The 576,716-nt window shown below is 47.3% G+C and overlaps 1 protein-coding gene across 1 annotated transcript; it reads left to right on the top strand.

Moving 5' to 3' along the window:
- Positions 1–143,424: 143,424 nt before the first annotated feature.
- Positions 143,425–491,992, top strand: LOC138301524 (slit homolog 2 protein-like). Its single transcript, XM_069242038.1, has 6 exons — positions 143,425–143,846; positions 237,961–238,032; positions 284,235–284,306; positions 324,939–325,010; positions 437,185–437,265; positions 491,752–491,992. The coding sequence occupies exons 1-6, from the start codon at positions 143,539–143,541 to the stop codon at positions 491,990–491,992; spliced, it is 846 nt and encodes a 281-aa protein (XP_069098139.1). The 5' UTR covers positions 143,425–143,538.
- The last annotated feature ends 84,724 nt before the right edge of the window (positions 491,993–576,716 follow it).

Genomic DNA, 576,716 nt, shown 5'->3' with positions numbered 1-576,716 from the left:
TCAGCATCGAAGGCACAGAAAAAAGGGAACTGGCATCAGCACGCCGGCGAGGACCTCTTATTGGCACGGTGACGTGAGCCGGAGTCGCGTGGAGCCGTGCAATTGTGACGTCCTCGTCGACGTGGAGAGCTGGGAAGAAGATTTTCTGTTGGATGCTGGCGCATGGGTGAATTCATAAGGTGAGGAATCCACAGGTAGTTGTATCCATCAGAAATATATATATGTGTGTGTATATATATATATATATATATATATATATTACCTAGTGGGGGTCGCCACTAGGTAGTTATAGTTAGGACCTAGTTTCTATAGAAAAGCATTTTTTTACTTGCCTATATCTTTGGCGCCAGTTGACGATTCTTTCTTCACAAATGTTTCCCCAAAATGTTGCCACTCACATGAGCTGCTGTCTGGAAAGTTTCGGGGTGATCCATCATGCAGGGGCCGAGAAAAAGGGTGGGGGTCCCAAAAAGCATTTTTCCCATTCATTTTTCCACAAGGATTTTTAACAATGATAATGCAGAAACCACTGGACGGAATTACACCAAATTTGGCAGACAGCTAGGGCCTGGTCCAGAAAGCGACCTTTTTGTGGTTTGGTATAAATTTGTTCAGTAGTTTCAAAGAAATTAAAGAAAATCCAAATTTGTATATATAGGTACACAAAGAATCAACAAACCCTCCCGAATTCGTGCTGAGATCTGATTAGCTGTCAGCACTTCAGCAAGGAAATGCTGGCAGCCATATTGGGACTCGACTTCCTGGAAAAAAAGATGTAAGAAAACAGAGGGGGGCCAGGGTAGGGGCACCCTAATCCCTTCGCTCTGGTGCTAGGGTCCCAGAGGGACCTCCCCAGGACTAAAAAGCATTAGTAAACATTTTTGACGCATTTTGCGGCGGTTCCGCAGATCTGGCGAAATTGACTTTTAAAAAACAGGTGCAGGCTCCTGTGTTTGCTAATTCTGAAGCCCCCAGGTGGGCCAAGTCTAGGGGGCATTCCCATTTTCATGCGGGCGGGCTGCCACCACCCCCACTGCGCTAGGGACCACTACCTTCCTGGGACAAAAAAGTTGTGTGTGCGGGGGGCCTCCTGCAGCCTCGGGGACTAAAAATTGTAATGGGGTGCCCTCCCACAAGTCCGGGGACCGCCACCTCCCAGGGGCTTAAATCAAATTTAGTGTGGGGGGCCACGCGCCCTCCGCTGTTCCAGGGACCACCACCTCCCAGGAGCACTAAACACGAACTGTGCAAGAGGTGCCACACATCCCCTCAGCCCTGGAACCGCCACCTCCCAGGGAACATTTCTGACCCCCAAGCCTTGGTGACCACCACCTCCCTGGGGTTTTTAAAGTTGGAGGGGGTTGCCCTAAAGTAACTATAACTCGTGCCCTCACCATGCACTGCTAATTACCCCACAAATTATGGCACCCATGACATCTTTCATAACATCACTGATAATATCAATGTAATATTTACAGTAACATTTTTGATGAAAAAACTGTGCACAGAGGGGGCGAGAGTTATAGTTACCTTAGGGCATGAGTTATAGTTACTTGAGATAACTCTAACAGGTGAATTTCTATGGTTTTGTATGTTTAAAATAGGAGCCTAGGGGGGCGTGGCCAAGGGCGTCAAGATGGCGGTCGCACTCTAAGAGTGCTCCGGACCCCTCTGTCACCGCCCTATCCCACTGCCACACAGATCCCTTTTTCCGTCCCACCCGGGACTTGAATGTGCCGCAGCACCCCTGGACCCCAAAAGACCAAAATCCGGAGCTCCCAGGGGCTTGGGTGTCGTCGGGAGGCGGCACTACCCCAGGGACCGAGCTGCGTCGAACGCGAGGACGCCCCGTACCAGAGGCCCTGGCGCTGAGTTCCGAGCGGGGAAGGCGAATCGGAACCCGCCGGAGCCGCAGAAGACGCGCACCCAGGTGGGCACGGTGGGTGGCCGACCGGAGGCCTTCGGGGCCAGAGACAAGTGACCCCGGGGCTGGCGTGTTCCCGGGGCGGCCGCGGCCGGGCATCGGGGGGCCGCCGGCCTGTGCACAGCTCCAGCCGAGGAAGGGGAGGACCGGGAAGACGGTCCTCAGAGACCCGCGCCCCCCTGGGGCATTGAGGAGACCACGCGGCGCGCCACTTTCCAGCGGAGGGGCGGGCCTGGCTCCAGGGGCCCCAGAGTTCACTGATCCGGGTGCCAGCGACGGACCGCTTGGGCCGCGGGGCGTCTGGGCGGCCCCGCCCGAGGCCACGAACAGGAACAAAAAAGAAACAGAGAGCCGAGAGGTGAGAGGGGGCAGCAGGGGCCCACGACAGCAAGTGAATCCGCGCCCTGAGACTCCGGGCCTGGTGGTTGGACAGGGCCCCGGGCGACCAGTGGACACCAAAAGGGCCCCATCCCCGCAGGGTGAAGAACACCGAGGAGGAGATCTGGGGGGCTCCCTTGCCCTGGGACAGCAGAGGCGCGGTCCTGGGCATTTGGAAGAGGTGGGGCCTGGAACGGCCGGGGGGCTCACCGAAGCCACAACCAGCGGGAGAACGGGGGCCTAAATTCGCCTCATGGTGGTATAAGGAGAGCACCGGGGCTGCCCGGAGAGGAGCGGCCGCCCCGGAGGGGTGCGACGACTGAACGCCCCCCCTGGCATCTGGCTTTTGGTGCGGCAAATTTGACTCTTGGGGCCAACGGATCTGGAAGGGGCCGACTCCTGGCCGTCCCTCGGGCTGACCCCCCCCTCCAGGAGTGTAGCGAAGAGTGACTAATGAATTACATGACCTGGAACCACCCGGGAAGAACAAAAGAATAAGAGGCCAAGAGACACAAGACCCCCGGTGGCGGCCGGACCTTGCCCCCACGGGGACGTGGCTGTGCCTCCCCAACCCCCCAGGCACCATGGGCAAGGACAGAGCCTCTAGACAGACGCAGCCGTCCCAGTCGAGAATTGATCAATTTACCACACCGACGGTCCCTCAAGCTAGCGGAAATCCTCCTCCTGAGGACCAGGCAACGGACGGGGTCAACGCGATCCTCCTTGCAACCCAAACTTCGCAACGAGCGGTGGAAACCAGGATCGGGGAAGTGAAAGAAGAGATGGGCCAGGTGAGACAAGACCTCAGAAACGCCGTGGGCCGAATTACAGAGGTGGAGAGCCGCGTCTCACGGACAGAGGAAGACCTGATCGACCTTAGAACCAAGGTGGCCCAGCTTCAAACCCGGGCTGGCGAACTCCACCGTAGAGCGGAAGATGCCGTGAACCGCTCCAGATGCAACAATTTGCGCTTCGTGGGCATCCCGGAAGATGCTGAAGAAGGTAAAGCTGCCGAGTTTCTGGAGAAGTGGATTAAGTCATGGATGCCAGAAAACTCTCTCTCACCGTGGTTTGCGATAGAACGGGCACACAGGTCACTGGCCCCACGCCCCCCAACGGGCGGCCCTCGTAGACCTATGATAGCGCGCTTCTTCAATTTCAAGGACCGGGACACTATCCTAAGAGAAACCAGGCGCTCCCCTGACCTCCTTTGGGACAATCAAAAAATTCTGGTCTTCCCAGACTACACCCGTGAAGTCCAAACTAAGCGTCGATCGTATGAACAGGTGAAACAGAAGCTGAGAGCGATGCAACTTTCTTATATGCTCCTCTTCCCAGCACGCCTAAAGGTAATCCTTGCCGGTAAGGCGCACTTCTTCGAGACACCTGAAGAGGCGTGAGACTGTTTGACAGAAGAAGGCATCAGCATCCGGAAAGGTCCACCTAGTACATCTGAGGGTCTCCATGAGCCACGAACAGGCACACAAACAGGCACACGGAGGGGTCGGAAACGCACCAGATCCAGACGGGGAGGACGGAAGGACTCCAACGCCCGTACTGATGAAGATGCCCACCCCGTCCTGGTCCCGCCATCCAGGAAGGGACCGGTGGATCACCCTGGAGACCAAACCTCAGGCGATGTTCAAAGAGAAGATCGCCTGAACCAATCCCCCGAACTTGGCTGACACCATCCCTACATACACTGAACTCCAGTCTGCTGGGTCGCACCAACTGAACTGGGTGCCACCCCACATAAGCGGAACGGGGCTATGCCCATGACAACACCACGTTGTGCACTCGGACGACTTTACTAAGGGCAGTGGGTTTCACCCTAGTTAACTGCAATTGATCCGGCGTACAGGAGGGGTCCACCACTCCAATCGATGGCAGTCTCCACGGCTGTGTTGCCCCCGTTGGGCACTAGGGCGACAGATGCTTCAAGGGTAGAAGTATGGGGTCGGGGGAAGTTGAGGGGTTCAAAGCTCATGTTAGGGCTTAGTGAAATGGTTATGTTAAGTTATTACTGCAATACCTACACCTGTCACATAGATCGCTCTCAGTCCATTTGCCCATCTATGGGTCCCTGCTCAGATCCCCGACCACCCACCACACAACCATGACACAAACAGTTCACTCACCAACACAGATCCCCTCCTGGAATGTCAACGGCCTCCTAGATAAAATTAAAAAATCCGCCGTGTTTAACACCCTGCGCAGGTATGCCCCCTCAGTGGTTCTACTGCAAGAGACACACCTACTAGGAACCAAGTGCCCCATCCTAGCGCGAGGGGGGTTTGACAAAGCTTTCCACGCAGGCTTCTCGAGGGGCTCCAGAGGAGTATCTATCCTTCTATGGCTTCGATACCTTCCTACTAACCCTCCGCAGGGCACTCATAAACCTCCTGCAGGGACTCACGTTTATCGGTGGGGACTTTAACGCGGTCCTAGACCCTAAACTAGATGTATCCGGACCTATTTCCTCCACCCGAACCGGGAGAGCAACCAATTTAAACGGTTGGACATCGGGACTGGGACTGTGTAAGGTATGGAGGACATGGCACCCCAAAACCCGGCAATACACACACATCTCAGCAGCCCACCACTCTCAGGCAAGAATCGACCTCGTGTTTATGCCTGCTCTAGACATCTCTAAAGTCACCGGCGCAGAGATACTACCCCGAGGGGTCTCAGATCATTCCCCAGTGCAGATACGTCTGGGGGACACATCCCCGACCCAGCGTCCAATGTGGCGCCTAAACGCCTGGTACCTGCAGAATAAGGAGTATACCCTCGAAATTAGGGATCACCTCACTCAATACTTCGATCAAAATCTGGGATCTGTGAGCTCCCCGGGCACAGTATGGGCGGCATGTAAAGCCACACTTAGAGGCTATGCCAAACACCGCGTACGTGCCCGTGAACGAGCGCGAGACCTGCAGGTGACAGCCCTCGAGTCCAAAGCCTTAGCCCTGGAGCAGTCTGAGACTACCGCCACATCAGCATCCACCTTAAGACATTTAACAATGATTAGGGAGGAGATAAAACAGTTGGTGCTCGAGGCCGCAAAACACACCTGGAGGGCGTCGGCGGCCCTCATGTACGGATGGGGCGATAAGAATGGCAAACTCCTGCACTGGCTGGCCTCGCACCCACTAGCCAACAGAATTATCCCCGAAGTCAAGGACGAGGCGGGCTTGGTCGCGAAGACTCCCAGTGATATCGCGGCGAGCTTTGCCTCGTATTACACTCACCTATACGCGGCGCGCCCCCACCCACTAGCTGAAAGGGAGTCTCCCCTACTAGATGACATGACCCTCCCCGCTATCTCACATGCAACCAGAGAGATCCTGGATGAGGCCATTACTCTGGCCGAAATCACAGCAGCCATATCCGGACTGGCACCGGGAAAAACACCCGGTCCAGACAGCTTGCCGTCGGAGCTCTATAGTAGATGCGGGGACATTCTAAGCCCCCACCTGCTCAACATGTTGGAGGAAGCGGAGAGGGTCGGCCGATTCCCCACTGGATTAGACCAAGCCACAATAGTGGTGATCCCAAAGACCCAACCGCCATCACGGGACTGCTCGGCTTACAGACCTATCTCCCTGTTGAACGCCGATTAAGGTACTCTCGACAATACTTGCTAGCAGATTAAAAGTAGTGCTCCCCTCACTGGTACACCCAGACCAGTGTGGTTTCATGCCTTCTTGCAGCACCAGGCACTGCATTAGGAGACTACACGTTGCCCTTGCCCAACGCGGCACCCTGACTGGGTCCCCCCTCGCCCTTCATCTGATAGACTTTGAAAAAGCCTTTGACACAGTGGACTGGACATATCTAGAACACGTTCTAATAAAGAACTGATTTGGACCCAAATATCGGGGTCTTGTCAAACTGCTTTACTCTAATCCCACCGCTTGTGTCCAAGTGAACGGGGTGGCCTCTGACCCATTCCCCATTGGTCGTGGGACCCGTCAGGGATGCCCACTATCACCGTTACTCTTCGCCCCCGCGATTGAACCTCTGGCCAAACTGCTGAGGGAAGACCCACTAGTAACAGGTTGGACATGGCCCACAGGCCCGGAAGACCGGGTAGCGCTGTAAGCGGATGATGTCCTCCTTTATCTATCCAACCCAGCAAAGAGCGGCCCACGTGTCTTAGAACTCATGGACCTTTTCTCGCAGGCCTCCGGACTAACACTTAACCCCGGAAAATCCCTACTGATCCCTCTACACCCCTCTAGAGACTGCATAAGCTGGCAAAAAAGCATCCCAATCCGCCGCAACAGTTTTAAATACTTAGGGGTCTACATAACTCTACTCCCCGAACTAATATGGGAACTAAACGTCACACCGCTCCTTAAGAAGTCCAAAAAAGATCTCCAACGCTGGCAAAACCTTCCACTTAACACACTGGGGAGAATAGCATAATACAAAATGATGATACTCCCCAGATTCCTATACCTACTGCAGAACTTTCCATACCCAATCCCACGGAAATGGTTCAACGAGATCGAGACAATGACGCAGCAATTCATATGGCGAGGTTCCCGCCCCAAACTCTCCTTTGTTACATGTCAGAGAGACATTTACGAAGGGGGACTGGGTATGTCCAACTTATACTTTTACTATTTGGCTATGCAACTACTAGTGATTAACGACTGGCTATCAGGAGGGTGGACTGACCCCGCGTACAGACTAGAACTCCAAACACTGGGCTACAACGGGGTCTTCGATGCTCTATACGGGGGAGTGATCCCGCAAAACTTCCCCGAAGTGACCAGGCTGATTCTCGCGGGTTGGCGGGCAGCACAAAGGGCCACAGGGTGGTGGTCACGTCTAACACTACAGACACCTCTTTGGCAGGGGAAGTGGTTGGGGGAGGTCTCCGCGTTAGAGGGTTTCCGGAATAGGGAATTATTGGGATATCCACACTTGGCGACATCTGGGGCGATTCACAAATCCGATCATTTGAGGAGCTTCAGAGAACATACTCCCTTAATAACACCCAATTTCACAAATACCTACAGATCAGACACGCTTTACTAGTACACATACGGCCTGGAGATGACATCCCAGAGTATAGTCCATTAGAAGCAAGGGTCATGATGGGATATCTAAACAAAGGAGGAATCTCCCAGATCTACCGTTCTATCCTCACTAACACATCCCCCCCCCCCTCGAGGAGCTTCGCCAGAAATGGGAGGGCTGGGTAGGTCCCATGGAAGACTTGGAATGGAGAGAAGCATTGATGGCCCCTCGAACACTAGCCATATCCACACGATTCCAGTTGTTGCAAACCCTTTACCTACATGCAGCCTATCTTACCCCTAAGAGACTCCATCGGGCCAATCTTCGACCCACAGACGAATGCCCCCGGTGTTCCCAACCAGGAGCCGACTTTTTTCATATGGTCTGGACATGTCCAACTATAGGGTCGTATTGGAGGTCAATTATAAAGGAAGCCTCTGAGGCACTTCAATTAACAGTAGAGATCTCCCCGACATCACTCTTACTAGGGGCCCTAGGCGAGACAGGGCTAAACAGGGCGAGTCGTACATTCCTGGGAGTGGCCTGCCTTGTGGCAAAAAGAGATATCATGTCAGAATGGAAGGCTACAAAAGCACCGTCCCTCACCAAATGGAGACGAGGTGTAGATTGGTGCGCAGGGTGCGAAAAACTAGTATACGATGCAAGAGGATTCCCCGACAAATACACTAGAGTGTGGGGACCGTGGGTGAATCTACTAACCACTTAACCATCCTAAGACAACAGAACTCCCCAAACAATTCCCAGAAACCAAAATCACCAGAGGGACAAGGGGCACTACTACCTACAATCCCAACTCAGCTACGGTTAAGGGTCACACTCACACCACACGAGACAACGAGTGAGCCGGTTTCCTTTTAAACCATGAACATAGGAGTTACCAATCCCGGGCTGTAGAGGTGGGACCAAACTTAAACTCAAATTCTAATTGCAATATTAGTCTTCATAGAGTATACCGGGGCCGGAGACAGGGACGAGCAAGAGGGAAATGACAGACAATATATCTCGGAAGGTGCTAGAGTATTGGTATTTGTGTTTGCAATCACTGTTATAATACATTTTTATTGTGTTTTTGCGAATATTTGTTCGTTTCTAAAAATAAATAAAAAACTCTTTATAAAATAGGAGCCTAACTATAACGTCCCTGAGACCTTTGTTTTTTAAGTGAATTTCTATGTTTTTTTAAAATTCGGTTTCCTAACTATAACGTCGCTGTAGCCTTTGTTTTTTGTGGTGTAGATAGATAGATAGATAGACAAAAATTGCATTGTGTAGTTATAGTTAGGTCAGAGTTTCCTTAGTAAGAGAATTTCATGTTTTGTTAATGACTTTCGTACCGTCCTGCTCAAGTCAGTGAGGGATTCAAATACCGCTATTAACCAGCAAATGTTTTGGGACATCACTAGGCTGAGAGGGTTTCAGTTTTGCTGTCTCAGCAAATATAAATTCATGTTATCATCACACAACATGATTGTTTTGATTTCATAATAAAATTCTGCAACTTGTGGTTCTTTACTGCGGATGGATGGAGGTAGGCAGGAATAAAAGCTGACATTAACCAATCAGTAACAGCAGGGTTATCCCTCAAAACGTTCATTCCAACCAAAGAGCTAAAGTAGGCCAGGAGACGTTTGCTTTCATATTAAAGTATAACATACATTTTGGTAATGTTGTGCTTTATTTTCTTGGTGTTGTGAATCCAGTGATATTATAAAGCACTTTTTAAACATAAAGTACACAAGAGAAATACTACATTTTGATGTCAGAGAGAAAAGAATGTCCATCAGTGTTTTTAATACACATTATAAATAATTGCATCTACATAGGAATAGACCAAAATTGTCCCGTCTGCAGAGAGCTATGCACAAACAGGAGAGATTTTGTATTTAAGCAGAGGTATCTCAACCTATCATCTTTCCCATGTTGATAACATGGCTATCACTGAATTAAGAACAGAACATATGTCATTTACAGTAATGCCAAATTCGAACAGAAGTAATGCTGATTCGTAGATGTAGGAAGTTGTCTCTGTATATACTATTTCAAAGTAAGAAATAGTGTGCACAGAGCCCAAGGGTTCCCCTTAGAGGTAAGATAGTGGAAAAAATAGATAATTCTAATGCTCTATATTGTGGTAGTGTGGTCGAGCAGTAGGCTTAACAGAGGGTAGTGTTAAGCATTTGTTCTACACACACAGGCAATAAATGAGGAACACACACTCAAAGACTTACTCCAGGCCAATAGGTTTTTGTACTGAAAAATATATTTTCTTAAGTTTATTTTAAGAATCTCAAGTTCAAGATTTACATCAAACACTTTAAATGTAAGGTAATTCACTTAGATACTTTAGGAACTTTAAATGAACACAATATCATGTACAGTCTTTGTAGAAATGGCAATAAGCTATTTCCAAAGTTGACACTGCAAAAATCAACAGTTCCTGGGGGAGGTAAGTAAAGGTTAGTTTTGAAGGTAAGTAAAACACTTACAAGTCTCAAAGTTGGGGCATAGGCAGCCCACCGTTGGGGGTTCAGGGCAACCCCAAAGTTACCACACCAGCAGCTCAGGGCCGGTCAGGTGCAGAGGTGAAAAAGGTGCCCTAAACACATAGGCTTCTATGGAGAACAGGGGTGCCCCGGTTCCAGTCTGCCAGCAGGTAAGTACCCGAGTCCTCGGGGGCAGACCAGGGGGGTTTTGTAGGGCACCGGGGGGACACAAGCAGGCACAGAAAGTACACCCTCAGCGGCACAAGGGCGGCCGGGTGCAGTGTACAAACAGGCATCAGGTTTTAGATTGAAAACAATGGAGGGACCCGGGGGTCACTTCAACGATGCAGGCAGGCACAGGGGGGGGCTCCTCGGGGTAGCCACCACCTGCGCTAGGCAGAGGGTTGCCTGTGGGTCGCTCCTGCACTGGAGTTCGGTTCCTTCAGGTCCTGGGGGCTGCGGGTGCAGTGTTGGTTCCAGGCGTCAGGTCCCTTGTTACAGGCAGTCGCGGTCAGGGTGAGCCTCTGGATTCTCTCTGCAGGCGTCGCTGTGGGGGCTCAGGGGGGTCATCTCTGGTTACTCACGGGCTCGCAGTCACCGGGGAGTCCTCTCTGAGGTGTTTGTTTTCTGCAGGTCGAGCCGGGGGCGTCGGGTGCAGAGTGGGAAGTCTCACGCTTCCGGCAGGAAACGTGAAGTCTTTAAAGTTGCTTCTTTGTTGCAAAGAAGTTGCAGGTTTTTGAACAGGGCCGCTGTGCGGGGCAGTCCTCTGAGGCTTCAGAGGTCGCTGGTCCCTGTTGGATGCATTGCTGTTGCAGTTTTCTTCGAAGTTGGGAGACAGGCCGGTAGGGCTGGGGCCAAAGCAGTTGTCGTCTCCGTCTTCTCTGCAGGGCTACAGGTCAGCAGTCCTTCTTGTTAAGGTTGTAGGAATCTAGTTTCCTAGGTTCTGGGGAGCCCCTAACTACTGAATTTAGGGGTGTGTTTATGCCTGGGAGGGCAGTAGCCAATGGCTACTGTCCTGGAGGGTGGCTACACCCTCTTTGTGCCTCCTCCCAGTGGGGTCGGGGGCACATCCCTAATCCTATTGGGGGAATCCTCCATTCACAAGATGGAGGATTTCTAAAAGCAGGAGTCACCTCAGCTCAGGGCACCTTAGGGGCTGTCCTGACTGGTGGGTGGCTCCTCCTTGTTTTTCTAATTATCTCCTCCAGCCTTGCCGGCAAAAGTGGGAGCAGTGGCCGGAGGGGCGGGCATCTCCACTAGCTGGGATGCCCTGTGGTGCTGTAGCAAAAAGGGTGAGCCTTTGAGGCTCACCGCCAGGTGTTACAGTTCCTGCAGGGGGAGGTGAGAAGCACCTCCACCCAGTACAGGCTTTGTTCCTGGCCACAGAGTGACAAAGGCACTCTCCCCATGTGGCCAGCAACATGTCTGTTGTGTGGCAGGCTGGCAGAAACTAGTCAGCCTACACTGGAAGTCGGGTATGTTTTCAGGGGGCATCTCTAAGATGCCCTCTGGGTGTATTTTAAAATAAATTGTACACTGGCATCAGTGTGCATTTATTGTGCTGAGAAGTTTGATACCAAACTTCCCAGTTTTCAGTGTAGCCATTAAGGAACTGTGGAGTTCGTGTTTGACAAACTCACAGACCATATAATCTTATGGCTACCCTGCACTTACAATGTCTAAGATTTGGCTTAGACGCTGTAGGAGCATAGTGCTCATGCACATATGCCCTCACCTGTGGTATAGTGCACCCTGCCTTAGGGCTGTAGGCCTGCTAGAGGGGTGACTTACCTATGCCACAGGCAGTGTGAAGTTGGCATGGCACTCTGAGGGGAGTGCCATGTTGACTTAGTCATTTTCTCCCCACCAGCACACACAAGCTGTGAGGCAGTGTGCATGTGCTGAGTGAGGGGTCCCCAGGATGGCATAAGACATGCTGCAGCCCTTAGAGACCTTCCCTTGCATCAGGGCCCTTGGTACCAGTTACAAGGGACTTACCTGAGTGCCAGTGTTGTGCCAATTTTGGAGACAAAGGTACAGTTTAGGGAAAGAACACTGGTGCTGGGGCCTGGTTAGCAGGATCCCAGCCCACTATCAAATCATAATTTAGCATCAGCAAAGGCAAAAGGTCAGGGGGTAACCATGCCAAGGAGGCATTTCCTTACAGCAGATAACTGGTTCCTGCCTGAGGTGGCATGATGAGCTAAAAATGATAGAATGGAAAGTGGCTCCAAAGAGTTACCAGTAGTTATGAGTAGGTCAACCATTTCACCCACCATTCTTTGCTTTCTTTAGTGTGACTCCCTAAGAGCAACAAGTATGCCCATACCTAAATCCTCTGCTAACAGTGCTGTAGGACTCAATCTGCAACTTAATGATGAGGTTTAAGTAAGCCACACTGGTAATGGTTTGCTTGAGTTATTCGGGAAGGTGAGCAGCTACTGGGAGCACTACAGGCCCGACAACCCTTTTCTGGAGGAGTCTTTGTCAGATACTAAACGCTAGCTTACTGAGACATATGTCAGGCTCAATAGATACTGCCATAAACATTTTACACAGCGCCTACATAGGGAAGGGAAAAGGCTAGCATAATGTTGGCCTGACTATTAAGGAATGAATTCGATAGGCTCTGTGTTGCCACAGTGACGGATGCCACGGGGCAAGTCCACAACACACAAGCTGCTTTAAATTTGGCTTTTCGTATACACTTGCAACAATTGTATGCACAATAAACACTGCCTGACAGGCATCAATTTAATGGATATTTCCGGTCAGCAAGACTGTCTTATTTGACAAATGATATGAAGGAAGAATTAGACCACCCTATCACAAGTGAGGAACTTCGAGAGGCACTAAATAATATGCACAATGGGAAGGCAGCGGGGATGGACAGACTTTCCTCCAGAGTGTATTAAAATGGCACAAGTACTATTGATGGGTAAGCTACGTGAGGTTGTGGAGGAGGGGTCGCAAGTCGAACTCCTTCTTGAGACATTGAGGGAGGCAGTTGTCATGGTAGTTCCGAAGCTGGGTAAAGACCCTGTCTCGTTGGCCCGCTGTCCATGAGTAACATGGACACTAAGATACTCAGCAAACTTATAGCCAGCCAATTGGTTGGGATTATGCAAGTGTTGGTCAACGAGGACCAAGCAAAATGTATCCCATGACACAGCACAATATTTAATCTCCGAGGGCTGGCACACATGGAGCGTACTCTGCGTGCTTATGGGGGGTCACCATGTGGTGGCTTTATTGAACATTGAGAAAGACTTCCATATCGTGGGGTGAGAATATATGTTTGGGGTATTGAGAGAGATGAATTTTGGCCCTGAAGGTGACCCATGCTAAATGTTGAGTATTTCCTTCAGAGCCTTAAGGAATGTATTCCATTTTGGAGAAAGCTCCCAGTGTTGCTTGCAGGCAAGGTGGCGGTTTGCAAAATTATCATACTACCTAGGTATACCAGGGGATGATGAGCCTGTTCCTATGTTTGGCATTCCAACATTTAGATAAGCTGATTGTGACGATTCTATGGGATGACGCCCGCCTTAGGATAAAATGGGACGCACTGAAATTAACATCTGAAAAGGGTGGGATGGTGTAGCAGTTCTGTGATAAGATTCGAAGAAAGAAGACGAAGATGAAAGACAGGTCTATGGGGGTCATTAAGACCTCGGCGGTCTTTTTGCAAGACCGCCGAGAGACCGCCGTGCGGAAGACCGCCTGTGCAGGCGGTTTGCCGCTCGGCGTATTATGACTGTTGGCTGCTCTCCGTCGTTATTCCGACGGAGAGCCGCCAACAGCCATACTTGCGGGCGGCGGGGAAGTGGAGTTTGCTCCACCGCCACGCCAGAAGAACACCACCCAGCGGATCAAGTCCTCTGATTCGCCGTGGCGGTGTTCTGTTGACGGTGTGGTGTCGGCGGAGCTGCCCCATGGCTCCCGTCCCCTCCCGGAGGATCGACGGACCAAGTAAGTCGATCGTCCGTTAGGGGAGGGAGGTGTGGGGGTGTTGTGTGTGTGTGCATGTGGGTGTGCGTGTGTGTATGTAGAGGGGGTGTGTGAGTGCGTGTATGCTTGCGGGGGTGTTGTGTGTATGGGAATGAGTGCGTGTATGGCTGTGAGTATGTCTGTATGGATGTGTGCGTGTATGTTTGAATGTGGGTGTGCGTGTCTGACTGTGTGTGTGGATGTAGGCATGTATGTCGGGGTGTGTGCGTGTGTGTGTTGGTGGTGCCTGCATGCGTGTCGGGGGTGTGTGAGTAATGTTATGTTGGGGGTCGGGGTGGGGAGGGGGGCCCTGCCACCTTTGGGGGGTGGCAGGGGTGGTGGGGGGTGTAGGGGAGGGAGTCGGGGTGGGGGTGGGTGGTGGGACAGACCCCTGTCAGTGCCAAGGAAGGAATTCCCTGGCACTGATAGTGCTTACCACCATGGATTTCATGGCGGTTGAAACCGCTGCAAATCCACGGCGGTAAGCCGGGTCCAAATACCGCCAGAGGTATACTGACGGCCGCAAGGCTGGAGACCCAGGTCTCCAGCCCGGCGGTCGTCTCCGCCCTGGCGGGCGGGACGGAGAACCGGCGGTTGACCATGGCAGTAACCGCCATGGTCATAATACACCAAGGTAAGACCGCCAGCCTGCTGGCGGTCTTACCGCTGGTTCTCCGCCATCCGCCAGGGTTGTAATGACCCCCTATGTCTTTTATTTCATAGAGTAGACAAACCCATGACCCTGAAGCATCCAGCAAGCAGCCCAGCTACCAGTCCTCTTCAAACTGGATATCTAACTGCTACCCGATTTTCCATAGAACACAATGACACATTTAGAACATGGTGACATAAGCTTACCAAGCAATTAAAGAGGAATTACATACTACATCACCTCCCCCCTTTAAAACTTAACAAAACATCTAAAGGAAAAAATAATAAGAGAAACAAAATAACACAATTCAAAATGCTAATACAAATTGAAAACTCTGAACTTGCTAACACAATTCAAAATATTTGAATTTGTTGGGAACCTTCACTTGTCGCACACCCACAAGTCTCGAACTTGAACACAAAGTACTTTGTAACATACTCGCTGTTTGATTGCATTAAATACCCCCACTAGCTAATTGCTGATTATCGTGTTGTGATGAACCAGAATTGTCAACGTCACACTTGACATTCTGACAGACATCTGTAGAAAGCATAGAATCTTCTAGTTGCTTTACTTTACAAAATGTCCGATAAATGTAAGCGTGCAAATCAGTAATAGGAACCACGCTATTTCTGTTCCACCACCCCTTTTCCTGTAACAAAAGTGATGTTTTTGTGACTTTTTGTACTTTCACAGGAGACATAAACTTTGTTTCCACTTTTAGAAATTTGTTGGGTTTTTTAATCAAAACCCAATTATTCACTTCTGTTTTAGCCTCGCGTACATACTTTTTCTCATCATAATAGTCTTTTTGTTTAATTTGCTTGGCCAGAGCATTCCTCTTAATAGTTTCATAATCTACAGTACTGTCAGAGTTATCAGAAGCTAATCCCAACCACTGAGGAATAAGTTTAGATCTAGGATCTCTGCCTCGTAGAACCCTGAAAGGAGAAAAATTTGTAGTGGAATGACGTGTTGTTACATACGCCCAAATCTTTTCTTTTAGAAAATTCTCTACATTAACATTCAATGAAATGGCTGACTGAATACCTTCTTTGAGTATGCGATTGACTTGCTCTACTAAGCCATTAGAAGATGGACTATAGAGAGCAACTTTTATGTGTGAAGCATCTAACTCTACCAAGAATGTGTTTATTTCTTTTGAGTCAAAATGTACTCCATTGTCTGTAACAATGTAGGGTGGAGGACATTCAAGTCGAAATATTCTCTTTAAAAAATCTATAGCTGACTTTGTGCTGGGTGATTCAACAAAATCATAATAGATCCATTTAGAAAAATGATCTACTAGGACAATTAAGTAACATTGTTGTCTGGGTAGGATAAGAAAAGGACCAGAGTAATCTACAGCCACTTTTACCCACTGTTTTCTACAGGAAAAACAGGTTTGTGTGTGATTTTCCAATGTCTGTTTGATACAACACACTGAGGACAAAGTTCAATAAAATGGGAAACTGCTATGTCTATACCTGACCACCAAACAATTTGCTTAAGTTTCTTAACAGTGGCTGAAACCCCTAAATGTCCTTCATGTGCCATTCAACACAAACGTTTTCTTACTGCAGTAGGTGGTACAATGAAATCATTGCGTACACAAATTTTATTTTCACGAGACAATTCGGATGCAACTTGTGCAAAACATTTGAGCTCACTTGAAAGAGATTTATCTTGAGGCCAACAGTCTGCTTTGAAGTTCCTCCCTCCTTGTATATACTTGATTTTAAAATTGTACTCTTGCAATTTGGATAGAAGTCTAACTAATCTTGCCGAAGCTTTACCCAATCCACTCCCATCTAGAAGAAAAACAAAGGGCTTATGATCAGTAAATAAGTCAAATGATGTCCCCCAAACATAAGTTGTGAACCTCTCTACCACCCAAGAACATGCAAGAGCTTCTCATTCAATGGTTCTGTATTTCATTTCTGCTTCACTGAGAGACCTGGAAACAAAAGCTACTGTATTCTCTTTATTAAGAGCCCAGTGTCCAAACACAGCTCCCAGCCCCTTTAAACTGGCATCCACAGATAAGAATGACTTATACTGGGTTTGATAAGGTTGCAGCATGGGTGCATTAATAACTAGCTCCTTCACCTCTTCAAAAGCTTTGTCTATTTGCGTGGACCATTAAAATGTAACACCTTTTTTAAGCAAAGATCTTAATGGTTGCACTAAACTGGCATATCCCGGAACAAAACGTGCATAATAATCACACAGCCCAAGAAATGATTTGAGTGAGTCTTTGTCTGTAGGCGGAGGTGCCAACTTGATAGCAGCTAAATTGCAAGCCTTTGGTTTAATACCCTCATTAGTAATAGTGTGACCTAAATACTCAACGTCCTGTAGCATAAACTTGCACTTACTCAATTTTACTGTCATACCATACTCCATCAGGATACCAAAAACTTTTTGTAACTTGTGACGTGTTCCTCAACTGCTTCTGTGAACACCAGAATGTCATCCTGGAAAGTTTGAATTTGTGGTTCATGGCCAAACAAGGTATCCATAAGTCTTTGAAAAACACTGTCAGCAGACGCAAAACCAAACAGCAGCCTTAAATATTTGTAAGCACCAAATGGCATCACAAAAGTAGTTAAAGCTTGAGACTCTTCACTCAAAGGGATCTGGTGATACGCAGAATGCAAATCTATAGTAGAAAAGTATTTTGCTTTGCCGATATTGGCTACCATCTCCTGAATATGTGGTAACGGATGACAGTCTACCAGTATATTTTGATTCAATGACCTGAGGTCCACTCACAACCTTAAATTTCCAGAATGTTTCTTGGTCAAAACAATTGGAGAAACCCATTCTGACGAATCAGTGGGGACAATAACCTTGTCCTGAACCAACCTGTCTAAAAATGTTCCTAAGTCAGCTCTGGCATTTAAGGGAACAGGCCTCACTTTAATGTACAATCGGTATAGCATCCTTTTTTAACTTAATTACATACTCAAACCCCTTTACATTGCCAATGGTGTCCCTGAATACAGCTGAAAATTTCTCCATTAATAAATCAATAATATTACTGTCTGATGATAAACAGCAAATGGGCATATCCCCAAGAACAATAGGTTAGATGTGTCCAGGACGTTGGATAGCATTACCAGCAATAATAGCTTGGCAAAAAGGCCCCTTTATTTTTTTGTCAGAAACCAAATAAAACTGATTTGATTCACTAGTCTCAATGGTTAACAAGACATTAGAAAATCAATCAATACAGCCTTGGACATCATCATCCTTGTTATTAATGTTCACATTGCTAATCCTCATCTTGTTACTGTTAACTGAGGAACACTTACATACTACTTGGAAATGACCAATTTTCTGACAACGTAATTTTTTTTACCCAGTGCAGGACATGAGGGATAGTTTCCTACATGAATCTTTGAACCACATCTGTAGCACACAATAGTACCCCTCTTCGTTTTCGAATTTTTGTTAATCGCACAAATAGAGGTATCATCTGTAACTAGATTAACTGGTGAAAGACCTTCCTGGTTACTGCCACAGAGTGCACTCTGATTGGAGGGCACTCGTGTTAAAATAGATCTTCCTATGGCTCTGGCAATGTCTATTGTCTCCAATAATGTAGGATTCCTGCAGGTCAACAGACGTTCTTGCACTTTCTTCGAATAGCAATTGAAAACAAATTGGTCTCTGATGTAAATGTCCATGTTATTTTCGAACTCGCATCTGGACGCCAATACTCTTAAAGTAGCAATATACTCCTCCACTGATTCATCACTGGCTTGCTTGGACTTGAAAAAATGATGTCTTTCCAATAAAACACTGGGTTCTTCTGTATATTGTTTGTCTGTGCGAGTTTCTGCCTCCAGATAAACATTCCACACGATCCCATCACTGGCTGGCCTTGGTATAACTGGTAAGTTGTCAAACACCCTTTGTCTAGCAACACCTAGATGATTAAATAATAATGCCATTTTCCTTGCAGGCAAATAGTCAGTGGCATCAATGGCTGCCAGCTAATTTTCAAATATTCGCAGCCATTCCTTCCACTTAATTTCAGGTTTGCCTGCCTGCTGCAGAAATGGTGGTGGTTGCATTGCTCCTGGCACTGTAGCCATGGATAAAAATAGAGGCAGAATGGAAAAAATATTGGGGGTCATTATAACATTGGCGGTAAATGCCGCTTGCCGCCGTGCAGACCGCCAACACACCGCTGCGGCCGTGGAATTCCGCAACAGCCATTACGACCCACAGCTCGGAATCCGCCAATATCCAGACACCCACACAAGTCCGCCACACCAAAGGTCAGTGATAAACTGGCAATAACAAAACCTCCACCGTCACGCCAACAGGAATACGCCCACACTATCACGACCCATGAATCCACGCAGCAGTCTTTCAACCGTGGTAAACCATTGGCGGTACACACCGCTGCGCTCAAAATACACACACATTTACAAAACACTACCACACTGGACAATTCCAAATACACACACCTGATACACATACACACACCACTCCCACACACCCAATACAATATGAAACACCCGCCCACATCACCCACAAACCCTTACTACCAAAAATTTAGACGAAGGCCAGAGAGACTGCACAGCAAAGACAACACCAGCATACAGAGGCACACAACACCATCATACATACACATCCATGCACAAAACACCACACACCTCTAAACATCACCCCATACATCACAACACACACCACCTCACACATCACCCACACCACCCCATGGCACCGCAAAGACACCCCAGGTTTTCAGAGGAGGAGCTCAGGGTCATGGTGGAGGAAATCATCCGGGTAGAGCCATAGCTATTCGGATCACAGGTGCAGCACACCACCATAGCTAGGAAGATGGAGCTATGGCGCAGAATTGTGGACAGGGTCAACGCAGTGGGACAGCACCCAAAAACACAGGATGACATCAGGAAGAGGTGGAACGACCTACGGGGAAGGTGCATTCCGTGGTCTCAAGACACCACATCGCGGTTCAGAGGACTGGCGGCGGACCCCCACCTCCTCCCCCACAACTAACAACATGGGAGGAGCAGGTCTTGGCTATACTACATCCTGAGGGCCTCGCAGGAGTAGCTGGAGAAATGGACTCTGGTAAGTCAAATCTTACCTATTACATCCCCCACCCTACCTGCATGCTATCACATACCCCCACCCTCGCCCTCATCCCCATCACTCCAACTCCTCACATATGCCCCACTATCACAAACCACACATCCCCACACCAAGCCCTGCATGCAACAACAAAGCATGGGCACCCATCACCAATGCATGGCCACTACACATACCCACACAGACCCCTAAACAATTAGCACACAGGAATGCACGCACTGGGGTACAGGGTCACCCACCCATTGCACACCATGGCACACACAGATGCAACAATCATGCCTTTACACCCCTGCAGGACCCCTACCCAACGTCACCGGACAGGAGGTTCCAGACATGTCTACTCCACCCACAGAGGAGGCCCACTGTGATGACAGCAGTTCTGTCCAACTGGATCTAGATGACCAGCCTGGCCCATCTGGGACCTTGGGACAGTTGGTTCCCCTCACACTGGCACAAGCCACAACAGACCCTCCCCCTTCTGGAAATACCAGCACAGCACAGCACCCACCCAGCGGGCCCATACCTCTGTCCCCAGGACACGTCAAGCAGCAGTGTGTCCACCACTACAGGGAACCCAGGCTAACCCACCAACCCAAGAACAGCAGGGACCTGGGGGCAGTGGTAGTGGGCACACGGTTCAGGGGACAGAGGCCCAGGAACACAGGGGAACTGGGAGGGCTGCTGTGCGACAGGGGGGGGACAGGCCTAGGGAACCCACTCTCCACGTCGCCCTCTCCAACATCATGGGAGCCTACCACCATTCCCAGGAGATGATGGCAACGGTACTGGCCAGGTTTCAGGAGACCCAGCGGCTGCAGGAGGAACGGTATTTGGGGTTCAGGGAGGAACTCAAATCCATCAATCCCACCCTGGGCACCATTGTAGGGGTGCTGAAGGAACTCGTGAACACCAGGAGGGACACTGTGGCACAACAAGGGGCCCCTGACACTAGCCTGGACGATGAACTGCCCACCACATCCACCGGCGCTAGTTGACAGGAGGCACCGCCACAGGACCACAACACCAGCACCCCACCTCCTGCAGATGGAGAACCACCCCGCAAGCGGTCCCTGAGATCCAGGACAAAGACAGAGAACAATGCCAAGACCCCAGCCAAGAAATGAGACCACCCTGATTATCATCCTTTTGTCCCACTTTGCCACCCTGTCCATCCTTAAACTGCCCTAACTCCACTTCTAATGCCCCTTTGGACAATGCACCTGTGAGACTAATAGACTGGACTCTGCCATGGACATTCCTCCACCATCACCCCTGACCATTTTACAACCCCCTCCACTATTTAGCACTTAAATAAACACCCTTAAATCACAAAACTATCTGGAGTCAGTCTGTGCTTTCACAAATATGTATTTGCAATAACTGAGGGAAATAGCCATTGTATTGTCAACATACCTATGTCACACAGCTCTAGTCCATGAGGTAGCATAGCAGAGGTCACACAGTAGGACCCACATCTGTGATAGGGAAAGTGACAAATCAGGGTCCATACACTGGGTGAAAGTGACAGACAGATGAGAGGTAGAACAAGTGTATCAGATGTAGGAGGCAGTGATGTCTTCTTACCTGTGTCTCACTGGAAGTATTGATTAATCACGGTGTTTCTGTTGTCGATATCCTCTTCTTCTGCCTCCTCTTCTTAACTGTCCACAGGCTCCACAGCAGCCACAACACCTCCTTCAGGACCATCCTCCTGCAGAAAAGGCACCTGTCGTCGCAAAGCCAAGTTGTGCAGCACACAGCAGGCCACGATGATCTGACACACCTTCTTTGGTGAGTAGAATAGGGAACCACCTGTCATACGGAGGCACCTGAACCTGGCCTTCAGGAGGCCGAAGGACCTCTCTATAACCCTCCTAGTTCGCCCATGTGCCTCATTGTTGCGTTCCTCTGCCCTTGTCCTGGGATTCCTCACTGGGGTCAGTAGCCATGACAGGTTGGGGAAGCCAGAGTCACCTGCAAATGTCGAGGGACAACTGTTAGACACACACTAACCCTTAGGGACAACCCCAGACAAATATTCACACTGTATAGGGTCCATGTCCTCACCTAATAGCCACACATGGTGCCTCTGGAGATGCCCCATTATATAAGGGATGCTGCTATTCCTCAGAATGTAAGCGTCATGCACTGAGCCAGGAAACTTGGCATTCACGTGAGAGATGTACTGGTCGGCCAAACACACCATCTGCACAATCATCGAATGCTAACACTTCTGGTTTCTGTACACCTGTTCACTCCTGCGGGGGGCCAAGGCCACATGTGTCCCATCAATGGCACCTATGATGTTGGGGTATGTCCCAAAGCATAGAAGTCACCTTTCACTGTAGGCAAATCCTCCACCTGAGGGAAAACGATGTAGCTGCGCATGTTTTTCAGCAGGGCAGACAACACTCTGGACAACACGTTGGAGAACATAGGCTGGGACATCCCTGATGCTATGGCCACTGTAGTTTGAAAAGACCCACTTGCCAGGAAATTGAGTACTGACAGGACATGCACTAGAGGGGGGGGATACCTGTGGGATGGCGGATAGCTGACATCAGGTCTGGCTCCAACTGGGCACACAGTTCATGGATTGTGGCACTGTCAAGTCTGTAGGTGACAATTACATGTCGCTCTTCCATTGTCGACAGGTCCACCAGCGGTCTGTACACCGGAGGATGCTGCCATCTCCTCACCTGCCCCAGCGGACGTGCTCTATGGATGAGAACAGCGAGCAGAAGGTGAGCCAATACAGAGGTACGAAAACACAACTTTATTCCACACATTTGTCAATCCGCTATGTGCCTGTCTTAGTGTATGCAAGGCCTAGATATGTGTGACACGTTTACAATTAATGACCCCCCTGATGTTCCGGATCCTGGCGGTGACGTATCTGGAGTTGGATGGGCGCTTGAGGGCATCACAGCAGCCACAAGGGGGTGAGTACAGTCACATTCATCTGATTTAGCGCACGTGGGAGGTGTCTGGCTGGGGAGGTGGGCTGTGGGTACCCCTAGGCCAGGGCGAGTTTTGTAGGCAAGGTCCCTTCATAAGGCAGGCCATGTGGCACCACACCCCACCAGTGTTCAGAGCCATCTACCCCTAGTCAGGCTTCTGTGACTTCCATGGTGTGTAGCTATCAGGCATAAGCCTTGTACCCCATGGACCTGTGATTAATTAGGGAACTCTAAGTGCATGGCGTAGTGCAGAGGGCTGCTGTGTCTGTAGTGTCTGCCAACGGTAGCGGTATTGCATGAACTGAACATGTCTTTCTACTTTCTTCCCCCCCCCCTTTTTGTGGTCTCCCTGTTCTTGTGTGCATTAGCATCATCACGCGGAGGAGTAGTGCCACCGGAGAAGGAGGGAGCTGCATCCCACATGGTCCTGGAGGACGACACTACGGACTCCAAATTCACCAGTGGGACGGAGGGCGAGGGGAGTTCCACGGCGGGGACAGGAGCTGAGACCAGCGACACCGACTCCTCCTCTGATGGGAGCTCCCTTTCGGTGGCAGGCCCCTCTGTGCCCACCGCATCTACAGGTACCGCCGCCACACCCCCTACCAGCACCGCCCTCAGCGTGTGCCATTCTGAATACCATCCAGGGTGTAGAGAGACAGTTGCAACAGACAAATGCATACCTGGAGGGCATTCATTCTGGTCAGGCAGCCCAACAGCAAGCTTTTCAGACACTGGCCTCAGCACTGATGGCAGCCATTGCCCCTGTGTCCAGCCTCCACCCTCCAACTTCCTCCACCCAGCTCCAATCCCCAGTACCTCAGCCTATCCCAAGCACACCATCAGACCAGCATGCACACACCTCAACACACAAGGGTAGCTCTGGCAAACATAAGCACTACACATCCCACAGGCACTCACACAATACCCATGCACTCATGCCAACATCCACTACCTCCACTGTGTCCCCCTCCTCCACGTCTCCCTCCTCCCTCCCTGTCACATCTCCACTCACACCTGCATGCACTACATCTTCAGCCACTACATCCATCACCAGCACGCCCGTCACCACACACCGCTCACGTGCACTCACCACCCCCACTACCATTCACACATCCCCTGTGTCCTCTACCAGTGTGTCTGTGAGCCCACCTCCCAAACTACACAAACGCAGTCACACACCCACCGAACAGCCATCCACCTCACGACAGCCTACAGCCCATGCACCTTCACCCAAAGTCAGCAAACGAACACCTCCTACAACCACTACCTCTTCCTCCACTCCCAAACCCCCTCGATCTACACATCCCAGTGTGTTAAAAAAACTTTTCCTTCACAAATGTTGACCTCTTCCCTACACCTCCCCCACCACTTCCGTCCCCTAGGGCATGCCTTTTCAGGTCCCAGCCCAGCACCTCAGCCACCACATCACCGGGAACAGTGGTGCCAACAGTAACCGTCTCCTGGAGTGCGCCAAGCAGCAGGGCAGCCAGTGTGCCAAGGAGCCAAGGACAGTCCCCCACCTCAGAAACATGAGAAGTTGGCCACAGCACGGAGGGAGAAGGGAAAAACACCTGCCACCCAGGGCTCTACCAAGACTACAGTTGGGAGTGGCAAGACAGCTGCGCCACCATCCAAAGTGGGGAAGGGGCAGAGAAAGAAAGGGAAGTCGCCGCCACCGGCACCGCCACATGCACCGCCGCCACCACCACCACTTCCCAGGACACCGCTGCCCAGGACACCGCCGCCACCAGCACCGCTTCCCGGGACATCGCCGCTACCAGCACCACTTCCCAGGACACCGCTGCCACCAGCACCGCTGCCCAGGACACCGCCGGTCGCCGCCACCAGCACCGCTGCCCAGGACACCACCAGCACCGCTTCCCAGGACATCGCCGCCACCAGCACTGCTGCCCAGGACACCGCCGCCAGCAGCACGCTCACTAAGCCACCCACCAGCACCGCTGGTCAATGAGCGCCGCAAGCACCGCCGCTACTGAGGCCAGCCGCAAGCACCGCCAGCGGCCACGCCACATCATGTGCCAGTGGCACCACCGCAGACATGGCTGCCATCCCCAGTGGTCAGTCGTCCAAAGTTGGTGGTCAGTTCCAGGGGCCTGGACAGCTTCCATGTAGGCCCACCGTCACTGGAGTGTCACATCCACTACCTCAGTCCTTGGCAGGATGAAGCACCCTGGGCACAAAGCCCCCTCCAGAACCAGTGGAGAAAGGCATCCACTACCTCAGTCCTTGGCAGGATGAAGCACTCTGGGCACAAAGCCCCCTCCAGAACCAGTGGTGTATCACATCCACTACCTCAGTCCTTGGCAGGATGAAGCACTCTGGGCACAAAGCCCCCTCCAGAACCAGTAGAGAAAGGCATCCACTACCTCAGTCCTTGGCAGGATGAAGCACTCTGGACACAAAGCCCCCTCCAGAACCAGTGGAGAAAGGCATCCACTACCTCAGTTCTTGGAGGATGAAGCACTCTGAGCACAAAGCCCCCTCCAGAACCAGTGGAGAACTGTTATCCACTTGAGAGACTGTGGCTTTGCACTCCCCAGGATGCAGCAGTTGGCAAACCACCCACTGGAGAGACTTGCAAGACTGTGGCTTTGCACTCCCCAGGATAAAGCAGTGGGCAAACCACCCACTGGAGAGACTGGAGAGACTGTGGCTTTGCACTCCCCAGGATAAAGCAGTGGGCAAACCACCCACTGGAGAGACTTGAGAGACTGTGGCTTTGCACTCCCCAGGATATATCAATGGGCTTGGTGCCCCCTCGTGGAGCTGGCGTCGTGCACTCATCCGGCTGAGGTGCCCCCCCTTCCCTTCCCCCTGAGGTGCCTGTTTTATTTCGATCTGATGCCCCTGCAGTGTTCTCTCTGTTTTGATCGGGTATCTTGTGTGGGCCTCGCCCATGCATTTTGGGCCCAGTGGTCCACAGACTATGTAGGTGCAGTACATGGACTTAAATTCTTGGTGTATATATTTGTTAATAGTGTATATATATTTTTGAGTAATGGATTTTTATTGATTTCAATCGTTCAACTCATTTCTTTTTGTCCTTCCAGGGGGGGTTGGGGGTGTAAATGTAATGTATCAACATGTATTTGTGTGTGTGACGTAGTGGGTGAGGGTGGGGCTTTTACGTGTTACATGTGTGTGTCACTCTCTTTTCCCTCCCCCCTCCCCTGTGTCGTAGGTGCAGTACTCACCGTGGTCGTCGCCGCCAGCGTTCGTGCTCCTGATAGAGGAGCAGGAAGACAATGGCAGGTAGAATTTGGAGTTCCGGCTCCATGGCGTCCTGGTTCCTCGTGGGGTGTGTAGAGGTGAGCGTTTTCCCTTCTAAGTCCTGGATCTGCCGTGTTTTTGTCTGCGGTGAATCTGCCCCGGAAAAGGTGGCGGATTTGCCTCTCATGATACTGTGGGTGGTACATTGTCTTCCGCCTGTCTGTTGGCAGTGACCGCCACGCTGTTTGTTTGTACCGCCGTGGCAGTCGGGGTGGTAAAGTGGCTGTCTATGTTGGCGGGTTCCGCCATGGTCGTGATTCCATTTTTTTACCGCCAGCCTGTTGGCGGTTTTACCGCCGCTTTAACACCGACCGCCAGGGTAGTAATGAGGGCCAATGTGTCAAAACAACGATTTCCACAGGATGACAAATTGCAATTGCAATTGCAAGGAGATGTCCAAAGCTTTAATAGCTTTAGCAATGATGCTAACTAACAGGAAACAAAGTTGCTTCAAAGCTGTAAAGCAGTGTTAAATGAGGGCCGAAGATCTTTCGTTCAAACATGAACTCTGTGCTTCCCTAGTTGCTAGGAAGCGTTACCATGAAGCAGAACGCTACACGTCCCTAGTTGCTAGGAAGTATTGCCATGAAGCTTCCAGCAAGCTGTGAAGTCTTTAACACGATTAATCAAGCGTAAACAACAGCATGTTGCTGGGCAACAAGGCCTCGCGCACTAGGAACACACACATGAAAATAAACGCTTTGTTTTGTTGAAGTCCAAACAGAGGGAAAAAATATAAAAATAGCCTCACCGCTATTTCAGCTCTGCTCTGAGCGCCATTTTCAGAAATATCCCACCAAAACAGGAGAAGTTTCTTTGTCAGTGAGTTCAAATACAAACCTAGCCCACTCCTGGTACCAAAAATGTAGCAGTTCCGTGATAAGATTCGAAGCACGAAGACAAAGATGAAAGACAAGTTTATGTCATTTATTTCATAGAGTAGATGAACCCACGACCATGAAGCATCCAGCAAGCAGCCCAGCTACCATTAATCTTCAAACTGGATTATAACTGCCTACCCTATGTTCCATGGAACACACTGACACATTTAGAACATGGAGACATAAGCTCACCAAGCAATTAAAGAGGAAATACATACTATAGATGGCCCTTCCTGATCTTGAGTGTTACTACATCACAGCTCAGCTACAGCACTTGCCACTGTGGATGGCCGACCAGTCTAACTGAGAGAGGACGCTCCTAGAGGGCAGCAATCAGGAAGAGGAGTTGAAGATAGCCCACCTTGAAAGTCCCAGATCTGGGATCGCTACAGAAGGTATGCAGTGCGAGGAACCACCCTTTAGTTCGGACATGGGAATGTGGAACCACCCTATATATTGAGGTATAGGTTACTAGCTCAGGGGCAGTATGATTGACAGGGCCTGCCGGGAACCAGGACATCTCTATGAAGAGGAACCTACCTTACGTTTGAAGAGGCGCAACAAAATTTGCTGCGGGCCCGGGATAGTTCCTGACATATACTAGAATAACTGCACCAGTGTGTAAACGCTGGCCCGGTATACCAGAGCACCCACTGGAATCGTACATGATCCATGCTATGATATATGATAGAGCTACAGACGGAAGGTACATATGTTTCCCAAATACATAGCACCCTTTCCAGGACAAGGTGTACACCCGTCCCACACCCAATTACCCTCCCCAGCCCCCCGTGGCGGTGATGGCTAAATGAGAGTGGAATATGGGGGACCCCTTAACTGATTCGGATGGGACTGAGTACTAGAATAACAAAGTACTGTAACTAGTAATGCCCGATTTCAGCTGATACAAATCAAGATATTGCATAGAGCTTTTTTTACTCCCCCTGCTCTCAGTAACATTTACCCAGCACATACCGGGGAATGTCCGAGATGTAGGCAACCAACAGCAGAGTTGCTACACATGCTATGGTCCTGTCTAGTAATTACACACTATGGGGGTAAGGTTCCAGAATCTTTTGCTACAATCTCAGGGCTGAGAGTAGAATGCTCCCCGAGCTGGGGTTACATCCTGTATATGAAACAAGAAAAGATAGGATATAAGTTTGTGTTACTGGTACTGCTATTCGCAAAGCGCAGAATCATGATACAATGTTTGCACCCAGGAGGTCCCACTATATCATAGTGGTTTGGAGATGTCAGGGAAATGATGGTGGCTGAGGAGCCCTGCCTTGCGCTGGTGCTAATGGGTTACTCAAGAGAATATCCAAACCTGACAGATGATGGACGTGCTCTTAGACCTCGAATCTGATCTGGGGCCCTCCCAAAGGCACTGTGTCCCCTGGAACTCATAGTTCAACCTGATTTGATGGCACATGGACTCACGTTCGAGAAATAAGTTTATAAGTGCTAAGGAGAGTAATATGTGGATCCAAAAGTTGTTATTGAATAATTGGAATGTCTGGTGGCACGGCATTGTCATATTTGTTGTTTTGCAAAATAAATTAAAAACAATATATAAAAAAATGCTTGTGTTCTTACCATCTTCTACTGCTTGGGTGTTTTAGCTCCTATCTTGTTGCTTTCTTTGAGTCCTGCAACCTTAATGCCACCTTTTTACCACCAGAAAAAGCGTTACCGAAGGTATGTAACTTGTTCTTCTGATGGATACAACTACCTGTGGATTCCTGCCCTTATAGATAGAGCCCCAAAGACCTATCGCCCGCAACTCTAACAGATTGATATGAAAAGTTTGTTCCACTGGAGACCAACGACCCTTGATCCCCAGGTCGCCCAGATGAGCTCCCCACCCTAGAGTGGAAGCATTCGTCATGACCGTGACCACTGGCGGCAGTGAAAACGGCCTTCCTTGAGAAAGGTTGCCGTCCACAGCCCACCACCGTAGATCCGCTACAGCGTCTCTGGAGATCGTTATCGACTCCTCGAGATCCCCTTTGTGTTGAAACCACTGGTTGCGGAGGCACCATTGGAGAGCCCTCATGTGCCAACGTGCATGAATGACCAACAGAAAGCAAGAAGCGAACATACCGAGCAGGCATAGGACCTTGAGGACTGGAACAACCGCTCCATTTTGAAACATTGGAATCAACGCCTGAATGTCCTGAATTCGCTGAGGTGGAGGATAGGCACAATTCAATGTTGTATCCAGTACTGCCCCTATGAACAGGAGGCGCTGAGAGGGCTCCAGGTGAGACTTGGGCACGTTTACCGAAAAGCCCAAACTAAACAACAACTGAGTTGTCATCTGCAAGTGATGTAGCACGAGCTCTTGAGACTTGGCTTTGATCAACCAATCATCCAGGTAAGGGAATACCGATATTCCTTTCCTTCTGAGACCTGCTGCAACCACCGCCATCACCTTCGTGAAGACTCGAGGTGCTGAAGTAAGACCAAACGGAAGGACCGCAAACTGGTAGTGTTACGACCCCACTACAAACCAGAGATACTTCCTGTGCGACTTGAGTATAGGGATATGAAAGTAAGCATCCTGCAGGTCGACAGATACCACCCAATCCTCTATGTTCAATGCCAGAAGTACCAGTGCTAGAGCCAGCATCTTGAATTTTTCGGGTTGAGGAACCAATTCAAAATCCTCAGGTCCAGGATTAGTCTCAATCGTCCATCCTTCTTGGGAATCAGGAAGTATCTCAAATAACAACCCTGACCCCTTTCCTGCTCTGGAACCAACTCCACTGCACCCTTCAATAACAGGATTGAAACCTCCTGCTGCAACAATAGGAGATGGTCTTCTGAACAAAACGAGGGACGGGGAGGGATGTGAGGGGGAAACTCCTGAAAAGGAAGAGCATATCCTTTCCTCACAATGTTCAGAAACCAGGAGTCTGATGTGATTAACTTTCTCTCATGGAGAAAAAGACGTAATCTTCCCCCTACAGGAGAAATATGGCTGAAAATGGGCAGAAAACTAGGGCTGCTTCCCTTGTTGTTGTCCTCCAGAGGAAGAGGATAACGCAGGGTGCTGCTGGGTGGCCCCTCTTGTCCAAACCCTCCCCGCCCTCTAAAGGATCTATAAAGGAGGCTGGCAGACTGCTGGAATGTGGACTGGGGTCTCCCACGATAAACGGTTCCACGCCCAAACCCCCTGATCCTCCGAAAGGACATGAAAGGGGTAGTAGTGGAAGCCTGCACACCCAAAGACTTTGCTGTGGCCCTACTCTCCTTAAAGCACTCTAAGGCAGAGTCAGCTTTAGCACCAAAACGTTTTTCCCCATCAAAAGGCAAGTCCAAGAGAGCAGTCTGGACATCCAAGGAAATGCCAGAGGACATCAACCATGCATGCCTCCTGGTAGCAATAGAGGTACCCATCACCCTGGCCAACGAATCTGTAGAATCCAGACCAGACTGGATTATCTGCTTTGCCACGGCCTGAGCATCCGACAGGAGTTCTCTTAATTGTCCTTGCACCTCCTGCGGCAGGTCCGGAACCATAGCTCTAGCTTAATCCATCAGGGCGTGCACATATCTACCCAATACACAGGTAGCGTTTGCTGCTTTGAGGGCCGTACTACAAAGAAAAAGTCTTCTTCGCCGACTGCTCCATCCTCTTGGACTCCCTATCCGACGGAATCACAGGGAAAGGGCCTGGTGCAGACCGTGTGGAACAAGAGGCTTGAACAACTAGACTCTCCGGGGTAGGATGTTTTGACGAGAATCAAGGATTTCCGGGAGCCACCCTGTACCTCCTTGCCACAGATCTGTTGACAGCTGGGGACAACACAGGTTTCCTCAATACCTCTGAGATAGGCTCCATAAGAGCATCATTAAACGAAAGCAATGGATCCGCCGAAGTCGAAGAAGGATGCAGGACCTCTGTAGGAAGTTGGCTCTGTATATGCTATTTCAAAGTAAGAAATAGTGTGCACAGAGTCCAAGGGTTCCCCTTAGAGGTAAGATAGTGGCAAAAGTAGATAATTCTAATGCTCTATTTTGTGGTAGTGTGGTCGAGCAGTAGGCTTATCAGTGGGTAGTGTTAAGCATTTGTTGTACACACACAGGCAATAAATGAGGAACACACACTCAAAGACTTACTCCAGGCCAATAGGTTTTTATATTCAAAAATATATTTTCTTAGTTTATTTTAAGAACCACAGATTCAAAATGTACAGTTAATATTTTAAATGTAAGGTACTTCACTTAGATACTTTAGGAACGTTGAATGAAAACAATATCATGTACAGTCTTTGTAAAAATGGCAATAAGCTATTTTCAAAGTGGACACTGCAAAAATCAACAGTTCCTGGGGGAGGTAAGTAAATGTTAGATTAGCAGATAAGTAAAACACTTACAAATCTCAGACCTGGGGCATAGGCAGCCCAACGTTGGGGGTTCAAGGCAACCCCAAAGTTGCCACACCAGCAGCTCAGGGCCGGTCAGGTGCAGAAGTCAAAGAGGTGCCCAAAACACATAGGCGCCTATGGAGAACAGGGGTGCTCCGGTTCCAGTCTGCCAGCAGGTGAGTACCTGCGTCCTTGGGGGGGCAGACCAGGGGGGTTTTGTAGAGCACTGGGGGTTACACAAGTAGGCACACAAAACACACCGTCAGAGGCACAGGGGCGGCCGGGTGCAGTGTGCAAAGCAGGCTTTGGGTTTTGTATAGGTTGCAATGGAGGGACCCATGGGTCACTCTAGCGGTGCAGGCAGGCACAGGGGGGGCTTCTCGGAACAGCTACCACCTGGGCAAGGCAGAGGGTCGCCTGGGGGTCACTCCTGCGTCAAAGTTCGGTTCTTTCAGGTCCTGGGGGCTGCCGGTGCAGTGTTGGTTCGAAGCCTCTGGATTCTCTCTGCAGGCGTCGCTGTGGGGGCTCATGGGGGTTGTCTCTGGTTACTCACGGGCTCGCAGTCACCGGGGAGTCCTCCCTGAGGTGTTGGTTTTCTGCAGGTCGAGCCAAGGGCGTCGGGTGCAGAGTGTAGAGTCTCACGCTTCCGACGTGAAATGTGAAGTCCTTGGAAGTTGCTTCTTTGTTGCAAAGAAGTAGCTGGTTTTGAACAGGGCCGCTGTTCACAGGAGTTTCTTGGTCCTGTAGTCCAGGGCAGTCCTCTAAGGCTTCAGAGGTCGCTGGTCCCTGTCAGATGCATCGCTGGAGCAGGTTTTTGAAGTTGGAGACAGGACGGCAGGGCTGGGACCAAAGCAGTTGTCGTCTTCCTCCTTCTCTGCAGGCTTGTAGGTCAGCAGTCCTTCTTCTTTCTTCAGGTTGCAGGAATCTAATTTCCTGGGATCTGGGGTGCCCCTAAATTCTAAATTTAGGGGGGTGTTTAGGTCTGGGAGGGCAGTAGCCAATGGCTACTGTCTTTGAGGGTGGCTACACCCTCTTTGTGCCTCCTCCCGGTGGGGAGGGGGGCACATCCCTAATCCTATTGGGGGAATCCTCCACTCACAAGATGGAGGATTTCTAAAAGCAGGAGTCACCTCAGCTCAGGACACCTTAGGAGCTGTCCTGACTGGTGGGTGACAACTCCTTGTTTTTCTCATTATCACCTCCAGCCTTGCTGCCAAAAGTGGGGGCTGTGGCCAGAGGGGCGGGCATCTCCACTAGCTGGGATGCCCTAGGGCACTGTAACAAAAGGGGTGAGCCTTTGAGGCACATTGCCAGGTGTTACAGTTCCTGCAGGGAGAGGTGAGAAGCACCTCCACCCAGTACAGGCTTTGTTCCTGGCCACAGAGTGACAAAGGCACTCTCCCCATGTGGCCAGCAACATGTCTGGTGTGTGGCAGGCTGGCAGAGACTGGTCAGCCTACACTAGAAGTCGGGTAGGTATTCAGGGGGCATCTCTACCAAACTTCCCAGTTTTCAGTGTAGACATTATGGAACTGTGGAGTTGCTGTTTGACAAACTCCCAGACCATATACTCTTATGGCTACCCTGCACTTACAATGTCTAAGATTTTGCTTAGACACTGTAGGGGCATAGTGCTCATGCACATATTCCCTCACCTGTGGTATAGTGCACCCTGCCTTAGGGCTGTAAGGCCTTCTAGAGGGATGACTTACCTATGCCACAGGCAGTGTGAGGTTGGCATGGCACTCTGAGGGGAGTGTCATGTGGCCATGTGGACTTGGTCATTTTCTCCCCACCAGCACACACAAGCTGTGAGGCAGTGTGCATGTGCTGAGTGAGGGCCCCCGAGGGTGGCAGAAGACATGCTGCAGCCCTTAGAGACCTTCCCTGGTTTCAGGGCCCTTAGTACCAGGGGTACCGGTTACAAGAGACTTACCTGAGTGCCAGGGTTGTACCAATTGTGGAGACAAAGGTACAGTTTAGGGAAAGAACACTGGTGCTGGGGCCTGGTTAGCAGGGTCCCAGTACACTTTCAAATCATAACTTAGCATCAGCAAAGGCAAAAAGTTAGGGGGTAACCATGCCAAGAAGGCATTTCCTTACAACCTCAGTTAGGATATTTGTTTTGACCTCTGCAGCAGGCAATGGAAGATCAAAAACATTTGCCGCCTTTCTGACCGCAGTATCGCAAAAGGCCGCCTCCTCCGTAAACTCCCTTGGTGAAGAAAGGTCCCATTCCGGGGAAGTGTCTAATCCACTGGCTGAGTCAAGTCTTTGATATTTCCCCAAGAGCTACACAATCTCTCCTTCTTCCAGCAACTGTCTTTGGTACTCCTGTTCCTCTAAAAGCCTTAAAGCCTTTCTGCGTGACCTCAGCCTGGCCTCTAACCTTGGCATTTACACAGAATTAGCCGATGTCGATGACACCGGCTTCAGAACTGAAAGGCGCAGACCAGAAGAAGAAGGCTGACTACGGTCTGATCCGGAGCCATCCGGCGCCGGAGCAGATCCCATCGGCACCTTGGTCACCTGAGGCTCCGTCATCAGTGTCAACTGAAAGGGTAATGACATCGGCGCCGCAGGTCTAAAAGGCAACATCATCGGAACCGCAGGTCATTGAGGTGACTTCATCGGTGCCGAAACGGCACCCTCAGCTGGATAAAATGGCATAAACGGCTCCGCCTTGTAAGGAGCTGGGGAGCCCAACGTAAATGCTAAAGGACCCATGGGACCAGCCGGTGCACCAGCAGGGGCCATAGCATTAAACATAGAAAACATGGCATTTAAAAATGCCGCCGGATCCGCTCCCAGAGCCAGGAATGCAGGATACCGCTGGTGTCCATGCTGCACTTGCACCTGTTGAGCATCCGAATCCTGCGCCACAGGTGAAAAGCAAGGACTCTCTGGAGGTGCGACTACCTCGAAGACGGACGGCATCAGAGAAGCCTGAGGGCTTTGAGGTTGTGGAGTCACAGTTGGTCTAACCTCCCACGTCGCACGGTGCCGTCTAGATGGAGACCTGGACCGTGAACGGCTCTGAGCCGAACGACGCCGAGAGTCATGACGACGCCGTCTCTTGTGCTTCTTCGACGAAGTGTGAGAAGACAACCTGTGATGGCTCTTATGTCCTTTTTTCAACTTAGCCAAAAAGAGTTTGGCTTCCCTCTCTTTCAGAGCCTTTGGATTCATGCTCTGGCAGGATACACATTCCTCAACGTCATGCTCGGAGCTCAAACACCAAAGACAATCATCATGAGGGTCAGTGACCGACATGCGACCCCGCACTCTCGACAAGGCTTAAATCCCGACTTCCTATGAGGAGACATTGGAACCAGAAACAAGATTGTAACCAGAAACAAGGTGAAACATCTTCAACAGTAGCGAGAACTAGGAGAAAACCGTTCGCGTCGAAGGCACGGAAAAAAGGGAACTGATGTCAGCACGCCAGCGAGGACCTCTTATTGGCACAGTGACGTCAGACGGAGTCGCGTGGAGCAAGTGCAATTGTGACGTCCTCGTCGATGTGGAGAGCTGGGAGGAAGATTTTCCATTGGATGCTGGCGCATGGGAGAATTCATAAGGTGAGGAATCCACAGGTAGCTATTGTATCCATCAGAAGCAGAAAGATAAGAATGAGAAATTGTCAATTGTAAAAAGGAACAGGAGACAGAGGGAAAGGTTAGGCAAGAATCTCTCAAGGGCTGGCTAAGAGTATTTTGGATCCTCTGAGGGCCAGCAAAAGGTAACAAATGGTGGATGTGTAGCAAGTTGACAGTGTTGATGGAAAGGGGGAGGCCGAATACAGAGAAGTTTGATAGATTTAAAGTGGGTATTAGCACTGACAGAGTCAACCTAAATGTCAGATGAGGGCAGCGGAGGGCAAGTGAGTGTACTGCCAGGAGAGGGTTTTTTTGATGGCTGATTTGTCAGTCCAAGAGGTGGCTAAGGGCGTCTCTGGGCCACCATAGAGTCTCTGAGGATAGCTGTGAACTAACCAAGATTTGAATGTAGTCTAATATGGGCTGTATTAGTAATGGCTCATTGTCTACAAGAGCCACAAGAGGGTGTCTGAGAGCTAGGTAACAGTGTAATTAGACCCCAGAATAATGTCTGCTACAGTGGCCTAATTTCAAATAATGTAGGTAATTTTGAGTTACATTACACAAAATTACATTTTTACACCGTGAGGACATGGCAAGAATGTAAAAAATTGGAATGTGAGCAGCTGCTGATTCTGGCACTTGTGCTGTTGCGTTATTTCCTTAACAACAAATGTGTTCCCATTTTGAACTAAAATATAGCGCCGAGGTCTGGTTTTGCATTTCTCATAATTACACATAATTCTGTATAGTTTTTCAGAATTTCATATAGTTATGTAAAAGCAAGTTACTTGAATTTGACACTCACACCTAAAACATAATGCAAAAGTAAACTGATGGCCACTGAAAACCTCGAAACAATACATGTAGGTGGACTTGGACTGCTTTTAACAACGAGCCAATGGCCCCCTGTGGGCATAAAAAAATATAACCTCACCGTCTTTCGTGCACACTTTGTAGGGACATTGGAGCCAGTGCTTATTTGCCAATGAAAACGTGCCGGGGCCCAAAGGTCTTCTTTCAAACACACGACTGCTGCATTTAAATGTGCGAGCACACAATACTGAGGTAAAATAATCCTAAAGAGAGCTCGGGCTTCTTTAATCCATTTACAGCCACCCCCACCCCTTCAGCTCATTGTTGTAGCTTTCTGCTTGCTCCCTTTGCGACGCTCTCCGACGTTCTGTTCCTCCATCTTTCCCATATTTGTTTTTGCTTGCAGTAATTGCCTGATGCAGAAAAAGAAGTGCCGCCCCCCTACCGGAAACCATCGGCTCAAATTAAGCACTGTTTGGAGCAGATGTCTCTGTATTTACTCTTTCCATAAACACACAATCCAGTGCCGCGACATCACCACTAACAAAACCTTACCTCTCATACCAGGCTGTATACAATTTTTGAGTCTGGAAAATCTCAGGCTTGGGTTTGGATTTCTATACCTTTTCTGACTTGGAGGAAAGCGTGTATGGTGGTTGCAAAATATGTACCTTGTTTGTGAGTGACCAAAATATGAATATATGCTACCTATGCTGTACAAGCACGCGCAGCCTGTCCTTTAGGGTGGAGGGCCCACGCCCCCCACCACCTTTTGCCCCTCATGAAGAGTGTCTGTCAGGCTGAACAAAGGTCAGCCTGACAGACATTCTTCATGTTCAGGTCAGGCAGCCAGGAGCAGACGTGCAATTTGTGCAGACTCCTGGCTGCCTGAGCTGAACTTTGCTGGGCTGAGGAGGTCACAGCTCCTATGGGCGTGACCTCCTCGGCTCAGCAAAGGTGCCTCGAGGCCCTCCCCTGGGTGACGAGGAAAGCGTCACCCTCTGACTTCAACCTGGGCACTTCAGGTTTAAGCCCTGAAGCGCCAAGGGCAAGTGCCAATCAGTGACACTTTGTCACAGAGTGGGGTGGGGTCAGCAGTCTCACTGACCCCATCCCACTCTGTGATGGGCCTGGGCCTGCTGCAGTCCCAAACCTGCTGGGACCTCCGAGGCTGAAGGTAAGTGTGTGTGTGTGATCGATCTTTTACAATGAATGTTTGGTGCATGCGTGCATGTTTGAATGTTATGAGTGTTGTTAATGAATGTGCGTGCATGCGTGCGTTTGTGTGTGAAAGAATGTGTGTGTGTGATCTTTTAAAATGAATGTTTGGTGCGTGCATGCATGTTTGAATGTATTGTGTTGTGTTGTTAATGGATATACGTGCGTGTGTGTGTGAAAGAATGAGTGTGTGTGTGTGTGTGTGTGTGTGTGTGTGCTTCCCGCCCGCCCCCCTCCCTCCTAAAGCTGCCGGCCACCACTGTGTGCCAGTTTAGTGTGCGTGTTTGTGAAACACCTAAAGTATTTAGTATCACTGTTAAATATTTAGCCAGATTAAGCCATGGCTGGGAAGGAGAACAAATTATTTTTAACTTGATGGAAGATCAGCATAAAAAAGTTTAAAGACCACTGCATTAATATGGATGCTGTTGTCAACTTTAAAAACACATTCTTTTGGAGCAGTTTTGCCAAAGAGGTAACCAGCCACCTGACAAACTCTGTTGATTCTCAGACCCACAAGCCAAGTAGCCATACATCTGTGAATGGATTGCTGGCATGGAACATGGTGACTTTCAGCAAGTATTCCCTTCAGTTTAGTTGGCCAAGCTTCCGACGTTGTGCAATTTGTGTCTGATGCAAATAGCATTACAGCTCATCTGAGAGATGCCCCCTGCCAGGATTTTTTGTAGGAGGCTTGGCAGGACGGTGTGGTGAAGGACTGGAGAGGAGGCATATTGGAGATTAAAAAAACCTGTTTGGGATTTTGGAGTGGAGGATAAGAGTGTAGAAAAGTCAATGTGATGGAAAATAAGAAATAGGGAAGGATGTGAACAGTGAAGGGATGAGCAGGGCTAAGTGGAGAAAGAGGAAATTAATGCTCTGTGGTGAATCTGAAAAAGGAAGAATGAGTATTCCAATGGCTAAAGGGGAGATGGATCGTGGAAGAGGAAGTGATGTGTAGTTGCAGGATGATTAGCCAGAGGGGTGGACTCAGAGAAGGATGCAGTGGCAGATTGTGGGAGGGAAAAGGGGTGTGGCATGGGGTGGGGGGAGAAATAAAATATTTTTTTAAAGTACCTTAACGCCGCACTGCTCCGTTCCTCTTTCCTCGAGTGCAGGCACAGGCTCCCAACCTGCCCTGCGGCCAATCCTGGCACTGCTCAGAGCAGCATCAGGATTGGCTGGGAGCGCCCAACCAGGGCGCTTCCAGGCAGACTGGGAGCTGGACTGGAGAGAGCACACTGCACGTGTGTTTGGCCAACCCGAGACAGCCAAACAAACACACACGCACTTTGAGGGTAGTGCACAGTCCATGGCCCGCCCCTTTTAAAACAAAACGATAATAAACATAGCTTATTATCGTTTTATATTAAAGGGTTTGCAGCAGCTGCTGCTGGCTTCGGGTGACGCTCCTCCGCCCTAGCGGAGGACCCGCCCCAGGAAGGATGAAGGGGTGAGGAAGGGCTTGATGATTTAAGGACAAGAGGATGAATCATTTTGTGGTAAGGAATTGGAGACGATTTGGTGGAGGATGATAGAGAGAAGGACAGTAGACTACATATTCATTTTCAAAGTCTCTTTTGTTTTCTCCATTTTCACTCTGCACAGACTGCTGCTGTTAAATATTTCCCAAAAGCATTACTATTAAAATACTCTTCTGCTACTAACATTAGTGTATATCATGCATGCCTGGGTATTGGTACTGTGGTGCCATGGTCTTCAAATTACCAAAACACCAAAGGTAGAAGTTAACATCACCTATCCTTTGACCATGCATTGTTGACCTCTTGACCCACCTTGAGTTCTTCAACAGCTTACCATTGACTACTTAGACTCTAACAGGAAGCAAAGGAGTGTGACAAAGAAAGTAGGCAAGACGCCTGAGCTAGGTTTAAGTTCTGAACCTGCCACTGCATTGATGAACCCCACGCCTAACAGCAGGAAGGGCAGTGCCAGTGTTAGCAGATGGCTAAACAGGTGTTCCGGTTGATATCCCTGGTTAACTCCAATTTGAGTGGTGTAGATGCACCATGGATAACCACAATTTAGGCTCACTGTCTGCTCCTCAGGTGAGGTTAGCACCAAAACATTTCCAAACGAGCGTTGTATTACACCTGCTAGATGTCACACAAAAATATTTAAAAAAACTATGCTCAATCAAAGGATAAGGCAACCAACTGCTAGATGTCACACAAAAATATTTTAAAAACCTATGCTCAATCGCTGGTAATGGGAAACAAAGCAGTTAGGCATGAATCAATGGCAATGAGTAAAGTAGATAAGCAGTGCATACACAGTAGTAAAAGTCACACAAAACCATAAAACTCTACAGCGAATTTTAAAGTAGAGAGAAAAAGTTGTTTTATGAGTAAAGATTTAAGCTGAAAAAGTGCCAAAATAAATAAAGCACAAAATGTAAGTCAATAGTCAGGCTTTACTGGGACGAAGGTGCAATATCAGGCCGTCCACAACGGAGCCCTAGTCGGATACACCAAATGGATTGGTCTCAGTGAAGGTCTTCAAACCTCAGAATGGGACTTTGTCACTTTTGTCACTCTGTGGAACTAATGGCCAGATACCTGAAGTAGGTTGGTCCCGGTGTAGCTCTGGAGCGTTGGAGATTTCTAGCTGAAAAACATCTAAGTTCTAGCGCAGAACAGGACTTACTCATTTTATTTCAAAGGTGCAGGGATCCTTGAAGGGTAAAAAGCCGAAATTAATTCAATACTCTGAATCTGCCAGTTGGATACTTTTTCCAAGCAGCCCCATTGAGGCTCTGGAGGAAATGTTTTCAAAAGTTTCCAAACTTTCTTCTGGTGCTCAAACAATCGCAGAAGTATACTTCTAAGGCATGCAGGGCCTCAGAGGGAGGGCACCTAGAGACTCTCAAGGTATCAGGCAGAGGCCAAAAGCAAAGTCCAGTCCGGTTCTACTTGTTCCTGGTCAGCTGGGCAGTTCCAGGAAAAGGCCTTTCAGCTTATGCCCTTGTAGGTACACATGAGGTCAGCAAATGACCCCTTAAAATACACTTCTTTTTCCTGGGGACAAGAGGGAGCAGGTCCCGTCCTTTAGGGCTTCTCTCAGAAAGGGTTCTGAGGAAGGCTGGGTGAGGGACCAGCTTTGTAGGGTTCTTCTTCTGCTCAACTCCTCAACCAGTCTCATACCCATGATAGAGAAACTAACGATCAAGGATCGCATTTACGGAAATGTTTGAAGGGCAATACTTCACATGTGGCCTCGGTGTAAATCTGCAAGCATTCACTTTACTCTATACCTCAGCGTTCCAATCCTTACCCACTCCCTTAACCAACAGCATGAATTATTTCAGCATCCTGTTGAACCTTTCCCCCCACCCCTTTAGTTTGCAAATGGTAGAGTAAGCATTTTGTATGTGCAATGTTTCTATTTCTGAGAAAAATCTCCATTGCTCAAGAAGTTAACTAGACACCATTGTCTATCAGGATAATTTAGGATTACTCTCTCTGTGAAACACAATCTTCAAAAATGTAATGTGTGCTAATCTTGCACACAATGGCTACTTCAGACCCCTAGAATGCATATCTATCAACACTAGCATGCAAGTGGGTACCATACCAGAGGGCCTAAAGCATCAAAGGCAACTAACTCCAACGATTCAGTGAGCACTTCCTTGAACACCATTGGTTGAGTCCTAATTTTTCTGATCTCATCTCTCCTAAATTACACTTCAAACATGCCCTCACCTTCTGCTTAATTTGAATATCCATGCCTACCCATCAATAAATGCTTATTAATCTTTTGTTTTTCTTGCCTATCCCATGACGCTCCACATTTGCAAGATTTAACAGGCAGTTCTGCAAAGTCTCCGGTGCTACAAATCTCGTACCCCTGAAAACAAACCCATTTTGCACCAACAACACTCCCCTAACTGTAAGGGTTCTCCTGCTCATCTTGCGGATCTCATTCAAGATTATATCCTTGTTAAGTTCTTCTAGCCACTTCATCTCCAAAATACACGCGTCTGCAAGACTGCAGACCAAAACCTTTTGCTTAGCTCACCACACAATACATGTCGAACTGCACACCCTACAGAAATTTCCGAAATTTCCTTCTGATTACCTACTTTCAGCCCCTTGCAACGAAAGAGGACTGAAACCGCGGGTGTTCACAAACAACGCTTAGTTCCTTTGATCAGCGGGATCTGCAGATCCCGAGTACCTCCTAGAAACACGGTCAAGAAAATCCTCCTTTTTGAGGCCATACTTCTCTGAGAAGGAAAATAAAGGGAAAAAAGTTTACAAATTACGTATTTATACGTTCTGAGCCAACTAGTGGTCGGATGACAAAACAACAGGATTCTCAGTAGCAGGAAGTATTATGTTATGTTAGTGTCTTGCAAATACATCACTGGAAGAAGTATCAGCACTGTTTTTCTATATAAAGATTCAACGCCTAATCCTATGGGCGTCCCACCGTCAGAGAATCCATCTTTGTAGAATTCTTCACCCACTGTACCGCATACCTTTGTTTCTGCTGTCCATTTTCTAGTTTGAATTCTTGTGTTAGGATTTCATTTGCTTTTATTCCTATTTTTGATTGACTAATTGTAAAAGTTTTTTGCAACTTTTTTGCCTTTTCCCTCCCTGTTGTACGTCTATGTTGCCTCTGCCATCTTGACCAACTTTCTTGGTGCCTTGCTTGATGTCTCTTCACCGTCCCCCTCAGTGAATCTGGAGGGCTGTGGTGAGACTTCAGATGAAGCTTACCCTTATCACCCCCCTCTCAATAAGAATGAGAAGGTAAAGAAAGCAAGTCCAGTCATTAACATCTGTCTGAATTCCATGCAAAGAGATAACATCTGAGGGATGCTCCCACTTAACCGCTGTGGCCTCATTAATATTCTGAAAAAACATAAGCAAAACAATCTCACCACAGTCAGAGGCAATTTCATCCACCTTATTATTTTGTCTCGCAACTCTGCAACACTTAGTGAATTGGTATTTTCCCCACATGATTTGCAAACACACATGATGGCCAGGCAATCCATGTGGTTGTCATATAACAGGCTGCCACACTTGAAACAAATTCCCTTAAGCCTTTGTGACCTTTGGTCTATCATTAGTTTTGAATCTGCTATCTACAACTTGAATGTCTTCAGACAAAAAAATGTCTTTGTTACTCAGCTGTACCAGGCACAGGCAGTCCTAACTGTTTAGCAATGGCTATCACTTTGTTTAACTTGGAATTGTCTTTAAGCCACAATTCTTCTCCCACTTTATCAATCTTACAGCATAACATAAACTGTTTCCTTACACGTTTATCATTGGTGTCTCCAAAGTTGCATGTGGAGGCAAGTTGTGTAGGGCTGCGATCAGCAGCAACTGCCGCAAATCTCAAAACGAGGGGTTGGGGGAAGGGTAGAAACAGAGAGGGGAATAAAACAAATAAATAAATAAAATAAACATACCTACCACCATGATGCCACCATCTTTTGCTGCCTCGCTCCTCGCTCATTTTCCCTCGATGTTGTGACCCAGCAATCACTAGGACACCAGCACAGGCTTCCCAGCAATCCTGGTGCTGCTTTCATGCTAAACTGAGCATGAAAGCAGCGTCAGAATTGGTCTCAGCAGCTTAGACTGCCGCTCAGACACAACCCTGTGGTGTGTGTAGTTTCTCCAGCCGGGTTGTAGAATTGTAAGTGTGCATGTGCATTTGTCTAGCAAGCCGCACACACATGCGCACTTAGGTGCACTCTCTCCTCCTCCCCCTCCCACCTCCTATGGCTCAGCCCCACCCCTCCCTGCACTTCTGGCTGAGCCAGCAGATGAGAAATAGAACAATAGTAAGATATTGTTTTATTTTTCATCTGCTGGCTCTTAGCCAGGGGGGCGACACCCTTCCGCCATTGCGGAGGAGCCGCACCTAGCTGCGATGTGTTTCTTGGCATTTCCCCTTCCTTCTGAACTTCCATGATGCTTCTCCAAAACATTTGAGATCTTAGGAAGATACTATTTAAGTGTTTCAATGCAAACGTCTCCCTCAAACTCGCTGTGACATTGTTCTCCTCGCTATCCTTTAAGTCCAGAAGTGTTTCAAATACTTCCTGCACTTCTGGGCACACAAAAGTGTGACAAAAGTGAAGGTTATTTCTGCTGTTAAATTTAAACTTTCAAGTAATTCACCTGGTGGAACTAAGAAGTAAGGGGTGGGCTGATACTCTGTGTAACAGTAGAAAAGTTAAGGAGAAAGGAAATACGAGCACAGAACTAAATATCATCTAGACCACTGACACAGATACAATTGAGTTACCAAACATCATAAATGAATATAACCTAAAAGTTCACAGAAATACCTTTCGAAGTTTTCCATTCATGGAAACACCAGTCAAGGTGTGGGAATAACAGAGAGAGATCGTTGCACAATAAGGACTAAGGAGACTGTGTCATGCATGAATGACGTGCGTGCATTAGGCGGTCTGGCATATATATTTGTAGACACCTCATGTAGAACCCCATTGACTGCACTGATATAACTAACCCCATAAACTGACTTCCAGATTCATGCTTTTTTGTGATTTACTTTTGCAGGTCACTGAGTTTTTCATCTTGACAGTCAGTTAAATAATATATTTTTGAGTATATATTCACCTTATAACGTGCTTGGTTTTGTTTTTCAAATATGTTTAAGCTCAAGGTTTGAGTGGAGTGCTTATAACAAATTAATCCTTAAACAATACTTAAAGGAATATATGTATGCACATTGATTTAATTCTATGTGTACGTTAATTATGTCAAGTTTAATTAATGTATGCTAGTGGGGTACTGCTTCCTTTCTATTTTTGATACTGATTTAGATGTTGGCGGTAACAGTCCCACCCTTGAGTTTTCAAATGAAAACCCGTCCGCCACAGTGACAGTCCGCCTACCCTACTGAGATGTTAGCAGCAGCATAGGCGAAAGGCTGTTGAGGGTCTGCCGTCACTACCAAGAATCACCACCTGCGTCGACTGCCCCAAGCTAATCATGATGTGATTTCCTACCGATGCAACTGTGGCGGCTAAACTCCCACACCTGAGTTGGCGCATTCGGAGGGATAAAAGGGCAAAACTCACCTTTTTATGCTTTCCTGCCACAATGAACCCACTCATACCAGTCCTGCTGTTGCTCTTGGGCTAGGTCCAAGATAGAAAATAACCCCATTGTTGCCGGAACAGAAAGTAAGACACGGTAATGCCTGCTATCCTCTGAGTTGTTGCTTCACAGTAGTACTGGACTCATGCATTTGTACATATTTCTAGAAAACAACACCATAATGGCGCACAGTGCTTAAGTGTGTAATGTTGTACTTTGAAAATGTATCAGAACAGACCTTGAGATAGAAGTAGCACCCACAAATCTGGTACGAACTGCCTTCACAGCGTTAGACACCTACACAAAACGTCACAGCAATCACAGAGAGTGTGTCCGCACAGGTGTGTGCAATAATCCCCCCACAATATCAAAAGCGTTAACTGAAACAGTATACTCAATCGGAACCAAACCATCTCATGATAATTTAGCAATTCCACTACAACATGCTACAGGTGGGTGTACTACCATTCTTACCACTAAATTACAAACATGACAGAGATGTATGAAGGTCACATGTCCCCTTGGTGTGTGCAATATATCACAAACATTAGATGTCACTAAACTGTAAAGTGCCAGGTTCCCTGTGTAACGCATGTGTGCACATCATTGACACATCATGTAAAAATAAACACACATGCATTCTCCAGTCACAAAAACAAACATATATAATTTTGGTGTAAGTGTCCAGTAACAACATGAATACTTGCACCAAAATGATCATGTCCATCACAAATATACAACACTAATGTATGCAATTTACAAAAATAACTACAATCCACAGTCTGGGCTGGTCACTGTCACAAATGTGAGTAAGTGCATGGCACACACATTAGTAGAAATTACATTATCAGCAAACAATTAGTAACATTCATTAAATAAGGCCAGGGCAAATGGTATTCCCAAAAGTAATTGGGTTTGGGAGGGGCGGTTTCAGGTTTGGGAGGGAAGGGCTTGGTAGGGGTGGGTTAGGATTTGGAAGGGGTGGAAAGACGTTTGGGAGGGGTGGATTTATGTTTGGGAGATGTGGGGTGGGATGTGGAAGTGATGGTTTGGGACGTGGAAGGGGTGGTTTGGGAGGTGGAAGGGCTGGAAAGACGTTTGGCAGGGGTGGTTTTGGGTTTGGAAGAGATCAGGGCCAGTAAAAAAAAGTAGTTCCTCCTTTGCAAAAGGGGTAGGGTGTCTTTCAGGGAGTTCGGGTTGGAAGGTGGAGGGAGTGTCTGTTGATGCTGTGGGTGCCTGAGCGTCTGGTGTATGTACTGTATGTTTTCATTTGTGTTTCTTACTGATTGTCTGTTGGGTGGGTGAGTGTGGGCATTTGTGTTCAGTATGTGTGTAGATGTATCTGTTGTGGAGTGGGGTGTTGTTCTGGGGTCTGTGGGTTTGTGTGGGTGTTGGTTTAGTGGTGGATATGCTGACTGTGGTTGTGCTGGTGGTGTGTGTGGGTGTTGGTGTAGGGGTGGGTGTGCTGACTAGGTGTGCTGGTGGTGTGTGTGGGTGTTGTGTTAGTGGTAGATGTGCTCACTGTGGATGTGCAATGGTGTGTGTGGGTTTTGGTGTAGAGGGGGTTGTGCTAGTGGTGTGTGTGATTGTGTGGTGGGTGTGTTGAATGTGGGGATGCTTCTTGTGGTGGGGTATGTGCTGCCTGCATGTGTGTGTCTGTGTTTTTTTCATGTTGTTGTGAGGATGTGCTGCTTGTGGTCATTGTAGTTGCAGTGTGGCCCCCTCCATGACAAAGGGCTTCAACAGCATGAGCAAAAACATGAGCCATGAGACATTTCTAACCCACTGTAGTACAGAGGTGTTAGAAATGGGGTCTTTGGTTGACAGTCATGTTACCCCCTGTTCAAGCAAGGACCCTCACTCTAGCCGGGGTAAAAGAGAATCACCCTCAGCTAACCCCTGCTTACCCTCATGGTAGCTTGGCAGAGCAGTGTGCTTAACTTCAGAGTGCTAGGTGTAAAGTATTTGTACAAACACACACATTAACTTAATGAAAACACTACAAAATGACACAACACCAGTTTAGAAGAATAGGAAACATTTATCTAAACAAAACAAGGCCAAAACGACAAAAATCCACCATACAGAAGTCAAGTTATCCATAAAAATGCAAAAAGAGTCTTTAAGTACTTTTAAACACACACTAGCGCTGCTAGCGTGAAAATGTACCTGGTGTGCGTCAAAAATAACCCAGCACGGGCGGGTGTGCTTCAAAAATAACTCCGCAGGGGCGGGTGTGTGTCAAAAATAACTCCACATGGCAGTACATGAGTCGGAAATCCAGCCGAACGATGAACCGAAATCCCCGCAGCGCAGGTTGTGATCTCCCAGCCTCCGTTAGCGAATCTGCGTATCGTTTCTCCTGCTCCGTGCGTCGATTCTTTGGTCGCGTTTCCTGCGAGCATCGTTTTCTCAGCTGCGGAGCCGGCAGCGCGTCGTTTTTTCAGCCGCAGATCGGAGTCGCGTCAATCTTTTCCCCGCACAGCGCTCTTTGCGTGGATTTTCTTGTCTTTAAACTCACAGTTTCTCCTTTCAGGGTCCCAGGAACTGGATGGGCACCACAGGGCAGAGTAGGAGTCTCTCCAGAGACTCCAGGTGCTGGCAGAGAGAAGTCTTTGCTGTCCCTGAGACTTCAAACAACAGGAGGCAAGCTCTAGATCAAGCCCTTGGAGATTTCTTCTCAAGATGGAAGGCACACAAAGTCCAGTCTTTGCCCTCTTACTCTGGCAGAAGCAGCAACTGCAGGATAGCTCCACAAAGCACAGTCACAGGCAGGGTAGCTCTTTTTCCTCAGCTATTCAGCTCTTCTCCAGGTAGAGGTTCCTCTTGGTTCCAGAAGTGTTTCTAAAGTCTGTGGTTTTGGGTGCCCTTCTTATACCCAATTTTGCCTTTGAAGTAGGCCTACTTCAAAATAAAGGGGCTCATTCTGAGCCCGGCGGGTGGCGGGAGCCGCCCGCCTGGAGGGAGCCGCCAAATGACCGCACCGCGGTCAAAAGACCGCGGCGGCCATTCAGACATTTCCTCTGGGCCGGCGGGCGCTCTCCAAAAGAGCGCCCGCCGGCCCAGAGGAAATGCCCCTGCAACGAGGACGCCGGCTCAGAATTGAGCCGGCGTAGTTGCAGGGGTGCGACGGGTGCAGTTTGCACCCGTCGCGTATTTCAGTGTCTGCATTGCAGACACTGAAATACACAGTGGGGCCCTCTTACGGGGGCCCCTGCAGTGCCCATGCCATTGGCATGGGCACTGCAGGGGCCCCCAGGGGCCCCGCGGCACCCCCTACCGCCATCCTGTTCCTGGCGGGAGACCCGCCAGGAACAGGATGGCGGTAGGGGGTGTCAGAATCCCCATGGCTGCGGAGCGGATTCCCCCGAGCAGCGGGAAGTCGGCGGGAGACCGCCGACTTTCCGCGGCTGAACCGCCGCGGTCAGAATGCTCGTGGGAGCACCGCCAGCCTGTTGGCGGTGCTCCTGTGGTCCGTGGCCCTGGCGGCCACCGGCCGCCAGGGTCAGAATGACCCCCAAAGTCTCTTTTGAATGTCAAATCCTGCCTCGCCCAGGCCAGGCCCCAGACACTCACCAGGGGGTTGGAGACTGCATTGTGTGAGGGCAGACACAGCCCTTTCAGGTGTGAGTGACCACTCCTCCCCACCCTCCTAGCACAGATGGCTCATCAAGATATGCAGGCTACACCCCAGCTCCCTTTGTGTCACTGTCTAGTGTGAGGTGCAACCAGCCCAACTGTCAAACTGACCCAGACAGGTAATCCACAAACAGGCAGAGTCACAGAAATGGTATAAGCAAGAAAATGCCCACTTTCTAAAAGTGGCATTTTCAAACACACAATCTCAAAATCAACTTTACTAAAAGATATATTTATAAATTGTGAGCTCAGAGACCCCAAACTCCATATGTCCATCCACTCCCAAAGGGAATCTACACTTTAATCAGATTTAAAGGTAGCCCCCATGTTAACCTATGAGAGGGACAGGCCTTGCAACAGTGAAAAACAAATTTAGCAATATTTCACTGTCAGGACATATAAACCACATTACTATGGTGGTCATTCTGACCTCGGCGGTAAAAGGCGCCTACCGCCGGTCAGAAATCCTCCATAATCCCGCCGCGGTCGCGGAAACCCGCCACGGTCATTCTGACCCGCAGCAGCCAAACCTCCGAAAATCCGACAGCCACAACAGACCGCCAGACCAGCGGTCGGCGGAAAAGTGGAGGTGACAAAACCTCCACCGTCACGCCAACAGAAATACGCCCATGCCATTACGACCCACGAATGCACGCGGCGGTCTTTCCAACGCGGTTTTCCATTGGCGGGACACACCGCCGCGGTCAGAATACACACAAACGAACAAAACTCAGCCACATTGGCCGATTTGAATTCCACACACCTGATACACATACACACACCACTCCCACACACACAATACAATATAAAACACACACCCACATCACCCACAAACCCCTATGACCAAAAATTCCGAAAGAAGGCCAGAGCGAGACACCACCATCCACAAACTAGCAGCCACAGCCACTCAACACCATCACCCACACAATATCCACACACAAAACAACACACACCACCACACTCAACACACTTAACTACACATACTCCACCCCACACATCATACACACCACCCCATGGCACCCCAAAGACACCCCCGCTTCTCAGACGAAGAACTCAGGGTCATGGTGGAGGAAATCGTTCGGGTAGAGCCCCAGCTGTTCGGCACACAGATCCAATACACCAGCATTGCCCGGAGGACGGAGCTATGGCAGAGGATTGTCGACAGGGTCAACGCTGTGGGACAGCACCCCAGAAATCGGGAAGACATCAGGAAGCGATGGAACGACCTACGGGGGAAGGTGCGTTCCATGGTATCCAGGCACAACATCGCCGTGCAGAAGACTGGCGGAGGACCCCCACCTCAACCCCCACAATTTACAACATGGGAGAAGGAAGTCTTGAACATCCTGCATCCTGACGGCCTCGCAGGAGTCGGCGGAGGAATGGATACTAGTAAGTTGAAGCTTCACTACTGCTTCCCCCCCACCTGCATGCCAAATCATACCCCAACCCTCACCCCCATCCTCGAACCCCACCCTCACCCCCACCCCCATCCTCACCCCCACCCTCACCCCCACCACCATCCTCACCCCCACCACCATCCTCACCCCCACCCCCAGCACACCTATTCCCTGCCAATGTCTCACCATCACAACCCACACATCCCAAAACCTAGGCCTGCATGCGTCCACTAAGCATGGACACCCATCACCAAAGCATGCCCAATGCATATACACATCCCCCCCACAAGCCACCCTCACCAAAGCCCCCACACACGAATGCCAGCACTTGGGGACACGGGAACCCACAGATACACCCATATGCCACACATTGAAACTATAACCATACCTCTATACCCCTGCAGGACCCGACCGTCAACACACCGCCGCGGAGGGCCCAGAATTCTCCACACCCCCCACCCAAGAGGCCGTAAGCGATGACAGCAGCTCTGTCGACCTGGACACCGATGACCAGCCCGGACCATCGGGGACCTCTGGACAGTCGGTTCCCCTCACACAGGCACAGGCCACTACAGACCCAAACCCCTCTGGGAACACCAGCACAGCTCCCACCCAGCGGGCCCATGCCTCTGTCTCCAGGGCGCGTCAATCTGCGGTGTGTCTACCACTACAGGGCACCCAGGATAACCCACCACCCCAACAACAACAGGGACCTGGGGGCAGTGGTAGTGGGCACACCGGCCAGGGGGCAGAGGCCCAGGGAAACAGGGCAACTCGGAGGGCAGCTGTGCGACAGGGGGGGGACGGGCCCAGGGAACCCACTCTCCACGAGGCCCTCACCACCATCATGGGAGCATACAACCGCTCCCAGGGGACGATGGCGACGGTACTGGCCCGGTTCCAGGAGATCCAGGTACTGCAGGAGGAACACTATCGGGGGTACAGGGAGGACATCAGAGCCCTCACCTCCACCCTGGTTACCATGGTCGGGCTGCTGCAGGACCTCATCAACACCAGGACGGACACTCAACAACAACAAAGGGCCCCTGCCACTAGCCTGGACCAAGAACAGCCAACCACCTCCGCCGGCGCTAGTGGACAGGAGGCCCCCGCACAACAGCAGCCCACCAGACCCCCACCTCCTGCAGGAGAAGAACCACCCCGCAAGAGGGCCCTGAGATCTGGCAAGAAGACAGAGTAAGATGTCAAGACCCCCGCCAGCAAAGGATACCACCTGATGTCATCCCACTGTCCCACATTGTCACCCTGTCCATCCTTGAACTGCCCATGCTCCATCTCTCCACAGGCCTCTGGACAATGCACCTGTGTGACTGTTACTCTGGACTCTGCCATGGACATTCCTTCACCATAGCCCCCACCCACTTGAAACCACCCATCCCATTTTGAGCACTGAAATAAACACCTATTTTGCACAAAACTATCTGGAGTCTGGCTGTGATTTCAAAATATTGTAATTGACATGACAGTGCAAATATGTCCTTGTACATAGTGAAGTCAACAAACAGCTGCCACAAAGCTGTAGTCCATGGGGAAATGAAGCACAGGACTCGTAGTGGGGACCCCAGATCTGAAATAGGGAGGGAAAAGCCACAACTCAGTCATCATACACTGGGGCAAATAGACAGGCAGCAGAGATGCAGGAGAGTAGTTCAGATTTACTAAATTATCTTTGAATTGTTACCTGTGTCCTATTGGAAGTACTGTTCAATGATTCTGTCCCTGTTGTCTGTTTCAGCCCCGTCGTCTTCCTCCTCGTCACTCTCCACAGGTTCCACCGCTGCCACAACACCACCGTCTCGACCATCCTCCTGCAGGAAAGGCACCTGGCGGCGCAAAGCCAGGTTGTGAAGCATGCAGCAGGCCACGATGATGTGACACACCTTCTTAGGTGAGTACATTAGGGATCCACCTGTCATATGCAGGCACCTAAACCTGGCCTTTAGGAGGCCAAAGGTGCGTTCGATCACCCTCCTAGTACGCCCATGGGCCTCATTGTACCGTTCCTCTGCCCTGGTCCGGGGATTCCTTACTGGGGTCAGTAGCCACGACAGGTTGGGGTACCCAGAGTCCCCCAATAGCCATACACGGTGTCTCTCTAGCTGTTCCATCACGTAAGGGATGCTGCTATTCCTCAGGATGTAGGCGTCATGCACTGACCCTGGGAATTTGGCATTTACATGCAAGATGTACTGGTCAGCCAAACACACCACCTGGATGTTCATGGAATGGTAACTTTTTCTGTTCCTGTACACCTGCTCCCTGTCTCTTGGGGGAACCAAAGCCACATGGGTCCCATCAATGGCACCAATGACGTTGGGAATATGTCCAAGGGCGTAGAAATCACCCTTCACTGTAGCCAATTCGCCCACCTCAGGGAAAATGATGTAGCTCCTCACGTATTTCATCAGGGCAGACAACACTCTGGATAACACCTTCGAAAACATGGGCTGAGACATCCCAGAAGCAATTCCCACTGTTGTCTGAAATGACCCACTTGCCAAGAAATGGAGTACTGACAGGACCTGCACCAGAGGGGGAATCCCTGTGGGTTGGCGGATGGGGGACATCAGGTCGGGCTCCAGCTGGGCACACAGTTCATGTATAGTGGCACGGTTAAGACGGTAGGTCAGGATAATGTGGCGTTCTTCCATTGTCGACAGGTCCACCAGCGGTCGGTACACGGGAGGATTCATCCGTCTCCTCGCCAAACCCAGCGGACGGTGCCTAGGAAGGACAACATGGAGCACACAGTCAAGCAACCCACAGGTACGTACTCACAGCTAGCACAGTAAACGATTCTCTATGCAGTGAATGGCGTGTCTGAGTGGCTATGCAAGGCCTAGGCCTGTGTGACGCAGTTGAAATTGAGCCATGTGGACCCTCGAAATGGCGGCTGCCTGACCTGTGAAGTGTGACAATGGGATGTGAGGTCAATGCGCTGGCGTGGCACACCGCGGCGGTCAGCAGTCGAAGACCGCGGCGCGAAGCCGCATTGGTTAACATTGAAGCCTATGGGTTTCAGGAGCCAATGGCGAAGGGCGCCGGCGGTGGCGGTACGCACCGCCGCGGTACGCACCGCCGCGGACGTGACCGCCATTTTCTATCTACTAATCCACTTGCGACTTGAACTTTCACAGGAGAGGACCTATACTGCAAGTGTTGCTGTGACCTCGGTCTGGAAGGGACAATGGCTGCTGCGACTGGGGAAAGGGCCCCTGCCTTCACTGGAGAGGAGTTGGAGAAACTTGTGGATGGGGTCCTCCCCCAGTATGCGCTACTCTACGGTCCTCCAGACCAACAAGTGAGTTTAATTCAATATGGATTTGGGGCCACTGGCTGGCTTGGGGGCCTGGCGGGGGGCCTGGCGGGGATGGGGGGCATGTTGGGCCTGGCGGGGGGCATGGCGGGGGGCCTGGCGGGGATGGGGGGCATGTTGGGCCTGGCGGGGGGCATGGCGGGGGGCCTGGCGGGGATGGGGGGCATGTTGGGGCTGGCGGGGGGCCTGGCGGGGATGGGGGGCATGTTGGGCCTGGCGGGGGCATGGCGGGGGGCCTGGCGGGGATGGGGGGCATGTTGGGCCTGGCGGGGGGCATGGCGGGGGGCCTGGCGGGGATGGAGGGCATGTTGGGCCTGGCGGGGGGCATGGCGGGGGGCCTGGCGGGGATGGGGGGCATGTTGGGCCTGGCGGGGGGCATGGCGGGGGGCCTGGCGGGGATGGGGGGCATGTTGGGGCTGGCGGGGGGCCTGGCGGGGATGGGGGGCATGTTGGGCCTGGCGGGGGGCATGGCGGAGGGCCTGGCGGGGATGGGGGGCATGTTGGGCCTGGCGGGGGGCATGGCGGGGGGCCTGGCGGGGATGGGGGGCATGTTGGGCCTGGCGGGGGGCCTGGCGGGGATGGGGGGCATGTTGGGCCTGGCGGGGGGCATGGCGGGGGGCCTGGCGGGGATGGGGGGCATGTTGGGCCTGGCGGGGGGCCTGGCGGGGATGGGGGGCGTTGGGCCACTGGCAACGAAAATGCAGACAAACTTGAACGTGGTATCTCTCCCTCCCTGTACGTGTCACATAGGTCCGCGCCCATGAGAAGATCGGGATTTGGCGTGCCATCGCCAAGGAAGTCCGGACCCTGGGGGTCCACCATCGACGGGACACCCACTGCCGCAAGAGGTGGGAGGACATCCGCCGCGGGACCAAAAAGACCGCTGAGTCTCTGCTGGGGATGGCCTCCCAACGTAGGCGGGGTGCCTGCCGTCAACTGACCCCCCTGATGTTCCGGATCCTGGCGGTGGCCTACCCTGATTTGGATGGGCGCGTGAGGGCAGCACAACAGACACAAGGGGGTGAGTCCAAGCATTATCTACTCTGTTGTCGCGCAGTGGAGGTGTCTGGGTGGGGGAGGAGGGCTGTGGGTCCCCCTAGGCCAGGGCGATATCTGTAGGCTGGGCACCCCCGTAAGCCCCTGTGTCCCCAGCCACCACCCTCAGTAGTGTGTCAGTACAGCCATCCCTGGGCCGTGTCATCCATGGGTGCAGTTGTCAACTCTAGGCGTGTAGGGCATGTTCCACGGAATGCGTAGCGGACCCCAAGTGCGCAACTTAGCGCAGGGGGCATCTGTGTCTGTCATGTCCGCTAACTGTACCGGAGATCCATGTACTCAATATCCCTTTATTTCTCTCTCCCCCCCCCTTTTTGTTTGTCTTTCTGTGCTTGTGTGCATCAGCATCATCAGGCGGAGGAGAAGTGGCATCGGGGCAGGAGGGAGCTGCATCTCACATGGCCCAGGAGGGCCATGCCACAGAGTCTGACTGGACCAGTGAGACGGAGGGCGAGGGGAGCTCCACAACGGGGACGACTGGACCCTGCAGCGACACGGACACGTCCTCGGAAGGGAGCTCCCTTGCAGGGGTGGCACCATCCGTGCCCCCCGCCATTACAGGTACAGCCGCCACCCAGCGCACCATCTCCGCCCTCCCAGCAGCCACTCAGCGTTCGCCCCGTGCCCGCTCTGCCAGGAAGCCGGGCATCTCCTTCGCCCCAGGCACCTCAGGCCCTGCCCCTGTTACCCCCGCTGCCCTCAGTGAGGAGGTCATTGACCTCCTCCGAACGCTCATTGTTGGGCAGACTACCCTTTTGAATGCCATCCAGGGGGTGGAGAGGGAGGTTCATCGCAGCAATGCGTACCTGGAGGGCATTCATTCGGGTCAGGCTGCCCATCAGCGATCGTTCCAGGCTCTGGCCTCAGCACTGACGGCAGCCATTGTCCCTGTCTCCTGCCTCCCTCTACTAACTCCCTCCTCCCAGTCTCCTGTTCCTCTGCCTGTCCCACCCACACCATCAGACCAGCCTGCACACACCTCAACACCCAAGAGAAGCTCATCCAAACATAAGCACCACAGATCACGCAGACATTCACACACGCAACATTCCGATGCAGACATGCCAACAGTCACTACCACCTCTGTGACCCCCAGCTCCTCGTCTCCCTCCTCCCTCCCTGTGACGTCTACACTCACACCTCCATTCACCTCACCATCAGCCAGTGTTTCCATCACCAGCACACCCTCCAGTCCAGTCCGCACACGTGCAGTCACCACCCCCACTGCCATTTACACGTCCCCTGTGTCCTCTCCCACTGTGTCTGTCACCCCCTCTTCCACACCACACAAACGCAGCCACCCACCCACCCAACAGCCATCCACCTCACGACAGCCTATCCCTCCTGCACCTGCACCCAAAGACAGCAAACGTGACTCACCTACAACCACATCCTCTCCCTCCACTCCCATTCCCACTGTACCTACCACTCTCCATTGTCCCAAGAAACTCTTCCTCGCCACTGCTAACTTCTTTCCTGACCCTGAGCCCCCCCCTCCTTCTCGTCGGGGTAGGAAGAGCACCTCAGCCACCACCAGCCCTGCAGCCCCCTTGACAAGGGTGCAGGGGTATTGGAGCCCACCAGCCCGCATGTCTGGATCTTCGCCCAGCAGCAAGGGGACAGCCAGCCCACCCCCTGGGAAGAGGAGCAGAAGGCGGAAGGGGCGCCGCAGGAGCCCGCCTTCTACATCCCCCCCGGACACCACCCAGACACAGTCACCAGCCACAGCTCCAAAGGGAGGAAAGGGCCACAGACTCCCGACTAAGGAGGGCAAGGGCAGCAAGTCGGAGAGGTCAGGCTGCAGGCCTGCTGCCCAGGAGGAGCCCACCACCCCCATAGCCGCTGGCCAGGGAGGACCCAGCCCAGCTGGCCAGGAGGGCCCCACCACCCACAGCCCAGGTGGGCATTGAAGGAGCACCATCCCCGCTGCCCAGGAGGGCACCACCAGGCAATGAGCAGTTGGCCATAGACCGGCCGCCGTCTCAAGAACCGCTGAACTGGGCCCCGCCGTCTCAAGCACCGCTGAACTGGGCCCCGCCGTCTCAAGAACCGCTGAACTGGGCCCCGCCGTCTCCAGCACCGCTCCGCTGGGGACCGCCGTCTCAAGCACCGCTGAACTGGGCCCCGCCGTCTCAAGAAACGCTGAACTGGGCCCCGCCGTCTCAAGCACCGCTGAACTGGGCCCCGCCGTCTCAAGCACCGCTGAACTGGGCCCCGCCGTCTCAAGCACCGCTGAACTGGGCCCCGCCGTCTCCAGCACAGCTCCGCTGGGGACCGCCGTCTCAAGAACCGCTGAACTGGGCCCCGCCGTCTCCAGCACCGCTCCGCTGGGGACCGCCGTCTCAAGCACCGCTGAACTGGGCCCCGCCGTCTCAAGAACCGCTGAACTGGGCCCCGCCGTCTCCAGCACCGCTCCGCTGGGGACCGCCGTCTCAAGCACCACTGAACTGGGCCCCGCCGTCTCAAGAACCGCTGAACTGGGCCCCGCCGTCTCCAGCACCGCTCCGCTGGGGACCGCCGTCTCAAGCACCGCTGAACTGGGCCCCGCCGTCTCAAGAAACGCTGAACTGGGCCCCGCCGTCTCAAGCACCGCTGAACTGGGCCCCGCCGTCTCAAGCACCGCTGAACTGGGCCCGCCGTCTCCAGCACAGCTCCGCTGGGGACCGCCGTCTCAAGCACCGCTGAACTGGGCCCCGCCGTCTCCAGCACAGCTCCGCTGGGGACCGCCGTCTCAAGAACCGCTGAACTGGGCCCTTCAAGGCAAGAAGCGCTGAACTGGGCCCTTCAAGGCAAGAACCGCTGGCCCTTTGGCAGACGTGGCAGGGCAGGATCTGTCTCGGGCAGGGCTGCAGGATGTCCTCTGGCCAACATGCCTCCTCCAGTGGCAGTGGAGTCTGTTATGGACTGTTTGGACTGTGGCTTTGCTCTCCCCAGGATGGCCCAGTGGGCAGGCCACCCACTGTATGGACTGTATGGACTGTGGCTTTGCACTCCCCAGGATGGCCCAGTGGGCAGGCCACCCACTGTATGGACTGTATGGACTGTGGCTTTGCTCTCCCCAGGATGGCCCAGTGGGCAGGCCACCCACTGTATGGACTGTATGGACTGTGGCTTTGCTCTCCCCAGGATGGCCCAGTGGGCAGGCCACCCACTGTATGGACTGTATGGACTGTGGCTTTGCTCTCCCCAGGATGGCCCAGTGGGCAGGCCACCCACTGTATGGACTGTATGGACTGTGGCTTTGCTCTCCCCAGGATGGCCCAGTGGGCAGGCCACCCACTGTATGGACTGTATGGACTGTGGCTTTGCTCTCCCCAGGATGGCCCAGTGGGCAGGTCACCCACTGTATGGACTGTATGGACTGTGGCTTTGCTCTCCCCAGGATGGCCCAGTGGGCAGGCCACCCACTGTATGGACTGTATGGACTGTGGCTTTGCTCTCCCCAGGATGGGCCAGTGGTCATGGAGTCCCCTCGTGGATCTGGCGTCGTGTACTCAAGTGGCTGAGGTGCCCCCCCTTCCCTTCCCCCTGAGGTGCCTGTCCTATTTTCTTTCTGATGCCCCTGCAGTGTTCTCTCCGTGGAGTTCTTGTCGTGGGACTGGGCCTTGCCCCTTTGCACAGGACCCCTGTGGTCCACGGACAGTGGTTGGACTACATTTAGTAGCTGTATATATTTTGTACATAGTTTATTTATTTATTGGGATTACTGGTGTCCATATTTCAATATATCTGCCCGTTTATGATCTCTTCTTTTGGTCTTTGCATTATTTCGGAGGGGGGGGGTTGTGGGTTGTGACTGTGATCTGTGGGAATGCATTGATGTGTGTGTTGTAGTGGGTGTGGGTGGGTGGGTGTGTGCCGGTACTCTTTTCCCTCCCCTGTGTCGTAGGTGCAGTACTCACCGATGTCTTCCGCGCCGCCGGGCGTGCTCCTGGTACAGGAGCAGGTATAGGAGTGCGGGGATGACCTGCAACTCGGGTTCCATACTGCCGGAATCTCGCGTGGAGTGCGTAGAGGTGAGCGTTTTCCCGTTCGTAGTCTGTTTCCGCCGTGTTTTTATCGGCGGTGCTCCCGCCCCGGAAAAGGTGGCGGATTGGTGGGTCGTGATAGGGTGGGCGGTACATTGTCTGCCGCCTGGCTGTTGGCGGGGACCGCCGCGCTGTTTGTTTGTTCCGCCGTGGCGGGCGGAGTGTTAATGCGGCGGGCTGTGTTGGCGGTTCCCGCCAGGGTCAGAATTGCATATTTTGGACCGCCGGCCTGTTGGCGGCTTGGCCGCCGCATTATCACCGACCGCCAGGGTCAGAATGAGGGCCTATATGTCCTACCTTAACCATACACTGCACCCTGCCCTTGGGGCTACCTAGGGCCCACCTTAGGGGTGTCTGATATGTAAGAAAAGGGAAGGTTTAGGCCTGGCAAGTGGGTACACTTGCCAAGTTGAATTTACAGTTAAAACTGCACACACAGACACTGCAATGGCAGGTCTGAGACATGATTACAGAGCTACTTATGTGGGTGGCACAACCAGTGCTGCAGGCCCACTAGTAGCATTTGATTTACAGGCCCTGGCACCTCAAGTGCACTTTACTAGGGACTTACTAGTAAATCAAATATGCCAATCGTGGATTAACCAATTACATACAATTTACACAGAGAGCATATGCACTTTAGCACTGGTTAGCAGTGGTAAAGTGCTCATAGTTCAAAAGCCAACAGCAACAGGTCAGAGAAAATAGAAGGCAGGAGGCAAAAAGATTGGGGATTACCCTGCATAAGCAAAAAAGTCCAAGAAGAGGTAAAATAAATTCACATTTCCCAAAGAGCCATGTGCTGGGCTTGAAAATGACATATCAAGATGGGATGCTACAACAGCTATGTGATGTAACCTTCCATCTGTATCAGATTTCTCCCCATCACTGATTTCTAATCTGGGCCGAACTAAGGACACCAAAATGTTTGGGAAAAAATGTAACTCTCTCACATTCCTATCTGTTAAAATTAAAACCGCTTGTCATACAGTACCTGGCTTGTGATGAGGAATCTAGTGGCAACCTTTAGCACAAAGCAATACACCAGACACAGGCCCTCATTAGAACCCTGGGGGTAAATGCTACCTACCGCCGTGCCGACGGCCCCCAACATACCGTGACCACGGTGGTATTCTGACCCACACTAAGAAATCCGCCACTATACAGACACCCACACAAGTCCGCCAAACCAAAGGTCAATGATAAACTGGCAGGTACCAAAACCCACACCGTTGCGCCAACAGCAATACGCCCACAGCGGTAAACCAATGTCGGTACACACCGCCATGCTCAAAATACACACACACTTGCAAGACACCACCACATTGGACAATTCAAAGTACACACACCTGACACACATACACACACCACACCCACATACCCACACCACTATAAAACACACACCCACATTACCCACATCCCCTTACAGCGAAAAAAAAGGTATCAAGTAGAGAGAGACAAGGCAGGAGCACCCACTCAATCAGAGGCACAATACATCATCACCCATACACCATCCACGCACCTCACAACACAACACCCCACACATCACCCCACACATCCTCACACATACCACTCACACCACGTACATGGCACCCCAAAAACACCCCAGGTTTTCAGAGGAGGAGCTAAGGGTCATTGTGGAGGAAATCATCCGGGTAGAGCCACAGCTATTCGGATCACAGGTGCAGTAGACGTCCATTGTAAGGAAGATGGAGCTATGGCGGAGGATCGTGGGCAGGGTCAACGCCGTGGGACAGCATCCCAGAACTAGGGATGACATCAGGAAGAGGTGGAACGACCTATGGGGGAAGGTATGTTCTGTGGTTGCATGACACCAGGTAGCCGTAAAGAGGACTGGCGGTGGACCCCCACCTCCTCCCCCACAACTAACAACATGGGAGGAGAAAGTCTTGGCAATAATGCATCCTGAGGGCCTCACAGGAGTAGCAGGAGGACTGGACTCTGGTAAGTCAAATCTTTACTGCTATATCCCCCCCACCCAACCTGCATGCCATCACAAACTCCTACCCCTACCCTCACCCCCATCACTATTACCACCTCACACCCCACCCATCCCAATACCAAGCCCTGCAAGTAACACCAATGCATGGACCCCCATCACAGACCTGCATTGACACCAATCACCACAGCATGCCCAGTAGAGAGAATCACCCAGTCCACAAAATCACCACACACACAAGGCAAAGCTGACAGGGAAATCACAATCATACAGGGAAACACACCCATGCGCAAGATAGCACATGCAGATACAACAACACTGCTTTCGCATCCCCACAGGACCCCTACTCAACGTCACCGGAGAGGAGGTGCCAGCTACATCTAGTCCCCCCCCCCCCCAGAAGAGGCCCACAGTGACGACAGCAGGATCAGGATGACCAACCTGGCCCATCAGGGATGCCTGGACAGCCGGTTACCCTGCCACAGTCCCAACCCACGACAGAGCCTCCCCCTCAGGAAACACCAGGACAGCACCCACCACAGAGGGTCCATGCCACTATCCCCAGGACACGTCAATCAGCAGTGTGTCCACCACTACTGGGACCCCAGGCAACCCCACAAACCCAGGACGATCAGGGATCTGGGGTTAGTGGCAGTGGGCTAACGGTTCAGGGGACAGAGGCACATGACAACAGGGAAGCTGGGAGGACTGCTGTGCGACAGGGGGAAGACAGGCCCAGGCCCAGGGAACCCACTCTCCAGGAGGCACTCTCCAACATCCTGGGAGCATACCACCATTCCCAGGAGACCATGGGCCAGATACTGTACAAGTTGCAGGAGACCCAGTGGCTGCAGGAGGTACAGTACCAGGGGATCAGGGAGGACCACAAAAACATCTACACCATCCTGGTCACCATTGCAGGGGTGCTGGCTGACATGGGCAAGACCATGAGGGATGCAGTGGCACAGCAACAGGCCCATGACACTAGCCACACCGAAGAACATCCCTCCACCTCCGCCGGCGCTAGTGGACAGGAGGCCCTGCCACAAGACCAACAGGCCACCAGCACCCCACCCCCTGCAGAAGGAGAACCACCCCGCAAGACGCCAGAGAAGATTGCCAAGACCCCGCCAGGAAATAAGACTCTCCTGATTGTCACCCTTCTGTCCCTCTCTGTCACCCTGTCCCCCTTGAACTGTCATTACTCCCCTTCCTATGCCCCATTGGATAGTGCACCTGCGATACCAAGAGACTGGACTCTACCCTGGACTTTCCTCCACCATCACCCCAGCCCACTGCACACCCCCCTCTACTTATGAGCACTTAAATAAACACCCTTGGAACAAATACAAATCTGGAGTCTGTTAAATAATTGAAATATGTATTAGTTCAACATTATCAAAGTATTTCAAGTCATATGTACAGTTAAATATACTTTGGAATTGCCTTTGGTGGGCAGCAGTACACATAGCAGGAGTCAGAGTGGGACACAGAGATCTGCAAATAGAGATGCCAAAGGGTACAGTATGTGGCCATAGACATAGGGAAATCAGGCTGCCATGTACAATGTCCAACAGAAAACTGAAAATATAAGAGAAGTTACAGTGTCTTACCTGTGTGTCACTGGAAGTACTGCTGTATTATATTACTTCTGTTGTCAACATCTTCTTCCTCTGCCTCCTCTTCCCCACTGTCCACAGGCTCCACCACTGCCACAAGACCATCTCCAGGCTCATCTTCCTGCAGAAAAAGCACTGGCGTCTCAAGGCCAGGTTGTGCAACATGCAACATGCAACAATGATCTGGCACACCTTCTTGGGTGAGTAGTACAGGGATCCACCTGTCAGATGGAGGCACCGGAACCTGGCCTTCAGGAGGCCGAAGGTCCTTTCAATAATCCTCCTTGTACGCCCATGTGCCTCATTGTAACATTCCTCTGCCCTTGTCCTGGCATTCCTCACTGGGGTCAGTAGTCATGAGAGGTTGGGGTAACTAGAGTCACCTGCAAATATTGAGGGATACCTGTTAGACACACACTAACCCTTAGGGACAACCCCATACCCAGACACCTACTTATACTGGGTGGGGACCTTGGGCTCACCTCTAAGCCACACCCGGTGCCTCTGGAGTTGAGACATCACATATGGGATGCTGCTATTCCTCAAGATAAAGGTGTCATGCACAGAGCCAGGATATATGGTATTCACATGGGAGATGTACTGGTCCGCCAAACACACAATCTGCACATTCATAGAGTGATAGCTTTTTCTATTCCTGTAAACGTGTTCATTTCTCTGGGGGGAGGGGGGACAAATGCCACATGTGTACCATCAATGGCACCAATGATGTTGGGGATATGTCCCAGGGCATAAAAGTCAGCTTTCACTGTGGCCAAATCATCCACCTGGGGGAATACGATGTAGCTGCGCATGTGTTTCAGCAGGGCTGACAACACTCTGGTCAACACGTTGTAGAACGTTGGCTGAGACATCCCTGATGCCATGGCCACTGTTGTTTGGAAGGAACCACTTGCCAGGAAATGGAGCACTGATAGGACCTGCACTAGAGGGGGGATACCTGTGGGCTGGCGGATAGCTGACATCAGGTCTGTCTCCAATTGGGCACACAGTTCTTGGATTGTGGCGTGATCAAGTCTGTATGTTAGGATAATGTGTCTGTCCTCCATTGTCGCAAGGTCCACCAGGGGCCTGTACACTGGAGGATGTCCCAATCTCATATTCGGCGTCAGCGGTTGAAGCCTATGGAAGAAAACGGTGAGCAGAGGGTCATATTCACACATCTATTGCACTAATGATGATTTTTTTCCTTTACAGAACCAGTATGTGAATCCAACAGTCAGTTGCTGTGCCAGTGTCTGATGTGATGCAGTTAGGTGCCATCCCTTGTGTCCCCCTGAAATGGCGTCTGCCTGACCTGTGAGGAGGGACAAGTGGAAATGAGGTAAATCTGCTGGCGTTGTGTGCCGTCGTGGTAGGCGGTCAAAGACCGCCGCGCAACGTCGCATTGGTTAATATTCAGCCCTATGTGTTCCAGGAGCCAATGGCGATACACGCTGGCGGTGACGGTACACACCGTCGTGGACGTGACCGCCATTTTCTAACTGTACACTCACTTGCTACCTGACCTTCAACAGGAGAGGACCTACATTGCAAGTGCTGCTGTGACCTGTGTCTGGAAGAGACATGGCTCATGTGTCTGAGGAAAGGGCCCCTGCCTTCACTGCGGAGGAGTTGGAGAAACTGGTGGATGAGGTCCTACCCCAGTACACGTTACTCTACGGTCCTCCAGACAAACAGGTGAGTATACTGTGGGCATGATGCATGGGCCATGAATGTATGGAGTTCTGTGTGTGTAAGCCACATGTGGGGGGGCCAAGGGGTCCTGGGCAGAGTGCTGCATGTATGGTGGTCAATGTATTTTCCCTGCAGGTCAGCGCCCACCAGAAAAAGGGTATTTGGCGTGCCATCGCCAAGGAAGTGCGGACCCTGGGGGTCTTTTACAGGCGGAGCACCCACTGCCGCAAAAGGTGGGAGGACCTGCAGCGCTGGGCAAAGAAGACGGCAGAGGCCCAGCTGTGGCTGGCCTCCCAACGAGGAAGGGGTGCCCGTCGCACCATTACCCTCCTGATGTTCTGCATCCTGGCGGTGGCCTATCCGGAGTTGGATGGGCGCTTGAAGGCATCACAGCAGCCACAAGGGGGTGAGTACAGATTCTGAATCATGACTTTGCACGCATTAAGAGTTACCTGGATGGGGGATGTGGGATATGGGTGCCCCTAGGCTCTGAAGCACTCCTACCCAAATAGTGTTAATGGGCATCTACTACTGGGCAGGGTCCTGTGGGTTTCAGGTGTGCAGCTAATGGCGGTAGGCACTGTACCCCATGGGCTGGTGACTATCTCAGTAACTGGTAGTGCATGGCCTAGTGCATAGGGCTGCTCCCTGTGTGTTGTGTATGCCAAAGGTAGTGGTGTTGCTGGCATTGACCAAGTGTATCCTCTGTCTCTCCCCCCCTTTTTGTTTTGTCACGCTCTCCTTGTGTGCATTAGCATCATCTGGTGGAGGAGCAGAGGCACCAGCGACGGAGGGAGTTGCATCCCACATGAGCCTGGAGGCCGAATCCACCTACGGTGAGGGCACCAGTGGGACAGAGAGCGAGGGGAGCACCAGGATGGGGACAGGAGGGGAGACCACAGACAGCGATTTCGATGGAAGCTCCCTGATGGTGGCGGACACCTCTGTGCCCACCCCAAGAAAAGGTACAGCCGCCACGCCCCTACCAGCACCGCACTCCCAGCAGCACCTCATTATGTTTCCCGTGCGCGCTCACCCCGGAGGGTGGGCATCCCCTTTCACCCCTAGCACCTCAGGCCCTGTCCCAGTCAGCCCTGCTGCCCTCAGTGAGGAGGCTATTGACCTCCTGAGATCCCTCACTGTTGGCAAGTCAATCCTACTGAATGCCATCCAGGGTGTTGAGAGGCATTTGCAACAAACAAATGCATACCTGGAGGGCATTCACTCTGGCGTGGCGGCCCAACAGAGAGCATTTCAGGCTCTGGCCTCAGCACTGATGGCAGCCCTTGTACCTGTCTCTAGCCTACCCCCTCCAACTTCCACTACCCAGACGCAATCCCCTCGACCCCAGCCTATCCCAAGCACACCTTCACACCAGCATTCACCCAAATCAACACACAGAAGTGGCTCGAGCAAACACAAGCACCACACTTCATCTCACAGGCACTCACACAAGCACCATCCCCATGCAGAGACACCAAAATCCATTGCCTCCACTGTGTCCCCATCCTCCTCATCATCCACCTCCCTCCTAGTAGTGTCTTCACTCACACCTGCATGCACTACATCTTCATCCACTGCCTCCATCACCAGCACACCCATCACAACACACCCCTCACAGGCATTCACCACCCCCACATCCATGCACATGTCCACTGTGTCCTCTCCCAGTGTGTCTGTGACCCCTCCTCCAAAAGTACACAAACGCAAGCACCCACCCACCCAACAGCCATCCACCTCATAACAGCATCCAGCCCATGCACCTGCACCCAAACTCAGCAGACAGACACCTGCTACAACCCTCTTCCTCCTCTCCCAAACCCCTTCCCTCTTCCCGCCCCAGTGTCTCTAAGAAGCTTTTCCTGGCAAACATTGACCTCTTCCCTACCCCTCCCCCCGTCCTTCCCCTCGGGCCAGGGTGTCCAGAACCCAGGACAGTACCTCAGCAACCAAGTCAACGTCCGCTGTGGTACCTGCAACTCACAGAGGCTCAAAGGGGGCACCTGTCAACCCAGCCAGTGTGCCACCAACCTCTGCAAAGGACAAAACCATTCCACCACCTGCCAAGGTGAAGAGGGGGACAGCATGCAGCAAGGGCAAGGAGCACGAACCACCCAACAAGGCCTCCTCAAAAACTCCAGCTGCCAGACCCAAGGTCACACCACCATCTGCCAAGGTGAGGAAGGGGCAGAAAACACCAGGCAAGGCACTTCAGCCATCGGAGACTGCAGGTGGAGGCCTGGTGGCTACCAGCACAACTGCCAGCACTGCCACCTGCACCGCGGCCATCACCACCACCAGGCCCGCTGCTAGCAACGTCACCTGCATCGCCACCTGCACCGCTGCTAGCACCACTACTGTCAGCAAGCAGCAGCCCTGGTGGGCAGTCGTCCGAGTCTGCAGGACAAGGGCTGGAGCCGCACTCCACCACTGGCAGAACCTGCACCTGCACCACAGCCAGCACTTCCATCTGCACGCCCGCTAGCACCGCCGCAAGCACCGCCACCTGCACTGCTGACAGTAGGACCACTACCAGCAGCAGCAGCCCCAGTGGTCAGCTGTTCCAGGCTGCAGGAGTAGGGCTGGAGCTGCCCACCACCACTAGCAGCACCCCCACCAGCACCGGCACCACCACCAGTTTGCAGCCTTAGCCACCGCAGGATGGAGTCTAGCCCTGCCTCCATGGAATATCATCCAACCTGTTCCCTGCAAATCTCGTGGCTCATCCTGTGACCTTGCACCATCCAGGATGAAGCACACTGGGCACCAAGCCCCCTCCAGAACCAGTGGATATATGCATCCACTCACCCTATCCTTGGCAGGATGAAGCACACTGGGCACAAGGCCCACTCCAGGACCAGTGGAAGAAGCCATCCACTTGGAAAACTGTGGCCTTGCAGTCCCCAGGAGCAAGCAGTGGGCAAACCACCCACTAGAGAGACTTGTGAGACTGTGGTTTTGCACTCCCCAAGACTAAGCAGTGGGCAAACCACCAACTTGAGAGACTTGTGAGACTGTGGCCTTGCACTCCCCAGGACCAAGCAGTGGGCAAACCACCCACTTGAGAGACTTGTGAGACTGTGGCTTTGCACTCCCCAGGACCAAGCAGTGGGCAAACCACCCGCTTGAGAGACTTGTGAGACTGTGGCTTTGCACTCCCCAGGACCAAGCAGTGGGCAAACTACCCACTTGAGAGACTTGTGAGACTGTGGCTTTGCACTCCCTAGGACCAAGCAGTAGGCAAACCACCCACTAGAGAGACTGTGGCCTTGTACTCCCCAGGACCAAGCAGTGGGCATGGAGTCCCCTCAAGGAGCAGTGGCGTTATTCCATCTTCCAGCTGAGGTGCCCCCCCCCTTCCTTATCCCCCTGAGGTGCATGTGTGTTTTTGACCTGATGCCCCTGCAGTGTTCTCTCCGTATTGAGGCAGGAGTTAAGTGTGGGCTTGGCCCATGATTTTTAGCCCAGTGGCCCACGTATATTTTGAATGGACAATGTACTGTCTTATGTACATATTGTATATTGTGGCTGTTGGCGGTTACTGCCACGGTGTTTGTTGCTACTGCCGTGGGGGGTCGGAGTGTTAAAGTGGCTGGCTGTGTTGGCAGTTTCCGCCGTGGTCGTGATCCCATTTTTTTTACCGCTGGCCTGTTGGCAGTATTACTGCCGCTTTACACCGACCGCCAGGGTTGTAATGAGGGCCACAGTGTCAGACACTATCTGAGTAACTTACACCTCCAGAAAACCTCATGTGCGTTGGATGTGTGGCAACCATCATGTTGATGCCACACAACATTGCTGGAAGTTAAAAAGGTTAAAAAACAAAAATAGCTACAGACAATAACTTACCCCCTTGATGCTGCTGTTGGGCCCTCATCTGTCCACCAAAGGTCCTAGTACGCCACGCTAGGATGCAGGCCGTTTGTGGGGTCAGGGTGTGGCACATGCGCTTGGATTGTTGGCAGGACTGCCTGAGCTGGCCTTCAGCAGACTTGCATGTCAAGCACTGCAGGCCCTCCCACCTCTTCAGATAATACAGGCTGTGCCACTTATGGACCCCCAGGGTTAGCACATTCTTGGCGACTGCCTTTAAAGTTTCCTACTGTTGATGGGCGTTGACTTGTATGGATGATAAAAAAGAACAAGAAGAGAGATTTTAAGTGATATGTTTTGTCTGTAGTGCTGTGGCACAATTTCATAGCATCAATCACATGCATTCACCAAACTGTAACTCCATCTTTTCCATAGAACATTTAGAGGTTCCTATGAACTACTGATCTGCAGTGTTCTCTCTCCTCATGTTATAATTTCAGGCCCAAAACATCAGCCAATCCAGGGCTAGATAACAGTTCCTGTTGTGAGACCCACTCTTGATTTGTCACAATCATTGTGAGCTGCTACAGGCTAAACAACTTGTACAATCCTTGCACATAAGCCCATGCACAGCTATATTGTCTTCAGGCCTAAAGTCCTAAGAGTCAGTATCCATGGTTTGCAGCACATACAGTGGCTAAGGGCAGTATGGAAGCGCAGTTATGTGTAAGTGAGATCAGGGGTTTGGGGAATGTAAGAACGAGCGTGTGTAGGAATGGCTCATACTTGTGTGGATGATTGAAAGCCTGTGGCATTTGAACTTGCAGCACCGAAAATAAGTTACCTATATGTGGCACTATGACATGTATGGCACCATACAGAGCATCCTATTCCACAATCCCACTTGACAGGACAGCATCAGACAACTCCACTACTTTAAAACATTTTCTGCCTCTTAACATCACTTTCATACAGGATGTACGTTGTCACCCATACTACTGGTACACTGTCACCTAGTCACTGGTATTAAGGGGCCTGCAGTTTGTCTGATGAAACGGGAATTGTGAGTTACATGGACAGATATTACAGCTACTCTTTGCAGGAGACTTTACATTTACATGCACAGACATTTCTAACAGTAGCAAACATAATTCTGTCCCCAGCAAAATCATTCAGTCCACTCCACTCTAATAACACTTCACACATGAACAGAAAGGGACAAATTAGGCTGTGGACAAAAAAAAACAAATACCTTAGTGAAACATTTCCCAATCAGACATGTGCCTGTTCCTCTGGGGTCTCAAAAAGCCGGCTGTACAGGGACAGGACCTCCCTGGCAAGGAGCTCCTCTGTGCTGAAGACAGGGGGCTGTGTCACCTGCTTTGACCGGCATTCTGGCTCCCAGAGGTTGGTAACAGCAACAAAAAAAAAAAGGTCTTGTTGGCAGCAGTGTTAGGAGGCAAGTGAGGTTTTATTTTTCAATACGTTGTGTACAGGTACACCGTGGACATGATCTGTGATGGAGATGGACACAGTAATTGGCTTTCGTGTGTAGCGGACACACATGTTGGCAGGGACCATCGTGGAGGATGTCACCTACTACGCAGTCAACTTCTGCTGATGGTCGTTGTGTAGCCAATGTCCTGGTGGCAAGGTCAGACAGCCGCCATTTTTAAGGTGTGAAGTTATGCATTTTTCAATTGTTAGTGCATCACTACCACTCAAAATGGAGACTAGTGTATTTTTTAAATGTCAGATATTCCAGACCTTCCCACCATGGAGGAAAGAGATGTCATAAATTTTTTGGGCTAAATAGGCGAACTATCCTGGATTTGTGTCAGCAGTTGGAGCCTGATCGCCTGCCTTTAAACATGAATCCAACAGCAATAACACCAATAGTGAAACACATGGCAGTACTGCTCTTTTCAGTACACTGTGGCAGTATCTGATGCATGTCCGAACCAACTTTCAATGGTGTGCTACATGGAGTCTTTGCTTCCTTGATGAGGCATATCAACAGCTGCATCCAGTTCCCACGTCAAAAGGATTTGGCCACTGTGAAGGGAAAATTTTATGGTTTGGATGGGCTACCACATGTGGTTGGAGCAATAGATGGCCTACATATTGTCTTGGTGCCACCACATGCAAGGGAACACGTCAGCCGCAATCGGAAGAACTTCCATTCCATCAATGTGCAAGTTGTCTGCTTACTGGATTTATACAACTGAATTGTGTGTGTGTCTGCTTTCCTGGGTGAACACAATTCATTTGTACTACAGAGCAGCAACATATCCATACAGATGTCACAACCTGGACAGGAGAGGGCCTGGCTTGTTGGTAAGAACAATATGACTTGAGGATCTGTTGCCTGAATCCTTGCTTAGGAAGTGACAATGGCTTGACATGTATGTAATCTGTTGATGTGTTGCTTCGATGTAGGAGACTTAGCATATCCTAACTGACCATGGTTATTGGCACCGCTGAGGAATCCAACAATGCCAGTGGAAGTCTGCTTCAATGAGGCCCATGGAAGAACACGGCGGCCAGTGGAGTGGCCTTTTTGGGTCCTGAAGGCCAGGTTGAGGTGCCTGGACAAGACCAGTGGAGCCTTCCTATACTCATCCGATAATGTGTGCAAAATCACAATTGCCTGCAGCATACTCCATAACATCACCCTCCGATGGAACATCCCTATAATTACAGAAGAGAGAGACTGAATAGCCACCGTGTGAGGATGTTGAAATGCCCAAAAAAGATAACAGTGGTGAAGAAGAAGGAGCTGACTTGCATCTAGATGTGAATGATCACTTCTGATGGATACAACTACCTGTGGATTCCTCACCTAATGAATACTCCCATGGCGCCAGCATTCGACGGAAATCTTCTTCCTAGCTTCTGCACGTCGACGAGGACGTCACATTAGCCCACGCGACGCCGTCTGACTTCATACAGGCAATAAGAGGTCCTCGCCGACGTGCCGACGTCAGTTCCCTTTTTTCCGTGCATTCGAAACGGTTATCTTCGAGGGAGCTACTGTTACTTTCATAGTTACAGTGTATTTTCTGCTGCGTGCATTTTCTCTGCGGTAATAATGTCTCAGAGGAAGTCGGGTTTCAAGCCCTGTCGAGAGTGTGGCGGCAAGATGTCCGTTACTGATCCTCACTCCGACTGTCTATGGTGTTTAAGCTCCAACCACGACGTCGCAACTTGTGATTCATGTCAGCACATGAATCCGAAGGCCCTGAAAGAACGTGAGGCTAAACTATTCATGGCGAAGTCGAAGAGAAAGGAGAAGAAACATCATAAGAAGTCTTCTTCGCCAAGGTCTCATCGTCGTCATCGAGACTCCCGGCGCCGTAGGGATTCACGGCGTCATTCCAGCAAGGAGTCTCGTTCAAGGTCGCCTTCGGCTCGGCGTCGGAAGACTTGGGAGGTCAGTCCCACGGTCACGCCACATCCATCGACACCGTTGCCCTCTCCGACGTCACCGACTTCGCCTGGACAGGCGTCTGTGGTTGAGGTGATGCAGCCTCTTGTGATGTCTCCGGCGTTGCGGACGTCGAGGCTGGCGTCGGGGTCGCCTTCGATCCAGGCACCCCAGTATCCAGCTTTTCCCGCCCCTGGAGCCGATAATACCGCATTTCTGAATGCGATGTATACCATCTTTCAACAGATGGCTCCAGGAGGTGCTCCGGCTGGTCCTTCGGGCCCTTGGCCTTTTCATTGGGTGATCCTGCGCCTCTACGTCCGGCACCCTTTATGCCCTTTCTCCCTTTAGGGAATGTGGGCTCGGCGCCGGTGTCGACGCCGGTGGCCGCTCCGGTGGCTCCAGAGGTTTTGGCCCTGGAGGTTTCCATCCCGTCGACGTCAGGATTTCGTCCTGTGACTCCGGCGGGTCCATCGGAGACTCCAAGATTTCTTCGTCCGGCTCTTTCCTCGGCGCCGAAGCTGCCTGTGGCGCCGGACGCGGCGTCGGATGGTTCTGGAGATCGGCGCCGATCTTCGACTTCGGCGGAGGCCATGTCGGCTCCGCGTATCGAGGAAAGACTACATTCGAGGAGGCGTGCTCTCCGTCTTTTGGAAGAGCAGGAATACCAACGAGTCTTGGAGGAAGGAGAGGTTGAGGACTCTGGTGATGGACTGCATGGTCTGGATACAGCCAGTGGGCTGGATACTTCCCCTGAGTGGGACCTTTCATCTCCAGGGGAATATACGGAGGAGGCTGCTACCTTTCACGCTGTGGTGAGGAAGGCGGCTAACTTTCTGGACCTGCCTTTGCCGGTGGCAGAGGCGAAGCAGAATTTACTGACTGAGGTACTGCATCCGGCCTCTGCTGCAGCGGAGCCTCTCTTGCCATTTAATGAGGCTTTGCTTGATCCGGTGTTAGAGGTGTGGAAGAAGCCAGTATCTTCCTCGGCTGTTCATAGGGCTGTGGCCAGGAGATATCGAGCTGCACCATCTGACCCTGGCTTTCTGTCTAGACACCCTACGCCGGAGAGCTTGGTGGTGCAAGCCTCCTGTTCCTCTAGGTCAGCGCCTGGATCTTTCCCGACTGTACCAGGAGACAGAGACTCTAAAAAGCTGGATGCACAATCCAAGAAGATATTTTCCTCTTGTAGTTTGGCGTTGAAGGCTACCAACGCGACTTGCATTCTGGGGAGATACATCCATGCTCTAATGGACGATATTTCATCTTCATTTACAGAGCTTCCCCAGGGACTCTTGAATGTTGTTTCGGATGCCCAGGCTGCCGCAACCCAGATTATCCAGTCTGGGCTGGACACGACCGACTCGGTGGCTAGGGCAATGGGCACGGCTGTGGTGGCAAGGAGGCAGGCCTGGCTCCGTAACTCAGGGTTTTCTGCGGACGTGCAGTCGACCCTGTTGGACCTCCCGTTTGATGGGGACAAACTGTTTGGAGCCAAAGCAGATTCGGCCTTGGAGAGATTTAAAGAAAGCAGGGCCACAGCCAAATCATTAGGGCTGCAAGCCCCTTCTTCTTCTGCCTCCTCCAGATTTTTCAGGTTTAGTGGATTTGGGCACGGCTCTTCCTCCTCTTCCTTTCGGGGGAGATTACAGCAACCCACCTATTCCCTCCCCTATAGATCATTTAGAGGGAGGGGTAGGGCCCGCACCAGAGGAGCCTCTCAGCAGCACTCTGCCTCTTCCTCGTCCTCTGGAGGGGTGCAGCAGGGAAAGCAGCCTTAGGCTTCCACCATTTCCCACTCACTCCTCTCCTGTAGGGGGGAGGTTACGGCATTTTCTCCACAAGTGGGAGACTATTACATCGGACACTTGGGCTATCAGTATTGTGGGAAAAGGCTACACCCTTCCCTTTCGGGAGTTTCCGCCCCCCATTCCGCCCCGCCCCTCTTATTGTTCAGAAGAACACCTCCTGTTGTTAGAACAGGAGGTTCAAGTCCTCCTTTCAAAGGGCGCGGTGGAGTTAGTTCCAGAGCAGGAAAGGGGTCGAGGTTGTTACTCAAGGTACTTCCTGATTCCCAAGAAGGATGGTCGGTTGAGACCAATCCTGGATCTGAGGATCTTGAATTGGTTCCTCAAACAGGAAAAGTTCAAGATGCTGACCCTAGCTCAGGTGCTTTTGGCGTTGAACAAAGAAGATTGGATGGGGTCTGTCGACTTGCAGGATGCTTATTTTCATATCCCGATACTCAAGTCGCACAGGAAGTATCTCCGGTTTGTGGTAGGGCCACAGCACTATCAGTTTGCGGTCCTCCCGTTTGGTCTTACTTCAGCACCTCGAGTCTTCACGAAGGTGATGTCAGTGGTTGCGGCAGAGCTCAGAAGGAAGGGGATAGCAGTATTCCCTTACTTGGACGACTGGTTGATCAAAGCCAAGTCTCCGGAGCTTGTGTCGCATCATCTGCAGTCAACAACCCAGTTGTTGTTCGACCTGGGCTTTTCGGTGAACGTGCCCAAATCTCACCTGGAGCCCTCTCAGCGCCTCCTGTTCATAGGGGCAGTACTGGATACAACATTGAATCGAGCCTTTCCTCCGCCTCAGCGGATTCAAGATATTCAGGAGTTGGTTCCAATGTTTCGAAATGGAGCGGTAGTTCCAGTCCTCAAGGTCCTTCGTCTGCTCGGTCTGTTTGCCTCCTGCATACTGTTGGTCACGCATGCTCGCTGGCATATGAGGGCTCTTCAGTGGTGCCTCCGAAGGCAGTGGTCTCAACACAAAGGAGATCTAGAAGGTGCTGTCAAGGTCTCCGGAGATGCTGCTGTGGACTTGAAGTGGTGGATTGCGGGCAACAATCTTTCACAAGGAAAGCCGTTCGCGCAGTCACCACCAGTGACCACGGTCATAACGGATGCTTCCACTCTAGGGTGGGGAGCTCATCTGGGGCATCTGGAGATCAAAGGGCTTTGGTCTCCAGAGGAACAGATTTTTCATATCAATCTGTTGGAGTTGCGGGCTGTACGTCTGGCTATCAAGGCCTTCCTCCCTTCCCTTCATGGTCAGTCGGTACAGGTCCTGACGGACAATACTACCGCGATGTGGTACATAAACAAACAGGGAGGAGTAGGGTCGTACCTTCTCTGCAGAGAAGCTCTTCGACTATGGTCCTGGGCAAAGGACCATCAGATTTGCTTGGTAGCAAATCATCTGGCCGGGGTCTTGAATGTACGTGCCGACAGTCTCAGTCGCCATTTCTCGGCCGACCACGAGTGGCGTCTCCATCCAGATCAAGTCCGTTTAATCTTCCAGATGTGGGGGTTTCCTCGGATAGATTTGTTTGCCACTCTGGAGAACGCGCATTGTCCGTTATTCTCCAGCCTCCAGTATCCGATGCAGGGAGCGTTGGGGGACGCGTTTCAGATAACCTGGTGCGGCCAGTTCCTTTATGCGTTTCCCCCATACCCTTGATTCCTCGGGTGTTGAGGAAGATTCGCCAAGACCGGGCCCAAGTCATCTTAATAGCTCCGGATTGGCCAAGGAGGGTGTGGTACTCCGACCTTCTCCAACTCTCACTGTGCCCTCCGCTCTGCCTCCCTCTCAGGGCAGACCTCCTCTCGCAGTCGCAGGGGCAGGTTTTACACCCCAACCTCCAGAGTCTGCACCTACATGCCTGGAGATTGAGCGGGGCAACCTGAGTTCCTTCTCTCTCCCGCCTGATGTAGTGGATGTTATATTAGCGGCCAGGCGACACTCCACTAAATCTATCTACGCTAATAGGTGGTCTAAATTTGTTATGTGGTGTGGAGAGAGACAGATTGATCCCTTACATGCTCATCTGTCAGATGTTTTGTCTTTTGCTCTGTCTCTAGCGCAGAAAGGTTGTGCAGTGGCTACCATTAAAGGTTATTTGTCTGCCTTGTCAGCCTTCATTTGTCTTCCAGACCAACCATCGTTATTTAAATCCCCTATTGTTCTCAGATTCTTGAAAGGTCTTCTAAATAAATATCCTCCAAAACCATTCGTTATGCCTCAATGGGATTTGTCCTTGGTCCTGACTTTCCTTATGGGGTCCCCTTTTGAACCTATGCATTCTTGCCCCTTAAGGTATTTAGTTATTAAGACAGTCTTCTTGGTGGCTATAACATCTGCAAGGAGAGTGAGTGAGTTGCATGCCTTATCGGTAAAACCCCCTTATACAAACCTTTATGGGGATAAGGTGGTGTTGAGGACCAAGGCTGCTTTCCTCCCGAAGGTTGTTTCACCCTTCCATTTGGCCCAGACAATTACTTTGTCCACGTTCTATCCTCTGACTCATCCTTCAAAGGAGGAAGAGAGACTACATCGCTTGGACCCAAAGAGGGCGTTAAGCTTCTACATTGATAGAACGAAGGACTTCAGGCTGGAGGATCAGCTGTTCATCGGATACGTGGGCAAGAGGAGAGGAAAGGCAGTCCACAAGAGAACACTCTCCAGGTGGGTTGTTCTTTGCATTAAAATCTGTTACTCTTTAGCAAAGAAGGATCCTCCTGATGGCATTAGAGCTCATTCCACCAGAGCTAAGTCGGCCACTTCGGCCTTGGCCAGAGGTGTTCCTGTTGTCGACATCTGCAAGGCCGCAACTTGGTCGTCCCTTCACACTTTTGCGAAGCATTACTGTTTGGACTCTGAGGTCAGAAGGGACGGCCATTTTGCATGGTCAGTGCTGCAGGATTTCTTGGTTTGACCATTTAGGCACCCACCACCGGGCGTGGTACTGCTTTGGGACTCTATTCATTAGGTGAGGAATCCACAGGTAGTTGTATCCATCAGAAGAACGAGTTACTTACCTTCGGTTATGACTTTTCTGGTGGATACATTAGCTACCTGTGGATTCCTCACGGTCCCACCCGCCTCCCCGTTGCCTTTTTGGTCTTACCAAGTAATCCTTGAGTGCGCTCCTATTGGTCTTCAAGACTGCAATAGATTTTGTATATATGGATATTTGTATATATATATATATATATATATATATATATATATATATATATATATATATCTTTGTGTATATACATAATTAGTATATATTTGTTTGAAAGAAAAAAGAAAAAAAAGAGTTATATTAAATCTATAGCCATTTTATTGCAATGTTGTGTGATTTACAATGTTATGGGATGTTGCCTTGCTCTTTCATTGCATTGGGTTATTGTTCTCATGCACGCAAAAAATGTTGGTACTGACGTCGGCACGTCGGCGAGGACCTCTTATTGCCTGTATGACGTCAGACGGCGTCGCGTGGGCTAATGTGACGTCCTCGTCGACGTGCAGAAGCTAGGAAGAAGATTTCCGTCGAATGCTGGCGCCATGGGAGTATTCATTAGGTGAGGAATCCACAGGTAGCTAATGTATCCACCAGAAAAGACGTTACCGAAGGTAAGTAACTCGTTCTTCTTCACCTGAGTATAAGTGTACCTTTGCAAACTGTAACCTCCAATGTACAACAATTTTTGGCAGAGGGAAAATAGTCTGCAATGGTAATTTGTTAGGAATGGTCAATACAGGAAAGTCCAAGGCAAAGATGTTAGTAGATCAGTTTCCCTACATTGACTACTGTGGTTATTGACATAGATTAACTGTGCTTGTGCTAAGTATGTCATTTGAGTGAGAATTATTATGTGAAACCATTCATTATCCCTTGTTATTAAGTGAACATGTGTTGATCCTGAGACAGACACCCACTTGGGATGGACAGATCTTGTACAGAGACAACTTGCATTCTGATAGAATGGAAGCTCATGAGATTGTATCAGACCTGTTTTCTGTGTGATGGTGCCATCAAGGCAGTATGTGTCACTTAGGTTGCTCAAACCACAAGAGTATGTCAAGCTCTAGCATACTGTTCTTCCTTCACATTGGCTAAATCTTCAATCTGTGGACAGTGGAGGTAGTTGCTGATGTGTCTTCTCATCGTTTATAGAACTTTTTGTTAGCACACCACTAAATAATGGTTGTGCCTTTGCACCAGATCCTGACACAGTGTCCTGTAATGGTCATGTGGCCTCAAATGTTGTTACGGCCATGATGTAGACTACTGGTGTTATTGATCTAGGATTCCTATTGTGAGGGGAGGATGTATGGCTCCAACTGATGTCATGCATCAATGATAGTTTGCCAATTTAATTTGATCGCATCAAATATTCGTTTTCCTCCATGGCGTCAATGTCGTGGAGTGTCGACCCTTGAAGGGCACAGAATATTGGGGTTATGCATGGTTTGTGAAACTCAGCTGTGATTTCCTCAAGGACTTGTTAGCTACATGTTTATGTTCCCAACACATTCTGAAATGTGTTTGTTTTGTTTGAATAAAAAGGGTAAAACATTACCTCTTTGTCATGTCTAGTTTTCAATAAATGTTCAAAAGAATTGACAACATGATGATGGAAGACAGACATTACAAATGAAAGGACATAATAAATCTAACAAGAGTCTTGTAGTCTGTGTCCTACCATTGATTTGCATGACACAAAAGAACAGAAAGGTCAATCAAACAATGAGGGAATTAATCAAAAAAAGTATATCACGGTGGATGGAAGTATGGTAGTAGAGCCAAAAACCGTTTGGAGTCCAATGTACAAAATACAACTGTCCTCATAAAAGATAAATGTGTCTATGAAATAGTCCACAGAGTGAATGGTATACACACACTGAGTAAATTAGGATCTGCGTCTCTTGGAGGTGGTGGTGGCTGTCTTGCCATCCTCTCCTGATGGTCCGCATGACCATCCTCTCCAAGGGGTAGAGGGAGCACAGGTGCAGGGACTGAGGTGTGAGGAGCAGGCTCCTCATTTGGTAGGACCTCCTTGTCAGTGGCTGGCAGTGGTGTACTTGGCCCAGATGTGGAAAGTTGCGGGTGAACAAAAATGCTCCCAAGACTTAAATCCTTGGCAATCCAAATACAGTATTTACTAACTGATGCGACAGGGAGAAAAACACTGCGGACTGCACCTCAGCCCTACATATCCTGCTACTATGGTTTTTCTCAAATGCCTGTTCACAGACAGGCCTTTATTCAATACAATGCTTTATTATGCATAGTAAATAATAGTTAACTTGGAAGTTATAGATTTGAAATGGAAAAAACACTCAAAAACATGTAACACCATACCCCGAATTCCTGAGCTAATACATTGTACATTCTCTATTAAACATTAAACAATGCTTGATGACAAAGTATTCTTTGACCCATGAATGTGTGCATGCTTCATGGTAAATGTAATTAACGTGAAGTGAGCTGGCGGCATTGTGTGTCTCAGACCTCAGTGTGCTCTGAATTTGGGTCCTCATTACAAGTTTGGTGGTCTGACCGCCAGACCGCCATGATGGTGGCAGCCAAAAGACCGCTATGTCAGTGGTAATACAGACCACCGTATTATTATGAGTTATAAAGGCAGGACTGCTAAAAGCCAGCCAAAAACCCGACACAGCCAGGACTCTGGAAGACAGGAAAGAGGCGGTCCCACCACCAGCCCTTCAAACAACCAATGGTGCTGCGAACCGCGGCGATCACCACAGTATACACAACACCACATTGGATAGTTCAAATTCCACACAGTTGACACACATATACACACCTACAAACTGCACTATAAAAGACACTCCTTCATACACCACAATCCTATGCAACAAGAACACCACACATGGAAGCCAATGCCGAAAAGCAGAGACACACAGTACCATAGATTACGGCCCCCTCCACACTTCACATAGCCATCATCCCACAGCTGCACAACACACCCACCACACAAAAATAGCACCTCTACACAACACACATCAACTGTTAAGACCTCGCAACACAGCACCCACACCTCATCATCCATTTTTTTGCTTTTCCATGTCGTCCACCACCACCATCTTACCACAGAAACATCCCTGTTTCACTGACGACGAGTTAAGGGTCATGGTGGACGAAATTATCAGAGTATAGCCACACGTATTTGGAGTCCAAGTCCAGCAAACTACTATAGCTCGGAAAATGGAAATGTGGCAAATAATAGTCGATGGGGGAAATCTAGACAGCTATCTACGCACAAGGGAAGATATCAGGAAGAGGTGAAACAACCTTAGGGGGAAGGTGCGTTCCATGACCACCAGGCACCAGCTGGCAGTCAGCAAGACTGGTGGTGGTCTCCCACCTCCACCCCCAACGTTCAAGGTCTTGGACATCCTGCATCCTGAGGAACTGACAGGAATACCTGGGGGAGTCCAGTCGGGTAAGTCACAACACAAAAGATTGTCACCAAAATGTATTGCACCAGCATGCATGCTCAATGATCACCTTTTGCCGCCATAACAGCCAACACACTTACCACCCCGGTCTCCAACTGTCCGAATACCCCTCTCTGGCATCTCACATGTGAACTTCGCTCACCTAGGGTCACAGGATCTGTGTATGGCATGGGAAGTACAGGGACTGACAGCACTATAAGTCCCAGCAGGCACTGTTGCACCATTAAGAAAACCAGAACAGTGTACTATATTGAAAATAGCTTTGTAAACTGAACAATGGAGTAAACCCACCTGAATGCTCCACAATTGTACAGTCTGTGGCAATGACAGCAATGCTATGGACATCTGCCAGTACAATACCACTAACATACACTTAGAACTGTGTCCTCTGCTAAACTGTCCCTTCTACCTCCTATTAACTATTAAATTGTACTCACTTGGGGTGATCTCACATATATGCAGTGTTCTGTACTTGTTGTAACCTGACACATATGGCCAGGTAGAATGGTTACTCCTAATTTGGTGGCCAGGTCAGTATCCAAATGACATTGTGCGGCTGTCTGTTTACTCAATAATGAAATATTGCTATTTGGGAGGTAACATTAAACAAATAAAGCTTCACAGTTGCCACGTTTTGAGTAAATGAACAGACAACCAACTGCCAAGATACTCTGATATCCTATAGCAAGGTGACCTAAATAGGAAATGTCTGCACCCATAGATCAGGTCTCCCGTATTGAATGCAAGTGTCACTGTCATATGAGGGGATCAAGCAAAGCCAATCTGTACATGGCCCAAAACGTATCTACCTCACAAATTTGGTACTACATGTTACCTGACAATCTGTGTCTGTCTGTACCACATCTTCAACAGGTCTACCTCCCACTGCGACCATGGAGAGCACCTGAGACAGCCACCTCCCCCCTAGATGAAGCCCTCAGTAAGGAGAGCACTCCTGGTTGTGTGGACAATGAGGACGGCCCTGCCCTATCTGGACTACCTGGTCAGACCACAACTGTCAGCCACAGCATGCCCACATCAACTCCTCCCAGCCCTGTTGCACCTACACCCCAGGAAACCAGTCACCCCAAATCCTGTGTCCCAAGGACTGTTACAACCATCATGTGCCCCACAGCACAGGTTCCTGAGTCACAACTCGAAAAATGTTACAATAAAGCACCTGGCACCAGTGGCAGTGGGCAAACTGTGACAAGGGCGCAAGCATGTGGGGGTAGGGTGCGTTTGAGGGATGGTGTGGGCCAGCGGCATGAGGCAGCTAGGGACAGTTCTGGCCAGGACACCATCACCCAAGTCTTGGGAGCCTACCCAGAATCCCAAGGCATGATGGGCCAGGTACTTGCCATGATGGGGAGATGAAGCAGCTGGATGGCCACCAGTAAGTCATGCAACAGTGGGAGGCCCTCAATGACAACATGATCTCCCTAATCAACACCACCCTGAGCATGGTTTGTTCACAACACCAGACCCCTTCCATTGGCCAAATAACACCTGCCCCTTAAACATCTGTAGCAGCCAACTGAATGGAGGCTCTGCCAGGGCAAGGACATGCCTCAGACAGCCTTGCCTCTGTAGCTGAGGACCCCCACCCCCACAAGCGTGGACGTCCACCCAAACAACTAGGAGGTTCAGATGCCAAGACTACAACCACTGCCAGGAAGTGATCCTCTAATGACTGGTTCCCTGTGTGTGCCACAGATGCACCTGTTGACTCTTCTACAACCACCGTCCAATTTATAGGGATAGTAGGATACTGGGCTTGGGACTTCAAATGTTGTGACAGCTAGCCTAATGATAACATCACCATGATTTAAACCTTCACTGTTGTAACCTTATTTTTTGCTCACAATCATCCTAATAGCCTGTGCAAATGTAAATAAACACAGCCAAAATACAAGCTATGTTCGAGTCATTTGTCATCTATTTTGAACAGTCACCTCTCAAATATTTTGCATGCACATGAATGGCTTATATGAAGGAAATGTGAAAAGGGACATGTCACAGGTAATGTCATGCCTGGGTTCACTACAAACAGAATGACACAAGTGGAGAATCATCAATCCCCATTTATTGCACACAGGCTGACCAAATATCAGGGATCTCATAGTAAGGTAAGTGTTTATACTTTTTTGCATCTGCATAGGTGTCAGTAACTAAACATCCCATAGACCACTGAAGTAACGCACATGTCAGACTTTATCCATCCGAATAGGCAAATAGATTGGTGGTAATTGTCATCTGCTAACCCCTTATCAAATACCAATACCATGGCTACCAAATACATACCATGTACAGACAGAGGTTAGTACAACAGTCCCTAGTCAGGGAACCTTCCACTTACCGTGGTCAGGTATCTGTAGGTATGCAACTCAAACATGTCAGTCTTGATACACATGCACAGTGGCCTGCAATGAGGTAACACAGTGACAGCTACATAGAAGTCAAATAGTATCATTAACTAAACAATTAGAAGGTTGAGTGAATGGAGTGCGCAGGAAGATATGTTTGAAAGAAACATGATTGCACACATGACACCACTGGACCCATATTACATTGCAAACAGGCATATTGCGTAGAACACAACACTGCCATCCCACTGTCCTGACAGCCTGGACATACACCACCAAAATTATGTCACACAGAACCTGAATCAATCCATGTCCACTTCACATGTCACATCAGCTAAACCCTCCTGCCAGTGACACAATTCAGAAATGTTTACATGAGGATGGCATTGCAAAGATATCTAAAAGAAAATAGTGGTGTGCAAGGAGTTTAGGCAGGTAAAGGCAGACATGGCCTGGAAATACATGTTCCACATGTAATGGTTTCTCAGAATGTGCATTTTAATTTACCCTAACAAAGGAGAATATCATGCGAGTCACAACTCCATGTCCTAATTTGCCAGAGAAGCTGAGCTGTATACTGCTAAATAACAAATAACCAGTCTAGTGGTCACACAAAGACCCTTCTCAAACATTCCTGACCGCCACACTACCCCACCGAGTCAGTCACATAACAGACCATCACATACATACCTACTCTCAGGTGAAGTACTGATTGATGAGATCTGCCCGCATGTCTCCACCTTCATCCTCATTATTGTCATCCTCACTTGGCATTTCTGCATCCTCACCTGGTGGAACTGCTGTCTCCCCCCATCTGGGATGTATGTAATCTGACCTCTCAGGGTGAGATTGTGGAGCATGCAGAAGGCCACAATGTTCTGGCACAGTGTGGCGGGTGTGTAGAGGAGGGCTCCACCAGACTTATCAATGTTACAGAATCTTGCCTTCAGGAGCCCAAAAGTCCGCTCCACGATGTGTCCTTCCATGGGCCCTTTTAAAGTGGACTTCCCCTGGTGTGGTTATCAACAACCAGGGTCGGTTTGGGTACCCAGAGTCCGCTGTAAGTAATTGTTACATGTGTGCAACCATTAGTCTAGGGCATCATTACATTTGGCAGCAGATATAGCATACTAACCCATATGTTACATACCAAGCAACCAGGCCCTCTCTGGTACAGTTGTGTCATCAGCTGTGGGATAGCGCTGTTCCACATGATGAAGGCATCATGGACTGAACCTGGGTACCTACATAGGAAATGTAGAGGTCCGCCAAACAGATCACTTGGACAATTATGGAGTGGAAGTTCTTCATGTTCTGACAGACCTGTTCATTGCCATCAGTGGGAACCAAGGCTACATGGATACTATCAATGGCTCCCACTACATGTTGGATCTGTGCCAAACCATAAAAATCAGCCTTCACATGGGCCAAATCCTCACATTGTGGAAATCGGATGTAGCTGTCCAGGAGTTTTAACAATGCAGACAGTACAGCCTTCAAGACCAGACTGAACATAGGCTGACGCATAATTGTAGTTAGGGCCACTGTATTTTAGAAGGAGCCTGTGTGGCCAGGAAGTGCAGCACTGACACGACTTGTACAATGGGTAGTATGCCATTAGGATGATGAATGGCAGGCATCAGATCGGGCTCCAACTGATAACAGAGATCCATAATTGCCTGCCTATTCAGGCGATAGATCTGGATCCTCCATGGTCATCAGGTCTGATAGTGGATGGTACACTGGAGGTTGTCTGACCATTCACATTCCAGGGTAATTATGTGAGAGAAAATAAGGATGTATGTCTATCACTCATTGTGTCCACTGTCAGTAGTGTCACTACATATGTCTCATATAGTGATGTGACATGCCATATGATACAGTAGAAACATGGTACACAAGGCATACCAATGGTAATAATTACATATCAGTGATATGTCATTCCTTTGCCTCAATTATGCTATATGGAAATGTAAATGGATGCCTCAGCGAGTGTCTGTGATACTGACATCTAACAAGGCATTTCACTAAGAAGCCACAAAAATATCTTGCACACTGCCAACAGGGTGCTGACTATACCACCGAAGAATCCTGATTTTTAGCTAGACAACATAACAACATGTCCCTTCATTCTGGACATTCATACATGTTTTGTCCAGCACTGCATATAATGTGGTAGATATGTTTCCCAACTTCTGACACATCATGAAATTATCTTTTCCGACCATATAAGGGCTTTAAAATGGCAACTGCCTGACCTATCATACTGGACAATAGGAAACGACTTCGACCGCCAGGAGAAGTCGTCATGGCAGTAGGCGGATACTACAGAGGCGGACATTACCACTAGAACACATTTCTGCCTATGGCGGTCTTCACCCAACGTCAGTGTCTGCCGGCAGTAATGGTCATGCATATGGCAGACGTGACTGCCATCTCTTGCTTAATCTCTCACTTGACTCTTGACACTGCTGTCAGCAAGACCTCCAAAACTTCAGCTGCTGTGTACTGCCTCTGGGAGCAATCATGCCAAGGCCTACAGGTGATAGGCCCCCTGCCTTCTCACCAGAAGAGCTGGAGAAGATTGTGGAGGAGGTCCTACTCCTGTATGGACAGCTCTATGGTGCAAAGGAGGAGCAGGTAAGAGCAACATGTGCACATATGTTTCTGTAGCTCAACTAAGCTTTGATTTGTTTAGCCTAAGCTTATGGACAATATGTACAAATGTGTCATTAAAGCCCTGTAGGTACTATCCATGTGTTTAAATAATTAAGTTCCTGCGAATGTCCCTATTTGAGGAGTCAGGTGTGGAGTTTCGAGACAGTGATATTGATGGAGGGGAAGAGAGACCAAGAACTCCAATCAGTAATAAGAACACTTTTTTGCAAGAGATGTGGAGGATAAAACAGGGCAACTGGGAACAAAATATGAGACGAGATCGAGGAGGAAAACCAGAAGAGGTAAGGGAGGCAGAGACCAGGCATGAAGACGAGGTCATGGGACAGAAAGACATAGAGGTATTACCAGGTCAAGAGTGTGGTGTTGTGAATTTATAAAAAAAAACACTATCACCTCAGATGCTAACACTTTTGAGTAAAGGACTGGGATTTTGCCCCACAAGTATGGGAGACATGCCGATCGAAGACTGACTTTTTCAAGTTTATTAGAAGGTTAAAACTTAAAAGATTTTTCAAAGTAAACTATGATCACGGGATGAGTGAAGAGAAAACCATACAAAGTGAAGTATCCATTCAGGACATATACAATACAATGGCTCTTCTGTCGATTACAGATCATGAGGACACCCCCACAACTACATCAAGATTATTAGAGGATTTGAACATAATATCCGGTATACATGTGACTAGTGAACTTAGGAAGAAATCTAACTGGACACCACAAATAGCTGCGGATAATAACCCAGAGGTCTTTCAAAAATTGGTATGTAAGGACCTAGACAAACAGGTCTCAAAATGTAAATGGAACAAATACAGAAAGAATTTAAGCTTCGGTGAACAGTAGGCATTGACAATACTGAGAGATGACCAAGACATAAAAATCAGACAGGCTAATAAAGGTGGTAACATTGTTATAATGGATCGAAGTGAATCTGATGAGATTTATACGCAGTTGAGTGATACCAATTGTTATGAAAAGATGAGGTGGAATCCAATAATATACCTGACTAGCAAGATCAATAACCTGTTGAGGCTATGGCATGACAAGGGTTTATTGGATGAAGAGGAATATATGTATCTGTTAGTGGATCGTCCAAAGGTACCCATGTTTTTATACCCTTCCGAAAATACATAAGAATCTTCCCTTTCTCCCTGGTAGACCGATTGTATCAGGTATCAGGTATAGGAAGGCCCACGGAAAGAATATCGAATTTGTAGATTTTTTTTGCAACCTATAGTAAAAAACCTTCCATCATATATCAAAGACACCAAACATATCTTGAGTTTACTTAATGATATATCTTGGGAAACGGGCATGGTGATGGTGACATTGGATGTGGTAGCTCTGTATACAAGTATAAAATATGAATTTGATATGAAAGCTATGAGGCACATGTTAAGTACGAGATCAGCTAGTTTACTGGAACATACAGAAATGTTGTTGGAAATGGTAGTTGTGATATTAAATCATAATTTCTTCCTATTCAATAATGAATGGTTCCGTCAGATACAGGGAGAGGCGATGGGATTTAGGTTTTCTCCCTCATATGCAAACCTCTTCATGGGATGGTTTGAAAAGAAGTGGATCTGGGGAACGGGAGCAGCAGACTGGCACACATATATCCTATATTGGGGAAGGTATATGGATGACTGTTTTATGATTTGGACAGGCAGTGTTAACCAATTGAAGGGATTTTGTGAATATCTGAACAACAATGATATGAACATAAGATTTACTTACCAACATAGCTCAGACCGCATAGACTTCTTGGATGTAGAACTGTTTGTGGAGGGTTCTAAAATTGAGAGCAAATTATATCGAAAACCAGCATTGTGTAATTCTGTATTACATGCTACAAGTGCACACCCAAAACAGCAAATTGAGGCCGAACCGTTCGGGGAAAAGATAATAGTAAGACAGAACTGTAGCAAGTATACGGATTTTTATGAGTGTATCCAGGAGATGGGGCACCGTTTCGTATCAAGAGGTTATCAAAGACGCAATATTAGTAAGGACCAACAAAAGGCACAGGGTACAGCCAGGCAACAAACTTTGACATTGGGCATCAATACAGAGAAGAGAGAGGACAGAGATAGGATAAGGATAGTGTTAGATTACATGGAGAATTCAACTATTTTGTATAGAGTCATGAAAAAACACTGGGGCATCTTATCCCAAGATGCGTTGTTGAAAGGATGCATCAGAAACAGAACAGAGGTAGCATATCGTAAAAGGAAATCAGACAAATATAAATTGTAATACCACTTACGTTGTATACATTATAAGGTGTAAATGCAAACGCATATACGTTGGGAGTACAATACGTGCCCTTAAGACTAGGATTGGAGAACACTGGAGAGCAATCAGACAGGAGGATGAGCGGTACCCAATCGCACAGCATATGAAAATATGTGACACCCAAGATGTACACAAGGAATTTAAGTTCTTTGGAACTGAACATGTAACGAAGAACCCCAGGGGAGGTAATCACAAATTATATTTAAGGAGAAGGGAATCAATGTGGATCACGCGCTTAAAAGCAGTAGAATATGGATTGAACTCAGATCAGGAATTTGAATACTTTTTAGGCAGAGACTGATAATATAAGGATATAAAGAAAGGGAACACTCTGGAAGATGTGTAATAATATGTGTTAGGTGTGTGCTGAATGCATGCACACACTTGTCAAACGCGTATTTACAATAACAAAACAAACTCATGTAGTAGAAAACTCTTACATATACAGAGACTAATTTGGATCTATACAAGCAGAAGGATAGAAAGAATAGGGAACACTCTGGAAGATATTTAATAAAATGTGTTAGATGGGTGTTGAATGCATGCACACACTTGTCAAACGCTTATGTGCATTAATGAAACAAATGTATATAACAGAAAACTCTTACATTTACGGAGACTGATTTGAATTATACAAGCAGTAGAAAAAGTAGATATTGCAACTGTTTCAATGGAACACCAACATGGCGCTAACAAGGAGAAACTTCCAGTGGCTAGGCAGTCCTCGTTCTATGACACTGTGAGGAATCCAGACAAGTAGTAGGAAAATGGATGATGTATTTGTGTCAATGGAACATTAAAATGGCGCTGATAGGGAGAAACTTCCAGTGGCTAGACAGTCCCCTTTCTATGACACTGTGAGGGGTGGTACTTATAGGGGGTTATCGGAAGGAGTACTACACGAGATAATCTGCAGCGTACTCGCGTATATAGAGATACGAACACAAGAGGTGAGTGATGGGTTAGACGTGATATAGCTAGAGCGGCGGCACATATTTGGTATTTATGTTGTAAGAGGAGGATAGGATTTATGGGATATGACTAATACGTTTAAGCCAAGATCGCATGGAGGCGGGAGACTTGCAATTATGGGTATGACGAGGAGATTCTTGCAACGTACTCCTTCAAAGACATAACAAAGAGATATAAGGATAGCGAGTTATGTTGTAAGTAAGGGCTGCTGCAGATACTGGGAGAGAAATATGAGGAATCATTGATGCTGTGAGTGATGGGTTAAAAGGGATATAGCTAGAGTGGTGGCACATATTTGGTATTTATGCTGTAAGAGGAGGATAGGATTTACGAGGTGTGACTAATACGATGAAGCCAAGATCACACGGAAGCGGGAGACTTGCAATTATGGGTACGACGAGGTGATTCTTGCAACGTACTCGTTTAAAGACATAACAAAGAGGTAAAAAAAAGTTGTGGAGCAAGCAAGGGCTGCTGTAGGTACTGGGAGAAAAATACGAGGAATTATTGATGCAGTTTCTGGTTTATCTGTAGGACAGCAACGGAACATGTGATTGTAAGGAGAAGTGGAGAAATGTACAGATTGATATTGGTTATAAGTAGGTAAGCATGAACTACGCAGATCGTTTAATAATGATGCTATAGGACGGAAACGGAATTTATATAATAATTATCTTGGAATCATATTATCACTCTAGACAGATATATGAAGCATACTGAACTTTTGAGGAACAAATTTAGGAACACAAGATACTTACTGGAATATCATGGGATATTCACAACGATATAGTGCCAAGGTATAGACCATAAGATTATAATGATACAACAGGGGCTATAAGGACCACATTAGAGGTGATCTGACACAAGGAGCCGTTCCACAAGTGTGTGCATGTTGGGATACATTTGCTTACGGTGCATATAAGTAAGGATAAGATATATTGTTTGTACTATTACTGGGCAATAAGAAGGTATATTTTTTCTGTGGCATTAATTTATTTATAATTTTTTTGTTTTTTGTTTTTTTATTTATTTTATCACACTTGCATTTTTCACTGTTTGAGGTCTTGTGACCCATGTTGTTTACACTTGTTAATGGATATGGAGGACTTTTGAGGAGAGAACATCTAGCATGAAATAGACTGATAATGGTTTTTATACATGTGATATACATATATATTTTACAGCCCTGAGGAAGTCGTAGGATTACAACCCTGACAAAACACGTGTTGGCTGAAGCGGAAGTGGGCTGGAGTGGAAATAAAATTACCATTGGAACTGAATTCACAACGGAGATTAAAGAAGTCCAACTCACTGAATGTACACAAGAAAAAAAGACTGAAGACGTGTGCCTTATTTATCTCGCAACTGGAGTACAATCATCGGATTGTCACATTACAGGGTTGGGGGTTCCCTGTTAAGAGCACCGTCCAATCTACGTTTGGGTCAGAACACTGATATATTAACAGATAATGTGTGTACAAGTGTGTGTGCGCCAATAGTCCCCGCAAAAACCCGCTTACATGTTTATTCAGTGGAGTTTCGAGACATTGTGGAGAGTGTGCAATGAGTATTCCCCAATCCACCTTGTGACTGTTGCATATAGGTAGCTGAGGTGTAATACCAGCCATCACCAGGTAAATCCCATAATCTGATGTGATTGATGTGTGGACAAATGTGCCAAAATGACAGCAGGAGGTGTTGATGCATGTTATTTGCCATTTTCCAACCCTACTTGTGCACTTACTGTTTCTGCACATACATCTACGGCCAAATATGGCATTGTTGTAGTACTGTACTGAAGTGAAATTGATGACGCTGTATGGTCCTAAGCTCCGCTCAATGACAGCCCTTGGCAATAGGCCAGGGGATACATGAAGTATTCTGATGCATCTAACCTCTTGGGACCTGTTAGTTTGTGTTGATTTGTGTGCTCGGCATGCATAGAAAATTAGCTTTAAATTGACACTTTCTTGAATTATTGTCATCTTGGCTACTATTGTACAGCTTCATCACTGCAAGTCTAAGCCTGTAGCAACACCCTGTATCCATGTACAGCCTGTGATGGTTAAATATCATGCCCCAATAATGAAGTTTCTTGACTTCAGTCTATGCCCAGTGTCTATGTTTGACTTGTTGAACTGGCTTGTCAGGAACTCTGCCTGTTTTTGAGTGGTACTTATCAACATGATTTACTATCTTGTATATGTCATCCATGCAGGCCAACGTCCATCAGAAGAAGTGGATTTGGCATACCACTGCCAAGAAGGTGCAGACCCTGTGGGTCCACAGCCGGCGGAGCACTCACTGTCAGAAGAGGCAGGAAGATCTGAAACGCGGGCCTGGAAGACCGCAGAGGCCCAGCTGGGGATGTCCTCCTAACAAGGACGGTCTACCCGTCGGACCATGACCCCTTCCTAATGGCCCACATTTTGGCAGGTGGCCTATCCTGAGTTCGATGGGCATTTAAAGGCAGCACAGCAGCCACAAGGGTGTAAGTACATACCAAAGACATGTTCGCCCCTTTAACAGGTGATTGAGTGAGGGACAGGATGTTAGCTCTGATGATGTGGTAAGTGTAATGTGTCAAACATCTTCTGTGATCACATTGATGTACACAAGTCATGTATTGGCAACAGGTGTGAAGAATTATTTTGTTTTGAGACCTGGTACTCAACTATTGGGCCCCCTCAGCCCTATAGCACAGAAAGGAGTACATATGACGGAGTTTTTTAGTTTTCAGTGTTCTGCGTTTACTATCCTGGTGGGTGTTAGTTCCCACTAACAGATCACTCCTCCGTAATGCCATGGTAGAATGGTGGGTTGGTTCTTGCTCTCTGTCCTCTCCTACGTACCAGGGGTTATGTCTATGTGTGAATTGAAGTCAGGTAGGGGCAAGTCATTTTCAGTGTCTAATGGGTTTTGATGTGTCACAGCATTATGCATCTTCACACTTGTTGCAAGGTACTTCCCCTTGGTAAGTGAGGAACAGACAATGACTTGTGATGTCCCATCAGAGTTGACAATTTGCATGTTGCTTACCAGTATGCATATACTACATTTCCACAGGGACACATGTTGGTATCAGATGTAAGAAGGTAATTGCCATGCGAAGTCCTGATAGCAGACACTTGACACATAGCTTGTCCATGGTATATCTGTGTAGATATGATACATTGGCAATGGTTGTTCACTCACAGCAATGGCTCAGACAGTACTGTGTCAACATCATGTGAAACTTTGAAGACAACTTTAATACCTAACTGTTGCAGCAATGGCCCAGACAGTATGGTGTCAACATCATGTGTAATTTTGAAAACAAATTTAATACCTCTCTATTGGATATTATCATGTGTACTCGTTATAGCTATGTAGATATGACAAATTAGGCCGGGTGTTTGAAAACATCCTGATTGACAAGAAACATATGTGGTGCAGTTGTGGTAGTTCTTAAACACCTGTGTGTAGGTTGGTAAGTGTGACCTGACTGTTGGATTCCATCATAGTTGTTGTCCCAGTTATGTGGTCATCACTTTTGCTTTTCCTCTGGGAATCTACCACAGACAGATGCTAGGCTTGCCATGTCTGATTTGTGAGTAGTGATGTAGCTTCTCAGACTGTGACAAAAAGGGTTACTCATTTTGGTGTTAGCAAGATCTGTTTGCCTCCTTCCTGTACAGCATAGTAATCTATTTGATACATACACAATATAATGATCTGCTAATTGGGTGTGTAACATTGGTGTGAGCTTACTTGGTCCTTACTTTACCAATATTGTTTGTCTTCTGGAGACATTTTTCATACATTGCTTGGACCCGAGTCCATTGTCACTCCTTGATACATCACAATTGGTGTATTTGTGTGGGACATGTGTACTACCTCCTTGACCAACATTTTGGCAGGTGTGACATGTTGATATGTCATATGATGGTATGTGTCCATTGTGATTTGGTTGAATCTATGTCAGTTGATGTAGGTATGGTTTGTTTGAACCAGGCTTGCCTGCCATTAATTGGCAACATATGTTATTGCCTGGGTGATGTATTTGTGTAGTAAGGATTGGGTTTGTGTAATAGTTACCTAACAACTGGAATCCATTGCGTGTCTGCTGCTTGAATATGTTGTTGTGATTAGGACACCTGTATTAAGTGGAATAGTCACAAAGTCATGGTATGGTTAGTGTTATTTATCTACTTCATTCATGGTATTGTAGTTACCTTGCTTTGCTGGGGTGTGACAGTTGATAAATTGAGGGACATGCATAGTACTGTGTTGTTACATGATGTTAGCACTTTAGTGGAACTTTTTGTGGTGGGTCAGTAGGCATGATGGCATGTGATTTCTTTCTGATTTGTAATGGAAGTGTTATCATGTGTATGTGACAACCCTACTTCGCCATCTATTTTCATCATCAGCACCGGCAGGCAAAGAATACTGAACACAGCCGTTTGGGAAAGCTTCTGGCCACCGGACCTCCGGTCACAACACCATAGACACCAAGGGACCTCAGTGTGGAGGCTATTTACCTCCTGAGGTCTATCTCTGTGGGTCAGATGGCCATTGTGAATGCCATCTAGGGACTGGCGAGCCAGATCCAGCAAAGCAATGCATTCCTGGAAGGCATTTACAGTGCAATCTCTGGCCTATAGAGATAATTTCAGGCTCTGGTCTCCTCACTGACAGCAGCCAGTCACCCCTTGTCTACCGTCCCCCCTCACGATTCTCTTCCCAGTCCAAATCCCCCTTTTCCTGACCCAGCCAAAGCACACAAACAGACAGGCATGCATCCACCTCAACATCCAAGGATAGCGCAGACAAGACACACCACCAGCAGGCACACAAACAACATCCACCTGCAGACACAGCAACAGTCACAACTAGCCCTGACACCCCCACCACCTCCAGCATCACAGATACAACACCTGGTACCCCTGCAGACACCACACCAACATTTAGAGATCCAGCCACCACACCTATCCTACCCGCAGACACCACCCCAGCAGACCCTCAGACATCCACACCAGTCACCACATCTGCAGATACCACAACCACTGACAAACCTACATCCAGCACATCCACCATACCTGCAGTCATCAGCCCAACAGTCTCCCACCACAACATCCCCCAGCACCTCCACCTCCACCCCGCCTCAGCCGAAAAAACATACACGCCTTCACTCACCCACTCAACAGACACCCACCACACAAAAGCACACCTCCCACAAACATATACCCAAGACATCCACTCTTAAACATCATACAACCACTCCCGAACCCTCCACACCCAAACCCCCTTCTGATGACTGCCCCACGTGTAAAAAAAAAAAAAAAAAACAACCTTGACCTTTTCTGTACTCTTCCAACCCTCTGTGACACCCCCAAAAGAACTGTTTCCCTACCCAAAGCCTTCCCTTCCACCTCCAAGGCATCCCCTATCCCCTGCCAGCACCCATGCTTCTCCCCCTACCAGCAAGAGGTCCACCCCTCACAAGAAGGTTCCCCCCTCCCAAGCCAAAGCCAAAACCCACTCCTTCCAAGCCCAACCCCTCCACCACCTGTCCCCAATGCTCCCTGAGGTGCCTCCCTGCCCCCTTGATGCCCCTATCTGTAGAGGTGGTACATGTCAGTCAGGAGTCAAGTTGTGGCACCATTTTCTGCCTTTGCTGCAAAACCAAATTTATTTCTAAATATGGACTGGCCAATAACCTTGAACCTTTATCTTTGTACACAAAATAATATATATAACCAACCAGTTGGTTTTCTGGTTACATCTTTGTCCTGCATTTCCTTTCATAGGTTTGATTCGGTCCTGGCTGACATTTGTTGTGTGCCATTATTTTGTTTGTGCTGCTTGCTGCTTCATGTATTATCTGAGCTGTATATGAATTTGTGTGCAGTGTGGTTGTCGCCCAGGGGTAGGGTGTCTGTTGTGTATGTATCTAAAATGATGGTGTCATGATACTGTGTTGTGTTTGTCGAGTTATATGTTTGTTGTTGTGCTGTGTCGCCTTGTGTGTTTTGACTGTTTGAGTCTGCATGTGTTGTGCATGACATGATAGCTTCGATGTACCGTGTGTGCGTTGGGTCGTTTGCTAGGATGTATGATGGTGTTGTTGTGTGTGTTCCATCACACATGGTTGTACATTGTCTTGCATGTGTGTCAAGTCCCTGGCCAGTGTTGGTTGTGAGTGTGTGACATGTGTATGTATTTGTGCAGTTGTTGTGTTGTTGTTACAAGTTTGCATGTTGAATGGGAATCCATGAGCCTGGGCATGTGCTGTGTTGCCGTGCATATATGTGTGGTATTGAAATGTGGTGTGTGTGTGTGTGTGCGCTGCAGTGTGCGTGATGTGTATGTGTGGGTGTCTTTGATGCAGTATGTGAGTGCGAGTGTCACTGTGCTACTATGTGTGAGTGCAGCCCTCCGCACCGCCCTCGCTATGGTATGTAATGTAACTGTATGAATTTAAACATTTCACATATGTAACAGGTGAGTGTGTGTGTACTTACGGTTGTTGTCCTTGTCTGTGTTGTCTACGTTTCCTTTCGGCGAGCAGGAGCAGCAGGATGAAGTCTAATTGTAGTTCCATGGTGGCTCCCGACATGTATGGCTTCCTGGAGGTGAGTGTCTCCTTTTTTACTATTAGTTTCCGTCTGGTGCTCTGTAGTGGTTGGACCGCAGCGGTCACATTGGCATTATGCAACCTCCTATTAAGTCCTGCCTGGCAGTGCCGGCCATGCTTTGGAGGTCTTCTGTATGCACCAAGCTTCTCCACCAACTTGTTGGTAGACGGACCGCCACCGCCCAAATGGCAGTCACAGGACCGCCAAACTCGTCATGCGACCCTTGGTCTCTTCCCTGCACCCATTGTTTAACTAATCACCTGTGTACTCTAGGCTAATTCAGTTATGTACCCATTGCCTTATCAGGTCACAATCTGTTTGTAGGCAGAGAGACTGTACTGATGGACTCGTGTGGTGATGCTGTAGATGCTGGTGGGTCTGTTAGACATGAGTTGGCCTTTAACTGAAATCCCTTTCATGTTTCTTATTCCTTTATATCCTTTCACCTTGCTCATGTCAGTGTGGGGGGTAGGCTTAAACTGGTTTCTAACTACGAATGGCTGTGTGGTTTCTGCTTGGGCTTGATGCTGCACAATATTTTCACTGTTCATATTTACTACAGTACATTTATTTTTTATATTTCCTACAACATTTCCCCCTCTAGCTGATATTTCAACTACTACATCTAGAACTTGGTCTGTCTTGGGTACAAGTTAATATATGTTGCCTTGAGAATCCAGCATGGGTGTTGGTGCCTAATTGAAAACATCCCTCCCGCCTTAGTGCCTATTCTCCTAACACATGCTAAAATTGCTTGTATCATACCGTATATTAGTATCAAGATCACAGTCATTAGTAACAGAGCCCCCAACAGTTCCGACATCCACGATCACAGAGATGCAAACCAACCACTGAACCAAGTATCTGGGGCACCTCCTTCATCTATCATTTTATTTTGGGAATTATGCGGTGTCTGAATTGCAAACCCCTCCTTGCTTGGCCATCATAATGTCCAGTATTTAATGGTGTTGCAGCGCCATCATCCTTAGCACACACAGTTCTTCCTTTATAGCATTGAAGCCCTCATTGGTGTTGTTAATGACCTTGATGAGCTCCCACCTTGTGATCTGGAGCCAAGAAGTTGTTGCTTTTGTTTAGACAAATGGCAAGATGCTCCTGAAGAAAGATTCAGCATCACTGAACAATCAATACACTTGGGGAACTTCATTTTAGGTGCTTGTACCGTAGTACTCTGCAGTTCTTACCCTTTGGCTGTGATGTAGCAAGGCCAGTGGATGGCTCACGGGCAGTTTATGAAAAGGGAAATGTTTATTCCAGGTATCACCAAAACTGAAGTGTGAAAAGTCACTCTGGAACAAACCCTCCCCAGTTAGGTGGTAACTGGGCATACATCAGCTTTCCACATTACCAGAAGAAATCCATAAGGCTGGAAGTGCTCCCCTGCATGTCGGTGTAGAAGACTGTGACCTAACAGCCAATATTCTGACCTACTTCAATGGTGCCATTTCCCCTAAAACATAAGGAAACAGAAGTTAGTTTCATGACAGCCTAGGGATTTACAGTACTATCTACCCAAGTATAGCGCAGAATATATTTGTCCCAGGTAACTGTACATTTCTTTATTACATCCTGGCTAATATTCTGGCCATTCCATAAAGACATAGCCCTGCAGAAAAATTCAATGTTGGGATGCCATTGATTATGAACAAAGACTGACCCTTTTACTCTAAACCCTGGCCTCCGGACTTGGTTCGCAAAATAGTTGCTACATTCAGTTGGTGGGCATTTTACCCCTAGAAATCCTAAATCAAGGACCATCTAGGTCCAATCTACAGTGTTCAGGTGATTTGTCTTTCTCATACGTGATATTTCTTCCCTGATGTCTTGTTTATCTGTGAGGATGTATAGTGCTTCTGGTAGTGTTGTATCTTGTGGCATTGACTAGGAAGTGTACTACTTTGACATGTTAGTTGCATTTGGGCCTTAATTCTACACAAATACAGATGTAATGAGCAGAGAGCTTTGTTTTGTTGTACTTCCTTTGTGGAGTGCAGATTATCTGAACCAGTAGCGTGAGGAATTAGGGAGTCCATGAAGCATGACTCGTTTGTGGTCTCTGCACCTATTTCTAACGTGCTGATACCATAGGTTATCTGACAATTTAGAGTGGGCATTAAGGGTCACATTGCTATCACATAGCTCTCTCAAGTTGTGAAAGACATTAGGATTAGAGAGCCCTGTGCTAGCAAAATGAAGAAAATATAGAATTAAGAGACAAAAAAGAAGCATAAAAACAAAAATAAATAACTTTTGTATTGTCATTCAAAAAATAGTCCAAAAATACGGTTGGAGAGGGGCCCTTTTGAGGTGACAATCTTTGTCCCCCTTCTTGTTTCATTTACATTGTCAATTATTTTTATGAAAATCTGGGTCGAGACGCACACGGCTGTGATGGATCCAGGGTTTCCTGCCATCCACCTTTAGGGCGGTTGGTTCGACCATGGTGACTGTGTAGGGACCCTTGAACCATTTTTCCTTCCATTTACGAACCAAAGTGCGTACAAATACTTGATCTGCTATTTTCACCACTGGGAGGTCGACCTTGGAGTTGGCGCACTTCACTTTTCCTTTGGTTACCTGTTCAGAGATGAACCTTGCACATTTCATTAGTTCACACAAGGACAGAATGGGCAGACCACCACAATGAAGTACCTGTAGTTGCTGCATCTATCAATCATGTCCACAAAGTCCAAATGAAAGGCTTTAAAGGAACCTTGTCATTGTGGAATGGTGGAGGTTATCACTTTCAACGTGGATTTAGGAGAATACTACTGTCAGATCATACAGCTGTGCAGATACAAGCAGTCTTGTATTTGTGTTGGCAAATAATCCCTTGAGGTGTGGGCTGGCAAATGGATCTGATCCAAGGCAATTGCAAGCAGTGCTTGTAGCATCACTGGTTTTCCTGTAGATAATTGTCTATACACAAGGCCATCCCCTGACTGGATGTATCCTCTAACTTCCCATTACTGATTTTCATGCAAAGAAGCAGCTTCCTTCAATGTTCTGTAACCTAGTTGTCTCAGTGTAATGAGGTGTGTCCTGGTCTGTGGTAGTCTTGGATTCAGATTCCATTGGTAAGGCAGTCTCATCCATCAGAACAGGGACAGGATGTGGGCCTGATGGTACCTTTGGGGGTGTACGCCTACCTGCATCCTTAGTTGCCTGATCTGCTAGTGCATTACTGCAGGACACAAAATCCTGCCCATTTGTGTGCACTGCACATTTCACAACCGTCACTGCCTGTGGTAATGGGAATGCCTCTATTAGGGCCTCTAGGAGTTTCCTATGCACGCGGGACTACCATCTGATTTAAGAAACCCTTGATTGCTCCATCTCATGCTGCTTGAGTACACAGTTGTTGTTACATATGCTTAATCTGAATACATAGTAATTACCTCTCCTGCTCCTGACTTGAGGGCCACTATTAATGCTGTCAATTCTGCTGCCTGGGCAGAATAATGTGAGGGTAATCTCAACTGTTCTATGACCTGCAGTAAAGGAACTGTGCTGCTGAGCTTTGGCCACCGCTGCCTCTGTGTCTAATTCCTGTCACTTGGTCAATTGTGGATGAACAGTCAACAAAATAGACAATGTTCCCTGGTATAGAGTCTTCTGTGGCTTGGCTTGGTTGCATTTGTTGGGACTATGTGTTGCACAGTCGTGCTCATCCTCCTCAGGGTTTAATATTGGGTGGCAAACAATGTTGCAGAATTTACCGTATGACACTTCACAACCTTGAAAGATAGTAGTGACAGTATCACCTCATACGCTGACACTCTCGGAGTAGTCAAAATGGTCTTGGCCTTCTGAATGATAGCAAGCACAGTAGGTGCTTCCTAAACTGTCATGGGTGCCCCCATAACTATGGAGGTGCCCTTCTGTACTGTACTGCAAAAGCTGCAGTGGCTAGAGCTTGCTCACAGGGATAGTGTCCTTTCATGACTGAATCCAGTAGTAGTAGTAGTAGTAATTACTTTATGTTGGTTGAGCAGAAAACCATAACAGTATACATAAATAAGTTAAAAATACATTAAAAGGACAAATCCAAACAGATCTAGGCATAAGTATGTATAGCACCATCAAGAAGAGATAAATACATAGTTTAGACAGCCAATAAAATCCAAAGGTGCATGTACGAACATATGGGAAACAAATACAAACTTAAAAGGCAGTAGTACTCAGTTTGAATCCACAGACTGCCCAGGGAGCAATCACCAACGCAGGGCATAATTAAAATAAGCAATAAAATCTTGCATTGGCGGACATTTAGAAAACAGGTACAAGCTTAAAAAGCAATAATGCTCAAAATTAGTCCACGGACCTACCGGGCCGCAATCACCAATCAAAGACAAATGCCTGGAGGTGACTGGTTCAATTCCTTCCTTTGTGACACATGTAAACAGCCCATAGACCTCCCAATGGTATGAAACATCAGGTGGACAGCGTATGATGACATTACACCTCACCCAAAAAAACACATATACCCTGCGCAATAGAATAAAATAGTAAAAAGAATAAAGATGTTCTCCCATCTCAGGGAGAATCAAGCAGGGAGACAATTGACAGAAATTGTAATACCCTTAACCCAATTTACTCCGATTAAAGTGGTAAAGTGCTATTTTTAGGATTAATATACAAGGTATCACATGGCCAATCCTAGCCCTATCCATGTGAGTCACAAAGTCAGGGGAGGTGTTGTATGTAGCTTGGTTTCGCAACCCTGTAATTTCTAGGATCGCAACCTGAGCAACCAGCATGGCATCTTGATTAAGCTTTACTTTAGGGCATAACCCTCCAACTGATTCGCCATGCTTGCTCAAGGTATTTTGCTACTGCAAAAACTATCACTGCCTTCGGGTCAAATTTAAGGATTCTCAAAGCCTCCCATTAGTGTCTAATAACCAAAAGCTTGCAAACGGCAATTAGCCATTTCCTGCATGACTGTGAGAACGGAGAACAAAAAATAAAAATGCTCTTCAGTTTCTTTGGTTCGGGGACAAAAATAACAAAAGTTTGAGGAGCCTAGCCTGTCCCATTTAGCCGTTAGGGTCTATACCTGAATTGGAGATACAGCAGCTTAGCAGTAGGCAGATATATTTCAACCATAAAATCTTCGAAAGAAGGAGAACATTTAACATTGTTGGAGAGTTCCAGAGATCTATTATTTTCAATTTCTCACACTGCATCTTGATATTTTTCAACCAGGGTGAGCCTAAGGGGGTGGTTACCTTGGTCAAAAAGAACAGTGGAATTAAAGTTGTACAGTATATGACGGATACCTCGGTCAGGTGGGTATTGGCCAACTTAGAAACAGAGGGGTATGTATGGTCAAGTGCAGGGTATTATGGACCCAACTGTGATGATTCTACCTGTCTGAATGTCTTAGAATACGACCTGGTTCAATTTCCTTCCCTGTGTGTTATAGGAGGTGGTTTTAATGTTCTTCTAGACAAAGAGCTGGCTATAACATCTAAGGCCAACTATATGAGTATGCATAGAATGAAGGTCAGTCATAAGGACTTGATGCGGGGACTGGGTCTGATGGATATTTGGCAGGAGCAGGCAGGCAAGGCAAGTGGCCATACATTTTATAGTAAAAATATGGACACCACTCCTGGATAGATTACTTTCTCCTGGATAGGGCCTACGCCCGGCATGTCAAGTTGGTAATGCATGTTGCGGCCACGATCCCGGTTCATAAGGAAGTGCATTTGGACATGGCATTTCTAGTTACTAAGACCTTGGACAGAACACCACTGCAAGACAATGATATAATCATTGGCTTAGTTCAGGAATCCAGGATTTTATTTTCAGAATAATGGTAGGATGTCTAGTGACCAGATAGTCTGGGACACATATAATACATTTTTGTGAGGGTGTATAACTAACGCTCCATATGTAAAACGTTTAGGCTTCAAAAGGCAATTGGGGGAGGTGTTGAACAAAATTGGCTGGAATGAAACAGGATTCAGTCCGGTCCCCTTCTGAGCACAGGACAAAGTTTAGAATTGAGCTAAAGAAGTTGCAAGATTAATTTAAGACTAATCTTGAGCAAAGGGTGTGATACAGGTGGAGTGTGAGTAGACTACAACATTCTGAATGTGGGAAAAAGAGTGGAGCCCTTCTGGCATGGAAAACGAGGACAGAGTTGGTTAGGAATCGGATAGACGTGTTGATTGAGACAGGCACAGGAAGAGAATTGAGGGCTTTGCAAGATCTTAGAGCGGAGCTGTTGAGAACCTTCAGCTCGGTCTACCATGAAGATCCAGGTCCAGGCCCGATAGATAAAGGCCTGGTTGTTAAGTAAAGAGCTGTCTACGCTGGCCCAGGAAAATAGAAAGCATTTGCAGGCAGAGATAAGTGAGGCTGAGATCAGGCGTCAAGTGGCGGGGAGGAATAAGGGCAAAGCAGCAGGTCCTGATGGGATTCCTGCTGAATTATATAAAAGTCTTAGTGATTACTTGATTCCAATTTGGAAATCTCTATTTAATCAGATCGATATAGACAACAAGGAGGAACCCACCTTCCTGGTGCGAGGCAACAGTGGTTTTAATTGTGGACCCTGGTAAAGACCCTAAAAAAGATGAATCGTATAGACCGATATCACTACTAAATTGCGATTAAAAGATCGTTGCTTGAATTGTCACTCAGAGAGTATCTAAGGTTATTCATACACTAGTGAACACCGATCAGAAGGGTTTCATCCCAGGTAGACACCTTCATGAGTTAACACATATGCTAATTGGGGCTATTGATTTAGCAGAAACATATAATTCCTCCCTGGCTATAGTCACGGTTGACACGGTGAAAGCGTTTGATCGCGTACACCGGATGTATCTATCGGAGGTGCTGGAGGTTTTTGGGTTAACCTCAAATGTCGTTTAGACAACCCAGATGCTATATGAGGTCCCTACAGCTAGAGTGTTGGTCAACGGGGAACTCATTAATTATTCGCCGCTAATGAGGGGAACCAGACATGGGTACCCGCTCTCACCACTACTTTTTAACTTATATATTGGACACTTAGCACAGGCAATCGGGCAAAACAGGTCTATAATCCCATTTAGGCACCAGGAGTCTTCAATTAAGGTTGCCCTTTATGCTGATGATTGTATTCTGTATACAGTTAATCCAGAAATTTCAATACCAAGATTTGGGAAGCTATCTGGGTACTCAATAAAGATAAGACAGAGGTGATGGGATAGGCAGGTGTGAGTCACAATGTCTAACGGAAAATCAGATTAAATTCTTAGGAGTCTAAATCACACACAGCCTAGATGAGTTGCCAGGGCATAATTTAGCCAATGTGTGTAAGGAAATTGATAAATCTCTGAGAAGGTGGGAAAACCTGCAATTAAGCATACATGGTAGGGTAAATCTCATTAAAATGATGATTCTTCCGAAGGGATGTTCTTGAATACCATAGCATTGGAATTTCCGAAAACAGATAGGTAAGCTGCAAGGCAAGCTATCTAGTTTTATATTGGCAAGTATCGCCTGGAAAAAGCGAAGGAGGCAGTTAAAACAGGGGGTGGGGTGGCTCTGTTTGACTTTCAAATATATTCCTATGTGTTCCAGATCAAAAAGTTCCGTCAGGACCCCAGATACTAGTTCCCTGGGCCGTCTGTATACTGCAATGTTCCGAGCTTTTGGCCAGGAATATTTCTTGTATAAGTTCAGCGACCCTAAATTCTTTAAACGGGTTCGGCTGTAGGTTCTTCTGTCCACACTCAGGATTTGGGTTACTATAAGGAAAACAATGGTAGTGCATTACTATTCAAATCGGGCTCCCATTTGGAATTCTCCCGAAACCACAGACTGGTTCAAAGATAGTCTTAAACGACCATTTCAGAAGGCAAACTTTAAGACCCGGAGGGACTTTAGAGTTGGGGAAGCACTGATAACATGGCAAGATTTACTGGAGCGGACAGATCGGGAGGTGACGAAGTTTAAATATCTACAGCTGTGCTCATGGTGGTCCGCGCAGGGCCTAACAAGGAAGAATAAATGGGAGTATGAGGCCCGTTTAGGGGAGCCTAAATATCATTATGGTACTGGGACATGGTTGCTGCAGAAGACTAAAAAGGCATGGTACCTTATCTGATCTGGATGAAAGACATTCCGGGATTAGCATCCCAGGAGCTGTGGCAAGTATCTTTTGAGTTACTTTATAAAACAGTGAAACTGGCCTCATTAAAATTAAATCATATGTTTACACTCTATAGGGCCTATTTGACTCCAGTAAAGATGGCCAAACTCTCATGAGGAACATCAAGGTGCAAGAAATGTGATGTGGAAGATGCGGACGATAAACATATGTTTGTGGGGTGTCAAGCTTTAATCATCTTCTAGAGCGAGGTCAGTCGGTCATTGAAGAAATCCTGGGTGCTGAAGTTAAGGCAAGCTAATCCCTGATACTCTTTGAGATGGAAACAGAACAGAGAGGCTTCAATAATCGGCAAAAGGGTCTACTGTTTACATTAATGTCATTAGCAAGACGAAAAATCTGCAAGAATTGGTCATCGCAGAATTCCCCTATCCCATCGAGACTGGGCAAGGGCTGCCAGTCTCTATTGCCAACGGGAAGTAGCCTGTGATAAGACATAGGCTGAGAGCAGATGGCTTCCTTATATAACCTGGTGCAATAGAGCCATAACAGTTCAATGATTATCCAACTACTCTACTGAGAAAAGTTTAGGTACAGGGTGAACAATATTCAGCATTATGCATAAGCCAGTTATGAGCATGGAACGATTCTGAGCTTTTTCCCTCCTAAAAGAGGGTAAAGCTACTGGCTTCCGAATGAGGACCAAAAAAAATAATAAAAATAACCAATTTCACAAGATTTGTAATCCTGCCCTATCACGTCCATTTCTTGGTTCTTTTCCAAGCTGCTTTCTCCAGTGGATGGTAGCTTTCCTTCACTCCATATATGCGCAAATGGTTAATACACTTGCCTTCCAAAAGCCAGACTTCGAAGGCGGCCAAGGCTTGTTGCTAGCTCCTGGCCTCAATAGGGTGCCTGATCAATCTGAAGAAATACAGACTGGAACCACCTCAGGACCTCCAGATTAGCTAGGTAAGTTTCTTGATGGATATGGGAATAGCATCTTTTACTCAAGATTGAGTCTGTTGAATCTGTTCTCACTTGACAAACTTGGTTTCTCCACTTGGCTCCAGTTCTGAATTGGATGCAGGTCCAAGGGTAGATGGAGAACTGCTCTCTTTCTTAGATCACCGATCTTTATTTTTTTATGGTTTCTTTCATTCCTTTAGGCTTCCCTAGTCTTTGTTGTTCATGGGCATATATTTATAAGGGCTCTCAACGAAGCCACTGTCTTCATTGGTGAGGGACTCAGACTATCATCTATGGGAGCTTAAAACTCCAGTGACAAAGGAAACTGCCCTGGACCATCGGTGGTGGATAGTTCCAGTACATCTAGAGAAAGTAGTTTCCTTCTGTCAATGGATCCAGTATTCCTGACCACAGGCACCTTGAGGCTGACTTTAGGAGTAAAGTTGGGTTCTCTTTCTGCTCAGGCCCTATGGAATAATGGTCAAGTCCATTTCTTCAAATGCAGGGAGGTATCTGCAGTCCTTATTACTCTTAAGTCATTTGCTGAATTTGATTGCATCACGTTTGTGGTTCTAATGATGGACAGCATAACAACCAATGCCCATGTGAATCAATAGGCTCCTAGTGGGTCTGTGGACGCTCCATGGACTTGCAGACACAGCAGTTTTGTAACCCACATTTTGCTCCTTTGCACAGGAGATAGGTGTGGCCTTTCTTCTGGAGCGGTTCTCTGGAGCAGGACACCACAGTGCAAGTTTGGTCTTTAAAAAGCTCAGACCTTTATGATTGTCACATTATCTTCCGTTGCTGCCTGTGGCCAACTGATATCTCTGGATGTGTCTTTGCACTCTGTAATATATCACTAACCTCCCATTTTTCTTCCATTACCATTTCTGAAACTTCGTCTGATACATGTGCTCATCATAAAGTGTCTCCTTATCAAGTCCTCCAATCTGCAGGAAACGATTTCTATTCCTTCATGGCTTCCACACCATTGTTGCAACAGTCCTCTGATCTCTCAAAGGTGGGATACCTTATTGGTTCTCCTGAAACTACTCAAGCTTTGGCTACTCCATTAGTAGAAAGAGTAGAACCAACATTTGGGTTGTTACTTAACTTTTTTGTGCTCTTTCGAAAGACCAGAAAAATAATATTCAGCTGAAGAAGCTTTATATTATATCCAGGCCGTTCTATCCTAAGTAACTTGTTTTTGCCAAGTAGCAGCTGAGACTACCTGGATTGAAATAACTCAGCTGATACTTTTTAGGCAGTCGTAAAGAAGAAATTAAGAAGGGGTTGATGACAAACTCCCCATTTCAGCAGCGGGTAGGATTGTCATTATAAAAATGGTTGTGTTGCCACAGGTATAATATCTACTTATCAAAATTACAATGCCACACACAAAAAGGCCTTCTCCACAACTTGTTATGTAAGCGTTGAGTAGGAAGGAACATAGAATCTACTGGAATGTGCTAATATGTCAAACTGAGGTTTGATTTTGATATCCCTGATTCTGAGCAGCACGGATCAAATTTCCTTTCATCTGGTTTCACCCTGTTACAGGAATACCACATGTTGTGATCAAACACAACACTGTAGAAAATAGCTACTGGTAGACATTATGGTTACTGAGATGCTTTTACTGAGAAGTATGATAGACCCGATTGGCACCACAAACATGGCATGGTATATATAGGATATGAGTGGAACATAAATTCATTATTCTCTTCTGTTACTTTCAGGAAATATCTTAATGGCAGAAATTATCTCTGAGGTGGTGGCTGAATATTCCGCGGGGTAGGCTGGGACTACACAAATAAGACATTTTGTTCAAAAACATACTTTTTCAAGTCTAGACTGGTTTATGGATAAAGAGGAACACCACCCCTTTAGATATGTTTATGTTTTTTAGAGTATGCCACATTGTGCAGTCTTGCTACCCATACTACTCAGCTAATCCCATGAATGTCAGCCCCTCACTCTGATGATCAAGTCACAAGATATAAGATGCTGGGTGGTCAAATTGTAAAAAATAACTAATGCCAAATGGCAAGACAGGATGTTGGTAGCTTTGTGACAATGGGAGGCTGGAAGTCCAGCTATATCAGATAATGTTCCCCTAACAACGACTATTACTGGATTTTAAATGGGTACAGCATATACCAGTGTAACTACATACATTTGAGCCCACACATAGCCCTGAAAATTGCAAATACATGGCCCAACAGGCTGACTCCATTCATCTGCCATGGTCTTGCCCTATGGGACAAACGTACTAGCAGGACGGCATCAAGGTGGTATTCAATATAGCTAAGCTGCACACTTAGGACTCCCCATTATAAAAGTTTCTGAACATTTCAGTGATATTTGAAATGCAGTGAGATGACTGCCAATAATGATGCTCCTGGCTAGTTGCAGAGTGACCCTGTCCTGGTTATACAAATCAAGTCCCAATTTTAAAGAATGACTATTACATGTGACTAAGGGCTATACCTAAGTGGAGAATCAAAGGTCACCAGTTTAGTTCAGACTTGACTGTCCCTAGTGGAGCAGGATATGGCTGGTTCTAATCTGAGGTGGTATGATTGGCAATAGAACAATAGGTTGGAATGATACCCCAAGAAATTGCCAGTGGTTAGAATACTGGGAAACATTCCTCCCATCATCTTTTTTTGTGTGTTTGATGTAACACTCAAAGTGGTCAATTATATGTATTGGTATGCCCAGACGCAGATCATGTGCTCACTGGGTCACTGGAACCAAGCTGCACCTGAATGAATAGGCCCAAATAGGCTGAAACTGGTCTTGGGTTTGTGTTCCAATTCAGAGAGGACCTGCCTTGGCAGCTGAGGGTGGACTGTTACTACTGGAGCTGGATCATAACCTGTTTCGACATGGCATGGTCTAATCTGAGATGGCATGACAGGCAAAAGAACAATGGGTTGGAATGCTACCACCTGAGTGACTGGCAGTGGGCAGGCTATTTGCAAGCTTTCCTTGGATCACCTTTTGTGAGTCTGATGTAACACCCTTTGAAGATAATCAAGAAAGGACTGAAACTCCCACTATGACACTTTGACCCTAATGCCACTACAATATCAAGTTTTTTTGATGTCTTTGAAAATTTTGTTAAATCTCTTTACCACCACACAGAGAATTTTATAGTAATATTTCTACCCAACTCAAGCTTTTAATGTTTTTCTGAAGATTGTATTCTTTCTCTTTTAAAGAGAAGGATAAACTCATGGAGTGTCTGCAGGAGAGCTCACAGAATGGGCTAATTATTTGTTCTTCTCCGGCTGATGGTTCAATGTTTTGTGTCCTAGAAGACCAAGGATTTAAGACTGTGAATTGAATATAAAGCTTTGAACATGGTCACAATAATGAATCCGCTACCCTAGCTCAAGGATATCCTGGAGAGTTTCAAAGATGCCTCCAACTTTACTCAACTGGAACTTGAGGGGCTTAAAATATGATAACAAATTAGCCTGGAGAGGAGTTCAAAACTGCCTTTCACACTTCCTTTGGGCATTTTGAGTATTTGATCATTCCTTCAGCTTGCTCAATGCTGTGGCCTGTTTTTAGAGATTCATGGACCACATATTGGCTGAAATCTTAAATCAATGTGGTACCTTAATGAAACTCATTTTTTTATCGACCAATGAAGTACCAGGGAATAAAGTAATTTTTGTACTTTCTTAGTTGAGACATAGCGTTTTCTGTTAGCCTGAGAAGGTCTGCCCTGAGAGGGAGACGGAGCGGGGGGGCACAGAGAGAGTTGGAGAAGATCTGAATACCATACCCTCATTGGCCAATCCGGAGCTATTAAGATGACTTGGGCCCGGTCTTGGCGAATTTTCCTCAGAACCCGAGGAATCAAAGGTATGGGGGGAAACGCATAAAGAAACTGGTCGCACCAGGACATCTGAAACGCGTCCCCCAACGTTCCTTGCACCGGATACTGGAGGCTGCAGAACAACGGGCAGTGCGAGTTCTCCCGAGTGGCAAAAAGATCTACCTGAGGGATTCCCCACATCTGGAAGATCTGTCGGACTAGATCTGGGTGACGACGCCACTCGTGATCGGTCGAGAAATGCCGACTGAGACTGTCCGCACGCACATTCAAGACTCCGGCCAGATGGGTTGCTACCAAGCAAATCCGATGGTCCCTTGCCCAGGACCATAGTCGCAGAGCTTCTCTGCAGAGAAGGTACGACCCTACTCCTCCCTGTTTGTTTATATACCACATTGCAGTAGTATTGTCCGTCAAGACCTGAACCGACTGACCGCAAAGGGAAGGGAGAAAGGCCTTGAGAGCCAGACGTATTGCCAGCAACTCCAACAGATTTATGTGAAACATCTGTTCCACTGGAGACCAATGACCTTTGACCTCCAGGTCCCCCAGATGAGCTCCCCACCCTATAGTGGAAGCATCCGTTATTACTGTGGTCACTGGCGGAGGTTGCAAGAATGGCCTTCCTTGAGAAAGATTGCCGTCCGCAACCCACCATCTTAGATCCACTGCAGCATCCCTGGAGATCTTTACCGATCCCTCGAGATCTCCTTTGTGTTGAGACCACTGCTTTCGGAGGCACCACTGAAGAGCCCTCATGTGCCAGCGAGCGTGAGTGACCAACAGAATGCAAGAAGCAAACAGACCAAGCAGACGTAGGACCTTGAGGACTGGAATGACAGCTCCACTTTGAAACGTTGGAACCAACGCCTGAATGTCCTGAATCCGCTGAGGCTGAGGAAAGGCGCGATTCAATGTTGTATCCAGTACTGCCCCTATGAACAGGAGGCGCTGAGAGGGCTCCAACTGGGTTGTTGACTGCAGGTGACGCAGCACGAGCTCCGGAGACTTGGCTTTGATCAACCAATCGTCCAGGTAAGGAAATCCCGCAATCCCCTTCCTTTTGAGCTCTGCTGCAACCACCGCCATCACTTTTGTGAAGACTCGAGGTGCTGAAGTAAGGCCAAACGGGAGGACCGCAAACTGATAGTGCTGCGATCCCACCACAAACCGGAGATACTTCCTGTGTGACTTGAGTATCGGGATGTGAAAGTAAGCCTCCTGCAAGTCGACAGACACCATCCAATCTCCTTCGTTCAACGCCAAAAGCACCTGAGCCAAGGTCAGCATCTTGAACTTTTCCTGTTTGAGGAACCAATTCAAGATCCTTAGGTCCAGGATTGGCCTCAACCGACCATCCTTCTTGGGGATCAGGAAGTATCTTGAGTAACAACCCTGACCCCTCTCCTGCTCTGGAACCAACTCCACTGCACCCTTTGAAAGGAGGGCTAGAACCTCCTGTTCTAGTAACAAGAGATGCTCTTCTGAACAGTAGGATGGGCGGGGCGGGGGGAAGAACCTCCCGAATGGAAGGGCATAGCCTTTCCCCACAATGCTGGTGACCCAGGAGTCTGATGTCCTCCCACTTGCAGAGAAAGTTCAATAACCTCCCCCCTACAGGAGTGGTATGCGAAGGAATTGGTGGAAGACTAAGGCTGCTTCCCATGCTGCACCCCTCCAGAGGAAGAGGAAGAGGCAGAGTGCTGCTGGGTGGCTCCCCTGGTTCAGACCCTACCCCTCCCCCTGTATGATCTATAGGAGAGAGTAGTGGCAGGTTGTTGTTGAAATCTGCCCCGAAAGGAGGAGGATGAGCTACGACCAAACCCCCTAAATCTTCTGAAGAGTCTCGAAGAAACAGAAGAGGAGGCCTGCAAGCCTAAAGACTTCGCTGTGGCCCTACTCTCCTTAAATCTCTCAAGGGCAGAGTCCGCCTTGGATCCAAAAAGTTTATCCCCATCGAAGGGAAGATCCAGCAGGGCTGACTGGACATCCGAAGAGAAACCAGAGGAACGAAGCCAGGCCTGCCTCCTCGTAGCAACAGCAGTGCCCATCGCCCTGGCCACAGTCAGTAGTATCCAGCCCAGACTGGATCACTTGGGTTGCCGCAGCTTGAGCATCTGAGACCAGACTCAACACCTCCTGAGGCACCTCAGTATGGGACGACTTTATCTCATCCATCAGGGCGTAGATGTATCTACCCAAAATGCATGTGGCATTAGTAGATTTTAAAGCCATGCTGCATGATGAGAAAGCCTTCTTGGAAGATTGATCCATCTTCTTTGAGTCTCTGTCTGAAGGCACTCCCGGAAAAGAACCTGGGGCAGTCCGAGATGAACATGAAGCCTGAGCCACCAGGCTCTCTGGGGTCGGGTGCCTGGACAAAAAGCCTGGGTCCGCAGGGGCCACTCGATACCTGCGAGCCACCGATCTATTAACTGCCGAAGATGACACTGGCTTCTTCCAGATCTCTAAAATTGGATCTAACAGAGACTCATTAAAAGGCAGAAGTGGCTCTGCAACCGTCGAAGCAGGATGTAAAACCTCCGTTAAAATATTGGGCTTAGGTTCCGATACCGGCAAGGGAAGGTTCAAAAAGTCAGCTGCTTTCTTTATTACAGAGTGGAATGAAGCAGCCTCCTCTGTATATTCTCAAGGAGATGTTAAGTCCCATTCTGGAGAGGTATCCAAACCACTAGCTGTATCTAAACCCTGGAGATCCCCCAGAGGTTTCTCAATCTCTCCTTCCTCCAATGCCTGCTTCTGATACTCCTGCTCCTCAAGAAGGCGAAGAGCAAGCCTTCTTGAATGCAACCTAGCTTCAATTCTTGGCGTCGACAGGCCGTCGGCCGATGTCGAAGCCTGACGCCGATCCTCGGATCCATCTGACGCCGGATCCATTGGCGCCGTGGACTTCTTCGGCGCCGAATGAGGCAAAGGATGGACAGGAGAACGCTCCGGTGCCGGACCAGCAGATCTACTCGGCGACACTGGCTGTGAAGTTGACGCCATAGTAACCGGTGCCGAGCCAACACCTCCCATCGGAACGGAGGGCATGAAAGGTGCCGGTCGTAAAGGAGCCGGAGCACCCATATTGAAGGTCGGTCCACCACCTGGAGCCATCTGTTGAAAGATAGCAAACATCGCATTTAAAAATGCGGAACTGTCGGCTCCTGGGGCTGGGAAAGCCGGATATGGTGGAGCCTGGGCTCGAGGTGACATCGGCGCCGGCCCGGCGTCTGAGAAGCCGGTGAGAACTCCTGATGCTGAGGAACCTCAAACACAGATGGTGGATTCAAAGGCGACATCGGCGAAGCTGGTGAAGACGGTGAAGCAAGAGGCGTCTGCGGCTGCGGAGAGATGGTGGGGCTAACTTCCCATGTTTTTTGGCGTCGAGCTCAAGGCGACCTCGAATGCGATCTCTCCCTACTTGACCGGCGCCGAGATTCACGACGCCGCCGGGAGTCACGATGACGCCGATGGGACTTCGGAGAAGATGACTTGCGTCGATGCCGCTTCTCCTTCTTCTTGGATTTCGCCAAAAAGAGTTTCGCCTCTCGCTCTTTTAACGCCTTCGGGTTCATCCGTTGACAAGAGTCACATTTGTCAACGTCGTGGTCGGAGCTGAGACACCACAAACAGTCTATATGTGGGTCCGTCACCGACATTTTGCCTCCGCACTCATTGCAGGGCTTAAAACCTGACTTTCTTTGAGACATGCTTTCTTTCTCGAAGAAAGAAACAGTAACAGTAGCTGTAACTACGCAGAGTAGAAACAGTAGCTCCCTCGAAGAATAACCGTCGTTAGAAGGCACGGAAAAAAGGGAACTGACGTCGGCACGTCGGCGAGGACCTCTTATTGTCTGTATGACGTCAGACGGCGTCGCGTGGGCAATTGTGACGTCCTCATCGACGTGCGAAAGCTAGGAAGAATATTTCCGTCGAAAGCTGGCGCAGGGGGAGAATTCAATAAGTGAGGAATCCACAGGTAGTTGTATCCATCAGAAATCTTGGATTTCCTTAAACATTTCAATGGATCAAACCAAGATCTCTGTTATTCTAGCGTGGCCATCTATAACAATGGTTAAGGAAACTCAATGCTTTTTGGGAATTCAAACGTTTTACTGTCAATTTAGTGACAACTTTGCTCAACCTTACAGTAATATGTCTTTAAGAAAGAAAATTTAAAGAAAGAATTTTCATAGGATGCTACCGAATAAGCTTTCCAAGAATTTAAATGTTGTTTTTAATGAAGGGTCTGGGGGAAACTGACATGCTCTGTGATGTCTAACTTTTTCCCTGTAATACATCACTTACTACACTTTTCTACCAACATAATTTCTAAAATGTCTGTTCAAATGACTCAACACAAGATGTTTCTTTGTTTCCCATTCTTTAGCAATATAAAGGGATATATTTTGTTTGTCTAATTCTTAATGGCTTCCACACTAATGTTGTAATAGTACTATTACCAATCAATTATGACCAAGTAACTTCCTGTATGTGTTTTCTGCTTTTTGTTTTTGTGTTTCCTGTTTTCTCCTATATAAGGAGTTGGAATCATCAGTTCCGTGCATCAGAAATGCTCTGGTACTCTGGTGGCACTTTATGGATCACCTCCTGTTCAATAGATGGCATTCTTTGAAATCCTAGAGAAGACATATTTTATATTTCTAACCTTTCAAACTTTTTCTCATAGCAATAACCTTTGCTAGGTGTTTGGGTGAATTGGAGTCCATAACTTACTAGGCATCCTCTCTGCGTATTTCCCAGATATGATTGTACTTCACTTCTTGAGGGTCCAGGATTTTCCCTCAAAACCTTGTCTAAATTTGACAGAGAAGGAGGTTAGTATTCAGGTTTTTCATGCTAACTCAAACTCTGGAACAGGTGTCTCTGCACTCCCTGAAGGTTTGACAGTCTGTTTTTGTATTTGGAAAAGGTAATTTCACAGGTGTAGCAATTTCTTTGTGAACTTATGACCTCTAAATAAGGATTCACTTGCAAACATTCAAGGGCATTAACTAGAAGTATGAGTGCTTGTGGACTAAAGTGCAAGTAATCTCCATCACAGACATTATACCATCATATTTCATTACAGACTGGATCTTAATGCTCAAGATCCTTCACCATTTGTCACTTGTTAAGACCTCAAGTTTTAAAGGGAGTGAAATGTAGGACCCTAGTGCTAATCACCAACCCTTCATGCTAAACAAGTGCCTCTGCCTTTTGCCTGGGATGAACTGAGAACCTCCCGCCTCTCAGTTCGAGGCCCTCCCCCTCCTGCAGTCTCGTCCATGCGCCTCATCCCTGGTGGTCTAGTGGCCATCACAAGTAAGTGTTTTCTCTCTGTTATTCTTTCACTCTTGCTTTTTCTGCCTTTTCTCACTTGTTTTTCCTTTTCTTTTCCATCTCTCCTCCTTTCCTCTGCCCTCTTTCACTCTTGCTTTTCTGCCTTTTTTCTACTTGTTTTTCCTTTTCTTTTCAATCTTTCCTCCTTTCCTCTGCCCTCTTTCACTTTTGCTCTTCTGCCTTTTTTTCACTTGTTTTTCCTTTTCTATCTCCCCTCCTTTCCTCTGCCCCCTCTCCCGTGCCGCTCCGGCCCCTGTGGCCCGCCCCCCTCGCGAAGCACCTTTCCCAACCTCCCGCCTCACAGCTGACCGGTCCCCCGCCTCCTTCCCCTTTTTAATGGTGCCCGTCTGCATCCATCCACGCCCGGACCACGCCCAGTGCCAGGATCTCTGGATCTCCGTTAAACCACCCCCTGACCATTACGATGTCGAGTCCCTCCTCCGCCGCAACACCAGATGTCTCAGCAACTTCTGCATCATCTTACCCAAGGACACCCACGGACCTTTCACCTGCAGGAAGTGCAACTTCAGTGCCAGCCAAGCTGAAGGTACTCTCCACACACAGAGATGCCAATAACCTCCACAACCCCATCAACTGCCTGCTCCTGAACATCCGCTCCCTCCACAAACACGCCACCGAACTCTGGGATTTGATCGACACTGCCCGACCAGACATCGCCTTCCTTACAGAGACCTGGACCAACCCCACCTCGGTACAGACATCACCATCACCATTCCCAACAGATACAGCATCCTAAGGAGGGACTGGCCCTCCCGCCGGGCGGAGGACTCACCATTGTACACAAGTCCTCACTATGTGTCAAGGCTGTCACCCACTCATTAGGCACCAGCAAGCTCGACTCCGGCCACGCCCTCTACGCTGGCACCTCGACGAGAAACATCAAAAAACAACTCATCCACAATGCCGCCGCCAGACTCATCCTGGACCTCCCACACCGAGAACACATCTCCCAACACCTGAGGACCCTCCAATGGCTCCCGGCTGAGAAACTAATCACCTTCAAGCTACTCACCCACACGTACAAGGCCATACACAACGCAGGACCAGCCTACCTGAACCACTGCATCTCCTTACACACCCCGGCCATATCCCTCCAATCCTCTCAGATGGCCTTGGCCACCATCCCTCGCATATTCAAAACCACTGCTGGAGGACGATCTTTCACCTACATCACAGCAAAGAGCTGGAACAACCCCGCCATGCACCTATGACAAAGCCCGTCGCTCCTCATCTTCAGGAAGAACCTCAAGATGTGGCTCTTCAGATGAGACCCTCATGGGTGAGTATCCACGCATTAAAAAAACTGAATGATTGATTGAATATCACTTCAAAGCTATGCATGTAATTTTTTATTCAAAACGCAGTGTTGGGAGAACGCCACTCCTGCCCCGCAATTATTTGGCAGCCAAAGAATGATGAGCACAGACAGCAGTCCAAGTTAATGGTTTATTATGGAGAGGGGCAGCTTAAAAACCACTCAGCAGCTCCGTGATCTCCAAATAACAGGCACAATACAAATCGCCACCACCTCCACATTCTAACTTCCACCATGAACAGTTGTTAATGCTGAGAAACCCTAGCTATATTTTAGTCACAAGAGACTAGATAGTGGATTTCACGCACTAGGTCGATGAACCAAACCAAATCTGCTTTGAAGAAAATGTTATACGAACTACGTCATAGACATTACATAAACATATGATAATCAATTCAACTTTAATAACCACACCAGTTTATTAAAAAGTTATTAATTTATTTCCCTATATTAACAACGCTAAAATCATGAAAATAATTCTCAAAACATAAATGATACTTATAGAGAAACAATAATGGCCGGATATATCTAAGTTTAATATTTGCAAAAAGACAAATAACCTCAATGGTTATTACACAAAACCATACCAACAGAATCTGAGTGAGAGAAATTGAATACATCTGTTAATGATAAGAAAAAAATATCTGTGACTATTCATGAGCATGTGAATACCTCACTAAGCACTAATTAGCATCAACATGTTGGGGATCATGTAAAAGTTTTAATAACACAAATTTAGGAAACATCTAGCTATGGCGCTATCAAAAATATGCAGCAGTAAATAAACATTTGCAGCTGGCACCTGAAAAACAAAAGACAAATAACAATTCACAGCTCATACCTTCACCAAATCACTATGGTAGTCAGCAACAACGTCTACTTTGTCAGTGGGACAGCAACATTAGGCATCAACATCAGGACAGGAACAGGTATAAGGGTAGGATAGATGGTTTAGAATTTGGATTATAAGATACATTAAACCATCTAAGCATAAATTCAGTATTGATCAGACATAAACTAATAAAGTACCAGAATGTCAATAGACTATCTGGAAAACATGAAGTATCAAAGTGACAGATCATAAAGTAAATCTCAGGAACTCTGAAACATGTACAAAGAGCGTCTGCTACTCAACCCATGGTGACTGAACATTAAATTAAACTTGTTACATGAAAATGATTGGATAAAGTATGAGGTGAGAAAGTTATGACCAATCAGAACATTAACTGATATCAAAATTATACAATGTTTACTGTAAGCTCTTCTATTTGCTGTTGTTCCATTGAAGAAATCTAAACTAAAACATTTGTATCCTACATTTCCTCTTCTCCAGTCTCATTTGTGGATACTTTGTTTTCACTCCACCGGAATACGAAGTCACAGGCAAACGATTACAAAATATGTTACCACACTGTAGGAAGTTGGCTCTGTATATACTATCTCAATGTAAGAAATAGTGTGCACAAAGTCCAAGGGTTCCCCTTAGAGGTAAGATAGTGGCAAAATTAGATAATTCTAATGCTCTATTATGTGGTAGTGTGGTTGAGCAGGATGCTTATCAGAGGGTAGTGTTAAGCATTTGTTGTACACACACAGGCAATACATGAGGAATACACACTCAAAGACTTAACTCCAGGCCAATAGTTTTTATATATAAAAATATATTTTCTTAATTTATTTTAGAACCACAAGTTCAAGATTTGAAGTAAATACATAAAATGCAAGGTACTCCACATAGGTAAGTTAGGAACTTTGAATTAGAGCAGCAACATACTCAGTTTTAGATAAAAAGGCAATAAGCTATTTTAAAAGCGGACACAGTGCAAAAATCAACAGTTCCTGGGGGAGGTAAGTAATGGTTAGTTTTTCAGGTAAGTAAGGCACTTACAAGTTCGAGTTCCTAGGCATAGGTAGCCCACCGTTGGGGGTTCAAGGCAACCCCAAAGTTATCGCACCAGCAACACAGGGCCGGTCAGGTGCAGAGGTCAAAGGAGGGCACAAAACATATAGGAGCCTATGAAGAACAGGGGTGCTCCGGTTCCAGTCTGCCAGCAGGTAAGTAACTGCGTCTTCGGAGGGCAGTCCAGGGGGGTTTTGTAGAACACTGGGGGGGGGGGACACAAGTAGGCAAACAAAACACACCCTCAGCGGCACATGGGCGTCCGAGTGCAGTGTGCAAAGCATGCGTCGGATTTTGTATTCGAATCAATGGAGGGACCCGGGGGTCACTCTAGCGGTGCAGGCAGGGCACAGGAGGGCTTCTCGGGCCAGCCACCGACTGGGCTACGCAGAGGGCCGCCTGATGGTCACTCCTACACTGAAGTTCGGTTCCTTCTGGTCCTGGGGATGCGGGTGCAGTGCTTGGTCCAGGTGTCGAGCTCCTTGTTACAGGAAGTCGCAGTCAGGGGGAGCCTCTGGATTCTCTCTGCATGCGTCGTTGTTGGGGTCCAGAGGGGTCGTCGCGGGTTACTCACAAAGTCGCAGTCGCCTGGGAGTCTTCCCTGTAGTGTTGGTTCTCTGGAGCTCGAGCCGGGGGCTTCAGGTGCAGAGGGTGAAGTCCCATGCTTCCAGCGGGAAGAGTGATTTCTTTAAAAGTGGTTAGAAAGTTGAATACTTCCGAGTATTTGGAAGAACGGATTCCGCCTGTGGGGGTGGGATTCACCCACCAAAAAGTTTGTTCTCTGCCCCCATCCAACCTGAGGAACTTTAACAACTTACTGGGATGGGGAAAAGGAAAGCCAGCGGTAACCCCACTGGGCTGGGAGGGGCAAAGAAAATACCCCGACATGCCGCTGAAAACTGTACATTGACCCAAATTGATGATCTAATAGAGGAAGTAGAAAGTTTGTTAGCCACCAAGCCCACTAAGCCCCTTAAGAAAGGGATTACTGTTGTCACTAATGATATAAAATCCTTTTTTGCCCCAGTGAATAGAGAACTTCCGTTACCTATTCAGGATCTAATTCAGAACCTGTTATACTAGAAACCTCAACCAACTCATTAGAGAGCTCTAAACTGAGCCTGCCTAGCCAGCAAGGTAGTGTGTTCCCCTTATAAATTGCGACAACCGTTTTTCACCTCTTGCCCGCTTGGCGCCCTCTGATTCTGAGAGGAGTGTGTCAAGAGTGACAGAGGAGCCATTAACACCCACTGCTACTCAGAGGGACCACCCTGTTGAGGCACAGCTAGTACAAATAAGAGCTGAAATTTGGAGTCTCAGGGAGTACCTCACATCCTTTAGTCATATGATACACAAGAAGCTGGACAGCATATCCACTGTAATTGGGGGCATAAGGAAATCCTCACTCAAACCCGAGCCTAGCCCTGTATCCAGGCAAACCCAACAAGTCGAAACATCTACGACAGGAATATACAGGGGAAAGAGGGATGAAGTGGCAATACAGAACCACCATGGGGGAAAATGTATACTTCCTGTTGCGGCTGGCTTAAACAAACACAATACAAATCGGAATAAAAGGGCAAATCGCGAGGTGCACAGAAACAAATCTTTAGATAAAAGCTTTACAGGCCCTCTGCGAAGTGCCCCATTAAGCCAGATCAAGCACAGCCACTATGATATATATATATATATGACAAATGTCCCCAAGCTAAGCTATGGTCAAAAAGAGCAAGGGGATTCCCTTAAGAACAAAGTAATCCATTGGATAAGGGGGGTCAAGAAGTGCAGGTCTATTATAAGGGATGATATAGTCACTGTCCAGAGACATTCAAGAGAATGCTCAGCAACAGACCTTATAGGCCTGAAACTGAGCAGCCAGACCCTAGTAAAGGGCCTTTTGGCACTCGATCAAAGATTGAGACCCGGGACTTCAACCCAAGTGTCGCTTGCCCAATCACTGGCTAATCTGTTTGTTTTTTTAAAGAGAGATATAACACCCCAGCGCCCCTGAGCACACGCACTCTAAGAAGGGATTACAGGAGCAGCCCAACCTCAACTACAGATTGACATGAAGCCCCTATAGTGAAGGCTGGGAGAGACGGCATACCTAGTAAAATGGCTTTGGACCCCTCTATACCAAGTAACCAGATATTGTGCATCCTGGGGGCAGAGTCAAGAGCACATTCCAGTGACCAAGTAGAGGAGATGGATTGTGGAGCAACGGCATACCTAAGTGGAAACAGAGAAGCTGCAAGACATGGGGGATGGATCTGACTTACTGATTAAGTTTCTATCCTGGAATGTGGCAGGTTTGCTTCAGAAAATAGCTAACCCTGACTGGTGCAACCTCATAGATCAACACCATATTATCTTATTGCAGGAGGCATAGGCTTCCTCTGCGATTAATAGAGTAGGCTATTGGACCTTCCAGAAGATCGCGCTTCCATCACCATCTGGTAGGGCATCAAGGGGCTTGATAATCTGGCTAAAACATGATTTGTTCCCAAAGGTGAAGGAGCTAACAACCCCCACGAGGGACATATTAGCTGTTGAGGTCGAACTTAGCAGCCCAAGGGGGCCCGTCCGTATAGTAATTGTAAACATATACGTTAGACCTGGCACCCAAAGGTCCCAGACTGCTTTGATAGGTATGCTAACAGACCTCTTGAACTGTTTACCAGTGGGACAGGGTTTAATAGTTGCAGGAGATCTGAATATGCAACTGAATTGCAGAGACGACAATCAGCAAAAAGGAACTCAATTTGCAGACCCATGGGACAGATCGGGCCTGGTCCGGGTCACAACTAAGAAAACAGGGGGAGCATTAGATCTACTAGAAGACCTAATAAAAGCAAAGGGGTTAAGTATAGTAATTGGGAACCCAAAGTCAGACACCCCGGCGTTGCCCACATATAGGAGAGGCCCATACTGAAGTTGCTTAGACTATGTCTTAGTAGATGACACCCTCTGGAAATCTCTCATCGATATGGCTGTTCTTCCTCGCAACGATAGTGACCATCAAGCTCTGAGTACCTCCTTTTCCACTACTTTATTTAGCTGCAAAACATTGACAAAGTGGGTCAAAGGCAATGCTCTAGCCATGACGAATAATTATAAAAATGTGAAATGGGAATTGGTGGAAGATGATGTAAATTTCCAGTTATCAATTTACAAAATAGTCACATCAACGCTCTCACCCTTGAAACACACTGATTTTGCATTGGTGGATTTGATTAACTTGCATAGCATCTTGACCAATCGGCTAAAACCACACTTTCAGGTAGTAAGGAGGCGGGCAGAGACTGGGGCTAGAACATCGAGGTGGTTCTCTAACTCCTGTTGTCAAGCCAAAATACAGCTATTGGGAGCACTGAAGGCAGGGAATTGTCGAGAGATAACAGTATCCAGGGCTGCATACAAAGCAACACTAAAAAATGCTAAAAAAGAGTGGGAAACTAAATATTGGAATGGGTTGGTGGATGCACTCCATGAGAAGGATCTTAAACTGTTTTGGAAACTAGTGTCAGGCAAAGGCAGCTCCCAAACTGTGGAGAACTATCCCGTAATCCAGCCAGAAATTTGGGTGTCACATTTTAAAAATGTATATAGAGAGCCTCAAATTAACTACATTACTGCCCCTCCATTAAAACCCAATGGACCACTTATTGCCAACACACCAACTGTTGGGACAGTTACACTACCTAAATTTGGTCTGGATCTTTTCTCTATAATAGAAACAACCTTGTCTCTCCAGTCAGTATGTAAAGGGAAGGCCCCTGGGTTAGATGGTATCCCAGGTGATCTATATCTGTCCCGACCGACAACTTGGTCCCTATATTTAAATGCGCTCAGCAATGAGATACTGAGGGGTGGAGGACTTCCCCCCACGTGGCAAGGAGCAATTATAGTCCCCATCTTCAAGAAAGGGCCAAGGGAAGAACCTACAAACTATAGGCCAATAAGCCTAATTGATGTAAGCCAAAAAATATTTTGCAAGCAGGTACTGAACAGATTACAGGCATGGATAGAGGATTCTCATATCCTTTCCGACTTCCAGGCAGGATTTAGGAAAGGATTGAGTACAATAGATCAGGCGTTCAGGTTCAATCTTCTCTGCTGGAAATACCTGTTACTTAATAAGAGCCACCTGTACGTGGCTTTCATTGATCTAAAAGCTGCCTTAGACATGGTACCATTAAATTTATTGTGGAATGTTCTGGAGAGTTACCAAATAGATGAAGAGTTATTAAGACTGATTAGGTACTTACACGAGGGGACTTTTGCTCAAGTACGTTGGTCTCATGGTGGTGACCTAACAGAAGCTATACCTGTTAACAGGGGGGTCAGGCAGGGGTGTGTTCTGGCCCCAACATTGTTCAATCTCTTCATCAACGGTGAGGCGGACCAGCTGTTACCTTGCAACCATGATGCTCCAAAGTTAGCTGGAGCCTCTATCCCCATTCTAATGTTCGCTGATGACACTCTATTAATTTCGAGAACGCCAACGGGCCTACAAAACGAACTGGATGCTTTTTACAATTTTTGCTCCAGAAGAGGACTTTAAATAAATACAACTAAATCAAAGTTCATGGCTTTTAATCCGCACAAATCGTTCAGGGGGACAATGACCATAGCAGGCCACCCAGTAGAGAGAGTCAGTCAATTTGATTACTTAGGGCTTAGGCTAACAGATGATCAACAGTGGTCGGCACAGATTGGGAAGAGTTTGTCAGCTCTCAGACAGAGGTCATCAGCGATAGGGAGGGAAATTGCTAACATTTCGGAAGGGGAGATCTCACCCGCCATCACAGTCTACAAAGCAGCGGCAGTGGCAGCTTCAACTTATGGTGCCGAGCTTTGGGGGCACACTGACTCAAGGTGCTTGACGACGGTAGAAAACCGCTTTCTACGTAATTTCTTGCGGCTGCCGATTAGTACCCCCCTCACACCTCTCAGACTAGACCTAGCCTTAAATGCGATTCATAATGAAATTGCTCTAAGACTACTCATGTACTGGGTCCGTCTCTGGACTTCTGAGCACTTGTCCACCTTCCAAATACCAATAGATGAGTTTCTTGTGGGTGACTGTGCATCAAAAATCCCCTGGCTCAGATACATTAGAGACATGTGTAAAATCCTTAAAATGGAGGAGGTGTGGATAGACCCTCATAGCTTGACTAAGGAAGCAAAAGAGCGTATAAACAGGTTCTATTGGGAGAATATTCTGGTGCAAATCTGGTCTAAAAATCAAGGCAGCCGGACCCTACAGTTTTTGGACCACAAATGTAGCCCTAACTTCGAGGCCTACATGGACAATGTAAATCCTCCCTACACCACAACCCTCTTCATTAAGTTCAGACTAGGGGTCCTTCCGCTCAAGACATTTACTGCTAGATGGAGAGTGGAGGATCGTAATCAGACTTCCTGTCATCATTGTCAAGAGATACCAGAGTCACTCACACATTTTATGTTTTTTTGCCCTAGATATCTGGCCCCTAGGAAGAAGTGGATTGTTCCGTTATGTAGGTCAATGGGGATAAGGGAATGTAATACATCATTATGCCTTTTGACAACTGATACAACTGACAAGATAGTTTTTTCAGTTGCGAGATACCTGCAAAGTGCATGGGCTATAAGAATTAGAGATTTGTTATAACTGTGTATTTTAATAAGTAGATTTTAGACTTGAATTATTTAATGTAGCAGCTGATAATTGATCGGAGTTAAGATTAACCGCTCATTATATTTTTATATCTTAATATTCAATATTTTATAATTTTAAGATCAATGTTTGGTTTGAGCTGCTTAAATAAGCATGTGATTCTACTGTATAACTTATCCAGGGTTTCTTAATGTATAATGTGGTGCTTCTCATTTATCTCTTTTTACAATTGATTCACTGTATAATTATGATATGGTGTTTTATTGCACACTTTTATGGCTTATAGCCAAAATAAAGTTTATTGATTGATTGATTGACTGGTGGGTGACTCCTTGTTTTTCTCATTATCCCATCCAGCCTTGCCGCCAAAAGTGGGGGCAGTGGCTGGAGGGGCGGGCATATCCACTAGCTGGGATGTCCTGTGGTGCTGTAACAAAAGGCATGAGCCTTTGAGGCTCACTACCAGGTGTTACAGTTCCTGCAGGGGGAGGTGAGAATCACCTCCACCCAGTACAGGCTGTGTTCCTGGCCACAGAGTGACAAAGGCACTCTCCCCATGTGGCCAGCAACTTGTCTGGTTGTGGCAGGCTGGTAGAAACCGGTCAGCTTAGCACTAGGAGTCAGACTGGTATTCAAGGGGCATCTCTAAGATGCCCTCTGGGTGTATTTTACAATAAATTCCACACTGGCATCAGTGTGCATTTATTGTGCTGAGAAGTTTGATACCAAACTTCCCAGATTTCAGTGTAGCCATTATGGAACTGTGGAGTTTGTGTTTGACAAACTCCCAGACCATATACTCTTTATGGCTACCCTGCACTTACAATGTCTAATGTTTTGTTTAGACACTGTAGGGGCATAGTGCTCCTGCACATATGCCCTCACCTGTGGTATAGTGCACCCTGCCTTAGGGCTGTAAGGCCTGCTAGAGGGGTGACTTACCTATGCCACAGGCAGTGTGAGGTTGGCATAGCACTCTGAGGGGACTGAGCATGTTGACTTAGTCATTTTATCCCCACCAGTACACACAAGCTGTGAGGCAGTGTGCATGTGCTGAGTGAGGGGTCCCCATGGTGGACTAAGACATATTGCAGCCCTTAGATACCTTCCCTGGCATCAGGGCCCTTTGTACCAGGGGTACCATTTACAAGAGACTTATCTGGGTGCCACGGCTGTGCCAATTGTGGAAGCAAAGGTACAGTTTAGGGAAAGAACACTGGTGCTGGGGCCAGGTTAGCAGGGTCCCAGCACAGTTTCAATCATAACTGGCATCAGCAAAAGGCAAAACGTCAGGGGATAACCATGCCAAGGAGGCATTTCCTTACACAACCCCCCCAAACGAAAGAGGATGAGATTAACCTTTCCCAAGAAAGACTTCATTTACTAAGTGGAAGAACCTGGAAAGGCCATCAGCATTGGCATGGGGAGTCTCAGGTCTTTGTCCCACTACAAAGTCCATTCCCTCTAGGGATATGGACCACCTCAACAGTTTAGGGGTTTCTCCTTTCATTTGCATTAGCCATCTGAGAGGTCTGTGGTCAGTTTGAACTATGAAGTGAGTATCAAAAATGTATGGTCTCAACTTCTTCAGGGACCAGACCACAGCAAAGGCCTTCCTCTCAGTGGCACTCCAACGCTGCTCCCTGGGGAGTAACCTCCTGCTAATAAAAGGAACAGGCTGGTCAAGGCCATCATCATTTGTTAGGGACAGGACTGCTCCTATCCCATGTTCAGAGGCATCTGTCTGCACAATGAGCTTCTTAGAGTAATCTGGAGCTTTTAAAACTGGTGCTGTACACATAGCTTGCTTCAGGGTGTCAAAGGCCTTTTGACAGTCCACGGTCCAGTTCACTTTCTTGGGCATTTTCTTGCAGGTCAGTTCTGCGAGGGGAGTCACTATTGATGCATAACCCTTCACAAACCTCCTATAGTACCCAGTCAAGCCAAGGAATGCCCTGACTTGAATCTGGGTTTTTGGAGCTACCCAGTCCAGAATAGTCTGGATCTTGGGTTGGAGTGGCTCAACTTGGCCTCCACCTACAAGGTGACCCAAGTAAACCACAGTACCCTGCCCTATCTGACATTTAGATGCCTTGATAGAGAGGCCTGCTGCTTGCAGGGCCTGCAAAACCTTCTTCAGGTGGACCAGGTGATCCTGCCAGTTGGAGCTAAAGACAGCAATATCATCAAGATAAGCTGCACTAAATGACTCCAAGCCAGCAAGGACTTGATTCACCAACCTTTGGAAGGTGGTAGGGGTATTCTTTAAGCCAAAGGGCATCACAGTAAACTGGTAGTGCCAATCAGGTGTACAGAATTCTGTTTTCTCTTTTGCTTCAGGTGACATTTTTATTTACCAGTACCCTGCTGTTAAGTCAAAGGTACTCAAGTATTTGGCAGCACCTAATTTATCTATGAGCTCATCTGCCCTTGGAATGGGGTGAGCATCTGTCTTGATGACAGAGTTGAGCCCTCTGTAGTCCATACAAAACCTCATCTCTCTCTTGCCATCTTTTGTGTGAGGTTTGGGGACCAAGACCACTGGGCTAGCCCAGGGACTGTCAGAGTGCCCAATCACTCACAATTCCAGCATCTTGTGGATTTCCACCTTGATGCTTTCTTTAACTTGATCAGACTGTCTGAATAGTTTATTCTTGACAGGTATACTGTCTCCTGTGTGCACATCATGGGTACACAGGTGTGTCTGACCAGGGGTTAAAGAAAAGAGCTCAGCAAACTGCTGGAGGACTTGCCTACAGTTAGCCTGCTGTTGGCCAGAGAGGGTGTCTGAATAGATCACTCCATCTACTGAGCCATCTTTAGGGTCAGTGGAGAGAAGATCAGGGAGAGGTTTCACTCTCTGCTTCCTGGTCCTCATCTGTAATCATTAACATGTTTACATCTGCCCTATCATGAAAGAGTTTGAAGCGGTTCACATGGATCACCCTCTTGGAGTCCTGCTAGTGCCTAGGTCTACCAGGTAGGTGATCTGACTCTTTTTCTCAAGAACTGGGTAGGGGCCACTCCATCTGTCCTGAAGTCCCCTTGGAGCCACAGGCTCCAGAACCCAGACTTTCTGCCCTGGCTGACACTCAACCATAGCAGCCTTTTAGTCATACCACATCGTCTGGAGCTGTTGGCTGGCCTCAAGGTTTTTGCTTACCTTTTCCATGTACTCTGCCATCCTTGAACGTAGGCCTAGTACATAGTCCACCACATCTTGTTTAGGTTCATAGAGAGGTCTCTCCCAGCCTTCTTTTACAAGTGCTAGTGGTCCCCTAACAGGATGGCCAAATGAAGTTCGAAGGGGGAAAACCCTACTCCCTTCTGTGGCACCTCTCTGTAGGCGAAAACCAGGCATGGAAAGAGGACATCTCATCTCCTTTTGAGTTTTTCAGTGAGCCCCATGATCATGCCCTTCAATGTCTTGTTGAATCTCTCAATAAGACCATTAGTTTGTGGATGGTATGGTGTGGTGAATTTGTATGTCACCCCACACTCATTCCACATGTGTTTCAGGTAAGCTCACATGAAGCTGGTACCTCTGTCAGAAACCACCTCCTTAGGACATCCCACTCTGGAAAAATACATATCAGTGCTTTGGCTACTGCAGGGGCAGTAGTGGACCAAAGGGGAATTGCCTCAGGGTACCTAGTAGCATGATCCACTACTACTAGGATATATTGGTTCCCTGATGTTGTGGGAGGTTCAAGTGACCCACTATGTCCACTCCCACTCTTTCAAATGGGATCCCCACCACTGGAAGTGGAATGAGGGGGGCCTTTGGATGGCCACCTGTCTTATCACTGGCTTGACAGGTGACACAGGAGGTGCAAAACTCCTTTATCTTCTGGGACATATTGGGCCAGTAGAAATGGTTGACTAATCTCTCCCATGTCTTGGTTTGTCCCAAATGCCCAGCAAGGGCAATGTCATGGGTTACGGTCAGAATGAACTCCCTAAACTCCCGAGGCACTACCACTCTCCTAGTGGCACCAGGTTTGGGATCTCTTGCCTCAGTGTAAAGGAGTCCATCTTCCCAATAGACCCTGTGATTTCCACTGACATTTCCTTTTTCTTGCTCAGCTGCTTGCTGTCTTAGGCCTTCAACAGAGGGACAGGTTTCTTTCCCCTTACACAGCTGTTCCCTTGAGGGTCCCCCTGGGCCCAAGAGCTCAACCTGGTAAGGTCCCAGCTCCATGGACTCAGTTCTCTCAGGGGATAGAACATCTTCCTGGGAAGAGAGGTTCTGTTTCTTGTGCTGTGTTGAAGCTGGTTCCCCAGTCTTTTTTCCTTTTCTCTTGCAAGGTTGGGCCATTATTCCAGACTCCAACACTTCATTTTCACCCTGAGCCCTGCACTGTGCCCTTGTCTTGACACACACCAGTTCAGGGATACCCAGCATGGCTGCATGGGTTTTGAGCTCAACCTCAGCCCATGTTGAGGACTCCAGATCATTTCCTACCAGACATTCTACTGGGATTGCAGAAGAGACTACCACCTGTTTCAGGCCAGTGACCCCTCCCCATTCTAAAGTTACCATTGCTATGGGATGGACTTTAGTCTGATTGTCAGCATTTGTGACTGGATATGTCTGTCCAGCCAGATACTGTCCTGGGGAAACGAGTTTGTCTGTCACCATAGTGACTCTAGCACCTGTATCCCTCAGGGGTTCTACTCTAGTCCCATTGATTAAGAGCTGCTGCCTGTATTTTTATATGTTAGACAGCCAGGCAGCAAGTGTGGCTAGCCCCCCCCCGCCTCAGAGACTAATGTAGCTTCAATGTGAACCCTGATTTGCTCTGAGCACACTGTTAATCCCACCTGGAAACTGGCTATTCCAGTGCTAACTGGAGTAGTACTTGTTGTGGGACTTTTCTTGGAACAGGCCTTGTCTGCAGTTTGGTGTCCATGCTGAGTACAGCTGCGACACCAGGCCTTCTTGTGATCAAAGTTTTTAACCTTATACCCATTTGAGGACTGTGAAGAGGCTCTGGGCCCACCCTCCTGAGCAGGTTTTGGGGGCCCTGTAGAAGACTCTTTACTTTTTCCCTTGGATGTCTCAACACGCTATCCCTGGGGAGTCTTTGCGACCCCTTTCTTTTGGTCACCCCCTGTGGAAGTCTTTGTCACCCTAGTCTTGACCCAATGGTCTGCCTTCTTTCCCAATTCTTGGGGAGAAATTGGACCTAGGTCTACCAGATGCTGAGGCAGTTTGTCATTGAAACATTTACTTAACAGATGTTCTTTCATAAACAACTTATACAACCCATCATAATCATTTACACCACTGCCATATATCCAACCATCTAGTGTTTTGGCTAAGAAGTCAACAAAATCAACCAAGGTCTGACTCGAGGATTTTTGAGCCCCCCCTGAACCTAACCCTGTAATCCTCAGTTGAGAATCCAAAGCCCTCAACAGGGTAGCCTTCATGAGGTAATCGGATCCTGCATCTTTACCAGAGAATGTGAGGAGTCTATCCCTACACTTTCCAGTGAACATTTCCCAAAGGAGAGCACCCCAGTGACATCTGCTTACTTTCTGGTTGCACAAGCCCTCACAAAAACGGTGAACCATTTGGTGATGTCATCACCACCTTCATGTTTTGTCACAATCCCTTTGGGGATTTTTAGGATGTCAATATCTTTTCTGACCCTACTTATGTTGCTGCCACCATTGATGGCAGCTAAACCCATCTATTTTCTTTCCCTCTCTATGGCTAGGAGCTGTCTCTCCAAAGCCAATCTTTTGGCCACCCTGGCTAACAGGAGGTCATCTTCATTGAGGCTGCCCTCAATGCTTCCAGAGTTACTGGTCTCCCCTGTGGAAGAACCAGTTTCTCTGACTATTATTTGTGGAGTCAGGGTTTGAGGGACCCTGTTCTACCTAATTAGGACAGGAGGGAGGGAACCATCCTACTGGTCACTAATTTCCCAAACTGTAGGATTATCCTCAGAGGGGTGGTCCTTTTCAAACTCTGCCAAAAGCTCCTGGAGCTTCACTTTGGTAGGATTGGACCCAGTCTTTATATTTTTTAGCTTACAGAGAGTCCTTAACTCTGACATCCCTAGATGCAGGTAAGGGGTGAGGTTGAGTTTCACCACCATTTTATCTGTGCTAGACATTATCTAAAAGTTGGGATTACTTTTTAAGAATCTAAAAACTACTTCTAGAACTTAAATCCAAACTTTTACAAACTTTTAAACTCTAAAAGAAATGCTAACAGGGACTTACACAAGGCCCTAGCAGGACTTTTAAAAATTTAGAAAAATAGCTCAAATTTCAAAAATCTGTTTCTAATGACAATTTTTGGAATTTAGTCATGTGATCAGGTATTGGCTGAGTAGTCTAGCAAATGCAAAGTCTTAGACCCCACCGATGATCCACCAATGTAGGAAGTTGGCTCTGTATATACTATCTCAAAGTGAGAGATAGTGTGGACAGAGTCCAAGTGTTCCCTGTAGGAAAGTACCATCTTGCCTGGCATGTTACCCCCATTTTTCACTGTATATATGTTGTTTTAGTTGTATGTGTCACTGGGACCCTGCCAGCCAGGGCCCCAGTGCTCATAAGTGTGCCTAAATGTGTTACCTGTGTTATGACTAACTGTCTCACTGAGGCTCTACTAATCAGAACCTCAGTGGTTATGCTCTCTCATTTCTTTCAAATTGTCACTAGCAGGCTAGTGACCAATTTTACCAATTTACATTGGCTTACTGGAACACCCTTATAATTCCCTAGTATATGATACTGAGGTACCCAGGGTATTGGGGTTCCAGGAGATCCCTATGGGCTGCAGCATTTCTTTTGCCACCCATAGGGAGCTCTGACAATTCTTACACAGGCCTGCCACTGCAGCCTGAGTGAAATAACGTCCACGTTATTTCACAGCCATTTTACACTGCACTTAAGTAACTTAGAAGTCACCTATATGTCTAACCTTTACCTGGTAAAGGTCGGTGCTAAGTTACTTAGTGTGTGGGCACCCTGGCACTAGCCAAGGTGCCCCCACCTTGTTCAGGGCCAATTCCCCGGACTTTGTGAGTGCGGGGACACCATTACACGCGTGCACTACATATAGGTCACTACCTATGTGTAGCTTCACAATGGTAACTCCGAATATGGCCATGTAACATGTCTAAGATCATGGAATTGCCCCCTCTATGCCATCCTGGCATTGTTGGTGCTATCCCATGATCCCACGGGTCTCTAGCACAGACCCTGGCACTGCCAAACTGCCTTTCCCGGGGTTTCACTGCAGCTGCTGCCAACCCCTCAGACAGGTTTCTGCCCTCCTGGGGTCCAGCCAGGCCTGGCCCAGGAAGGCAGAACAAAGGACTTCCTCAGAGAGAGGGTGTTACACCCTCTCCCTTTGGAAAATGGTGTTAGGACTGGGGAGGAGTAGCCTCCCCCAGCCTCTGGAAATGCTTTCATGGGCACACATGGTGCCCATTTCTGCATAAGCCAGTCTACACTGGTTCAGGGACCCCTCAGCCCTGCTCTGGTGCGAAACTGGACAAAGGAAAGGGGAGTGACCACTCCCCTGACCTGCACCTCCCCTGGGAGGTGCCCAGAGCTCCTCCAGTGTGCTCCAGACCTCTGCCATCTTGGAAACAAAGGTGCTGCTGGCACACTGGACTGCTCTGAGTGGCCAGGGCCAGCAGGTGACGTCAGAGACTCCTTCTGATAGGCTCCTTCAGGTGTTGCTAGCCTATCTTCTCTCCTAAGTAGCCAAACCCTCTTTTCTGGCTATTTAGGGTCTCTGCTTTGGGGAATTCCTTAGATAACGAATGCAAGAGCTCATCCGAGTTCCTCTGCATATCTCTCTTCACCTTCTGCCAAGGAATCAACTGCTGACCGCGCTGGAAGCCTGCAAAACTGCAACAATGTAGCGAAGACGACTACTGCAACTCTGTAACGCTGATCCTGCCGCCTTCTCGACTGCTTTCCTGGTGGTGCATGCTGTGGGGGTAGTCTGCCTCCTCTCTGCACTAGAAGCTCCGAAGAAATCTCCTGTGGGTCGACGGAATCGTCCCCCTGCAACCGCAGGCACCAAAGAACTGCATCACCAGTACTCTGGGTCTCCTCTCAGCACGACGAGCGAGGTCCCTTGAATCCAGCAACTCTGTCCAAGTGACTCCCACAGTCCAGTGACTCTTCAGTCCAAGTTTGGTGGAGGTAAGTCCTTGCCTCCCCACGCCAGACTGCATTGCTGGAAACCGCGACTTTTGCAGTTACTCCGGCCTCCGTGCACTTCCGGCGGAAATCCTTTGTGCACAGTCCAGCCTGGGTCCACGGCACTCTAACCTGCATTGCACGACCTCCTAAGTTGTCCTCCGGCAGCGTGGGACTCCTTTGTGCAACTTCGGGTGAGCACCGTTTCACTCTACTTCGTAGTGCCTGTTCCGGCACTTCTGCGGGTGCTGCCTGCTTCCGAGAGGGCTCCTGGTCTTGCTCGGCGCCCCTCTGTCCCCAGACGTAATTGGCGACATCCTGGTCCCTCCTGGGCCACAGCAGCATCCAAAAACCCTAACCGCACGATAAGCAGCTAGCAAGGCTTGTTGGCAGTCTTTCTTCAGGAAAACACTTCTGCACGACTCTCCACGGCGTGAGGGATCCGTCCTCCAAAGGGGAAGTTCCTAGCCCATGTCGTTCCTGCAGAATCTTCAGCTTCTACTGTCCAGTAGCAGCTTCTTTGCACCCACAGCTGGCATTTCCTGGGCATCTGCCCATCTCCGACTTGCTTGTGACTTTTGGACTTGGTCCCCTTGTTCCACAGGTACCCTCGTTTGGAAATCCATCGTTGTTGCATTGCTGATTTGTGTCTTTCCTGCAGAATTCCCCTATCACGACTTCTATGTCCTTTGGGGAACTTTAGTGCACTTTGCACTCACTTTTCAGGGTCTTGGGGTGGGCTATTTTTCTAACCCTAACTGTTTTCTTACAGTCCCAGCGACCCTCTACAAGGTCACATAGGTTTGGGGTCCATTCGTGGTTCGCATTCCACTTTTGGAGTATATGGTTTGTGTTGCCCCTATCCCTATGTGTCCCCATTGCATCCTATTGTAACTATACATTGTTTGCACTGTTTTCTAATACTATACTGCATATTTTTGGTATTGTGTACATATATCTTGTGTATATTTGCTATCCTCATACTGAGGGTAGTCACTGAGATACTTTTGGCATATTGTCATAAAAATAAAGTACCTTTATTTTTAGTATATCTGTGTATTGTGTTTTCTTATGATATTGTGCATATGACACTAGTGGTACTGTAGGAGCTTCACTCGTCTCCTAGTTCAGCCTAAGCTGCTCTGCTAAGCTACCATTATCTATCAGCCTAAGCTGCTAGACACCCTTCATCTTGGACCCCCTTCTCACCATGACCAAGCAAGTCAACGCCGTGTCCTCCGCCTGCTTCCTCACCCTCCGCATGCTCCGCAAGATCTTCCGCTGGATCCCCGCCGACACTAGAAAAACCGTGACCCACGCCCTCGTCACGAGCCGCCTGGACTACGGCAACACCCTCTACACTGGGACCACCACCAAACTCCAAAATCGCCTGCAACGCATTCAAAACGCCTCGGCCCGCCTCATCCTCGACGTACCCCGCAACAGCCACATCTCCGCACACCTGAGACACCTGCATTGGCTCCCAGTCAGCAAAAGGATCACCTTTCGACTTCTCACCCACGCACACAAAGCCCTCCACAACAAGGGACTGGAATACCTCAACCAACACCTCAGCTTCTACGTCCCCACTCGCCTCCTCCGTTCCTCTGGCCTCGCGCTCGCTGCCGTCCCTCGCATCCGCCGCTCCACGGCGGGTGGGAGGTCTTTCTCCTTCCTGGCAGCCAAGACCTGGAACTCCCTCCCCACCAGCCTCAGGACCACCCCGCATTCCGGAGACTCCTAAAAACCTGGCTTTTCGAGCAGCAGTAACCCCCCCCCTTTCCACCAGCGCCTTGAGACCCGCACGGGTGAGTAGCGCGCTTTATAAATGTTAATGATTTGATTTGATATACACTAATAAGGGATAACTGGGCCTGGTGCAAGGTGTAAGTACCCCTTGGTACTCACTACAAGCCAGTCCAGCCTCCTACATTGGTTGTGCAGTGGTGGGATAAGTGCTCTGTAACTACTTACCACTTTTGTCATTGTACTTTTCATAAGAGAAAAATATTCAAAACAAGTTCAGTATATGTACACCTAACCAAAAAGTTTTGCATTTCTTTTCTCACTTCTTTTCTAAATTGCTGAAAAGTACTTCTAAACTTTTTAAAAGTTTTCAAAGTTTTTTTTCTTCTTTTTTTCCTGTCTTTCTAAAAAGTTCTGACAAACTTTTGTTCCTTTTTCTGTCACCAAACACTTTCTGAAATGTCTGGCACAGGCCAAACTGTTGATCTGTCCAAACTTGCTTATGATCACCTTAGCTGGAAAGGAGCAAGGAGTCTCTGCATAGAAAGAGGTTTAAGTGTAGGGAAGAATCCCCCCAGAGAACTATTGGTTAACATGCTTATAGAACAGGATAAGGCCAGAGGTGCCCCATCTGTTGAAAAAGTAGCTAATGGTTCACAATCTGATCCAGGGACTCCCCTAGAAAAAGATTCAGGAAAGAAACTTCCTAGCCTGCCCATTACAAGACAGCCTAGCATAGTTGGTACTGATGTAGAGTCACACCATACTGATAGTGTTGTCTCACATCATAGCAAGAGTATTCCTTCACATCATAGTAGAAGTGATGTTTCTGTTAACCAAGCTGTTAGGATGCCCTCTGTAAGGGATGGGTCTCCTTCTGTACATTCTCACCATACTTCTGATTCAAGTAATGTCCCACCCACCCACCCTGATGACAGATTGTTAGAAAGGGAGCTCAATAGATTGAGAGTGGAACAAACCAGACTGAAGCTCAAGAAGCAACAGCTGGATTTGGATAGACAGTCCTTAGAAGTGGAAAGGGAAAGACAGAAATTGGGTTTAGAAACCCATGGTGGCAGCAGCAGTATTCCCCATAGTCATCCTGCAAAAGAGCATGATTCTAGGAATCTGCACAAGATAGTTCCCCCTTATAAGGAGGGGGATGACATTAACAAGTGGTTTGCTGCACTTGAGAGGGCCTGTGTTGTACAGGATGTCCCTCAAAGGCAGTGGGTTGCTATCCTATGGCTATCATTTAGTGGAAAGGGTAGGGATAGGCTCCTTACTGTGAAAGAAAGTGATGCCAATAATTTTACAGTTCTTAAGAATGCACTCCTGGATGGTTATGGCTTAACCACTGAATAGTACAGGATGAAGTTCAGAGAGACCAAAAAGGAGTCTTCACAAGACTGGGTTGATTTTGTTGACCATTCAGTGAAGGCCTTGGAGGGGTGGTTACATGGCAGTAAAGTTACTGATTATGAAAGCCTGTATAACTTGATCCTGAGAGAGCATATTCTTAATAATTATGTGTCTGATTTGTTGCACCAGTACTTGGTGGACTCTGATCTGACCTCTCCCCAAGAATTGGGAAAGAAGGCAGACAAATGGGTCAGAACAAGGGTGAACAGAAAAGTTCATAAAGGGGGTGACAAAGATGGCAATAAGAAGAAGGATGGTAAGTCTTCTGACAAGGGTGGGGACAAATCTAAAAATGAGTCTTCATCAGGCCCACAAAAACAGTCTGGTGGGGTTGGTGGGCCCAAATCCTCTTCAAATCAAAACAAAGAAAAGAAACCATGGTGCTATTTATGTAAAATAAAAGGCCATTGGACAACAGATCCCAGTTGTCCAAAGAAAAGCACCAAGCCTCCTACCACTACAACCCCTACTGCTACACCTAGTGTCCCTACTAATAGCAGTGGTGGTGGGAGCAAACCTACTACTAGCCAATCCAAGGGAGTAGCTGGGCTCACTGTTGGTAACTTAGTTGGGGTTGGTCTGATTAGGGAGACCACAGAGGCTGTGTTAGTCTCTGAGGGGGCTATTGATTTAGCCACCTTGGTTGCTTGTCCCCTTAACATGGATAAGTACAAGCAACTACTCCTAATAAATGGTGTTGAGGTTCAGGCCTACAGGGACACTGGTGCCAGTGTTACAATGGTAATAGAGAAACTGGTCCACCCTGAACAACACCTACTTGGTCACCAGTACCAAGTAACCGATGCTCACAACAACACACTTAGCCACCCCATGGCTGTTGTAAATCTCAACTGGGGGGGGTTACTGGTCCAAAGAAAGTTGTGGTTGCCTCAGATTTACCTGTAGACTGTCTACTTGGAAATGATTTAGAGACATCAGCTTGGTCAGATGTGGAGTTGGAGGCCCATGCAGCAATGCTGGGCATCCCAGGGCATATTTTTGCTTTAACGAGGGCTCAGGCCAAAAAGCAAAAAGGACAGGGTGACTTGGATCCTGGAACAATGGACCAAGTGCTCCCTAAAGCTAGGGCTAGTAGAAGTAAAGCACTACCTACTATCCCTCCCTCTACAGTGGATTCTACTTCTGAGGAAGAAGAATTTCCACCCTGTGCAGAACCTACACCAGAGGAGCTGGAAGCAGACACTGCTGAGCTTTTGGGTGAAGGGGGGCCTGCCAGGGAGGAGCTGAGTGTGGCACAGCAGACCTGTCCCACACTAGAGGGTCTAAGACAGCAAGCTGTCAAACAAGCAAATGGGGATGTCAGTGACTCTCACAGAGTTTACTGGGAGGACAACCTCTTGTACACTGAAGCAAGGGACCCTAAACCTGGAACTGCCAGGAGGTTAGTGATTCCTCAGGAGTACAGAAAGTTCCTCCTAACTCTAGCCCACGACATTCCCTTAGCTGGACATTTGGGGCAAATGAAAACTTGGGACAGGCTTGTTCCCTTGTTTCATTGGCCTAGAATGTCAGAGGACACAAAGGAATTTTGTAAGTCCTGTGAAACCTGTCAAGCCAGTGGCAAGGCAGGTGGCACTCCAAAGGCACCCCTTATTCCACTGCCTGTGGTTGGAGTTCCCTTTGAAAGGGTAGGGGTTGACATAGTTGGCCCCCTTGACCCTCCTACTGCTTCAGGCAATAGGTTTAGCTTGGTGGTAGTGGACCATGCCACCAGATATCCTGAAGCAATTCCTCTAAGGACCACTACAGCACCTGCAGTGGCAAAGGCCCTCCTGGGAATATTTTCCAGGGTGGGCTTCCCAAAAGAGGTGGTATCAGACAGGGGAAGCAATTTCATGTCTGCTTACTTAAAGGCCATGTGGAAGGAGTGTGGTGTGACATACAAGTTCACTACACCCTATCATCCACAAACAAATGGACTGGTGGAGAGATTTAACAAAACTCTCAAAGGCATGATTATGGGACTCCCTGAAAAACTCCGCAGGAGATGGGATATCCTTTTACCATGCCTCCTTTTTGCTTACAGGGAGGTACCCCAGAAAGGAGTGGGCTTCAGCCCCTTTGAACTCCTCTTTGGACACCCAGTAAGAGGTCCTCTAACACTTGTTAAGGAGGGTTGAGAACAACCTTTAAAAGCTCCAAAGCAAGACATAGTAGACTATGTACTTGGCCTCAGATCAAGGATGGCTGAGTACATGAAAAAGGCCAGTAAAAACCTTCAGGCCAGCCAAGAGCTCCAAAAGCAATGGCATGACCAGAAGGCTGTTTTGGTTCAGTACCAACCAGGGCAGAAAGTGTGGGTCTTGGAGTCTGTGGCCCCAAGAGCACTCCAAGATAAATGGAGTGGACCCCACACAATTGTTGAGAAAAAGGGTGAAGTCACCTACTTAGTTGACTTAGGCACTGCCAGGAGTCCCCTTAGGGTGCTCCATGTCAATCGCCTGAAACCCTACTATGACAGGGCTGATCTCACCCTGCTCATGGCAACTGATGAGGGACAGGAAGAAGAGAGTGACCCTCTCCCTGATCTCTTCTCTTCCACAGAACAAGATGCTCTAGTGGAAGGTGTAGTTTTGGCAGATTGTCTTACTGCTGAGCAGAGAGACCATTGCATAAATCTCCTGGGTCAGTTTTCTGAACTCTTCTCTACTGTGCCAGGTACCACTTCTTGGTGTGAGCACACTATAGATACTGGAGACAGCTTGCCTGTCAAAAGTAAAATCTATAGGCAGTCTGACCATGTCAGAGACTGCATAAAGCAAGAGGTGCAGAAAATGTTAGAACTAGGAGTGGTTGAGCACTCAAAGTCCATGGGCTTCTCCTGTGGTACTTGTACCAAAACCTCATTCCAAGGATGGAAAGAAGGAAATGCGGTTTTGTGTAGACTACAGAGGTCTCAACCAGTTAACCAAAACTGATGCTCACCCTATACCCAGGGCAGATGAGCTCATAGATACACTGGCATCTGCCAAGTATCTAAGCACTTTTGACTTGACTGCAGGGTATTGGCAGATCAAATTATCAGAAGATGCAAAAGCAAAAACTGCATTTTCAACCATTGGAGGCCATTACCAATTCACAGTAATGCCTTTTGGATTGAAAAATGCACCTGCCACTTTTCAGAGGTTGGTGAATACAGTCCTGCAAGGGCTGGAAGCTTTTAGTGCAGCATATCAGGACGATATAGCTGTCTTTAGCTCCAGCTATGGAAAGTTTTAGAGGCCCTGCAAAAGGCAGGCCTCACTATCAAGGCTTCAAAGTGCCAGATAGGGCAGGGGAAGGTGGTTTATCTGGGACACCTGGTTGGTGGAGACCAGATTGCACCACTTCAGGGGAAAATCCAAACTATTATAGATTGGGTTCCCCCTACTACTCAGACCCAGGTGAGAGCCTTTTTAGGCCTCACTGGGTATTACAGGAGGTTCATTAAGAACTATGGCTCCATTGCAGCCCCTCTTAATGACCTCACATCCAAGAAAATGCCTAAGAAGGTATTGTGGACAGCTAGCTGTCAGAAAGCTTTTGAGGAGCTGAAGCAGGCCATGTGCTCTGCACCTGTCCTGAAAAGCCCTTGTTACTCTACAAAATTCTATGTCCAAACTGATGCATCTGAATTAGGAGTAGGGGCAGTCCTATCCCAACTTAATTCTGAGGGCCAGGATCAACCTGTTGCTTTTATTAGTAGTAGGTTGACCCCTAAAGAAAAGCGTTGGTCTGCCATTGAGAGGGAGGCCTTTGCTGTGGTCTGGGCACTGAAGAAGTTGAGGCCATACCTGTTTGGCACTCACTTCATTGTTCAGACAGACCACAAACCTCTACTTTGGCTAAAACAAATGAAAGGTGAAAATCCTAAATTGTTGAGGTGGTCTATATCCCTACAGGGAATGGACTATACAGTGGAACATAGACCTGGGAGTACCCACTCCAATGCAGATGGACTCTCCAGATATTTCCACTTAGACAATGAAGACTCATCAGGTCATGGCTAGTCTTATTGTCCTTCGGTTAGGGGGGGGGGGGGTTGTGTAGGAAAGTACCATCTTGCCTGGCATGTTACCCCCATTTTTCACTGTATATATGTTGTTTTAGTTGTATATGTCACTGGGACCCTGCCAGCCAGGGCCCCAGTGCTCATAAGTGTGCCTGAATGTGTTACCTGTGTTATGACTAACTGTCTCACTGAGGCTCTGCTAATCAGAACCTCAGTGGTTATGCTCTCTCATTTCTTTCAAATTGTCACTAGCAGGCTAGTGACCAATTTTACCAATTTACATTGGCTTACTGGAACACCCTTATAATTCCCTAGTATATGGTACTGAGGTACCCAGGGTATTGGGGTTCCAGGAGATCCCTATGGGCTGCAGCATTTCTTTTGCCACCCATAGGGAGCTCTGACAATTCTTACACAGGCCTGCCACTGCAGCCTGAGTGAAATAACATCCACGTTATTTCACAGCCATTTTACACTGCACTTAAGTAACTTATAAGTCACCTATATGTCTAACCTTTACCTAGTAAAGGTTGGGTGCTAAGTTACTTAGTGTGTGGGCACCCTGGCACTAGCCAAGGTGCCCCCACATTGTTCAGGGCCAATTCCCCGGACTTTGTGAGTGCGGGGACACCATTACACGCGTGCACTACATATAGGTCACTACCTATGTGTAGCTTCACAATGGTAACTCCGAATATGGCCATTTAACATGTCTAAGATCATGGAATTGCCCCCTCTATGCCATCCTGGCATTGTTGGTGCAATCCCATGATCCCACGGGTCTCTAGCACAGACCCTGGCACTGCCAAACTGCCTTTCCCGGGGTTTCACTGCAGCTGCTGCCAACCCCTCAGACAGGTTTCTGCCCTCCTGGGGTCCAGCCAGGCCTGACCCAGGAAGGCAGAACAAAGGACTTCCTCAGAGAGAGGGTGTTACACCCTCTCCCTTTGGAAAATGGTGTTAGGACTGGGGAGGAGTAGCCTCCCCCAGCCTCTGGAAATGCTTTCATGGGCACACATGGTGCCCATTTCTGCATATGCCAGTCTACACCGGTTCAGGGACCCCTCAGCCCTGCTCTGGCGCGAAACTGGACAAAGGAAAGGGGAGTGACCACTCCCCTGACCTGCACCTCCTCTGGGAGGTGCCCAGAGCTCCTCCAGTGTGCTCCAGACCTCTGCCATCTTGGAAACAGAGGTGCTGCTGGCACACTGGACTGCTCTGAGTGGCCAGGGCCAGCAGGTGACGTCAGAGACTCCTTCTGATAGGCTCCTTCAGGTGTTGGTAGCCTATCTTCTCTCCTAAGTAGCCAAACCCTCTTTTCAGGCTATTTAGGGTCTCTGCTTTGGGGAATTCCTTAGATAACGAATGCAAGAGCTCATCCGAGTTCCTCTGCATCTCTCTCTTCACCTTCTGCCAAGGAATAGACTGCTGACCGCGCTGGAAGCCTGCAAAACTGCAACAAAGTAGCGAAGACGACTACTGCAACTCTGTAACGCTGATCCTGCCGCCTTCTCGACTGCTTTCCTGGTGGTGCATGCTGTGGGGGTAGTCTGCCTCCTCTCTGCACTAGAAGCTCCGAAGAAATCTCCCGTGGGTCGACGGAATCGTCCCCCTGCAACCGCAGGCACCAAAGAACTGCATCACCGGTACCCTGGGTCTCCTCTCAGCACGACGAGCGAGGTCCCTTGAATCCAGCAACTCTGTCCAAGTGACTCCCACAGTCCAGTGACTCTTCAGTCCAAGTCTGGTGGAGGTAAGTCCTTGCCTCCCCACGCCAGACTGCATTGCTGGGAACCGCGACTTTTGCAGCTACTCCGGCCTCCGTGCACTTCCGGCGGAAATCCTTCGTGCACAATCCAGCCTGGGTCCACGGCACTCTAACCTGCATTGCACGACCTCCTAAGTTGTCCTCCGGCGGCGTGGGACTCCTTTGTGCAACTTCGGGTGAGCACCGTTTTACTCTACTTCGTAGTGCCTGTTCCGGCACTTCTGCGGGTGCTGCCTGCTTCTGAGAGGGCTCCTTGTCTTGCTCGATGCCCCCTCTGTCCCCAGACGCAATTGGCGACATCCTGGTCCCTCCTGGGCCACAGCAGCATCCAAAAACCCTAACCGCACGATTAGCAGCTAGCAAGGCTTGTTGGCGGTCTTTCTTCAGGAAAACACTTCTGCACGACTCTCCATGGCGTGAGGGATCCGTCCTCCAAAGGGGAAGTTCCTAGCCCTTGTCGTTCCTGCAGAATCTTCAGCTTCTACTGTCCAGTAGCAGCTTCTTCGCACCCACAGCTGGCATTTCCTGGGCATCTGCCCATCTCCGACTTGCTTGTGACTTTTGGACTTGTTGATCCCCTTGTTCCACAGGTACCCTCGTTTGGAAATCCATCGTTGTTGCATTGCTGATTTGTGTCTTTCCTGCAGAATTCCCCTATCACGACTTCTATGTCCTTTGGGGAACTTTAGTGCACTTTGCACTCACTTTTCAGGGTCTTGGGGTGGGCTATTTTTCTAACTCTAACTGTTTTCTTACAGTCCCAGCGACCCTCTACAAGGTCACATAGGTTTGGGGTCCATTCGTGGTTCGCATTCCACTTTTGGAGTATATGGTTTGTGTTGCCCCTATCCCTATGTGTCCCCATTGCATCCTATTGTAACTATACATTGTTTGCACTGTTTTCTAATACTATACTGCATATTTTTGGTATTGTGTACATATATCTTGTGTATATTTGCTATCCTCATACTGAGGGTACTCACTGAGATACTTTTGGCATGTTGTCATAAAAATAAAGTACCTTTATTTTTAGTATATCTGTGTATTGTGTTTTCTTATGATATTGTGCGTATGACACTAGTGGTACTGTAGGAGCTTCACTCGTCTCCTAGTTCAGCCTAAGCTGCTCTGCTAAGCTACCATTATCTATCAGCCTAAGCTACTAGACACCCTATACACTAATAAGGGATAACTGGGCCTGGTGCAAGGTGTAAGTACCCCTTGGTACTCACTACAAGCCAGTCCAGCCTCCTACATTCCCCTTAGAGGTAAGATAGTGGCAAAATTAGATAATTCTAATGCTCTATTATGTGGTAGTGTGATCGAGCAGTAGGCTTATCAGAGGGTAGTGTTAAGCATTTGTTGTACACACACCCATGCAATAAATGAGGAACACACACTCAAAGTCTTAACTCTAGGCCAATAGTTTTTATATAGAAAAATATATTTTCTTAATTTATTTTAGAACCACAAGTTCAAGATTTGAAGTAAATACATAAAATGCAAGGTACTCCACATAGGTAAGTTAGGGACTTTGAATCAGAGCAGTAACATACACAGTTTTAGATAAAATGGCAATAAGCTATTTTAAAAGTGGACACTGTGGAAAAGTCAACAGTTCCTGGGGGAGATAAGTAATGGTTAGTTTGTCAGGTAAGTAAGGCACTGACAAGCTCGAGTTCCTGGGCATAGGAAGCCCACCGTGGCGGGTACAAGGCAACCCCAAAGTTACTGCACCAGTAACACAGGGGCAGTCAGGTGCAGAGGTCAAAGGGGGGCACAAAACACATAGGCGCTTATGAAGAACAGGGGTGCTCCGGTTCCAGTCTGCCAACAGGTAAATACCTGCGTCTTCGGAGGGCAGACCAGGGGGGTTTTGTAGAGCACTGGGGGGACACAAGTAGACACACAAAACATACCCTCAGCAGCACAGGGGCGGCCGGGTGCAGTGTGCAAAGCAGGCATCGGGTTGACCCGGGGGTCACTATAGCGGTGCAGGCAGGGCACAGGGGGCGCTTCTTGGGCCAGCCACCGAATGGGCTAGCAGAGGGTCACCTGATGGTCACTCCTGCACTGAAGTTCAGTTCCTTCTGGTCCTGGGGGCAGCGGGTGCAGTGCTTGGTCCAGGCGTTGGGTTCCTTGTTACAGGCAGTCGCAGTCACGGGAAATCTCTGGATTTTCTCTGCATGCGTTGCTGTGGGGGTCCAGAGGGGTCAACTCAGGTTACTCATGAAGTCGCAGTCGCCTGGGAGTCCTCCCTGTAGTGCTGGTTCTCTGGAGCTCTAGCCGGGGACGTGGGTGCAGAGGGTGAAGTCTCACGCTTCCGGCGGGAACAGTGAGTTCTTTAAAAGTTTTTAGAAAGTTGCAAAAATGTTGCTGTAGGTGAACAGTACCACTGTTCTCAGGAGTTTCTTGGTCCTTCGGATTTCAGGGCAGTCCTCTGAGGCTTCAGAGGTCACTGGTCCCTGTCGAATGCATTGCTGTTGCAGTTTTCTTCGAGACAAGCTTGTAGAGCTGGTGCCAAAGCAGTTGTCGTCTCCGTCGTCTCTGCAGGGCTTTCAGGTCAGCAGTCCTTCTTCTTGTTTCAGGTTGCAGGAATCTGATTTCCTGTGTTCTAGGGTGCCCCTAAATACTAGCTTATGGGGTGTATTTAGGTCAGGAGGGCAGTAGCCAATGACTACTGTCCTGGAGGGTGGCTAAACCCTCTTTGTGCCTCTTCCCTGAGGGGAGAGGGGCGCATCCCTAATCCTATTGGGGGAATCCTCCAATCTCAAGATGGAGGATTTCTAAAGGTAAGGGTCACCTCAGCTCAGGACACCTTAGGGGCTGTCCTGACTGGTGGGTGACTCCTCATTGTTTTTCTCCTTATCTCCTCCAGCCTTGCTGCCAAAAGTGGGGCCAGTGGCCGGAGGGGCGGGCATCTCCACTAGCTGGGATGCCCTGGGGTGCTGTAACAAAAGGCATGAGCATTTGAGGCTCACCGCCAGGTGTTACAGTTCCTGCAGGCGGAGGTGAGAAGCAGCTCCACCCAGTAAAGGCTTTGTTCCTGGCCACAGAGTGACAAAGGCACTCTCCCCATGTGGCCAGCAACTCGTCTGGTTTTGGTAAGCTGGAAGAAACCAGTCATCCTAGCACTAGGAATCGGACTGGTATTCAGGGGGCATCTCTAAGATGCCCTCTGGGTGCATTTTACAATAAATTCCACACTGGCATCAGTGTGCAATTATTGTGCTGAGAAGTTGGATACCCAACTTCCCAGATTTCAGTGTAGCCATTATGGAACTGTGGAGTTTGTGTTTGACAAACTCCCAGACCATATACTCTTTATGGCTACCCTGCACTTACAATGTCTAAGGTTTTGCTTAGACACTATAGATGCATAGTGCTCATGCACATATGCCCTCACCTGTGGTATAGTGCACCCTGCCTTAGGGCTGTAAGGTCTGCTAGAGGGGTGACTTACCTATGCCACAGGCAGTATGAGGGTGGCATGGCACTCTGAGGGGAGTGCCATGTCGACTTAGTCATTTTCTCCCCGCCAGTACACACAAGCTGTGAGGCAGTGTGCAGGTGTTGAGTGAGGGGTCCCCAGGGTGGCATAAGACACGCTGCAGCCCTTAGAGACCTTCCCTGGCATCAGGGCCCTTGGTACCAGGGGGACCATTTACCAGGGACTTATCTTGGTGCCAGGGGTGTGCCAATTGTGCAAGCAAAGGTACAGTTTAGGGAAAGAACACTGGTGCTGGGGCCTGGTTAGCAGGGTCCCAGCATACTTACATTCATAACTGGCATCAGCAAATGGCAAAATGTCAGGGGGTAACCATGCCAAGGAGGCATTTCCTTACACACACCATTTATTTTCCCTCGAGGAAAGACATACAAGTTGGAAACAGAACTACAAACAGTGAAGTCAGTCAGACTACGGAACACACTAAAAACATTTTATACAGCTTACATGGCACAGTGACCTTGTATCTGCGTCTACTTCAGTCCAGCATAGGCCACTAAATACATGTTTAATTCTAACATTTATTTTAGTTCAGAAACACACTCTTTTGTAAAGACAGAATAATTTCATCAGTTTAAGTTACCATGAAGGACAAAATATAGGGCTTACATAAGATGATGGCTATTTAGTTGGTCACACTCTCGTAAACACAATATTATTATTAAATTAATTCACATATTAATCTGCAAGTATAATTACATAAAGACTAAACAAATTATCAAGAAAATCTCAGCTCTTACACATTCCACCCCGTCTACCACAGATGGGTATTTTTTTCCTTATTAATAATGGTTTACAATGATATTTGCAGGTAAGAGGAACCTCCTTGCATATAAGGGCTGGAACTAGGTAGGAAAAATTGGGTAATGTGATTACCAGTAAGCAGTGCTTTTAGTGGGCAGGTACTGCCCAATACTGTGCACCTCAACTTCTTTAATCTGAAAAGGGCAGTACCTGCACTTCTCAGTACTGCTGTAATACATTAAATGGGAGAGTACAGTCCTTCAGTGGAGCAAACAGGTAGTCTAAATAGTAAGTACCTGCCAGAAGTCGAAGTAGGCAGGCGAACTGGGGAACAACTTAATTAGATTGCTCTAAACATTTCCCATAATCTTTATTTAAAAAACAACGTTCTTGAACTGTTCTGTTGTTGCAGCTAGAAAGGGGAGAAGAAGGAACTCCTTTACCTTGAAGGGGAAAGACTTGGAAAGCATCTAAAGAAACAATCATTTGCAATGCAATGGGTTTTGCGTTTGTTTGAGTTAGAGCTATTAGAGTTGTAAATTCCTAACTGGACTTTTCTTGCCACTTAAATTGAAAATGAACAATAAAATAGTTGACATAAGCAAGCCAATTTAAAGGGCCATGGCCGCCATGAGCATGAGCCCAAAGGACAGAAAGAAAAATAAAAAAGTTTGCTCACAGCCAAACATATTCGCAATCATGCAATTATCCATGTAAAAGGGGCAGGCTGCAAGGCGGTAACAAAACCCCCCAAGGAGGGATAAACATAAAGCACTGACCAATGACAACAGAGGATTTTTGAAAGGCTAGCTCCAAAACCAGGTGAAAGTGATGGGCGTGTGCAGCGGGCATGGTTAAAAGCCCACAATACTTACAACATGTCAAAGCGCTTGCGCACTCGACTTAACAAGCACTCTCTTGGGTGCCTGCTACCTGAAAGAAAAGTAAATGTGTGCAATTTGTTAACTGGTAAAACTAAAGCCCGCTTGGAACAGCATAGGTTTTAATTGATAGAATCTGGATTTAAACAAAATCTATTTTCACATTTTGTGACACCCTGTGTGCAACCTATTTTATACTGTATGCAATATATATTTTAAATTAATGCCAATATTAGTGACTGTGCTTTCTATCACAAGCTTGGACTTCTTAGCACTATAAATATACATCACTACTTCCCCACAGAACCAACCAGGACAGGTAGCTGCACAGATATCGGAGGTGATAACATTAACCAACTCTCTTACCAGAAAAATGCATTTACAACAAGTGAATAGGTTGCATTTATTTTTCATTTGACGTGTGTTTATTATAATTTATATGCAGTTATTTTCAGGTCAAAGGCTAACAAAACAGTTACACAATATTGTGTTCATTTTAGCCAAGTCTCTGGTACAACCGCCACACCCGCTGACCACGCCCCCATTGTGCTCCGCATCACAGTCCCCATACTTTTGTTTATGCATTTCAATCTCTGGTACCTACGTTTCCATATTATACACTGAACAAAATGGATTTTGATGGCTACAGAAGTTAAGGTTGACACGTTTACAGAAAATAAAATAAAATGAGAGATAGCGTGCATTAGTCAGGTAAGTTTTTTTTTTATATATATAAATATATCTGTCTAAACGGTCTGCTTCTTCTGATGGAGCAGCTGGGATGGTAGGGCCAAACGCTGAAATCCAAAACAAGGAGAGCCTTGTACGTTTAAAATACATCTAGTCCAGCGTGTTGCTGGACTAATAAAGAGAGAGTAGCTCTTAAACAACAGAGTTCTAACTAACCGTAGGATTTCATGCTGACGTCCCGTCGTTATTTCTGTGAGCCGTTTATGCCCGGCGTCGGCTCACCAAACGTGTCTCTGCGCCTCTTTTGAACCGTTTTGCCCACACGTTAACAAACTAGCGCTGGAGGAAACGAGGGTCACGCTATGGAGCCTCCGTCGGGAGGCCCTTGTTTCCTGCTCCTCCTCCTCCTAGCCTCACCTTCCACATTCTTATTAGATTTCGCCTACGGATCAAATTTGGAGTTCGTGCAAAGACCGGCCACCATGGCTGCGGCGCAGGGCCCAAAGCACTCGAGCCCGTCACGCAACGACAGCCGTGCCCGGTATGTCATCCCTTGCGGGAAGCAGTGCCGTTGTCTGCGACATGTTCTTTCATGCGCCGGAGGCGAAGGCAGCGATCGCCTGACCCAGATACCAACAATCGTGGGCTATAACGACACCTTTTTCTACCTGTGAGTCTAAATACACAAATTTTTGGCAACGTTGATTTTATTTGTTACAGTAAAATGGTTGAGAGCGAGGTACTTGACCTTCAAAGTGTCTCATAATATTTAAAAGTCGCAACGAAGTCATTGTTTGATATTCACAGATGGTCAATCATTTCTTCCATTTATAATTTTTTTTCAACTAAAGTCCCAAAGTCGTCAAGCCATCAACTTGATGGAACACGCCAAGCCAGGGACATACTAAATGGATTATTTGAGAGAATTGGCTGCATTCTCTGAAGTGTCCATGGGCAGTGTTGCCAGATTTTGAGACCCCTCCCAAGCACAAACCTGTCCAAGTTCAAGCCCAAATTCAGCCCAACGCAGACCAATATCAGCCCAAAAAACAGCCCAAAGTTGCAAACCTCAAAATATGTAAAAACAGTCTCCCAGAAACATTCTAAGCATGATTCTAATTTTTATTCAATATGTACACAATGAGAGCAAGCTCAATGGGCGATGTTGAACTTCTGCAATCATGTCATAATTCTACTACTACTGATTTTGAAGATCTATCTCCACTATCATCGTATATCTGATACGTCAGTCATCACAAATCTAAACCTGAACCTGGCATTGATTGCTGATCTTTACAGAAACAGACTATAGCCCATCTCCAAGAAGTATGGCAGCAGGAATGTTGAAACCCCTTAAATAACCTGAGTTCCAAAACAGTAAATTTCCCTGATCTCACATGATTAACACCACAAAATGATACACATGCAAAGATACCACCCTACAGTTAAAGAAATTCCAGCATGACTTGTTTGGCAAGCTGTGAGGGTCTTCACAGTACAACAAGAGACGCACTTCAAGAGAAAGTCACATACTCTGACCGCCCCTCCGTCCTTCACTCTCAAGTCTTTCTTACTCTAGTACTAAATGTTACACAGGACCTATGCTGTTGTCTTTGTGTTTCAGCAAATTCTAGACTAAAGGGTGGCGTCTTGGCAAGAAGAAGATGGATTTGTTTGGGGGATGAAATGAAAGCAAGGCTTTTGGAGTGGATTGGAAATAGACCCCTTTCCCAAAACCTTCTGTGGAACACTCCCCCAATATTTCAAACCTAATGCCCCCTCAAGTCTGCTAACACGTCATCACTCAGCTTGTCTTATTCCATTGCCCTTCGTCATTAGCGTTGTCCCACTTATCTGTGCAATGCCATTAGGCTGTGCAGCTTCTTTACAACTGTCAGTACAGCCTACAATAGGTCTACAGTAGGATGTACTCAAAGGAAGGGCACATGCAGAAGATGGACTGGCTGGGCATGCAAAACAAAATGGGAGGAGACCATCGAAAATAATTATATTCAACAAAAAACTCACCTGAAAAAGCTCCAAAATTAAGATCAGAGAGTACACCAAAAGTGAACTTTGACATATATTAGCAAACAGCCAGTGTTTAACATCGAATACTCCAATGACAACAGTGCGCACTTGGAAGCAGAGTCAAAATAACTTTCACAACATCACGGGGTCTTGCCAACTGCATTGAATTTGAGAGAGCGGTTTTGTTAAACCCACAACATCCACTTCACACCAATGCCCTAACATAACTTCTCTCTCTAAGCAAGGCATTCATCATTGTGCTTTCCAAACCGCAGAATCCTTCATGTTTTCTCTTTTTACTTCTTAGTTCTTTGAAGTAGTCTTTGGGTAACAAGAGCATTGTAGGGTCAACCCACATTGCACAACATACTGTGGCCCAGATTATTACTCTGTGCTGCATTAGCGTAATTATTTTCACGCTAATTCAGCGCAAACTTAACTCCATATTTATATTTTGATGCTAGACTAGTCTAATGTCAAAATATTGGAGTTAATGTCATTTTTTGCTAGCGGGAAACTAACTTGCGTCAATGAGAAGCAAGGTAGGCATTCCGGGGCAAAAAATGACTCTAAGGCCCTAGCGCCTTATTTATCCTCCAGTGCAAAAATGGTGCATGGGAGGGAGGCGGGCCTAAATAATGATGCTGAGCTTGCTTACTGCCATTATTTAACGCCTGGGTCAGGGAAGGCGTTAGGTGTCCTGGGGGCCTATTTCCATGATGGAACACCGTGGAATAAGCCCACAGGTGCCCTTCCCAGGCCACAGGGACAGCGGAGTATGGGGCACCCCATCCCAGGTAAGTAGAGGTAAGTAGAGGTAAGTATTTGGTACATTTTTTTAAAGTGCCATTGGGGCCCCTGAAATGGGCCCCCATACATGGCACTTTGTGCAATGGCCATGCCCAGCGGACCCTTGTCCCCTGTGCTGTCCATTGGGGTGGTGGGCATGACGTCTGTCTTTTCTAAGACAGGAGTCATGTGGTATGGTAGGTTTTGCGTCAAAAAATAAGGCTAGGCTGGTTAGAGTCATTTTTTTTACTCTAACCAGCCTAGCGTCATTTTTCTGTGCAAAACCCCCTTCCCCCATACCGCCACCCGACCCGGATAATGTTATTTTCCTTAGCCCACCCTTAGCAGCGGCTTGCGCCATTCCTTAAATATAGCGCCCGGCTGCCGCTGTGGAATGGCGCAAGCTGGTGCTACACTTTTTGACGCAAAACTGCATTAGCGCAGTTTTGCAGGCCAAAGTATAAATATGGGTCTGTGTTCTTCCTAGTCTCTCTCGGCATACTGAAGCAGCCCAAGTGTAACTTCAGAGCTATTGAAAGCAAAGCATGATCTGGCATTCTGCACCTTACTTCTCTCCTATGAACAGCACTTTGAAGCCCCATCAGTAACATACTGGCTACACCAGTGTCACGTCTTTCTCCACCTTTCCTCGTGTTTTTCTTTTCTCCTACTCCTTCTGCAGAGCTGTGAAGCTGCATCGGGGATACAGACAGTACATAAATAACCTATAGCATAATGCCAAGAATTTATCATACAACACAAACTCTGCCAAATTACAATCTACAGAGCACCATGTGTACCCTCTTAAACTGGCCACATGTATTCAAGGGCATGACACGATTCAGAAAGTTTAATTCAGCTATTTTTATTTTGAAGTTTCTGTATCCCAGTAGCAGCGCCGGCCTTACCTTGTATCAAAGCTTGGCTGCCACAGGCACTGCTAGTCTGAGTCCTAATAGGGAATGCTTGGGCGGGAGTGTGGTGTTACATGGGGAAGAGTGTGGTGGTGGTGGCTTTAATTTGATGTGGTGAAAGACAGACACATTTGTACCTTCTGCTACATTTAGAAATATGCTGCACAGTGTGCTTAGGGTAGAGTGAGAGGCCCTAAAGGAGCACAGAAGTAGCAAAAGTGCCTAATCCAGTTTTGCAAACTACTTGGCTTCTCTGTATGCTCAAGTGAAAGATAAACGTTGTTCAGTCAAACCCTTTACACACAAATAATTCCCCTGACAACAAATGCTTTAAGACAGTGTTTTCAAAGGGCAGGCTTTTTAAGGACCTGAATTGCTTTGATTGGAAAGAGAATGTACCTGCTCAGCGCTGGTCCAATACTTTTGAGTGGAGAGTACAGAGCTTAATTTGTGCTTGTTGTTTTCGGTGCGGAGCACCGGCACTTATTTTTGAGGGCTGGCGCTTAATTTTCTATCTCAAGCATTTATTGTGAGCAAAAGATACATTTGGCAAAGACGGAGAAAGAGAAAAACGAAAAAGCATCACAAAGGGAGACAGCAGAAAGCTGCAGGAGTGAACTGAAGGGGCAGGGAGGGGCTGTAAATGGATTGAAGAGGCCCGAGATGGATTCAGGATTACTCTGCCTCAGCATTCCGTGTTCGCACATTTAATTGCAGCAGCCGTGTATTTAAGAGGAGGACTTTGGGCACCAGCACGTTTTTATTTACAAAACACTAGAAGAGTAGTACCACTTCTTAATAGTAGCAAGTACTCTGTGATAGTGAGTAGAAGCCCATCAGCATATCCAATTAAAGTACAGCTTTAATAGAACCAGCTTATTTATTTGAGAAATTAGCACATCTAAAATATAAATGAGCTCAAGATTAAAGCCCTGGAGCAAGCATTACTTTTTCTAATATTCACCCACCTGGAATGATTCATGCAGACATATGTCAATAACTGCCTTCTTCCGAAGAGGCATCATGAGAAGTCAAAGGCTTATGCTGGCGATGGACAGCAGCACAGACACCACACCTGTTGTATGCTGCAGTCATCCTCAGCCTTTGTCTGCAGCTTCAGATATGTTGCTAGTGTTTTGCCTCCGACTTCTGGAGGCTGAGCGCACCCCTTTGTCAACTTTCCTCTGAGGCAGGTCTTCAAGCAGGACCTGCCAGATATGAGCCAAGGAGTGGCGACTCTTCGCTCAGGCTTGCTCAAAGAGCTGCTGCCAAGCTTGAACCTCGAATCACCTCCAGAGAACCAGTCTTCCAACTCATTGGAGGATTGGACACACACTGGGCCTGGGCACCGGTGATTTCTTCATTTTCTGTGCCCGCTTTCAGTGTAACCAGACAAGAGACAATAATAGTTTCATGAGGCGCTGCCTCACCTATGAAAAACACGCGCCAAGGGCACATCCCAGCCCAAAAATCAGTCACCTGCCACGTCGTTTTATTTCCACACAAATGGGAAAAATGTCGCTAACCCTGAAGTATTAAAGCAAATAACAATAAATCTAACCGCAACCTCGATGAAAAACACTAATATCTCAATATTCTGAACTACAATCAATATAGGAAATCTACAAATTGTTAAGAAAAATAAAATAAATATAACCCCAAAAGAAAGGGTATTATTATATATCTAAATACCAAACAATTTCCTGATATTAACTATTTCAAGTGCACTGTGATGAGAAATCCTCACATATTGGTTATAAACAGAAACCCAAATTGCCAGTCACCACCAAAAAGAACTTTTGCACATGGTTACACGATACAATTATGATTGCTCATGTTATTGCAGAGTTCCGTAGAAATGGCTCATTTCATTGGGATTTTTCACAGCTTGGTGTCTAGGTCCCCTTTTTTATTTACTTGTGGCATGCTGTCCTTTTTTCAATCTGCTGATTTTTTTCTGCCCCTTCACTGTCTTTCTATTTCATGGGCTCAGTTTTAAGGAGGCATGGTGGTATATGTTCTGTATATAACAAATCATCATATTTGTTTCAAGTGCTCTGTTCTGATGAAATTTCAGCCCCACAGAAGTTGTTTGGGTCAATGCCCGAAGACGAAACACGTGTTGGCTGTGTATCTAATTAATCATATCGACTGTTGTAATCTATTAACCTTAACAACGGAGTACTGAAAACGCATTGAGTTATACGTCTATATACACACTACGGAGGAAATTGGAATCAGGAGTATCCATGAATAAACTTTAAAGGACTGGATATTATTAATGGACTGTATTTGTGATGATTTTGGATCTACGGTAGTGTTACCGATGAGATTACATTTAGACAGATATATGTGATTTATTTATAGGTGATTATTAATGAGTGCATCACAATTGTTTTTGTTAATAACAAATATTATACTTTTCTAATTTCCCCAAAATGATACCTCACTTGTGTGGCTGTGCCGAGTGCCTGCGACACAATACATTCCAAAGCGTGACTTGGAGACATCATATTGTACCCATCAGAATTCATGCTTTGTTTTGTACAGCATGGTTAGCTTCAGGGTTTGAGCCCTAGCTCAACCCATGGAGACCTACCATACTCAGACGTTTCTGAAACTAGGCACCCAGGGGTGTTCATGGTGGTGTGATTTGTGTGGTTCTAACGTGTTTTTTTACACCCCCAAAAGCTGTTGCAAATCTCAAACAGTGCCTAAAGATGCACATTTTCCTCACATTTCTGTTTGGGCCAATTCTCGAATCTGTGGGAGCCACACATTTCCTTCCACCAAATTTTCTACTACTCAGTTTCCTCCCAAGTCTCCAGATAAAAATGGAACCTCACTTGTGTGGTTAGGCCTAGTGCTTGTGATGGAAAAAGGGCCAAAACATGACATGGAGAGATCAAAATTTTCCACTCAAAATCAATAATTTTCTGCACCGTTGGTGGCTGAAAATTTGGGCCCTAGCACAGTAGGCAAAGTATTGAGCTGACAACCTGGGTGACGATAAAGTGAGGTGGGTCGTATTTTGGGTAAAGCCAATTTTTTATTGCCTTTCTACTGCACAGGTGAGTGCTGATTTTCCTTATTTTCTTGGGTAGGCTGTTTGCAGGAAAGTACAAAGAAGGTCCATACCTGCATGCTACGATGGTTCTTGTAAAGTAGAGAATGAGTAGGACAGTGTCATTCTTCATCTTGTTGTTTCTCTTTGGGTGTAGAACTATAAACTGGTCCATGACCTTGTATAGTTTGCTTTGTAGAGTTCTTTGAAGGATATTTTTCCTGCTACAGGTAGGCTTTGCTTCAGGTAGACTTTGCAGGGCATTGAGAGCAGAAGTAATATGGTCCTATCAGTTCACACTATAAACTTGTCTGATAGCAGTTCTCTGAATTGATAGATTCCATTGGCATAGTCAACGCATGATAGCATAGTATAGGGATAACCCAAATAAAGAGGGTTGTGTCATATTTTCATATTGTTGAAAGTTCTTTTCATCCTGTGAATTTGGAGTCTGTAATGGCATTCAGATACTTTACTTCTGTTGTTGTGTTAGAGGAGATCCAGTTTCTAGTCCAGGTTGTGGTAGGATTATATGTTGACCATTTTAGTGGCTGGTTTTGTTTAACAGGCCATGTGAAGTGGGACCACGGAGTCTGGGTGGGGTGGTTTCAGGTATCAAGAGTTGTAGGACTGCTTTGCTGACTGAAATAGGCTATGTGAACATACAGGGTCTCGTGAGTAGGTAACAGGGGGAGATAAAATGTCTGGATGACAGTTTAAGGTCATGTTAAGAGAGTTAACAGGGAAGTAAAGAGGGGTTTGGATAACAGAGTAGGATTTGACAAGCGTGGTAGATAGAAAAGGCATGAATTGTAAAGTCTTGAGCTACTAATGATAAGTGGTTTGCATATTAGCCAGAGAAATATAGAAAAAGAAGAGACTCATTACAGAGGATTGAGATATGTGTTATTGAGGGAAGAATGTGAGAGGAAGAGAAAGCAAAGATGATAGTGGCAAGCTGGGTAGTGGAGGGAAATAGCAGAAAGTTTGGGAGGGACATTTGGGAGAATAGCAGATGAGATCAATATGAATGAAAACATTAGGAACGGAATTCTGGGAATTTTGTGCTAAAGGAAGGAAGAGAGGGAATAGGGCAAAGAAGACAATAAAGGGAGGTCCACTATGGAATCATGAGTGAGACCTAGAAAGTTGGGAAGACATTTGGTTGTTATTCCCCACTTGTGACACTTTGTGGTTTATCTGCTCAACACAACATTTTGTGGTTTATCTGCTCAAGTGGTCTGACCTATGGTCTTAGGGCTTCAGCTGAAAATGTATGAATTGGAATGTCAGCTGGAGAGCAGAGGAAAGACTCTGAAGTAATAAGAGAACTAACAGGATAACCCTGTGCTTTGATCGATCTTTTGAGCGGAGATGTATGAATCCAAAGGTCACCACTTGTTAGACCTGTCAGCCTTAGGGTGGTCATATCCCAAATATTTTGCCTGTTTGGCACAAATTGTTTCTGTATCTTTTTGTTGACTTTAGATCTCTGAGCACTTTGCCACTGCTGACCAGTGCTTAAGTGCATGTACCTCTCCCCTAAACATGGTAACATTGGTGTATGCAAAAGTGGCATATTTAATTTACTTGTAAGTGCCTTGGAAAGTGGTATACCATATACAGAGGGCTTGTAAATTAAATGCAACTAGTGGGCCTGAAGCACTGATTGTGCTACCCACTTCGGCAGCCCTTAAACAGGTCTCAGGCCTGCCATTGCAGAGCCTCTGTGTGCAGTTTGTTAGAAGGAAATCTGTTAATAAAATAAGACAGACCAAGAAATTTGACAAAGTGATATAGGTTTAATCGATTTTCAGCTGGAAACAACAGGCAGTCTCAACATAGAAGCCATGACTGAAGTTCAAAGTTCTAGTTCACAAGCAGTGGTATTTATACTGTAAAAACCACAAAAAACTACGGTCACAAGTTCAGCATTGACGTAAGCAAGAACAAGCAGTACAGGTAAGATAATAGGGGAGAGGTACCTCTTGAAAAAAGCACATGCACGATTATTGGTCGCCTCATGGGTGGGTAAGTAACATTGACGTCATTCAGCATCTCTATCTTTCTGCACGAAAAGTGATTATATGTTACATGATGCTCACGGTAGCCCTGCCTTGTGCAAACGCTTATCTGACCCTTACACAGTTCCCCTCACCAAGATATGAATGACTTGTGGTTTTTAGGACCCTTGTACTGAGGCAGGATACACCCTTTTGTTCCACCCTGTACATGCTAAGTGAAGATTTTGAAAGCGACAGTTGGTGCAGCTTTAAAGAAAAACTCTCATTCTAATGTGGCTTGGGCCTCTTGTGTGTTTCAGCACAGCTAACTTAACAATGCAGCACGCGTATAAGTTTCCTAAGTAGTAAGTGTTAGTTTGTCCTAAATATGACCTGCCTTTTCTATTGAACCCACAGTCTGTCTTTTTTAGGATGTCATGTATTAAACTACTTACATTGGTTTACAACTATCTCTAGCCTAAAATGTTTGTATTTCGGTGTGGGAACTTATGTTTGTATGTATGTGATGTATATGATGTGTTCCTATTCTCCCTACATCATTCCCCCCTCTAGTTGATTATTCAACTACTTTTCCTACCATCCCATCTACTAATGAAACTAGGGGAATCACCACATACCCACAACTCTGTCCCTCCCAATTTAGCTGTCATCCTTTTGCAACATGCTATTATTACCTGAAAAATAAGACACATCAAGAGCAACAACACCATCAAAGGCAAAAAGGCCTTGAACAACCCCGACATCCAGGACGGCACCCATTTGAACCAGCCCTTGAACCACCCATCAGGGTCACCCCCCTCATCGATCATTTTATTTTGTAGATCATGCAATGTCTGAATCGCCTGAGTTTATGTCCCATTGTCTGAATCGTTGGCCGGCACAAAAATACAGCAGGCTGATCCCATCTTCTTACACACTACTCCTCCCCTGGCCGTCATTAAATCAAGTACATATCTGTGTTGCATTACCATCAGCCTAAGTGCTCGGAGTTCTTCCTTGATAGCATTAAACCCATCTTTGGTTGCATTTATGGTCTTCTTCAATTCAAAGCGAGTGATCTGCAGCCAGCGTGCAGTTGCTTTTGCCTGAATAAATGGTAGGATGCTACCAAAAAAGATTTGGGCATCATTAAATAGTCTATGTTCCTGTGGAACGTCTTTCCACACTGCAGTACCAAAATACTCAGCAGCTCTTTTTGTCCGGTAATGGTGAAGCAAGGTTGTTGGACGGCTCATGAGATGGTCATGTTACTGAGAGATGTCCACACCTGGTATCACCAGGGAAGGGGTGTGCAAAGTCGGTAGGGAGCAGAGGCCATTCCAGTTCGGAGCCGGGCCCCACACATCTAGTAGTGATCCATCAGGCTAGAGGTGCCGCCATGCATATCAGCGTTGTAGGTCGTGATGTTGCAGTTGAGGTTACTCCCCACCTTCCCTGTCCCATTCCCTCTGAAACAAAGAGAAAACTGTGTTAATTTCATTGCTATTCTAGGGTGTATGGTAGTTCCTGTCCATGTATATCTCTGTATGTTTGAATCCCATATTTCCCGACATTGGCCTATTATCTTATTAAAACTTAGTGGACCTTGTGTCCATAATGATATTGCTCTACATATGAACTTGGCCTCGGTATGCCATTCATCATGGGCAAATACTGATCCTGTGATACTAAGAACTGGCCTGCCTGCGCAATCTGGGGGTAGAGGTTTAGCTAAATAATTACTACATTCAGATGATGGGTATGACCTTCCAAAAATACCTTGATGTAATACCCCTTTTTCCCAATCTGGGTGAGACCTTTTTTGCCCTGCTTTCTTCATTTTTGATATCTCTTCCATTATCTCTTGTTTTTCTGTCAGGACTTGTAGGACTTCTGGGGTGGTGTCAAATCTAGTTGTGTTAACTCGTGCAGTAACAGGACTAACATGAGTTGGTTGAAGCTGTGCTCTCATTCTGCATAAAAATAGGTGCAGGAGACAATGTGTAATGTTTGGGGATACCTCTTTAGGGAGATGCAATTTATCTACTCCAGCAGCACTGGGGATGAGAGAGCATACATAACAACTGGTGTTGGACGGGGATGTGCCTATACTATGCATGTGCTGGTACCACATATTATCAGGCAAAGCAGTATGGGGAGGGTGATAGTCAATACCATTTTCAACAGTTCTTTGCATTATTGTAGTAATTGATATAGGATAAAAAAATATATATATCCCAGGGCTAAAAACATCCATATCAGTGCACTGAGGAGGAAAAACAAACATAAAATACATAACTGGAAAGAAGAATTGTCTAATATTGGAGCATTAGAGGGAGGCTTTACTCCGGTTGCTTCTCCTGTTCTCCCCCCTCTTTTTCCTGCTCGGTGTCCAAAGGGATGGATGGCATGGTCGGGGCCAGGCGAATGTCCTGGAGGTGGTACCATGGTTTGTGGCCCTGGACTGTCACTGCTGTAGTCGTGCTGTCTGTCACTGGGAAGGGTCCATTGAATTTGCAGTCCTTCCACTTCCTTACAAAATTGCAATATATATATACTAAAGTTCCCAAAGGTAATGGTGTTTGTTGACCCTTTACAGGAGATGCGTGGGCGCGCTTATTGGCTTAACGTGTAACCTGTTTAGAAAAGAACGTTGCAACTTTGGTTAGCTCAGACATGTATTCATTCATTTCAGTTTGTACAACTTCAGGTGCACTCTCAGTCTCCAACTTATGTCTAGTTGATGACACAAATGTGTTCATTGTTCTACCTGTCACTATTTGATGAAGAGTCAAATGGTGATCTGATACTGGGGTATTTCTCAAAGCAAAGAGTGCTAATTGGAGACAGTATAACCATTTATTTTTCAGTGTCACACATAGTTTACTTATTTTGTTGTTGGGGAGGCCATTAAGGCGCTCCACAATTCCATTGCTTTGCAGATGATAAGCTGAGGACAATTTGTGTGTTATTCCGAACAAGGTGGTGAGGTGAGAAAATATATTATTGACAAAGTGGGTGCCATTGTAGGATCTGATCCCCTCAGGGACACCCCACCGCGGTATTACCTCACGGATCAGAAAATTAGCAGCAGATTTGGCATCACAGTGAACACAAGGTCCTGCTTCAGTCTACCTGGAGAATGGGCAGACTACAACTATAAGATAGCGATAGTGATTGCATTTGTCAATCATATCAATGTAATCAATGTGCAGTTCCTTAAAGAGACTTTGTGGGCTAGGTATTGTGGAAGCTATTACCTTAAAGGTGGGACTTGGTGAGTACTGCTGGCACACTGTACAGGTGTGTATGTACATTGTAGTCATCTCATGTAAGTTAGAGACAAACCAATCCTGACGTATTTGGAGGGACATATTGTCTCTAGCAGTATGTGAAGGAAGATGTAGCTAGTTTAGAGCTATCAGTAGCAATGCTTGGGGCATGACAGGCTTCCCTGTTGACATTTGTCTGTATATTAAATCTGTTCCTGTCCGTGTGCATCCTCTGGCTTCCCACAACTGTTTCTCATGCTCTGGGCATTTTCTTGTATCTCCCTTATATGTAGATGAGCTGTCTCTGTGTAATGTCTGGATGCATTCAAAGGGTCTGAAGGTGTCAGTGTTTCACTAGCTAACAAAACTGTGGTATGTGTGTCACTAAGAGGGCGTGTTGCTGCATCTTTGGCTGATCAATCAGCCAGGGCATTTCCACGGGACACAAAATCCTGACCATTCGTGTGGGCTGCGCATTACACTACTGCAACTGCATGTGGCAGTGTTAAAGCTTGTATCAAGTCCTCTAAAAGGGGGCGGTGCATGACAGGGCTTTCATCAGACTTGAGAAATCCATGTCTGTTCCACCACATAATGCTGGAATGCACTGTCATAGTGACATAGGCTGAATCAGAGTATACTATTATTGTTTCTCCTTCCCCGTGTTTGAGGGCAGCCACTAAAGCTACTGATTCAGCAGCCTGGGCTGAATATTGAGATGGCAAAGTTATCTGTCCAGTTGTCTGCAGTGTGTCTGAAGAGCTGTGCTGCATCGCTCTGATCACTGCAGCACCTGTATGTCTTACCCCTGTGTCCTGATCTATTGTGGAAGACCCATCCACAAAATATGCGACACTACCTAGAATGGAGTCTTCTGTTGCTTGGCTACACTCATCTGGAGTATATGTGGCACAATCCTGGGCATCATCGTCAGTGTCTGAAATGGGGTGGGCAAAGAAGGTAGCAGGATTGACTATGTGGCATTTAATCACCTTCAAGGATGGTAATGATAATATTATCTCTTAGCCTGATACTCTCTGTGTTGTTAGTGTTGCTTTAGCTTTCTGAATTATTGCAAACACAGTATTTCTGATGGATACAACTACCTGTGGATTCCTCACCTGATGAATACTCCCATGGCACCAGCATTTGACGGAAATCTTCTTACTAGTCTCTGCACGTCGACGAGGACGTCACTCTAGCCCACGCGACGCCGTCTGACGTCATACAGGCAATAAGAAGTCCTCGCCGACGTGCCGATGACAGTTCCCTTTTTTCCGTGCATTCGAAACGGTTATCTTCGAGGGAGTTACTGTTACCTTCGTGGTTACAGTGTATTGTCTGCTGCGTAGTCTTCTCTGCGGTAACAATGTCTCAGAGGAAGTCGGGTTTCAAGCCCTGTCGAGAGTGTGGGGGCAAGATGTCAGTTACAGATCCTCACTCCGACTGTCTATGGTGTTTGAGCTCCGACCACGACGTCTCGACTTGCGATTCATGTCAACACATGAATCCGAAGGCCCTCAAAGAGCGCGAGGCCAAGTTATTCATGGCAAAGTCAAAGAAGAAGGAGAAACATCATAAGAAGTCTTCTTCGCCAAGGTCTCACCGGCGTCATCGAGACTCCCGGCGCCGTAGAGACTCACGACGTCACTCCAGCAAGGAGTCTCATTCGAGGTCACCTTCGGCTCGGCGTCGGAGGACTTGGGAGGTCAGCCCCACGGTCACGCCGCATCCATCGACGCCGTTGCCCTCTCCGGCGTCACCGACTTCACCTGGTCAGGCGTCAGTGATTGAGGTGGTGCAGCCTCTTGTGTTTTCTCCGGCGTCGCAGACGTCGAGGCCGGCGTCGGGGTCGCCCTCGATCCAGGCACCCCAGTATCCGGCTTTTCCCACTCCTGGAGCCGATAGTACCGCGTTTCTTAATGCGATGTATACCATCTTTCAGCAGATGGCTCCAGGAGCTGCTCCGGCTGGTCCTTCGGGGCCCTTGGCCTTTTCGTTGGGTGATCCTGCGCCTCTTCGGCCGGCACCCTTTATGCCCTTTCTCCCTTTTGGGAATGTGGGCTCGGCGCCGGTGCCGGCGTCGGTTGCCCCTCCGTCGAAGTCAGGATTTTGCCCTGTGACTCCGGTTGGTCCATCGGCTCCAAGACCTCGTCCTCCGGCTCCTGCCTCGGCGCCGAAGCTGCCTGTGGCGCCGGACGCGGCGTCAGATGCTTCTGGAGATCGGCGCCGTTCTTCGACGTCGGCGGAGGCCATGTCGACTCCGCGTATCGAGGAGAGACTTCATTCGAGGAGGCGTGCTCTCCGTCTTTTAGAAGAGCAAGAGTACCAGCGAGTCCTATAGGAGGGAGAGATTGAGGACTCTGGAGACGGACTGCATGGTCTGGATACAGCCAGTGGGCTGGACACTTTCCCTGAGTGGGACCTTTCATCTCCAGGGGAATATACGGAGGAGGCTGCTTCCTTTCATGCTGTGGTGAGGAAGGCAGCGAGCTTTTTGGACCTGCCTTTGCCGGTGGCAGAGGCAAAGCAGAATTTGCTGACAGAGGTATTGCATCCGGCCTCTGCTGCAGCTGAGCCTCTCTTGCCATTTAATGAGGCTTTGCTGGATCCGGTGTTGGAGGTGTGGAAGAAGCCGGTGTCTTCCTCGGCCGTTCATAGGGCTGTGGCCAGGAGGTATCGAGCTGCACCATCTGACCCTGGCTTTCTCTCTAGACACCCTACGCCGGAGAGCTTGGTGGTGCAAGCCTCCTGTTCCTCAAAGTCAGCGCCTGGTTCCTTCCCGACGGTGCCTGGAGACAGAGACTCCAAGAAACTGGATGCGCAGTCCAAGAAAATATTTTCGTCATGCAGTTTGGCGTTGAAGGCCACCAACGCCACGTGCATTCTGGGGAGGTACATCCATGCGCTGATGGATGATATTTCGTCTTCATTCACGGAGCTTCCCCAGGGTCTTTTGGATGTGGTCTCGGACGCCCAGGCTGCCGCGACCCAGATTATCCAGTCTGGGCTGGACACGACCGACTCGGTGGCCAGGGCGATGGGCACGGCTGTGGTGGCAAGAAGACAGGCCTGGCTCCGAAACTCAGGGTTCTCTGCGGATGTGCAGTCGACCCTGCTGGACCTCCCGTTTGATGGGGACAGACTGTTTGGAGCCAAGGCAGATTCAGCCTTGGAACGATTTAAGGAGAGCAGAGCCACAGCCAAATCGTTAGGACTGCAAGCTCCTTCTTCCTCTGCCTCTTCTAGAATTTTCAGGAGGTTTCGGGGATTTGGGCGTGGCTCTTATTCCTCTTCCTTTCGGGGGAGGTTCCAGCAACCCGCCTCTTCCCTCCCCTATAGGTCATTTAGAGGGAGGGGGAGGGGTGGGGTCCGTACCAGAGGAGCCTCTCAACAGCACTCTGCCTCTTCCTCGTCCTCTGGAGGGGTGCAGCAGGGGAAGCAGCCTTAGGCTTCCACCGTTTCCCACTCACTCCTCTCCTGTAGGGGGAAGATTACAGCGTTTTCTCCACAAGTGGAAGTCTATCACAACGGACACTTGGGTTCTCGGCATTGTGGGAAAAGGCTACGCCCTTCCCTTTCGGGAGTTCCCGCCCCTCATCCCGCCCCGCCCATCTTATTGTTCAGAAGAACACCTCCTGTTGCTAGAACAGGAGGTTCAAGTCCTCCTTTCAAAGGGCGCGGTAGAGTTGGTCCCAGAGCAGGAAAAGGGTCGAGGTTGTTACTCAAGATACTTCCTGATTCCCAAAAAGGATGGTCAGTTGAGACCAATCCTGGATCTGAGGATCTTGAATTGGTTCCTCAAACAGGAAAAGTTCAAGATGCTGACCCTAGCACAGGTGCTTTTGGCGTTGAACAAGGAAGATTGGATGGTGTCTGTCGACTTGCAGGATGCTTACTTTCATATCCCGATACTCAAGTCGCACAGGAAGTATCTCCGGTTTGTGGTAGGGTCGCAGCACTATCAGTTTGCGGTCCTCCCGTTTGGTCTTACTTCAGCACCTCGAGTCTTCACAAAGGTGATGTCAGTGGTTGCGGCGGAGCTCAGAAGGAAGGGGATAGCAGTATTCCCTTACTTGGACGACTGGTTGATCAAAGCCAAGTCCCCGGAGCTTGTGTCGCATCATCTGCAGTCAACAACCCAGTTGTTGTTCGACCTGGGCTTTTCGGTGAACGTGCCCAAATCTCACCTGGAGCCCTCTCAGCGCCTCCTGTTCATAGGGGCAGTACTGGATACAACATTGAGTCGAGCCTTTCCTCCGCCTCAGCGGATTCAAGATATTCAGGAATTGGTTCCAATGTTTCGAAATGGAGCGGTAGTTCCAGTCCTCAAGGTCCTTCGTCTGCTCGGTCTGTTCGCCTCCTGCATTCTGTTGGTCACGCATGCTCGCTGGCACATGAGGGCTCTTCAGTGGTGCCTCCGAAGGCAGTGGTCTCAACACAAGGGAGATTTAGAAGGTACTGTCAAGATCTCCAGAGATGCTGCTGTGGAATTGAAGTGGTGGATTGCGGGCAACAATCTTTCACAGGGGAAGCCGTTCGCGCAGTCGCCACCAGTGGCCACGGTAATAACGGATGCCTCCACCCTAGGATGGGGAGCTCATCTGGGGGATCTGGAGATCAAAGGGCTTTGGTCTCCAGAGGAACAGGTGTTTCATATCAATCTGTTGGAGTTACGGGCTGTACGTTTGGCTCTCAAGGCCTTCCTCCCATCCCTTCGTGGTCAGTCGGTACAGGTCCTGACGGACAATACTACCACGATGTGGTACATAAACAAACAGGGAGGAGTAGGGTCGTACCTTCTCTGCAGAGAAGCTCTTCGGCTATGGTCCTGGGCAAAGGACCATCAGATTTGCTTGGTGGCAAATCATCTGGCCGGGGTCTTGAATGTACGTGCGGACAGTCTCAGTCGCCAATTCTCGGCAGACCACGAGTGGCGTCTCCATCCAGATCAAGTCTGTTTAATCTTCCAGATGTGGGGGTTTCCTCGGATAGATCTGTTTGCCACTCGGGAGAACGCGCATTGCCCGTTATTCTGCAGCCTCCAGTATCCGATGCAGGGAGCGTTGGGGGACGCGTTTCAGATAACCTGGTGCGACCAGTTGCTTTACGCGTTTCCCCCCATACCCTTGATTCCTCGAGTGTTGAGGAAAATTCGCCAAGACCGGGCCCAAGTCATCTTAATAGCTCCGGATTGGCCAAGGAGGGTATGGTACTCCGACCTTCTCCAACTCTCACTGTGCCCTCCGCTCCGTCTCCCTCTCAGGGCAGACCTCCTCTCGCAGTCGCAGGGGCAGGTTTTACACCCCAACCTCCAGAGTCTGCACCTACATGCTTGGAGATTGAACGGGGCAACCTGAGTTCCTTCTCTCTCCCGCCTGATGTAGTGGATGTTATCTTAGCGGCCAGGCGACACTCCACTAAATCTATCTACGCTAATAGGTGGTCTAAATTTGTTATGTGGTGTGGAGAGAGACAGATTGATCCCTTACATGCTCATCTGTCACATGTTTTGTCTTTTGCACTGTCTCTAGCGCAGAAAGGTTGTGCAGTAGCTACCATTAAGGGTTATTTGTCGGCCTTGTCAGCCTTCATTTGTCTTCCAGACCAACCATCGTTATTTAAATCCCCTATTGTTCTCAGATTCTTGAAAGGTCTTCTGAATCAATATCCTCCAAAACCATTCGTTATGCCTCAATGGGATTTGTCCTTGGTCCTGACTTTCCTTATGGGGTCCCCTTTTGAGCCTATGCATTCTTGCCCCTTAAGGTATTTGGTTATTAAAACAGTATTCCTGGTAGCTATAACATCTGCAAGGAGAGTGAGTGAGTTGCAGGCCTTATCGGTTAAACCCCCTTATATAATGTTTTATGGGGATAAGGTGGTGTTGAGGACCAAGGCTGCTTTCCTTCCGAAGGTTGTTTCACCCTTCCATTTGGCTCAGGCAATCACTTTGTCCACGTTTTATCCTCCGCCTCATCCTTCAAAGGAGGAAGAAAGACTACATCGCCTGGACCCAAAAAGGGCGTTGAGCTTCTATATCGACAGAATGAAGGATATCAGGCTGGAGGATCAGCTGTTTGTCGGATACGTGGGCAAGAGGAGAGGAAAGGCAGTCCACAAGAGAACACTCTCCAGGTGGGTTGTTCTTTGCATTAAAATCTGTTACTCTTTGGCAAAGAAGGATCCGCCTGAGGGCATTAGAGCTCACTCCACCAGAGCTAAGTCGGCCTCTTCGGCCTTGGCCAGGGGTGTTCCTGTGGTTGACATCTGCAAGGCCGCAACTTGGTCGTCCCTTCACACTTTTGTGAAACATTACTGTTTGGACTCTGAGGTCAGAAGGGACGGTCATTTTGCACGGTCAGTGCTGCAGGATTTCTTGGTTTGACCATTTAGGCACCCACCGCCGGGCGTGGTACTGCTTTGGGACTCTATTCATCAGGTGAGGAATCCACAGGTAGTTGTATCCATCAGAAGAACGAGTTACTTACCTTCGGTAACGACTTTTCTGGTGGATACATTAGCTACCTGTGGATTCCTCACGGTCACACCCGCCTCCCCGTTGCCTTTTTGGTCTCTCCAAGCAATCCTTGAGTGTGCTCCTTTTGGTCTTCAAAGTTGCAATACATTTTGCATGTATGATATTTGTATATATGTGTATATTTATATATAAATCTATATATATATTGGGTATATACATGATTCGTATGTATAAATATATTTATTTGTTTAAAAAAAAAAAAAAAAAAAAGGTTATATTAAATCTACAGCTATTTTATTGCAATGTTGTGTGATTTACAATATTAAGAGATGTTGCTTTGCTCTTTCATTGCATTGGGTTATTATTATTATTCTCATGCACGTAAAAAATGTTGGTACTGTCATCGGCACGTCGGCGAGGACTTCTTATTGCCTGTATGACGTCAGACGGCGTCGCGTGGGCTAGAGTGACGTCCTCGTCGACGTGCAGAGACTAGTAAGAAGATTTCCGTCAAATGCTGGCGCCATGGGAGTATTCATCAGGTGAGGAATCCACAGGTAGCTAATGTATCCACCAGAAAAGTCGTTACCGAAGGTAAGTAACTCGTTCGTTCAGCATACAGTGTCAGAGGTTCACCCATGACAATGGGGGCACTTTTCTCTACTGCCAAGGCTGCTGTGGCTGGTGCTTGTTCACAAGGTTAATGGCTTTTCATGACAGAATCAAGTAGGTCACTAAAATATGCAACTGGTTTGTGGCCTAATGGATACTTTTGGGTGAGGACAGCCGTCATCACCTGGCCATTACAGTGGCAAAAAAGAAAAAACTCTTTGTTGTAGTCTGGTGTACCTAACACTGGTGCATTTGTTATCTCTGTTTTTAGCTTACTGAAGGTTTGTTCCATCTCCGTAGTCCATGTTATCCTGTCTTTCTGTGTTTTCGCCTGTTTGACAGATGCAAGCAGTGGGGATATTAAAGTACTGTAGTCAAAACCCATTGTCTGACATAATTACATAAGCCTAGGAACTTCTGCATTCCTTTCCCAGTCTCAGGCTCTGTCATCTGCCGAATAGATTCTGCTCTCCCGAGCATAATTCGGCGCCCTGATGCCGACAGCAGTTGCCCAAGTATTGAACTTCTTCTTGGCAGTACTGTAATTTGTCCCTGTCCACCTTGTAACCTCTTTGAGCAAGGGTGCACAACAGGGACACAGTGTCCTTTCTACACTGCTCCTCTGCTGGACTACAGATCAGTAGGTCATCAACATACTGCAACACGGTGCTGTCTCATTGAAAATTGGTGAGGTCATTCTTGACCGTCCTGTTAAAGACACTAGGGGACTCACAGTACCCTTGAGGTAATCGGGAATGAAGGTACTGTGAACCGCGATAGGAAAATGCAGTCAAATAGTGACTGTCTGGTTTCAGGGGAATGGTAAAAAAGGCATTCTTCAAGTCTATGACTGAAAAGTATTTAGCAACTTGGGGTATGTTGGTTAGGATGATGGAAGGGTCAGGTACTACAGGGAATTCTGGTATCACTATGTCATTAAGGGGGCGCAGGTCTTGAATCATGCGCCACAAATTTCCCTTGGCCTTCCTTATAGGGTAGATTGGGGTGTTGCAGGGGGATACACCTGGGTATATGACTCCCTGCTCCACCAATGCCTGTATTACAGGTGCAGTGCCCTCATCTGCTTCTTTGGTCAGAGGGTATTGTCTTACTCTTGGCAGTATTGCTCCTTCCTTCAAAATTATTCTGAATGGTACTGCTGTGTGGACCTAAGGGCCTTTTGTCCACAAGTTGGAGGGTACCTGCACAAGGTCATTATCTTTGCTAGGACTGGTGACATTTATTGGTATCACAGGCCTTGTCTCCAGTGTGGTGCGTAGAGGTACACTGTTTTGATAAACAATCTCTGTCCTTCTAAGGTCATCAGCAAACAAATGGTCATCTGATATGTCGCCCACCTGCATGTTTGATCATAAAAGATGACACATGCCCACATCGCACCAGTGTGGTCACTTGCCATCAGTGTCCCATAGGTGGGGGACACTTCTAGAGCCTCTATTTCCAGAATGAGGTCTTTGTCTAATATTTCAAAATAGGGGCCCTGTCGTCTAAAGAGAAAGCTCTTGGGTAATTCAAATAGCTTCCCTGTCAGTTCTGGTGTTTCTGCTATGATAGTGTACACTGCTCTAGTAAAGGCTAAAATGTCTACAGGTCTGGCTCTAACTTGGTTACCATCTGGGGGGGGTGTAACCATTGTCATGATGCGTGTACTAGATACTCCACGTGTTGAACAGATCATCGTCCCATCTTCTTCAATGTAAATAGTCATGTTTAATTTTGCCATGCGATCACGTCCTAGCAGATTAGCTGGTGCATTTGGGGAGAATAATCCATCAACATACCTCCCCCCTATTTCTATCTCTGCAGGTTTAGTGAATGGAACCCTCGTTACAGCCCCGGATAACCCCTGTGTGTCCATTGATAAATTTGACAATGGCAGTCCCCTCTCACGGATACAGGACCTAGTGGCCCCAGTGTTGATGAGAAAGGTGTACTCCTTGTCATTTATGGCTACCATCACAGTGGGTTCTTCATCTGGCCTGTGGGTTACTGATAAGACTGGACACATGAGACTTCTCCTTGGGCACCTTCATTGGGCATATCCTCCCATGTAGTTTTGCTGGAATGGGTTCCCTCCCCTGACAGTTACCCCTCCTTGTAAGTTCTAGTGCTGCAAGGTGGACTGCACTGTCTGCGGTGGCCCATACTGTATTTGGGGCACTGATTGCTGTAACTGCTGAGGCTGTATCTGTGGTTGAGGCTGCACTTGTATTTGAGGCTGTGGGAGATATATCACTTGGGGACTCGTGGCAGGTTGTGGTACAGTGCCACCAGGTGGTGCTATTTGTTGGCCATAATTTGCCTGTGTCTGGTTGCTAAGTTCAGCTTCCTTTTTAAACCTACAGTCTCTAATTAAAGGTCCTGTCATCTTGCAATAGTGGCATGTCTATCCACTCTGGAATGTGTTTACTCTATTTCCCCCAAACCTTCCTCACCCTCCTCTTCCATTATTCCTGTTATTGCTTCTCTGGGCATACTGGTAGAGGTGCATTGGGGTGCCCGAAGGGGGTACTCCCAGGGACACTGCAGCTAACTGGGTGGTGGCAGTGGCAATTCATTCCTCTGTTTTCTTAGCCAGTTTCTGCTGGACCAATTTATCTGCTGCTTTCTCTATTTTATCTTTATCGCTCTTTTCCTTTTCTTGTCTCTTCTTACAAAAATGTATTATGTGTGCTTGTATCTCTGTCCATGGTTTGGCCTCTAAGGCCACTATATTATCTAATTTATCCTGCACTTCAGCTTCCAGACCCTTTTTCACTATATTGTAAAATAGTATTACATTCTGTCCAGTTACATCCCAACTCTCCCCCACTTCCTGTGTCCATTTTTCCTTCATTCTGCTATGGAATTGGGCTGGGTTCTCATTTGACTGCATTGTTTGTGCCATAAGGGACCCAATGTCTGGCCCGTCTGGATACATTTTCCTCAGTTGTTTCTAAACAATTCCCCTTACTCTATTAAAGGGTGCCCCATTACATTTTGGGTTGGTCAATGTCACATCCTTTACTCCTGCCTTTGTGAACAGTAGGTCTGTCTCATCTCCTTTAAGGGAACTGAGTAAACTCTTAATGTCCCCTATTACAAGAGTAATCCCTGCTGTATGTTTTTCCAGAGCTGCTATCCATTTCCCAGCACCCTCAGAAAGTTGTGGCAACTGTTTTTTAAGATTTTCTTTGTCCATCTAGGGCCAAGGTATGCACTGAGGCGCCCCTGGGCCCTTGAATATCAAGGGCAGTTGTGACAGGACTGTAGTCCTATTGCCAGTAGGGTGACGAGAGTCATACTTACAAGCATATTTCCGCCACACTCTTAGACTTTTCTGCATATAGGGATAATCCCAGTAAAGATCCCCTGTGCCCTGAAAAATGCACATTTCTGCATTAGCCATGTCTCGGGGTTCAAAGGAACCCTTTGCGGCCATAGTGTCATCTGTGATACCAATCCTTCTCTCCAACCTGCTAGGTTGTCAGTAAAAGGGACAACATTATACCAACTGTTTTCATACTGAGCTACTATTTCATTGGTTGGGCGTCAAATTATTGCCAGGGCATTCAGGGAATGCATGTGCCATGTCTTTCCTCAGTGTAATTTTTCCTGTTATATCAAATGTTCCCTTTCTCTCATATGGGCGTGCATGCGCCCCATCAAATACTAATCTCTGTAATTCTCTTGTCTTCTTTTGTAAAGTCTGTCTGTCTTATTGTTTTATTCTCTCTCACAGGCATACTATGACTGTTCACTATGACTGTTCCCTGTTATGGTCCTCAAGAAGCGACATTCTTTTAACATCTTCAGTGATGTCATCTAATGCCCCCTCTTATCCTTTGTAGGATTTTTCTAAATCCAGATCTTCTTCACCTAGGCTGCTATGTGTGGAGACTGTGTCCTCTAGTCCTTCTTGTTCAATCATTTGTGGCCCAGTGAGGGCCCTTGACTGCCTCAAGGGCCCTTCCTCCTTTTCCCAAGTCGCTTTTTGGTCTACCCCTCCATCTTCCTGCACTGTGACCCCCTTGCCTACACTATTCTCCTCTGCTCCTGGGTGCATGAACCTCAAGCACCCTGTGGGAGGACTTTCTGGTGTGTAAGCTAACCTTCTTGTCTCATTTTTAATGTTGGTACTGGTGTTTTTGCAAAACACCTTCTTTTCTTCTGGCCCCATCCATTCTCTGTGCATCACTTGACCCCTCATTAGGTATACCTTCATTTTTCCTAGTGGGGGACATCTCGTCCTCCAAATGAAGTGTAAATGAGGCATCTACTGTCCCTATGTATTTAGTACTGTCCCCACCCAACATTTCACCTGGTGTACTGGCCATTTTAGGACATAGAGATGGGTGAACATATTCTCTGTGTTCAGAAAAAGATTCTAATGGTGGGCTCTACAGTGGGGTCTGTATATCCCACAGGAGGGGGATGTGAAGAGGTGGGTAGTGAGTGTGGGACACCAGGTTGCATCGTATATATGCCCTGTACCTTTGCACTGCCTAAACTTAATTGCATGTCTTGATAGGGGGGTGGAGGAGCCGAAGGGAGGGTCTGAGGCTTTGTCTTTGACTCATTCATATTTGTTTCACAAAAGACCCTCCATAGGTCTAGTGTGATCTTCCTTTTCTCTAGTTTATGTCCCTTGAATTTACTCTGTAGGAAGGTGGCCATGTGTTCTATTATTGTATTATCAAATTTACCCTCTTTGGGCCACACATGTGCAAGTTTTAATGTTGCTTTATGCCATTCCTTACAGTATTTTCCTATCCTGTCCTTGTCTCCTGAGAACACTTTAATCGTGTGTTCTAAAGGAGACCCCATGTCTATTTAGTGAACTTAATCCTTTGTACTATATGGTTTACACTCTAAATGGACTTCTATTTACTTCCTGGGGTATTCCCAGACTTCACATAAACTGTTATTAGGCTGTGAAGGTGAACATCATATATATATATATCCCTAATCTCTGAAAGACTTTGTTCATTTATATAAATATTAGGTAGGTGCATTTATGTGTGGCCTAAGTGGTTTGTTTGCCTGACACAACAAACAATAATGTTAGTGTGATAAATATACATGTTTATAAGTTACTCATATCCTAAATTCCACACAGGGAGGTCCCTAATAAATGCATACAGTAGGAGGTCTAATGCTAAATATGAGGCTGTTATTATTGCAAGGAATTCACGTGACTGTTGCCCATGGTTTCACTGAAAAATTGCAGTGACTTCAATCTATTCATTTTCTGGCCTTAAGGTGGCACCAGTGTAACCCATTAAAAAAATTACGGAATATTTTACAGGCCTTCAAAGGGGTGCCTCACTCTTGGAAAGACAACTACAACAGGTTTTGTAGATTTCAAAACAAACTCTTTTATTGTAAATATGCAAAGGATCCTGTTCAGAACTATCTGAAAGGTAGTTAAATATATTAGTAGCTGATAATTCTTCTTCTATTTGAATACCCTCAGGATATGTGTGTATGCCCCTGTCTATACTATTTGATAAACCATCTAACCTCCAATATTGAGGCTCTATAGTTTCATAATGGGGATAATAGTTAGTAGTGTCAGTATTTGTTAATGGGTTCGTGAGGATACTACACTACATTTAACTTGGAGGACAATGTCCTTGTATTAGTTCTTTGAATAATTATTTATAATTGTCTAACGGGCATTTATCTTATGTCAATGTAGGTTGTTTTAAGGTCTAGAGGTGATATACTATAAACACCTAGGCATTCATAAACTTCTGACTTAAAAAAATGATTCTATGATATTGATATTGCTGGTCTACTAAGGTAAGTTCTGTTGCAGAGGGTGACAGCCTGACTGTTATAAAAATGAATAATTAATTCAGGGATGTGGAATTAATTAATTGACTTTTTTTGGGACATTCGTCCAGTCAGTTACTTTACGTTTGAGTATACTGTTATAACTCTCTGATACTTATGCCTAAATTATACACTAAATAACATAAACTTATATATTGACATTATTATGTGGCCACATTTCTATCTATACATGCATATACATACATAGTAATTCTTAATTTCATACTAGGGCAAACAAAATACTACTGGTCACTTCCCTCCGGATTCATAGAGGGTACAACTTTTTAACTATTTGCAACTACAAATTGTGACTTCCATACTTAAGGTCTGGGTTAGGTTGACTTGAATGGTCTTTAGAACATACACTGATTGCTCAGCCCCAAGTCCAATACTACTCTTGACCACTTTTGACTACTTAGTCAAGTTCCCTGTATCTTCTGGACTTAACACTGGGATCCCTTAATATTGTATCAATTCATACACAATCTTGCATGCAAACACCAAAATTATATACATTATAGTGTCAAAATTGTAAATGTCTTTATAAAATAAAAAGAACAGACCTCGTACTTTATCCACCTTAATGCCAAACACCTGAGTCCCATCTGTCCCCCACAAAAACAGAGATTTTTACTTAAATGTTGGCCTCTCCCTTACCTCTTTAAAAAGTGCGCAAATCACCTTGTGGAGACAGGCAGGGCCCCCAGTCCAGAAGTTGGTGAGATCAAAGTAGAGCTCCTGGCTTAGCTGGCCAATATGTTAGAAGGAAATCTGTTAATAAAATAAGACAGATCAGTTTGACAAAGTAATATAGGTTTTATCGATTTTCAGCTGGGAACGACAGGCAGTCTCAACATAGAGGCCATGACTGAAGTTCAAAGTTCTAGATCACAAGAAGTGGTATTTATACTGTAAAAACCACAAAAGACTTCGGTCACAGATTCAGCATTGACGTAAGCAAGAACAAGCATTACAGATAAGATAATAGGGGAAAGGTACCTCTTGAAAAGAGCACATGCACGATTATTGGTCGCCTCATGGGTGGGTAAGTAACATTGACGTCATTCAGCATCTCTGTTTTTATGCACAACAAGTGATTAGATGTTACATGATGCTCACGGTAGCCTTGCCTTGTGCAAATTCATATCTGACCCTTACACAGGTCCCCTCACCAAGATATGAATGACTTGTGGTTTTTAAGACCCTTGTGCTAAGGCAGGATACACCCTTTTGTCCCACCCTGTACGTGCTAAGTGAAGATTTTGAAAGCGACAGTTGGTGCAGCTTTAAAGAAAAACTCTCATTCTAATGTGGCTTGGGCGTCTTGTGTGTTTCAGCACAGCTAACTTAACAATGCAGCATGCGTATAAGTTTCCTAAGTAATAAGTGTTAGTTTGTCCTAAATATTGCCTGCCTTTTCTATTGAACCCACAGTCGGTCTTTTTTAGCATGTCATGTATTAAGCCTTTCACTACATACATTGGTTTACAACTATCTCTAGCCTAAAATGTTTGTATTGGGGTTTGGGAACTTATGTTTGTATGTATGTGATGTATATGATGTGTTCCTATTCTTCCTACAACAAGTTTCACTGGCACTTCGACTTTGCATTTAAAACCCTTTGCCAAGCCTTAAGCCCCCCTTTTATTATATATGTAAACCACTAGGTGGCCTACATGGCAGGATGCTATGTAAGTAAAAGGTAGGATGTGTACTTTTGAGTTTTACATGACCTTTTAGTTAAAAACTACTGTGAGGCCTACTCCTTTTATGGGTCAGCATCTGTGAAATTCCTAAGTACTCCTTTAGGCTGTAATTCCTGATCAAAAAGGAGTTTCTTTGGAATTGTGATGATAAATCATCTTTACTGGTAAGGTTGGATTTAACTTAACTATTTTGTAAATGCCAATTTTAGAAAGTGGTAATTCATCTGCTCTTACTGCTCTGTGTGCCTTGCAGCCTGTCTCTAATACACGTCTGGGGTGGTTGACGGCTACACTTTGTGCATTCCCTCTAGACATCCACAAACACATGAAAGTTAGGTGTGTCTGAGCACTCATCTGAAGTTTGATGCATCGTTCTGGGCAGCATGGGTGGAGTGGAGCTGACACACTTGAATAGTGAGTGCTTGTCGTCACACAAAGGGCTAATTACCCCCTCCTGATAGTCTGGAGCCAGGGCTGATATGAAAGGGGGATCTGTAAACTTCAAGCAGCTGCATGGAAGTTAACACCACTTTAAAGGCACATTAGGGTATAAGTACTGGGGCTCTGACCCCCACCAAATTCAATCACTACTGGACCTATAAAGATCTCTGCCAGCAGTAAGGACTGCTTTGCTACAAGGATTGGTGTTCTCCTTGACTGACTGTTCTGAGGAACTGCTTCACTGCTTTGCTGAGTTGCCCCTACTGCTTGCTGATCTCTGTCCTGCTAAGGACAAGGACTGGACCCATCTCACTTGAACCCAGAGTGAGTCAAAGTGCTTGTTGGCTTGCCTCCTGTTCTCCTGCAGTGTCAAGAACATCAAGGACTGCCTGCAACTCTGCTCCAGCTGCCGGACTCTGCCGTCTGTGAGTTCTACCCTTGCCTGAGGTGGCAACCCAGTCCTAGGCCTCATAAATTGGTTTTGCAGCTGTTTTCTGAAAGAAATGACGCATCCGGGCCATTGCACCTCTTGGAATCGATGCATTGCCCATCAATGCAGTGCCATTTCAACGAAGACGTGGCACCTGACTGTGAGGTCCGATAACAATACAGCATTGATCCGAGGATATCTCTGCACTGCTCGCCGTCAACACATCTACCCAACTGCGTGGATCGGAACCCACGCAGCGAGTCTTCGTTGACGCTTTCACCGTCCATAGAACTCTTTCAGCGGGCTCTGTGTGAGTCCTGTAGCCGGTCTGCTCTCCATCGCAGTTAGCATGAACTTTGGATTTACCCCGGTGTATCGCGACCTCAAGTAACCTTTTAGCTTTATTTACTTCAAAGCACTATTTTTGGTTTATTCTATAAAAAAATCATATTTCGACCAATTCTGATTGGGTTTTTATCATTTTGGTCTTGTTTTACTCAGATAAATATTCTCTATTTTTATAAACCAGTGAGGAGTCTTTTGTGGTGTTTTTATTGTGTTACTGCGTGTTATTGTGTGTGTGTGTGTGTTGTGTGTTTCACAAATACTTTACACATTGCCTCTTTAGATAAGCCTCACTGCTCTGTGTCAAACTACCAGAGAGTGAGCATAGATTATCTTCAAGTATGTATCTAGCTTACCCTGACTAGAGTGGTGATCCCTGCTTTTACAGGGGGCATACTCTTGACAACCAGAAACCTCATTTCTAACACCACTATCATAGGTTTATGGGGTCTGTACAGAAGCGAAGGTGTTATTACCCTCAAGATAAACCATATAAATTACTTGTATAAATTACTCATGGCAGCCACTTACTTTTATGGTATGTGCATAACATAGAATGCTACAGCTGTAGGCAATATATGTGCAATATATTTTTTTTAAACACACTTGGCCAGTAGCATTTGTCTCGGCTTAGGATTAGGGTTACCACCTTTTCCAGAGACAAATGCCAGCTAGCTGTTCATTTTTTACCATTCTGTAAATGCCCAGACCTTATTCATAAGTAGAACCTTATATATGAAATTGTCTGTACTCATTTTTAACAAAGCCATATTGCCTTTGTTTACTTTGATTATCAGTCATGGGTCATTGAGGCAAATGTTGAACACATTTTGGAGTGTTTTTTTCTTACATTTACTGTTTAAAATATTACTGATAAGGGGGGAAATACTGGCTTTAGACGATCCTTCTCAATTTCTTAATGAAAGAGGCATTAAAATACCCGTCATAACAGTCAAATTGTCCAGGTAGCAACCATATTTACTATACTTTACAGGTGGTTTACTTCAAGAAGGTTTTGCAAAATGAATGGGAAATGCTAAAATATATTCCAGGTTTCGCCAGCAGACCTAGCAGTATTGCAAATTGGAAGTTCTGATTTCGAGGGCAAAAACCCTGTGCCACTGCATTCCCAAACACATTGTGCCAGCTGCATTGGTATCCACCCACTGGAACTTCAAAAACAACTTTTACTATATATTTGGGTATTCTCCACATTTGTAGTAAATCTTTTTGACTGCTTTAGGTAATAGGGGAAGTTTAAATGGCTGGATGACAGTTTAAGGTCATATTTAGAGAGTTCGGGCCTGATTTAGATCTTGGCGGTAACTGTCTAACTTTCGCTTTTCCGTTGGATTCCCCATCCGCCTCCTTGGCGGTCCGCCCTCTCTATTTAGATGTGAGCGGATCCATAGATGAAAGATTGTCGATGAACTGCCTTCACCACAGTGAATCACCACCTGCATTGACGGCGCAGTAGACAAAAGCGGCTGGACTCCAGCCAGTTTTACTGCCGAGCCAATCACAATGTGCCTTCCCAGTGATGCAAAACCTCCACACTTGAGTTGGTGGATTGGAAGGGATAAAAGGACAGAACTCACCCTTTTTCCGAGTTTTCTAATTTCCTGCCGCCATGGACTTAGTCATACCATTTTTGCCATTGCTGCTGCTTCTGGACCACGACAAAAATCAACCCCCTCATTGCCGGAACAGAAGGTATGTCACTGTATTACCTGTCATCTTCGAGGACTCATGCGTGTTTAACAGATACTTGCATAGTGATGTGCAATGCGTATGTCTGTAATGTCGTAGTAAGAAATTTTTTTGAAAACACACCTCAACATATCAGAAACACTTACCAGTCTGTTACTAACTACTTTCATGGCAATGGAGGCCTACACAAAAAGTAACATCAATCCCAACTCAAAATGTGTCCATACAGGTGTGTGAAATATTTTTCCCTCAACTATCATATTATATACATAAACAGTAACCCAATCGGAACTAAATAAATCAAAGATAATGTGCAATTGCACTACAAAATTCTACAAGTGGGTGTACACAGAATGTACAAACAATGTAACCTCTAAAGTGCAAATTGTGTCAGATGTATGAGGGTCACATCCCCTTGGATTGTGTAATTTTTGACAAACTTTAGATGTCATTTAACTTTTAAATGTCCAGTTTCCTGTGTAATGCATATGTATATATCATAGACACATCATGTTGAAATAAACAAACATGCATGGTTCAGTCATAAAAACAAAAACACTTATAACTTTGGTGTAACAGTTCAGTAACTTGATGAATGCTTGCACCAAAATTAACATGCTCATCACAAATGTACGACCCTAATGTATGTATTAGTAAGAAGTCTAAAAACCCATTGTAGGAGGCTGGCCTTGTTTGTAGTGGGTACCTTGAGTACTTACACCTTATACCAGGTCCAGTTATCCCTTATTAGTGAAATGTAGTAGTGTTCTAGCAGCTTAGGCTGATAGAGGTAGCTATAGCAGAGCAGCTTACGCTGAACTAGGAGACATGCAAACCTCATGCAATACCACTTATAGTTTCACAGTACTTATACACAAGTAAAGACAATACTCAGTGTTTCTAAAAATAAAGGTATTCATTTGAGTGACACAGTACCAAAATATCTTAGAGACAATACTCCTTCTGGAGGTAAGTATTATACACAAGATATACACCAGATATACACCAGACGCCAAAATTAGACAAGTAAATAGTCATAGAACAATGCAGTTGGAAATCCTATAGAATACAATGGGAGAAAATAGGTTGAGGGGCAACACAAACCATATACTAAGAAAGTGGAATGTGAATCATGAATTCCCCCCTAGACAAGTGTAGTGTGTGCAGAATCGCTGGGAGAGTAAGAATACAGTAAATGTAAGTAAATTACCCCACCCCAGAGCCCAGAAAAGCAGGAGTAAAGTACTGCAAGTTTCCTTAGGACACACTACACCTCGTTTTTGTGATTTTGCAGCAGCCAACCAAGCCTGCAAAGAACAACTGCTGGAGTATTGGACCTAAAGACCTGCAAAGGAAGGAGACCAAGTCCAGAAGTTGAAAGAAGTTCCAGGAAGGACAGGAGCCCCCTTCCAACCCAGAAGAGGGTGCAAAAGAACAGTCCCCGGTTAGTCGAAGACTGCAGAAATGCACCCTAGGAAGATGCCAGCGGGTTCCTGCGTGATGCAAAAGTTGTTCTACGGTGTGAAGATCGTTGCAGACGAGATTTCGTGTTGGAAGGCACCAACAAGCCTTGGCTACGACAAAAGTGTGTTTTGCATCAAAATGGCACTGGATGGACCCACAAGGGATATGGGGGCCTCAACTATGCGTGAAAAGGAAGAGGGGGCTCTCAGCCGTTTAGAGAGCCCTCAGGATGCCAACCAGCACCTCCAGAAGCCGCAGGTCCGGGTTCAAAGGAGGTGCAAAATGCAGTTGATGCAGCACAACAAAAGAAGGTCCCACGCCGCCGGAGAACAACTCAGCGAGTTGAGCGTCGCAGGATGGAGTGCTGGGGATCTGGGCCAGGCTGTGCACGAAGGAATTTTGCAAAGAGTGCACAGAGGCCTCAGGAGGCAAGGAAGACGCAGTATACAGGGGTACTGTCGCTCTCGGGAAAGGCAAGGTCTTACCTACTCCAAATTGCGTCAGCAGGACCTCAGGACAGTCTATGTCGATGATGTCCACCCTCTGTGTCCTTAGGAGCACACTCGTCTCTGTGAGAGGAGTCCCAGGGTACCGGTCGTTGCCTTGGAAGGTGCCTGCTTGGAGCAGGGGAGTGACTCTGTCACTCCACGGGAAATTTCTTCGGTCCTTCTGGTGCACGATGAAGACAGGGAGTCCCCAGAGCATGCACACCGTGGAAACTGTTGCAGTTGCTGACTTGGAGCTAAGGTTGCTGAAGAAAAGTGCACACACATAGCCTTGGTGCCACCACACGCCAGGGAACAGGTCTACCACAGTCAGGAGAACTTCCATTCCATCAATGTGCAAGTTGCCTGCTTACCAGATTTATACATCTAAAGTGTGTGTGCCAGCTTTCCTGGGTCAACACATGATTCCTTTCTACTAAGGAACAGCATCATATCCCTGCAAATGTCGCACCTTGGACAGGAGAGGGCCTGGCTTGTTGGTAAGTACAGTATGACTTGCGGATCATTTGATTAATCCTGGTTTAAGAATGTACAATGGCTTGATATGATTTCACTCTATAAATGTGTTGCTTCCATATAGGAAACTCAGCGTATCCTAACCGACCATGGTTGTTGGCACCTCTGAGAAATCCAACGGTGCCAGGGGAAGTCTGCGTCAATGAGGCCCATGGAAGAACACCAAGGCCAGTGGAGCTGGCTTTTGGGCTCCTCAAGGCCAGATTTCAGTGTCTGGACAAGACCGGTGGAGTGCTCCTCTACACATCCGATAAGGTGTTCCAAATCATGGTTGCCTGCCGCATGCTGCACAACATTGCCCTGCACCAGAACATCCTAATCATCACAGAGGATGACACCGTGAAGGGCCACCAGGTAAAGACGTTGAAATACCCAATGAAGATGCCAGTGCCGGAAAGGAAGTAATTTACCTACGTCAAGATGTCATTGACCACTTCTTCAGCAACACAGAAGGATGATGTATGGAGTGCTGAACAATTCAAACAATCACCCCCAGTCACAGATCTGGGTTTAATCCACCATGCCACCCCAGTTTGGACCCAGCCATATGCAAATCAGTTTTTACCCTGTTCCTCATGGGAACAGTCCAGCCCGAACTGCCAGGCCAGGTCCTCCCTGGACCGGAAACAAGCATCGTGGAACCGGTTTCAGAATATCACCCTTCATCAACCAGGCTAGCTTGAATCCAGTGGCAGAGTGAGCACGGGACCCACGTCTGGGCATACCCTTCCCACTTAGGGCAACTTTAGCAACACAAAAGGATGATGATCGGAGTGCTGAACAATGCAAACACTCACCCCAAGGCAGAAATTTGGGTTTAATCCATCATTCTTTTGCTCACCACTTCTTCACCTGAATGTAAGCATACCCTTACATATTGTAACATCCAATGTCAGAACAACTTGTGATACACTGAACATATCAGCCTGTGATGGAAATTTAGTAGGAATGGTCAGTTCAGGGAAGTCCAAGGCAAAGGTGTTTATTGATCAAAGTTTTCACACATTGACTACTGTGCTTACTAACATAGATTTTCTTTGCTCGTGCTAAGTATATGTGTCCTCCTAACTGATCATTTGACTCTAATTTCTTTGGTGATACAATTAACATTCCCTTGTTATTTTGTTTTAGGATCATTCACAAAGACATCTTCATTTAGACATTTCAAAGTTGTGACATTGCAAGTACAGAGAGAACATAGGTTGATCCAAGGGCAGACACCTACTTTGGATGTACAGATCTTGTACAGAGACAACTTGCACAGTGATTGAATGGAATTTCTTGAAATTGTATCAGACTTATTTCCTGTTGGGTGTGGCCACTAAGGCAATATGTGCAGCTTAACTTGCACTAACCACATGTATATGTCAAGCCATAGCATAGTGGTCTTCCTTCACATTGGCTAAAGCTTCAATTTGTGTTCAGTGTATAAAGCTGTTTATGTGTCTCGTCATAATTTGCAATAACTGTTTTGTAGCACATCACTTAAAGGTGGTTGTGACATGCCTCCAGATACTGCAACAGTGTACTTAACTGTGGCCTCAGATTTTGTAACTGCCATACTGTGGACTATAGGTATTATTGATGTAGGCTTCCTGTTGTGAAGGCAGGATGTCTGGCTCCAGTTGATGCCATGAATCAATTATATTTTGCTTATTTAATTTGGATTTTTGAAAAATGCAATTTATTTCATGGTGTCAAGGTCGTGGTGTGTCAACCTCTAATGGCACAGACTATTAGGGTTATGCATGATTTGCGAAAATCACCTCTGATTTCATCAGACTTGTTACCTATACATAAATGACACCAATACATTGTGATTTTGATTTGATATGTTTAAATGAAATGAGTAAAACATTACCTATTTCTCATAACTAATTTTTCTTTGCAACTAATTGTTCAATAGGTTTAACAAAATGATGTTTGAAGGAAGACATGCAAAAGGAAATGCCCCAATAAATACAACAACAATACAGTCTTGGAGTATGTGTCATTAGTATTTATTTCATTCATCAGTGTTTAAAAAAATGAAAACAAAAAAAAAAGTATCATGATGGATGAAAGTACAGTAGTAGAGGGAAAATTGTTTGAAATCGAAGGTACAAAATACAACTGTCCTCAAAAAAGGTAAGTCTGTCCATGAAATAGACCACAGAATGAATGGTAGACACTGGTAGACACACACTGGAGGAAATTAGGATCTGTATCTCTTTGAGGTGGTGGTGGTGGTCTTGCCATTCTCTGCTGGTGGTCCAGATGACTTTCCCCTCAGGAGAGGGGGGATGCACAGGTGCAGGAACTAGGGTGGGTGGAGCACTCTGATGTTGTGTCAGGGCCGCCCTGACTGTGGCTGATGGAGGTGTATTTTGTCCAGATAGAAGGACCACAGATGGGTTGATGGTACCAGGAAAAACCGTGCACGTATATATCGGAATGCAACACTGTCAAGGAGCATGATTCTATGTTTCCATTCTGAGCTCTTTCTGTACCTGCTTCATGTCCTGGAGCTCGGTTACGACCTGGCCCATCGCGTGTTGGGACTGTTGTATTGCTCCCAAGACTCGGTCAGTTGTGGTCTTGGTGACAATGATGCCAGTGGCCTTACTTTTCTGGCTCACAGATTCCCTCCCACGACCCCTACACCCGCTACCATGTGCCCTGGAGGCAATGTGCCCCATCTCACTGGGTCCTGGCACAACTGGAGGCGGTGTTGGTCTTGCCTCAACAGCTGTCAGGACTGGGGCACAAGATTGGTGCAAAGTTCCTCTGGACACAGGAAGTAGATGTATCCTGATGCTGAGATGTGGTTGCAGCTTGAGTGGGAGGTGTAGGTTGAGTGAGACTCACTGGAGCTGTCTGCCCAGACAGACCAAATAGACCAGGCAGCTCCAGATCATCCATACTTGCAGAAGTGCAGTCTTCACTGAAGGCTTGATCCTGGTCTGGAGTGGAGGTGTCTTCAGTAGCAGATGGAGGTCCACTGATCCTGGGGGTTAGACCTGAAAAGCATATAAAATTAAAATATGGATTGTACCTCAAATGCCATGAGGCAGAGTTCACGAGCCCCGGGACAGACACATCCTCCATCCCTCTCTCCCAAGACCTCTGCAACAACCTAGCCACCTTTTTTCACTGTACGATCCTGGACATCTACGAAGGCTTCAGGAGCCGAATCCCGTCAGCACCGCTCACCACCACGGACATAGCACCCACCAGATAGTGAGCTCCTGGGCCCCCCATCACCATCGAGGACATCCAAAGACTGATGAACTCCATCCACTCTGGAGCATCCTGGGATCCATGCCCTCCTCACATCCTCAACCTGGTCAGCGCCACCATAGCACCGGAGCTCTTCCGAACCATCAACCTATTCTTCAAGACCGCCACTTTTCTCTTAGACTGGAAACACAGCAACATCAGCCCGCTACTTAAGAAACCCACCACCGACCCTAGGAAGCTGAAGAACTACAGACCCAGCTCTGTGCTCCCTTTCTCAGCCAAGGTAACGGAGAAAGCCGTCAACCAGCAACTCACTGAATTCCTCGAGTCACGTCGCATTCTAGACCCATCCCAGTCCTGATTCAGAAGCAACCACAGCACTGAAATTGCACTCTTAGCAGCCACCGATGACATATGCATGAATACTGGACCACGGAGCCACGGCCTCACTCATCCTCCTCGAGCTCTCTGCCACATTTGACATTGTTTCCCACTCTACCCTCTGCGACACACAGCACAATGCCGGCTTCCGAGATGAAGCCCTGGATTGGATCAGGTCCTTCCTTACTGGAAGAACAGAGGGGGTCAGACTTCCGCCGTTCACGTCAGAACCTAACGACACTTGCTGCGGAGTGCCCCAAGGATCTTCACTCAGCCAGATGCTTTTCAACGTCTCCATGGCCCCGCTTGCCATGATCACCAAACGAGGGCAAGAGACTGGCCCTGCACTTTTTAGAAAAATGTGCTCAACTCCAGCCACCAAGTACTATTAGGAAACTGCAGTCATTCCTCGGTTTCTTTAATTTTGGCAGAACTTACATTCCTGACTATGCACAATGCATCAAGTCACTCCAGATTTGTCTAGCAGACACTGTACAGTAGAACATACATGCATCCTTAGAGGATTGCAGCAGGACATGCTAGAAGCACTGATTGTGCCACCCACTTCAGTAGCCCTTAAACATGTCTCAGTCCTTCCATTGTAGAGGCTGTGTGTGCGGTTTCACTGGTACTTCGACTTGGCATTTAAAAACCCTTGCTAAGCCTTAACCTCCCCTTTTATTACGTATGTCACCCCTAAGGTAGAGTTGAAGAGGAGTCCCACGTCATTGGAGTAGCAGGCAGGAGATTGCGCTTTCCAGGGAAGTGTGCTGGAGGCCGGTGCTACATGGAGCCTGAAGATCCCTTAGAGGAGCAACAAACAAGTCTTGGTAGCTGCAAGAGTCGTGGTGCACTGAGGTACTGTCCTGCAAGGAGAGGCAAGAGCTTACCATCTTCCAAGTTGAAAAGCTGATAGAGAGGACCAAGGGGACCACTCCAGACCACCACCTGTGGTGCAGCATCCACGCAGCCGGTTGTCATTGTAGTTGGTGCCTGCGGATGCAGGGAAGTGACTCCTTCACTCCAAGAGAGATTCCTTCTTACTTCTTGTACAGGCTGAAGACCCGTTTCCCTTGGAGGATGCACAGTCGGGGAAATGTTGCAGTTGCTGGAAAGATCTGGCGAAACAATGATGCAAAGTGGAGTCGTCGCTGGAGTTGCAGATTGACGGTTCCTGGAGGGTTCAGGTGCAGTCCCAATAGCCAGAAGATGAAGAAAACGTTGCAGAGGAGTCATGCTGGAATCTTGCTCATCGAATCTGAGGACCCACCCAAGAGGGAGATCCTAAATAGCCCAGGAAGGGGGATTGGTCACCTAGAAGGGTGACCACCTATCAAGAGGGGGCTGTGACGTCACCTGCCTGATCTGGCCACTCAGATGCTCCCATGGGCCTCTGCCCACCCTGGATTCAAGATGGCAGAATCAAGTGGCCACCTGGAAGAGCTCTGGGCATCACCCCTGAGGTGGTGATGGACAGGGAAGTGGTCACTCTCCTTTCTATTGTCCAGTTTTGCGCCATAGCAGTGACTGGGGGTCCCTGGACTGGTGCAAACTGATTTATGCAAGGAGGGCACCAAATGTGTCCTTCAAAGCATACCGATGGCTTGGGGAGGCTAGCCCTCCCAAGCCATGTAACACCAAATCGAAAGGCAGAGGGTGTTGCCTCCCTTTCCCAAAGGAAATCCTTTGTTCTGCCTTCCTCTGCTTGGGCTGGTCAATCAGCAGGCAGGCAGAAACCTGTCTGAGGGGTGGCAGAAGTACAGGTGGCAGAAGTACAGGATTCCCAGAAAACTGCAGAAGACTGGGAGGAGCAATGCCAGGGGTCCTCTAAGGAGCCACCAGAGTGCATGGAATCATACAACCAATACTGGCAACATGATTCCGACATGTTTGATGCCAAACATGCCCAGGTTCGGAGTTAGCATTATGTAGCTGGACACAGGTGACCTGTGGCCAGTACACGGGTAAAATGACTATTACAAAGTCCAGTGAAATAGAGCTGGATTTGGTAGGGACACCTCTGCTCATGCAGGGGTGCCCGCACACAAGGTACCTGCACCCTGCCCTCTGGGCTAGGAGGGCCTGCCATAGGGGTGACTTACATTGATCTGGTGCAGTGACCTGTACTGAAAGGGTGCATGTACCTTTTCACTCAGGCTGCAATGGCAGACCTGCAGACCCATTTTGCATGCGCTCCCATGGGTGGGACAACATATGCTGCAGCCCATGGGGAACCCCTAGTGCTCCAATGCTCTGGGTATCTAAGTACCATATACTAGGGACTTATAAGTGGGACCAGTGTGCCAATTTGTGGGGTGTGCTAAGTCCTAAGCAACCAAATTTAGGGGGAGAGAGACTAGTCACTGGGGTCCTGGTAAGCTGGATCCCAGTGAACACAGTCAAAACACACTGACAGCAGGCAGAAAGTCGGGGTAACCATGCCAAAACGATGATACTTTCCTTCATAACCCACCCCACCCAAACTAAGGACAATAAGATGTACCTTGGTTACTCCCAGTATTACTTTCCACTGTATGGCCCTTTTACTGTGAGGAGGTGGGCCACCCTATCCGTTTGGGTTTTTGTCCTATATTGTGCCTAAACTGTGGGCCCTCTAGTTCCCTATTTGGATGCTGTGGGCTTAAGGGTATAAGAGCAGGGCAGGGTTGCTATCCTGGGCTCTATAGTAGGGCAGAGTTGCTGTCCTAAGGGGTATAGAGCAGGACAGGGTTGCTGTCCTAAAAGCTCTAAAGAAGGATAGGATTGCTGCCCTAAGTGGTGAAGAGCAGGACAGGGTTGCTGTCCTAAGTTTTCTGGGGTGGAGCCGAGTTACTGCCCCAAAGTTTCCCTGGAAGGACAAGATGGTTGTTCTAAGTTTTCTAAAGTAGGACAGGTTTGCTGTTCTACTCTACGTTCCTTCCAGATGGATTTCTTTACCCCAATGGGCTCAGCTGTTATAACCAAAGGCTTCTGTGGTATGGTTTCCACCCAGGGAGTGGGTGCCTCCCTTTGAGGTGTGGGATCCTCAGTGGGAGTTTGGACAGTAGGTAACCATGGCTCCAGGGTTCCTGGCTCTCCTTGTTCTTTGGGTTGAGGTTAAGGCAAGGAGGTGTTTAGGGATGCCAAGCATGGCTGCATGGGCTTGCAACTCTACTTCAGCCCAAGCTGAGGTCTCCAGGTTATTACCTAGGAGGCACACTTCAGTTAAGTAAGAAGACACTATGGGGGTCATTACAACCCTGGCGGATGGCGGAGAACCAGCGGTAAGACCGCCAACAGGCTGGCGGTCTTACCTAGGTGAATTATGACCATGGCGGTTACCGCCACGGTCATCTGCCGGTTCTCCGTCCCACCCGCCAGGGCGGAAACGACTGCCGGTCTCCAGCCCTGCGGCCGTCATTATACCGCCGGCGGTATTTGGACCCGGCTTACCGCCATGGATTTCCTGCGGTTTGAACCGCCATGAAATCCATGGCGGTAAGCACTATAAGTGCCAGGGAATTCCTTCCCTGGCACTGATAGGGGTCTCGCCCACCCCCACCCCGACTCCCTCCCCTACATCCCCCACCACCCCTGCCACCCCCCAAAGGTGGCAGGGCCCCCCTCTCCACCCCGACCCCCAACATAACATTACTGAAACACACCCGACACGCATGCAGGCACCACCAACACACACACGCACACACCCCGGCATACATGCCCACAGCCACACACACAGTCAGGCACGCACACCCACATTCAAACATACACACACACATCCATACAGACATACCCACAGACATACACGCACTCATTCCCATACACACAACACCCCCGCAAGCATACACGCACTCACACCCCCCTACATACACACACGCACACCCCCATGCACGCACACAACACACAACACCCCTCACCCCCTCCCCTAACGGATGATCGACTTACCTGTTCCGTCGATCCTCCGGGAGGGGACGGGAGCCATGGGGGCAGCTCCGCCGACACCGCCACGCCAACAGAACACCGCCACAGCGAATCACAGGATGTGATTCGCTGGGCGGTGTTCTGTTGGCGTGGCGGTGGAGGTGGAGCAACCTCGACTTCCCCGCCGCCCGCAAGTATGGCTGTTGGCGGCTCTCCATCGGAATAACGATGGAGAGCAGCCAACAGTCATAATACGCCGAGCGGCAAACCGCCTACACAGGCGGTCTTCCGCACGGCGGTCCCTCGACGGTCTGTAATGACCCCCTATAACCTGTTTATGCCCAGTAACCCTAACCCAGATAAAGTCTACCATATCTATATGGAGGCACTGAGTAGAATTAATCACATCAGTGACTTGGTACCTGTGACCAAGTAGGTGTTGTTCAGGTGACACCAGTTTTTCAGCTACTGTGGTGACACTGGCACCTGTGTCCCTGTAGGCCTCAGCCTCAACACTGTATTTCAAGGAGTGCTGCTTGTACTTACCCATTTTAAGGGGACAAGCAGCTAGGGTGGCAAGGCCACTGCCAACCGCAGGGACAAATGCTGTCTCAGGGGTTTCTATGTCTACCCCAGGTCCCACTACAGTCCCAAAGGTGAACCCAACTACACTTTTGGCTTACTATTGCTACCACTGAGGTTGCTACTACTAGGGTGCTAGAGTAGTTGTGGTAGTAGTAGTGGTAGCAGGCTTGGTGTTATTTTGAGGACAAGTTCTGTCACCTGCCCTGTGACCTGGTTGCCTATAAATGTAGCACCAAGGTTTCTTGTTGGAAGAGGGAGATGACTTAGACCCACCCGCAGAAGAGTTTTGTGGGCCTAAGGAGTATTCTTTTTATTTGTCTCTGTCCCCACCCTTGTCCTGATGCTTACCTGCTTCCTTCTTCTTGTGGTCACCCTCTGTGTGGGATTTCTTACTCACGCTGGTGTGGATCCACTTGTCTGCCTTCTTTCACAATTCTTGGGGAGAGATCAGAGTCCACCAGGTAGTGATGCAGCAGATCAGATATACAGTTGTTCAAAATTTGCTTTCTCAGAGTTAGATTGTATAAGCCCTGGTAGTTACTTACTTTGCTCCCATGCAACCAGCCTTCCAGGGCCTTCACAGAACAGGCCACAAAATCTAGCCAATCTTGGGAGGGCTCCTTTTTAGTTTCCCTGTACGTGATCCTGTTTTGTTCAAAGGTGAAACCAAAACCATCTAACAGGGTACTTTTTAAAGCTGTATAATTGTCTGTATCTTCCCCTCTGACAGTGAGGAGTTTGTCTCTGGCTTTGTCAGAGAAGGAGGGCCACAAGATAGCTGCCCACTGCAATGGGGAAACCTTTTGAACTTTACAGCCATCTCCAAAGCAGTGAACCATTTGTAGATGTCATCTCCTACCTTGTAAGGTGGGACTATTTTGCTCAGGTTCCTAGAATCATAAGAGTCTGAAGTGGATCCTATTTAGTTTTATTGGGAACCAGGAGATAGCTTAGCCTTCTGGCTTGCAGGCCTGTGCTCCCATCACCTAGTGACTTTTAACCTACTTAGCCTGCTCTGTTTTAGCGCATTTATTTAATTATTTCTTCCAAGATGGCTCCATTGTTTATAGTTAGGAAGATGTTTTGATTTCACGTTACCAGTGCCACTCTGTGAAGGTGTCACTACCAGTGTCAAAGACAAGTGATAGACATTGGCATTCACATCATGTCCCTTTCCCACTTACGTGTGACAGGAACATAATATACTTTTGGAGGGAATTGTTAATATAATTTTCACCCCAAGCATGCCTTCTTAACTATTGTTTGGAAACATACCTGTGTCAGGGGTTCCACTAGATCTGTATAAATACATCTCACACAGACAAGGTTATCAGATAGATTCCTACAAGATGCCATCAACACTATCTATGTTACATGTCCTCTTAATGCAGACCCAGCCTTTGTGTCCCTATGAAGTCTGATCTAGCGACCTCATTCTGAAGTAACAAGGGCTGGGGGGCTTTTCTCATGGACACGATACTGACAGATTAGGTTTAACACACTTAGCTCTCTTTAGGTTAGAGATTAGGTTCTCCATGCTAGAGTTTTAGGGATATTTCACATTTCATGTTGTTGCAAGATGGTGGTGGTCTTTATATTCACAAATCTCATTTTTACAGTTCTGCTTATCCTAATCATTCCAGCCAATGCATTTTACAGTAAATTGCAGTCTTGTTAATAAAACCTATTTAAAACTTTACTGCATCTCCTTCATTGCCTGTGTGTGAATGAGACTTGTTGCTCATGTGAGAAAAGGGTAATCTCTGTTTAACCACGCCTCCCCTGAGACGGTGCACTCTTGAGTCCATGTATAACGGCTGCCACAAATCACCTTTTACTATTTGGATTTTTGATCAGGTACTGCTTGTGAGCTGGGAGGGTTGGGCAGACAGTTGCGACTTGTACGATTGGCCTTGTTGACTACAAACAAAAGTACTGTCATCCCTGAACCAGCAGTCTTGCCTAGAGCAAGAGTCCAACAATGACATGGCGCCACCAACTAAGGTGTTTTTGGCACTAATTTACGGATGCCCTGAGTATCTCTGTCTCACACACAACAGGTACCATAAGTACCATTATATGGAGATGTCCGTGATCTTTGGCATAATCTTCTTCAGCTGAAAAGGGAGCACCTAACTAGGCTGTAGGTTGTTTGAGCTCAAACTCTTAAAATGACTTTCTCCCCATTTGGTGTTTCATCTCTTTACCGATTTCATAATATGGATAACGCCAAAGACATTCCCGAGAATGTCAGACATGCATTAACACTACATCTGATAGAACACGGCCTAAGAGTTGATGGCGGGGATGTCACATTTATAGGAGAAGCTAATGATGCTTACCATACAGAAACATTTTATTCCTGGGTCACCTTTCCTGAGAAAGACCCTAGTGCATACAGAATTGCAAATATACCATAGCTGTACCAAGCATACCAGTATCTTGAAGTACTGATTACTTAGTAAGAACATCAGAACTGATTTAATGGCACCCTACCACACGTAATACAACCTGTGAGACTAGGTCCTTTAGGTATTGATGGACCAACGTGGCCAATGTTTGCGACATATACACCTCAACCTGGTGTACAAAACATTGAGACAGCTGATCTGTAATCTTTACAGTGAGCTAGTAACACTATATAGATGACTTGTTCAGTTCGTATTGCGAACTTTGAACACAACACCAGTGCGTCCAGCACCACCAGCACCCGCTGGATATCATTTGGCCACTGCTGGGATCAATCCACAAACAGTAGATTCTATAATGGGCAAAATACCCATGGAACAAGGGAAAATTCCGGTATGGGTAGCCTAGAAAACGAATGAGCTGAAAGCTGTGTTTCCCCATACAGGACCAGGGGAAAATAGAATTCTCACAATGTGCTTGCCATTCCGAATCGTTCCCTCAGTGGATGACTGTGCCACATGGGGTACAGTCTTTGCTGCGATGTATACTACTACACATGGCACCTCGACACTTGCCAATTTACCGGAAGTGTTGAAACAAATACAGAATGAGCACAGGCTGCCCCAGCCCTAGATTTGGGGATGATACTGATGCGTAACTTCGACGCAGTCACCTCAATAATACTCAGTAACATTAAAGGGGAAGCGGTACCGTTGGCTATACGCCAGTGGCTCCGAGAAATTCTACATTTGGAACAGGAGCAACAGCTACCAAAAATAATTTCCTATACCAGAATGGAATGAGAAGTTTGGGAGTCAAGCTGAAAAAGCCTGAAATACAGAGTACCATCCCTAAGGAAGGTACCAAACAAGCACAGGAGGATTCTAAAATGCACTGGGATAAACAAAAGCAAATTATCAACATATGAAGTAAGAGAGCAGACTCTCCACTCCCGGAGAGCTCCAAAAGGAGATGTAATCTCAGAAACAGAGAAAATATAAAAGCTCCTGTCAGATATACTGATTCACGTCCCTTTCGCTCCTTTCAATCCGCACCAGATAGGCTTAGCAAGAGAGTGGGCCGGCCAGAGCAACGTCCTGACTACGTGAAACGAAAGAAAGATTCACTGCGATCTTTAGACAAAAAAGAAGACAAGTCCTCACAATAAAACCCATAGTTTAAAAAGAAAAATGCCATTAAAAATGCCAGTAAATGTGAGAACATTGCTAAAGAACAAGACATGAGCTGTGACACTCCTGCACAGCATGGCAGAAGTCACAATATGTCACCAGAGTCTGAAAGATCATCTTGATGCAACAGCAACTAGCGACTTTATTGCAGTTGAGACTGTGGACGGGTGCGTTCTCCCATCCGACAGGGTTTATGATTTAAATATCCAAATTTAGGGAAACAGAGCGCACCATTAGTGTAAAATTCTGGGATGAATTTAGTTGTGATATCCTATTGGCCAAAAGAGAGTGGCCACCTGAGCACATCCGTAACCTCCCACATGTGGAAGATGTAATTTTGCCTTCTTTTTCTAATCTTATTCCAGAAATGGTAAAACAAGCCTAAACTCTCAACTGGACTTTAGCGCAGGCACCTGCGCTATACCACAACCGTGTAGGCTGGGATAATGATTCTCCTTACCATGTAATACCGATTAGGTCTGCACCCCAGCCTCCTCCCCAATATCCTGTTAAACATGAAGCAAAAGCTCCAGTGAGGGAGATCCTCGCTCATGTCGAGTACCAGGGAGTAATTGAGCCCTATGTCTCTGCAATGAATAACCCATTATTCCCCGTTGCAAAACCTGACCATTCATATAGAATAGTCTTGGATTACAGACACATAAACAGTCCTACATGTACATATGCAATACAAAATTTGCACAGCACCTATCAACAACATAGTGCGTGAGAAATACAAAACAACCTTGGATATCTCCAATGTTTTTTTCTGCCAAAATGTAGAACACGAACGTCGGATATGAATTCATTCTCATTTGGCTCACAAAAATTCTGTCATTTGCCTCTGGGCTACAAGAACAGCCCAGGGCTGTTCTCAGCCCGTGTATCAACAATATTGCATGATATTGATCCTGAGGCATTGTCCTGTGTGGATGACATCTATCTCACAGATGTCATCCACAAGATTCATCTTGCCAGGGTCGATCGGATCGTTCTGAGATTCACAGCCCCTGGTTACAAATGTAATTTTAAGAAAACGAAAATAGCCTTTCTCGTTGTATTGTGCCTGGGATATGAGCTATCAAACAAGGGCAAGAGACTGGCCCTCCACTTTTTAGAAAAATGTGCTCAACTCCAGCCACCAAATACTATCAGGAAACTGCAGTCTTTACTCGGTTTCTTTAATTTTGGCAGGACTTACATTCCTGACTATGCACAACGCATCAAACCACTCCAGCTTTTTCTAGCAGGCACTGTACAGTAGAACATACATGCATCCTTAGAGGACTGCAACAGGACATGCTGGAAGCACTGATTGTGCCACCCACTTCAGTAGCCCTTAAATATGTCTCAGTCCTGCCATCGCAGAGCCTGTGCGCGGTTTCACTGGTACTTCGAGTTGGCATTTAAAAACCCTTGCCAAGCCTTAAACTCCCCTTTTATTACGTATGTTACTCCTAAAGTAGGCCTTACCTAGCCCATAGGGCAGCATACTATGTAAGTAAAAGGTAAGACATGTACTTTTGAGTTTTACATTTCCTAGTAGTGAAAAACTCTGGAAGTCATTTTTCATTACTATGAGGCCTACTCCTGTCATAGGCCAGCATTGTGAGTTCCTTAATCCACCTCTGAGCTGTAATTCCTGATCAGAAAGGAGTAGCTACATTACGTTTCAGTACCGTTTCAACAACGATGCATGACCTTTACTGCAAGGTTTGACAACGATGCAGTACCGGTCCGAGGACATCACTGTGCGGGTCAACTGCAACGCAACTACCCGACTGCCTGGATTAGAACACTGTAGGAAGCTAGGCTGGTGTGTGCTGAGCACCTTTGGTGTTATTACCTTATACCAGGTCCAGGTACCCCATATTAGTTAGGTATGGACAGTGTCTAAGAAGCCAGGGCTCTCTAGAGGTAGCTGTGGATGAGCAGCCAAGACTATCTATGAGACATGCAAAGCTTATGCAGTACCACTACAGTCACACAGCACTTCCAAACATGAAAGAACCACACAGTGTTACAAAAATAAAGGTACTTTATGATAGTAACACAAATACAAAAATACTGTATAGGCAATACTCTACTAGGAGGTAAGTAAACCTGCTATTATGTACACATTATAAGTCAGTGATTAGCATAGAAAGCATTAGCAAATGGTAAAAACAATAGCAAATGGTGAAGGCCCTGGGGGGAGACAAACCATATACTAAGTAAGTGGAATGTGAAAGGTGGTCCGCCGCCGAAGGAAGTGGAATCAGTGGAGGGGAGCTGGAGGAACTAGGAACCCCAAAAGGTCAGTACCAGGTTGCCCCCCAGTGACCAGGAGCGAAGAGGTAAGCACCCAGTTTTCCCTAACCCACAGGAAAACTTTGGAAATGGAATGTGCAAGACCCAGACATGACTGGAAGAAACCAAAAGTGGATCTTGACAGAAGAGGACGTGCAAAAGAAGTCCAGTTTGAGTGGAGTGTCTGGCTGTGGCAGGAGCCACTACCCACCCTTCTGTGGATGCAGGACCAGGTCGACAGTAGATGAAGAAAGTCAGCAGTGCAGCACAAAGCAGAAGAGGAGTTCCAGAAGTGATGCAAGTCCCGCGTCAGAAGTCGTAATGCAGTTAGTCAGTGGTACTGGAAAACCATGAGCAAGCCTTGGCAAATGCAAGAGTAGGAGAAGAAGGTTTTGCACGGCTGCAGAGGACCAGCAAGCCCCAGGGGACATGACCCAAGGAGGGGAGTCCGAGGTGACCCTCAGCAGCTGGGAGAGTCACAAGAAGAAGAGGCAGGCAACCCAAAGGCTACAGGTACACGAGTTGCAGTGAGGCCCATTCAGCACACCTGAAGAGGAGTCCCACGTCGCTGGAACAGCAGGCCGGAGACTGCGCTTTGCAGGGAAGAGTGCTGGAGGCTGGGGTTATATGAGCCTGAAGATCCCTTGGAGGAAGAACAAACAAGCCTTGGTAGCTGCGAGAGTCGCGGTACACAGGGGTACTGGCCTGCAAGGAGAGGCATGCACTTTCCCTCTTCCAAACTGGACAGCTAGTAGAGAGCACCAAGGGGACCACTCCAGACCACCACCTGGGGTGCAGGATCCATTCAGTTCCGGAGAAGAGGGGATCTACGCAGCCGGTTGTCGTTGCAGTTCGTGCCTGCGGATGCAAGGGAGTGACTCCCGAGGCTCGACCACTTCAAAGACCGAAAGCGCCAGAGAAGCCTGAGGGCTTTGTGGCTGAGGCGTCACTGTCGGGCTGACCTTCCACGTCGTACGACGTCGAGTAGATGGAGATCTCGAACGGGATCGGTCTTTCTCAGAACGACGTCGGGAATAATGCAGACACCGAGAGTCATGACGACGACGCCTCTTATGGGATCTTGAAGATTTCGAAGACGACCTCCGATGCTGATGTTTCTCCTTCTTTTTTGATTTGGCCAAAAACAGCTTAGCCTCACGCTTCTTGAGCGCCTTTGGGTTAATCTGTTGGCACGAACCACACTCCTCCACGTCGTGCTCGGTGCTCAAGCACCACAGGCAGGCATTATGCGGGTCTGTCACCGACATACGGCCCCCACATTCCTTACAAGGCTTGAACCCGGACTTCTGAGGTGGAGACATTTTTTCTACAAAGTATCATCTCCAAGAAACAGTAGCTCCCCAAGAGTGAGGAGAAAAAAACGTTATTTCGAAGGCACGGAAAAAAGGGAACTGAAGTCAGCACGCCAGCGAGGACCTCTCATTGCCTCGATGACGTCAGACAGCGTCGCGTGGGAGTTGGGCAATTGTGACGTCCTCGTCGACGTGCAGAGCTGGGAAGAAAATTACCGTCGAATGCTGGCGCATTGGGAGAATTTATTAGGTGAGGAATCCACATAAAATGCAAGGTACTACACACAAGTAAGATAGGAACTTTGAATTAGAGCAATAGCATACACAGTTTTAGTAAAAATGGCAATAAGCTATTTTAAAAGTGGACACAGTGCAAAAATCAACAGTTCCTGGGGAAGGTAAATAATGGTTAGTTTGTCAGGTAAGTAAGACACTTACAAAACTAAGTTCCTGGGCATAGGCCGCGCACCGTAAGGGGTTCAAGGTAACCCCAAAGTTACCACACCAGCAGCTCAGGGCCGGTCAGGTGCAGAGGTCAAAGAGGTTCCCAAAACACGTAGGTGCCTATAAAGAACAGGGGTGCTCCGGTTCCAGTCTGCCCACAGGTAAGTACCTGCATCTTCAGAGGGCAGACCAGGGGGGTTTTGTAAAGCACTGGGGGGGACACAAGTAGGCACACAAAACACACCCTCAGCGGCACAGGGGCGGCCGGGTGCAGTGAGCAAAGCAGGCGTCGGGTTTGTAATTTAAATCAATGGAGGGACCCGAGGGTCACTCTAGCGGTGCAGGCAGGGCAAAGGGGGGCTTCTCGGGCCACCCACCAACTGGGCTAGGCAGAGGGTCGCCTTAGGCTCACTCCTGCACTGAGGTTCGGTTCCTTCTGGTCCTGGGGGATGCAGGTGCAGTGCTTGGTCCAGGCATCAGGTTCCTTGTTACAGGCAGTCGCGGTCAGGGGGAGCCTCTGGATTCTCTCTGCATGCGTCGCTGTTGGGGTCCAGGGTGGGTTGTCTCGGGCTACCCACGAGTTCGCAGTCGCCTGGGAGTCCTCCCTGTGGTGTTGGTTCTCTGGAGCTCGAGCCGGGGGCGTTGGGTGCAGAGGGTGAAGTCTCACGCTTCCGGCGGGAAGAGTGAGGTCTTGAAAAGTTGCAAGAAAGTTGAAAAGTTGTTGCTTTGTGTTGAGCAGAGCCGCTGCTCACTGGACTTTCTTGGTCCTTTGGTCCACGGCAGTCCTCTGAGACTTCAGAGGTCACTGGTCCCTGTCGGATGCGTCGCTGTTGCAGTTTTTTTCTTCTAGTCAGGAGACTCTGAGGGGCGTGCCATGTCGACTTAGTCATTTTCTCCCCACCAGCACCCACAAGCTGTGAGGCAGTGTGTATGTGCTAAGTGAGGGGTCCCCAGGGAGACCTTCCCTGGCATCAGGCCCTTGGTACCAGGGTACCATTTACAAGGGACTTATCTGAGTGCCAGGGCTGCACCAATTGTGGAAGCAAAGGTACAGTTTAGGGAAAGAACACTGGTGCTGGGGTTAGCAGTGTCCCAGCACACTTTCTATTGTAACTGGCATCAGCAACAGGCAAAAATTCAGGGGGTAACCATGCCAAGGAGGAATTTCCTTACAGTCGTCATCTGTAGGATAGATGTCATCCACAAAGGACAACGCCTCAGGTTCAATATCATGCAATATTGATGTTACACGGGCAGAAAAGAACCCTGGGCTACTCTTATAGCCCTAGGGCAAATGACAAGAATGTTTTTGGCCGCCAAATGAGAATGCACTCAGGTCCCGACTTTCGTGCACTAAATTTTGGCAGGGAAACAGTTGGAAATATTCAAGGGTGTTTTGTATTTTTTTACGCACTATGGGCCAGATGTAGCAAAGGTTTTTACCTATTCTGTGTCTATGGGAAAAAGTGTTCATACATATGGCCCTATGTTTTTAATTAGTGTGGTGCTGTGTGCATTTTGTATTACGTATGTGTGTGTAATTGTTTTGGTGTCTGCAGTCTAAGACTATTCTATATGAATGGTATGGTTTGGCAACAGGGAATTACAGGTTATTCATTGCAGAGACACAGGGCTCTATTACTCCCTGATACTCAAGTTGAGTGAGGCTCTCTCTCACTGGAGCTTTTGACTTATGTTTAACAGGATATTGGGGCTGAGGCTGAGGTGTAGACCTAGTAGGTATAACTTGGTAGGGGGAATCCTTATCCCACCATACGTGGTTGCAGTATAGCACAGGTGCCTGCTCCAAAGCCTAAACAGCAGCGCAGGCTTCTTTTACCGCTTCCAGAAAAGAATTCTAAGACAGAAGGCAAAATGACATCTTCCCCATGTGGGAGCTTGCAGACGAACTCTGGTGGCCATTCTCTTTCTGCCTTTAGGATATCACAATTAAGTTCTTCCGAAGAAATTACACTGGTAGTGCACTCTGTCTCCCTCAGTTTGGATATTTAAATCATAAAACCTGTTGCGTGGGAAAACAGCCAGCCTGCGTCTCGTTATTAGCTGTCACATCCAGGTGATTTCTCGGACTCTGGCGACATATCGCGACTTCTACTGCGCTGTCCAGAATGGTGTTGTCCACGTCTTGTTACTCAGCAATGTTCTCAAGTTTGCTCCCATGTTTTATTGAAATTGCTGCCACCTTTTTAAATTGCGACTTTTGTTGTGGGGATTTGTCTTCTTTCTTGTCTGAAGACTGCTGTGAATCTTTATTCTGTTTTACGTAGTCAGTACGTTGTTCTGACTGGCCCACTTTCCCAGTTCGCTTATCCGGCATGTCCTCAAAGGAACGAGAGGGACATGTAATAGTATAACTGTCAGGAGCCTTTATAGTTTCTCTATTTCTGAGATGATATCTCCTTTGGGAGCGCTTTGAATGCGTAGAGTCTGCTTTCTGTCTTCGTCTGTCTTTATTTTGGTTTTGTTTATCCCAGTTTTTTTTTGGAACCCGCTTGTTTAGTACCTTCCTTAGTGGTGGTACTCTGAATTTCAGGGTTCTGAGGCTTGACTCCCAAACTATCATGTCCTATACTAGTATAGGTTTTGGAAATAATTTTCGATAGTTGACGCTCCTGTTCCAACTGTGGAATCTCCCAGAGACGCTGGCGCATAGCCAATGCTACCGCTTCCCCTTTAATGTTACTTAGTATTATTGAGGAGACTGTGTCGACATTACCCATCAGTTTAATCCCCAAATCTATGGGTAGAGCAGCCACACGTTCATTTTGAAGTTGTTTTAACACTTCCGGTAAGTTGGCAAGTGTTGGGGTTCCATGTATGGTAGCGTAAATCGCAGCGAAGACTGTACTCCATGTGGTGCAGGTGTCCACTGAGGGAACCATTCCAAATGGCAAGCACATTGTGAGAATTTTATGTTTATCTTGGGCTACCGTATGGGGAAACACTGCTTCCAGCTGGTTAGTTTTTTGTGCTCTCCAGAACGGAATCTTCTCCGTTCCGTGAGCGCCTTGCCCATGATAGAATGTATTGTTTGTGGGTTAATCCCAATAACGACCAATTGCTGATCAGCTGTTGCAGCCCGTGCTGGGGCGGTATTCAAGGTCGGCATAGCAAATTGTACCAATTGTCTGTAAAGTTGTACTAGCTCATTATAAAATGTGCATACATCAGCTATTTGCATAGCCTCTACGGCAGGATGTGGTGTTTATGTGGCAAACATGGCCACATTGACCCGTCATTGCTTAAGGGACCTAATCTCACGGATTGTATTACATGTGGTAGGGTGCCATTAAACCACTGCGGTATGTTTGCTATTATATATGCGTGAAATGTATGTGTTGTGTCATCTTCAGGAATGGTGACCCAGGAATATAATTTTTCTGTTTGGTAAGCCTCAGGAGCTTCCACGATAAATGTGACATTCTCGCCCTCATCTGTTAAGCCATGGGCTACTAAATGTTGTTTTAATGCATGTCTGACATTTTCTGAAATGTCTATGGTGTTAGCCATGTTGGAAAATGGGTACAGAGAAGGAACACCAGATGAGGAAAAGTCCTTACCCCATCTGGGGTTCAAGCTTGAACAACCTATACCCTAGTTAGGTGCTCCCTATTCAGCTGAAGAGGATTACCCCCAAGTCCACCGATGTCTCCGTATAATGGTACTTAGGAGACCTGCTGTGTGTGAGACAAATATACTCAGGATATACGTAAATTAGTGCCCAAACACCATCGTTGGTGGAGCCATGTAGTAGTTGGACTCTCGCTCCTTGGGGAGACTGCTGTTTTAGGGATGGCAGCACTTTTGTTTGTAGGCGACTAAGTTGCAACTGTCAGCCCAACCTGCCCAGCTCACAAACAGTACCTCACCAAAACTCAGAAAGCAAAGGTGATTTCTGGCAGCCTGGACTCTAGATGAGACCTCTCAGGGAAGTCGTGGTGGAACAGAAGCTCTTCTCTCGTTAGCAACAAGTCTCATACACACAAAGGCGATGAAAGAGATGAAGGAGACTTTTCAATTCATTATTGAAAAGACTGCAATCTAAAATAAAATACATTTGCTGCAACAATTAGGATAATGAACAGTAAAAGAAGCAGGACTGTGAAGGTGAGAGTTGTGAATATAAAACCCTCTCCATCTTACAATAGATGTGAGATATAAAATTCCTAAACAATAAAACCAAATCCATACCCTAAAGAGAGCTGGGGGTGATAAACCTAATCTGCCAGTATCATGTCCATGAGAAGTGCTCCCCAATCCTCGTTACCTTGGAATGAGGTCTCTAGGTCAGATTTCATGGTGAACAAATGCTGAGTTACGCAGCAAGGTGATGTGCAGCATAGATGGCATCTGGAAGGAATCCCTCTAATGACCCTGTCTGTGTGAGGTGTAATTATACAGATCATGTAGGATGCCTGACACAGGTATGTTCCTAAATTATCGATAATGTGGCAGTCTTGTCAGCAATTGCATAAACAACCACTAACAAGTGTACATGATGTTCCTATCACACGTAAGTGGGAATGGGACATGATGACAATACCTACGTCTATCACTGATAGTGACGCAGATAATGATTTCTTATAAAATAAAGCACATGGCGAAACCTAAAAGAAATAATAAAATAATTGTAATAACACAGAGCAGGCTAAGTAGGTAAAAGGTCATTAGGTGACTGAGGCACAGGCCTGCAAAACAAAGGCTAAGCTGACTCCTGTGTCCCAAGGGGAAACTACAATAGATTCACCACATTGTTATGTTCATACTTCTTTTGCAAGCACACACTACCATTACATTACTTGCAGAATTGTATGTTGGTACAGGACACAATTCCTGTCTAGGGAAAGGATGCATGACATCCAAACTTTAGAACACTCAGAATTTAAAAGCTTTACTCCTGACTGCCATCATGTACTCCTAGTTCTGATGTGCTTGGGAATACCCATAGTCTGTAATGCAATTCACGTTTGGAAATAACATGTGAAGCCTAGCTATTGAGCATAGAGTGTGATTATCCCTCTTGCTCCCAAACAGAACACCTCGATCTCAACTTGAGATATGGAGTGGCATCTGCTACAACTGGTTTGCCATTGGGTACCCCTGGTACTTCCTTCTCCTCCTCATCTCATGGTTAAAGACGCCAGAGGAAGAATAAGAAAGTAAACATACCTTTAAGTTCTTTGTGTAAGACAACCGCTGTGTAGTAATTAGGAGGCTTTTGAGGAGCCGGCCGGTGGACAAATGGCACATATGATACCATTGGCAAAGTGTGTATGACATAATTTCTAATCCCCTTACAGTTTTTGTTAATCGTCATCCATGAACCCTAGTTGCAGCAGACATTATATGAGACGCATAACAGTATAATAGTATTTCTCTTAAAACATTTGGAATCTGTGAATGAACAGTAACTACTTCAATTTAAGGTTGTTTAATTCTCGACTGATGGCACGAGTCAACCCTTGTTTCACAAAAGGATCATGAAATACAGCTTCCTGAAAAAGCTAAGTAGTAACATGTTAAAACATCCATAAAGAATGGTAAATGCATGTTGCTGGCTTCTAGCAGGAATGATGAGGCTAAAACTGAGACAAAATAGTGTCTCACTGAAATATTGTGTCCCAAGTATTTTTTTCCAGAAATATCACCCTATTGTAGTTATGTGCAGAAAATCTAAAACTGTTCGAATGATACTTCTGTCTGACAATGTTTTGCTAACAATATTGTAACATACAGTTGGGCAAACTTTTCCAGGATGAATTCTATAGTGGGGTGAGCGCCGAAAGAACAAACTCATGTTCAGTCGGTAGCTAAATTCATCGAATTAATCGAATAGTTCACAAAGCCATTACTATTACAAGTTCTGTAAATGGGGCTACTGTGCAGTAATTATGAAATGGGCATAACATAAAGATCTGATCCAATGTGCACTTCATTACCTATCTCTCACACTTGTAACTGATCCTAATCAATTGTCCATTCTCTAATAAATATTCGAAAACTCGTGTAGATTCATTACGAGTGTAATTTTGAACCAACGAAAAGTAAACTTTACACCAAAGAATGTAAATTGAGACCGATGAATATACATTTACGGAAGGAAATGAATATCAATAAGTAAATGTGCAAAGTGCACTCACCATGTAAGAAGCATTATACCTTTATCCAATATTGCCTGTAAACGGCCTCCACTATTCACACATGGAAAGGATATATTTTAAGGCTGGAAAACACTTGTACTGTGAAATACGTACGTCTACCTAGTCACTGCCATTCAAGTCACACAAAATTTTCAACCAAAGTTAAAGGCACAATGGGTGTAGACTATGACTCATAAAAATATGTTGCAAAGGTATTGAAATACATAAGTTAAGGTGTTTTTAATAATACCCATAATACTACTACACCAAACAGTGGACTCATTTTGACTGACCATCAGCGATACTGCACAAAATGTGACACGACTAGGAATTATTCTGAAAATGTTACAGTATTATCTATCATGTTTTACAATTAAAAATAAATTGTGCATTTTTGCACTCTTGAAACCTGTTTTAGTTGTTGTAATATACACCCGTTGTATCCTTAACTTTCATTGAAATATTTTTTCATTCAACAGATATCATTTTTTCTACTACATAACATTTACCACAACAAATATTGCAGTTTTACAGCATATTCTTAATGATATGTTCTGTCAACTCAATGAATCTATCTCAGAAGAACAAAAGGCTGAGATACTGAGGCGAGAATTGAAAACAACTGCAGGTTAATGGTGGAGTAGCCCGGGTGCCATGGGCTCTAACAAAAGCACGGAACATGTTCCAGATGACCCTTGTTTTCGTAGTAAATTACAGGTATAATTGGATTGTAGAGGGTCCCTTGCATTGCTGGGCCCTGGTGCCTTTTCTGCTGTGATGCAATAAATAGTTCTGCACCTGCAGGTCTTTCACAGATGGCACAACTGTGCTGCAAAAAAACAAGGTAGCCTATAAATAAACAGGGATATTGGGTAAGGTAACTCTAAAGGAACAGTGGTCCCTGATTAAATCAGATGAACTTAATGACCATAGAGTTGTAATGAAATCTATGAAGACAGGTGACTTAGGGCCAGATGTAGTAAGCTGTTTGCATGGTGCAAACTGCGAAAATCGCAGTTTGCGCCATGCAAACAGCCTTCTGCGATGCACATTCACAATTTGCGAGTCGGTACCGACTCACAAATTGTGAATGCGACTCGCAAATAGGAAGGGGTGTTCCCTTCCTATTTGCGACTCGCATCGCAATGCAGAATTGCTTTGTGACCGCGAATGCGGTCACAAAGCAATTCGAAGTTACCACCAGTGTCACACTGGTGGTAACTCATTCTCAAAAGGGAAGTGGTCCCCAGGGGACCCCTTCCCCTTTGTGAATGTTGCCCAAAAGGTTTTTTCAGAGCAGGCAGTGGTCCAATGGACCACTGCCTACTCTGAAAAAACGAAACCAAATGGTTTTGTTATTTTTTTTATTTTGCAACTCGTTTTCCTTTAAGGAAAACGGGCTGTAAAATAAAGAAAAAAACTGCTTTATTTAAAAAGCAGTCACAGACATGGAGGTCTGCTGACTTCAGCAGGCCACCATCCCTCTGAGTGCAGGGACTCGCTATGGGGTCGCAAAATGCGACCCACCTCATTAATATTTATGAGGTGGGTCTTTGCGACCCCATAGCGAGTCGCAGACGGTGTCTGAGACACTGTTCTGCATCCGCATTTGCCATTCAGAAATTGCGAGTCGCACAGACTCGCAATTTCCGAATCGCAAATGCGGAACGCTATGTCGGAGGCCAATACAAATGCATCATCAGGTGCCACAACACAGAGGTTAAGGATATGAAAGTGACCAGAAAAGCATGCAGCGTGAAGAAGGGACCCCTTGCGAAATCATATAATCCAGGATGCCATAGAGAGTAATGAAACATACCGGTGCAAAAGGGGGCAATAATTGCCCCTTGGCACGAAGGAAGTACTGGTGAAAAGTGACTCACAGCTTGATATATCAAGGATAAACCTTACCAGGCCAATATGGATTGAGGAAGTTGAAAAGTAAGGGGGCCATTAGAGGGTGGCAGCTAAGCGCTGCGAGTACTGTTCGCCTATGAGAAGGAGTAAACCAACTCCTGATAGAATCTACGTAGAATGAGGAAATTGACCTCACAGAAGAAGATGTGAGTATAGAGGCCAAGCCATAATTCCACCAATCTAGGTGGCACAACTGTGGCACATATATAGAGTTGCATGATCATTGCAATATGATAGAATTTTTTTTAAGAAAACATTTTCAGTGCCCAAAAAATATTGCTTGTTCAACACTCCAGATCTTGACTAGCCTCAAGATAAAAGCGTACTAAACAAACCACAATTTCCATTAAAAAATTGTAAGGTGTTCATCTGTACACGTGAATGCAAAATAATTCATGCTCTGTCTTTAAATTGACTTTTGATGGGAGGTTTTTTCTTTGTTTTTTTCACTGAGAGTGTTGCAGGGGACCCCCTATGTTTTTTTGCAGGTGGACAGTCAATAGATAATGGCCATTTTGCATACGTACTATGATTTCACACTTCCTCTGGAAGGCTCCAACTAACCTAAGTCACTGCTCCTTATCTTACAACAAAAAGGATTAGAGTGCCTCTATCATGAGCGTTACTGATGCCATAAATAAGTAAAACTGACAGAGACCCGTCAAGCCTGTAAATTTCCGAGGCTGAGAGGGGTTCTTGCCGAACTTGAGAGAGACAGGCCCAGTCAACGAAAACTGATAGGGGGTTGAAGCCCTTTCAACCCACTTGACGTTATGCGCCTGAGAAATAGTCAAAGAACACACAGCATTAGGCCATTATGGCCTGCCCAGAGGCACAGAGATAATCACAAAATACAGTAGTTTAATGGGCCCACACAGAAACTGGGGTCTTGCTACCTCAGTGGTAATATCAGAATCACAGAAAAAATTGTCTACACAGCTATGCAGAGGCCTTTCCTCTCCTGGAGGAAAATAAAATAAGAAGAGATCTTTTACTATCATTTCGTAGCATGCACCTCTTCCCACTTCGTGTGCTCCTCTTCTCCCTGCAATTTTGCCACAAATTTATGTTTGGATGTGGACCACCATAGAACGGGATGATATTTGTTGATTGCCCAGATTTGTCTGAGGGAATTTGTAAATATTAGTTTTTTCCAGAACATTTGCCTGGTCCTGCTATGAGAATGACTGCAGCAACATCCATCTTTTTCAAATGTTATTGTGGTTCCCGGAAAGAAATAACAGTACAGAATTGCACATCACCAGGCCAAAATGACTACCCCATGTTTCCCACAAATGACATTTATAATCTGGCAGCCTAGTAGTTTATTGCTGAGATAGCAATAAAATAGCAGCTATAGGAATGCTCATTTGTAAAGCATTTTTAAAAAGTGGCAGGCTTTTTAACTTCCAAAAACATAAACATAAACCCTACATTGAAGTGTATCTTATGTACAAACCATTGCAAAATGAGACAACAGTACAGCAGTGGCCCTACACAAACGTACCAATGTTCCTAGATGTGACTGATGGTGCTCTACAATTAATTTCTCAAACCTCTGATGACTTGACCTTCTTGTTGCATTCTGAACAATTTTAATACAATTGTGGTCTTCAAGTCCTCAGACTTTGGTTGATACAACACTGCGTATTGCATCTGTTTTTGTTCAGTGTCTGTTTGGTCTATGAAACAGTAACCCTAACTAAAGCTAAATCTGTCTTTACTTGAATTCGAAAGCTATCATAATTTAACAAAATACTGAATGTGTGCTTATTTGAATTAGAGAGATATCATAGTTAAGACCTTCTTTTTGGTTCTATTTGTGATGTTCAGACTGCTTTCCAACGGCCCATGCAGTCAGGTTATATGCTGCTCTGATCTGGTTTCAGGGATCTCAGCCACATACATCAATCTCTGTGCTTGACTTTCTAGCTTCTAACTGCATGAACATCCTGAAACTGAAGTCCATTCCTCCAGAACAGTGCCACATTCAAGTGGGAGTGGTTCTGTATTTAGGATCTGTACATGTTAAGAGTACATAACAATATTAAAGTTGTTTTGTATTCTTCTCAACGGGCTTTAAAAGATTTCCTGTTTGTCTAGACAATTGCACCCTATGAGGTTATATGCCAACATGCTGCATAGTTCCACCCATCTGAACTTATGTATGAATTAGATCTTCAACACGTCATGAATGCTGTCTTTTCTAGTTCCCATGTTATCAGCCAGAAAGTGAGTGAGATTCAGGCTTTATGTGGTCTTATGTGGCAAAGAGTCCTATTTTCCCTCAATAACGTTCTTTCTGATGGATTCAACTACCTGTGGAGTCCTCACCTTATGAGTTCTCCCAATGCGCCATCATTTGACGGAAATTTTCTTCCTAGCTCCTCACATCGACGAGGACGTCACAATTGTACGGCTCTGCATGCGACTCCGTCTGACGTCGTCGGAGCAATGAAGAAGTCCTCGCCGGCGTGTTGACATCAGTTCCCTTTTTTCCGCTTCTTCGACGCTAACCTTTTTTTTCTACGTCTTGACAGTTACTGTTTTGAGGGAATTGTTTTAGACCGCTACAATGTCTCCACCGAACAAAGTGGGATTTAAGCCTTGTAGTGAGTGTGGTGGTCACATGTCGGTGACGGATCGACATCAAAATTGCCTTTGGGAGAGTTAGAATGCGAGGATCCACACAGCAGCCTTCCGCTTTATCCTCATCCTCTGGGGGAGCCCATCAAGGAAAGCAGCCCTAGTTTTCACTCCATATATCAGCATGTTTTACCCATAGGGGGAAGGCTGTTACATTTTCTCCACAAGTGGGAGTTAATTACATCGGACTCTTGGGTGCTGAGTATAGTGGGAAAAGGTTATGCTCTTCCTTTTTGGGATTCCCCCCTTTGCTCCCCATCATTCATTTTACACAGAAGAGCATCTCCTGTTGCTTCAGCAGGAGGTGCATGCCGTTTTGTTAAAAGGTGAGGTTGGTTCCAGAGCAGGAAAAGGGTCAGGGATGTTATTCAAGGTATTTCCTGATTCCAAAAAAAGGATGGTCGATTGAGGCCTATCCTGGATCTGAGGATTTTGAATTGGTTCCTCGAAATGCTGACCCTAGCACAGGTGTTTCTTGCGTTGAACAAAGAAGACTGGATGGTGTCTATCGACTTACAAGATGCTTATTTTCATATCCCTATTCTGAAGTCGCACAGGAAGTGTTTCCGGTTCATGGGAGGGTTGCAGCACAACCAGTTTGCGATCCTTCCATTTTGTCTTACTTCCGCACCTCAAGTCTTCACGAAGGTGATGGCAGTGGTTGCAGCGGACCTCAGAAGGAAGGGAATATCTGTATTCCCTTACTTGGACGATTGGCTGATCAAAGCTGGGTCCCCATAGCTTGTGCTGCATCACTTGCAGGTGAAAACCCAGTTGTTGTTTGTAGGAGGCTGGACTGGCTTGTAGTGAGTACCAAGGGGTACTTGCACCTTGCACCAGGCCCAGTTATCCCTTATTAGTGTATAGGGTGTCTAGCAGCTTAGGCTGATAGATAATGGTAGCTTAGCAGAGCAGCTTAGGCTGAACTAGGAGACGTGTGAAGCTACTACAGTACCACTTAGTGTCATATGCACAATATCATAAGAAAACACAATACACAGTTATACTAAAAATAAAGGTACTTTATTTTTATGACAATATGCCAAAGTATCTTAGAGTGTACCCTCAGTGAGAGGATAGGAAATATACACAAGATATATATACACAATAGCAAAAATATGCAGTATAGTCTTAGAAAACAGTGCAAACAATGTATAGTTACAATAGGATGCAATGGGGAGACATAGGGATAGGGGCAACACAAACCATATACTCCAAAAGTGGAATGCGAACCACGAATGGACCCCAAACCTATGTGACCTTGTAGAGGGTCGCTGGGACTATTAGAAAATAGTGAGAGTTAGAAAAATAACCCTCCCCAAGACCCTGAAAAGTGAGTGCAAAGTGCACTAAAGTTCCCCTAAGGACAAAGAAGTCGTGTTAGAGGAATAATGCAGGAAAGACACAAACCAGCAATGCAACAACTGTGGATTTCCAATCTAGGGTACCTGTGGAACAAGGGGACCAAGTCCAAAAGTCACAAGCAAGTCGGAGATGGGCAAGTGCCCAGGAAATGCCAGCTGCGGGTGCAAAGAAGCTTCTACTGGACAGAAGAAGCTGAGGTTTCTGCAGGAACGAAAAGGGCTAGAGACTTCCCCTTTGGTGGACGGATCCCTCTCGCCGTGGAGAGTCGTGCAGAAGTGTTTTCCAGCCGAAAGAACGCCAACAAGCCTTGCTAGCTGCAAATCGTGCGGTTAGCGGTTTTGGACGCTGCTGGGGCCCAGGAGGGACCAGGAGGTCGCAAATTGGACCAGCAGAGAGAGGGGACGTCGAGCAAGACAAGGAGCCCTCTCTGAAGCAGGTAGCACCCGGAGAAGTGCCAGAAACAGGCACTACGAGGATGCGTGAAACGGTGCTCGCCGAAGTTGCACAAAGGAGTCCCACGTCGCCGGAGACCAACTTAGAAAGTCGTGCAATGCAGGTTAGAGTGCCGTGGACCCAGGCTTGGCTGTGCACAAAGGATTTCCGCCGGAAGTGCACAGGGGCCGGAGTAGCTGCAAAAGTCGCGGTTCCCAGCAAGGCAGCCCAGCGAGGTGAGGCAAGGACTTACCTCCACCAAACTTGGACTGAAGAGTCACTGGACTGTGGGGGTCACTTGGACAGAGTCGCTGGATTCGAGGGACCTCGCTCGTCGTGCTGAGAGGAGACCCAAGGGACCGGTAATGCAGCTTTTTGGTGCCTGCGGTTGCAGGGGGAAGATTCCGTCGACCCACAGGAGATTTCTTCGGAGCTTCTGGTGCAGAGAGGAGGCAGACTACCCCCACAGCATGCACAAGCAGGAAAACAGTCGAGAAGGCGGCAGGATCAGCGTTACAGAGTTGCAGTAGTCGTCTTTGCTACTATGTTGCAGGTTTGCAGGCTTCCAGCGCGGTCAGCAGTCGATTCCTTGGCAGAAGGTGAAGAGAGAGATGCAGAGGAACTCGGATGAGCTCTTGCATTCGTTATCTAAAGTTTCCCCAGAGACAGAGACCCTAAATAGCCAGAAAAGAGGGTTTGGCTACTTAGGAGAGAGGATAGGCTACTAACACCTGAAGGAGCCTATCAGAAGGAGTCTCTGACGTCACCTGGTGGCACTGGCCACTCAGAGCAGTCCAGTGTGCCAGCAGCACCTCTGTTTCCAAGATGACAGAGGTCTGGAGCACACTGGAGGAGCTCTGGACACCTCCCAGGGGAGGTACAGGTCAGGGGAGTGGTCACTCCCCTTTCCTTTGTCCAGTTTCGCGCCAGAGCAGGGCTAAGGGGTCCCCTGAACCGGTGTAGACTGGCTTATGCAGAATTGGGCACCTCTGTGCCCAACAAAGCATTTCCAGAGGCTGGGGGAGGCTACTCCTCCCCTGCCTTCACACCATTTTCCAAAGGGAGAGGGTGTCACACCCTCTCTCAGAGGAAGTTCTTTGTTCTGCCATCCTGGGCCAGGCCTGGCTGGACCCCAGGAGGGCAGATGCCTGTCTGAGGGGTTGGCAGCAGCAGCAGCTGCAGTGAAACCCCAGGAAGGGCAGTTTGGCAGTACCAGGGTCTGTGCTACAGACCACTGGGATCATGGGATTGTGCCAACTATGCCAGGATGGCATAGAGGGGGCAATTCCATGATCATAGACATGTTACATGGCCATATTCGGAGTTACCATTGTGAAGCTACATATAGGTAGTGACCTATATGTAGTGCACGCGTGTAATGGTGTCCCCGCACTCACAAAGTTCAGGGAATTGGCTCTGAACAATGTGGGGGCACCTTGGCTAGTGCCAGGGTGCCCTCACACTAAGTAACTTTGCACCTAACCTTTACCAGGTAAAGGTTAGACATATAGGTGACTTATAAGTTACTTAAGTGCAGTGTCAAATGGCTGTGAAATAACGTGGACGTTATTTCACTCAGGCTGCAGTGGCAGGCCTGTGTAAGAATTGTCAGAGCTCCCTATGGGTGGCAAAAGAAATGCTGCAGCCCATAGGGATCTCCTGGAACCCCAATACCCTGGGTACCTCAGTACCATATACTAGGGAATTATAAGGGTGTTCCAGTAAGCCAATGTAAATTGGTAAAAATGGTCACTAGCCTGTTAGTGACAATTTGGAAAGAAATGAGAGAGCATAACCACTGAGGTTCTGATTAGCAGAGCCTCAGTGAGACAGTTAGTCACTACACAGGTAACACATTCAGGCACACTTATGAGCACTGGGGCCCTGGGTTACCAGAGTCCCAGTGACACATACAACTAAAACAACATATATACAGTGAAAAATGGGGGTAACATGCCAGGCAAGATGGTACTTTCCTACACAACCCCCCCCCCAAACGAAGGACAATAAGACTAGCCATGACCTGATGAGTCTTCATTGTCTAAGTGGAAATATCTGGAGAGTCCATCTGCATTGGAGTGGCTACTCCCAGGTCTATGTTCCACTGTATAGTCCATTCCCTGTAGGGATATGGACCACCTCAACAATTTAGGATTTTCACCTTTCATTTGTTTTAGCCAAAGTAGAGGTTTGTGGTCTGTCTGAACAATGAAGTGAGTGCCAAACAGGTATGGCCTCAACTTCTTCAGAGCCCAGACCACAGCAAAGGCCTCCCTCTCAATGGCAGACCAACGCTTTTCTCTAGGGGTCAACCTCCTACTAATAAAAGCAACAGGTTGATCCTGGCCCTCAGAATTAAGTTGTGATAGGACTGCCCCTACTCCTAATTCAGATGCATCAGTTTGGACATAGAATTTTTTAGAGTAACAAGGGCTTTTCAGGACAGGTGCAGAGCACATGGCCTGCTTCAGCTCCTCAAAAGCTTTCTGACAGTTTGCTGTCCATAATACCTTTTTAGGCATTTTCTTGGATGTGAGGTCATTAAGAGGGGCTGCAATGGAGCCATAGTTCTTAATGAACCTCCTGTAATACCCAGTGAGGCCTAGGAAGGCTCTCACCTGAGTCTGAGTGGTAGGGGGAACCCAATCAATAATTGTTTGGATTTTCCCCTGAAGTGGTGCAATCTGTTCCCCACCAACAAGGTGTCCCAGATAAACCACCTTACCCTGCCCTATCTGGCACTTTGAAGCCTTGATAGTGAGGCCTGCCTTTTGCAGGGCCTCCAAAACTTTCCATAGGTGGACCAGGTGATCATCCCAGCTGGAGCTAAAGACAGCTATATCGTCCAAATATGCTGCACTGAAAGCTTCCAGCCCTTGCAGGACTGTGTTCACCAACCTCTGAAAAGTGGCAGGTGCATTTTTCAAACCAAAAGGCATTACAGTAAACTGGTAATGTCCTCCAATGGTAGAAAATGCAGTCTTAGGTTTAGCATCTTCTGACAATTTGATCTGCCAATACCCTGCAGTCAAATCAAAAGTGCTTAGATACTTGGCAGATGCCAGTGTATCTATGAGCTCATCTGCCCTGGGTATAGGGTGAGCATCAGTTTTGGTTACCAAGTTGAAACCTCTATAGTCTACACAAAACCGCATTTCCTTCTTTCCATCTTTGGAATGGGGTTTTGGTACCAGTACCACAGGAGAAGCCCATGGACTGTCAGAGTGCTCAACCACTCCTAGTTCTAACATTTTCTGGACCTCTTGCTTTATGCAGTCCCTGACATGGTCAGGCTGCCTATAGATCTTACTTTTGACAGGTAAACTGTCTCCAGTATCTATAGTGTGATCACACCAAGAAGTGGTACCTGGCACAGTAGAGAAGAGTTCAGAGAATTGATCTAGGAGATTTATGCAATTATCTTTCTGCTCAGCAGTAAGACAATCAGCCAAAACTACACCTTCCACAAGAGCATCTTGTTCTGTGGAAGAGAAGAGATCAGGTAGTGGATCACTGTCCTCTTCCTGTCCCTCATCTGTTGCCATGAGCAGGTTGAGATCAGCCCTGTCATAGTAGGGTTTCAGGCGGTTGACATGGAGCACCGTAAGGGGACTCCTGGCAGTGCCTAAGTCAACTAAATAGGTGACTTCTCCCTTCTTTTCAACAATTGTGTGGGGACCACTCCATTTATCTTGGAGTGCTCTTGGGGCCACAGGCTCCAAGACCCACACTTTCTGCCCTGGTTGGTACTGAACCAAAACAGCCTTCTGATCATGCCATTGCTTCTGGAGCTCTTGGCTGGCCTGAAGGTTTTTACTGGCCTTTTTCATGTACTCAGCCATCCTTGATCTGAGGCCAAGTACATAATCCACAATATCCTGCTTAGGAGCTTTTAAAGGTTGTTCCCAACCCTCCTTTACAAGTGTGAGTGGACCCCTAACAGGGTGTCCAAAAAGAAGTTCAAAGGGGCTGAAGCCCACTCCTTTCTGGGGTACCTCCCTGTAGGCAAAAAGGAGGCATGGTAGAAGGATATCCCATCTCCTGCGGAGTTTTTCAGGGAGACCCATAATCATGCCTTTGAGAGTTTTATTAAATCTCTCCACCAGTCCATTTGTTTGTGGATGATAGGGGGTTGTGAACTTGTACGTTACACCACACTCCTTCCACATGGCCTTTAAGTATGCAGACATGAAATTGCTTCCCCTGTCTGATACCACTTCCTTTGGGAAGCCCACCCTGGAAAATATTCCCAGGAGGGCCTTTGCCACTGCAGGTGCTGTAGTGGTCCTTAAAGGAATAGCTTCAGGATATCTTGTGGCATGGTCCACTACCACCAAGATAAACCTATTGCCTGAAGCAGTAGGAGGGTCAAGGGGGCCAACTATGTCAACCCCTACCCTTTCAAAGGGAACCCCAACCACAGGCAGTGGAATAAGGGGTGCCTTTGGGGTGCCACCTGTCTTGCCACTGGCTTGACAGGTTTCACAGGACTTACAAAATTCCTTTGTGTCCTCAGACATCCTAGGCCAATGAAACAATGGAACCAGTCTGTCCCAAGTTTTCATTTGACCCAGGTGCCCAGCTAGGGGAATGTCATGTGCCAGTGTTAGGAGGAACTTTCTGTACTCCTGAGGAATCACTAATCTCCTGGCAGCTCCAGGTTTAGGATCCCTATGCTCAGTGTACAAGAGGTTGTCCTCCCAGTAAACTCTGTGAGAGTCACTGACATCCCCATTAGCCTGTTTGACAGCTTGCTGTCTGAGACCCTCTAATGTGGGACAGGTTTGCTGTGCCACACTCAGCTCCTCCCTGGCAGGCCCCCCTTCACCCAAAAGCTCAGCAGTGTCTGCTTCCAGCTCCTCTGGTGTAGGTTCTGCACAGGGAGGGAATTCTTCTTCCTCAGAAGTTGAATCCACTGTAGAGGGAGGGATAGTAGGAAGTGGTTTGCTTCTACTAGCCCTAGCTTTAGGGAGCACTTGGTCCATTGTTCCAGGATCCAAGCTTCCCTGTCCTTTTTGCTTTTTGGCCTGAGCCCTTGTCAAAGCAAAAATATGCCCTGGGATGCCCAGCATTGCTGCATGGGCCTCCAACTCCACATCTGACCAAGCTGATGTCTCCAAATCATTCCCTAATAGACAGTCTACAGGTAAATCTGAAGCTACCACAACTTTCTTTGGACCAGTAACCCCCCCCCAGTTGAGATTTACAACAGCCATGGGGTGGCTAAGTGTGTTGTTGTGAGCATCGATTACTTGGTACTGGTGACCAAGTAGGTGTTGTTCAGGGTGGACCAGTTTCTCTATGACCATAGTCACACTGGCTCCAGTGTCCCTGTAGGCCTGAACCTCAACACCATTTATTAGGGGTAGCTGCTTGTACTTACCCATATTAAGGGGACAAGCAACTAAGGTGGCTAAATCAATAGCCCCCTCAGAGACTAACACAGCCTCTGTGGCCTCCCTAACAAGGCCAACCCCAACTAAGTTACCAATAGTGAGCCCAGCTACTCCCTTGGACTGGCTATTAGTAGGTTTGCTCCCACCACCACTGCTATTAGTAGGGACACTAGGTGTAGCAGTAGGGGTTGTAGTGGTAGGAGGCTTGGTGCCTTTCTTTGGACAACTAGGATCTGTTGTCCAATGGCCTTTTATTTTACATAAATAGCACCATGGTTTCTTTTCCTTGTTCTGATTAAAAGAGGATTTGGGCCCACCACCCCCACCAGAGTGTTTTTGTGGGCCTGATGAAGACTCATTTTTAGATTTGTCCCCACCCTTGTCAGAAGACTTACCATCCTTCTTTTTGTTGCCATCTTTGTCACCCCCTGTATGAACTTTTCTGTTCACCCTTGTTCTGACCCATTTGTCTGCCTTCTTTCCCAATTCTTGGGGAGAGGTCAGATCAGAGTCCACCAAGTACTGGTGCAACAAATCAGACACACAATTATTAAGAATATGCTCTCTCAGGATCAAGTTATACAGGCTGTCATAATCAGTAACTTCACTGCCATGTAACCACCCCTCTAAGGCCATCACTGAATGGTCAAAGAAATCAACCCAGTCTTGTGAAGACTCCTTTTTGGTCTCTCTGAACTTTATCCTGTATTGTTCAGTGGTTAAGCCATAACCATCCAGGAGTGCATTCTTAAGAACTTGGAAATTATTAGCATCATTTTCTTTCACAGTAAGGAGCGTATCCCTACCTTTTCCACTAAATGATAGCCATAGGATAGCAGCCCACTGCCTTTGAGGGACATCCTGTACAGCACAGGCCCTCTCAAGTGTAGCAAACCACTTGTTAATGTCATCCCCCTCCTTATAAGGGGGAACTATCTTATGCAGATTCCTGGAATCATGCTCTTTTGCAGGATGACTATGGGGAATACTGCTGCTGCCACCATGGGTTTCTAAACCCAGTTTCTGTCTCTCCTTCTCTACTTCTAAAGTCTGTCTATCGAAATCCAGCTGTTGCTTCTTGAGCTTCAGTCTGGTTTGTTCCACTCTCAATCTATTGAGCTCCCTTTCTAACAATCTGTCATCAGGGTGGGTGGGAGGGACATGCTTTGAAACAGAAGTATGGTGAGAATGGACAGAAGGAGACCTGTCCCTTACAGAAGCCACCCTAACAGCTTGGCTAACAGAAACATCACTACCAGTATGGTGAGAATAAATGCTTTTGCTATGATGTGAGACAACACTATTTATATGGTGTGGCTCATCATCATTACCAACTATGCTAGACTGTCTAGTAATGGGCAGGCTAGGAAGTTTATTTCCTGAATCTTTTCCTGGGGGAGTCCCCGGATCAGATTGAGAACCATTAGCTACTTTTTCAACAGATTGGGCACTTATGGCCTTATCCTGTACTCTAAGCATGTTAATTAACAGTTCTAAGGAAGGATTCTTCCCTACACTCAAACCTCTCTCTATGCAGAGACTCCTTGCTCCTTTCCAGCTAAGGTGATCATATGCAAGTTTGGACAGATCAACATTTTGGCCTGTGCCAGACATTTTTAGAGAGAGTTAAAGTGATAGAAAAAGATAAAAAGTTTGTCAGAGCTTTTAGAAAGACAGAGAAAAAAACTTTTAAAACTTTTTAGAACTTTTTAGAAAGTTAGAAGTACTTTTCAGCACTTAGAAAAGAGTGAAAAGAGGAAATGCAAAACTTTTTGGCTATGTGTATATACACTGACCTTGTTTTGTATATTTTTCTCTTATGAAAAGTACAATGACAAGAGTGGTAAGTAGTCTCAAAGCACTTATCCCACCGCTGCACAACCAATGTAGGAGGCTGGACTGGCTTGTAGTGAGTACCAAGGGGTACTTGCACCTTGCACCAGGCCCAGTTATCCCTTATTAGTGTATAGGGTGTCTAGCAGCTTAGGCTGATAGATAATGGTAGCTTAGCAGAGCAGCTTAGGCTGAACTAGGAGACGTGTGAAGCTACTACAGTACCACTTAGTGTCATATGCACAATATCATAAGAAAACACAATACTCAGTTATACTAAAAATAAAGGTACTTTATTTTTATGACAATATGCCAAAGTATCTTAGAGTGTACCCTCAGTGAGAGGATAGGAAATATACACAAGATATATATACACAATAGCAAAAATATGCAGTATAGTCTTAGAAAACAGTGCAAACAATGTATAGTTACAATAGGATGCAATGGGGAAACATAGGGATAGGGGCAACACAAACCATATACTCCAAAAGTGGAATGCGAACCACGAATGGACCCCAAACCTATGTGACCTTGTAGAGGGTCGCTGGGACTATTAGAAAATAGTGAGAGTTAGAAAAATAACCCTCCCCAAGACCCTGAAAAGTGAGTGCAAAGTGCACTAAAGTTCCCCTAAGGACAAAGAAGTTGTGTTGGAGGAATAATGCAGGAAAGACACAAACCAGCAATGCAACAACTGTGGATTTCCAATCTAGGGTACCTGTGGAACAAGGGGACCAAGTCCAAAAGTCACAAGCAAGTCAGAGATGGGCAAGTGCCCAGGAAATGCCAGCTGCGGGTGCAAAGAAGCTTCTACTGGACAGAAGAAGCTGAGGTTTCTGCAGGAACGAAAAGGGCTAGAGACTTCCCCTTTGGTGGACGGATCCCTCTCGCCGTGGAGAGTCGTGCAGAAGTGTTTTCCCGCCGAAAGAACGCCAACAAGCCTTGCTAGCTGCAAATCGTGCGGTTAGCGTTTTTGGACGCTGCTGGGGCCCAGGAGGGACCAGGAGGTCGCAAATTGGACCAGCAGAGAGAGGGGACGTCGAGCAAGACAAGGAGCCCTCTCTGAAGCAGGTAGCACCCGGAGAAGTGCCAGAAACAGGCCCTACGAGGATGCGTGAAACGGTGCTCGCCGAAGTTGCACAAAGGAGTCCCACGTCGCCGGAGACCAACTTAGAAAGTCGTGCAATGCAGGTTAGAGTGCCGTGGACCCAGGCTTGGCTGTGCACAAAGGATTTCCGCCGGAAGTGCACAGGGGCCGGAGTAGCTGCAAAAGTCGCGGTTCCCAGCAAGGCAGCCCAGCGAGGTGAGGCAAGGACTTACCTCCACCAAAATTGGACTGAAGAGTCACTGGACTGTGGGGGTCACTTGGACAGAGTCGCTGGATTCGAGGGACCTCGCTCGTCGTGCTGAGAGGAGACCCAAGGGACCTGTAATGCAGCTTTTTGGTGCCTGCGGTTGCAGGGGGAAGATTCAGTCGACCCACGGGAGATTTCTTCGGAGCTTCTGGTGCAGAGAGGATGCAGACTACCCCCACAGCATGCACAAGCAGGAAAACAGTCGAGAAGGCGGCAGGATCAGCGTTACAGAGTTGCAGTAGTCGTCTTTGCTACTATGTTGCAGGTTTGCAGGCTTCCAGCGCGGTCAGCAGTCGATTCCTTGGCAGAAGGTGAAGAGAGAGATGCAGAGGAACTCTGATGAGCTCTTGCATTCGTTATCTAAAGTTTCCCCAGAGACAGAGACCTTAAATAGCCAGAAAAGAGGGTTTGGCTACTTAGGAGAGAGGATAGGCTACTAACACCTGAAGGAGCCTATCAGAAGGAGTCTCTGACGTCACCTGGTGGCACTGGCCACTCAGAGCAGTCCAGTGTGCCAGCAGCACCTCTGTTTCCAAGATGGCAGAGGTCTGGAGCACACTGGAGGAGCTCTGGACACCTCCCAGGGGAGGTGCAGGTCAGGGGAGTGGTCACTCCCCTTTCCTTTGTCCAGTTTCGCGCCAGAGCAGGGCTAAGCGGTCCCCTGAACCGGTGTAGACTGGCTTATGCAGAATTGGGCACCTCTGTGCCCAACAAAGCATTTCCAGAGGCTGGGGGAGGCTACTCCTCCCCTGCCTTCACACCATTTTCCAAAGGGAGAGGGTGTCACACCCTCTCTCAGAGGAAGTTCTTTGTTCTGCCATCCTGGGCCAGGCCTGGCTGGACCCCAGGAGGGCAGATGCCTGTCTGAGGGGTTGGCAGCAGCAGCAGCTGCAGTGAAACCCCAGGAAGGGCAGTTTGGCAGTACCAGGGTCTGTGCTACAGACCACTGGGATCATGGGATTGTGCCAACTATGCCAGGATGGCATAGAGGGGGCAATTCCATGATCATAGACATGTTACATGGCCATATTCGGAGTTACCATTGTGAAGCTACATATAGGTAGTGACCTATATGTAGTGCACGCGTGTAATGGTGTCCCCGCACTCACAAAGTTCAGGGAATTGGCTCTGAACAATGTGGGGGCACCTTGGCTAGTGCCAGGGTGCCCTCACACTAAGTAACTTTGCACCTAACCTTTACCAGGTAAAGGTTAGACATATAGGTGACTTATAAGTTACTTAAGTGCAGTGTCAAATGGCTGTGAAATAACGTGGACGTTATTTCACTCAGGCTGCAGTGGCAGGCCTGTGTAAGAATTGTCAGAGCTCCCTATGGGTGGCAAAAGAAATGCTGCAGCCCATAGGGATCTCCTGGAACCCCAATACCCTGGGTACCTCAGTACCATATACTAGGGAATTATAAGGGTGTTCCAGTAAGCCAATGTAAATTGGTAAAAATGGTCACTAGCCTGTTAGTGACAATTTGGAAAGAAATGAGAGAGCATAACCACTGAGGTTCTGATTAGCAGAGCCTCAGTGAGACAGTTAGTCACTACACAGGTAACACATTCAGGCACACTTATGAGCACTGGGGCCCTGGGTTACCAGGGTCCCAGTGACACATACAACTAAAACAACATATATACAGTGAAAAATGGGGGTAACATGCCAGGCAAGATGGTACTTTCCTACATTGTTCAACCTGGGCTTTACTGTAAATTTGCGCAAATCTCACCTGGAGCCCTCGCAGCGTCTTCAGTTCATAGGGGCAGTACTGGTGGACACAATATTGAATCTGGCCTACCCTCCTCTTCACAGGATTCAGGACATTCTGGCGATGATTCCAATGTTTTAAAAGAGAGCGGCTGTTCCAGTCATCAAGGTCCTATGTCTGCTCGCTCTGTTTGCTTCCTTCACTCTGTTGGTCACTCATGCATGTTGGCACATGAGGGCTCTCCAGTGGTGCCTTCACAAGAAGTGGTTTCAACACAAAGGGGGTCTCGAGGAGTTGATAACGATCTCCAGAGAAGCTGCAGTGGATCTACGATGGGTAGACCTCCTCTTGCAGTCGCAGGGGCAGGTTCTACACCCCCACCTCCGGAGCCTGCACCTACATGCCTGAAGATTTAATGGGGCAATCTGAGTTCCTTTTCTCTCCCTCCAGAAGTGGTGGATGTTATCTTATACCAAGCGACACTCCGCTAACACTGTCTATGCCAGCAGATGGGCAAAATGTGGTACTTGGTGTGGAGAGAGAAAAATGTATCCCTTAAAGGCCCATTTAACTGATATTTTGCTTTTTGCCCTTTCCTTGCACTGAAGAGTTGCACAGTTGCGACAGTGAAAGGCTATTTGTCAGCGCTGTCGGCTTTTCTTTTATTTAGGACCCCTATAGTTCTTAAAGTTTTAATGTAGGAAAATGGCCCTTTTTGCAGTTACCTCCCATTGTTTGCCTGATTTTGATGCTGATTTAACTGAGAGTGTGCTGGGATCCTCCTAACCAGGCCCCAGCACAAGTGTTCTTTCCCTAAAAATGTACCATTGTTTCCACAATTGACACACCTCTGGCATACAGATAAGTCCCTTGTAAAAGGTACCTGTGGTACCAAGGGCCCTTTGACCAGGGAAGGTCCCTAAGGGCTGCAGCATGTGTTGTGCCACCCTAGGGGACCCCTCACCTAACACATGCACACTGCCATTGCAGATAGTGTGGGTTGGTGGGGAGAAAAAGACAAAGTTGACATGGCATCCCCCTCATGGTGTCATGCCCACAAAACGCTGCCTGTGGCATAGGTAAGTCACCCCTCTAGCAGGCCGTAAAGCCCTAGGGCAGGGTGCACTATACCACAGGTGAGGGCATGGCTGCATGAGCAACATGCCCCTACAGTGTCTAAGTCCATTCTTAGACATTGTAACTGCAATATGTCTGGGAGTTTGTCAAAATGAACTCCACAGTTCCATAATGGCTACACTGACAACATTTAGTATCAAACTTTTTTAGCACAATAAACCCACACTGATGCCAGTGTTGGATTTATTAAAAATTGCACACAGAGGGCATCTTAGAGATGCCCCTTGAAATGTACCCAGTCCTCTAGTGTAGGACTGACTGGTCTGTGCCAGCCTGCCACTAAGAGACAAGTTTCTGACCCCATATGGTGAGAGCCTTTGTGCTCTTTGAGGCCATAAACAAAGGCTGCTCTGGGTGGAGGTGCTGCACACCTCCCCCTGAAGGAACTGTAACACATGGTGGTGAGCCTTAAAGGCTCAGGCCTCGTGTTACAGTGCCCCAGGGCACTCTGGCTAGTGGAGATGCCTGCCCCTCAGACAAGCCTCCACTTTGGGCGGCCAGTTCAACGGGAAACTTAAGAAAAAGAAGGAGGAGTGACCACTTCACCTGGGACCATCCCTAAGATGTCCAGAGCTGAAGTGACCCCCTCCCTGCTGAATCCTCCATCTTGGTTTGGAGGACAGGGACCAATAGGGATAGGAATGTGCCCCCCTCCCCAAAGGGAGTGGACAGAAGGAGGCTGTAGCCACCCTCAAGGACATTAGCCATTGCTACTGCCCCCTGACCCAAACACACCCCTAAATCTTGTATTTAAGGGCTTCCCTGAACCCAACTCGCTAGATACCTGACGACCTCACAAGAAGAAGGACTGCGTAGCTGAAATCACAGCATAGAAGGAAAGGAGACATCAACTGACTTGGCCCTAGCCCTAACGGCCTGTCACCTGCTTGAAAGAACCTGCAGAGAAAGGCGACGCTTCCTGCAGGTCCAGCGACCTCTGAAAAACCTCCAGAGGACTACCTGCACCACAGAGGATCAAGAAACTCCAGTGGACAGCGGCCCTGTCCAAAAGAAAAGAAAAAGAAACTGCTTCTAAAGGACTCCCACCTCACTCCAGAAACGTGATTCCTAACCACTCTGCACCGGACGCCCACAGCCCCAGTCCAGGTGGCCCAACCGACCAGAGAGGACCCCCAGGCGACGGCGACCAAGTGCCCACGCTGGGTTGACCTCTCCACGACGATGCCTGCAGAGGGAATCCCGAGGACCCCCTGACCGTGACTGCCTTGGACAAAGATAACTGAGGCCAAAGGACCCACAGCACCCACGGCCCCCAGCCCTTGGAGAAATCAACACCTAGTGCAGCAACGATCAACAGGTGGCCCTCTTCTCTCTTCAGCCGGTGGTGTGCCAGAGACACTCCCCTGGACCTCGCCCACAGCGCCTGAGTAACCCCCGGGGTCCCCTCATGGAGTTTCATTGGAAACCCGACGCCCTGTTTGCACCCTGCACCCGGCTGCCCCAATGCCGCTGAGGGTTGGGGTTGGTGCCTACTTGGGGCCCCTCCAGTGCTCCTCTAACCCCCCCCTAGTCTGCCCTTTGAGCCACGGGTACTTACCTGCTGGTAGACCAAATTCCGAGTCTCCATAGAAGCCCACGCTGAAATTGCTCAACTTTGACCTCTGCACCCGGCTGGCCCTGTGTTGCTGGTGGTGGGAGTTTGGGGTTAACTTGAACACCCAACCGTGGACTACCTATAACCTGGAGACTGGAACTGTAAGTCGTGTACTTACCTCTAACACTGTACTTTATTTTCTTCCCCCAGGAACTGTTCTGAAAATACACAGGGGGGCCGCCAGGGCCACCGACCACGGGAGCACCGCCAACAGGCTGGCGGTGCTCCCACGAGCATTCTGACCGCGGCGGTTCAGCCGCGGTCAGAAGCGGAAAGTCGGCGGTCTCCCGCCGACTTTCCGCTGCTCGGGGGAATCCTCCATGGCTGCGGAGCGTGCTCCGCAGCCATGGGGATTCTGACACCCCCTACCGCCATCCTGCAGGATGGCGGTAGGGGGTGCCGCGGGGCCCCCGTAAGAGGGCCCCGCAAAGTATTTCAGTGTCTGCCATGCAGACACTGAAATACGCGACGGATGCAACTGCACCCGTCGCACCCCTGCAACTACGCCGGCTCAATTCTGAGCCGGCGTCCTCGTTGCAGGGGCATTTCCTCTGGGCCGGCGGGCGCTCTTTTGGAGAGCGCCCGCCGGCCCAGAGGAAATGTTAGAATAGCCGCCGCGGTCTTGTGACCGTGGTGCGGTCATTTGGCGGCGGAACCTTGGCGGACGGCCTCCGCCGTCCGCCAAGGTTAGAATCAGGCCCACAGTGTCCACTTTTAGAAAAGATATTCCCTGTTTTCTTAAAAACTGTTTTCTCGACTAAAGTGAAACAGAGTTACATTGATGTCTATGCTAAGTACTTACCTGCAATAGTATTTACTTCTGAGCTGAGTCTTTTGGTTCTAGTAATAAAGTAACAAAATATATTTTTCTATATAAAATCCTATTGGTCTGGAGTTAAGTCACTGAGTATGTGTGTTTTTAAGATTGCTTGTGTGTACAACAAATACTTAACACTACCCTCTGATAAGCCTAACTACTCGAACACACTACCACAAATAGAGCATTAGTATTATCTATTATTGCCTCTGTCAAGCCTCTGGGGAACCCCTGGACTCTATGCACACTAAATCTCATTTTGATATAGTATATACAGAGCCAGCTTGCCACATTGGTGGATAAGTGGTGGGGTCTACAACTTTGCATTTGCTGGACTACTCAGCCAATACCTGATTCCAAAATTGTCTTCAGAAAACTGATTTTTGAATTTGGCTATTTTTTCTACATTTTTAAAAGTCCTCCTAGGGCCTTGTTTAAGTCCCCTTAGCATCTGATTTTAAGTTTAAAAGTTATTGTAAAGTTAGGAGTTAGTTACTAGAGATAGTTTTAGTTTCTTAAAAAGTAATCCCAACTTTAATAAACAAAATGAGTAGCTCACAGGACATGGTGATGGAACTCAACCTCATCCCTTACCTCCATCTTGGGATGAGAGAGTTAAGGAATCTCTGCAGCCTCAAGAAAATCAAAACAGCTCCATCCCTACCAAGGTCAAACTCCAGGAACTCTTGGCCGAGTATGCAAGGGACCACCCTACTGAGGAGGAAGACATCCCCTCAGATGGTGAAGAAGTTAGGGATCAGGAGGATAAACTCCCCCCCTCCTAACCTAACTAGGGAGATCAGGATTCTTAGATCCCTGTCTCCACAGATAGTACTCACAGGGTCTGGATCTTTCACAGGGGAGTCCAACTCCTCTGGGAACATTGAGGGCAGCCACAATGAAGAGGACATCCTTTTAGCAAGGATGGCCAAAAGATTAGCCTTGGAGAAACAGCTCCTGGCTATAGAAAGGGAGAGAACAGAAATGGGTTTAGCACCCATTAACGGTGGCAGCAATATAAGAACTAGGGACAGAGAGTATTCTGACATCCCTAAAATCCCCAAAGGGATTGTCCCCAGATATGAAGATGGTGATGACATCACTAAGTGGTTCATAGCCTTTGAGAGGGCCTGTGGAACCAGAAGATTAAAAAAGTATCATTAGGGAGGTCCCTTTGGGAACTGTTTACTAAGTGTAGGGATAGGCTCCTCACACTCACTGGTGCAGATGCTGAATCCTATGACCTCATGAAAGCTACCCTGATTGAGGGCTTTGGATTCACCACTGAGGAGTATAGAATTAGGTTCAGGGGGCTCACAAAACCTCGAGCCAGTCCTGGGTTGATTTTGTAGACTACTCAGTGAAAACACTTGATGGTTGGGTAACTGGAAATGAAGTGCATGACTATGATGGGCTTTATTATTTGTTTGTGAAAAAACACATTTTAAGTAATTGCTTCAATGAAAAGTTGCATCAATATCTGATAGACCTAGATCCAATTTCTCCTCAAGAATTGGGAAAGAAGGGAGACCACAGGGTCAAGACTAAGGTAACCAAAACATCCACAGGGATTGACCAAAAGAAAGGAGTTATAAAGCCTCCCCAGGAGAAGGTGGGTGACACTCCTAGAAATAAAGAAAAAGATCCCTCTGTAGGCCCCCAAAAACCTGTGCGGGTGGGCCACAAGATACATCCCAAAACAAAAGTGGGTACCAGGGTGAAAACTGAATTGCCACTCAGGCATGGTGCCACAACTGTAGACAGACAGGGCACCACACCAAGGGCACTTCTTGTCCCAAAAACAAACCCCTTCGCAAAAACCCAGGGGTGACCAGTGGAGCCACTGGGGATGACTCCTCAGATGAGGAGGTCCTCATAGCCTTCAACTGGAAAAAAGGCCCAACAGGTGAGTTGGAGATTCCAGATGGAAGTAGACACTTCCACCACCAACTGGTAATTAGAATCCCAGCCACTGCTCTGAGAGACACTTGTGCCAGTCACACTATTGTGCATGACAGGCTGGTGCTCTCAAACCAGTACATCCCTGGTGAGACTGCCAGAGTAAGAGTTAGCCCAGAAAAAGTCACTAATAGGCCTGTGGCTTTAGTGCCCCTAGAAGTGGGTGGGACCTTTAGCTGGAGAAGGGTGGTAGTCAGTACAGACCTCCCCCTTGATTGTCTCCATGGAAATGACTACCCAGAGGGTAGACAGAGCCCACAAGAGGAACTGGTCCAGTACCAGCCCTCTCCCAAAGATTCTGGAGATACTGCCCCTGAAGTGTCTAAAGGTAGGCCCCAGAAGAGGAAAACAATAGAACAGTGCAGGAAAGGTGGACAACCTTTAGCCAGTGTTCCAGTAAGCCCAGGAAATTCTGCTCCAGTAGGGGAGAACTCCAAATGTGGCACTGGTAAAATCCAACCTGACCCACAAGAAGTCCTGACTAGTCAGGCAACTGTTAGCAAAGAAGATTCCTCCCGAAGGTATTAGGGCCCATTCCACCAGGGCTAAGTCTGCCACTTCGGCTTTAGCTAGAGGTGTGCCATTTGTTGATATTTGTAAGGCAGCAACTTGGGCTTTCCTCCACACTTTTGCAAAGCATTATTGCTTAGACTCAGAAGTTAGGAGGGATGGTCATTTTGCCCTATCTGTTTTGCAGGACTTCTTGGTTTGACCAGTCCGGCACCCACCTTTGAGTGCAGGACTGCTTTGGGATTCTATTCATAGGGTATGGAATCCACAGGTAATTGTATCCATCAGAAAAACAATTTACTAACCTTCGGTAACGCTTTGTCTGGTAGAGACAGTAGCTACCTATGGATTCCTCAGAGTCCCACCTGCCTCCCCATTGCCTGTCTGGTCATACCAAGAATTTGATTATTGTCATAGATAGAATGTATATATTTATATAAACAGATATTGTGATCTATATATATTTGTGTGCATGTATATATACTTTTTTTGGGGGGGGAGAGGGGGATTGGCACATTTCGTGCTTGTGAGGTCGGTATTCACCTGCTCGCCTCGAAGGCACATTAAAAAAATGGTGAAACTGACGTCAGCACGCTGGCAAGGACTTCTTATAGCTCCGTTGACATCAGACGGAGTAGTGTGCAGTGCCATGCAATTGTGACATCCTCATAGACATGAGGACCTAGGAAGAAAATGTCCGTTGACTGCTGGCACATTGGGAGAATTCTTAAGGTGAGGAATCCACAGGTAGCCACTATATCCACCAGAAAAAGCGTAACCAAAGGTAAGTAACTTGTTCGTTTAGAACTCACCATACTTTTGTTTAACATTAATAGCACATTTTATTATTATTAAAGCAGTTAATTACCATCATTCCTTTCAAATCTCACCTCTGTAGAAGGGTTTCTTAATAATTTGGTGATGAAAGGAGCCCTGAAGTAAAATCTTCATAAAAGTAAACATAAGATTTTTAAAGTAACTCTTTGTGAATTATTGATCTATCCACACTAGTTTTACATCCTCAAAATTCCATAGCTGCTGGAAGGAAACTATTCAGTTTTAACAAAAGCCTAATACAAGGGGAATGAAATGCCACCCAAGTGTAATTCTAGTTCTGCATGATGGTATTGTCTTTGAATTAATGTTCAACCCTCACACCTCCCAAATGTTTTGCTTCAGTACTTAGTCTGTATGATGGTACCTTTAAAAAAAAAAAAATTATTGGTATTTCATCCCCTCCAATATTAGTTTTTCAAAAGAAAGAACATGAAATCCATGGCAGTAGTATGTTGTCATCTACTGGTAGAACCAGGTGTCTGTGTGCCACACTTCCATTTATGCATTATGGGCCTGATTACCACTTTGGAGGAGGGTGTTAATCCGTCCCAAATGTGACGGATATCCTGCCCACCGTATTACGTGTTCCGTAGGATATAATGGACTCGTAATACGGCGGGTGGTATATCCGTCACATTTGGGACGGATTAACACCCTCCTCCAAAGTTGTAATCAGGCCCTATATCTTACAGTGTGACATACTTGCCAATGCTTGAATACCAAAGCACCATCCTAATTGCCGGATTATATGCAAAACACCCCTAATTACCATCACTAGTTCCTTTTGTGTGGAGTGTTTGTCTCGGTTAAATGTACAAGGCGAATGACATTTTGTAGCTGTCCTTACAACTACCCCCGTATCTTCCCCCTTTTTTCTCAGACATCCCCAACCTTTGAATACCAACTTTTCCATCTCCATTCACTAGTCCATGTGTGAATATATGAGCATGTGTCACTTCCCTTTAATCTTACTGTATCTCTTTGAGCCTCCATGACACCTATGGAAGAAAATATTCATCTTTGTTTTGTGAGATATATCTCTCCTATGAAACCTTTTAAAACAGTACGGCTTATAGTTCCCATAGCACCTTCACCCAAAATGTGTGGATGCAGTCACATTCCAATATTGTGTTCATAAAAGTGTCTGTTTGCCTCTTCCACCCAAGGCATGTTAGGGTGCCTACCAATACTATTGAGTTAAGGCAGTTTTGAAATAGGAATCAATCGCTGCTTCTCCTGGATACATTAACGGCTTCTCCAATCTTCCATTTGTCCTGAATACCGGCTCCAGATTTCCCTTGGTTTCATGTTCAGAAAGATTGTTAAATATTTCTCTAAAAACTGTAGATATTGCATTCTTTTGCAACTCTTCCATTAGTACCCTACCTTCTAGAGGAGAGTGGTCTTGGGTCTCATCCCATTGGTTTGCATGGGATCTGAGGGCATGTCAAATTTGTAAGTACTTAAACAGTTCAGAGTTTGTTATATTCTGCAAAAAAGGTTTTCAGTCCACTTTGTAACGTCAATTCCTCTAGTATTTTTTATTCAAATAAAGGTCTGTGCTCTTAAGGCACTCTAAACTGCTCACTTCCTAAACGCCTGTTCCATCCCATAACATTGTTTCTTATGTCAATTTCGAGGACTGTTAGAAATTAGGGTTTTTGATTTAAGGGAGGACCCTTCTCAAGTAACAACCACACCCCTTGTTAGAGTAAGCTACAAAAGTCACTAAATTAACCTGTGCTTAACCCTCTGGTAGCTCGGCACAAAAGTAGTCAGGCTTAACTTAGAGGCAATGTGTAAAGTATTTATGCAGCATTTCAAACCGTAATAAAGTGAAAACGCAACACAAGAAATATCCCACACCAAACGAGAAATATTGAATAAATTATTTGCCACCAAAACAACAAAAATCCAATCTGCAGAATGGGAGTTATGAATTTTTTAAGTTTTTAGTCAATACTAGCACCCAAAAGATGAAAGCGCCAACTGCAGACATCTAGTCACGTAAGACTGGGGCAAAGTCGAAAGTTATGGCCAACCGTGATGAAGCGCAGTTCAGATACACAAGGTGGATTGGGCTTGGTCTAGTTAGACTTGAAAGAACTTTTGAAGAAAGGTGTCTTAGAAGGTAAAGTTCAGTGGGGCAAGGCAGCCAGCGGTGTCTGAAGTGGAGGAGTCGTCATTGGGGAGCCGCTAGATGGAGTAGTGTTGAAAATGTCTACATTTGGACTTTGTCACTTTTTTGGAAGTCGCAAGTCTCCAGCTGGACAAAACTGCAGGCGATAGCCGACGAGGGCACCGTGAAGCGGATACTCCTTCTGCAAAGAGCTTGCTACTCTGGAGAAGAACGTAGTGGGAGCTACTGCAAAGTCAGGCCAACCAATGTTGAACTTGAACCTTGGACGGATCAGCGAGCAGGTAGGTCCTGGTGTACTGGGAGTGCTCCTCTGCCACTTCCAGATATAGGCCATGGCTCCTCCCAGCTCCACTGGTGGAGGATGTTGGGGTAGCAGGTTGGGGGCTACCCCAATTTGCCCATCCCACTGGAGCTCAAAGCACTGCTAGAGGAGCCCACAAGTTAATTTTCTCCAAGGATTACCTCAGAATACTACAGTGAAGATTTGGAATGGTTCTAACGGCGATTGTACTAATATCATAATTTTCAAGTCAGGGGGTCTGCCAAGTTTGTAACTTCAACCTTTTTTTATTTCTCTTATATTTAAATGGACTAGAAGCCTCTTTATGGCAAAAGAATTTAGATTACCCCAGAGCGGGCAATGTTCCTCACTTCTGTATTCTGATGACGCTGTCCTCCTGGCAAGGACAGCAAATAGAAGGTCTTTGATTTTTTTTTGATTTCACTCTGGACTTAAAGTTAATCTAAAAACTCGTACGTACTGGCTTGTGACACAAAAACTGCAAAACCTTTCTTTTTGGGGAGGTGTGTCTAGCCTCACCCACAAGCGTCTCCCCATGGTGGTCACATATAGCACCCATGACAACACCAAGCTACGTTAATAGCGTGATTGAAGGCCTCTTCGATTTGCAGCCAAACTTGGCCAGAAACGGATCAGGAATATTATGACACTATACAGCGCCCAATGTGTCTCAGCTGCAACATATGGGGAAGGTGTTCAGGGATAAGCTGAGTGCTCAGAGTTACAAACTATCAGAAATGCTTTCCTTAGGATGGTTCCTAGGGCTTCGGCAACCTCTTTTTGTTATTCAGCGGTAGGATTGCTTTATCTTGAGGATCAGATAGCCCTAGCCCTTTTTTATGGGTTACAGTGTGGTGCACTACTCAACTTGATTTCTCCAGACAAATTTTAGGTGACTGTTTATCTACATGTAATGTTGAGAAAATACTATGGATCAGATATGTTAAGCAAGTCTTTAATGATCTGGGCTTGATTACCCTTTTTAATAATCCTGCTCATATTTTACTATCAGAGAAAGCTCAAATTAAGGAGGCTTTCTAGGATAAGATAATGGAAAATCACCACAGATTAATGTCTGGGGGGCAGGGTAGTTAGGGGGGATTGTTTGGGCCCATGTGGCCATGTGTGTTTGGTTTTAGTTTGGGCGAGCTGCGGCTTCCTGCCTCTTTATTCCAGATGGTTGCCCACCCAGGTCTCACCATAGCTCCTAAGAGGCCCTGATGCTACGCAAGTTCTTAAATCGCTTAAATTGATGACATGGAATGCCATGGCCTTAACAATTGCACTAAACGCAGCGCTGTCCTGGCAATCGTGAAGCTCCACGCACCTGATCTCCTCTTACTACAAGAGACATCTCCTCGGCAACCAATGCTGCTTCCGTGGGGGAAGGAGGAGTGGGGGGAGAGGGGATATCTATCCTCAGCAACAAGCGTCTCCCCATGGTGGTCACATGACCCTCAGGGCAGATTTGTCTCTGTCAAAGGCCAAGCGTGCCACCTGTTGAGTGTCTATATACCTTCTCAACTCCCTGGGTCCAAGCTGGACGCACTGCATTAGGCTCTTTCTAGAAGCCCTCGGGTGAGGGAGTCACCATTGTTGGTGGAGGCTTTAATATGCTGGTGTCCTCCAACAGTGACAGCTCGAGGGCTTCAGCAGGCTCCGAACCCTCTTCCCCTCATCCTATGGACTGGACATCTGGTGTTGGCCTCTGTGCCGTTTGGTGCACCTAGCACCCACCCACACCTCTGCTGCACATAAAACAAACACATACATTGATTCTGTTTTCATGCCGACTATGGAGACGCTCCTCATCGCCGGTATGGAGATCCTGCCAAAGGGTGTTTCTGACCAAGCCCCGGTTACTATCCAACTGGGTCGCGAAGCTCAAAGAGGGCATTTGATTTCGCGGATTAGCGCATCGCGCATCTTTGATTCAAATACAGTAATATATCTGATGCAGGAGCTGTGCGCTTTCTTACACCTTAATGTTGGGTCTGTAGAGTCTCCTGGGATTCTCTGGGCCTCCAACAATGCCTATGTGAGGGGCATAAGCCTTACATATTTCCCTGGTAAGGACCAACAACAGCTGCTGCAGGGTGACAAGCTAGAATTCTGCATTATTCAGGCAGAGTAGGAGCCGGCTCAGAACCCACTGAGCCTCGCCAACTGACACTGGATCGGCTCTCACTGTGCCATTTGAGCCTCAACGAGGCGCAACAGTGGTGGATTGCCTCCCAGAGCAGGTGTATGTACACTTGGGGTGACAAATCAAGCAAACTTATATACTGCTTAGCTTCCCCCCGGCTTCGCCAACATAGTTATCCCCAGTATCTGGATCCCCAGACATGGCTTGTTAACTTAGACTAGTGGGATTATAACAATTAAAAGCTGTTTAACGGACTATTATAGTGCATTGTATGCACGCTTCCCACGCACTCACTACACGTATTCCTCTCCCTTGCTTGCGGATTTGCCTCTCTGATTTCTTGCGCCGTTGATGTTGCCGCATTAGATGAACCCTTTATCTAGCTGAGGTTGAATATGCCCTTTCTGACCTAAACTCTGGCAGGACCGGGTCCCAGTGGTTTCCCCACGAAATATTATAAGAAGCTTCAGACTCCTCTAGTGCCTCACTTACTCAGGCTGTATAACGAGGCTATACAAAATGGCCATTTCCTGGGGAAGCTGAAACGGAGCCACGATTGTGCCCCTCGACAAGTCGGGGTGCCCTCCAGAGTCCTGTGCATCCTACTGTCCGATTTCCCTCATTACATCCGAACTCAAGATATACCCCAAAATGCTGGCCAATCGCCTCCTTTGCCATGACCCCACACTGGTACTTCTATATTTGTGCAGCTTTATGCCTCATCTGGGAACTTGCCACTGCATTCAGCGGGTGCAGGCAGCTGTGGTATATCGCCATCTATTACCCGGTTCCAGCACCTTCCTCCTTATTGACTGTTGATTCTGTCGACTCGGACCTCCTCTTCCACTTCCATCTACACCATAACCAGTTTCTTGCAGATTCGTATCATCAGCCTGCTTTGATGAAGGTCCATAAGTTTAGCCCCATAGAGGATAAGGTCATTATGTCCCGTCTGGGCCAGGAGGGAATCTCCCAAAATCTATCGCTTCCTGGTCATTAATTCCCCTGGTGTATTGCGGGCCCTCTGTGCATGTTGAGGGGTCTTGGGTGTGTGCCTTGGAGGATGGGCAATAGAGAGAAGTACTTATGGCACCGCAGGAGTTGGTCATCTCCTCCCAGCTTTGCGTGATCCAAGTAAATGTTCTTTACATCACTTATTTGATTCTATAGAGGCTTTAGAGGGCCGGTAGGTTGCCAAGACCCATCTGCCGTAGGTGCGGGGCTGACACCACAGACTCTTACAATGAATCTGTTTTATTGATTATCTTCATATATTTTCTTGTGTTTTTAATCAGTTCACCAAGATGCCCTTGGGTGTTCATTGAACTTATAAGTAACAACTCCACTGATAACTTGCATTTGTAGGATATCAGTATATTTAATGAGTGGGCTTAGGGCCGGTGAAACTTTAGAAGACATTGGGCAGAAATGATGAGTTGTGGCTCCTTTCCTTTTAGTGATGGAGCATTGTCAAATGCGACATTGCACAGGTGTCTGCCGCCTGACCTGTGGATAAACTGAGAGACAGCTTAACTATGTGAGGCCTGAACTTATAATTTATGTCTACCCAGAGGCATACCTCGTCTGCCTGAAGCAAATGCCTCTATGATCAGCTTTTTAGAATGCATTGCACGATAGTTGTAGAATTTGCTTTAACCCCTTCGCTGCCAGGCCGTTTCCCTCTCCTGTGCCAAGCCTTTTTTTGGCTATTTGGGGCAGTTCGCGCTTAGGCCCTCATAACTTTTTGTTCACATAAGCTACCCACGCCAAATTTGTGTCCTTTTTTTCCAAAATCCTAGGGATTCTAGAGGTACCAAGACTTTGTGGGTTCCCCTGAAGGAGACCAAGAAATTAGCCAAAATACAGTGAAAATTTTGTATTTTTTTTTAAAATGGGAAAAAAGGGCTGCAGAAGGCAGCACGTTGTTTTTCCCCTGAAAATGGCATCAACAAAGGGTTTGCAGTGGCAAGATCACCATCTTCTCAGCTTTCAGGAACAGGCAGACTTGAATTGGAAAACCCAATTTTTCAATACAATTTTGACATTTTACTGGGACATACCCCATTTTTACTATTTTTGTGCTTTCAGCCTCCTTCCAGTTAGTGACCAAAATGGGTGAGAAACCAATGCTGGATCCCAGAAAACTAAACATTTCTGAAAAGTAGACAAAATTCTGAATTCAGCAAGGGATCATTTGTGTACATACTACAAGTGTTTCCTAACGAAAATAACAGCTGAAATAAAAATATATTGAAATTGAGGTGAAAAAAACAGCAATTTTTCTCCACGTTTTACTCTAACTTTTTCCTGCGATGTCAGATTTTTGAAAGCAATATACTGTTACGTCAGCTGAACTCTTCTGGTTGCGTGGATATATAGGGCTTGTAGGTTCATCAAGAACTCTAGGTACCCAGAGCAAATAAATGAGCTGCACCTTGCAATGGGTTTTTATTCTATACCGGGTATACAGCAATTCATTTGCTGAAATATAAAAAGTGAAAAATAGGTATCACAAAAACCTTTGTATTTCCAAAATGGCCACAAGATAAGGTGTTGAGAAGCAGTGGTTACAGGGCATTTCTAAAATAGACGTTTTTATTACACACTGCCTTACATTTGGAAGGAAAAAATGTAGAGAAAGACAAGGGGCAATAACACTTGTTTTGCTATTCTGTGTTCACCCAAGTCTCCCGATAAAAATGGTACCTCACTTGTGTGGGTAGGCCTAGCGCCCACGAAAGGAAATGGCTCAAAAAACAACGTGGACACATCACATTTTTTCACAGAAAACTGAGGTGTTTTTTTACAAAGTGCCTACTTGTGGATTTTGGCCTCTAGCTCAGCCGGCACCTGGGGAAACCTAGCAAACCAGTGCATTTTTTAAAACTAGACACCTAGGGGAATCCAAGATGGGGTGACTTGTGGGGCTCTGACCAGGTTCTGTTACCCAGAATCCTTTGCAAACCTCAAAATTTGGCCAAAAATCCCACTTTTTCCTCTCATTTCGGTGACAGAAAGTTCTGGAATCTGAGAGGAGCCACAAATTTCCTACCACCCAGCCTTCCCCTGAGTCTCCCGATAAAAATGGTACCTCACTTGTGTGGGTAGGCCTAGCGCCCACGATAGGAAATGGCCCAAAACACAACGTGGACACATCACATTTTTTCACAGTAAACAGAGGTGTTTTTTGAAAAAGTGCCTACCTGTGGATTTTGGACTCTAGCTCAGCCGGCCCGAGGGGAGGCAGAAATGGCCTAAAATAAATTTGCCCCCCCAAACCCTCAGGAAATGACCCTTGCCTACGGGGTCGCTCCCCCTGCGTGACATTGGCGCAAAAAGGGCAGATTGACCTAAAATCCGCTGATCTGCCCCCAAAGGGGGCAGAAATGGTCTAAATACAATTTGCCCCCCAGGGGAGCGACCCTTGCCTAATGGGGCCAGATCCGCCGATCTGCCCCCAAGGGGGGCAGAAATGCTCTAAATACAATTTGTCCCCCAGGGGAGTGACCCTTGCCTAAGGGGTCGCTCCCCATCTGTAAAACAACAACAACAAAAAATCCCTGGTGCCTAGTGGTATGGCCTAAAATAAATTTGCCCCCCAGGGGAACGACCCTTGCCTAAGGGGTCGCTCCCCTTGGGCGAAATTCACGAAAAAAAAAAAACTCCCTGGTGTCTAGTGGTTTCTGTCTCCCTTGGGGGCAGATTGCCCTCATAAAAATAGGCCAAGGGCAGAAATTGCCTAAATATAATTTGCCCCCTAGGGGAGCGACCCTTGCCTAAGGGGTCACTCCCCACCTCAAAAATACAAAAAAAAAAAAAAAAGATCCCTGGTGCCTAGAGGTTTCTGCCCCCCCTGGGGACCGATCGGCCTAATTATAGGCCGATCTGCCAGAAAATGCCTTTAAAAAAAATGCCCCCCCTGGGAGCGACCCTTGCCCAAGGGGTCGCTCCCTCATGCCAATTTCATTTACAAAAGAAAAATCCCTGGTGTCTAGTGGGAGTTTTAGCAGCCGGATTGCTTGCAATCCGGCTGCTAAAACGCTCAGAGAGACTTTAAAGCAGGAGCACTGTGCCTCAGGACGTAACCATTACGTCCTGGGCACAGAATAGGTTAATAATACTTTGTGTGTTTTGTGACGGGATGATACCTATGGAGTGGCAGTACACCCATAGTCCCCTTCTATAGGCATCACATCATTGTGTCCTGCCTGTTCAAACTAGTATAGTTTGCCAGTAAATTGCTTGTAAAACCATTGCATAATAAAAACTCTACTTTGTGCACTACCTTTTTCAGGGTTACAACAAACTGGTACCCATGTTGTCTGCCTGGTGTTTCTCTCATGGCTCATATAAGTTGTCTCTTTCTCTACACAGGTCAGGCTGATTGCTATAATTTGGGAAAAAAATATTAACAGCTATTATAGAGACTATGGTCATTCTTCTCAAAGGAACTATGGAGAAATGTGTAACAAATTTTGCATCTTATAGTGCACATTATCCCTGCGGGATTAACAAAATCCTTTCATAATGGATTTCACACATTGTGCTGGGGGCTTCAGAACATAATTTAAAGTATGGTTGTGGTTATTATAAACACTCTTTCTTTGCAGCATGCATATGCTGTGTTTTCTGGACTTGAAGAAATACGTGTATCCTTTGCATGCTAAAACATCATTCTTTGCTGAGTTATTCAGATTACTGCTTTTTAGAGTCAAGCGTGCAAGTGTATGTGCTAGTGCATGTGTCTCGCTTGCGAACCTCTGTTGGAGCCCACCTGTCACTCACCATTTGTTGGTTTGCATGGTACTCTTCTTTACAGCCTTGTAATTCATCGACTTCAGGAATGGCATCATTTTCATTCCTTTCTGAGGCATACGGACCAAGCACTGACTGATTTAACTTAATCAGTGCTTGTCCGCTGCTCCCAACGTGACTGAGGTACTATTTTGTTCTTTTTAGCTTCTAGTGCCCTACAAATAGTAGGCTAGTGACTGGCAAAAAAAGGTGCCCAGCAGGACAAACAAACTGGCAAAGTTTTTTTGTTTGTTTTACAGTTAACTTTCTTTTGTTTTGCCAAGTCGTCTTTTCTCATGTTCCAGTTATCTTTTATGTTGTTTTTGCTTGTGGACTCTCTTCTCAAAATATTATCTTTTTCTAGATATTGCAATGCATCATTGTTGCCCCACCATTTGCACTACTCCAGGACAATCTGCCCCACCCAATCCAAAATAATATGCCCCACTCCAATCTAAAAAATATGCCCCACTCCGATTTACCCCATTTCAATCTGCCCCACTCCAGTACAAAACAATCTGTGCCCCTCCAGTCCAAAACAATCTGCCCCCTCCAGTCCGCCCCAATCCAAAACCATCTGCCCCACTGCAATCTGCTGCAATCCAAAACAATCTGCCCTACCCCAATCTGCCCCACTATATTCCAAATGCAATCCACCCCACTCCAATCCAAAACAGTCTGCCCCACTGCAGCCCCCCTCACTCCATTCTGCCCCACTTTAACCCAAAACAGTCTGCCCCAATCCCCTCTGCCCCACTCAATCTGTCCCACTCCAAACAGTCTGCACTACTCCCATGGGCCCCACTCCAGTCTGCCCCACTCCACTCCAAAACAATCTGTCTCACCCCAATATGCTCTACTCCAGTCTGTCCCGCTCCAGTCCAAAACAGTAGGGCCCACTCCAGTCTAATCCACCTCACCCCAATTCAATCCACCCCACTCCATTCCAATTCACACCATCCCACACCAGTTCACCCCACCGACATCAAATTCACCCCTCTGCTATCAAATTCACCCCACCCCCACTTAATCCACCCCACAGCAACCCAATCAACAAACACTCAAACCCACACTAATACAATCTGCCACACTCCAATCCAAAATAATCTGCCCTACTCCAGTCTGCCCACTCCAATACAGAGAAATCTGTCCCCACTCCAATCTGCCCCACTCCAGTTTACATTCCAGTCGAAAACAATCTGCCCCACTCCAATCCAAATCAATCTGCCCCACTCCACTCCAGAACAATCTGGGCGCCCATCCAAAACAGTGTATCCCACTTCAACCCAAAACAGCCTACCCCACTCCTACCTGCACCACTCCACTCTGCCCCTCTCCAATCCCAAACAACCCACTCCAATTCAAAACAATCTGCCCTATTCCAATCCAATCCACCTCACCTCAGTCCAATCCACCCACTAAAATCCAATATATCCCACTCCAATTCACCATAATCCACCCCACATCAATTCAGTCCACCCACACCAATCCAGTACACCCCACACCAATCCAGTCCACCCTACTCCAGTCCAATCCACCCCAGTCCAATCTACCCCACTCCACTCTAATACACTTTACTGCAATCCAATCCAATCCTCTACATTTCAATCCACCCCACTCCGGTCCAATCCACCAACTCCAATGCAGTCCACCCCACTCCAGTCCGATCCACCCCACTCCAGTCCGATCTACCCAACTGCAGTCCGATCTACCTCCTTCCAGGCCACTCCAGCCCATCCCACCCCACGCCAATCAAACTCACCATACTCCAGTCATAGCCAGTCGACCCACACCACCCCAGTCCATTCCACTCCAGTACATTGCGCATTAATCCAACCTAACCACTCCAAACCACCTTCATGTACCCCACTTCAATCCAGTCCACCCGTCTACAATCATTCCACCCCACATCAGTGCAGTCCACCCGAATCTAATCCAATCCACCTCATTCCAATCCACTCCCTCCACCCCACCCCTATCCGCCCCAACCCAGTCAACCCCACCCCTATTCAACCCACAACACTTAATCCCACCCACTCCACCCTAATACACCCCAACCTAATACACCCCATTCAATCCAAGCTACCCCATCCCATTCAACCCAATCCAGCTCAGTCACATCCACTCCACTCCACCCCAGTCTGATCCACCCCAATCCAATCCAGCCCACTCCACGCCAGTCCAATCCACCTCACCTCAGTGCAATCCACCCCACCCCAAATCCACCCTACCCCACCCTATTTCAATCCAATACACCCCACTCCAATCCACCCCACACCAATCTAATATAGCCCACCTCATCTCAGGTAAATCCACCACACTCCAGTCCAATCCAGACAGCCTACCACATTTCAAACCACCCCACTCCCATCAAATCGACTCCAGCCCACTCCAATCCTCTCCACCTCAATACAATCCACCCCACCCCAGTTCAGTCCACCCCACCCCTTTCCAATCCAATCAGTCCACCCGCCACACTCCAATCCCCCCACCTCAGTGCAATCCACCCCACTCCAATCCTCCCAAATCCAATCCATTACACCCCATCCCATTTAAATCCACCTCCCTCCAGTCCAGCCCATTCCAGTCTACCTCACTCACTCCAATTCACCACACTCTTCTCCAATCCATCCACTCTATTTCAATCCAGTCCACTGCAATCCATCCAGTCCGTCCCACTCCAATCCATTTAGCCTATCCCACTCCAATCCATCACACCCCAGTCCAATCCACCCCACGCCAATCCAGTAAATCCACCCCACGCCACTCCAATCCACCCTACTCCAGTCCAATCCACCCTAATCCCATCCTTCTCATCCCCTTTCAATGCACCCCACTCCACTCAATCCATACCACTCAACCCCAGTCCAATCTACCTCACTCTACTTCAATCCAGTCCATCCCACTACCTCAAGCCACTCCAACCCAATCCACCCTATTCCTCCCCACTCCACTCTCTGCCACTGAATCTCTGAACTGTACTCCCCTCTACTCAACTCTACAACACTCTACTTCCCACAAATCCACTCTGACACTCTACTCCCCCACTCTGACACCTCACACCACTAACTTTTAGCCATGCTGGAAAGCAGCCCCATTGGTGTACAACATGGCAAAACACATTGCCAAAGCCAATTGCTCTTGTATAGGCAAGACCTATTGACTTTGCTAATGCTTGTTTTGCTAATTCTTTAGGCATGATGGCTTCCTGCATGGATGTAGCTCTGTCATCTCTTCTGAGAGCTGATTAGCATGGGGTGACAACAATAAACATTTTATTGTGAGTTAGAATAGCGTAGACACTTGGCAGATTAATTAACAGGCAGTAATATTGCCAACTGATTGACACCCACTTATTCTATCTCACGAGGAATGGAAGATGCATTAGGAATCGGACCTGAGACTTGCCATTTACACGTACCAAAATCAGGTGCATTAACCCACGAAAATAAATTTTCTGAAGCCATGTTTTAGGCATTTGGCATACAAAACCCAAGAAAAGATATGACAATATTCTGTATGTCTACTTCTGTTGCTGCTTACTGCCCTGTAGCATTGCATCTATTGTCTGCATGGTTGGATTACACACAAGTCAACGCAAGGTACTGCTTAGCATGGCACCTGGTGTATTTTTAAAGGCTTATTATGATTATTATTGCTGCATCAGTACAACTAATTATTGTTGCCATATGTGTGTTTGTTTTCAATTTTAGTTTTATATGGTCTTTTTCATATGGCTTATAGACCAAACCATAAACATATTATTACTTTTAGTCTCTGCCTCTAATACATTACTGCATCAGAGGAACGTTGTATTGAACAGAAATGCGGAGGACACCGTGACCTTGTGAAAATGCAGAGGCACTTTATTCACCCCTGCTTCTGCACAATATTTTAAATGATAGCTGCACCTACCCTTGTTGGTGACCACTTTTATTCAGAGAATGTTGGAATGCAAGATAATGGGATATTTGCCATAGGCTGAACCTTCTGAAGTAGTTCATTGGATACATGCAAGGAAGTTGTTTCATTTTACCTTTACTTTGATATTTGTAGGGAATTCTGAGCAAGAAAAAGTGGTGGAATCCCACATAACTTTCAAAATTGTGTGACGTTGGTTGGGTTCCATGGAAGGCAGCTAGTCACAGACACATACACTTCAATAATCTTCCATTGGAAAAGTCTACCATTTTTCAGGATCTCTAGTTTTTTGGTATTGTCCTTGTTTTTACTTTTTCTGTTGTGTGCAGTAGACCAATTTACTCACATATGAGACTCTTTTACCAGGCGTGTGGAATCACTGTGCTTGATAGTACGACATTTACCATTCTCCACAAATTCTGGAGGTTTGCAACACTCAAATATGAAGATATTGGGTTTTCTTTAACCCAGGTTCTACATTTGCTGGGAATCCTGTGAATAAAAAAGTAGTGGGATCCATGCAAGCCACATTAACCTAGATTCTCGTGCCTCTAGTTTTTAAGGAAGTCTGGGTATTCTTTTTTTTTTAAGCACAAATATTGCAGATCTTATCCATTGCAAAAGTTTTTATTACTTTTTGAAAAATGTTTTGTAAGAAATCGAATGGCATCCCCCCTCAGGCAACAACCACAATCCTTGTCAAGATGAACCATAAAAGACACTGAATTAGGCTATGCTTAACCCTCTGGTAGCTTGGCACAAAAGCAGTCAGGCTTAGCTTAGAGGCACTCTGTGAAGTACTTATGCAGCACACAAACAGTAACAAAGTGAAAACACAAAACAAGAAAAATCTGAAACCAGTTTAGAAAAATAGGACACATTTTAATAATTACAATGACACCAAAACACATTATATCCAATCAGAAGAACCGGAGTTATGAATTTTAAACGTCTTAGTAAAAACAAAAGAAAACACCTAAATGATCAAAGCGCCTACTGTGGGTATCTGGTTGCACGAGATCAGGCCCATGTCAAAAGTTAAGGCCTGGTCTCAACTCACCCTTGAACTTAAAAGGAATTTTGAAGAAAGGTTTCTGAGAAGGTGATTTCAGTGGGACAAGGCAGCCAGGGAGGAGGCATTGTTACCAGGGAGTCACCGTATAGAGTTGCGATGAAGATTTCTACCTTCACATCTTTTCACTTTTTTAAAAGTCGAAAATCTCCAGTGGGATGAAGCTGCAGGTTTTAGCTGACGAGGACTCCACAAGGCAGTATACTTTTGCTGAGAAGTCCACCTGAACAGGATTTGCTGCTGTGGAGAAGAATATAGATGGAACCACTGCAAAGTCAGTCCAAGTGGTGATGCACCTTGGTCGAATTGGCTAGCAGTTAGGTCCTGGTCTCCTGTCCGTTCTCAGGCCAATTTTTAAAGAAAAATGTTCTAAGTCCTAACTTTTAGGGTTAGTTAGGAGCAGCAGCATTAACACCACAACCAAGGGTCCAGGAGTGGACTGGTACCACTTAGGGAGTCAGGACTCACTCCGGCCGAGGCCAGGTGCAGGGTTCAAAATCTCTGGAGCTTATTATGTCCCTACAGCTCACACAGGAGGCCAGCCAGCTAGCTCTTGGTGCCACTCTGGTGCCCTGGGTTCAAATGTCAATGCAGGCTTCAAACAACAGCGCAGTCCTCTGGGGAGTAAGGCAAACTTCAAGCAGCAGGACAGTCCTCTGGTAGCAGCAGGGCAGTCCTCTGAGGTACGGGTTAGGCCCAGGAGTGTACTGAAGAGTTGGTCTGAAGTCCAATATTTATATCTGCTGCCAGACTTTGAAGTGGGGGAATCTTATAGGCTACCACCTCATCTGGCCCTGGAAAGTTTCTTTCCCTTCCTAGGCTCGAGGAAGTCTAGGGTCTGAAAAGACTAGTGTTTACAGTAGTTTCTTGTATGTGCTATAGGCAAGCCCCTATGAAGTGGGTCAGGGAGCAGTTCTTTCCCGACCTGTTCTGCCAAGATGGCCCAATTGTCTCACTTCTAGTCCCTATTCTGCCTGATGGCTCATCCTGCTGACTCTTCAGTGTACTGTCTGGAAGAAATTCTACAGAGCCTGTGGGCAGGGTCATGCAACACAAGCCACTGTCTGCAGGCCCCAAATAGAGGAAGAAAATGACAACTTTCTAAAAGTGGCATTTCAGAATTGTGACTTGAAATCCGGCTCTACTATTAAATTTTAAATTGCAATTAAACTGAGACCAAACATGATATTTCTCCCTGTTCCTAATCAAAAGTTAGCCCTTAGTAAATATTAAAAGATAAGCCAATGTTGTATGATATGGGAGAGGTAAGCCTTACTGTAGTGAAAAGCGAATGTAGGTGTTTTTCACTACCAAGACATGTAAAACTTAAAAACACATGCCCCACTTTTTAAAAACAATGCACCCTACCCTGTGGGCTGTTTAGTGGTTATCTTAGAGTTGACTTACATATAGAAAGAAGGAAGGTTTTGGCCTGGCAAAAACGTTTATTTTGGTAGCTCAAAATGGCAGTTTTAAACAGCACTACAGTCTAAAATGGCAGACCTGAGACATGTTTAAAGTGCTACTTTAATGGGTGGCACAATGAGTGCTGCATGGCCACTAGCAGCATTGAATGTACAGACCCTGGGTGCATTTGGTACAGGATACTGGGTTTTATTACATGTAAACCAATTGTTCTATCCTTTAAGGAGAGAGCACAAGCACTTTAGCACTGGTTAGCAGGGGTAAGGTGCACAGAAAACTAATGCTAACAAAAATAAAATTCAGGAAACAGGATGGCTGAAGGCAAAACATTTGGGTGAAGACCACACCCAGGATGTCTGGTCTAACACTTGTGGACTTCTTTTGTAAGCGAGTGGCCTTAAAAACAACTTGACAATGTCAGTCACTTTACTTAATGGGTAATGAGTGCTAATAGTAACTCCATCTCTAAACCTATATCTAGGATACATTTCAAAAAGACATAGCTCTGCTTCATACCAAATTTTTATTTATTTGATTTTTCTTTTTCAAGTGATACATTGTTGGTACACAATGACTAAAAACCATAAGCATAGCTTTGTTATTAGCTTTGGGTTTTTCAGGTTTGTGAACAAAATACATACACTGTGTATCTCTGTTACAGAAAGTGTTTGGTGGACATTTTAGTAAATTAGTTTCTATGTGAAAAGTTAAATATTTTAAAGCTTGTGAATTTAACTTCCCATTAAATTCACTATGTTGTGGTTTTAAAATGATTTCTGTAAGAAATGGAACTCTCTTGTACAACCTACACAATTTGTAAGCAGGTAGAAACCATACAAATAATAAACACCACTTACAAAAGTACAATAACAGTTGTGAAAAACGTGTTTTCTAAGCACAGCAAATCTTTTATTGATGACATTTTTTAAATACTTTTCTGCTATAATTTGCCTATGTTTGCCATGGTAAACCTCAAACCTTGCTTTTGTTTTACAACCACTACATGTATGCAAAATTGGCATGATATCTGTAGTATTAAAAAGTTAATGCCGTCTTAAATGCAAACCCATGAAGTCCAAATGTGCACTCTGCACTGGGGTGTTTTGGTTGGGGGTTGCTGATGATTTCAAAATGGGTTTCATGAGGAGAAATCGTATTACATGTATGTACGTTTTCCTTAAGGGTCACAAATCTTTTCCCCACTTTAGTATGCCCAAGAAATGTTTTTTTATTACTTGTTCAGCTCATGTATCTCCGCTTTTCCTATCTGCAATCATATTATTTACAAACAAATGTTATTGTTTTTTTCCAACTTATACAATAACAATACAATCGACAGTCTGCCAGCAGAGATAGTAAGCATTACAGTGACATGATAGATGGGTAACATCTGAATTTGTCTCATCTATCTGCAATAATTGCATTTTTTTTTCTCATAGTGATTTTAGTGCGAACAGCATTTCTACCTTTCATAAACGGTCATGGCTAACATATTCATGGGCAGAAATTTTGTAAGTACATTTAAAGTGTTTCCTGCAACATAAACGTATCCTTTTTACATTGTGCATACCCGTTTAAGTCTTATTTTCATTTTACTAATTTATTGCTTGTTTAACATAATTTGTACTGAAAATTCACATTTATTTGCCTCGTTATTGATCATGTTGTAATTTCAACTATTGGGCAAGAACAAAAAATATTAAATTGTGAAGGGCAGAAGAAGCAAAATGTTTTCCCGTAGATATCACTCGACTTTCCACATCAGGTTCCAGTGTTTCATTTCAGCGGTATCAGTGGTTCTGCCTGGAGTTATTCACAACTGTTTCAATCAAGGTGCAAACATAGCTTGTTTCCTGAATGCATATTTTGTAGTGCCTCTTAATGTGACTGTAGACTACAGTTTCAAGTCGATGCACCTCAATATGTTTCACCTATTCACTACAACACAATTGCTGTGCAAATAATGCTAAGGGTAACTTTTTAGTTTTCACTACTTAGGGCGGCTGACATATTATCTTCTTTGAACTTTGGCTAGGATTTTTCCTCTCTTTATTGACCTTGAATCTAACAAAAGTTGTGTGGGAAGAAGAGACGCAGAAAGGTGAATACAGGCACAAAACACAATATACGTTCAATGGCAGCAATAAATTATTGTCCAGTCAAATAATTTCTTTGATGACAAAAGCAGTTTTTACATACAACCATAAAGTGAAATACGGCATACACAAACACTATTCACGGCCCCCTGAGGTCAATGTGGTAGTGTTTAATATGCACCTCTCCGAGTCTTACTTCCCTGTCATTAGTGGTAGTCGTTATTCTCCATTCACTACAGGCGATATTCAGGTTAGGCCCCACTAGCATTCTAAATCTCGAGAGACCCATTCTGACTCTCATAAAAAAACAAACGAAAAAAAAGTGTTCCAGCACTGAAGCACTATTTAGCAAACAGGTTCTCCCAGCGTCTTCTGGCTCTTCACTCAGTATTTCCTGCACTACATGGATTGTCTGACCGGAGTTTCTGAAAGCGGCTGCAGCAGCTGTCTCTGGTGAAAATAACATTCATGGCTTTACAGGGGCTGCAGCTGACTGGCTTTGGCACTCTTCTGATGTAGCAGTAGATTTCCTTTGGTCCTCTCCATAGGTGTTTGTGATGTCTGGTTACGATCTTCTGTACGGGCCTGCACGTGTCACCACAGCAGTCTCTCCTCATGACAATTGCATCTATCAGGCTACGGTCCTTGCCTTATTCTGGTGACAACCTCTGGCATTCAGGGCCACCACACCTACTCCTCAGTCGGGAATGGCCCGATTGGCACCACAGCAGGTTCCTCTTCACTGCAGCCTCCTCTGGCATATGGGTTAGCAGACTTCCACACCGCACACAGGCGAGTGCCCAATCAGCGCTGCAAAGTTCAGGGTCGCCCCTTCTGGCATACAGGGTTGCCAACTTGCACCAATGCACATGGGCGTCAGCTCGATTGGCATGGCAAACGTCATGGTGGCCCCCTCTGGTATACTGGGTTGGCGACCTTCACTCTGTATACAGGCGACAGCCCGACACCGCAGTGATGATGACCACAGCTGTCTTCATGGTAGCCCCCATTGGCATACAGGGTCACCAAACCTGCATACTGGGAATAACCCTATGAGTATAGCAGCTGTTGCCTCACACTTCGTGTTCCCCTTATAGTCTTTTTCCAGGCACACAATGGGGGTTATTCTAACTTTGGAGGAGGTGTTAATCCGTCCCAAAAGTGACGGAAAAGTGACGGATTTACCACCAGCCGTATTACGAGTCCATTATATCCTATGGAACTCGTAATACGGCTGGTGGTATATCCGTCACTTTACCGTCACTTTTGGGACGGATTAACACTCCTCCAAAGTTAGAATAACCCCCAATATGTTTTAGGGTCTGTCTTTGAAATCTGTATTAAGGATCTGTTTCCTTTTTAAAGTGCTGTATCCCCTGCTTTGCCCTTCCTCCAGAAAACAGTGTGTCACAGCAGGAACAACCATGATAGCCATACACAAGCCATGACAGTGACTAGAGATTCACATCTGGATGTCAGGCACAATGATATAGCAGATGTTAGGTGAAAGGGCTACTCTATATTATTTCCTTTAGCCCCATCTCATTCCTCAGATGTGCCAATGCTCCCTTCCTCTGACGTCTCTGAGAATCAAAAAATACCTTTGAAGTGTGCAGGAGAGCCTGAATCTCATTTCTCCAGTGTGTGTCCCACCCAGCTCACAGAAATGCACCAACCCACTCATCTGTTTGAGGGGATGACTCTACCTCACTGTACTCCCCATCAGCCCTGGGTCTCCAAAAATGTAACCCAGAGTCTTCCATATATTATACCTTACACTGGGGTACATACACCCAGAACATGCATAAAACACATACGTATTGCACCACACTACAAAACAACTTGATGGAGGCCAAGGGTGAATTAAGGACACAGCAGCGGAACTTTACATGAGTGAGCCTGTGGGCCTCACTCCAGGGACACAGGTAAAAAGGACCGGGTAACTTCTACAGATCACTACACAGTATGCTACCACCACCGTGTTCATACTGCTTAACTCCTTGCAAAAGCAGTAGTTTTATAACACTATAACAAGACCGCAATTTGTGAGACAGTCCTATGTCATGGCATGCACACACATGATCCATGTTCGCCAGTAACAACAAAAATCAGCTCCAGGGATCCAGGCATTGTTTCAGCTTTGGCACTCAGGGCAGGGGTACATGCCTGTCACCATGCAAAGGACCTTTCCATCTCAACAGTAACCTCTGAACTCATAAGCAACCCAATTATGAAACAACACCTTTTCCGAAGGCCTGGCCCACTCTACCCATAGCTGTTTGAAGGCCATGGTTGGACCTTCACAGCACCACTATTCTAGGTCTGATTCTGTTTTGTCCACACTCCTATCAATGACACCCTTTCATTCCATAAGATATCTTATTGCCTGTCCTTAGTTTATTGGAAGTCATTTTCTCCATCATGTTCATAACCTCTAGAATGTTCCTTTCAGCGCAGTGAGATTTCAGAATGTCCTTACTGTCATGTGTATGATGTATATGATGTATGATGTATATGATACGCAAGGCAGAGAAATACAGATCTGGGTAAGTAACTTTGTCTTCTACATTGTTCTTGATAAAGCCTGATTGAGGCAGACATTTTGGTTCAGTTCCTACTCTGACCTGGTGAAAATAAAAAAAGTGTGTTTATATATTGCACTTGAAATGTTGTTAATTAAAGTTTTGTGATTCTTTAAATTGTGCTGTTTCCTTATGTGCCCATTTTATGGTTTGTTTTTGTCAATGTAAACTGTTTTTTTGTTTGTGAGTGAACATGAGTTATATTTGTTAAGCTTTAGACCTATGACCTGCTGGTTACACAGTGCAGTTAATCGTAAGTGTTTAATTCACAGAGCTTTCTAACTGAAGTACAACGGAGATTGTCCTTCCTGAGATCCGGTATCCATGGTTTGAGATGCCTTGATGAGAACATAAGCTTCAGTATGCTTGTCATTATTATTACTTTGTTTATTTACTCACCTTTTAATGGACAGTCAAACTGTGTGCACAAGACCGAGAGACGTTTGAGGTGCCTAGCACAAATCTTCTGGGGCAAGACGTCACACCTTTGGATAATGAAATAGATCATTTTGTCACTGAAAGTTAAATATGTGTGATAACCGAAAGTGACCTACGTTTTAAAGATTTGTAAAAGCACATTTATTAATGAAATTTAACATAGGTGAGCTTCAAAATTAGTTTTTTTCCTTCTTTCATAAAATAGACAACATTGAACTCTGCTTCTCTGTGATGTTTATTCGTACTGTATCAACAAATGTATTTTGCAGGAAGCCTGCGCCTGCCAGTGCTCAATGGTTGATGTTGCTTGCTATTTGAATTGTGTGTTTTCATTATTACACGAAGCTATTTTTTAGTAATGCAAAGTCACTTCAACTTGTATGTAGGTGAAATTTCCTAATTGATTATTCAATTTGGGATGTTACTAGAGTTACCCTGTTTTACGTAATCCAATTTATGTGATGTTGCTTTGGTTTTGACATGTAACTTTTACTAGAATAGCCCATGATGTGACTTCACTCCATACAAAGCACATGGTTTGTCTTATTTAAAACTTTTTAAATGTGCTGTTTGTGCCCCCTTACTATCCCTCAGAGAGGCCATCATGAGGGACTCCCCTTCAAAAAGTGTAGAAGCAATCTGTTTGGCTGAAGTCTCTGTGTTTCATCTGCGCTCCAAATAAAGAACCCTTCTTCCTGTCCTGTTTCTTCCTAGACTCCTTTGATTGCTGAGAGTCACAGGTGTGTGCTTTGGAATACAGAATGTGGGTGGTAGTCAATGTTCTAGTGGGTTGAATGCTGATGGCAATCTAAATGGGTATTCTGTCACTTTTCATTTGATTGATCAACTGGTGGTTGAGGCGCTAACCTGAGTAAATATTTGTGGTCTCCCATCCCTTTTTTAATCTGTGCTGCTGTTGCAGGACCCCGGTTGCAGAACCTTACTGTTGACTGTGTAGATGAACCTTAAGAGCCTCAACAGAGTTACATCTAAATCTCACTTTTGTCCAGTGAGAATCATAAACAGTTGAAGCAGTTTTAATCTATCAGTGGTCTGTTTGTCTGCAATATCTCAGAAGCAGTTAAAATTAACTAGCTTGAGCCCTTTTAAAAAAAAAAAACTTTTTTCGAGATCAAAATTGCTGCAACCGTTTATGCCTCTCACTGGGTAGAAGTGGATTGAAATTGATGCCTGTGTCTTGAGACACAAAACATAACAAGGATTCGCAAAGCCAATAGGTTTCACATTTGTTTTTATTATGCATTCTATTTTACTATCTAACAGGATTATAAATATTAGAAAAAAGTTATAATAATGTTTGTTTTAAACTTGATAAACTGTTAAAAGTTGTTTATTAATTAAACATACACCACGACATAAACAACTATGAACGGCTTATGAAATTTAAAACAAACATTAACGCTTTAGCAACTGGGCCTTTCCTCCCCCCAGTGCTGAGCCCTTTTTTGGCTATTTGGGGCAGTTCGCCCTTAGGCCTTCATAACGTTTTGTCCACATAAGCTATCCACGTCAACTTTGCATCCTTTTTTTCCAACATCCTAGGGATTCTAAAGGTACCCAGAGTTCGTGGGTTCCCCTATAGGAGACGTAGAAATTAGCCAAAATACAGCTAAAATGTCATATTTTTCAGAAAAATTGGAAAAGGGGCTGCAGAAGACTGCATGCGTTTTTTTCCTGACAATGGCATCAACAAAGGGTTTGCAGTGCTAAAATCACCATCTTCCCAGCTTTCAGAAACGGGCAGACTTGAATCAGAAAACCCCATTTTCAACACAATTTTGGCATTTTACTGGGACATACCCTATTTTTACTATTTTTTGTGCTTTCAGCCTCCTTCCAGTTAGTGACAGAAATGGGTGTGTAACCAATGTTGGATCCCAGACAGCTAAACATTTCTGAAAAGTAGACAAAAATTCTGAATTCAGCAAGGGGTAATTTGTTTAGATCCGTATAGGTTTTCCTGCAGAAAGTAACAGCTGAAAGAAAAAAATATTGAAATTAAGGTGAAAAAAAGAGCCATTTCTGTCCACGTTTTCTTTTATAACTTTTTCCAGCTATGGCAGATTTTTGAAAGCAATATACCTGTTACGTCTGCTGGACTCCTCTGGCTGCGAGGATATATAGGGCTTGTAGGTTCATCAAGAACCCTGGTACCCAAAGCCAATAAATGAGCTGCACCTTGCAATGGGTTTTCATTGTATACCGGGGATACAGCAATTCATTTGGTGAAATATAAAGAGTGAAAAATAGGTATCAAGCAAACCTTTATATTTCCAAAATGGGCACAAGATAAGGTTTTGAGAAGCAGTGGTTATTTGCACATCTCTGAATTCCGGGGTCCCCATGCTAGCATGTGAATTACAGGGCATTTCTCAAATACACTTCTTTTTTACACACTGTCTTACATTCGGAAGGAAAAAATGTCGGGAAAGACAAGGGGCAATAACACTTCTATTCTGTGTTCCCCCAAGTCTCCCGATAAAAATTTTACCTCACTTGTGTGGGTAGGCCTAGTGCCTGTGAGAGGAAACGCAATGTGGACACATCACATTTTTACCTTGAAATCTCACATGTTTTTTGGAAAGTCCCTACCTGTGAATTTTGGCTGCTAGCTCAGCCGGCACCTAGGGAAACCTATGCATTTTTGAAAACTAGACACCTAGGGAAAATGAGGATGGGTTGACTTGTGGGACTCTCACCAGGTTCTATTACCCAGAATCCTTTGCAAACCTTAAAAATGTGGCCAAAACAAAAAACACTTTCTCCTCACATTTCAGTGATGGAAAGTTCTAGAATCTGAGGGTAACCACAAACTTCCTTCTACGCAGCATTCCTTCAAGTCTTCCAATAAAAACGGTACCTCACTTGTGTTTTTTGGAAAGTGCCTAACTGTGGATTTTGGGCTGTAGCTCAGCAGGCACTTAGGGAAACTGGTACCTCACTTGTGTGGGTAGGCCTAGTGCCCGCAACAGGAAATGACTAAAAACACAATGTGGATACATCACATTTTTCCAATGAAAACTGACGTGTTTTTTGCAAAGTGCTTAACTGTGGATTTTGGACTCTAGCTCAGCCGGCACCTAACCTAGGGAAACATAGCAGACCTATGCATTTTTTTAGACTAGACACCTCGGGAAATTCAGGATGGTGTGATTTATGGGGCTGTCACTGGGTTCTGTCACCCAGAATGCTTTGCCAACCTCAAAATTTGGCAAAAACCACTTTTTCTCCACATTTCGGTGATGCAAAGTTCTGGAATCTGAGGGGAGCCACAAACTTCATTCCACCCAGCATTCCCCCAAGTCTCCCGATAAAAATGGTACCTCACTTGTGTTTTTTGGAAAGTGCCTAACTGTGGATTTTTGGCTGTAGCTTAGCAACCTATCAAACCCACACATCTTTCAAAACTAGACACCAAGGGGAACCCAGGATAGGGTGACTTGTGGAGTTCTCACCAGGTTCTGCGATCCAGAATCCTTTGCAAAGCTCAAAATTTGGCAAACAAAACCACTTTTTTCTCACATTTCGGTGATGGAAAGTTCTGGAATCTGAGAGGAGCCACAAATTTCCTTCCACCCAGCATTCCCCCAAGTCTCCCGCTAAAAACGGTACCTCATTTGTGTGGGTAGACTAGTGCCTGTGACAGGAATGGCTCACACAAGGGTCAGTGGTAGTTCTTGCATGAGGGCTACTGTTAACCCTTGAGTGATCCATTCCTGACGCAGGCACTAGGCACAGGCACACAAGTGGGGTTGTGTTTTTATCAGGACAAGTGGTGAAACACTGGGTGGTAAGAATTTTGTGGATCCCTGCACATTCCTGTTGTTTCGGTGATGAAAAAGCAAGGAAAAATAGTGGTTTTGATCAACGTTTCACTTTTGCAGGTTATTCTGAGTAAGAACACTTTGTGAAATCCAAACACGCCACACTTCCGTGGACTGCCCTGGGTTTCAAGTTTTCAGAAATGTCTGGGTTTGGTAGGTTTCCATATATGGCTGCCGAGCCCAGGACCAAATACTCAGATGACTGTCTTACAAAACCAGGCTGTTTTGTGGTAGGTGATTTTGATGTCTCCACAATCCGTTTTGTGTACTTCCCTGTTGCGGTCACTTCCCCACCCACACAAGTGAGGCAGTGTTTTTCTCTGGAGACTTAGTGGAACGCTGGGTGGTAGAAAATTTGTGGCTGCCAGCTGATTCCAAGACTTCCCCTCACTGAAACGCAAGGCTAAAGTGTTTTGTAAGCAAAGTTTGTGATTTCAAAGGGATTCTGGGTGAAGGAAAACAAAGATAGCCACACAGGTCCTGCACCCTTGGACTCCCCGGGTACTAGTATGTTAAAATTAATCCATCACACTGGTGGGTTTTAGCACCTCCAGAAATTATGGTTTCAAAGCATGAATATTTATCAGAGTATCTGAATACTGAATCCAAGCCTTCTGAAGGTAGGCCACAAAGCCATGGTCCATTCACCTGCCATTCAGGCACAACAAATCACCCTTTTCGTACCCCTGCGCAACTTTATAAGATGGTACTGTCTGTTCCAAGCAACTGCTTCCGATGCCATTGTGAGGTTGGAGATTGGCTTCATGTCTGCTATCTCTGTCCTCTAGTCACCAACTTTTGGGACAAAACTGTTCGATCGATAAGTACGTCACTCCAGATAACATTAACACCAGAACCAATGGGGGCACTTTTTGGCATAGCTGATCATCCCGGGCTGTCTAAATATGCAAAACAGTATTTTTTTATAGCGAAATCTTTGATTTTGCAACAATGGAAGAACCCACGAACTCCATCATGTGATCTCTGGGGTAAAAAAAAAATGGGATCAGTTCAAGCGAAAGAACTTTTGTATGTAAAGAGGAACGGGGCCATTAGAAAGTTTCATTTTGTGTGGGAAAAGACCTCTTCATCCATGAACTATTAGAGTAATCCAATTTTATATAAGAAGTGTATTAAAACTCAGTATAAGTGTTGTACTACTGTTTTGATTTTTCTGATTATGCCATGATTTGAATTGCAATACCTGCTTGAATATGCTTAATAAAAATACGTTGAAAAAAAACCTTTCATACTCCCAGCTACAGGCCCATTCCAACCAATCACTGCACTCACATTAACTTACCACTGCCAGACAAGGGCCCATCACATTCATACGTCACATGACGGAATACGTTTGACTACATTTTACCACCTGTCAAGTAACCGCCTCCTTCTTCCTGAACATTACCAAAGGCGTCGGTAACTAACTGTTACTAATGACTCCCATGACAGCTACCTGAGGCTCAGGAAGACATGTTTTTCATGTGCCTTTGGTGCACTCACTGTGCTAAATCTGACTCCTTCCAGTTTGTGGATGCAAGTTAGGGATGTCCGAATATGCAGTGCAAATCGATTCCTTGAACTGAACAAGCATATCTACCTTTGAAACTAAGGCAGACATGCTGGGGAATTAGCGCAATATTCCCTAAAGAGAAGGTCATTGGCTATGAAAAAGGGTAGTGTTTGGCACACAGGGTAGTCTGTGAGGACGTAGCATATGTCACAGCCAACATTCTGTGCAGTGCTGTGACTGTAATGCACTTATCATACTGCAAATTGAACATCTACTATGTTCTGATGGAGGATGAACATGAAAAGCAGGTCAAACACTGACCCATACGTGTCTTTGTCCTTCAGTGCTGGGACGGCACCAATGGGTTTGAATCCATAGTTGTAGATGATACCTTTACTATCTGCCTTCTACCTGTGCAATATCCCTGTGAAGGCACACCTACAATAAGCTTTCCTTACCCATTCATGTCTCAGTCCTTATCAGAGTCCTGACTAATCCTGTATAATTGGCAAGTGAACCTATACTAGTTTGTGGATGCAAGTTGGCGATGTCGAAGTATGCCTTAGGAGGCCTATTCCCGAACTGAGCGAGCATATCTACTGTTGAAACTAAGGCAGACGTGTTGGTGAAGAAATCGTAAGGTATCTAAAGAAAAAAGTTAAACAAATATCCTGTGGGACTTATTCACCAACACTTCTACTTTAGCTTTGAAAGTGAAGCTACAAATTGAGTTTGCACACTTTCAAACAAGTAGAAATGTTGGTGAAAAAGTCCGACAGGACATTTGTTTGATTTATTACACTCTGGTTCTCCTTGGCAATCATGGTGGTCCTTGTGTAGCATACATAAGTTCCCTAACAAGCACTTCAAAATGCAGACATGCCTTTAACCTTTTGCACACAGGGTACTCCGTGACAGTGTGGCATATGTTCTGTCCACTAGTATGTGCAGGAAGGGGACTATAACGAACGGTAATTGAGCAGAACACCTACCACGTTCTGACAGTGGATATAGGTGTCAAGCAGGACATAAGGAAATCCATGATTTCCTGGAGTAGATGAAGTACAATTCTGTGGCTGCTTGCCTAATGAAGCAGTGGCCGATGGACGTTCGGTATCCATGCACAGCCACTGAAAGGATTACCCAACGGCAGTTCCACCTCAGTCAATTTCCCAGAACTTTGCTTTAGTATGATACAACGTAAGCAAGTAGGCACACAGAGGCCTGGTTGAGATGGGCACTGGGGACAGTAATACCGACTCTCCTGCCGCTTTCCATGCTTCGAGCACACTTTACAGCGACAATATGGACGATCCTTTTTGGGTGTTTTAGGTATGCGATCAGCAAAGTGTCGCTCCTGCAGCCATGCCACATCCTCCAGAATATATGAGGTGGAGACTGCTGCTGCTTCTGTAACAGCAGTGAGGATTTCAATTGCAGACAACTGGAAGTCAAGGAAAGTCATTACGGTAAACAACATACGCATTGTATTTTGCCATCTGGATCAGGTGGGTAAACAGTTTCTTGTATCAAGTGCGAGTTTTACGACACGCATTGTATGGTTGAAAAACCTGGTCGTTCTTGTCCACTCCGCCCATGTACTTATTGTTACCAAGTATACAGATGGGCTTGTGAACTTCGGCTATCTGACTCCAAACCGTGATGGGGGAAGTGCTCTCATCTTGAATTGTAGTGAGCATGTATACATCACGCCTATCCAAGAAGTTGACTGCAAGCAGTTCGTTGAAAGGCAACGCAATACTCTGGGATTTCTGGAGCTTCTTGCAAACAAACTCCTGCGGGATTGCTTTGCGGTTACAACGAACTGTACCGCAGGCCACAGTGCCAGCTTTGTAGAGCTCGCTGAACAGCTCTACTCCTGTAGACATTTTCCACATAAAGGTTATAACCTTTGTGAAGGAGTGGCTGGACAAGTTCCCATACAGTCCTACCTGTGACCCCTAACACAGGAGGGCAACCATAGGGTTTAGGGTAGAGTCCTTTCTTGTATACACTCTCAAGCTGTACACATAACCAGAAGCATGTACAGCTTTATGCGATAGTGAGCTCTTTTGCTCGCAACGCACTGTCTGAACAGCAGCTATCCTTTGTACAGGATCAAGGCCTCATCAACTCCTACATTCTTTCCAGGAGTATAGATCTCTGGAAACCTGGCAGACAAATGTTCCACAACAGGCTGAATTTTGAACAAACTGTCATGGTCTGTATGGTCCCAAGGCAATGCAGCAGAATTGTCATTGAAATGCAGCATGTGCTGCAGCAGCAAAAAATGATCTCTGCTCATGTATGGTGCGAAGATGGGGGTTACCCAAACCGTGCGAGTCTTCCAGTAGGACTGCAAAGCGGGTTTCTGCACTAACCCAATTTTTAGTGTAAGGCCCAAAAATATCTTCAACTCTGCCAGTGAAGTGGGAGTCCACTGGCGTGCCCTAGAACGGGGCCCTAGAGGGCCTCCATGCTCCCTCAGAAATTGGTCTGCACGCAAATTTGTTTGCTGCACAATTTTCAGAAGGAAGCCAGCATCCAAAAATAGATGGACGTAGTCAACTGGCAAAAAGTTGGTTGTATCGACTTTACGTCCAGCGTCACCAATAAAAGGTGAAATTTGGGCCTGAACTAAATCTGGGGGCACTCTCTCTCTGTGCTTGCCGCCTCATGCACCTGCTCTCTGGGTTGGGCTAACCCGCTGTTGTCCCGCTGCACAGACTGTGCTTGCGAAGGGACACCACGACTATCCTCATCGTCTTCCTCAGAATCACTGGAAGAGGTGTCGTTGGATGGGACTCCGCTGACTGAAAAGTCACTCCCAAATTCTGCCCCATTGTCCTCTCCCTCAGATGCTGTCTCAGTCTCTGATCCTGCCTCCGAGCTATCTTCCATAACCTGAATTAAGACTTGAGCAGCAGTCATCCAACGAGACGCCATCTCTGCTACTGGCTAACCTGTCCCTCTAAAGTACTAGCCTACGTAGAAACCAGATAGAGTCGCATAACTGCTCTGGGGTGTGCGTGATATGTCCAATAGTAAATGTCGTCACCTTACCTGTGCTTCTTCTCTGATTCTGCAGATTCTCTGAAGACACTGAAAAAAACCAAAAAAGACACACTATTAATTCACCTTACCACATACCCATCATCACAGCCGTTAGCGCTGGTGGCACCCAGTGTGACAGTCATTTTTGGTGCTCTGCCTCCCATGACCTCCTCTTCTAATTCCCTCAGTACCACCCAGCAAAAGTTCCCCTCATATCTCCATAGACCCCCTCCACGTACATTTCATTTGTTTTAAAGCGCAGGTAACACCTGGCTTTACTAATCCACTCAGCTATATACATGTATATCCTTTGCAGCAGGCATATAAACCATCTGCGCTACTTTATGGCGTCAAAACTGGCACTAGACAAAAGGCAGATCTATTTCTATGGAGAGAGAATCTATCTCTCTCTCTCTCTCTCTCTATATATATATATATATATATATATATATATATATATATGTTCGATGGCATGTGTAGCTGCAGAAACACATGCTGTGCATATATCGCCATCTAGTGTTGGGCTCGGAGTTTTACAGGTTGTTTTTCTTCAAAGAAGCTTCTTTTGAGTCACAAGATCGAGTGACTTCTCCTTTCGTGATAGACTCCTTTGTTAGATTGTTTTCTTTCTGCCGTCAAGTTCAGATGTGTTCCCTCTCGCTCCGATACTTTCGGTTCGGTACTATCTGACCTTCTCTTTCCTTTTCCTTAACGTCGGTATCGTTTTCGATCGTGTTTCAGACTACACTCAATCCGATTGTAGCATTGGGATCGATTAAACGCCCTTTTGTGCGCCTGCCCCATTCTCAGGCCTTTTCAGGCCTACTGCGTCATAGGTACATGGATCGGACTCCATTTCGATTCTGTCCTCTGTGCCACGCCAAGTTCCCCTACACCAACCAGCATTCAGTGTGCAACCTCTGCCTTTCTCCTGATCACAAAGAAGAGACCTGCGAGGCCTTTCGATCGAAGAAGACCTTACAAGATTGGAGAGCAAGGTGGTTGGGGATGGCATCAAAGTCCACGGAACAAACGCCCGACATCTTTGGTGAGGAACAGGCACAGACTGGAGTCTCTATTCGAGACTCCGACCGAGATTCAGATGAGGACAGCCAGGTGCTTCCTATGGCCCAGTATGTGAGTACACAAGCACCTTCCCAACACACAAAAAAATCACAGAAGGCCTTGAGTATACCACTGATTGCTAGCCATAATTCCACCCGAAAACTACAAATTGTCGACCGACCCTTGGGTTCGGCACCGAAAAGGCCAAGACGCACTCCCAAAAACAGACCGTCACACCTGTTTCGGTGTCGAGTCGAAAGATGGAAGCTTCCACTTCAAAACCGAGTCGGCTTCATACCAAATCGGAGCCGAAACATCCACACTCTTTTTTGGAGTTGAAACATCGAAGCCCATCTTCGGAGCCGAAAACACTTTCCGCTACTGATCGGATCATTTTTTCATCCTGTATAAAGCATGCTGCCACCAATCTTTCAAAAGCATTCATTTGGAGGCAAAAAACAGGTTTCATCTTCAGAACAGGAGGGAGATGAAACAGACATTAGACCCATTCTTGAGGTCATGGACCAAAAACAAAGGAGGATTCAAATCCAGAAAGAGACTGGAAAGATTATTGCCTCTCCTCCTCCAATTACAAAGAGGAAATTAGCATTCCAGGAGAGTTTAATGCTGGCCCTTCACCAGCGAAAATATTTAAACATAAGGAAAACCCAAAGACTGTGCAGCTTTCTCCACCACATTTGCCTTATCTTTCCTCTTCTCCACCACCTCATACACCACCACCAACTTCACCCACACAATCTCATGCTTCTTCACATGGGGACTATATGGGTGACAGTATTTATAACATGGATCCATGGGACATGCATGACTCTGACCCAATCCCACCCAATGATCCTGATTTGTATCCCACAAGACCGTCTCTACCTGAGGATACCACAGCCTATAATCAGTTAATTTCCAGAGCAGCCACCTGTCACAGTGTACAGATGCACTCTGAGCCATTAGAAGAGGAATTTCTATTTAACTGTGTTTCTTCAACTCACAAACAATATCAATGTTTACCAGTGTTACCTGGTATGCTAAAACATGCCAATTACATTTTTAAAGAACCAGTCAAGACCAGGGTGTTAACACCTAGAATAGATAAAAAATATAAAGCAATACCAACTGATCTATTTTGTATTTCACAGCAGTTACTGCCAGATTCCATCATAGTCAGTGCAGCCAGAAAATGGGCAAATAGCCAGTCCATACGGGATGCTCCTCCCCCTGATAAAGAAAGCTGCAAATCCGATGCAGCAGGCAAAAGGATGGCAACTCAGGCTGAAAATCAGTGGCGAATTGCTAACTCCCAAGCTCTTTTAGCCAGGTATGACAGGGCACAATGGGACGAAATGCAGGAGTTCCTGCAATACCTCCCAAAAGAACATCAGAAAAGAGCACAGCAGGTAGTGGAAAAGAGACAAGCCATTACCAATAATCAAATCCGATCAGCACTAGACGCAGCTGATACGGCAGCCAGAGGAATAAACACTAATGTCACAATTAGGAGACATGCTTGGTTGCGGTCCTCAGGCTTTAAACCTGAAATACAAGAGTGGTCCTTAACATGCCTTTTAACAAGCATCAACTCTTTGGACCAGAGGTAGGCACAATCATTGATAAATTAAAAAAGAACTCTGAGACAGCAAAGGCCATGGGAGCCCTTTATACAACACCTTTTTGCTGCTCATTTTGCCAATCTCAACTTAGAGGAGTTTTTAAGCCACAACCTCAGAGGCCTCTACGTCCCAACAAAAACAGGGACAACAATATTATTCCAGGGGATCTTTCAGGGGTTCTGATAGAGGACACAATTTCAGATCCAGAGGTAAATCCCGTGCTGTAAGAGGTGCCTCTACCTCATCAAAGCAGTGACTTTCCCTGCACCCCCAAACAGCATACATCTCCTGTGGGAGGAAGACTGCAATATTTCCATCCTCACTGGCAACAAATTACAACAGATCAATGGGCACTGTCAATTATCCACAGTGGTTATTGCCTAGCACTTATCTCCACTCCACCAAAGATTCCACTCCATTCGCAAAGGCTTTCTCTCCAACAAGAGGTAGAATCTCTTCTACTCAAAGGTGTAATAGAAATGGTTCCCTTCAGTCAGCAAGGAACACGAGTATACTCTCTGTACTTCCTCATACCAAAAAAGGATGGCACTCTCAGACCAATTCCCAATCTCAGACCTCTAAATCAATATGTCCTGTCAGAGCATTTCCACATGGTCACTCTACAGGATGTCATTCCCTTACTACAAAAACAAGACTACATGACAGCATTAGACTTAAAAGACGCTTACTTCTACATTCCTATACATCCAGCACACTGCACGTATTTAAGGTTTCTGATAGCAGGCAAGCACTATCAATTCAAATTAATACCCTTTGGAGTAACAACAGCCCCAAGGGTATTCGCAAAATGTCTAGCAGTAGTTGCGGCATACCCTTAGCTGAATGACTGGTTAATAAAAGCCAGCACCATTCAAAACTGTCAACAGCACACACAATACACAATAGATACCCTACACCATGGATACTCACAGTACGGCCCGCATGTCCCTCTCATAGGTTAACATGGGGGCTACCTTTGAATCTGATTAAAGTGTAGATTCCCTTTGGGAGCGGATGGACATGTGGAGTTTGGGGTCTCTGAGCTCACAATTTAAAAATACATATTTTAGTAACGTTTATTTTAAGATTGTGTGTTTGAAAATGCCACTTTTAGAAAGTGAGCATTTTCTTGCTTATACCATTTCTGTGACTCTGCCTGTTTGTGGATTCCCTGTCTGGGTCAGTTTGACAGTTGGGCTGGTTGCACCTCACACTAGACAGTGACACAAAGGGCGCTGCAGTGTAGTCTGCATTTCCTGATGAGCCATCTGTGCTAGGAGGGAGGGGAGGAGTGGTCACTTACACCTGAAAGGGCTGTGCCTGTCCTCACACAATGCCGTCTCCGACCCCCTGGTGAGTGTCTGTTGCCTGGCCTAGGAAAGGCAGGATTTCACATTCAAAAGAGACTTTACTTTGAAGCAGGCCTACTTCAAAGGAGAAATTGGGTATACAAAGGGCACCCAAAACCACAAACTTTAGAACGCTTCTGAAAACAAGAGGAACCTCTGCCTGGAGAAGAGCTGAAGAGCTGAGGAGAAGTGCTGCCCTGCCTGTGCTTTGTGGAGCTATCGTGCAGTTGCTGCTTCTGCCAGATTAAGAGGGGAAAGACTGGACTTTGTGTGCCTTCCATCTTGTGAAGAAATCTCTTAAGGGCTTGATTTAGAGCTTGCCTCCTGTTGTTTGAAGTCTCAGGGACAGCAAAGACTTCTCTCTGCCAGCACCTGGAGTCTCTGGAGAGACTCCTGCTCTGACAAGTGGTGCCCTATCCAGTCCCTGGGCCCTTGAAAGGAAAGCTGGTGGAAATCCAACGAAATCGACTTCGTACGACTTCGGACTGACGCCGCTGCTGAATCTGGTGACGCCGCCTGCACCTGACTCCGTGATCTTCACTGGAACGCGACGACCTTCGCAGGCCCAATGCCGCTGCAGCCCCGCTGAAGTCCGCGACTCCGTGGAAGTCGACGCACCACGTCGTGACCGACGCCTCTCGAAGTGCGCAGATTCAACGTTTCGCACAGACGCCGCAATCCCCGACTTCGCACATCGACTTGTTTTCACTCTTCACCAAAGGTACTGTACTTGGGGGTCTACGCGACTCCGTGTCTGGTGCCGCTGGTGTCAGCTTGTTGGAAACGGCTCCGTCATGACGCCGTGTTAACACCTCATCGAAGCATTTTGTGCTTCTAAGCGCTATTTCTGAGTTAATCTTTAAAAATTCATAACTTGACTTGTGTATGTTGGATTTTTGTCGTTTTGGTCTTGTTTTGTTTAGCTAAATATTTCCTATTGTTCTAAACTGGTGTTGTGGCATTTTGTCGTGTTTTCATTAAGTTACTGTATGTGTTGGTACAAATACTTTACACCTAGCACTCTGAAGTTAAGCCTACTGCTCTGCCAAGCTACCAAGGGGGTAAGCAGGGGTTAGCTGAGAGTGATTCTCTTCTACCCTGACTAGAGTGAGGGTCCTTGCTTGAACAGGGGGTAACCTGACTGTCAACCAAAGACCCCATTTCTAACACTAGAAGCAATTCTGAAAACTCAGTCAGCATTAACCTACCCAAATCCACAACGAATCCAAGCGTTTCACACTCTCATATCCCAATTGCAGGTCAGTCGAACTTAAACAGTAAGGTTTGTCATGAAGCTAATGGGAATGATGGCATCATGCACAGCAATAGTGGCCAATGCACATCTAAAGATGAGACCCCTGCAAGTGTCTCTCACAACAATGGTCTCAGGCACAGGGTCAATTATAGGATCTAGTGTTGTTGGACCGGCAAACTTACAAATCTCTGCAATGGTGGAATCACCCCAACTTATCAAAAGGGTGGCCATTTCAGGACCCTGTGCCACAGACCATAATCACCACAAAAGAATCAATGACATGTTGGGGAGTCCATCTCAACAATCTTACAATACAAGGGAAATGGGACTCAATTCAGCAAACTTACCACCTAAGTGACTTGGAATTTCTGGCAGTGTTCTTAGCCCTCAACGCATTCCAACCACAGATCATACACAAAACAGTCTTAATAAAGACAAATAATATGGCAACAATGTATTATTTGCAAAAACAGGGGGCGGGGGACACACTCATCCCAATTGTCCCTTCTAGCACAAACAATTTGGAAATGGGCAATTCACAGTCACATTCACCTGCTAGCGGAATACATCCTAGGGATACACAACCAGCTAGCTGACTTCTTAAACAGGATGCAGCAGCAAATACACAAATGGGAAATTCACCTAAAAGTAATTCAATATTACTTTCAAATGTGGGAAACATCAAACATGGATCTTTTTGCAACAAGCAAAAACGCAAAATGCCAAAACTTCACATCCAGATAGCCACACCCTCAATCCAAGGGCAATGCTCTATGGATCAATTGGTCAGGGATATTTTCTTATGCTTTTCCCCCTCTCCCATTAATTCAGTTTCTGGTCAACAAGATCCATCACACTTCCCTCACTATGATAATCATAACTCCCACGTGGGGACATCAACATTGGTACACAGCACTACTGGATCTGTTGGTAGTACCACATCACAACCTTCCAAACAGACCAGACATATTGACTCAAAACAAGGGTCAGATCAGGCATCCCAATCCCAGTATGCTCAACCTGGCGATTTGGCTCCTGAAGTCATAGAATTTGGATATCTAAAGCTTCCACCAGAATGTATGGACATTCTAAAACAAGCATGTAAACCTACAACCAGGCAGTTCTATGTAAATGAATGGAAACATTTTGTATATTACTGCCAACCTAAAAACATTGATCCACGTAAAGCATCAGTACAGGATATTGTATGTTATTTGCTGCATTTACAAAAAGAAAATCTTGCTTATTCATCTATTAAAGTTCATTTAACAGCAATTTCAACCTATCTCCAAAACAGACAACATACCTCTGTTTAGAATACCTGTCAAAAATCTTTTATGGAAGGTCTTAAAAGAGTTATTCCACCTACAGCTCCACCAGCTCCTGCATGGAATCTTAACATTGTGCTCACAAGACTTATGGGTCCTCCCTTTCAACCAGTGCATTCATACGCTCTTCAATTTCTTTCATGGAAGGTTGCTTTGCTGGAAGCAATAACTTCCTTAAGAAGAGTAAGTGAAATTCAAGCATTCACTTTAGGAGAACACTTCTTCCAAGTACACAAACACAAAATAGTACTTAGGACAAATACCAAATCTTTACCCAAAGTAGTTTCACCTTTTTACATTAATCAGTCAGTGGGATTGCCAGTCTTTTTTCCACAGCAAGATTAAGTTGCTGAAAGAGCTCTCCACATCCTTCATCTCAAAAGAGCTCTCATGTATTACAGACAGAACGAAAGACTTTAGAAAATCTCAACAACATTTTGTGGCTTTCCAACAGCCTCATAAGGGTAATCCTATTTCCAAACAAGGATTGGCCAGATGGACAGTAAAGTGTATTCAAACTTGCTATCTTAAAGCTAAAAGGCAACTATTAGTAACTCCTAAAGCACATTCTACTAGAAAGAATGGAGCTTCAATGGCATTCTTAGGAAATATACCAGTGGCAGACATATGCAAAGCAGCCACTTGGCCCACACCACACAAATTTACCAAACACTACTGTGTGGATGTGTTAGCTAGGCAACAAGCAAATGTTTGTCAAGCAGTACTATAAACACGATTTCAAACTACTTCAACTCCTACAGGCTAGCAACTGCTTACTTACGGGAGGGACTGCTTTTCAGTCTATACACAGCATGCGTATCTGCAGCTACACATGACATTGAATGGAAAATGTCACTTACCCAAGGTACATCTGTTCATGACATGTAGTGCTGCAGATTCACATGCGCCCTCCCTCCTCCACAGAAGCATGTAGCTGTTGTAGTACTGTATTATGTAGATATGTATATACATTGCCTGATCATCTTCTTTACTTTCTAAATATATTTGTAGATATACAATTCTTTACTCCTAACTTCACCCTCCTGCGGGAAAACAGTCTAACAAAGGAGTCGATGTCCATGCGCATTATCACCGAGAGGAGGAGTCACTCGATCTTGTGACTCGAAAGAAGCTTCTTCGAAGAAAAACAACTTGTAACACTCCGAGCCCAACACTAGATGTTGATACATGCACAGCATGTGAATCTGCAGCTCTACAGATGTATACTGGTAAGTGACATGTTTTATATATATATATATATATATTTTTTTTTTTTTAAGCCAACAAGAATTGCTGCACTCCCAGAGGTAAAGATTAGCAGATTCCATTTATTCACAGAGCAGCACTTCATACACCACTACGCATTTCAACAGTTCGTCTTCCTCAGGTATTGGTAGTTTGTAGGCACAAATGGTTCTCATTTACCTGCCTTATATAGGCTCTGGGGCATTCTGGGAGTTATAGTTCAAAGAGCCACTTTCAGAGTCCTTCTTTAAATTAAATGTAGCTAATCAGTATTTGTGTTCTGCTTATTTTATGCTCAGTGCTTTTATACTTGTACTTCCATTAATAAAGACAACATTCACATAGAGTTAATTAATTAGCAGAAGCTGTGTTTGAACATTTTAGTAAGTGTTCCCTGCAGGCATACTGTTCAAAATAAGTCTTTCCAGAATAATTCTTTGCCAGCCCCTTTGACCTCTGTGATACTTAAAATTGTGATTTCCTGCATTGCGGGCCTTTTCCCCTGAATAGTTATTCAGTTAGGGCTGCATCGGTGTTGTGGCACGATAATTGTAACTCAGGTTCTGCTAATGAATTAACTCTATGTGAATGTCGTCTTTATTAATGGAAGTACAAGTATAAAAGCACTGAGCATAAACTACACAGAGACTATTATGACCTCTCATAGTTTGTTTACTTGTGAAATAAGCAGAACACAAATATTGATTAGCTACATTTAAAGAAGGACTCTGAAAGTGGCTCTTTTAACAGTGCGTGGAAGGCATTGATGGAAAGGGAAGACTCTCCCCGGGGAGGCCGTTTTGACCACTTTTTCCCCACCAGAGTGGGAAGAGGACGCTCATCTGCTCCTCCGCTGCGCGGGTGGGAAAAACTGTGACCTTGAGGTGCGCTGACGTCACAGATGGGCAGGGGGTTGCAGGGGGAAATGTGGAAGTTCTGCTGTGTCTCCCAGGTTAAAATAAAAAAATAAATCCTCAGTGTATTGCACTGGAGGTTTTTGTAAACCCCTGCCTGGAATTGGCCACTGGTCGTGACCTGCACCAGGGAGGGTGCCCAACCCCCGCACCAATGGGGTTAGTATAATCTTTTTGTAATATTTATAATTGAGTTGAGATTGGGAGCGGCCATAGTGCAGTATTAGACAGAACACTGCTTTTTGTGGGGAATGCACTCACAAATTAGGTTGTCAGTTGTTCCAAATGTTTGCACGATAGGATAATGAAAAGTGAATCACTGCTGGAGATTAGGAAACAACCAGCAGAATCCCAATAGTGTGACACAAGTCATGCAAGTCATATTTACTTGCTCTATTCTGAATATGCCAGTGAAACTTAAGAGTTGTTCCCAGTTGAATGCTTCATAGAGAGAGAGAGAGAGATAGAGAGAGAGAAACAGTCCCGCTGTGACTCACATTCATGTTAGAGAAGTTCCATGCCCTACTTAAGTACAGACACATCCAAGGAATCTGCATCTTACAAACTAAAAGATGCTTCTAGAAATCCTAGGGAATGTCCACCTCCATGTGGGTGAACCACTCCACTCTCAGCAGGCTTTCTTGCCCCTTGATATGAACCCTTGCGCATCTAGCACTTAAGCACATTGCATACAACTCACTTTTTCCATTTATCGTCCCCTGAGGTCCCTTCTGTCAAAAACGTTAGTGAGGTTGCATTTATCTTACTGTAATATGTGTACACAGATCGGGTTATTGCTTTGATAAATGTTATGTGCTGATGGAAATCTACTGTGTTGCTGTCTTCTGTGGGCCTCTGCATGTATTATCTTGGCCCTGCAACCATGCCTTCCTTAACAGTCTCCCTGTGCCTGTGTGACAGGCTATACTGTCTTGCAGTCTCGCTCTATCTGCTGCCAGGCGCCTGTTCAGCTCTCCTTAAGAGGCTGAGCTGTCATTGGTACAGCAGCGAGAGAGAGAGAAAGAAAGAGCGAGAGAGCAAGGGAGAGAGAGCGCAAGAGAGAGAGACTCCTGAAACTGATATTGCGGACTGACTGCTAACGACAGCAAGAAATACCACAGTTAACCTCACAGTGAACCCCATGTGGATAGATCCAGGACAAACGTTTGTGTGCCATGTCTAGTCTGCACCCATATTTACTCTGCCCCCCTGCCCGACCCTGGTCTACCGAAGTACTAAAGAAGAGGCAATCCCACATGAAGTTTTGACCGCGCTCGAAGGCACACAGGCTGCAGAAACCCATCAAAAGTCAGCGATATGCCCAAACAATATACCGCCTCGGAGCACGAAGCAAAAGTAAAAAACAAAAAAAGAAAAAGTACCTTCAGTGTGGTACCACAGAGGAAGGACACTGGCTAATGTCCAATTAGAAGGGACTGGAAGGAGTACTTGGTCTACAGGCAACCCGACGGCAAAGAAGACAACAGGAAGTGAAGCAGGACAACGTGCAGATGGCATGCTGGCCAATCAGAAGCAGGTAAATCGGAGTGACGTTGGACTATGTCAATGGTAAGTTCAGGTAAGTAAGGGGCTGGGTTTTTTTATAATTTTTTTTACTAGCAAATGATTTTGCAAGCATGAGAGCAAGCGCTCGTTCAGGCGAACCCTACAAAGGTGAAGCCTGTTGTGACTTTGCAAAATCCCCTTAAGGTAGTAACAACCTCAGTCCTTACTGTTTTACTTTCGTGTGACAACAGTTTTGTAGACTGATACTTGGTTTTCACAGTCCTGGTGATGGTCCTGTTAAATGGCTGAAGTGACCAGAACAGCAACATTTTCGCCATCATTTTGCCTAAAAATATTTCAAAATCTATTGTGTCTTATCCTTTTGTGACTCACTTAGGGTACAGTCATATGGTCCAACAATGGGTATTTCTCTTTCAAATCTGTTTTATCTAATTAATAAAATATTTAGTGATGCTTTTTTGTGAAGCTTTTTTTTATTATATATTTGTGTAAACGTGTTGGAATTAAATTTATGTTACTGCTGGTATACATAGTGTGTCTCTGCACGCACCTCACCCCACCCTACCCCTTTTCTGTTTTTCGTTTTTCTCTATTCTGTTGTGTAACCTGTGGAGGGATTGTATTGCATCGTTATATTCATATTCCACAGTCAAGAGTAAAACATTACAAATATTATGAGGCACAGAAAGGAACCACCCGAAATATTTCTCCAGGATTTTATTAGGCCTATTTCTTCTTTGGTCCAAGGATGAAATTCAGATATTATAGCTCATAGAATATCTATTTTAGGTCTTTTTCAGAAACTGTGGCCCTCTGTAAGAGATTGTCTCTAGGGAAAATCATCACTATTTCATTTGGTAATTTAGGCAGAGCAGAAATATAGGCCATCTTGGTGAACAAATCTATTGTGATAATGAACAGTGTTTTTCTTCTGTTAGTGTTAAGTTAACAATAAAATCTGTGGATATTTTTTCCCAGGGTCTTGAAGGTAAAAAATCTCTTTAATTAGATCCTATGTAACTCTTTGTCCCTTGTGTCCAGATATCAGGAATATGAACGGAATTGTTGAAGATCCATAGAACTCTGCCAGACCCGAGTAAAAAAAGAATGTTGTTATTCCTGCAGAGAAGTCCTTAGTGGGTAATATTTTCTCATCAGAGAATAAGGTTCTTTCCAAAGGTTGTCAGGAAAAACTATAATTGACAACGTTCTATCTTCCTCGAATGTAAGTAATGATAAAATCATATTGTTCAAAGAAACAACAAAAGCTCAGCAGGGTTGTCCATAGCCAGAGCCCCTGCAGAAAGAATGTTTTCCAGATATTCAACAGATTCAGTGCTTGTGACACACTTTTCATGTCTTACAAGTAACCTGTTGAATTTAAGGCAATACAACACTTAGGTCTAATTCTGAACAAATAACTGCTCCTTGGTCAGCAACTAAAAATGTGTGTATAAAAAGCAAGGGATAGAGATCCTTTGCTGTGACCTGGTTTAAACCTCTGTGTTCTATGCATGATCGAAGTTCAGAGAATTTCTTTTGAGGTGCAAAGAAACTCCTGCAGGATATTTAGAGAGGACAATCAGGCAATTCTTCATGTTGCCACCCAGGCCTTGTGTACTGCTTGTTCAGATGATGACAGAAAGTACAGGCAAGAGAAGCCACAGCCCCAGGATTTCAGTCAATAGCACAGTTGAAAGGACTAGGGTTGTCATAAAGTTCCTGGAATTCACAATACTTCTTATGACTCGAGGTTATCTGAATGATTAAATTTGTAGGATTCCGCTTGCCAGCAGATTGTAGGATAGTAGGATTTTTCTGGAGAACTTGGGACAACATGGAGAACAATTAGCCATACACAACTCTGATCCAAGGAACAAGGTCTTGTCTGTTCTGCTGATATAAGTCCAGTGAGAATCATAAACAGTTGTAGCAATTTTGATATCTCAGTAGTCTGTGGATATGGGTGGTTTGCTTTTCTGCGGGTTTCCATTTTGGTATGTAGATGCCCATGCTAACTGGGTAGTGAGGAGTAAAAATCAGGTGAAAAAGTGATATTTTCATGATGAGCCAATACACATACCTGGCCTTCTTTAGTTTGATCTAGGACAGGAAAATATAAAATGAAGATTCCATCCACAGCTTCTACATCATTTGGACTCTGCTTCTTAACAGAGATAAAATCATTCCTTCTAAGACATTGGGCCCTCATTATGACATTGGCAGTAAATCCCACTTACCGCCATGCTGACTGCCGCCAACATACTGCCTCGGCGGCGAATGTCAGTTCACCATATTATGACACACACACACCAGTCCATCACAATTCAGCCACATACACAATTCCGTCACACCAAAGGTCAGTGATAAACTGGCGGTATCAAAACCCACACCGTTACCCCAACAGAACAAAGCCCACCACATTATGACCCAAGAATCACCACTGCGGACATTCTATTGCGGTAAACCATCGGCGGTACATACCACCACACTCAAAATACACACACCCATACAAAACAACATTACATTGGTCGATTTAAATAACACACACCTGACACCCATACACACACCACACACACACACTCACACCACTATAAAACACCCCCCACATTACCCACAACCCTTTGCTATTACAAACAATTGCCACCATAGAGAGACAGCAAGACTACTGACACACCCAGAACCACACACTACTCCCACCTATACACCACTCACGTACCCCACATCACACACCCCAACACATTACCTAAGACACCCACACCTACACACCTCACACAACACCCATGGCACCACAAAGACACCCCCGATTCTCAGAGGAGGAGCTAATGGTCATGGTGGAGGAAATCATCAGGGTAGAGCACAGGTGCAGAAGATATTGATAGGTAGGAAGATGGAGCTATGGCAGAGGATTGTGGACAGGGTCAGCGCTGTGGGACAGCACCTAAGAACAAGGGGCGACATCAGGAAGAGGTAGAATGACCTATGGGGGAAGGTACGTTCCATTGCAGCAAGCACCAACTCGCTGTACAGAGAACTGGCGGTGGACCCCCACCTCCTCCCCCACTGCTAACAGGAGGAGCAAGTCTTGGCAATCATGCATCCTGAAGGCCTGGTCGGAGTAGGAGGAGGACTGGACTCTGGTAAGTCAACTCTTTACTACTATCACCCCCCTACCTGCATGCCGTCACATACCCCCACCCTCACCCTCACTCCACCACCTCCCACACACCCCTCCATTACATCTCACTCATCCCAGTGCCAAGCCCTGCATGCTCTACCAATGCATGGACATCACTCACAGCCCTGCATGGACACCTACCACCAAAGCATGCACACTAGAGAGAATCAGCTGGCCCACCACAGACTGTCACGTAGGCTCTCATCATTATTCTAATGAGACTACTGGATTTTGAGCAGTAAGATCATCCACAGTGTGGGAGACTGAGTCTGACCCACGGTGGGTGACACCTGTCGCTCCAAATCCGGGTTTTAGTCCGGCTAACTAGCAGTGCCTCATCTCTCCCGAAAGGTAGAGATGATTAGGCAGCCGAGCGCATGACATATCATACTTCTCAGGGAAGTCGTGGTCACTCAGGTCGCATCCGGTTCTCTAATTCACAATTCGGTCTCATATAAAAATGACAATAAAAGCAGTATAAGTTTTAAAGACTGGTTTAATAAAACACCTGCATTTTAAATAGCAAAGCGTACTCTGCAATAACCAGAACAACACAACACAACAATATTAAAATGGTGACAATGAGAGTGAATAATGCTATCATATTGCCACTAAAGTCGATGGACTATTTTCTATCTGAATCATAATTTGAGCATGGCATGTTAAGCTCTAATCCTGCCTTTTAGGTTCCCCCGGTAGGACATCGACCCTCATACCTGAGCAAAGGCCTGTAGTCTGCGTTAGCATTTGCAGCAAAGCATTCAGAATACAGTTATGGTTCCCTGGCTGGAATCTCCCTCTTAACGTGTAATGGGACTAGGAAGTGTTTTTATAATAACACAGCTAATGTTCTAAGAAAATGTCCCTACGTAAAGATTTATTTTCTACGAATGTTGGAGACTAAACTTCTACCATGTTCACCAGCAATGTACCAAACTGTAGCCTTGACTGAAGCACAAAGTGATCAAGAATGCGTTGTTTGAGAACACAGTGCTGGGTAAAGCAAAACAGTTAGATAAAAAAAAAAAATGAAAACAAGACCGTAAAACTGGTTATTGTAAAAATAACAATGCGAAGCTGAATAAAATAACTCTAGGTCAAGGTGCACAGTGGCCTAGTGTATTAAACTAACGTGCATGGAGCTATAACTAAAATGGCTACACAACAATACCAACTTACACAACTTAAAGCTGCCAGGGCAAATACAACCAAAGAGGGCAACCCACCGATGCACAATATGTCACACACAGAAACAATAACACATCATTTACATCCCCACAGGTATCCCAGCCAATGTCACCGGAGAGGAGGTGCCAGCAATATCCAGTCCCCAACTGAAGAGGCCCACAGTGATGACAGCAACTCTGGTCGCCTGGATCTGGATGACCAACCTAGCCCATCAGGGACCTCTGGACAGTCGGTTACCCAAGCCCAGTAACACACCACCACAGAGCCTCCCCCATCTGGAAACACCACCACAACACCCACCCAGCGTACCCATACCTCTGTCCCTAGGACACGTCAACAAGCAGTGTGTCCACCTCTACAGGGACCCCAGGGCACACCTCATACCCAAGACAATCAGGGACCTGGAGTCAGTGGGCACATGGTTCAGGGGACAGAGGCACAGGACAACAGGGAAACTGGGAGGACTGCTGTGAGCCAGGGGGAGGACAGGCCCAGGGAACCGACTCTCCAGGAGGCACTCACCGAGATCCTGGGAGCCTATCAACATTCCCAGGACCCGATGGGCCAGATCCTGGACAATGTGCAGGAGAACAGGCAGCTGCAGGAGGGACAGTACCAGGGGATCAGGGGGGACTTGCAGGCCATCAACACCACCCTGGTCTCAATAGCAGGGGTGCTGGCAGACATAGCCAACACTATGCGGGAAGCAGGCTCAAAACAGCGGGCCCCTGCCACTAGCCAGACATCTGAACTGCCTTCCACCTCTGCTCACGCTAGTGGACAGGAGGCCCTGCCACAGGACTCACAGGCCACCAGCACCCCTCCCCCTGCAGAAGGAGGACCACCCCGCAAACGTTCCCTGCGATCCAGGCAGAAGCCAGAGACTATTGCCAAGACCCACACCAGGAAATAAGACTCTCCTGATTGTCACCCTTGTGTCCCACTCTGTCACCCTGTCCACCATGAACTGCCATTGCTCCCCTTCCTATGTCCTCATGGACAATGCACCTGTGCTACAGACTGGAACTATAGGTTGGAATTCCCTCCATCATCACCCCATCCCATTGCACTTGCCCCTATTTTTCTTAGCACTTCAATAAGCACCTTTGGAAAAAAATACAAGTATGGAGTATGTCACATTTTTCAAGTTTGTATATGTTTAACCAGGTACGAACATTGCAATTCAACTGTACAGTAAATGAACACCTAAGAAAGACCTGTAGTTGGCTGCAGTGGTTATACCAGGAGCTATAGTGAGGCACCAACATCTGTAAAATGAATTGCCAAAGGGTACAGTAAGTGGGCATAGAAGTGGGAAATAACAGTATGCCAGTGCCAAAGAATGTCAAAATAATGACAATGAAATGTGAAGTAACACTGTCTTACCTGAAATATTGTCATATCACTGCTGTTCTGTTGTCCTTATCCTCATCCTCTGCCTCCACATCCTCACTGTCCACAGGGTCCACTGCTGCCACACGGGCATCTCCAGCCTCCTCCTCCTGCAGAAAAGGGACATGGCGTTTCAGGGCAAGGTTGTGCAACATGCAGCATACCACTATTATCTGGGAGAACTTCTTAGTGAGTAGCACAGGGATCCACCTGTTAGATGAAGGCACCAAAACCTGGCCTTCAGGTGGCCAAAGGTTCTTTCTATGATCCTTCTGGTTCGCCATGTGTCTCATTGTAACGTTCTTCTGCCCTTGTCCTGGCATTCCTCACAGGGGTCAGAAGCCATGATAGGTCGCAGTAACCAGAGTCACCTGCAAATATTGAAGGACAACATTTAGCCACACACGTTCCCATACAGCCCACACCATACCCATACACCAACATATACTGGGTGGGGACCGGAGCACACCCTGTACCTCTGTAGTTGGCCCATCACATTTGGGATGCTGCTATTCTTCAGGATAAAGGCATCATGCACCGACCAAGGATACTTAGCATTGACATGGGAGATGTACTGGTCCGCCAAGCACACCATCTGTACATTCATTGAGTGGAAACTCTTACGATTTCAGAACACTTGTTCATTTTGACTGGGGGGACCAATGCAATATGTGTTCCATCCATCGCCCCAATTATGTTGGGGATATGTGCCATTGCATAGAAGTCAGCCTTCACTGTGACCAAACCTCCCCCTGGGGAAATAGCTGCACATGTGTTTAATCAGGGCAGACAACACTCTGGTCAGCACTATTGAGAACATTGGCTGTGACATTCCTGTTGCCAAGCTCACTGTCACTTGGAAAGAACCAGTTGCTAGGAAATGGAGCACCGATAGAACTTGCACAGTGGGGTGGGGTATAGCAGATATCAGGTCAGGCTTCAATTGGGCACACATCTCTGTGATTGTGGCCCTGTCCAGGCTATAGGTGAGGATAATGTGCCTGTCCTCCATTGTTCCCAAGTCCACGAGGGGTCTGTACACAGTGGTATGTCTCCATCTCCTATTCATCCGCAGCGGTAGCAATCTAAGGGGCAAAAGAGTGAGGAGCCGGTCACAAACTGGACAATGAGGCTATAACAGTTCAATGCATACTGTCAAATTGTAATGGGTAAGTGACAATTGTCCTGTGTGTCTATATTTAAACAGTGACGCAGTAATTATCCTGGGCCTAACCCCCCCTCTGAAATGGCATCCACCTGTCCAGTGAGGAGGGACAGGTGAAAGTGAGGGAATTCCGCTAACGTTGTGCGCCGTTGCGGGAGGCGGTCGGGAACCGCCTTCAACTCCTCATTGGTTAACATTAGGTCCTATGGGGTACAGTGGCCAATGGTGATCTACGCCGGCGGTGATTGTTTGCACCGCCGCAGACATGACTTCCATTTTCTATCTGATTCCTCACTTGCTACCTGACCTTTAACAGTAGAGGACCTGCCCTGCAAGTACTGCTGTGACCTTTGTCTGGAACCTACCATTGCCCATGTGACTGTGGAAAGGATCCCTGCCTTTACCTCGGCGGAGTTGGAGATACTGGTGGATGGGTCCTACCCCAGTACGGACTGCTGTATGGGCCTCCAGACCAACAGGTGAGTACACTGTGGGCACAATGCATGTGGCATGAATGCATGGAGTGGTGTGTGAAGGCCTCGTGTAAGGGGGGTGGGTGGATGTCCCCTGGGCAGCATACAGGTTGTGTGCTGGGCTATGTGTGTGTAAATGGTGATGTTAAGAGGTATGGTGGGCCGTAAGTGTAACAGGCAGGACTGTCTGACTGATACTATTTTCCTGTGTGTATTCCCTCTGCATGTCAGCGCTCATCAAAAGAAGAGTATATGGCGTGCCATCGCCAAGGAGGTGCGGACCCTGGGGGTCTACGGAAGGCGGAGCACCCACTGTCGGAAACAGTGGGAGGACCTGAGACGCTGGACATGTAAGACAGCGGAGACCCAGCTCGGTATGGCCTCCCAACGAGGAAGGGGTGCCCATCCAACCCTGACTCCCCGGATGGCCTGCATACTGGCAGTGGCCTACCCAGAGCTGGATGGACGCTTAGGGGCATCAGAGCAGCCACAAGGGGGTGAGTAGAGTGCCCATCATCACAACATATGCATGGTATGGTGGTATCCGGATGGGGTTGTGTCAGTGGGTGCCCCTAGGCCAGGCCTGACATTGCAGAGTAGGTCCCCTGGTGGCAAGGGTCCTGAAGGGATAATCCTTCTACCTAGCTCGTAGACATCCACTACTGGTCAGGGCTGCGAGGGTCCCAGGTGTGCTGCATTTGGCGGTGTGTGCTCCTCCCCATGCTTTGGTGGCTAGCAATATCACTGGTAGAGCAATGCATAGTGGGTAGGCCTGTTACCTGTGTGTGTAGGTGCTATGTACGCCAACGTTGGTGTTGGTGCAGCCATTGACTAAGTGTATCTTTTGTCTGTTCCCCTCCTTTTTGTTTTGTCACCCTGTCCTTATGTGCATTAGTATCATCTGGCGGAGGAGCAGAGGCACAAGTGATGGAGGGTGCTCTATCCCACAGGACCCAGGAGGCGGAGTCCACCGACAGTGAGGGCACCAGTTGGACGGAGGACGAGGGGAGCACCACAGCAGAGACTGGAGGGGACAGTTCTGACACAGATACCTCCTCCAATGGAACCTCCCTGGTGGCGGCGGACACCCCTGTGACCACCCAGCTGCAGGTACAGCTGCCATCCCCGTACCAGCACCGCCCTCCCAGCAGTCCCTCAGAGAGTTGCCCGTGCCCGCTCACCCAGGAGAGTGGGCATCTCCTTTGCCCCAGGCACCTCAGGCCCTGCCCCAGTGAGCCCTGCTTCCCTGAGTGAGGAGGCTATTGACCTCCTGAGATCCATCTCTGTAGGGCAGTCAACCATTGTGAATGCAATCCAGGGGCTGCCAGCCCAGATGCAACAGACTAATGCATTCCTGGAGGGCATTAACTCTGGCTTGGCAGCCCAACAGAGATCGATCCAGGTTCTGGCCTCCTCTCTGATGGCAGCCATTGTCCCTGTTTCCACCCTCCAACTTCCTCTTCCCAGTCCCATTCCCCTCAACCCCAACCTATCCCTAGCACACAGGCAGACGAGCATGCACACAAGACAACACACAAGAGTGGCACAGGCAAACACAAGCACCACACATCATCCCACAGTCACTCACACAAACACCATCCAGATGCAGACACACCAACATCTACAATTTCCACTGTATTCCCCTCCTCCTCCTTCTCCACCTCCCTCTCAGTTCTGTCTACACTCACACCTGCATGCACTACATCCTCATCCACTACCAGCATCACCACCACACCACACCACAAGAACACACACCTCATTGGCAGACACCTCCACAACAGCCATGCACACATCCCCTGTGTCCTTACCCACTGTGTCTGTCCCCCTCCTAAAGTACACAAATGGAAGCACTCAGACACTCAACAGCCATCCACCTCACAACAGCATCCAGCCCATGCACCTGCCCCCAAAATCAGCAGACAGACACCTCCTACAACCATTCCCTCTTCCTCCAATCCCAAACCTTCTCCCTCTTCCCGCCACAATGTCCCTAAAAAGCTTACCCTATCCACCATTGACCTATTCCCTACCCTCTCCCCCGTCCTGCACGTCTGGCCTGGGTGGCAAAAACCCAGGAAAACACCTCCGCCACCCAGTCCATCGGCCCAGTAATCACCACATCCATTTGTGGTGGGAAAGGATCCAGGGCACATGTCCTGATGGTGAAGGAGCCTGCACCAGGCAGCCTCAAGGGTAAGGACCCTTCCCCAGCTGCTGCCAGGAAGAGCAAGGAGCCTGCCCCAGCTGCTGCCAGGAAGAGCAAGAAGCCTGCCCCTGCTGCTGCCAGGAAGAGCAAGGAGCCAGCACCAGCAGGCAGGAAGGGCAAGGGGCCTGGGGCAGGGACTCTGATGGAGCCCCCACCACCAACCATGATTGTGCAGCCATCCGAGGCTGCAGGGCATGGGCAGGAGCCTCCCCCCACCAGCAGCAGAAGCACTACCACCACCAGGTGACAGCCATCCGAGGCTGCAGGGGATGGGCTGGGGCCTCCCCCCACCTGCAGCAGCAGCTCCACCAACACCAGTGGGCAGCCATCTAAGGCTGCAGGGGATGGGCTCGAGCCTCCCCCACCAGCAGCAGCAGCACCACCACCACCAGTGGGCAGCCATCCGAGGCTGCAGGGGACGGGATGGAGCCTCCCCCACCAGCAGCAGCACCACTACGCCAGTGAGCAGCCGTCTCCTCCGGCGGACGGTATGTAGTCCTGCCTCCATGGGCTGCTGTGCAGCCTGCCCCCTGCAAATCCACTGGGTATGACACCCACCTGAGAGACTATGACCTTGCACTCCCCAGAATCAAGAGCACAGGGCACAATGCCCCTTCCAGAACCAGTGGGTAAGACACCCACCAACCCCAGCCTCCCCAGGATCAAGATCACAGGGCACGATGCCCCCTCCAGAACCAGTGGGTAAGACACCCACCAACCCCAGCCTCCTCAGGATCAAGAGCACAGGGCACCATGGCCCTCCTGAACTAGTGGGCAAAACACCCACCAACCCCAGACTCCCCAGGTCTAAGAGCACAGGGCACGATGCCCCCTCCAGAACCAGTGGGTAAGACATCCACCTACCCCAGCCTCCACAGGATCAAGCACAGAGCATGTTGCCCCTTCCAGAGCAAGTGGGCAAGTCACCCACCTGAGAGACTGTGGCCTTGCAGTCCCCAGGACCAAGCACAGGGCATGTTGCCCTGTCCAGGGCATGTGGGCAAGTCACCCGCTCCAGAAACTGTGGCCTTACACTCCCCAGGACCAAGCACAGGGCGTGTTGTCCCCTCCAGAACAAGTGGGCAAGTCACCCACCTGAGAAACTGTGGCCTTGCACTCCCCAGGACCACGCACAGGGCATGTTGCCCCCTCCAGAACCAGTGGTCTTGTATCATCTCCCTTCTAAGGTGCCCCCCATCCCCCTGATGTGCCTGCCTATTTATCAACTGATGCCCCTGCAGTGTTCTCTCTGTGTTGATGCAGGTGACAAGTGGGGCCTTGGACTTTGGCCTGTGGCCCACGCACACTGAGGACTGGGCAGTGTCCCTTGAACTGTACAATTGTATATATCTGTTACATTGCATATTTCTTATTTATACTCTGTTGATCTTATTACACTCACTTTAGTAAATTCCTGTTGTCCTTGCATTATTCATCCGAGGTACGGGGTAAATATGTTTTAGCACTGCAGCTGTATGTGTGTATGGTGTTGGGGGTTGGGGGTGTGTGTGTGGTGCTTGCAAGTGTCACTCTCTTTTTTCTCCCTCCCCTCCCTTTTGTGCTAGGCGGTTGTACTCACCGTCGTCATCTTCGCCGTCGTAGGAGTTTGTGGTGGAGCAGCACAGGGTGTGGTTGTTCCCTGCGTCTCCAATGGCGAGTCCTTTCCCTTCTGTGCAGTGTTTCTACCAGGCTTTTGATGTTGTTGGTACTGCCCTGGAAAAGGTGGCGGTTTCCTAGGTCATAATATGGTGGGTGGAACATTGACTTCCGCCTGGCTGTAGGTGGCTACCGCCATGGTGCCTGTTGTTTCCACCCTGACGGTCGGTGTGGTAAAGTGGCTGTCTATCTGAGTTCTCACAGCCATGGTCATAATTTGGCTGTAATTACCGCCAGCCTGTTGGTGGTATTACCGCCACTTTTACACCAATCGCCAGGGTTGTAACGAGGGCCTGAATGTCCAGTGTCCATGGAACAGTTGAAGGCTTTACAATTCAAACAAATATGGTCCAAACTTTCCTTACAAACTTAAGTTCTCCTCTAGAGAGAATGAATCCAGTCTGAGTAGTGGATTATGGCAGTATCCCCCCTGCCCAGCTTTTTAGACAGTGCTTTCCGATGGTGCTCGAGTGCTACAATATTAAGTGTGCTTGGGGGGAGAAGGCACTGCCAAGGCGGTGGTGTCCTTACAGTAGCTCTTGCGGTCCCAGTGTGGGACTGCCAAAGTTGTAATCAGGTTGTTAGTATTCTGCCTCACCAGTGTTGAAGGCAGTCAGGCTGAGCAAGTACAAGGTTTGCAAAGAGATTTGCTCAGGTCTTAGAAAGCAGTAGTCGGGGAGGGCATTTCAGGCAGTAAGGTGGCACACTGGCGCCGCAGTGCCCATAGTTGCCTCTTATTGTATGCTCCCTTGTGAATGGCATCCTCTGCACAAACCACTCCTTCAATGTGTCCAAAGCTGGTGAGTGAACACATATGAGCAAGCTATAGGCCAGGATAAAGCTGTGTTGAAATCCATTTTCATCTATGGAGAAGGGCAGAGAGTATGCGGGGTCCCAAAATTTGGTAATCAGCACTCTGGGGCGAGGACATGCAATGCATAGTAGCTCATGGTGAGTACGTGATCAAATAGCTGGTCATCTGCTGGATTGATGTAAGCTCTGTCAGTCAGTTTGCCTGCTTCACAATTAATCTCTTTCCATCCCCGTGTGGTGTTGGCCTTTATGGCAGTTCCTGCAAAGCCTAGTCAATGAGTTGCTTCACTCAATAAGTGGTGGGGTGGCAGCACTGAAATTCAGGCTATCTTAGAGTTGATGTCACAGATCACTCCTGAAAAGGCACACTGGAACAGCCTCTTCATCACTGGCTTCTGCCAGCGTTGTTTGGGACCCAAGGCAAAAACAGCTTTGCCTAGGAATCTACTCTGCTCACCGGAGCAGTGACTGCGAACGGCCATCTTGCATCCGGCCAAGCCCGACATCTCTGTGTTGCTCTTCTGTGTGCATGTTTCTGTATCACATGTGAAGTGAATCACCTGGGACCACAGACACAGTCACTGTGATTTTCTTATGCTTCTCTCATTTTTCATTTTAATTCTTTGAACTTGTCTTTAACCCTGCTCCTCTCAAACAGTCAATTAATCAAACAAATTTATCAAGCGCACTACTCACCTGGTAGGGTCTCAAGGCGCTGAGGGGGGGTTTACTGCTCAAAGAGCCATGTTTTGAGGTGCTTTTTGAAGGTTAGGAGGTCCTGGGTCTTGCGCAGGTTGGTAGGGATGGAGTTCCAGGTTTTGGCGGCGAGGTGGGAGAAGGATCTGCCGCTGGAGGTGATGCGTTGGATGCGGGGGACTGTAGTGAGGGCGAGGTCAGCGGAGCGGAGCTGTCGAGTTGTTTTGTGGAAGTTAATTCGTTCGTTGAGGTAGGCTGGTCCGGCGTTGTGGAGGGCTTTTTGAGCGTGGACAAGGATTTTTAAAATGATCCTTTTGTTGATGAGCAGCCAGTGTAGGGATCTGAGGTGGGCGGAGATGTGCTTGTGGCGAGGGAGGCTGACGATGAGACATGCGGCTGCGTTCTGGATGCGCTGGGCTTTTCTCTGAAGCTTGGCTGTGGTCCCTGCATAGAGGGCGTTGTCGTAGTCTAGTCTGCTGCTTATGAGGGCGTGGGTGACCATTCTTCTTGTTTCTGAAGGAATCCATTTGAAAGTCTTGCGTCGCATGCGAAGGGTGTTGAAGCAGTAGGATGATATGGCGTTGATTTGCTGAGTCATGGAGAGAGATGAGTCCAGTATGATGCTGAAATTGCGTGCATGGGTGGTGGGTGTTGGGGGTGGTCCAAGGGTGGTGGGCCACCAAGAGTCGTTCCATGCTGTCTTGTTGGGACCGAAGATGATGATCTCGTTCTTTTCTGAGTTCAATTTGAGGTGGCTTTCTGTCATCCAGTAAGCGATGACGAGGAGTCCGGCGTGTAGGTTATTCTTGGCGTTAGATGGGTTCCTCGTGAGATGATGAGCTGGGTGTCGTCAGCATATGAAATGATGGTGAGGCCTTGGGGGCGGATGATGTTGGCGAGTGGAGCTATGTAGATATTGTAGATATTGAAAAGGGTGTGGCTGAGGGAGGATCCTTGGGGGACCCCACAGATGGTCTTGGTGGCTGTAGACCGGAAAGGAGGGAGGCAAACTCTTTGGGTTCTTTCGGAGAGGAAGGAGGTGAGCCAGTCCAGGGCTTTGTGGCGAATTCCGGCGTTGAAGGGGCGTGTTCGAAGGGTTTAGTGGCATACTGTGTCGAAAGCTGCGGAGAGGTTAAGAAGGATAAGGGCATCGGTTTCGCCCTTTTCCAATCTGGTCCTGATGTCGTCTGTACAGGTGATGAGGGCGGTCTCAGTGCTGTTGTTTTTGCAGAATCCAGACTGGGAGACGTTGAGTATGTTCTTGTCTTCTAGGAAGCAAGAGAGTTGTATGTTTACTATCGTCTCTATGACCTTTGCGGGGAAGGGGAGTAGAGAGACAGGTCGGTAGTTTGTGAGGTCTTCAGGGTCTGCTTTGGGTGTTTTAAGAAGAGTGTTGACTTTGGTGTGTTTCCAAATATCTGGGAAGGTTGCGGTCTCGAAGGAGCTGTTGATGATCCTCTGATTTAATATTTCTTCTTGGTGTCCACATATTAAAATCCTGCCTGATTTTGGTACATTGGTGCAGCCGTTTTCTAACTGCTCAGAAGCTTCTAGATTTTATACCTGGGATATATAGCTCATGGGATTTTCTGCTGCTGTTGTACCTCCCATTTTCTACTTACTTTAGGCATTTTCTGGGATATTACTTTGGAGATTGTTTGTTTTGGTGTGAGTGCTCTATCAACCACGTAACCGTGCCAAATATTACTGCTTCACCTATTAATTTTGTTTTGGTTTAACATGTAGAACCTTCAATTAAGTGGACTAAATGGAAGAAAGTATTTTCACATTATGCCAAAGTACAAAGTTATCATCTGAGAGTCCAAACCATATTGTTACTGAATTGTCTAGAAATTAAGGGGATGATGAGGATGAAGGCTTCCATGAATATGACATTTCTATATAGAAACCAAAGAAGCACAACTGTCCAAAAATGAGTACTGCTTTATAAAGTTTCATTGTGAGACCTGTGGCACTGGGACATAAAGCAACTGTGGAGGAAGCTCCTTCTCTTACCTCTCTGTGAAATCCTGGAACAAACTCCTCCTTCACCACGGACATCATCCTCGCTGCTTAATTTAGGAAAAAACTCAAGACCTGGCTGTTCAACTGATCCTCCATTGCAGCAGGGTCCTCAGCATCTAGATACTGTCATGGGTGACAAGTTGTGCTTTATAAACACTGTTTGATTGATTGCTTGAGAGTGAACATTGAAGATTTGGTTGCTATTCTGACAAATAAACAACAAAATAAAAAGCTCCCCACCTCCACTCCTCTTTTCAATGGCTCTGGTGGATAGCAGTATTATAAGTCACCGGCTGTGATCTGTAGTCTGAATCTCTATTCCATAGGACGGGCATCTGGAACAGCGGTAAACTGTAGACAGATGGACCTTTAATATTGTTTAAAATGGATGCTCATTGAAATTCACATTTTCTACTATGTGTGTTCATCCAAGAAGATCCTCTCAATACGATCAGGAGCATTTCTGCTAAAGACTTCTATCTGTAAAGGTAAAAGAAACAGTTGAAGATGTCCCTTAGCACCAAAAAGGAATTGAAATTTATTCCTATTACTTTCTGATTCAAAAAAGTTTGAAAAAAGTTCCCAAACGAAAGCAAACCTATCCTTGACCTCAGTACAACAAACAATGGAAAAAAAATACAAAATTTAGGATGTTGGCTGGCATAAAGTAGGTTGTTCTGTGGCGAGATACACCCTATAATGACACTGCTCCACCATCCGGTAAAAGCATTCTCAGTAACCCTTCTCAGTCCTGGGTTGTTGTTGGAATGAAGCAGCCCGGCTTACTTAGAGGTACATTTCTAAAGCATTTACCAACACCACGATAATTCAACAAAGTAAAGGAGACAACACAATGAAAAGATGACAGTAATTTATAAAAAATAGTATATATATATATATATTTAGTTTTTTATTCTTTAAACACCTTGAACTTTAAAAATTACCTGATGTTTCAGCAATTTCAAAATTTACAACATTTACAAATACTTTAGAATTTTAGAATGCACATAATGATACAGGTTATTTGGTCACACAGTCTTGCGGTCCCTGGAGAAATATTACATCCTGCCCATCGCAGCCACCAAATGCACTTTTGGGCCACAACAAAGAGTGAGCCCCAGTGGAGGAGGGGATCCAACCAGATGGCCTTAATCAGTTGCCTGTAAAATGTTGACTTAGGACCAAATGCTGTATCATTTTTAATGCCGAGGTACCAGAGTGGTCCTGCTGTTGCGCTGGGAAGCAGGACCAGTATGGCTTGTGACTGTCACTGCTAAGGAAGCCAGGAAAGTTCTCAGGGGCCCACTTTTGGGGTTATTGACATGCAGTGGGGTCCTGGGCGATGAGACTCTACATCCCTCGGTTTCCTCAAGGATGTCCAGCTGGTGACCAGTCCCAACTGGTCCTTTGGTGCTGCAGGTGTTTATGTAATGTGCACAGACGAAACACTCCTCTATAGCTGCTTCTGGGCAATGGGACCCCTGGCTGCTCTACCCACCTGGTGGCCACTTCCTGCAAACTGTGGCATCCAGGTATTCCCGATAGTCACTGTTACTTCCGAAACAAGATGGCAGAACCCTTCTTGGAGCGTGCAGACCGCAGATCTCACTAGCCCTCCAGGGGTATGAGTTGCCAAGTCCTACAGGCCCCTTGAGAAATCGGTTCTACACGAGTTTCCACGCACCCTCAAAGATGACAGGCTGTCTAGGGCTACAGTGAAGAAGGTTGAACACCGTTTGTTCTCCCCCCAGCAGGCTAAACAGCCTAAAGACAGCAGATGTGTACTAGCCTGGCACCTGACTGGCTGGGGCAACTAAATGTCCAATTTCTAAAAGTGCAATTGGTGATAATTTTACATTAAACCCAACTTTAGAATAAAGTCAGGTTTTTTGGGAGAATTTCTCTGACACTAGCGGTACCAGTTTTGGTGGTCCCATTGCGTCAGCCCGGATTCAGTATTCTGAAGAGATTGTCACCAACCCAGAAAATTCACTTCTGGGCTCCAGCATATCCATCTTTCTGCTGGTTCCATCATGTCCCGCTCCTGTTTGAGCTTTGTCGCTGCCTCTTGCTGCCTTTAATCTCCTGTCATTCCCGTCTTGGTTGGATTGAAAGTGAGACTCCAGCTTTATTTTCAATATCTCCGGTCCTTCTTGGACAGTGGTAATATGCTGGTGATCCACATCTATATGGAACTTATGGACGCACAAAAAAGTCCAACAGAATCTCACAACCTTACTCACTAGCTCTTCCACTAAAGGTTCGAATGAGCTTCTTTTGGCCAACATAGATTAAACTAGATTTTGCAGCAGGAACACCTTATTTTATTGGAAAATTGCTGCATTCATACTACTTGCCTTATGTATCACTTGCCTTTTCAAGGTCTTTTTGAATAGTATTTGGTAAAGATTCCAAAGCCATACTCCATTTTGAGCATGTTAAGTTAGCCTGTCTGCCTTTGGTGTTGAATCATCCAAACATGGACTTTGCTAAATCGTAAGGTGACAAGAGTCTGCTACAGAATCATTGATATCTACATGCTGGTTCATACCACTTATTTCTTGAAGTAAGTAGAAAGTCTCCCAATGTGGGGTAAGAGTCAGTGGTCGACCCTATAAAAACCCCATGAATTGACCACTCAGAGAGATGTCTGTGCCCCAGGTTATCGCAAAAAGTCCTGCCAGACTACTGTACTGCTGCAACCTCCACTTCGACGCTGAGAACCAATATAGAGCCAATATAGAGGAGATAGCTGAGTCCAGCTGACATATTTTCCTTTTGAAGAAACACTTGCCCTGGCTGAAGTCTGATAATCATAGTTTCTCCCCTGTGAACAGCTATTAGTGTGCTTAATCTCAAGAAACTCTACAAGCAAAGCTAGGTACTACATGCTCTCATAGTGTAGCTCAAAGAAGTAGTTCTTAAGGTGTTAGGTTGCTAGCAACTTTCAAATTATGGTGCAAATGTTCAGATCATTCTCGCTGTTAGTGACATGCATTAGTGCTGTTCCAATTATATTCTGTGTGGGTCTTACTCATGTACCAAGCAACAGTATGTGGCAGTTGAAATACACCCTTTTAAATATATATAGGCCCTCATTACGACCCTGGCGGTTGGTGATCAAGTGGCGGTAACACTGCCAACAGGCTGGCGGTAACTACTGCCAAATTATGACCATGGCGGTGATATCTCCGAAAGACAGCCAATGTACCACACCGACCGCCAGGGTGGAAACAACAGTTACCACAGCAGTAGCTGCCTACAGCCAGGTGGAAGACAAACTTCCGCCCACCATATTATGGCATTGCAAACTGCCACCTTTTTTTGGGTGGTACCAACACCATCAAAAGCCTGGCGGAAACAGAGCTCGGAAATGAAAGGACTCACCATTGGAGACACAGGGAAGAACTACGCCGCCATGGAACCAGAACTGCAAGTTTTCCCGATGATCCTTGACATACTCCACTACGAACACCAACACTGGCAAAGACGATGATGGTGAGTACAGCTGTCTATCACACAAGGGAGGGTGGGAGGAAAATGACAGTGACACACACATGCACAACACACATCCCACACACACGCGCCATACACACAACCAGCTGCACAAGATAACCAATTTGTCCACAATAATTGTCTGAATAATGCAAGGACAACAGGAATTGACTACAGTGATTTTAATAAGATCAACATCAAAACTAATAAGTTGATTTGGCAATGCAGCAGATATGTACAAAAGTACAAAAAGGGACACTGCCCAGTCCACAGTTCACAGGGGCCACATGGCCACAGGGCAAAGTCCAAGGCCCCACTCAATCCCTGCACTAATACGGAGAGAACACTGCAGGGACATCAGCTGGCAAATAGGCTGGCACCTCAGGGGGAGAGTGGCACCTCAGCCGGATGCAGAAACAAGACCACTGGTTCAGGAGGGGGCAACATGCCCTATGCTTGGTCCTGGGGAGTGCAAGGCCACAGTATCTCTGGTGGATGACTTGCTCACTGGTTCTGGAGGGGGCAACATGTCCTGTGCTTGGTCCTGGGGAGAGCAAGGCCACAGCCTCTCAAGTGGGTGACTTGCCCATTGGTTCTGGAGGGGGCAGGCTGCACAGCAGCCCATGGGGGCGTCCGCCGGCGGTGACTGCTGCACTGTGGTGGTGGCGATTGTGGGAGACTCCTGCCCCGCCTCCGCACCCTCCGATGGCTGCACTGTGGTGGTGGTGGTTGTGGGAGGCTCCTGCTCAGCCCCTGCACCCTCCGATTGCTGCACTGTGCTGGTGGTGGTTGTGGTTGTGGGAGGCTCCTGCTCACCCCCTGCTCTCTCTGATGAATGCACTGTGGTGGTGGTGGTTGTGGGAGGCTCCTGCTCAGCCCTGGCATTCTCTGACGGCTGCACAACCACAGCTGGCGGTGTGGTCTCTGTGACAGATGTTGGTGCAGGCTCCTTCCCTTTCTTGCTGGCTGGCGCAGGATTCCTCCCCTTCTTGCTGGCTGGTGCAGACTTCTTCCCCTTCTTGCTGGCTGGTGCCGGCTCCTTCCCCTTCTGCCTGGCTGGTGCAGGCCCCTTCCCCTTCTTGCTGCCTGGTTCAGGCTCCTTCCCCTTCTGGTTGGCTAGTGCAGGCTCCTCCCACTTCTTGCTGGCTGGTGCAGGCTCCTTTCACTTCTGGCTGGCTTGTGAAGGCTCCTTCCCCTTCAGTTTTTGTGGCCGGCAATCCTTTCCACCTCGAGTAGGTGCTGCTGAAACTGGGCCCGTGGCCTGTTTGCCTGAGGTGCTTGGCTGGGACCTTGATACCCTGGTCATACATGCAGGACGGGGTGGGGCAGGGAAGAGGTCAATCTGGGGAAGATAAAGCTTTTTAGGGACATTGGGGCAGGAGGAGGGAGAAGTAATATGGGAGTGGAGGATGAAGGAGTTGTTGTTGGAGGTGTTTGCTGGATTTGGGTGCAGGTGCATGGGTTGTATGCCGTTGTGAGGTGGATGGCTGTTGGGTGTCTGAGTGCTTGCGTTTGTGTACTTTGGGGGGGACAGCCACTGTGGGAGAGGACACAGAGGACGTGTGCATGGATGTTGTGCAGGAGTCTGCCAGTGAGGTGTGTGTTCTGCTTGGTGTGGTGATGATGCAGGTAGTAGATGAGGATGATGTTGTCCATGCAGGTGTTGGTGTGGCGGGAGGTGGCGGAGGAGGAGGAGGGGAGACAGTAGAGGCAGTGGATGTTGTCGTGTCTGCAACAGTATGGTGTTTGTGTGAGTGCCTGTGGGATGAAGTGTGGTGCTTGTGTTTGCCTGTGTCACTCGTGTGTTGCCTTGTGTGCATACACGTCTGTTTGTGTGCTTGGGGTGGGTTGGGGTTGAGGAGACTGGGAAGTGGAAGTTGGAGGGGGGACGGTTGAAACAGGGACAATGGCTGCCATCAGAGAGGAGGCCAGAGCCTGGATCGATCTCCTCACTCAGGGCAGCAGGGCTCACTGGGGCAGGGCCTGAGGTCACTTGGGCGAAGGAGATGCCCAGCCTCTTGGATGAGTGGGCACGGGATACTCGCTGATGGGTTGCAGGGAGGGCGGTGCTGATATTGGGGGTGGCGGTTGTACCTGTAGCTGAGGTGGTCTCAGAAGTGTCCGCCACAACCAGGGAGCTCCCAACGGAGGATGATCTGAGTCTGTATTGTCTCCTCCAGTCTCCGCCGTGGTGCTCCCGTCGCCCTCCATCCCACTGGTGCCCTCAGCGTCGGTGGACTCTGCCTCCTGGGTCCTGTGGGATGCAGCTCCCTCCGTCACCAGTGCTTCTGCTCCTCTGCCAGATGATGCTAATGCACACAAGGACAGGATGACAAAACAAGAACTGGGGGGAGAGAGACAAAGGATACACTGGGTCAGTGACTGCACCAAGACCACCGTTGGCGTACACAGCACTCACACACAGGGAACAGGCCTACGCACTATACACTGCACTACCAGTGATATTGCTAGCCACCAAGGCATGAGGAGGAGCACAAATTACTAACTGCAGTACACCTGGGACCCACACAGCCTTGACCAGTAGTGGATGCTAACAAGCTAGGTAGGCAGTAGTTCCCCTTCAGACCCTTTGCCACCAGAAGACCTACACTGCTATGTCTGGCCTGGCTAGAGGCACCCACTGACACACAACCACCACCCGGATACCACCCCACCAGCCGTAAGTTGTAATGATAGCCACTGTACTCACCCCTTTGTGGCTGCTGTGATGCACTCAAGCACCCATCCAGCTCTGGATAGGCCACCGCTAGAATGCAGGCCATCAGGGGGGTTAGGGTCCGACAGGCACCCCTTCCTCGTTGGGAGGCCATCCCCAGCTGGGCCTACACGGTTTTCCGTGCCCAGCGTCTCAGGTCCCCCCACCGTTTCTGACAGTGGGTGCTCCGCCTGCCATAGACCCCCAAGGTACACACCTCCTTGGCGATGGCACACCATATACCCTTCTTTTGATGGGTGCTGACCGGCAGAAGCAATACAGACAGGAGAACACCATTAGACAAACAGTCCAGCCAGTAACACGAATGGCCCACCATACCCGTTTCCATCACTATTGGCACACACACAGCCCAGCACTCAATGTGTACCCAGCCAAGGGTGGGGCGGGTCTATGGGATAATGCTGGTCACAGGAGAAATCGGCAAATATTTGACAAATTACACTGTCCCATGACATGTTTGCACATTGCGGACTACTGTTGTGGCTCCATTGTTCAGTTTGTGACAGTCTCCTCACCCTTTTGTCCCCTAGATACCTACCTCTGCGGATGAATAGGAGATGGAGACATCCCCCGTGTACAGACCCCTGGTGGACTTGACTACACTGGAGGACAGGCACATTATCCTCACCTATAGGCTGGACATGGCCATAGTCACAGAGCAGTCCAACTGGAGCCTGACCTGATATCTGCTATCACAGAGAAAACAGGAAGGTGGAGGCACACCCACTATTGTCCACCCTCCTAACACCATGTGCCAAATCACTCATCATCCACACAACTAGTATTGTAGATCAACTCCCCTATCTCAGATATCCATACAACCATTGTCACCCTACGTCCACTCAACTTCATACACTAACATAGATACCAGCTACCCACAAATCAAACTACAACACACTCACGTACATACAATTAACATCATACACAAAGGATCCACTCAACAACACTTCCACCATACATCCACACAAGCATCACACAGCAATACACCCACTTTCATATGCTAACTCACCCACTATCATATGCCAAAGCACCCTCCTTCATGCATTCACACAAGCAACATCATAGGCCATTACAATTGCCATCATAGTTCCACACACCATAATAGTTCCACATTAACATCATAGGTCCCCTCAACCAAGATGATACACCAACAAACACACCTCATATGCCAACACACCTGTGTTCATACTTATTTCTACTCACCATCATATAACAAAACACCCACCATCATATGGCCACCCATCAAATATCCTACATCACTGCACACCCACCATTAAGGGCCAGATGTATCATCACAGCCCATTGCGATTCGGTAATAGGGCCATGTATCACATTTGCGAATCGGTAATAGCAATTTCTTAAAAATCGCAAATGCTATTACCGAATCGCAAATTGCGATACCGGCCCCATTCGCAGCTATGGGCCTGTTGGGCCATAGCTGCAAATTTTTTGCATTTCCAAAATTGCGATTTCTGAACCAGAAATGGCAATTTTGGAAATGCAAAAGGCCAGGGTGCTGGGGGCCTAAGGCCCCCTCTGCTGCACCCCAAAATATTTTTTTTCCACATGTAAGGTACACACATGCCAAAAGGGCATGTGTGCTTTACATGTTTAATTTAAAAATGCAGTTAAACTGCATTTTTAAATTTTGCACCAGGTTACCACCTGGTTGCATATCATGGTATTTTGCATGTGCAAAATGCCATTTTTGGAAAAATCACAATTAGCGATTTTTTCCAGCATAGCCTTGCGACCTGGAATTTGCGAATCGCAAATTGCGCCTCGCAAGTTCCAGGTCGCAACGCAAGAAATCGCAATTTTAGCGATTTCTTATTTGTGGTCTGCGAATGCCTTTCATGCATCGCAGACCACTGTTTTGCACTCGCAAACGGCGAATTTACCGGTTCGCACCGTTTGCGAGTGCAAAACTTTTTCATACATCTGGCCCTAAATGTCCACAGGTTCATGAATATGAACACCCTAATCAGTCATGCAGCCGTGTGTATAGACTCGCATCTACCAACATACTTTCGTTCACACATCAAAAACGCATACTAACCCCAACCACCAGTGACATTAACCTCCAGGTAAGCATCAGTGATTGGCATTTCATGCCATCCGGTGCTGTCGTCCTGCTTTTGTCTGTCTCTCCTGTCTTATGACATTCGATCCTGACAGCATGTCCATATTCTAGCCTATATTCCCTGCAAACCCCCACTTTGCCTTAACGAAGAGTGAGAGAGGCTTCCACAAACAAAAACAAAAAACACAAGTCAGGCACAGGGAGACCTGTGAACCATAGAGAATGGGTGGGTGGCAGGTGTTTTTCGCCTCAGTGGCCCACAGCATTTTGCGGGCCACAGAGGAGCTGGTCAGTGTCACGTGACATCCATCCATGTGTCCTCTTTCAAATTTTAAACAGGTGCAGAGATGGGTGAGGAGTTGCTCTCCTGTTGTTTGTTTGTTTTGAGTTATGACTGTGGGCAAGATGCATGGGAATCCCCTGCTTTTCAACATGTGTGGAATATAAATATTTGCCTATTTGGCCATTGTGTTTGACTAAGATGGTAGATGTTCTAGGTGATTTGTCTTTAAATAATCAGTACTTTCCTAAATAGTTTGTGTATATGGAATTATATGCATTTAATATGAAATTGTTTGAAAGCATAAATATATGAGCGAAAGTACTGTATAATCTGACTATTTGTTAATAGAACTAAATTGAAATGGCTGGCAACCTGTGATGAACTACAGCAATTGTGAATTCAACCCTCAGTAGTTTAGTCGCATTTCTAGTTTTACAGAGATTAGGTAATGAACATTGGTCAAAGTAACACTCTTGTTCTTTCATTATAGAATTCTGAAGCAAAACAATGTACGGAAACTACATAAAGATTCATTTGAAGGCTTACTCTTACTACAGCACCTGTAAGTGTTTGCATTTCTTTAATACTATATTTGTAAAATTGACCTGAATTCTCACAGTAAAACAATCCCAATGTGACACCTCTTGTATGAAATGAGGACTACTTGCCAGGAACCATGAATAAATATTATATTACCCAATCCCAGTTGTAATAGTTACGTCACCTTTCCCATTGGAAATGTGTTTTTTGTGTTGTTAATACCTTTGGCACTGTTAGACCTGGTATCCTTGGTGTGGTTTCCCCTGACTATTTTGCCTTCAGATCTCCTGTTTTGCTGACCTCGTTTTTGCTGGCTTTATGACTCTAGGCACTTTACTACTGCAAACTAGTGCTAAAGTGCATGTGCTCTCTTCTTAAAACATGGTAACATTGACTTATTCACAATTGACATATTTAATTCACTTATAATTCCTTAGTAAAGTGCACTACCAGTGCCCAGGGCCTGTAAATTGAATGCTACTAGTAGGCCTCCAGCACTGATTGTGCCACCCACTTAAGTAGCCCTTCAACATGTCTCAGCCCTACCATTAGTGAGCCTGTGCATGCAGTTTTAGACTGCCATGTCGGTCAAAACCTTCCTTTGCAATACATATAAGTCACTCATAAAGTAATCCCTATACAGCCCAAGAGCAAGGTGCTATGTATTTAATAAGTAGGGCATTCCCTGTTAAGTTATACAAGTCCTAGTGGTCAAAAACTCTCAAATTCGTTTTTCAATACTGCAAGGCCTATCTCTCCAATAGGATAACATTGGGATTACATTTTATAGGTGTAATTTCCAACTGGGAAAAGAGGGGACCCCCATGTTTGATGTCTCTGGAATCACAATTTAAAATCACAACTTATGGTGAAGTTGGAATTTAAATTGTAATTCGTAAAATGCCACTTTTAGAAAGTTGGCATTTTCTTACTTTAGCCATTTGGTGCATTCTGACTGCCTACCTCTGAAAACAAGTCTAGGGTGGGGGGCAGCTGGGCTTGACCATTCCATCCAGCAGCCACACACAAATGGATCTTAGGTGTGACTGATGGGCCATCCACAACCTTATGGGCCATTCTGGGCAGGATGGGAGGTAGTAGTTGACACACCTGAATGGGCTGTGTCCTGTCCCCACACAAAGGATTGCATATTCCCCTTTAGTGAGTCTGGAGCCAGGACACGAAGGTCAGGACTCTGTGCACTTCAAAGGCCTCTCTTTGAAGTCTCCCCCCCACTTCAAAGGCACCACTGGGTAGAAGCATTAGACCTCATACACCATTAATTCAGTCCACTTCTGGACCTGTGGATACTCTGCCAGGAAGACGGACTGCTGTGCTTCTGAAAGGACTGTCACTTTGCTGGATTCTGCATGACTCCTGCTCTGTGGGCTGACCTGTTGCCTGCTGCTCTCCTTGCCAGCTAGAGAGAAGGACTGGAATTTCATCTCGCTCACCCGGAACTAAAGTAAATTCAAGGTCATGCTGGCTTGTCTCCTTTTCTGGAGTCTCAGGGACAGTTAAAGGCTTCCAAACCATCACCCACAGCACCTGGACTCTGCCATCTGAGAGCCTTGCCCTGCCAAGTGAGGCCAATCTAGTCCTGGATCTTTGGAGGTGGATATAAAGTGCTGCTCTAGTCCAAAGTCCAGGCATTGACGCAGTTGTGCCGCTCAGAACTGTCGTATCTCCATCGGAGCGAATGCATCGCTGCTTCTGCGAGGATTTGGAACATCGCATTGCCAACTGTATGGCACATCACCCCCCTTCGCAATGCATCCCCAACTTTAAACAGCTCAAAGATGCGATGCATCAATTACATCCTCTGGATCGAGCCCAACCCGTCACCACCTTTGCTTCTCGCATTCTGGTCTCGATGTTGATGCATCTCTGAACAAGGTCCTGTTTTAGCTGGTCCCTGTATCAGACTCACACTCTATCGCGGTCCGTCTGACTTTTCATATTTGACCCGGTTAGCACTGTATGCTTCTAAGCCCTACAGCTAAGTTTATTCTTTATTATTCATATCTCAACTTCTAATTATTGGATTTCTGTTGTTTTGGTCTTGTTTTGTTCAATAAACTAAGTCCTGTTTTTCTAACCAGGTGTGATATCTGTTTGTGTGGTGTTGTTACTGTTGTACTGTTTGAAGTGTTGCACAAATGCGTAACACATTGCCTCTTAAGTTAAGGCTCACTGCTCTGTGCTAAGCTACCAGATGGGGAGCTCAGGCTAATTTAGGGTGTGTTTGTGACTACCCCTGAGTAGGATTGTCGTTCCTGCTTGAAGAGGATGTAAACCTACCAACTAGGTACCCAATTTCTAACAGGCACCGTTAGATTAATCTTCACAAGACTTTCCAAAAACGTTTTGTCTAGTTTGTCCTTTGAAGGTTTTCGGGTGATCAGTCAAGCGTGGGCCTACAAAAAAGGGGAGTCCCAAAACGTAAAATCCCTTATTCATTTTCCATAGTCTTCTTTAGTCAGGGCTACAGCAGTAAGTGCTGAATTGAATTATACCAAATTTGGCGAGAAGCTAGATCTTGGTCCTCAGATTGTGCTTTGTGTGATTTGGTGTAAATCCGTTCAGTAGGTTGTTTAGAAATTAAGGGTCAAAAATATTTGTCTATCTCAACTGTTGGGCCCACGAGAGACTCTCACAGGAGTTCCAATTTGAAAATAGAGCATTCTGATTAGCCCAGGGCTCTCTGCCTAGCTCATAAGGCTCTACATTCCAGGGCTCCAAATACCTTTGCACACCTTTGAGATGGTATGTGCCTAGTCACCACTTAAGATCCACTAGTCTCCACCTAAGATCCATTAGTCTCCACCTAGCTTTTGTACCCCATTGCAGGAAATCTAAATGGGCTGACAGAGCTTTCTCAGTCCCGGCAGCTAAGGTACGGAATTCTCTCCCTCTTGGTATCAGGAAAGGGGAAACTTTCATGCCTTTTCAGGAACAGCTGAAATCATGTCTCTTTGCCTTATAAACTTCTTGCCACTGAGAAGTCACTGTTACGCCTCCAACTTTCTCTGCTTTCACTTGCATCTTTCTCCGCATAGTGCCTCAATGCTATGGCCGACGCGCTCTACAAATACACATAAATACAAATACAAATTACAGGGAGCTTTATTTCCCTTAGGCCAATTTGCTCCTGTGGGAGCGAGCGCTCTGATTGACTGCCAGCGACATTAGAAAAATGCTGCTGGCAGCCATTTAAGGACTTCAGTCCCCTGTCCTGAAGATAAAAAGAAAAACTGATATTGGGGAACAGCGTAGGGATACCCTGCTTCCCCAGGCCCTGTGGGATGGGACATAGAGGGACCCTTCGGGATTAAAATACAAATATAATTAGCAGTTTTTGCAGCGATCCTGTGAGAGTAAAAAAGAAAAAAATGGCGACTGGCTGCATTCTTCAATTATAGGCGCTGGGGAGCCCACCTCCAGAGCTGCACTGTTTATTTAAGGGAAGGGGGCACGCTGCTCCCCTTTCCAAGCCTTTATAGGCTCTGGGGAGCGACCTCGGGGGCTGCTTTCCGTAAGGAAAGAGGGTGCGCGCCACCTCCCCAGGCCGTTTTCAGATCCAGGGGCCCCATCCCCTGGGGCCCAAAGTATTTTTTTATGGGGCGGGGTACACGGTCCCCCTCCCCAGGCTCCTTTCATCCCTGGGGACTCCATTCCCTGGGGCTCAATGTTATCAATTAGAGGAAGGGGCACCCCCCCCCCAAGCCAAATATAGGCTCCGGGGCATGGAGCTCATTTGCTGTGTCCTGGGAAGCCCACTCCCACAACACAGTATTTTCCCTTCCCCCACTGGCGTGGTCAGGGAAACTTGTGTTTGATCCCACATTGCAGGAGTGTTTTAAAAAGATCTGCCAAATGTGAGCAAACACACCTCTGCCCCCAGCAGGCGGAAGGTTTAAAAATGCTCCTCCCAGTTGGGAGCAGACCATTGATGTGTTTCCCTCCCCTCACAGACCTCAGACAGTTTATGGTGGGTGTCCTGGTTTGGCTCCAACCTTTAATTAATGCGGGCCCCAGGAAATAGGGTCTTCTGGCCCAAAACTGCAATGCCTCATCAACACTTGACCTCTCATTGCAGCCCTGCAGCGCTCAGACCCACCACTGTATGATGCATCCTTGACATAGGATCTTGCATCACAGCGTGGCTCCCCTCGCCTTTAAGTTAAGTAGTGCCTTCAGGAGGTGGGGACACCAGGGCCTTTTAAAAGTTCTGGGAGGGGGGCCATGCACCCCAATTCATTGTCTTAAAAAAGGCCCTGGGGATCGGGTCCCCAGGGCTTAATGAGGCTCGGAGAAGGGGGCCACGTGGCTGCCTACCCTTTTAATAAATATATATGACCCTGCGGTATGGCGCCCCAAGGCCTAATGAGGCTTGGGAGGAATGGGGAGCGTGGCTAGCAGAGCCAAGATTGCAGATGCTCTGTAAAGAGGTTCCACATAACTGGCGTTATCCAGTAAAAATCTTGCCCAAACCAAGCCATCTGCCATCTTGACCTGCCTCATTGTCCTCCCACTGCTGTTCCCTACCAGCAGATTTTTTGTTACCTTGATAGTTATCTTCCTGGGACTAGTGCCTGCGCCCGCATGGAAGGAGGACTGACAGTGACTGCCATTTTAGCACTGCCCAGAGGGTCAGGCGGAGCACTGATAAGTGGCCTTAGCTATTTCCTGCCTTCTTGACTACGTGCCTGTGGAGGCGACTACTCTGAAGGATGCCGGGATCAACAGTCCTGATAAGGGGCGGGGACCAGCTCAGATCCAGGACTGGAGCTTCTCCTTCCAATAGCAGAGCAGACAGTGCCAGAGAGTTATGTCGGCGTATCAGCTACCGCGTATTGCAGAAACCCATATCAGGTGAGTCGGGTGCTGCAGCCCTTCCTTCTTCCTTTCCCCCCTGAGTGCTGTGATTACTGTGAGTCCAGAGGTGGTATCGGGCTTAGGCTCAGCCTCAAGAAGAGAGGTGGATCTGGTTGCTTTATGTGCCTGATTCTGAGGGGGACTCCTGTTACCACCGTCTGGTGCCTTCAATTAGCAACCAGGAGTGGCGAGGACCTGCATGCCACTTCTAAACTGCACTGCGGCGATAACCAGGGACACAGGGATCAGATCAGACATAGACCCTCACCACTAGTTGTGGACACGATCGTCTGCATGCCATCACTGTTGGGCACACTGTCCTTGGGCCTCCCCTCTCTTCTCTGAACCGCCTCCATCTGTCCTCTACCCTAGGCAGGGTTTGGGGCATTGGGACCAGGTGCCGATTCAGGCCTAATCTCTGCTACCACCTCCTTCCCTGTTTGCAGGCCTGCTGTTACAGTATTTGATAGCCAGCTGTGTTGAGAGCCATAGCTGCTTGGAAAATCTACTGGACCCTGCTGCAAAGTTGGACCCTCACACAATCTCGTGCGCTTCCTTAGCGCTGAGATGCCCTCTGTGGCTCCACTCTTCAAGTGAGCTTGCCTCCTTACTCCCCCACTACATCGGCACACTAATCTCACTTGGGCTCCATGTGTGTACCCTCCCATGCACCAGGCCTGATTCCTTCCTCTGGGCTATCAGTGAAAGCAGCATACCCTGGACTCTCCTGCCTGTATTTATTATTATAGTCTACTGGATTGCTTCCACGCAGTGCAGCCCCATGTCATTCTCCGCCCCCCTTGTGGTACTGTGGATGCCTCCTGCTTAAGTGTCTAACTTGTCCTGTCTTAGATATCACTCACTGACTGCCTTGGTGTGGCCACCCAGAAAGCGGACTGGTTTCCCTTTCAATAGACGTAGTCGCAGCCATTACCGTATACCTGTTTCTGTGCTGGTGCTTGTGACACGCGCCCTGCTTACCCTGTACCATCCCAGTGCAACAATAAGATGACCTACTGGACTGGGCGACTTCTAGACATACTCACCAAAAATGGGACGCCAACGTGCTACCACTCAAGGCACACCATTGCGCCTGTCGTCGGCACCTGCTGTGTCTACTAAGGACGCATACCTATCGGAACCTCCTACACTCTCCATGTTATTGGAGGACAAATTGGACACTGTCCTGGCAGCCATTGAGCACACTTGGACATCGTTGGAGGCCAAAATTGACAATGTAGTAGCAGACCTTACGCTGCTACATGCGGACCACCACTAGCTTGTGTGATTTTATATAAGGCACACAAACAAAATATAAGGTTCATTATCCATCAATAACCATATCTTGCGTCGTGGATATTAGCTGCTTTTGATAAAGATATTGGATATTTCATTTTCTCAATTTTTTCACTGCTGGAGATATTAATCGACTGACTAAAGAGGAAGCATTTGAGACTCAGTCTAGAAGCAGACAGCCCTGATGAAGTCTTGGGGTACACCCCTGACGAAACACGTGTTGGCTGGTGAGTTTCTTTTGGTCATCTACAACTAACTACTGGAAAATCTAAGGATTGAAGACATGAGTATTAGTACTCTTTGAAATATGGACAATAAAAATTTAAGAACTGTCGATATAATTGTTCGTCTTCTGAATTTTGGACAACAACGATATGATTATTGATGGATAATGAACCTTATATTTTGTTTGTGTGCCTTATATAAAATCACATTGATGTCAGTGTTTTATCGCTGAATGCAAGGAGTTTAGGATGACCTCCTTTTAAGTGCACCATCAGTGATACATAACGAATTTTGACAAGTAGCGCCAGATACTCTATGGGATCATCCTGAACTGTTGTCACCGCTAGCTTGTGTACAGGGTTGGCATGGTGGAACAGACCCTACAGACATACAGCCGAAATCCTAATGCATGGACTCCTCCATACAGACAATATTGGAACGTGTCAGCATACTGGAGCGGCGAGCTGAAGGTTTGAAGGGAAGATCTAGGAGGAATAATACGTGTATTGTGGGCCTCCTGAAGGGGGCAGAGGATCGAGATTCAGTGCAATATGTGGAACAGTGGTTGTGGGAACTGCTTCGCCTGCATACTTTTTCCATTGAGTGAGCGCACCGTGTTCCTGCAGTGCAACCCCCACTAGGTCCAGTCCTCATCCAATGGTACTCAGACTGCTGCATTTTGGTGACAGAGACTCGATCCTCCATGAAGTCAGAAAACTTACTGAGTCCAAAGTGGATAACGCACATGTTATATTTTTCCATGGTTATACCATTGCAGTCCAGAGGCAACAAAATTCCTTTCTGGCGGTGAAATAGCACCTCTGTACTTGAAGTATTTGCTTCTTTTCTCACCTCGCCTCAATGTGGTCGTCAGTGGCAACACACACTTCTTTGATTCATCGGACAACACTTGGCATTGGCTGGAGACTTATGGCCCTCATTCTACCAAAGCAACGCAACGCCTCAATGAACCGGGAGCAGGCTGGTGGCTGCCACCGTTAGCACCGCCTTGGATTGAGCCAATACCCGGCCCCAAAGACTACCCCTGATTTAGAACAGATCACAGAATGACGAAGAGCACTACAGCATGTTGTGGCCCTCACAGAGGGCACACAACACTCGAGAACTGAAGAAGACTTGTTCAGTTCTTCTAGTGATGAAAGCTCTGCTGCAACCTGGCCCTCTCATGTGGACTCAGGGTCCCCCCCCGGATGTGACTTTACAAACAGCAGATGATATTATTTAACCTGCTACTTGCCCTGTCTATTATTCCGTTATTCCACACACTGCATGTTTGGCCTATGTATACCTAACCTTGTGTCTCACCCTGCAGGCTACTCTTGGACTGTCCCATCATGGTGACATGGTGTACCGATTTCGACAGATTGATAGGTTTAGTTCTGGCAGCTCCTGTGATACTTGCTAATTATGCTGTATTGGTACTTCCTATTGCTTGTAATCTGGGTATAAGTTGCTTCTTGTGTTTCTGCTTCCCCTGTCACATAGGGAGTTTGACTATTTTCTAAATGCCAGTTACTGATTGGTTTGGGCGGGTGCTCGTTTGGTGCACTGCTCATATGGTATTCATTGTTTCTGTCTTCATTACTATGTTCCACTGCTTCATGTTCTACATGGTGCAAAACGCATTCGCTTCCACCCCCATCATTGGTGAGTTTTCACCCTTGCACACATATGCAGTTCTAACTCTGCCACTTGTGTCTAGTCACTACCCTACCTGCCTTAATCGCATGACATCCATTAACGTGCTAACTTGGAATGTCTGAGGCATTTATACCCCCAAATGCCCTTATGCCATCTACTCTTACTTTAGACGCCATGCTATCAATATTGCACTACTACAGGAGTCTCATTTAATGCACCAAGAAGCAGTTAAATTACAGCGACCTGGCGTGGGCAAATCTTCATCACTGATTTCTTCTCATATGCTCTTGGTACACAACTGTGGGTTAAACCAGGGACACTGTTTATGTCAGATGAGGTGATCGTGGACCCAGAGGGCAGATATGTTCTCATTAAGGGCAGACTCGATAGCCATCATATCCTGATAGGTAGCATATATGCCCCAACACTGCTCACTGATTAAGTTACTTTCTTGCACTCACTCTCCGGGGTTCAGTCGTGCTGGAACAGAATCCCATGGCTGTGAGGAGGTAATTTTAATAGCATGCTTGACACTACTTTAGATCCATCGTTCCCTCCGCTGCCTCGCACAACTGCCTCCTCCAATGCTCAGGCACTAAATAACTGGCTTCGGAACTGGGGATTAATCGACATTTGATGCAGTCGCAATGTGACTACTAAAGTATACTCCTTTTATCCTGCACCCCACTCCTTGCACGTAAGGATCGATAAACTAGTGATTACATTGGGACTCACCTCCTGTGTCACACATGTGGACTATCTAGGTTGTACCCATTCTGACCATAACCCCCAGTATCTACAGTTCACGTGGGATGCATGGCACCTCCCCCCCTCCTGCCACCCCTCTTCCCGGTACTCACGTGGTGCCTTCAGCCAGCAGCACTGGAGGACCCCGTTCTGCTGTTGCTACAGTTATTGAGGGATTTTTTGCCTCAAAGCAGTCACCACTGCGCCAAGATCCACTAAGTGGGACGCATTTAAGGTGCCATTGCAGAGACACTGCCTGGGACTACATTGCAACATACACCAACAGCTAGATACTGAAATTTTACACATTGAGCATCAGCTCTTACGTTTAGAAAAGATAGCTGTAACTAACCCAACCTGCATCCTTAACTTGGCGGAGGCCCTGTGCAACGCGTGGCTCTGTTAGAACGCTTAAGATGTCATAACTACGCTGCCCACTCAGCTAAAACACATGCTACGGCCGATATAGCCGGCTGGCTCCTGGCATGGCTAATACGGGGAGATCAACCCAGCTGTTTCCATCGTAACATTACGCTCTATTGCTGGCCCACTACTCTATACCCAGCGCGGAATCCATAGTGAATTAACATGCCACTATACCTCTCTTTATCAGTCAGTTATCACGGCTACCCCAAAAGATATTACCTCTTTCCTAACTGCTGTGTCCCTACCCTGCACAACACGGACGACCAAAGGGAGGAATTAGATGACCCCATCACGCTTTTTGAACTACATGAGGCGTTACGAGCATTGGCGACAGGTAGGACCCTGGTCCATACGGCCTACCTACAGAATTTTATAAAGCCAATTCTTTACTGTTAATGCCGCGCTTACAGTCACTATATGCAGAGGCCTTAAAAACCTCCTGCCTCCCAGCCTCTTTCCATGAAGCACTTCTCATCTCTTTGCCGAAACCGGGCATTGACCCTGAGGCCCTGAATTCCTACCAGCTGCTAGCGCTTCTGAATACAGATTATAAAAGTCTGGCAGATCATATGGCTCCATTAGTTCCGAAATGAGTGCACCCGGATCAAAACGAGTTTGTCTCATCCTGAACCACTTCACTTAACCTGCAGCATTTTTTCGGCATTCTAGATTTGGAAAGAGCATTTGACCCTTCAGAATGGCCCTTTTTGTTCTCATTGTTGCCTCAGTATGGCTTCGCAGATAGATTTTTAAGACTCATCTGTTCATTATACACACTGGCTCCGGCCAGGGTGAAGACAAGCTCCCTTATTTCCGATCCCACCCCCTCCCCATAGGCTGGGGCATGTGCCACGGATGCCCACTCTCTCCACTGCTTTTTTCTTTGGCAGTAGAACCTCTGGCAGCTCACCTTCGTGTTCATGGTGGCGAATGGGGACTACCCCTGGGAGATGGCATCCACTCGGTCTCCCTCTACGCTGATGATCTGCTTATATATTTGAGAGGCATTTCTTTTATCCTAGATGCGATCACCCACACTCTTAGCTGCTTTGCTGCCCTCTCTGGCCTTAGAGTTAACTGGGCTAAATCCTGCCTTTTCTTGCTATCTCTGACCACTCCAGACCCAGACATCGACCCGATTGCAGCACCTCTTGCCTGGCAGCCCAACAAAATTAGATACTTACTAGGTTCCGTTTGATTCAACTGTATATTGTACACAGGGCATACCTCACTCCTGCCAACATAAACAGATATTTTCACCACACTGATGCGGTCTGTCCCTGCTGCAGGTGGGTAAATGCTGATATCATACATATGCTCTGGGCTTGCTTTCCTCTACAGGGTTATTGGCGAGGAGTAATGAGTCACCTAATCCACTGTACGGATTGAATTTTCTCCAAGACATGGGAAGTATGGGTACTAGGACAATATCATAGGAGCAAGAAATACAGGATTACGTCCCGATTTATAGATTTGGAATTACTATTAGCCAAAAGACTGATCACACGCAGATGGCAGTCACCTGACCAACCACACCTTACATCTTGGATGCAATCATTTACTAACTGGGCGCAGGCTGAAAGCGTTGTCTTACACAGGGAAGACGCCTTGGGACTTCGGAGACACCCAATAGCTAGCAGCTTGGATGCCATTGTGGCTGACCTACACACTGATATACCTGATGCTTCCCAATTGCCAGATGCCTAGACGCCCTGTGATAGAGAGGTGGGAGATGTGATAAGAGCCGCAAAGCCTTATGATGACTTCTCCAGCCATGCTTGCTTCAGAACCGCACACACCTGCCAGACATTGACTCCATAGACAGGGTTTTGCGATGACAGATCTATGGACACAATTGTGTAACTAGATGAACAGTACTGATTGATGGGGAGGGGTGGACCGTAGAGTTGGGGCTAGGAGAATAGTTAATATTGATGTTACTCTTGTTCAGTGTTCCAGTTGCCCCTGGTTGGGCCCGTCAACTGTTTATATCTGATATTGGGCAATATTGTCTCACATGAGCAATGTATGCCCTCACTTGTTGATCTTCTCAATTATTTTTTGCCAATATATAAAGTATCTCTGTCACCTGATACTGTTATTGTATAAAATGTTCGTGGCCTTTCTGTAATTAGTAAAACAAAACAAAAGGAAAAACAGCAATAAACGGATTTAAACAAAAAAAAATGAGGCTTGGGGAGAAAGGCCATGTGGCCTCCTCCCTTTAAAAATAAATAAGGCACTAATGAGGCTCGGGTAGGGGGGCCACAAAGCACCCTGCCCTTTAAAAAAAAAAAATACTGCCCTGGAGTATGGGGACCCCACGGCCTAATTAGGCTCAGGGAGGTGGTGCCAAGCGTCCTCTCTCCCCTTTAAAAATAAAGAGGGTTATTCTGACCCTGGCGGGCGGCAGGAGCCGCCCGCCTGGCGGGAACCGCCAAATGGCCGCTCCGCGGTCAGAAGACCGCGGATGCCATTCTGGCTTTCCCGCTGGGCCGGCGGGCGACCGCCAAAAGAGCGCCCGCCGGCCCAGCGGGAAAGGCCCTGCAACAAGGAAGCCGGCTCCGAATGGAGCCGGCGGAGTTGCAGGGGTGCGACGGGTGCAGCTGCACCCGTCGCGATTTTCACTGTCTGCTAAGCAGACAGTGAAAATCTTTATGGGGCCCTGTTAGGGGGCCCCACGACACCCGTTACCGCCATCCTGTTCCTGGCGGTAAAAACCGCCAGAAACAGGATGGCGGGAAGGGGGTCGGAATCTCCATGGCGGCGCTGCTTGCAGCGCCGCCATGGAGATTCAGCCCATGCAGGGGAAATCCGGCGGGAAACCGACGGATCCCCTTTTCTGACCGCGGCTTTACCGCCGTGGTCAGAATGGGCTGGGAAGCACCGCCAGCCTGTTGGCGGTGCTTCCGTGGTCCCCGGCCCTGGAGGTCTTGGACCGCCAGGGTCGGAATGACCCCCAAAATATGGCCCTGGCGTTTAAAAATAAAAATACGTCCCTGGGGGATGAGGTTCCCAGGGACTAATGCAGCTAGGGGATGGAGTCCATGTGCCCCATCGCCCCTTTAAAGGAAAAAAGAAAGCACAGCCCTATGTCCCCGGGCCTGCAGGCCAGGCACCGTTGCAAACCTCTAGTGTGCACGGTCAAAGGCTGTGCACTGTGTGAGATGGTGTGGTGGATTTTGACGAGGGATGGCTTTACACATGGTAATAAAATATTACATTACATTTGAAAAAAAACTAGAAATTCACTGAAAAAAACAAAGGTTATAGTAACGTTATAATTAGGTGAATAAGTCAGTGACAACTTTAACGTTTTAAACTAAAAAAGAAAATAAAGAAATTCACCAGTTGTAGTCAAAAGGCCTAACTGTAATTTGTGCCCCCACCATGCACTGCTTATGATCTCATATGTTACATCACTCATGACATGTTCCATGACATCATTCAAGACAACACTAACGGCATCTCAAATGACATCAAAACACAGAGGCCAAGGGATATTTAAAGACCAAAAGGTACAGACACCCAGAGAAATGATAAACCCACAACAATGTACCCAGCTCTAAAATGTAGGTTAAACTATAAGAATTTAGCTGATAAGTCAGTGTTTCTGACAAATTCATAATAGGAAAAGTTATTTTTGTAAGGAGTAGAACCCTCACCCACCATATGGCAGCATGCTTTCATAAATCGTTTAATCCTGAGGCAAAAGCAAAATATAAATCAGCATTAAAACAAAGTTGATTCGTAAAGCTCAGAGAGATAATTTCTCGTCTATGACACTTTGGCAGATAACACTCCTCGTCCCTTGACAAAAATCATCCAATCTTTTCGTTCTCCTGAGGCCACTAAAAGCAGAATCTCTCCTTCGCAAAAAATTCTGCAATGATCTATTGCAGTTTTTCTATAAGAAAATTCAAAGTATCAATGTAAAATGTCCTGTGATAACTCCCAGTGAACCTCAAGTTGAGCTTTAGACAGTGAACCCTTTTATTTTCATAATGCAATGCCATGTCAGAGGAGAATTTGCTTAAAGAAAGTGATAAATGCAGTTGAGGCTTGCCTGGAGATTCTTGTCCTCCCCACATTCTCAAACTGCTCTTCTCAACCCTTAACCGGGTGCCAAATAAAATCCTGAAAAATTCACTTGAGCTAGTTTATTTTCCTTCTGTCCGAAAGCAGGCTTTTCTCCTACCACTGTTAAAAAAAATCTAAAGCAGATTCAGTGGTACTAAGATTCTCTAACAATGGGTCAACAGACAATTAACTTCCTGTCTGGAATCTAACAATCTGCTCATGACTCTCAATCTGGCTTCCGCCCGGGATTCAGCACTGAATCTGCTTTGCTGGAGATCACTGAATTCATCAAAGAAAATTTGAACAGTGCATGCTCTGCCATGGTAGTGTTGCTTGATCTATCAGCTGCTTTTGATACAGTCTCACAATCTACCTTGCTAAGCAGAACCAAATCAGTAGGTATACAGTATCAGGCTTTTGCTTGGTTACAATCTTTCTTGGAGTATAGATCACAGATGGTGCACCTTTCTCCTTACACACACCCCCACCCCCAGCCACTAGAGAACCATTGGTCAAGCTGATGAAATTGTGGGGTGTTCAGGTGGTGTCATACGGTGGAGACATCCTCTACTGCTGTCTTTTTAAGAACAGAAAGATAATAATCTTACTACTTTTAGACAATGATTAAAAGGAGTAGGAGGTTGGAATGCCAACTTTCTTAAATTAAATTCAGATAAAACTGAAGTTCTTGTTATTGGATCCAAATGTCCACCAAAGCCTTGCAAATGGTGGCCCGAGGAACTTAATCCTCTTCCCCACCCCTACTTCCACTGCCAGACATGTACAAATCTTGTTAGATTTGAATTTGTACTTCTCCAGACAGGTCTCTGCAGTTTGTTATGTTAAGCTTAAATCCTTAAAAAAGATGTTACATCAGGCTCCGTAGAACACTCGAAAAACGATTATTCATATAATAGTAACATCAAGACTGGATTATGCAAACAGTCTTTATCTCGGTCTCCCTGCTTATCTATCCCATAGACCCCAGTTGGTCCAACATGCAGCAGAAAGACTGATTTTAAGAATTTCACATCATCAGTCTATCTCCCCTCATTTGGAAACGTCTACACTGGCTGTCAATTGTCAGCGTGTCAAGCTGGCCTTTAGAGCAGTCTCTGGATTCTGTTCTTTTTATTTAAGAAAAGGATTTTGTTCTTATCAACAATACAGAGTATTAAAATCAAACAGCCTTAGACTGTTCCAGGTCCCTAAAATTTCTAAGTGTTAGAAATGGGGTCTTTGGTTGACAGTCAGGTTACCCCCTGTTCAAGCAAGGACCCTCACTCTAGTTAGGATAAAAGAGAATCACCCTCAGCTAACCCCTGCTTACCCCCTTGGTAGCTTGGCAGAGCAGTAGGCTTAACCTCAGAGTGCTGGGCGTAAAGTATTTGTACCAACACACACAGTAACTTAATGAAAACACTACAAAATGACACAACACCAGTTTAGAAAAATAGGAAATATTTATCTAGACAAAACAAGACCAAAACGACAAAAATCCAACATACACAAGTCAAGTTATGATTTTTTTAAGGTTTAAAATAAAAAGAGTCTTTAGGTAGTTGTAACACCACACTAGCGCTGCTAGCGTGAAAAATGTACCTGGTTTGCGTCAAAAATAACCCCGCACGGGCGATGTGCGTCGAAAGTAACCCTGCACGGCTGTGTGCGTCGAAAACAACTCGGCACGGCGGTGCGCGTTGAAAAAGCCAGCCACACGACGATCCGAAAGTCCCGCGGCGCAGGGTGCGATCTCTCAGCCTCCGTCAGCGATGCTGCGCGTCGTTTCTCCTGCTCCGGGCGTCGGTTTTTCGGTCGCGTTTCCTGCGGCGTCGTTTCTCAGCTGCGGAACCGGCGTCGCGTCGTTTTCTCAGCCGCGATCGGATTCGCGTCGATCTTTTCTCCGCACGGCGCTCGGTGCGTGTATTTTTGTCCTTAGGCTGCCAGCCTCTCCTTTCAGGGTCCCAGGAACTGGAAGGGCACCACAGAGCAGAGTAGGGGTCTCTCCAGAGACTCCAGGTGCTGGCAGGAAGAAGTCTTTGCTATCCCTGAGACTTCAACAACAGGAGGCAAGCTCTACATCAAGCCCTTGGAGATTTCTTCTTCAAGATGGAAGGCACACAAAGTCCAGTCTTTGCCCTCTTACTCAGGCAGAAGCAGCACTGCAGGAAAGCTCCACAAAGCACAGTCACAGGCAGGGCAGCACTTGTTCCTCAGCGATCAGCTCTTCTCCAGGCAGAGGTTCCTCTTGATTCCAGAAGTGTTTCTAAAGTTTGTAAGTTTGGGTGCCCTTCTTATACCCATTTTAGTCTTTGAAGTCACCTTTCTTCAAAGGGGACTCACACCTTCTTGTGAAATCCTGCCTTGCCCAGGCAAGGCCTCAGACACACACCAGGGGGCTGGAGACAGCATTGTCAGAGGCAGGCACAGTCCTTTCAGATGAGAGTGACCACTCCACCCCTCCCTCCTAGCAGAGATGGCTAATCAGGAAATGCAGATCACACCCCAGCTCCCTTTGTGTCACTGTCTGGTGTGAGGTGAAAAACAACCCAACTGTCAAACTGACCCAGACAGGGAATCCACAAATAAGGCAGAGTCACAGAATGGTTTAAGCAAGAAAATGCTCACTTTCTAAAAGTGGCATTTCCAACCTCACAATCTCAAAATCAACTTTACTAAAAGATGTATTTTTAAATTGTGAGTTCAGGGATCCCAAACTCCACATGTCCATCTACTCTCTAGGGGAATCTACGCTTTAATCATATTTAAAGGTAGCCCCCATATTATCCTATGAGAGAGAGACAGACCTTGCAACAGTGAAAACGAAATTGGCAATATTTCACTGTCAGGACATATAAACCACATTACTATATGTCCTACCTTATCCATACACTGCACCCTGCCCTTGGGGCTACCTAGGGCCTACCTTAGGGGTGCCTTACATGTAAGGAAAGGGAAGGTTTAGGCCTGGCAAGTGGGTACACTTGCCAAGTCGAATTTACAGTGTAAGAATACACATACAGACACTGCAGTGGCAGGTCTGAGACATGATTACAGAGCTACTTATGTGGGTGGCACAACCAGTGCTGCAGGCCCACTAGTAGCATTTGATTTACAGGCCCTGGCACCTCTAGTGCACCTTACTAGGGACTTACTAGTAAATCAAATATGCCAATCATGGATAAACCACTTACATACAATTTACACAGGAGAGCATATGCACTTTAGCACTGGTTAGCAGTGGTAAAGTGCTCAGAGTTGAAAAGCCAACAGCAACATGTCAGAAAAACATAGGAGGTAGGAGGCGAAAAAGACTGGGGATGACCCTGCATAAGCAAAAGTCCAACACTAAGGCTAGAAAGGAAGACCGGGCTTTTGCATTTCTGACTTCTAAACTCTGGAATGCACTGCCCTTTGGGCTTTGAATGTCTCCCTTCAAGCCTGTTTTCAAATGGAAACTTAAAACCATGCTTTTTAAGGAGGCTTAAATTATCCCCTCTCTTTCACTACCTTCAGGCTAAAGTCTTGTGCTGTTTATCACCAGGATGCTTCTTTCCGAAGCAGCTGTTTGCAATGGAAGTACAATTTGATTGATGCTTCATCATCTGGTTCCTCCTCACACCACAACAATAGTTCTCTTGTAGGGGATCTCCGTTGAAAGCCATAAACATTTGAATAGTTCCACCCACGTGTGGTATCCCAGAGCACTTCTTTACATAGTCTCTTCTTAAGTGTAGACGTTCGCCTTACTTCAGGAAGGCCTGCAGGGAGACTTAAGAAAGAACATAATGTGCAGTCTAGGTAAACAGGCTACAGTGGTGTAATTCTTAAGTTTGTACATAGGAAACAGGGTCAAAATACCCTTAAAATGTATAATTTGAGGTAAATGTTTTACACCAAACCTTAAATCTCCTTTACAAACCTTTTTTCCTGACAAAGTAGAGAGGAAGAATGGGAAAGCAGTGTAGCCCCATAGGCTGCTGTTATGTAAATGGAAAATAATGACTGTCCCTTTAAGGCTGCAGAAACCACCAGTATCCCATCTTGCTCAGAAGATGGCAGTTGCTTCATTTCTTTTTTCCGGTACCTGGTGACAGGATCCTGGAGCCCTAAACTCGGCCTTTAGGCTTTTGTCCTTCTAAATTCACTTGTGAATTTTCATTTTAAGTGGTTCATTCAACGTTTTTCATTAGTCTCTTGCATTTCCACTCTTTTTGTGACAGAATTTAGAGCATTTTCAATGCCCTCCTTGTTTGACAAGTGTCCTTCATGTGGCAGAAAAAGGACAAAAACAGATCTCCATAGTGTCTGTATCCTGTGTCTCTCATTAAGGCAACTAGATCAGAGTCCTCACTGCAAGACTTTTTCACGTCATACTTTGAGAGAGGGACGAGATTCACCTCCATGGCAAGGGAGTACATACAGCAAAGAAAAGCTCAAGGGGGTCCTCAGAGCGAAGAGAGGGTGATTCCTCTACCAGGGCTCTTGTATCGGCCTCTCAGGGATGTGAAAGATCCACAAAGAGAATGGGTAGAGGCAATGTAGGCATTGCTGCACAGGGATTTATTCCTATGCAAGTAGAAGAATTTATACTTCAACTTGCATAACAGCACGTTGTACAGTATGACTAGTGAAATGCCAAATGGACATTTTTGTCCTCCTTCACAAAAGTGGCCTCAGACATTGAGGCAAAACCTCAAATACTGGTAGCTTTTACTTAAGCAGTCTGAGTCGAGCAGCTGAGATGGCTATCCGAGATGAACCCTTGATTGTGTACAGAATGAACTGGGACAGGAGAACAGCCTAGTTTAAAAAAGCCACCAAAAACTAGTCCTGATGGAAGAAGGGCGACCGATGATCATAATTTCTCTTTTGTCAGGCTTTAACTATTGGTAATTATCATTCACACACTTGGCAAGAGCAGACAGGCAAAATCTAGATTGAGGTTTTTGAGGATTCTTATCTAACTTTAAAGTATTTTAGTGTAACAAGTTTAGGCCATTGTTGGGACGCAAATGCTCCCTCATGGTATACGGTCTAGTACCCCTGCCCTCAGTGCCCAACTGCATTGCATATCTGGTATGCTTTGGCACTGGTGTCACAGTATTTGAATCATTTGCACAGAGGACCAGTGAGATACTGGACTTGTCCTATGACTTGGAGAGGTGTACCAAGTGTGCCCTCATTGTGGGCACTGGACTAATGTTCCTGTTGTGGGTATAACACATACAGTAGTGATGGAAGCATATCATGTTTTGGTAGGACCAATATTTTGACTTGGCCTTTTTTTCTCAGTCATGAGGAGTGAGGCCTACCAGCCCCACTCATGTAACTTCCAGAAATCTTGTGCTGGCACCCTGTATGGATGCCATGTATGTGCAAGTGTGTAGTGCATGTAACACATGCCTAGTAGCAGGGCTGTGTGTGTGTGTGAGTGAGTAAGTATGGGTTCTGAGGTCGGGTATCTATTTTTGGATACTCCTGTCTTGCATAGCACAGGATGGAGAATGATGTCTCCTGTCCTAGAAAGTGGAAGTGCATTATCTGCATTCCTGTGACTATAGGAAGAAGATCTAGACACAGAAGTGAGGAGGATGGGGTCGGTTTACCTTTAGAAGCTTCATGATGCCTTTTGTCCGCAAGGACCTATTGGTTAGTCTTCGTGAGCAGAGTCATTTGGTTTCAGGTAGAGCTGTGAGGTGGAACATCATTTCTGTTGTTATGCCCTTTCTATTACTGATTACAATCTCAGTTGGATGGCACTTTCTTGTGCCTGTGTTGTGGGTACTCCTGTTAGGAGACAACACTGTGCTACCTGCTGTGAGAAACATCACTCTCACAAAGCTTGTCTGGAAAGCAGCACAAAGTGGACATTTAATAGAAGAGCTACCCCAAAACCATTGTACAGTATGAGACACTAGATCCACATCCTAGTCTAGAAAAGGTGTTTAAATGTGGGACCCTACCACCCTAAGTTTTTCCTGTTCCAAGTTTTTCATGACCAAGAAAGGGGGGAGTCTGTACAACCAAGACTGGTTCCTACCTGGCAGCCAGTACCCCAGAAGTAAAGACATCACTTAAAGTCTGCACTTTCTGATGGATACAGCTACCTGTGGATTCTTCACCTTATGAGTTCTCCCAATGCACCAGCATTTGACGGAAATTTTCTTCCCAGCTCTGCACGTTGACGAGGACGTCACAGTTGCCCGAGTCCACGCGACTCCGTCTGACATCATCGTTGCAATAAGTGGTCCTCCCCGATGTGCTGACGTCAGTTCCCTTTTTTCCGTGTCTTCGAAGCATAACGTTTTTTTCCTAGCTCTTGGGAAAGGCTATGTTGTCAAAGGTGTTGATTGTTGTTACAATGTCTCCTAGGAAATCTGGTTTTAAACCTTGTTGGGAGTGCGGGGGTCGCATGGCTGTGACCGATCCACACAATTATTGCCTGTGGTGCTTGAGTTCTGAGCACGACGTGGAGGAGTGTGGGTCCTGCCAGAAAATGAACCCAAAGGCGCTCAAGGAGAGGGAGGCCAAATTATTTTTGGCCAAGGCGAAGAAGGACAGGAGGCTTCGGAGGTCTTCTTCTGGAAAATCCTCAAAGTCGCACAAGAAACGGCATCAACATCATTCCTGGTGTCGTTCAGATAGAGGTCGGTCTCGGTCGAGGTCTCCATCCAGTCGGCGTTGTGCAACGTGGGAGGTGAGTCCGACGGTGACTCCACAGCAGAGTCCTCAGGCTTCTCCGGCACTGTCAGTCTTCGAGGTGGTTGAGCCTCAGGGAAGTCCTCGCTTCTCACCTAGAGCGCAGTCAGAAGTTCCAGATCCGGTACCGACGCCGCAGGAGGAGCAGCGGTATCCTGCCTTCCCCACTCCAGGAGCAGATCTGGCAGCATTTCTGAATGCCATGTTTAATATCTTTAACACCATGGCTCCTGGTGGTGCACCGGCTGGTCCCACAGGTCCTTTGTCCTTTATATTGGGCAATCCGTTCCATACAAGCCAGCGCCATTTATGCCTTTTTATCCTGCGTAGGGTGTTGGTCCGGCACCGATGCCGATAGTATCGCCTGGAAGACCTTTGACGCCTATATCTTCACCTGCTAGACCAGTGGAGCCGATGACGTCGCCCCAGGTTCGATCGATGTAGGTGAAGCGGCCCGAGAGTCAGCGGCCCCGATGGATGCGGTTCCGGTAACGGATGAATCCGGAGATCGGGGTGTGTCTGCTGGTCGTCAGTCAAGCTTGAAGCCGATGTCGTCGACGTCGGCGAATTCCATGTCGATGCCGAGATGTGAGGCCAAATTAAGATCTAGGAAAAGAACACTGAGGCTCATAGAGGAGCAGGAATATCACAGGCAGCTCCAGGAGGAAGGAGAAATTGCTGAGCCCCTGGGGGACTATCAGGGCTTGGACTTGGCAAGTGGTTTAGACACTTCCCCTGAGTGGGATCTAGCCTCTCCAGTAGAATACACAGAAGAGGCGGCCTCTTTTCATTCGGTGGTACAAAAGGCAGCAGAGTTCCTGGACATCCCACTACCTGCTGCAGAGATTAAAACCAACATCTTGACTGAGGTCCTGCATCCTGCTTCAGCTGCTGCGGAACCACTTCTTCCTTTTAACAATGCTTTTACGAAGCCCATTCTGGAAGTCTGGAAGAAGCCTGTGACGTCGTCAGCTGTCAACAGATCAGTGGCAAGAAGGTACAGGGTGGCTCCGGGCGATGCAGGGTTTCTGTCACAACATCTGACTCCAGAGAGTTTGGTGGTCTAGGCTTCTTGCTCCTCTGGTTCGGCTCCAGGTTCCTTCCCTGCTGCACCCTTCAGACAGGGAGTCCAAGAGGATGGAGCAGTCAGCCAAAAAGACCTTTTCATCCTGCAGCATGGCCCTCTAATCTGCCAATGCGACTTGTGTATTGGGCAGGTACATTCATGCCCTGATGGTCGCAGCTAAAACTGTGGTACCAGATCTGCCTCTAGAATTGCAGGGACTCCTGTCGGATGCACAGGCTGCAGCTAGGCAAGTCATCCAGTCGGGCCTGGATACTACAGACTCTGTGGTCAGGGCGATGGGCACTTCCATTGTCACCAGGAGGCATGCATGGTTGAGATCGTCAGGATTCTCTACAGATGTCCAGATGACCCTTTTGGACCAACCTTTTGATGGGGACAATTTATTTGGAGCTAAAGCTGACTCTGCCTTAGATCATTTTAAGGAAAGCAGGGCTACTGCCTAGTCCTTGGGCCTGCAGGCTTCCACTACCAACCATTCAGGTCTTTCAGAAGGTTTAGGGGGTGCGGGAGAGGAAGTTCATTTCGTGGGAGTCCTCAGTCAGCAGCACAGCAGCCTTCAAGTCTGCCCTATAGGTCCTTTAGAGGGCGGGTTTGGGTTAGAACAAGAGGGTCCGCCCAGCAGCACACTGCCTCCTCCTCTTCCTCCGGGGGGACGCAGCAAGGAAAGCAGCCTTAGTTCTCTGCCCATTATGTCTCATGCTTCTCCTGTAGGGGGAAGGTTATTTCATTTTCTCCGCGAGTGAGAGTTAGTCACATCGGACGCCTGGGTTCTCAACATTGTGGGGAAAGGTTATGCCCTTCCTTTTTGGGAGTTTCCTCATCCTTTCCCTCCCCGTCCATCCTTTTGCACAGAAGACTATCTTCTGTTGTTGCAGCAGGAAGTTCTAGTCCTTTTATTGAAAGGGGCAGTGGAGTTGGTTCCAGAGCAGGAAAGGGGTCAGGGTTATTATTCAAGATATTTCCTGATCCCTAAGAAGGATGGTCATTTGAGGCCTATCCTGGACGTGAGGGTTTTGAATTGGTTCCTCAAACAGGAGAAATTCAAAACGCTGACCCTAGCGCAGGTGCTTCTGACGTTGAACAAAGAATATTGGATGGTGTCTGTCGACTTAAAGGATGCTTACTTTCATATCCCTATTCTGAAGTCGCACAGGAAGTATCTCTGGTTTGTGGTAGGGTCGCAACACTACCAGTTTGCGGTCCTTCGTTTTGGTCTTACTTCAGCACCTCAAGTCTTCACAAAGGTGATGGCAGTGGTTGCAGCAAATCTCAGGAGGAAGGAAATATCGGTATTCCCTTACCTGGACGACTGGTCAATCAAAGCCAAGTCTCCAGAGCTTGTGCTGCATCACCTGCAGATGACAACCCGGTTGTTGTTCTATCTGGGTTTTTGGGTAAACGTACCCAAATCTCTCCTGGAGCCTTCTCAGCGCCTCCTGTACAACATTGGATCGGGCCTTTTCTCCGCCTCAGCGGATTCAGGACATTCAGGCGTTGATTCCAATGTTTCGAAATGGAGCAGTTGTTCCAGTCCTCAAGGTCCTTCGTCTGCTTGGTCTGTTCGCTTCTTGCATTCTGTTGGTCACTCATGCACGCTGGCATGTGAGGGCTCTTCAGTGGTGCCTACGCAGGCCATGGTTTCAACACAAAGGGGATCTCGAGGAGTCAATAACGATCTCCAGAGATGCTGCGGCTGATCTACGATGGTGGGCTGTGGACGTCAATCTTTCACAAGGAAGGCTGTTTTCACTACTGCCTCCGGTGGCCACGGTCATGACGGATGCTTCCACTCTAGAGTGGGGAGAACATCTGGGGGACCTGGAGGTCAAAGGTCATTGGTCTCCAGTGGAACAGATGTTTCATATCAATCTGTTGGAATTACGGGCGATACGTCTGGCTCTCAAGGCCTTCCTCCCCTCCCTTTGCAGTCAGTCGGTCCAACTCCTGACGGACAACACTACTGCAATGTGTTACATCAACAAGCAGGGAGGAGTAGGGTCGTACTTTCTCTGCATAGAAGCTCTACGGCTCCGGTCCTGGGCTCAGGACCATCGGATTTGCTTAGTAGCGAACCATCTGGCTGGAATTCTAAACGTGCATGCGGACAGTCTCAGTCGGCATTTCTCGGCCGATCACGAGTGGCGTCTTCATCCAGACCTGATCCATTACATCTTCCAGATGTGGGGGTTTCCTCAGGTAGATCTGTTTGCCACTCGGGAGAATGTGTACTGCCTGTCGTTCTGCAGCCTCCAGTTTCCGGTGCAAGGAGCGTTGGGAGACGTGTTTCAGATGTCCTGGAACGGCTAGTTGCTTTACGCGTTTCCTCCCATACCTTTGATTCCTCGGGTTCTGAGTAAGATTCGCCAAGACCAGGCCCAAGTTATCTTAATAGCTCCAGATTGGCTGAGAAGGGTGTGGAACACAGACCTTCTCCAACTCTCACTGTGCCCTCCGTGTCCCTCACAGGGTAGACCTCCTCTTGCAGTCCCAGGGGCAGGTTCTACACCCCCACCTCCAGAGCCTGCACTTACATGCCTGGAGATTGAACGGGGCAATCTGAATTCATTTTCTCTCCCGCCAGACAGAAGTGGTGGACGTTATTTTATCGACAAGGCGACACTCCACCAAGACCGTCTATGCCGGTAGATGGGCAACATTTGTTACTTGGTGTGGAGAGAGAAAAATGTATCCCTTAAAGGCCCATTTATCTGATATTTTGCTTTTTGTACTTTCATTGGCACAGAAGGTTTGCACAGTTGCAACGGTGAAAGGCTATTTATCAGCGCTGTCGGCTTTTCTTTGCCTTCCTGATCAACCTTCCTTATTTAAGTCCCCTATAGTTCTTAGGTTCCTTGAAGGGTTAACTAACAAGTTTCCTCCCACTCCGTTTGTTATGCCTCAGTGAGATTTGAATTTAGTTCTCTCTTTTCTGATGGGTTCACTGTTTGAACCTTTGCATTCTTGCCCATTAAGGCTATTGGTTTTGAAGACAGTTTTCCTCTCAGCCATCACATCTGCTAGGCGTGTGAGTGAGCTACAGGCTCTTAGTGTAAAACCCCCTTTCGCATCCTTTTATGCAGACAAGGTGGTGCTGAGAACCAGGGCGGCTTTCCTACCAAAGGTAGTTACTCCAATTCATATGGGGCAATCCATAACACTCTTGTCCTTTTACCCTCTTCTCCATCCATCGAAATAGGAGGAGAGACTGCATCGACTTGACCCAAGGAGGGCTTTAAGCTTTTATATTGAAAGGACCAGAGAGTTTCGAGTGGACAATCAACCCTTCTTTGGCTATGTGAGGAAAAGGAAAGGAATGGCAGTCCACAAGAGAACACTGTCCAGGTGGGTCATTCTTTGCATTAAACTCTGTTATTCTTTGGCAAAGAAGGTTTCTCCTGTTGGTATTAGGGCCCATTCCACCAGGGCTAAGTCTGCCACTTCAGCCTTGGCAAGAGGTGTCCCGGTTGTTGAGATCTGTAAGGTTGCAACTTGGGTTTTCCTCCACACTTTCACAAAGCATTATTGCTTGAATTCGGAAGTTAGGAGGTATGGCCATTTTGCACGTTCTGTGCTGCAGGATTTCTGGTGTGACCATTCAGGCACCCGCCTCCGAGTGCAGTACTGCTTTGGGACTCTATTCATAAGGTGAAGAATCCACAGGTGGTTGTATCCATCAGAAGAACAAGTTAGTTACCTCTGGTAATGCCTTTTCTGGTGGATATACTAGCTACCTGTGGGTTCCTCACAGTCCCACCCGCCTCCCCATTGCCGGTCTGGTCATACCAAGATTTCTTTGGGTGTATATGTATATTTGTTTTTGCTCATTTTATTTGAATAAATATTATGTATTATATTTGATTGATGTATATATATTGAGCTTGTGAAGTCGGTGATCACCTGTTCGCCTCAAAGGCATGTAAAAATGGTGAAAACTGAGCACGTAGGGGAGGACCTCTTATTGCCACGACGACGTCAGACGGAGTTGCGTGGAGTCGGGCAAATGTGACGTCCTCGTCGACGTGCAGAGCTGGGAAGAAAATTTCCGTTGAATGTTGGCGCATTGGGAGAATAGTGTATCCACCAGAAAAGGCGTTACCGAATGTAAGTAACTTGTTCATCTGCTGGATTATTTGAGGAGCTGCCTGAAGGTCCTAGAAGACTACATATTTATAGAAAGCAGTAATTTGTGTGGTCCACAGGATTGACTGTTTAGAGGTTCCAGAGGTGAGGCCCAGCATGTCTAAGAGGAGCTGGCTATCTAAGAGTGAGCTAGGAGTGAACTGCATTGCATAGTCTCCCCTAGTCGCTCAACACTGTTTTTTCATGGAAATTGATTCAGTTTGCTGTGGCTGTGGCCGGTTCGGGCTGCATTTGCCATTATCATAGCTTGGGATCGATCGGAGCTACAGTTGCCTTTGGTCTGGTCAGGGCCGTATCTAGTCTGATCATCTCTTTGGCCTTATAGGTGTTGCATCTACCATGATAATTGCATTGGCTTGGCCTGCATCTGCTGTGCCCTTGCATTGACGACGTAATCCATATATGGCCTACACAGCTACATTCAACTGTCTTCACTCGCCACACATTTAGTACTACTGCATCATTAAAAGTGCTTTTGTATGTAATAATGCAGGCTGCCCATCAGAGGCCTCGCCTTTGTTATGAAAATACCAGCATAAATATCTTTCCAGATTTTACACTTAAGGTCCAGAAGCTCTGCTGCGATTTTGAGGAGGTGAAACAGATCCATAGACAGAGAGACATCAAATATTCTAAGATGTTTCCAGCAAAGTTGAGAGTCACTGTGGAGGGCAGGACTTGGCACTTGAGGACCCCGGATGAGGCCTAGAATTGACTGGAGGGGTTGAGACCAGATGGGGGAGGGTGGCGCGGCAGCATCCCCAGATGTTGTGAAATGATGCGTCAGATGTGGCACGGATGGGTCAAGGGAACAGAGCAATAAAGAGCATTGGCCTCAATCGAGAAGGGACTCGCAGGACTCCTTGCTTGATAGTCCCAAGGAAGGGACAGGTGGGAATATAAGATAGTGGCATATGCAGAATATGCCACAGGCTCCAGTGGGGCGGCAGTGCTAATGAAGAAATTGCTTCCCTTTATTGTCCAGTGGACATGGCCATATCCCCTAGGAAGATTTGTGGGGCTATTGGGGCAATTGGAGGGCCTTCCATTCATTGTGTGCTCCGTATACACACCACCAAAACTCCACACCTACAGTCCGCTTGACTTGGGTTCCTGCTATTACAAATGCAGGATGGGATGCTACTCCTAGGATGGAAATTTCAATATGGTACTGTATGAAGACTGTGATCGCTGACCGCATAAGCAGACCAGGAGTGCATCAGGTCCATTCCCGGACTTTCTGGCTACTTTGATGCTGGTTGATATATGGTGAGCACACATCCTGTGGGAACAACAGTACACTGTCCACTCAGGAGCATATGGGAGCCTCTTCCGTACCGCTTACCTTCTCATGTTTCAACAGTGGGTTGACACTTGGCCGGGTGGATCTCTGACCATGCCATATTCGGGGCAGTGCTCAATTTGCAGCCGGTGACCAGACCGAGGTGTGAAAGTTAAACCCATGGTTCCTGAAGCAGAGCAAGATACTGGAGGGCCTGACTACACAGATCACTACTTTCAAGATAACTTGACCTTTATAGTTTTGGCACTCACTATATGGGATGCATATAAAATGGCGGTACGGGCCAGGTGCTCTCCCTCACCTCTGGACTTAAGAGGGATCAGAGGACCTGGCTTGATGAGCTTGAAGGGGATATTCTGGAACAGGAACAAATCCTCGTGACAGAAGTGGGACCAGAAGTGCAACATACTTTAGACTTGAAAAAGCAGGAATATACTGATCTGGCCACCAAGGCCGCCTGGATGGTGTATTGCGCTACAGCCTGCTGCCTCATTGCCATCATAGACAAGACCGGTAAGCTCCTGGCCTGGTTGGACAACACGGATCAGTTCAGGGAATGGGTCCTGGAGGATGGGTCCTGGAGGTCTAGCTAGAGACAAGTAAGCTGCTCAGAGAAGGGGACCGCATAGCAAGGGCATTTGCATCCCATTATGCCCAGATCTACTCCCCAACAGTACTCATGACAACCGAGAATGCATGTGCTTTTCTTTGGGACATACAACTTCTGCAGCTGTCAGACAAGGAGCTGGAACTCCTAGAGGCTGACATTGATGAAGGGAAGGTGGTGACAGCAGTGAGGGAGCTGCAGTCTGGGAAAGCCACCCGACCGAATGGTCTGCTGGTAGAGCTTAATAAGGTGGTGGCCACTAAGTTTGCCCTGCACCTCCTCACTATGTACACGTAGAGTAAACAGCGGGGATCCCTGCCGCAAGACCAAAGGATTGCCACCATTGTGTAACAGATAAAGTGGGTAAGCCACCGGAGGATTGTGCTTCTTATGGGTCCATCTTGTCCTTATAGTTCCATCATGTCATTAAATGCGGAAGTCAAGACAGTAGCCAAGATCCTGGCAGTATTGCTCTGCAAAGAAATCCACTTGCTGATCCACCGGGATCAGTAAGGAGTTATGCCCCACCGGAGTACTAGGCTTAATCTCAGGTGCCTTTATGGTGTTCTCGGTCAAAGGGCTAACCTAAGGGTGCAATGCAGTAGAACGAGATTACATATTTGCAGTACTAGCTAAATTGGGCTTCGGGTCCAAGTTCATGCAATAGGTCCATCTCCCCTACTGCAGCCCGCTAGCTTGGGTCAGTGTGAATGGAGCGTATTCCCAGTTGTTCATCCTCCAGCAGGGTACCAGAATTAACGGTAGCCAGATTAATGCAGATCATTACTAACTTCAGTAAATATTCTCGCTATACTATCAGTTGGCGCAAGTCTGTATTTTACCTGTTGTAGGGTGAGGTCCTGGGGCTGCCGCCGGAATGTGAAGTGACAGTGGCGTACACTGGCTTCTGCTAGTTAGGGATATACATCACACCAGATAAAGAGCTTTTTTACTAATGCAACCGGGTCCAGTTACTTGACAATCTGAATATGCATGTGAGGCACTGGCATGTCCTACAGCTTTCCCTGCTGGGAAGATGGCATTTTTCAAAATAATGTCAGTACCGCATTTTCTATACGCTTTGCAGAAGACCCATTACGAGGTCCCTAAGGTATATTTAACGGCGATTGGGGCAGAAGTCTGATCGCTACTATTGGATAGAGGTACCACGAGAATCGCACTGCCCAAGCTTACAAGAGGTTGGTACTATGGGGGCATTGCCCTCCAGAACATTAAGACTACTGGTGGGGCGCAGTTGACTACGTGAATGACTGGTCATATCTGTTGCAGGAAGAGTGAGCGTTCCAAATAGACAGATGTGCAGTGTGTGACTGGGGGTACCTACGAGTCTACATAGCGGCTGGCGAGGGACTGACTTGCTTGACCCCACCAGGGTGGTGGTCAAACTCTGGACAGAAGTTACAGCATATTTGGGGTGGAAGAATCCAGTGATGCAATTTACTCCACTTTAGGACACAGGGTTCACCAAAAGGGACCTCATTGGAATCTCCACAGTGAGAGCCGAAAGGACTTGAGGAGACAATATCTCCCTGCCTGTCTTAATGCAAGAGTACCATTTGGCATCCTCTGAGAACTATAGGTACTTGTGACTCGGCCACACACTCTGGGTGGTATTACCGAAGGGCACAGTCTGCAGACTCCACCCCGTTATCTAGTGCCCTGAAAGGCCACATCACTGACCTATGGTGCCCTTTAGCACCTACAGGACAATGGGATAAGGACTTGGATGGTCTTGGCGATGGGGAATGGGAGGAGGCCTTTGGTGCCCCTAGAGAGATGGCCATACGTTCAGGTTTTAAGTTAGTACAGATATAGATTCTCCCTCACTCATAATATTCCATCCCGACCGTTGTCAAGATTGGGAGGGCCACCACTGACCTGTTCCTCAGTTACTGTGGGTAGTCTGGAACCTTTCTTCTTATTCTCTGGGACTGCCTTATATTAAGGGACTTTTGGTCTAGGGTTGTGGATTTTGGGGGTCATTATGAACATGGTGGTAAACACCGTCGACCACCATGGCGACAGTGAACAGAAGACCGCCATTGGCGGTGAATAGAAACCCGCCATATAAAGATGCCAAAAACAGAAACTGCCAAAATTTATGTTGCCACCAGCCACCGCCAGGGCCTTGTCGGCGGAAAGCCTGCACATCCCACCCCGCCACCACCGAGCACACAAATCCCATGCCCTCCAAATAATGATGCACAAATCATCGGGGCAGTTAGTGGAAGCCGAATGACCATTGGCGGTACAGACCGCCACGGCCAGCAATGGGACCCAACAGCAAGAAACGCAAACATTGGCAAGTTTGAAACCCACAAACCTGACACACATCCACAACACCATAAAACACTCACAGACACACCCCACAATCCTTTGCATCGCCACTAGGAGAAGCCAGACTGATAACACTACAAGCAGACACAGAATGCAACAACAAACGACTCACACACCCAACCACACAACAGCACCCTCACCAATATCCACACAACACACCACCCACAACACATACCATGGCACGCTTCACAGAAAGGGAGCTAATAACAATGGTGGACGAGATACTCAAGGTCGAGCCACAAATCTTCGGGGCACAGGTCCAGCACACATCCATTGCCAGGAAGATGGAGTTATGGCAGACAATAGTGAACAAGGTCAATGTAGTGGGAAACCATCCACACACGAGGGCCGACATCCGCAAGAGATGGAACGACCTGTGCGGGAAGGTGAGGTCCATGGCATCTAGGCACAACATTGCAGTCCAGAAGACTGGGGGTGGACCCCCACCAACACCCCCCGAATACACTGACTGGGAGGAAAAGGTACTCGCCATCCTGCACCCTGAGGGCCTCACTGGACTCACTGGAGGAATGGACTCGGGTAAGTCATCTACAGTTACCCCATATCCACCAAACCTGTAATGCATGCACCACATCACCCCTCCAACTACCACCAGGATCACACCCCACCCTGGCCCCAATCACTACATCCAGTCACCCTTCATGCCCTGAAACCCACTAACATGCCCACATCCCTCCTCCTGTGCACAGCCACCCACCCCTGCAAGGTATTACACTGGCACTACACCACCCACAATGCACCACCGCAACCCATGCTAAATGCAATGGCAACCTCACAATAGGACCCTGCATAGCTCAACAGTGGAAAACCTGCACAAAATAGGCCTGCCCTGTGCACCCTCATCCGATTTTGTAAATGTAACATACATGTCCATTGCCCCCCACAGGCACCACCACCCATGCCACTCTGAAGGAAAGGACAAGGAGTGCCAGCACCCCACATGGGGACAGAGGCACCACATAGGACACTGGAGAAGGAACTCTGGACAGTGAGGAATACCCTGGCCCCTCAGACAGTCCTGGACTGTCACCATCCAGCAGCCCCACGCAGGACACCACTGACACCCCTACCACCAGCCACCAACATCAGCACATGGCAAACAACCCCACACCAGTGAATCCAGGCCACAGACTGGTGGAACACAAGTGCAGAGGCCACAGTCTCCACCTACCAACAGGGTATGACGATGGCCCCAGAACATGTGGTACCACCAGACCTGTACAGGGTACACGGCACAGGGGGCTAGGCACAGTGGAAGGGCATCAGTGGCCCAGGGGGAGGCCAAAGGATGGAGGCTGTAGCCCAGGAGGTGATCTCTGAGGTCCTGGGAGCATACCACCATACACAAGACAGGATGGGGCAGATCGTAGCCACCCTGGAGCAGAGTCAAAGGCTGCAGATAGCCCAGCAAGAGGCCATGGAGCAGTGGAAACATCTCAATGACACCATGACCACTATTGCAAGGGTGCTGCAGCACCACTTCCCAACCCAGCCTGAGACCCCCACAAACCACGAAGCCCCTACCACTGCCCAGGACACTGACCAGCCATCAACATCAGCAGCAGCAACTGGACTGGTGTCACTGTCTAAGGACTCACAGGAGACCAGCACCCCTACCAGTACAGCCCAACACCAGACACTCAAACGGTCCCTCAGACCAAAATATGGCACTGGTACACCGGCCAAGACCAAGGCACCGTCAAAGAAGTGACTCTGACACGAACGGTCTCCCAAGTGTGCCACTGTACCACCATCCTCACCAGCCAATAGCAGCTCAACAACCAGCAAGGTACAGCTGGACATATAATCTCTGCCACCAATCGCTGAGACCATGTAGCCAGTATGGACATCCACCATCAGCCCACTCCCCTCACTGTAAAGAGCACCAGTGCATCCCTGACACCTATTAAAACACAGGTACACCTCTTTCAATGTCCCCTGTCATTATGTTGAATCAATTCGAAATGTGAATACATTTGCCAGTTAAATTAAATATCAGACCTTTATTGCAGGAATGGCACCCCACGCACAACATGGTGTGGAGTAAACAGAAATGTACAACAAGTTGGTTATCATGTCACATGGCACTTGATATTCATGTAACAGTGCAAATGGCTACAGACCCCACACCCCCATAAAGTATAAGTTAGACTGACATTATGCAGTACAGACAACATCATCATTGAACAGTACCTCGTAGTCACTGGAAGTATAGTTGGATCAGTTGGTTCCTGGAGTGTACATCTTCCCCCTCTTCATCATCACCATCAATCACATCCCCTCTCAGAGGAAGCTGGTCTGGATATACAGCACCCACCTCCTCCAGTAGGGGGATAGATTTCCTCACAGCCATGTTTTGCAGCATACAGCAGGCCACCACTATTCTACACACCTTCTCATGGCCATAGCACCGGGATCCCCCAGAGAGATGGAGGCAACAGAATCTAGCCTGCAGGAGACCTATAGTGCGCTCAATCACCCTCCTAGTACGTCCATGGGCCTCATTGTAATTCCTCTCAGCATCTGTTCCAGGATTCCTCACTGGTGTAAGGCGCCAATACATGTTGGGGTAGCCAGAATCACCTGCAAAAGTGGTCAAAACATGATTGTAACTAACTACCCTCAGTTGCAGACAGCCTGGCTGTCAGCTATGTACAGAAAAGGTGTCAAACACACTCACCTATGATCAATCCTCTGTCCCCTTGTAGTTGTTCCATCATGTGTGACATACTGCTGTTCCTCAGCACAAATGAATCATGGACTGATCCAGAGAACATGGCATTCACATGTGAGATGGAATGGTCTGCAGTACACACCAATTATATATTCATGGAGTGGAAGTTCTTCCTGTTTCTGTACACCTGTTCACTTACTCTTGGGGGAATGTTGGCAAAGGCATAAAAGTCTAACTTGATGGCAGGTAGTCAGCACTTTGGGGAAACTTTACACATGTCTACAGGTGTTGTACAAGAGCAGCCAAGAATCTGGACAGGATAAGGCAAAACATTGGATGCGAAAACCCTGCACCCATGCCCACTGTCACCTGAAATGAGCCAGTGGCCAGGAAATAGAGTACTGAGAGCAGATGCACTTCAGTAGGGATGGCATGCTGATTCCGAATAGCCGGTCTCAGTACTGGATCCAGTAATGCACGAAGTTCATGGATAGTAGCACGAGTGAGTCTGTAATTGATAATGATGTGACGTTCCACCATGGTCTCCAAATCAATAAGTGGTCTAAACACAGGTGGGGCCCTCTCTTGCCACATCGGTCTGTATCTAGGAGGCGTGGAGAACACATGTGAGGGACACAAATTCATTTGCACAACATGTTGTGTATGAAACACTGCTGTCAAACATGTTGGTTACACATATGCATTGTAGGATGTTAAACTGGAGTGACATGTCTTAACTGTTGCATCTGGACTGCTGCGGTGAGTAAATAGTCATTTGGGCATGCGTTTGAGGGCTGGGGTCCATAGGGCCTGCATGGGGCCCATGACTAAATAATAACTGCGTAGTAGTTCGCAAAATGTCAGCCCCAGGTCATCCAGATATGTAGCAGTGGAAGTAACCTCATACCGCTAGAGGTTGTCATAATGGCGTAAGGCGGTGTTCACCGTCGTGCACCCATTCATTGGTTAACATTGATGTCAATGGGGAATATGGGCCTATCATGATCGCCGGCGGCGGTGACGGTGCACCCTGCCGTGGAGCGTACGCCATTTCGTCACCCCAGGTTCACTTGACTCCCGGATTCCGTGCATGCAAGTACTCCACTGAGTGTGCTGCTGTGTCCTGACTCTGGTCCCTGAAAGTCACAGGGGAAAGGGCCTCGGCCTTCACCACTGAGGAGCTGGGCAAGCTGGTGGACGGGGTCCTACCCCTGTATGCCAAGTTATTTGGGCAACCAGAAGTGCAGGTGAGTAGGCAGATGGGGTGCATGGGTGTACAAGCTGTATGCATGTGTGCACGATTTGTAACTGCACAGCCGTTTAATGTATGACATTCAGGCCCTCATTCTGACCCTGGCGGTCTTTGACCGCCAGGGCGGAGGACCGCGGGAGCACCGCCGACAGGCCGGCGGTGCTCCAATGGGGATTCCGACCGCGGCGGTAAAGCCGCGGTCGGACCGGCACCACTGGCGGGGTCTCGCCAGTGTACCGCGGCCCCATTGAATCCTCCGCGGCGGCGCAGCTTGCTGCACCGCCGCGGGGATTCCGACCCCCACTACCGCCATCCAGATCCCGGCGGTCGGACCGCCGAGATCCGGATGGCGGTAGGGGGGGTCGCGGGGCCCCTGGGGGCCCCTGCAGTGCCCATGCCACTGGCATGGGCATTGCAGGGCCCCCCGTAAGAGGGCCCCTACATGTATTTCACTGTCTGCTGCGCAGACAGTGAAATACGCGACGGGTGCAACTGCACCCGTCGCACAGCTTCCACTCCGCCGGCTCGATTCCGAGCCGGCTTCATCGTGGAAGCCTCTTTCCCGCTGGGCTGGCTGGCGGTCTGAAGGCGACCGCCCGCCAGCCCAGCGGGAAAGTCAGAATTACCGCCGCGGTCTTTCGACCGCGGAACGGTAACCTGACGGCGGGACTTTGGCGGGCGGCCTCCGCCGCCCGCCAAGGTCAGAATGAGGGCCTCAGTGTGAATGAGGTGCTGGAATGCTGTTGTTAAGTGTCCATCCCATAGGGGACGTATGGCCAGCGGTATCAAATGGGCTTTTTCTGATCTCAGTTCTTCTTTTCTGTGTGTCCCCTACAGGTCAGCGCCCATCAGAAGAGGGGACTCTGTCAGGCCTTTGCCAGGGAGGTGCAGACCTTGTGAGTCTACAACCGGCGGAGCACCCACTGCAGGAAGCGTTGGGAGGACCTGCGGTGCTGGGCGAGGAAGACCTGCGAGGCCCAGCTGGGGGAAGTCCTCCCAACGAGGAAGGGGTGCCCGTCGGGCCCTGACCCCCAAAAGTGCTGCATTCTGGCAGTGGCATATCCAGACTTCGATGGGTGCTTGAAGGATGCACAGCAGACACAAGCGGGCGAGTACCGAGACCATTGTATGCCTCCTTGATGGATGTCTGAGGGTGCTGTAGTATGTATGCTGTCTAGTGGCAGGGACTCTGACTGATGTCATATAGCATTACGGCCCCCATGGGCAGTTAGATGATATGGGGCAGGTCTGCAGTTCCTCAGGTCCTTCTGTCATGTGGGAGATGGTTGTATGCTAGGGTTGTGGCCACTAATCAGGGGCACAGGCATGAGTATAGCTGTAGGTGCTGCATGTTGGCGTGTTAGCTGGCTGAGAGTATGGGTGAACCAGATATGTACATCCATTCAGGTGTTAATATTCTCTCTCCTGTTTTGTCTCCCCACCCATTTACTCTTATGTTGTCTGTGTACATCAGCATCATCTGGCGAGGGAGCAGTGGCACCGGCGATTGGAGATGTAGTGGCCCACGGTTCCAAGGAGGCAGAGTCTACCGATGCCAAGGGGACCAGTAGGTTGGAGGGCGAGGGGAGTACCACGGGGCAGGCAACTACCACTGGATGTAGAGACTCTGATACCTCCTCCAATGCGAGTTCCCTGGTGGTGGCAGACCCTAGTGGGTCCACCCAATCTTTGACATCTTCTGACACTCCCCATACCATCACCGCCCTCCCAGTTGCACCCCACCCAGTTGCCCGTGCCTGCTCACCCAGAAAGGTGGGTGTCTCCTTTGCCCCAGGCACCTCATCCCCTGCCCCAGTCAGCACTGCTGCCCTCACCGAGGAGGCTATTGAGCTCCTGAGGACCATCTCTGTAGGGCAGACAACCATCATGAATGCCATCCATGGGCTAGCATCCCAGATGCAGCAGCGCAATGCATACCTGGAAGGCATTCACAGTGTCATGTCTGAGATCTTTTCAGTTCTGATGGATACAACTACCTGTGGATTCCTCACTCATTGAATTTTCCCCATGCGCCAGCATCCAACGGAAATTTTCTCCTAGCTTCAGCATGTCGACGAGGACGTCACAATTGCCTGACTCCCACGCGACGCCGTCTGACGTCATACAGGCAATAAGAGGTCCTCGCCGGCGTGCTGACGTCATTTCCCTTTTTTCCGAGCCTTCGAGCGATGGTTATTCTTCGAGGGAGCAACTGTTTCGGCTGCGTAGTTACAGTTACTGTATCTATCGAAATGTCACAACGAAAGTCGGGCTTTAAGCCTTGTAGAGAGTGCAGAGGCAAGATGTCGGTGTCCTCACGGTCCCACCCGCCTCCCCGTTGCCTGTCTGGTCTTACCAAGATTTCCTTGGGTGAGCACCTGTATGTTATTGATCTGTTTATACTGATGCAGATGTTATACATGCATGTGTTTATATATATATTTATTATTGTATATTTGTATATTGTTTTATATGTATATATTTTTATATATATACATATTTATACAAATGTTTTTCTATTTAATTTGATTAAATATTATGGTATAAGATTTATTTGATGTGTTCGTATCAGATATGTTTTGTTCATATTTACCTGTTCGCCTCAAAGGCACGTAAAATGTTTTGATAACTGACGTCAGCACGCCCGCAAGGACCTCTTATTGCCTGTATGATGTCAGACAGCATCGCGTGGGAGTCGGGCAATTGTGACGTCCTCGTCGACGTGCTGAAGCTAGGAGAAAATTTCCGTCGGATGCTGGTGCATGCAGAAAATTCAATGAGTGAGGAATCCACAGGTAGCTAGTGTATCCACCAAAAAAGGTGTTACCGAAGGTAAGTAACTTGTTCTTCTGGCCTCCTCTTTGACGGCAGCCGGTGTCCCTGGTCTTTCTGTCCCCCCTCCAACCACCTCTACCCCTTCCAGCACCCAACTCCCTTAACCCATCCCAAGCACACGTTCAGACAGCCATGCACACACCTCAACACACAAGAAGCACACACAGAAGCACAAGCACCACACTTCCCAGCACAGGCATACACACAGCTAACATACAAAGGCACACACAACAATATCCACTTCCCCCACTGTGTCCACCTCTTCCTCTTCCCTGTCTGTCACCTCTACATGTACACTCAAAAGCACTGCACCCTCATTCACTGTTGCTGACCCCATTCTTGCAGTCATCACAACATCAGACATCCAGTCATACACCCCAGACACCACACCTGCACTCACCACAACAACTTTGAGTAACACTTGCAGCACACTCACCGAACTTGCAGACACCCAGACAACATCCATTTACACAGGCAGCCTGTCTTGTCCCACTGTGTCCACACCCCATCCTCTCATTACACTCAGATGTTCCCAGACACCCACCCAACACACATCCACCAAACCTCAGCATACTGTACCTGCATCCACGTCACGCACACCTACACCTGTTACAACCACTCCCTCTTCCTCCACTCCCACACCTTCCTCCAGGTCCACCCCGGCTGCCCCTAAGAAACTTTTCCTATCCCGTGTAGACCTTTTTGAACCCACTGGCCCACCTTGTCTCGTCCCTAAATGTCCCCACCTCATTGCCCTGTCCACTCCTTCCATGTCCAAGTGCGCCCCTGTCCGCCCTTCCCATTCCTGTGCCCCTTCCCCAGTGAGCAAGAGGCCCCGTGCTGGCCCTAATCCATCTGCCCCTTCCCCCCAGTCCAAGCCCACTCTCCCACCTTCCAAGGCTAAACCCCCTCCGCCTCCCAAACAAAAGCCCAAGCACCCCCCTCCCAGACGTAAGTCCCCACCCCGCCACCCCTGCCCCTGTTCCCTGAGGTGCCTGGCTGCCCCATTGATGTCCCTTTATGGTGGAGTACCATGTGCACATGTGTTGAGTCAAGTTTGGGCCATTTGGGCCCATCAGCCTTTTTGATATGGACTGGCCAATGGCCTCATTTGACAATATGTTGCTACTGGAGCTTTAATAAAGTTTGTGTGCCCAGTGTTGGTGTTAGCACACTGTGGATACGTGGTTTCTCGTTTCATTTTGGGGGGGTGTTGTGCACATGTGGGTACTTTGGGTAGGTTGTCTTTGGCTTGTGTCGGGTAGGTACCTCTTGCTCAGGTGTGTATGCCTTGTTATGTTGTGATGGGTTGTGGGTGCGTTGTAGGGTGGGTGGAGTGGGTGGGTATGTAACTGTGTCCTTTCTTCCCTCGTGTACTTTACCATCTTCATTGGCGGTCACGGTCTCGGAGGTATATGGCAAGGAGCAGCACTGGCATGATTTCCAATTCTCTTTCCATGTCTGCTTCGGCGTTTTGTTTGTGCCTCCGGTGAGTGTTCCCTTTTATTAGGTTCATTTCCGCCTTGCTTTGAGTGGCGGTGGTTCCCACCCTGGAACTGAGGGCGGTCTAGTGCTTCATTATTTGTTGGGGGGGTTGGGCCGTTCCGTCGGCCTGTGGGCGGCCTCTTCAATTGTTGTCGACACTCCTCTGCTGGCAGTGAGTGTTTTTCAGGCTGCCTGTTTTTCATGTGCTTCATTATTTGGCGGTCCAGACTGCCAGCCTGTTAGCGGTAGTTACCGCCACCCCTGGCGATGCGGTCTTTCCCGCTCTGTTCATAATGAGGGCCTTTGACTGGTGGTGGGGGGGAGAGGGGCAGTGTCTCGGCCAAAAAAAGTGACAAACAACTTCAACAGCCGCCCAGTTACCAGTCTGACTTGTGGTTCCTCAAACTGGGTCTGACCTCCATGAATTCCAAGTTGTAGGATCAGTGAGTTTTACTAGTGCCCACAATATAGTTTGCAGACAAAAGGGCTGAAGGAGATGCCTTGGGAAACACCAGTAGTAAGTGCCATAAAAGAGGACTGGAAAGGGTTTCTGTAACTGCCTGATGACGTCTTCCTAAAAAGACAAACATCATTCAGTGCCTTTGCTATAGAGACCACCCTCTCAAAGCGAGAACGGGCTGAGTTACATGATCAGAAGTGGCAGATAACTCAAGTAATCTAAAAAGTGTAATAGGTTTAAATAAACATTGATTAGTTGCTGACAATAGCACATGGTATGCCCAAAGCCTGTTTTGACAGTGAGCAAATATAGTTGCATGTCCTTAAAAAGCAGAAGATAACTAAGATAAAATTGACTAGGAATTGTGAGGTCAGCAGAATGGTTTTAGCAAGTAGGATCTACCAAAATCTCAAAGGAGGAATTAATTCACTTGAAAAAGACGGGTGTCAGGAATTCTACTCCTAATTGAAAAATTAAGAATGGTAGAGTCAAGATTTAGACCAGGTGGAAGATGTGTTGGCTGTAATATTTATAGGACTAAGTTTGTTGAGAACGGTGTTATTGATGATCTTGGTGGAATATGTATAGTTGAATTTCGGAAATTTAAAAACAAAGATTCTAAATATTCACAGAGCTCAGAGCATGACCGAGAAGCACATTAACAAGAATTAGTAACTCTGAAAATCTGAAGACTTTTCCAGTATAATTTGCAGTGGTAGAGATGAGAGAGACGTAATAAGGAGTGCAGACATCCCTGTCCTCTTTCTTGATTGTTTTTTAATGCAGAGGAAGAAGCAGCTTTAGCCTCAGTGGCGAAGTCTTCCCACCTACATCTTTTAAATTCTTTACAATCCTTTTTTCAGCAGTAAAATCTGCACTGTGCAAGCGATGGCGCTATTGTCGTTAAGAGTTCCTTAATTGTCTTGCCTGTCGTGATTACCTTAGAGATATGGTGTCATGGGTGCACACGGCAGAGTATAAGAGGGAAGTCCACAAGAGAAACAGTGGTTCTTTCATAGGGGATCTCCATTGATAGTCATAAACACTGAATAGTCCTGGCCCCTTTTTCAAGTACAAGATGAAAAATTGGGCCATTGTAGCCTATTTCTAGAGGCTGCATATTTTCCTTCTTAAGTGACTCTGCAGGTCTTCCTGAAAAAAGGCAAACATCTACACTTAAGGAGATATATTGTGAAAAAGTGCTCTGGGGCCCCAGCAAGTGGGCGGGACTATTCAGTGATTATGACTTTATTGGAGATTCCCCTGTGAGAGAACTGGAGTTAGAGGTATGAAACTGTTCCTTAATGTTTTGGTCCATAAGCTGAGGAGCTGGAAACTGGCATAATCAATTCTGCTGGATGAGTCTGTAATGGACAGAGCTAGGATAGGAGGTGGATTTGTGCAGACAGGCTTTCATTTGTTGGACCTGCTGCATGAGACCACCCCAGCTGTTATCCGAAAATGGACACCACACCATGCATTCAGGCAGGAAGCAGCATCCCAGGCTGCTAAGGAGCCAATGATGTGCAGTAATCACCCTGAAATAATTATGAAGGGCAATAGGAACTGAAACGGGATCCCAGACGCTCTTATTGTGAGTAATATGCCTCCATCCCTACACAACTGCTTGGAAAAAGAATGTCGCTGCAATAAAAGTGTGAAAAACACAACACAAAAATATAGTAACATAACAAAAATCACTAAAGACCACTGTGTAATTAAAATAATAAACTAAAAGAATGGAGAGAAGTGGAGGCAAGAACGTTGTTAATACACAGAAATGAGGCTCTTGACAAAATAATAATTAAAGCAAAGGTTCTTGTACTGGTAGCGAGCTCGCCAGTAGTCCCTCGTAGTGCATCAATGACAGAAGAGCATCTAACCTCAGCTCTAGCGTTCATTAGTTAACTAACATTCTTGAACTTGTGACACCTCAGTCATGTTCTCTGACTTCAGTTGGAAGAATGGAGGACCCAACATTTGCTGTTTGGGAGGTGATTTATTTTGTCTCTAATATCACAACTTCGGAAAAACTAATTATAGATGCCTCTTATGCTAAATGTACAGCTGCCAGGTCCTCCTCCTATTCACCAGACACTATGAAATATTCCTCTTTCCATCAATGCTATTTTCTTGTATTTTAGTACCTTTTATGAACCTTGGTAAGGGTGAACATTGGTCAAGGTGCTTCCCTGCGTCAGGAAGCACTGTGCAAATATGAGTCCCTGATGCCTAGTCAATGAATCACTGAATTTCAATGAAGACTTTTAACAGTTTGCAGTTCACAGGTGGTAGAGTTTGAATATTAAAAATGATTACTTCAAGGTTTGTGACCTTAAGATGCATGCGTACTGTATTTTTTCACACAGGTTTCACTGTTTTCCATGTTGATAATCCTTGTTTTTTATTCCATCAGCGATTTGTCGAGCAATAAAATACATACCATTGCCAGACATGTTTTTGAGCCAGTGCCATTTCTCCAGTCATTGTAAGTTTTTTTTTTTTTAATATACACAGAATGTTTTCATGTGTAATTAGTCATGTAGCCTGTTCACTTGTAAATGTATGTCCTAAGTTAATGATCTAAATCAGTGGTTCTTAACCTTTGGACTCCTGTGGACTCCCACCTAATTATTACTAGAACTGGGGGACCCCCAGTGAATCCCTGTCGGAACCTGGTGACTTCCACTGAGTCATTACTTAAAGCAAGAGACCCTTGCCTAAGCATTTTTGATGATCTGAACCACAAAACAATACATACAAAATACATAAACAAACATTTACTAAACAAATACACAAAATATTAAATCATTTATTTAATTCACAAAAAAAAAAAAAAAAATCAAAAATGTAATGGGAAGATTGGAACTTTTCTAAATTGAATTGAGGCCACTAGTCATCCATACTACATTCTGTTTGATGCACCTCCACTGCTTCCACAAATCAAAAAGGAGGAAACACAATTTAATTTTTAGCCTCCAAATGATAAATTCTTTCATATTTAGAGAACATTTTAAAATGTTCAGATTTACATTTTGCTTTTTTTTTATTTATATACCCTTCATAAATCTGTTAATATTATTTAATTTTCTAAGCAGTCGTGGACCCCCTGAGTAGGCTTCTTGGACCCACAGGGCTCCCCGGATCACAGGTTAGGAACCACTGATCTAAATGGTTCTAAATCAACCACCCAGGATGATTGTGAAACCTTTTGCCTTGGTGATGGGGCAGAAGTTAGCTATTGAGCAGTATCTGTTGTGGGTACTCATTTACCACTTGTCACAAAGAGCCTGAGCTGCTGTTTAATATATGCACCTTCTAAGCATAGTGTCTTCACAGGAGCTGTTGTGTTGGCACTAAGCCAAAAAAGAAAAAGGCGAGAACGGTAGGCCGAACAATGGTATAACTGTGCTATCAAACCTTTTTCCAGGCACTGCACCAAGCCCCCATAATTACATGATGTACTTGGCTCTACCTTTTGACTTGGGCAGTAGTGATTGAATTGAAAACAAAGCTTGGCCTTTTGCTAAGCTTCGTGCCAGTTTCTTTATGGTTATAACCCACTGTGTTTGGCTATGTGAAGCGAGGGTTGTATGGCTGTAGCTTACTGCAAATTACTGTAAGCCATACGCAATAGGGATTGAGCATATGGCCTGGCTTTTGTTGAGATCCTGTACCATTCTTGTGTCTTCAAGTTTGGGAGCAGGGCCTGGTTTTTCCCTTAGCTTCAATAGGAAACCAGACCAAGGGCAAAATTGGCATCTGCATCACTTTCTCCCAGTCCAGCTGCAGGTTGAAAGGCAGAATTTCTATTAGTCCAGTTTATATAGCAATCTTAAATTATAGTTCAGTAAGTTTCACCTGTTGTGCTGAGCCTGCCTACACCAACTTTAGTAGGAGAGATTTTTATGGTGAATGAACCCTTTCTTCAATTTACAAGGGACAAAGTCATATAAATGGCCAACTAGTGGCGGCTGGTGTCTTAAAAGTGGTAGGGTGTTAATGTTGTTTGCGACTTTGACAGAGCGCGTGAACCAAGTGACCAAAGAGGGTTTGTGGGGTAGAGTTCCTGCTGTCCCCCATGAATATTTTGAAACATATAAGGCAAAATGAGGTAAAGCATTTTGGAGAAGAATTTAAATAAAAGGTATAGATCTAAATAGAGAATTTTACCCAAAATGTAAATTACTCCACTATTGGAACTTTCATAGATTACCATGTTTGAATCATTCCCCGTCATTGAGATGGGAGTCCCCCAGTGCCTTATAATAGCAATCCAATTAAAATCAAATCAGGGTTTATAAAGCATAACTACTCAGCCGTAAGGGTCTCAAGGCGCTAAGGGGGTTTGTCCTCTGAGCTTCAGTTGAAGAGCCAGGTTTTAAGGTCCTTCCTGAATTGAGGTAGCAATGGTGACTGCCTGAGGTGCAGGTGCAGGGTGTTCCAGCTCTTTGCCGCAAGGTAGGTGAAGAATCTTCCACCAGCCGAGGTCTTCCCTATGGGGGTTACGGTGGCTAGTGCTTGTTGAATGGAGAGGTCTGATGGGGTGGTAAAAGCTGATGCAGTGGTTGAGGTAGGCGGGTCCTATGTCATGGAGGGCCTTGTAAGCGTGGATGAGGGGCTTGAAGTTAATTCTTTTCTCAGTAGGAAGCCAGTGGAGATCTCTTAGGTGATTGGATATATGTTCTCGGCAGGGAATGGCCAGGATTAGTCTGGCGGAGGCGATTTGGATGTGCTGTTGTTTCTTTAGGTTCTTCTGGGTCTTACTGGTGTAGAGGGCGTTGCCATAGTCGAGTCTGCTGGTAACCAGGACATGGGTTACAGTATTGTGACAGTCCTTTGGGATCTATTTGTAGATCTTCTGGAGAAGTCAGAGTGTGTGAAAGCAGGAAGATGCGACTGAGTTGATTTAGCGGGTCATGGTGAGTGATGAGTCTAGGATGAAGCTGAGGTTGCATGTGTGGTTTTTTAGTGGGGGCAAGGGTTGATTGCCCTGGATGAGGATCTCGGTGTTGTCAGAGTTGAGCTTGAGGCAGCTGTCCTTCATGCAGGCTGTGAAGGCTTCCATCCCGTTGTAGAAATTCTTCTTGGCAGTAGTGGGGTTTTCGGTCAGTTAGATGATCAGCTGAATTTAGTCAGAGTAGGAGACGATGTTCAGCCTGTGGTCCCTGATGATGGATGCGAGCTGGGCTATGCAGATGTTGAAGTGTTGGGGCTCAGGGAGGAGCCCTGTGGAACTCCGCAGCTGATCTCTGTAGGTTCTGACTTCTAAGGGGGGGGAGTCTGCAGGGACCCCGGAGCACTTTTTCCAATATAACTTCTTAAGTGTTAATGTTCTCCTTACTTCAGGAAGAGTGGCAAAGTCACTTAAGAATGTCCATAGGCAGCCTAAAGGAAAGGCTACCGTGTCCAAAATTCTTCATCCAGTTTGCTTTAAAAAGGACAAAGTTAAGACGCATGCATTCAAATGCATGAATGAGTTGAATAATTTAGCAGAAAAACTCCTTCACAAACCTTTTTGTAATGCAAAACAATGATGGAGTGCAGGGCAGTGTAGCTCATATGCTGCCATTATAAATAAAGAAAAAGGAGACTGTGACTTTATGAACAGCCAGTCCTCCAGTATCCTATCATGCCTAGAGAGAGGCAATTACTGCAGTTCTTTTTTCCGGCTCCTGCTGACAGGACCCTGGAGCACTGTGGTCAACCTTTTTTTGTTTTTTTCTTCAAAATGTGAGTGAAAATCACAGTGACGACTGTTTCACTTGACGTCTTTTGTCTTTCTTTTTTGATTTGTGTCTTTTTCTGACAGAAATGAAGGCATTTTTTCCATTAAAAAAATGCCTTCTCTATTTGACAAATGCCCAAGATATGGCAGAAAAAGGCCAAAACAGACTCACATGATGTTTGTATCATCTGCCTGCCGTCTCTACACCTTCCTGCCTCCGGTAACATCTGCAAGTCATTTTCCAGGCGTACCCTGCATGTCAGGGAGAAGATTTGCCTTCAAGGGAGAGCAGAGACACACAACGCCAGCAAGAAGCCAGTGGGACCTTTGAGCGAGAGGAAGGTCAGTCTTTCACCAGAGTTCTTCCTTCAGCCTCAGCCTCCAGTGGAGGTGGAAGGTCTGAGAGGCTGTTTTCTGGCAGAAAATGCTTTTGGTCCCAGTCATTGTCAAGGAGGTCGACGTCAAGAGGAGGTACAGGGCCGACTTGTTCGCTGTCGAAGTCTGGCTCGACAACGCACAAAAGTTGCCACTCCACGTCGAGGACTCCAGTTGCTCAGAACACAACGTCGAGGAGTATATTGACGCCATTGGAATCAACGTTGAGGTGAAGGAGGCGCTGATGTTGCAGTTCGACGTCGAGGTCCCGCTCAACGTCGACACCTAGACATCGGAGAGAAAGATCAACGTCGAAGAGTCTCTCGACATCAAGGAGGCAGAGACCGAGAAGGATCTATTCTTCATCGGAATCGTACCATTCCACAGATGCCTCTCCTTCTTTGGTGCTTCTTTCTTTGTCGCTTTCTCCTCACATCTCTCCTCCGCCGGCTGCTACACCTCCTCCTCAACCTTCACAAAGACTGATTCCACTGTGGCTGGCTGCTCAGGTTCTCCCGGCACCGTACCACCTTCGGTGCCTCAAGTGCCTAGCACCGCCCAAGCTCCTAGACTGCACTCAAGATCACGCCACCATTCTCGTCTTGGCCATCAGTCATCTGACCGTTCGAGGTCAAGACATTCCCACCACAGATCTTGACAAAGATCACATGCCTACTGTCATAGAGATTCCTTGTTCTCCACCAGAGACTATTCACCTACACTGACAGATTCACCTCAACCTCGCTCCTCACCGGTTGACGATATCAACACATTTCATGAAGTTCTAGTAAAGGGTGCTGCGAAACTCAACATTCCGTTGGCTGTCCTAACTCCATCTACTTCGGTTATATTACAGACTCTCCAGTAGCGCATAGCCGCCAGACCTTTGCTACCACTAGTGCCTGGTTGTAGAAAGCTGGCCTGGTGTGTGGTGGGTACCCAAGGTACTTACACCTTATACCAGGTCCAGGTATCCCCTCTTAGTGAAGTGTAGGCAGTGTCTAGAAGCCAGGCTCTCTAGAGATAACTGGATGAGCAGCCAAAGGCTTATCAAGGAGACATGCAAAGCTCATGCAATACCACTGTAATAACACAGTGAAAGAAAACACTCAGTTGTAAAAAAATAAAGGTGCTTTATTTTAGGCACAGATTATCTCAAATCACTAGACAGGTGACCCACCCATAGGAGGTAAGTAATACACTAAATATATACACTAGCAATCAGAAATAGGCATAGAAAAGGTTAGAAAACAGTAATAACCAATAGTGACCATAGGGGGAGCATAAACCACATACTAAAAAAATGGAATGCGAAAAAGGTACCCCCACATAGGTAAGTAAAATGTGTAGAGGGGAACTGGGGGTATTAGAAAACCACAAGGTAAGTACCACAGTATCCCCCAGCGACCAGGAATGCAGGAATAAAATACTGGATTCTGATGGATACACCTACCTGTGGATTCCTCACCTAAAGAATTCTCCCCTCGCGCCAGCCCTCGACGGAAATTTATTCTAGCTCTGCACGTCGACGATGACATCACAATCGCCCGACTCCATGCGACGCCACATGACGTCATCCAGGCAATAAGAAGCCCTTGTCGACGTGCAGACGTCAGTTCCCTTTTTTCCGTGCCCGAATAACGGTTAATTCTTCGAGGCTCATAGGGAGCTACTGTTTCCAACGGCGGTTACGATGTCGCAGCCTAGAAAATCCGGCTTCAAACCTTGTAGCCAGTGCGGGGGCCGGATGTCGGTTACCGACCCCCACGAAAACTGCCTCTGGTGCCTTAGTTCCGAGGCATGCGGTTCGTGCCAACGCATGAACCCTAAGGCACTTAAGGAGAGGGAGGCGAAGTTATTCTTGGCCCGGTCCAAGAAGGAGAGGCGTCAAAGGAGGGAGTCTTCGTCGAGATCTTCGAGGTCTCGTCATCATCATAGTGACTCTCGGCGCTGTCATGGATCTCGGCGCCGATCGAGCAAGGGACGGTCCAGATCTAGATCGGCTTCTCCGTCGGCTCGGCGTCGTCTGACGTGGGAGATAAGCCCGACCGTCACCCCTCCACCTCCGGCGACCCCGACGTCACCTGGGTCGGTCTTTGAGGTCCAGCCTCCCCAGAGGCCTGAGGGTTCTCCTGGCCAGGAGTTACCTGGACCCTCTTCGGCAGCTTTGCCGGCGCCGGTGCAGCAGCAGCAGTACCAGGCTTTCCCGACTCCGGGATCGGATCCTGCAGCGTTTTTAAACGCTATGTATAACATCTTTGCTTCCATGACGCCGGGTGGAAGTCATGCAGGTCCATCTGGCCCTTTGGCCTTTGATTTGGGTGTTCCGTCGTCTTACAGGTCGGCGCCGTTCACCCCGTTTTTGTCTGCTGCACCTGAAGCGGCGCCATTGCCTACGACGTCACCCAGGATGGCTACACCTGTTACGGCGCCGTCGGATTCGCCTCGGATCCGATCGACGTCCAAGAACACTTTGGAGCCGGAGCCTCCGGCTTCGGACGAATCCGAGGTTCGGCACCGACGAAGATCTTTGGCATCGGCCGACGCCTTGTCGACTCCAGGCTTGGAGTTAAGACTTAGGTCAAGACGTCTGGCCCTTCGTCTCTTGGAGGAGGAGGAGTACGCGAGGCAACACCTGGAGGAAGGAGAAGTTATAGAGCCCTCAGGTGACTTCCAGGGACTGGACTCAGCTAGTGGCCTTGACACTACCCCGGAATGGGATCTGGCTTCCCCTGGAGAGGTCACGGAGGAAGCTGCTTCTTTCCATGCAGTCATTCGTAAGGCTGCAGACTTTTTGGATCTTCCCCTTCCTACCGCGGAGGTCAAGAGAAATTTATTGACAGAAGTCCTCCATCCGACGTCTGCTTCTGCTGAGCCTCTTCTACCATTCAATGAGGCTCTGCTGGACCCCATTAAGGATATCTGGCTGAAACCTGTATCCACTGCTGCGGTCAACAGAGCGGTGGCTCGGCGGTACAGGACGGCGCCTGGGGATCCTGTGTTTCTTTCCAGGCAACCAACTCCAGAGAGCCTAGTGGTCCAAGCTTCATGTTCTTCCAGATCCTCACCTGGTTCGTTTCCTGGGGCCCCTGCGGACAGGGAGTCAAAAAAGTTGGACCATACTGCTAAAAAGACATTTTCACCTTGCAGTATGGCCCTAAAATCTTCCAATGCCACATGTATACTGGGGCGTTACATCCATGCGCTTATGGAAGAAGCGAAGGGCCACCCTAATCTGTCCCAGGAGATTCTGCAACTATTAGCGGATGCTCAGGCGGCTGCCACGCAAGTGATCCAGTCTGGATTGGACACTTCGGACTCGGTGGCTAGGGCTATGGGCACGACCATAGTCTCTAGGAGGCAATCTTGGCTTCGATCATCAGGCTTCTCGTCGGACGTGCAGGCCACAGTCCTTGATCTTCCGTTTGATGGAGAAAAGCTCTTCGGCTCTAAGGCTGACTCTGCCTTGGAACGTTTTAAAGAGAGCAGAGCGACAGCTAGGTCTTTGGGACTCCAGTCGTCAGCCTCATCCACCTTCAGAGGCTTTCGGAGATTTAAGGGATTTGGACGTGGTTCCTTTCGAGGAAGATTGCAAGGACCACAACAATCTACCTCTAGCCTGCCTTACAGATCCTTCAGGGGCAGGGGCAGAGTCCGTACGAGAGGAGCCACCTTGCAGCACTCTGCCTCTTCCTCGGGAGGGGTGCAGCAAGGAAAGCAGCCGTAGTCCTTTTGTCTCCGGTAGGGGGGAGACTTGCCTCTTTTCTTCCAATTTGGGAGGTCATAACATCGGACTCCTGGGTCATCGACATTGTGAAGAGGGGGTACGCTCTTCCCTTTCGGGAATTCCCTCCGACCTTCCCTCCCCGCCCATCCTTCTGTTCGGAAGACCATCTTCTCCTGTTACAGCAGGAGGTATTCTCCCTATTACAAAAAGGTGCAATAGAGTTGGTTCCCGAGCAAGAGAGGGGTCAGGGGTGCTATTCAAGATACTTTCTGATTCCCAAAAAGGATGGTCGACTGAGACCGATTTTGGACTTGAGGATTTTGAATTGGTTCCTCAAACAGGAAAAGTGCAAAATGCTGACCCTCTCACAGGTTCTTTTGGCGTTGAACGAAGGAGACTGGATGGTGTCGGTCGATTTGCAGGACGCGTATTTTCATATTCCGATCCTCAAAACGCACAGGAAGTATCTCCGGTTTGTAGTGTGATTTGTAGTGGGATCACAGCATTATCAGTTTGCGGTCCTTCCCTTTGGTCTTACTTCAGCACCTCGAGTCTTCACGAAGGTGATGGCGGTGGTAGCAGCAGAGCTCAGAAGAAGGGGGATAGCTGTGTTTCCCTATCTGGACGATTGGTTCATCTAGGCCAAAACTCCGGAGCTCGTGCGGTGCCCTCTCCAGTCGACGACTCAATTGTTGTACGACCTGGGTTTTTCAGTCAATGTACCCAAATCTCACCTGGAGCCCTCTCAACGCCTCCTGTTCATAGGGGCAGTATTGGACACGACACTGAATCGGGCCTTTCCTCCGCCCCAGCAGGTTCAGGACATACAGGCTTTGATTCCAATGTTTCGAAATGGAGCGGTAGTTCCAATCCTCAAGGTCCTTCGTCTGCTCGGTCTGTTTGCTTCTTGCATACTGTTGGTCACTCATGCACGGTGGCACATGAGGGCTCTCCAGTGGTGCGTCCGCAGGCAGTGGTTTCAACACAAAGGGGATCTCGAAGATTCGATAAAGATCTTCAGAGACACTGCGGAGGATCTTCGATGGTGGGCAGCGGTCGACAACCTGTCTCAAGGAAGGCCGTTCTCGCTGCCCAGTGACCACGGTGGTAACGGATGCTTCCACTCTAGGGTGGGGAGCTCATCTGGGGGACCTGGAGTTCAAAGGCCTTTGGTCTCCAGGGGAACAGAAGTTGCAAATCAATCTGTTAGAGTTGGGGGCAGTATGTCTGGCACTCAAGGCCTTCCTCCCTTCCATTCGTGGTCAATCGGTCCAAGTTCTAACGGACAACACGACCGCGATGTGGTATATAAACAAACAGGGAGGAGTGTGGTCGTATCTTCTCTGCAGAGAAGCTCTTCGTCTCTGGTCCTGGCTTCAGGATCACAAGATCTGCTTGGTTGCACATCATTTGGCCGGAGTCCTGAACGTGCGTGCAGACATTCTCAGTCGACGCAGCTCGGTCGATCACGAGTGGCGTCTTCATCCAGATCTAGTTCTGGGTATCTTCCGGATGTGGGGTTATCCACAAATTGATCTGTTTGCAACTCAAGAGAATGCGCAGTGTCTGCTATTTTGCAGCCTCCAGTATCCGGTGCAAGGAGCTTTGGGGGGCGCGTTTCAGATGTCCTGGAAGGGTCAGTTGCTTTACGCGTTTCCCCCCATACCCTTGATTCCTCGAGTTCTCGGGAAGATCCCCCAAGACCGAGCTCAAGTCATCTTAATAGCTCCGGATTGGCCGAGAAAGGTGTGGTATTCAGACCTACTCCAACTCTCTCAGTGCCCTCCGCTCCGTCTCCCTTGCAGGGTGGACCTTCTCTCGCACTCGCAGGGGCAGATTCTACACCCCCACCTCCAGAGCCTGCATATTCATGCCTGGAGATTGAACGGGGCAATCTGAGTTCCTTTTCTCTCCCTCCAGATGTGGTGGAAGTTATTTTATCGGCCAGGCGACACTCCACCAAGTCAATCTATGCTAATCGTTGGGCTAAATTTTCAAGCTGGTGTGGAGAGACTAGTTTAGATCCTTTAAAAGCTGGTTTGTCTGACATTTTGTCATTTGCACTCCATCTGGCACAGAAAGGTTTCGCAATTGCCACTGTTAAAGGTTATCTGTCTGCACTATCTGCTTTTCTGTGCCTTCCTGATTAACCGTCCTTCTTTAAATCACCAATTGTTTTAAAGTTTCTAAAGGGGCTCACTAATAGGTATCCACCCACGCCATTCGTTATGCCTCAGTGGGACCTTAACTTAGTCTTAACTTTTCTTATGGGGGCTCCGTTCGAACCAATGCATTCTTGTTCTTTACGGTACCTGGTATTAAAAATTGTTTTCCTGGTGGCCATAACATCTGCCAGAAGGGTTAGCGAGCTTCAGGCTCTCTCAGTGGAAACCCCATACTTTTCTTTCTTTAAGGACAAAGTGGTGTTGAGGACCAAGGCGGCTTTCCTACCGAAGGTTGTTACACCCTTTCACCTGGGGCAGTCGATTACTCTCTCTTCTTTTTACCCTCCACCTCACCCATCCAAAGAGGAAGAGAGGCTCCACCTACTGGATCCGCGAAGAGCTCTGAGCTTCTACGTCGCCAGGACGAAAGAGTTCAGACAGGATGAACAGCTCTTCGTTGGATACGTGGGGAAGAGGAAAGGTAGAGCGGTCCACAAGAGAACGCTATCCAGGTGGGTCATTCTGTGTATTAAGATCTGCTATTCTTTGGTGAAGAAGGATCCACCTGTGGGGATTCGTGCCCATTCCACCAGAGCCAAAGCAGCTTCATCAGCTTTGGCTAGAGGTGTTCCTGTGGCTGACATCTGCAGGGCAGCGACTTGGGCGTCCCTCCATACTTTTGCCAAGCATTACTGTTTGGACTCTGAGGTTAGGAGGGATGGCCATTTTGCTTGCTCGGTGCTGCAAGATTTCTTGGTTTGACCATTCGGGCACCCACCACCGGAGGTTTTACTGCTTTGGGACTCTATTCTTTAGGTGAGGAATCCACAGGTAGGTGTATCCATCAGAAGAATAAGTTACTTACCTTCGGCAACGCTTTTTCTGGTGGATACAATAACCACCTGTGGATTCCTCACGGTCCCACCCACCTCCCCGTTGCCTGTCTGGTCAAACCAAGATTTCTTTGGGTGTGCATCCTTGATCTTGTAATATATGTATATAGCTGTTTCATGCATATGGTTGTATTCATTGTATATACTTTTCCTTTGCACATTAAGATAGTGAAAGGGACATTTTGGACTGGATTTATACTCATATATATTTATTTCTATCTCGGTTTGAGCAGTCATATCTGTGACTTTTGTTGAGTTTTATATTAAATGTTTTATTTTCATCTATTCTGGATGAATGTGTACTCTTTAGGTTTAACCTGTTCGCCTCTATGGCACGTAAAAAATGGTGAAAACTGACGTCTGCACGTCGACGAGGGCTTCTTATTGCCTGGATGACGTCATGTGGCGTCGCGTGGAGTCGGCGATTGTGACGTCATCGTCGACGTGCAGAGCTAGAAGAAATTTCCGTCGAGGGCTGGCGCGAGGGGAGAATTCTTTAGGTGAGGAATCCACATGTAGTTATTGTATCCACCAGAAAAAGCGTTACCGAAGGTAAGTAACTTATTCTTTTCTCCCAAACCACCCAAAAGGAGGAAAAGAAGAAAAAGAAGACACCCAGAAAGAAGACTGCAAGAAAACCAGCAGTGGAATCCTGAAGAAAGAAGACCTGTAGAGAGAGAGGACCAAGTCCAAGAGTCACAGTGGAGTCCAGGAGGAGTGAGAGGTACTACCCACCCAGCTGTGGATGCAGGAGTTGGTCGTCGGTTCTGAAGAACAGGTCAGCACTGCAGCTCAGGAGCCAGAGAAGAGTTCCAGATGGATTCAGAAGATGTGCCACACCAGAAGGAAGATTTCAGATGGGTGTCGGTGCAGGATTTCCACCAACAAGCCTTGGCAAAGGCAAACACGAAATTAGTGGAAAAGTGGTGCTGCCGGGGACCAGCAAGGCTCAGGAGGACTCAACCCTGGAGGGGGAGTCACAGGAGACCCTAGCAGAGAGTCCACAGGAGCAGAGGCAGCACCCGCAGGAGCCCCATAGGACAGGGACACAAAAGCCATAGAAGGAACCCATGCAGCACTACAAAAGTGGATCCCACGCCGCAGAGAAACCACGCAGGAGGCTGGGATTTACAGGAAGGAGTACTGGGGACTGGAGATGCAAGTCGCCTGAAGATCCCTTGGAGGAGATGCAAACAAGCCTTGGCAACTGCAAGATATGCGGTGCACAGGGTACTATCCTGCGTGGGAAGGCAAAGGCTTACCTCCACCAAATTTGGGCATCTGGCAGAGAGGACCAAGAGGACTACTCCGGACCATCACCCGTGAGCATGAGCAGGATCCACGCAGCTGGTCGTCGTTTGTTGTAGGTGCCTGCGGTTGCAGGGAAGTGACTCCTTCACTCCAAAGGAGATTCCTTCTTCTTGTGCAGGATGAAGAGTTGCAGTCTTCTGAGGATGCACAGCGAGGAAACTGTTGCAAAGCTGGCAGGAACTCTGGATACAATGTTGCAGAAGAGTCCTTCTTGTGGATCTGCAGCTTGTAGGTTCCTGGAGGGTCCAGTTGCAGTTCCGGAGGCCAGAAGTCAAAGTAAAGGTTGCAGAGGAGTCCTGTTGGCATCTTGCAAGCCGAATCTGAGGACCCACCCAAGAGAGAGACCCTAAATAGTCTTGAAAGGGGGACTGGTCACCTAACCAGGTAAGCACCTATCAAGAGGGGGCTCTGACGTCACCTGCCTGGCATGGCCAGTCAGGTGCTCCCAGAGTTCCCTGAAAACCTTGGAATCAAGATGGCAGAACCCAGGGACCCTCTGGGCGCCACCCCTGGGGTGGTGATGACGGGGGAGTGGTTACTCCCCTTTCCATTGTCCAGTTTCGGGCCAGAGCAGGGACTGTGGGTCCCTGAACCGGTGTTGGCTGGGTTATGCACGGAGGGCACCAAATGAGCCCTTCAAAGCAAACCAGTGCCTTGGGGAGGCTACCCCTCCCAAGCCAGTCACACCTATTTCCAAAGGGAGAGGGTGTTACCGCCCTCTCACAAGGGAAATCCTTTGTTCTGCCTTCCGGGGTTTGATAAGATCAAGCAGCAGGAGGGCAGAAACCTGTCTGAGGGGTGGCAGCAGCTGGGCTGTCCGAATAACCCTGTTAGACTGGTGGTAGCTATGCTGGGGGTCCTCTAATGAGCCCCCAGAGTGCACGGAATCATACTTCCAATACTTTCAATAGTATTAGGGTATGATTCCAACATGTTTGATATCAAACATGCCCAGGTTTGGAGTTACTATTATGTAGCTGGACATAGGTAGTGACATATGTCCAGTACATATATAAAATGGCGTACCCATACTCACAAAGTCCAGTAAAATGGTGCTGGAGTTCGTGGGGGCACCTCTGCTAGTGCCAGGGTGCTCTCACACACAGCCCTGCCCTCTGGACTGAGAGGGCCTACCATAGGGGTGACTTACAGTGACCTGGTGCAGTGACTTGTAGTGAAACTGTAATGGCAGGCCTGCTGAACCCTATGCATGGCAGAATAACTGCTGCAGCCCATAGGTATCCCCTGAAGCCCCAGTGCCCTGGTACCTAGGTACCATGTACTAGGGACTTAGAAGGGAGGGCCAGTATGCCAATTGTGGGAAGAAAAAGGTACAATTTAGAGGAGAGAGCAAAACTACTGGGATCCTGGTTAGCAGAAACCCAGTAGACACAGTCAAACATACTGACAACAGGCAGAAATTGGGGGTAACCATGCCAAAAAAGAGGGCACTTTCCTACACTGGTCTTCTGGAACCCGCTATGGAAGTCTTACGCCGGCTACGACTAAGTCTGCTCCCTTTAGACTACTAAAAAAGTATCGTCCTCCAGAACAAGACCCTTTGTTTCTGCGTTCCTATCTTCCACCTGATCAGAGGTAATACTGGCTGCCTGCAAATCTCATGCTACATCTCCGTCTACTACCTCTCCTCCTGACAAATAGAGTTAAAAACATGGATTCGACAGGCCGCAAAGTCTGTAGTTCGGCCGCAACCTCCATGAAGGCAGGAAGTGCAACAGCCCTATTGGGCAGATACGATAGGGCCCTGTGGGACTCCCTACTCCAATTTGCTGACCACCTCCCGAGAGATCAGAAGGAGGATTTTTTAGAAATCATCCAAGAAGGTGCCATGGTCTCTAACCAGATTATTAGTGCAGCGGCGGACTCATCCTTGCTCTCTGCACATACATACTGCCATGGGGTAATGCTAAGGAGGCGTTCCTGGCTGCGTCTAAAGTCACTGAAACCTGCCATTTTCAGGCTCCACTCTGTTCGGCTCTCACGCCGACGATGAAATGGCAAGGATGAAGGCTGAGGTAGACACATTGAAGACAGGAGGCCTTGAAAAACCCAAAGAGCAATGAAGACCCTTCCGACCTTTCCAACGTCGCCATTCTACTCAGAGGGTTTAAACCCCTCAGTGGCTGCCTGGAAGAACTCAGCAGCAATTCCAAAGATCTTACCAGCCTCAGCAGAAACAACAAAGAGGACAAACGACACATCAACCCAATCAGGGTTCTCAACAACCTTCAGCCTCAAAACCCTGAAAGCTTTCTTCCCCTGCATACGCTACCCACTCTGGTGAGGGGAAGCGTCAGCAATTGCCTGGCAGAGTGGCAATGAATTACAACAGATGCTTGGGTCTTGAACATTGTACAAAATAGGTATTGTCTCAGGTTTTCCACCCCACCACCAAGTATTCAGCTGAAGTCAACCACTTCTCATCTCGGTCTTCTAAAGGCGGAAGTTTCCATCCTGCTGGAAAAGAAAGCAGTAGAACCTGTTCCTCTCAACCAGCAGGGACAAGGCATTTACTCAAGATACTTCCTTGTTCCAAAAAAGGACAAGAAAGAGTTCAGACCCATTCTAGAACTGAAGATTGCCAACAAATGGATCCGAAAGGAAAAAGTTCAGGATGCTGGCCTTACACCAATATACCCCCATATTCACCAAGGGTACTGGCTTTGGTCAGTAGATCTACACAATGCCTACTTTCATATCCCCATCGTAAAAAAAGCACCAGACGTTCCTGAGATTTGTTGTGGGACAAGATCACTTCCAATGCACCATCCTACTATTTGGTCTCAAGTCAGCACCCAGAACTTTCTCCAAGTGCATGACTGTAGTGGCAGCACAACTTCGAAGGCACTGAATCTTCATCTACCCATATCTGGACGATTGGCTAATCAAGGCATCCACCTGTGCAGAAGCCCAACTGCATTTCAAATGAACATGTGATCTTCTTTATTGGCTAGGGCTTCATGTAAACTTTCTCAAGTCCACAACAGTTCATGTCCAGACGTTGCATTACTTACGAGCTACCATAGACACACTACAAGCAAAAGTGTGTCCTTCAGAGGAAGGACACATCCATTCTCCAGAAGTGTTGTGCACTCAAAACTATGCATCGCCCAACAGTGTGCACAGAACTTCTAGTCTCCTGTGCCTCGTGCATCTTTCTGACACTCAACGCTCTCCTTCACATACAACCTCTTCAGGAGTGCCTGAAGAACCAATGGAATCAACTATCTGGAAACTGGGAAGACAGAATCTTTCTGTCCACCCACGCAATCAGATCCCTCAGTTTGTGGTGTTCTCTAACCAGACTCCTACAAGGGATGCCTTTCAGTTCAAGGCCTCCATCACAGAGATGTTGTGACAGATGCCTCTCTACTCGGATGGGGAGCCCATATGGGTCAACTACAAACACAAGGCCTCTGGACTCCCAAGAAAACGTCATACCACATCAATCTCGTCGGGCTCCATGCAGTGCACCTAGCTCTCAAGGAATTTCTCCCTTCCTTCAACTCCGCCACCCTGCTTGTCCAGACAGACAATCCAACCACCACGTATTACCTGAACAAGCAGGGGGGAACCAGATACAGAGACTTGTCTTTAGAGGCCCAGATGATATGGCACTGAATCTTAGCCAGGAGATTGAAGGTAGTATTAACGCACCTTCCAGGCTTTAAGAACTACACACGGGTGCCCTCAGCAGGGTTCTCGATGAGAACCATGATTGGGTGCTGAACGAAGATGTCATTCAAGATATCTTTCATTTGTGGGGCACACCTTCTATCAACCTTTTTGCCACAGAGGAAAACAGAAAATGACGCGACTTCGCAGCCAGGTTTTACTATCCCGAATTGTTGGGGAATGCTCTGTGGATAGATTGGTCCAACAAATTTCTGTACACCTTTTCACCAATTTTCCTGATCTCATCAGTCCTTCTCAAATTCTCAACGACTTCAGCCAGAATAATCCTCATTGCACCAGAGTGGCCGAGGCAGTGGTGGTTCCCAGACCTCCTTCACTGGCTGCTCCGACCGCATCTTAGGGTGCCATGCAGACCAGACCTCATAACGAAATTAGGAGGGTCGATGAGACACCCCAATCTCTCCTTCTTGAGTTTGACAGCATGGCTCCTGAGTAAGTACAGTATGGGCACCTAAATCTTCCACATCCCGTATGGCATATTCCTTCAAATGGAAGAGATTCTGCATCTGGTGTTCCTCCAAAATGATAGACCCTACATCTTGCCAGGAAGATGTCATTCTTCCATACTTGTTACACCTGCCTAAATCTGGTCTGCAACTCTCTTCAATTAGAGTCCATCTGGCAGCTCTGACTGCGTACAGAAATGGTCCTTCGCAAACCTCTTTCTTTAGGAAACCAGTCATCAAAGATTTCCTAGAAGGATTAAAGAAGGTCTCTCCTCCAGTTAGGTGCCCTTCTCCACCATGGGAGCTTAATTTGGTCCTTTCGCGCCTCTTGCAAAATCCATTTGAGCTCATACACAAAGCATCTCTCCAACACCTAACTTGGAAAACTGCTTTCTTTGTGGCAATGAATCAACACACAGGGTTAGCGAGATTCAGGCAATTGTTTGTTAATTATGGTTCGGTTTGCACTGGTGCCACCAAACAATCACTAGATGGATTGTCTCCTGTATTCTATTTTGCTACCAACTAGCTAAAAAACCCTAGCGTGCAGACCAAGAGCACATTCTACCAGAGGCAAGTCTGCCACGAATGCCTTGATGAGGAATGTTCCCTTAATCAACATCTGTAGAGCTGCGACCTGGAGGTCTGTCCACACGTTCACTAAACATTACTGTCTTAACTTTGATGCCAGGGCAGATGCTCAAGAAGGACAGGCTTCTCTCAGGAACCTCTTTGCTTAATAGCGTATTTCATTATTGTTCTGTTTACTCCTCTGCTGTTTATGGGCTGGGCGTGCTATTCTATTAAATGTTTATGACTATACATGGAAATCCCCTATGAGAGAAGGAAAAGTTTCTTACCTGCAACTCCAGTTCTCTCGTAGGGGTATTTCCATGATAGTCATGATAGTCATAAGCAACCTACACTCCTCCCTGGTGGAGTAGACAAAATAATACCTCAGGTATATCATTACTCTCAGCTAGCACTGCCTACAAAAAGAACTGAGGTAACTGTCTCTCTCTAGGCATGATGGGATACTGGAGGACTGGCTGTTCTTAAAGTCACAGTCTCCTTTTTCTTCATTTATAATGGCAGCCTATGAGCTGCACTGCCCTGCACTCCATCATTGTTTTGCATTAAAAAAAGGTTTGTGAAGGATGTTTTCTGCTAAATTTTCAACTCATTTATGCATTTGAATGAATGTGCCTTAACCTTGACCTTTTTAAAGCAAACTGGATGAAGAATTTTGGACACTGTAGCCTTTCCTTTAGGCTGCATATGGACATTCTTAAGTGACTTTGCAGGCCTTACTGAAGTAAGGCAAACAATAACACTTAAGAAGTTATATTGGAAAAAGTGCTCCTGGGTCCCCGCAGGCGGGCAGAACTATTCAATGCTTATGATACGAGAGAACTGGAGTTACAGGTAAGAAACTATTCCATCTCTCTGTTCACCATCAATGACAGCATTGTTGATGGCTGCTCTTCTGTAATCTACATTGTCCGACAGCGACTGCCTCATCGACGGAGCCCATGGTTTCCACTACGCTGCTTCTGCTTACATAGTCGACAACACTGTCAAGAGAAAAAATGAAGAAACAAGAAAAGAGCAGATTTTTGAAACCATCTTACACCTCTCCAAGCACGATTTCACCCCAGATATCGTCACATCTACTGGAAGAAGATGATTCTGATGAAGTGGGGCCCTTTGGGGTGGTACACAGCCCATCTGAACTGCATGTGAAATGCTAGGTGGAGGATGAGGGGGCAAGGTGACTGAGACAGATGCTTATGATTCACAAGCATACTATGCTTCTAAGCAGTACTTAGACCAAGAGGAAATGGTTCAGCTACCTGGGTCACTCATCTCTGACCTTCAACTCATGCCTGCAGATTACAGAAAATTATTTCTGCCTACATCTACTCCTTCAAGACCCAATGACTTCTGATGAGGAGAGATAGGAAGGAGAGCTCCAAGACAATAGGGAATGGGATGATTATCTTATACCCACACAGTCCTCACCTTCTCCTACTCCAGTGGATTCCCCATCAGAGAACATCAGGGGGTTCCATAATTTTTTTGTAAAGAGCTGCAAAAAGATTTTCATTTCCTATGCTCACTAAGCAGATGGACGTCTTCTTTTATGACTTCAAAGAACTCTTCCAAAGAAGCGTAAGGTCCATGTCCATAGTTGACTATGTTTGGAAGGATGGCCTTAAGGTAATGAAACAGTGACTGCTGCCCTTACGCGTTAGGACAGAAGTTACAAGGCCCCAGAGGATGCTCCTGCCTGTCTAACTGGTCACTCTAGATCACACTCAGTAATCACTCAGGCAGCCCAGCGAAGATTGAAAAACCCAACGCCTCCAATATCTGAACCCCCACTGACAAAGAGAGTAGGTGACTGGAGAACATCGGTAAGCGCTTTTCTTCAATGTCGCAACTAACGGTCAAGGCGTTGAGTTCCTTGGTTGTCATAGGCAGTTATGACAGACAACTATGGGCTGACATCGCCCCATACGTAGACCAGATGCAAGAGGAAGACAGTACATAGACAAAGAAAATCCTGCAGGAGGGAGAACATGCTTCAGCATAGTTCACTGACTGTGTGATGGATATTGCTACTACAGCATCTTGTCAACTTGCAGGAGCTGCCGTTCTTCGGAGACAGGGTTGGCTCCGAGCAACTTTGTTCAGGCAGGAAGTCTAAAACAAGATCCTGGATCTCCCATTTGACGGGGAAGCCCTGTTTGGCAAACATGTAGGTGACACTCTGCAAACAGTAAAAACTGATACAGATAGGGCAAAATCCCTCAGGACCCTTCAATTCAGGAAGCAGTCCTTTTGAGGCACCAAAGGGCGAAGTTTTTCATCTTGCAGGGGAGGTTTTCAGCAGTACAGATATCTTGCTTACTCCTCTTCTTACAAACCATTTCTAACACAATACCCTCAAAGGCAACATCCACAAGCCACATAAAACAAACCCATACCTAACGGTAGAGCAGGATGCCAAGGAAAGGACACTACAAGTAGTCAATTACTTTACCAAAGCTCCAGTTGCCACTGTTTCTTCCACTTCCAAACTAGGAGGAAGGATTTCCCATTGAATTCACCATTGGCGACAGATCACTTCGAACCAATGGGTCCTGACTCTTGTCCAATTTGGTCACACCCTAGAGTTTGTACAGATTCCACCAGCGAGACCTCCTCATTCCCACAATCAAAAGCCTCTCCATCTGCTCAAACGGAAGTATTCACCATGCTCTGGGAAGGAGGAATCAAAAGAGTTCCTGTTTCAGACAAAGCGAAAGGGTTTTATTTCTTCTTCCTAGTCTGCAAGAAGTGGAAGGAATGGCGTCTCATTGTAGACCACAGAGACTTAAAGATATATAATCTCAAGAAGCAGTCATTCTGTATGATAACACTGCAAGATATCCTCTTCTAAACCCTGGTGATTAAATGTCCACTCTCGACCTTCAGGACGAATACTTTCACATCCCCATTCATCCGTCCAACAAGAAATTTTTCAGATTAACGGTAGCCGGAAGCCATTTTCAATTCAGAGTTCTCTCATTTGCTCTGAAGTCAGCCCCCAGAATATTCACAAAATGTTTAGCTCCAGTTGCAGCATTCCAGAGGAAACAGAAACATCGGTATTCTCATATCTGGATGAATGGTTAATCAAGGCTCCGTCCAAGATAGAAGCGCAAAGATCAACAACAGCCTTTGTGACTCTGTTCAAAGAACTAGGTCTTAGGATCAACATGAAAAAATCTAATTTTCAATCCTCAAAAACATTTTCCTGGATGCAAGATTGGACACTTTGCTCAACAAAGCATTTCCTACAAGGAAAAGACAACTAAATCTAATAACCTTAGCAAAATCAAGTCAAAGAAAAAAGTCTCTTTCAGTACACCTCCTCAAGTCTCTCTTAGGAATGATGTCATCTAGCATTCCTCTCATTCCATTTTGCCAATTGGGAATGTGACCACTCCAGGAGGAACTGGACAGCCAGTGGGCGCAGGCCACAGGTTCCTTCGACAATATCATCACAGTTACAAGGCAATTGCCATGGCTCTATCTTGGTGGACTCAGAGTCTACATCTGTCAGTCGGTCTGTCATTCCTAACTCCTCCCTCTCCATGGGTAATCAATACTGACACCTCCCTGGAAGGATAGGGAGCCTACCTTCAAGACCTGCAGGTCAGCGGCAAATGTAAAAGACAGCACAAGAGTTAACACATCAATCTGCTCGAGCTCAAGGCAGTACGCCTGGCTCTTCAGACTTTCCTTCCAAGGATAAAGAATTATCCAGTCCTAATAAGGACAGACAATGCAACAGTGCACTATATCAACAAGCATGACGGGACCAGGTCTCTTTTCCTATCTTGAGAATCACAAAATATTTGGAATTGGTCCATCCTTCACGGAGTGCATTTACAAGCGGAGCACGTTCTAGAAAAACAAAATTTGTTAGCAGACCCGCTCAGTAGATTGAAAACATCCAACCATGAGGGGGAGTGAGATCAGGAAGCATTAGCATTGGGGGACGTGTTTCAGATGTCCTGGAACGGGCAGTTGCTTTACGTGTTTCCCCCCATAACCTTGATTCTTCTGGTTCTGAGAAAGATTCGCCAAGACCAGACCCAAGTCATCTTAATAGCCCCGGATTGGCCGAGAAGGTTGTGGTACACAGACCTTCTCCAACTCTCACTGTGCCCTCCGCTCCGTCTCCCTCACAAGGCAGACCTCCTCTCGCAGTCTTAGGTTCTACACCCCCACCTCCAGAGCGTGCACCTTCATGCCTAGAGATTGAACGGGGCAATCTGAGTTCCTTTTCTCTCCCGCAAGAAGTGGTGGACGTTATTTTATCGTCCAGGCGACACTCCATCAAGACTATCTATGCTGGCAGATAAGCTAGATTTGTTACTTGGTGTGGAGAGAAACAAATTGATCCCTTACGAGCCTATTTGTCAAACTTTTTATTGTTTGCATTGTCCTTGGCGCAGAAGGGTTGTGCAGTTGCGACAGTTAAGGGCTTTTGTTTTATTTTTTATTTAGATAGTTTTCTATAGCGCTGGCAAGACCCGAGGGTATCAGAGCGCTGTACAACAGTATAGGTAATAAACAAACAAGTTCAAAGAGACAGTTATACATGTAGGTTTCACAAGGTCAAAAGAGATAAAGGGCCTCATTACGACCCTGGCGGCCGACGGTCAGCTGGCGGTAACACCGCCAACAGGCTGGTGGTGTTCTGCCAGCTATAATGACCGTGGCGCAATAGCCACGGCCATACCGCTGGCCCTTCCACTATTGCACTATACCGCCAGGCTTTTGCCTGGCGGTCATAATCCCCAGGGCAGTGGTGTAAGCACCGTTGCTCTGGGGATTATGAGTCCCCGATCGCCAGCCTAGTCATGGCTGTAAACACCGCCATGGAAAGGCTGGCAGAAAGGGGAACTTGGGGTACCCCTGGGGGCCCCTGCACTGCCCATGCACTTGGCATGGGCAGTGCAGGGGCCCCCAGGCATAGACCCATCGCGCATTTCACTGTCCGAATTGCGGGCTGTGAAATGCACGACGGGTGCTACCGCACCTGCTGCACATCAGCATTGCCGCCGGCTCTATTACGAGCCGGCAGCAATGTTGGGCCAGCAGAAAAGTCGAAATAGGGAGCCATAAATACAGCCAGCGCTGGGAATACCGCCGAGGTTGTAATGAGGGCCAAAGTGCCGGCGGTGGTGGGGTGGGTTTGATTTTTTTTTAAGTGAAGGTTGGTTGAGGGGGAATTCTTTTAGTTGCTTCTTGAAGATCTGGTGGGAAGGGTTGGATCTGATGTGGACTTGTAGGGAGTTCCAGATTTTAGGGGCGTTCCTTGAGAAGGAGCATGTCCGAGTTTTTTGCCTCTGGGTTTTGGGCAGGATGAGGAGGAAGGTGTTTGAGCTTCTTAGTGTTCTTGTTTGACCTGCTTTCAGGACTTTATTGGCGAGGTATTCTGGTTTCCCGGTGTGAAGGGGTTTATGGGTTAGGCAGGCAGTTCTTAACTTGCAGCGGGCTTCAATCGGGAGCCATTTTAGACTCTTCAGGGCAGGGGAGATGTGGTCATATTTTTTAATTCCAGTCACCAATCTGGCGGCTGCATGAAGGATGGACCTCATGGGGGCAAGTTGGGATTTGACCGTGCCGGTAAGGATGGAGATCCCATAGTCTAGTCTGAAGAGCACCAGTGCTTGTGTGTCCTGTTTGAGATCGTCTTGGGGTATGAAAGATTTGATTTTATTCAGCAGTTTTAGGCTGTGGAAAATATTGTTGGCGTTCTTCTTGATATGGTCCTGCATAGTTAGGTTGGTGTCCAGAGTGATTCCCAGTGACTTGACCGTGTTCGTAGGGGTAAGATTGCTTTTGAGAGCGTCGATGGATTTCAACCATTTTTGCATCTGGGGGAGCTGATTCGTTTTTGATAGGAGGAGTATTTCCGTCTTATCCTGGTTGAGTTTCAGGTGGTTGTGGGATAGCCAACATTGAGCTTCTTTAAGGGTGTTGTTCAGGTGGTGCATATCTTCTATAGAGGATATTTCCATGTAAAGTTGAGTGTCGTCAGCGTAAAGATGGAAGAGGATGTTGACTCGGTTGAGTGGGTCCATGTAGATGTTGAAGAGTGTGGGTGAGAGGACGGATCCTTGGGGGACTCCTCTGGTGATTATTGAGGTGAACGAGGTCATGTTATTTATTTTTACTTGCTGCGTTCGGTTTTGTAGGAAGGAAGAAAAACAGCAGAGGACTGTACCTTCTATGCCAATTCTCTTTTGAAGGGAGTCCATAAGGAGCTTGTGGTCAACAGTGCTGAAGGCCGCTGTTAGGTCTAGGAGAATCAGAAGGCAGGATCGGTCAGCATCAAGGGAGTTGCGCAGGTCATCTACTATGTTGAGAATGGCTGTTTCTGTGCTACAACCTTTTCTGAATCCTGATTGTAGAGGGTTAAGAAGGTTGTTGTTATCTATGTGTTGGGTTAGTTGATGGAGAACGCTTCTCTTTAGAGTTTTGGCGAAGAAGGGTAGGTTGGAGACAGGTCTGTAGTTGTGAAGGTTATTCGGGTCAGCTCCTGGTTTCTTTAGTATCGGTGTGATTTGACCAAGTTTGAGGCAGTCAGGAATCACGCCGGTTTGCAGGGAGCTGTTGATGATTTTGGTCCAGACAGCGGTGAGGGACTGGTGGAGTTTTTTTGCCAGGGAGGATGGGAGGGGGTCTGCCAGGTGAGAGGATGCTTTGGAGGTGGACAAACGTTTGGAGATATCCGTCGCCAGTAGTGGGTGGAAGGCTACCCAGCTAGTGGGAGTTGACTTTTAATTGTGGTTAGGGTGACAAACTTCAGTTCCAAAAGGCGGGTTGTTAGAGGGGGGTAGCAGTGGATTTTTTTGTTTATGGTAGGCGGGGGAGACTCTGTGTTTGGTGGAGTATCTGGTTCAAGGGAAAGCTCAATCTTGGTGATTTTATCATTGAAAAAGTTAGTGAAATGATCACAATTGACTTTAGTTGTAGGTGTGAGGTTTGGGGGAGGTTTAGTAGTTTGTTGTTTGATGATGCTGAAGAGCTCCTTTGGGCGGTTTTTGGCTCTGTCTAGAGCATTGCGGAAGAAGATGTTTTTTTCATTGGTTATGTGTTTTTTGTAGTTTCTCCGTTCCCTTCTGAGTTGTTCAAGGTAGGTTGTGGAAGGGTCAGATCTCCAGAGTCTTTCGGCTGCTCTCAGTTTTCTTCTTTCTGTATTGAGATCATTGTTAAGCCAGGCTCTGGATGTGTTTCTCACTCTTTTCAGTTTCATGGGGGCTAATTGGTCAAGTATGCTAGTAATAGTTGTGTTGTACTGGGTGGTTAACTCAGTAGTTGAGAGGTTGGCCTATGAGGGCAGTAGTTAGGAGCTGATTTTTTCTTCGAGGGTTCTTAATGGGATTTGGCCAATGTTTCTTTTCCATTTGAATGTCTTTTGTGAGTGGTTAGTGTGTTGGGGAGTTTTATTAAGATGTAATAGAATAATGTGATGGTCTGACCAGTCGACAGGAAGACAGGAAGAATATTGTCGATAGTGAGTGAATTTTCTGAGCTATAATCGCATCTAGTGTAGCTCCTTTGATATGGGTTCAGCCCTTGCAGTGCTGGCAAGGTCTTTGCTTTGTAGAAGGTCATTTAAGGATTGGATTAGAGCATTATTACCATTGGAGGTTGAGGTCACCCAAGATGATGAAATTGGGGCATGAGAGGGAGCAGTGCGTTATTAGGTGAGCTAGGTGATCCCCAAAACGTAGGGTGTTGACTGGGGGGTGGGAGAGTAGGTGGAAGGTTACATTGGAATTGTCAATCATCCTGATGGAGGCGTTGAGATGTTGACATGAGTTGTAGCTGAATGTGTCTTTTATCTCTATTTTTATATTATTTTTGTGAATGATGGCAATGCCTTCCCCATGGCGGTCTTTTCTATCTTTGTTGGTAATTGAGAAACCTGGCGGAACAAGGGTATCCATGATCGGTTGAGAGTGTTCAGTCTGCCAAGTTTCTTTGATGAAGGCAATGTCAATGTTGTGGTTAAGGATGGCATCAGGTAGATCCACAGCATGTTTGACTGCTGATCTGCAGTTAATGAGCATACAGTTGATTTGCTGATAGACTTTGGGGTCTAGAGTGGAAGGGATCAAGGGGATGTTGACAAGGTGAGCTGGAGTCCTGGGTGAGGTTGAAGGTGTGAGATTGTGGCCTAGACTTGTGTTGACCTGGATATTGGATGGGTGCTTTAGGTATGGGCAAGGGTGTGTTGTAAGATTGGGCGAGTTTTACTGCTTCATTGTGTGAAAGTGGAGCATTCGTTCTTTTTGGCCTTTGGGCGTTAAGGTACTAGGGCCTAGAGGACCAGTCAAGACTCTGGGAGGTGGTTATATCAGGGAGTGGAGTGTGGGCCTGGATCAGAGGGGGGTGCAGAAGCAGGTTAATGCTTCTCGCTATCATGTTGATGCCCTGTATGATGGTCTTTAGTTAGGATTCTATGTTGGTGAGCCGCTCGTTTATTTTAGATGTGAGAGTGAGATTGGAGGGGGAGGGGTGCGGGTGATGTGCTTCCTACTGTGTGGGGTCTCATGCGATTGAGCCTGATGGTTCTCTAAATCCTTGGGTGGTAAATGGGAGGAGACAGCAGTATAGTAGTTGGGATTGGTATCTGGGCTGCGTTAGAAGTGGCATAGGATGTGGGCGGAACATGGGTGTCGATTAGTTGAGTCTTGTCTCTTTGTGGGAAGCAGGTGAGGGGGTTGGGAGAGGGAGCTGTTCTGGGGGAATCTTGGGTGGGTTCAGGGAGAGGGGTGGTTTTGCACGAGTGGATTGTGGTGGTGTAGGCTTGTGAGCATTTCAGGATGTTGGGATTGATGGTTGTTGGGTGTAGGGAGTTGGGGGCTGAGTCAGGGGAGAGGGGTGTTTGACGATGAGCGAGCTGCTCAGGTTGTAGAGATTGTCCTTTGAAGAGGTGGGGGTGCTGAGGGTTATGTTGGGGGGGGTAGAGTGTAATTCTACGAGGATACGGATCTTAGGAGGGGGGCTCGTGTGTTGGGGGGATTGAGGTTGTGAGATGACTGATTTTAGTGTGGGAAATATGGATTTGAAAGCTCGGAGGTTAGTGTCATTGGCTTGTATCATGATGGTTCTGTTTCTAAAGATGGAGATAATGGCCTTCCCCTGGAATGTGGGCGAGCTGGAGATTGTGAGTTTGCAGCCATATGGGATGTTGGTGGATTTGGAGGTGAGGAGGTAGCTGGTAAGGAAAGTGTTCCATCTAGCTGGGCGTTTAGTGAAGAAGATAAGATCTGTCCTTTTAGGACCTTTATGGCCATTGTAGTAGGTGTCAGCAATTAGCAATTCAGGGTGTTGCCTGATCAGTTTGTGCTTCAAGTTTTTAAACGCAGTGGGGGAGACTTTGTTGGGGGGGATATGGAGAAAGAGTTGGGACCGTGGGGTTTCAGAAAGGTGGAAATGGGTGAGTTAGCAGGTTCTGCGGAGATCAACATCTTAGGTTTTTATATTTGTGGGTGGGGGTTATTGGTAGGGCAGGTTGGATGCGTTTGTAGTGTCTATCTGAGAGCTCTGGAGGCGGAATTAGAAGATGGGGCGGAGAGGAGAAAGAAATGTGAGGGACCAGGTAGTGGATGCCCGAAAAGGATGTAAGGAGCTCCAAAAAAAAAAATATATATATATATATATATTTATATATATATATATATCAACACTTAGGATCGGCGTTTCCTTTACTGAACCAAACCATCAAAGGTGCTCGTCTCGATACGCGCGCCGACGCGTATTATGTCAACACACTTCTCCGCGTTCAGGAAGAAAGACAGCACTCCACGAACACAGTTCATTAATTTAATCGTCTACAGGGACGCGTTTCGGCGTTGCCGCCTTCTTCAACCGGTCAAACGCCATGTTGACTCGCTTTAAATAATCACATGGTGGCGTTACTAACCAACTAGCATACATTTTAAGTGAAAATTAAACTTGTTTATCATCAGCCTGAAATATATCACTAATGTGATCACTCTAAATCAAGTAAGACATAATTAAATTCTTATCTTGGCAAAGAGAAAGAGATAAAAATATATACATATATACATTGACTAAATATTAAATAAATAATTACAAATCTTTTAAGAATACTACATTAATAAATGTGCCATGAATTTCTATATTCAAACAAACATCTCCTAAGTTCCAGAAAATATTGTTTCGAAAATTAAATCATACACTTGATCAGATATAAATGTTTACTTGATTATTTCCTAATCCATACAATACATTCTGTATCTAACCTTCTAATGACAATCTGTACCGCTAAATGGCACTTCACTTTAATAGTAAAACGAATTAATACAAATGAATGTACATCTCTTCACTAATATTTAACCCCTTCGGTTCTTTAGTATCAAATGCCAATATGTATTTGGATTCCAATTTTCTCAACTTTCTTTCTCTGTCTCCTCCTCGTATGTCTTTCTTGATGCCGTCTATAACGCTATATGTGATATCCTCCATCCTACCTCCATGTACTTCATGTATGTGTCTGGCTACTGGGTACGAATCATCTTTATTTTGTATTGCCCTAAAATGTTGTAAAATTCTTCTATGCACTTGCAAGTTTGTGCTGCCCACATACAATTTGGGACAACTGCATTTTAGAATATAGACTACGAAGTCGCTCTTGCAACTATATCTGCCTTTGATGCGATGAACAATCTTCTCATCTATTGTAACATGTTTTAAGTTTTCTCCATTCTTACAGGCTTTGCATTTAAAACATTTGAAAAAACCATCTGGTATGTGAATCCAATTTTTATTCACCACTGCCTGTCTTATGTCACTCTTAACCAGGATATTCCTCATTGAGGTTCCTTTCCTATATGTAATAAGAGGTTTACTGGGTATTTGATCGCCTATCAAGGGATCACTTCTTAACATGTGCCAGTGTTTCTTTAACAGCTTTCTCACCTCCAGGCGTGCTGTATTGTATGTTGTGATAAACCTAGTAATGCCTGAAACTTTGCTCTTTTTTAGTCTACTAATATTGTCATCTCTACTTTGTTTGGAAAATAAGAGTGCATCTCTTGTGCGGGATTTTACTTTAGTTCTGGCTCTATCTAATGTAGCCTCTGAATATCCTCTAGATTTTAATCTATCTATCATTTCTTCCTGAACTTTTGCAAAACCTTGTTCTGTACTACAAATTCTCTTAGCCCTTATCAATTCTCCAAGCGGGATATTATTGATTAGAGGTTGGGGATGATAGCTGGCGGCATGCAAGATACTATTGCCTGCCGTAACTTTTCTAAACAAAGTAGTCTCTATTTTATTGTTAATGATCATGACTTTCACATCAAGAAATTCAATATCTTGACAATCAATCTTCCCTGTAAAACTCAGATTGCAATCATTCACATTAATCTCTTCAATAAACTTAGAGGCAGTATCTGAGTTTCCCTTCCAGATTATAAAAATATCATCTATGTATCTCACCCACATGGTAATGTTGTCACTCCATTTAACTAACGGGGGGTTGTTTAGTATTAGTTCTTCCCACCACCCCATGTACAAGTTAGCGTAACTTGGTGCAAAGCAGGTTCCCATTGCAGTACCGCATTGCTGTTCAAAAATCTCCTGATTGAAAAAAAACATATTATGCTCTAAGCACCATTCTATCATTTCAATTAACATTCTGCTGTGTTGATAAAACTTAATTGGTCTTGCACGTAAAAAATACTCTACAGCCTTTACCCCTAACTTGTGTGGAATGCTCGTGTACAAAGATGTGACATCCAACGTAATCAATAAAAAATCACTTTCCCATGTGGCATCAAAGATCCTTCTCAAAAAGTCTGTACTGTCCTTTAGGTAAGATGTCAAGTTCATTACTAAAGGTTGCAGGAAGGAATCAGTATATTGTGACACATACTCAAATAAACTTCCTCTAATTTATACTATTGGCCCACCAGGTGGTTTGGAGGCATCCTTGTGAATCTTGGGTATCAAATAAAATACTGGAAGTGTAGGAAAATCGACCTTTAAAAAACTATATTCATGTTCATTGATTAATGCTCTCTCTTTCCATTGCTGAAGCTTCTGATCAAATTTGACCTTTACATCCTCCACATGTGATATGCCAATTCTTCTGTAACACATTTTATCATTTAGCTGTTTATAAACTTCTTCTGATGATAAGCGAGTTTCATTTTCACTTAAAATGTACGCTGGTTGGTTAGTAACGCCACCATGTGATTATTTAAAGCGAGTCAACATGGCGTTTGACAGGTTGAAGAAGGCGGCAACGCCGAAACGTGTCCCTGTAGACGATTAAATTAATGAACTGTGTTCGTGGAGTGCTGTCTTTCTTCCTGAACGCGGAGAAGTGTGTTGATATATATATATATATATATATATATATATATATATATATATATATATATATATTTTTTTTTTTTTTTTTTTTTTATGGTTGTGGTGATGCTCGGTCAGGTGATTGGTCCTGCTATAATGTTGATTATAGGTTCAGTTGGGGTAGGATAGTCCTCTGTTAGTTTTTAGTGATCGAGGGGGCGGAGAGGGGTACTCCTGGTTATGATAGTCCTACCTTGGTGTTGCTACTAGTTTAGGATTGGGTGGTCCTACTTTTGTGTTGATTGCCAGTTGGCGATTTATTGTTAGCCCTACTATAGTGTCAGTGCTCGCTTTAGGTCAGGCCAGCATGGGATCATAGAGGGGGCCCAAATGGTGGACCCCAGGGGGGAGCAGGGTGGGGGGAGGGGGACTGGGTGGCTGAGAAATGCGTGCAGGTAGGTTTCAACCCAGGAGGGGCAGATGCTTGAGGGCCTATTTTCCCTCTGTAGGAATAACATCAGGGCGTATGGTCAGGGAGACTGCTAGGTAGGGGCGGTGGAGGGGGTTGGGCCCCTGTTAAAACGCAGCACTGGGGGGGGGCGGGGACAGGACGAGGGCGGACTTGTGTGGAGACACAGTCCGTCTCGACTGTGGAAGTGTCCCTTTAGAGCTTAAGTAGCCTTCAGTTCAAGTATAGCGTAGACACACCTGAGATCCTCAGTGAATCGTCGCAGGCCATTGCTGCGCGAGCCGGTCGACGAGCTTTGGGGGTGGGAGGGTGAGTGTTAGATTGGACACCTGAAAGAGGGCATCCTCCGGTGATGGAGCGCGGAGGAGGACGCACTCCTTGAAAGCGTTTTGCAGACTGCGAGTGGTGGGTAGGGGCAGGACGGAAACGACTGCCCACAAGCCACTCCATCGCGAGTTTAGGGCGGGAGGATACCCTCCAGGGGAGGGTGTCCTCCGGTGAGGGGACGTAAAGGAGGGCACGCTTCTCGACCTGGTCCCCTGCAGGAGGGCGTCCTCCGATGTTGGGGCGCAAAGGAGGGTGCGCTCCTTGATAGCGTCTTGGAGTCTGCGAGTGGCAGGCCCGGGCAGGACAAGATTGACTGCCCTCCAGCCACTCCGTCGCGAGTTTGGGGCAGGAGGTTGCCATTTAGGAGAGGGTGTCCTCTGGTGAGGGAGCGCAAAGGAGGGCGTGCTTCCCAAAGGCGGTCTGGAAGGCCTTTGAAGAACAAAGTGTGGCAGGAAAGGGCAAGGCCAAAACGATTGCCTCCCTAGCTGCTCCGGCATCCATCCGCACTCGTTGGGGGAGGAGGGCAGGGAGCAGCCTCTCCAACGTCCGTCCACACTCTGATCGATGGGGGAGGAGGGGGCAAGGGGCATCCCCCAGCGGAGAACGCGTGGAAGAGGGGGCTTCCTGAGCGGCCAGGAAGCCGGTGACGGGAGGAAGGCAGCCGCTGGATTCCAGCAAGAACGGCTGCCCTCCAGCCCAGAGGGAGGCGAAGGTGTGAAGGCTCTCACCTCGCAAACGGGGTTCTGGATCCAGGAGTCCAAACCATGGCTAGGCAGCAGGCAGGCGGCTGAAGACTGGAGAAAGACTAGGGTAAGTCCGGAGGGTTTTCCTGTTGTTGGAGTCGACTGTTTTCTGTGTAAGCTGCTCTGTTCCCTGTCGTTTCGGTGAAGGAGGAGCTTGAAAGAATATTTCAGAGTATTTCTTTCAGAGTTCTTATAGTTGCGATGGATGTCCCTGACGGTCGTTTCGTTTGTTTTCTTGCCGGTGCGGCGGTTGCCGGCGATGCCTGAGGGAAATCCTGGGATTTTCACTAGTTGTGATCCTGTCCCTCGGGAGCTCCGGGATGTGCTTCCTTCCTCGCGGCCATCTTTGGTCTATCTTTCGGCCTTTATGTGCCTTCCTGATCAACCTTCCTTGTTTAAGTCCCCTATATTTGTCAGGTTCTTAAAAGGACTAACCAATAGGCTTCCTCCCACTCTGTTTGTTATGCCTCAGTGGGATTTGAATTTGGTTCTCACTTTTCTGATGGGTTCACCGTTTGAACCTTTGCATTCTTGCCAGTTAAGGCTTTTGATTTTGAAGACAGTTTTCCTCGCAGCCATCATGTCTGCTAGGCGTGTGAGTGAGCTTCAGGCTCTTAGTGTTAAACCCCCTTTCACATCTTTTCATGCAGATAAGGTGGTGCAGAGAACCAGGGCGGCTTTCTTACCAAAGGTAGTTACTCCCTTTCAGATGGGGCAATCCATAACACTCTCGTCCTTTTACCCTCCTCCCCATCCATCAAAGAGGAGGAGAGACTACATCGGCTTGACCAAGGAGAGCTTTGAGCTTTTTTATTGAAAGGACAAGAGAGTTTTGAGTGGACGATCAACTCTTCATTGGCTATGTGGGGTAGAGGAAAGACAAGGCCGTCCCCAAGAGAACACTGTCCAGGTGGGTCATTCTTTGCATTAAAATCTGTTATTCTTTGGCAAAGAAGGTTCCTCCTGTTGGAATTAGGGCCCATTCCACCAGGGCTAAGTCTGCCACTTCAGCCTTGGCTAGAGGTGTTCCTGTGGCTGACATTTGTAAGGCTGCAACTTGGGCTTCCCTCCACACTTTCGCTAAGCATTATTGCTTGGACTCAGAACTTAGGAGGGATGGCCATTTTGCACGGTCGGTGCTGCAAGATTTCTTGGTGTGACCACTCAGGCAACCACCTCCGAGTGCGGTACTGCTTTGGGACTCTATTCATAAGGTGAGGAATCCACAGGTAGTTGTATCCATCAGAAGAACAAGTTACTTACCTTCGGTAACGCTTTTTCTGGTGGATACACTGGCTACCTGTGGATTCCACACGGTCCCACCCGCCTCCCTGTTGCCTGTCAGGTCATACCAAGTATTCTTTGGGTGATTATGTATATATATATATTTTTTTACTGTTTATATTTGAATATATACTATGTATTATATTTGATTGATGTATTTATGTTGGGTATGTGATATCGGTGATTACCTGTTCGCCTCAAAGGCACATAAAAATGGTGAAAACTGACGTCAGCACGCCGGCGAGGACCTCTTATTGCCACGATGACGTCACACGGAGACGCGTGGGAGTCGGTCAGTTGTGACGTCCTTGTCGACGTGGAGAGCTGGGAAGAAAATTTCCTTCGAATGCTGGCGCATTGGGAGAATTCATAAGGTGAGGAATCCACAGGTCGCTAGTGTATCCACCAGAAAAAGCGTTACCGAAGGTAAGTAACTTGTTTTCATGCCTTATATTTAGCATTGCATTCCTATTATAAGGTACCGGGTGACTCCCATCTCAATGACTTGGAATGATTCAAGTGTGTCAATCTATGAAAGATTCCAATACTGGAGAACTAGAGTTACAGATAAGTAACTTATTTTCTTTCTAGCTCTCAGGTTCTCAAGAATCTAATGACATGACTATCTTTATTGAATTTCCATGCTGTAAAATAGGTGCATATATATTTTGCACTATTTTGGCTGCTAAAGTATTATAGAAAAGTAGTGAACTGATTTGATAGCAGACTTGGCTGTTTTAATTAAGTGGGTAAAAATGTATTTGTCATGTTTTCTATTAGGAGATAAATGAAAATAGTGTGAATCTGTGTGTTTTTTGCACTAGCACAACACTTTATATAATGTGGCTGATACTAAGACTAGTGCCAAATCTGTATGTGGCATTCCTTTTTACGCAAGAAGAAAAAATGGTGCAAAGTATGTTTCCGTCATTTTTTTTGCACCACAGCTAAACTTTGAAAGAAGGTACCTCCTTAATTTGTGACAAATCTACAGATGAAATGAAGGAAATCTTGTCATAGCTGTAGTCTGATAGATGTTACATGGTTATTCTTAGTTTTTACATAATTAAGTAGTTGTATGATTTCGGCTGAACTCACCTCAAACTTCCTTTGCCATTAAGTACGTTGGTAGAATAAATGATCGACAGACACGTGCGCAAGCAACCCTTGACTCCATCCCCAAAGCACGATCGGATATTTATAGCTGACAAATTAATTCATTTGAGGGGGGGGGGGGCACATTTTATTTTCTTATACTGAAACACTACCAGTTGATGAACACATCGCCATAGTTTACAAGAGGCTTGCGCTATGTAATGAAATGTAAGTGAAAAAATACATAATTTAATCTAAGACACACTGCCAAATTAATTCATTTGGGGGCGAGGGGGGGGCGCATTTTATTTGCTTATACTGAAACAGTACCAGTTGAACACATCGCCATAGTTTACGAGAGGCTTGCGCTATGTAATGATATGTAAGTGAAAAAATACATAATGTAAATCTAAGACACACTGCCATTGTCCATATGCATATTTGGCACGACGTGTTTGCACATTTCTTTAAGCACTACTATGAATATTTTCCCCTGCAAAAATATGGGAGATAATTTTGGCATAATACAAAGAACACCCAGGTCAGAAACATTATGAATATTGCATTTTTCAGGGGACCATTAGACAAACAGCCCCTAAGCTGGTCAGCACACAATCTGCAACTCACAATAGCTGTGTCGCATCTCTTGCATTTACAGAAGAATGTCCTCGAACCAACAGAGGCAGACTAACTAACCAATGAAATAAGCAGAGCAGTGGTGACCAAGGCTTTTTGAAACGGAAGGTGGATGTTATTTTAAACAAAAAAGAAGGAAGCTTAGACAGTACTCTGAAGTGCACACTGCGGGTTAAAGAATTCAAGGACACACACAATTGCCCCCCCTCCCAAGCTATAATTAAGAGTTTTGGCCCATTAGCTCCAAAAAGTGACTACATTTTTTTGAAGAACGGGCACAACTGAGCAACTGGCTACATCGTGGACTTTGATTTATATGAGTTTACATCAAGGCGCGAGCAAGGACAGCCGCTTATGGGCATGTTCAAGGCTCAGCGGGCCTTTAGACGGGATGGCACCCAAAGTTTGCTCATCTCGGTCCCTTTATTGCCTCACGGTCAGCGCAGCAATGTTAAAAGCGAAATGCTCCACAGCGCAAACAAAACTAGGAACAGATGAAACATGTCACATCAGTAAAGTGGCTTCAAAATAAAGTCCCTTGATGATTGGCTATATTGAAGTGATCTTCTCATCCCTGCAATGCCTGCTCCACACACTCGGTACAAAAGCAAGCAGAGGTTGCTTCCTTTTATAGAGCCTATTCAACCCATCCAACGTCTGCTGTCACACTGTGTGCTTATTGAAATAGCACAAGCGCAGCATCATACCTGCCAACTTCTAAAGCAATGGCACCATGTGAAAAGGGGGGCAGGGTCTCATGCCAAGAGCTACATAGAGGCTCTCGGCCCTCTCCCAACCCGCTCCCCCCCGTCCCCCAAAAAGACTCTCTGCCTCCACTCACCAAAAAAAAAACAGAGGCCCTCATTCTGACATTGGCGGTAAATCCCACATACCGCCATGAAATCTGCTTACCATATTATGACAGACACATACCAATCCGTCACTATACAGCCATACACAAAAGTCCCCCAGCCCAAAGGTCAGTGATAAACTGGCGTTATCCAAACCCACACCATTACGCCAACAGAACTATGCCCACAACATTATGACCCACAAATCACCACGCTGGACATTCAATGGCAGTAAACCATTGGCGGTACATACTGCAGCGCTCAAAATACACACACACTAACAAAACAACACCACATTGGACAGTTCAAACTACATACACCTGACACCGATACACACACCACACCCACACACCACTATAAAACACACACCCACATACCCACAACCCCTTACGACTACAAACAATTGGCACAAGACTGACACCACAACCACAGACAAGACCACAGCCACACACCACCATCACTTATACACCACCAATGCACCCCACATCACACACCCAAACACATCACCTTACACACCCTCACCTACACTCACACTACACTCATGGCACCACAACAACACCTCTGAGGAGGAGCTAAGGGTCATGGTGGACGAAATCATCCGGGTAGAGCCACAGCTATTTGGATCACAGGTGCAGCTGATATCCATTGTTAGGAAGATGGAGCTATGGTGGAGGATCGAGGACAGGGTCAATGCCGTGGGACAGCCCCCTAGAACAAGGGATGACATCAGGAAGAGGTGGAATGACCTACGGGGGAAGGTGTGTTCCATTGCAGCAATACACCAACTCACTGTACAGATGACTGGCAGTGGACCCCCACCTCCTCCCCCACAACTAACAACATGGGAGGAGCAAGTCTTGGCAATCATGCATCCTGAGGGCCTGGCAGGAGTAGAAGGAGGACTGGACTCTGGTAAGTCAACTCTCAATACTATCACCCCCCTATCTGCATGCTATCACATACCCCCACCCTTACCCTCACTCCCATCACTCCACCACCTCCCACACACCCCACCATCACTCCCCACTCATCCCAATGCCAAGTCCTGCATGCACCACCAATGCATGGACACCACTCACAGACATGCATGGACACCTATCACTAAAGTATGCACACTAGAGACAATCAGCTACCCCACCAAATAACAACTCACACAAGGCAAAGCTGCCAGGGCAATAACAACCATAGAGGGCAACACACCCATGCACAAGATGTCACACGCAGAAACAGTAACACTGCATTTACATCTCCACAGGTAACCCAGCCAATGTCACCGGCAAAGAGGTGCCAGCTACATCCAGTCCCCCCCAGAAGAGGCCCACAGTGATGACAGCAGCTGTGGTCGCCTGGATCTGGATGACCAACCTCGCCCATCAGGGACCTCCAGACAGTCGGTTACCCAGGCACACTCTCAAACCACCACTGAGCCTTCCCCCTCAGAAAACACCAGCACAGCACCCACCCAGCGCGCCTATACCTTTGTTCCCAGGACACGTCAAACAGCAGTGTGTCCACCACTACAGGGACCCATAGGCCACCCCACAAACACAGGACAATCAGGGACCTGGGGTCAGTGGGCACACGGTTTAGGGGACAGAGGCACAGGACAACAGGGAAGCTGGAAGGACTGCTGTGCGACATGGGGAGAACAGGCCCAGGGTACCGACTCTCCAGGAGGCACTCACTGCGATCCTGGGAGCATATCAACATTCCCAGAATACGCTGGGCCAGATCATGGACAAGATGCAGGAGAACATGCAGCTGCTGGAGGGACAGTACCTGGGGATCAGGGAGGACTTAAAGGCCATTAACACCACCCTGGTCTGCATTGCAGGGGTGCTGGCAGACATGGCCAACAGTATGAGGGAGGCAGTGGCACAACAGCAGGCCCCTGCCACTAGCCACACTACTGAACAGCCCTCCACCTCCGCTGCCGCTAGTGGACAGGAGGCCCCGCCACAGGACCAACTGGCCACCAGCACCCCTCCCCCTGCAGAAGATGAACCACCCCGCAAACGTTCCCTGCGATCCAGGCAGAAGCCAGAGACTATTGCCAAGACCCCCGCTAGGAAATAAGACTCTCCTGAATGTCACCCTTGTATTCCACTCTGTCACCCTGTCCACCTTGAACTGCCATTGCTCCCGTTCCTATGCCCTCTTGGACACTGCACCTGTGATACAAATCAACTGGACTGTAACTTGAACTTTCCTCCATCATCACCCCACCCACTCTTCTTCAGAACACTGCAATAAGCACACTTTGATAAAATACAAGTATGGTGTATGTCAAATGATTTCAAAATGTATTCATTTAACAAGGTTCAAACATTGAAATTCAACTGTACAGTAATGTTTACATAGGAAAGACCTGTAGTTGGCTGCACTGAACACACCAGAAGCTATAGTGGGGCACCAACATCTGCAAAAAGAGATGCCAAAGGGTACAGTGAGTGGGCATAGAAGTAGGAATCCCCAGCCTGCCAGTGACAATGTCACACCTCAAACTGTCTATGATATGCGAAATAACACTGTCTTGCCTTTGTCTCATTGGAAGTATTGATGAATGACTGCACTTCTGTTGTCCTCACCCTCATCCTCTGCCTCCTCATCTTCACTGTCTACAGGGTCCACTGCTGTCACACGGCCATGTCCAGCCTCCTCATCCTGCAGAAAAGGCACATAGCGGAGCAAGGCAAGGTTGTGCAACATACAGCATGCCACGATGATCTGGCAGACCTTCTTGGGTGAGAAGCACAGCACCTGTTAGATGAAGGCACTGAAACCTGGCCTTCAATAGGCCAAAGGTCCTTTGTTTATAATTCTTCTTGTTCGTCCATGTGCCTCATTGTAACGTTCCTCTGCCCTTGTCCTGGCATTCATCACAGGAGTCAGTAGCCATGAGAGGTTGGGGTAACCAGAGTCGAGGGACAACTGTTAGCCACACACTCGAGGGACAACTGTTAGCCACACACTCACCCTTAAGGCCCACACCATACCCATACACCAACATCCACTGGGTGGGAACCAGGGCTCACACATTAGCCACACCCGGTGCCTCTGGATTTGGGCCATCACATTTGTGTTGCTGCTATTCCTCAGTATAAAGCTATCATGCACAGACCCAGTATACTTAGCATTGACGTGGAAGATGTACTGGTCCGCCAGGCACACCATCTGCACATTCATGGAGTGAAAACTCTTTCGATTTCTGAACACCTGTTCATTTCGCCAGGGAAGTGGGGGGCAAATGCAATACGTGTTCCATCTATTGCCCCAATGATGTTGGGGATATGTCCCATTGCATAGAAGGCAGCTTTCACTGTGGCCAAATCCTCCACCTGGGGGAAAACGATGTAGCTGCACATGTGTTTAATCAGGGCAGACAACACTCTGGTCAGCACTATTGAGAACATTGGCTGTGACATTCCTGCTGCCAAGCCCACTGTCACTCGGAAAAAACCTGTTGCCAGAAAATGGAACACAGATAGCACTTGCACAAGGGGTGGATCCCGGTGGGGGACGGATAGCAGATATTAGGTCAGGCTCCAATTGGGCACACAGCTCCGTGATTGTGGCCCTGTTAAGTCTATAGGTGAGTATAATGTGCCTGTCCTCCATTGTTGCCAAATCCACCAGGGGTCTGTACACGGGGGGATGTCTCCATCTCCTATTCATCCGCAGTGGTTGCAATCTATGGGGCAAGAGAGTGAGCAGCTGGTCATTCTAACCACTACAGTGCAATGCATATTGTGATTACAATATTGTGGTGGGATATGTCCATGTTGTGAATTTGTGTACTGTGATGCAGTTAGGATCCATGGCCTGCTCCCCCCCCCCACTGAAATGGCGTCCGCCGGTAATGTATGGAGGGACAGGTAGAAATGAGCTAATTTTGCTGACGTTGTGCAGCGTTGCGGGAGGCGGTCGAGAACCGCCATACAACTCCTCATTGGTTATCATTGGGCCGTGTGGGGTGCAGTGGCCAATGGTGATGTATGCCAGCTGTGACGTACGCTCCGCCGCGGACGTGACTGCCATTTTACATCTGTTCACTCTCTTGCTAGCTGACCTTCAACAGGAGAGGACCTACACTGCATGTGCTGCTGTGACCTGTATCTGGAACCGACCATGGCTCGTGTCACTGGGGAAAGGGCCCCTGCCTTCACCTCGGTGGAGTTGGAGCGACTGGTAGATGGGGTCCTACCTCAGTACCGACTGCTGTATGGGCCTCCAAACCAACAGGTGAGTACACCGTGAGTACGATGCATTGGGCGTGAATGCATGGAGTGTTGTTTGTGAAGGCATCATGTGTGGGGGTGGGTGGATGGTCCCTGGGAAGCGTGCAAGATGTATGCTGGGCCATGTCTGTGCTAATGGAGATGGGATGGGGCATGGTGGGCCCTAAGTATAGCAGGCAGGAAGGTCGGACTATTACCTTTCCCTGTGTGTATTTCCCTGCAGGTCAGCACCCATCAAAAGAACAAAAGAAGGGACTATGGCGTGCCATCGCCAATGACGTGCGGACCATGAGGGTCTACGGCAGGAGGAGTACCCACTGTGGGAAACAGTGGGAGGGCCTGAGACGCTGGGCACAGAAGACGGCGGAGGCCCAGCTGGGGATGGACTCCCAACGAGGAAGGGGTGCCCGTCGAACCCTGACCCCCCTGAAGGGCCCACATACTGGCGGTGGCCCATCCGGAGCTGGAAGGGCGCTTGGGGGGCATCACAGCAGCAACAAGGGGGTGAGTACAGTGCCCTCCATTACTACTTACGCCTGGTGGGGTGGTATCCGGGTGGGGGATGTGGGGCTGTGGGTACCCCTAGGCCAGGCCTGACATTGCAGAGTAGGTCCCATGTTGGTCAGGGTTCTTATGTGAAAGTCCTCCAACCAAGCTAGTATATATCCACTACTGGGCAGGGGTCTGTGGGTCTCAGGTATGCTGCAATTGGCATTAGGTGTCCCTATCCATGGGTTGGTGACTAGCATTGTGACTGGTAGTGCATTTCCTAATGCGTAGGGCTGTTCCCTGTGTGTGAGTATGTTGTGTACGCCAACGGTGGTGTTGGTGCCGCCACTGACCAAGTGTATCCTTTTTTCTCTCCCCCCCTTTTTGTTTTGTCACCCTGCCCTTCTGTGCATTAGCATAGTCTGGCGGAGGAGCAGAGTCACCAGCGACAGAGGGAGCTGCATCCCACAGGACCCCGGAGGCCGAATCCACCGACGGTGAGGGCACCAGTGGGACGGAGGTCGAGGGGAGCACCACGGCAGAGACTGGAAGGGACAGTTCAGACACAGATACCTCCTCCGATAGAAGCTCCATCGTGGTGGCTGCCACCCCCTGTACCAGCACCACCCTCCCAGCAGCCCCTCACCGTGTTTCCCGTGCCCGCTTACCCAGGAGGGTGAGCATCTCCTTCGCCCCAGGCACCTCAGGCCCTGCCCCAGTTAGCCCTGCTGTCCTTAGTGAGGAGGCTATTGACCTCCTGCAATCCATCCCTGTTGGGCAGTCAACCATTGTGAATACCATCCAGGGGCTGGCAGCCCACATGCAACAGTCCATTGCATTTCGGGAGGGCATTCACACTGGCTTGGCAGCCAAAGATAGATCAATCCAGGCTCTGGCCTCCTCTCTGATGGCAGCCATTGTCCCTGTTTCCACCGTCCCCCCTCCAACTTCCTCTACCCAATCCCATTCCCCTCAACCCCAACCTACCCCAAGCACACAGGCAGAGGAGCATGCACACAGGACAACACACAAGAGTGGCACACGCAAACACAAGCACCACACATCTTCCCATGCACTCACACAAACACCATCCAGATGCAGACATACCAACATCCACTGCCTCCACTGTGTCCCCCTCCTCGTCCTCCATTACCCTCCCAGTTGCGTCTCCACTCACACCTGCATGCACTACATCCTCATCGACTACCACCATCACCAGCACACCTATCAGAGCACCTACCTCACTGGCAGTCACCACCCCCACACCCATGCACATGTCCCCAGTGTCCTCTCCCACTGTGTCTGTGGCCCCTCCTCCCAAAGTACATGAACGAAAGCACTCAGACACCCAACAGCCATCCACCTCACGACAGCATCCAGCCCATGCACCTGCACCCGAACAGAGCAGACAGACATCTCATACAACCACTCCCTCTTCCTCCACTCCCAAACCTTCTCCCTATTCCCATCCCAATGTCCCTAAGAAGCTTTTCCTCTCCACTGCTGATCTCTTCCCTACCCCTCCTCCCCTCATCCTTCACGTCTGGCCAGGGTGGGCAAAACCCAGGAAAGCACCTCAGCCACCCAGTCCACGGGCCCGGTAGTGTCCACAGCAACTCCTGGTGGGAAAGGATCCCGGGCACCAGGCAGCCACACGGAAAGGGTGCCTGCCCCAAGTGCTGCCAGGAAGGGCAAGGAGCCATCCCCAGCTGTTAAACAGAAGGGAAAGGTGCCACTTCCAGCTGCTGAATGGAAGGGAAAGATGCCACCCCCAGCTGCTGAAAGGAAGGGAGAGGTGCCACCCCTTAGCTGCTGAACGGAAGGAAAAGGTGCCACCCCCAGCTGCTGAAAGGAGGGGTAAGGGGCCTGCACCAGCAGGCAGAAAGGACAAGGGGCCTGGTGCTGGGACTCAGTCGGAGCTCACACCACCAACCATGGTGATGCAGCCGTCCGAGGCTGCAGGGGAGGGCTGCAGCCTCCACCCCACAACTACCAGCTCCAACAGCAGCACCGCCACCAGCACTGCCACCAGCCCCGCCACCAGCAGCAGCAGCCCCAGTAGGCTGCCATCCGAGGCTGCAGGGGATGGGCTGGAGCCTCCCCCCACCACTACCAGCACCACCACCAGCAGCAGCAGCCCCCGTGGGCAGCCGTCCGAGGCTGCAGGGGATGGGCTGGAGCCTCCCCCCACCACTACCAGCACCGCCACCAGCAGCAGCCCCAGTGGGCAGCCGTCCAAGGCTGCAGGGGATGGGCTGGAGCCTCCCCCCACCACTGCCAGCTCCAACAGCAGCACCACCACTGCCACCTCTGAGCAGCCGTTACCGCTGGTGGACAGTGTGTAGTCCTGCATCCATGGGCTGTTGTGCGTCCTGGCCCCTGCAAATCCTATGGGTATGACACCCAGCTGAGAGACTGTGACCTTGCTCTCCCCAAGATCTGCATCACTGGCCATGATGCCCCCTCCAGAACCAGTGGAGAAGCCATCCACTCACCCCATCCTTCCCAGGATGAAGCTCACAGGGCACGATTCCCTCTCCAGAGCGATTGGGCAAGTCACCCACTTGAGAGACTGTGGCCTTGCACTCTCAGGACCAAGCAGAGGGCATGTTCCCCCCTCCAGGACCAGTGGCGTTGTACCGTCTTCCGGCTGAGGTGCCCCCCGTTCCCCGTCCCCCTGAGGTGCCTGGCTAATTTCGACCTGATGCCCCTGCAGTGTTCTCTCCGTGTTGTTGCAGGAGTGAGGTGGGGCCTTGGACTTTGTGATGTGGCCCTGTTGCCCATGAACATTGAGGACTAGGCAGTGTCCCTTGATTTGTAAATATGTATATACTTTTTGATTTGTATGCACGTCTTGCTACTAATTTATCTTATTTCACTCTTTTTACTCTATAGTAGTTGTACTTGCATATTCTTGGGGGGTATGAGGTGAATATGTTATGTTACTGCATCTGCTTGTGTGTATGATGTTGGGGGTGGGGGTATTGCTTTTTCCGTGTGTGTGTCACTCTCTTTTTCCTCCCCCCCTGTGTGCTAGGCGGCAGTACTCACCGTGGTCGTCTTTGCCGTCGTTGGTGTTCATAGTGGAGCAGGACATAATGGTGTTGTGGTTGTTCCTTGAGTCTCCACAGGTGAGTCGTTTCCCTTCTGTGCAGTGTTTCCTCCAGGCTTTTGATGTTGTTGGTACCGCCCCGGGAAAAAGGTGGTGGTTTGGCCGGTCATAATACTGTGCATGGAACATTGTCTTCCATCTGGCTGTTGGCGGTTAGCGCCGTGGAGCCTGTTGATTCCGCTCTGGCGGTCGGTGTGTTAAAGTGGCTGTCTGAGCTGTTTCCGCTGTGGTCATAATTATGCGGATATTACCAGTGGCCTGTTGGCTGTATTAACGCCACTTTCACCGACCGCTAGGGTTGTAATGAGGGCCAGAGGCTGTTAGGCCGTTGCCCATTTCCTGGGATGTTTCAACACAGCTTTATGGACAGTGGGTGCTTAGAGCCTCCGAAAGCAAGCAGGAAAACCACTTGGTGCAGTGGTTTCCAGCTAGTTTTTCATGCCATTGTGTGATTTTGACTCCTCACTGGGTGATCATGTGAAGGGGTCGAAATCATGTCCCACACAGTAGCACCGTGTTAGTTGGCAGGTCTGCAGCATTAGTACTGACGGGCAGGCCCATTGTGCCAAGAGGGCTTTACCCCTCGACCCCTGTCAGTTTCCGTGGGTAGGGCTGGCTGGGATGATGCTGCCGCTTGGAATTCCAGCTAATATTCTGCATGTCCTGCTAATGTCTTTTACAGGCTTAATCAAGCCTGCATTCATTTTCTTTTGAATACTTTCCATGAAGTTAGTGACCTGTTGTCAGTGCTCAGTTCCTTTTTGTAGGAGGCTGGCCTGGCTTATAGTGGGTACCTTGTGGTACTTACACCTTGTGCCAGGTCCAGTTATCCCTTATTAGTAGATTAGAGGTATTCTAACAGCTTAGGCTGATAGAGGTAGCTATAGCAGAGCAGCTTAGGCTGAACTAGGAGACATGCAAAGTTCCTACTATACCACTTATATCACTTAGTACTATATCATAAGAAAACTCAGAGTTACCAAAAATAAAGGTACTTTATTTTAGTGACAATATGCCAAAAGATATCTCAGAGGATATACTCCCTTAGGAGGTAAGTAATATACACAAAATATACACACACAAACCAAGTCAGGTAAGTAAACAGTTGGAAAAGTAGTGCAAACACTGTAGAACACAATAGATTGCAATAGGTAGAAATAGGCCTAGGGGCAGCACAAACCATATACTCCAAAAAAGGAATGCGAACCACGAATGGACCCCAGGCCTAGTGTAGTGTGTAGAGGGTCGCTGGGAGTGTAAGAAAACACTAAGGGTGTCCAAGATACCCCACTCCATGACCCTGAAAAGTAGGAGTAAATTTACCCTACTACTCCAGAAAGACATTTCAGTTGAGATAGGGGATTCTGCAAGGACAACAACTGACTGCAAAGCACTGAAGACGGATTCCTGGACCTGAGGACCTGTAAAGGAAGGGGACCAAGTCCAAGAGTCACGCAAGTGTCCAGGGGGGGCAGGAGCCCACTAAACCCCGGATGAAGGTGCAAAAGGGCTGCCTCCGGGTGGAAGAAGCTGAAGATTCTGCAACAACGGAAGGTGCCAGGAACTTCTCCTTTGGTCAGAAGATGTCTCATCTTCATCTCAGATGGCATGGTGGAGGATGCAGAGTTGTTTCCACGCAGAAAGACTGCAAACAAGCCTTTCTAGCTGTGAGTTGGGCAATGCAGGACAGAGTGCTGGGGACCTGGGCTAGGCTGTCTACGAAGGAAGCCGTGCAAAAGTGCACAGAAGCCCGAGCAGCTGCAGTTCACGCAGTACACAGGATTACTGTCTGGCGTGGGGAGGCAAGGACTTACCTCCACCAAATTTGGACAGAAGGGCCACTGGACTGTCGGGGACACTTGGATCCAGCTCCTGTGTTCCAGGGACCACGCTCGTCAGGATGAGAGGGGACCCAGAGGACCGGTGATGCATAAGTTTGGTGCCTGCGTTGGCAGGGGGAAGATTCCGTCGACCCACAGGAGATTTCTTCTTGGCTTCGAGTGGAGGGTGAAGGCGGGCAGCCCTCAGAGCATGCACCACCAGGAAACAGTCGAGAAAGCCGGCAGGATGAGGCGCTACAATGTTGCTGGTAGTCTTCTTGCTACTTTGTTGCGGTTTTGTAGGCGTCCTGGAGTAGTCAGCGATCGATCCTTGGCAGAAGTCGAAGAGGGAAGTGCATAAGGAACTCTGGTGAGCTCTTGCATTCGTTAACTGGTGAGATGCCCACAGGAGTTGTTTCCACGCAGAAAGACCGCAAACAATCCTTGCTAGCTGCAAGAGTCGCGGTTGAAGGTTTTGGGTGCTGCCAGGGCCCAGGAAGGACCAGGAGGTCGCCCCTTGGAGGAGGAGACAGAGGGGGCGCTCAGGAACACAGAGAGCCCACGCAGAAGAAGGCAGCACCCGCAGAAGCACCTGATCAGGCGTTCAAAAGATGTGAGCAAAACGGTCGACTCAGTACAACAAAAGAGGGTCCCACGAAGTCGGAGTCCAACTCAGCGAGTTGGGCAATGCAGGACAGAGTGCTGGGGACCTGGGCTACGCTGTGCATGAAGGAAGTCTTTCAAAAGTGCACAGAAGCCCGAGAAGCTGCAGTTCACGCAGTACACAGGATTACTGTCTGGCGTGGGGAGGCAAGGACTTACCTCCACCAAATTTGGACAGAAGGGCCACTGGACTGTCAGGGACACTTAGATCCAGCTCCTGTGTTCCAGGGACCACGCTCGTCAGGATGAGAGGGGACCCAGAGGACCGGTGATGCATAAGTTTGGTTCCTGCATTGGCAGGGGGAAGACTCCGTCGACCCACAGGAGATTTCTTCTTGGCTCCCAGTGGAGGGTGAAGGCACAGAGCCCTCAGAACATGCACCACCAGGAAACAGTTGAGAAAGCTGGCAGAATGAGGCACTACAATGTTGCTGGTAGTCTTCTTGCTACTTTGTTGCGGTTTTGCAGGCGTCCTGGAGCAGTCAGCGATCGATCCCTGCCAGAAGTTGAAGAGGGAAGTGCATAAGGAACTCTGGGGAGCTCTTGCATTCGTTATCTGGTGAGATACCCACAGGAGAGACCCTAAATAGCCCTCAGAGGAGGATTGGCTACAGAGAAAGGTAAGCACCTATCAGGAGGGGTCTCTGACGTCACCTGCTGGCACTGGCTACTCAGAGCTGTCCATTGTGCCCTCACCCCTCTGCATCCAAGATGGCAGAGGTCTGGGACACACTGGAAGAGCTCTGGGCACCTCCCCTTGGAGGTGCTGGTCGGGGGATTGCTCACTCCCCTTTCCTCTGTCCAGTTTCATGCCTGAGCAGGCCTGGGGGGATCCCTGAACCAGTGTAGACTGGCTTGTGCAAGGAGGGCACCATCTGTGCCCTTCAAAGCATTTCCAGAGGGAGAGGGTGTAACACCCTCTCTCTGAGGAAATCCTTTGTTCTTCCTTCCTGGGACTGGGCTGCCCATGCCCCAGGGGGCAGAAACCCGTCTGTGGGTTGGCAGCAGCGGTAGCTGCAGAGAAAACCCCAGAATGTTAGTTTGGCAGTACCTGGGCTCTGTGCTGGAGACCTGGGGATGCATGGAATTGTCCCCCCAATACCAGAATGGTATTGGGGTGACAGTTCCATGATCCTAGACATGTTACATTGCCATGTTCGGAGTTACCAGGGTGACGCTACATATAGGTATTGACCAGTATGTAGTGCACATGTGTAATGGTTTCCCCGCACTCACAAAGTCTGGGGAAATTGCCCTGAACAATGTGGGGGCACCTTGGCTTGTGCCAGGGTGCCCTCACACTAAGTAACTTTGCACCTAACCTTCACTAAGGGAAGATTAGACATATAGGTGACTTATAAGTTACTTAAGTGCAGTGTAAAATCGATGTGAAAGAACGTGGACGTTATTTCACTCAGGCTGCAATGGCAGTCCTGTGTAAGAATTGTCTGAGCTCCCTATGGGTGGCAAAAGAAAGGCTGCAGCCCATAGGGATCTCCTGGAACCCAAATACCCTGGGTACCTAGGTACCATATACTAGGGAATTATAAGGGTGTTCCAGTGTGCCAATCAGAATTGGTAAAATTAGTCACTAGTCCTGCAGTGACAATTTTAAAAGCAGAGAGAGCATAAACTCTAGTTAGCAGAGTCTCAGTGATTCAGTTAGGCACCACACAGGGAACACATACAGGACACACTTTATGAGCACTGGGGTCCTGGCTAGCAGGATCCCAGTGACACATAGGCAAAACAAACACACATACAGTAAAAATGGGGGTAACATGCCAGGCAAGATTGTACTTTCCTACACTTTTGTTCAGAGATAATGAGCAGTAAAGTAGGATATTTAAAGTGTCCAGGGTACAAGCATAAAATTCCAGCAGGGTCCAAACCTGCTGTTGGGAAACACCTAATCATTTATATAAAAGCAACAATGGTGCCTTGCAACACCATTTTGCAACAAAAGACAAATGAGAAGCTCCAAATAAAAGGGCTATGGAAAAATGAATAATGTTTTTTTTTCTTAAGGATAAATATATGAAGTTAAAACTGCATATGGAAACATAATGTCCTGCAGCAGTGGTTTGTTTTATTTGTTTAAATTGTGATGATGTCATAATGCACAATGCAGAGCGGAAGAAATAGATAATTGTTGCATAGGGTAAATAGTAAAACAAAACACTCTACTGATAGCTCTAATACCTGATATGCAACTTTATTCAGGTAGTTAGATGTGCCACTATGTACTCTTTGCAAACATTTTTAAAATTTTCTATTTTTGATTCTCAGCAGTGTATTCCAGCAGTTCATCCTTCTGAGATTAATATAATAGCTATCACTGAGTTGACAACACGTGACATTGACAGAATTGTAAAACTGTAAATTGTACTGTTGCAAGTGCTCGGGAGAAAACAACATTATATATTTGTTAAGTGAATATTCAAAGGTACACAACTAGTTCAAGGTTAAAACAGGTATAGAATACAGCACCATACAGTCTCAGAAGCATACCATTTATGGCAATTTTATTCCAAAAATAAAATCAAAACACAGTGGTTGCACACTGTGCTGTTTAGTACAGGCTGGTGCAGGAGGAGCCTATGGCAAAGTAGTTACAGTCCACCTCTGGGCCAGTGGAGATGTTTTTCAGAGGCAAAGCAATTGCAGCCCGTTGGATATGTCATGCTTGGCTTTTCCCCCACCTTTTACCTTGCTCCTCCTGTTTTTGCTGACTTCATTTTGCTAGCCTTGGGACTCTGCGCACATCATGACCACTGCTAACCACTGCTAAGGTGCTTGTGCTTTGTCCTTTAAACACTGTAAAATTGGCTTTCACCCAGTTGGCATACGTATTTTACTGGTAAGTCATTAGTAAAGTGGTACTACATGTACCCAGGGCTTGTAAATTACATGCAACTAGTGGGCCTGTAGAACTAATCATGCCACCCACCTAAGTAGGCTTCTTAAAGCTATGACTCAGGCCTGCCATTGAAGCGTGCGGTTTCGACCTGGAAAAACAAACCCTTTGTCAGGTCTAAACCCTCCTTTTTAATACATTTAACTCATCCGTAGGGTAGGCCCTAAACAGCCAATCGGGCAGGATGCAATGTATTTAAAAAGTTGGACATGTACCTTTAACTTTTACACGTTCTGTTAGTGAACAAATCTTACATTTGTTTTTCACTACTGCAAGGTCTACCTCTCCTATAGAATAATATGGGGTAAGCTTATTACATTGAATACTTAATAACTTTCAATTGGGAGCAAGAAGGAATTTCAAATTTGGTATTTTAAGAATTGTAATTTAAAACCCTCTTTGGTAAAGTTGGATTTTAAGGAACATTCTTAAAATGCCACTTATAATAAGTTGGGATTTTCTTGTCCTAACCATTTGGTACCTGCAACCTGTTTCTGGGTCAAATGACTAGGTGTAGCTCAATCAGTCAACCAGGGAATTTGTAAAGCTCACTACTCACCCGTAAGGGTCTCAAGGCCTGGGGGGTGGGGGGGTTGCTACTGCTCGAACAGCCATGTCTTGAGATGTCTCCTGAAGGTAAGGAGGTCCTTGGTCTGATGCAGGTGGGTGGGAAGGGTGTTCCACGTCTTGCCAGCAAGGTGTGAGAACAATCTGCCGCAGGTGGTTGTTCTGCGGATGCGTGGGACGGTGGCGAGGGCAAGGTCGGGTCGGGGTGTAGAAGGAGAGCGGTCTGTTGAGGTATTCTGGTCCAGTGTTGTGCAGTGCCTTGTGAGCGTGGGTGAGGAGTTTGAACGGTATTCTCTTGTTGACGGGGAGCCAATGCAGGTCTCTCAAGTGTCATGTGATGTGGCAGTGGCGGGGGATGTCCAGGATGAGGCATACAGAGGCGTTCTGGATGTTTTTTTAAGGAGTTTGGCCGTGGTAGGGCATTGCCATAGTCCATTTTGCTGCTTACAAGGGCTTGGGTGACTGTTCTTCTGGTTTCAGTGGGGATCCATTTGTAAATCTTCCGAAGCACACAGAGGGAGTTGAAGCAGGAGAAGGAGATGACGTTGACTTGCTGGGTCATAGACAGTGAAGAGTCCAGGAGGAATCCAAGGTTGTGTGCGTGGTCGGTGCGGTTCCCAGTGTGGCAGGCCACCAGGAGTCGTCCCATGCGGAAGGGGTGGTGCCAAAGATGGGGACCTCAGTCTTGTCAGAATTCAGTTTCAGGCAATTGTTCTTCATCCATTCAGTGATGGCCTTCATTCCTTCGTGGAGCTTGGTCTTGGCGGTGTCCTTGGTGAGGGAGAGGATCAGCTGGGTGTTATCGGCATATGAGATGATGTTGAGGTTGTGAGATCGGGCGATGTTAGCGAGCGGAGCCATGTAGACATTGAAGAGGGTCGGGCTGAGGGACGAACCCTGGGGTATGCCACAGATGATTTTGGTGGCTTCAGAGTGGAATGGAGGGAGGCAGACTCTCTGAGTTCTGCAGCTTGGAAAGGATGTGATCCAGTCCAGTGCTCTGTCACGGATTCCTGCGTCATTGAGGCATGTGCATAGGGTGTGGTGGCAGACGGTGTAGCTGGCAGTGTGTTGGCACGATGGGCCAGATCTCACTTGATGAGATGGGGAATCTGTAACCTACCACACTTACACATCACAAAGGCTCTGTCTGAGCACACTCACAAATGGTTTTAGATTAGTCTTTTGTGCCTGCAGACAAGCCGAGGGCAGGGAAGCAGGAAACTCCATACACATCTGGAGGTGGAAACCTCCTGAACCTTCTCTTAAAAACTGGCACCTGATATAAATAATGAACCCTCAGACCCAACCATTCAGTACACCTCTGGACGACTCAGAAGAACTACTGCGCTGCTCTGCTGCAAGAAGTACTGCTATTCTGCTGCCCTGCTGACCCTGCTAGCCTTACTGCCTAAATGAAAAGGACTGTACCTGCAACTTGAACCCAGGACCACCAGCGTGACTGCGGGGCTAGTTGTCTGGCCACCTGATCTGAGCTTCAGGGACAGAAAAGGCTCCAGCCACCTTGAACCCAGCACCTGGCTCTGTCTGCTGTGAGGTTTGCCCCTCAAGTGGTGCCATGCTGGTGCTGGGCTCTTGGAAGTGTGCTTGAAAAGGCTCTACAAGCCCAGTTGTAGTGCTGTGAGCAGAACCAACGCAGCGCAACACAACTCCTTGCAGCCACATCGGAACTGCTACTGCACAGCGCATCCCTGATGCAGCAACTCACATTGCAGCACATAGCTTCCTCAGAACCACTGCTGCACAACGCATCCTCGATGCATGCCTTCACATTGCAAGCCCCTCAATGATGGTATCCTCGATGATGAGGCTGGACTCTGCATCGCAAGCCCACAGCTTTCTCAGAACCGCCGCTGCGCAACGCATCCCCAACGTGGGATCTCACAAACCTCCACAACCAAGATTTAAGGTACTATGTACAGAAGGCCTAACTTGGTCCCTATATCCAACCATTGTCCATCGTGGTCAGCCTGAACATGTGACTTTGGGGGTCATTACGACCCTGGCGGTCTGAGACCGCCAGGGCTAAAGAGGCGTCCGTACCGCCAACAGGCTGGCGGTACGGAGACCCGTATTTCGACGCCGCGGTCACACCGCCGGGCCCGGCGGTTTCCCGCCGTTTTAGCCCCGGCGGTGATAATCCGCCAGGGCAGCGCTGCAAGCAGCACTGCCCTGGGGATTATGACTTCCCTACCACCAGCTTGTTTCTGGCGGTTTGCACCGCCAGGAAGAGGCTGGCGGTAAGGGGGGTCCTGGGGCCCATGGGGGCCCCTGCACTGCCCATGCCACTGGCATGGGCAGTGCAGGGGCCCCTAACAGGGCCCCGTGCAGCTTTTCACTGTCTGCATAGCAGACAGTGAAAAGTGCGACGGGTGCAACTGCACCCGTCACACGGCCGCAACACCGCCGGCTCCATTAGGAACTGGCTCCTATGTTGCGGCCGCATCCCCGCTGGGCCAGCATCTGCAACGAGGCAGTCAGCGTCTAGTTGTAGTTCCCTGGTCGGAATCGCCTGCCAATGTTAGAAAAATGACCCCCTTTGTTCCAGTCTGGCATGACCAGATAACCACAGTCTGCTCTTTGTGCTTTTAGGCACTATTTTCACTTAAATCTTTAAAACTACATGTCTCCAGTTTTCCTCATTGGATTTTTATTGTTTTGGTCTCAAATGATTTATTATATTTTAGTATGTGTTTCTAAATTGGTGTGTTATTTCTTGTGTTGTATTTTCACTGTGTTACCATTTGAAATACTGCATAAATACTTTACACATTGCCTCTAAGTTAAACCTGACTGGTTTGTGCCAAGCTACCAGAGAGTTAAGTACAGATTAATTTGGGGTTTGCTTGTGATTTCACCCTGACATAAATGGTGGTCACTGCTTGAATAGGGTTTCACCCCCTCAACAAGTAACCTCAGATCCTACATCCCATGTTCTAGCCAGTGCAGGTATGTTCTGAGGCACGGTTGTTGCAGCCCATCTCTAGTCCAGTGCCTGATGACTGCTCCTGGCGGTTGCAAACTTCCTAGGCCTATCAGCTTTCCATCAGTGGCATAGCAGCTTCTCATTCCACCAGTGAGAGTATCAAATTGTTTCCCTCGGCAGCGGTGGAAAAGAATACTTCAGAAGTCTTTTGGTGCAGTTCTAAATGGGAACTGTAGAGACAGACCAGGAGAACAAACTAGAGAAAGTGTCACAGTCTGCTTTCTCTGGGTATTCCTCAGGCCAAGAACATGCTGGGCTTCTTCTCCTGGACAGTCGCTCTTCCTTCAGGGCCACAGATGTACCTTCCCGATCTCAGGAGGCAGGCAGGCTTCTAGGCACTAGGCAGACTCCCAGCACCTCCAGCAGAACGACCAGACTGGGGTAATATCCCAGGCCTCTGTTAGAACAGTCACAGGCAGGGCAGCACTTCTCCTCAGCTCTTCAGCTCTTTTCCTTGGCAGATGTTCCTCTTGATTCCAGAAGTGATCTAATTTTCAAGGGTTTTGGGTGCTCTTCTTATACCCCTTTTTGCCTTTGAAGTAGGCCTACTTCAAAGGAAAGTCTCTCTTATTTGTGAGATCCTGCCTTGCCCAGGGCAGGCCCCAGACCCACACAAGGGGGTCGGAGATTGCCTTGTGTGAAGGTGTGAGTGACCACTCCTTCCCTCCCTCCCAGCACAGATGGCTCATCAGGATATGCATGCTACATCCCAGCTCCCTTTGTGTCACTGTCTAGAGAGAGGTGCAAACAGCCTAACTGTCAAACTGACCCAAACAGGGAATCCACAAACAGGCAGAGTCATAGAATGGTTTAAGCAAGAAAATGCCTACTTTGTAAAAGTGGCATTTTCAAACACACAATCTAAAAACCAACTTCACTAAAATATGTATTTTTAAATTGTAAGCTCAGTCACCCTAAACTCCATATTTCTATCTGCTCCCAAAGGGAATCTGCACTTTAATAATATTTAAAGGCAGCCCCCATGTTAGCTATGAGAGAGATATGCCTTGCAACAGCGAAAAACCGAATTTGGCAGTATTTCACTGTTGGGATATGTAAAACACCTATGTATATGTCCCACCTTTTACATACACTGCACCCTGCCCATGGGGCTACCTAGGGCCTACCTTAGGGGTGCCTTACATGTCAGAGAAGGGAATGTTTAGGCCTGACAAGTGTGTTCACTTGCCAAGTCGAATTGGAAGTTTAAATCTACACACACAGAGACATGTTTATAGGCCTACTTATATGGGTGGCACAACCAGTGCTGCAGAACCACTAGTAGCTTTTGGTTTACAGGCCCTGGGCACCTCTACTGCACTGTACTAGGGACTTACTAATAAATCAAATATGCCAATCATGGAAAGTCAATTACACATATATTTTACATAGTAGTACTTGCACTTTAACACTGGATAGCAGTGGTAAAGTGCCCAGAGTAACAAAAACATCAACAACCTGGGAAACAGAGTCAAAATGTTATGGGAGACCATGCCAAGTATACCAAGTCTAACAATGAAGATCTTAGAACTGAAAAAAGGTGGGGTGGGGTGGTTTGGTTTCCGCTTGTATAGACATCTTCTAGACATGAGATGTGAATCCACCGACTCAACCTTCATAATGGGGTTGACTTGGTTCTCTTTCAAGGTGTCATTCTGTTGTTGCAATAACACAGACACACACGCACAACAACCCGCTCCGCCTACTACTGTGTATTTACCATGTGCTCACTGCACACACTTACTTGCAAAGCATAATAGATGTCAGTGCAAGTTTCTAAATCTCTCATAAAAGTGGAACTTTACTTCAGAGGAGATAGTAGACCACGCTCCCATGACATAGATATAAATGTCTTGCCATACTATGAATTACAAAATGTTTTCTACATTCTACAGCCACCACCGTCTTCTGTGCTAAACCCATGATGAGGGTATCAGTCCACTTTCTCTATGAGGACTTGCTGAGTGCATCCCTTCAGGTCACAAGGCAGGTCCAATATCTTGCTTTGTTAGGAACAGGCCTAGACCTAGACCTCTCTCTGTAAATGGTAGAATAGAGTGACACCAGGGCCAAAATAAAACAATATCTGATTCACAAGCGGTCGGGCACTCAGGGCAGGGGAACACACCTGTATATCATGCAGGAGACATTCCTGTTCCAACAGTTCAGCATCTCGATTTCCACTGTCATCCTGCTGGCATTCATGTTGAATCAGTGGTGAATCCAAAGCCCTCAATCAGGGTAGCCTTCATGAGGTCATAGGATTCAGCTTCTGCACCAGTGAGTGTGAGGAGCCTATCCCTACACTTACCAGTGGAGAAGTGTGGCACAATGGTTAGAGCAGCAGACCCAGATGCAGAGATCTGGTCCAGGACCAGGGTTCAAGTCCTGCCTCGGCAGGTCTTGGGCTCAATTCCCTTGAACCAGATAATTCTCGCCTGGTATCTAATTAATGGGTCCCACTCTGTAACTCTGGGCAATAGCTTGCTTAATCTCCACAACGGCCCCAACAGCGCTGGGGTGCCTGGCTTCACTCTGGGGGTGCCCAGGAGTGGACACCACACAGGGAAGAGCCAGGAGGGGATCCATAGCGGTATGCGTACAGCGCCTTGAGACCCTAACAGGTGAGTAGTGCGATATACAAGTGCAAAGTTTACAGTTTACCAGTAAACAGTTCCCAAAGGAGAGGTCCCCAATGAGACTTTTTTTTAATCTTCTAGTTCCACAGGCTTTCTCAAAGGCTATGAACCACTTGGTGATGTCATCACCATCCTCATATTTGGGGCCAATCCCTTTATCGATTTTAGGGGTGTCATAATACTCTCTGTCCCTAGATTTTTTGTGGCTGCCACCATTTATGGGTTCTAAACCCATTTCTTTTCTCAGGAGCTGTTCCTCCAAAGCTAATCTTTTGGCCATCCTTGCTAAAAGAATGTCCTCCTCATTGAGGCTGCCCTCAATGTTCACAGAGGAACTGGACTCCCCTGTGGAAAAACCAGAATCTCTGAATCTGATTTGTGGAGACAGGGGTCTCCCTAGTTAGGGTAGGATAGGGGAGTTCTACCTCCTGATCCCCAACTTCTTCCTCATCTGAGGGGAGGTCCTCCCCTTCAGTGGGATGGTCCCTGGTATACTCTGTCAACCTGGAGCTTGACCTTGGTAGGGTTGGAACCAGTTTTAATTTTCTTCAGCTTACAGAGAGTCCTTAACTCTGCCATCCCTAGATGGAGGTAAGGGGTGAGGTTGTGTTCCATCATCATCTCTGCATCTGTGCTGCTCATTATGGCCCTCATTACAACCCTGGTGGTAAATCCCGCTTACCGCCGGGCAGAAGACCGCCAACATACCGCTGCGCCCGCGGAATTCCGCTACAGGTATTACAACCCACAGCTCGGAATCCGCCACAATACAGAAACCCACACAAGTCCGCCACACCAAAGGCCAGTGATAAACTGGCGATAACAAAACCGGCACGTCACGCCAACAAGAATACACCCACACCATCACGACCCACAAATCGACGCGGTAATCCATTGGCGGTACACACTGCTGCATTCAAAATACACACACATTTACAAAACACAACCACATTGGACAATTCGAAATACATACACCTGATAAACATACACACACCACACCCACACACCCAATCCAATATAAAGCACACACCCACATCACCCACAAACCCTTACTACCAGAAATTGAAAACAGGCCAGAGAGATACACTACCTTAAACAACAGCAGCATCCACAGACACACAACACCATCATCCATATAACATCCACGCACCTCAAACAACACACACAAACACATCCCCTCACACATCACAACACACACCACCTCACACATCACCCACACCACATCATGGCACCTCAACGACACCCCAGATTCTCTGAGGAGGAGCTCAGGGTCATGGTGGAGGAAATCGTCCGGGTAGAGCCACAGCTGTTCGGATCACAGGTGCAGCACATCCCCATTGCAAGGAAGATGGAGCTATGGCTCAGAATTGTCGACATCCAAGAACTAGGGATGACATCAGGAAGAGGTGGAACGACCTACGGGGAAGGTGCGTTCCGTGGTCTCCAGACACCAGATTGCTGTACAGAGGACTGGTGGTGGACCCCCACCTCCTCCCCCACAACAAACAGCATGGGAGGAGCAAGTCTTGGCAATACTGCATCCTGAGGGCCTCGCAGGAGTAGCAGGAGGACTGGACACTGGTAAGGCAATTCTGTACTACTTTATCCCCCCCCACCCTACCTGCATGCCATCACATACCCCACCCTTACCCTCACACCCATCACCCCAACAACCCACAGATACACCACCAACACAACCCATACATCCCAACAACAAGCCCTGCATGTAACACCAATGCATGGACACCCATCACCAAAGCATGTCCACTACAGATACCCACACAGACCCCAAAACCAACTATCACACAAGGACCACGGTAAGAATGCAAGCACTGGAGTAGAGGGTCACTCAACCATTGCACACAATGGCACACACAGATGCAATAATCATGCCTTTACACCCCAACGGAACCCCTACCCAACGTCACCGGACAGGAGGTGCCAGACATATCCAGTCCCCCCACCGAAGAGACCCACAGTGATGACAGCAGCTCTGCACAACTGTATCAAGATGACCAGCTCGGTCCATCTGGGACCTCAGGACAGTTGGTTCCCCTGACACTGTCACAAGCCACCACCGAGCCACCCCCCTCAGGAAACACCAGCACAGCACCCACCTAGCGGGCCCATCCCTCTGTCCCCAGGACACGTCAATCAGCAGTGTGTCCACCACTACAGGGAACCCAGGCAATCCCACTAACACAGGACGATCAGGGACCTGGGGGCAGTGGCAGTGGGCACACGGTTCAGGGGACAGAGGCACAGGACAACAGGGAAGCTGGGAGGACTGCTGTGCGACAGGGGGAGGACAGGCTCAGGGAACCCACTCTCCACGAGGCCCTCTCCAACATCATGGTAGCTTACCATCATTCCCAGGAGACGATGGCAACAGTACTGGCCAAGTTTCAGGAGACCCAGCGGCTGCAGGAGGAACACTCCCTTGGGATCAGGGAGGACTTGAAGTCCATTAACAACACCCTGGTCACCATTTCAGGGGTGCTGCAAGACCTTGTCAACACCAGGAGGGACACAGTGGCTCAACAAGGGGCCCCTGACACTAGCCTGGACGATGAACAGCCCTCCACCTCTGCCGGCGCTAGTGGACAGGAGGCACCGCCACAGGAACACGACACCAGCACCCCACCCCCTGCAGATGGAGAACCACCCCACAAACGGCACCCCTACCGCTGCGGACGTGACCGCCATTTTCTGTCTGTTCTCTCACTCGCTACCTGACCTTCAACAGGAGAGGACCTACACTGCAAGTGCTGCTGTGACCTGTGTCTGGAACCGACCATGGCTTGAGTCACTGGGCAAAGGGCCCCTGCCTTCACCGCTGCGGAGTTGGAGAGACTGGTGGATTGGGTCCTACCACAGTACCGAATGCTGTATGGGCTTCCAGACCAACAGGTGAGTACACTGTGAGCACGATGCATGGGACATGAATGCATGGAGTGATGTGTGTGAGGGCCTCGTGTAAGGTGGGGGTGGAAAGGTCCTGGGCAGCATGCTGCATATGTGGTGGGCAATGTCTGTGCGTGAGGGGATGTGAGGGATATGGTGGGCCATGAGTGTAAGAGGGCGGACGGTATGGCTGATACCTTTTTGGATGTTTAATTGTCTGCAGGTCAGCACTCATCAGAAAAATGCCATCACCAAGGAGGTGCGGACCCTGGGGGTCGACGGCAGGCGGAGCACCCACTGTCGCAAACGGTGGGAGGACCTGAGACGCTGGGCACGGAAGACGGCGGAGGCTCAGCTGGGGATGGGCTCCCAACGAGGAAGGGCTGCCCGTCAAACCCTGAGCCCCCTGATGTTCCGCATACTGGCGGTGGCCTATCTGCAGCTGGATGGGCGCTTGAGGGCATCACAGCAGCCACAAGGGGGTGAGTACAGTTTCCAAATCTACAACTTGTGCATGGTGGGGTGGTCTCCGGGACGGGGAAGTGGACCTGTGGGTGCCCCTCAGCCAGGCCGGACATTGCATGGTAGGACACATATTGGGCAGGGGTCTGATGTAAAATTCCTCCAACGAAGCTAGTAGGCATCCACTACTGGACAGGGGTCTTAAGGTCTCAGGTATGCTGCTATTGGCCTTAGGTATTCCTGTCCCAGGGCTGGTGACGAGCATTGTGACTGGTAGTGCATTGCATAGTGCGTAGGCCTATTCCCTGTGTGAGTGTGCTGTGTACGCCAACTGTGGAGTTGGTGCAGCCACTGACAAAGCGAATCCTATGCCCCCCCTTTTTGTTTTATCACCCTGTCCTTGTGTGCATAAGCATCATCTGGCGGAGGAGCAGAGACACGGGCGATGGAGGGAACTGCATCCCACATGGCCCAGGAGGCCGAATCCACCAATGGGCACCGGTAGGACGGAGGGCGGGGGAGTACCATGGGAGACAGGAGTGACAGTTCGGACAGTGATACCTCCTCCGATGGAAGCTCCCTAGTGTTGGCGGCACCTCTGTGGCCACCCCAACTACAGGTACAGCCACCACCCCTGTACCAGCACCGCCCTCCGAGCAGCCCCTCAGCAAGTTGCCCGTGCCCGCTTACCCAGGAGGCTGGGCATCTCCTTCGCCCCAGGCACCACGGGCCCTGCTCCAGTTAGCCCTGCTGCCCTGAGTGAGGAGGCTATTGACCTCCTGCGATCCATCTCTGTTGGCTAGTCAACCAGAGTGAATGCCATCCAGGGGCTGGCAGCCCATTTGCAACAAACAAATGCATTCCTGGAGGGCATTCACTCTGGCATGGTGGCCCAACAGAGATCAATCCAGGCTCTGGCCTCCTCCTTGATGGCAGCCATTGTCCCTGTTTCTAGCCTCCCCCCTTCAACTTCCTCTACCCAGTCGGATTGCCCTGAACCCCAATTTATCCCAAGCACACATTCAGACCAGCATGCACCCAAGACAACATACAGGAGTGGCTCAGGCAAAAACAAGCACCACACATCATCCCACAGGCACTCACACAAACACCATCCAGAATCAGACACACCAACATCCACTGCCTTCACTGTGTCCCCCTCTTCCTCCTCGTCCACCACCCTCCCAGTAGCGTCTCCACTCACCACTACCACCATCACGCCTATCACTACACACCGCTCACTGGCAGTCACTACCCCCAAATCCATGCACACGTCCCCTGTGTCCTCTCCCACTGTGTTTGTGCCCCCTCCTCCCAAAGTACACAAACACAAGCACTCACACACCCAATATCCATCCACCTCACTACAGAATCCAGCCTATCCACCTGCACCAAAACACAGGAGACTGACACCTCCTACAACCACTCCCTCTTCCTCCACTCCCAGAGCTTCACCCTCTTCCCGCCCCAGTGTCCCTAAGAAGCTTTTCCTCTCTGCCGTTGACCTCTTCCCTACCCCTACCCCCCACCCTCCTTTACGTCGGGTCAGGGTGGCCAGAACCCAGGCTAGCACCTCAGCCTCCCAGTCCACAGCCACAGTAGTGTCGGCAGCTACTGCAGGTGGGAGAGGCTCCACGGAACCAGCCATAACCACTGACAATGTGCCTGCACCAGCTGCCAAAAGGAAGGACAAGGAGGCACCACCACCAGCTGTGAAGGGCAAGGAGGCACCACCAGCTGTGAAGCACAAGGGCAAGGAGGCACTACCAGCTGTGAAGGGCAAGGGCAAGGAGGCAACACCAGCTGTGAAGGACAAGGGCAAGGCGCACCGCGCCTGCCAAGTTGAAGGACAAAGAGGCACCACAAGCTGGGAAGAGCAAGGGGCCTGTCTCTGCAGGCAGGAAGGTCAGGAGGCCGGGGGCAGGGACTGAATCTGAGTCCCCACCACCAACTATGGCGGTTCAGCCCTCCGAGGCTGCAGGGAAAGGGCTGGGGCCTCCCCCCACCACAGGCATTCCCGACGCCAGCACTGCCACCAGCATCACTGCCTGCAGCAGTGCCAGCAGCAGCGGCCCGAGTGGGCAGCCATCCGAGGCTGCAGGGGAAGGGCTGGGGCCTCCCCCCACCACAGGCATTCCCGACACCAGCACCGCCAACAGCACCGCCACCACAATCACTGCATGCTGCAGCGCCAGCAGCCCCAGTGAGCAGCCATCCAAGGCTGCAGGAGACGGGCAGGAGACTCCCCCAGCACTGCCAGCACTGCCAGCAGCCCTAGTGTGCAGCCATCCGAGGCTGCAGGGGATGGGCAGGAGCCTCCCCCCACCACCGGCATCCCCTACACCAGCCCCACCACTGCCACCACTGAGCAGCCGTCACCGCTGGCGGGGAGTGTGTAGTCCTGCTTCCATGGACTGTAGTGCGTCCTGGCCCTGCAAATCCCACCCAGGTGAGAGAATGTGACCTTGCACTCCCCATGTGCTGAAACACAGGGCACAAAGCCCCCTCCAGAACCAGTGGAAGGAGCCATCCACTCACACCCTCCTTGCCAGGATGAAGCACACTGCGCACAAAGCCCCCTCTAGAACCAGTGGAAGGAGCCATCCACTCACCCCCTCCTTGCCAGGATGAAGCACACTGGGCACAAAGCCCTCTCCAGAACCAGTGGAGAAGCCATCCACTAGTGAGACTGTGGCTTTGCACTCCCCAAGACCAGGCAGCGGGCAGACCACCCACTAGAGAGACTGTGCCTTTGCACTCCACAGGACCAGGCAGTGGGCAGACCACCCACTAGAGAGACTGTGGCTTTGCACTCCCCAGGACCAGGCAGTGGGCAGACCACCCACTAGAGAGACTGTGGCTTTGCACTCCCCAGGACAGTGTGATGGGCATGAAGTCCCCTCCAGGACCAGTGGTGTTGTTCCATCTTCCGGCTGAGGTGCCCCCCCGTTCTCCGTCCCCCTGAGGTGCCTGGTTACCTTCGAACTAATGTCCCTCCAGTGTTCTCTCTGTGTTATTGCAGGAGTCAAGTGGGGCCTTGGCCTATGTGTTGTAGCCCTGTGGCCCACGGACATTGGGGACTGGGCAGTGTCCCTCCATTTGTATATATGTATATACTGTTTTTATTATGAAGCACGACTTTCTACTATTTTGTCTTTTTACTCTCACTTTAATCAATTCCTTTTGTCCTTGCATTATTCCTGAGGTGTACGGGGTGAAAATGTAATGGTACTGCATCTGTTTGTGTGTATGGTGTTGGGGGTGGGGGTGTTGCATGTGTGTGACACACACACGCAACACCCCCACCCCCAACCTCACCCACAACACCATACACACAAATACATGCTGCAACATTACTTATACACTCCCCCCCACCCCTGGAAGAACGCAAGGACGAAAGGAAATGATTTGAACGAATGTAATCATGTGAAATCTCATTATCAAAGTTCAAAATCCAGTAAATACAAATATTTACACCAACTACACAAGTCTGTATAATGTACTAATCATTGTCCGTGGACCACTGGGCCCCAAATGCATGGGCGAGGCCCACACATGATACCTGACTGGAAACAGAGAGAACACTGTTGGGGCATCAGATCGAAATGAAACAGGCACCTCAGGGAGAGGGGGAGGAGGGGGCACCTCAGCCTGATGAACGCACCACGCCACTGCTGCACGAGGGGGCTCCATGCCCATTGAGGTATCCTGGGGAGTGCAAAGCCACAGTCTCTCAAGTCTCTCCAGTGGGTGGTTTGCCCACTGCTTTATCCTGGGGAGTGCAAAGCCACAGTCTCTCAAGTCTCTCAAGTGGATGGGTTGCCCACTGCTTTATCCTGGGAAGTGCAAAGCCACAGTCTCTCAAGTCTCTCAAGTGGGTGGGTTGCCCACTGCTTTATCCTGGGGAGTGTAAAGCCACAGTCTCTCAAGTGGATAACAGTCTCCACTGGTTATGGAGGGGGCTTTGTGTCCAGAGTGCTTCATCCTGCCAAGGACAGAGGTAGTGGATGCTATTCTCCACTGGTTCTGGAGGGGGCTTTGTGCCCAGAGTGCTTCATCCTGCCAAGGACAGAGATAGTGGATGCTATTCTCCGCTTGTTCTGGAGGGGGCTTTGTGCCCAGAGTGCTTCATCCTGCCAAGGACAGAGGTAGTGGATGTATATCTCCACTGGTTCTGGAGGGGGCTTTGTGCCCAGAGTGCTCCACGTGCAGTGTGGCCGGTACAATTCACTCACCTGGGTGTGCGTGGCACGACATTCGCAAGGTACAGGTAGCATGATAGGCCATGGAGACAGCAACATACCCCACACTGCTGCAGCTGCGCCTTCCACCTGCAGGTGCCAACTGTGATGACAGTAATGCTTCATGGAAGCTGCCCAGGATCCTGGAACACTCCTCCTGCCTCGGACGACTGACCACTGGGGATGGTAGGCATGTCAGCGGTGGTGCCACTGTCCGAGGACGCCGCGGGGCCGCTTGCGGTGCTTGCGGCAGTGTCTGTGGTGGCGGTGCTGGCGGCGGGGTCTGTGGGGGTGGTGCTTGCGGCGGTGTCTGTGGTGGCAGTGCTGGCGGCGGAGTCTGTGGCGGCGGTGGTGGCGGGGTCTGTGTCAGCACCTGCTGAGGGAGAAAGCAGGATGTCTCCTGCAGCCTCGGACGGCTGCCACCGGGGAAGGGGCTGGGGACTGTCTCAGCGGCTGTAGACGTGCCGGAGGCGGTGCAGGTGGCGGTGCAGGTTGGTGTGGACGTGGACAGAAGGTGTGACACTGGTCCCTCAGTTGGTGCCACCATGCCCTCTCCTGACCTGCTCTTCTGTTTTTGGCCCTTCCCCACCTTTGATGATGGCGCAGTTGTCTTGCCACTATCCCCTTTTGTTTTACCTGACCCTGGGTGGCAGGTGCTTTTGGCTTCTCCTGCCAGGATGTGGGCACCTTTTTCACCTTGGCAGGTGGCGGAATGTCCTTGCCCTAGCTACGTGGCACATTGGCAGCCCTGATGGTTGACGCACTCCATGATCCTGCAGTGCCTGGCGCCACTGTGCCTGGGGATGCTGAGGTGCTGGGCTGGGACCTGGAAAGCCTGGCCCTAGGGGAAGGAGTGGGGGGTGTAGGGAAGAGGTCAATGTTCGCCAGGAAAAGTTTTTTAGACACACTGGGACGGGTAGATGGAGGGGGTTTGGGAGTGGAGGAAGAGGTAGCGGTTGTAGCAGGTGTACATCTGCTGAATTTGGGTGAAGGTGCATGGGCTGGAGGCTGTTGTGAGGTGGATGGCTGTTGGGTGGGTGTGTGCCTGTGTTTGTGTACTTTGGGAGGAGGGCTCACAGACACACTGGGACAGGACACTGGGGATGTGTGAATGGCAGTGGGGGTGGTGAGTGCACGTGAGCGGTGTGTGGTGATGGGCGTGATGGAGGTAGTGGCTGAGGATGTAGTGCATGCAGGTGTGAGTGGAGACGAGACTGGGAGGGAGGAGGGAGACGTGGAGGAGGGGGACACAGTGGAGGAAGTGGATGTTGGTATGTCTGCATGGGTATGGTGCTTGTGTGAGTGCCTGTGGGATGTGTGGTGCTTATATTTGCCTGAGCCACTCTTTTGTGTTGATGTGTGTGCATGCTGGTCTAATAGTGTGCTTTGGATAGGCTGGGGTTCATGGGATTGGGACTGGGTAGAGGAAGTTGGAGGGGGGAGGCTAGACACAGGGACAATGGCTGCCATCAGTGCTGAGGCCAGAGCCTGAAATGCTCTCTGTTGGGCTGCCTGCCCAGAATGAATGCCCTCCAGGTATGCATTTGTTTGTTGCAAATGCCTCTCAACTCCCTGGATGGCATTCAGAATGGTAGATTGCCCAATAGTGAGGGATCTCAGGAGGTCAATAGCCTTCTCACTGAGGGCAGCAGGGCTGACTGGGGCAGGGCCTGAGGTGCCTGGGTCGAAGGAGATGCCCAACCTCCTGGTTGAGCGGGCACGGGACAGACACTGAGGGGCTGCTGGGAGGGTGGTGCTGGTAGGGGGGGTGGCGGCTATACCTGTTGATGCGGTGGGCACAGAGGGGCCCGCCACCGCAAGGGAGCTCCCATCAGAGGAGGAGTCGCTGTCGTTGGTCTCTGCTCCTGTCCCCGCCGTGGAGCTCCACTGGTGGCTTTAGATTCCGTAGCTTCACCCTCCAGGGCCGAGTGGGTTGCAGCTCCCTCCTGCTCCGGTGCCAATGCTCCTCCGCCTGATGATGCTATTTCACACAAGAACAGGGAGACCACAAAAAGGGACAGAAGAAAGACATGTTCAGTGCATGCAACACCACTACCATTGGCGGACACAACACACAAGGAGCAGCCCTCTGCACTACGCCATGCACTTATAGTTCCTAGATTTTTCACATGCCCATGGGGTACAAGGCCTAAGACCAATTGCTGTACACCTGGAAGTCACAGGAGCCTGAGTAGGTGTATATGGCTCTTACCACTAGTGGGGTTGGGGTGCCACATAGCCTGCCTCACAAGGGACCTTGCCTACCAAGTTCGCCCTGGCCTAGGGGAACCCACTGCCCACCTCTCCCACCCAGACACCTCGTAATGCGCGCAGAGTCAGCTGAATGAGAGTGTACTCACCCCCTTGTGGCTGCTGTGATGCCCTCAAGCGCCCATCCAACTCCGGATAGGCCACCGCCAGGATCCGGAACGTCAGTGGGGTCATGGTGCGACGGGCACCCCTTCCACGTTAGGAGGCCATCCCCAGCTGGGCCTCCGCCATCTTTTTGCTCCAGCAGCCCAGGTCCTCCCATCTTTTATGGCAGTGGGTGCTCCGACTGTGGTAGACCCCAAGGGTCCACACGTCCTTGGCAATGGCACGCCAAATACCCTTCTTCTGGTGGGTGCTGACCTAGAGGAATGGTACAGGGGTAAAGGACATTACTCACCCGGCCGGACCGTCATACTCATTGCCCACCAGTTCCCGCCCATGCCATGATGCACATACACTCACCATCCGCACACGTAGGCCTCAGCCCCCCCGTTTCTTCCAACCACGCCACTCACAGCAGGCATTGCCCATTCAGCAAGCTCACAGTGTACTCACCTGTTTGTCTGGAGGACCGTACAGTTGCGTGTACTGTGGGACAACCCCATCTACTAGTTTCTCCAACTCCTCCGAAGTGAAGGCAGGGGCCCTTTCCCCAGGCCCTGTAGCCATCGTCGCTTCCAGACACGGGTCACAGCAGCACTTGCAGTGTAGGTCCTCTCCTGTTGAAGGTCAGGTATCAAGTGAGGGAACAGAAAGAAAATGGCGGTCACGTCCGCGGCGGTGCGTACCGTCACCGCCGGCGTACATCGTCATTGGCTTCTCGGACCCATAGGGCCCAATGTAAACCAATGCAGAATTGCGCTGCGGTCTTCAACCGCCCACCGCGACGGTGTACAACGCCAGCACAGTTACGTCATTTCCCCTTGTCCCACCTTACAGGTCAGGCAGCCGCCATTTCAGGGGGCCACATGGCATCAATAATAACTGCGTCACACCTATCTAGGGCTGGAATACACACAGTTACAGGCACATTGCTGATTAATAAATTGACGGCAAATAACATTTTGTGATATCTCAGTGTTGGCTGACTCTCGCTGTTCTCCTCCATAGGGCACGTCTGCTGGGGCAGGTGATGAGATGGCAGAATACTACGGTGTACAGACCCCTGGTGGGCCTGTCGACAATGGAACAGAGACACATCCTGGTCACATACAGACTTGATCGTGCAACAATCCAGGAACTGTGTGCCCAGTTGGAGCCAGACATGATGTCAGCTATCCGCCATGCCAGAGGGATACCCCCTCTAGTGCAGGTCCTGTCAGTACTCCATTTCCTGGCAAGTGGTTCCTTTCAAACAACAGTGGCCATTGCATCAGGGATGTCCCAGCCAATGTTCTCTAACGTATTGTCCAGAGTGTTGTCTGCCCTGCTGAAACACATGCGCAGCTACATCGTGCTCCCTCAGGTGGAGGATTTGCCCACAGTGAAAGGTCATGTCTATGCCCTGGGACATATCCCCAACATCATTGTTGCCATTGATGGTACACATGTGGCATTGGTACCCCCCAGAAGAAGTGAACAGGTGTACAGAAACCGGAAGAGCTACCATTCGATGAATGTGCAGATGGTGTGTTTGGAAGACCAGTACATCTCCCATGTGGATGCCAAGTTTCCTGGCTCAGTGCATGACACTTACATTTTGAGGAATAGCAGCATCCCTTATGTGATGGGGCAACTCCACAGGCACCGTGTGTGGCTAATAGGTGAGCTCAAGGTCCAAATACAGTTGACATAGGTGTCTGGGTATGGGGTTGTCCCTGAGGGTTCGTGTGTGTCTACCAGTTGTCCATCGACATTTGCAGGTGACTGGTTACCCAAACCTGTCATGGCTACTGACCCCAGTGAGGAATCCCAGGACAAGGGCAGAGGAACGCTACAATGAGGCACATGGGCGAACTAGGAGGGTGATCAAACGCACCTTCGGCCTCCTGAAGGCCAGATTCCGGTGCCTCCATATGACAGGTGGTTCCCTCTACTACTCACCGAAGAAGGTGTGCCAGTTCATCGTGGCCTGCTGTATGCTGCACAACCTGGCTTTGCGACAGCAGGTGCTTTTTCTGCATGAGTATGGGCCAGATGGTGGTCTTGTGGCAGTGAAAAAGAGGAGGCAGAAGAAAAGGATATCGACAACAGAATCAACATAATCATGCAATACTTCCAGTGAGACACAGGTAAGAAGATGTCACTGCCTCCCACATCTTATACTATTGTTGTAGCTAGCAAATGTCTGTCATTTTCACTCAGTGTATGGACCCTGGCTTGTCACTTTGCATTTCCCTTTCACAGATGTGGGTTCCACTTTGTGCCCTCTGCTATGTTTCCTCCTGGCCTATAGCTGTGTTACACTGGTATGTGCACAAGTATATTGACAATGCTATAGTCCATGGTTATTGCAATTACATATTTGTGAAAGCACAGACTGACTCCAGATTGTTTTGTGATTGAAGTGTGTTTATTTCTGTGCAAATAAGTGGAGGGGGTTGTAAAATGGGCTGGGGGGATGGGGGAGGAATGTCCATGGCAGAGTCCAGTCTATTTGTTTCACAGGTGCATTGTCCAATGGGGCATAGGAAGTGGAGCAATGGCAGTTTAAGGATGGACAGGGTGACATAGTGGGATAGAAGGGGGGTCTCATTTCCTGGCGGGGGTCTTGGCAATGTTTTCTGTCTTGTTCCTGGATCTCAGGGACCGTTTGTGGGGTGGTTCTCCATCTGCAGGGGGTGGGGTGCTGGTGTCGTGTTCCTGTGGCGGTGCCTCCTGTCCACTAGCGCCGGCGGAGGTGGAGGGCTGTTCATCGTCCAGGCTAGTGTCAGGGGCCCCTTGTTGTGCCACTGTGTCCCTCCTGGTGTTGACAAGGTCTTGTAGCACCCCTGCAATGGTGACCAGGGTGTTGTTAATGGACTTCAAGTCCTCCCTGATCCCAAGGGAGTGTTCCTCCTGCAACCGCTGGGTCTCCTGAAACTTGGCCAGTACTGTTGCCATCGTCTCCTGGGAATGATGGTAAGCTCCCATGATGTTGGAGAGGGCCTCGTGGAGAGTGGGTTCCCTGAGCCTGTCCTCCCCATGTCGCACAGCAGTCCTCCCAGCTTCCCTGTTGTCCTGTGCCTCTGTCCCCTGAACCGTGTGCCCACTGCCACTGTCCCCAGGTCCCTGATCGTCCTGTGTTAGTGGGATTGCCTGGGTTCCCTGTAGTGGTGGACACACTGCTGATTGACGTGTCCTGGGGACAGAGGGATGGGCCCGCTAGGTGGGTGCTGTGCTGGTGTTTCCTGAAGGGGGTGGCTCGGTGGTGGCTTGTGACAGTGTTAGGGGAACCAACTGTCCCGAGGTCCCAGATGGACCGAGCTGGTCATCTTGATACAGTTGTGCAGAGCTGCTGTCATCACTGTGGGTCTCTTCGGTGGGGGGACTGGATATGTCTGGCACCTCCTGCCCGGTGACGTTGGGTAGGGGTCCCGTTGGGGTGTAAAGGCATGATTATTGCATCTGTGTGTGCCATTGTGTGCAATGGGTGAGTGACCCTCTACTCCAGTGCTTGCATTCTTACCGTGGTCCTTGTGTGATAGTTGGTTTTGGGGTCTGTGTGGGTATCTGTAGTGGACATGCTTTGGTGATGGGTGTCCATGCATTGGTGTTACATGCAGGGCTTGTTGTTGGGATGTGTGGGTTGTGTTGGTGGGGTATCTGTGGGTTGTTGGGGTGATGGGTGTGAGGGTAAGGGTGGGGTATGTGATGGCATGCAGGTAGGGTGGGGGGGGGGATAAAGTAGTACAGATTTGCCTTACCAGAGTCCAGTCCTCCTGCTACTCCTGCGAGGCCCTCAGGATGCAGTTTTGCCAAGACTTGCTCCTCCCATGCTGTTAGTTGTGTGACGGGCCTGTTTTGTTATTGCCAGTTTATCACTGGCCTTTGGTGTGGCGGACTTGTGTGGGTTTCTGTATTGTGGCGGATTCCGAGCTGTGGGTTGTAATACCTGTAGCGGAATTCCGCGGGCGCAGCGGTATGTTGGCGGTCTTCTGCCCGGCGGTAAGCGGGATTTACCACCAGGGTTGTAATGAGGGCCATAATGAGCAGCACAGATGCAGAGATGATGATGGAACGCAACCTCACCCCTTACCTCCATCTAGGGATGGCAGAGTTAAGGACTCTCTGTAAGCTGAAGAAAATTAAAACTGGTTCCAACCCTACCAAGGTCAAGCTCCAGGTTGACAGAGTATACCAGGGACCATCCCACTGAAGGGGAGGACCTCCCCTCAGATGAGGAAGAAGTTGGGGATCAGGAGGTAGAACTCCCCTATCCTACCCTAACTAGGGAGACCCCTGTCTCCACAAATCAGACTCAGAGATTCTGGTTTTTCCACAGGGGAGTCCAGTTCCTCTGTGAACATTGAGGGCAGCCTCAATGAGGAGGACATCCTTTTAGCAAGGATGGCCAAAAGATTAGCTTTGGAGAAACAGCTCCTGAGAAAAGAAATGGGTTTAGAACCCATAAATGGTGGCAGCAACAAAAAATCTAGGGACAGAGAGTATTATGACACCCCTAAAATCGATAAAGGGATTGGCCCCAAATATGAGGATGGTGATGACATCACCAAGTGGTTCATAGCCTTTGAGAAAGCCTGTGGAACTAGAAGATTAAAAAAAGTCTCATTGGGGACCTCTCCTTTGGGAACTGTTTACTGGTAAACTGTAAACTTTGCACTTGTATAGCGCACTACTCACCTGTTAGGGTCTCAAGGCGCTGTACGCATACCGCTATGGAACCCCTCCTGGCTCTTCCCTGTGTGGTGTCCACTCCTGGGCACCCCCAGAGTGAAGCCAGGCACCCCAGCGCTGTTGGGGCCGTTGTGGAGATTAAGCAAGCTATTACCCAGAGTTACAGAGTGGGACCCATTAATTAGATACCAGGTGAGAATTATCTGGTTCAAGGGAATTGAGCCCAAGACCTGCCGAGGCAGGACTTGAACCCTGGTTCTGGGCCAGATCTCTGCATCTGGGTCTGCCGCTCTAACCATTGTGCCACACTTCTCCTCTGGTAAGTGTAGGGATAGGCTCCCCACACTCACTGGTGCAGAAGCTGAATCCTATGACCTCATGAAGGCTACCCTGATTGAGGGCTTTGGATTCACCACTGATTCAACATGAATGCCAGCAGGATGACAGTGGAAATCGAGATGCTGAACTGTTGGAACAGGAATGTCTCCTGCATGATATACAGGTGTGTTCCCCTGCCCTGAGTGCCCGACCGCTTGTGAATCAGATATTGTTTTATTTTGGCCCTGGTGTCACTCTATTCTACCATTTACAGAGAGAGGTCTAGGTCTAGGCCTGTTCCTAACAAAGCAAGATCTTGGACCTGCCTTGTGACGTGAAGGGATGCACTCAGCAAGTCCTCATAGAGAAAGTGGACTGATACCCTCATCATGGGTTTAGCACAGAAGACGGTGGTGGCTGTAGAATGTAGAAAACATTTTGTAATTCATAGTATGGCAAGACATTTATATCTATGTCATGGGAGCGTGGTCTACTATCTCCTCTGAAGTAAAGTTCCACTTTTATGAGAGATTCAGAAACTTGCACTGACATCTATTATGCTTTGCAAGTAAGTGTGTGCAGTGAGCACATGGTAAATACACAGTAGTAGGCGGAGCGTGTTGTGCGTGTGTGTCTGTGTTATTGCAACAACAGAATGACACCTTGAAAGAGAACCAAGTCAACCCCATTATGAAGGTTGAGTCGGTGGATTCACATCTCATGTCTAGAAGATGTCTATACAAGCGGAAACCAAACCACCCCACCCCACCCCACCCCACCTTTTTTCAGTTCTAAGATCTTCATTGTTAGACTTGGTATACTTGGCATGGTCTCCCATAACATTTTGACTCTGTTTCCCAGGTTGTTGATGTTTTTGTTACTCTGGGCACTTTACCACTGCTATCCAGTGTTAAAGTGCAAGTACTACTATGTAAAATATATGTGTAATTGACTTTCCATGATTGGCATATTTGATTTATTAGTAAGTCCCTAGTACAGTGCAGTAGAGGTGCCCAGGGCCTGTAAACCAAAAGCTACTAGTGGCCCTGCAGCACTGGTTGTGCCACCCATATAAGTAGGCCTATAAACATGTCTCTGTGTGTGCAGATTTAAACTTCCAATTTGACTTGGCAAGTGAACACACTTGTCAGGCCTAAACATTCCCTTCTCTGACATTTAAGGCACCCCTAAGGTAGGCCCTAGGTAGCCCCATGGGCAGGGTGCAGTGTATGTAAAAGGTGGGACATATACATAGGTGTTTTACATATCCCAACAGTGAAATACTGCCAAATTTGGTTTTTCGCTGTTGCAAGGCATATCTCTCTCATAGCTAACATGGGGGCTGCCTTTAAATATTATTAAAGTGCAGATTCCCTTTGGGAGCAGGTAGAAATGTGGAGTTTAGGGTGACTGAGCTTACAATTTAAAAATACATATTTTAGTGAAGTTGGTTTTTAGATTGTGTGTTTGAAAATGCCACTTTTACAAAGTAGGCCTTTTCTTGCTTAAACCATTCTATGACTCTGCCTGTGGATTCCCTGTTTGGGTCAGTTTGACAGTTAGGATGTTTGCACCTCTCTCTAGACAGTGACACAAAGGGAGCTGGGGTGTAGCATGCATATCCTGATGAGCCATCTGTGCTGGGAGGGAGGGGAGGAGTGGTCAGTCACACCTGAAAGGGCTCTGCCTGCCTTCACACAAGGCAATCTCCGACCCCCTGGTGTGTGTCTGGGGCCTGCCTGGGCATGGCAGGATCTCACAAATAAGAGAGACTTTCCTTTGAAGTAGGCCTACTTCAAAGGCAGAAAGGGGTTTAAGAAGAGCACCCAAACCCCTTGAAAATTAGATCACTTCTGGAATCAAGAGGAACATCTGCCAAGGAAAAGAGCTGAAGAGCTGAGGAGAAGTGCTGCCCTGCCTGTGACTGTGCTTTGTGGAGCTATCCTGCAGTTGCTCCTCCTCCCTGTGAAAGGGGACAAAGACTGGACTTTGTTGTGCATTCCTGCTTGAGAAGAATCTCCAAGGGCTTGGACTGAGCTTGCCCCTTGTTGTGAAGTCTCAGGGCCATCAAACACTTCCCCCTACCAGCACCTGGACTCTCGACTAAGACTCCTGCCCTGACAAGTAGTGCCCTATCCAGTCCCTTGAAAGGAGAAGCTGGTGAAAATCCAAGAAAACCGACTTTGGACAACTCCGGACCAGCGCCGCTGCCGAATACCATGACGCCACCTGCAACCGACTCCGTGGTCCTCGCTAGAGTGAGACGACCCTCGCAGGCCCAACACTGCTGCAGCCCTGCCGAAGTCCGTCACTCCGTGGAAGTCGCCACACTACATTGTGACAGACGCCGCCTAAAGTGCGCGGATTCAACGCTTCACACCGACGCCGCCTCACCTCCACTGCTCTGCAGCAAGGTCCTGATGCCTCTTCGTGACGCCTCCACGCCTTTGCCCCGCAGCACCGAACCTCCGCCGCCTCGGATTCAGTGATGCCACGATCCCCGTCTTTGCGCACAGTTTACTAAGGTACTGTACCTGGGGGTCTCCATGACTCCGTACCCGGCGCCATTGGCGTTGGATTGTTGGGAACAGCTTAGTCACAATGCCGTGTCATCACCTCATCTAATCATTTTGGGTTTCTAAGCGCTATTTTTGAGTTTAATCTTTAAAAATTCATAACATGACTTTTGTTGTTTTGGTCTTGTTTTGTTTAGATAAATATTGGCTTGTTTTCTAAACCTGTGTTGAGTCATTTTGTGGTGTTTCTACTATATTACTGTGTGTGTTGGTACAAATACTTTACACCTGGTCTCTGAAGTTACGCCTGCTTGCTCGTGCCAAGCTACCATGGGGGACAGCGGAGGTTAACTGAGTGTTTTTCTCCTTTACCCTGACTAGAGTGAGGGTCCTTGCTTGGACTGGGGGCAACCTGACTGCCAACCAAAGACCCCATTTCTAACCTTCATGGTGAAGGGAAAGCACCTCAGAGTGCTCATCGGACTACACCTGACCGGCCCCGTATTGCTGGGACATCCCTGATGCAATGGCCACTGTTGTTTGAAAGGAACCACTTGCCAGGAAATGGAGTACTGACAGGACCTGCACTAGAGGGGGTATCCCTGTGGCATGGCGGATAGCTGACATTATGTCTGGCTCCAACTGGGCACACAGTTCCTGGATTGTTGCACGATCAAGTCTGTATGTGACCAGGATGTGTCTCTCTTCCATTGTCGACAGGCCCACCAGGGGTCTGTACACCGTAGTATTCTGCCATCTCATCACCTGCCCCAGCAGACGTGCCCTATGGAGGAGAACAGCGAGAGTCAGCCAACACTGAGATATCACAAAATGTTATTTGCCGTCAATTTATTAATCCGCAATGTGCCTGTAACTGTGTGTATTCCAGGCCTAGATAGGTGTGACGCAGTTATTATTGATGCCATGTGGCCCCCTGAAATGGCAGCTGCCTGACCTGTAAGGTGGGACAAGGGGAAATGACGTAACTGTGCTGGCGTTGTACACCGTCGCGGTGGGCGGTTGAAGACCGCAACGCAATTCTGCATTGGTTTACATTGGGCCCTATGGGTCCGAGGAGCCAATGACGATGTACGCCGGCGTTGACGGTACGCACCGCCGCGGACGTGACCGCCATTTTCTTTCTGTTCCCTCACTTGATACCTGACCTTCAACAGGAGAGGACCTACACTGCAAGTGCTGCTGTGACCCGTGTCTGGAAGCGACGAGGGCTACAGGGCCTGGGGAAAGGGCCCCTGCCTTCACTTCGGAGGAGTTGGAGAAACTAGTGGATGGGGTTGTCCCCCAGTACACGCAACTGTACGGTCCTCCAGACAAACAGGTGAGTACACTGTGAGCTTGCTGAATGGGCAATGCCTGCTGTGAGTGACGTGGCTGGAAGAAACGGGGGGCTGAGGCCTACGTGTGCGGATGGTGAGTGTATGTGCATCATGGCATGGGCGGGAACTGGTGGGCAATGAGTATGACGGTCCGTCCGGGTGAGTAATGTCCTTTACCCCTGTACCATTCCTCTAGGTCAGCGCCCACCAGAAGAAGGGTATCTGGCGTGCCATTGCCAAGGACGTCTGGACCCTTGGGGTCTACCACAGTTGGAGCACCCACTGCCATAAAAGATGGGAGGACCTGGGCTGCTGGAGCAAAAAGACGGCGGAGGCCCAGCTGGGGATGGCCTCCTAACGTGGAAGGGGTGCCCGTCGCACCATGACCCCCCTGATGTTCCGGATCCTGGCGGTGGCCTATCCGGAGTTGGATGGGTGCTTGAGGGCATCACAGCAGCCACAAGGGGGTGAGTACACTCTCATTCAGCTGACTCTGCACGCATTACGAGGTGTCTGGGTGGGAGAGGTGGGCAGTGGGTTCCCCTAGGCCAGGGCGAATTTGGTAGGCAAGGTCCCTTGTGAGGCAGGCTATGTGGCACCCCAACCCCACTAGTGGTAAGAGCCATATACACCTAGTCAGGCTCCTGTGACTTCCAGGTGTACAGCAATTGGTCTTAGGCCTTGTACCCCATGGGCATGTGAAAAATCTAGGAACTATAAGTGCATGGCGTAGTGCAGAGGGCTGCTCCTTGTGTGTTGTGTCCGCCAATGGTAGTGGTGTTGCATGCACTGAACATGTCTTTCTTCTGTCCTTCCCCTCCCTTTTTGTGGTCTCCCTGTTCTTGTGTGCAATAGCATCATCAGGCGGAGGAGCATTGGCACCGGAGCAGGAGGGAGCTGCAACCCACTCTGCCCTGGAGGGTGAAGCTACGGAATCTAAAGCCACCAGTGGGACGGAGGGCGAGGGGAGCTCCACGGCGGGGACAGGAGCAGAGACCAACGACAGCGACTCCTCCTGTGATGGGAGCTCCCTTGCGGTGGCGGGCCCCTCTGTGCCCACCGCATCAACAGGTATAGCCGCCACCCCCCCCTACCAGCACCACCCTCCCAGCAGCCCCTCAGCGTCTGTCCCGTGCCCCCTCAACCAGGAGGTTGGGCATCTCCTTCGCCCCAGGCACCTCAGGCCCTGCCCCAGTCAGCCCTGCTGCCCTCAGTGAGAAGGCTATTGACCTCCTGAGATCCCTCACTATTGGGCAATCTACCATTCTGCATGCCATCCAGGGAGTTGAGAGGCATTTGCAACAAACAAATGCATACCTGGAGGGCATTCATTCTGGGCAGGCAGCCCAACAGAGAGCATTTCAGGCTCTGGCCTCAGCACTGATGGCAGCCATTGTCCCTGTGTCTAGCCTCCCCCCTCCAACTTCCTCTACCCAGTCCCAATCCCATGAACCCCAGCCTATCCAAAGCACACCATCAGACCAGCATGCACACACATCAACACAAAAGAGTGGCTCAGGCAAATATAAGCACCACACATCCCACAGGCACTCACACAAGCACCATATCCATGCAGACATACCAACATCCACTTCCTCCACTGTGTCCCCCTCCTCCACGTCTCCCTCCTCCCTCCCAGTCTCGTCTCCACTCACACCTGCATGCACTACATCCTCAGCCACTACCTCCATCACGCCCATCACCACACACCGCTCACGTGCACTCACCACCCCACTGCCATTCACACATCCCCAGTGTCCTGTCCCAGTGTGTCTGTGAGCCCTCCTCCCAAAGTACACAAACACAGGCACACACCCACCCAACAGCCATCCACCTCACAACAGCCTCCAGCCCATGCACCTTCACCCAAATTCAGCAGACGTACACCTGCTACAACCGCTACCTCTTCCTCCACTCCCAAACCCCCTCCATCTACCCGTCCCAGTGTGTCTAAAAAACTTTTCCTGGCTAACATTGACCTCTTCCCTACACCCCCCACTCCTTCCCCTAGGGCCAGGCTTTCCAGGTCCCAGCCCAGCACCTCAGCATCCCCAGGCACAGTGGCGCTAGCCACTACAGGGTCATGGAGTGCGTCAACCATCAGGGCTGCCAGTGTGCCACGTAGCGAGGGCAAGGACATTCCGCCACCTGCCAAGGTGAAAAAAGTGCCCACATCCTGGCAGGAGAAGCCAAAACCACCTGCCACCCAGGGTCAGCTAAAACGAAAGGGGATAGTGGCAAGACAACTGCGCCACCATCAAAGGTGGGGAAGGGCCAAAAACAGAAGGGCAGGTCAGGAGAGGGCATGGTGGCACCAACTGAGGGACCAGTGTCACACCTTCTGTCCACGTCCACGCCAACCTGCACTGCCACCTGCACCGCCTCCGGCACGTCTACAGCCGCTGAGACAGTCCCCAGCCCCTTCCCCGGTGGCAGCCGTCCGAGGCTGCAGGAGACATCCTGCTTTCTCCCTCAGCAGGTGCTGACACAGACCCCGCCACCACCGCCGCCACAGACTCCGCCGCCAGCACTGCCACCACAGACACCGCCGCAAGCACCACCCCCACAGACCCCGCCGCCACCACAGACACTGCCGCAAGCACCGCAAGCGGCCCCGCGGCATCCTCGGACAGTGGCACCACCACTGACATGCCTACCATCCCCAGTGGTCAGTCGTCCGAGGCTGGAGGAGTGTTCCAGGATACTGGGCAGCTTCCATGAAGCATTACTGTCATCACAGTTGGCACCTGCAGGTGGAAGGCGCAGCCGCAGCAGTGTGGGGTATGTTGCTGTCTCCATGGCCTATCATGCTACCTGTACCTTGCGAATGTTGTGCCACGCACACCCAGGTGAGTGAATTGTACCGGCCACACTGCACGTGGAGCACTCTGGGCACAAAGCCCCCCCCAGAACCAGTGGAGATATACATCCACTACCTCTGTCCTTGGCAGGATGAAGCACTCTGGGCACAAAGCCCCCTCCAGAACAAGCGGAGAATAGCATCCACTATCTCTGTCCTTGGCAGGATGAAGCACTCTGGGCACAAAGCCCCCTCCAGAACCAGTGGAGAATAGCATCCACTACCTCTGTCCTTGGCAGGATGAAGCACTCTGGGCACAAAGCCCCCTCTATAACCAGTGGAGACTGTTATCCACTTGAGAGACTGTGGCTTTGCACTCCCCAGGATAAAGCAGTGGGCAACCCACCCACTTGAGAGACTTGAGAGACTGTGGCTTTGCTCTTCCCAGGATAAAGCAGTGGGCAACCCATCCACTTGAGAGACTTGAGAGACTGTGGCTTTGCACTCCCCAGGATAAAGCAGTGGGCAAACCACCCACTGGAGAGACTTGAGAGACTGTGGCTTTGCCTCAATGGGCATGGAGCCCCCTCGTGCAGCAGTGGCGTGGTGCGTTCATCAGGCTGAGGTGCCCCCTCCTCCCCCTCTCCCTGAGGTGCCTGTTTCATTTCGATCTGATGCCCCAACAGTGTTCTTTCCGTTTCCAGTCAGGTATCATGTGTGGGCCTCGCCCATGCATTTTGGGCCCAGTGGTCCACGGACAATGATTAGTTCACTATCCGGACTTGTGTAGTTGGTGTAAATATTTGTATTTACTGGATTTTGAACTTTGATAATGAGATTTCACATGATTACATTCGTTCAAATCATTTCCTTTTGTCCTTGCGTTCTTCCAGGGGTGGGGGGAGTGTATAAGTAATGTTGCAGCATGTATTTGTGTGTATGGTGTTGTGGGTGAGGTTGGGGGTGGGGGTGTTGCGTGTGTGTGTCACACACATGCAACACCCCCACCCCCAACACCATACACACAAACAGATGCAGTACCATTAAATTTTCACCCCGTACACCTCAGGAATAATGCAAGGACAAAAGGAATTGATTAAAGTGAGTGTAAAAAGACAAAATAGTAGAAAGTCGTGCTTCATAATAAAAACAGTATATACATATATACAAATGGAGGTACACTGCCCAGTCCCCAATGTCCGTGGGCCACAGGGCTACAACACATTGGCCAAGGCCCCACTTGACTCCTGCAATAACACAGAGAGAACACTGGAGGGACATTAGTTCGAAGGTAACCAGGCACTTCAGGGGGACGGAGAACGGGGGGCACCTCAGCCGGAAGATTGAACAACACCACTTGTCCTGGAGGGGACTTCATGCCCATCACACTGTCCTGGGGAGTGCAAAGCCACAGTCTCTCTAGTGGGTGGTCTGCCCACTGCCTGGTCCTGGGGAGTGCAAAGCCACAGTCTCTCTAGTGAGTGGTCTGCCCACTGCCTGGTCCTGTGGAGTGCAAAGGCACAGTCTCTCTAGTGGGTGGTCTGCCCGCTGCCTGGTCTTGGGGAGTGCAAAGCCACAGTCTCACTAGTGGATGGCTTCTCCACTGGTTCTGGAGAGGGCTTTGTGCCCAGTGTGCTTCATCCTGGCAAGGAGGGGGTGAGTGGATGGCTCCTTCCACTGGTTCTAGAGGGGGCTTTGTGCGCAGTGTGCTTCATCCTGGCAAGGAGGGGGTGAGTGGATGGCTCCTTCCACTGGTTCTGGAGGGGGCTTTTTGCCCTGTGTTTCAGCACATGGGGAGTGCAAGGTCACATTCTCTCACCTGGGTGGGATTTGCAGGGGCCAGGACGCACTACAGTCCATGGAAGCAGGACTACACATTTCCCGCCAGCGGTGACGGCTGCTCAGTGGTGGCAGTGGTGGGGCTGGTGTAGGGGATGCCAGTGGTGGGGGGAGGCTCCTGCCCATCCCCTGCAGCCTCGGATGGCTGCCCACTGGGGCTGCTGGCGCTGCAGCAGGCAGTGATGCTGGTGGCGGTGCTGTTGGCGGTGCTGGTGTCGGGAATGCCTGTGGTGGGGGGAGGCCCCAGCCCTTCCCCTGCAGCCTCGGATGGCTGCCCACTGGGGCCGCTGCTGCTGGCACTGCTTCAGGCAGTGATGCTGGCGGCAGTGCTGGCGTCGGGAATGCCTGTGGTGGGGGGAGGCCCCAGCCCTTTCCCTGCAGCCTTGGATGGCTGAACCGCCATAGTTGGTGGTGGGGACTCAGATTCAGTCCCTGCCCCCGGCCTCCTGACCTTCCTGTCTGCAGAGACAGGCCCCTTGCCCTTCCCAGCTTGTGGTGCCTCTTTGTCCTTTAACTTGGCAGGCGCGGTGCGCCTTGCCCTTGTCCTTCACAGCTGGTGTTGCCTCCTTGCCCTTGCCCTTCACAGCTGGTAGTGCCTCCTTGCCCTTGTGCTTCACAGCTGGTGGTGCCTCCTTGCCCTTCACAGCTGGTGGTGGTGCCTCCTTGTCCTTCCCTTTGGCAGCTGGTGCAGGCACATTGTCAGTGGTTATGGCTGGTTCCGTGGAGCCTCTCCCACCTGCAGTAGCTGCCGACACTACTGTGGCTGTGGACTGGGAGGCTGAGGTGCTAGCCTGGGTTCTGGCAACCCTGACCTGACGTAAAGGAGGGTGGGGGTAGGGGTAGGGAAGAGGTCAACGGCGGAGAGGAAAAGCTTCTTAGGGACACTGGGGCGGGAAGAGGGTGAAGCTCTGGGAGTGGAGGAAGAGGGAGTGGTTGTAGGAGGTGTCAGTCTGCTGTGTTTGGGTGCAGGTGGATGGGCTGGATTCTGTTGTGAGGTGGATGGCTATTGGGTGTGTGAGTGCTTGCGTTTGTGTACTTTGGGAGGAGGGGGCACAAACACAGTGGGAGAGGACACAGGGGACGTGTGCATGGATTTGGGGGTAGTGACTGCCAGTGAGCGGTGTGTAGTGATAGGCGTGATGGTGATGGTGGTAGTGGTGAGTGGAGATGCTACTGGGAGGGTGGTGGACGAGGAGGAAGAGGGGGACACAGTGGAGGCAGTGGATGTTGGTGTGTCTGATTCTGGATGGTGTTTGTGTGAGTGCCTGTGGGATGATGTGTGGTGCTTGTTTTTGCCTGAGCCACTCCTGTGTGTTGTCTTGGGTGCATGCTGGTCTGAATGTGTGCTTGGGATAAATTGGGGTTCAGGGCAATCCGACTGGGTAGAGGAAGTTGAAGGGGGGAGGCTAGAAACAGGGACAATGGCTGCCATCAAGGAGGAGGCCAGAGCCTGGATTGATCTCTGTTGGGCCACCATGCCAGAGTGAATGCCCTCCAGGAATGCATTTGTTTGTTGCAAATGGGCTGCCAGCCCCTGGATGGCATTCACTCTGGTTGACTAGCCAACAGAGATGGATCGCAGGAGGTCAATAGCCTCCTCACTCAGGGCAGCAGGGCTAACTGGAGCAGGGCCCGTGGTGCCTGGGGCGAAGGAGATGCCCAGCCTCCTGGGTAAGCGGGCACGGACAACTTGCTGAGGGGCTGCTCGGAGGGCGGTGCTGGTACAGGGGTGGTGGCTGTACCTGTAGTTGGGGTGGCCACAAAGGTGCCGCCAACACTAGGGAGCTTCCATCGGAGGAGGTATCACTGTCCGAACTGTCCCTCCTGTCTCCCATGGTGCTCCCCTCGCCCTCCGTCCTACTGGTGCCCATTGGTGGATTCGGCCTCCTGGGCCATGTGGGATGCAGTTCCCTCCATCGCCCGTGTCTCTGCTCCTCCGCCAGATGATGCTTATGCACACAAGGACAGGGTGATAAAACAAAAAGGGGGGGCATAGGATTCGCTTTGTCAGTGGCTGCACCAACTCCACCGTTGGCGTACACAGCACACTCACACAGGGAACAGGCCTACGCACTATGCAATGCACTACCAGTCACAATGCTCGTCACCAGCCCTGGGACAGGAATACCTAAGGCCAATAGCAGCATACCTGAGACCCTAAGACCCCTGCCCAGTAGTGGATTCCTACTAGCTTGGTTGGAGGAATTTTACATCAGACCCCTGCCCAATATGTGTCCTACCATGCAATGTCCGGCCTGGCTGAGGGGCACCCACAGGTCCACTTCCCCCTCCCGGAGACCACCCCACCATGCACAAGTTGTAGATTTGGAAACTGTACTCACCCCCTTGTGGCTGCTGTGATGCCCTCAAGCGCCCATCCAGCTGCGGATAGGCCACCGCCAGTATGCGGAACATCAGGGGGCTCAGGGTTTGACGGGCACCCCTTCCTCGTTGGGAGCCCATCCCCAGCTGAGCCTCCGCCGTCTTCCGTGCCCAGCGTCTCAGGTCCTCCCACCGTTTGCGACAGTGGGTTCTCCGCCTGCCGTCGACCCCCAGGGTCCGCACCTCCTTGGTGATGGCATTTTTCTGATGAGTGCTGACCTGCAGACAATTAAACATCCAAAAAGGTATCAGCCATACCATCCGCCCTCTTACACTCATGGCCCACCATATCCCTCACATCCCCTCACGCACAGACATTGCCCACCACATATGCAGCATGCTGCCCAGGACCTTTCCACCCCCGCCTTACACGAGGCCCTCACACACAGCACTCCATGCATTCATGTCCCATGCATCGTGCTCACAGTGTACTCACCTGTTGGTCTGGAAGCCCATACAGCATTCGGTACTGTGGTAGGACCCAATCCACCAGTCTCTCCAACTCTGCAGCGGTGAAGGCAGGGGCCCTTTGCCCAGTGACTCAAGCCATGGTCGGTTCCAGACACAGGTCACAGCAGCACTTGCAGTGTAGGTCCTCTCCTGTTGAAGGTCAGGTAGCAAGTGAGAGAACAGACAGAAAATGGCGGTCACGTCCGCCGCGGTGCATACCGTCACCGCCGGCGTACATCACCATTGGCCACTGTAACCCATAGGGCCCAATGATAACCAATGAGGAGTTGCACGGCGGTACTTGACCGCCTCCCGCAACTGCGCACAACATCAGCGGAATTACCTCATTTGCACCTATCCATCCACACAGGACAGGCGGATGCCATTTCAGGGGTGGGGTGGGGGGGGCAGGCCATGGCACCTAACTGCGTCAGAGTACACATAGGCACCATTTGGGCCTATCCAACAACATACTGTTTCAGTCAAAACATGCAATGCAGTGTACAGTTTGGAAATGTTGAATACTGACCAGCTGCTTCCCATTTTGACCCCTAGATTGCGACCGCTGCAGATGAATAGATGGAGACATCCCCCCTTGTAGAGACCCCTGGTGGACTTGGCAACTATGGAGGGCAGGCACATTATCCTCACCTACAGACTTGACAGGGCCACAATCACAGAGCTGTGTGCCCAATTGGAGCCTGACCTGATATCTGCCACCCCCCTCTTGTGCAGGTGCTATCTGTGCTCCATTTCTTGGAAACTGGTTCTTTCCAAGTGACAGTGTGCTTGGCAGTAGTAAAGTCACAGCCAATGTTCTCAATAGTGCTGACCAGAGTGTTGTCTGCCCTGATGAAACACATGCGCAGCTACATTGTTTTCTCCCAGGTAGAGGATTTGGCCACAGTGACAGCTGACTTCTATGCAATGGGACATATCCCCAACATTATTGGGGCAATTGATGGTACACATATTGCCGTTGTTCTCACACCCCAGAGAAATGAACAGGTGCTCAGAAATCGAAAGAGCTTTCACTCGATAAATGTTCAGATAGTGTGCCTGGTGGACCAGTACATCTCCCATGACAATGCAAAGCATCCTGGGTCTGTGCATGATGCCTTTATCCTGAAGAATAGCAGCATCCCATATGTGATGGCTCAACTCCAGAGGCACCGGGTGTGGCTAATAGGTGAGCCCATGGTTCCCACGCAGTATGTGTTGGTGTATGGGTATGGGGTTGGCCCTAAGGGTTAGTGTTTGGTTAACAGTATCCCTCGATATTTGTAGGTGACTCTGGTTACCCCAACCTCTTTTGGCTACTGACCCCTGTGAGGAATCCCAGGACAAGGGCATAGGAACGTTACAATGAGGCACATGGGTGAACAAGAAGGATTATAGAGGGGCCATTCGGCCTCCTGAAGGCCAGGTTTCGGTGCCTCCATCTGACAGGTGGTTCTCTGTGCTACTCACCCAAGAAGGTGTGCCAGATCATCGTGGCACGCTGTATGTAGCACAACCTTGCTTTAGTCGCCAGGTGCCGTTTCTGTAGAAGGATGAGGCTGGAGATGGAGGTGTGGCAGCAGTGGACCCTGTGGACAGTGACGAAGAGGAGGCAGAGGATGAGGATGAGGCAACAGAACAGCACTCATACGACAGTACTTCCAGTGACACACAGGTAAGACACTTAATTCACCTTCCATTGACAGTTTTGTGTTGGATATTGTCACTGGCAGGCTGATTTTCCCACTACTATGGCCACTAACTGTACCCTTTGACATGTCTATTTTCAGATATCTGTGCCCCACTCTGGCTCCTGGTGTGTTGACTGCAGCCATCTACAGGTCATACCTATGTACACATTACAGTAAAGTTGAATTGCAATGTTTACAGCTAGTGAAACGAATACATGGTTCAATCAATTGACAGATTCAATACCATTTATATGCTAATAAGTGGAGGGGGTATTGTAATGGGCTGGGGTGGTGGTGGAGGAGAGTCCAGGGTAAAGTTCCAGTCTATTTGTTTCACAGGTGCATTGTCCAAGGGGGGATAGGAAGTAGGGCAATGGCAGTTCAAGGTGGACAGGGTGCCAGAGCGGGACACAAGGGTGACATTCAGGAGAGTCTTATTTCCTGTTTGGGGTCTTGGCAATATTCTCTTGCTTCTGCCTGGATCGCAGGGACCGTTTGCGGGGTGGTTCTCCTTCTGCAGGGGGAGGGGTGCTGATGGCCTGTGGCTGGCCCTCCTGTCCACTAGCGTCAGCAGAGGTGGAAGGCTGTTCATTGGTGTTAGTGTGCCACTGCCTCCCTCATGGTGTTTCCTATGTCTGCCAGCACCCCTGCAATGGTGACCAGGGTGGTGTGGATGTCCCTCAGGTCCTCCCTGATCCCCAGGTACCGTCCCTCCTGCAGCCACTGGGTCCCCTGCAACTTGGCCAGTATCTGGCCCATTGTCTCCTGGGAATGGTGGTATGCTTCCAAGATGTTGGTGAGTGCCTCGTTGAGAGTCGTTTCCCTGGGCCTGTCCTCCCTCTGTCGCACAGCAGTCCTCCCGGCTTCCCTGTTGTCCTGTGCCTCTGTCCCCTGAACCGTGTGCCCACTGCCACTGACCCCAGGTCCCTGATCGTCCTGTGTTTGTGTGTGACCTGGGGCCCCTATAGTGGTGGACACACTGCTGATTGACGTGTCCTTGGGGACAGTGGTATGGGCCCGCTGGGTGGGTGCTGTGGTGGTGTTTCCTGAGGGGGGAGGCTTTGTGGTGGTATGGGACTATGCCTGAGTATCCGACTGTCCGGAGGTCCCTGATGGACCAGGTTAGTCATCCAGATCCAGGCGTGCAGAGTTGCTGTCATCACTGTGGGCCTCTTCTGTGGGTGGACTGGCTGTTGCTGGCACGTCCTCTCCGGTGACGTTGGATGGGGTACCTGTGGGGATGTAAATGCAGTGGTATTGCTTTTGCATGTGCCATCTTGTGCATGGGTGTGTTGCCCTCTATGGTTATTATTGCCCTGGCAGCTTAGGCTTGTGTGAGTGGTGATTTGGTGGGCTAGGTGATTGTCTCAAGTGTGCATGCATTGGTGATGGGTGTCCACGCAGGTCTGTGATGGGGGTCCATGCATTGGTGTTGCATGCAGGGGTTGGTTGTGGGAGGGGTGGGTTGTGATGGTGGGGTGTATGGGAGGTGGTGGAGTGAAGGGAGTGAGGGTGAGGGTATGTGATGGTATGCAGGTAGGGTGGTGAAAGTAATAAAGGTTTGACTTACCAGAGTCCAGTCCTCGTGCTACTCCTGCCAGGCCCTCAGGATGCAGTATTGCCAAGACTTGCTCCTCCCATGTTGTTAGTTGTGGGGGAGGAGATGGGGGTCCTTTGCCAGTCCTCTGTACTGCTATCTGGTATCTTGCTACCATGGAACGCACGTTCCCTGTAGGTCATTCCACCTCTTCCTGACGTCATCCCTTGTTCTGGGTTGCTGTCCCACGGCGTTGACCCTGTGCAAAATCCTCCGCCATAGCTCCATCTTCCTGGCAATGGATGTCTGCTGCACCTGTGATCCGAATAGCTGTGGCTCTACCCTGATGATTTCCTCCACCATGACCCTTAGCTCCTCCTCTGAGAACCTGGGGTGTCTTTGTGGTGTGTGTTTTATAGTGGTGTGTGGGTGTGGTGTGTGTATGTGTGTCAGGTGTGTGTAGTTTGAATTGTCCAATGTAGTGTTGTTTTGTTAGGGTGTGTGTATTTTGAGCACGGCAGTATGTACCACCAATGGTTTACCGCGGTTGAATGTCCGCTGCGGTGATTCGTGGGTCATAATGCTGTGGACATAGTTCTGTTGGCGTAACTGACCTTTAGGATGGCGGACTTGTGTATGTGGCTGTATAGTGACGGATTGCTATGTGTGTGTGTCATAATATGGGTAGCGGTAAAGCGCTGCGGCGGCGGAACGTTGGCGGCTGTCGGCATGGCGGTAAGCGGGAGTTACCGCCAATGTCATAATGAAGGCCATAGTGTGCACTGAGTCCAGGGGTTTCCCAAAAGGCTTGATAGAGGCAATAATAGAAAATATTAATGCTCTATTTGTGGTAGTGTGGTCGAACAGTTAGGCTTATCAGAGGGTAGTGTTAAGCATTGTTGTACACACACAAGCAATAAGTGAGAACACACACTCAAATATTTAACTCCAGGCCAATAGGTTTTTATATAGAAAAATATTATTTTGTTTATTTTTGGAACCACAAGATTCAGATTGCAGGTAAGTACATTAAATGTAAGGTGCTTGGCATAGTAATAACTAGAACTTTGAACCAAAACAGTAATATACACAATTTTTCATAAAATGGCAATAAGCTATTTTAAAAGTAGACACTGCAATTTTCAACAGTTCCTGGGGGAGGTAAGTACAGTTTAGTTATTACGGTAAGTAAAGCACTTACAAGTTCAGTCTCAGGGGCATGGGTAGCCCACCCTTGGGTGTTCAAGTCAACAGGGCAAACAGGGTGTCGGGTGTTAATAGGTTTCAATGGAGGGACCCGGGGGTCACTCAGACGTTGCAGGCAGGGCACGGGGGGCTTCTCGTGCCAGCCACAGACTGGGCAAGGGTGAGGGCCGCCTGCTGGTCGTTGCTGCACTAGTGGTCGGTTTTTTATGGGCCTGGGGGCTGTGGGTGCAGTGCTTTCCCAGGTGTTGGATATCTGCATCCCGGGCAGTTGCGGTTGGGGGGGGTCCTCAGTTCCTTAGTATTCTCTCTGCAGGCGCCATCGTGGGGGTGCAAAGAGGTCAGCCCAAGGTGGACACATCAACGGAGTCGCCTGGTGATCCTCTCTAGGTCGATGGTTTCTCTGAACACAGGCAAGGGGCGTTGGTGCAGAGTGGTGGGGGCTCACGCTTCTGGAGTGAGGTGAGAGTCCCTTTAAAGATGGTTTCTTCTTTCTTTGGTTGGACAGGTCCGCTGTCCACAGGAGTTCTTGATCCTTTGTGGTTGCAGGGCAGTCCTCTGAGTTGGCAGAGGTCGCTGGGCCCGCAGGATGCATCGTTGGTGCAGGTTCCCTGAAGTTGGAGACATGCCGGTAGGGCTGGGGCCAAAGCATTTGTCATCTTCCTTCTTCTCTGCGGGTTTTTCAGCTAGGCAGTCCTTTTTCTTTGTAGGTCATCAGGAATCTAAGGTCCTGGGTTCAGGGTCGCACCTAATAGTGAATTTAGGGGTGTGTTACCGTCATAGGGAAGTAGCCAATGGCAGTAGCCAATGGCTCAGTATCCCTCTGGACTTGCCGCCAAAAGTGGGGGCTCATACGGGTGGAGGGCATCTCCACTGGCTGGAGTGCCCTGGGGGCACTGTAACACCAGGCCTAAGCTTTTGAGGCTCACCACCAGGTGTTACAGTTCCTACAGTGGGGAGGTGTGAAACACCTCCACCCAGTGCAGGCTTTGTTTCTGGCCCCAGCGAGCACAAAGGCTCTCACCCCAGGGGGGGCAGAAACTCATCTCTCTGGTGCAGGCTGGCACAGACCAGTCAGTCCTGCACTGAAGGATTGGGTAAAATCCAGGGGGCATCTCTAAGATGCCCTGTGTGTGCACTTAAAAAAAAAAATCAAACACTGCCATGAGTGTGGGTTTATTATTCTGAGAAGTTTGATACCAAACTTCCCAGTATTCAGTGTAGCCATAATGGAACTCCAGAGTTCGTTTTGAAAAACTCCCAGACCATATACTTAATATGGCCACACTGTACTTTCAATGTTTAAGAATTGACTTAGCCAAAAATGAAGGTACACAGTTCCAAACAGGGGAGAGTAAAGAAAAAGTAAAGAACTAGAGCCCTCACTCACCAGTTGGTGAGATGGCTTTTGCTTCTCGTCAGGCCGGCACTGCAATGCCTGACGGGCCACTCAAGGGGGCTCTTTGCCGGAGATCTTTTAAGTATAGAAAATGCCGGTTGTTGAGTGCTAGAATATAGGATTGGTACAGAAGAATGTATGAAAGTGAGATTAAAAATGACTAAAGGTCCTCAAAACTCATATTTAATCAGGATCAGACCCCTGTCAAGGTTAAAAACATTTAGTAGCTGGTATAGTGACGCGGCAGTGCCACCATTTTGAATATGGCTGAGCACTCTATTAGAAATAACAGTTTGTTGCAGTAGGTGCCTATTGAAGCAGGGGAATGACTCCTTCATGCCAAGGGAGAGTCCTTCACTCTTCTGGTGCAGGCTGAAGATGGGCCGTCCTTGGGAGACAGTTGTTGGCAGGAGCTGAAGATGCAATGTTGCAGAAGGCACCTTGCTTCTGTGTTGCAGTTTGTAGAGTTTCTGGAGGGTCCAGCTGCAGTTTCTTCGGTGAGAAGTTGAAGTGGAGGGTGCAGAGGATTCCTGCTGGAGTCTTGCATTCCAAATTGGAATAACCACCCAAAGGAGAGACCCTAAATAGCCCTGAAAGGGGGATTGGTCACCTAATGAGGTAAGCACCTATCAGGGGAGGGCTCTAAAGTCACCTGCTGTCACTGGCCACTCAGGTGCTCCCAGAGTTCCCTGCCAACATTGAATCCAAGATGGCAAAACCCAGGGACCCTCTGGAGGAGCTCTGAGCACCACTCTGGAGAGGGGAATGGTCACTCCCCTTTCTTTTGTCCAGTTTCGCGCCAGAGCAGGGACTAGGGGTCCCTGAACTGGTGTCGACTGAATTATGCAAGGAGGACACCATATGTGCCCTTCAAAGCATTTCCAGTGGCTTGGGGATGCTACCCCTCCCAAGCCTGTACCCCTATTTCCAAAGGGGGAGGGTGTGACACCCCTCTCCTAGAGGAAATTCTTTGTTCTGCTTTCCTGGGCTTGAGCTTTTCAAACAACCGGAGGGCAGAACCCTGTCTGTGAGGTGGCAGCAGCTGGGGCTGCCTGGAAAACCCCAGAAGGCTGTAATGGCAATACGGGGGGTCATCTAAGGAGCCCCCCCCCGAGTGCATAGAATCATACAACCAATGCTTGCAAATGCTTGCAAGAGCCTAGGGGTATAATTCCAACGTTTGATACCAAACATGCCTATGTTCGGAGTTACCATTATGTAGATGGACATAGGTAGTGACCTTTCTCCATTACACTAGTAAAATGGCGTTCCCACACTCACAAAGTCCGGGAAAATGGTGCTGGAGGTCGAGGGGGCACCTCTGCTAGTTCAGCTATTTAAAGAGATTGTGCAAACCCTCATAATCAGACACTTTGCTGCCATGTAACTAGCCTTCTAAATCTTTTAACAGAACAGTCCACAAAATCAACCCAATCCTGTGAGGCCTCTTTTCTGGTCTCCCTGAACATGATCCTATGCTGTTCAGTGGTGAAACCAAAACCGTCTGAGAGTGCTGTTTTCAAAATACTGTAGTTGACTGCATCCTCTTCCCTGACAGTGAGAAGTCTATCCCTCACCTTGTCAGAGAAGGACAACCAGAGAATAGCAGCCCACTGCCTTTGAGGGACCCTCTGAACTTTACAGGCCCTCTCAAGTGCAGCAAACCACTTGTAGATATCACCCACTACCTTGTATAAGGGAACAATTTTGTGCAAGTTTCTGGAATCAATAGTGTCCTCCCTGACTGTATAAAGCCTTAAACTGCTGCTGCTGCCACCATGGGGTACTAACCCTCACCCCTGCCTTTCCATCTCCACTGCCAAGGCCTCCCTATCTAGGGCTAGCTGTTGCTACTGCAGCCTCATCCTGACCTCCTCCAGTCTCAGCTTTCTGAGCTTCCTATCTATGGAGACATCTCCTGGAGTTGTGCAGTGTGATCCCTCAGACACTGAGGTGATATAGGAATGGGCAGAGGTATATCTTTCCCTAGTCTCTGTGACCCTAGCTACCTGTCCTCTGGGTGTAAAGGGGACCCTACCTGTGTGGCATCCCCTCCCACTACCAGCTACACTATTGGGTCTATTAGGTACAAGATCCTTGGAAGAAGCCTCCCCTGAACCTGGAAGATTGTTATCTAAATCAATGCGATCAGATTCTCCCTGCTCCACCTCCTTCTCCTCCTCCTCCACTAGGTTGTTGTAGTTAGGACTTTGTTCTACACTTGTCTATATCTTTGGCACTGCTTGACGAATCTTTACAAAAGTTTCCAAAAAAATATGCCAGTGACAGTGATGTCAGCTGCTGTCTGGACTGCTTTAGGGTGATTCGCCTGGGGGGGGGGGGAGGGGAGTCCCAAAGCATATTTTCCCATAGGGATTTTGAACAGTTATAGCGCAGAAAATATTGGACAGAAATAGACCACATTTGGCAGAAAGGTAGTTCCTGGTCCAGAAAGCAACCTTTTCTGTTTTGGTATAATTCAGTTCAGTAGTTTTTGAGACACTAAGGGGAAAACAAATTTGTATATATAGGGACATGAAGGTTTCGCAACCCCTCCCGATCTCATGCAGAGATCTGATTGGCTGACAACACTTCAACAACAGAAGCCGTTGAAGTGGTGTCAGCCATCTTGGGACTCAGCTGAAGCTGAGTCCCAGAAAAAACAGTAAAAAATAAAGAAAAGAGGCCAGGGTACGAACTCTCTGACCCCTTAGCTCTGGTGGGGGCTCCTTCTCACTTTCTCTCTCTCTCTCTCTCTCTCTCCTGCTCCCACTCACTCACCCACTCAGACACTCACACACGCACTCACAGACCGTCTCAGAGCCTCGCTCACCCCCTCACAGCCCCTGCCAGACTCTCACGCACCCACTCACTCACCCACTCAGACTCTCACACACCCACTCACAGACCTACTGACAGCCTCATGCACCCACTCACAGACCCACGCACACACTGACTTACACACTAAAATACTGATGTACGCACTCTCACACCCAGACAGACACTCTCACAGCCACTTTCATCCCCAGATACACCCTCTCACAGCTATTGTTACACCCAGAGATGTTGCGGCTATGGAGGCTGTGCATTGTGCAAGATTAGGTGCTTATAGGGATTTGGCCTCAGGGCCGGGCCGTAGGGCATATGCTAAGGCCAACGGCCACAGTGCACGGGGCGGTGGTTGGATTAATGAATAGTTATGACAATTACTATACGTTAAAAAAAACATAGATATTCACCTGAAAGAAGCAAAGGTTACAGGGACGTTATAATTAGGAGGTAGAATTTTGAAAAACATAGACATTTCCTAAAAAAACAAATGTTACAGGGACGTTATAGGCTCACATTTTAAACATACGAAAACATAGAAGTTCACCGGTTATAGTAAGAATTGCCTCAAGTAACTATTACTCGTGCCCTAAGGCAGGGTTCTGCAAAGTCGGTCCTGGAGAGCTGGGTCCATGCCAGATTTTCAGCATATCCTCATTTAGAAAAATGTAGATTTCGGAAACATCTTTTTTCTAAATGTGGGTATGCTAAAAACCTGGCATGGACCCGGCTCTCCAGGAAGGCTTTGCAAACCCTGCCCTAAGGTAACTATAATTTGCGCCCTCGCCATGCACTGCTAATGACCCAACTAATTATGGCAGTCATGACATCTTTGATAACATCATTTATAATGTCAATGTAATATTTGCAGTAACATGTTTGGCAAAAAAACTGTGCATGCCAAGGGCGCAGGTCATAGTTACCCTAGGGCGTAAGTTAAAGGTATTTCAGGTAAATCCTACTGTAACTGGTGAATTTCGATGGTTTCGTACGTTTAAAATGTGAGCCTAACTATAATGTCCCTCTAACCTTGTTTTTTTAAAGTTAAAATATAAACATATATTTGTATATGTATGCTATAATATTTTTCATGTATTTTATGCAAATATACTTAAAAATATCAAAATAAAGTTTTAGGAACGGGAAGCAGGGGATATAGAGGTAATGGTGAGTAGGTGTATTAATACTCAGGTATCAATTTTGATACCTGAGTATTACATCTGTAATGCATTTATTATATTTTTAAATATGTTTAAAGTAATTATTGTGAAAGAATCTACAGACATTAAAATAAAGTTTTAGGAGTGAGGTGCTAGGGATATAAGGATAATGGGTGGGGAAGTGTATTAATATTCAAGTATCAACTGTGATACCCGAGTATTACATTTAACATTATTTTAAATATTTTAAAAATAATTCTTGTAATTTTATTTCAAAATATCAAAGTAAAGTTTTAGGGGCCAGATGCAAGAGATAAAGGGGTAATGGAAGGGGAAGTGTATTAATACTCACATATCAACTGTGATACCTGAGTATTGTTTTTAATAATTAATATAACATATTTAGAATTATAAATATGTGTTTTAAAATTAAAGCCTACATGTACAAGGTGAAAACATTTTAAAAGTAGTACAACAGGAACATCTTTTTTTTAAAAAGAGTACCGTCTTAATAAAATAAAAATTTTAAAAACACTGTTTATTTGTGATAAATATATTATTTTTATTATTAAAATATTTTAAAGATACAATAAAATATAACTTTTAAAAAATATAAAACATATTTTAACTTGAGATTAAACATATATATTTACAATAGTAAAACAGTTTCCTACAGTTTCACAATGACTTCAGGGCAATAAATTGTCCTTTTTTTGTTTTTATTTTTCCAACTTCAAATAAATAGTTCAGCCTCTGTCGGTGGAGCGTTGCGGTCACGATTGAATGCAAGGAGGTAAGTAATCAGCAGAGTTACATTAGTAAATTTACCCCTAGTCACTGTCCAGCACTTTACCTGAGGTAAATGAGTTAAGTATTCAGCAAAGTTAGAATAGAAAAATTGTCGCCAGTCACTGTACTTGGCTGATTTAGAACAATACATTTGCCCCCAGTCACTGATTAGCACCTTCTGCGAGTAGATTGCAGTTTGTATTTTTTTAACAAAAATTAGTATTGTTAGTGTTGAGAAAATATTACTAGTAAATTGCAAAAAAAAAGTGTATTTTAACTACATTAATGGCTAATTGCACAAGCTTAACCATCTGTGTGTTCACAAGCTTCACAGTCTGCAAATTTAAGTCTTTTTTTTTTTAATATACAGTTCTATGTTATACCTCTCAATTTCTAAATGTATTAAATGTGTAAGTTATATTTGCTTCAAGAGGTAGGTGGCAGTTGTTTGTGCTGGGTCTGATCAATTCTCCTGTTCACTCTGGTGGGTGTGGTCTTGTCAGAAGGCAGTGTACCACTGACTACAAAATTGTGGACGCCTGTTTTTGTATACTTTATAGGTATGTTATAAATACAGTGAAATAACTTAAAAACATACTTTTTATGAAGTAAATCATGTCTAAAATTATAGTAATTTGTCATGAAATGTAACTTTTGTTTACCTTCTCAGAATTTGTCAGACATTTTGATTGGGGACAGGGTTTCTACGTATGCAGAAATAAAAGAAAGTTGGATTCCTCTGATGTAAATACTGTTTAGCATTTACACCAAATGTTTTTGCCATGTTGTGATATGTTGCTTTAATTTGTTTCATTTTTCTAAACATTTTTTAAATGTTGTGATAATTTGAGTTCTGATGAGTTACTTTATAGTGATGTTTAAAACATATACGTACTGTTACAGTGTTTTGCTTTAAGTTGTGATAATATCAATGTAGAAACATTTGTGCAGATTTGTAAAATATTGCGTTGACTTGCCATGTGTTGTGTTAATTTTTTTGCTTGGCGATGCTCATTGTAAAAAAATTTTATGCAGTAAAGTTTTGTAAAAAATATCTGACATTATACATATATTGTGTATTTATATATTATTTAACATTTTTTAGTCCACATTACAAATGTATTCATAATAGAAAAAAGTTGTGTTGTGAACATTTGCTTGATGAAGGACTGCGTGGTAAGGGTATGAGTAGTAATGGTTGATTTGATGCATTTCTGTGTTTGTTCATGGTATAGACATGCATGGTAATGGGATAGGCGTTGTAAAGACAGCTTGGTAAAGCTGTGTGTTGTAACAATATAAAATTGATAGAGGTTTGATAGAACAAGAGGGGCATTTGTTCTTCAGGAATGCCCACCCTGTGATACCCTTATTTGTGCTGTCCCCAATAAACCTAAAAAACCCACACATCCTCCTGGTAGACTATAATATCGTCCTTTGGACCGCCAGCCTCGTAATGAGTCCCTTAGTCATAATCTGATTGAAAAGATCTCAACATGGGGTACAATTAAAATGCAAATAATGCATGCTACCAACATGCCCCGGGATACCACATACTGCATCATGTGAAATGGTACATTGTCTGCTATTGAAGACACTGGCCAGAATTACTTCTGGACCTCCCCTCTAAATTACAAAGTATATCACCAAGTACATAGTTTAATGACTTTGAGATTTCTGTTTTATGCTGATTGAAATTATTGTGATAGAAACTAACAACAATATTTAATAGCCTGGCAGAAATGTTAATGAGTACAATCTGAAAAAAGAGGAATTGCACTTCATTTCAGTGATTCTGCCAGCTAAAAAGACTGAAATCAAAGTTAATAAGCCACCCTTGGGCCGGCCACAGATAAAGGGTCATGCACTAATTAACTTTTCTCAGGTATTATTTCTAATAGCCAGTTTCCTCTCCTTAATTTCCTCCTTATACTCAGTCGTCAGCGATAACTCTAGGTATATTATATAGGACTATTCTCACATTCCGATTTGATTCTCTAAAGGACCTATTAAACCAGCTTGGTTGGGTTTCCATTTTGCAGTATATGGGACACAAAGGTAATTCTCTAATATTTTGTCCCAGGGTAACAAAGGTGCCAATGGTTGAGTGTCTTATTGGTTAATAAAAGTTTTGCGATCAGAGCAGTATTTGTAGTGATTGTGTCGCTAAGGAGTTTGTGAATATCCGCACTCCTCTGCCTAAGCCGTAATCTCTTGTCTTTAATAATTAAGGCTGTTATGCCCCTCCCTGATACATTGTTAAACAGCATGGGTATACCAAGGGCTAAGTTATTGGGAATGTGATCACTGCAACAATTTGCAATAGTTTTCCCAGATTCAGAGATAATAAGATTAAAATATAATCAGTTTTGTTTCCCTGTACCCACTCAATAAATGCTGCAGTTTGTTTGTCCAGAGCCATTCAAAATTTCAACATAATTGTACCGATCAAATTCCAAAAGACACTTATAGATATTGACACCCCACATCCATTTTGGGCTGCGGTAGCACTGTGGCTCTTATTACAAAAAAGATCAAAAAAGGTGATACCTGTTCATATGTTCACATTAAATCCCCTGTATAATTAAATTAAAACATTTTAAGATAGAGTACCAGGAGCATAATGACCAACTGTGTAGAAATTGGTCCTACGGGGCACAAGAAAACAAACTTGTCCCCTTTAGGGAGTGGGAAACTCCCCCTGGGAGAGCCAATCTCCCAAGAGTCGGCACAATCTTCTTTGGTATTTTTATCTATGGGCTCAGGGTTCATAGTCATACATGGGGCCCCCTTCCCAGGTTCTTTTTTGGTCCCAGGGACTCCATCCCATGGGAAGCATAATACAGGGAGGCTGTAGGGTGCTCAGCCGTCTACCATAGTTATGTCTGGGTGGTTGACATACCCGCTTCAAGCCATGGATCCAGCTCCCACACAGCATCAAGGATTGGTGGTGCATTGTAGGAAGCCAGCACGGCAGTGCAGGAGTAGGCTCCCTGCCCTGCTCGGTGGGCATGGGCATCTGGTGCTTTAAGGAGAAAAATACATGGCAGGGAGGCCCCACACAAAGGAACAAAAAGTCTTCTGGGTAGCAGCAAAACCACTACTGCCTACTTAAATATTCAAGCCCAGGGGCAATAGAGCGCCCCGTTAGCTGTTGTAAGGGTTTACACATTTGCTTATTGGCCTTGTGGTGCAACAGGAGGGGCAGGAGCACCACCAGGGTTTTTACTAGAGTGTTTGGGGCTGCTGCGGGGACTGTTGCAGCCCCCAGGGGAGTTTTTTCAAAAGGTAGCTTTAAGTGTCTCAGCCTAGGAGTGGCTTTCCTAGTTCTGGAGATGGATATTATGCTTGTTAACTCTGGTGTGTGTGTTTGTGTGGGGCATTTCCCTATTGGGTGATCCTAAAGCTGCAGAGATCACCGTTGTAAAAGTAAACTAAAGAATGTGGGACACATGTTATTCAATTCATTACTTTATTGACAATGGTAATGGTTGAAAATTCAAAGTTTTACAGTATATAATGAACTCTATTGAATGTGGGTACCATCCCCAATGACTTCAAAGGTAGGTCACACCATGTATTAAATATTGGAACTGTCCCCATTGGTTTTAGTAGTGCTGTAGTAGTGAAGTATAACAAGTTCTGATTTTACTGATGACTGATGTGGTGACACCCTGCCAAAGCCAATAGGCCTTGCAGTATAGGATTGTATTCAGTATAGGTAGTGGTATTGTGGTTAGTTGTAGAGTTCATGACCCTCAAGAGGTGTACCGTGTAGTGACAGTCTGATCAACTGTATTTCCCTCTATGGGACTGTTTTTTTAACACATAGATTGTTATATGCGTGTTCAATAAATGTCCCTTTCTTCTTTGTAAGAGAAACCACCAACAAGACAGTAATTTATTTTGTGTTGTTGTGGCCTACCAGTTAGCTGGGGTACTAGTCCACTTTACCGCTCCTGAGTAGCCCTTGGACTGCTCTGATTACAACAACAAATTGAACTTAGTAATGCAAAATGGACCAAACTGTATCTGAGCTGCTCTCTGAGCTTAATACGTATTTTCCTTGTACCTGTAATACCTGATCTAATATAATTTTTAATATTCATTACATGTTGCTGGGGTCCAAATTGCAAAGCAAAGGTAGCCTTTAACTTACCAGATATCGGGAATTAAAATGACTCCGTGTCCTTGCAGAATGCTGGACACAGATGCATCCTGCATAACTCCTACGTTGACTTTTGGGTTTAAATCTGTTTATTAAAAGAATTGTATAACGTCACAGCCAACATAATATGACCATGATGATGTAATTCGATATAGACAGCACAACAAGCAATAATGCCAACAGCTGCCTAAGTAAAGAAAATATATAAAATATGTCTCTAATTTTAATTTTCCATTTACAATTTTTTAATAGGCAGGTGAGAGAGTGTAACTTGGCTGTGTCTTTATGTCTCTTAAAACATGAAAATGAAGGGGGGGCTATTTTCTTATATAACTTGAATAGACACTTTCATTTAACATGATGCACTGCAATACATACGAGTAAAGTGTCCCGATGAATATAATGTTTCATGCATGCCCTATTTTATCATCATTTTGAAAGAATGTTTATGTCATAGTATTTTAGAAACACTTTATAATCATTCTATATTTAGACATAAGAGACATATAGAATTAATTTAACCTGTAAAGTGTATATGTGTCCCATGAGCTTGGCTAGAGTGAAGGCCCACATGTTCTCTTGCGATTGGTGGTTGGGCTGAAGCAAGGAATTGTGGATACAACATTGTTTTTATTGTATTAAAACCTTGTGAAAATTGTTGAAAAATGAAATGGCTTGAAGTTTTGCAAGACTTGATCAGAGGCGATGTTCATTTTCCTAGGAGAGATGGCAATGTGGCCCCTCTCAAAGGTAGCCCTGGTCATTATATTGTGATTAATGTAGGGGTTCACACATGCGTTTGGATTGGTCAATGATAGAAGACCACAAAAAAGGATGGCCTATTGAAATTTCCACAGTACGCCACATTTAATTTGAGAATTATTGAAAATTTGAGGAGAGTGCTGTACTAAATGGAGGCACCTCCCAGACCTGCACAATATGAAGCACTTAATGCTTGGGAACGTGCTGCCCATGCAAGGACAAGGGAGAAATACCATGGTAAAGCAAAGAAAGTGATGCGTTCCTAAGCAGATGTGAGCAGAAAAGGTGGAGAACAGATATGATAGAAAGGGTTAATTGTATCCGGCTTTGACTACAGATGTTTCTGAGGGAGAAGGAAATAGGAAGACAATCGGAAAACAAAAGGATAATAAGCAATAGGAGCACTAAGAGACAGCTCTTAGTCCTGTGGGACCTATTCACCCTAGCGTGCCCTGTGAACAAAAAGTGGGGGTTTGAGAGAGTGTGTCCCTGTTGATCCCACCGTGAGCACTGTTAGTGCTCTCACAGTTCCAGTTAATATTGGCCCGGTAGTTCCTATGTACAAATCAGAAGGTTCTCGGTGAACTATGTACAATTTGGCAGTACCCAATAGTGTTGGGGGACCAACTAATGCTTCAAATAATTCAGATGCCAGGGAATTTCTTCCTCCAATTTCAACACACACAAGCACTATTCTGAAAAAAAAATGAAGTGAAATGGATGGAACTTTGTGTTTCCATCAACAATGGATTGAACACAAATGAAGAATGGCACAGCTTCATAGCAGAACTGGAAAATTAATGAGCAAAGAAATGTGTTTATAACATTTCTACATATGATGTAGATAACCATGTTTTATACATTCATGAGTGTTATTTCAAAAACAAATCCTATTTACTTTGAAATGTAATAAGTTAAATTCTCTGTTTTATAATACATGGTATGTTAACATTTGTTTTTACCTCATCTTTATTGTTCCTTCTTTTTTCTGTTTTTCTGTTTTCTATTTCCATTATCATTTATAGTATGTTGACGAAAAGGTAAAGAAGCGGTCTAGTCTTTCTCAGTCCCACGTTGATGACATCAGAGATCAGCCTCATTAGGCTTTGACAGAGATACTGGCACTCTTACAAAGAATGAAAATGGCTTTTCACCGTTTATTCGAGTGAGGAGATGATTGGACTATTGCGCGCCCGGTTATTGAGCTACTGTGCTTTTCAAAATACTTGCGATTTAAAATACCCAAGGTGTATGTGGACCCTCGCCCCTTTATTGGAAGGCCATTGAGCCTTTAATTATTTGGTATCAATTAAATATGTTTACTCCAGTATTGGAACTTTCATAGATTCACATGCTTGAATCAATGCCCGTCGTTGAGAAGGGAGTTTCCGGTACCTTAGAAAAGACAATTTCCCCAAAGACATAACAGCAATAACTTACAGCTCTACATTTAAGTAATCTATCCAAGTCCTTGTGTAAAAAAGGACCAAACTGCAGCATTAACCAATCAGATAACCCCACCCTCTAGAACCCTCCTTAGAGAAGCCCCAGTACTGCAGATTTTCTACTGCACGTCGTGCTAGGGAGTCTCCACTAAGCTCTGCTAATTTTTTTCCTGTTGAAGTAGATTTTACCACTACATCTGGGTTTATTCTCTATTATAGAGTGTTTCTTGTTCACACTCGGAATATCTGGAGCCTGACATTATCAGCATAATGTCTGACAGAGACAGGAAAAGTCTCTTCAGAGCCTGCAGTACAGGTGGAAAGAAAAGGCTACACTTTGAGTATCAACATAGAGATTGTATATATTGCCTCTATCCTGAACATTCTGCTGCTGAATGCAAGGTATGTCGTACCTTTTCCTCAAAAACTCTAAAGGATAGAGAGGGAAGACTACTTATATGGCTCCAAAAGCTTAAAACAAGGAAGAACCCGGTCTCAGATTCTGACGGTGAGAACTCTTCCTGGTCTTCTAAAAAGTCCCAAAAGAGACAAAGATCGTCTCACTCTGAAAAGGGTTCAGGGCAACCCTCAAAAGCTTTTAAAAAGACCTCAAAGGGTTCTGGTGAAGACCGCAATTTATCAACATCACCTCAGAGAAAATCTTAATCAAAGTCTAAACACCGGCCCTCAGCTTCAAAGGAGGTTTCTAAACCTTCTTCAGAGCCTTCCACACTTCCACCAAAAATTACTACTGCTTTCAGAAAACCTTCTGCAGCCCCGGATGACAGACCATCGACGATGACCCTACCGTCTACGAAGTCATCGTCGTTGACGAGAACATATACGGCAGCTGTATCAGCGACGACAATGTCTATGGTTACCAGCCTATCGACTATTGCTTCCTGCTCATCGACAACGTCTACGTTGCCGGTAACTAAATCCAGACCGTCGACGATGAAGATAAGGATGTCATCGATGTCATTGATGATGTCTTCGACGATGACGCCATCGTCGATACTGTTGACGACGAAAGATTCCGATGACGACGGCATAGTCGATGACACCTTCGACAGAGACGAGAGGTAGACACTTGCAGATGGAAACAACTTCGTCGACGAGCTCGTCAATAGCACTGTCGTCGACGAGGAGACAAATTCAGGCCTTGACTAGAAAAGGGGATATAATTCTGCATGACACATCTCCAAGTAAGGTCACACCTTTACTTCAGGCCCAGCTAATTGAGGAAGATTCAGATGATGATGGGCCATTTGGGGCAGATCATAGTCCTTCCCAGCTCCACGTTAAGTGTCAGGATGATGAAAAGGAATATTACCAGCAGTATTATTCTCCTCAGAGAGACCAACAAGGTGTGCCAGAGGATATGGTCTGTATCCCAAGTTCCCTTATCTCTGATCTCCAGCTTATGTTGTCAGACTACAAAAAAAAGTTTCCGTCGGCAACACAGTCAGAGAAAATCCCAACGGAACCCCCACCGTCAGTACTTTCCACCCCATTACCACAGGCCCAGGACCACCTTCCGGAGGATTCAAAGGTGGAAGTAAAGAAAATTCTATTGGAGGTGGAGCGCACCTCGGCTGAGGTTATTGATTGCGTAGTGGATATTGCTACTACTGCTTTTAGACATCTAGCAGGTGGGGTAGTGCTCCAACGGCAAGGCTGGCTTATGGCAACTTCCTTTCTACCAGAAGTACAAAATAAAGTATTGGACCTCCTGTTTGAGGGGGAGGCTCTTTTCGGCAAACACGTGGATGAAGCCTTGCAAGTGATAAAAACTGATACGGACACCACCGGATCATTGGGTACTCTACAATTAAAAAGGTTGCCTTGTTGGCCTCCAGAGGTCGAGGAATCCCATCATATAGAGGGAGTTTTCAAAACGTTTGTTATCCCTCCTATGCGACTCTGCAGTTCCGACCTCAATTTTCACAGAGACAGCCACCCCAAGCGTCCTATTCCAGACCTCCTCCTAGGGGTAGAGCGCATCAGGGCAAAGACGCAGTTCAACGCCAATGACAGCTTTCAGGCTCCGGCAATTCACAGAATAGGGGGAAGAATATCCCACTTTTTAAAAAAATGGCAAGAAATAATGTCAGACCAGTGGGTATTAAAGATAGTTCAATTTGACAACACTTTGGAGTACATCCAAATCCCACCTTCCTACCCTCCACATACCTTCCTTCAAAAGCATCTAAAACAACTCTGGCTGAATGTCGTGACCATGCTAAAGAAGGGAGCTATAGAGAGAGTCCGTTCTCCGGAATAGGGCAGAGGTTTTTTCTCCAGTTTCTTTCTAGTACGCAAGAACTTAAACAAATACCTCAAACGTCAAACCTTTCGCAAGGTCACATTGCAGGACATTCTCCTCCGCATGAATCAAGGAGACTTTATGGCAACCCTCGATCTACAGGATGCATACTTTCATATCCCGATTTCACCTATCCACAGAAAATGTATTTCACAGTAGCTGGCAGCCATTTCCAGTTCAGAGTTCTTCCATTTGGCCTGAAATCTGCCTGCAGAATCTTTACAAAGTGTCTGGTGCCAGTAGCAGCTTGGATGAGAAGAAAGAAACGTCAGATTTTTCCATATTTAGATGATTGGCTAATAAAAGCGCGGTCGTATCGAGAGCTCACAACTCAACAAAGGCCTGCATGGAATTATTCGACGAACTGGGTCTCACTCTGAATTTGAACAAATCAAAGATATAGCCAACAAGAGTAACAACCTTTTTAGGGGCAACGATAGACACAATCAGGCACAAGGTCTTCCCTACATTGGAGAGACAAGCCAAGCTCATTTCTCTAACAGAGTTCAAAGAAGAAAGTCTCTTTTAGTACGCAGTTACTAATCGCTACTGGGGATGATGTAATCTTGCATTCAACTAATTCCATTTTGTCGCCTGAGAATGCGCCCCCCCTACAAAAGGAATTAGATCTCCAATGGATTCAAAAAGAGGGCTCATTCAACGACTTGATCACAGTGACTCCTTGCATGATCGAAGCGCTCAACTGGTGGTCAGAACAATTGAACATCGCAGTAGGTCTTTCTTTTCTGCCCCATTGACCCCCGTTGGTCATTACCACGGATGCCTCACTGGAGGGATGGGGGGCGTACCTTCAAGATCTACAGGTCAGCAGAAGGTGGAGCAGCTCTTTTCGAAAATATCACATCAATTTACTAGAGTTGAGAGCAGTTCTTCTGGCTCTGCAGGCTTTCCTCCCCAGAATAAAACAATCTGTAGTTCTCATAAGAACGGACAATAAGACAACAATGCATTACCTGAACAAGCAGGGAACGAAGTCTCTTCTCCTATCTCGAGAATCTCAAAATATTTGGAATGGGGCTATTCAAAATGGGATCAGTTTATGAGCAGAACACCTTCCAGGAAGGCAGAATGAGACAGCAGACACCCTCAGCAGACTAACATCCTCCTGTCAAGAATGAGAGCTGAACCAGGAGGCGCTCAACCAGGTCTTCAAGAAATGGGGAAAGCCCAACCTAGATCTCTTTGCAACTCTGCAGAACACCAAATGCCGCTTTTATGCAAGTTGGGATCACCATCCGGGATCGTGGGGGGAATGCCTTTTTGATGGCAAGGTACAGAATATTTGCTTATGCTTTTCCACCCATTTCCCTGATTTCAAGAGGGCTCACAAAAATCAACAGAGATCGTTGCAGACTAATCCTGATAGCTCCATATTGGGCTCGCCAACATTGTTTTTCAGAACTGCTCCTGTTCTCAGAGAAAGACCGTATTCCACTGAAAGTCTCACCACAGCTCCTAACAAAGAACAAGGGTCAAGTCTTGCATCCGGACCCCAAATCACTAAAGTTATCAGCTTAGCTCCTGAACACAATAAGTTTGCCCATTTAAACATTCACCCCGAATGTAGGAAAATACATTCAAAGGCCGAGACGGATAGCACAAACAAAACATACTCTCTGAAATGGAAAAGGTTTTGTTTATGGTGTCAGAAAGAACAGATTAATCCACTATTGTCGCCGTCAGAGGAGATATTGCCCTATCTCCTCCATCTGACATCAACGGGGTTAGCTCATGCATCCATCAGAGTGCCCTTGGCGGCCATATCTCGTTTTAGACGTTCTCAGACATCTCCGTCTTTATGGTCCTCTAGGTTGCTAAAACAGTTTCTAAAAGGACTCTGTCGAGTTTTTCCGCCAGTAAGACCTCCTCCACCCTCCTGGCAACTCAACACGGTTCTATCTCAGATTATAAGACATCCATTTGAACCCATTCACAAAGTGGAAAGTAGCTCTTCTGGTGGTCCTTACTTCTACTAGACGCATCAGCGAAATCCAGGCTCTAACCATTCTAGAGCCTTTCCTTCAATTTAAACATGATAGACTGATACTTTGCACAAACCCAAAATTTGTTCCAAAAATTCCAGCAGACTTTCACATTAACGAGTCTTATATCTTAAAGTCTTTCCTTCCAAATCCGTCACCTCCAGCAGAAAGGGCTCTTCATTCGTTAGACATCAAAAGGAATATTAAGTTTTATTTGGAGAAAACCAAACATTTTCGCAAGTCAAAACAGTTATTTGTCGCTTATAGCACCCCGTGAAAGGGCCAAGCCCTTTTGAAACAAGGAATAGCAAAATGGATAGTAGCTGCTATAACGTTTTGTCACCAAGCAGCTGGTAAGCCTTTACAATCCTCAGTAAGGGCACATTCCACAAGATCTGTCTCAACATTGATGGCACTGTTCGCAGTTGTGCCCCTACAAGACATTTGCAGAGCGGCCACTTGGAGAAGTGCACACACATTTACAAGACACTACTGTCTGGATGCCATACCTCAATGAGATGTAGCGGTAGGACGGGCGATCCTGCGGCATCTGTTCCATTAACGGTGAGCTAACTCTACCTTCCTCCATCCTTCTTTTCTAGTACTGCACATTGCATATTTTAATAGTTGTACTTTGTATGAGGATATAGTTGTTGTCAGACATTAATATTTATGCTCATAAGTAACAGCATATTTACAGGTTAGAATACTATTATGCCTTTACAGATAAGATAGCTATCTGTCAGTAATTCCAATTATGTATTGTCCCGGGGGAAGCTCACCTTTTTTACTTTCACAATCAACTTTTAGGAAACGCACTAGTGCTTAGAAAATCTGGAAACCGGAGCTTCTCTCAGGACGGTTGTAGAGGTTGGGGTTATCCGATTGGTTAATGCTTCAGTTTGGTCCTTTTTTACATAAGGACTTGAATAGATTACTTAAAAGTAGAGCTCTAAGTTATTGCTGTTATGTCTTTGAGGACATTGTCTTTTCTAAGGTACCATGGACTCCCATCTCAATGACGGGGAATGATTCAAGCATGTGAATCTATGAAAGATTCTAATACTGGAGAACTATAATTACAGGTAAGTAACTTATTTCTTTTTGCAAGGATACTGGCATTCCTGCTAAATTTTAAATGGTGTTTCGTCGTCATTCGGAGTGGTAAGAAGATCTTACAAAACTGTTTGCCTTTTCGAATATCAAATTCATTTAATTTTTAAATAATGAACCCTCTTGGTTCTGTCTAGAATGAAAGTGTGCATTTGAAGTTGTAACATCAAAAATTCATCTCCCACTCGGTCTGTCCAAGCGATAGGGTCGTAAGTTGTATCTGCAGTTGTTCATTCTGTTTGGAGATTATTAGTCTGGAGATTGATTAAGCCTAATGTATTATATGTTTCTATTTGATAGAAGCTGTATATAGCTCTCCCCTGTGTGTATAGTCCTATTGTCACTTTGGCATACACACTTGGTGAATTTCAGTTCAAAGGTGCACCCTCACCAATTACTTTGTCCTGATGAGACCCCATATTACACAGAGGGTCGAAATATCATCGACTGAGCTATAACGAACTCTAAATAGCCCCATGTTTTGGGACTGCAATGGACATTGTTTACTCCTTTTTGTAGAGTTGTTTATGTCACTGGTTCAAGTTAGTGGGACCTTTTTCTGTTGAACTCTGAACTGAATGTCTCTAATCAGATTAAATTATTTTGTGCAACGAGAGAGAATCCCCTCTTTATCTGCACTTTCTGTTGTATTTTTATTTGCCAATGTGTGTTATTTATTATCAATATTTAGGTATCAAAGAGAAGAACAATAGTGTGTGATGAGGTGGAGGTTATGTACATGTGCCATGGAACAGGAGTGATCTTGCATCATTCACCAATGATTTCCCAAAATTATGAGAAAAGCCAGTGGAATGATATTGACAGGTTGAAAGATTTGTGAAATTTTCACAGGTGTGGATTGATCTGAATACATTATTTGACACTGTTGTCCCAACTGACCTGTGGACACAAGGTAAGATAGCTGTTCAATGGCCTGAGGTGGAACCAGCTAGAAATGCGTTGACAAAGGATCCTTTATCCTTGGTAATGAAGAAATATCAGGAGGTCATGACATTCCTGAAAGGGAAAGTGCCTCTTCCAGATGTTGATTGGGTCAAAATTGACAGAACGACTCAAGAATCAAAGGAGTCAATCCATGCCTACTATGAGAGATTGTTGCAAGCAATACAGTAATGTGGAGGCGCTAGAAGCCATTTAGTGTCAAGGTTTTTGACAGGGTTGAGGCCAGAAATAAGTATGATGATCCAGGAACATTTGATCTGTTGGCAGAATACTTCTATTGATAAGATGTTGCGTTACGCAAAATACTGCCTTGATGAGATAGAGATGAAGCAGAAAATGCTTAAGGGGAAATTGATGGTCACTCAAATGAAAGCAGCTCAAAGAACTAGCCAAACACCTCTAGCTATATATAGTGTGGGCACACTGCAAGGTGTATACCAGCAACCACAAAATCCCATGCAAGTTAGAGGTTGAGGTGTCCCTATAGTTACGGGTACAGGAATGGATGTAAATAGTCTAAAAAGATCAACTCCGTGTCACATCTGCAACGGTACCATCGGATAATGACTGCCTTGTAGCGTTTCTAGAGCTTAGAGAATGTCTCTGTCATGCTCCGGCTCTAGGGGTGCCCTATTATAACAAATCTTTTGCGCTTTTCTGCAGTGAGAGGGAGGGCTGTGCTCTCTCAGTGTCATCTCAGACACATGGAAATGCTTAGAGACCTGTTGCCTATTCTTCTACCACATTAGATCTTCTTGTTTCCGGCTGCCTTAAATCGATAGCTGCAGTCCGCACTAGTACAGAAAGTTGTGAAAATATTGTTATTGGTCACCCATTAACTGTGTATGTGCCACACTACGTTGAGCTTTTGTTGACTAGAACCTGAACACAGCATCTCACAAGCAGGTGACTTACCAAATACATGACAATGGTAACTATCAAACGCTGTGGGGATCTGCATCCTACCACCTGTTGTCAATATAAAATTAGGAGATTGCTGAAGATTGTGAAGGGGATCACGATTGTCTTTATGTTATCAAACTGTGTACCAAGCCGAGACCGTCAATACGAGATGAACCATTATCCGAATCTTATTATGTCCTCTATGTTGTTGGTTCATGCTTAAGAGATAGTGGAGGAAGTCTGAGAGCAGATTATGCTGCCTGTACACTTTCTGGAGTTGTTGAAGACTCCTGGCTTCAAGGAATATTCTCTGCCCGAGTAGCCAAATTTGTTGCTTTTACTAGAGCATGTTGTGTTTCTGATCAATTGAAAGTGACAATCTTTACTGATAGTCAGTATGGCTTTGGTGTCATTCATGACTTCTTAGGACAATTGTGGTCTCAGCGAGGCTTTATGACATCTTCTGGATCTCCGATCTGGAACAGCAAACATGTGAGAAACCTCCTTGATGCACTACAATTGCCCAAGCAGATTGCAGTGGTTAAGTGCCTTGCACATTGTTCTGGGGAAGATTATGTGACTTTGGGAAATAGTTACTCTGATGAGGTTGCAAAATGGGGCGCACACCATGCTTGTACATTCAATGGTGAATTCACAAATGAAGGAATAGCTGAGACTAACTTTAACCTCTTGACACCTGGGATGAAGCTTCAGGAGGAAGGAACAACAAAGTTGGGTTAGAGCAGGTTGTGTCAAGAAAGGTGATGATATTTGGGTTTCGATGGCTGGATGACCGGTGTTGCCAAATAATGTGTTACCTCCTATAGCTAGACATTTCCATGGCCAGCTCATATTGGAAGGGGCACTAGGGTGAGATTGTTTAGACAAACTTGGTCTAACCCTAATTTCATGTTGATGGCTACATAGTTGTGTCATAGATGTGTTGTGTGTCAACGAACAATGTTGGAGAAAGAACTGCAGTTACACTGAGATAACATAGGAAGGTCAGGAGGACTGTTTTAACAGGATACAAATGAATTTCATTGAGATGTCTGTGTGCAATGGATTGGGGTATGGTTTGGTTGTAGTGTGTATCTTTTCCCATTGGGTTGAGGCTTACCCAACTAGGCAAAATGATAGTCTAATTTAGGTAAACTGTTACTGAGGGAACTCATTTCTAGGTTTGGCATCCCAAATTCTTTGGAATCAGAGCAAGGACCTCATTTCAACAATGAGGTCCTGAAATTGTTGTGTGGAGCTTTGCAAATGGAGCAGCGATTAAGTTGCAGTTATGGCCATGAGGCTTCGGATCTTGTGGAGCAGGTGAATGGCACGCTGAAATCTAGACTGGCAATAGTGTGTGCTTCAACGTCTTTGAAATGGCTTGATGTGCTACCTCTTGTGTTAATTAGTCTGCAGAGTGTACCTGATCGAAAGACTGGATTGTACCTCCATGAGGTCATAACAAGGAGGGCGATGAAACTGCCAGCAGTTCCTGCAAATGCACTTGAGGATATTACTGCTGATATGGTTGTAGACTATTGCAAAAGACTAGCTGATGTGGTGCGTCCTGTGTCTTAGGTTGGAGCAGCCACAACCCCTCTGTATCGAGAACAATGCCATGAACTTAATCTCGGCGATTGGGTCTTGGCAAAGAAACATGTCAGAAAGGTGTGTTTAGAACCTTGTTAGCGTGGGCCTTAACAGGTGATCCTAGTTACAGTCCCTGCTGTAAAGTGTAGAGGTCTTCCCAATTGGATACACTATTCTCACACTTGCAGAGTTGAGTGTCCACTCGAAACCACAACGCCTGTTCCGGAAGAACCAGTGATGCAAGAGAGATGACAAGAGCAGGACAGACAGGCTGTCGGGGACAAAATGAGTCAGAAACAGCACTTGATCATGCTGAAGGGGGTCTTGAGCAAGTCATGAATGAGATCAAAACAGAGACAATCAAATCATGCCCTGTGGTGTATGATTTAGACTCAGAATCAGACCCGAAGAAGGAACTACTGATGTAAAAAAGCGAGTGGAAGCTGGAGACCGTTGGCTCAGAAGAAAGGAAATAGGGAAAATGTGTCTGCCTAAAGAGCGTGTGCCACCAACAATTGCTGAAGAAACTGAAATCTCTGATCTGAGTGAAAGTAAAGACAAAGGTATTGCACTGAGAAGATCAAAGAGAACAAGAGTGCCTAGTCGTAGGTATTCTTCACCAAAGTGGACCTACTTTGCATATGACACAGTCACAGATTAAGAGATCTGGGAATATTGGGATAGACATACAAGTTTGATTGAACCTTCATAAACTGTTTATGGTAGTCAAGTCATATCCTGAATTTTCGGTGAAATCAATGAACTTGGTTTGTGTACAGATCAGGGAAATTTGATGATTGGGATGGAGAATTCAGAAGACCTCCTAGGCCCCAGTAGAATAAACAGGGTTGTCATTTAGAAGAACCCACAGTAGGGTTAGGGAAGTCTCACGAAGATTTGTGTGTTGTTGATAAATGAACTTTGAACTTTCTTTTGTTCGCATTACTGAAACCAATGTAGAAATAGCTTACTGCTGCTGTGCTTATCTGATAATTGATTTGATCTTAAAGAGCAAATTGAACAAAATCAGACAATTAGACAGATATATAGATATATAATAGGTGCCCGTTTGTTTATTTTCTTTATAACATTAGCAGTGTTGTTAGTAGGAGCGTTTTCCACTACTTGTCCTGTAGAAGGGGAGATATCTTCTAGGGTTTCCCAGAAAGCTTTTAATCCTGAAAAAAGCAGTAAATTAGATGAGAAACCATTACACTTAGATACATCTGGGGAGAATATTCTGTGAATGAAGGCAAGAGGTTGTTATGTCTGCACTCAACTGCCCGCTTTTGTTTCAGAAGGTATTACCTATCATCATATTGCTGTGACTTTTGGGATTTCATGTAGTCTTTTGTTGCTTTTGTTTTATGAGACAGGACATTGATTTGATATGATTTAAATCTTTCGGAAATTCCTATCCTAGATCATTTGAACCAACATCTAGCTCCTTGGGAGATAAAGATAATTGCAAAATGTTTTAAACCAATTGCCACAGACACAATTTAATCTGTATATTATCAGACGTTGTACAGAAATTCTTAAACTTAGTTGAGGACAGAACGAGGGAACTGGAAGCTAGTTCCAAACTAGATGATACATTTTGTCATCAAAGTAAGTGGACCAAAGAAGAAATAGACCAGTAGCTGGAAATCTAGCTGCTTTAGCTCTAGATAGGAAACATAAGCTCGAAATCTAGCTGCTTTGGCTCTAGATTGGAACCATAAGGGAAAGTTGTGTACTGTGATGGAAAGATCTGATGCTGACAATGTTTTTGTGGGAAAAAGTGAATGTGAACACACTTTTGAAGTGCGAGGAATCTACAAGTTATATCTAGATAGAGAAGACGCTGTTATCCCTGAAGTTTATTTTTTTGTGGAGAGCATACTTATTTCAAACTGCCGAAAGGATGGTATGGTACATGTTATTTGGAGATTGTTTTCCCAAGATTTATCATGTAGTACACCTTATGATCCTGTTTGGACTCAAGGGTTTAAATCTAAACGAGGTGTCAGTGCAGGGGAAGTGGTAGGTGACATCTTTGGTGCATTGATTCCATCTGTGGCAGTGATTTTGAATGATTTAAAAATTAGAAGGTTGTCTTCTATGGTGGATAAATTAGCCGCTAGTACTGCTGGAGCTTTATTGGTTGTGGATACTGAAATGATAGCGAGCAGATAAATTGTTTTACAAAATCGACTTGCATTACATTTGTTGCTTGCAAAAGAGAGTGGGGTCTGCTGGATGCTGAAGGTTCCACAATGTTGTACCTTTGTTCTGGATTAAAATAAGGATTTGAAAAATATATACAGAACATTTCAGGGTTGACAAAGGTTTTGAAGGAGCTGAGAGCGACTGGTGCATGGGAAGCTATTGGAACTGGATTTTCTGCTAAAGTCTAGTGGTTTGGGAATTTAGGAAGTGGAATTGTAGGTTTTTTTGTGAGCCATTGTTGATTATTTCAAGAGTAGGAATAGCTCCGCTGCTTGGATACAAAACTTTTCAGAGAAGGAGGATTCAGAGCGTTCTGAAGAGAAAGAGAGCAGATGTTGAATTGGAAGATAGTCAATGTAAATATTATGATGACATGAAGCGTTTGTAGGAGTCAAGGTGAAAACTGTTCAAAACAACCAGGTTTTAGAGAGTCTTGTTCAAGAATGAAAGGGATTTAGATGACTCTAATAGTCACCAGAGGGAGGATTGACAGAGCATAGCTTGGCTGTGCCACTACGTCTCTTAAAACATGAAAATGAAGCAGTGGGTATTTTCTTATATAACATGAAGAGATGCTTTCATTTAACGTGATGCACTGCAACACATGAGTCAATTGCACAGGTAAGGTTCATGCATGCCACGTTTTGTCGGATGTTAGAAAAGTACACTTATTAATTAACTTCAAATATTACAAATCATGAAAGTCTGTGTTTATACAATACTACTTTTCTTCTCATATTATACCCATTATTACATTCCTTCGACATATATTCCCTTACTATGTACTTGCATATCTATTTATTTATTACTCTAGTCCTCCTGTACTAGAGAAAAATAAAATAAAATAAAAATAAAATCTATAAATAAAATTCAAATTATAAATCTAAAAATATATATATATTAATAATAATAAAGAATAAATAAATTAAATTAAAATAATAATAAATGTGTGTATATATATATATATATATATATATATATATTTAAAAAAATATAAATAAAAAATATTATATTTTTACTCTCTTGTAAGCTTTACTTTGTCTACCCATCACCATATGTCATGTCTCTATCAATCTATCCTCCATTCCCACTATGACTAATCTCAAATCCATTCTACTACTTTCATCTCCTAAATAACCCTGCCTAAGCTCTTCCCTCCTCTTCCACATCTAACTCACCCAAACCTCAGTTTACTACAATGATCTCTCAAACAACCCTACTACATTCTCCCTCATTTATCTCACCTTTAACTCATCCAAAACCTCTCCTGCTACTATTATGTCCGTAACCCTTTCCACAGACTCTTCCCTCCTCTATCCCCCCTTTAGTCATCCCAAGCCTAAATCCTATTACTATAAACTCCCAATTAACACTTCTGGATTCTTCCCTCCTCCACCCCTCCATTACTCCAGTCAATCCAATTAACAAACTCACATGTCTGCGGCTCAAATTATTATTTCCCTATACTAATCCACCACTAATTCCCTTTGGGTTCCGGAGTAGCGTGCTACTCGCCGAAAAGCGCTTTGATGCCTCGTAAGGGGTAGTAAACGTTATATAAATACTATTACAATACAATACAATCATTTTGAAAGAATGTTAGTGTATTTTAGAAATATTATTCTTTATAATAATTTTATATTTAGACATAAGAGCGACATAGGGGCAGATGTATAAAAAAAAACAATTGCATTTCTTAAATAGTGAATTTTAAGAAATCGCTATTTAAGAAATGCAAAATGGTATTTCTTAAAATTCGCAAATGCTATTACTGAATCGCAAATAGAATTCAACCCCATTTTCACCTTTGCACCTGTAGGCCCATAGGTGCAATTGTTTTGCATTTCCCAAATTTTGAATTCCAGTTAGGAATTTGCAAATTAGGAAATGCAAATCCCAGGGTTCTGGGCCCCCTCTGCTGCACCCCAAAACATTTTTTACAGACATGTGAAGCACACACCTGCCTTAGGGGCATGTGTGCGCTACATGTCAATTTTAAAAATGCATTTACAATGCATTTTTAAAATTTGCCCAATACGTATTTAGGAAATGCTTGATACACGTGCTTTGGAAATCGCAAATAGGAATCCTCTATATGCGATTTCCAATCTAGAGAATCGCAATTTGCGATTCTCTAAATGGGGTCGCAATTTTTAGGAATCGCTATTTTAGCGATTCTTTAAAATTGCACAACGAATGCCTTTCATACATTGTGAAAGGCATTTTTGCATTTGCAAATGGCCGAATTTTGCGATTCGCACTGTTTGCGAATGCAAAAAAGCTTGAAACATGTGGCCCCTAGTATTCATTTAACCTGAAAAGTGCATTTGTGTCTAATTAGCTTGGCTGGAGTGAAGCTCCATATTCTTTCTTGTGTTCTAACCTTCAAGGTGAAGTTTGCTTTTTTGGATGTTTTCATAAAGCTGCAGGTGTCAGGATCTGGGACCGAAGTAATAGGGAGCTCATTGTCAGGAAGATAAGAAAAGGCAGAGGAGCGTTTTTCAAAGACATGAGGTGTAACCTGTGTTGGCAGCTTTAACTCTTGTGAAATTTTAAAGCTTGAGAGTGTACCAAGGTCAACGCTAGAACTTCAGAAGTCTTAAATGTCAATTAGCAACTTGTGATTTGTGATTATGTTTTTGAACTGAAATAGGTATTTGCCTATGAAATCACCCTCAGAAGAATCAAGATTTAGGTGTGGTTTAGTTGGTGGTACTCTCAGATTCCCTTTGTCTTTAGCTAGAGCGGGCCTTACTTAAGTACATCGATTGAACTTTAATTTCTATGTGGATTCATGCCGCCATTCCTCTCTGTTAGTTAAATTTCATATTGTGCAACGTGTTGCTTCTCCTTTGGTTATTCTGTACATTTATAGTATGATTTTTTGAGACTCCTCTATGTAAGTTTGACTTTGAGTCTGAAATAAAGCCCTTTGAACTACAAGTTTGTCTCTGGAACTAAATGTGTGACCATCAAGTTACTCTGTAATTAATTTGAATAAATTGATGCATTGTCTCCTCACTCTTTGGAACAGAGGAGAAAAATTAATTGAACCCCGGATTTAGAAATAGGGCCCAGTGATGGATCACAGGTATAACTTTGAGTGCCAATGATAGGTCTAGTAAGAGATAATGGGGGTCATTCTGACAGCCACCGACCACGGGAGCACCGCCAACAGGCTGGCGGTGCTCCCACGAGCATTCTGAACCGCCGCGGTCAGAAGCGGAAAGTCGGCGGTCCCCCGCCGACTTTCTGCTGCTCGGGGGAATCCTCCATGGCGGCGGAGCGCACTCCGCCGCCATGGGGATTCTGACACCCCCTACCGCCATCCTGTTCATGGCGGGAAACCCGCCATGAACAGGATGGCGGTAGGGGGTGCCGCGGGGCCCCTGGGGGCCCCTGCAGTGCCCATGCCAATGGCATGGGCACTGCAGGGGCCCCCGTAAGAGGGCCCCAAAAGTATTTCAGTGTCTGCTTTGCAGACACTGAAATACGCGACGGGTGCAACTGCACCCGTCGCACCCCTGCAACTACGCCGGCTCAATTCTGAGCCGGCGTCCTCGTTGCAGGGGCATTTCCTCTGGGCTGGCGGGCGCTCTTTTGGAGAGCGCCCGCCGGCCCAGACGAAATGTTTGAATGGCCGCCGCGGTCTTTTGACCGCAGTGCGGTCATTTGGCGGCGGTACCTTGGCGGACGGCCTCCGCCGTCCGCCAAGGTTAAAATCACCCCCAATGACTCTAGAGAGACAAAAGGGAAAGTGTGATATTATTATAATAAAAAAGCAAGCCCCCATTCCCAGGGAAGCACTGAGTGCGAGAGGCACTCCAGCCATGGCCCACTTCAGGAAGACCCCACCTTGTGGATCAAAAAGTCTTACTCTGTGATCTTGGATCTTGTTCCGGCTGTTTAATAAAAACTTCAGTGAGTCAAAATTAAATCGTCGAATGTATCACTTGGCCTTTTTTCTCAGAAAGGACTTGCGTGTTTCTGAAGTATGCAGCCTAAATCGGTTTACTTAGAGGTAGCACCCATGCACGACTGCTTGTTTGTTCTTGCGTTAAATAACAAACACAATCAGAGTGAGGTATTATTGGCAAAATATTGAGCTGCAAAGGCATTACATTATTTCCTCATGTGTTTCCTTCCCCTCAGAAACCTTGCGGATAATAAGCTGACAAAATTTACTAATGGAACATTTGAAGCATGGCACGGAATGCAGTTTTTGGCGTCTTTGTAAGTTTTCTTGCCATTTGCACTAATGTATGAGAAATAATAGTGCAGTATTTATATCGTTATTATGGATTATGGGGGTGATTCTGACCGCGGCGGACGGCGGTCGCCGCCCGCCACGCGGTTCCCGCCGAAAGACCGCTCCGCGGTCAAAAGACCGCGGCGGTCATTCTGGCTTTCCCACTGGGCTGGCGGGCGACCGCCGAAAGTCCGCCCGCCAGCCCAGCGGGAAACACCCTTCCCACGAGGACGCCGGCTCAGAATTGAGCCGGCGGTGTGGGAAGGTGCGACGGGTGCAGTTGCACCTGTCGCGAATTTTAGTATCTGCTAGGCAGACACTGAAATTCCTTTTGGGGCCCTCTTACGGGGGCCCCTGCAGTGCCCATGCCATTGGCATGGGCACTGCAGGGTCCCCCAGGGGCCCCGCGGCACCCCCTACCGCCATCCTGTTCCCGGCGGGAGAACTGCCAGGAACTGGATGGCGGTAGGGGGTGTCAGAATCCTCATGGCGGCGGAGCGCGCTCCGCCGCCATGAAGGATTCTCAAGGGCAGCGGAAAGTCGGCGGGACACCGCCGACTTTCCGTTTCTGGCCACGGCTGAACCGCCGCGGTCAGAATGCCCAGCGGTGCACCGCCAGCCTGTTGGCGGTGCTACCGCCGACCTCCGCCATGGCGGTAATTACCGCCAGGGTCAGAATGACCCCCTATGTGTCTGAAAGAGTGAATATAGAAAAAGGTATACATGTTCTTCTAAATGGTATAATGATTAGTGTGATATTCAGTGCACATTTCACCTTGATAACTTCAAAGATTTACTTCCTGCTTGTGAGTTTGGTTACAGTCACAATACTAAAACTTTTTTTCCAGGCCTTAGGGTTGCTTTAATAATCAGTATGAGTATCAGATTGTTGGGTATTTGTGATATTTCTAATTTACATTGGGCAAAGAAAATCTATAATTTGATTAGGAACACTTTGTTTCAAATTGGTTGAGTCAAATATTAAATTAAAACATTTTATGAATGAAATAGTTCACGATATTTCATGATGATATTAACAGATCAGATAGCTGAAATCATCAATAAATATTTCTCTGTGTCGCATGCCTTTCATTGTCATGAAATCTCCATATAATTATCTTAATGATAACGTGTGCCAATCCTATATTAAGGTATCTTTAACAGCCCTACAAAGGCGTCCCTTGCTCAGATTCATATGGCTCATGCAGAAGAATATTTTATTGATTTTTACATAGCAGGTCCCACCCATGGAATTGTACAAAGAACAGTGGAGGTCGATGCCCATCATCATTAACATTGACACGGACAACCATCACTGAAAACTTTAACACATAAAAAGCTTTATCGAAGAAAACAGTTAAGTTCCATGTTAATGCTTCTTTTGTTTCCATTCCTTTTATTAACATGCCGATCCATCACATGTGTGAAGCTGGGATGATAAATTAATAGCAGCATTTCTGAAGGATGCCTCTTCCCACATGTTGCTCACCATACGAATATCCCAAGCAGTGCTGCCAGGTGTGCTATGCGGCTCCAGTCATAACTTCTGCTGCCCAGACATGACCACACGGACTGTATTATGCTGCCTGGCACGCTGGCATCAATTCCTGTTTTTCCACACCTAAATGATGTAGGTCCAGCCGCCTCTTTGCTTCTTACCAGTTTCTTTTAACTTTGTCAGCAAGCAACTAAGTCAAATGTCAACTCCTCAGGTGTCAGGGTTCAAACAGTGTGGCAGATTTTATTCCCTGACCCCCTCAACCCTACGCCATCATTTGTATGTAGAGCCTGGTGCCTGATGATTGTCCCTAGGCTTACCATATGTGTACAAGTCCCCTTCCTCCTCCAAGAAGAGGTCCTACTCCTTGACAGCACCTTTCCCTGACCGTCTGGAGCCTGTTGAGAAGTTTATTTTCTATATGGGATTCTCTTTTATGGGATGTGTTTTACTTTGGAACTCATTCATAAGATGAAGAATCTGTGAAGAAGTATTCATCAGAAGAGCAAGTTTCCTTAACACTTTTTGATGGATATTATACCTCATAGATTCCTCATACCATCCCTCCTCCCCTTCTGACGTAGTGATGATGTGTAATAAGAGCCCATGGTATTGTAATGGGTGGGGTTCTGTTGTAGGTTTGGTTACTAGCATTTCTGACCTTGTGTGTGTCCTTTTCCACAAGGTTCAGTTGGGCATGGGAAAAATGAAGGAACTGATGCCTGCATGTCAGGCTGCGTCATACATAGTTGGTGTTGTCCTCTCATGTGTGGTAGAATCTGCGACTGATGGCTCTAGGGAGCTTCTGTTTTCAAGAGTTTCCAGAACTAGTCTGATCCTTGGAATATTTATAAGGGGAGGAATCTACAAGCAGATGGAGTATTCTATTCACCAGAAAAGCATTATTGGAGGCTAAGTAATCTTTTTTTTTTCAGCCCTCTTCATATAGAAATAACACAAACTTGAGGTATGTACCTTAAATGAGCTCAGTGATTTGCTTAACCTGTTAACTGATCTTCTAGACGGCATTATTCAGTATCCTTTGGTAGAAGCCCACCAAACATTTAGATTAGTTAAACGCCTGGCAGATGCCTTAAAATGGTCTCATTTACAGAGCATATTCTAAAACGTTGTCGGGTCTCTGTCAGGGTTTTTAAAGCCAGAACAACAAAGAAACAGAGCGGTTTAATTCGTTATTGTCTAGGTCAAATTATAAAGCACACCAAGAACCTAAGCTATCACTTAACACAGCTTATACCTGTTAGGGGAAGTTTGAGGTGTGGTTCGCAGGGCCCAAGACCATCCAGAGGTTAATGGGAGGCGATTTTCACATTGGTACCAGTGAAGTTAAAACACTGGATTCAAGTTCGAAAGTGCACTTACAGCATTTACTAAATCCCGTTTTGTCTCACAGTGTGCGAAAGTGAGCTAATATTCGTGGTGAACATGAATTGGACCACAAACATCGTTTCAGTACTTTAAACCTGTGTCAACCCCTTAGTTGCTATGGCACATACAAGAAAGACTTAACAAATGAAAATGTGTAAACTACTTACTAATAACAAAACAATTAAACAATCAAAATGCAATAAAAATCCTACAACCTGTTCTGAAAAATAGAAATGTAATGATTAAAATGACAATAAAACAACAAAATTGCTATGAATTTTTTATGATTTAAGACAAAAAGTGCCAGAAAAAGTAAAGTCCCAATCAGCAGTCACAGTTTGCAGTTGATCAGGACCTATGTGCAATATCAGGCTGACTGCAATGGACTGTGGGTCAGATACACCAAACAGGCTCATCCCGTTCAAAGATTCTCCTTTCTAGCTTAGTCCCTGAAATGGATATCGAAATCCTCCAGACAGGCTAGGTTGCAAACTTTATCTGCAGTCCTTGCAATTACATACACATATAGTACTCTGGCAGAAGCAGCTTACGTTCTTTAAGTTAATAGAAACACAGAAAATGTTCCGGCAAGCTATAGACAATTCAGTAAAGGTCACCTAACCGACATCTTAACGTTCCATGATTCATCATAGGAGATTTAACCATACCAGAGTAGGTAAATACCTCTGTGGTGAACTCAACCTATAAAGGGAGTTCTCAGATAAGTGTTTTACTGGAATAGTGCAGGGGTCTAGTCAAAATTATCGTGTGGATATACCGAAAGAATGTTTCCTTCAATTATTGCCAACTTTCAGTATCGTATAAACCCAAGGACAGGGGTAAACAGAGAACTACCATGGTGCAGTTACTCTAAAACTTAGACATGTTTTGACTGAATGTACAGCCCATACAGGTAATCAGCCTTCTTCAGGGTTCTTGTCCTTCCCTGCCTACTTAATCACACATACTATTCTTACTAATGAGGCCTAATGTTCTCATACCTGAAGTGTTTTCTCCATTGGGGGAACACACTAACTTAGCATACACACTAACAGGGTATATTCAAGCTCACCTCGTCAGAGAGAAAGGCAGTTCCCTATAGTAACACAGTCAAGGGTAAAGCTGCTGCTAGTGCACCTGTTATCCTGTCTACTGGTCACCAAAGTCCTCTCGAAGCCAGATAGCCACTGAAGCCACTTGTTCTGGCAGGAAAAGCTCAGAGGGGGAGAAATTCAAATTTTGCATCCGACATAGTCCCTGTGTTGGGCAAATACTTTTTGTGCCTTCACCCGCTCAAGATTTGTACCTTAGTTTTTCTTTATGGAACTCAGAATTCTTCAACAAGATAAGCCTGAAGCACTAGCTGACTAAGTGGTATTGAATTAAGATGCCTTTGACACGAGGTTTGATAACGGTCCGGAGGTCTTGAATGTCCAGATATTTTCAAAGTCCCAGCTTTTCGAAGTTTCTGAAGCAGCTCTCTTGGTCACTTTTAATGCTTGCAGGACCTATGAAACTTAGTACTTAGGTTCTAGCACCCACTCCAGCAGATGCTACCAGCAGGGTCCAGTCCAGTTCCAGTTGGTAGTGATCATCTTGGAACATCAGGGAAAAGGCCTCTTGCAACTTGTTCTCTGACTCTAGCCACACGGAAGAACAACCATCTCCCCCTTGGAGTCCACTTCTTAGTCCAGGGTAAATTTGGGAGCAGGTCCAGTCCTTCAGATTTCTACACATGTCTCCAAGAGCAAGTCCAGTCCTTTTCTGTCTTCTGCAGGTCTTGATTGGCTGTGAGTGAGGTTCCAGTTTCACTAGCAAGTGGGTTCGGGTTGACTCTTGGACACACTCTGTCCAATGTAAAAAAGCTTCCCAGAGGAAACATTTCCCACATTTGCAGCACATCTTGTTTGGATTACTGTAAACTATCCAACAGTGCACTATTCCGAGCCAACGTAGCACAGTCTTTCCGTCCCTGTATGGAGCTTGTGAGCCAGCTGGGGGTGTTTTTTTAAAAGAAATTAGCATTCCCCTCCTCTTCAGCTACACCAAACTGGTTTTGGGACCAGCTCTTCCTCCCACTAGCCTGATGCCTACCAAGTGACAGATGGCCTATGGAACAACAGGCTTCCTTTCCTCAGGTATCCCTTTACACGTAACTGTGAATGGGCAGGTCTTGTCCTGGTCCTTTTCAACCTAAGGAAGTTTCTGTCCTTCTTGGCCTGAGAAAATTTACATTCCTCCCCTCCAGGTCTTCATGCCTGAAAGCCTAAACCTTTTTTTCTGATGGATACAACTACCTGTGGATTCCTCACCTAATGAATACTCCCACTGCACCAGCATTCGACGGAAATCTTCTTCCTAGCTTCTGCACGTCGACGAGGACGTCACATTTGCCCACGCGACGCCGTCTGACGTCATACAGGCAATAAGAGGTCCTCGCCGACGTGCCGACGTCAGTTCCCTTTTTTCCGTACCATTCGAAATGGTTATCTTCGAGGGAGCTACTGTTGCTGTTCGGCAGTTACAGTGTGTTTTTGGCTGTGTTTTTTCTCTGAGGTTACTATGTCTCAGAGGAAGTCAGGTTTTAAGCCCTGTCGAGAGTGTGGGGGCAAGATGTCGGTTACGGACCCACATTCGGACTGTTTGTGGTGTTTAAGTTCCGACCATGATGTGGCCAGGTGTGATTCATGTCAGCATATGAATCCGAAAGCCCTGAAGGAGCGAGAGGCCAAACTTTTTATGGCGAAGTCGAAGAAAAAGGAGAAGAGACACCATAGAAAATCCTCCTCGCCGAAGTCTCATCGGTGTCATTGAGACTCCCGCCGCCGGTCGAGTAAGGAGAGGTCTCGGTCGAGGTCACCATCGACTCGGCGTCGTAAGCCTTGGGAAGTCAGTCCCACAGTCACTCCTCATCCATCGACGCCGTTGCCTTCTCCAGCCTCGCCGACTTCACCTGGTTCTTCGGGCCAGCCGCCTTCAGTATTTGAGGTGCCACAGCCTCAAATGTTCTCTCCGACGTTGCAGACGTCGAGGCCGGCGTCGGTGTCGCCTTCGATCCAGGCACCCCAGTATCCGGCTTTTCCTGCCCCTGGAGCCAATAATACTGCATTTTTAAATGCAATGTTTTCCATCTTTCAGCAGATGGCTCCAGGTGGCGCACCGGCTGGGCCTTCGGGTCCTTTGGCTTTTAGCTTGGGTGCTCCGGCTCCGCTGCGACCAGCACCCTTCATGCCCTTTCTCCCCCTGGGGAACGTGGGCTCGGCGCCGGTGTCGGCTCCGGTGGCTCCAGGGACTTCGGCTCCGGAAGTTTCGACTCCAGCGGCTTTGGTGTTTCGGCCAGTGACGCCGTCTGGGCCTTCTGCGACTCCGAAGCAGTCTTCTCTTCATCCGACTCCTGGTTCGGCGCCGAAGCTTCCTGTGGCGCCTGTTGACCCGGCGTCGGACGGATCCGGTGATCGGCGTCGTTCTTCGACATCTGCTGACGCCATGTCGACGCCGAGGATTGAGGAGAGGCTGCACTCGAGGAGACGTGCTCTCCGTCTCTTGGAAGAACAAGAGTATCAGCAGATCCTGGAGGAAGGAGAAATTGAGGACTCTGGCGAGGGTCTTCATGGGCTGGACACCGCTAGTGGCCTTGATACTTCCCCTGAGTGGGACTGGTCATCTCCAGGGGAGTATACTCAAGAGGCGGCCACTTTTCATGCTGTGATAAAGAAGGCAGCTAACTTCCTGGAACTGCCTTTGCCGGTAACTGAGGCGAAGCAGAATCTGCTGACAGAGGTATTACATCCGGCCTCTACATCAGAAGAACCTCTTTTGCCGTTTAACGAGGCGCTGCTGGAACCTGTGTTGGAGGTCTGGAAGAAGCCGGTATCTTCCTCAGCTGTCAATAGGTCTGTGGCCAGGAGGTATCGGGCTGCACCAATTGACCCTGGCTTTCTTACAAGACACCCAACGCCTGAAAGCTTGGTGGTCCAGGATTCCTGCTCGGCGAGATCTGCGCCTGGGTCTTTTCCATCAGTGCCATCGGATAGGGACTCCAAGAAGATGGATATGCAATCCAAGAAAGTGTTCTCGTCATGTAGCATGGCGTTAAAATCTACCAATGCTACGTGTATTTTAGGGAGGTACATTTATGCTCTGATGGACGAAATAACATCTACGCATACAGAGGTTCCTCCAGGGCTGTTGAATCTCGTGTCAGACGCTCAAGCTGCTGCAACCCAGGTTATCCAATCTGGGTTGGACACAACTGACTCGGTGGCTAGAGCGATGGGCACGGCTGTGGTTACGAGAAGACAGGCTTGGCTTCGCAACTCAGGGTTCTCATCAGATGTGCAGTCGACCCTGTTGGACCTCTCTTTTGATGGGGACAAGCTCTTTGGTGCCAAGGCAGATTCTGCCTTGGAGAGGTTTAAGGAGAGCAGGGCCACGGCCAAGTCGTTAGGATTACAAGCCACTTCTTCTACTTCCTCCAGATTTTTTAGGAGGTTTCGAGGATTTGGTCGTGGCTCATCCTCTTCCTCCTTTCGGGGGAAATTCCAACAGCCTACCTCTTCTCTCACCTATAGATCCTTTAGAGGGAGGGGTAGGGTTCGTACCAGGGGAGCCTCTCAGCAGCACTCTCCCTCTTCCTCTTCCTCTGGAGGGGTGCAGCAGGGGAAGCAGCCTTAGGCTTCCACCAATTCCCACTCACTCCTCTCCTGTAGGGGGAAGGTTACTGTATTTTCTTCACAAGTGGGAGGTCATTACATCAGACGCCTGGGTTACCAGCATTGTGAGAAAAGGCTACACCCTTCCCTTTCGGGAGTTTCCGCCCCCCATCCCGCCCCGCCCATCTTATTGTTCCTAAGAACACCTCCTGTTGTTAGAACAGGAGGTTCAAGTCCTCCTTTTAAAGGACGCGGTGGAGTTGGTTCCAGAGCAGGAAAAGGGTCAAGGTTGTTATTCAAGGTACTTCCTGATTCCCAAGAAGGATGGTCGGTTGAGACCAATCCTGGACCTAAGGATCTTGAATTGGTTCCTCAAACAGGAAAAGTTCAAGATGCTGACCCTAGCTCAGGTGCTTTTGGCGCTGAACAAGGGAGATTGGATGGTGTCTGTCGACTTGCAGGATGCTTACTTTCATATCCCGATACTCAAGTCGCACAGGAAGTATCTCCGTTTTGTGGTGGGGTCGCAGCACTATCAGTTTGCGGTCCTCCCGTTTGGTCTTACTTCGGCACCTCGAGTCTTCACGAAGGTGATGTCGGTGGTTGCAGCAGAGCTCAGGAGGAAGGGGATAGCAGTATTCCCTTACCTGGACGACTGGTTGATCAAAGCCAAGTCCCCGGAGCTTGTGTTGCATTATCTGCAGTCGACAACCCAGTTGTTGTTCGACCTGGGCTTTTCGGTGAACGTGCCCAAATCTCACCTAGAGCCCTCTCAGCGCCTCCTGTTCATAGGGGCAGTACTGGATACAACATTGAATCAAGCATTTCCTCCGCCTCAGCGGATTCAAGACATTCAGGCGTTGGTTCCAATGTTTCAAAGTGGAGCGGTCATTCCAGTCCTCAAGGTCCTACGTCTGCTCGGTCTGTTTGCCTCCTGCATACTGTTGGTCACGCATGCTCGCTGGCACATGAGGGCTCTTCAGTGGTGCCTCCGAAGGCAGTGGTCTCAACACAAAGGAGATCTCGAAGGTTCTGTTAAGATCTCCAGGGATGCTGCCACGGATTTGAAGTGGTGGATTGCGGACGACAATCTTTCCCGGGGAAGGCCGTTCACGCAGCCTCCACCAGTGACCACGGTCATAACGGATGCTTCCACTCTAGGGTGGGGAGCTCATCTGGGGGACCTGGAGATCAAAGGGCTTTGGTCTCCACAGGAACAGATGTTTCATATCAATCTGTTAGAGTTACGGGCTTTACGTCTGGCTCTCAAGGCCTTCCTCCCATCCCTTCGCGGTCAGTCGGTTCAGGTCCTGACGGACAATACTACCCCAATGTGGTATATAAACAAACAGGGAGGGGTGGGGTCGTACCTTCTCTGCAGAGAAGCTCTTCGACTATGGTCCTGGGCAAAGGACCATCAGATTTGCTTGGTAGCAAATCATCTGGCCGGAGTCTTGAATGTACGTGCGGACAGTCTCAGTCGCCATTTCTCGGCCGACCACGAGTGGCGTCTCCATCCAGATCAAGTCCGTCTAATCTTCCAGATGTGGGGGTTTCCTCGGATAGATCTGTTTGCCACCCTGGAGAATTCGCACAGCCCGTTATTCTGCAACCTCCAGTATCCGGTGCAAGGAGCGTTGGGGGACGCGTTTCAGAGAACCTGGTGCGACCAGTTGCTTTACGCGTTTCCCCCCATACCCTTGATTCCTCGAGTGTTGAGGAAAATTCGCCAAGACCGGGCCCAAGTAATCTTAATTGCTCCGGATTGGCCAAGGAGGGTGTGGTATTCCGACCTTCTCCAACTCTCACTGTGCCCTCCGCTCCGTCTCCCTCTCAGGGCAGACCTCCTCTCGCAGTCGCAGGGGCAGGTTTTACACCCCAACCTCCAGAGTCTGCACCTTCATGCCTGGAGATTGAGCGGGGCAACCTGAGTTCCTTTTCTCTCCCGCCTGATGTAGTGGATGTTATTTTAGCGGCCAGGCGACACTCCACTAAATCTATCTACGCTAATGGGTGGTCTAAATTTGTGGTATGGTGTGGAGAGAGACAGATTGATCCCTTACGTGCTCATTTGTCAGATGTTTTATCTTTTGCTTTGTCTTTAGCACAGAGGGGTTGTGCAGTGGCTACTGTTAAGGGTTACTTGTCTGCTTTGTCAGTCTTCATTTGCCTTCCAGACCAGCCTTCGTTATTTAAATCTCCTATAGTACTTAGATTCTTGAAGGGCCTTATGAATACATTTCCTCCAAATCCTTTCGTTATGCCTCAATGGGATTTGTCCTTGGTCCTAACTTTCCTTATGGGGTCCCCTTTTGAGCCTATGCATTCTTGCCCCTTAAGATTGTTAGTTCTTAAAACAGTTTTCCTGGTTGCTATAACTTCTGCAAGGAGAGTGAGTGAGTTGCAGGCTTTATCTGTAAAACCCCCTTATACAACTTTTTATGGGGATAAGGTGGTGTTGAGGACCAAGGCTGCTTTCCTTCCGAAGGTTGTTTCACCCTTTCATTTGGCCCAGACAATTACTCTGTCCACGTTTTATCCTCCGCCTCATCCTTCAAAGGAAGAAGAGAGACTACATCGCTTGGACCCAAAGAGGGTGTTAAGCTTTTACATAGACAGGACGAAGGATTTCAGGCTGGAGGATCAGCTTTTCATCGGATACGTGGGAAAGAGGAGAGGAAAGGCAGTCCACAAGAGAACACTCTCCAGGTGGGTTGTTCTTTGCATTAAAATGTGTTACTCTTTGGCAAAGAAGGATCCTCCTGATGGTATTAGAGCTCATTCCACCAGAGCTAAGTCGGCCACTTCGGCCTTGGCCAGAGGTGTTCCTGTGGTCGACATCTGCAAGGCCGCAACTTGGTCGTCCCTTCACACTTTTGCAAAGCATTACTGCTTGGACTCTGAGGTCAGAAGGGACGGCCATTTTGCACGGTCAGTGCTGCAGGATTTCTTGGTTTGACCATTCAGGCACCCACCACCGAGCGCGGTACTGCTTTGGGACTCTATTCATTAGGTGAGGAATCCACAGGTAGTTGTATCCATCAGAAGAACGAGTTACTTACCTTCGGTGACGACTTTTCTGGTGGATACATTAGCTACCTGTGGATTCCTCACGGTCCCACCCGCCTCCCCGTTGCCTGTTTGGTCTAACCAAGTAATTCTTGAGTGTGCTCCTCTTGGTTTTGAGGATTGGTGTAGATTATGTATATATGTGCATTTGTATATATCTATCTATATATATATTTAGTTTATATATTTATTTACTTGTTTTAAAAGATTTTCTTTTTTTTTTTAAATTAAATTAGTGGTCCATCTTCTCGCAATGATGTGTTGTTTACAATGTCATGAAATATTGCTATTTTCTTTCATCTCATTGGATTATTGTTCTCAGGCACGTAAAAAATGTTGGTACTGACGTCGGCACGTCGGCGAGGACCTCTTATTGCCTGTATGACGTCAGATGGCGTCGCGTGGGCAAATGTGACGTCCTCGTCGACGTGCAGAAGCTAGGAAGAAGATTTCCATAGAATGCTGGCGCAGTGGGAGTATTCATTAGGTGAGGAATCCACAGGTAGCTAATGTATCCACCAGAAAAGTCATCACCGAAGGTAAGTAACTCGTTCTTCTGCCCTAGAAGCAGTTTTCACACCTCATTAAAGGGAAGCACTGATAGGGTCCAGCTGCTGGCTAATGGTAATTAGCCAGCTGGAAGTACAGGCAGGTCTACTGTATCTTTTTAAAAGTAATTTTACCTGAATATTTACTAAAAATCTGACTACACCATTGAATTGGAATTTTAATAAGTATTAAAAATAGTGGCTTAATCGCCACTGTAGCTTATCCCAATTGAAAAAACATATTATTGTATCTGAAAATTATTGTTTCTCATAGGACAGCTACAGCTTCAATAGTGAAAATAGCTTTTGTCACTGTAGCTGCATTCCATCATTAAATACTACATGCACTGTACCTATATGATGAAAGCCCTTCTGTATACATTTAGAAACCTTAAAAGATAGCCACATCATAATTTTCAATTCAGTGACCATTGTTCAGAGTGAACAAAACCTATGCCTCCATAGGTTTAGAGACCTTAAAAGGTAGCCTCATCATAATTGGCAAATCTGATAGAGACTTCTTGTTACAGATTCCTCACATCAGAATTTCAACCAGGCGGCACACTGGATCTGTAGATTTTTCTTTGAGCAGTACCCTTGTGCTGTCAGGTTGTGTTGTGGTCTCCTCTTTAAATCTGTTCACCTCTGCCTAAAACAAGCAATGTCAGCTGTTTTGCGCATTGGAGTTTCAAAGGCGGTACTTGCTCGGCGACGCTTTTCATCTCAAGTGGAACTCAGGCCTCCTGTACGCCTTTAAACCAATACCACTTCTACCCAGAGTTCTCAAGAAGATCAAGAACGGCCGGGCCCAAGTATTTCTTGTGGCTCTGGACTGAGCACGGAGAGGATGGTATCCTGAGCTTCTGAGCATGGCCATCAATCCTCCACTCAGACAGCCTCTTTGGGAGGATCTTCTCTCGCAGCAGCAGATAGGGGTTCTCCACTCAAACCTGTCCAGTCTCAGTCTTCTTGCGTGGAGACTGAGCGGCGGCAGTTGACGGCTTTCGACCTTCCGCCCTAAATCTGTGATATTATCTTTGCAGCCAGGCATCCCTCCACCAAAATAGTATAGGTCTGTCATTGGTATATCTATGTGTCATGGTGTACCAACAAAACAATTGATACCCTTTCTGCACCTCTGTCTGAGGTCCTCTTGTTTATTCTCTCTCTTGCCCAGCAGCACTCTTTACGGGCAGCCTTAAGGGTTATCTTTCTGCAATCTCCACTTTCCTCAGACTTCTTGATCAACCCTCCTTGTTTAAATCTCCCATTGTGGAGCGATTCCTTATAGGTCCTAACCACATGTTCTCACCTGCCCTGTTCATAATGCCCCAGTGGGATTTGAACCTAGTACATACTTTCCTTATGTGTGCTCCTTTTGAGCCTCTTCATAGTTGTCCTTTTCGGCTCCTCACATTAAAAACAGCCTTCCTTGTGGCTATCACCTCTGCACGGAGAGTGAGTGAGCTACAAGCTCTTTCTTGGAGGCCACCCTTCATCTCTGTCCATCCTGACTAAGACGTGCTTTGTATTAGGGCCTCTTTTCTCCCTAAAGTGGTCACGCCCTTTCATGTAGGCCAATCCATCACCTTGCCTACTTTTTAATTGCCCCCACATCCTTCTTGTGAGGAGGAGAGACTCCTCCGGCTGGATCCAAAAAGAGCGGTAGCGTTCTACCTCAATCGTACCAAAGACTTTCAGGTGTATGATCAACTCTTTGTGGGTTATGTGGGTGTGAAGAAAGAAAAGGTAGTGTAGAAGACAACCATCTCTAGATAGGTTGTTCTCTTTGACTAAGAAGCAACCGCCTGAGGGTTTGCGGGCTCACTCCACCAGAACAACAGCTGCAACCACTGTGTCAGTACGCAGAGTTCCAGTCCTCGACATGTGCAAGGCAGCAACGTGGGCATCCCTGCACACATTCACCAAACACTACTGCCTGGACAGTCAGGTCCACAGGGACGGCTATTTTTGCTGTTTGGTCCTGCAGAACTTCCTAGTATGATCTTAGTTTGCAGACCCACCTCCAGGGATGGTATTGCTTGGGTATCTATTCTAAGGTGAGGAATCGGCAACTAGAAGTCTCTATTAGATTAACAAGTTACTTACCTTTGGTAACAAATTATCTGGTAGGGACATAATCTAGCTGCAGATTCCTTACCAATTGTTAGAAATGGGGTCTTTGGTTGGCAGTCAGGTTACCCCCTGTCCAAGCAAGGACCCTCACTCTAGTCAGAGTAAGGCACACACAATCCAAATTATCCTGTGCCCACCCTCTGATAGCTTGGCACTGAGCAGTCAGGCTTAACTTAGAAGGCAATGTGGAAAGTACTTGCGCAATAAATCATACAATACCGCAATGTAACACCACAAAAATACACCACACAGTGTTTAGAAAAATATATAATATTTATCTGGATAAATGCAGGTCAAAACGATTAAAGATGAAATAAGCAAATGTAGAGATATCAATGAAAGTGATATCAAATGTCTTAGAGTTGAAATATTACTGTAAAAGCAATAAAAAGTGTTGTAAGTTCTCCTAGAAACAACAAGTGTCTCTTGCAGGGCAAAGTACCTGGTTTGTGTTGAAAAATCCTTGCAAGGGACCGCAGAGGAGGAGGTGCGTGGAAAACGGTGAGTGTACGTAGGTTTCGCCCCTTCGCACACGGACTTCCGTTGTTATTTTCCACGCGGGGAAGACGTTGCATCGATTTCCGGCGTGCGGACTTGGATCCTCTTCGGGTTGCGGGGTTTTCAGACGCCCCGGGTACGATGCGTGGAATCCTGGGCTTGCAGAGCAAAGTCACAGGGGCTGCATTGATTCCGGTAGATGATGCGTGGAATTTTCTTCCGCACGGCAGGCGTGGGTCGATTCCTCTCAGGAAGTCGGGTGGCGTCGTTCTGAGTCGGCTTGCGGAGATCCAGTAGGGCCGTGCATCGAAGTTCTGGATGAGTCGCAGGCGCAGCGTCGATCTTCTGACACGGAGTCTAGGCTGCGTCGTTCCGGTCTCGGTGTGCGGTGAATTTTTCACTGCGAGCAGGCAGTGCGTTGTTCTTGGCAGGCGGTGCATCGAATGTTTGCCGCACAGGGATTTCAGCTGCAGGAGAGAAGTCTTTTTGGTCCTGACACTTCAGGGAACAGGAGGCAAGCTCTATCCAACCCCTTGGAGAGCACTTCAGCAGCACAGCAAGAGAGCAGCAAGACAGCAGGGCAACATCATGGCAGCAGTCCTCTTCAGAAAGCAGTCAGGTGAGTCCTTTGGGCAGCCAGGCAGTTCTTCTTCTCCGGGTGCAGGTTCTGGTTCAGGTTTCTTCTCCAGGAAGTGTCTGAGTTGGTAGGGAAGAGGTCCGTTGTTATACCCAAATGTGCCTTTGAAGTGGGAGAGACTTCAAAGAGTGGCTTAGAAGTGCACCAGGTCCCCTTTCAGTTCAATCCTGTCTGCCAGGGTGCCAGTAGGGGGTGTGGCAGTCCTTTGTGTGAGAGCAGGCCCTCCAGCCTCCCAGTCCAGAAAGACACATTCAAAATGCAGATGTATGCAAGTGAGGCTGAGTATCCTCTGTTTGGGTTGTGTCTGAGTGAATGCACAACGTGCTGTCAACTAAACCCAGCCAGACGTGGACTTTAAGGCACAGAAAGATTTAAGTGCATAGAAATGCTCACTTTCTAAAAGTGGCATTTCTAAAATAGTAATATTAAATCCAACTTCACCAGTCAGCAGGATTTTGTATTACCATTCTGGATATACTAAATATGACCTTCCTACTCTTTTCAGATCAGCAGCTACCACTCAAACAATGTATGAGGGCAGCCCCAATGTTAGCCTATGAAGGGAGCAGGCCTCACAGTAGTATAAAAACAAATTTAGGAGTTTTACACTACCAGGACATGTAAACTACACAGGTACAAGTCCAGCCTTTTACCTACACAGCACCCTGCCCTAGGTGTTACCTAGGGCACCTTAGGGGTGACTTATATGTAGAAAAAGGGAAGTTTTAGGCTTGGCAAGTACTTTTAAATGCCAAGTGGAATTGGCAGTGAAACTGCACACACAGGCCTTGCAATGGCAGGCCTGAGACAAGGTTAAGGGGCTACTGAAGTGGGTGGCACAATCAGTGCTGCAGGCCCACTAGTAGCTTTTAGTTGGCCCTGGGCACATATAATTCACTCTACTAGGACTTATATGTAAACTAAATAGCTCAATTGGGTGTGATCCTATGTTACCATGTTTAAAGGGAGAGAGCATATGCACTTTAGCACTGGTTAGCAGTGGTAAAGTGCGCAGAGTCTAAAAACCAGCAAAAACAGTGTCTCAAACATGGAGGGAGGCAGGCAAAAAGTTAGGGGTGACCACCCTAAGGCTGTCAGGTCTAACACCGATCCATCCATCTTCCCCACTCTGCAAACTGATTTCTAGGGACAGGGACTCCCATTCAGGGCCCTAGGTCTGGGGCACCAATCTCAGTATTCTTCAAGGCACTGCACTTCTGGCATGGAAAGTCGTGAGAAAACTCCTATATACGACCGCAATGCCATCACAGCGGCCATGACGCCACCGGCAGACACGGAGTTGACCGACGCCACGTGGCAGCGCGCAAAGGTACTGCTCAAATAAAAATCGCCGGATCCAGTCTGATGCCTGGGGGAAATTCTAAGGTAAGGAATCTGCAACTAGAATGTGTCTAGCAGATAATTTGTTACTGAAGGTAAGTAACTTGTTCTTCAGTGGCCATTGTTCAGAGTGAGCAATTGGCAGCAAACCTTATGGCTACTAGTTTACAGTACCACATGATGGACCAGGGAGGGGCATTGTCTGCAGTTAAAGTAATATTTGTGTCCATATGTTAATGCTGTTTACACCTGTATTTAAGGTTCCTTAGTGCCAAACCTTTGTTATTAGAGTGAGTGCTTTAAGGAAATGTTCTAAGCTCAGACTGCACTATTGCACTGCAGTATTATATAAAAATGTGTACACATATTTGCAAAGGTTAACAATAGAAGTCCATGTATAATGCTTCCAGAATGCTCTCTGATTAGATGCAAATATTTGCAGAAATCTGAAAGCTAGATTTCTTCACACAAAAATGGAACTAGGAAAACAAAAGTTTAGCTTTACTATGAAATTGTAGGTACCATTTCTTTCATAGTCGTTTAGGGAAATGTGTTGAAGCATGCTAGTATTTCGAAAAAATATTTAAAATGGAATATCATTGTAACCAGTTTAAACAAGATTATTGGAATCATGAACATAAACAAGCATTCTGACATTTGTGGTCAGCCTTTTGGTTTGTCAATGTGTGTCTTGTTTTGGCACGGTATTTGTAAAAATAAAATACTGTTGTTGGAGCTGCTGGGCTCTCACCATTATAACAAGCATTGGCAAAAACCACAAATATGTTTGGTCTCAAAAAGCACACAATGCCACAGTAGGTAATCCCTGGCACTGAATAAAACTATTTAATGTGGCAGTATGCTCCTTCTGAAAGAGTAGAATGATGTGGCTCATAGTGAAGCTAGCCAATAGATAGCAAGAGAGAGCATTTTAATAAAAACAAAAGGTCTTTGTTAATGCCAGAACTAATTCAGGCCCTGTTCTAAAAAAAAGTCTCAAAAGTGCGCCCCTGGTAAATGTCCTCCCATTAGTGTGGATTTAAATTCTTTATTTATTCAGAATAATTTATAGAAGTAGGCCAGGAAATTGTATTCCCAGAAAATCTTTGTGAACTGTATTTTAGTACAAACAAATGTGCATTTGTAGATTTGCTCATGTGAAAATCTGTTGAGCATTTGCATGTTCACTTTCCTTCCAACCACTTTTTTCCCAACCCTGGAAGAAGTTTCACTTCTGCCCTTGTCAGGAGTATATGTACAAGTTTTCTGTATATGGATAAAGATTAAGGAAGAGCCTGTGAAAACCCCTAAAATGTGGAATTTAGTAGGTTTGCAAAGACTCAAAAGGACATTCCAATCCTGGAACTTACCAGTACCTCGAGCCACAGCAAGTAGATTTGCAGAAAGGTGGCAAAATAAGGAAATTGCAAGTATTCAAACCTTACTATAGTTTAACCCTTGGCATATTCAGAGAGGCTATTAACATACCTCTTGTATAATGAGATTGCTACCATGATTTGCCACTACACTATGTGGCCCCCAAACGGACAAGTGTCATTTTTTATCAGGACAAGTACATTTATGGAGCAGTCTGTCCCATGGACAAGTAGATAGTTTATTAAATTCCACACCTCTGTCTGGCCTGGACACATCTCTGAAAGGAGATGGGGATGATAAGAGAATCATTAAGAGTAGGTCTGGAAACCGGGGGCTAACCTTTTGATGCACAAATCACTGTGGCTGACATCCAGGTATGAACTCTAGTCACTCCTGTGGCCTGTGTTGTGGGATTTTGATACACTCCTGCTGTGACAGACTGCTTTTTAAGAGGAAGAGGGAGCACAGCAGTGGACACTTCAACACAAGTGGAACCCCAACATAAACTTTCAAATGCTAAACCCTAAATCATATTTGGTGACTGGAAACTGACTAGAGGAAGGAGGGGTTGGGACCATAAAAATTGTCATCTGCTGAGCAGCCAGACAGGCTGTGTGAGGAGGGGAGGCTCTGCAAGATCAGGACTGGAGGCCAAGGCCTGGTAGTCTCCCTGCTCGGTGAGGCAACATCACACAGGGAATCCAAGACTACCTGCCCTGGAGCACTAGCGTCTGCCAGCTTGCTAAGGCCAATGTACCCTGTGAGAGAGAGGAGAGTGTTGGAGGGAGCAAAGGTCAGTGGGGAGCCCTGTTGAGTGGACTCCCTGTGCAAAGTTTTTGGAAACAGATGCAGCAGTGATTGGGTGGTTGCCCATTTGCAGGACAAATCAGTGACCCCTGTATTCCGGAGTGGGCCACCGCGAAGTTAGCCATGTTCCGTGCTGTGCCAGTTGGGCCATAGCCTGAGCATGGTAGTGTGGCATATCCCAGACGGGTCGCTGTACAAAGACTACCGTGTGTAAAGGGGCAGTAGCCCCGTGCAGTAGCAAAGCAACAACCCCATTTACTAGGAAAGGCCACCAGCGGAAGACTGCTGTGAGGAAAGGGGCTGTAAGCCTGTGCGATAGGGAAGTGGTCCTCCACTGTGCCAGGAGGGCCCGCTGTGGAGAATATCACCTTGCTGATTGGGCAAAAGCCCATGGATAGTGAGTTGCAGTGATCCCCATATGCTGGAAGGGGTCACTGGGAGCACCAGGGAATGTCAATTGTTCTGCCCGGCTGGAGAAGTGAGGATAAAGTGGGTGCACCATCACTCAGGCAAGGGACCCAGGACAGGATCATCGTAGCCATCCCCCATTTGGAACCAAACAAACACTTACCTTGCAGGAAGAGGCATTGAAAGCATCCAGTTGCTTCAGGAGTGCGACTGCAAGTTAGAGACTCTTCACCTGCTGAGTACATGCTCCTGGGCTGCGTGTGCCTGCCTTACCTGAACTTGGCTGGAGCACTGCATGCGGGCAGACAGGGTACACTCACAAACTCCAAACGCTTCACAACTGCTGGTTGTGGTTAAGACTGGTTTTGGGCCTGTTGGCCCCGGGTAAACTTACTGTTTGTAGCACTGTGGTACTAGAACACTGTTGACTTTTAATTAAGAGTCACAGTGAACTCTTAAGACTTGGACTGCTAGTAGGGCATGCCCTTGATGTTACCAATAGTGAATGGGAATAACCACTATTGCTAAAGCAAAGAGATAGTGGGACAGGGATTTGCCAAGGAAACACTAGAGTCCCCACCGCAAAGGGGCATTGTGTAATTGTATGTGAATGTTGTATTTTTCCTCTGTGTGGGTAGCGGGTAAAAATATATTACTTCTCTTTTTTCATAAAAGTGAGTGTTTGGCTGAACAATGATTTATTGCTGCCACTGCATGCGTTTAGAGTTATGAGCATGAATTCCCCGCCACCCAATCCCCCCCACACCCCACAAGGGATCCTTGGACTGCTCAGACCACACTAAACCTGAGAGTCAAGGTGCATTTGGCCCAGTTACTGAGAATCCATAGTACGTCAGGCTCTGGGACATCTGGAGTAAAAGGCAAGAGGCATCAACCCCTATGGTTGCCACCAGTACCTCCTGCCTGTCCCATTGCCCCCTGAAAGGGGTTCTGACATGGACAATCCCTTTTACAAGGAGAACCACTGGAGCCCGAGGGGTAGATCTCAGACTTTGCATGTGCCAGCCTAGGCTAGTGACCCCTGTGATGTTACCAGAACAAACCCCAATTTATTCAAATAATATAATTGGTATATAGAATTGCTTCTACCAAATCCTCAAGATGATTGCTTCTGTCTGGGTCATCCCCCAGTATGTTCTTCACGTCATTCATTCTCAAGAAGGAGGCGCTTTCCATTTATGAAAGTATATTACGACCTTTTCTACAGGCCTGGAGTTTATACAGACAGAGGAAAAGGGTGCGAGTCCTTTCTTCATTAACAATTATGCAATCTTCCTTTGATAAAAAAAAAAAGAGGTTCGCCTCCAACTTTCCTACTTGTCACTGTTGCAGGCATAGTAAAATAGGATGGGAATGAATCTGCTTGGCTCATTGAAACCATCTGCCTGTGATCACAAACACATTCTAGTGTTAGTGTACTTGCTTACTGATTCCGAAGAGATGTATCTTTGAGAAACATAAATACGTCTACTTTAGCACAGGTCCTGGTTAATTTCTCTTCATGGGAGGAATGAATTAAAGAAATCGAGATAAACCAAGAGACTAGTTTTGTTTTGAGATTAATTCACCAAATTAAGACCTCTGCATGCCATCCTCAAACAGATGGTTTAGTAGAAAGATACAGGAAAATTGAATGTACAGTGACCGGGCTCCTTTTGCTATTATTTGTCATTCACAGTCTTCCACTAGGTTGTCACTTCTTTGTACTGTTGTTTCCCGGGCAACCTCTTGACCTAATGGTCATGGCCTAAAAATGGTGGGAGGGCCAAGAAAACAGAGAACTTCCTTTTTTGCAGTATCCAAGTTTATTTCAGGGAGATATAGACAGAGCCAAAAACTTCAATATGCACAGTACCCAAAAGGACAAAATCATTATGATACCCACACTCTTTTGTCAGTTTTGCCAGGTGAGAAAGTAATTCGGCTTCTCAGAAAAGTAAATCTTAGTTTGTTGGCAAGAGCCAGGGGAGCCTATCATGGTCCTGATGTCCTGGTTCATCCAGTTGAGCCCTATTAGGTGCTAATGCTACATAGTACCTGTGGAGTAAATGTGACTGCAGGGTCTCTTTATATCCCTATAAAGCAGCACCCAGAGTATTACCAAGGGTACTAATAAGAGCATCTTCTAGCTGGCAAATTATCCCTACATGTTTTCGTTATGTGTTGTCCTTTTATACATTACCTGCCTGTTAGAGAAGAACAATATAATAACCCACAGCAGAGAAAGATATTGCTCCTGATGACTCTGAGAAGCTGTTTCTTGGAAGCTTAAACATGTCGACACCTTATAGGGTGTATGGGCAATAATCCCCAGACTACACATTCATAAGTATTTTAACTATACCTAGGTTGCGAAAACATAAAGGCAAAGTGGGGTGTCTCTAAGGTATTTTTTATAAACAGTGGGTAGTGAACCTAATGAAATAATGTAACATTCTCATTTCTGTCAGAAAGCCTCTACAGGTACCACAACAGAAAAGCACTTACTAGCAAAGAGGGGCATGAAACTCAGCCCTCAAATTCCGGTAACAGGTCGTTTTACTGCAGGATTTTCCTGATTAAGACAATTAGGGAGAAAAGCGCAATAAATATATATGTAAGTAGTGATGAAGGATGGTAAAACTGCAAGAGGTACTGCAGTCAGTACAAGAAGGAGAATTCAGGGCCTGTCTACATGTGCAGAACAATTGTTTCCATATACAAATTCACCTGAAGCACCATGCATGGCACCAGTGATAGCTTTCCTCCGTCACCAAGGGCATCATATCTTGCCTTACCTGATTGTTTAGATGTTTAAGAGGGATACCTTATACACATCAACTAGTTCAACAGGGGCCTGTATGCAACTGTTCAAGTTAAGGCCCCTCAATACAGTCAATTCCCATCTAAAACTGACAATTTACATTCAGTTCCTGTGGGCTATCTAAAATAGGAAATAAAGCATAGTTGTTCCATTGGAGGAGAGCATTCTTCATTCATAATCCCTCACTCATCAGATAAAGACACTGAAGACGTCCGAACAATGCTTAAACTCTTTGCTGGGAATGTTATTCTCATGCATCATATTGATCTCGTATTGCCGGTTAAAGATGTATGCTCAGCAAGTGGAGTTAGACACACTGGCTTAAAGGATTCAATACTTTGATGGCCAGGTTAATGTTATGAGCAAGATCAAGGAACCTTAAGGGTCAAGGTTAGGTCCTACTTATTACAAGACCTGTGTAATGACCATAGATGCCTCTGTAGTTGGTTGGAGGCAAGAGGGAATCGAGCAACCCAATTGAACCTTAACCTGAACATTTCAGAACTCGAGGTGGTCTGAAAGGGGTTTTGTTCATAACTACAAACTTGCCTGTGTCATTAAGAATGGACAGTATGACCACCATGTTTTATATCTGTAAGCAGAGAGGCACGAAATCTCCTTTTCCACTGTTGGAAGAAGCACAACTTCTCTGGGATTGATGAAACATCACCTAATCTCTTCTACAGATGAGCACCTTCCAGCATAGTCAGCACATGAGCAAACACTCCCAGCAGGTCGGAAGGTGTATCAGCATAGGTGTGAATTACATATGGAAGATGTGAGCACGATCTTTCAGTGATGGGATTAACCACCATTAGACCTATTTACAGCACCATTGAAGATGAACTGCCAGTACTTTCTGGGTGGGCAGTGGCATTCACAGTCAAAGGGAGATGTTTTTTCGGCCTCATGGTTCGAGACATTACTTACACCACTGCATAGCCAATAGGCTAATACTAATAGCTCCAGCATAGGCCTACTAGCAAAAGGATCCCATCCATCCCCCAGAAACAATGCCATTTCTAGGAACGTGCCGAGTTTGCTTTCAAAAGAGAACGGAAAGATCCTAAACCGCGATTCAGCATCCTTGAGCGTATCTGCATGGCTTCAAAAGACTGTCATGGAATCATAGCCCAGGCTAGAGCCTTGTTTCCTGCAAAATGTATCAAGCCAAAAGGAAATTATTTTGTCTCTGGGATTAAGATAGGGGACTGCATCTGATTTAGGGCAAGGCGTAAAACAGTTGTGCCAGTCTGTTCTAGCTGGCACAATAACGTCTTGAGTATGTCTCCATTAAGATCCACCTGGCGGCTGTGTGTGTATAGATGCCCATTCCAACACCATCTTTTCTTTCAATGAGAAGAGTTTATATGAGGGAAATTTCCAGGGTTGTGTTCAATGCCTTTGGAGCATTTGGTGTTAAGTCTGCAGATTTACAAATACAGTGACCGTTTGTGTACCAATTCAAAATGTATCCCGAAAATGCCTTCACTTTTTCATCCCAGTCAGGGATGTGGAATTCCTATTTGGGGTCAAGGGCAACAAGTTTATATGTTTACTTTGTCCTTGGGACAAGTAGGCCCAACCCTCTGCAGCACAAACCCTTTGGCTGCCTGTTTACAGAGAGTGGAACTCTCTGCAGTTGAGGTAATGTGTTTCCAAAAGATAATGCTGTTCGAACTTGTATTTATGGTTCATTATTTGAAAGCCTTCGTTATTAGGGTGAGTGCTGTAAATAAATGTTTTAAGGTCACACTTCACTACTGACATTGGTTCCAGTACAAAAAAAAAACAAAAAGTGTATACACATGTTTGAAAAGTTTAGGCTATGAGGCTAAGTATAATGCTCCCAGAATGCTCTCTGATTAGATGCAAATGAAGTGTCATTTAGTAAAATGTTTTGATGCATGCTAGTATTTCCCAAAAATATTTCTAATGGAAAATCAGTGTAACCATTTTCAACACGATTATGGGAAGCATGAAAATAAACAAACACTGACAAAGCCAACTGATCTGACATTTTTATAAGTCTTTTAGTTTCATCAATGCGTGCCTTGTTTTGACATGGCTTTTGTAACACTTTATTGTTTTGGGAGCTACCAGGCCCTCAACATTGTAACAAACACTGGCAAAAAAAAACCAAAACGTTTTTGAACTCTAAAAGCACACATTGCCACCAGTGGCATAACAAAGGCCCCGCAGCCACCCTCCAGGGGGCCTCTTCAGCACAGCACCTGCCCTGAGTGAGGCGGGAGAGGGGGCTCCTCCATGTTCTTTGCAAAGGGGCACCCTCCAATTTCGTTATGTCACTGATTGCCACTGTAGTTCCTGACACTGAACAAAACTACTTTGTGTGCCAATATGCTCCTTGTGGAAGAGCAGAATGCGATCACTCACAGTAAAGCCAGTTGAAAGAGAGAGAAATAGAAGTTTAATAAAAACAAAATGCCTTTGTTAACACCAGACCTAATTAGGGACCAAGACCCACATGTAGGTAGCTTTTTGCAAAAAGCACATTGCAATACACAAACCCAGTTTTGCAATTCAGTAACCTGGTTACCGAATCGCAAAACGGGTTTGCGACTCGCAATTAGGAAGGGGTGTTCCCTTCCTAATTGCGACTCGCTGTGCAATGTAGGATTGTTTTGCCAACGCGGGCGCAGACCAATCGCAGTTTGCACCCATTTCAAATGGGTGCTAACACTTTCGCAAAAGGGAAGGGGTCCCCATGGGACCCCTTCCCCATTGTGAATGTCACTGTAACAAAAATTTCAGAGCAGGCAGTGGTCCTGCGGACCACTGCCTGCTCTGAAAAAATGAAACGAAAACATTTAATTTTTCGTTTTTGTAATACATCTCGTTTTCCTTTAACCCCTTCCCCGCCACGGACGTAATGGTTACGTCCATGGCAGCGCCCGTGTGGCGCCATGGACGTAACCATTACGTCCTGGGACTGGCAGTCGGGGGAAGCGCTAGCGCTTCCCCCGAGGGCCGCCCCCCAACACCCCCAGGCCAGGGCTGAAAGGGGAATCCCTTCCCCTTTCACGACCACCCCCCCCACCCCCCCCCCCCAGGGAAAGGGAAAGGGGGAAAGACGCGCTGGAAGCCATTTGCTTCCAGCACGTCTAAGGGAGAAGGTGAGTTTTTCACCTTCGTGCGGGGTGGGGGTGCTCTCAGAGAGGCATCGAGGGAAAGGAAAGGGTTTTGAGCATTCCTGCTGCCCGATCGCGATGCGATCGGGAAGCAGGAATGCCCACTAGACACCAGGGATTTCAGTATGTGTGTGTGTGTGTGTGCTTATTAGTGTAGGGGAGCGACCCCTTGGGCAAGGGTCGCTCCCCTTTGGGGGCACATGTATTTTACGTCGTTTCTGCCCCCCCTGGGGGCAGATTGGCCCTATTTTTAGGCCGATCTGCCCCCAAGGGGGGCAGAAAGCCACTAGACACCAGGGATTTTATTGTTGCTTTGTATTTTTTGTGTTGGGGGGCGGCCCCTTGGGCAAGGGTCGCTCCCCTTTGGGGGCACATGTATTTTACGTCGTTTCTGCCCCCCCCTGGGGGCAGATTGGCCCTATTTTTAGGCCGATCTGCCCCCAAGGGGGGCAGAAAGCCACTAGACACCAGGGATTTTATTGTTGATTTGTATTTTTTGTGTTGGGGGGCGGCCCCTTGGGCAAGGGTCGCTCCCCTTTGGGGGCAAATGTATTTTACGTCGTTTCTGCCCCCCCTGGGGGCAGATTGGCCCTATTTTTAGGCCAATCTGCCCCCAAGGGGGGCAGAAAGCCACTAGACACCAGGGATTTTATTGTTGCTTTGTATTTTTTGTGTTGGGGGGCGGCCCCTTGGGCAAGGGTCGCCCCCAGGGGCCCTCATGTATTTTTGGGCAGTTCTGCCCCCCTTGGGGGCAGAGAGGCCTATTTTTTTTTAGGCCTTTCTGCCCCCAAGGGGGGCAGAATCCCAATAGCGCCAGAAATAGTATGTATGTATGTGTGCTTTGTGTTGGGGGGTGGCCCCTTGGGCAAGGGTCGCTCCCCCCAGGGGCGCAATGTATTTATTGTCGTTTCTGCCCCCCTTGGTGGCAGATTGGCCCTATTTTTAGGTCGATCTGCCCCCAAGGGGGGCAGAAAGCCACTAGACACCAGGGATTTTATTGTTGATTTTTATTTTTTGTGTTGGGGGGTGGCCCCTTGGGCAAGGGTCGCCCCCATGGGTCCACATGTATTTTTGGGCAGTTCTGCCCCCCTTGGGGGCAGAGAGGCCTATTTTTTTTAGGCCTTTCTGCCCCCAAGGGGGGCAGAATCCCAATAGCGCCAGAAAGATATGTTTGTATGTGTGCTTTTTGTTGGGGGGTGGCCCCTTGGGCAAGGGTCGCTCCCCCCGGGGGCGCAATGTATTTATCGTCGTTTCTGCCCCCCTTGGGGGCAGATTGGCCCTATTTTTACGCCGATCTGCCCCCAAGGGGGGCAGAAAGCCACTAGACACCAGGGATTTTATTGTTGGTTTTTATTTTTTGTGTTGGGGGGCGGCCCCTTGGGCAAGGGTCGCCCCCAGGGGCCCACATGTATTTTTGGGCAGTTCTGGCCCCCTAGGGGGCAGATATGCCTATTTTTTAGGCCTTTCTGTCCCCAAGGGGGGCAGAATCCCCATAGCGCCAGGGATACTATGTGTGTGTGTGTGTGTGCTTTGTGTGGGGGTGTGGCCCCTTGGGCAAGGGTCGCCCCCCCCCAAAGGGTGCAATGTAATCTGGGCGATTTCTGCCCCCTCCCCTTGGGGGTAGATTGGCCTATTTTTTTTTAGGCCCATCTTCCCCCAAGCAGAGAAGACTAGACACAGGGGAAAATGAAAAAATGGTTAGTGGCGGAGTGTTTGTCAACTGGCGAAGTATTTGCTTTTATGATAATAACAGTTTTTCTCCTTTTTGTTTTAGTTCAAAGCTTTTGCTGACTTTGCTGTGGCTTGTTGCAGTTTTGGCAGTAGTTGTCCTGCGGTTTGCGTAGTTGCATGTTTTAGGTAAGTAAATAAATTTACTCCAAGTGAGTATTGTTGCAATGCATGAATGACATGTTTGTAGGTGGTGTACTGAATGCAGAATTGTGTGTGAAATTGTCCTTAGAGTTATGCACAATGATTATTGTGTTGTCTTATGTCTAATTTGCTTTTTTTTTTCTCTTTTTAGTGGGATATCGTTGGTGATTGCTGTGGCTGTGCAGAGTAGTTGCTGGTGAGTCAAGCTTTTTCAGGCAAGTGAGCAGTATAGTTTTTGAGTTTATAATTCTTAGTGATAAACCTATACTTTGTTACTTATCTTACACAGTGCTGGTTGTTGGTGGTGTATTTGTCCAGTTAATTTTAGTAGGAAGGATCATGGCCAGCCGTAGGATGACTGCTCAGCAGGTTGTTAGTGTGCTTTTTGAGTCATCTTCTGACCATGAATATGAGACTGACTCTGCATCTGAGGCAGAGGAGGAAGTGCAGGATTCTGGAAGTGAATTTTCTGTCAGAGATGAATCATCTGATGATGAAGCCACTCTCAGTGCTGATGAAGGGCCTGTTTTAGAGGAGGACAGTGATGTGCCAATGGTGCAGGAGCCAGCGGCTGAAAGGCTTCCCATTGGAAGACCTGACGCATGGGTTGCACCAAACATGGAGCAGCCACAGTTGCCTGCGTTTACTGGTTTTCCAGGGTGTCGAGTTAATACGGAAAACTTTTTGCCCGTCAACTTTTTTGAGTTGTTTATGGACGATATATTTTTGGAAGAGATTGTTGAGCAGACTAATTTGTATGCAGAGCAGTTTTTGAGGGACAACGCTGCCAGACTTAGGCCACACTCTAGAGCTAGCCGGTGGATTCCCACAAATCTGGAAGAGTTGAAAAAGTTCTTGGGTTTAACTTTTTTGATGGGGCTGATAAGGAAGCCGTCGCTGTCTTCTTATTGGTCTACTAGTCCCTTGATGGCAACTGCTATATTTCCTGCCATCATGAGTCGTAACCGGTATGAGCTTCTTCTTCGGATGTTGCATTTTGTAGATAATGCTTTAGCCTTGCCACGAGATCATCCTGATTCTGACCGTCTTTTTAAGATTAGACCTGTCCTTGATCATTTGGTAGATCGTTTTTCAGAGATCTATGTTCCAGGGAAAGAAATATCTGTAGATGAGTCTTTGGTCCTGTTCAAGGGTCGTTTGGTTTTTAGGCAGTACATTCCTAGCAAGAGGGCACGGTATGGAATTAAATTGTATATGCTGTCAGAAAGTAGTACAGGATATGTTTATAATTTCCGGGTCTACACTGGTAGGGATTCCAATATTGACCCCCCTGGTTGTCCTCCCACTTTTGGAGTTAGTGAGAAAATTGTGTGGGAACTTGGTAGACGACTGTTTAACAAAGGTCACCATTTATATGTAGATAACTTCTACACTGGAGTTCGGTTGTTCAAGGAGTTGTTCAGAGTGGACACTGTTGCTTGTGGCACAATCCGCTCTAATCGGAAAGGCTATCCAAAAGAGCTTGTCTGTAAAAAACTTGAGAAGGGACAGTGCAGTGCCTTGCGGAATGATGAGCTGCTAGCTCTGAAATTTGTAGACAAGAGGGATGTATACATGCTAAGCACCATCCATGATGAGAGTACTTCACCTGTGGCTGTTTGGGGTCAGGTTGCCGAAGTGCGCAAACCTGTGTGCATCTTAGACTATAATAAGCACATGGGTGGTGTTGATAGAGTAGATCAGAGGTTAGAACCTTACACTGCTGCTCGTAAGTCTTATGTGTGGTATAAGAAATTAGCGCTTCACTTGTTCCACTTGGCAACTTTTAATGCTTTTGTTGTGTTTAAGGATAGTTCTCCAGAGTCAAGGATGACATTTGTGAAATTTCTGGAGTCTATCATAGCTAGCCTTGTTGTGCTGGAACAGGCAAGAGTTCCTAGAGAAGCAGTGGTGGAGGATGTGGCTAGATTGAAAGATCGTCACTTTGCTGAGCACATTCCTCCCACGGCCAAAAAAAACTTTCCTGCTAAGAGATGTAGAGTCTGTGCTCGAAGAGGTATCAGGAAGGAGACTAGGATGTACTGCCCTGATTGTCCTTCAAAGCCTGGGCTGTGTGTGGGTGGCTGTTTCAGGAGCTGCCACACACAGAAGAATTATTGGGAAATTCCGTGAGCGTAAACTGGTGTTTTATATTTTTATATGTTCGGTTTCACGGTTGGCATTAGTCATGTATTCAGTTAGAGCTTTTGTGTTTGTAGTTTTGTACTAATTTATGATTAGTGGTTTCTTTGTTGTTTAAAAACAAAAAAAAGGGGATGGCATGTGTAGAGTGGCGCTTGGCTGGCGGCGTGGGTGTGGTGGCGCTTGGCTGGCGGTGTGTGTGGGGTGGCGCTTGGCTGGCGGTGTGTGTGGGGTGGCGCTTGGCTGGCGGTGTGTGTGGGGTGGCGCTGGGCTGGCGGTGTGTGTGGGGTGGCGCTTGGCTGGTGGTGTGGGTGGGGTGGCGCTTGGCTGGTGGTGTGGCGCTTGGCTGGCAGTGCCTGCCAAACGCCAGTCCACACACTCATCAGCTGGTGTGATTGCTGTATCAGGCATGTGGGCGTATGAAAGTGATGGGCCCTTGACTGGCGCTGTCTGTGGATGCGAGTCTTGTAATGTGCTGGGCCCGTGGCTGGCGGCGTGAATGGTCTAGTGCATGTCATGTATGAAAGGTGTGTGAATGGACTGTAAAGCGGTTGGTGCCTTGTCGTGGCTTTACAGCTCACGAGCTGTGAGTCATTGGTTCAGTTTTTTGGCCTTTCAGTTATTACCAGTGCATTTCACTTTTGTGAAATCTCTTGTTAATAAAATTTGATCTACTGAACCATCACTCACCCTCGTGCCAAATCCAACCAGTATGTGTGGTACAAATGACAAAACCTGATTCGCTGTAATCAGGCGTCGCAGCACACTTGAGACACGCTAGGTGCCTCAGGTGGGACCCCGATGATGAAGCATGCCACCAACTTGGTTGGTGGGTGAGGGGTCTTCTTCACATAACCTAAGTGTGTTTCTTTTCACAATTTTAGTGTTTGGCACATCACGGACGTATGTGCACACATCAAAGTGATATATTCCAAAAATACCTGTGTTTGGGGGGGAGGGCCCACCTATGTTTTTGGTCCTGGGTGCGGCCGTCATGTAGGGAAACCTACAAAACCCAGAAACTTTTTAAAACTAGGCACCCCAAGGAGTCTAGGGAGGTGTGGCTTGTGTGGCTCCCCCAACATTTTCTTACCCAGACTCCTCTGTAAACCTCACAATTTGCATAAAAAAGCATATTTTCCAGATTTTTCTTAGTAGGATCACCGCTCCAGCACAAAATTCCTACTCCCCAGTTTTCCCCTCAGTCTCCCAAGTAAAATGACACCTCACTTATGTGGGTCCCCAAAGCAGAGTCCGTCTAAAGATGTATAAAAGAATATGCCCTTATAAACTTGCTGTGCTATCCCTTCTATCCCTTCAGGTTTTGGTTCTTATTATGTTGCAGGCACCTGGGCCACCCACACAAGTGAGGTATCATTTTTATCGGGAGACTTGGGGGAACGCTGGGTGGAAGGAAATTTGGGGCTCCTATCAGATTCCAGAACTTTCTGCCACAGAAATGTGAGGAACATGTGTTTTTTTAGCCAAATTTTGAGGTTTGCAAAGGATTCTAGGTAACAGAACCTGGTCCGAGCCCCGCAAGTCACCCCTCCTTGGATTCCCCTAGGTCTCTAGTTTTCAGAAATGCACAGGTTTGTTAGGTTTCCCTAGGCGCCGGGTGAGCTACAGGCCAAAATCCACAGGTAGGCACTGTTTTCTCCCAAAATTTTGGATGTGTCCACGTTGCGCTTTGGGGTGTTTCCTGTCGCAGGCGCTAGGCCTACCCACGCAAGTGAGGTATCATTTTTATCGGGAGACTTGGGGGAACGCTGGGTGGAAGGAAATTTGTAGCTCCTCTCAGATTCCAGAACTTTCTGCCACAGAAATGTGAGGAACATGTGTTTTTTTAGCCAAATTTTGAGGTTTGCAAAGGATTCTGGGTAACAGAACCTGGTCCGAGCCCCGCAAGTCACCCCTCCTTGGATTCCCCTAGGTCTCTAGTTTTCAGAAATGCACAGGTTTGGTAGGTTTCCCTAGGTGCCGGCTGAGCTAGAGGCCAAAATCTACAGGTAGGCACTTCGCAAAAAACACCTCTGTTTTTTTCCAAAATGTAGGATGTGTCCACGTTGCGCTTTGGGGTGTTTCCTGTCGCCGGCGCTAGGCCTACCCACGCAAGTGAGGTATCATTTTTATCGGGAGACTTGGGGGAACGCTGGGTGGAAGGAAATTTGTAGCTCCTCTCAGATTCCAGAACTTTCTGCCACAGAAATGTGAGGAACATGTGTTTTTTTAGCCAAATTTTGAGGTTTGCAAAGGATTCTGGGTAACAGAACCTGGTCCGAGCCCCGCAAGTCACCCCTCCTTGGATTCCCCTAGGTCTCTAGTTTTCAGAAATGCACAGGTTGTGGAGAAGTGTGGCTCAATGGTTAGAGCGGCAGACCCTGAAGCAGAGATCTAGCTCAAGACCAGGGTTCAAGTCCCGCTTCGGCAGGTCTTGGGCTCAATTCCCCTTGACCAGATAATTCTCGCCTCGGTGCCTAATCTAATTCATGGGTCCCACTCTGCAACTCTGGGCAATAGCTTGCTTAATCTCCACAACGGCCCCAACAGCGCTTGGATGCCTGGCTTCACCCTGGGGGTGCTCAGGAGTGGGTGCCTCACAGGGAAAAGCCAGGAGGGGTTCCATAGCGGTATGAGTACAGCGCCTTGAGACCCTAACGGGTGAGTAGTGCGCTATACAAGTGCTAATTTTTTTTTACAGGTTTGGTAGGTTTCCCTAGGTGCCGGCTGAGCTAGAGGCCAAAATCTACAGGTAGGCACTTCGCAAAAAACACCTCTGTTTTTTTCCAAAATTTAGGATGTGTCCACGTTGCGCTTTGGGGTGTTTCCTGTCGCCGGCGCTAGGCCTACCCACGCAAGTGAGGTATCATTTTTATCAGGAGACTTGGGGGAACGCTGGGTGGAAGGAAATTTGTAGCTCCTCTCAGATTCCAGAACTTTCTGCCACAGAAATGTGAGGGACATGTGTTTTTTTAGCCAAATTTTGAGGTTTGCAAAGGATTCTGGGTAACAGAACCTGGTCCGAGCCCCGCAAGTCACCCCTCCTTGGATTCCCCTAGGTCTCTAGTTTTCAGAAATGCACAGGTTTGGTAGGTTTCCCTAGGTGCCGGCTGAGCTAGAGGCCAAAATCTACAGGTAGGCACTTCGCAAAAAACACCTCTGTTTTTTTCCAAAATGTAGGATGTGTCCACGTTGCGCTTTGGGGTGTTTCCTGTCGCCGGCGCTAGGCCTACCCACGCAAGTGAGGTATCATTTTTATCGGGAGACTTGGGGGAACGCTGGGTGGAAGGAAATTTGTAGCTCCTCTCAGATTCCAGAACTTTCTGCCACAGAAATGTGAGGAACATGTGTTTTTTTAGCCAAATTTTGAGGTTTGCAAAGGATTCTGGGTAACAGAACCTGGTCCGAGCCCCGCAAGTCACCCCTCCTTGGATTCCCCTAGGTCTCTAGTTTTCAGAAATGCACAGGTTTGGTAGGTTTCCCTAGGTGCCGGCTGAGCTAGAGGCCAAAATCTACAGGTAGGCACTTCGCAAAAAACACCTCCGTTTTTTCCCAAAATTTAGGATGTGTCCACGTTGCGCTTTGGGGTGTTTCCTGTCGCCGGCGCTAGGCCTACCCACACAAGTGAGGTATCATTTTTATCGGTAGACTTGGGGGAACATAGATTAGCAAAACAAGTGCTATTGCCCCTTGTCTTTCTCTACATTTTTTCCTTCCAAATATAGGAGAGTGTGTAAAAAAGACATCTATTTGAGAAATTCCCTATAATTCACATGCTTGTATGGTCACCCCGGAATTCAGAGATGTGCAAATAACCACTGCTCCTCAGCACCTTATCTTGTGCCCTGTTTGGAAATGCAAAGGTTTTCTTGATAGCAATTTTTTACTCTTTATATTTCAGCAAATGAATTGCTGTATACCCGGTATAGAATGAAAACGCACTGCAGGGTGCAGCTCATTTATTGGCTCTGGGTTCCTCGGGTTCTTGATGAACCTACAAGCCCTATATATCCCCGCAACCAGAGGAGTCCAGCAGACGTAACGGTATATTGCTTTCCATAATCTGACATTGCAGGGAAAAGTTACAGAGTAAAACGTAGAGAAAAATTGATGTTTTTTTCACCTCAATTTCAATATTTTTCTCTTTCAGCTGTTATTTTCTGTAGGAAACCCTTGTAGGATCTACACAAATGACCCCTTGCTGAATTCAGAATTTTCTCTACTTTTCAGAAATGGTTAGGTTTCTGGGATCCAGCATTGGTTTCATGCCCATTCCTGTCACTGACTGGAAGGAGGCTGAAAGCACAAAAAATTGCAAAAATGGGGTATGCCCCAGTAAAATGCCAAAATTGTGTTGAAAAATTGGGTTTTCTGATTCAAGTCTGCCTGATCCTGAAAGCTAGGAAGCTGCTGAGTTTAGCACTACAAACCCTTTGTTGATGCCATTTTCAGGGGGAAATCCACAAGCCTTCTTCTGCAGCCACTTTTTCCATTTTTTTAAAAAAAACTAAATTTTCACTGTATTTTGGCCAATTTCTTGGCCTCCTTCAAGGGAACCCACAAAGTCTGGGTACCTCTAGAATCCCTAGGATGTTGGAAAAAAAGGACGCAAATTTGGCTTGGTTAGCTTATGTGGACAAAAAGTTATGAGGGCCTAAGCGCGAACTGCCCCAAATAGGCAAAAAAAGGCCTGGCACAGGAGGGGGAAAAGGCCTGGCAGCGAAGTGGTTAAGGAAAACGGGCTGCACTACAAAAAAAAAAAACTGCTTTATTGAAAAGCAGTCACAGACATGGTGGTCTGCTGTCTCCAGCAGGCCACCATCCCTGTGAGGGCTGCCATTCGCAAGGGGGTCGCAAATTGCGACCCACCTCATGATTATTCATGAGGTGGGCATTTGCGAAGCCCTTGCGAATCACAGATGGTGTCAGGGACACCATCCTACATTCGGATTTGTGACTCGCAAATTGCGAGTCGCAAATCTGAACCTACCTACATGTGGCCCCAAATTCTTAAAGAAAGTCACAAAAGTGCACCCATGGTATATGTCGTACCCCTATAAAATATTTGTGAACTGTATTTTAGCATGGGTAAATATGCATGTGTAGATTTGCTCATGTGAAAATCTATTAAGCATTTGCAAGTTAATTTTCCCTCCAGCCACTTTCTTCCCAACCCTAGAAGAAGTTCTAATTCTGCCATTGTCAGGAGTAAATGTCCAACCTTTCTTATTATGGGAAAATATTAGAGAGAAGCTGGTGAAAATCTTTAAAACATGCAGGTTAGTAGGTTTGCAGACTCAAAGGCATTCCAGCCCTGGAACTATTGCTTACTGCTTCCTCCAGCCCCAGTATGCAGATCTGCAGAAAGGTGGCAAAATAAGGAAATTGCTACAGTAGGGATTGAAACTGCAAGTATTCAAGCCCTACTGTGGTAGTAGCCCTGGCATAATCAGAGAGGCTATTATCAGAGCTCTTACATAATGAGATCGCTGCCATAATTTGGCGCCACACTACATGGCACCAAAGGGACAAGTAGATCTTTTTACAGGACAAGTAGATTTGAGAAGCAACCTGTCCCCTGGACAAGTAGATATTTTAATAAATTCCACACCCCTGAACCTTTCTCAGAGTATTGGTGTACCTGGGCTGCGAGGGGTTCCTCAGCTATCACGAGTAGGAGAGGCTACAATGGGCAACCTTAATAAAAAAACTGAGAGCTGAGGCCAGTTCTCCCCTCCGGCAATAGAAAAAGCAAATAGAATGCCTTAGTAGCACCAAGGAAAATACCAGCAGCCTACATTTGGGAGTCAAAGGATAGTATCAACACAAAAAAGTGTGCAAATTATAGGCTGTGGGTATCATGGTATTCAGGCAGCTTGCTCCATATGTTGCATCCGCATCTCCCGGTAGCGTAATACTTTCATTCTAGAATTCTCATGTTCTCCTCAATTGCAAAAATGGCCTCTTCAGTGATTTAAGCAGACAAAACTGCTTAGTCCTCCATGTGCCTCTGATGACCACCTTAAAAGCCTTCCATAACGTACCTGCTAAAGTTACAGACTGGGAGTTGTGAGTGAGTGAATTAGTCAATGATTTCCTTTTTTTATTTCTTCCCTAAAGACCAGGTTGTGCAGTGCATTCTGTGGGATTTCCCATCACCCCTCGTCACAGGATGTGACATCACTGGTTTCCCGCCCAGGCACCCTGTACTCCTCCACTCTGCCTTAATGGTGGCTGCAGCGCCAAAGGCAAGCCATCTGTGCCCGTCCATCACTGGACTACGCCTAGTGCCAGGAACCCTGGTTCTTCCCCTACCCACTGCTAACCTGCTGTGTTCCTCCATGCACTCAATCCCAGCTGCCACTTACTGCACTGCTGCCACACCGCCCCACATGTGTAAGGAGCATTCTCATGAACTGTTTACAAGTTCTCATGCACTCTCCCAGACTCTACACCCACCACTCTGGCACCAAAAGCACCCAGCATTGCATTTCCTCACACTATCACAAGAAAGCCACCCGCTCACAAAACAAACACCATCCACAAAATACCCCACACTCACATGAATGCTCCTCAACACCCACTCACTCACCGAACGTGTCACAGAGATGCAGAAGAGAGGCAGGTTTCCGTTTTCTCTTTGCCACCAGCCCGAGCACACCAGCAACTTGCTGAAAGCCATTAAGAACCTCAACAGCTGGATCACCACATGCGTAGACATCCAGACTCCATGCAAGCACAACCCAAAGGCAGGCACTCAACCACAGGGCAGTTGATTGGTAGAAGAACCCAGGCTTTAAAAATGACTTTGCAAGCAACCAGAGCGCGAATGAAGAACAAGTCAAGGCATCAAAGGTAAAGACACCTTCAAGTAAGCCCTAATATGCTACCTTCAGCAGCTAGGGAACACTAAGTACACAGCTCTTGCAGATCGCATCACTACTGGCACTAACAGCCGCAAATAGATGTTTGCCATCATCAAAGGAGTCACTGCACCTCCAGCCTCCTTTAGCAATATCACTCCCTCACAAGACCTCTGCAACAAGCTGTTGGAATTGTTCTGCAACAAAAACACCTCCCTATAAAGCAGCTTCGACCCTCAACCTGATCCCATCACTGTCTCAGCTCAGCTTCCCGTCAAGGCTGAAGAATTAACCCTGTACTTGTCACCACTGTCGAAATCACTGCTACTGTGAAAACCCTCCACTCTGGTGCCACATCTCACCCTTGGTCCCCCACAACTTCACCAAAGGTCTCCTACCAATCAGTGAAGCATTGACATCCAGCCTCCAAACCCCCTTTGACTTAGCCACATTCCCGGACCTCTGGAAACATGCTCAAGAAAACATCTGCTGATCCATCTGCCCTTTCCAACTCCCGACTCCTCTCCCTCCTACAGCCATACAACGCAAATATCTTAGGGAAACTAATCAACTAACCCCTCATCGACCTACTCAGCAACCACCAGCTTTTTAAGGCCATGCATTCCAGATTCAGTCACAACCACACTACAGAGACAACACTCATCACAGCCCTAGATGACATCCACACAATCCTTGACAGAGGCGACATGGCAGCCCTCATTCTCCTGGAGCTCTCTGCAGTATTTGAAACAGTCTCACAGTCAATCCTCATCAGGTGTTTGCACAAGATTGGCATCCAATGACCTGCACTTGTCTGGATCTGCTCCTTCTTAATGGATAGAACACAAGCTCTCAGCCTAGCACCTTACTCCATGGTAACTAATCTGCGAAGTGCCTCATGGTTTCTTGCTGTGGCCCAACCTCTTCTACGCATACACGATCCCTCTGGGGAGCATCATTTGTGCACATGAGATCAACATAAGACACGCAACTCATTCTCTCCCTCTCGGACAAGACCCCCAACAGAAACAACGTTAGCGTATGCATGACCAAGGTCACTATCTGGATGAAAGCCAACTATCTCAGGCTCAACACTGACAAGACAGAAATAGTGATCTTCGGGAAGAACACCTCGACATAGAACTCCAACTGGTGGCCGGCTGAACTCACACCACACAGTCATGCCAGTAATCTCGGAATAATCATCATCAGCAAAGTTGACATGACCGCACAAGTCAACACTGTCTGCATTCTGCTTCCACATCCTGAAAATGGTGAGAAAGATCTTCAAGTGGCTCCCAACCAACACTTGAAAAACTGTCACTCATCCCATAGTTTTCGGAAATGTGGACTACAGGAACGCATTCTACACTGGGATCACCAAGCAACTCACTAGAAGGCTACAAATGACCCAGAACTCGGCAGCCAGACTCATCCTCAGCCTTCCACACAGAACTCACACCACACCTCAGAGAAATCCACTGGCTACCAATAGACAAACACATTTTAAATTCCTCGCAAACACGTTCAGGGCACTACAAAACTTATGCCCCACCTTCCTGAACAGTCACATCTCATACCACAACTACCCATACACCCCTACTCCCCAGAACTCCTACTTGTAGACATCCCACACATACATAGAACCAGATCAGTAAGACAGGCGTTCTCTTGCATCGCTCCTAAAGCGTGGAACGGCCTCACTTCACATCATAGGCTTCTATAACCTTCTTGAATTCCACAAGAAGCTTAAGACTCAGCTTTTCAGTAAAGCAACCTACCTAAGGCAGAGCTAAGCTACACACCCGCTCAGTGCCAAGATACTCTCATGGGTTATAGTGCGCTTCACAAATACACGTAACATAACAGCCTCCAGGAGAATGTCTGATCTCCTGCCCCCAAGAAAGCCAGCACCACTTGCACTGTAGCATGATTGCAGAGTGTTTGGGGTAAGAGGTCGAATCCAGCAGTTCTCACTACAATATCCCTAATGACTAATCAGTAGTCAGTTCTGGACCAAACATATTTGCATAGGCGATACATGTGCCCTCCCGGCCTTTTAAATGTCTTGATCTCCACATATCTAGAAGGTCATTGTCTAACATTATGGTTTGAAGCTGGAGCACAGCTAGTGGGTACGGTCATCTGCCTGCACAAGATTTGTCAATTGTTGCATCTCGCACACCAATGAAATCTCCACTCCAGAGAATGTCACCAGGACCAAAATTGAGTACCTGCCTCCAGACTGCCAAAAAGAAAGTCATTAACATTGGGCCTGTTGATGGATGCTAGCAACCATGTGCCTGTGGAGCAGTTCATTAATAATAGCATATCTACCCTCCCTGTCACAGATAGATGCCGCTGTGTGCCACTGAATACCTATGTGTATGTCCACCACCACAACTCACCTGGCATAAGTTGAGTATTTAGTGGAATGGGCTTTGGCTATGCGGTAAGCCCGAATCCTGAACTGTGTAGCAGTTTTCAGGTGTACTTCCAGAAGTAACCCGATGTCAATATGTTGCTTATGTACGTAGACAAATACTTACCTCGCTTTGTGTGGGTCATTCAACCCCTGAATGTTCCACAACATCAGTTTAGCTAAGTGAATTCAAACAGTAGCATTGGGAGCTTATCAATTCTGCGGGGAGTGCAATCAGCAATGATCCTGAATGTGAACATGAAAGTTTCACATATGGCATGTATTAATGGGATACTGATCAGTAATGGTATTATGGATTTGTGTGTTCAGTGTAAAGTAATCCAACTTCCTCCCTACCCACTCCAACAACCCAAACCTGTTGGGTTGTTGGAGTGGGTAGGGAAGAATGCTTGTCCAGGGCACCACATTTAGGGCGGCCGAGGATGTACCCACCCTACCAACGGCAACAACAATAGCAAAACAGTATAGCTGTGGCAAAGCCATTATCATTCAAAGGCCAAATCCATAACCAGCTATCGGGATTCATCCCTGTTGTGGCCAGAGTCACGGATGGTCGTCGCATCTCACCAGAAGACGGGTGGCCAAGGAGATGCTGGAGTAGGAAAAACCAAACCATAGGTATCAATGCAGGTATGAAATGCAAAGATATGGATAAGGTAATCTGGAGGAAGGAGTGTCAAGCATCATTTGGCAGTGTCTCATCTAGGTGTGCGCTTATAGTCTATCAGGCTGGTGGCCAGCATCCCAACTTCAGAGTAAGGAAGGCAGCATGAATTTAGCCTTCACAGTATGTCAACATGTTGTTATTTCCTAGTCAATATTACTAAGGCGGCTGCAATCATACCCATACAGTGCATCACTCCCCACAGAGGAGGCGGCAGCATGCCTGTGACACAAGACAACAGCCTTCTTGGGATCTGTGAAGAAGTGGGGCTTGGCATTCCTGTGGACCTGCAGCTTTGCCGGGTATGCCAGTGCTCATTTGATGCCATTGTCTTCATTAACCTCTGTTAGGCAAGGAGAAAATCTCTCACCTTGCAGCCTGAACAGCAAGAGTGAAGTCCGGGATTAAAGAGAAGCAGTTGCCTAAGTATTGTATCCTGCCACATTCCCTTGCTAAGCACAATACAGTATCACAGTCTTTATAGGTAAAAAAACGGGTTATTATGGGTGATGCAGGTGTACCCGCGGGGGCATGGGCCCAGAGAACGATGCTCTCACTCCACATGGAACATGAGCATGAGTGATGTTCTGAAAAGGAAGCAGAATATTGCATCTGTAATCTTCCATCCCGTCAAGGGCAGTAGATTTAGGGAGGCCGAGGGTGTGTACATTATTTAATGATGACAAAGTTTCCTTTCTTATTAGCAGGGTTCTGAAATGTTCAGCGGGGGTCTCCTGATGCCCCAAGCAGCAAGAACCTCTGGCTGTCATCTGTGGTTCTGGTAGATCTTGCTGTTGAATTGTAACTTGTCTTATTACCTTTTATGACAATCAATTGGAGACAAGGAACTCCACTGCTCCAGCAGCGGCAAGCCAGCATGCTCCGTCAGTTGCCCAGTCTCATCAAGGCAGAAGAGGCAAGCAGTGTAGAGGCTGCAGCCCCAGGCCCGAGTCAAGCCACACCCCAGTGACAAATTGTCTGAGGGGCACATGAAGAACACCCCAGTCGGGCCTCCACAAATGTAATGAGTTATACTGTGCTCGGAAGGAAGTGCTCGTGCGGTGCTGGTATGTATGCCTGAAAAGTGGGGGCACAGTTAACGGCCACGCCTCCGCTGCCTCTCCTCCCCCTTCGGGCCACAAATCAACTGATAGGGCTTTCTGGTGCAGAAAAAGTTGGGGCCACAGGGTCTGAGCTATGTTAGAGAGGTGGGGGGAAATTGAGGTCCTAGTCTTCCCCAGAAGAGCTTGGGCAGCTGCATATGTACTCACGCTGTACACAATCAGCTGACCAGCAGGAAAAACCAAGGACGGACCAAAGGACACAGTCAGGAAACTACTGTGAGAACAGCTGGACAGCAGATCAGTCCACCATCTTGCCCCACCCACCATCCTAAATAGGCGCTACAGTCCTCTATCTCATAGGCGGCGGCAACCACCTCAAGTGAAGCAGGAGTCAGTAGGCCATTGCAGTGGCACTTCTCCGCGATCAGTGAGGGAGCAGCTTTCCAGGCCCGCAGGCAGACCCTCTGGTATTTTGGCTTCCTAAGTATAGTGCCGATATTGGCAACCCTTCCCCCAGCAAACATTGTGAAATGACTACCTAGCCCACAAGGAATGAAATAATTCAGGCCAAAACAGCACCATGGGCCAACCCATTCAGTGCTACCATTTTTTAATTGGGGAGTTTTCTTCCTTTAAAGACCGTGGACCACCATTCCAGGAGTAGAACTAGTACCTTTTGAGGGTGGAGCATCACCAAGGAAAGCCCCCGGTTGCTCACGCTTGCGACCGCCCAATGGACTAACAGGGCGCCGTCGCTTGCATCCCAGTGTCCTCCCATAAAGAGTCCCGAGGTTTGGCATAGAGCTCCCCTGCTGTGCTCCCTGAGCTGGTACTTTATGTACCAAACTGCCTCCAGATTACCCTGTAACTCCACCTGTAAGACAAATAAACAATTAAAATGCTCAGCAGCTGCATAAAAAAGTCCAGCTTCTGACACGCTGGGTACGAAATGGGGGTGGGGGTGACAGCGTGGCATGCATGGGAACAAAGAGGGCAGCACCTGCAAGGGGCAGGTTTAAGTACTTGCCCCACCCCCGCCAGGCACCGGAAATTAGACGCGGGGAAAGGGCCAGACGTGGGGCTCCCTGTAGTGCCCCAAAGAGTGTACTGAAGGTGAGTGTGCTCAAACACAGCTCTAAGAGGTTGTACCTCTTAGGAAGGCACACTGCGTGTGCTGCAGGCAGCCACGCTTCTACAGACTATTTACCTGAGGAGTATTTTGTTAATTGTGCAATAAAGGAGAAGATGAAAACAGGATAGTACCACATATAACCAACATGAATTAATATCTTAGAAAAGGCGGTACCGAATATTACTACCTCATATAAAAGACTGCGCCCCTGAAAAGATTTAGCAGTGGATTCATTTAAGAACTGTTGATTGGAAACTGTCAGTGCAAAAGACTTCTCAGAATTTTAAATGCCAAGTGACATATGCATTGTGGACAGAGATGTTCATAGTTATATGTGTAGATGTTTGTATATATTGTCTGTAAGTAAGATACGTGTTTTTTTATGTTTATGTTATAAATCAAGAGAGTGAGACAAAGAGAGACAAATACTAAAGAATAAAAAGAAGGAAAAGAAGTAATTTTTTCCAGTGATTAAATGATAATTTCACTGTGATATAAAATAATATTTATATATTAATCCCCTCTGTATAGTTGTATTTGGTGTATTACAGTTCTTTCTCATAGCAGGATGCAGGACTGGGCAGGATTCCTGTCGGATTTCCGGCTCAGCCAGCAGACTCTCATGAAAGCGTCCATCTTGCGGCCCGGCTCTATAGCACCCCAGCCTCTTAGACATTAAACAAGGTTGGAGAAAATATGAACCCTTGACTCAAGCCATTTGAGATGTGTGTAAGTGGGCTAAGTGTTTATTTCTTGTCAGTTTGTGCCAAGGGAATAGTCACAAAAATAAATTCCCATTTATCAAGGACTGCCTACTGTGGCTGACTTTTCTCACGGATATTGAAGAAAGAGGTCAGTCCTTCCGCAGAAAAATATAATTAAACGGGGCACAGTGTGCATACTATAGAATGATTTTCAAAAACATTTGCTAAATAACTATCAGTTTTGCATCCATTTATAAAGGGCTGTTGTTAGAAATTGGGATGTTGGTTGACAATCCTAGTCAGTGTAAGTGTCAGGCAAACGCTAAACTAACCTGTTCTCACCCTCCGGTAGATTGGCACAGAGTAGTCAGGCTAAACCTAGAGGCAGTGTGTAAAGTATTTGTGCAACCCTTCAAACAGTAAAACAGTGAATACACCACACAATATGAATCCTCACCATTTTAGAAAAATAGAGTAAGATTTAATTAATAAACCACGACCAAAATGACAAAAATCCAATACGTAGAACTTATGAATTTTTCAAGATCAAACTGTCAAATATCTTTGCAGCACCTAACCTTAACTTCCTCACAGATGCATCCCAGTAGGAAGATAGTACGACCATGACCAACAGTGTGATGTGGCCCATTCAACCGCTTAGATCAGACTTCTGTCCCCAACCCCCAGGGTGGTTGGTAGCCTGATATGTCCGTGAGACTTCAGATCAGGGAGCCAGGCAACTAGTCCCTTTGAGTCACTCTAAGTTCAAGTGAAAGAGTTCTAACCGTTTTCACCTAGGGAGGGAAACAGGCAACGGGGCAGCACAACAAGACAGGAGTCCAGCAAAGCAGCAGTTCAGCAGAGTGGCAGTCCTTCAGCAGCACAGCAGTCCTTCTTCCTGGCAGAGTATCTACATGTCCAGACGTGAACTGAGTTGGTGGTGTCAGAGGTCCAGTATTTATACCTATTTGGGCATTTGAAGTGGGGGAGACTTTAAAGGCCTTTGAAGTGCACAGAGGTCCTTACCCTCCTGCCCTGACTCCAGACTCACTACAGGGTGTTATGCAGCCCTTTGTGTGGGGACAGGATACAGCCTATCTAGGTATAATTGAGGCTCTGGCCAGCTCCTCCCTTCCATCCTGCCAGGATGGCCCATTGTGAGAGAACAGGGCTGATTGCAGAGGCCCCCTAACTTTTTCCCCCATTTTCCACTTTTTGCTGGTGTTTTCCTGACCCAGATAGTGACCTGGGTACTGCTAACCAGTCCCAGGGCCTGTGCTCTGTATAAAATCAGTATACAAATTAGGCTAATTATAATTGGCAAAATTAACCTACCTATAAGTCCCTACTATATGGTAGGGCATGGAGGTTTAGGGACCCCAGCATAGGTAGTGCCCCCATAGGTGCACTGCTGAGGGGCCCATTGTCATTTTAAAGGCAGGCCTGCCTTGCTGGCTGCTTTTAAATTAAAGTTATATGCAAATTCGATTTTGGAATTAAAAGTAGTTCCAAAGTCTTAAACTACCTTATTTTTACATATAAGTCACCCCTAAGGTGTGCCATGGGCTGGGTGCCATGTAACTATAAGCAGGGACCTTATAAAAATAGTTTTATAAGCCCTGGTGAGGTAAAACAGCCAAATTCGTTTTTTCCTCATTGTAGTGAATGTCCTCCATAGGCTAGAATGGGGAGACTTTATTTTAATTTTGAAAGTCCCCTTAAGTAACAGATACCAGAAGTTTGGTATCAAATTAATTGTTATAATAAATCCCACAACTTCCAGTCGTTGGATTTAATATAACTTGTTCAGGTAAAGAGTTGAAAAGTTGCCAACTTCAGGCCTGCAGTGTTTTTGCTGCTGTGCTCTGATTGGCCAGCCTCTGGCAGCCTGGCCTGGCTGCCTTGATGAGGTGTGAAGTGGCCTGGCTCCACACAAAGAGATGTGCCTGGGGGAGAAGACCTCCCCTCAGCAGATGGTGAAGCAGGAAGGGGAAGGGCGGCCAAACTGGTCTTCAAAGGCAGAGAAGGACATTTGGAGCAACCCTGCAACACCCTCACATCCTGCAAACCCAGACAATTAGGTGCCCCCTTGATTAGATTAGGAGAGGGCAGGAGAGGGGAGTGTTTAGGATTTTTAGCCACACCAGTGGGTGGGCTCAGCCAGATGTAACCTCCAAAAATCACTTTCAGGCATGATGGATTTTTGAGGAATGTTGCTCCCTGGGATTGATTTTTGCCACACTTCCCAGGAAGTGGTCATCACAGGGGGAAGGACCCTGCCCCTGATTGGAGAACCAGGACCCCCCTGTTTTTCACCCAGGAGCAAGGATATAACTGGCAGACATGCACCCACACCTCAGATCCCTATCAGATTCCAACAAGGAAGAACTACAGACACTGCACTCTGGAGGACTGCACCAGCTGCACACTTGGGCTTCACCACTAAAAGGACTTTACCTGTCTTCTACTGCTTCAAGACGGGACTCCCTGTTTGCTATAGGTACAAAGGAGCTGCCCAGAGTCCCCTGCATCAAGTCCTGCAAGCAGAGCCCAGCTGACCAGCATCCAGGGGCAATTTGAGGATTCTGACCAGGTGCGTTCTGGGAATTGTAGTCCAACTCCCAAGGAGCAACTCAGAGCTTCTGGAACCTTGGATCAAGTTGTGGACACTTCAAAGACACAAAAAGGACCTCTGGAAGAAGATCCAGAAGCTTGGAGACGTTTGGAGCAACTCCATAAGTTGGAGAGGTGCATTGTGGGAGTTGTAGTCCCAGACCCCAAGAGACCCACAAGAGCCTCTGAACCTTTGGCTGGTGCTGTGGACCACTTTCCTGAATCAAACACTGCCGAAAGTAAGCGTGACAGTGTTACCTCGTGGGTGGCCTGAACTCTGGACTTTGTTCCTTTCAAGTGTGACCTTTTTAAACCCTTTGAGCGCTAGTTGCTTCTATGCGCTAGAAAGCATAAATTTTTTTTAAATTCATATCTCCGGTTCCCCTTCTCCGTTTCTATTCGTTTTGGTGTCATTTTAAAGATAAAAATATAGGCCCTCATTCTGACCTTGGCGGGCGGCGGAGGCCGCCCGCCAAAGTCCCGCCGTCAGGTTACCGTTCCGCGGTCGAAAGACCGCGGCGGTAATTCTGACTTTCCCGCTGGGCTGGCGGGCGGTCGCCTTCAGACCGCCAGCCAGCCCAGCGGGAAAGAGGCTTCCACGATGAAGCCGGCTCGGAATCGAGCCGGCGGAGTGGAAGCTGTGCGACGGGTGCAGTTGCACCCGTCGCGTATTTCACTGTCTGCGCAGCAGACAGTGAAATACATGTAGGGGCCCTCTTACGGGGGCCCCTGCAATGCCCATGCCAGTGGCATGGGCACTGCAGGGGCCCCCAGGGGCCCCGCGACCCCCCCTACCGCCATCCGGATCTCGGCGGTCCGACCGCCGGGATCTGGATGGCGGTAGGGGGGGTCGGAATCCCCGCGGCGGTGCAGCAAGCTGCGCCGCCGCGGAGGATTCAATGGGGCCGCGGTACACTGGCGGGACCCCGCCAGTGGTGCCGGTCCGACCGCGGCTTTACCGCCGCGGTCGGAATCCCCATTGGAGCACCGCCGGCCTGTCGGCGGTGCTCCCGCGGTCCTCCGCCCTGGCGGTCAAAGACCGCCAGGGTCAGAATGACCACCATAATCTATTTGTATAAATTTATTTTGGATTTTTAAACTGTTTCCTGTGTTTTATTTAATTACTGTTTTGTGATATTTGAATGCTTTACGCTTTGTCTCCTAAGTTAAGCCTTGTTGCTCGTTGCCAAGCTACCAAGGGTTGAGCTAGGTGTAATTTACTGAGATCTAACTGGACCTAAGTGGAGGTTAGTGGCCTATTGCTAAGTGTAGGTACTTACCTGCCCTTACCAATGACCCATTTTCCAACACCCATCAGGGGCCAATCAAGTCACACCTAAACTCCTATAGTGTATGGCTGAGTAGCCTCCCCAGTGATCTGAGACAGGCAGCAGGGAACGAATTGCTAAATACGAAAGTGCCAACTTGCTATAAGGTGCATTCTCAGTAATGCAATTTAAAATCTGACTTCAGAATAAGTTGTTATTCTAAATTGTGATTCCTGAGACACCAAACTTGAAAAGTTTATCTCTTCCAAATTGTGAATTACACTTGTAAGATGTAATAAGGAAATCCCAAATGTTATCTTATGGGAGAGACCGGCCTTGCTGTAGCAAAAACGACTTTGGGAGTTTTTCCACTACCAAGACATGTAAAACTTAAAAGTACTTGTCCTGCCTTTTAAGTACATTACACCCTGTCCTCTGGGTTATCCAGGGCCTACCTTAGGGGTGACTTGTATGTAAAAAAGGGAATGTTTGGGCCTGGCAAAAGGGTTACTTAGCTAGGTTGACTTGGCAGTGTACTACTGCACATACAGGCCCTGCAATGGCAGGTCTGAGACATGATTCAAGGGCTACTTAAGTGGGTAGTACTTTCTGATGGATACAACTACCTGTGGATTCCTCACCTCATGAATACTCCCATGGCACCAGCATTCGACGGAAATCTTCTTCCTAGTCTCTGCACGTCGACGAGGACGTCACTCTAGCCCACGCGACGGCGTCTGACGTCATACAGGCAATAAGAGGTCCTCGACGACGTGCCGACGTCAGTTCCCTTTTTTCCGTGCATTCGAAACGGTTATCTTCGAGGGAGCAACTGTTACTTTTGTGGTTACAGTGTATTTTTTGCTGCGTAGTCCTTTTCTGCAGTAATAATGTCACAGAGAAAGTCGGGTTTCAAGCCTTGTCGAGAGTGTGGGGGCAGGATGTCAGTTACAGATCCTCACTCCGACTGCCTTTGGTGTTTGAGCTCCGACCACGACGTCTCAACTTGCGATTCATGCCAGCACAAGGATCCGAAGGCCCTCAAGGAACGTGAGGCTAAGTTGTTTATGGCGAAGTCGAAGAAAGAAAAGCATCACAAGAAGTCTTCTTCGCCAAGGCATCGGCGTCATCGAGACTCCCGGCGCCGTAGAGATTCACGGCGCCGTTCAAGGAAGGAGACTCGTTCCAGGTCGCCTTCGGATCGGCGCCGGAGGACTTGGGAGGTCAGTCCCACGGTCACGCCGCATCCGTCGACGCCGTTGCCCTCTCCGGCGTCACCGACTTCACCTGGGCAGGCGTCGGTGAAGCCTGGGCAGGCGTCTGGTGCAGCCTCTTGTGTTGTCTCCGGCGTCGCAGACGTCGAGGCCGGCGTCAGGGTCGCCTTCGATACAGGCTCCCCAGTATCCGGCTTTTCCCACCCCTGGAGCCGATAGTACCGCATTCCTAAATGCGATGTATACCATCTTCCAACAGATGGCTCCAGGGGGTGCTCCGGCTGGTCCTTTGGCCTTTTCATTGGGTGATCCTGCACCTCTACGGCCGGCACCCTTTATGCCCTTTCTCCCTTTTGGGAACGTGGGCTCGGCGCCGGTGTCGGCGCCGGTGGCCGCTCCGGTGGCTTCAGAGGGACTGGCCCCGGAGATTTCCATCCCGTCGACGTCGGGATTTCGTCCTGTGACTCCGGTGGGTCCATCTGCTCCAAGTTCTCTTCGTCCTGCTCTTTCATCGGCGTCGAAGTTGCCTGTGGCGCCGGACGCGGCGTCAGTTGCTTCTGGGGATCGGCGCCGATCTTCGACTTCGGCGGAGGCCATGTCGACTCCGCGTATCGAGCAGAGGCTACATTCGAGGAGACGGACTCTTCGTCTATTGGAAGAGCAGGAGTACCAACGAGTCCTGGAGGAAGGAGAACTGGAGGACTCTGGTGATGGACTGCATGGTCTGGATACAGCCAGTGGGCTGGACACTTCCCCTGAGTGGGATCTTTCGTCTCCAGGGGAATATACGGAGGAGGCGGCTTCCTTTCACGCTGTAGTACGGAAGGCAGCTAACTTTCTGGACCTGCCTTTGCCCGTGGCAGAGGCGAAGCAGAATCTTCTAACGGAGGTGCTACATCCGGCCTCTGCTGCAGCAGAGCCTCTCTTGCCGTTTAATGAGGCTTTGCTTGATCCGGTGCTAGAGGTGTGGAAGAGGCCAGTATCTTCCTCAGCGGTTCATAGGGCTGTGGCCAGGAGGTATCGAGCTGCGCCATCTGACCCTGGCTTTCTTTCTAGACACCCTACACCGGAGAGCTTGGTGGTGCAAGCCTCCTGTTCATCAAAATCAGCGCCTGGATCTTTCCCGACGGTGCCTGGAGACAGGGACTCGAAAAAGCTGGATGCGCAGTCCAAGAAATGTTTTCATCCTGCAGTCTGGCGTTGAAGGCCACCAACGCAACTTGCATTCTGGGGAGATACATCCATGCTCTTATGGATGACATTTCGTCATCATTTACGGAGCTTCCCCAGGGTCTTTTGGATGTTGTTTCGGACGCCCAGGCTGCCGCGACCCAGATTATTCAGTCTGGGCTGGACACGACCGACTCGGTGGCTAGGGCGATGGGCACAGCTGTGGTGGCAAGGAGACAGGCCTGGCTCCGTAATTCGGGGTTTTCTGCGGATGTGCAGTCAACCCTATTGGACCTCCCGTTTGATGGGGACAAACTGTTTGGGGCCAAGGCAGATTCGGCCTTGGAGCGATTTAAGGAGAGCAGGGCCACAGCCAAATCGTTAGGGCTCCAAGCTCCTTCTTCCTCTGCCTCTTCCAGATTTTTCAGGAGGTTTCGTGGATTTGGGCGTGGCTCTTCCTCCTCTTCCTTTCAGGGGAGATTCCAGCAACCTGCCTCTTCCCATCCCTATAGATCTTTTAGAGGGAGAGGTAGGGCCCGTACCAGAGGAGCCTCTCAGCAGCACTCTGCCTCTTCCTCGTCCTCTGGAGGGGTGCAGCAGGGAAAGCAGCCTTAGGCTTCCACCATTTCCCACTCACTCCTCTCCTGTAGGGGGAAGATTACGGCATTTTCTCCGCAAGTGGAAGACTATTACAACGGACACTTGGGTTCTCAGTATTGTGGGAAAAGGCTACACCCTTCCCTTTCGGGAGTTCCCGCCCCCCATCCCGCCTCGCCCATCTTATTGTTCAGAAGAACACCTCTTGTTGCTAGAACAGGAGGTACAAGTCCTCCTTTCAGAGGGCGCGGTGGAGTTGGTCCCAGAGCAGGAAAGGGGTCGAGGTTGTTACTCAAGGTATTTCCTGATTCCCATTAAGGATGGTCGGTTGAGACCAATCCTGGATCTGAGGATCTTGAATTGGTTCCTCAAACAGGAAAAGTTCAAGATGCTGACCCTAGCTCAGGTGCTTTTGGCGTTGAACAAGGAAGATTGGATGGTGTCTGTCGACTTGCAGGATGCTTACTTTCATATCCCGATACTCAAGTCGCACAGGAAGTATCTCCGGTTTGTCGTAGGATGGCAGCACTATCAGTTTGTGGTCCTTCCGTTTGGTCTTACTTCAGCACCTCGAGTCTTCACGAAGGTGATGTCGGTGGTTGCGGCAGAGCTCAGAAGGAAGGGGATAGCAGTATTCCCTTACTTGGACGACTGGTTGATCAAAGCCAAGTCTCCGGAGCTTGTGTTGCATCATCTGCAGTCAACGACTCAGTTGTTGTTCGACCTGGGCTTTTCGGTGAACGAGCCCAAATCTCACCTGGAGCCCTCTCAGCGCCTCCTGTTCATAGGGGCAGTACTGGATACAACATTGAGTCGAGCCTTTCCTCCGCCTCAGCGGATTCAAGATATTCAGGAATTGGTTCCAATGTTTCGAAGTGGAGCGGTAGTTCCAGTCCTCAAGGTCCTTCGTCTGCTCGGTCTGTTTGCCTCCTGCATTCTGTTGGTCACGCATGCTCGCTGGCACATGAGGGCTCTTCAGTGGTGCCTCCGAAGGCAGTGGTCTCAACACAAAGGAGATCTAGAAGATGCTGTCAAGATCTCCAGAGATGCTGCTGTGGACTTGAAGTGGTGGATTGCGAGCAACAATCTTTCACAAGGAAAGCAGTTCGCGCAGTCGCCACCAGTGGCCACGGTCATAACGGATGCTTCCACTCTAGGGTGGGGAGCTCATCTGGGGGATCTGGAGATCAAAGGCCTTTGGTCTCCAGAGGAACAGATGTTTCATATCAATCTGTTAGAGTTACGGGCTGTACGTCTGGCTCTCAAGGCCTTCCTCCCTTCCCTTCGTGGTCAGTCGGTACAGGTCCTGACGGACAATACTACCACGATGTGGTACATAAACAAACAGGGAGGAGTAGGGTCGTACCTTCTCTGCAGAGAAGCTCTTCGACTATGGTCCTGGGCAAAGGACCATCAGATTTGCTTGGTAGCAAATCATCTGGCCGGGGTCTTGAATGTACGTGCGGACGGTCTCAGTCGCCAATTCTCGGCAGACCACGAGTGGCGTCTCCATCCAAATCAAGCCCGTTTGATCTTCCAAAGGTGGGGGTTTCCTCGGGTAAGACTATTACAATGGACACTTGGGTTCTCAGTATTGTGGGAAAAGGCTACACCCTTCCCTTTCGGGAGTTCCCGCCCCCCATCCCGCCTCGCCCATCTTATTGTTCAGAAGAACACCTCTTGTTGCTAGAACAGGAGATACAAGTCCTCCTTTCAAAGGGCGCGGTGGAGTTGGTCCCAGAGTAGGAAAGAGGTCGAGGTTGTTACTCAAGGTATTTCCTGATTCCCAAGAAGGATGGTCGGTTGAGACCAATCCTGGATCTGAGGATCTTGAATTGGTTCCTCAAACAGGAAAAGTTCAAGATGCTGACCCTAGCTCAGGTGCTTTTGGCGTTGAACAAGGAAGATTGGATGGTGTCTGTCGACTTGCAGGATGCTTACTTTCATATCCCGATACTCAAGTATCGCGCATTGTCCGTTATTCTGCAGCCTCCAGTATCCGGTGCAGGGAGCGTTGGGGGACGCGTTTCAAATAACCTGGTGCGGCCAGTTGCTTTACGCGTTTCCTCCCATACCCTTGATTCCTCGAGTATTGAGGAAGATTCGCCAAGACCGGGCGCTAGTCATCTTGATAGCTCCGGATTGGCCAAGGAGGGTGTGGTACTCCGACCTTTTCCAACTCTCAATGTGCCCTCCGCTCCGTCTCCCTTTCAGGGCAGACCTCCTCTCGCAGTCGCAGGGGCGGGTTTTACACCCCAACCTCCAGAGTCTGCACCTACATGCCTGGAGATTGAACGGGGCAACCTGAGTTCCTTCTCTCTTCCGCCTGATGTAGTGGATGTTATATTAGCGGCCAGGCGACACTCCACTAAATCTATCTACGCTAATAGGTGGTCTAAATTTGTTGCGTGGTGTGGAGAGAAGCAGATTGATCCCTTACATGCTCATCTATCGGACGTTTTGTCTTTTGCTCTGTCTCTAGCGCAGAAAGGTTGTGCAGTGGCTACCATTAAGGGTTATTTGTCGGCCTTGTCAGCCTTCATTTGTCTTCCAGACCAACCATCGTTATTTAAATCCCCTATTGTTATCAGATTCTTGAAAGGTCTTCTAAATAAATATCCTCCAAAACCATTCGTTATGCCGCAATGGGATTTGTCCTTGGTCCTGACTTTCCTTATGGGGTCCCCTTTTGAGCCTATGCATTCTTGCCCCTTAAGGTATTTGGTTATAAAAACAGTTTTCCTGGTAGCTATAACATCTGCAAGGAGAGTGAGTGAGTTGCAGGCCTTATCGGTAAAGCCCCCTTATACAACTTTTTATGGGGATAAGGTGGTGTTGAGGACCAAGGCTGCTTTCCTCCCAAAGGTTGTTTCACCGTTCCATTTGGCTCAGACAATTACTTTGTCGCACGTTCTATCCTCCGCCTCATCCTTCTAAAGAGGAAGAAAGACTGCACCGTCTGGACCCAAAGAGGGCGTTGAGCTTCTTTATTGATAGAACAAAGGATTTCAGGCTGGAGGATCAGCTGTTCATCGGGTACGTGGGCAAGAGGAGAGGAAAGGCAGTCCACAAGAGAACACTCTCCAGGTGGGTTGTTCTTTGCATTAAAATCTGTTACTCTTTGTCAAAGAAGGATCCTCCTGAGGGCATTAGACCTCATTCCACCAGAGCTAAGTCGGCCACTTCGGCCTTGGCCAGAGGTGTTCCTGTGGTCGACATCTGCAAGGCCGCAACTTGGTCGTCCCTTCACACTTTTGCGAAACATTACTGTTTGGACTCTGAGGTCAGAAGGGACGGCCATTTTGCACGGTCAGTGCTGCAGGATTTCTTGGTTTGACCATTTAGGCACCCGCCACCGGGCGTGGTACTGCTTTGGGAATCTATTCATGAGGTGAGGAATCCACAGGTAGTTGTATCCATCAGAAGAACGAGTTACTTACCTTCGGTAACGACTTTTCTGGTGGATACATTAGCTACCTGTGGATTCCTCACGGTCCCACCCGCCTCCCCGTTGCCTTTCTGGTCTTACCAAGTAATCCTTGAGTGCGCTCCTCTTGGTCTTCAAGGTTGCAATAGATGTTGTACATATGGATACTTGTGTATATTTATCTGTATATATATATATGTATATATTCTAGTGTATATACATGATTTGCATATATTTGTTCATTTAAAAAAAAAAAAAGAGAGAGTTATATTAAATTTACAGCTATTCATTGCAATATTGTGTATTTTACAAGGTTATGGGATGTTGCCTTGCTCTTTCATTGCATTGGGTTGTTGTTCTCATGCACGTAAAAAATGTTGGTACTGACATCGGCACGTCGTCGAGGACCTCTTATTGCCTGTATGACGTCAGACGGCGTCGCGTGGGTTAGTAGAGTGACGTCCTCGTCGACGTGCGGAGACTAGGAAGAAGATTTCCGTCGAATGCTGGCGCCATGGGAGTATTCATGAGGTGAGGAATCCACAGGTAGCTAATGTATCCACTAGAAAAGTCGTTACCGAAGGTAAGTAATTCGTTCGTCAGGTCCATAAGTAGCATTTAATTTACAGGCCCTAGGCACATTTAGTGCACTTCACTGGGGACCTATAAGTAAATTAAATATGCCAATTGGGTCTAAGCTAATTGTGCCATGTTTTAAGGAGATAGCACAGGCACTTCAGAACTGGTTAGCAGTGGTAAAGTGCACAGACTTCTAAGGCCAACAAGAACGTGTGAGGATGATCCTTCTGAAAGGGCCAGGTCCAACAGCCGTTCAAGTGCATTTTGAGGCTTATCTACCCCAGGTATACTGGGGGATTAACCATCTATCTTTCATGTTTCCATTTTCAGTTAATTCTTTCATAACTCCTTTTTCATGTATGTTCCTCTATTTCCACTGATCTCCCTTTACTTCTTTGCTGATTTATTTCCTTTAGTTTTCTTCTATTTTCCTCATCAGGCTTTTCTTCTCTTTTTTTCCATCTCTGTCCCACTTTTTCCAGTTTTCTTTCGTCGTTTTTTCAGTCAATCCTTATTTCTGACTTTTTCCTTGTTTAATACCTTCTCTCCATTTTTAAGTTGTTTCCTACTTTCCTTTCATCTCTTCATTCATTCAGTAGTCTGCACCGTGCTTCATCCTTCAATTTTACCAAACCATCCATTTATTGTTCTTTCTCTCCATTCTTCTTCCATCTTTTATATATTCTTACTCTATTCTTCTTTCTGACTTATTTTCTTCCCTTCCTTCCTTGCTTCTCTCCATCATTCTTTCCACTCATAAATCCATCTTTCCATCCTTTCTTCACCAACAACCACCTTCCCTTCCATCATCCATCCATCTTTCCATCATTCATCTTTTCATCTTTCATCTTTTCATCTTTCATCCATCTCACATGATCCACCTTCTATCTGTACCTCTCTTCTTTTTCTGCCCTCTTTGTTCCATTTGTTCCCACACCTCACAGCTTCATCTTGCTATCATCTTGCAGTGGTATTTATGAGCATATCATTGGAGATGAGTAGCTCTGATCAAAGTCAATGAAGCCATAAATATCAATGTAAATGTTTGATCACACAAAGAACTGCTCAGTGGCACCTGTCCCGCTTTTAAGCTGCTAAAATGAGGGGTTTGTGGTGGTTTGTGCTATGACCCACATCTTATTAGAAGATGTAACAAACGCGGGTCAGTATTCATGTTGGATAGTTTGGTTCATAGCATTGATCAGTCCACTCTGTCAAAGATGGCCGTGAAATGTACAAAAAAATACAGCTTTTTATTTTCTTCAGTAGTGTGAATGAAGTGAGGACCTTTGATGTCATTACATTATTTTGTTAGAAGACCCCTTCCTAAAGCCAGCTTGGGTTATTGTTATTAAGTTTTGGTCCTCAGTCAATGTGCTCACTTCTTGTAAAAGGACCTAAACAAATGATTTGCTCTCTAAATCAACTAATGCAATTGTAGTGAGGGTTCTGACCCCCTTTTTAGGTCTTTCCAAGAAGAAGCTTTAGATGTCTCGCTAGCCAAATGGAGGCAAAAGAACTATTAAGTAAACAAGGGTTGGTAAATTCAATACTTGTGGGTTTAATGTACTAATGCATGCACTGATTATACCCAGAAATAAAGTTTGAATGGCGAGGGAGCTTTCATTACTCCATTATTGGAACTTTCATAGATTCACATGCTTGAATTATTCCCCGTCGTCGAGATGGGAGCCTCCGGTACAATTACACAAGTAATGATGAAACATATCAACACAAGGGCCTTAGGCCTCTTTAATTTAATAGTCTATCTCAGCCATTTTAAGAAAAAGACCAAACTTGAGCATCCACCAATCAGACAACACCACCCTCTAGAATCCTCCTGAGAGAAGCTCCAGCACCTCAGATTTTCTACCGCACTTCGTGCTACGGAGTCTCCTCAGACCTCTGCTCTTTCTTCACACCTTTGGATTGCCTTGAAGCCATTTTTCTCTTAAGGATAGAGAAGGCAGATTATTAATTTGGCTGCAGAAGCTTAAGTACAGAGATAATCCAGTCTCTGATTCGGATAGTGATGACTCTTCAACATCCAAGAAGTCATCAAAAATGGGGAGATCAGACACAAGATCTCCTTCACAACAACCAAGAAAAGCCCACAAAAAGACTACCACAGGGTCTTACAAGGGCCGCAGCCCATCTACTTCACCTCATAAATCTTCCAGGAAAGGGGAGAGAGGTCATGCCAGCAGTTCTGAGAGGCATAAGAAATCGTCCTCTGTACCACCATCTTTGTCGTTCAAAAGGCCTTCATCTACTTCGGCAGCTAAGAATGTGCCGTCAACAACGAACTTAGCGTCGACGAGACCATCGGTGAGTGTTTCCTCACCGTCTACGACGACTTTCACTGTTCCACCGTCGCGACAGTTATGACGACGACATCATCGTCGACGAGCGCCCCACCGTCGACGAGAGCAGCGTCGACGACGTCATCGTCAACAAAGATCTACACTTCTTCATCATCGACGACGGTAACAACGGTGTCTGCTTTACCATTGTTGACGGCCTCGTCGACAGTAGACTCCTCGGTAAGGCTGTCGACGATCAAGATCTCCATGTGTTCGTCGTCGACGACTCCTCCAACGACAAAGATTATATCCACGCCTGACACCGTCGACAAGGGAAAAACAATCTAGAAAACAAGAAAAACGTACTCCAAAGCACACCTCACCTAGTAAGGTGACAACCCCCTTATACCGATTCACTTGTTAGAGGGGGATGAAGAGTCAGATGACGAGGGTCCATTTAGACCAGCACATAGACCCTCTCAATTAAACGTCAAATATCAGGACGAAGACGAATTTAAGGAACCCTATGACCCTCAGTACTATGGAGGAGACCAACAATATCAGGAAGGAGCATACATTCCCACCTGTTTGCTCTCTGACCTCCGGGCGATGTTGGCTGATTATAGCAGGTGTTTTCCTCCTTAAGGGAGCAACCTCTGCCGTCGCCAGTCTCCGGGGTGACTACTCCACATCAGAGACCGACCTCATTACCATTGACAAATGTTACTACGCCAGATATGACCTTACCTCAGGACACTGATATGTCGGAAGGAGATCAGGAAGAAGGAGAGCTCCTTGACACTCATTCGGAGTGGGATAAATACATTATTCCTGCTCCTCCTTCTCCGTCACAGTCAAAAGTAGAATCCCCGCCAGATGACATCGGGGGATTTCATAATCTACTGGAGAGAGCAGCTAAACGGTTCGCCGTGCCAATGCCGTCCAAGTAAACAGATTGCTTCCTATATGATTTTAAAGAGCTGTTCCAGAAATCTGTGCGCTCTGTTCCAATGGTCAGCTACTTATGGGAAGAAAGGCAGAAAGTGATGCATAACACTGCTACTGCCACAGCAGTACTACCACGGCCAGATAAAAAGTGCAAGGCACCAGACGATGCCCCAGCATGTCTAATTGATCACCCTCATCCAGACTCAGTGGTGGCCCAGATGGCACAGAGAAAGTCCAAGAATCCGTCTGCTGCTATTTCTGCACCTCCAGACAGAGAAGGTAGATGGCTGGATAATATTGGAAAAGTTTCTCCTCAATGGCTAGCTTAGTTATAAGAGCTGCTAACTCGCTGGCAGTGTTAGCTAGGTATGACAGACAGCTATGGGCAGACATTGCCCGCATATTGACCAGTTGCCAGAGGATGGAAGATCAGAGGCGGGGAGGACATTACAGGAAGGTCAGTGCACCTCAGCTGAGCTCATAGACTGTGCTTTGGACATAGCCACAACTGCATTTCGCCAGCTCGCAGGTGCGGCTGTTCTTAGGAGGCAAGGCTGGCTAAAGGCTTCATCATTCAGGCCTGAGGTACAGAATAAGATTTTAGACCTACCTTTTGATGGCCGAGCATTATTTGGTAAACATGTTGATGAGGCCCTACAATCTATCAAATCCGACACTGATACTGCAAGATAGCTAGGGAATCTCCAATTTCAGAAGCCATCCTTTCGGGCTAGAGGACGTGGACTGCCCTCATATAGAGGAGGCTGTCAGCAATATAGATATTTAACCTATCCTTCTTCCTCCCAGCAGTTTCGTCAATACTACCCACAAAGGCAACCACCAGAATCAGCTTATGGTAGATCTGGCACTAGGGGACGCTCAACTCGCCCTGCTAAAGACTCATCTCGTAGAGCCTGATACATCCAAGGCACCGGCTACATCCAACCCTCCTCCACTGGTTCTAAGCAGAAAGATATCCCTGTTTCTCAAGCAATGGCAAGTCATCACATCAGACAAGTGGGTCGTCCAATTAGTGAAACAGGGCCACACTCTGGAATTTATCCAAATACCTCCCTCCAATCCTCCTCGCAGGATTCCATCAAGGTATCCAGAACAACTCAAGAGGGAGATCAGCAAGATGCTCCTCAAAGGAGCTATAGAGAAAGTACCTCTGTCACAGAGAGGAAGGGGTTTTTATTCCAGGTTCTTCCTCATTCGCAAGAAGTGGAAAAACTGGAGGCCGATCCTCGACCTAAGGGAATTAAATATCTACTTAAAAAAGCAGTCGTTCCGCATGGTAAGCCTACAGGATGTCCTTCCGCGACTGGACACTAGACATAAAAGATGCATATTTCCACATTCCTATCCACCCTGCCCACAGACAGTGCCTGAGATTCATGGTAGCCGGAGGCCATTTTCTATTTCGTGTCCTTCCTTTTGGCCTAAAGTCAGCTCCCAGGAGATTTACCAAATGTCTAGAGCCAATCGCAGCTTTCCTCAGGAGGAGAAAACACCAGATATTTCCATACCTTGACGATTGGCTGATAAAAGCAAACACCTACGCAGGAGCGTGCAGATCAACAAAAAGGTGCGTTTCCTTACTCAACAGTCTAGGCCTCACCATCAACTGGGAGAAGTCCAAACCTCTGCCATCACGCAGTATCACCTTTTTAGGGGCAAACCTGGACACTCAATCCACCATGGCGTGCCCCACAGTAGAGAGACAGCAGAAGTTACTGACTCTAGCGAAGTCAATACAGGGAAAAAACTCAGTTTCAGTTCGCCTTTTCAAATGCCTGTTGGGCATGATGTAATCATGCATACCTCTGGTTCCCCTCTGCCGACTGAAAATGCGACCGCTACAGGAGCAACTCAATCTTCAATGGCTCCAGGTTTCGGGAGGTTTCAAAGATCGGATAAACATAACCCCAGCAATGGTCAAATCTCTGACATGGTGGTCTCAAGAGCATCATTTGTCTGTGGGCCTTTCCTTCCTACATCGTCCAGCTCCATGGACTATCATGACCGACGCCTCTCTGGACGGCTGGGGAGCTGTTTTGCAAGATCTTCAAATAAGTGGCAAGTGGCCGCTAGAGTTGAGGGCAATGCACATCAACCTGCTGGAGCTCAGAGCTGGCACGCTCTGCAGGCTTTTCTTCTGAAGATAGCTGGGTCAGATGTCGTCATAAGAACAGACAACACCACTACGATGCATTACCTTAACAAACAAGGAGGAACGAGGTCTCTCACCCTTTCCAAGGAAGCCCAAAAGATTTGGAATTGGGCCTCGCAGCAAGGCATCAGACTCACAGCGGTGCATCTGCCGGGGATAGAGAACAAGATAGCAGACTCACTCAGCAGACAAAGATCGAGCTGCCACGAGTGGGAGCTAGACCAGTCCGCAGTGGATTATGTTTTTTCCCAGTGGGGAACGCCCAAAATCGACCTTTTTGCCAGCAAATGGAACGCCAAATGCCGGTACTTCGCAAGCTGGCATCCCCAAAAGGGATCTTGGGGGAATGCGTTTTCCATAGCTTGGTCAGGCATCTTTGCTTACGCCTTTCCTCCAATTCCACTGATCCCAAGAGTCCTCATGAAAATGAAGACAGAGCCGTGCACCCTGATATCGATTGCTCCGTACTGGACTGGCCTCGCCAACACTGGTTCGCAGAGCTTCTTCTATCAATGAAGCCTCACATTCCGCTCAAACCATCTCTATACTTGCTGACAATAAACAAAAGGCAAATATCGCATCCGGATCCTCAGTCAATGCGATTGTCAGCATGGCTCCGGAACACAGGGAGTTCGCACATCTGAATATCCCACAGGAATGTAGGGACATTTTGTCCAGAGCTAGAGCAGATAGCACTAATAAGGCTTATTCTTGCAAGTGGCGAAGGTTTTGTTTCTGGTGCCACCAGCGACAAATCGATCCACTGTCCTCACCAACGGAACAATTATTGACTTACTTATTACATTTAGCGCAATCCGGCCTGGCGCACTCATCCATAAAGGTGCATCCGGCGGCAATAGCTGCATATAGACGTTCAGACTCTTCACCTTCACTGTATTCTTCTAGATTAATCAAATGGTTTTTAAAAGGAATTTTCAGGGTTTTTCCTACATTCAGACTTCTCCCCCCCTCGTGGAACCTGAATATTGTTCTAGCACAGTTAATGAAGCATCCATTCGAACCAGTCCATCGTGCTTCGATCAAATACCTTTCTTGGAAAGTTGCTTTACTGGTGGCTCTCACATCAGCCAGGCGGGTTAGTGAGATTCAGGCCCTCTCCATACAGGAGCCGTTTTTGCAGATCACACAACACAAACTACTACTTCGCACAAACCTGCATTTCATTCCGAAGGTCCCTTCCGATTTTCACATGAACAAGCCCTTAGTTTTTAAAACTTTTTTTCCACATCCATCTACTCCTGCCGAACGAGCGTTACACTCCTTAGACATTAAGAGATGTGTCAAATTCTACCTGGATAGGACTAAGGGGGTCATTCCGACTTCGGCGGGCGGCGGAGGCCGCCCGCCAAAGTAACCCCGTCGGAAGACCGCTCCGCGGTCAAAAGACCGCGTGGGTCATTCCGACTTTCCCGCTGGGCCGGCAGGCGACCGCCAAAAGGGCGCCCGCCGGCCCAGCGGGAAAGACCCTGCAACAAGGATGCCGGCTCCGAATGGAGCCGGCGGAGTTGCAAGGGTGCGACGGGTGCAGTGGCACCCGTCGCGATTTTCACTGTCTGCAAAGCAGACAGTGAAAATCTTAATGGGGCCCTGTTAGGGGGCCCCTGCACTGCCCATGCCAGTGGCATTGGCAGTGCAGGGGCCCCCAGGGGCCCCACGACACCCGTTCCCGCCATCCTGTTTCTGGCGGTGAAAACTGCCAGAAACAGGGTGGCGGGAAGGGGGTCGGAATCCCCATGGCGGCGCTGCAAGCAGCGCCGCCATGGAGGATTCCCTGGGCCAGGGGAAAACCGGCGGGAGACCGCCGGTTCCCCTTTTCTGACCGCGGCTTTACCGCCGCGGTCAGAATGGCCCTGGAAGCACCGCCAGCCTGTTGGCGGTGCTTCCATGGTCCCCGGCCCTGGCGGTCATGGACCACCAGGGTCGGAATGACCCCCTAAGTCCTTCCGCCACTAATATCAATTGTTCGTAGCTTACAGTGCACCCAGACGAGGTCAACCGCTCTCCAAACAGAGTAGAGCCAGATGGATATCCTCAGCCATTCGTTTCTGCCATCGAGCAGCGGGCAAACCACTGCATTCATCAGTCTTTGCTCACTCTACAAGGGCAGTTTCTTCCTCAGCAGCACTGTTTGCTGGGGTTCCCCTACAAGACATCTGTAGAGCAGCGACATGGAAAAGCTGCCATACATCTACACGACATTACTGCCTGGAAGCACTATCGCAAGAGAGGTAGCAGTGGGTCAAGCAGTCCTCAGGAACCTCTTCAGGTGAAGGTGAGCCACCTCTTTCATCCCTCCATCCTAGATAAGGTATGCACATTGTTTATTTCCTGTTACTGTTCAATACGGATCCCAGGCATTTAAAAAATAAAAAAAAAGGGAAAAGAAGAATAAAGGGACAGAAGTAAAGATGAGGTGAATAGACTAAATGTTGTTTACAGTATTGCTTTATTTATAGATTATACATATATATGTTTGCATTATATATGCAAATGTTTTGTGACTCACATAGCTACAATATTCCAATGTGCATAAGTACTGCTCGTTACTCTGATTCAAGCATGTGAATCTATGAAAGTTCCAATACTGGAGTAAGAAAATTAGTTTCTTACCTGTAACTGTAGTTCTTCAGTATTGGAATCTTTCATAGATTCACATGCAACCCACCCGCCTCGCCGGAAAAGCTCACTTTCACCTCTCTCTCTCTCCCTCTCTCCCTCTCTCTCTTTTTCTCTCTCTTTCTCTCTTTCTCTCTCTTCCTGTTCCTATCCTTGATGCACTTGTGCTTGGAAAATCTGAGGTGCTGGAGCTTCTCTAGAGGGTGGTGTTGTCTGATTTGTGGATGCTAAAGTTTGATCCTTTTCTTAAAATGACTGTGATAGACTATTAAATTAAAGATGCCTAAGGCCCTTGTGTTGATATGTTTCCTCATTACTTGTGTAATTGTACCGGAGGCTCCCATCTCGACGACAGGGAATGATTCAAGCATGTGAATCTATGAAAGATTCCAATACTGGAGAACTACAGTTACAGGTAAGTAACTTATTTTCTTATAGCAATTTGTTTTTATGACATAGATAGGAAGGACAGATTGTAATAAAGGCTCCCTTGCAACTAGGCCATATTTTTGCAAAGAAACAAACAATGACAAAACCAATAGATTTGATGTTTGGATGGTGAATGCGGAACGAATGTAGCAAGTTAGGAAATAGCACACATAGACAAGGTCATATGCCTGCATTTTCAGGCATAACACAGCCAGCCAGTGTATATGCACTGCATGTAACAGAATAGAAAAAACTGGCAAATACAATCTAGAAATTTTTCTAAAAATGTCAACATCAGAAGACAAGCAATTTAAAATTGTCTCTGTCGAAAAGCATACTATGAAGAAGACCTATTGAATGTAGAAAATGAACATCGACAAACTGAGAAATAGCATTTATTCGCCCTAATGTCAGCGAAATTGAAGGGATAATCTTTTGATGTAAGAAGGCTGGGCGAAGATGTATCGAAACAGAATCATAAGGCAAAAGATGGATCCCACCTGCTCTTTTAGCCATGGTAAATGACCCAAGGCAGTCACTCAAAAGAGAGGCTTTCATATTCAACGCAGAAAAGAGATCCAGCAACATAAACATCACCCAGTGAAAGAGGAGTGAAACACAGAGAAGGAACTCCAGAAGTTGGCAAATAAAAGTGCATTGCACTTATGAGAGAAATTATTTTCGTTAAGTCCAGGCATTAATGAATTGGAGGGTAAAAGGCAATGCCTGCCTCCTCGATCATAGACCTACGTGTAGGGCAGGTACGATTAACATCAAATTGAAAGTGCATTTGTTTGAATGAGTCAAAATTTATTAGTGTATGGCATTGTGCTATCATTTTGGTAAGATACATGTATCCTTACGTGAAATGAACTCTGCTACTTCGCGTGAAACCGCATCCATACTTCCATTCAATGTCATGCATATTTGTAGTGCGCACTGTCACCCGCGGGGGTGTCCTAGCGCTAAGCACATTTGAGCCTATCCAAGCCTATGACCTAGTGGGCCTTTCGAAAAACCAGGTCTTTAGCTTCTTGCGGAATTTAAGAAGTGAGGAGGCTCTTATGTGTAGTGACAGTCCGTTCCACTTTTTAGGAGTATGATGTAGGAGGAGGCAAAACCACCTGATCTGGTTTTCCATACGCATCCCAGATGTGTGCAAGTAGGAGCCCGGGTGAGCCAGCCTGTTTGGAAGGTTTGTGAAATCAGATGCACTTGTCGATATATGCTACACCAGTGTTATGTAGTGCATTGAAAGTGTGGGTGAGGAATATGAATTGCGCTTGATTGTGTATGGGGAGTCGGTGGAGCTCCTTCAGGTGTTGTGTGATGTGATTGCGGCATGGTAAGTTGAGAATAATTCTAGCCGCCAAGTTCTGAATGGTTTGCAGCCTTCTGGTGAATTTTGTATTGATCCCGCTATAGAAGGTTTCCCAATAGTCCAGCTTTCTTATGACCAGGGCGTGCTTGAAGGTTTTACAGGTGCTGTTTGTCAGCCATTTGAAAATCTTCCTCAGCATTTTCAGGGTATGGACGCAAGAGCAGTGATGCTAATGACTTGGGCGGGCATGTTGAATGTGTTGTTGATGACAGACGATCCTAAAGTTCTTGGCGACTGTAGTGAGGGTGGGTGTTTGCCTAGCTCCGGTGACCACTAGGCAGAGTCCCACGGTGAAGAGCTCTTACTGAAGATCACCATTTCAGTCTTGTTTGTGTTGAGCTTTACACAGTTGGTTAATCCCATTATGCGATTTTAGTTATGCAGGCATTAAACTTGATCTGGGCACTGGGGATCTTGTCCGTGAGGGAGAGAATGAGTTGTGTGTCATTGGGTTAGGAGAGGACAATAATAAGACTGGATGATGTTGAGTTGGATCATGTATGCTTTGAAGAGGGTTGGGCTTAGGGAGAATTTTTGCAGAACTTTGCAGATGAAATTGCAGGCATCCGAGTTGCCAGGCTGACTAACTGGATCCTTCCAGTCAAGAACGAGCAGATCCATTGGAGTGCGTGTCCTTGGATTTCAATGTTGTGTAGGCGTTAGATGAGGATGGAGTGGAAGACCATGTCACATGCTGTGGAGAGGCCCAGGAGTATGAGGGCTGCGGTATCTCCTCCAACCAGAGTCATGCAGAGGCCATCCATGATGGCTATGAGGACAGTTTCTGTGTGAAACAAAACAGTCTGCCATAGTATAAAAGGTGTCCTTGCAGAGCACTATGTGGTTATCCATCAGCAGCATTAATCTTTGAGGAGCGAGAGTAGACAGAACAAAAAATTAACCACTCTAACTAGCCAGCAGCCTGGTGATTAGTGGTGATTATAAATCAAATGAGAGGCCTTTCTTTTAAATCAAATTTAAGGTACAACAAACCATATTGGTGCTAAATCCTACAACTCGTACACGAAAGTAGAAAGGCACTCTTACAATGATGCAAATCCAGCCTCTTTCCAGCAGCATACTGGGTCTGTCCAATCTAGAACATTAATATTGTGATCTAAATTCTATATATGACGCTGCATGTTCAACTGTAGCATCTAAAACAGATGCAATTAACAACCAGTACTAAACTGAACTAATTTAAACTGTGCTTGTCTCCATTAGTATTCTATGCCCCTCTTTTTCTCCTTATATACTCGGGGAAAGATACTTCTAAGGGGGAGAGCTGCCACTAAAATGCCAAAAATCAGCAAATGTATGTATTTTCTGCAATTTGTGTTCATTGCAATCATTTCTTTTTTTCATTTCAGATTTTTGAGCAATAATCCATTGTCAAATTTTAGTGATACGTCTTTCTTTCAACTGGCAGCATTAAAGCATCTGTAAGTGTTTATTATAACTACCCATATTTTAGTGTTTCTTTTGTATTTAACGGCTTTGCAAATGTACAAGTACTATAGGCTAGTTCAGCAGAGTTACATTGTGCCATGTGCACAAGAAATGTGAGATTCTCAAAGGGAGGGTTGGGGGACAGATTTCTCACTTTGTAAGTTGCGGGACCACGCTGTGTGGGAGGGGCAAGTTTGGCTGTTTATTGTACGATGGCAATGGCTACAGGCTCACAAAAACACACTTGTTGTTTTGAAGAGATTAGCTAAGATGCACAGCAATTGTGGTTGGCATGGGAAGGGCAACAAGGGACAGACTGACCCTCTCACTGATTAGGTTACTTACTTGGAATATCCAGGGCCTTAATGATTGTCAGAAAGTGGACAAAGTCGTAACATACTTGCTGCAACACACAAAATAAATGTGGCTTTGTTACAGGAGACGCACCCCACACCAGGGAGTGGCATGCTAACACAGTGCCGAATGCAGGGTGTCTGCTGTGCTGCTGCCTTCACCTCACATGCTAGGGGGGTGCTGATTTAGGTCAGACGAGGTTCGGGCGTAAAGCTACAAGAAATTTATGTTGATCTGGGTGGCAGATATGTAGTGGCGTATTGCACTAAAGAGGACCTGACAGGCAATACTAGTAGGAGTGTATTACAATTACAATGACCCTCAATTCTATCATGCAATGAGCACTACCTTAACAAAATGTGGGGACCTTCTGCAGATCTGGGAAGGTGCCTTTAATTGTGTGCTGGACCAAGACCGCTACTGGGGTCCGCCCCGGCGGCTTTCAGCAACGGCCAGAGCCCTCCAAGTGATACCTGCCAGCAGGGCTTAGTGGACGCCTGGTGTTTCAGGTACTCTGATGAAGGAGATTACACAGACACTACTCTATGGTACAGGATGTTCAGACACGGATAGACTTCTGATTAGTGTCCCCAGCCAATGCATCGGGTGCATGGTTGCGAACTCAGGGCACGCACATACTCAGATCACGCTTCAGTTATCCTAGAGCTGGAATTGCACAACTCACGCCCAACTACATTTGCATGGCGGTTTCTAACATACTCATTTCTCAGTGCGATATTTAAGGATGAGCTAGCACAGGTGATACATTTTTTGCGTATTAATGTTGGTTTGGTACCCAAGTTTGCAGTGACCTGGGAGGCACTCGAGGTTGATATTGGAGGGGGGGGGTGTTAACATTTCCAGACATTCAGATGTCCTCCAATCCCTGCGTGTTAGTTTGGATAGGTTGGAGGTAGAAATCGGAGAACTGGAAAGGAAGCATAGTGAATCAGCAGACCTAAGAGTACTGGGTGACATTCAAGCCAAATTAGAAGAATATCATGATTCAGCGCAAAGTGAACTCAATCACCTGGGGAGGAATGCGACACAAGCATATGGGGAGAGGCTGGGAGTTACCCAGGTGGCATTCCTATGCCCCAGTCGTAGGATGACACATTTTTAACACTTGGAAGCAAACAGGGGACATCCTTAAACGGAACCAATTGAATTTTCTAATGGTTCCGTCTGTACTACGCAGATTTATATACTTTGAGATCTATGGAAGATGAGGAAGCCACTGCACGCTACCTTGCATATATCACCATGTGTTTGCTCACAGTGGAACACAGATAGCATCTTACGGCACCCCTTCGCCCAGTTGAGGAAGTGGCAGCTTTGAAGGACATGCCAGGTGAGAAGGTGCCGGGAACCGATGGGTTGACGGTAGCCTTGTATAAGACCTATAAAGATAAGCTTGTTCCCCACGGGAAAACTCTCTATGACGAGATGGTATTGGATGGGTGTATGCCACCCTCAGTGGCACTTTTAGTCATCTTGTGGAAACCAGGTAAACCAGCAGACAGTTGTGCATCTTACAGGCTGCTGTCAATTTTCAATGTTGACACAAAAATATACTCAAAGATACTGGCAAACCGATTAGCACCCTTACTTCTAGGGTAGTGGGCACTGAACAAGCTGGGTTTATTCCTGGTGGAACATTATCATATAACCCCTGGACCATCTACATATTACCAGGGAAACCATGCAGGGATGCCCGTCACCATTTTTTTTGTGTTGGTAGCAGAGCCCCTGTCTGTGCGCTCAGAGAATACCATGCTCACAGAGACTTAATATTCCAGTGCTACAACCTAATTATTCTCGCTTACGCAGATGACACACTTTAATATGTGCACAACCCGGAGCTTAATGTGTCACCAACTCCCAGGGACGTAGTACTCTTCGATGGCCACTTTGGTTTGTGCATCAATCAAACAATCAATCAAAAAATGTATAGAGCGCGCTACTCACCTGTAAGGGTCTCAAGGCGCTGGGGGGGGGGGGGGGGCAGAAGTAGGGAGGGTGCTGTTTTACTGTTCAAAAAGCCATGTCTTGAGGTGTTTTCTGAAGGACAGGAGGTCCTGGGTCTTGCGAAGGTTGGTGGGGAGGGAGTTCCAGGTTTTGGGGGCGAGGTAGGAGAAGGATTTGCCTCTGGAAGTGGTGCATTGGATGTGGGGGACTAGGGCGAGGGCGAGGTCGGCAGAGCGGAGGTGACGAGTGGGAGTGTGGAAGTTCACTCTTTCGTTGAGGTAGGCTGGTCCAGTGTTGTGGAGGGATTTGTGTGCGTGGATGAGGACTTTGAAGATGATCCTTTTGTTGATAGGAAGCCAGTAAAGGGATCTGAGGTGGGCGGAGATGTGTTCATGGCATGGGAGGTTCAGGATGAGGCGTGCGGCTGCGTTCTGGATACTCTGGAGTTTCTGCTGAAGCTTCACTGTGGTGCCAGCGTAAAGAGTGTTTCCGTGGTCTAGTCTGCTGCTGCTGAGTGCATGGGTGACGGTCTTTCTGGTTTCTATGGGTATCCATTTGAAGGTTTTTCGCAGCATGTGGAGGGTGTAGAAACAGGAGGAGGTGATAGAGTTGATTCGCTGGGTCATGGAGAGAGAAGAGTCTAAGATGATGCCGAGGTTGCGTGCGTGGGTGGTGTCGTTTTGGGGTGATCCTAGGGCAGTGGGCCACCAGGAGTCGTCCCATATTATTTTGTTGGGGCCGAAGATGATGATTTCGGTTTTGTTGGACTTTTGAGGTGGCTTGCTGTCATCCATTTGGCAGTGTCTAGGAGTCTGGCGTGGAGGTTGGTCTTGGCGGTGGTGGGGTTCCTGGTGAGGGAGATGACGAGCTGGGTGTCGTCTGCATAGGATATGATGATGATTCCATGTGGGCGGAGGATGTTGGCGAGTGGGGCCATGTAAATGTTGAAAAGGGTAGGGCTGAGGGAGGACCCTTGGGGAACTCTGCAGATGATCTTGGTTGCAGGGGACTGGAAGGGAGGGAGGCGAACTTTCTGGGTTCTTTTGGCGAGGAAGGAGGCGGGCCAGTCCAGGGCCTTGTGTCGGATTCCTGCATCGTAGAGGCGTGTATGGAGTATTTGGTGGCAGACAGTGTTGAAGGCTGCGGAGAAGTCCAGGAGGATGAGTGCGACGGTCTCGCCCTTGTCGACTCTGGTTCTGATGTCGTCAGTGCAGGCGATGAGGGCGGTCTCAGTGCTGTGGTTATTGCGGAATCCAGACTTGGAGGCGTCGAGTGCATTGTTTTTCTCTATGAAGTGAGACAGGCAGGCGTTCACTAACTTCTCAGCGACCTTGGCGGGGAAGGGGAGAAGAGAAATGGGGCGGTAGTTTGTGAGGTCATCAGGGTCTGCTTTGGGTTTTTTTTAGGAGTGCAGTTACTTTTTTTTTTTTTTACCTTTATTTATGCTTTTATACAAACAAGTGAAGCAGTACAATAAGATCTTGCATTTGCAGACTCATACATTTCAGATGTCCTATTGTGTCATTCTTAATGGGTATTTTCCACCTTCCAGAATCAATCAGTACAGAGTCATTCAGTCATGTGTAAGTGCAATTGGTAGTCCTGCCTTTTACATATAACAATGATCATGCTTTATATGTCAATCAGATTTCTCACCCTCTGGTTCTCCTGTTACTTTCCCTATAAGATATTGTTTGTATACCTCCCAAGATTTTGCTGGCTTATTTGCAGGGGGAGTAGCTCACTGTAATTATCTGTTTGTGTGTTACAGTACGCCATATCTCTGTGCCATTCATCCACTTTAGGGATCGGTCCACAGTCCCACAGCATGGCGACCCTGCGCTTAGCAAGCAACAGTCCCATAGCCACCAACTTGCGAACAGTTTTTGGTAAATGGTCATCCCATCCCACGAGTGCTAATAATGGTCCAGCATCTATTGGTTCCCCAACCATAGCCTCCAGCGGGAGTGCAGTTACTTGTGCGTGCTTCCAGGAGTCTGGGAAGGTGGCGTTGTCGAAGGAGCTGTTGATTACAGCGCGAAGCTTGGGAGCGATGGGTGGGCTGGCCTTGTTGAAGATGTGGTGGGGGCAGGGGTCTGAGGGGGAGCCTTAGTGGATGGAATTCCTGTTTTTTCCGGTTTCTTCACTGTTGGTAGGGGCATAAACTGGGATATTCCCCTTACTGCAGCAACGACACCAGTGCAAACAGAATACCCGCTTGAGTGGACCACACACTCGGTACGTTACCTGGAAATACAGGAGCACACCGACCTGGCAGTGGTCATACTGGAAAACTATTGCAAGGCAGTACAGAATCTCTCGGAAGTGGTATATCACTGGATATGGCTCCCACTATCGCTTACTGGCCATATATCCATTATGAAAATGGTGGTTTTGCTGAAATGTGTGTTCCTATTTGAGAATATTCCAATCTGGTTGCCATGGCAGGCATTTCACAACATGCGAACACTACTGACCAGACCAGCCCGGGCAGGGAGGCATCCTCGCGTGACCTGGGATACATTTACCTTACTATATGACATGGGGATGCCAATGCCCTGGACCTTGAGGCTTACCATCACGCTGCGCAATGTATGTCCACTCACTATTGGTTACATGCACCAGAGGGTCTGCCTCATCTTTGGCTTGAATGTGACACTGCTTCCCTGAGGTTGCTGTTTCAGACGCTGTTCGTGAAGCCTAACCAACATTACAATGCGCTTGACCCAATAAACACAACGATCTGCTCTTGGCATCGAGTGCTTGCGAGGCAGAACAGGTCCCTTCTCTATACACTGCATATTCTATTAAGGAGCTGCACATGGTTTCCCTACGGCAGGAAAAAAGCTTGGAGTGGGACTAACATAGAAGATATTTTTGGGGAAGATACAATGCGTACATGGGAACAGATTAGTGGGCAATGCACTGAATCATCCATACTCGCTCAGTCTCACTACTTTAGAACCTGCCACATAATGCATGCCTTACTTGTGGAAGATCTACTTGAGCCCCACCCCCCAAATTGCGGGCATTAACATAGTTGATACAAACAAGCACGCCACGGCATCTTAAAGCTAAGCTCTATGCATTTGCACAGGAGGCACGCAGAAAGAGCCACGGTCACAAGAGTTAGACTGGGATGGTTAAGGTGGATGTCACTCTCCGCGATAGGCAGTGGACATATTGTTGTTCGGTGATGCGGTCTGTCTCCCTAACAGTAGGTATCTGCGGATCTATTCAATATATCAACAGAGCGTATTATACACCAGCTTGGTTGTTTTGCTATGGGTTGCGGGACAGAACAAACTGCGCCCGCTGTAGGGCAGATGATGCGAATTCACGCATGTGGTGTGATTTTTCCCAGGAATACAGAGGTTCTGGCAGGATTTTGAATAGATTATAGGGGAAGATATGATGATGACTCCTTTGCTTGCTTTATTTTGTTATGATGAGGAAATACTGTCTGCGGTGCGCCGCGAGGTCCACTCCCAACATTTAAGGAATGGCATATGGGCATGATTCACTGCAATACAAAGTCTGATGTTTAGAGAATTATTACCAGTATGTAGCCACCCCAAAGACATTTAGGGCCCTTAACAGGCATATCTGGAATGCACTGGGGCAGATGCGGAACCCAGCGGGGGGGAAAGTGCACATGCGACTAGTTCACAGCAGGACGGGCAGCCTAGAACACACAAACAGTGAAGCTTGACCTACGGGACCAAACCCGGGGGGGCGGGCTGAGGCACGTGGAAAGGGAGTGGCGGATAATACTAATAGAGGGTGGATCCAAGTGACATATCCCCAGCGGAGATATGTTGAAGTCATTGCTCCTGCCATTCAGGTGAATATATATAGTGTTCAGAAGTGTGTTAATCCGTTAGTAACATTTGATTAACAGGTTCTCTTTATTACACAACATAAGTGACTGCTCTATGCCATGCAAAATGTCTTTCTGTCATTGTGCTATGTACAGATGTAGCACAAAATTTAAAATAAGGTTTTAAAAAACAAAATGTTGGATTCTCTGAAATTGCCGTTGTAGAAAGAGCAATGTAATGAAGTGGTTGATACTACAACTAAAACCAATGCTGGCGAACCAAGATGTCTGGCATTGGCAGGTAAGTGTGCTGTGCAATAGTCATTAAATGCAAAAACATTTATAAAAAGTGAAAATGGCGCTGACTAAAGGGAGTGTGTGTATATTTTTAAAACATATGTAGAAAATGACTAGTAGGAAAAATAAATGGCAAAACTTGACATGAAAGCAGAAATGGAAACTGGCCTGCCAGCCCTGGCACTGAAGTGGACTTAAATTTAGGCAGAGACGCAGATCTGCAGGAACAAAATGCTGTCACTCTCAATGAAAACCAAAGAGGGTTGACTAACTCCCACTTGCTGTTGGCTTTACTGGGAGGAAGCAAAAGGTGAATGCCACATGAACAGACCAATGAGCTTCTCAAAAGCTCATTCATGTCCATCTGTATGGATCTTTATTATGATTGTTTTAGAAATCGCGAAGCTTCTAATACAGCTAAGGCTGTTGCCAGGCTAGACCTAAAACCTATAAACATAACCTGTAGTTTGTCAGACATTTTTATATTACCTTTTATGACATTTCCATCATGATTAAATAATACAACTGTACATTCAATTTGGTACTGTTAATGTAAATATAATATTTAATAGGCATTTACAGAAGGAACCTTTCACATCGAGTGTAATTTTGATTTATAAGCTTTGTTCTGGTGTCCCACGCTCGAGGAGTTCTTGAGTTCTTTGATAATTAGTGGGGCATTTGCTCATTTGATACACAGTTTCATCTGCACTCTCGCAATTGGGTCAGTCCATCCTTTTATTGCATTTATACCTTTCCATTTATTTGCAATATCTCTTTTGGGCACTAAAATCAATTTCTAGTTAAGGTGTGAGCTTTTGCAGGTTCCTCAAAGCCATCCACTATCCCCAGCATTGCAAGTTCTTATCACAGCTGTGCTCAGTCTTTCATTCATTAGTTTCCAATATTGGGCGATTATGGGGCATCCCATATAATATAGAAGTACGTTTCCCTGTTCTCTTTACACCTCAACTACCTGGGAGTCTATTGTCTGCCTATCCTCGGGATTAACATGTTCTGTGGAAATATTTAAATTGAATAAGTCAGAGGCGGGAGAAAGATGACCAGCGTACGCGATGACATCTTTGCCCTATGTCCTTCACCCCTGTTGTAAGGGAGTTCTATTCCCGAGGCCCCCGGCTTCAAGTCTGTGTCTGTGCTCGTGGGGGTACTGTCTAGACTTCCTCGGGGTAGAGGAGGAGACAGGGTGAAGAGGGCTAAGCTGCCAACAGCTCTTGCGGGCCCTGTTGTTTTCTTTTTGCCTTTAGAAGAAAAAAATAAGTGGGAGAAAGGGGGAACAGCCCCTGCTACCCTCCCCCACCTGTGTTCAATTCACACTTGTCCGGGGCCTTTTCATTCCCCCAATCCACCTCCTCATCTCCCACCCCTGACCCCCACCCCAAAACCCCGTGGCCGATAACTTCTCTCCAGTGCGACCAACCTGTCACCTGGGTCGTACTTCACCCCGTGCTGAAGTTGTTTAGACTTTATCATCTCCAACAGGCTTGTTCATTGCCCTACCCCCCCTCCCCGCTCCATCTTTCTTTATTCTACATGTCAGCACTAAGGATCTCTGACATTCGCTTAAAGCACTCCAGCAGGCCTCTGCATGTTCTTTCTCTGTGGGGGAAATCCGTTGGGTGCAATGGGGCAGTGATCCTCACCATATTGTCTGGCCCACAATACTCAGCTCTCTCACTCAACAACCTATAGTCTTTGTTCAGGGAACAACACGTTTTCGTGGCACTTCGGAAATGTGAACCATTTTTAATTGTTATATGTACTTAAACTATTTCTTGCTCTAGAGAAACCTTCAGTGTACTAATGTTGTACTAGATGTGTTCCATTCATCATAAGGAAAATGTGTTTATACATGAGTGAAGTTCCTAACAGACTGGAACAGTCCCTCACAGTTGAATACATGGGCTGTTCTTATAGCAAGAAATACAACAAATATAGGATTATAAGACTAATAGATAAGTGAATCTCCCAATTGTGCATTCAATCCTATTCCTATTTTAGGAGTCAACCTTCAATATACAACACACTGATTGGTATTGTAATGAAGCCATGTATCAGCCATGTAATGCTTGTTTTTTCATTAGGAGTAAATAGTTATATTTCGAACTGCTATACTGCGACCAAAATAAGTTGAATCATATGTAAACAGCATTTTGCTACCCTTATTCAGATTGTAAGGTCTAACACTATTGAGTCAATAATAAGGTTCCAAGGCACTCTGTATGCTTTTAGCACTTTATGAGAATATTAGAATGCAAATGTTACTTTATATTGGTCCTGCTTGTGTTTTTACTTTTCTAATGTGTCTGTTAGAATTCTAAATACAGACTACTTTAGTTTTGAAACTGGATATGTTTTCTCTTTCTGTCTTTTCTAAAATCACTATCTATTACTGGTTTCCTGGACTAATCTCGGTTACTATTTAACTAATTTTCCTTGCTGCGTTCCTTTCAGAATGATCAGATTTCTGTTGTATGGCCATGGAAATCCACGACACAAGACTTCTTTTAGATCTACATATTTTCTTCAGACCACAATGAAAAACATGAACATTCATCACTTCACAGTTTTTTATGTGTATCTATTGATGATCTCTAATAAAAGATCTTTGACTTAATGTTAGCACATTTTACCAATCCTGTAGTTTTTAATATGAACCCTACCATACCAAACGATCTACTCTTCACACGTGTGGACTCCTTTTGCAGATCTTTGAATACATTCATTTCTATGTAAGTTCCAAACAAAAGTTCCTTTAGATCTAGAAGGTACTCTCTTAAATGGGCCATTACAACTAATATGTGCATTTCATCACTGCTCAGTGTTCTTGTCCGCCTTCAATTCATAAAGTGTAAATCATTTTGCCTAGGCACCAACAGAATTAATAGTTCTCTAACAGTGGAAAAAACACAACATTTGGTCTGTTGAATAAGTATAATTCAGAAAGACAAAAACTTTAGGAAAGTACTGTTTGGGAAATAATGTGCCTGTGCGCTGAATTTGCCCATGGTTATTTCCCAATACTGATTGTATCGGTATAGTTCTAGAAGTTAGTGTTGGAAACAAACCTATACATCGATGGAGGTATAAAATATGGGAATTTTCCAGCGAATTCAAGTTCACTGTCTCACCATTTGCACAGCCCACTGCTTCCACCGTTGGTGCGGGAAGAGCACCCGTGTGGCATTGAATAAGTGTAACAAAAAAATAATTTGCACATTATACCAATACAAATATTTGTAGTTGTTCACTGCGAGATGGATATCTGTATCGTACAAGGAATTGTTTGCCTGTAGAGCTGTAAGCATATCCTTTATTGTGCTCTTACCCTAGCCCCGGAGATAAAATGTCACCTGCGTTCAAATGGAAGGTGTAAAGTACTTAAACTGCATGACCCATGTTTTGATACTCCGAGTCCTCCCAATAGACGGCATCTTAAAGCAGGGTGGCTAAAATTTCGGCCTGAGACTCATTCAAATAATTTCTAATGACCGAGGAATCCTCTCTGCTTGCTTACATTTCTTGGTGCTAGATCAAAGATTCTCATTTTCTGGAACATATTTGGCATGTCCCATCATTACTAGGAACATCACCATTGTTTGAACAGAAAAGAGATCAACATCAACACTATACAGGTGTAAGTTCTGTAGTATACACAGGGCCTGCACTGACCACCAGTGTAATCTTACGCCCAGTGAATTGAAATTCCCTTGCTGTCAAAAGAGCGATAAGGGTGGGGCACACTTTTCCTGGTTTGTGATCTGTCTCCAACTCTATCTCATCTGTTTCTCTCACCATTACTTTCAAATACTCAAAGATTGGTACTAATGATTTGGGCAGATAATTTGCAAATTTTATGTTTAACAAATCTCAGCTGTACAAGGGGAATGCCTTTCTACTACAGAGGAAGATCATGAAATACCTTTGGATCTCTTCAGTTGGGTTTGTGAACACAACACTTTTTTGGGGCCCTGCGCCCTCAGGGATCCTGGCACCTGGCTCGGTGTCATGTTTTGTTCACCCTAATATTATTATGATCACACTTGGTAGAAGCCCTTTGCCCCAAAAGGGAATGATCCCTTTTGGATAAAAAGGAGATCAGGAAGATATCTCTCAATCTCCTTCTAGCAGCACCAGGCTCGGTGTCATGTTGTGTTCACCCCAATATTATTATCGGCACACTTGGTAGATCCCCTTTGCGCCAAAAGGGAATGCTCCCTTTTTGGATAAAAAGGAGATGAGGCAGATATCGCTCAAACTCCTTCTAGTAAGTTACACTCTGCTAAGCAGGGAGTGAGAATTGGGAATGAGAAAAACCACATAGAGAATCTCCTCTCTACAGGTGGTGAAAAAATGGGACCCGCCATGGTACACCAAAATCAATAAGTACAAACATTTATTGGTGTACTGCGGTTATTTCTTTTGCGGTATTTGTGAACAAATCATGTCTGTCAGTATGATCATAAATATCATAACCAAACAGTCTATTCCCACACCAAAGTGTCCACAGGTTTTGAGCCATCAACTTCTATTGCTGTGGTAGTTTACTAAGCTTAAATTATACCAAACCAGGGATAGTTTCCCCACATTCTTAATTCTTCCGGTTCAGCAGTCAGTACTCAGTAAACAGCATCTTTCCTCAGAAACTGGTCTGTATGTTTAAACATGCTCCTTCATGGGTATCTTAAATATGTTTATCTCCAGTGATGTTTAGTGGATCAAGGAAGGAGTCACTTTTACTCAGCTCCTGCTTTGCTACAAAAATGTGCAAACAATTTCCATTGCAGAAGCATACAAAAGCTACAGATGCTAATATTAAATTTTCCTCTTTCCTTCTTTTCTTGCTGTTACATTACGTGTACAAGAAACATTTAAAGTTTCCTTCTGTAATCTAGTAGTTTGAATGCAATCAGAACACATGACGTTTTTTAAATAGAAAACAGGGGACCAAGCACACATTTATTAGAATTACTATTCAAATATTTGTTTGCTTTCTAGACCCAATACATATTACATACGTTCAAGTCTGCCTTGTATGTAAGATGCACTATTATGATATGAAAACCCTATTTCACACAAAAGAAGCTTTCATCCAAAGCAAACTATAGCAAAGATGCACAGTGTCTGTACAAATATGTGTTACCAAAATCTAATAGGTGCCTCCTGGGTAGGTCTAAAGCACATTCTGTTGGTAGGGGAGCGGCTACTCCTGCTTTCATGCAAAATCTGCCAGTTCCAGAAATCTGCACAGTAGCATCCTGGATCACAAGGTACACTGTCGCCAAACACCATTGGATTGACTGTAACTCCTGAAATGATAATCTCGTAGGTCAGGCTTCCTTGCGAAATTTACTGCATAGGCAAGTTATTTCTCTCCTTTTTTCTTTGGAATCCTTCTCTGGGGTTGTGCATATTGTCAATTGTAATTCTAGTGCAATTTCTATGGCTATCAGAGAGAATACCATGGCAGAGAAGGAAATGTTACGTACGTGTAATCCTAGTTCCTTTTCATGAGTATTCTCCCTGAATCCATAAACAACCTGCCCATCCCCCTACTGTAAGAAATTGCGTTATTGGTTGACTTAAGTGTGAGCCCTGGTCATGCACCAACCACAGTCCTTGTTAGGGCAAGGCACAAGCAAACCCCAGATTAATCTGTGCTGAACCCCCTGGTAGCTGAGTGCAGAACAGTCAGGCTTAACTTAGAGGCAATGTGTACATTGTTTGTGCAACACTTCAAACAGAAACACAGTGAAAACACACCACAAAAGTATCCCATACCAGATTAGAGACATAAACTAGCTTTTAATAAATTAAGCAATACCAAAACACCAAAAATTTAATCAGTAGAACTGTAGATATGCAATTTTAAATTCCGTCACCAAGGGTTTGTGATGCACAGTCCCACGTCGAGGATGTGTTGCACAGTCAGGGCAATGCGTCGGTACCGAGTAGCTGCAAAGCTGTGATGCAGAGTGTGATGTTGTCATCGAGGCTGGTTTGGAATAGGGGTGTGAGGGCCTAGGTTGAGGTGGTTCTGTTGGGTCCCCTAAAAAATGGAGGAGTCGAAAAAAGCATAATATGATTTGAGTAGTGCAATCACAAGGAGAAAACAAGGGGACTGGTGCTGTACAACGTATTTTACCAGGTGACTACCTCCAAGTGAAATGCAAATATGAAGCCTCCGGGTAGTTTGGCGCTATATAAGACTCAGTAACATAACATAACATTACAAATAGGAATGACCATGTAACCATTTTTGCGATTATAATAACAATGGGATAAGAACATAATAATAATATATTAACAAGGAGATAAGAAATGGACAATGATCTGTTTTTTACTATACTGAGTTATTGTATTATCGTGGTATGGTGCTGTCCTGCCTTTGTATGCTGTAACTTTCTTGTTATTTTAGTCTACACACCACAGATCGTCAAAAAATTATGGAATGTTATTGGATACACAGAATGGCTCACATTATTAATGGACAAAAAGATCTTTGATTGAGTCAAATCCTGGTGGAAATTAATTATTTCATTTTGGCATGAGGGTTTTTATGAATTTGTTCCTATGGCATGCAAACCATTTGATTTTGAATATGGATCCAGAGATGCTGGCAAAGCACCTTAGACCTACTTCCAAGAGTCCAGGACTGGGGTGGCATTACGTGGCAGGGTAGACTCACAGATGTCAGAGTCTGAATGCAGAAGCAGGGTGGCTGGAAGTCTGTTATGACCCTGAGACTTTAAATGAGGATGCTACCTAACTAGCCCTTGGATTCACTCTGGGTTCTGGCACTTAAGAGGGTGACTTATATTATTAAAAACAAATGTATGGGCCTTGCAAAAGGTGTACTTTGCTAGGTCGAAATGGTGGTATAAACTGCACAAAGAGACTGCAATGGTAGACCTGAGACATGTTTAAAATGCTAGTAATAGTATTTATTTTACAGGCCCATGGCTCAGGCATGCTTTGTGTACCTAAAAAATATATTTTTAAAATACGGTGCCCGGGGATCCTGCTGGTGCTTAGAGATACACTACTGTTTATGGGTTCAGAAAGAATACCCATGACAGAGAACTAGGATTACAGGCAAGTAACTTTTTTCCTTTTCTTCTCATCCTTAACTCTGAACTAATTTGTTTAATTGTTCAGTTTCAGTAAAGGTTTTCAAAAGTATTTTTTGGTGTATGTTTTAGAATGGCATCCACCTTTTTTTACATATGTTTATTTGAGGCCTGACACCACTCTTTCTGCAGTATAAAACAGTGGCAAAGTAAAAACACAAGAAAAACCCAAATCAACTTAGAAAAATGGAGTAAATTTGAAACAATTATATAACACCATAACAACAAAAATCCAATTGGTAGAACCAGAGTTATGAATTTTTAAGGTTCAAGGTTCAAAGTAGTGCCTAAAAGATAAAAGTGCCAACCACGGACACCTAGTCGCATGAGACCATGTCAAAGTAGAAAGTTAAGACTGACCGCAATGGAGCGCGGTTCGGATACAAGAAGTGGATTGGGCCCAGTCAGTGCTTACCTTGGGACTAAGAACAATTTTGAAAGAAAAATTTCTGAAAAGGTGGAAGATCACTGGGGCAAAGCTGCAAGAGTGTCTGAGGAGGGAATGTTGTCATCAGATGGCCGTGGAGTGAAGCAGTGGTAAATAATTTTACCTTCTGACTTGGTTGCGGAAATGAAAGTCGAAAAATTCTAACGGGACGAAGCAGAGGGCCGTAGCCAAAGACAATTCCACAAAGTCAGATACCCCTTCAGCAAAGGACTGCTGAAAAGGATTTGCTGCTACGGAGAAGAATGCAGTAGGAGAAGCCGTAAAAAGTCAATCCGAATAGTGATGCACCTCTGGGGGACAGGCATTGGTCCTGGTCTCCTGGTTTTCAGAGCACCTTTTGGTCAAATTTTGTTTAAGCCCTCATGTTTAGAAATTGGCCATTCGATCACCTTTAACACCACAACCACAGGAGTGGATTGAGTCCTCTTGGGGGTTCAGGACTCACTCAGGGTCCAGGTGCGGGTTTAAGATGGTGGGAGCATGTTATGTCCCTGTTACTCTTAACAGGAGGCCAGCAAACTAGCCCTTGGAGTCACTTCTGGTAGTCCTGGGTGCAGGTATAGATTCAGGGCGCAACAGCAGGCAGGTTACAGGCAGCAAAGCAGCCCTTCCAGGTACAGGAGCATTGCACAGCTGGTCACAGCAGCAGGCATTTCTCTGACAGACCTGGAAGGTCAGTAGTAAACTGAAGAATGGGTCTGGAGGTCCTATTTTTATACCCTAGTGCCCTTTTCCCCGAAAGGTAAGAGAATTTTCTGGTCCTTCGAAGTTCTTGGAATTTCTTAACTCCGCTGCCTTGGCTCCAAACTGGCTGCATTGACAATACAGAGTTGTTAGACCAATTGTGAGGAGACAGGGCACAGCCTTTCAGGTGCAAGTGAGGCTGTGCTCAGCTCCGCTTCCTTATCCTGCTGGCAGATAGACCATTGAGGCACACCTAATCCCTCTAGTGTGTGGCTGTCTGGGAGGAATTCACTAGGTCTGTCAGCTACTTCCAGTTGTCACCCATGACAGGGTGCGGGCACAAAGGGGCCAAAGGCAGGAAAATGCCAATTTCCTGAAGTGATTTTTTTTTAATTATAATGAAAAAAAGACTTTACCATGAAAGAGGATTTATCATTACAATTCCCTACATACCAAATGTGGCACATCTACCTCCTCTCAGTTAGGAATTACAGCTTATTAAATGTAATAAGAACTCCACAATGTTATCCTATGAGACAGGTAGGCCTCACTGTAGTGAAAAACACATTTGGGAGTTTTTCACTACATAAGCACATAAAACTTAAAAGTACCTTTCCAACCTTTTAATAACACAGCACCCTTCCCTAATGGCTACGTAGGGCCTATCTTAGGGGTGCCGTATATGTAATAAAAAGGAAGTTTAAGGTTTGGCAATGGGGCTTAAGTGCCAAGTCAACACGGCAGTGTGACACTGCATTAAGACTGCAATGACAGGCCTGGGACAAGTTTTGGTGGGCTGCTTAAGTGGGTGGTACAATAAGTGCTGCAGGCATTTAATCTACAGGCCATTGGTATATGGTATGCCCCTCTCTAAGGGACTTATAAGTAAATTAAATATGTTAACTGGATATAAGCCAATTAGACTATGGTTTAGGGAGGGAGCACAAGCACTTTAGCATTGGTTAGTAGTGGTTAGGTGCACAGAGTCCTAAGGCCAACAACAACAAATTACGCAAAGAGTTGAGGGAGAAATGCAAAAAGGTTGGGGGTGTCCCTCCAGAGCATGTATATGGTATTTCGATAGAGTGAACCTAGCCAAAAGGAAGTGGAGCACTATACAGGGTCAAAGGCAATTGTAAAGTCAACTAGTGAGTGATAAGTGAGGTAGCTGGGGTGTGGATGGTAAGTGCACCAGGGGTGAGGAATTTATTAAGCGTCTTCTTGTCCGTAGGACAGGTTGCATCCTAAATCTACTTGTTCTGTGAAAAAATACACTTATCACTTTGGTGCCACATAGCGCAGCTACAAATTATGGCAGCAATCTCATTATATAAGAGATGTGATAATAGCCTCTCTGATTATGCCAGGGCTCACACTATAGTATGATTTGAAAACATGCAGTTACCCTAGTTTGCCACTTTTCTGCAAATCTATTTGCTTAGGGCGGAGGTAGTGGTAAACAATAGTTCAAGGGTTGGAATGCACTTTTGAGTCTGTGCACACCTACTAACTTGCAAGTTTTAGGGGGTCTTCTTTAATCTTTTCTCATTATGGGAAATTTACTCCTGACAAGGACAGAAGTAAAACTTCTCCTAGGTTTAGGAAAAAAATGGTTGGAGGGAGAGTGAACATGCAAACGCTCAACAGATTTTCGCAAGAGGAAATTTACACATGCACATCTGCTTGTGCTTAAATGTAGTTCAAAAATGTTTTCTAGGAGTATGACTTCCTGGCCTACTTCTGTAAATTCTTATGAATTAATGAAATATGTAAATCTGCACTAATACAAGGACATTTACTATGGTTGCACATTTGAGACTTTCTTTAACAATTGGGCCCCTACTTAGGTCTTGTGTTAACCAGGACCTTTTGTTTTTATTAGAATTCTATCCCCATCTGCCTATCAGCTTACTTCACTATGAGTGACCGCATTCTGCTTTTTCACAAAGAGCATATTGGCGCACTAAGGGGGTCATTAGGAGTTCGGCAGACGGTTTTTACTGTCTGCCAAACTTCCGACGGGGAGGTTGCTGCCACACAGGCTTCCTCCCCACTGGCCCCATAAGGAGCCCGCCAGACCAGCGGGAAACAGGCTACAGCATTGTCACCAGCTCGTAATTGATCTGGCGGCAGTGCTTTAGCCCACAGGGTGCACTAGCACCCTTGCAATGTACACTGTCTGCAAAGCACCCCTCATCAGCCAGGCTAGCTTGAATCCAGACTAGTGGGCATTTAGCACTGATTGTGCCACCCACTTAAGTAGCCATCTAAACATGTCTCAGGCCTGCTATTGCAGTGCTTGTGAGCAGTTTTAAACTACCATTTCGACCAGGCAAAATAAACCTTTTGCCAGGCCCAAACCTTCCTTTTTAATACATATAGGTCACCTCAAGGGTAGGCTCTGGACAGCCCAAGGGTGCAACGTATTGAAGAATAAAGACATACTTTTACGTTTTACATGTCCTGATAGTGAAAAGCTCCTAAAGTAGTTTTTTACTACTGCAAGTCCTATCTCAAAACAGTATATTATTGGAGTTGTCTTATTACATTTTATACGTGTAGAGATAATTCCTTCAAGTTTGGTGTCTCTGGAATTGCATTTTAAAACCCTATCTTTATGGTGAAGTCAGATTTTAAATTACAATTCTGAAATTGCCACTTTTACAAAGTTGCCATTTTCTTGCCCTAGCCGTTTGGTGCCTGCAGTCTGTCTCTGGTCACATGATTGGGTGTAGTTGGCAGTTGGGATTTTTGTATTACTCCTAAACAGCCACATACAATGGGAGCTTAGGTGTGGCTTGATGGGCCATCCTGGGCAGGATGGGAGGGAGGGGATGGGCACAGCCTTACCTAGACCTGATTAGGCTGTATCCTGCCCTCACACAAAGGACTGCATACACCCTGTAGTTCATATAGAGCCAGGACAGCACATCTATGCACTTCAAAGGCACCACTAGGTATAAGATTGTCCGGACCTGTGGATATTCTGCCAGGAAGGAGGACTGTTGTGCTGCTGAAGGACTACCACTGTGCTGGACATACTGTGCTGGACTCCTGCTTTGCCGACCTGCTGCCTGCTGCCCTCCTGCCTGGGTGAGAAGGACTAGACCTGCATCTCTTAAACCCAAAATGCAGAGTGACTCACAGGGCTAGTTGGCTGGCCTCCTGATCAGATGTTTCAGGGACATAAAAGACTTCCAACCACCCTGCTTCTGCACCTGCAATCTGTGACTCAGGACTAATGAGTCTATCCTACCACATGATGCCACCCCAGTCCTGGACTCTTGGAATTAAGCTTAAGGTGTTTGAACGCTGGACTGACACATTGCCTCTACTGAGTAGTGCATGCTCGAGAAGAACCAACACATCTCTTCTACAAATCAGTGTATCCCCGAGCAGAACTGACACATCACCGCTAATGCGTTGATTGGATTGGTCGCAAAAAACTTGCTTCGCTGCACCAACCCACATCTTGGGGCCTTTGCATCGCCTTTTGAAACACGACTGTGCAGTGCTCTCCCTGGCACAGCTCCTCGCATCCCTTGCAGAGGGCAGCCTTGACAACTATGCCGATACTCAGCATCACAGTTTCTCCACTCATCGGAACCAACGCATTGTCTCAACTGAGCAACACATCCCGGACACTGGCCTTTATATTGCAAGCTCCATTGATGGGGATCCTCAGTGTCGACACAGAAGGTCCTCACACCACAGCCTCGCCTCGTCTCAGAACCGACACATCATCTCCACTGCGCTACTCATCTTTGACTCAGATCCACGCAATGCGCCGCAACTAGGACTTAAGGTATTTTGTTCAGCTTGTAGCTCGCCCGGGCTCCATCACGGTCGGCCTGAACTTGTGATTTTGTCCTGGTCGAGCGCAACCAGATATCCCCAGTAGCACTACTTAGCGCTAACTTTTTACTTAAAAATTCAACATTCAGTATCTCAAAATTCTACTAATTTGATTTTTGTCATTTTGGTTTTAGGTCTATTCATTAAAATTTACTGTATTTTTCTAACTCCGTTGTGAGTGTGTTTTCACTGTTTTACTGCTTGAAGTGTTGCACAAATTTACTGATTACTTAAGTTAAGCCTGACTGCTATGTGCCAAGCTTCCTGGGGTTGAGCACAAGTTAATTCGGCTTCTGCTTCTGTCTCATCATGAATAGGATTGTGGTTGTTGCATGACCAGGGTTTATTCCCCAATCAACCAACAACCCAATTTCTGAAATTCCGGCAGAGGGCTTAAACCTCTCAGTGGCAGCCTCATCAACAGCAGCAACATCAGCATCGAAGACATCTTTACCAGCACAGGCAGTCTTCTAGGTGCAGGGAAGGACATCAACTATCAGCCACCACAGGAAAACATCAGCAGAAACAATGAGGATTTTCTTCCCTCCTTTCCATTAGGCACTCCGTGGGGGGATTACCATTTAATTCCATATCCGAGAGTGGAGCAATATAGCAAAAGACAAGTGGGCCTTGAATATTGTTCAGAATAGATATTCTCTCAAATTCAAATCTACTCCTTCTTCTGTGAAAAAAAAAACTGGCTTTACGAGGAGGTAAGCTCTTTATTCCAGAAGAATGCAGTGGAGAAAGTGCCTCGTTCCCAAAAGGAAAGGGTATTTATTCTTACTATTTCTGGATGAAGAAAAAAGATCCAAAACAAGAGTTCATACCTGTTCTTGACCTAAAAGTTATGAACAAATTAATAAACAAAGAAATAATCTGGATCTTGGAGTTACAGAGAATATATCCTATGTTACGGCAAGGAGATTGGATGTGTGTGATAGACTTGCAGAATAGGATGCCTGTTTCCATATTCCAATAATAAAGAAACAAAGGATGTTCTTCAGATTCATGGTAGGAAGTCATCACTTCCAGAATTAGGATGTTCTTAATTGATAGATTAATTCCAATCATTACAGTGAAAAGAAAAATGTATCCATTACCTCCCCTCCACCCGTACAGTTTAAAAAAGAGCACACAGATCAACAGTAATTAATCACTCAATTCATATTTATACAATCTTTTCCCCCCATTAAAATAAGGTAACTTGTCTTTCTTGAGGGGAATGCCCTTCTTAAAGTTAGAGCGAGAGGGCGCCGCCTTTTAGGGGTTCCCTACATGATGTAGCTAAGGGACCTCAAAAGACGCCTACTAAGACCCTCAAATGTTAAAAGTGGGGATGGCAGACCTTGAAGGTTTTCCTGCACTGACTAGTGACAGGCCTCACAGATTAAAACTGCTAAATACTACCCGTAAATCAGGACACCCCACCACAGGGCAGCCTTGCCTATATGAAAATTGAGTCATTGCAGCCTAGATTTGTCACCCGCTAGACAAGGTTATGTCTAAAAATAATCTCACTAACTGAACAGCCCTTTCTAGCCATCTAAAAACACTTTCCTGGCTGGGACTCAGACCCAATTGTGGTCTTTTAGTCTGTATTCTTTTTATCCCCAGGGTCTGTGTCGGTTGGCTCATGCAGTTTTGTTCGGCTGCCACAGCTCTCATGTACCATTTGAGGCAGCTTGAGAGCTGGCACAATTCACCTTTTAAGCGCAGATGATGACACTCCTGCACGATCGTATATTTAAAATTCCAAATTTTGTTCAGAGCCAGTCTCCTCAATGGAAATAAGCTCTCGCAAATGCATATCACATGCGTCAGTGTCTCTTCTGCTCTGCTACACAATCTGCACTGTTTATTTGTGTCTCCATTTGTCGTTCCAAACCGAAACGCCATCTCATGGTGTTAAGTTTTGCTCTCATGAGCAGTGACGAGCAAAGATATGCAGAAAGGCAACCTTGAGAGTATAACTCTGTCTCCCAGCTGCCGTGCTTTTCCCCCCCTTAGGTCTTTTAGATCATCCACTGGCGATAAAGCCTTTTAGTTCTTCATTTTAAGTCTGGCTATGGTGTTTATCGGGATTCCAGAGTTAACAATGTTCTCTAGCTCCAGAATTTGAATGGCCTTCTTTAATCATATCCCCTATTCGGAGTTCAGCTCCTTGATTTTCTTCCATCGCAACTGCTTCTGGGTGTTGGGTGTGTTTTTTTGTAATTTTAAGCAATATGCTACCCATTTCACCTGCAGGACTAAGGATTGCTTCAGGGTTAAATTCCAGACTGATTTGGGCTTGGCTGGTACACTCTGGTAAAGAAAACAATTATCTATATTGTACGATTGCAGCTTTTCTAGTAGATTGAATAACCAATCTTTGAAAATGATGGCATCATAGGATAGGGTAGACGTCACTTTGTAAGCAACCACAGTCAGCAGAGGTTGTAGGCAGGTGCCTTTTCAGCTGCCCCATTGACCGTGATAAGTGCAAAGCAGACATTTTTACCACCTCCTCTGCTCTCCCAGGTATTTAAAGGATTTTACTCTCTCTAATTTCACACCTTCCACAAACCATGCACCTTTCTTAATAAGTTTCCTGCTGAATATCATTGTTTTTGTTTTCTCCAAGTTGATCCTGATTGAATAAATTTTGCAATATTGGACCAGTTTGCAGGCCTTCTTGAGTGTGGTCCAAAATAACCATGTAGCCTGCATATTGTAATATTAATATTTTCCAGTCAGCTAGGCGCGGGGGACATGTTCTGCCATTAATCAAGTTCCTTTCCAGATCTGCCATAAAGAGGTTAAATAGTAGGCGAGCAAGGAAGCATCCTTGTTTAAGACTGTAGAATCTGTGTAGATTTTTCCGAGTTGACCAGTTTGATGTCAGTTTAATTTTTAACCATGTCTCACTATTAGGACTCCAAAGCTCAAAGTAGGCATGATGGAATTTCCCAGTCATTCAGCTTGGCCCACAGTCTTGCTCTTGTAACATTGTCAAAGACATTGGTGAAATCAATAAACGCTGTATATAATGGCAGGGCCTTTGGCCGAGTCGAGTCCTGTATCAGACATGACAGGGTTAGAAGGTTGTTCTCTATGTGGCAGTTTTTTTTTAACCCCATTTGAACCAGTGGACTAGTTGTTTTGCTCTTGCCCATGCCTCAAGACCTTCTTTTAGGAGTCAGGCATATGCTTTACCCTTTGCTTCCAGAATTGCTGTCATTCTATAGTTGCTAGGCGCTTGTCGGCAACCCTTATATATTGGGACCAAAATTAGACCCATTCTAGCTGTTGGGGAATGAACTTCTGCAAAAACAGTTGGCATATACAGAAGTGAATGTTTGGGCCCACAGAAGGATGTCTGCCTTAAGGGGGTCAGCAGGCACACTTCGGGGCCGGGGAGCCTGACCCTCTTAGTCTGGTTAACATTTATTGGACGTTTTATATACTGGGATATTGACAAATGCCATCTGGAGGCTTGGTTTCACGCACAAGGGGGTCCCTCTTTTCCGGAGTCCCCATTTCTGTATCCCCAGCTTTGCGAGACGTCCTACTTGAAGCGGCCTTTGATTTGACTGGCCATGGGGTGCCCATTTTCCCCTGAAGACCTTGATTTCTTGACCTTGCCTTTTTGCTCTCCTTTCTTGATGGTACTGTGCTATCTTCCCCACTCCTCTGGAGTGATGTTGCTATTTTTTTCTTTTATCTCTTGCTCATGTAAGGCTGTTAACAAGACCCCAGAATTTACTTGGGGCCAGATGTAGGAAAAAATCAAATTGCGACTTGCAATTTGCGAGTCTGTGCGACTCGCAAATTGCAAGTCGCAATTTGACATGCAGAAAGGTGTCTCAGACACCATTCTGCAACTCGCAATGGGGTCGCAAAGACCCACCTCATAAATATTTATGAGGTGGGTCGCAGTTTGCGACCCCATTGCGAGTATAGGCACTCGCTAACATGGAGGCCTGCTGACGTCAGCAGGCCTCCATGTTAGCGACCTGCCTTTTAAATAAAGTTTTTTTTTTTTTTTGAAGTGCAGCCCGTTTTCCTCACAGGAAAACAAGCTGCATTTCAAAAACATCCGAAACCTTTTGTTTCGTTTTTTTCAGGGCAGGGAGTGGTCTCTTGGACCACTCCCTGCCCTGAAAAAATAATTTGGGGTCCATTCACAAAGGGGAAGGGGTCCCATGGGGACCCCTTCCCGTTTGCGAGTGGGTTACCATCCACTTCAAGTGGATGGTAACTGCGACTCCATTTGCGACCGCATACGCGGTCGCAAATGGAGTTGCATACCACTCCGACTCGCAAATAGGAAGGGAACACCCCTTCCTATTTGCGAGTCGCAAATGCATATTGCGAGTCGGTAACGACTCGCAATATGCATTTGTGCATTGCAAACCCACGTTTGCGAGTCGCAAACGGCGATTTTCGCCGTTTGCGACTCGCAAAAGGGTTGCTACATCTGGCTCTTGATTCCCTTTTTTTCACGGCTGCATGCAGTTTTGCAGTCAATCAAATAGCCCTGAAAAAGTCCTATGTTAAAGGACGAAACACGCTGGCTGTTGCCGTTATGGATACATATGCTTTTGAAAAGAAAAAAGAATAAAGAGAAGACCTGTATAATATTATACCAAGGACTTGGACATTGAAATAATATTGTTGTGAGTGGTGCACTACCGGTGTTGTAAATTGAGTTCTTTCCATTTTTTGGGGAATCACACCTTGGCAGCGGGTGTTGGTTTTAGTGCACACAGATCAGTGAAAAATAAAATGTAAATTTTTGATATAATTTTTTTACTCAGGGAATTGTTGAGGTAGGTGCGTTGAGTTATAGCCTGCTGCTGCATCTTTTGAGAATATGTAGTTATTCCATACCTTCATTTGGCAAAATCTGGTCTCTCCTTTTCTTCTTTTATAAAAGTGTATCTTTTAGCAGTGACTGCATATTGGAAGTCTCTTTCACAAGCCTCTTCCTTTGAAATACTGGTTGCAAAGGATTTCTTAGAAGGGATTAAAAAGGTTTTCCATTATTGTCTGGATTCAGATTCCAGAGCTGATGCACAAGTAGACCGGGCCTCTTTAAAGAATCTTTTTGCATAATATGTTAAATCTTCTGTATTTCATCCTGTTGTCCACCGAAAACCTATGGTAGGGTGAGCTTGCTATTCTATTTAGTGTTCATGATTATCGATAAGGATCCCCTGGAAAAGAAGGAACAGTTTCTTACCTGTAATCCTTGCTCTTTTACAGGGAAAAGCTCATTAACGTCATATGCAACTGTCCCACCTCCCCAGACAGCATTTAACTTCAGATTACAGATTGTGATGTGTGTGCTAATTCCTTTATCTACATAAAGATTAACTGAATTACCAGTCATCCCTGTGCATGATGGGACACTGGAACAAGGGTGAACCCTTAAAAATTCAGGGGTCATTACAACCCCGGCGGTTGGTGATAGAGTGGCGGTAATACCGCCAACAGCCTGGCGGTAAATACCACCAAATTATGACAATGGCCGAAAGAGCTCAGACAGACAGCCACCTTAACACACTAACGGCCAGGGCGGAATCAACAGACACCCCGGCGGTAAGACAGTGTTCCGCCCACTGTATTAAGACAGTCCAATCCGCCACCTTTTCCGGGGCGCTACCAACGACTTCAAAAGCCTGGAGGAAACAGAGCTCAAAGGATTTACCTGTGAAGACTCAGGGAATAACCACGTCGCCATGGAGCCCGAGCTGCATGTCTTCCCCATGATCTTGTACGTGCTGCTCCACTACGAACACCAAAAACGGCGAAGACGACCACGGTGAGTACAGCCACCTAGCACACAGGGGGGGAGGAAAAAGAGAGTAACACACCCCCACCCCCAACACCATACACACAAGCAGAAGCAGTAACATGACATATTTACCCCGTACCCCTCAGGAATAATGCAAGGACACCTACAATAGATTTTAAAAAGTGTAATAAGATAAAATAGTAGCAATACGTGCATCCAAATCAAAAAGTATATACATATTTACAAATGTAGGGACACTGCCCAGTCCTCAATGTCTGTGGGCCACAGGAACACATTACAAAGTCCAAGGCCCCACTTGACTCCTGCAAAAACACGGAGAGAACACTGCAGGAGCATCTGGTTGAAAATAGGTAGGCACCTCAGGGGGACAGGGTACGGGGGGCACTTCAGCCAGAAGATGGTACAACGCCACTGGTCCTGGAGGGGACAACATGCCCTGTGCTTGGTCCTGGGGAGTGCAAGACCACAGTCTCTCAAGTGGGTGACTTGCCCACATGCTCTGGAGGTGGCAACATGCCCATTACTCTGTCCTGTGGAGTGCAAGACCACAGTCTCTCACGTGGGTGACTTACCCACATGCTCTGGAGGGGCAACATGCCCATTGCTCTGTCCTGGGGAGTGCAAAGCCACAGTCTCTCAAGTGGGTATCTTTACCACTGGTTCTGGAGGGGGCATCATGCCCTGTGATCTTCATCCTGGGGAGGATGGGGTCAGTGAATGTCATATCCACTGGTTCTGGAGGGGGCATTGTGCCCAGTGAGCTTCATCCTGGGGAGGATGGGGTGAGTGGACGTCATCTCCACTGGTTCTGGGGGGGCATCGTGCCCAGTGATCTTCATCCTGGAGAAGATGGGGTGAGTGGATGTAATCTCCACTGGTTCTGGAGGGGGCATCGTGTCCTGTGATGCAGATCTTGGGGAGTGCGAGGTCACAGTCTCTCAGGTGGGTGTCATACCCACTGGATTTGCAGGGGCAGGACGCACAACAGCTCATGGACGCAGGTCTACAGAATATCCGCCGGCGGTGACAGCTGTTCAATGGTGGCAGTGGTGCTGCTGCTGCTCCTGCTGGTGGTGGGGTGAGGCTCCAGCCCATCCCCTGCAGCCTCGGACGGCTGCCCACTGGTGCTGCTGGTGGTGGGGGGGGGAGCTCCAGCCCATCCCCTGCAGCCTCGGACAGCTGCCCAAGGCTGCTGCTGCTGGTGGTGGTGGGGGAGAAGCTCCAGCCCATCCCCTGCAGCCTCGGGCGGCTGCCCACTGGTGCTGGTGGTGGTGCTGGTGGTGGAGATGGTGGTGGTTGTGGGGGGAGGCTCCAGCCCATCCCCTGCAGCCTCGGATGGCTGCCCACTGGTGCTGGTGGTCGTGCTGGTGGCGGAGCTGGTGGTGGTGGTGGGGGGAGGCTCCAGCCCATTCCCTGCAGCCTCGGACGGCTGCCCACTGCTGCTGCTGCTGATGGTGGGGGGAAGCTCCAGCCCATCCACTGCAGCCTCGGACAGCTGCCCGCTGGTGGTGGTGCTGGTGGTGGAGCTGGTAGTGGTTGTTGGGGGAGGCTACAGCCCCTCCCCTGCAGCCTCGGATGGCTGCACCACCGTGGTTCGTGGTGGGGTCTCTGACTGAGTCCCAGCACAAGGCCCCTTGTCCTTACTGCCTGCTGGTGCAGGCCCCTTGCCCTTCCTGCCAGCAGCTGGGGATGGCTCCTTGCCCCTTTCAGCAGCAGCTGGGGCTGGCTCCTTGCCCTTCCTTCCTGCTGCTAGGGCTGGCTCCTTGCCCTTCCTTCCTGCAGCACTTGGGGCTGGCTCCTTGCCCTTCCCTCCTGCAGCACTTGGGGCTGGCTCCTTGCCCTTCCTTGCAGCACTTGGGGCAGGCACCCTTTCCGTCTGGCTGGCTGGTGGCTAGGATCCTTTCCCACCTGGAGTTAATGGGGACACTATTGTGCCCTTGGACTGAGTGGCTGAGGTGCTTGCCTGGGTTTTGACCACCCTGGCCTGACGTGATGGACGGGGGGAGGTAGGGAAGAGGTCAATGGTGGAGAGGAAAAGCTTCTTAGGGACATTGGGGTGGGAAGAGGGAGAAGGTTTGGGATTGGAGGAAGAGGAAGTGGTTGTAGGAGGTGTCAGTCTGCTGTGTTTGGGTGCCGGTGCATGGGCCAGATGCTGTTGTGAAGTGGATGGCTGTTGGGTGTCTGAGTGCTTGCGTTTGTGTACTTTGGGAGGAGGGGGCACAGCCGCAGTGGGAGAGGGCATAGGGGACGTGTGCATGGATCTGGGGGTGGTAACTGCCAGTCAGGTGTGTGTTCTGATAGGTGTGCTGGTGATGGGGGTAGTGGATGAGGATATAGTGCATGCAGGTGTGAGTGTAGATGCAACTGGGAGAAGTGGAGAAGGAGGAGGGGGCCACAGTGGAAGCAGTGGATGTTGGTATGTCTGCATCTGGATGGTGTTTGTGTGAGTGCCTGTGGGATGAAGTGTGGTGCTTGTGTTTGCCATGTCCACTTGTGTGTTGTCCATTGAGCATGCTCATCTGCCTGTGTGCTTGGGATAGGTTGGGGTTGAGGGGAATGGGATTGGGAAGTTGGAGGGTGGAAACAGGGACAAAGGCTGCCATCAGAGAGGAGGCCAGAGCCTGGATTGATCTCTGTTGGGCCTCTAAGCCAGTGTGAATGCCCTCCAGAAATGCATTGGACTATTGCATTTGGGCTGCCAGCCCCTGGATGGCATTCGCAATGGCTGACTGCCCAGCAGGTATGGTTTGCAGGAGGTCAATAGTCCCCTCACTCAGGGCAGCAGGGCGAACAGGGCCTGAGGTGCCTGGGGCGAAGTAGATGTCCACCCTCCTGGGTAAGTGGGCACGGGAAACTTGCTCAGGGGCTGCTGGAAGGGTGGTGCTGGTACAGGGGGTGGTGGCTGTACCTGTAGCTGGGGTGGGCACAGAGGTGTCCACCACCACCAGGGAGCTTCCTTCGGAGGAGGTATACGTGTCCAAACTGTCCACTCCAGTCTCTGCTGTGGTGCTCCCCTCGCCATCCGTCCCACTGGTGCCCTCACCGTCGGTGGACTCGGCCTCCTGGGTCCTGTGGGATGCAGCTCCCTCCGTCGCCGGTGCCTCTGCTCCTCCGCCAGATGATGCTAATGCACATAAGGACATGATGACAAAACAAAAAGGGGGGGAGAGACAAAGGATACACTTGTCCAATGGTGGCACCAACATCACCGTTGACGTACAGAACACCCTCACACACAGGGAACAGCCCTATGCACTAGGCAATGCACTACCAGTTACAATGCTAGACACCAGGCCATGGATAGGGACACATACTGCTGACTGCAGCATACCTGAAACCCACATACCCTTGCCCAGTAGTGGATACCTACTAGGTAGCTTGGAGGAATTTCACATCAGAACCCTGCCCAACATGGGACCTACTCTGCAATGTCATGCCTGGCCTAGGGGCACCCACAGGCCCACATCGCCCACCCGGATACCACCCCACCAGGCATAAGTAGTAATGAAGGGCACTGTACTCACCCTCTTGTTGCTGCTGTGATGCTGCCAAGCGCCCATCCAGCTCCAGATAGGCCACCGCCAGTATGCAGGCCATCGGGGGCAGGGTTCGACAGGCACCCCTTCCTCATTGGGAGGCCATCCCCAGCAGGGCCTCTGCCGTCTTCCGTGCCCAGCGTCTCAGGTCCTCCCACCGTTTCCGACAGTTGATGCTCCGCCTGCCGTAGACCCCCAGGGTCCACATGTCCTTGGTGAAGGCCCACCAAATACCCTTCTTTTGATGGGCGCTGACCTGCAGAGAAATACAAACAGGGAAAGGTATTAGTCAGACTGTCCTGCCTGTTACACTCATGGCCCACTGTAGGAGGCTGGCCTGACTTATAGTGGGTACCTGATGGTACTTACACCTTGTGCCAGGTCCAGTTATCCCTTATTAGTTGATCAGTAGTGTTCTAGCAGCTTAGGCTGCTAGAGATAGCTATAGCAGAGCAGCTTAGGCTGAACTAGGAGACATGCACAGCTCCTACTATACCACTTATATCATATAGCACTATATCATAAGAATCACAATACTCAGAGTTACTAAAAATAAAGGTACTTTATTTTAGTGACAATGTGTCAGAAATATCTCAGAGGATATACTCCCTTGGGAGGTAAGTAAAATACACAAAATATATACACAAACCAAAATCAGGTAAGTAAACAGTTAGAAAAGTAGTGCAAACACTGTAGAATACAATAGGATGCAATAGGCCTAGAGGCAACACAAACCATATACTAAGAAAGTGGAACGCGAACCACTTAGGGACCCCAGGCCTAGTGTAGTGTATAGAGGGTCACTGGGAGTGTAAAAAAACACTAAGGGTGTCCAAGATACTCCACCCCAAGGCCCTGAAAAGTAGGAGTAAAGTTAACCTACTTCCCCAGAAAAAACAATAAAGTCGTGATAGGAGATTCTGCAAAGACCACAACTGACTGCAAAGCACTGAAGATGTATTCCTGGACCTGAGGACCTTTAAAAGAAGGGCTCCAAGTCCAAGAGTCCCGAAATTGTCCAGGGGGGGGCAGGACACACTAAACCCCGGATGAAGGTGCAAAATGGCTGCCTCCGGGTGGAAGAAGCTGAAGATTCTGCAACAACGGAAGATACCAGGAACTTATCCTTTGCACAGAAGATGTCCCACGGCGTGCTGGAGGATGCAGAGTTGTTTCTATGCAGAAAGACCGCAAACAAGCCTTGCTAGCTGCAAAGGTCGCGGTTGAAGAAAAAGGGTGCTGCCCAGGCCCAGGAAGGACCAGGAGGTCGCCACTTGGACGAGGAGACAGAGGGGGCGCTCAGCAACACAGAGAGCCCACGCAGAAGCAGGCAGCACCCGCAGAAGTACTTGAACATGGGTTCAAGAAAACTGAGCACGGCGGTCGTCTCAACACTACAAAAGAGGGTCCCACGAAGCCGGGGGTCAACTCAGCGAGTTGAGCAATGAAGGACGGAGTGCTGGGGACCTGGGCTGTTCTGTGCATGAAGGATTCCTTGCAAAAGTGCACAGAAGCCCTAGCAGCTGCAGTTCACGCAGTACACAGGATTACTGTCTGGCGTGGGGAGGCAACGACTTACCTTCACCAAATTTTGACAGATGGACCACTGGACTGTTGGGTCACTTGGATGCAGCTCCTGTGTTCCAGGGACCATCCTCGTCATGATGAGAGGGGACCCAGAGGACCGGTGAAGCAGAAGTTTGGTGCCTGCGTTAGCAGGGGGAAGATTCAGTCGACCCACGGGCGATTTCCTCTTGGATTCCAGTGCAGGGTGAAGGCAGACAGCCCCCAGAGTATGGACCACCAGGAAAAAGTCGAGAAAGCTGGCAGGATTAGGCAGTACAATGTCGCTGGTAGTCTGCTTGCTACTTTGTTGCAGTTTTGCAGGCGTCCTGGAGCAGTCAGCGGTCGATCCTTGGCAGAAGTCGAAGAGGGAGATGCAGAGGAACTCTGGTGAGCTCTTGCATTCGTTATCTGACAAGAAACCCACAGGAGAGACCCTAAATAGCCCTCAGAGGAGGCTTGGCCACCTAGTCAGGTAAGCACCTATCAGGAGGGGTCTCTGACGTCACCTGCTGGCACTGGCCACTTAGAGGCCTACATTGTGCCCTTACACTTCTGCATTCAAGATGGCAGAGGTCTGGGACACACTGGAGGAGCTCTGGGCACCATCCCTGGGGTGGTGATGGACAGGGGAGTGGTCACTCCCCTTTCCTTTGTCCAGTTTTGCGCCAGAGTAGGGCCCGGGATTCCCTGAACCGGTTGTAGACTGGTTTATGCAAGGAGGGCACCATCTGTGCCCTTCAAAGCATTTCCAGAGGCTGGGGGAGGCTACTCCTCCCCAGCCCTTAACACCTATTTCCAAAGGGAGAGGGTGTAACACACTCTCTCAGAGGAAATCCTTTGTTCTGCCTTCTTGGGACTGGGCTGCCCAGACCCCAGGAGGGCAGAAGCCTGTCTGTGGGTTGGCAGCAGCGGTAGAAAAAGTTTTTAGAAACTTTTAGAGAAAAGAGAAAAACTTTAAAAACTTTTGAAAACTTCTGAAAACTTTTTAGAAAGTTTGTAGAAAGAAAGTTAAACTGTTTAGGTTAACTGTGTATGTTTTTAAGTATTTTGAATATGTTTTTCTTATGAAAAGCACCAATGACAAAGTGGTAAAGCAGTTACAAGTACTTATCCCACTGCTGAACCACCAATGTAGGAGGCTGGCCTGGCTTATAGTGGGTACCTGATGATACTTACACCTTGTGTCAGGTCCAGTTATCCACTATTAGTAGATTAGTAGTGTTCTAGCAGCTTGCGCTGATAGAGGCAGCTATTGCAGAGCAGCTTAGGCTGAAATAGGAGACATGCAAAGCTTCTACTATACCACTTATATCATATAGCACCATATCATAAGAATCACAATACTCAGAGTTACTAAAAATTAAGGTACTTTAATTTAATTACAATGTGTCTGAAATATCTCAGGATATACTCTCTTAGGAGGTAAGTAAAATACACAAAATATACACACAAACCAAAATCAGGTAAGTAAACAGTTAGAAAAGTAGTGCAAACACTATAGAATACAATAGGATGCAATAGGCATAGGGGCAACACAAACCATATACTAAGAAAGTGGAACGCAAACCACTTAGGGACCCCAGGCCTAGTGTAGTGTAGAGGGTCACTGGGAGTGTAAGAAAACACTAAGGGTGTCCAAGATACCCCACCCAAAGGCCCTGAAAAGTAGGAGTAAAGTTACCCTACCCCAGAAACACACTAAAGTTGTGATTGGAGATTCTGCAAAGACCACAACTGACTACACAGCACTGAAGACGGATTCCTGGACCTGAGGACCTGTAAAGGAAGGGGACCAAGTCCAAGAGTCACAAAAGTGTCCGGGGGGGGGCAGGAGCCCACTAAACCCCGGATGAAGGTGCAAAATGGCTGCCTCCGGGTGGAAGAAGCTGGAGATTTTGCAACAACAGAAGGTACCAGGAACTTCTCCTTTGCACAGAAGATGTCTCACAGCTTGCTGGAGGATGCAGAGTTGTTTCTACGCAGAAAGACCGCAAACAAGCCTTGCTACCTGCAAAGGTCGTGGCTGAAGAAAAAGGGTGCTGCCCGAGCCCAGGAAGGACCAGGAGGTCACCACTTGGACGAGGAGACAGAGGGAGTGCTCAGCAACACACAGAGCCCACGCAGAAGCAGGCAGCACTCGCAGAAGTACTTGAACACGTGTTCAAGAAAACTGAGCACCACGGTCGTCTCAACACTACAAAAGAGGGTCCCACGAAGCCGTTGGTCAACTCAGCGAGCTGAGCAATGCAGGACGGAGTGCTGGGGAGCTGGGCTATGCTGTGCACGAAAGATACCTTGCAAAAGTGTACAGAAGCCTTAACAGCTGCAGTTCATGCAGTACACAGGATTACTGTCTGGCGTGGGGAGGCAAGGACTGATCTCCACCAGATTTGGACAGATGGGCAACTGGACTGTCGGGGTCACTTGGATCCAGCTCCTGTGTTCCAGGGACCACGCTCGTCACGATGAGAGGGGACCCAGAGGACCGGTGAAGCAGAAGTTTGGTGCCTGCGTTAGCAGGGGGAAGATTCCGTCGACCCACAGGAGATTTCTTCTTGGGTTCCAGTGCAGGGTGAAGGCAGATAGCCCCCAGAGCATGCACCACCAGGAAACAGTCGAGAAAGCCAGCAGGATTAGGCAGTACAATGTTGCTGGTAGTCTTGCTACTTTGTTGCAGTTTTTCAGGTGTCCTGGAGCAGTCAGCGTTCGATCCTTGGCAGACGTCAAAGAGGGAGATGCAGAGGAACTCTGGTGAGTTCTTGCATTCATTATCTGACGAGAAACCCACAGGAGAGACCATAAATAGCCCTCAGAGGAGGATTGGCCACCTAGTCAGGTAAGCACATATCAGGAGGGGTCTCTGACATCACCTGCTGGCACTGGCCACTCAGAGGCCTCCATTGTGCACTCACACCTCTGCATTCAAGATGGCAGAGGTCTGGGACACACTGGAGGAGCTCTGGGCACTACCCCTGGGGTGGTGATGGACAGGGGAGTGGTCACTCCCCTTTCCTTTGTCCAGTTTCACACCAGAGCAGGAGCTGGGGGATCCCTGAACCGGTGTAGACTGGCTTATGCAAGGTGGGCACCATCTGTGCCCTTCAGAGCATTTCCAGAGGCTGGGGAAGGCTACTCCTCCCCAGCCCTTAACACCTATTTCCAAAGGGAGAGGGTGTAACACCCTCTCTCAGAGGAAATCCTTTGTTCTGCCTTCCTGGGACTGGGCTGCCCAGACCCCAGGATGGCAGAAGCCTGTCTGTGGGTTGGCAGCAGCGGTAGCTGAAGTGAAAACCCCAGAGAGCTGGTTTGGCAGTAGCCGGGGTGCATGCTGGAGCCCCAGGGATGCATGGGATTGGCACCCCAATACCCGATTTGACATGGGGGGACAATTCTATGATCTTATACATGTTACATGGCCATATTCGGCGTTCCCATTGTGAAGCTACATATAGGTATTGGCCTTTATGTAGTGCATGCGTGTAATGGTGTCCCCGCACTCACAAAGTCCGGGGAAATTGCCCTGAACTATGTGGGGGCACCTTGGCTAGTGCCAGGGTGCCCTCACACTTAGTAACTTTGCACCTAACCTTCACAGAGTGAGGGTTAGACATATAGGTGACTTATAAGTTACTTAAGTGCAGTGTAAAATGGCTGTGAAATAACATGGATGTTATTTCACTCAGGCTACAGTTGCAGCCCTGTGTAATATTGGTCTGAGCTCCCTATGGGTGGCAAAAGAAATGCTGCAGCCCATAGGGATCTCCTGAAACCCCGATACCCTGGGTACCTAGGTACCATATACTAGGGAATTATATGGGTGTTCCAGTGTGCCAATTAGAATTGGTAAAAATGGTCACTAGCCTGCAGTGACAGTTTTAAAGGCAGAGAGAGCATAAGCACAGAGGTTCTGATTAGCAGAGCCTCAGTGACACAGTTAGGCACCACACAGGGAACACATTCAGGCCACAGCTATGAGCACTGGGGTCCTGGCTAGCAGGATCCCAGTGAGACAGGCAAAAACAAACTGACACACAAGTAAAAAATGGGGGTTACATGCCAGGCAAGATGGTACTTTCCTACACCCACCATGCCCCTTCCCATCCCCATTAGCACAGGCATGGCCCAGCATACACGCTGCCCATGGCCCATCCACCAACCCTCCCTACACAAGGCCTTCACATACAGCACTACATGCATTCATGCCCCATGCATCGTACTCACCTGTTGTCTTGGGGCCTATACAGCAGTCGTTACTGGAGTAGGACCCCATCCACTAATCACTCCAACTCCGCCGAGGTGAAGCCAGGGCCCCTTTCCCCAGTCAGACGTGTCATGGTAGGTTCCAGACACAGGTCACAGCAGCACATGCAGTGTAGGTCCTCTCCTGTTGAAGTTCAGATAGCAAGTGAGTGAACAGATAGAAAATGGCGGTCACATCCGCGGCGGTGCGTACTGTCACCGCCGGCGTACATCACCATTGGCCACTGTACCACATAGGGCTCAATGCTAACCAATGAGGAGTTCCACGGCGGTTCACGACCGCCTCCTGCAAGGGCACACAGCGTCATTGGAATTACCTCATTTCCACCTGTCCCTCCATACTGGACAGGCTGATGCCATTTGGATGGGGGTGGTGGGGGGAGGCCATGGATCCTAACTGCATCACAGTTTACAATTTCACATTCTGGACATATGCCACCAAAATATTGTAACAGTCACAATTTGCAATTAACTGTAGTGGTTACAATGTACAGATAATGACCAGTTGCCCACTCTTTTACCCCATAGATTGCAACCGCTGTGGATGAATAGGAGATGGAGACCTATCTCCGTGTACAGACCCCTGGTGGACTTGGCAACAATGGAGGACAGGCACATTATCCTTACCTATAGACTTGACAGGGCCACACTCACAGAGCTGTGTGCCCAATAGGAGCCTAACCTGATATCTGCTATCCGTCACCCCACTGGGATCCGCCCTCTTGTGCAAGTGCTATCACTGCTCCATTTTTTGGCAACAGGTTCTTTCCAAGTGACAGTGGGCTTGGCAGCAGGAATGTCACAGCCAATGTTCTCAATAGTGCTGACTAGAGTGTTGTCCGCCCTGATTAAACACATGTGCAACTACATCATTTCCCCCAGGTGGAAGATTTGGCCACAGTGAAGGCTGACTTCTATGCAATGCGACATATCCCGAACATCATTGGTGCGATTGATAGGACACATATTACATTTGTCCGCCCCCCCCGACCCTCCCCAGCCACTGGCAAAATGAACAGGTCTTCAGAAATCGTAAAGGTTAACACTCGATAAATGTGCAGATGGTGTGTTTGGTGGACCAGTACATCTCCCATGTCAATGCTAAGTATCCAGGCTTGGTGCATAATGCTTTTATCCTAAGGAATAGCAGTATCCCAAATGTGATGGCTCAGCTCCAGAGGCACAGGGTGTGGCTAATAGGTGAGCCCTGGTTCCCACCCACTGGATGTTGGTGTATGGGTATGGTGTGGGCCATATGGCATAGTGTGTGGCTAACAGTTGTCCCTCGATATTTGCAGGTTATTCTGGTTACCCCAACCTATCATGGCCACTGACCCCTTTGAGGAATGCCAGGACAAGGGCAGAGGAACGTTACAGTGAGACACATGGGCGAACAAGAAGGATTATCGAACATACCTTCAGCCTCCTGAAGGCCAGGTTTCGGTGCCTCAATCTAACAGGTGGATCCCTGTGCTACTCACCGAAGAAGGTCTGCCAGATCATTGTGGTATGCTGGATGTTGCACAACCTTGCCTTGAGACGCCATGTGCCTTTTCTGCAGGAGGAGAGGCTGGAGATGGCTTTGTGGCAGCAGTGGATCCTGTGGACAGTGAAGATTAGGAGGCAGAGGATAAGGATAACTGAAGTGCAGTCATTCGTCAATACTTCCAATGACACACAGTTAAGACAGTGTTATTTCACTTTTCATTGACAGTTTGATGTGTGACATTGTCACTGGCAGGCTGTGAATTCCTACTTCTATGGCCACTCACTTTACACATTGGCATCTCTTTTTGCAGATGTTGGTGCCCCACTATTGCTCCTGTTGTGTTCACTGCAGCCAACTACAGGTCTTTCCTATGTAAACATTACTGTACAGTTGAATTGCAATGTTTGAACCTTGTTAAACAAATACATTTTAAAATCATTTGACATACTCCATACTTGTATTTTTTCAAAGTGTGTTTATTGCAGTGCTCTGATGAAAAGGGCAAAGTGCAATGGGCTGGGGTGATGATGGAGGAAAGTCCAGGTTAGAGTCCAGTCTGTTTGTAGCACAGGGGCATAGGAAGGGGAGCAATGGCAGTTCAAGGTGGACAAGGTGACAGAGTGGGACACAAGGATGAGACTCAGGAGAGCCTTATTTCCTGGCAGGGGTCTTGGCAATAGTCTCTGGCTTCTGCCTGGATTGCAGGGAATGTTTGCGGGGTGGTTATCCTTCTGCAGTGGGAGGGGTGCTGGTGGCCTTTTGGTCCTGTCCGCTAACGACAGCGGAGATGGAGGGCTGTTCAGTAGTCTGGCTAGTGTCAGGGGCCCGCTGTGTGCCACTGCCTCCCTCATACTGTTGACCATGTCTGCCAGCACTCCTGCAGTGGAGACCAGGGTGGTGTTAATGGACTTCAAGTCCTCTCTGGTCCCCAGGTACTGTCCCTCCTGCAGCCACAAGTTCTCCTGCATCTTGCCCAGGATCTGGCCCAGCGTATCCTGGGAATGTTGGTATGCTCCCAGGATAGCGGTGAGTGACTCCTGGAGAGTCAGTTCCCTGGGCCTGTCCTCCCCCTGGCGCACAGCACTCCTCCCAGCTTCCCTGTTGTCCTGTGCCCACGGCCACTGACTCCAGGTCCCTGATTGTCCTGGGTTTGTGGTGTGCCCTGAGGTCCCTGTAGTGGTGGACACACTCCTGATTGACATGTCCTGGGGACACAGGTATGGGCCCGCTGGGTGGGTGCAGTGGTGTGTTTCCTGAGAGGGGAGGCTCTGTGGTGGCGTGAGACTGTGCTTGGGTAACTGACTGTCCGGAGGTCCCTGATGGGCCAGGTTGGTCATCCAGGGGACCAGAGCTGCTGTCATCACTGTGGGCCTGTTCTGTGGGGGGACTGGATGTTGCTGGCACCTCTTCTCCGGTGACATTGGCTGGGGTACCTGTGGGGATGTAAATGCTGTGTTATTGTTTCTGTGAGTGACATATTGTGCATGGGTGGGTTACCCTCTATGGTTATTGCCCTGGCAGCTTTGCCTTGTGTGAGTTGTTATTTGGTGGGCTAGCTGATTGTCTCTAGTGTGCATGCTGTAGTGATAGGTGTCCATGCAGGTCTGTGTGTGGTGTCCATGCATTGGTATGCATGCAGGGCTTGGCATTGGGATGAGTGGGTTGTGATGGTGGGGTGTGCGAGAGGTGGTGGAGTGATGGGAGTGAGGGCAAGGATGGGGGTATGTGATGGCATGAGGCGGGGGGGAGCGATAGTAATAGAGAGGTGACTTACCGGAGTCCAGTCCTCCTGCTACTCCTGCAGGCCCTCAGGATGCATGATTGCCAAGACATGCTCTTCCATGTTGTTAGTTGTGGCGGGAGGAGGTGGGGGTTCACCGCCAGTCCTCTGTACTGCAATCTGGTGTCTTGCTGCAATGGAACGTATCTTCCCTCGTAGGTGGTTCCACCTTTTCCTGATGTCATCCCTTGTTCTGGGGTGCTGTCCCACGCCTTTGACTCTGTCCACGATTTTCCGCCATAGCTCCATCTTCCTAGCAATGGATATCTGCTGCACCTGTGATCCAAATAGCTGTGGCTCTACCCGAATGATTTCCTCCACCATGACCCTTAGCTCCTCCTCAGAGAATCTGGGGTGTCGTGGTGGTGCCGTGGGTGTAGTGTGAGTGGTGTGTGTGAGTATGTGTAGGGTGAAGTGTTGGGGTGTGTGATGTAAGGTGCGTGAGTGGTTGTAAGGAAATGCCTCCTTGGCATGGTTACCCCCTGACTTTTTGCCTTTGCTGATGCCAAGTTATGATTTGAAAGTGTGCTGAGGGCTGCTAACCAGGCCCCAGCACCAGTGATCTTTCCCTAAAACTGTACCTTTGTCTCCACAATTGGCACACCCTGGCATCCAGGTAAGTCCCTTGTAACTGGTACCCCTGGTACCAAGGGCCCTGATGCCAGGGAAGGTCTCTAAGGGCTGCAGCATGTCTTATGCCACCCCGGGATCCCTCACTCAGCACATACACACTGCTTGCCAGCTTGTGTGTGCTGGTGGGGAGAAAATGACTAAGTCGACATGGCACTCCCCTCAGAGTGCCATGCCAACCTCACACTGCCTATGGCATAGGTAAGTCACCCCTCTAGCAGGCCTTACAGCCCTAAGGCAGGGTGCACTATACCACAGGTGAGGGCATAGGTGCATGAGCACTATACCCCTACAGTGTCTAAGCAAAACCTTAGACATTGTAAGTGCAGGGTAGCCATAAGAGTATATGGTCTGGGAGTCTGTTATACACGAACTCCACAGCACCATAATGGCTACACTGAAAACTGGGAAGTTTGGTATCAAACTTCTCAGCACAATAAATGCACACTGATGCCAGTGTACATTTTATTGTAAAATACACCCAGAGGGCATCTTAGAGATACCCCCTGAAAACATACCCGACTTCCAGTGTGGGCTGACTAGTTCTGCCAGCCTGCCACACACCAGACATGTTGCTGGCCACATGGGGAGAGTGCCTTTGTCACTCTGTGGCTAGTAACAAAGCCTGTACTGGGTCGAGGTGCTTCTCATCTCCCCCTCCAGGAACTGTAACACCTGGCGGTGAGCCTCAAAGGCTCACCCCCTTTGTTACAGTGCCATAGGGCATCCCAGCTAGTGGAGATGCCCGCCCCCTCTGGCCACGGCCCCACTTTTGGTTGGGCTGGCCTTGTTGAAGATGTGGTAGGGGCAGGGGTCCGAGGGGGAGCCTGAGTGGATGGAATTCATGGTTTCTTCGTTGTTGGTAGGGGCCCAGGTGTGTAGTAGGTTGGGGGTGTGTGCTGTTGTTGGTCGTGTCGGTGATGGAGGTGGTGGGTCCTGGTGGTGTGAAGCTGTTGTGTATGTCTAAAATTTTGAGGTGGAAGTGGTTGGAGAGGGATTTGCAGAGGGTTTTGTGTGTGAGTGGGGTCGATGTTGCAGGATTTGGGTTTGGTGAGCTCATTGATGATGGTAAAGAGTTCCTTGCTGTTATGTGAGTTACTGTCTATGCGTTCCTTGTAGTAAGCCCTTTTGGTGGTCCGTATGAGTTGGTGATGTTTGCGTATGGTGGTTTTGAGGGTGGAGAGGTTTGCCATTGAGGGTTCCTGGCGCCAAGCTTTCTCTGTTTTGCGGCATTCACGCTTGGAGGCTTGGAGTTCAGTGGTGAACCAGGGGGCATTCTTGATGTTGCGGGTGGTGATGTTTCTTCTTAGAGGGGCGAGTGAGTCAGCGCAAGTTGTAATCCCTTGTGTGAGGTTATGGGCAGCAATGTTGGGGTCGTTGGTGTTGGGGGTGGTTATGTGCGAGCTGGGCGTTCAGTTGTTCTGTGGGGATCTTGTCCCACATGTGGTAGGGTGTGGTGTGTTGGTGGTGGTGTGTGGGGGGTTTTGAGAAGGAGAAATGGATGCAGTGGTGGTCCGTCTAGTGGAGGTCGGTGGTGTGTGTGAAGGTTATGTGGTTGCTGGAGGTGAAAATCGGATCTAGCATGTGTTCTGCTGAGTGGGTGGGTGATGTGACTAGTTGTGTGAGTCCTAGGTTCGTGAGGTTGTCTAGTAGGGATGTGGAGTTGTGGTCGTGGGGGTTCTCCAGGGGAAAGTTAATGTCACCAAGGACGATGTAGTCTGTGGAAGTGAGGGCGTGGGGGCTGATGGTGTCAGCGATGGCGTCACAGAACGGGGGGGGGGGCGAGGTCCTGGTGGTCTGTAAATGAGGGTTCCTCTGAGGGTGGTGTTGGAGTTTATGTGAATTAGGAAGTGCAGGTGTTCTACACTGTCGAGGGTGTCGTGTGTATTGGTGGTGATTTTTATGGTGTTTTTATGTACAATGACAATGCTACCTCCTGGTTTGTTTAGATGATCTATGCAATAGATTTTGTAGCCCTCTGGGATGGCTATGGCTATGTCGGGCTCAGATGAGGGATTCATCCAAGTTTCTGTGAGGAAGGCAATGTCCGGGGTGTGTGACGTGATCAGGGCCCAGAGTTCCATGGCATGCTTGTGTATGGAGCGGGTGTTCAGGAGTATGCCGTTAAGGTGGTTGCGGGGGCTGTTGTTGTTGTGGTGCGTGATGGTATTGTTGTGGGGGGTGTTAGTATTGTTGTAGAGCGTGCTAGCGTTGTTGTGGGGCGTGTTGGTGTTGGAGTAGGGCGTGTTGGGGTTGGCATGGATCGTGTGGGTGTTTTTAGTGTTGTGCATGATGGTGTTGTTGTGGGGGGTGTTAGTGTTGTTGTGGGTTGTGGTAGTGTTGTTGTGGAGCGTGCTAGAGTTGTTGTGGGGCGTGTTGGGGTTGGCATGGGGCGTGTGGGTGTTTTTGGTGTTTGTCGGGGTGCTGGAGAACCGGCATGCATAGCATGTAAAGGGTCCATGTGTGTGCTTGGGGTTGGCTTGGGCGCAGGCGGGGTGCAGACCTGGGTTGAGGGCGTTGAGCGTGGTGGCTGAGTAGTGTTGTCTAGGGGGGTCAGGGTTGAGAGGACCAGGGGGACCGGCGCCTCTGGCGCGCCCGCTGTGCGGCTGCGCAGCGGCCGCCATTAAGAGGGGGAGGTGGGAGCGAGGAGCAGCTGGGAGGTGGGATGCGAGGGACCAATGGGTATGCTATGGGGGCGGGCCGCAGGGGACGCAGCGCCATGGGCAGAAAGACCGGTGAGAGCCGGCTAAGCCAGGCGGGCTCGAAAATAGGCACGGGTAAAAATTAAACAGGCAAAAAAAAAGGCACAATGGCAATTCCAAACAGTACAGTGAACGAAATAACAGTTCTAAACAATGAAAAAAGCTAAATGCAGTGATACAGTAAGCATACCACTAGGCACAAGGGATGAGGTGCGGGCGGGTGCCTGTGGGTGGTGAAGGGCCTCGATCTCGAGTACAGGTGGCAGACAGGGATCAGGGGCACAGAGGTGGCTGGTGGAGCCAAGTGGACTCCTGGCCAGAAACAGGTCAAGGGGTCACACGGGGCTCCGCAGCGGCCGCCATTAAGAGGGGGAGTTGGGAGGGAGGAGCAGCTGGGAGGCGGGAAGTGAGGGACCAATGGGTGCGCAAGGGGGGCAGGGACGCAGCGTCAGGGGCTGGGAGATTGGTGAGAGCCGGCTGAGCCGGGCAGGCTCGAAAACAGGCACAGTAAAAATGAAACGGGCAAAAAAAAAGGCACAATGGCAATTCCAAACAGTACAGTGGACGAAATAACAGTTCTAAACAACGAAAAAAGTTAAATGCAATGATACAGTAAGCCTACCACTAGGCACCAGGGATGAGGCGCAGGCGGGTCCCTGCGGGTGGTGGAGGGCCTCGATCTTGATTCCAGGCAGCAGACAGGGATCAGGGGCACAGAGGTGGCTGGTGGAGCCAAGTGAACTCCTGGCCAGAAACAGGTCAGGGGGTCACACGGGGCTCCGCAGTGGCCACCAGTAAGAGGGGGAGGTGGGAGGGAGGAGCAGCTGGGAGGTGGGAAGCGATGGACAAATGGGTGTGTGAGGGGGCTGGGACGCAGCGGCAGGGGCTGGGAGACCGGTGAGAGCCGGCTGAGCCGGGCGGGCTCAAAAACAGGCACAGTAAAAACGAAACGGACAAAAACAAAGGCACAATGGCAATTACAAACAGTACAGTGAACGAAATAACAGTTCTAAAGAACGAAAAAAGCTAAATGCAATGATACAGTAAGCCTACCACTAGGCACCGGGGATGAGACACAGGCGGGTGCCAGCGGGTGGTAAAGGGCCTCGATATCGATTCCAGACGGCAGACGGGGATCAGGGGCATGGAGGCGGCTGGTGGAGCCAAGTGGACTCCTGGCCAGAAACAATGTGTTGTGCAAGAGGGCACTGTGTAGTGAATGTGGAATGCTGGTGTTGTGAGTTGGTGTTATTATAAGTAACATGGGGGAGGTCCCTACACAAACATGGTGAAATGTTCTGATTGGACTCAATAAGACTAGGATGTTCCTTAGCAAAAGAATGCAGTACCCATAATAGAAAGAGAATGTGCAAAAAAACATAACTTTCTGAACATCTTGGTAGAGATCCTGGGGGGATGTCTGTAGCCCTCTGGTGGTTGGAGGTTCTTAGTTTCGAAAGTTCCAAAAAATTTGTAGTTCTTGATTTGGAATTGTTGATATGGTACAGTTCAGGAAAAAAAAATTCATGATGTGGGTTGCAGTAAATTGGTCCTGTTGAGATTATGTAGTTGCTGAAGAAAGAGGTGATGGCACACTATAAAGGTGGTGCACATGGAGGTTCGTTTACAGACTTGTTGGATAAGAGCTAGGTTTGTTTCTTACTTGAGAAAACATAGCATCCTTACATGTTGACAATTATTTCTTAGGAATTCCTGCATTTTTTGTGATTTTAGTATGGCACCGGAAGGTGGCTCCCTTCGGGGTACCTAATTTGAAAAAAATGGGTTTTTGTTTATGAAGCTATTCGTTTTTATGGGTTGTTGGGCCTTCCACCTCTCCTTGCTTGACTAAGTGTACTGCTGTAAGTATGTTTTACGGGGTGATCTCTTGAGCCTGTGGGTAATTGTAATTATTAACTGGCGCTCTGTCTGCATCACCAGCCTTCCAATACTCTAATGTGTGCAACGGGATGCCATTGGTTTAGGCACCTACATGTGCTTGGGGGATGTATAAAGAGGAGGTGTATCACACTGAACATTGATCAGCGACTGCAGCATGCCCCAAAGTCATGTGTGTACCCTTCTAGTACGTGTGCACCGTGACCCTCTCTAGTGGCGCCAGGTGTCTTGACTACACCCTTTTTCTAGAGGCATCTTTTGGGCTTCCTTAAGGCTTCTTTTTATTGGCCTTTGGGTGCTTCCCTAGACTTATGGATGATTTGTTGTCTTAATTGTTGTGAAAGGGAGCAGGTCAGAAAGTTGTTCTGTGGCCCCATATTCCTCTGAAATTGCAGTGTCTGAGATTGAGACTATGGCTCCCTCCAGACGGTGTGTGTTGACTGACAGGGAGCACATTTCTGTGTTCTAGTCTGCTCAGAAAGGTGATCAGTGTTTTGGACTCCCTTTCTCCAGAACCCCCTGTCCCTCGACCATATCTGTCCTTGAATTTTTGGACTTCTCTGCTGTTACTTGAAAAATCTTGAGGGAAGGTAGAAAGCAAAATATTGCTGCATGGAGAGTCTGGTGCAGAACTAAGAAATTGTCAAAGTTTGCCCAAATTATGTGAATGGACTGCGACGGCTGGATGTTCTGGTGAACCCCCTCTACCGACTCAGCATCATTCAGTGCTTCGTAATCTGTCGGAACTTGTGCGTGTACTGTAGGAGTTATGGGGTCTTCACTATCCCAAGTGTACAGGTGTTGGACCTGGCTTTTTGACAGGGTCATCCCCAAACTTTTTGCCTCCTTCCTCCTACTTTTTCTGACCTGTTGTTGTTGGCTTTTGAACTCTGGGCACTGTACCTCTTCTAACCAGTGCTAAAGTGCATATGCTCTCTGTGTAAATTGTACTGTTGATTGGTTTATCCATGATTGGCCATTTAATTTACTTGTAAGACCCTAGTAGAGTGCACTATATGTGCCTAGGGCCTGTAGATTAAATGCTACTAGTGGGCCTACAGCACTGGTTGTGCCACCCACTTCAGTAGCCCCTTAACCTTGTCTCAGGCCTGCCATTGCAAGGCCTGTGTGTGCAGTTTCACTGCCACTTCGACTTGGCATTTTAAAGTACTTGCCAAGCCTAAAACTCCCCTTTTTCTACATATAAGTCACCCCTAATGTGTGCCCTAGGTAACCCCTAGAGCAGGGTGCTGTGTGGGTAAAAGGCAGGCCAGGTACCTGTGTAGTCTAAATGTCCTGGTAGTGTAAAACTCCTAAATTCGTTTTTACACTACTGTGAGGCTTGCTCCCTTCATAGGCTAACATCGGGGCTGCCCTCATACATTGTTGAAGTGGCAGCTGCTGATCTGAAAGGAGCAGGAAGGTCATATTTAGTATGCCCAGAATGGTAATACAAAATCCTGCTGACTGGTGAAGTCGGATTTAATATTACCATTCTAGAAATGCCACTTTTAGAAAGTGAGCATTTCTTTGCACTTAAATCTTTCTGTGCCTTACAATCCACGTCTGGCTAGGTTTAGTTGACAGCTCCTTGTGCATTCACTCAGACACACCCCAAACACAGGGTACTCAGCCTCACTTGCATACATCTGCATTTTGAATGGGTCTTCCTGGGCTGGGAGGGTGGAGGGCCTGCCCTCACACAAAGGACTGCCACACCCCCTACTGGTACCCTGGCAGACAGGATTGAACTGAAAGGGGACCTGGTGCATTTCTTAGCTACTCTTTGAAGTCACCCCCACTTCAAAGGCACAATTTAGTATAAAACAGGGCCTCTGCCCTACCTCATCAGACACTTGCTGGAGAAGAAACCTGAACCAAAACCTACATCCTGCCAAGAAGAACTGCCTGGCTGCTCAAAGGACTCACCTGTCTGCTTTCTACAAAGGACTGCTGCCTTGCTGTTGGGCTGCTGCCTTGCTGAACTCTTGTCTGGCTGTAAAAGTGCTCTCCAAGGGCTTGGATAGAGCTTGCCTCCTGTTCCCTGAAGTCTCAGGACCAAAAAGACTTCTCTTTTTCATTTGGACTCTTCGGCCCATATTTATACTTTTTGACGCTAAACTGCGCTAACGCAGTTTAGCGTCAAAAGATTTTGCGCCGTCTAACGCCATTCTGAAGCGCCATGCGGGCGCCGTATTTATGGAATGGCGTTAGCCGGCGCAAGCGGACCGGCGCTGCCTGGTGTGCGTGGAAAAAAACCACGTAGACCAGGCAGCGCCGGCGTAGGGGGAAAATGGCGTATGGGCGTCTTAAAATGGGGCAAGTCAGGTTACGTCGAAAAAATCGTCGTAACCCGACTTGCGCCATGTTTTTTCGACGCCCATCCCCCATCAACATGACTCCTATCATTGTAAAGATAGGAGTCATGCCCCCTTGCCCAATGGCCATGCCCAGGGGACTTCTGTCCCCTGGGCATGGTCATTGGGCATAGTGGCATGTAGGGGGGCACAAATCAGGCCCCCCTATGCCACAAAAAAAAAAAAAAAAATACTTACCTGAACTTACCTTAATGTCCATGGGATGGGTCCCTCCGTCCTTGGGTGTCCTCCTGGGGTGGGCAAGGGTGGCAGGGGGGGTCCCTGGGGGCAGGGGAGGGCACTCTGGGCTCATTTTGAGCCCACTTGTCCCTTAACGCCATGCCTGACCCAGGCGTTAAAAAGCGGCGCAAACGCGCCGTTTTTGGTCACGCCCACTCCCGGGCGTCATTTTTGCCCGGGAGTATAAATACCACGTAAAGGCCTGGGAGTCATTTTTTAAGACGGGAACGCCTCCCTTGCATATCATTAACGCAAGGAAGGGGTTCACGCTAAAAAATGACGCACTCTCCGGGCACTTTGGCGCCCGAAGCGTCTAACGCCATAGTATAAATATGGCGTTAGTTGGCGTTAGTTTAGCGTCGAATTTGCGTCGAAAAAAACGACGCAAATTCGGCGCAAACGGAGTATAAATACGGGCCTTCGTGCGCCGAAATTTTCGACGCACAGCTTGTTCCGCAGTGAAAAATTCACTGCACGTCGCTCCAGAAAGACGCCGCTCGACGCGATGCCTGCGGTGCGACCGGAACTTCGACGCACGGCCTCGCATGGACAGAGACGGTCCGCATGCTGGAAAATGACGCACGTCTTCCCCGAGTGAAAAATAACGACGCAAGTCCGTGTGTGAAGGGGCGTAACCGACGCACACACCATTTTTCCACACATCTCCTCTTCTGCGGCCCTCTGCGGAGATTTTCCACTCCAAACCAGGTACTTTGTGCTTGAAAGAGACTTTGTTTACTTTTTAAAGACTTAAGACACTTCATATCACTTTTTAGTGATATCTTTACAAATTCATATTGCATCTTTGATCGTTTTGACCTGCACATACCCAGATAAATATTATATATTTTTTTCTAAACACTGTGTGGTGTATTTTTGTGCTGCTATATTATGTTATTGTATGATTTATTGCACAAATGCTTTACACATTGCCTTCTAAGTTAAGCCTGACTGCTCGTGCCAAGCTACCAGAGGGTGGGCACAGGATAATTTGGATTGTGTGTGATTTACCCTGACTAGAGTGAGGCTTCTTGCTTGGACAGAGGGTAACCTGACTGCCAACCAAAAACCCCATTTCTAACAACAGGAAACCTGGCTCGCGACACTGAAGGACAGCTTCGTTTTGGAACCAATAAAGGGGGCCTCCATTTGGAGGACATTAACTTTTGAGGGTGCTGCTGGGACCATGTGTCATTGAGGAATTTCTGTCCTAGGCTGGATGTCTGAGAATAGGGACCTTTTGACCTGGTATTTGGAACCAGACCCAATTTTTTGTCAGTGCAGGGACCTAGGTGCCTACTTTTTAAGCACTGGTTGGGAGACGCCCGGCTCCCCTTTGTCAGACTGCCCTCACCCTGAGGTGTAGCCAATCAACCCCTTTATGGGGGATCAGCAGCAGAGTGAGGCCTAGGCTCCTGGAGGCACCCGAATGGCAGACTGTAGTGTGGGTACCCGATCGGCCTTTTCTGAACACAAGCAAGGGCTTGAATCTCTAATGTTGTCTCGTTAGACCTTCTTTTGAGTTTTAGTGCAGTGAATTTAAAGGTGTGCGTGAAATGGATGATGTGAATTGGGGGTATTAGGTTTTACTGTGCATTTGGGTTCTGTATTTGCGTGAAGGCATTACTTCCCCAAGCAGTTACCCCTCCCTGCTGCGGCTGTGGCCCCCGGTCCTTGTTGGGCTGAGTTCCATGTCTGTGGTTGTTGATGCCATGTGTTGATCTAACTACCTGACCCATGTTGCAGTGGTGCAGCAGTGGACTGACTTCCCTGCGGCTGAGTATATGGTGCATTCAGGTTTCCCTGGGCTTGGTTTTAAGGATGGAAATTTTGCAAGGCCTGGCCCCGGCTCGTTGACTTTTGCTCATGATATGCCTTTAGGCAGCATCTGTCGGCCATGTGGGCTATCCCTGGTTTCTGTCGCCATAGCTGGGTTAAAACTCTCTAGGGTTTTTAATGGACCTCAGTTCAGGACTGGTGCCAACGTGGCCCCCTCGAGAACAGTCTTTCTCAATTTGTGTTGGACCATCTTAGCGGTGTCGCTATGGGCATGTTCCTGTTTTTCCCTGTCCTTTTCTTGTTTGTTTTTGTGATTATGTAATATGTGAGCTTGTATCGCCCGCCAAGGTTTGGTGTTTAGCCTTACTACTCTATCCAAACCACTTTGTATTTCAATGAGAAGCCCCTTTTTGATATTATTGTAAAAGAATGCGACCTGGGGGTCTGTATCGGTCAATGGCTATCCTGTCTCCTGTCCACACCATTCTCATTTCCTGTCTAGAAAATCGATTATGGTCCCCTCAGGTTTCATGGTTTTTGCCATTAACCCTCCTACATCTTGGCTTTCAGGAAATATTTCCCTCAGGGCTGTCCATATTTGGTACCCTTTGTGCTCGGTGGTTATAAGCGTGATCGCTGGGATGTGAGCTCAGGAGAACACCATGTTGTCTGCTCTCCTATAAGACTACTTAGCAGACTTTTAAAATAGCCTATCGCTCGGGTTATTCCCGCTGTGTTCGTCTCAAAACATGAGATCCATTTCCCCGCCCCAACCAACAACGGCAGCAGTTTGGCTCCTAGCCCTTCCTTAGCCCTCTGAGCCTATGTCACATAGATGGTCCCTGACGTGCACTTCTGCAGTAGCGGGCATATTCTTCTTTTGGGCAGCTCCACTGGTTTTTCTTCAACATAGCATTCTCATCTCCTTAGACAATTTTGTATGTAAGGGAAGTTCCCCTCGGGATCTCCCCCTCTGTGCTGGATGCAGTGTTCCGCAACAGTTATGTCCTCTGGTTTCAAAGGATTCCTCCTCCGGCCAGAGTCTATCATACTGGTTACTTTCTTCGTTCCTGTACCCAGTGTCATGGGTACATCACTTCAATGTCATGAGTACATCAGTGGATGTTGAGTACATCACTTCAATATCATAGGTATATTATTGCAATGTCAAGAGTACATCACCGTGCTGTAATGAGTACATTAAGGCCAAGTCAAGAGTACACCATGGCAATGTCACAAGTACATCATAACAAAGGAGCAATGCTCCCCCCCTCCTTTGTAGAGGAATAGGAAAGGGGTTTTGACCAATGTATGAGTATGGAGAAACTGATCTACGCTTCCAGGGGCTGCCCACCCGGGACATAGCAGGAGCCGACCCTGTGGAGTGGCGGTCCCAGGGCCATCAGTGGCTCCAAGAGTGGGGTGGGGCAGCCCTTCTCTAACTGTGCACAAAGCACCAGGGAGGTGGTGGGCCTCGGGGTTTAAAGGTCCCAAAGGGAACCCCTTTCTTTTTTTTTTCAAATATTTACCCCAGAGGGTGGTGGTCCCCCCAGCTTGGCCCCCCGCTCAAGGAACAGATTAGTCCCAGGGTGGTGGTCACATGGTCCCCTACCTGCATATTTAAGATTTGCCCTGGGGAGGGGGGGCATGCTGCTCCCGGCATATAACTTATAAGCCCCGGGGAGGTGGCGGTCCCCGGGGCAGCAGGAGGGGACCAGGAGGCCTCCCCACATTTTTTTTATACAAAAGCCTCCGGGACTCCACCGTCCCCCCCTGCCCCCCTCCCCCCCCCCCCTCCAGGGGAATTATAGTAATGAAGCAAGGGACCTTGCGCTTTGTTTTTTTCTTACTTCTTAGTCCACCGTGACTCCACCCGTAAAATCAAAACCAAAAAATGCCTTTCAGCCCGGGCGGGGGGTGAGGGGGTGTCGCTTTGGGACCCCACCACCAGAGCTAAGGTAAGGGGTCAGGGTGTTCGTACCTTGGGCCCTTTCCTTTACTTGTGACTTTTTTGGGGGGGAGTAGGCTTCAGCCTAGTCCCAAGATGGCTGACAAAACTTCAATGACTTCTGTTATCAGCCAATCAGATGTCTGCACAAGATCAGGAGGGGTCGTGAATCTTTCACCTCCCCAGAAATACAAATTTGGATTTTCTTTAATTTCTCTAAAACTACTGAACGTAATTACACCAAAACAAAATTCCGTCCAGTAGTTTTTGTGCTATCTCTGTACAAAGTTGCTATGGAAAAATGAATGCGGACAACGTGTTTTGGGACCACCTCCTTTTTCTCGATTCCCCCTGAACAGATCACCCTGAATCTTTCCAGGCTGCAGCTGATGGGACCGGCAACTTTTTTTGGGAAGTTTTTGAAGATCCGTCAAGCAGCGTCAAATATATAGGCAAGTAAAAAAACACTTTTCATATAGGAACTAGGTCCTAACTATAACTATTACTACCTAGTGGCGACAAGGTTACAGGGACGTTACTTACAGGGGCGTTACTTACATGCACAAAAACCATAGAAATTCAGCAGTTATGGTTAGAGTTATTTCAAGTAACTATAACTCTCGCCATGCCCTGAGCTCGCTGCCCCGTCTACCTCCTCCCTACCCTCTATTTTCCGAGTCCATGCACTAGTCCCCTTCCTACTGCCCTGCATGGTCCAATGTGCTGCCACTGCCCTCCATTTAGCTGGATGTTCCTGCCCACTCCTCCTCCACTCTGTTGCCCAATTATTTGCCCCATCATTGCCCTCCTGCTTATCCTCTGTGCTTAGCTTGCTGCTCCTACTCTCCTTTCCCCTGCCCTCCGATGTCTTTGTGCTTGCCCTTCCTTCCTCCTTTTTGCACACCATATTCCATAGACCTGCCACTGCCCCTCCTACCTCCTGTGAGTGTTCTGCTGAGCTGCCAATGCCCCTGCCATCTGCCTAGCATGCTCAGATGACTGCTGACTGTCCATGCCACCTCCAGCCTGCCGTCCGAATTCCATGCCCCTAGCAGGTATTGAGGACCTTTTCTGATTATAGCTTTATGAGTGAGGCACCAAATTTGAAAAATTACTCTTTTTCTGATCTGCAAACAGTGCATTGATTTCAGAAGGGGTGCTTATGCTGAGACTGATGGAAGATTGCAAAAGAGACGTGGTGCTGTATTTTGCACTATTTAAGCTTTGCAAGTATGTTCTTATTTGCAGAAGCTAAAAGAGCATTGCCATAATCTAACCTACTGATTATTAGTCCCTGTACCAGAGTTTTCCTTGATGAAAGCAGTAGGAAAGGAATGACTTTCCTTACAGTCACAGCATGTGGAAACGTGCCTACCGTGGATAGTTCTTTCATAGTTAATGTATGGTCCAGTCAGACTGAGATTTTTGACTACCTGTTTGGGTAGTGACGCGGGCCTAATTCGGTAGGCCACCAGTCAGCTGACCAGAACTGTTAGTTCTTCTGAAACACCCTTATCTCTGTTTTTCCTGGGTTCATTTGCAGGCAATTGGAAGACCTCCAGGCCATAATTGCCTTCATTCCAAAAGAGAAGCACTGTATAGTTTTTGCTGGATCTTTATTGAAAGTGACGACCAGCTACAAATGACTGTACCTCCAATCCAAAAGTCCTTGCAGTGTTTGCCAAGGGGGCCACGCATATGTTGAAGAGCGTAGGCTTAGACAGGAGCCATAGGGCATTCCCTTATCTACCTGTATGATACATTATTTAATAGAACCTAGTGATATAGTTTGGGTTCTATTGTTTAGAAAATCACTGAGCCAATTTAAGACCATCCCGTGAATCCCTAAATCATGCAGTCTCTGTAACAGCCCCGTATGGGACACAGTGTTAAATGCGGTGGATAGATCTAGCAACACAAGCATAACTGGCGTTTAGAATCCAGAGCTAATCTAATTTGGTCAGTTACCGCCACTAGTGCTGTTTTAGTACTGTGTGAAGAGCGGTAGCTAGATTGAGAAGGATAAAATATCCTATTATAATCAACGTAACTGGTGAGTTGTTTATTTATTAGTTCAAGAACTCTGCTTAACAGGGGAAGAAGAGAAATGGGACGATAATTGACTGGATCAGATGAGGCTAGATGGGTCTTCTTTTGAATGGGCCTAACTTGAGTTTCTCTCTAAGCTCGAGGAATCTTCCCTGTATTGATTGACAGGTTGATCAAAGAACAGATGGCAGGAGCCAACTACTTTGAAAGTAAAGCAAAAATTCTAGGAGGGCACATATCAGAAGGAGAGCCCGACTTTCCTGTTTTAGGAACATTGTAAATTTCATCTGGATTAAACAAAGCAAAATTGGGTAGACTGCCAACATTGGTGGGGGTAGGGGAATTTAATTTTAGCTCAATGTCATTAAGATCGATGACCTTGGGGAAGTTTTCATTTGTGAGATTTATTTTCTGCCCAAAAAAATCCGCTAAGGAGTTACATAAGTTTTGTGACACTTGCATTTCTGCAACACAGGCCCGCGGGTTGGTAAATGATCTGCCAAGACCAGTGGTAGAGGGGGAGCACAAGTAAGGGTTGAGAGTTTGTGAATAGTAGGTCCAATGCATGTCTGGCAACTTGGGTTGAAAAGTAGATTTTCTGCTGTAGGCCCAGCGTGGCTGGTTCCAAGATAAATTGGTCAATCTCCGAATCTCGTCCTCGCCATGGTAATCACCAAGTAAAAGGAATTGCTGTGATGTGAATAAATGAATGGCAATATTTTCTGTTAGTTTATGAGAAACATCTCTTTTAGGGCCCTGAGGTCGATAAAATAATGCTCCTTTCCAAAACATTTTGAGAAACTTCTATTTTAAAGATGCATATCTCTGGCCAATCTTTGATACGTTTATCTATTAGAGTGACCTTAACTGAATCTTTGTAACAGTGGCAATGTCACCTTCTGGCTTGCTGTCTCTGTCATGCCTTATAATATGGTAGTTGTCTGGCATAGCTAGTTTAATTGCTAGTAGAGAGGAAGCGCCCAACCAGGTTTCCATTAGGAATGCAATATCTGGGGTCCTTGAGGAGTACAAATCCCAGAGTTTGATGGCATGTTTTGGCAAAGACTTTAGGCCTCATTACAAGGCTGGCAATCTCCAGACCCCCAGCCTCGCTGCTGCTGTGGCGGTCCAACTGGCACATTAAGACCTTGGCAGTTAGACTGCCGGGATCCATGATCCCGACAGCCTGGCGGTAACAGAGATCGCAATCAGCCAGGTCGGCGCTGATTATGACCTTGTTCTCTGCCAGCCTTTTCATGGCGCTATCATTGTCATGAAAAGGCTGGCAGAGAACAGGTGCAACGGGCCACAGACAGGCCCCTGCACTGCCCTTCCACTTGGCATGGGCAGTGCAAGAGTCCCCCTGCTCAGCACTATCGCATTGTTCACTGTCTGCTATGGCATCAACAAATGATTTGCAGTGCTAAAATCACCATCTTCCAAGCTTTCAGGAACAGGCAAACTTGAATCCGAAAACCACATTTTTCAACACAATTTTGGCATTTCGCTGGGACATACCCCATTTTTACTATTTGTTGTGCTTTCAGCATTCTTCCAGTTAGTGACAGAAATGGGTGTGAAACCCATGATGGATACCGGACAGCTAAACATTTCTGAAAAGTAGACAAAATGCTAAATTCAGCAAGGGGTCATTTGTGTAGATCCTTCAAGGATTTCCTACAGAAAGTAACAGTTAAAATAAAAAAATATGGATATTGAGGTGAAAAAGAGAGCCATTTATGTCAATGTTTTCTTCTATAACTTTTTCCAGCTGTGGCAGATTTTTGAAAGCAATATACCATTACGTCTGCTGGACTCTTCTGGTTACAGGGCTATATAGGGCTTGTAGGTTCATCAAAAGCCCTAGGTCCCCAGAGCCAATAAAGGAGCTGTGCCTTGTAGTGGGTTTTCATTGTATACCGGGTATACAACAATTTATTTGGTGAAATATAAAGAGTGAAAAATAGGTATTAAGGAAACCTTTATATTTCCAAAATGGGCACAAGATAAGGAGTTGAGAAGCAGTGGCTATTTGCATATCTCTGAATTCCAGGGCCCCCATACTAGCATCTGCATTACGAGGCATTTCTCAAATAGACGTCTTTTTTACACACTGTCTTACATTTGGAAGGAAAAAATGTAGAGAACGACAAGGGGCAATAACACTTCTTTTCTGTGCTCCCCCAAGTCTCCCGATAATAATTGTACCTCACTTGCGTGAGTAGGCCTAATGCCCGCGACAGGAAACACAACATGGACACATCACATTTTTACACTGAAATCTGTTGTGTTTTTTGGAAAGTGTCTAGCTGTGGGTTTTGGCCTCTAACTCAGCCGGCACCAAGGGAAACCTACCAAACCTGTGTATGTTTGAAATCTAGACACCTAGGGGAATCCAGGATGGGGTTCTGTTACCTAGAATCCTTTACAAACCTCAAAATTTGGCCCAAAAAAACCCACTTTTCCCTCAAATTTCGGTGCTGCAAAGTTCTGGAATCTGAGGGGAGCCGCAAACTTCCTTCCACCCAGCATTCCCCCAAGTCTCCCGATGAGAATGGTACCTCACTTGTGTGGGTAAGCCTAGTGCACGCGACAGGAAATGCCCCAAAACACAACATGGACACATCACAATTTTACATTGAAAACTGAGGTGTTTTTTGGAAAGTGCCTAGCTGTGGATTTTGGTCTCTAGCTCAGTTGGTACCTAGGAAAACCTACCAAACCTGTGCATTTTGTAAAACTAGACACCTTGGGGAACCCAAGATGGGATAACTTGTGACGCTCTAACCAGGTTCTGTTACCCAGAATCCTTTGCAAATCTCAAAAGTTGGCAAGAAAACCTTTTCCTCACATAACAGTGATAGAAAGTTCAAGAATCTGAGAGGAGCCACAAATTTTCTCCCACCCAGCATTCCCCAAAGTCGCCTGATAAAAATGATACCTCACTTGTGTGGGTAGGCCTAGCGCCCACAACATGAAATGCCCCAAAACACAACATAGACACATCACATTTTCCCCAAAACACTGACCTGTTTTTTGCAGGGTGCCTAGCTGTGAATTTTGGCCTCTAGCTCAGCCGGCACGTAGGCAAATCTGGCAAACCTATATATTTTTTAAAACCAGACACATAGGGGAATTCAGAATGCGGTGACGTGTGGGGCTCTCACCAGGTTCTGTTACCCAGAATCCTTTGCAAACCTCAAAATGTGGCAACAAAAAATGTCCTCACATTTCGGTGATAGAAAGTTCTGGAATCTGGGAGGAGCCACAAATTTCCTTTCACCCAGCATTCCCCTAAGTCTCTGGCCATACCCCCACCCTCTTTTTTGGAAAAAAAATCTTCTCTGGTGTCTGTTGGGCTTTCTGCCCCCTTTGGGGGAAGATGGGCCTTACAAAAATAGGCCGATCTGCCCCAAGTGGGGCAGAAATGGACAACAGTAATGTGCCCCCATGGGGAGCGACCCTTGCCCCAGGGGCTGCCCCCTCAACGAAAACACACATAAACCAATCCCTGGTGCCTAAAAAAAAATAGGCCGATCTGCCCTAAGGTGAGCAGAAATGGCCTAAAATAAAATTTCCCCCCAGGCCAGTGACCCCTGCCTCAGGAAATACTCCCCATCTGTAAAAAAAAAAAAAAAAAATCCTTGGTGTCTAGTGGTTTCTGCCCCCCTTGGGGGCAGATTGGCCTAAGAAAATTAGGCCGATCTGCCCCCAAACGGGGGTTGAAATGGCCTAAAAACAATTTGCCCCATGGGGAGCGACCCTTGCCTAAGGGGTCGCTCCTCATGTTTAAAAAAGTTTTTTTTTTAATTATCTCTGGTGTCTAGTGGCTTCTGCCCCTCCCGGGGGGCAGAAAAGGCCTAATAAAAAATGAGCCCCAGGGGAGTGAACCTTGCCCAAGGGGTCGCTCCCCTTTATTGTTTACTTTCTGTAAACAAACATCATTGGCGTCTAGTGGGCATTTCTGCGCCCCCTTTCGCGTTACGATTGGGCTGCAGAAATGCTCAGAAAGACATGAAAGGAAAGGAAAAGCTTTTCCTTTCCTTTCATGTCTCTCTGCCCGTCCCCACCCCCAGTCAGAAGAGAAATGATTTAATTTATCTTCTGATCGCGCTGGAAGATGGGGGCAACCTCTGATGTGGTCTGTGCGCAATCGCGTACTTATGTCATCAGATGTCAGTGGGGGGTTGGAGGGCAGGTGTGGAAGGGGGAACAATTCCCCTTCCATCCCTGCCTATGGCGTGGGGGGGGTCAGAGACTCAGCGCTCCCCCAGTGGGCCGGTACCAGGACGTAACGGTTACGTCCGTGGCGCCCCAGCTCTGCACCACTGGACGTAACCATTACGTCCTTGGCGCGGAAGGGGTTAATATCTCAAAAACTACTAAACTAAACGAATTTACACCAAATACAAAAAGCACGCTTTCTGAACCAAGAGCTAGCTTTCTGCCAAATTTAACATAATTCTGTCCAGCGGTTTGGGCTGTAGTCGTGTTCAAAATCCCCATGGGAATTAGCATGGGAAACCCACTTTTTTGAGCCCCCGCTTGACGAATAACCCCGAATGTTACCATGCACAAAAAGACACAGTAGGACACGTTTTTTTGAAAATTTTGTGAAGATTTGTCACTGAAAAAAACAAATGTTACAGGGACGTTATAGTTAGGCTCACATTTTAAACGTACAAAACCATAGAAATTCACCAGTTAGAGTTACCTCAAGTAACTGTAACTCGGGCCGTAAGGTAACTATAACTCACGACCCCGCCATGCACAGTTTTTTTGTCAAAAATGTTGCTGCAAATATTACATTGATATTATCAATGATGTTATGAAAGATAGCATGAGTGACGTTATTTGGAGGGTATTTAGCAGTGCGTGACGAGGGGGCGAGTTATAGTTATCTTACGGCACAAGTTATAGTTAGTTGAGGTAACTCTAAATATAACTAGTTAATTTCTATGGTTTTGTACGTTTAAAATGTGAGCCAAACTATACAGTCCCTGTAACCTTTAGTGGTTTAAGTGAATTTCCATGTTTTATTTTAAAGTCTATTTCCTGCCTTCGACAGCAGCACCCCGCTTGCTGAAGCATGTCACCTCTGCCCCTTGCACGTGTACAGAGGACAGAGATGAAAGCTTCAGTTTTTGACAGCAGGACCTGCTTTACAGGTCCCGCTGTCAAAAACTGAAGTGTTTGCTATGGCTTCAAAGCAGATGCAGAGCTGCAGCCAAGCCACAGCAAACAGCTGGGTGGGCACCCCAGGAATAGCAGGAGCAGGCCCTGGGGCATTTCCATAGACCCGGGTAGATAGTGGTCCCGAGGACAGCGGGGCGGACGTGGCCCTACCCATAATATTACGGTAACACCCCTGGTAGGTGGTGGTCCCTGGGGTAGCGGGGGGGACACATGCCTCCCGCATATGTAATTAAAGCCCTGGGGAGATGGTGGTCCCCCGAGCAGCGCATATCAACCATGAGCCCTGGGGCCCCCGCTTTTTTAAACAAATGCCTGTGGGACTTGGCCCACCCTGGGGATTTTTAATAACGAATCGCAGGAGCCAGCTCTTCATTTTATTTTTTATTTTTTATTTTACAGCTGATCCTCGGTGACTATGTCCGTAAAAAAATAAAAGAAGCTTTGTAGCTCTGGGGGCAGGGAGGTCTCTTTGGGACCCCACCACCAGAGCAAAGGGGTCAGGGTGTTCATACCCTTGCCCTTTTTCTTTATTTTTTACTGGTTTTTTGGGGCCTCGGCTTCAGCCAAGTCCCAAGATGGCTGACAACACTTCAACGGCATCTGTTGTTGAGGTGTTATCAGCAGATCAGATCTCAGCACAAGACGGGGGGTCACAGATCCTATATATACAAATTTGGATTTTCTTTAATTTCTCTACTGAATGGAATTACATCAAAACAAAACAAGAAAAGCACTCTATCTGGACTGGGACCTACCTTCCTGACAGATTTGGTGTAATTCCGTCCAGTAGTTTTGGCACTATCGCTGTTCAAAATCCCTATGGGAAAGAGATTGGGGAAAACGTGTTTTGGGACTCCTCCTTTTTCTCACCCCCATAACTCACAGCCCCTGAACCGGCCCAGACAGATCACCCCAAAACTTTCCAGGCTACAGCTAACTGGCAAATTGTTTTGGAAGGTTTCGTGAAGATTTGTCAAGCAGCTTCAAAGATATAGGCAAGTAAAAAACACTTTTTATATAGAAACTAAGTCCAAACTATAACTATTACTACCTATTAGTCACTTAAAAAAAGAAGGTTACAGGGACGTTATAGTTAGGTTCAGATTTTCCATGCAGAAAACTATAGAAATTCAGTGGGTATAGTTAGAGTTATTTCAAGTAACTATAACTCTCGCCATGCCCTGAACAGTTAGCTTGCTGCCCTGTCCACTTCCTCCCTACCCTGTTTTCTGAGTCTATGCACCAGTCCTCTCCCTACTCCATGCATGGTCCAGACAGCAGCTGACGTGACTGGCACATTTTTTTGGAAAGTTTTGTGAAGATTCATCAAGCTGCACAAAAGATATAGGCAAGTAAAACAAAAACACTTTTTATATAGAAACTAGGTCCTACCTATAAATAATACACACACACAATTGTATTTTTATTTCTTGCATTCCCACACACTCTGTTGGTTGTAGGAGCTAATGACACTTTATTACGTTTGTCATTTCTGTTTATTCGCTTTCTTACCCAGCACTGCGGTTATTCTCCTTTTCCCCGTAGTTGACTAAACATTTCATCCATATTACAGTTTTGAACCCATTTCTGCCAAAAGCATATAAATATTTGTGAGTTTTTGGAGACTCAGCAGATCCTTATCACATTCTGCAGGCTGGCTCAATTATTTTGTATTATGCCACTGGAAGTTTCCCATTTACGAATGCAAACACATGTTTAGTGTTGGCTGTCCCTTGATGGCCACCATCTCTGTGTTTGTAGCCAATCGCAGGGGATCGCAAATTGCACATTGCATCCTTCCTAATTAATAATCATTAGGCCGGTCATTCTGCAACCCCCATCAAATGTTTTTTTTGCAAAAAAAACTAATACTATATAGGTTGGTTCGGAAAATCAGAGTCCCAGCATCTGTGCAACTCTTAGTACAACAGGCTTCAAGTTCTATAGATCATTGCAGGTTCCTCAAGCTGGAACAGTGTTTAAGTCTGCTTTATGTCACTTGGTATCCTCATGACTGAACTCACTTTCTGAGGTCCTATGCTTTAGCGAGTTGCTGCCATTTGCCATTTGCTTCAGTTTTTGGTAAGGCTACCCCCAGGCACTTCAAGGTGACCGCCAGTCACCCAACGGTTCCATGACAGCCACCAAACTGTTAATCCATGGTAATGTAGCGTGCAAAAATTGACCTACTACCTTCTCCAAGCCAAAATCTGCCACCCAAAACTAAGGGTCCACTTCTGACCTTGTGCTAATGGGCTTTGGGACTCGCACCCATCATAAGATAGGAAAGAGCGTACAGTCTTCTCCACTGTGAGGGCCAGCCTCCTTGCCCCAAATGATGTTTGAGGAAGGATATGTAGATCTCTCTCGATTCGGCACCTGAATGGGGCCCTACAGGGCTCCAGCGTCATTGGAGCTTCTCTGACTGTTTCATCTTCAGCCTTTCTGGACATTGATGATGATCCAATTTTTGTCTAGTCAAGATACGTCAGTCCAAGTCTAAGAAGTGTTTTACTTTACAACATGTGAATACATTTGCTAACCACTGGCAATCTCATTCTCTAGAAGAGGGTAGATCTACTCTGTAGTCCAAGTGCCTGAGGCCTATTGTTGAAGGTCAACATGGTCGTTCCCAGAAGGTGGATGCTAACCTGGCCTCTTTCTCCCGAGGCCTGGCAGAGACTGTAGGAAGGTCAGTAATAACTCCTTAAGTGGCTGCCGTGGCCATGTAAACGTCTTTGGGCGTCCGGTGTTGCAGCATATTTTTGAAACTTTTTTCTGTATTTTAGGATAGCCATTTAAATTTCAGGAGCTGCTCTGGTCATTTCTGAAGATTCGAGGATCTTCCTAGTAACATCGCTGTTAATAGTAGATGTTACTTGGGTAGTATTGTTCTGATGGGTATATTTTACTCTACATATTCCTGATATCCCCATCTTCCTGTCTTGGAGGGTGGGATTTGAGGACTAGAGAAGCTGCAGCATGAATAGTATGTATCAAATACATGTATCTGAAAGTACATAATATATACATATTTCTGTTAATATACTTATTGTGCTATAATGTTAATGAACAGATCCTTCAAATACTGTGTATATTTTTATATCTCCAGATACATAGGGGGAACAAAAGTGGCAACACAGACAATAAAAACTATTATGATGACACCACCCAGATTACAAAAGCTGTAAGTTATCATTTAATGAATGATCACTAACTAATATCACATACAAAAGCAATGTATCATTTACTGTAATAAATGTTATTTTTCATTTTGAAAAGTTACTTTAAAAAATGTTAATGTCTACATGGCTTCATGCTTTCCCACTTCTTTATCTGCTCCTGTCCCTTTCTCCAGCGAGATATATCACCATGTTACAGTTAAAAAAAAACTCCTGGACTATGGACTTAATTATTCAAAAATTAATCTATTATGTGCTTCTAGTTTATCAAAGAAATGTATTGGAATATAGGTAGAAAACTGGAAAAAATCATATATTTTAAACGGATTGTTGATGGGGTGGGAATGTCCTGTGTGGTGCAGTGTCCTGGCCCTTGAGTCACACTAATCTAGTGTATGCTCGAAGGCCTCAGTCTATACCATAATATGAACAAGATCATGGCACTTTCTTGTGATCTGAATGGGTGCACCAAGTGTGTCCTCATCTACGTATGTGGACTACTGTGCCTATCATGGGTTTGGCGTGTAGAGTGGTGTGGCAATGCTGTGTTTTCGTGAATCCATAGTTGTGAACAGACCTTTTTACCTGTGCCATTGCTGAGATGTGCTGTTCCACTCGTGTAAAGTTCTGCTTCTATGTGCTAACCCAGATACTAGCACCAACATCCCAAATGAATGTTACGCGTGTGATGTATGTAGCCTGTGTGGTACATGGATGCTATTTATGAATGACACATGTTAAGGAAGGCCCATACATTTAAAGTGAATTGCTGACATTCCTGAAGAAGAAAAGGAGGAGACCTAGACATTGAAGTGGGGACAAGGGAGACAAGGCTCCTACTGAAATTTGATTAGAGGGGCTGTGGATTAGTCCTCCTGCAGCACTGCCATTAGGAAGATGGTATGGGTGAATGGTGAGAGTTCAGCCTTCGTTGTTAAGGTGAAATGCACAATTTAAGATAGAGCCAGCCTTTTGCCTCTTAGGTGTAGAAAGCTCCCTCCTCTTTGATTAAGTTGGAGAATACCCTGCCGTGGGAGCATAACTCTGCAAAGAGGCTGTATCTGGAGAACAGCCTGGAGAGGACTCCTAAAATAGGAAGCATTCCAAACTGGTTCTGAAAGTGCAGCCAAAACGTCCATCAGTGACCTACTTCTTGGTCCAGTTCCAAGTTCTGTTTCACCAAGGAAAGGTTTGCTCCACAAAGTACTCAGAAAACTGAGAAAATGGTTGTGCAACCAACTGGTGTCTGTCTGACACCCAGATTCCCAAAAGAGAGGAGATAATTTGAAATTGTGCCTGGAATGAAGAATGTGAGCCTCTGACCTGGAAGTCAACCTGCCTTCTGAGAGAGGGAAGGAGCCTGCCATCCCTGCAGGATATGTGACTGTAAATAGAAAGCCAGAAGCAGCTTGACCTTCAGTTGTGTGTGGTTCTGTCAGTAAGAAGAATGATGAGAGTTATCTCCATACTGTGAGGATCGTAGGTGCAGTCTCTCCATATGAACGGTTCTAGATGGGAACCCCAACAAGACTCTGCGGCAGTGGACTGATATGTTGCAATGAAGAATCTGTGCCCGTGCAGACTGTGCTGCTACATCATGGAATTGCACCGCATTGGACTGTTAGGGTATTGAAGAACTGTACCAGATCAGACTCTGCCACTGCATCAAGAAAATGTGCCCAAGGCAGGTTACGCAGCATCACAGACAGCACCTGAGGTGGACAATGCCACTGTGACCTCTGCCTAATCCTTGTATCATCTGAGCTCAAAAAGGTTTCACCAAACGCCAGAGGCCTGTGTCATCACCGGAGCCTCCATGCTTGAAAGAACTCTCTAGGCAGCGGCTTCTGCAGCTTCCCAGATGCAGGAAGAACCTCCAGCCAGAGTGTCCACACCTGGAAGAAGAGGCACACTGTAGGTCCCGACCAGCCTCCTGAGGAGGACTAAACATACTCTATTGTGCTGACCCTAACACATAAATTACATGAGATAACTGAGTGCACAAACTATTCCAAGGGCGGTGATGTGAATCTGAGCCTTGATACGTACCCTAGCAAACTCAGACGCAGAAGAGGAAGTCTTTCCTTTATTATGAAGGTGGGGCATTCAGGAGAGGAGGGAAATTGAACCAGGATCCAAGGCATATAACCCCAAGTATACCTTAAATTATTACATTTTTCATTAGTATTAAAGTACTTTTTTACCAAAGTAAATCATTGGGTTGGAAAATCAGTTTTTGCACTGCTGGGAGATTGTTAAATTCTGAGCTTACACACTACCTCCTTGAGAAGCCTATAATTCTCTCGTAGGGGATTTCCATGTATAGTCATAAGCACTGAATAGTTCCGCGCGCCTGCGGGGACCCCGGAGCACTGTTGTGTAGTACATTCTTAAGTGCAATCATCAGCTCCTTGACAAAAAAGGTCTGTGAAAAACACTTAAGAATAACAATGTGCAGCCTATGTGAACAGCTACACAGGCCAAATTGTTAGAAGAAAAAACAGTTGTAGTGTAAATTTCACGTTTAAACCTCTATTTATTCTATAAATACATAAATAAATACATTCTCATATTTTATTTACACCTCTCATGAGAATAAAACAATGTAGGGCAGTGTAGCCCATAGGCTGCCATTATACAGAATGAAAATAGAGCTGTGCCTTTAAGAAAAGTAAAGTCTTCCTGTTTCCCATCATGCACAGCAAAAGGCAGTTGCCTCAGTTCTTTTTTCCGGCTCCTGCTGACAGGACCCTGAAGCATTGAGCTCTACCTCACAAAAGCTTTTGTGACAGAAATTCATTGAAATATCTTCTGAATTTCATTTTCACTCGACGTTTTTACCTTTGAGTGATCATTTTCTACTGATTTCTGTTAAATTCTGACAGAATTTTGAGGTTTTTTCTAGTTAGAAATGCCTTCACTTTTTGATAAATGTCCTTGTGGAAGAAAGAAGGCTAAAACAGATCCACATAGGGTCTGTATAATTTGTCTTCCATCCAGCCACAAACCGGAGTCGTGTGACATTTGTAAAACCTTCTCTAGAAGAACCCTTCGTGATAGAGAGAAGATCCGACTTCAGGCGAGAGAGGACAGGAGAAAAAGTGGCCATTCCACTACAGAGCGAGGAGAAGGTCAGACTTCTACCAGGGCTCAACCTGTTTCCTCCATGACTCCTTCCAGATCTGCTGAAAAACGACATAGATCTCCGACGACGTCGAGAGCGTCGACGTCGAAGCAGGGAACGGCGCCAACATGTTCGCCGTCGAGGAGTGCTTCGCCGGCGAGGAAAAGACATTGTTCGCCGTCGACAGCTATTTCGCCGTCGAGGCGGCGAAGACACCCGACGTCGAGAGGATCTGGGTCGCCGTCGACACGGCGAACACAGTCCACGCCAAGGAGATCCGAGTCGGGCACGCCGTCGACACGGCGAGGGAGATCGCCGTCGAGAGAGAGTGTTCGCCGTCGGAGGCGTTCACCGTCACTGCACCGACGTCGAGGTTCGTCGTCGAGAGGTTCTCAGCGGCGAGACGAGTCGACGTCTAGAGGCACTCGGCGTCACCGCAGTTCGACGTCGAGGAGTGCTTCGACGTCGAGAAGACCATCTAAGAGGCCTAGAAGGGTTTATACAACCTCGGAATCCTCGGCCTCGCTCATCCTACTTCCAGCATCACCACAGCTCTCGCAAAGGCAGTCGCCGTTACCACAGACGCCGGTAACACCTACGGCTCCTCTTCCGGCGCCTCCTCCAGAACCTGTTCCGAGGACCCCAACGCGATCTGCAGGGCGTTCTGGTTATTCCTCGAGGCGTACATCTACCTCTAGGCACCGTCGTCAGGAATCACATCATGGACATTCTTCATCGTCCACACGAGACTACTCTCCAACCTTGTCGGACTCACCGTCCCCAAGAGTGTCTCCCATAGATGATGTCAACACATTTCAGGAGGTCTTAGTGAGAGGGGCAACCAAGCTGAATATCCCGCTAGCAGCTCCGGCCCCATCGACATCAGTGATCTTTGAGACCTTGCATCAAAGGACATCTTCACGACCTTTACTTCCACTGGTTCCGGGTCTTATTGAGCCAGCAATGGACATTTTTCTCACGCCGGCTACAACAAAGTCTGCTCCTTCCAGACTCATTAAAAAGTACCGTCCACCAGAGCAAGATCCTCTATTCTTGAGGTCGGACCCAGTACCAGACTCGGTAGTTATAGTGGCAGCGAAGAAATCGCATTCGACGTCACCGTCTTCCTCTGCTCCCCCAGACAAAGAGAGCAGAAAGGTCGATGCTGCAGGAAGAAAAGTATGCTCGACGGCATCTATCACCATGAAAGCAGCCAGTGCCACTGCTTTATTAGGGAGATATGATCGATCCCTCTGGGACTCTATACTGCAGTTCGCGGAGCATCTCCCTAGGGACAAAAGGGAAGATTTCCTAGAGGTCGTGAGCGAGGGAGCTATGGTTTCTAACCAGATTATAAGTGCTGCGGCGGATTCTTCAACACTATCCGCACATAACTATGCTCATGGTATAGCGCTCAGGAGACATGCATGGCTGCGGCTTACATCGCTTAAACCCGAAGCACAGCAGAGGATACAGAACCTGCCTTTCTCAGGCTCCACTTTGTTCGGCTCTCATGCCGATGATGAGATGGCCAGAATGAAGTCGGAGCTGGATACTCTGAAAGCTGTAGGCATGGAGCGACCTAAAGAACAGCGAAAAGGATTCCGCCCATATCAAAGAAGACTGTTCACCCACAGGTATCAGGCTCCACATTGGTCATCTTCACGCCCTCAGCAACAGCAGCAGCAGCAGCATCAGAGGGGCTTCTCCAGAAGGTCGACAAGGGGTCGTTCAACACCTCAGACCCAGACACCTCGACAAGCTCCCACGTCTAAGCCCTGAATCTTTGCTTCCCCCTCCTCCGTTATCCACTCCGGTAGGGGGAAGTATCTCAAATCATCTGGACGAGTGGCTACGCATCACAACAGACGCCTGGGTATTGAATATTGTGAGACATGGTTACGCTCTCAGATTCACCAGTTCTCCACCATCTGTTCCACCCAAAACAGTCAACCACCATCTCGAAGCTCTGCAATTAGAGGTCAATATCCTATTGCAAAAAAGAGCCATAGAACCCGTTCCCATCTGTCAACAAGGGAAGGGGATTTATTCGAGATATTTCCTTGTACCGAAAAAAGAGAAACAAGAGTTTCGTCCCATCTTAGATCTGAGGACAGCAAACAAATGGATTCGCAAAGAAAAATTCAGGATGTTAGCCTTACACCAAATTTACCCACATCTACGTCAGGGCGACTGGCTATGTGCGATAGATCTTTGCGACTCTTACTTTCATATCCCAGTAACCAAGAAACATTGAAAATTCCTAAGGTTCACCGTCGGAAAACGCCATTACCAATTTGCAGTTCTACCATTCGGCCTAAAATCAGGGCCAAGAACTTTTTCCAAATGCATGGCGGTAGTAGCCGCCCACTTGAGGAAACAGCGAATATTCGTCTACCCCTATCTAAACGATTGGCTCATAAAGGCCTCCAGCTATCTCGAGGCACAGCAGCATTTCGAATGGACTCTACAACTGCTACAAAAACTTGGTCTTCAAGTCAATCTTCTGAAATCTACAGCAACACCTGTTCAGAGGTTGCATTACTTAGGGGCCATTGTAGATACCAGGCTAGGAAAGGTGTTTCCTTCGGAGGAACGACGGTTATTGATTCTCCAAAAGTGCAAACAACTGCAGGAAAGACCTCAAGCCACTGCAAGAATAATAGCTTCTCTACTGGGCTCGATGGCGTCTTGTATCCATCTGGTTCCCAATGCTCGCCTCCATATGAGACCATTGCAGGAAAATCTAGAGGATCAGTGGTGTCAACTCAGGGACGATTGGGAGAACAAAGTCCTGCTTTCTCCTCACACCCTACAATCCCTCAAGTGGTGGTGTTTACCCAGCAATCTCTTGGTGGGGATTCCGTTCCAACAACGACCTCCATCTCAAACCATCGTAACAGATGCGTCACTGCTCGGATGGGGGGCGCACATGGAACATCTTCGAGTCCAAGGCGAGTGGTCACAGAGAGAGAGTCTCTATCACATCAACCTGCTGGAACTTCGCGCAGTCCACCTTGCGCTCAAAGCCTTCCTTCCCTCTCTGAGAACGGAAACTGTCCTTCTTCAGACAGACAACGTGGCCACTATGTACTACGTGAACAAACAAGGAGGCACCAGGTCCAGAATTTTATCCAGAGAGGTTCAGACAATCTGGCATTGGCTTCTAGCCAGGAACCTGTCGCTAGTGGCAACTCACCTGCCCGGCATCCAGAATGTTCAAGCGGATGCCCTCAGTCGGGTAATGAACTAGAACCACGAATGGGTACTACACGACGACGTCGTTCATTCCATTTTCGCACTCTGGGGTACCCCCTCTACAGACCTATTCGCAACCCCAGAAAACAAAAAATGCCGAAACTTAGCCTCCAGATATTACCATCCAGGGACACTGGGGAATGCCCTGTGGATAAGCTGGTCAGGAGCATTTCTTTACGCCTTTCCACTGCTTCCCCTGATTCCAGCGGTCCTCCAGAAGCTGTCCAATGCTCAGACCAAAATGATCCTAATTGCTCCGGAGTGGCCACGCCAGTGGTGGTTCCCAGACCTTCTTCACCGGTCACTCAAACCACACATCAGGCTACCATATCGTCCGGACCTTCTCACGAAGTTCAGAGGGCAGATATCTCATCCCAACCCCTCATCGTTGAGTTTGGCAGCATGGCTCCTGAGCTAGTGCAATATGGACACTTGAACCTACCTCAGGACTGTATGGAAATTCTGAAGGAAGCAAAACGCCCTTCCACACGATCAGCCTATGCAAGCAAGTGGAAGAGATTCTGCATTTGGTGTTTACACAACAACATTGACCCGGTTTCCTGTGGAGAACAATCTATCTTGCCATACTTGTTAAGTTTGGCAAAATCGGGCTTACAACTGTCGTCAATAAAAGTTCACTTGGCGGCGATAACAGCATACAGAAAGAGTCCTTCACAAACTTCCTTTTTTCGGATTCCGATTATTAAGGATTTCCTAGAAGGTTTAAAGAAGGTTTTTCCTCCCATTAGAAAACCTTCTCCTCCATGGGAACTGAACGTTGTCTTATCACGTCTGATGCTGCCGCCATTCGAGCCGATACACAAGGCATCGCTGCAGCATCTCACATAGAAAGCTGCTTTTCTGGTGGCAATCACTTCAGCGCGTAGGGTCAGCGAAATCCAGGCCCTTTGCGCTCAGGAACCCTACACGGTTTTTCATTCTGCAAAAGTGGTAATGAGAACTCATCCAAAATTTCTACCTAAGGTAGTCTCCGACTTCCATGTGAACCAAACAATTTCATTACCGACTTTCTTTCAGAATCCAGCTACTCCTGCTGAGAGAACTCTGCATTCTCTGGATGTAAAGAGAGTATTGAAATTTTACTTGGACAGGACAAAAAGCTTACGAAAATCACAACAGCTTTTTATTAACTATGGCCCAATCAGAACAGGTTTGGGCACATCTAAACAATCTTTATCCAGGTGGATTGTTTCATGTATAATGTTATGTTATCAGTTAGCAAACAAATCACTTGGTGGTAGGCCCAAAGCCCACTCTACCAGAGGGAAAGCAGCTACTGTAGCCTTGATGAGAAATGTCCCTTTGGCAGAAATATGCAAGGCTGCCACTTGGAGGTCGGTCCATACCTTTACTAAGCATTACTGCCTTGATACAGACGCTAGGGCAGATGCTCAGGTTGGACAGGCTTTGCTCAAGAATTTGTTTGCATGATTCATGTTTTTTCTCAGTATTCTTATATCTACTCCACCGCGGTTATGGGGATGGGCTTGCTACTCTATTCAGTGCTTATGACTATACATGGAAATCCCCTACGAGAGAAGGAATGGTTTCTTACCTGTAACTCCAGTTCTCTCGTAGGGGTATTTCCATGATAGTCATAAGCAACCCTCCCTCCTCCCCGGTGGAGTTGACATAGAACATGAATATTATGGAGGTTGGTACTCCAACAAATGTTTTGTTTTTTCTTCATGTCAGGTTAATAGCCGCCAAAAAAGAACTGAGGCAACTGCCTTTTGCTGTGCATGATGGGAAACAGGAAGACTTTACTTTTCTTAAAGGCACAGCTCTATTTTCATTCTGTATAATGGCAGCCTATGGGCTACACTGCCCTACATTGTTTTATTCTCATGAGAGGTGTAAATAAAATATGAGAATGTATTTATTTATGTATTTATAGAATAAATAGAGGTTTAAACGTGAAATTTACACTACAACTGTTTTTTCTTCTAACAATTTGGCCTGTGTAGCTGTTCACATAGGCTGCACATTGTTATTCTTAAGTGTTTTTCACAGACCTTTTTTGTCAAGGAGCTGATGATTGCACTTAAGAATATACTACACAACAGTGCTCCGGGGTCCCCGCAGGCGCGCGGAACTATTCAGTGCTTATGACTATCATGGAAATACCCCTACGAGAGAACTGGAGTTACAGGTAAGAAACCATTCCTTCCTTACCATAGCCACCAGTGGGGGACAAGTGCTGAAAGGGTTGCACTTCGTTTTTGCCAGATTGAAAGACAGCGCTTAGAAGAGTGCAGGTATTCTGTGTAACCAAGAGAGGGGGACGAAGGACCTGGCTCTGTGTAAAAAAGAAAAGATATTTGGGCAGGACTGGTCTGCCGGCCGTAGCAAGTAAAGATTCTCCTGCGCACTAAGGAGTGAGGGAAGGGGGACCCAGTTCTGTGTGAGAAATAAAAATAATTTTCCCTCAAAAGAGGTCTGCTATCATTAGTTGAGACGAAAACTGCTTCCGTAGCTCCAAACGAACACAGGAGCGACATGTAAACGTTAGAAGTATTTACTTTTAATTGATATGTCCTGATGAAGGTGGTGTGAACCATATTTAAACAAACTAAAACGCCGCGTCAAAAGGAATCTCTTTGGAAAAATCATGTATAATATAAATATGTGAATGTGAAATGGATTTGTAATATGTTCTAAGAAGCTTTTATTTTGATTAATAAATAGTACTGTTTTTATACTACTGTGAGACAGAGAATGACTTTACATTAGATCAGATGTGAGAACTGTATTTACGGAAGGAGTGCTTTATCCATGGGGGAATGGTTCAATATTAAAAAAGCACAAGAGGATATATTTTGTTTTACAATATCATAGCCCTGTCCTTTTTGGCATATGGGGTAACTCTACTTTTTTATTTTGGGGGTTGGGTTGTACTTGGAGAAGTTTTACAGAAACATAATAGGACAGACCCCGGAATATCGGAGGCAAAGAATGCCAGCCACCACCTTTCAGTACCCCTTGTTTGCCTCATATCCCCCCAAACGGGTTCTTAAGGTTGTCATTTTAGCATAGCATACCACTTAATGACATTGGAGGTGTTGATGTAAGTTTAACAATCGTTTAATCACAGCTCATTTCGTAATATTGGGTCCAAAAAGATATTTCATTTTATAAAAATAATAAACTCTAGATAACTTACCTTTCCAGAGTTATATTTTGCCCACCTGTCCTCTATATGTTAGCACCAAGTCAGTATCTGTTTTATTGACACTGACTTTGTAAATGGAAAGCATTCCAAACTGCTCCATACAATGCATCGTTTGTTCCAAAGGTTCAGAATCACTACTTAATAGGAGTAGGTTTTCTGCCTATAATTTAACTCTATGAACCAGTTGAAAGCTGTTGGACTCGGAACTAATTTGCAGCTCAGTTGGCATGGGAGCTATAAATAGAGCAGAAAGCAAAGGTGAAAAGAGAACCCTTGGCTTCTGCCTAGTATATTCAAAACATGTTGAGTAGTGACCCTATTAATTATGTTAGAAGGAAGGGATCTTGATATAAAGCTTTGGTGTTTAATAATGCATCACTACTTTCCATAAATATGTCCATTGAACATGGTCATAGGCGTTTTCAGCATCAACTTTTATGGGTATCAGTGGAGAGTACTTTTGTTGTTGTGTAGCCAGGGTAAGACGTGAGTTATGAGATGCTATTGTTGATGTTTTTATGCCAAATAAAACCTTTCTGGTCCTTGAATATTAATTCATTAAAAGAGAGTCTTGAGTATGATCTGCCAAAGTCTTGGAACACATTTTACCATTGTTATTTAATAATGATTTTGGAAGATGCACAATCTGTATGTTCTTTCTTTGGTTTGCAAAATGCAGCTACCAGAGCTTCTTGTCTTGACTCCGGAGAAGTTTCTTTGAAAATATTCCTGGCATACTAGTTGAAAGTGTTCTTCTGTTTGTTCTTCAAAAGTCTTCTATTTCCCTACTGGTAGTCGTTTTGGTAGCCTTTTTGGTATGAATGTCTTCCTACTATGAAGGTTGTTCAGTGAAGTAGTAATATTTGTGTTTGTTTGTAACCAACCTCAGTAGAAATTAACTGAAGAACCACAGTTGTTCTGTTCTAGCTGGACCCAGCCCGTCTAATGCGTATTACCATTGATTAGTTTGACCAGTTCCTAGAAACTATTTATATTTTTACCAAACTGATGGCCTCATTATGAGTTTGGCGGTCCCACCATGGGACAGCAAGACTTGTGGGGAGGATTTATTACAATGTTCCTGCTGGTCTGACCGACAGGAACATTGCAATAGAATGTTCCCGCCATTCAGACCAGCAGGACCAGCATCACGAAATAGCACTCGGCTCCCTTGCAGGAGCCGAGTGCTATTTCACAGCACAGAGGGGGCCGACCAGCACCCTCAGAATGAGCTGGGCAGGGGGGCCTTGTCCTGTCTATGACATGGGCAGTGCATGGTCCCCTTATGGCCCCAGCACACTCTCACTGCCTGCCTTTCCATGTCGATGAAACCACCATGGAAAGGCTGGCGGTGAGGGGAGTTGCAATCAGTTCAGCTCCGCCCTGGCGGTGTACAACTATGACCACCGTCATGCTGTTGGGAACCATGTCCTCGGACCGCAACACTTGTAAAGAGGCCCTAATTACGAATTAACCAATTCTAGAAGGTGACATCTAATTAAGATTGCCATCTGATTATTGTTTCAAAAAATATCCTATAACTACAGAGTAGTAATTAAATATAGACTACTTGTAGGTTCAATTCTGTGGAGTTGCTGTTTTCTTTAAACCTCTTTCCAATGGCCCAAATGTTCATTTCCAGTTTCCCCAATTATTTCACGAGGGCTCTTTGGAACCAGTTCTATTCCAATTGTGCGTTTACTTAGGGGTCATGGTTATCAGGGCCTTTTATGCCGGCCACCATGATAACATGAATATTAGCATTTGTTGATCTCCCTTAATTTCTGTTATAACCAGATTAGAAGATTTGGAACACATAATAACAATGTCTCTACCAGTCATATCATGCCCAGCTGTTGCTACCAGTTCTGCCCCATATAATTGAAGTAGTCTAACTTTGCTAACTGGTTTGTGTACTACTTTAAGCAATATAATCTCTGAAAAACGTCTTTTTACTATACACAGCAACCTATTCAAGTTCCAGGAAATAATTTTTCAAATTCAATTTGAAGATGGTGGGGCGAACACACACTGTTAATTCTATATGAGTACTTTAATTTTTCCTCTTTTCTACCTTCTGCACACCCAAACTAATGTAAACTAACCCCCTCCTCTTGACAGCCCTTTGTCACTCTGCAGTGGAAACACCATCTTTGCCGCTTAAAGGAATGTGTGACAAAGAGCCAGAATTTAGCAGAGACAAGGTGTATTTACAATTTAGGATCAGTGCTCTCGCTTGATATTTATAGCATCTCTGTCCCCTCTAATGTGAATTATTTATTCCCCCCTTATTAACAAGAGTTGCCTGTAATTTGTCAGTATTGCTTGAAAAGAAGAACTTCAGCTTATGGTCTATCTTTATCTTCAGTTTTGAAGGATACTGCTGATAAACATCATGTCTGAGAATTAAGTTTAGCATTCTATACTGAATTATTCCCTACTTTAAAATACTTTAGGTAAAGTTGTTAGAACAGAAATAACCAGATGGTCAAAAATAGTACTATTCTTATATGGGATTGGTTTTCAGAGACTCTGTAATATATTTTGAAATATGTATTTAAATTGAATCTTTACAAGACTAATTAGATTCCCAATATACATGACCAATGACATAATATCTATAGCAACTATTTTAATTCACAAAACTATCGGAAAATAAATATTTTTCACAAAATATTTACCTCCTATATTTAACAAATAAAAACACAAATACTGATAACCATAATATTGCATTTAAAAATATCTATTTTTACTTATATTGATCACAGAAGTATTGAAACAAAAATATTGATACCTTTAAATAAACATAGAAATTGTTAAAATTATCGCAACACACAGGGCCTCATTATGATTTTGGCGGACTGACAGTAAGACCGCCGTGGTTGCGGCCGCCAAAAGACCGTTATGTCGGCAGTCATCAGAGCGCCGTAATAAGAGTTACACAGCTCAACCCGCCAAAAAACAACCAAAATCCCGAAACAGCCAGGACACTGGAGGGCGGAAAAAAGGCAGTCCGACCACCATCACTGCCAACCAGGCAAAAATCAGCTGACCTAATTACAATCCACAATCACGACAGAGGTTCTTCCATGGCGGAAAACCATTGGCGGTGTGAACCGCGGCGCTCTGAACTCACATCAGTCAGAATAATACAGCACATTGGATAGTTTGAATACCCCACACCTGACACACCCGACACACCTACACACGGCACTATAAAACACACCCCTACACAACCCATAATCCTTTGCAACCAGATCGCCACTCACAGCCAGACACTAGTCAAAAATTAAAAACTAGCAAAACAAACAATAGGCACCTCTACACATTACAGACAGCACACATCCCACATTTGCACAACATACACAACACACAATTCACAAAACCACACAATACACAACAGTCACCCACTCACCTCACAGCACTCACACCTCATCACACAAACATTATTAATCCTTATAATCACGACCTCAACGTCTTTATCACCACTACCATGTCCCCACAAAAACACCCACGTTTCATCGATGATGAATTGAGGGTCATGGTGAACAAAATTGTGAGGGTAGAGCCATATCTATTCAGAGCACATGTCCAGCAAACATCAATAGCCAGGATAATTGAGTTGTAGCAAAGGATAGTCTAGAGTGTCGCGTAGGCTCTCATTATCCTAATGAGACTACTGGATTTTGAGCAACAATATCGTCCACGATGTGGGGGGCTGAGTCTAACCCACGGTGAATGACACTTGTCACTCTAAATCCAGGTTTTGCTCTGGCTAACTAGCAGTGCCTCATCTCTCCCAAATGCAAGAGACAATTGGGCAGCCGAGCGCATGACATCTTAGTACTTCTCAGGGAAGTCGTGGTCACTCAGGTCACAACCGGTTCTCTCATACACAGTACGGTCTCATATGTAAATGACAAAGGCAGGTTAGGTTTTAAAGATTGGTTTAATAAAACGACTGCATTTTAGATAGCAAAGCGTGAGCTGCAATAACCAGAACCATACAACAGAGTAAGATTAAAATAGTAACGATGAGAGTGAAGCACAAGAATAAGGCTATCATAGTGCCGCTAGATTATTATCTCTCTAAGTTATATATATATATCTCGAGCACAGCATGTTAAGCTCTAAGCCTGCCTTTCAGGTTCCCCCGGGAGGACATCAACCCTCCTACCTGAGCAAAGGCCTGTAATCTGCATCAGCATCTGCAACGGTTCCATCACACAATTCCATCAGGAATTGGCACTGCAGAAATGTTCACAAAAGACAAGTCTCTTCGAATCTTATGTGATGAAAAATGTGGTTTCAAAACCTCCTCCACCTGTTCAACCGCTGATCTCTCGGGAAGAAAATGACCATTTATTAACAAGAAAAAGGTAATGACAAACCCAATCCAAAGCAGAAAGGCTAGGACAGTCAAGGAAAGCCAAACATAGTTCCATGGAAAAATGAAATATGTTTCTTTAAGCCAGTGTATTAGCTTACGTGCACCTGACAGGTCAGCTGTCGAAGAGGCAAACGAGTCTGTTAGACCATCGTTGTAGTCGGCAAAATAACCAGAGGCTGTTCGTGCAAATGGCGTAGCCGTGGCCAACAGTGGAGTTGGTGTTTCCTGAGGTGGTACACTGTAGACAGGACCATCCGTCTGGCTTGTAGTCATAGTGACTTGATCAAATGTTTCTAAATTACTTGTTGTTAGTGGAACTAATGCAAGATCATCATCCACCCTCCCCAAGCTCGGAGAGGTATCAGCGTTGGTATAAACAATTTGAAGCGGAACTTCTTCTCCAGTAGTGAGTGGGATTTGGGAACTACTGGACGTTCCTCTTGGTCGGCTGTGTAGAATTGGCCACATGTTGTAGTTTGACATTGTCAATGGAAACAAAGCGATTTTCTTTAGCACCTGGCAACGGTGGTAGAATAACAGTTCTGGTACCGTGTATCCCCAACACAGGGACTGGTGCTCGATAAGAAGGGCCAAATAATTTTTTCACTGCGACCTTTTCACGCACAAGATCCCCAACCCTTGGAATCCAGCTGGTAGGTGTTACTGGCACATCCTTAATTCCTGTGGAGGCAGCACTTTTAGAAGAGTTATCTTCACGGAACTGCTGTAATTCCTGTAAAACAGTGACACGATCATTTATGTCAAAAGGTGTTTCTGCTGCCTCCACGCCAGGACCATCAAGATCCGGAACAAACATTTGTGTTCCCAACAGGCACTCATATGAAGTACGACCCCCCAGGGACCTTCTAGGCAGGTTATTTAGTGCTCTCTGAACTCCATACAGGTGGGTTAGCCAACTACGACCCGTACCTAAGACTCTGGCCGTTAAGGATTGCTTTAAATCATGGTTTAATCGCTCCACGACACTATTTCCCTCGGGATGAAATGGAGACGAGTACTGGAGTTGGACCCCCAACGAAGCCATGGTGTCCCTGAATTCCCTTGAGGCAAAAGCAGGGCCCTGGTCCGAATGGAATGCCGCAACTGCATATGTACCGACAAAGATTTGCAAATCTTTAATAACAGTTCGAGCGCCAGCCAAGCGTTGTGGCCACACCCACACAAATCTGGATCAGGAATCAACAGCGACTAATATATATTTGTATGCACTATCAGGTGTTAGTGGACCACAATGATCCAAGTACACACATTGTAATGGTCTATTGGAAATTAACAGGGGTGTCTGCGGCGGGCGTGTGGCTGTGGAAACTTTAATTTGTTGACAGATGTCACAACAGAGGACATAGTGCTTAGTCTGTAAGAGTGAAATTGTAGCCGCCACGCAAGCATGTGCAGATGCCACCCCTTCATGCGCTGCTTTAATCAATTGAAGTCTTACATCTTTATTGGGGATGTCGCGTACACCTACCCCTGGAATTTTAACTTCAGCGTTCGGCATACTTCCCATCAAGTATTGATATTTATTAGGAAATCCTTTAGGATAAGGCGTACCATCAACCGTAGCTTTTATGGCAGCCATAATGTCTGTGTCTGGTTTGGAACTCGAACGAGTTACTGCAGCTAAATCAGGACATATTAACTCATTTAAAGGTTTTATGCGTGTAGCATAATCAGGAATGTTATGTTCTGGCAAAATTTAGAAAGCCCAACAATGATTGTAGTTTTTTAATCGTATTTGGTGGTTGCAATTGTGCACATTTATCTAAAAATTGTGGTGCTAGGCTCTTCCCTTCATTCGACAGCTCATATCCCAGGAACAGGACGCTGAGGAAGACAATTTTTGACTTTTTGAAGTTAAATTTCTAGCCGAGTTCGGCAGACCCTACAACAATGCGGGCCACCCGTCTTAAATGTTGTAGTAACTCGTCATCCGTGAGATATATATCGTCCACATATGACAAAGCTTCAGGGTCTATCTCGTGTAAAAACAGTCCTGGGTTGTTCTTATACCCCTAAGGCAAACAACATAATTTTTTCTGGGAGCCTAATGCGCTAAAGTTTGTTAAGTCCCTGCTTTCAGGCGCTATATTCTGGCAGAAGAACCCATTTGAGATATCTAAAGTTGTTTTGTATTTTTTCCGCACAATGTTGCTCATTAGTGCAGTGCTATGTGAGTTTTGTATAGGATATGTACGTGTATGTCCGTTTAAATGTCTGTAGTCTAAGACTATTTTGTATAAATGGTCTGGCTTAGCTACAGGGAATAAGGGGTTATTCATCGGTGAGACACAGAGTTCAATCACACCCTGGTATTCTAATTGCATAAGTATCTCTCTCACCGGTGCCCTTGCTTCACGTTTTATGGCATACTGAAGTTGTGGCTGAGGTTCACTTTTAATGTGAATGGCATGGTATGGAGAATCCTTATCCCACCCTACATGATTTCTATATAACGCAGGTGCTTGTGCTAGAGCCCATTCTATAGAATAGGACTCAGCGAGTTCCTCTGGAACAAGGGGAGAGAAGGAGGGTTTAATAACCTCTTCTCCATATAGGCAGGTGCGGACAAAATCAGGCGGCCAATCTTGTTCGGCCAACAAAATGTCATATATTTTAACTACAAGGTCCCAAAAGATTGTGTGTATATTGCGTTCAATGTCTCCCTCCAATTGTAGAGTTACTCTATACACCCTATCGGGTTCGGAGACACGCATGTCCGCTGTTTCTACTTGTATAAAGTCATCAGTTGCTTTCACCTCCAGATGCTATAGAAGATTCCGGCGAACTATTGTGACCTCTGCCTTGCTGTCTAGCAGTGCCAGAGCCCAGTTCTTGTTCTTCAAGAGACCCCTCTTCCTGAGTGGCATGTCTAACTGAGACAGCTGCCACTTTTTCTTTTTAAATTGTTGTTTTTGTTGTACCGGTTTCTCATCCTTCTTAACAGAAACCTCTTGGTTTCACGTACTCTGTTCTCCGCTCTGATTGCCCACCTCTCTCATTTCTCTTTTCCGATGAGTCCTGAAAGGAACGAGATTGGCGTGTATCAGT

Source organism: Pleurodeles waltl, chromosome 6 (assembly GCF_031143425.1).
Source record: "Pleurodeles waltl isolate 20211129_DDA chromosome 6, aPleWal1.hap1.20221129, whole genome shotgun sequence".
NCBI lineage: Eukaryota > Metazoa > Chordata > Amphibia > Caudata > Salamandridae > Pleurodeles > Pleurodeles waltl.
This window is presented reverse-complemented; position numbering and strand designations above follow the sequence as displayed.

Excerpts from the sequence above, each read along its gene's own strand:
- LOC138301524 (XM_069242038.1), top strand. The coding sequence starts at position 143,539 with ATGGAGCCTCCGTCGGGAGGCCCTTGTTTCCTGCTCCTCCTCCTCCTA. Across the intron at positions 325,011-437,184 it reads GTGCCATTTCTCCAGTCATT|AAACCTTGCGGATAATAAGC; the intron begins GTAAGTTTTTTT and ends CCTTCCCCTCAG. Across the intron at positions 437,266-491,751 it reads ATGCAGTTTTTGGCGTCTTT|TTATGACGACGACATCATCG; the intron begins GTAAGTTTTCTT and ends CCGTCGCGACAG.